Source organism: Simochromis diagramma, unplaced genomic scaffold (assembly GCF_900408965.1).
Source record: "Simochromis diagramma unplaced genomic scaffold, fSimDia1.1 OVJJ01000205.1, whole genome shotgun sequence".
Classification (NCBI taxonomy): Eukaryota; Metazoa; Chordata; class Actinopteri; order Cichliformes; family Cichlidae; genus Simochromis; species Simochromis diagramma.
In genome coordinates, this window is record NW_024386782.1 from 9,372,547 (window position 1) to 9,794,726 (window position 422,180).

The following is a 422,180-nucleotide window of genomic DNA, read 5'->3' on the forward strand; positions in this document are numbered from 1 at the left end:
ACATGCCCAGTGGCTCTATGAATATGCCCCCCAGCAGCCACGGCTCCATGGGTGGCTACAATCACGCTGTCCCTTCCTCCCAGGGCATGCCATCTCAGAGCCAAATGAATATGACCCAAGGCCAACCCATGGGAAACTATGGGCCTCGTCCAAACATGAACATGCAGCCCAATCAAGGTAAAGCAGAAAACTTGTTATCTTCTACTCAATTGCATTAATTTCCAATTGCATTATTGTATAAAATCGCCCTTCTTTTCTTTTTAGTCATCGTGGACATGAAATAGGTCTAAAAATACATTCACAAAAGAAAAGTCTTTAGTTTAACATGTTGAAAACGGTTTTGCAGTGCCTTGTCATTTCTCTGACAGCTCATTTTTATTTTTTATTTTTTTGTTTACTTCAGGTCCAATGATGCACCAGCAGCCTCCCTCACAGCAATATAACATGCCTCCTGGTGGTGGTGGACAGCACTACCAAGGACAACAGAACCCAATGGGCATGATTGGCCAAGTCAACCAGGGGAATCATGTCATGGGGCAAAGGCCAATGCCGCCCTACAGACCCCCACAGCAAGGTATATTCTTTCGGAGTGTGTTTCTTATGTGTGCGAGTTGTGAGTGTTGGTCTTTCCTCTCCCTAACCCACCCTCCTGTATTTCTTACTCTCATTCCTCCCAATTCCCTCTTATTTCCTCCACTGTTGCTCACAGAGATGTTGGCGACTAAAGATGTAACCTAAAGCCTCCCGCCTCTATAAAAATTAGTCAAGTGACCAAAAGAAAGCTTTCTACTAGGAACTAGTGGCAAGGAATCCATCCTCTTTACTCTTCCCCTCACACAACCAATCCAACAACACCTTGAATCTACTTGTGTGTATGTTGTGTGTATGTGTATGTAGGACCCCCTCAGCAGTATCCAGGGCAGGAAGACTACTATGGGGACCAGTACAGTCACGCAGGACAGGGAGCATCAGAAGGTAGGAGAACCTTCCAGCCGCTTGGAAACAAGGAAAAACAAAAACCTCAACAAATGAACCCAGGAGTTGTGTTAAAACACAAATGATGCAAAGAGACTGTGACAAAGCAAACACTTCAGTTTCTTCATTATTTTCTGGGGAAATCAAAGTAAAAAACAAAGGTGCTGCTGTCCATTGATAAATCAGGATCTAAGCAGTCATACAGTTCTTGTAATGCTGACTCCGCTTATTCGTGAACGGGTCTCTTCGAGTTGGGGTGAAAGAAAAGTCAGGGACAGTCTTATTTGAGGCGTTACGGTAAAGTTGTGCAGAAGTAACCTGATATCATGCTACTGCACTTTTTTGGTGCAGTAGCTGATAAGTACATATGTGTTTATATATATTTTCTATTTGAGCACTCAAGAGTTTTCCTCATTTACCCATTCACATACTCGCATTACAATAGATGCTATGGGGGAAACTTATGAATCACTATGTTGCCCAAGGATACTTCAACATGTAGATTAGAGGATCGAACTGCCAACTTTGCGATTTACCTCCTGAACCACAGCCACCTTATTCATATTTATAAGCACTTGTAGGTGTGCCTCTGTCCACTTCACGTAAAGCAGACTGACATTTGAAATCAAAAACTGTGGGGTTTGTTTAAGAGCCGCAGTAGCGACACTGAAGTCTTCAAATGTTTTTTTAAAAGTATGGCACCTTTGCATTCTTGTCAAAATATAACGGCTCATGCAGTAGATTTTCTTGTTGTTGGTGTATTTAGGGATAGTATTAATTGCATAAGCAAACACACTTTTAAGATTACCTACTAAAATGTAGCTTTTTTTCTTTTCCTTTTTTTTTCTTCAATTAACATTTACCTTTTTTTTTTTCTCCTTTTGTTTTGATTTTCCCTCTTTCTACACTGTTTCTCTTTTGACCTTTCAAACACAAGTGATTTGCTTTGGGATTTTTCTTTTTGTTTGTTTGTTTTTCTTTTTAGTCATTTTAATGGCAAAAATGAGGAAAAATATGTATGTTAAAAATGTGCTGCTATTAAATATGATTGTGCATGTTTGAAATTCACAATAATGACCTGTTACCTCTTTCTCCTATCTTAGAAGAAATTATTAATATGTAAACTTGTACTTTATTTTTATATTCGTACTTATTCATACAAAACTGATGTTAGACTTCATACTTCACACAAATCTGATATGGTGGCTGGACACTGACTTCTGACCCTGACACTCCCTACTACAGCCGTAGTGTAGCAGTAGTGTCTGAGTATTATTTCCTCTATAAGAGCACTGGCACATATCATACTCTTACAAATCAAATTCATCTCTTCATTGGATAGTAAGATATTTTATTCACAGTCATCCTTGCTTTTGTGCTGTAGTCAATAACATGTTGCTCACATTCGCTGCTGCCCCCTTCCCCCTCAAAGGTAATGCTCAATATGGCCAGCAGCAGGAGGCATACCAGCAAGGCCCACCTCAGCAACAGGGATATCCTCCTCAGCAGCAGTACCCAGGTCAACAGGGCTATCCACCCCAACAACAGGGATATGGTGAGTTACGGCAAAATTTTTATTTCCCCTGTAGGAGGCGCTATAAGCCCTCTTTGGGTGCCTTATAGCCGTTGAAAAAACATTGTTCCTTTATACACTGTTGCTTGATGTAACTAAGCTTTGTGCATATCAAGATATCATTTTGAGCAGAGAGTTGAACGACACAACCGTTCTTAATGATTACAGTTACTTAATTTTAGTAGTGCTGTGTAATATCATGTTAGCAAATTATACATGATAATAGAAACTGTCTGAAAAATAATTGAAGGTAGAAACATTCATGTTTTACAACAATACCTGGAAATAAATTAGTCAAAAAATGTTTTCCTTGCACTTTCATTGTAGCTCTTGCAGCTTTTAGGCTTTTCTTTCCTCATCCCATTTTTCTCTGCAACTTTCCATCACTCACCCTCTGTCTGAGCCAGAGCTCATGCAAGTAATGAGCTACTGGAGACGCAGAGGTTGTGAGGTGAGATCCATCTGGCACATACACATGCCTGCTCTCTCAGGCCCCCACAAGGTTATGCTCAACAGCATAAGGCATTATGAGCGCCTAATGATGTTGCGTGGGCCTCATTTGACTTCAACTCCAGTCAGACTTTGCCCAGTCCTTCACAACATCTGTACAGGAGCATATATAACATAAAAATATAATATATACACAACCTTTTTTTCCCCCTGCTTTTTTTCTGTCTTTCTGTTTTTTTTTTTTAAAAATGATGCTTGCTCCTCTAATGAAGACCAACAGAATCTCTTTGATGTCTCCTTGCATTAGGGAACCACTGCCTGTCTCCAGCCTGACTCACTCGCTCTCATTCATTACCGAGTCAGGCGTGGTGGAGGCAGCCGTAACAAATGGGTCTGACAGATCCGCTATTCTTTTTGTCATCCATCACTTTTTTTTTTTTATTGCAGCCCACTAGTTAATGTAAACTAACAGGTATTTCCCAAAGTTTTCAGAATAACAAGTCCAAAGCATAAGAAAAATGGAAATGAGTTTGGCAGAATCAGAGCCGGATTAGGACTTCAAGTATAAACCTGTTTTTGATGCTGCACCTTAACACTTCAGTAACACTGGTTGACAGTCAGTTTTTATAGAATTTTCCTGCACTGCATGCTTCAGTGCTTCAACCTAAATTAGTTTTGTTTTTTTTTGTTCCATATCCTCTCTTCTTCTTTTTAATAAACTGTGTTCATAATAAACTACACTGTGTGGAAGCATTTCATTTCTCTGTTAACAGTGCCCAGCAATCAAAGAGTTTTGGGTTCACTCAAGGCTGACAAGCATAAAAAGTTCTCCATTTATTAATGTGTTTGTTTGTAGGTCCCTCCCAAAGTGCCCCAGGACAGTATCCTAACTATCCTCAAGGGCAGGGACAGCAGTACGGGGGCTATCGCCCTCCACAACCCGGACCCCCACAGGGCCAACAGCAGCGCCCTTATGGTTATGACCAGGTGAGTATAACCCCAACAATGGACAGTGACAGAGGCTTGTCTGTACATTGCACTTAGGCTTTCTCTTACTGTGTTTATTGCCATGCTAAGTTGTATGTTATATATAGCTCTCAGTTAGACCAGTAATTAATGTAAGTGAAGTACGATGGTAAAAATTAAGCAGTAGTACGTTATGCATGCTGTCATCATATTCGGTGGTTAAATGTGTTCTTCCTAAAAGGGTTTTCTATGTTAATATTGTTGTGTTCTGGCTAATGTGGTATGCCATTCCAGTGAAATATGAGGGCTTTAAAGAAGATTCTTCCTTAAACTTGATGCAGACTGCTCTAGTGTTTAAAGGAAGATCTGTTTGTTGCCCTGTATTTCCTGTGGTCTTATGTGGGGACCACAGCTACACTTTGATATCTTTATCTTTGAATATTCAGGGGCACATGAGGAAATAAAGACCCGGGGATTTGAACCCCTGACTAGCTCTGTAAGAAGCAAAGGTAATGGTTGCTGTGAAGACCTCAACGTCCAATCTAGACGCTTGACCACCTAGCCTTAATTTGCATTTGTTTTGTTTCTTCTGTCTCTCGTCTGTCTTTCTTTACCCATCTTTTCTTTTTCTTAAATTTTTCCTTTTCTATTTTTTTTTTCTTTTTTTATTAACCAGGGGTCGAATTGTAAAGATATGAGGTCCAGAAACACAGCATTCTTAGATTGTAATGAGACAGACAGGAGCTTACATTCTCTGACTGTCCTTAATCTCTACAATGTATGACACTGGTCTTCATAACCAGTGTGTTTGTTGGATTTAAATTTTATCTTTCAAATCATTGTTTCCAAATTTGCTTCCATTGCATTTTCCATTAAAGTCAAACACATACTTCGACCCCTGTGTAGGAATAAAGAGAATACTGCTGTTCTTCCACTGAATTTGTCTCACTTGAAAATTAGTGTCCACTGTTTAATAAGGATTATCGTCCTCAGCCATGCTGCTGCTGAAACCTGAGGTAAAAAGTTCGAATTTAGAGCTCACAGGTTGTGAGGTTATGCTGCCATCTGCTGGTCAAAACCAGTCAGTGCAGGCATAAATCACGGTTTGCAGTATGATATGGTTGAAACCACAGATTTTTGTCTGCACCTTATTGAGATTTGTGAACATAAACTTCTGATTTTTTTTTATTTATTTATTTATTTTTGTTTGTTTGTTTGTTTTGAAAAGGTCAGTATCACGAGGATGTTGCATTTCTCTCCACAGGGCCAGTATGGAAATTACCAGCAATGAGAAGTGATCACAGCAACCAACACAGCTCTGCTCTGATCTCTAAGCTCTGACCTCTGGTCAGTTACGAAGCAGACTTTAATGATGGTTTTAATCTCTCGGACACAAACACACAATGCTCAAAAATACAAGATACAGTTTCCCCTCTCTTTGGGATTTTATCTTTGCTGATAAGATGTAGTCATGTTTATCATATTTGCTGACATTACGTCAAAGTCAGCGAGTCACCTCTGGTCCAGTATGTCTCAAAGCAGCAATGCCTTAAAAATGGAACTGCCTTATCCTTTAGCATTGCAGATTGTGAAATGGGCTAACAAAATTTTGGATAACACATGATGTAAATGTACAGTTTGAATCTACGTGGTGCATTGTTTCTCGGTCCTTCAGCTCCCCGATCATCAGAAGCAATAATGCCAGCAGTAGGTAATTGTGTGGGGGACAGGGAAAGATGAAATGGTGCACCAAGTGAACTTCCAGCTAGGCCATGGTACATGTCTTGATGTATGTGATGATGTAAAAATATATTTTATGCTTTTTAGATCAAGCTAACTTTGTATAAGACATTGGAAACTAGTACTAAAGCTGTGTTGTTAATTTCATCAAGTGTATGTGTCAATGTTTTTGTTTGTTTTTTTTGTTTTTTTTAAATGCTCTTTAAGATCCCATCCAGCACATTTCCTTTTAATTGTTTAATTGTGGAACAATTAAATTAAATCTGCAACATCAGCAGCGCGAACACCGGAGTACAAGAACAGGGATTTTTTTTTTTGACATACACAGTAATTCATCAGTAAACAAATATGAACATCATACTTATCAGAAATCTGGTGTATTCTGTGAGTTCTTTAGATTCTTTTTTTTTTTCTCTTAAAAAAAGTGGGTGAGTAATTTTTATTTTTATTTTTTTCAAACCCACAGTACTTGACAGAATAATGGTTGTTGGCCTCTATTTCATAAATGTGCCCGAAGAGGTAATATGTAGCAGATGCCACTGCAAATTGTGAGTAAATGCTCTCTGGAGCCCTGTTTTTATTTTTTACTTTTTCTATACATGCACCTCAGTCTTGTCCATTGACTGCAAATTAGTGGATGGGGAAAGAATCCAACTCGGTATTACAAATATATCTGGCAAGTACTTCATTTGTTAGTTGATAACGTTAGTTTGTTCACAGTGCTGGAATCCCTCCTCCCCTTTGAATAAACGTCTAAGTTGATGCCATTCAAATAGTGTTGTGTGTGAATAAATGATTGTTACTGTCAAATATGTAACATAAGATGTGAAAATAATGTTCTGAAATCGATTCCTTAATTTCACAGTAAAGACTGGTTGTGCAGTTTTATATTACTGGCTTGATATCTGTATTATGGTGCATATTTTATTGATTCCCACGTGTACAGCGACATAAAAAGAGGAATTCAGTGTCCTCCTGGTATTGTTTATATGGTTGTTTTAATATTTTTCATTCTGCACCCCATTTAAGTGGTGGTCACATTTGTGTCATGGCAATGTATAACTGTACATTATAATAAATCGGAAGAATCTTTAATATATTTTGCCGTGTGTAATTTATAGATATTGACAGTTTATCAAGAGACTGTTTATGACACCAGAAACATTCATCCTGAACAGCATAAACAAGATGTGCACTATTGGTGCTGTCATAATGTGACAGTATGATATAATTGTTTTGTCTTCATCTGCTATCTGGTAGTCAGTTTCCAACTGATAATGACCCTGCCCTGCTCAGCAGCGTGTCTGCTTTGTCCAGATGCATCCAGAGAGGTCCAGACCACATTTACACCCAAAATTACCTTCCGTGTCCCTCTTTCCCCTTCTGCTCCCTCCAGAGAGGGAGAGGGACTACCTGTCACATTGGGGGGAGTGATACAGATGGTACACCAGATGTGTGGCCAAAGCACGTGATGGGAGAGCGGTGCGGTATTAAGAGCGCTGCGGACTGCTTGGGATGCCTTAGTGCTGATGAAATGTGTGTTTGGATTAATGAGTGCAGCAGAAGTGCTTTAAGAAAAGAAGCGAGAAAGAACTTTTTTTTTTTTTGCAGTGCGCCTGTTTTTATTTTTGCTTTATGTGCTTGTGTGAACATTTGTGTATCCCTGCTCAGGTTTAGTGGCGTCGCCTAGTCACCCCACCACCCTGCTGCTCCACAGCTGGCTGCCCCACCCTTCCCAGCTGCCACTGGGGCTCCCCCTGGCCCCTCTGCTTGGCAGAGCTGGCGTTTTGGGCGCTCCCCCACCAGTCCTCCCTGGCAGCTGCTGCCCTCAGCTGCGCTCTTGCAGACGGTATTGGGGTCGGACAAAGTCACTCCTCCTGTGACTGTGTCTCGGGCCGTCGTGGGAGGATGAAGAGGTGGCAAGGAGACTCTTGCTTCCTATAAAGGCTTTGCTTTTTAGGCTCTCGTGGATGCTTGAGGGTTGGAAATACATTCGACAAGCTTAACATTCCAAAAATCCACCTGTTTTTCCATTGAAGAAAAGAAGATGTCTTTGGCTGTGCAGATCTAAATAAGTTATCAAGAAAGCTTGCAGGAGAGCATTACACCATGCATGTTCTGTGATGGCAAATAGTGAAGTGGCAGCATCATTTAAGAGGATGATTATCTTGTTCAATATTTTGATAATTATAATTCAGGGCACCTTTCAGAGGAGGCTCCTAACCACTGAGGAGAAAATGACATCGTGATCATAGCTGGCAGGCAAGATGTGATCTCTCTCTCTTTCTCTCTCCCCCCGTCTCCACACTAGCTCTCCTTTTCACTCTCTCATACCCACACTCTCAGTGTGACAGAAAGTCTATGGGGAGGTATAAGAGGTAGTTATGGGGGGAATGCAGCAGCCTCCACAGTTTAATTGGAGATGTGTCACACTAAATAAATGGTGCAAAAACAAGCCCTGACTGGAGGCTTGAGGGAGGGGCCCTGGGGATGCAGCCTGTTTTATTGGGCAGGAGCTTTGCACCGCTCCAGGGTGAAACGGGGCTATGCACTGCTGAGATACCCTCCAACCACCAAACCACCAGGCCTCCCAAAGACTACTGTGGAGGAAAAGACAAAGGCATCCATTTCTCTCTTGCAGGGGAGAAAAGAAAAAAAATTGGTGCTGAGGAGAAGGTGTGGGTGAGTATGGTGACCCGATTGTTTCTCGTCCAAACGGGAGCACATCATAGTCCTCATTCAGTTTCTGAACGCCGGCAAACAAATCCATAACTGAAAAGTCTCGAGTAAGCGCTGTCTGCCTCACTTACTCCTAGATCTTATATATGTCAATTTATGTTTTGAGGAGAAGGCAGCCAACAGCCTCCAGCTAATCCCATTTCCCTGCGTAATCCATAAATGACCTCCAAGTTAGCAGAAGAATGCGTTTTCCGATATTCCATCAATGTCGATATAACTGTTGGACCGCTTTGCTTGTACAGTGCGTGTCTGTTTGTGTGTGCGTGCATTTGCACCTCGGATTGCAGAGTTCACGGCACGAGTTTTGATTTACTTCTACAGTGTGCTGCAGTAATTGGATGTGACACCATTCTCTCTGCTCTCCCTGGGGGATATAACAGAAATCTGACTATTATGGCCCCAGTCATGAATATGTCAGGAAAGCTGCAAACAAAAGGGCCGCGATTTGGATAAGACTCCTTTGTATGTTGTCTCTGCACTGATGTATGAGATAAATGCTGCAAGAGTAAATGAGTTTTCCGTAGAGCAATTTGCTGTGTTTACAAAGAAAGATTAATTGTCATTGTTTAGAAGAAATCATAAATATGGTCGAGACAACGTTTAGTATCGCATTACGCCTGCCAGATACACGCTCGCTTCACGCATATTTGTGTAAGCTATTATATCTAGTTTCAAAACAACTGAAAAGATTTTTTGGACCTGACGATACACAAACAGGGTGATCCCCTAGAAAGATATTGTTTTGCATGCATTTGATGTGCAGAGCTTCGCTTAAATCCCATCGTTTGTTGAGGGTTTAGCTATCAAATCAAATTGAGTGTGCTGTTTTGTATGTGTTCTAGCCTCAAAAAAGTAGTCTCTGGGTAAAATAGCAGGTATGCTGATATTAGTATTCCCACAGCCTGCATAATTGCTGTAATTTGCTTTCCCTTTGGGTAATCTGTAAACATGGCTGTTTTGATGTTTTTGGCATCCTCCATTGGCTGAGCTCTCAACTCCTCCAGTGGAGCCCCCATCCCGGCCCAGGGTGACACAAATAGATCCTTCCCCAGAAGGTGCACGTAGTTCCACATGGGCACAATCAATACAACCCAGTCATCGCTGGAACTGTGGCGGTATTAAAAGCACCCCGTGAGCTGGTTCTCACCATGCCGGCATTTTAGGGAAATAAAGCTATTGATCCTCCAGGGCTTCTGGCAGAGCATTAACCTGGGCCTACAAATTAGAACGTGCTCATCTGGACACATCTGCCTGCAATGTTCCAAAAAAGCCAGTCCCAGGGAGAGAAAAGGAGAGCTGTGAAGCCTGCTGCTTCCAGTGATGAGAAGAGCGCTACTTGACGCCCATGTCAGAGCGGGGGAGGCATCTGGATGCCCAGGACTTCCATTAGAGGCCCAGGATGGTGGCATGGGTCGATGTGGTAAGGTTTTGTTGGGGGTACTCCATCTCAAATCAGTGTGGTTTCTTCTCCCTGTTGTAGGAAGAGGGGGGTTGACCCACAGTAATCCCGAGCTCCTGACTGGAAGGACAATAAGGTAAAGGGCTGCTGCTAATACTGTTTCTTCCAGCAGTGTTGAAGACCTTGCCTTTTTCCCCCTGCTTTTGAATACACTTTATGAAAACCAGACTGTATCTATCACTGTCACTATTCACAAAAATATTCAGTAGAACTTCATATCTCCGTTTTCAGATTATATATTTATTTGTCTGCAAAAACACTTCCCAACATGGAGATCACGAGGCTGTATCAGCCGCTGATTCAAATGTATCACTTGCTCGAATGTCATACAGGTCAGTAATTATTTTTGAGTGGGAGATTAGACTCTGTGTATTAACACACACATTTTCAATACTTCTACTCAGACTTTATTCTAACCATTTTCCTCTGGAATGTATCCCACCTATATGAGATGTGACACCAGTCTAACCCCTTCTTTAACACATAATAAGGTTTAATTGTGAATTCTATATAATATGTTTCACATTTAAATGTCTCACAGACTGGAGGTATTCTGTGCACAACAGGCTTTTGCTTGATTATTGTTTACTGAACGAGAGAACTGATGATATCCCTTTTAACAACGCATTTCACTGGTAATGCTCAAACAGATCGAGACACTTTGGAAACTCTCCCTTTTTTCTCAGCCTGCCCTAACAGTGGGAAGCTTGGAAGTTCTCTGCCCCAGTTCTCCATGTCCTTGAGAGTTGTGCCTTCGGGCCGGGGCTGGTGGGGTCCCGCAGTGCACAATGTGTGCTTCTCACTCAGGCTCCCGCTGTACTCCGCAGCCCCTGCATGGCTCTGGAGAGTTGCCAAGCTCTGAGGGGATGTCCGTGTGAGGTGGGGGCGTGCGCACGTTAGCACAGAACCACTCTAAACATCTCACTTCCTTTTTCCCCATGACAGTCGACCGGATATAAATCACTTTGTTGGATTGGCGGACTACAATGGGATGCTTGGGAAGATTGTTGTTATGAATAATCAGACTAATTGCAATAACCAGTGTGAAGTGATGTGCAAATGAATGAGGAGCTTGTTTTTCCACATTCTGCTTTTGCAAAGGTTAAACCTTAGGGCACGGTCTGATTCCTACTTAGTGAAGTCAATGAAAGCCTGTGTGGAATTTGCATTAAATGGGATGAAAATTAAATTAGTCGTGGTATATTTTTATTATTTTTTTAAATAATTTTTTAGACATTATTTTATGTCGGCCTTTTGATTGAATTAACATAAGAGCAGAGTATAGGAGGTGGTCTTAATTTGTAGCTGTATGTATTTGACAAATCTCTTTATATTTTATTCAGTGCATTTGTATTGTTGTTCTTTTTTCTCACAATTAATATGGATATTGGCCAAGAGCAAAGATAAAGATCCATTTTCTAATATTTTGTCCTTGGATTGTGCACTCAGGGAATTCACTCCCCTTCTTCTCTTTCGTTTCCCTGGTTAAGGCATGGGGAATTGGTGGGATGAGAGGCTATTCCCTAAATAGCCCATGGCAAGAGGTATCCTGATTAGCATGCTGCCTGCTCTCTGGCAGCAGTCCTCCAGGCCACCAGTGCTATCACTTATGTGCTGTTTGTATTTGTAGTTGATAGTGTGTGCTGTTATAATTGGAATGAGCTCAGGAACCTCGTTTGCTTTTGATCCGCTGCCAGCCACTCAGAGTGCTACTGGGCCACAGCTCTCACCTCAACACTCCCAGTGGATTATGGGAAACTGCAACGCTTATGTTCTAAAAAGCGCCTGACAGCATCTCACTCAAGGTCGAACAATACAATGGTGAGTGTGGGGAGTAGAACAAAAAAAAAAATATGGGGGAAAAAGTTGAACAGATATTTGATGTAAGACTGGGTATTGAGCTTGGAACTGTCAAAATGGCATTTCAGACTTGTGAAACTGAGGCAAAGGGCTGAATGATTGTTTAGGATCATTTTAATAACAAACAACGATATGTGGATTTGCAACTCTGAGAGCATAGCCTAAATCTGCCTTTTTATGAAGAGCAAGATGAGCTACCGACGTGTCGGGCGAATCTGTGCGACATGAGCACCAGATGTTTACAACAGGTATCGCGTGTTGTTATCTTGGAATAGCACAGGCCTTACTAATAACTTTAAAGATATGATCTTTCAAAATTTCAGTGCTCCGTGATTTGGCGACACCTATGGTTGGTGTTGGTAACTGCAAGTGTAGTTGGATAGGGCTGAAATGCATTGAACAGGTAACAGAAGAGTGACAGCAGACTAAACGTTTGATTCATACCATGAGTCACCACAATCAGATTTCATGCGTCACATAATGCAAAGAGCTTTCTAAGCAACAGCAGGTCACCTCACTGAGAATGTGGATTTGTACATTCGCTCTGGCTGCAACTATTTCTGTCTGGCAGAGCACATTTCAGTTGTTCTTACTGTCTTCATTTTAAAAAGAAAAAAAAAAGGTAATTTGCTAGTTAAAAAAAAGTTAAAAATGAGGGATTTCTTCTTCGCCAAAACTAGTGAATTCAATTCCACTTTTATTTTTATAGCTCAAAGTCACAACAACAATCATCTCAAGGCACTTTATATTGTAAGGTAAAGACCCTAGAATAATCCAAATTAAACCCCAACAACCAGAAAACTCTTGGCGAGAGCGAGAAGGAAAATCTCACTTTTAACAGGAAGAAGTCTCCGACAGAACCAGGAGGAAGATGTGGAGGTGACAGGAAGAAAAAATAAAAGATAGTGACTCCGTATTTTGGCAGATTAATGTTTTTAATGTGCAGACACAGCAGGAGATGATGGATTCCCAACAGCAATAAGGTAGTTTTTGCGATAATGCTGCAGAAGAACAGCAGAGAAATAGCTGCATTGCCACTATCAGTGAAAACCACGAGAATAAGAGTATAGAATTACTGAAAATGGCCTAATTACAAAAAATCAGGCTTGATTTAAAGACAGTCTTATTTAATTACTCGTAAATAGTGATAAGTGATACTATTTCCCGGTGATAAGCAATGACACTGACATACAGTAAACCCTAATTTTGTCTTATTATGAAAAATCAGGCACATTAAAAATTCTAGCTTCACTTTGGTTTTGTTCATATCAACATCATGGAAGTCTATAAGATGTGGAGAAGACTCTCAATCGATGCACGCTTGTAGTTCATTTTCTTTCACTCTGTGACATTTCTACAGTTTGATCTGCTGGCTCAGCACTTTTCCAGAGTGGACTAACTCTGGGGACTTATAGGAGTTTGATGCTCCCCTGCTGCCAAATGCCAGCAGGCCAATGAAAAAAGATATCTGAAACTCCGTAGCTCAATATTTAATCAAGCGCTGGGTTACATTTGCTGTTTGATTAGGTGAGAGAATTCCACCTCCCAGAGTCTTTGATTGCTTTGAAAATATTTGGCCAAAAAAATGAATACTTCTTTTTGAACTGCGTGCTCACAGCACTAATATTTCAGCATGCATAACAGTTTATAATTGTCAAGCTTACATTGGTATTCTATCACAGACTCAAGTACTTTCTTCTTCTTCTATTTTTTCCTACGTCATTTATTTTTCTTCTTCTTATAATGTGTAGTAGAAGTAGTAGTGGTGGTGGTGGTGGTGGTAGCAGTGTCACTGTGAGTTTTGGTTATTTTTTTGTGATGATGATTATTATTATGTTGCTGTTTTTGTTGTTGTTACTATCACCAGGTTCGGCAGCCTCTTTATTATCCATGTTTTTGTCCACAAGTCCATCTTGTCGCATAATAATCACACAGGACTGCAGAGATTCACCTGAGAATACTCCTGATGAGCTTGTTCCAGGAGGGCATTACCACTGGTTAAGTACAAACACCTGCTAAAATATTGGCAATTAGGACATAATTAGCTGCTAATGTATTTCTAATCCGAAGCGGGCCATAGATTTGTCTTTTTCTGCGTAGACTCCTTTTTTTAATGTTCTCAGTTGTTATTGTTTTCCTCAGGTATTTGTATCCCGAGAACATTGACTAAGTGCCCTAGTTCATCATATGCAAATGGCTTATTAATTACACATGCATTATGCCCGTATTCACAAGACATCAAAGGGCCTGCGAGTCTTCAGATGGTCCCCCTCTGTACCACACTCAGGTTACAAATGCCTGCGTGTGCACTTTCCTGCATGCCTTTTCGGGCAGAATATCTACATCCTCAATTAAAAATTTTCACAGGAACCTCTCTCATCTTTCCTCCTAATATTTGAGAAACACCTCCGGTGGTCTGTGGTTGTTTGGGAACTGCAAATTGCAAATAATCATTTGAGCCTAGATTACATACCATTATTAGAAAGCAGCGAGTCTGTGAGTGCATCTTTGTAAGAAACTTAAACCAATGTTTTCTTTACTAACTTAGACGCATCACTACTAGTTGTTTAGTTGTATGGCCCCCTTTTGTACCAGTTTTTCTCCCTCACTGATCAGCTCTTTGGGTCACCATAATGACGGTCTAATATCAATTCGTTATCCTGAGCCTCAGACATTTGTGTTCAGCCTGTCTGCATGTTTGTTCTGTCTATCCCTCCCTGGTGAGTTCTCTGTTAACGACCCATACAGCAGGTGTCAGAGTGTGATTTATACAACCTATAATGTCTCACATTGATTAGCAATAGAGCTCTAATGGGATGCCAGCTCTTGAACTCGGGTTAAAAAGGGAACAAAAAAACCACGCATTGCACATCACACCTTCTTAATGTTGCTTTGTATCATCACGCATCCTATTAATGCAGGAATATCAGCAACCTCAACCTGCCCAATGAGATGGCAAAGAGGAAGTGAGTGCAATCACTCTAACCCTGGGCAGTGCTCTGTTATCAGTCTCTTGTGGGCTCTGACTGGGTGCTACTAGCATAATTAGCACAGCACTCACTTTGATGATAAAAAGGGTAATAGAGCATTCCCCTCCCTCCCCTGCCTACCTGATTTTACCATAATTCATTGATCTAATTAAAATTATTCAGCTGTTAATGGTGTATTTTTTATAGCCGTCATTATTGAAAGGGGAGTTTTGATTAAAGATACTTAAAAATAACATGTGGTCTCCGTTTTAACACTCATAAGACTTTAATTCTTTTATTATTTTCTATTCAACCGTATGTGTTTCTGTTTTGTTACCATCTGCAGGCCCAAATGCTTAAAATATATATTTTCTAAAGCCAGTCTGAAGCAGATATAATGTTCTCCATCCACCCAAGATGTCTCAAAAAACAAAAATCTCACTGAAAATATTGCGTTGGTGTTGAAATACTGTGGAAAACTGAGGCTAATCTAAGCTATTTCTCCTCTTTATTTATAGCAGGGTATATTGTACATCAAAGCCACCAGGTGGGGCCCATTCTTTCACAAGTACATCTCACTTTTGCTATTTTTGTGGAGAATCACAGAAAATGCTTAAGCGAGGTGTTACTCTATGGCATTTTTGTATGGCACCTCTGAAAACATCATTTCTCGTTAGGAGACCAAACTGTTTGTGGTTGTCCTCATTACTAAAAAGGTAGAGCTCTACCCCCAAAGGTAACTTCATCAACACCAGAGACAAATCTATCTTAGGTGCTCTATTTATATTTCTAACTCACTGCCACAAAGATTTATTCTGCTTTCCTGTCAATCCATCTCTCTAATGGGCAATGGCATCCTTTTTAGTTTAGTGCGTGTGTGTATATGTGTGTGCGTGCGCGCATGGGCCCACGTTCTTTAGCACCAGGATTTTTTTTTTCATCAGATGCGCAGACAAAAACAAGTACCTCGAAGTCACAGGGCCTGTCTCATCTCTGAAGAGACTCATCTTTAGATAGAGAGCTCAGATGTCATGTAATTAAGATGATAAAAAAAAAAGTCCATTTGCACTTCCATGGGTTATTAATGTGGACTAATGATGCTCAGATCAACTATAAGATGTCTGCTAGTTATGGGGTTAATCTCCTCATTCTCGCAAAAGCCATAAAGATAAACATCTTTACACAGAAATGGGCTTGTGAGGATCCCCAGAGATCTGTATCCCAACTTCATAGGAAAGTTTGAAGGACCAGAAATAAAACTGCTGTAAAGACTTGCATGGGCATTTTTGCAAAATAAATTTAAAACAAAGCAAAGAACTCTAAGAAGAAAATGCACTAATTACATTTCTATGTGGGTGGTGGTTTCATGCATCGTATATTTTATTTGATGTGTGCGGAACGAAAATGAAAATGTATATTATTAAATATTTGTAGTACGTAATTTAAATCATTCTAAGCATGCTAAAAGTCTATTCGATAAAGTCCAAAAATATGGACCCTAGCACCCTGGGCAAGAACAGGATATTTACAATATATGCAGCAAAATGTCTCCGTGGAGTAACAAATAGCAGTCCCTATATTTATCAATGAGACTTTTTCTTGGCCTCAAAGATTTCAGCTGCTTCAGTGGAGTTTGTAATTCTAACTCACTAAAAGTGGAAACACAAAGTTTCTGGCTAAAAAGTAAAGACGAGATAAGTTGTTTCCTGCCTCTAAGGGTCACAAGTCTAAAGTTGAATGTGTAATCACTTCCCCACTTCTCAAATGGATAAAAGTGTGGCGGAACCTGGGTTCACCGGAGTGTATGGGTGGTAGAGCTCATGCTAATACATCAAAAGTGTAAGTGTCACGGCTTCTGATGACTTTATTATAAATGCTCTGATCATTACATTGTCATTAGTTAGCCGACTCGGTTGCATCTCGTTAATGCACGCAAACAATCCGAGGAGCAGCAGATAATGTTGTGTGGTGGTGGTGGTGTTTAATGAGGGTCCGCATTTGCATACTGGCCTCCACCCCCACTTGCATTCCCACCCCTCTCTCATTTATAAAAATAAATCACATTAGAACATCACCAGCTAATAAAGTCGACTCCGGCCCACATCCCACGTCCCAGTGATAGCCAAGTCTCAGTGCAGGAAATACACAAAGCAGTCTCCCAGGATTAGAGAAAACCTATTATAGAAAATTCTCATAAGGCACTGGAACATTCTTCATATTAACATTGTGCTGCTGAAGAAAATTATGCCAGTTGTTGTGCATGATACAATCAAATCATCTATCAAGAATCTCCTCTGGAAGTAGGAGCAAATGTTCAAAGTCAGCCTATCAAGTAATGCAACTACTTAGAGGAGTCAGATTTAATTACATATTCCATCACTGAAAATAGAAATAAAATAGGAGTGGGTTTGATTTTGAAGTAGTTTGTATTCTTGATTGCACTTAATTGTACAGGATACCACCTGAGGCGAGCCAGTTTCACTGCCATTTCTGCATTACTGAACAGCTTTGATTTGGTGAAGAAAAGATTGCACTTTGATTTTGAAGCAAATGCAGCTAATAGCAAAACCACTTTTTCTTTTTTCCAACTTAAATAGCTCAACCTGTTTAATATGCTTTCCCGATATCATGCAGCGGTGGCAACGAACATCGCGGCCAGAACTAGAGAGGTCAAGAGCTGCAACCTCGTAAGAGTACTTTGTCTTGTGTCGGTGTGTCTGTTCGAGTGTGCACACGTTTGTGCCCCCAAGTCAAAACCCACTAAATAAACAGTGTGTTTCCTGATGCTTAACGGTGTGCACGGCCCATGCACAGCTGATGTCAATCCACCCAGGACTACCAGTGGCCCCACTTTGCTCACTTACTTACTCTTTGGCTCACTCCATCCTTCCTTCATGCTCAAATTGACACTTGGTGCAGAGGCAGTCAGACAGGGGGCCTCTCCGCCCTGCGCCTCCAGAGATGTGGCCCAGCTGTCAGCCGTCTAATCCAGTCCAACCTCCCCCTGAGCCAGGCAGGAACTCCAGGCTGCTCCCCCTCATCCTCACGCCTAGAGGCACAGCAAACAACTCAGCCTTTTTCAACACTACACACAGCAGGCCGGGAGGGGAGCACTTTGCTAGTCAAATCAGTCTGGACGACTCTTCATAAATCAAGCACAACTGTGTGGTAGTGCACTCCAAAAGCCTCGTGATTGAGCTGAAAGACAACATGTTTTTGACCGTATGTCAATATTCTGTTGGTATCAGTTGCATCATATATCACCTGTTAATCTGATGAGAAACTATAGTAAAGATAAGGGATGTAAGGGGAAATAAGCGACACTGCTATAAGCGCAAAACACACACACAAAAACTGTCAAATACTGTAGCTGTAGACGACTGTTTTTGTTTCCACTCAGCCATCACAATCTGAACAAAGGCTCAACTGGCTGTATCATCTCCTTTTACATCCTAGGTGTAACTGTTGCCATTGTTACTATGGAAACAACTATAGAGACAAAAACGGCATATTGTCAAATTTAGATACAATGCTAAGAATGAATGAGACACAATACAATCGATTCTATCCACTTTTAAGCCACACTGTGGATAACCAGTCTGCATCACAATTACTGACTATTTGTTAATACATAAAACAGCATTTTTAAAAGTGGATTTGCTTTTTTGTGCGGTTTGTGAGCGCTCGTAACAGAGTTGTGGGCATGTGTGTTTTGAGGAGTACGTCTGTACCCTTTCGTGTGGATCCCCATGGCATTCCCAATATCTGTATTCCTGTAGATGTGTTTGATGTGTTTGAAGCCACGCAGCATACCTTGGAACATGACAGTAAACATGGCAGAGGCTCTCCCTCAGTGGAGCAGTGATGCACGTCACCCCTTCAGATGTGTGTGACGGGTGTACAAACCAAACCCACCGGGCCACGTTGCCTCCCGGGGATTTTCCTTTACCATGCAGCACTGACTGGCTGCATTTTGCTCAGCGCTCTGCTGTTCTACCCTCGGCCTGAAAACAAAAGAGCAAACTAAACTGGGTGACGAGGAAAGAAAAAGGAGTGTATAATGCGGACTTGTGACAAGTTGCGGAACCCAGTTAACTGGTTATCTGACCTAGCAGCGGTAGATGTCATGATATATTGTGGTCTAATGTTTTCCCTGTGTTTCATCCTTGGAAAATCACTAGTGTATGTTTCCCGCATGCATCCCCGGGGAAATTAAGAGGCACACTACGTATCTCGGGAGAATTCCCCCAAGAATGAGAATAAAGCAGGCAGCATGAAAGAGTAGTGTTGGTGTGAGGGAGTTATTGGTCTGGCAAAGGAATTGCCAACACATCAAAATAGCATGGGTGTTGAACAAGACAGAAACTTGCACCATTTACACCTGCCAGATAGAGAGAGCGTGAGAGAGACTGAATGAGAGGGAGCGTTATTCTAACATGGGAAATTTCCATAGCCACATACGCGCCACCTGATGTGAAGTGCAAGAGTTGAAGCTCCATGTCAGACTGAATTTTTCAAAGTGACATGTACAACATGTTCACATGACAGAGGTGCTTTGAATATTATTTTTGGGTTGATAAGATAAGTCCTTTGTATACAGTAGCAGTGTTATAATATCACAAAGCTTTGAAAGAGAATGTGTGGACCCGAATTAAAAAGTAAGTGCACGAGACTTGACAAAATGCTAAGTAGTTTACAGTATACAGTATGTAGTTTATGAAAATGTATAGTATAGCGTTCCTAAATTCAGTGCATAGACATAAACGTGCCGTACTGGACAGCAACATATGTGAGACAATACTGAAAATGAAACATAAAAAGTAAGAGTAAATGAGTTTGTGTTGTTTATTTTCTGGGTTTTCTACTTCTTAACATACGAGCAGAGACAACCAACAACCAAACGCAAACTCAACTCACCATCTCGCCATGAGATCACTTCAGTCATCCATCAACATCCATTAAGTATTCAAAAGTCATTAGTACTTAAGTACTCAGTGCTGTTATGTTCTTTGATATTGTATTTATTTAATTGAGTTAAGTTGTTTAAATATGTGCACTGGTTAATTTTTAATGTCTTTATCCCTGTAAAATAATGACTTACTTATTACTTTTTCAAAACTACTCTGAGTGCCTGGACTTTAGATGTTTTATGGCTTCGTCTGCTCATAATTTCACTTTTTCTCTCTTTTTTCTAAGCTGTCTTTTCATGTTTTGGCTGTTGTAATGCCGTAATTTCCCAGATTTGAGAAATAACTAAAGTATTTCTTCTTTTTGTAGTATTATTACTGCCCACGGCCAGTTTGAATTCTGCCTTAATTTTGATCAAATTTGCCGTCCTGTAAAGTTTGTGACAGTGTTATTTCACATAGACAAATACTCAAAACCTCCTTTCTGGTAACTTTTGCTACAGTTTTGTTATGATGACACACGCACGCAGACTCATAGGTGATCCATCTAAAGGAAAAACAAGGCGAACACAGTGAAAACGTGTTCTCAAAACCAAATTAGTATGAGCTCTGATTTTGGGATTCTCTACCAGTTTTTTGCTGAATACAGAAACAGCACTTGTTTTATGTCTATTTATAAAATGACTTAAGTCGTACCGAGATTTTAGAAGATTTCTGAGAACAAGTAAAAACAGGAAATGAAAGAAGGACAGGGCAAAGGGAGAAGATGAAAAGGAGGGGCTGGAGAAGGGCAGTTCATTGAGGGCAGGATGACAGTAAAGAACAGATGAGATGGGGAGGCTGAGGAGTGTTGTTGTAGGTGGTATATTGTAGGAGGGAATAGGAGAGGAGGGGAGTAGTAGAGGGGGGTGAAACTAGGCCATTGTCCAGACTCAGAGCTCCAAAGGCCCCGTGTCCCTGGATGCCCTGTGTCAGCCTTCTGACAGGAGAGATGGGACTTTAACACAGAGTTTCTCACCACCATACGCTCCCTGTCTCCTCTGAAGAATACCCCTCCTCCCTGACACACTCACCAGTCAGAGTTTGAGGAGAGAAATGCACTCGTTACAATAAGGAGGGCACATGGCATGGGACCTGAGGCTTTGAGTGCCGCCTCCTCCACACTCTCAGTAGAATTAGGATCTTTCCTGCAAGAAGTGTGCATTTCTAAAGTTGATGTGCAGTAAATAGAATGTTTTAGGCAAGTGCACGACCATACAATATGTTTTTTTTTCTGCTTGTTGGCCACAACCTTATTAACAGTGAATGCTTGACTCTCTGATAGCTAAATTTGAATATTCCTCCTCATCCCTGCAATCTATTCTGCTCACTCCTACCTCGCAGATAAAGCAGACTTATTGTCAGGCTTAATCAGGTGGTCTGTTACCTTGGCAATTAAAGCCTTGTTAGAGATATAAAACCTTGAGACTCAAATGGAGAGTCCCTAGTGAGTCAAACCACTGAGCAAATCCTTAAACCAAACAACCTTCCAGTGGGAACACTTCTTCTCTGAGGATAGATGTTTAATTATCTCTGCTTGTTTGGGGGGGAAAGGAAGGAAAAACTGTTTCACTCCCTCTTGTTTGTCTTAAAAGCTCATGAGTATTTATTGGAATTAATTAAAGTGGCAATCAGCGAGCTATGTTTGATTGTCACAATGTATTGACCAAAGATGGTGAATGATGGGAGCCGTTTGCGTTAAGACTTAAAATGACTTTGTGCGTTGTTGTGTTCACTGTGAAAATTAAGAACCAAAATCCAAACATAAAATGTCTGTAAAATAAAAAAAATCGTATTACTGGAATATTAAACAGATGCAGAGTTCTTAATGTAATTTAATGAATTAATCTTTAAAATATTGCTGCTAAATGGGAATCCATTTATCATTTATTCCCAGTTGATGCAAAACACCTAACTCTTCTAAACTAGGTCAACAGTTTTCCCCTGTGAACGTTGGAGTTTTTGGAAAATAACGCGGCAAAGTTGAGCGATATCAAGTGATAATTTATCATTATTTAATGATTTCCCACAGACAGTACATCACATATTGTGCAGTCAGTGACAACAGCTGTGCGGGATGGCAATGTTCTAATCTCAGCGATTCAACGTTTCTGCACGTTCAGGTTCACAGAAACCTCTGACCCACTCTTTGGTGTCCACCAAAGGCCATTTCTGTTCCTCTCTGTCTCCCTTCATTTTGCCTTTTTTTATCTGTTTCTCCTTACCTCTCTGACATTCTCCTCTAAATGGGCCTGGCACACATCCCGCTGTCTAACGAAGGTTTGTGTGTGTGTGTGTGTGTGGGAGGTGTTTAGGGAGGTGAGACCTTCTCTGGGACACACTAATCAGCTCAAAGCCAAAGCCCAGGCAGGGAGGCGCTGGACAGGTGAGCGGAACCACTCAGTACACCTACTGGCTGATCTTTAGTTTGAGGGTCAAATCCATCCTTTATGCCACAGTCACTTATTCATTCTGGTGTCCCCCACTCACCTGGCCTCTGTCCCAGGTTGCCAACTCCCTTCCTTGGGGTCTCTGTGGGAGGAAACAGCGAGCAGCTGCTCTGCCAAGGGAGCCTCCTGCTGAATGTACCTTCTGCTAACCCCAAGTGTGTTAACCTTTTCTTTTAATTAACACTGTACCAACTCCCAGCTCCTGCAACCATAGTCCAGAGAGAGGTGGCTGCAACTGTCAGAGAAGCCAAGGAATCATCAGGGGACATGAAAAGGTGGTGGGTGGGTGGGAGTGGTGAAGGTGAGAAGGGTGAGGAGGAAGAGGAGGAGGAGGAGATGGGATGAATAATGCGTTCATGGCCTGGAAGTGAGGCTTCTTCTAATCCTTCAGAGCCTTCTCCATCTGCATGCCTTCACAAAACTCCAACAACCAGTCACTCTACACAACAACTGCCTATTTTCCAGGGAAAATCCTGAAGTAAATGGGACATTCTGATGAGAAGATCACTACTTCTAATTTACACTATAACTCATAAGGCTGCAGAATAATCAAAAAACCTTTAATTCGTTGTTTAGTCACTCAATTTGCAAGTGTGTGACATTTCAGGAAAACAAAAAAACAACAACTTTCGAACTGTGCATGTTTGTGTTTCTTCACCAGGTTATAAAAACTATAAACAGTATAGAGGCAGCGGACACACTGAGTAATACATGATATACATTTATTTCTAATTTTATATGCTTCATTAACTTGTTAATTCAGTGTGAAATCCAGTGAACCGAATAACCAGACACCGGTACCCCTCCAGGTGTCTGTCTGACTGTGTAAAATGTTCTGTATGAGAAGGGGCTAGCACAGCTATGTGTGGCAGCCTAGTTAACTAGCACCATATAGAGAGGTGAGCATGCTTGATCTCACCTTAAAGTGAAGATCTCCTAATGAGAGAGTGGTAATGAGCAAGAAAAAGAATTACTCTCATTTCTCTTTAAAAAAAAGTGTTGAAAGTATGAAAGTATGCTGTCTCTTCCTTTCGTCTCATGTGGTGGTGCCAAGTGGAAAGTGTCCATCTTTCACCAGGAGATTTTTATGTTCACCTTGGCTCATGGTAACGTCCCTGGGGATCCTCTTTCTTGGCATGTTCACAGTGGTCACCATTTGCGAGAGATGGGCTGCTGAGGTCAAAACCATTTGAGAAGGACATAAAACCTCTAAAATAATTTTTGATCACACTATGAAACCATCCCATTGTGGTCAAATAATATTCTTTAGGCCAGTAACGCATCACTGTGGAGGTTATTGTTAGAAAAGTAATTTTAGCCGGTGTATATTCTGGACATCAATGCAGCCAGCTGGTGAATGCTAGAGCTTTAGTTTGTCTGCTAATTTTTCATGCTAGCAATTAGCTAGCTGATGGTATTAACCACCTTTCATTGCCTGATCCAGCGCCACGGGTGATAATTTAGTTATCAAACCATGCTAAGACCCTACAATTCAGGTCGCAGCGTTCCAAGTGAGAGATATATGCGAATCTAACATCTCGTGACCCTCGGTTTTATGATGGAGTAAGTAAGGGGGGAAACTGCCAGGACCTTCTCCTCATGAAGACCCAGAGCAAGGGCACTGTCTCCCCAGCCCCATAGATCAGCCAGCCCTGAATGTCAAACTGCACAGCAGCCACTACAGTGCCAGGAGTCCCTCTCTCACTCCCTCTCTGGCCCATGATCTGCTGTCTGGTGACACCACTGTGCTAATGACCTGGTTTGGGATTTGCACCATGGGGCTCCTTGGCTTACGAAGATGGAAGTTGTGGATATCCAGCTGGAAGGTCACCGTTGACGACGTCCACTCACTCCACATTTCCTCTATTCCGTTGACATCCTTCAGTTTTCAAGGAGGTTGACACAGTACGGCTGTCACCATTTCTTTTTATATATTTTTTTCAATATAATACACAGTCTCTCAAATTATGAAACAATAATGTCGTTTCCACAGAGTTATTGAAATGACATGCACTATTTATTTATTTATTTATTTTGGTAGTGGGGGACACAATGTTTATGTGAACTGCATGCATATGATGTTTTTTTTTTTTTTGCTCCAGAGTTTAATTGCTTGACAATTTGGATAACAGTAAAGTTGGAAAGCAGCACTCACGCCTTGCTTGCCAACTCTGAAGCCTTGTGATTGTTAGCTCTCCATGTAGTTTTTGTTCTTTTTTTTTAATCAGTTTACTGTGAGAAAAAAAATGCCTCATTGCTTGGAGAGGGCAATGTTTTCAGTCACTCGCTATCTTCACTTTTTTTTCAGCCTCAGGAGTTTGGCTTGTTGGAGCAGAGTGTAAAGTCCCTGGGGAGGAGCTCCTCTGGTGTTGGGGGCACTGCCTCGACCTCACTCATGCCTGGTGTGGGTGGCATCCAACAAGGGAGACACACAATGGAGAGCAAGACTTGAAGATGGTGATGCTTCTGGTGGGCTCTCTCAGGACTCAGCCTTATTCTCAGGGTCATGCATTCCAGCAATCTCTGTAATTATAAGCAAGTGAGAAAAAAGTCGAGTCTTCTGCCTTTCTCAAAATGAACGTGCCCCACTCCTCAAGGGAAACATTCACATCTCTGAGTTCTAGTAGCTGGACGGGTTTTAATGAGGCAAGTCAAGTGTGTGTGTGTGAGTGTGTGATTGTGCGTGGTTGGTGTACATGTACGTCTGTGTATCTGCCCTCTTCTAACGAGCGTAATTGACCGACTATGCTTTTAAGCCGCCGTTTTTCACCATTTGTGAGAATATTCTACTAAATAGCCTTCAGTGATTATTACTTCTACGGGAGACACTTCATTGGGATTAAAACTTTCTCTGAGTTTTAAACTCCAGTTACTACTTTTTTTTCTTCCCTTTTTTGACAGTGTACTGTTAGAGCCAAATGGACAGAGGTTGAAGAGGCCACAGGTCAAAAGGAACTGCTGAAGAATCCCACCACCCGAGGACCATGAATTCCACTGGGGAACATTTCACCCTGCTGAGAGGCAGAGTGAAATCTGCGATGCAGCAGCACACGCTCGCTCGCTGTGGTGCCTCGATGTCTAGCTAAAATCTACGGGAGATGGGGGGAAAAAAAATCTCTGCACAACTGCTCAGTTTTACTACAAATACCGTGGCAAAAAAAATAAAAATGGAAAAAAAGACTGTGCTTTTGTGCATTTGATAGCATTTCAAAGACTTCTAGTCCACATAATGACTTTTGGAAGCACAACACAATATTGGGGATTGATGTTTATGCAAATGGATTCATGTGAAGCTACAATGCAGGCCTATGCAAACAAAAGAAAATAGTTGAATATTGAAGGCACGTGTAGGTACATGCATGACCTTATGCGCTGAATAGAAATTTCCTGGCTTGCGTTGTTTTCATTGCAAACATGTCATCTTTTCTGTATAACTTTGTTTGATTCCCCTTTCCATTCTCCTCAGAGATGAGACTTGAAACAAAAAACAAAAACAAAAAAAACATTTGTGATGATCTTCATTGTGCCTATTTGCTCCCAAAATTTCCACATGGTTCTCCTTTCCTTATTTATAAGGGTATCCCTAAGAGGGAAGCCATGTCAGACACGTTTTTTTTTTTTTTTTTTGGAGCTTCTTGAGCAACATTCCTCACATGAGGTTTCTTCTACTTGAAGAAAAAAAACAACTTCTGAGGAAAAGTGTACTGTAACTTAGAGACTTAACAGTGCAAGCTCTGAGTCAAGCCTTGCTTTGTCACTAATGAAAGTAGCAAAGAGCCCTCGAGGACTGAAGAGCACTGTTTGTTTGTGTTTGTGAGAGGAGGTGTGTGTGTGGGGGGGGGGAGGCGGGGAAGGCAAGGTGGTAAAACTTTGGGAGAGCCGCCTGACAGAGCGCTGAGACACCGAGGGGGGAACTTTGGAGCATTGTTAAGATTGAAGTTTTAAGGCAGCTGAGACCTCCTGACAGATTCCAAGCACCTACAAATAGATGTTTTATATGAGTGTGTTTACCAACTTTACTGTAGTTTGTGAGGGCTTTGAATTTACCAAAGCACCTCGTGTCAATCTCTGTCATACTACCTTTTATTGATCTTCTTCGAGCATTTTATGGCACCATGTGGGTGGGGAGATTATTCCAAAAGCAAAAGGTGTGGACTGCGATTACAAACCGAGGAAAGCTTTGACATCACATATACATCGAAAGCCATATCTTAGAATATTTTAGCCTTGCATTTACTACTGATTGGGGAGAAACGAAGGAAAACAACAAGGCCTCTTTAAAACACGAGCATAATAATGGCTGTCAGTTAATAGCTACGTCTTCTCCCTTCATGTAGGTCTAAATTTTCTATTACTTGTGCATTACTTCTCACTAGATGATTACCTTAAATGCCTGTAACAGTATTGCCTCATTATGAACTCCAACGAGAAACTGGGTATGCCCTATAGAATAAGAGCAGCATTATTATACAACCACATCATTAACTTTTATAGTTATAGCTGACTTTATAGTGAATTTTCTTTAACAACATTACATTTGGCCACACTAAAGGCTATCAAAGGTTGCTGTTAATTTTCTTCTTCTACACCAGCCCGTATTCGGGAGTATATCCAGACTGACTGTTTCTCTCCTTCCCTTTAGGATTGCAATTGAAAAAAAAAAAAACCTTTGGTTTCCTCTTATATTTGGCTCTGTGGATCAGTCCAAATAAGAATGCACTGAAAGTGGTGGAAAGCAGTTGCGTGACTGTGATTTTTAGATGGGGCCCCTGGCAGAGGCAGCCTCCAGCCTGCAGAGGGGAAGAGTGCAGAGTGAGAAGCCCACTGCAGGGCTCCTCTCTGGATCTCATTTTCACGTAGCAGGGGTAGGTTTGGGGCATGGACCTCCACATGCAGGTGAGGGTGTATTCCAGTGCACCGCTGTGAACATCTTGATAAGAGGGGAAAGGAAAAAAGAAAGAAAGAAAGGAAAAGAGCCATTTCAAACATCATTAAATTAAGACACACTAAAGTGATGATTAAAGAAATGATAAAAGAAGAGAAATCACGGAATATTAATATTATAGTGGGTTGTTTTCATTCTATGTAGCCTCTTATTTGAAATGGAAGAAAACAATGTATTTCTCATGAATAACACTGAAATGATTAGGGGATAGGCTGTAATAGTTCTAGTCCGTAGTACGTTAAAAATCCCTCAATCTTAAAGTATACTCGATATCCCAATTCCACGCGTGCCGTTACATGTCATATATGTCAACAGCAAAAGAGAAAATGTCTTTCTGCTTAACCATTTCTACCAGAAGGGGGACCAGTCCGTCTGCCGTAGACGGAGAGTGGCCGACGGCGAGCTGAGGCAGAGGAGACGCCAGGGTGAGCAAGCCGACTTTGGGTTTAGAGTTCGACTCCGGATCCGGGGACAAGCAGATCCAGCAATCCGCATCTTGCCATGATCCCTAGGATTTTAATCATGCCTCTCTGTCTGTGTGTGAGTGCAGGCAGGCTGACAATGATTTCCTCAGTGATTACGTACAGAGCGAGTCCCTGCGGGGTAGGGGCCCCCTCTGGAGCCATCCTGATGGCTTTGGGGGCCTTGCTTCCATTTTCCATTATTATGTGGACTACCGGAGCGACAGCGCAGTCCAAGACCTTGCAGGTTTGTGATGAGGAGGGAGCTTCCATCTTCTCTCTGCTTCTTCATCCTCTTTTTAAGAGCAATTTAGACGTAGACTTAGATCAGATTCCGAACCTAATTCATGATTAGCTGACTGGAGTGAGAAAAGGAAGAGTCTGCAATAGTTTTGATGCTGTTAGGTGGATATGAAGTGAAAAGTGTTATTGTCATTTTTTTTCCTCTTTTTTTTTTTGGGTTTTGTTGCATTTTTGCACACTCACGGGAGGCGTTTTGCTGATGTCTTTCTCACGCGGATGCATTTGAGATGAGAAGCGAAAAGCAAATATTGCGCTTTTGTTTCTAAACGAACATCATGCCTACACGCGTGTGTGTTTTCCCGGAGAATGGACGCGCATGACGGGATTACTATATTCTCACACTTTTCCCGATACCTAGCTCAACTAAATAAAGTCGCCTATAGCGATCGGGCTAATTGGATTTTATAACATCCACCTACTCATCACAAAATAACAGCAAACTCGTGTACAGACGGCGCGGCCGGGGCTAAGTTGCATCTTTATGTAATGGTAAAAAGGCAGCCGCGGTTTTGGTCAGTCAATTTTAGAGAGACTATACCTTTAGACTATCCCGTCCTACACAAATTGTAAGGCAGAAACTGAGCAACTTCAGCGTTTTCTATAGGATGTCGCGCCGCAAGCAAGCTAAACCAAGATCACTGAAAGGTAAGTGATAAGCCTGTTTGGTGGCTCTCAAAACATTTTGCTTTTTAAGGACATGACACAAAATGTGGACGAGCATGAACTGAATGCTCGTGAAATGTAACTGTCTCTCCCCCCACCCCTTTCTTTCTTTCTTCCTTTCTTTTTTACGCATTTCGAAGTGTTCCTTCCTATTTGTGTTGCGCATGAAATCGACTGTTTACGTACTTGGCATCGGAGGGGGATAAATAATAATACTAATAATATTAATAATAATAAAAAATTAAAAACATGCTCGGCTTTCGGTTCTCACTGTATACTGATGAGAGTTAAAGAAGGGGCAGGGATACGTTTAAAGAGCAACAGTGCAGCGCGACGCTGGCGAACATCTGGATGCGTTAAAGACGCTCCTGGTCGGAACTTGAGCCGTCTGATGGAATGGGGTGCACAGTCACGTGACTCACCCCGTCTGAAAACTCAAAGAGGAAACATTTTATACGTTGGGGAGGGGGGCTGTGATGTGCGTGCTCGCAAGTGTGTGGTGAGGTGCAAATACTACCCAACGTTTAATACTAATGAGACATTTTCATTAAGAAAAAGAAAAAGTTCTGGATTTATCAGTCAGGTTGCTTAAAGCTTGAAAACAGCTGAATTTCATCGGTAACGTCTATGATGTTATTTGGGTTTTTTTTTTTTCTTACTCCCCTTTTTGGTCACTTTTTCCCTTCTTCTTCTTTAAACAGTTGGTTTGGTGGTAATCTGATCCACCATTTGTCACAGAGTGTACATGTCTGTGAGAGTTTCAGAAAGGGGGAGGGAGAGGGAAATAGAGACAGAAAGGGAGAGCAACATACACACACACACACACACACATATTCACACATTACTTTTCTCTGTAGCATTTTAGTGGGGGGAGCTGTAGGTTTTTGGAGGTTGAGCTCCAGTTCATCTGGCAGGCATTGTATTTTGCTCAGCAAATAATTGTCCACAATTTCACATTCCCAGCTTGTGGTCTGTGGACCCCTTTCTCTCTCCCCCCCTTTTCGTTCTCGGAAGTCTTCATCTCAAAGGAAGATTACATGGTCTGTGGTACATTCATGCAGCCACCATTTTAAATCAATACCCAGGAGAGAGTGGAAATGTGAGTGCATGCACATCTTAAAATTGTCACATTCTGTTTCCAGACCTGCACTGCTCTATTCGCGGTAAACAGCTCCATACATAGATTTCATATTTTCTCAGAGCAGATTGGCATTGGCATTTTTTTTTTCTTGTTTAGTTGGTGTGACATTTGCTATTCTCAAAAGACATATCACATATAATCGTCTCCTGCCAGCATGCCTACATGCTACAAGTGTGTGTGTGTGTGTGTGAGAGAGAGAGTGTGTGTGTGCATTCAGAAGAACATCTGTTAAGATTTGTGTACATCTAAGTGTGCGGCAGAGAGGGATGCAGAGTGAGCAAATCAGTATGCAAATGAAGTCAGAGTGATGACATTGTTTGTTTTGTTATTGTCACTAAAATTTAAATTGGGGAAAATGTGGAGCACGGAACATCGTGACTTTTATGTCTTCATTCCGGCTGCTCAACCGGAGCAGAAATGCAGATACGTCATAGATATTCCCTTGTTTTGGATCGGACCCAAAGAAGGCCAGGCAGATGTTATTTATTGTTCTTTGTCCATCTATTTCCTCAGGGACAGAGATAAACTTATACAGATGTCCACAATAACTTTGTTTGTCTTTTTTTTTTAATTGACATTTGACACTTTATTCTTCCCTATTGTTCAAGGAAGACATCATTGGTCATTTTATTTGTAGTTTCTTGTTTTGTGGCGTCTCCTAATTTGTGTCGCTCACATTCATACACGTGTGAGCCCGTGACTCCTATTCCTGTGTCTTTTCGCGAGCAGACCGGGATCTCCGAGTTCAGATTTCACTTTTATAGGTTGTCTTGAGGCAGTGGTCAATGTGAACGTTCCAATTTTTTCCCCTTTGCTCAGAAAGAACGCATTGTTCTGCAGAGGAGAGAATGAACAGAGGTGCCGATGGAACGTGGTGGGAAGGTAGAACGAGCATCATGTGCAGCGTTTTGAGGGACTGGTATGGATAGTATGGACGTGGGGTGCATGTAGAGAAGATGAGAAAATAATGCTGTGACAGTTGGCACTCCTTTTTCCCTTGTGTACCTCCAACACACACCCACTTGCTCAGTATTGGCTGCTTGTGGGAGTCAGAGGTTATGTTTTTGGTCCCATGGAGGAAAAGGGCAACATTACAAGTCCCGTTTCAATTAAGTCTGAGAGACAGATCCGGCTACGTTATTGCTTGGGGGAATAAATGGCACAGGACGAGACCATACATCATTCGCTTATATGCAAACACTTCACCCCAGCCACTGACATTTACTCAATCCTGAGCCTTCTATATTTCTCAACTGTAGGCACATTGTAATTTTGTTTTGATGTGCAGAGGCTTTGGGTCAGCACATTGCCTCAGTCAGTGGTGAGCAGCGAGGAAGGAGGATCTCACTCCAAATCCTGCATGATGACTGCCACGTTGCCTGTCCTCCACTACTTCCTGAATAACATGAGACGCGGTTGATATTTTCATTTGGAGCGCAAATTACACTCTCAGGTCTTGGCACTGATGTGTTCATTGGCCGAGGAGGAAGTTTCCAGGTCTGTCAATTGCATATATAAATATATTTTCTGCACCATTTCCATTAGGTATGGTGATTGCCATGAAATCAGGGCTGTGCCATGTACACCGTAAATATTTAATGATTTTAAGAAACTCAAATTCATCACCAGACGAGTGATCTCAGGAGGTTATCGTGCTTTAAATATACTTGACAGGAAATATCACTTTACACTTTAAATATACCCCTCATGCACTGGGTGGATTTGTAAAATCTGTAATAGGCCTGTAAAAATAAAATTAATGATTAAATTGTCTGTTTTGGGGGAGGGGTTGAATTCCTAAGCTTGTGCATAATAATTTGATTTTAAAGTTTTTATTGACATTTTTCTGGTATTGAAACCAGACCTTTCGGGAAAAACTGAAACAAATATTTACTTGCTTAATCAAAAAAATTGGCCATAAAATTTGAAGCTTTTCCTTTTTAGTGAAAACAAAATTGAACATTTGACACGCATAACCACTCCCACTCCTATTCTCTTCAGTACTTTGAAGCATAGGTCTGTGTATGTACAAAAAATAAATAAATAAAAGTGTGAAGGGGTGGTTAAAGCTTCTGTAGTTTAGTCGGAAACAAGTCAAAAACTCACTTGCCTGTTTTTTTTGTTTTTTTTAAGGCAGCCTGTTTGCAGTATGTTCACCGTTAAATGGTCTGAATGTCTAATCTTAATTTTATCAGCTGGAACGCAGACGCATGCTACAGTCCACTCTTTTTTTCTCTTTTCATGTCTAAAAGGTGCGTTATTCTTAGTTTACAGCAAGCTGCAGTATTCCAGTCTGTTCACAATTAATGATCTGTGGCATAACACCCATTAACACTTTTCTAATGTGACACAAAAATATGGATAGTATTATCATTAAGGAAATTATGATGGAGGCATGGAAAAATCCCATTAGCACGGCTGTCAGTGCTCTTGACATGCGGCTCAGTGTGTCGGACTGGGTGTCGCGGGAGCTGGCCGATATGTCTTCTTATTCCATGGCATGTGTCTCTCTTGTTGTCATGGATTGTCTGCCACATGGAGAAAGAGTTCTGATTCAGAGACAATGACGGATTTCCTCCACTGCCGCAAATGAAATGCTACATTTCTGGGGTTTCTTTCTTTCTTTTTCTTGTCTTTTTTTCCCCTCTCCTCTTGTCTCGTTTGCATTTATGAATAGCATTAATATTTTTGGAAGCTGAAGTTGCAATAATTGCATAATGAGATTATTGATTTGTGACGTTTTTATAGTGCTGCTAGTGGAGTTCTCTCGCGCTCTCTTTCTTTTCTTTTTCTTTTTCTTTTTTCTTTTGCTTACAATGCAAGGCAAAATATAGAATATAAATATTATGCAACATGATTAACATGCTCCTCTATTGCAAATTATTTATGACACCAATCACCAGTTCAAATAATGCTCATTAAGAAAGTTATTCATGTGCAGTGTGTGTTCTCCTCCCTCCCTCCCCAACCCTAATTGAGGAGCGTTGACCTCGTGACCCGAGCTAAATTGAGTTGTAGTCCCTGTGGCGAGCGTCTCCTTCCCGGTCAGTCAGGGCGGATTACACAGCCATTGTGTTCGGCACTTTATCGTCCAAGCTGGCTGTAACCAAGCAGATGAGTCACGCATATCCAGGAACACACTCAGGGCTTTTTTTTTAAAATGTCTGAGAAGTGCTGCGAGATACCCTCACACACAAACAGAGACACACCAAATTTGTGGCAATGCTCGCATAAAAGCGCAAGACATGTAGGACATTAAATACACGTATCTGTGCATATACACACTTCCCAAAGCAGCAGGAATTCATTTGATGGATTTGAAAAAGTCCAAGCTTCTGCGACTCTGCCTTATTCATCTCTGTTAAGCCATTAGTTGTTGCTGTTATGGCGTGTCATGGTTTGTGCGCATGTAAATTAGCGTGGGGTATTTTTTCAGTTGTTCAGTTGTGAGGGTTTTGGGGTTTTTTTTGTTTCGTTTTGTGTTATTTTTTTATTTTTTGCTCCTCGTTCTGTTCCGATAGAAAATGAATTCATTTCCTAAAAAGTAAGCGTCCCGTCTTGGGAATTGTCACTCACGATATAATGACAGTTACTCCACATTCATTTTTTTTGTGTGTGTGTTTGGCCATTGTGTTAATTAGCGGCCTTTAATGCTGTGCCACTTGTTGTGGGATTATGTTTTTCCTGCTCTGCATTTTGAAAATCAAAGGAGCTGTGCTGAAATGGTCCCATGTGTGTTTGGTATTGTATCAACAAAACCTTGCAGCATGATTACAGTTTGTCACTGACTGAGTGATACACTGTACCTTGTCAAACATTAATTAACTGATAGCAGTGATGCAGTTACAGCAGTGTGGACTGAGTTGCAGTCAGCTGAAGTCATTATGAGGTAATCATGAGCTTCAGAGTATATTAATTAAAAGTGCCCACCCTATTTATATATGTACTGTTATGACTGTTCATCAAATGTCCAGCTAGAAGGAAACGTCACAGGAGTTTGGCCTGACTTGACAGCTTACCCTCTATGATTGCTCCTAGCTAGCTATTAATTATCTAGCAGACAGGTGCAAATGAGAAAAGAATTTGCACGGTGATGGAAGTTGTTTACTTTAAATGGCAAAACTTTTAATAAGTTCACCGTGGTGACAAATCATCGCAAACCGCTGTAATGTTTAAGTTCTTATGGCAATGTAAAATAGAATTTTCTGCCTGAACTCCCTCATCTCACCAACAGGGACGGTAATCAAAACAAAAACTCCAGCTCCCACCACCAATCTCTGATAGAACCATGGGGGATTTATTAGGACCCCCTATCTCTAGCCCATTTAAATGATTCTAGATGCAAGGCGCTCAACGGTGTTAGAGAAACTCATTAAACTCTCAGGGCGCCAGCCACTAAGGCCTCCTTTAAGAGGACAAGGTTTCTCTGTTGGCTGAAACAGTCCTCTTTGGAGGCTCTGAGGGATATATACCTCCACGGTGTCCAACTATGTCTGCTCCATCACTTTTAATTGATTTAGCTAATTAATTGCTAGACCCATGACCATTTGTTTTGCATATTTTCTTCCTACATCAATTATAATTGTTGCTCGGGGAAATATTCAAGATATTCGGAAAACATCCCTATATGTAACTGAATTTACATTGTCGTTTCTTTACAAGTTTATTTTGAATAAAAGATTCTTTTTTTCTATATTGGAGTTCCTTGAAAATTCACTTTTGGCTGGACACCGGATGACAGCGAACCATAGTCGCTCCATCGTTTGCCGTCTTCATAAGAAACAGCTCGACACTTTCCTCTTCATTTTTCACTGAAGTTTGACACCCCACTTGACACTAACTTGTGCTCCCCTGTGGAAAAGGCTTCTGCCACCATAGGATCCTGGCTTAATTATGCAAAGTACAGGATATTTTGTGCGATTTTAAAAGTGCGCCAGTTTCTGCTTTGGCAGTCACTGCCACACTCCCCTACTGGGAGGTCCTGTCAGACTCCCCCTTCCTCTTTGCCCAGGAAAATGAAAGGCTAGAAAGAAAAGACATAATGGAGAATGCATTTCAACTGCAGGGGTGGAACGCAGAGGCGTAAGAAGTCCTCAGTGAGACCCTCATTTTACATGGAACAGGTGGGAGACTCTTTTGTTCTCTTCCCGCTGTTAAAATCCATTTCATTTCTTGTACTTGACATGCCACGAGGAACTCTCACCGGTTCCAAAAAGGCTCCAATGTAAAAGGTTCCTACCTTTTACTAAACATAAGTCGTGTTTTTCAAGGCCGGTGCTGTTGTCAGAAAGTCAAAAGTGGTTTAGCTGCCATGCACCTAATGAGCAGATGCGAGTGCCGATCAAGCCGTCACTATTTTGTCGCCCACCCTGTTAAAGAGCAAAAACACTTTGCAGCCACTTTGGCTGCATCTATTTTCTATGTGTCTGTTGGCGTCTTATTACATTTGTATACTTTACTGTAGGTTTCATTTTGGATCACAGGATCACAGCTTTAGGAAGATCCATATTTATGCTGCAGTGCTCTTTTCATGATGCCAGTCTAACGTAGCTAACCAGTGCACCGTGCAACCTTCTTACTAATATAGTCATCAAGGTATTTTTCACTTGGTCACTGTTGATGTTGGGAGTGTGTTTCATGGGAGACGTTCATAATTCATCACGTCATTACTCAGTCCAATATGTTATTTACGTGGGTGGCTGTTTGCCTCGTTGCCAAACCTCATACATATGAAAGGCTTGTGAGGATTGCCAAACCACAGGTTGAGCTTTGGAAAGCTGCTGAAATCTCCTGGAGTTTCCATATAGAAAATCTCAATAGTAAATAATAGAAAAGAAGGAAATCTCAATGTGTCTAACTTGTTTTTCGCTGTTAACTGTTTCTTTCCCTCTGTTTCTCCCCCTTCTCTTTTTCTGGCAGTAGAAGACAATGTGACAGAGGACCAGCACAGTCCTGGGCAGACTGCCATTCCAAGCGGTAATGCTCCATTTCATATTTCATCATTTTCGGCTGGAAAGTGGATCATGTGTCTCTGTGTGCGTTTGTGTGTGTGCGCCTATGTGTGTGCGTCTGTCTGTAAAATTTTTTGTTGGGATCAGAATGAAATAAAGTATGTGCTTCCTGTTTCTGAGGTTTTCTTGCTGTAAACCGAATGGTTGCATGTGTTTTTTATAACTCAAGCGCTTTAGTGCATTTTCCGTGTTTGTGTGCACGCATGCAGGTGTGCCTATAGCTGTCCTTGTGTTTCTGTGTGTTCTTGCCTCTTTTTTTTTTTTTTTTTACGCTCTTTGTTTCCAAACCCTCTGTATGATGTAGAATAGAGCTACGCAGATGAATGTGTCCTGTCTCCACGCGTGCCATTCACAGTGGCCCTCCAGGAACAGAGCGGTAATTCAGGTCAGGCTAGCAGAAAGCCCCCTATGAATGAAGCCTGCTCCTGATGCACCACACTGTATATTTTCATTTCATTTGTCTCTGGTAAAGGTTAAGTCTCAGGCGTGGTTATTTTAAACCCGATATGGATGGTTTTGCCCAGCAGGCTGGGGACCCTGGGTACTCCTAGGCTGCCACATTAGTCCAGCATTTACCCATAGCTTTCTGAGTGCCTCTGTGTAAAATACAGGAGCTGTATGCATTACTGCAGTAAATCCTGGCTTAACTCACTTGCTCACTAGTACTCAGTAACTGTTTTTGTCTGATGTCTTGTTTGTTAGCTGGTATCTTAAGGTAGATGTGAGGTTCCTGCACTGATTTAGTAAGAAGCAGTTTTTGCACATACACTTTTCTGCTATCTGACCTGTATGTTTCCGACTGAGCTTTTCCTCTTCATCAGACTTACTATTAGACCCTTTTGCCACATATTTGTGTATGGCTAAACTAAATAGCCGGGCCAATACATCTTCTGCTGTGTTAATTTGTATTGATGGCTATTGGTGGGTGGTTCTTTGAAAAGAATCTGCCTCCTTTGCCCATCTAACCCCGGCTCAAGGGATGAAGGACTGGGCATAAGAGGCAGACTTGCCTCGGAGACCTCCTGTCATCCAGAGCCAAAGCAGAGCTAATGAGTGTGCCTGATTACAACGACCCCCTCAGACACACGAATCTCCCCTCTCCCCGTCTCTGCACCGCCTCTATCTCCAGAGCGAGGGGAGACAGCCGCCACATGATCGATGTCTGCCTGTGGAGAAATCAGGAGGGCGCACAAATTAATTTCTCACTTTCCTCATTTGACTTCGTTTGACTGATTTATTTTTTAACCTCCTCTCAGGATGCAGCTTTACGAATGGTCAATGAGGAAATAGTTGTTTGCAGCGATGAACTTTTAAGATACAGCGAGCTTTCGCTTTGCCTATCTGTCACCTGTCTGAGTTTTAAAATGCAGTAATTCTACATAATGCCCCAACAAGTCCTCATAAAATCAAACTGAAAAGCAGCAGAAAGAGCTTACCTGATTTTCATGCGTTTGCTGCTTTGACGGACAGGGCCACAATAGCCATTAGACTTCTGACAAGCTAAGGGCTTCACCAGACATGGTGTCAGGATCTGCCTCATAAGTAGACCCCCAGTTGTGCTCTTCTGTGACTCTGCAAGCATTCTGCAGACCCTGCATCCTGTTTCTTATTCATGTTTGATATGTAGCAAAGGCAAAGGAGAAATGCTAACAAAAGAGGCCCTCTAAAAGATAGACAGTATTATGCATAGTATAGAGGGGCAGGAACAGTGTGATATCTGAGATTTAATGAGGCAGTGTGCTTTTTTACCCAGAGAGTCTGGAGCAGGCTTAAGATCTGCAGCTTGGCTTTACCACTGCGCTGCCTGTGTGTAATTATAACCACATGCTCAGTGCTTTTTCTTCTCTTTTATATATACATCCCTTTCTTTTTTCTTTCTTTCTTTTTTTTTTGCTCTTGGCTATTACAGATTGAGGCTTTTTTCTTTCTTTGTTTCTTTTTTTTTTTTTAGAAGACTGTGTCAGCTCTGTCAAAGTGGAGTGGAGTGAGGCAAATAGAAGAGTTTCAGAGATCTGAAGGGGTGTCTGGGTGGCTAGGTGCTCTAGTGTGGAGTAGTGTAGCGTGTTGGTGCGGTGTCTGAGACTCTGGCTCTGGCTGAGGTTGAGGCTGCCCACAGATCAATGTACTGCAGGGCTCGCAACAGCAGGAAGAGGAAAAGGCTCTTTCACTACACCACTTCAGAAAATCATATTCTCTATTATTCATTTCCTTTGATGTTTTACTGCACTAATGGCATAGCAAGGCGCTCCGTGCAATATTATCACTGCCTGTGAGAGCGCGAGTGAGATGGCTGAACAAGAGAAAGAGCATTTGGTGTGTTCAAATGTTGTTTCTCATTCAGCTTCTTTGATTTCCATTCTTCTTTGTGTGCTCATATCTTTTTTGGTGCAGAGATTTTAATGGCGGATGATGCCATCTGTATACCTGTGATTATATGTGCTGCTTGCTTCATGAGCTGCTCTCTGTTGTCTCCGTTGTTTGTTCTTGCCTCTCCTGTAATTGTTTGACACCTTTTCTCCCTTCCTTTGCTACTCTTATCTTCATCTCAGCGTGCATCATAAAATTTTCATAAAAATACTACATGTTTATTTGTAATTTATAACAAGGTGCCAAACACTTTCTGCCAGTGCACCACTTTAAGCTCGTCTTTAGTGCTCTAAGAGAAATGGCTTTTGACAAACACCTCTGCTAATCGGTGTTCAAATTTAAAATGCATCAAATGACTGACTAATAATTAGACTTAATAATTAATAATTAGACTTAGACACACACACACACATGTAAATTCTTGACAATTATTAACAATCTGGCAAGTGTCAAGCTCACAGCCCTGTCGCCGCATCATATTCTTTAATGATGGCGAATCAGTGGATGTGACGGTTTAAGCGGAGAGCCCCGAGTCCCATCCTCACAGAGGAGGATATACTTGGAGGCACATGTGGCATTAGAATGTAGTGTGACCTATATATGGTAGGTTCTCGGCAAAAAAAAAAAAAAAAAGAAAAGTTTCAGATTTTTAAATAATGAGGTGCTGGCAAGCGTGTGAAGGTTATTCAATCTTAATGTCCTCCTATTTCTGACAGCCTCCCTCACTCTGATAAAGAAGCGTGCCCACCTTTGATCAGGCCTGCCGACACGTGTCGAGAGAAGCTGCTTGCTGGTTGGAATAAATTCTTAATTCGAACTTGGGGGTGGGTTGTTGTAGGACGGGGTGCCATGGAGAGAGGGGAGGGGCGTGGGGTGGTGGAGTGGGGGCATCGTAAGATCAGGATCTTTGTAACATCATGGGGAAATGAGGAGATGGGTGCACTGGTAATGATGTTTTTGACACCCAAGTTCTTTCGCTGCACAAAGGAGGCTCCGTCAGGCTAAACCCTGATGGAGCCTGTATCTACAGGCAAGTAAGAACATGGCCCTCAGTGGTTTCACACTTTTTTGTGCTCAGTATGTCTCAGATGCATTTGAGTCAAATTCAGATTAAAACCCTGACATCCGTTAAATTTTGTGCCTAGCATCCACAACTACTTTTTTGTCTTCTCTTTATTGTAGGCCCAAGTTTTTATGAATTTTTCTAGCTTAGGGTTAGATATTAAATCTCCAGTGTTAAGGTTCACGCAGAGACTTAAACTTTTTAGATTAAAATTCTATTAACAGGCTTGGCCAGACAGTTCACTTTATATTATTATTGTTTTTTATTATTATATTTTCTTCTATCCCTCTGTGCTCATGCCTCCCTCTCTCCCTGTGGTCAGTGTCTGCACCTGTCACAGTGTGTGGGCCAGACAGTGGGGGATGAGGCTACGCTTCCTTGCTAGGGACCACGGGTCCCTGGTGGGGCTAATGGAGCAGCGAAGAGAATATCAATTAAAAGGTTATAAATATTTAAAAGCAAAAAAATATTCAATAATATAAGGGTAGGGGGTCCAGGAGAGTCTTCAACTCACAAGATGAAAGTTGTGGCATGATAAATGTCACTAGGCACCATAAGAGATCATAAGTGTGCGCGTGATGGATGGATTTGGACCCGGACAGATATTACACGGCTCTAAAGACGTCAATCACCATTCAGATCCCCACATTTTATTAGTACAGTATTAATGTGCTTTTAGTACAATAAAGGTTTGAAATTTATCCTTAGAAATCATTTTGTTAGATCTTCATTATATCCCCCCTATGAATAATTTCTCAGTCGCAGCTATGATCATCTCCCTTTGAGCCGCCCTTATCAGAGTATGGATCAGCGGTCAGTGTAGCCTCTCTCTTGTCCTTAACTTCCACGCCGACGCTGTTAAGATGCTCATCGGAAATTAACAAGGGTGTTAATTCGAACCTTTGTTTTAAATTAACAAGGGCGTTGGGCCTGATGAAAAATTCTCAATATCTTACACATCTTCGCCCAATATTCCACAGCCATCCCGAGCATACTGGTATCGATCTGCTGTCCAGCCAGTAGAGGCTGGTAGAAGAGAATGTCCTGATCTGATGGATTACTGTATGAGGCCCAGAGGCACAGGAACCTCAGTATTGATGTGGCTCTTTAATCCCACGGTTGGACGTGACCTTGCCGTGTCTAAACCCCCACGCCCCCAGAGCGACTTTCCAAACCACCGCCCCCATCCCCTTCCCCCAAACATGTAACAGTTTACACTTCCAGTGCCGCATCGCTACAGCTCAGGTCGCTCACCTCAGCTGAGTGCAGTGACCCAGCTCGGATTCGCTGAAAGTTGGAGCAGAAAGTTGTTACCTAAAGCAAGAGAAAGCAAGGGATTGGAAATCAAACTTACGAATGCATAACGCTGATCCTTTTCCCCGGTAATCATAAAAAAAATGTATTTTATTTGGTCGTTATTGTGGATCTATGAAATAATATGAGAATACCAGTGAAATTCATCCACGCTCTGCTCAGAGGAATGTATTTCTATTTCAGATTAGACATAAAATGCTTAAATGTAGCCATCAGTTGTTTTCCCTGACAGGACCATGCTGTAATATTAGAGAAATTAATGATTCATGAAGGCCTTTGGGAAAAAAAGAAAGTTTTAACCTCCTCCACAGGCACCCTGTAAAAAACACACACACATGAAGTGTTCATATTTCTGTGCATATTGTGAATTCTGTGCCTCTGTGTGCGGATGAATCATAACTCTATATTGTGTGGCTTTTGGCCTCAGTCAGAAGTGTTTCCCCCCAGAGCAAGAAAGGCCTGCATCTGTGAGGATTGGGTTGGGATTTTCATTTTCTTGAAACACCTTCTGTTCTGTTCTGCATGGTCCCACCGGGGACCACAGTGCTGATATTTTTAGAGGGCATGTTCCGAGAGCCTCAGTCGCCAAGAGGGAAGGACAATGGAGGGTGTGATGTTACATCAATACTTGGCGCAAGTGGGGGAAAGAAAAAAACCCTGGGTGGCCTTGATGAGTTCTCGACCGCCTTTCCTCAAGGAATTTCACAGTTTAAGAGCACCCTAACAGAAAGAGGACCTAAAATGGCCGCCCCAGTGTACACGCACCCAGCGCCAGTACAGCCACACCTGCACACTTTTGGTGCCACACACTCCTTGTCCTCAGGCTCTGTTAACTGTGTGCGGGGTGAAAAAAACAGGCTTACTCCTAACGTTCCCCTCCGGAGTTTCCAGACAAGCCGAGGAACACTTATTGGAGTGGGGCTTAAAATGGCTGCCAGTGAAGTGCAGAGGCTTTTCTTCCAGCCCGCAAAAGCCTAACCAGGGTGGCATGATTGTTTGATTGTAAGTATGGTGTTTTAATTAGACGTATTGTGAAGTGTAAAGGTCGCAATGTGAGGAGAGACAGGGCTGCGGGCCATTCTGCCTATTAATAAGATACTATTCCAAGCTGCTTTGGCTTAACTACGTGTCAGAATGAAGATATGCGTGGTACGCTGCGAGTGAGCGATGCGAGGTTTGATTTGCTGTCGGAACGCTTTAGTATCACGTGAAGAACTTCAGATTAGAGTGGTAATTTGAAAGATGGTTCCTCCTGATTCAGGGTAGTAAGTTGCCCACCCCTGGCACTGCTGCAGCACAAAGCCAACGAGAGACAAAACTGCAGATGGATTGAAGAATATTGATGTGCGCGACCCGCAGCTGCCTGCGAGCAAAGCTGAATAATTTAGGGAAGTGTGTCGTGACGACAGCCCAACACACACCAATCTCAGTTTTTGTGTGTCTTCCTGCGCTATGCTACATACATCCACAGTTCTGGTCTAAATGTCTGAGTAATATGGCAAGGTCTTTCTCCTCTGATAGATGCTGACTGATGCAATTCAGCACTCACTGGCAGAATTTCATATTTCTTTGGTCCAGCCAAAACTGCAATCCAGGATTTATTAACTACACATATTCCCATCAGTCTAGTTTCATATACTGAAGTTTTGCTTGGGTGAAGCAGGGCAAACACAACGTAAAACCATTTCTAATAACAGAGGGTGCGTGCTTGTGTGTTTGTGTGCGAGCGTCGTACCGCCTTCTCCACCTGTATATCTCTCGCCCGCACCTGCCCAACAGTTCTGTTATGGCATGAGTGGTTGAGTTACAGAGGCCCAAATTGAACCTGCATTTTTATTACAGCTTTTATTATTGTTTTTATTAAATCCAGAGTCTAGAAATCCATTTTATTGTCACCCAGAGGAAGCCGTAGTACCTCGCTGTGTGGGTCACCCCTCTGACTATGTGGTGCTGTCATTTCCTGTGGCTCGGCAGATCCAGAGTGCGCCCTCGAGAGGGCGGCGGAGGATGGTGAGACCGGGCATCTAAGGAAGAGGCTGCTCTCTCCAGAGGAAGGAGAGGAGGGAGAGGAGGAGGACGAGGAGCCCGCGCTGCACAGCTGCGACAGCTGCCGGCAGGTGTTCGAGTCGCTGAGCGATCTCACCGAACACAAGATTAATCAATGCCAGCTGACAGGTAAACAACGTTCAGCCCACCGAGCCTCCCCTCCACTCTGCCACTCAGCTCTTCTCCCACTCTCACTCTATGCTTTCATCTGAGAATATGCCACACTATGTGTGTTAGTACACTGCACCAAGGGGAGCACAACACCAGACTACCAGTTTCTTTGGTAGATATCCAACAGCACAGGCCTCCACACACATAGCGCATTAGTTATATTGTGGTGTACGTTAATATCATCAGAGACGACATCTAAACAGGCCCACACGTGCCCATTAAAATAGATAGCAGTATATGTATTTATAGTATGAGCCTCGTGTCCTTACATGTGTCAGTGTAAGGTTTTATACGGCACCATACTAATTCGAAACGTTTCAATAACACCGAGTATTAGTAACATGGAGCTAGTAGGTCCCACAGTAACCAGACCACCAACTGGAGATGGATCTTTGCTCCAGGAAAGTCCCTCAGCTGCTCCCAGTGCGAGCTAGCCGCAGTAGTAATACCTTGTGGGATTGAAAGAGAAGGATGCCATTGGCAGACTGTGTCATTGACCTGTTGATGGATGAATAGGACTATAAATACCCTGACAAGGTGGCAGACAGAACTAATGATGTGAACTGAAGGTTTCCATGTGCTTCTCCTGGACTTGCTGTCCTCCTTTACATGCCCTGACAGGCCCGTATTGAGAAACACCATCTGATACTCATTTCCTAGTGTTTGGGCACATGTCTCGTCTCTTTCTACTGTCAAAAATAAAGTGAACTAAAATGTCCTATTTCTGTTTCAGATGTAGTACAGACGCTATTGTTTGTCATTCAACAGAAAAGCCCAGAGATGTTTAGTGAGAACGTCTTTTTCAGCTACTCGTATGATTGAGTTGCATTCAGTCTTTAAGTATGATGACTAGCCTGTTTCATTTGGGCTCAAAGTCCAATAAAGTCATGTAGTGCATGGTGTGTAAAAATGCCAGTCATAATTCTTTAATGACAGTCATTGCATGTGTTATCATGAGGATTTTTCTCTTTAATATGTTTAATATTTCTCACTGAACCCAGTAATCGACTCTTTTATTGATGCCCCAGGGATGGTAAATGGACACAAGAGGAGAAATTGCAAGCAAGAAAGTTTATGGCTTAAAGATACACTCGATAATTGAAGTGGAATAGATAGCACATTGAATTTTAAAAAGAAAATGAATGTATGTATAATGAATATATATAAATGAATGTATATATAACATAAGACAGAAAAAAAAACTCCACTGCACTAGCAACATAAAAAGTAAGCTGGTAAGTAAGCATTTGCAGGAAATAACAACCTCAACCAATTAGAGGTGTCACTGTTTTCAGTTTTGTAGGGTAGTTCTTTTCCGTGACATTGCAAATAAGATGGGTTTCATGCAGACCTGTGGTTCCTACAAGAACACATACTGTTGTTTCACAGTGTTGTAGCTCATGGTAAGTCTACATTACAACACCATGGCTCATAATCAAAACCCCTGCTTCTAGAACATCACTGTTGTGCTCTATTAGAGGTAGTCCTTTAAGCCTTGTGGTTATGTGTTCTAAGTTCAATGTCACAGCTTACTTTATCCATTTCAAATTTAAAGTCTTGGAGCACCTCAGTGCACAGAAACCCTTCCTAACAAGGCTTTTATTGTGAAACTTTGAAAGAAAGAAAGTGTCGTATAAACCTCATATTGTAACCTGAGGTTGTTGTTTTTTTTTAACACAACTTTTTTTGTTGGATCACTCAGCAGCAGGATGTTATTACTGACCAGCTGACAGACACAGTTGTCGGGGTCATGCGCCTCTCTGACTGTAAGGAATCTTCCCCAGCTGGTAGAAACAGTATTTACGTGTGTTATGCCCCCTCTTAGAATGTTTCAGCTAGCACTTTTGTGTATGCCCAGCAATAGTCTCTTTTCTGTTTACATTCAAGCACAGTTTGATTTCATATTTTGCAACCGTCAGCAAACCACAAATTATAGGTTAGATATCCCATGAGTTTTACAAAGATTTTCCATTAACTGTGAGACAGCCTCAAGTCTTGTGTTTTTGTGTACTCAATATGTAAAAATGCCTTCTGTTACCCTCCTGTCTGTGTTAATTTGAGCAGAAATGCATACATGTGCATTGCACAATTGATTTTATGCCCTGCTATGTGTTTAAATTCAGAAGAAGCGACACTCAATCAGCTAAAGGTTTGAAAACTGACTGCACTCTTCACTTCTGCATTACTGTCATCCAACAAAAAAATGACTGGTCTAAGGGAAAGAAAGTGCAGAGTCTCCTGTCACCCTTTTTTTCCTTCAATCTGACACCCAATTCAATCAAGTCGTTGCAGATGTGTGGACAGTCTTTGTTTGGGGACAATTTGAGGAATGCAGAAAGAAAAACCCCCCACAAAGGATTTTATTTAATTAAAGTTCTTCCTATACGTATGCTGTTGCACAACACTGAGAACACAATAATGTTATAAAGTTGTGTTTCTGATTCAGGGACAGGTCTTTAATGTTCAGCAGCATTTTCAGTATGTGGTCATGACTGACTCAGCCATATTTTTTTTCTATAATTAAGCCTGTCTTTTAAAAATGTCAATCTTATGGACAAATAACTCTTAATTGCTCAATGATGAAAAAAAAAAAAAATACAGTTTGGATAAGAGCCCCTGTGGAAGCCAAACAAAAGATTCTAATTGCCATTAGGGTATTGTGATTGTGCAGAAACACTCTATTAGTATTCAAACACAGTGGGAGAAAAGAAACTTCTAGATGGCATACTAAGTACTTTGAATGTGTGTGTGTGTGTGTCTGTGAGTATGTGTTTGTGCATTCTCTGGAATATGGGATATGAGATTTCCTATGTGGCATTATGTAGACATCCATGACCAATTAATCTGCCTTACATCAAGTCTCTACTCACAGATGGATCCTTTATTAGAGCCGTTTTCTAATCAACCACCAGCACCTGCTAAACTCTCCATTTTTACGATTTCAAATATTTTATTTTTGGTAAACAAATTGCAGAGCTTGACTGGAACCAATCCATGTATGAAGATTTGCATGCTGACACAACTCTGCATTTTTTCCCCTCCCATCAAAACATATACAGTGAGTTTCCTAAGACAGACAGCCCATATACAGTCAGTAAGCTTAAAAAAATACATATTATAAAAGCAGTCGGATAAGGCAAGTGAAATAAAGTCTAAACAGATTCTAACTGTGTGTCGACCACACCCGATGGACAGAGAGAAAGAAAAAGATGTTACATGTCACTGCGATCAATGGCGGCCATTGTCTCTCCCCATCTGGCAGAGGTATAACACCTTCCCATGCACTTAAGCTGTGGCCACTGCAGTGCGCTAAGGGAGCACATGGGTATGGATTGCCTCGTGTCCCCGATGCGATCGGTGCTATTGATCGCACTAATGCTGGACTGCAGAGGAAGGCGAGCGCCTGAGAAAGAGAGCAAGGGAGAAGAAGGGAGATGTGGAGAGTGAAAGAGAGGGAGAGAGAGTGCTGCAGGAATGTGTCCCCAGGGAGCCCGTCTTGGGCTGGGGCAGGGCTTCAGGAATGCTCCCCAGGAGATCCCAGTGAAGGCTAGGGCAGGGCTGGAAGAATGCTCCTCTAGAGAGTTGAGAGTGGAGGCTGGCTGGGGCAGGGCTAGAAGAATGTTCCCCCAGAGCACCCCTCTAACTCTGGGGCAGAAGTAGAGAGGCTCTGAGGGGGGAGACCCCCCTTACCCCACCCCTCGGCTCCAGAATGGCTGCGGATCAGGTTTCCGTGTGGGGATCAGCATCCTGCCGACATGGCTTTAGGCTACCCTGGGGAAGAGACAGGAGGCTGGAGGCATAGCTATTCCATAGGACTTTCCAAAAACACTTCACAAATGCTTTGTCTCACTATCACGCTGCATTGTCTGCGCACACTTATATTGTTACCTATCCTTAATGGAGAAAGAGAAACAGTGTGTGTGTAGTTTGACTTTTGTTCTCAGTTGGCACAAGAGATGTTCATATGCCAGGTATGAGATTGCAGTGGTAGGCAAGGAAACATGCCTTCAGGCCTACTCGCCAAAGAAATACCTTGCTTCTCATCTCATTTCAGCTTGTGTTTACTAGCCCACACTGTAAATAAAAATAACACCTCTAGCTCAGAGTTTAATTCAAAAGATTGCATTTTCACACAGCCTTACTCGGTCAATTCTTCAATTCCGCGTCTCTGAAGGTATTTGAATAGCCTAGTGCACACATGGGCTGTCAGCCTAGTGGCCGTTCTTTCATTATGGGTCCAGCTCCCTTGAGCAACACCTTTTCTTGTGTCCTTCACTAGAGGAGGGGCATGTCTGCTCCCCCCAGAGAGATCTGTGCCCTGCTATTTTAACCCTCTGTGAGATGACCTTTTTAATAAGTGTCTTTCTCTGCTTTCCTGCCGGCCACTGTGCGAGCAAACAGAGCATGTCTTCTGCTTCCCTCAGATAAAGGAATCAATCAGAGTGGGTGCAACAGAGAAAGAGAGAGAGATAACTGGGCCATATATGGATTTATATTATGTAGATTTCCCCTTTTCCTCATCCCTGTAGACACTGCAAAATGCACTCAGCTTCAATAAAACACATTTCAGATTTATGAGAAAAATACAAATGAAACACTAATACTCACTGAAAAACAATAACATCTCCTCACAATGCAGAACATGCTAATATGATAGAAACTCTTTCTCTGTTTGCAATGGGCACCATTTCTTTTTTAAACCTGCTGATCAATGTCCCCCCCTTCTATTCCCAACCACAACATGTTTGCTTGAAGTGTTTGAATTCATTTACATCAAGCCTTTGGGTCAGCAGCATGGAAACATTCAGTAATACCCTCAACTATGAACAGACTCCTGGCAGTCCGTGCTTTATACTAACTGTTTCCAACAGGCTCCTATTGGTTGTACTGTTTTTTTCTACTAACTTTGTGTATTGATCCAACAGCTGCTTTGTGGCTGCCAAGAAGAATGTGCCAAACTGCAAAGACTTTATTCGCTTCAAAAGGGCTCACATAAGAAGAAAAGCGACATGACAAGACCTGATTAGCCGAACTCTGAGCCACCGCCGTTCATCAGAAATTCTGCTGTGTTTTTGCCGGGGTGTCTTGCGACATCCTGGTACAAAGAGCAGCACACTGATTACAAGGCTTTGAAAGGAGGAGAGGCGGTCAGGGGAGAATAGCTACTTCTGGCACAACGCAGCCACTGAAAAGAGACCTCATGCTAGAGTGAGCTCTTACAATTGGGCTTGAGTCTTTCCTGTGTATGTGTTTGTGTGGGGGGCATGTTCTACGTGAGCGTCTGAGAGAAAAGAAAAATAGGTATGGAGGGAAAGAGGTAGAAAAGATATTAAAGTAGATGTTGACTCCGTGGTATAGAGTCCCCGTGCATTTCCTCTTTGTGCAACAGTGCCAGCAACGTTAACAGGAATGTCATTAGGAATTCAAAGCATATGCCCTCGTGAGGACGCCCTCTTTCTCTTTCCCCTGTGCTCCACACGGCACATATTATGCACTGTATAAAGTATTTATTGGTCTTTGTCAGACGAGGGCTGCATTTTCTGCAGAAAAACCATCAAAATAAGAATAGAGGAACTTGCAGGGTTTTTTTGTGTGTTTTTTTGCTCGGCTTTGTGGGTTTAAGGCATAAACAACAATGGCTAGCACTGCAACTCTTTGCTTTTCTCGTATCCGCATCCCCCATCTATCTAACACTCTGTGTCTCTCACGTTTTCGCTTGTTCAATCAGTCATCCGTGCACACACAAACACTTATTAACGAGCACGAGCACACACGCTCCCTCTCAGCACCTGCGTGCCTGCACTTTGCATTTTAGACGACACATAATTCATCGCCCAGGAGGCTAAACACATGCCGGGACTTCATCCAGTTGACCTCTTTCTTAAGTAGGTAGCCACAAAAGCCGTGATGACATGTGGACAAAACAGAGATAATCTCCTGCACTCACCCAGAACTACAAGCTACAAGCACCTGAGCGAAAACCTATACCAACGACAGTGTTCTTATTTCCCCTTTTTGCTGTGTAGCGGTCCTTTGAAACTACTGTCTTCAGTTCTGAGACAATGACCAGCCCAAGAAGCGGTTGTTTCGGTTTCTCTCACACTCAGTATCTCTCCCTGGCCCTGGCTGTGCCTGCTCTTTGTTCACTCTCTTCCTCAGCCTGCAAGTCTTTTTCAGCGGCACAAGCAGAAGAATGGCACATTAAATCTTAATAGGACTGCGTCTGGCCGTGTTGAATTGCAGAGCGTGTTAAGCCGGCGCTTTCCTCCCCCTTGGCACACGCTTGTGGAAGTGGAAAACAATTGAATAAAAGAAACCGCTCTCTCTCTCTGTAACACAAGTGACTTCGGCTGTTCTGCTGAAACTATGAGATTGAACTGACTCCAGCTCACAAATGGCTTAAGCCCTTACTAAGAGACTGTAAAATAAACATTTGTACTTTTCAAGATGCATATGTGGAAGGTGCACAGAGGATTTACCTGACCACCCACAATGAAGCCGTCGCATTATTCCCTGTTCCAAGTGACAGCTGAAAAATGCTGCCGTAGACTCTGTGCTTAACTGGTGGCTGAGGAGGCAGGAGTAACCTCGCTAGGAGGGATATGTGAAATGTATGAAGAGAAGGAGATAAAAAACTGAATATTTAGATTGAATACAGTCAGAAAAAATAACAAAGAAGTAGAGAAAAGACAGTAAAGGTAGTGAAGAGCCAATCTTAGCAGCAATGTGAGTCCAGGCCTTCTTTGTAAGGCAGTCAGAGGTGGTAATTAGCCAGTGATGAGTTGACGGGTTGTGTGTCCAGTGCTCGGCACTGCTGGGTGGGGCTGTGGGAGGTAGATAAGGCCGGCAGTGGGCTTATCTCTGAGAAGGACAGGCACCAGGCCTGCCAGGCAAATCCACCCACAGACCTGCCGTATTTTATTAACAACATCATTAATGCCAGACAGGTTATGTGCGATGGCTCGGAAGAGAGACGGGAAAAAGTAAAAAACAAATAAAGTCTCAATTCCTGCTTGGCCGGCCAGTCTAAAGTACATAGGCACCGGTTGACGTGTTTTGAAAGCAAGGAGCTTGTGGAGATGTTTACCAGGTAGGCAGCCAACGGAAGGGCACGGAGAGCGAGCTTGGATCTTACCTCTGGGTTTTGCTCATTCTCCTCTGGGTCCCCAGAATTCAAATGATTTTCTTTTTTTCCCTTTCAAACGTGGGACTACTCACCAGAATAATGATGAAGCAGATACAGAGAAACATAACTAGACACAAAGAAAAGGCAAAAATGTTTTTTTTTTAACTTTACGGACATCCAGGGTTTCATTTTTAAACACATGCTTTGTAAAATGCTTAGTTTTCCCCATTTCTCTTTCTCTCGCTCACCTGCATCTTTCAATCAGGTGTTCAAAGTTTTGTCTTCTTCATGCTCCTTTAAATTATAGAGCATTAGTAATGCATTTATTACATTTTCTTTAGTTTGCAGTAATCTATTGACCTTGAATCAGATGGCACTATAACAGTTATCAGTTATCATTTTGTATTAGTATGTGAAATATGCCAAATAGCGTTTGTTCAGTGGCATGTCTCCCTATAATAATAATCACCCCCAGGTTATAAGGATGTGACCTGGGTGCACCAATCAGTGTATACCTCACTCACCCCAATGCACACCTAAATGAAACAGGCTTTTGAATCGTCTTCTGCAATTTCCCCCCAATGAAAAAAAAAAGTCTTAGGATTTTGCTCATGTCTGTGTGGAAATGTACTGCACATTGATCCCCATAGGGCTTTTTCCTTACATGGCTTTTGCCAAACTCACCAGTAATGGGAGGAAAGGAAGGAGGGAGTCGGAGGGCGGTGGAAAGAGTGACCAGTCCGACAGGTTTATGTCTCCCTGCAGGCTGAGCTCTGTGGAGTGGGCCCACAGGAAGGAACGGAGCCAGCTGTGACGGCATCCTGCTAGCCACTGTGGTTTAGGAGCTTTGGGGCTACACTATCACCAACTCAACATTTCCCCCTCTCCTCTACCCTTCCCAGGGGTTGTTTTTGTTGGCCAGGGGGCAGTGTTTGGGTGGGGGCTGCTATGTGGCTCTGTGGAACAGCCACTCCTACACTTCAGGATATGGGAAGTTGAACCACCCGCAAGGACAGGGATTCTCAAATATCGTGTAAAGTAGCACATTTGTTCCTTAGCACTAATTGCCATTTTCAGACTGGAAGGTAGGTTCATAAATGTTATTTTATGGGCACGATGGGTGTCATTTAAGGTCTCCAAGGCCACCAGCTGGACTATGCTTTGGCAGTGAAAGCACCATGTGCTATAACAGAATGTAATGGTTCAACAGTAAAGACATGCTGTCAGGTAGCACAGAGACGTCCTTCTAATGTTAAGAGCAGTGGACAGATTGGGTGGGGGGGGGGGACTGAGAATGTAAAGGTTATCTGATCTATTCCACCTCCAACCTGCCTGGCTGATCAATCTGCTGGAAGAGTCAATCGATTTGATCAGAGAGCCTCTCCTTAGAGAGGACCTCCCAAGGAGTGGGTAGGATTCTGCGAAAGGCTGCCAGCTTGGAACATGTCTCCGCGATAAACCGAGACATTAAAATCCCTGATTAAATAGTAACTCACCACCTGTGGCAGCCATTCTCTAAATAAGCCACTGATTTAAGACGGCAAAGAACATCTACTGGTGCTGTCACTCCATCGTGTTATCAGGCTCATTATAAATGCAATATGTGTACAGTGAAATCACATCAACAAAATCCTGCAAGACTGACTGACAGCCAAGAGAGATCAGGCCGTAGTAAACAGAGTGGTAATCTTTATATTAGGACATTATGTGCCCCCAGTCAAAGCATGATGCATCTTTCTCATCATGAACTTGGTTTGTAGAACATACCCCACAAACAAAGTCAACAGACAAAACCATCTTATGATTGGATTTTAATCCAATTGCATTATTATTCAGGCCTCCCATTGGCCATTCATTACTCTCACATGGAGCCTGTGTGGGTTGTTATCACCCAATCAGGCTCAAGACTGTATTCTGGAGAGCATGCTTTCGTTTGCATCCTTTAAACCCTATGAGCCTTCCCTCTCTCTGGGCCCGCCAACGGAATACCTAATTCCAAAGTAAACTGATTGCTCTCTCCAACAAGATTACGCTGTGATGATGTTAGCCAAATGAGACTGCTATTCAGATGCAACCAGGGCAGGCAAGGATGCTTACCGCAAGATGACTGATCAGCATGTTAAGAGAAACAAGGTTGGGAAAAAAAAGAGGAGAAAACGAGGGATAGAAATCGAAAGAGTGCGAGAGAGTTGTGTGCGTGGGGGTAAGCAGAAATGTAATTTGCTTCTCACCTCAGGCGACTGGGCTCTGAGGCCAGTAAATATGCAAACAAGCTGAGCCTGGCCATCAATATGAAGACCCTAGATGATTACTAATCTCCACCGCAGAAGTAGATTGAGGTCTGTTCAGCAGTGCCATGTAGCATGAGGGTAGGGGTGGGGGGGGGGGATTGGGAGGTTAGAGTCCAAACTTCGTCTCCATGTTGGCTGCCAAGATTATGCACAATTTAGAGTTATAGGTGTAGCTGACCTTCAGTTTGGGAAGTGCTATACTATTTATGATGCATACCAATTAGCAATAGAGCGGCAATAAAAATGCAGGCGTCTTAAACCTATATTGTACATGTTTTTGAAAGGATACATTAATCATGTTGCGAATGTAATTCAGAAACTTCTGCTGCAAGTTTCCAGTAACTTTGAACCTTGTTTCAAACTCAGCCTAGTCTTTTCATCATGGAGAGCTCCTTGTCTGATATGAGCTCTTAGACGTGCGGCACAGTAGTTTACCAGCCCATTGTCATTCCCCATCCGTAATCCGGGATAAAACCTATGGGACGCAGACCGGTCTGGAGTCATTAGGTGTGTGCGTGGCTTACCCAGACAGCCAGATAAACCAGATGCCTCGGGATGGCCAGGGGTCATCTCTCTGTGTGAACACGTTGTTGATGTCCTTGTTTGTCTCTACCTCTTCTTTGCCCGTATCCCCCCTCACACCCTTCATCATTCCTTTTTTTGCGTGCTTTCTTTCACTCCCTTGATTGCCCTGCACAGTCATCACAAACACAGAAGTCCGCGTTGGAGCTTAGCAGTCGAAGAACCTGTCAGCTAAAGGGAAGGAGGAAAGAGAGACAGGGGAGTTGACTGTGGCCCTAGGTTGAATGCCTGAGGGTGTACTACGTGTGGAGGATAGTTAGTGCAGAAGGACACGCCACAGTCTGCAGGTGAATTCTCTCATTTTGGGAGACTTAATGCATTTGAATCATCACCTCTAGGGGGACGTCTTATGACTTTCTGTTACAGAATGAGCCTTGATATAAAATGCAGCAAAGGTTGTGTGTGTATGTGTGGTTTGTGTTTTTAATACAGCAGGAGGGCCTGTAAGAGGAATATATATATTCTAAGAAAGTCTTTCCAGTCCTAAACATAATTGACTATTTCTTGTATTTTGGAGTATGTTTCCAGCATTGAGCTTTACCCTCTGCAGTGAGTGCACAAGGCTTGAGGATGTTTACCTGGCATGGTGCCTGTTGTAGCTGCCCTCCTGTTGAGGAAAAGCAGGTCAGGGTATAGCTTTGTGTTTGTTTGTTTGTGCAGGTGTGTGTTTTTCTCGCACGTGTGTATTGTGTCAGTTGTGAATGTGTATGGCTTTGTGTGCGCACGTATGTGAAGAGGAGGGGAAGATCATTAAGATAGAAATAGTTGGAGAGTGCATTACATTCAGCTAGTTAAAAAAAAAACAGAATGTAATCTAATGTAAGCAGTTATTTTTCAGGAGAGGGCGGGGTGGTCAGTGATGGGGATGGTGGATGGCGGGTAACTGGATTCTCAGTTCACCTGAACCATCCATCTGCTCAGCCATCAATCTTCCTGCTTTCTAGCCCTCCATTCATTTACTCATCCACCCATTTATCCAGCCTTACCCATGGCCAAAGGGCCATGTCTCTTTGTGGCCCTGATAATCTAGACCAATTTCCTCTGCAATTTATTTCCCAGCCAACCACCCACCTGGTCAAGCAGCATCAGGCTTCTCAAGGTAGAGCCACTCATCCCAGCAAGCCCCTTCCCACCAATCACAGCCCCCCCCCCACCCCCCACCCCGTCCTCAAGCCTTAGATCTTTTTGTCTTTTGTGTTCTGAAGTTTCAGTTTTATACAATAGTAATGGAGCATCCTTTCCTTTACAGTAATCTCTGACACCACTCAGCATGTGTTGTTTACCTCTAATGCCTCAGCCCTTCTTCTTCTTTGATTTCTATTATCATTTCCTATTTCTACCACTTTCTGTGCTCCTTCATCTCCGTCTTTCTCTTCCTTTGTCACTTTCTCTTCCTCTCTTTCTTGCATTCTTTCCTCCTTTTCTCCATCCTGTCATGGCTCTTCAGTATTCTGCTGCTGTCTTGTGTAGAGTGATTTTGCCCAGACACGTCTGGCTCTGGGTAAAGTGCAGTCCCCAGAGAGCGTGCTCCGCAGCCCCCAGGTCGCCAGCACCATGAATACATTATGATCCCCATTTCCATCCTGTTGCCACGGCAGCACTTTTGGAGCCGCAGGGCGATTAAGACGTGTGCTGTCGATACCCTGATAGGAGCAGAAGTTGGATCTGGAAGCTGGCCTTTGATCAGATTTCATCCTCCTGCCTGCTATTGGTAGCTTCAGTGCAGGAAGACAAAGACGGAGTCTTGTGGGTTTTTTATTGGTTTGACAAGCTCACCTGCTGCACATAAGCATACCATGCATCCATCCTTGAGCTTTTTTTCCCACCTCTATGCTTTATCTCTGTCTTTCCTGCCTGAAACCATTTCCCTCCCTTTTTCTCATTTCCTTTGCTCCTCCCCATCACCGCAGTTCAGCTAAGGCAGCATTATACGCAGTCTCTCTCTGCTCTATGATATTCTGCTATGCTCACAAAGGAAGCAACTCCCTTACCTTTTATTGTTTCCTTTTTTCTTTGGGGGATGATGTATAAAACATGGTGCCTCAGGTAGAGGATGTTGGGTAGGAAGCCATGTCCCCCTAAATGGCCAGCCGTGTGCATGCGCCTAACACTTCACTGAGCAATCTGTCAACATGTCAGCAACACATGTTTTGTAAAAAGCCTCTGGTGGGAGCCAGGGGAAAAAAGGCACTCCTGCCAGACCAGAGAGGAAATGCTTTTTTCTCCTCTATGCAGTGGATTTTCTATTGCTGGTGCTCTGTCCCACGGGCCCCCCACCACCACGCTCTCCTCCCCCACACATACACCCGTTGTCTGCACTTCAGAAATTTGAACTGGGGACCCTCGAGGGGGTTTACTGGGAGGGTGGGGGTAGGCTGCGAGGGAGGGGCTCCCTCTTTTTCAGAGCGTATGAAATTGTGAAGGTATATTGTGGCAGGTCCCCAAGCGGTCTTTTCTAATACCTGAGTTTCTGGCGAAGCTGGAAATTACCAGCGGCTCCCCCGAGGGACGGCTTTATCCACACCAGGAAGGGGAGCAGAACTCAGTGGGGAGGTTACTTAATGCATGGCTGAAATAAAAGAATTTCTGAGAGACAGAGGCTGAAAAGCTAGCTTTTTTTTTCTTCATTTTTCACCCCCCTCCTCTCTTACTCTCGTTCCCTCTCCCTTTCTCTTTTCCTCCCCAGTAGTATAGTTTACTACTCTCTGCCTTCTCTTGAAGGGTTCTAGTTTAATAAACTTTCAGAGGATCCTGCTGGTGCAGACAGCTAGACAAATACCCTTGTGTGTTCTCTTTTGTCAGAGATACAGCTTTTTGTTATGTTCTTGCAAATTTGATTTCTCCCTCTGTCTTTCGTTTTCTCTGCCGCCCTCTGTCTCTCTCGCTTTCTGCATTTGTCTTCATCTCCCTTGTCCTTCTCTTGCTTTCTGTCTCCCTCTTTGATTCACAAACACATAAATACACACACACACACACACACACACACGAAGTTAAACTCTCTTGTGGTTGAGTTTATTGTTTGGTCTGTCTCTTCGTTCTCCCCCTCTGTGTTCCCTTTTGTTTTCTGTATGTTTTGTTGTATTGTGCACAGAGGCTGAGATGCAGATAGAATGCAGACAGTTTGCCCTGGGTGAAGAGTGTGCACAAGCATCGCTGTTATCTATTTAACAAAACACATTATTCTATTTATACATGACCAAATTCTTTAAGTTCCACCTACCGTTAAGGTGCAAAGTGCAGTATATTTTTCATCAAGGAGATTTAGAGCAAAGTGTTGGGGGCAATTTACTCATCTCTGTATAGTTTCTACTCACTGAATCCGGCTGCCTTTGTAATCAGAGCCTGTATCTAATGTCTGTGCATCATTAAGCTTGCCATGTTCATAACCTATAAAAAAACAACAACATAAAAATCTCATCCATGTATGAAATGCCTCTCTCCTTGCTTCTTAGTTCCTCTGTCTTCCTCCCCCTCTGCTGTTGGTAAATAATTCAACCTTTCCCTGTAACAAGTGCTGGCCTTAATAGGGAGCAGTACCTGTAGTTGGGATAAACAAGGCAGCCGGCCTCACCAGTGAAACAGAGGGATTTGGGCTTCATGAGGGCAGAGGAATAAGTCGTTTCCTTCTGAAAGGCAGAGTAGACTGGCTGACATTAATTAAACCCTATAGGATAAAGGTTATCTGAGGCCTAGCAAAGCAGAGGCCATGCATGCAGGATGTTATGTCTGACGAATCCTAATCAAGACTTCTTGGTGAAGCAACATGTACGGGTTGAGGCATTATATGTACGCTATGTCTGTGATATTATTATTCTAAAATCTGTGTTCCTGCGGGAACTAATTTTACAAAAGAGTGGTATTTCATCGATAGAGGAAAGGCACTATGATGTTTGACTGTCTGTTTTCAGTTGCAGACACATGCTGATAAAACAAAAAAATCGTTTTCAAAAAAAAAATAAAAATACGAAGAACAGGCTTTGCTAGAGTTTCAATTCCAAGAAATTTCCTAGAGAATTTCATGTTGAGAAAACACTGTTGCCCACTGTGCTCTATGGCGGAAATTGTGCCAAGGAGTCTCCCATGTGATGTGTGATCAGTGTCGGATGTAATGTGTTACTGTAATCTCATCAGCTTGTTCATGACACAGTAATGTAACACAAAACTGCGACTTAATTCAGTAATCATATGATAATCACTAATCAAACAAATCTGAACTTGCTTTTGTTACAGTTCCTCAATTATCTGCATGACGAGTAGAGGGCAAAAGAAAAAAAAACCTAATTAGCTTTTTTGTGTGCGCTTACACCAGAATCTCCTCACCTTAATTGGTAAGAGGGTGAAAACATGGCGATGGCAAAACTGCAGGACGGTTTCTGACTTTTGAGTTGTTAAGTTATGCACATTGCTTTGAATTTCGTTTGCACACTGTGTCCAGGACAAAAGCAGCTATCTACTGCAGCAAACACAAGATCAAGGCTCTCCAAGTCGCTGCAAACGTGACATGCTAACACAAGGTTAATAGCAAACCACCCAACCCAGAAGTGAGTGTATAACGGCCTCAACCAAGCAGTCAAGGCTAACAAAAGCAGAGATGAACAGGCTTTTAGCTCTGTGTATTCTGCAGCCAAAACACTGTCACTACATTTTCTATGAAGTGTGATTAATCGTCTTTGCGATAAAAGCTGAAATACTACCAGAAAGATCTTGGGTTTGCTTTCCTTATTAGGTTTAGTGATTTGCACATTATATGCAGATTTGACTTAATGCAGTTAACTGTCACAAAAGTAATTAAACAAATACTTTCATATAGGCAGCAAATAAGGAAAGAAATGCATTTAAAAATAAGTAGTGCCCAGTGCCTTACTTTTTTGAATAACGAACAAAATCCTGCTGTGACTGACTTAGCTGACCCTAAGTTTGGCATGCCACTCGGGTGCCAAGGCTCATGTTTTACAAATTACCCAGAGGGCCGTGCATCACCTCTGTGCCCATATTTTCTCCCTGCTGTATGCATAGTGTGTGGGATTATATTCCCCCAACTCTAGCTCTTCCCTAAGACAATGAACAGCTGCAGAGATGACAGTCACCTCACTAACCCAGGAATGCAGAGAAAATTTCAAATTAGGGGAGAAGCGTCACTCTGACCTATTGGCATACCCCATTTGTCCTGGTTTTAGGTAGGTAAGGCTCCATGTATATGTCATCAGGACACCCGTGGAAGTTAAAAGTCACCTTCTTTGAAATGGTCTTGTTATTTAAAATAGCCAAGGAAGTGGGCGAGTGACACGGGTTTTATTACCATCTCATTGTGTTCAGTTTCTATATTAAGGACTTGTATTGTAACACTAGCTCATCCGCGCGAGTAGTAAAATAGCAATGTGCGCTCCTTCCATATACTGATAACAGCTGATGTCCGCTCATGAAAAGTAATTAGCTGATATGGATGTTGCTGTCAGTGAGAGCTGATATTGGCGGATTATTACATTCACTCTCCTTGAAATGAGTTCATCACAGTAAGCTGTACATCCAGATAGACATTAAGATTGCCACATGTAAGAAGGACAGCTTGTTATTACAGCAGGATAGGAAGATTCCAAGAGGATGTCACAAAACGGCCCCACTATCTACAAAAATTAAAGGACCGAATATATTCTTCTTCTTCTTCTCCTTTTTAAGATATCACAGAATTTGCCTGTGACCGTCGAGCTACTCGCCATATGTTGCTTCAGATGCAAAAATCATATGTAAAATTATACAGGGCATCTGAGATGTTTCCTCTGATTTTCTTGTATTGAATTGATGGTAATTCATGTGGGGGATATTTTTTGGCAGGCATGCCAAGCTCCTCTCCTGAGACTAAGATAAATAACCTCCCCAGGTGGTGTTTTTACTTAGTAAACAGGTACTAACCCAAGAATCGCTGGTTTTATGTAAATAGGGAGATAAGTATTTGTTGAGGTGTTGGAGTGAGGGGATGGTATTCAAGGGTGAGATGAACCTCAATAATCTCTTTTAAGGATTTTTCTACAGTGACCCTGAAAGTTTTCCACTAAGTACGTCAGCATGCAAACTTTTAGCAAAACAATCTAGGGGAAAGTGTTTTTTTTTTCAGCTGATAAATAGATAAACATGAATAAATCAATGTGAAGTGATGGATGAATAAGTAAAATGCCCTGTAGTCATTTGTCTAGTTGTATTCAGGCCTCATATTCCATCCTTGTTCTGCAAATGAAGATGAGGGTGAGGGGCAGCGAAGAACGTGCTTCGCTCGGTGAGGTGTTGGCATGTTTGTTTGCCTGTATCGGCGTCTTGTGTGTGCATTTTTATCATCTTTTAGTATTAAGATAGGATGACGAGCTGCCTGGATACCAGCAGAAAACAATAGAAGGGGAAACAAAGCAAACCCCTAAATCTGTCTGCCATTTGCGCTCACATACTGTACACACATGTCATGAGTATCTTGGCACAGTTACTGGGCCAGGGAAGTGCTGGTCTGGGGCCTGGCCCATTCTCCAGAGACACCCCACCACCTCCCACCCCACCACCTCCCCTCGCCTCCTCATTCTCCACCCCCCCACCCCACCCCCTTTCCCCCTTCCTGTGCAGTCTGTGGACGCAGTCTGAGGCGACAAGGTTGCACAACGGCTCTCAAAACCTTCACTTTGCAAAGATGATCATAAAAAAAAAAAAAAAAAAACACAGTCTGCCATTAGAAATCTGTTAAAGAAGGAAAATAATTAGAAGGACTGTGATAATTGTGTCAAGGGGGAAATAGATCAGACGAATTATGGGAAGAACCACAAAATCTTGCCATGGCTTTGTTACTTTGCTGTTTGGTTCATTCCGACATTGATCCACCCTTCCATCTGTCATCCTTTTCCTGTGCTCCTTCTTCAACTCTCCATTTGTATCTCTCTTTCTTTCGTTCTTTCTTCCTTTGTTGGATTCGAGAGTGGAGGAGCCTTCTGGCTTTAACAGAGAAGGGATGAAGATGTTTATTCATCTGGAGGGTATTAGAGCCATGATTAAGGAGGGGAGGGAGTAGTAAGGCTGATGCGACGTCTGCAATGCTCGTTCTTGGGCCGCCTTTGGGATTCTGGCCAACACACACCAGGAAAACAAGAAGTGAAGAAGAATGAAAAAATACTTGTAGTGAAATTCGATTCTCTCGGGAAAGGACAGAAGTTTGAATTTTAGCTGGCTCGCTCTCCCTCTCTCCCTCTCTCTCGCACTCGTTCTCACTCCCTGTCCTCACAGCTAAGCTAATTATTAATGAATGCGGTTTCTGTTGAACCTTGGAGAGGTGTCAGCACTGCAGTCACTGAGGGTTAAGAAATCTTGACATTTAAGACAGGGATGCATGAAAATACATCGTCTTGCTTGAGTTGATGCTTGTTTTTCTTCCCCTCCCGCTTTCCTCTCCACGATGCATGTTTTCTTCTCCCTCTTGGGCTGTCTCCAGTTGTTTTACCACTGACAAGCTGGGCTGGTATTGAGGAGATATCAAATAAAGCCACAGTGTATTAATCGGGGGAACCAAAGGTCATGGGTCAAAAGACAGAGTCAGAGTTCGCTGATAAATGCTAATGCTAAACCTAACACAAGTTCATTTCCAGGTTGTTTGTCCACACGCATGTGATTCTCTTCGTTGTTTGCCGTGAGGGGAAGAAAAAAGAGGGAGAGATGAGGATACAAGTATTTTTATGGGCATTTGGCAAACTAACTGGCCCTTTTAAAAATATTTCCAGTGCAACTTAAACTAATAAGTGAGACGATCCTTTCTTGAAGTCTAGCCCAAGTTTTATGGGTCACTCTGAGGTAGTTTGATTAAAAAGAATTAGACCCTATTTTCTGAATTCAGTCAGTGCTGTGTTGGGTTTTAAGTAATGGATAGCGTCTCTGGAAACTTGCAGACCAAACCCTATTTTAATGAAGCAACCATACAGTAACTCAGCATATTTCTCTATGCACAACAATTTTTTTCTGTTCCACGGTGATCACATAAATCACATTTCTGTGAGTAACTAAGAGTGTTTGTGGGGGGAGGGGGAAATAAAAGAGCATCCAAGTAAACTCCCGCACAGTGAGAAAATATAGTAGCGGCACAGTGCTGCAGCATCTCTCAAATTGGCTGACTGGCTGGCTGGCTGGCTAGCTGACTGTCCACTGGGTCCTGCGCCTGGTCTGCCGCAGTGTTGAGGGAACAGCACGCACACACGCAGGCACCCTTGCCTATTGAAGCCCAGCCCAGTCCAGTCCCGCCTGGCCCAGCACTCCCTTAGAGCCAGTGCAGTGAGGCAGGCGGTGAAGGGCCATGCTGGGGGACAGATTGTCATCCTCCTTTCTCCCCCTGGGAGGCTCACTGTGGCTGCTGGTCCAGCCAAGACCTGAGGAACAGCCTCCTTCCTGTTTGTGCTGAAGTCTACCTGAAGTGGTCAACGGTCCTCCTACCTTACCAACACCACCAGCTGCTCAGTTGAAGAGGAAATGATACCGCTGCCACCGTCGCACTCCCACACACAAACTGCTCCAACTACATCGCAAATACAGCGTTGATCATAGATAGATAGATAGAACACCAACATGAGCCATCAAGCCCACCCACTACTACTCTGAATAATAACCTGCGATGAACCCCAAATTCACCTTTTTGAATAATAGTTTAATTAAATGCCTTGATTTTCCGTTCTCTCGTTAATTTTCCTTTTTCTCATTTGAAAAACGGACTTAATTTTGAAAGGAGGAAAATGAAGCACTCCTGACAATTTAATTCCTCCGCTCCAGGTTAGCTTGCCTCATCCTACTATAACACCTTCTTTTCTGGCAGAAAAACACAACAGGGCGCACGCAGGGCCAAATAGCGATACAAGACGACATCCCTGCAAATGCTGTGAATTCACATTTTTACAAGCATCAAACGGCAAATTATTAAATTAAAAACATTTTCATAAATAAGTTCACATCTTCTATTAATATTAAGTGTTAAAGTCTGTTGCTGGCTTCAGATATCTAATAGTATGCAGAATGATAAATGTGTTATCCAGCAGACAGACAGCCCTGACATGCTTTTAGAGTTCAGTCGCTGTGGTTATGGATTATGGTACGATGTTAGCTTTCACAGGAAATGCAATGAGTCAGATCATGCACTAAACATCCTCCCTCTTTTTAAGAAACCTTATCATTGATTATTATTATTCAGCTTGTCCATTTTGGCAGAGACGCATTAGTGCTGCAGTGACACATCTTTGCAATAAGTAATAAAATTCCTCTTTGGCTGCGTCTCATCGTCACAGAGAGAAAAAAGCATAGTAAAGGATGACTGGCCGCCCTACTTTTCTTGCTCTGGCCTTCCATTTGTCTAACTTTCCTGTGTTGCCACTGGGGCGCTGTGATTTCTGGGACAGTGACCAAGTGCTCCTGTCTGAGCTGGGGGACGTGGGTAATGTGGACAAAGTAGTTGACAGTTTGCCGCTTCCCCATGGTTGAGAGACAGAGCCATGAGGGCCAGAATAATGGACACCCAGACCACAGAGTCAGGACAGCGCTTGATGTTCCAGCTCTTTGTGTCAGGCCCTGCGTGAAAAAATCCCCATTGACTGCAATTTTCCCTTCAAGTTTGTGTGTGTCTGTGTGTGTGTGGATATGTGTTGTGTTGCGCATGTACATGATGTTAGGCCAGAGTAACTTGCTGCTACGGCACTGATGAAACCGCGGGAAGTGAATCCTTATTCCATCTAATGTTTTTCTACCTTGTCCAGTAAAAGACAGCATCCTTGTTCGCTGATCCTCCAGCCGTCTCCCACCACCCCTCCTTCTCATCCTGTAGCATAGTGGATTTGATTGATCTGTAGCAAGGGGGGAGAGGGACCTGACATTTCTCAGTGATGTGTAAAAACATATTGTGTTTGCTAAGAAAAAAAAAGAGGAAAAGAGAGAGACAAACCCAGTATACACACAACACTAGTACCCACACACACACATACACAACACAATGTCTGAGGTTGGGGAAAAAGTGGTGAAAAAGCAGCCTCTTTAACTAGCTGTGCTTGTGCTTATTTGTGTGTGTTAATCAGCTGCATGGTGCAAAAAGCCACATCAAGCCACCTGGTACTTTTGTTGACAGCTACTGGGAATTATCAGTGTTTCATTTTGACTGGATTTGATGTCTTAAAACAGGGATGTAGCAGGACTACTGTGAGTAAAGCCCAGCACTGGGCCTCTTCCAATAGCTCTGTGTCCTCTGAGCTCTCTGTCCTGAATCAACTGAGTCATTTGTTCATCTGACTGGAATTAGTCCCCCCGAAAAAAAAAAAGAAAAAAAAAAAGAAAAAGCTATCCTTGCCCCCCTCATCCTGCTTCTCTGTCAGGAAAAAGAGCGCTAATATAGAACAATATATATATATATATATATATATATATATGTATATTACACCACTTCTTCTATTAGATCTTAAGTGATTGTGTCACAAAGCGGCGTACATGAATACGTGTTGTTCAGACACGCACTGCTATTTGGACATCAGAACAGGGAAAAGTGTTGAGATGACACATGCATCATCTCATGGGAAAGGCTCACTACTTTTCCCAGTAACTGTAAAAAGATCCCCTCTCTGAATATGAAGTGGGGTCACGGTGTTACATCAGACAAGTTGTCAGCTTTTTGTTTATTCAATGAATCCCCAATCCCCAATGTGCCACAAATACACTCACACAAACACATCTCTTATGACAACCACTATGTACAGATCTCTGGTACAACACACAGGAAGATAAGGTTTGGCGACTGAAAGCCTGGCCATGCTTTGCTTCACTAGAATGGCTTTTGAACAAAGTCTAGCTTGTTATAGAAGTGGCAGATGAGTGATGGGGGGGAAAAAAACATTTTTTCTGATAAGATAAGGTCCTGGACCTGGATAAGAGTTTGGCTTCCTAAATAGAGGAGATGTACTCTGTTGCTGTCAGACAGTGATAAGGCATCATGAACAGCTTCCAGCGCCTCAGACACGAAGGTCTGGGCACCAGAAGTGAGTTGTTCCCAAATGATGCGGTCCCTGAAAGGTTTAAAGAGGGTGTAACTGCAAAAATTACATTTTCTGAAACACAAAAAAAGGTAGATAATTGCTTTTTTTATTGGTTTTTTGTTTTTTTTTTGGTACTTTTCATAATGTGGACTAAAAAGGTGTAGATACAAAAAAAATAAAAAAATAAATTCCCCCCCAAAAAAACACCTCTAAAAAAAATGTTTGGTCAACTGAGGAATGGTTTGTATTTTGAGCCAGCTGGAATAAAATAACCAAGAATATTTTCAGTATTTTAAAAGCTCTGCACAAAATCAGCTTGAATACAGATGTAGCTGTTTTTGCTCAGTTGTTTCATATTGTATGAGACATTTCATAATTATCTTTAAAAAGCGAGACATCTATGTGCATGTGTATGAAAGCAATAAAATGCTTTTGCAAAGCAATATGCAGTTTTTTAGGATATACATGCAAAAGCATTAAATATTATACCAAATGTCAAACCAAGCACCCATGCTTTATCTCAATTACATTTAACAAGAGACTCAGTTACATTTGTGTGCACTCATTCCTGTTACAAATACTTAATGGTCAATTAAATATTTTTATAATCCCATTTTACATTTTTTTTTCTGCCAGTTGAACTTTAATGTATACCTTTGTTTCCCTTTTTGCAGTCTCTAACGGAAAGGAGCTTTATTAGATTTTAATATCAATAACTTGGATATTTTATTTATTGGGCCACTGCTAAGCACAGCATACAGCCATACATTTGAAGAACAGTTTATGTGAAAATCTGTCTTTGTTGCCTTCTTTTGAGGTCTTACGCTCAAATTATACTGAGACCCAATAGTATTTGTCTACAAAGAAATCAACAGACATTATTCTTTAAACATTTTTGTATCATTTAGCTTTTAAAACATAGACACAGTTTGCCACCATATGTGTTAAAGTCCAAAGGGAAACAATGTCATCATGAAAATTAATGACTTGCTCTCAAAAAATATTTATGCATGCTAATTTTCAAATGCATTAATTGCATAAATAAAAGATTCTTCAGGGGCTTGGAAAACTATTCTGCTGTGCAGAAAAATGGTAAGCGTACCTGTTCCCAGCATTAGGGATCTTATTTGAACAGGGGTATTTACTTTGGGAAAGGGTGCTATAAATGAACACAGAGGAAGTGCTGCACAAAAGGCAGTTCAGACTGGCTTAGAGGAAACTGAGACCTGCGTGTGAATCGGGAATTCTCAGTGGTTACTTCTGCAGTACCAGGAAAAAAAAAAAAGAAAACATAATTTGTATAGAACAGAAAACGTCTTTATTAATTTAGCATATTTTGATCAGTGAACTTCACAGGCCAAGTTATATTTTTGTGACTTTTAAGAAGTTCTTTGTTACTTTAGCTTCGACTTTAATGTTTATCTTTCTGGTAAATGTGGCAGTGGCACATTTTGTGCCATTCCCTATAGGGGAACTCCAAATGAGGTTGTTTTGTTCCATATAGGAGACATTAAAAAAAAGGAGGGAGGGGGGTAGGGACAGAACTCCCAGAGAGGGACAGGCCTTAAGATGGAGGTCTTCCTCCCAGGACGTGACAGGCTGTTGGCTGGAGGATGCTCAGGAAGGCCTTGGCAGACCAACAAAGACAGCCCTTCAGCTGCAGGGTGTAGTTTTTCAGGCCCCAGCATCCCCTTTGGCAGCGGCACAGAGAGTGCTGGCGTGCACAGGCCCCCGGCCCGAGAGACAGGGAAGTAAGGCCCGTTCTTTTATTTACTCAGGCTGCTGCTGAGGCCTGGGCATTTCTTGTCTGGGTGAAGAAGGAAAAAAAAAACAAGTCTCTCTCTCTTTTTCCTCTTGAGGTCTCCTGAGGAAGATTGCTCTTTCATCTGCAGTTGTTCACACACTTGCTTCGGCCATTGGACTTGTATCTGTGTATTCTATGTGTACATGCTATGTGTGCACATGTATATTCTTGTCAGTGTATGCACACAAGTGTGCTCTTGCTCTGTGTGCGCGTGTGTTTGGTGTGAGGTTGGGTGGGGGTGAGCGGTACACAGTAAAACTACTGCAGTTCTATAGTTTTATCTATCGACTCACCAGAAAAAATAGGTGAAGAAGCACAAAAGGAGAACCTTTGTCTACTGGTTACAGCATGGCTATAACGTATTTGTTGGCCAGTGTGATTATACCCTATGCAGTCCAACGTGAAATCAAATGATGCATTATTACTAACTGTGTTATATTTGCTATCCAGACACAAATTTTAACATAGCTACTTATTCAAAGCCCTTCATTGCAACTTCCATATATATGAATCAGATATTACTCTATATATGTCATCACCGTAAGGCCCTAAATAAATAATATACACTGAGCAAACAAACAACGAGAATGGAATGAGATTGTCCTGACAGCTTAGTAATGTCTCAAGGCATCAAGACATCCTCATTTAAGACAGCAGAATTTCATTTAGCCTTGTATACAGAACCATTTATTTGTTTGTTTTATACTATTGTCTCGAAGCCAATACGTTTGACTGTAAGGCATTGGCTGGGGTCATTCTTCTTGCACTGTCTTCTTCTCCTATACCCGGAGAGGCAGTATGAGATAGGGCAGATCCGCCCCCTCTGTGGAGGAGGGCATAGCACTGAGTCACCCATCCTCCCTCAAACCAGAGAGAGAGAGAGAGAAAACATTGAGACATGTATGAAAGATAAAGCAAGTAAATCAGGCAAGGTTTGCTCCTTCAGTGAGATGTGTGTACAGAGTGGGCGCCTTGCCAGGGGTGGGAGGTTTCCGGGAGGGCCACGGTGTGGAGGTGGGCTCTCAATGTGCCGCTTTCAGCAGTTTGGAGGGGCAAGGGAATGGCCTCCGACCCCATCTGTTTCCTGAAGATAGGCCCTGATGGGGGTAAGTGCTCAGAGAGGGCATGATATCCTGACAAAGGGCAGATCTCCCAGCAAAAACAACAGAAAGGGGGAGAGAGAGAGAAAGACTTAGATTTGTCAGCTGAAGGAGAGTACAGAGGTTGGATCCTGGAAAGAGCTCGTGCTTTTCCTCCATCCCTCTCATAAATCTTTGCAGCTTCCTCTTGTTTTTCCCATTCCAAGTTATGGCCTTTTGACATATTTTTTTTTCTGAAGAGGTTGGGATTATGTTGTTTTATTTAGGTAAGGAAGTTCACAGCACTTAGATTTCAGCAGCGGGAAGAAGTGGCCTGTAACCTTTTGAACCTGTGGAAAGTGGTGCTCTGTTTTCCATGCATATAACCGCACAGTGAACCAGTGGATTGGAATGTTGGAGCCATTTGAATAGGAACACATTAAAGTGATTGTAAAAAAAAGTTGGTCATTCTCTGCACCTGCTTGTCCTTGACTGAGACAGTAAGCCACCACTAGCCACCTACCCCCTACCCCTCCTTGCATCAGAACATGGATGGCACGTTCATCCATCCACGATCACTTGCCTCACAGCTTAACGCAGACTGCACAGACAAATATGGTAATAATGCATATTCTATAATCTGATATCTATTGACGGATGTTCTGATGGGTCTATGTTTCATGAAAATCATCCGTTTTGCAGCAGAGCGTTCCCAAAGGCTATGCATAGCCGTGGTTTAAATTGCATATTTAATCTTCTCCTTCATCCTTAAAACTGCTTTTGCCTGTTTTTCTCTTGTCTTAAGGTCATTTCAAGGGCTCTTGTTATTCAAAAATATTCAAGTAATTCTTCAGGAATAATAGAAATGTTCTAATTTACCTCATGCAGGGCTTACATCCTAGAGTAGACCCATTGTCTTGTGTTGGCTTTAAATGTCAGAGAGATTGTGTTTTGAGTCACAGTGGGCTAAGCCATTACATGGCCACATACAAGGTTAATTGTAGTAAAAGTATTTCCACTTATTCTCTTCTCTAATTATACTTTAAATTGCATATTTAATGTAACTTTTTAGATAACACCTAAGGAGAGGTATTGTTTCAGCTGAAGAAAAAATGGTCTACATTGCAAAGAATTTGAAAATCATACACCACAACCTTATAATTACTATGACAAATAACGCCACGGTGGCCTACCTTTTCAAGACTAATGACTTGCTAATATAGTGACTAGCTTACAAAACACCTTTCTAACTCACTCACTTTCTCCATTTTTCTTCCTCCATCTTTTTCCCTCTGACCTGCCCTCAATGCCTTCATTTCTACATTTCTTTCTGTCTTCTTCTCCAGACGGTGCTGATCTTGAGGATGACCCATCGTGTTCTTGGCCAGCATCATCTCCCTCTAGTAAGGATCAGACTTCTCCAGGACACTGTGAGGACTATGATTTTGGCGAGGAAGAAGGAGGCCCTGGCCTACCGTACCCATGCCAGTTCTGCGACAAGTCTTTCAGTCGTTTGAGTTTCCTCAAGCGTCACGAGCAGAGCCACGGTGATAAGCTGCCTTTCAGCTGTACCTTTTGCAGCCGCCTGTTTAAACACAAGCGGAGCCGAGATCGACACGTGAAGCTACACACGGGTGATAAGAAGTACCACTGTGGAGAGTGTGACTCTGCCTTCTCCCGCAGCGATCACCTCAAAATCCACATGAAAACCCACGCCTCCAACAAACCCCACAAGTGCCCTGTGTGCCGTCGAGGCTTCCTTTCCTCCAGCTCTCTCCACGGCCACATGCAAGTACACGAAAGGGGAAAAGATGGCACGGGCTCCGGTTTCTCTAGGGCTGATGAATGGAAGCTGAAAGAAACCCGCAAATGCAGCCGGTGTGAGGAAGGCTTCGATGTTCCAGAAGAGCTCCAAAGGCATATCGCAGAATGCCACCCTGAGTGCTCCCCATCAGAGGATGGAGGCCTGGGTGCCACCCTGCAGTGCATCTACTGCCACGAGCCCTTCAGCGATGAGGGCACCCTGCTGACCCACATTGACCAAGCCCACAGCAGAGATAGGAAGGGCCACACCTGTGCTATCTGCTCAGAGCATTTTCTGTCTGTTGAGGACCTCTATGCTCATATGGACATCCACCAGCTCCCTGAATCTAGTAACCATAGTAACAGCCCTTCCTTGCTGACTGTAGGCTACACCTCTGTGTCTAGCACAACTCCGGACTCCAACCTCTCCGTTGACAGCTCCACAATGGTGGAGACAGCACCACCTGTGCCCAAGACCAGGGGAAGGAGAAAGAGGGCTGCACAGAACACTTCAGACATGGGAGGACGTTCCTCTAAGCAGCCTAAAGTCTCTTACAGTTGCATCTACTGCAACAAGCAAGTGTTCTCCAGTTTGGCTGTGCTTCAAATTCACCTGCGAACCATGCATCTGGACAAGCCAGAGCAGGCTCACACTTGCCAGTTTTGTTTGGAAGTTCTGCCCTCTTTACTAAATCTGAATGAACATCTTAAGCAGGTCCACAATGCAGAAGACCACGCTGCCCTGTTAGCGAGCTTGCCTGATGCCCTCCTTCAGTGTAATTTCTGCCCCGAGGTGTTAAATGACCTAAATGCCCTCCAGGAACACATCCGCTGCTCTCATGGCTTTCCCAGTCCAGTGGCCAAGGAGAGCAATGCCTTTTTCTGCCCCCAGTGCTTCATGGGGTTCTTGACAGAGGCTACCTTGGAGGAGCATGTTCGCCAGACTCACTGTGATGGGGGGAGCCTGCGCTTTGACTCCCCCTTGGCTGTAACTCCCAAGGAGCCAATAGTCGAAGTGTACTCCTGTTCATACTGCACCAACTCCCCCATATTCAACAGTGTTCTAAAGCTTAACAAGCACATCAAGGAGAATCACAAGAACATTCCACTAGCCCTGAACTACATCAACAATGGGAAGAAATCCCTCCGCACTCTCAGCCCCTCTTCGCCAATATCTGTGGAACAAACTGCCGTGCTGAAACAAGGTAGCTCAGCCTCCCGTGCCACCAGTGAGTTCATATGTAACCAGTGTGGTGCCAAGTATACAAGCTTAGACCTTTTCCAGACTCACCTCAAAACGCATCTGGATGGTCTGCAGCCTCAGCTTACCTGTCCGCAGTGCAACAAGGAGTTTCCCAACCAGGAATCTCTGCTAAAGCATGTGACAATTCACTTCACTATTACGTCGACTTATTACATCTGCGAGAGCTGTGACAAGCAGTTCACTTCAGTGGATGACCTGCAGAAGCACCTACTCGACATGCATACTTTTGTGTTCTTTCGTTGCACTCTGTGCCAAGAGGTGTTTGACTCAAAAGTGTCTACTCAGCTCCACCTGGCTGTGAAGCACAGCAACGAGAAGAAAGTGTACCGCTGCACCTCCTGTAACTGGGACTTCAGGCATGAGACTGACTTGCAGCTTCACGTCAAACACAGCCACCTGGAAAACCAAGGCCGTGCCCACCGCTGCATTTTTTGCGGGGAGTCCTTTGGAACGGAAGTGGAGCTGCAGTGCCACATCACCACCCATAGCAAGAAGTATAACTGCCGCTTCTGCAGCAAGGCTTTCCATGCCATTGTTCTTTTGGAGAAACATTTGAGGGAGAAACACTGTGTGTTTGAGGGAAAGTCACAGAACTGTGGCGCCAATGGTTCTACTGTAGTTGGTGGGGAAAGCCAGCCTAAAGAAGATGCTGAGCTACAAGGTCTCCTAACTAACAGCCATGGTTCAGGGGCAGTAGGTGGATCTGTGATGGAGTCCCAGAACAGCCATGATGGAAGTGAGGAAGAGGTGGACACTGCAGAGCCCATGTATGGATGCGACATATGTGGGGCATCCTATACTATGGAGTCACTGCTCACTAACCACCAGTTGAGAGATCACAATATACGCCCTGGTGAGAGTGCCATGATAAAAAGAAAGGCTGAGATGATCAAGGGTAACCACAAGTGCAATGTTTGCTCCCGTACCTTCTTCTCTGAGGCTGGGCTGAGGGAACATATGCAGACCCACCTTGGGCCTGTCAAACACTACATGTGTCCCATCTGCGGGGAGCGCTTCCCCTCATTGCTCACCCTGACAGAGCACAAGGTCACCCATAGCAAGAGTTTGGACACGGGGAGCTGCCGCATTTGTAAGATGCCACTGCATAGTGAGGAGGACTTCCTGGAGCACTGCCAGATGCACCCTGACCTGAGGAACTCCCTTACAGGTTTCCGCTGTGTTGTTTGCATGCAGACGGTCACCTCCACATTGGAGCTCAAGATCCATGGTACTTTCCACATGCAAAAGACAGGCACTATGTCCGCAAACCAACCCATGGGCCGCACCAATGCCATGTCTCAAAACCAGCAGCAACACCACGCCCCAAAATTTTTCAAGTGTGCCTCCTGCCTAAAAGATTTCCGGTCCAAACTAGACCTGGTAAAGCTGGACATCAACGGACTGCCTTATGGACTCTGCGCATCCTGTGTGGCGGCTGCCGGCTCCAAGAGCTCCAGCCCAACAGTGAATGGAGGGAGGCAACAGCAGCAGCAGGGGGGAGCCACCACTCCAGCAACAACTACAGCCACATGGGTCCAAGGGGAGAGTCTCAGCCCTGGAGATGGAAAAGGCAAAGGTGTTTCTTCATCGTCCTCATCCTCTTCCACGTCGTCCTCATCTGCAGCCAAGACACGATGTTCCAGCTGCAATGTGAAGTTTGAATCTGAGGCAGAGTTGCAAAACCATGTCCAGACAGTGCATCGGGAACAGTCTGGGGACAGCAACAGCGGACAGCTGAAGACCCCCCAGGTGTCTCCCATGCCAAGAGCCAGTCCATCGCAAACTGAAGAGGTATTGCTAAGTAGCCTCGCACTAAATAAGCAAATGAAAACATGCAGAGAATTTACAATTTACAAATGACACAAATATTTCTACCATATATCTTTTATTCACACTTGACTGTAATCCCTGTTGTCTGATTTACAGAAGAAGACATACCAGTGCATCAAATGTCAGATGGTGTTCTACAGTGAATGGGACATCCAAGTTCATGTGGCCAACCACATGCTGGGTAGGAGATAGCACTTTCTGATTCATTTATTATGGTTTCTGTTATACTCCAGAAACAAGAGTCATTAAATACAGTGCTTGTGTAATATATACAAATATGTTTGTCCAAATTTCCCAAGTGTTTCTAAAATCTAGCGTAAATTTAATCAACATATCTTTTAGGCATGCAATTTAAGTGTTAAAATCTCACCCGCGCAGTGTGCAAATTATTAAGAAAAATTCACCCAATTTCAGTGTTTTCCTACCTTTTTAAAGATGAATCACATACTAAAAATAAATGTGATATGTAATAAAATATTTGACCCTGTCTCATTCAGGCTCACAAGTATCTGGATCACATCACCAAATAGGTGGAATTATTTTATTATTTGACCATCAATTGCATCCCCAGTGTTGTGCTTTCATAAACCCACAAGCTTCATTTCTCCATGCATGTGAATGGTATAATATGGTCCGTGTGCATGCTTCAAGCTGAATTTCTCCACTTCAAACCACTCTGTAATTAAGGTAGTTTGAAGTAGTGGAAAATAAAATACACAGATTATTCAAATATTGAAATATCAAACAGATTTGATCATTCTGATCATCCCAAAGATTATCAATCAATTTTCTGAAAAAAAAAAAGACAAAAATTTCTCTAGTTCTTCTATATGTATTTTTGGTTTGTTTGTCTGTTGTACTTTGTCACACAAGTACTGTTTTCAGATGACTGAGATCTGCATACTAGATTTTATACTTTCATGCTCTCTCCTTGAATGACGTCAAATCAACTGAAAAAATGGATATTTGCCATTTCGGTGTTTAATATCAAAAGAAATATTCCAAATTTTGCATTTCATTTCGCAAGATTTCTCAGCTAAGAGTGCTGGTGTACGACTAAGCTCCACATTTTCAAAATGTCTCTACTTTTGGTTGTCATTTGTATGCAGGCAGAATAATTTATAGGGAACAGACAATTGGAAAACAGGTTTTCTTGCCTGCAGTAAGTAGGCGTCTGAATTCCGGTCTCACGTTCCTTTATTCATTCATTTATTCAGCTCGTTTGGCGGCTCTTTCATTACACTGCATTATCTGTTGTCTTCAGTGGGAGAGAGACTCATTGATCTGGAACCAAACCGCCTCTCTGTTTGGGACACGCTTCTAGGCGCAGGTGAATTTAAACACGGTGGGCAATTCTATCAGGACCGGTAGGCAATTCTATCAGGGACCCACTGTTTGTGCATAAACAATCAGAAGCATGTGATTTGTGATTTTGATGCTGCGGTGTATTTGCAAAAGAGAGAGATGAGCTGAGAGTGTGTAGGTGTGTATTTTGTATTCATCTTTGCGATCTGCTCACCCACTAGTCTACTGGGGGTGCCTAATACAGTACCATGCCAGCATTAGTCCTTTCTCTCGCAAAGGCAGGCACGGAGCACACTGGGAGGGTAGAAAACAAACCCCCCTACTGGTTATTTTATGTTTTTCAGCCGCACAAGCACACAGTTTCCCCGTAATAGTGGAATTCAGACAGCTTAAGATAACAGGAGGATAGGTGATTGGGTTATTGTCTGATGTCTTACTTCTCTGATATGCCATCGCTTTGTATTCAACATGATCATGGGTTTCATCTGACTTCTCAAAAGGGTTTCTGTTAGATACGTTTGCTTTGTGATCTCTAAAATAAGGAGAAAACAAAACTCATTGTAATGTGAAGTTGTCAAACAAACAAGAGGAAAACAGAGCAGAATGAAGTAAAGTTAAGGAAATGTGTTTAATGGACAAGGCGTGAGGTACGACATGTGAGCCGTGTTTCAAGCGCTGATCTTGTTCTTTTACGTACCTTCTGAAAAATTGCTCTGTTTAATTTGGAGCATGGTTAAATTCAACCCACACTTTAATCACTGAAGAGCCAATTTGGGCCAAAAACAACCCCCCAAAAATGCACATTTGGAAAAGCTCTAAATATCTTTTCGACAGAAAAAAAAGGGACACTTTCTCCTTTTAATGACCATCTGCACAGGAGAGGGGAAACAGGGGGCTGGGGTCATCTCCGCTCAGCTGTCAGCGTTATTAGCGTAGGTAATGGAGCAGACGCTGGATTCATAGGGGTGTTGTTTTCATCCATGCCCCGCTCCATGGTGTCAGTTCACACTGATAACTCTATATATAGTGATGTGCCGTGACATAACCATAGTGCTAAGTGTATGGAACAACAAAACCTGAGCCCGTCTCACCCAGACGAGTCCACATTAGCTGCCTTTGTAATACAATAGTCTCCCTCAAACCCGGCGCAATGAGCCTCCACCCCTTACCTCCTCCCATCAGGCCGAAGTGGTCGCGGCTGCCTCTTCTGTCTGACTGCCAGCACATTTTGATGCATGGATATTACACTCAGATGATGACGCTCCTGGTTCAGACATAAAGGGCAGCTCTGGTGCTCAGCTACTCAACATTTACTATGATAATGGAGGTAAATGAAAGGGACGGAGGTAGCCGTGGGTGCAGAAGGGTGTGTTGCGGACCAGCCCCAGCCAAGCCTGTGAACAGCCCCACGTGTCTTAAGATGGAGGCTGCAGCCTGCTAGGGCCCAGATGGATCAGTACACATTTGCTGTACAGCTGGTCGCTCTGTTTGGGGACCTGGTGTGATACTCCTATGGAGAAAAAAATGATATCGCCACCATCCAAGGAGCAATTTAATAGCAGGCCAGAAGACAGCTGGCCACTCTTTAGTTTAGAGTTTTTTTGGCATGGCACACTTACAGAATTGAGGGTGTCCGATTTTTCTCCAGAGACACACAGATTTATACAGCTTTCAGCTGTCGCAGTCACTATCAATTCTTTAATTTTCTGTTTTTCTTTGAGATTAGAAGAAAGGCCTCTTCGTGAATAAAAATTTCTCATTTTGAGATGTAATAACTGCATTGCAAAAAAAAAAAAAGGTAAATAGTAGTCCCCGTTCATTTTTTTCTTTTCTTTTTTTTTTTAAGAGGACCTTTGAAGGTCCTTCACTGACACAAAAGCCTGTTTGGTTTTATCAGCATGCCATCATGCCACCCCATTGCTTCACTTTGACCCCAGTGTAAACTATGACATTTGGAGCCTCATGGGGGGCACGTTTGGCCCATTTATCGCACTGTTTCAAATGTCCCTGTGTGGATTTTCAGAGCCCTGACATGTTTTGAAGCATGGGCTCTGTCTTAAAGGGTTCTGAAGGTGAAAGAGGGTTTAGCTTTTTTTGTGATATCTGCTTTCAATCTCATTCTCATCTCACTTCTGTCCTTTCCAAGTAGCTACTGCCAAGGTGGCAGTACTGAGAAGGACAACTGTAAACAAACAAACCAAACCACATCCCCCCCCAAAAAAGTGTTTTTTGGGGTCACCTCTACAGATTTTTTGGGTTGGTGACAGCACAGAGCTTGAAGCCAAGTCAGGGAGGAGGCTTCTCTCTCAGAGTGGAGCCAGTGGCCTGGTCGGCCCAGGCAAAGGGGGGCACTGGAGGGGTGGAAAGGTTCGGGGGCGGAGAGGGAAAGGCACATTTGCTGTACAGCTGGCCGCTCTGTGTGAAGCAGGCACTGTGGGCCGTTACAGAGCTGGAGAGGAGAGCGAGTGAGAGGCCTTTAGCTCTCCTCTAGTTTCTCCTCCTCCGCTCTGTTCTCTCGTTCTCATTCCCCCTGTCCACTATCTCTCAATTTTCCTCTGTCTCAGTATCTAGCATTCGCATTTTCATATTAACTGAGCTCCATCCTGGCAAAACACACTGTGTTGGCTGTTATTGGAAGAACCGACAGGAGGCACACTGTAACAGTATTTGAAGCTGAAAGCCTTGTTTTGTTTCTTGCTAAGGGCCGCAAATTATCCTTGACACATATCCTCTTGTCTTGGGCCCCTAGAGCAGCTTGGCCAGTGTATGTTGATTATATGGTCTCCATCACTGTCTCTGCCCTGGTGGAAACACATTTACTACTCCATTAAGTGCTTTTTTTCCCTCTTGATACATAAGCAGAATGTGGTATTTTCATTCTTTGTTTCTTTTCCTATAATCCTCTTTGATTAGGTGCGTCTGATGGTGTTCCCTCCGTTTCTAGAGCTCATTCATAGAGCACATACACATGTAATCTGTTAACAAACATGACCAAACACTCCTCATTTGACTCCTAGGGGGCTAAATCAGAGTCAGAACTCAATAAACAACACAGCAGAGGAACAGGATCAATCTTATGAAATAAATAAGAGAACAGGTTTGGACCAGCCATTGGAAACAAAGGAAACCATGCATGCCTTATGCTGAGCGTGATATCTGCCTGCTTTTATTAATTGGTGATTAATAACGCCTCTCTGTTCGTTAGCATAGTCACCTCCCGTGCAGCCAAGTGTGTTGCTGCTAATATGCAATTATGCGCACCTTACTGCTCGTTACATTATACCTCTCCCTGACTAATGTGGGGTCCATGAGGAGAATAGAAATCAGAGCGAGCTGCATAAAAAAGAGCTATCAATAAGATTTTTCGCACCCACTGTGTTACTTACCTGTCTGGATGGAAAACAAAAAAAAGTTGGGCTTTTTTTTTTCTTTCTTTTTTTTTTCTTTACAAATTCCTCAATGTAACCAGGAGACTGTATTAAAAGTTTAACAGCATTGCAGAGACTGTTTTGCTCTTCCTGGTGTTTTTGTTGTAAAGCAGAGGTAATTGACATCACCATGGGGATGCTCTGTTGCTAGGCCAGACAAGCTCAGTCTGATGTGGTCCTTATCTATTGATTTTCCTGACATTTCCCCACACCTCACAGACTAGGCCAACATGTGAGAAAATATCTGATGCTCTCAGTTCATACAGCCTGTTTGTACAAACTCCGGGCGAACTCTTGCTGCCCCTGACTGCATCGCAATTGGTAGGTTGATGTCACCATGGTGACTTGGGGCAAATTCCTGCCAGTGATTGGCTGAAATCTGCTCAGTTGTTGAGTTAATCGTTGTATGGGACTAATAGTAGTTCAAAAGGAGCATTTAGATTTAAATACCTTGAATTTAAAGACATTCACTGGCATATTTTTCCAATTTTCCCATCCTAGGCTTAGTTAAGGACTTTGGCGACCTGAATAAAGGTAGGCTCTCCCTGTCCTTCTGTTATGTTTTATTGATATACAGGAGAGACGTCTCCTTTAGAGTGTTAATGCCAACCCTTGTTCTGAAGTGAAGCCCATAAATACTGGATGATCAGAATTAACCTCTGCATTACTCCACCTCCCCATGGTCTCTAAGATGTCACCAAGGCCGGAGGTGCATGCACACCCCTGGTCTGCTGGGGTTGCTTAGCAGTCTGACTGGAGGGGGGCTTATGGGAGAAGTGCAAACAGACAGTCCTGCCTTAGTAAAGGTCAGATCTGCAACCTACACCTCTCAAATCCCACTCTGGCCCTGATGGGACCTGGGTTCCAGGCGTGCCTAGAGATGCTTGTGGTAAGGGAGACTTGCAGTGAGAATGAAGTGGAGTGCAACCACTGAACTGCACTGCTTTTAGAGGTTGTCAGCACCAATAGTAGTGTGATAGATATGACCTAACTTTGTGTAGGGGCTCTTACCTGGCGTATTTTTGGAATGTCATTCTGTAGCTATCATATGCTGCTGAATAGAAATGGCTTCCAGTGTTGTTCTCAAAGCTGTTATTAAGCACGGTTCATAGGTGTAGAGAGGTTTGTTTTAGAAAACAAACAGAGAACAAAAGAGTGCCGCAAAAAAGTTTTAGCTTTATGGACCACAATGGTGGTTTTCCAAAGTACCATGTAACAAATGACTATCCTCATCAAACTTTGGCTGTGTGAATGGTAGACAGGGGAGGAGCGGGGAGGGGAATAGGGTTCTGAAAGGCCCCCCAGCGTCAAAGCCTTAATAATCATGTGAGCAGCGCTGGACTTCATTACCCTCCTGTTCGACAGGCCGAGTGCCAGCCTGGATTGCTGGCTGGCTGTGGCAAGGTCAACGGCGGAGGAAAAACCAGTTACTGTGTTACTCTGGAGCGGAATGGAGAGGGGCGGCCATCTGTCAGCTCAGGCCTGCCATACCCGCAGAGCAAATGGACACGGGCGGCCAGAGGAGAGGCCACAGACACCCATAGAGCTAAACCCAGTGAGCATAACACTGAGGCATGGACACAAATCCAGCCAAAGTGATGGGCATTGGTACCACTAAAACACACACACGCACATATATCTATATATATATCTATATATATATCTTTCTTTCCTCACAGCATATATATATATATATATATATATATATATATATATATATATATATATATATGAAAGGCAAGGCTGCAGTCAAGAAATTTGGCAGTAGGCTATGTCTGTGTTTATGCATGTTTATTTTTACTATCAGCACACTATTGGGCCCCTACTGCTTTAAATCCAGATGGCAAACCATTTGATAAAAAGTTGACAAAAGTTTCGCTTTGCTTGCCAACAGTAAATGTGTTTAATCAGCTCTTTTATGGAGGCAAACTCCTTCTGAATATAAGTGCAGAAAATGTAGACCATTTTGGACTTTAAAAGACTCATGTTTTCTTCCTAAACACAGCAACATAACACAGTTTTTTTTTTTCTTCATCAAACTCTCCCATATCCAGTTTTTAGTGTTTCACCTTGCTGGCTGTTTGTCAGCATCTGAGTCGCATGAACCTTCTTTGCGAGGACCTTTATGGTGCCCTCTGGCCAAAGTGGAAGAACCCTGTGGAATGTTCCAAAACTCTCTAATAGGTTTCAGGTGCTGCAGGCCACCCGCCAGCCTCCCCACTATCACCCCACTCTGCGTGTCTTGTGTGATAAGACTTCAACAGTCAGAGCACCAGCAATTCTCCTCCATGGGATTGAGGGCAGAGCTAAATGCGAAATGTTTCCCCGTCTCCATTATATATGAGTGTTTTCCATCTCTTTTGACCGAAGCGGCGAGGTAAATAAAAGTATAGCTTCTCTCGCGAGTGTGGCTCAAGTTCAGACAAGAAATTTAGCAACTCCGCCATCCCACAACTAAGCACAGCTAACGCTCCTTTTTGTTTTCCTCTCGAACCCCCCGGCTTGAGCATCAACACACTCCGGAAAACAGGGAGATGGTCCTGGGCGATTCCCCTCACATTAATGGAAATCACACAGGAACTCCCTGGATGAAAGCCTTATGCGTTATTAAGGTTTAATGTTGATATCAGTGCTTATATGTTTACTTGAGTGCGCGGTGTTGCTGATGTAGAATTGTCAGAGAGGTGCAGATTTAGTAAGGAATTAGTGTACACCCAGGATTTAATTAAGCGGATCTATTTCCATCTTGTTAGAAAGAGATAATGTGAGTACCGCATGCATCATAGGTTACCATATTAAATGCTGCTTCCTGTAACAGCATTATATCTTCTAGAGTGGTGCTTGCAGATTATAGAAAGGAAATGCTATGTTTATCTGAAACAGTTGTCGCTTAAAGACGAGGGCTAAAAACACACGAGCTAGCACGTTGTTTGCCATACTTCTTTGCATACGCAAACATGCTCATTAAAAATGAATTTTAAAAAAAGAAAAATGGTCACACTTCCAATTTCCTTTTACAGATACCTTGTTCCATTTCTCGCATGACAGTGGAGTGTGAACACTGAAGCGACATGGCCTCTTTGTCTCTCCATTTGTCCCACTGCTGCCTAGAGACGTAAACCTTAAGCCACTCACTCGCTGATTAATCTTTTAACATTTATAATTACTAATTAAGTTAGTAAGAGACTTTTAATGTAGTCCTCCTTCAATGGGGAGCAGAGAGGACAACAGATCATTAGCTTCAATAATGAACGCGGATGAGACAGATAATGGCCTATGATAGGTGAATACTGACAGTTATATTAAATGAGGCGAGTATATGGGAAATGCAGCATGGATTCCAAAAGCCATGCAGAGACAAGGTGGTAAAGTGCACCACTAACTCCAGAAAAAAAAGCATGTGAGGCATAAAGAAGTAGCTTGTACTAATTAAAGCATGCATGTAGCTCTCTGATTACGTCACTTTTATATATGCGCTGTGTATTTAACATGCAACGATATCTATATCTGATTTGATAATTGTGTCAAAGCCAGTTTCAAGTGCAGATTTTATGCAGCAATTCACACTGGTTTCATTGAGTTTTTGGTCTCCCTAATGTCATCGGTGTATCTCATTATCACATTATTACATTAGTGTCTGCGTTATCCTGGTGGCTGTAAGTTGCTGCCCATTAAAAGAGTCATTTCATCTCAGGTTTTCTTGTCTTTTTTTTTTTTTTTTTACCTTAACGACGATGCTACTCTGGCACATTTCGTGTGCTTTCCCACTTTGGGGAAGGTGCTTATGCCATAATGATTATTATCATTAAGAAGATATTAATGTGCTTAGTGTTTGCGACCCAGCTGCTCATCATGGCCCGAGCTACCTGCCGGGGGAGGGAAGTGAGCTGCTGCCAAAATGGACAGTGCACATAGGCCACCGCCCACCTGTCCAGAGGTTTCAGGGTCAGTGGAGGTCACACCTACCTCCCTTTCTGCACTCTGCTGAACTAGCGGAGGGATGGCTCAGAACATAAAATTGGAGGAGATGAATTGTGTTATGTGGGATGATGTTAAAAAGTGTAATGGAACGGGCTATGTTTCGGACTTGACCGTGACTGTGTGCATCCCCTGTCTTATATATACATATTAAATAAATAGTAATATGGGGAATTATATCCTTTAATTCTTAAGTGGCATTAAATCGTGTTTCAGCCCATTTTAGAAGCACTACACTAATACTAAATTTGTTTGCATTAAACTAGAGTTTTACAAATACGTTTGTGTTAACTGGATTTAAAAAAAAAAACTTTACATTTTGCACTGGGTCTTGTTTTGAAGCCTTATATCATCATCACCATAGATAGATGGTGCAAGCCAGACTGGCTCCACCTCCAGTCTCTCAGTTTCAAATTGCTGCTTCATTAGGACTTGGAAAAGAAACCCATGGTTACATTTAATCAAACGAATCTTTATGGCAGACCAACATAATCAATCACAATCCTTATCCAATATGCTACATTCTGTAACTACCAAGCTGGCTTGGAGAGAAGTCAATTATGGCCCTACTCTCTCTCATCCACTGCCGACGTAGCTGTGTGTGATATTATACCGTTTCTGCAGTTATTTTCATTATGCAAATCTGGACTGTGCATCTCACACGCGCAACCTTTTTCCTATTCGTGTGGTTAATTCCTGCTTCTCTCTTTTATACTTGCAGTTCTTGTATGATACATGAACTGGGGGGTTGTTGGAGAGTGTGATGTGCCATATCTAGAATAATCAAATTAAGTATTAATGATTTTTGCTCTCAAACTAACACTTGTGTTTCACAGTGGGCTGCAGTCGGTGGTGTTGTTCATATTTCATATGTTTTGTGTCCATACAGAGCTGTTTGCACTGAATCTTTGTGTGTGTGTGTGTGTGTGTGCGTGCGTGTGTGTGTGTCTATGAAATCATTTACAGTTTGTTTTTTCCATACAAGTTCTGCTCTCTCGCCCCATATCCTCAAGTACATTTATGTCTGGATGCAAAACACATGCAACTTCACACACTGCAAGCGCGTTTACACATTGTACAGGCATTCATCGTTTAATCTATCAATCTGTTTTTTTTTCCCTCCTTTCCTCCTCATCTTGTGTGTTCTTCCTCCACGCCTTTTCACTTCGGTGCTCGGAATCACGCACAATCCACGCACACCGCATAATACACATAAGCACGGAAACACACAGAGGCGCACGCACACACAAGGTAGCTTGGTTGGTGGGGGCCATGGCTGCAGCTCTTCTGCGCAGTCCCAGAGTGGCTCCCGGGGCTCGGCTGCCAGTTGTTTGCCAGCGTCTCCGGGTGGAATTCATTCAAATTAAAGCGGTGGAATGAGGCCCGAGTCCCAGAATGCCTCGTCCCTCTCCTTCATCAGCATTCCGCCGATGAGAGTAATTAAAGCAGAAATTAATTCTGCTGTAAGCAGAGGAGCCACAGAATAACTGATATTAGAGGCTGGATGATGAATGCTTGGCATCAAGGGAGGTCTCAGGGGAGGAAGAGGAAATTCACAGATCTCTCTTTCTTTCTTTCTCTCTTTCTTTCTTTCTTTCTTTCTTTCTTTCCTCACAGCCTTTTTCTCTCTTTTCCCCTTTTCTGCCCATTCCTATGTTTGTATTTCTTTATTTTTTGTCGTCTGCATTTCTCTCTCCTGCGTGCTCTATTACTCGTTTCTCATCTTTGCATTTCTTTCATCCTCCATGGCAACATTTGTCCTTCTGTGCCACCTAAAGACTGCTACAAAGCACTGGATCTATTGACTTTAAGCATGACTGAAGACATTGGGAGTAAGCCCCCTCTGCTCAGAAACAGTATTTCACATTCTGTCAGCACCGGTGTTCGTATTTTCAGTCAAAAAAAAGCATATTAGAGTGAGGTGATGCTGCAAATGCTCGTGCTTTGCTGTTTGTTAACAGAAGCCAAAATGGAAAGTGCTTTCAGGTGAATTCTTTAAGGGCACAGTATCAGGCATCACAGAAAAATATAAAGCTGTTGTGATTAGAAATATAGATGATGTTGGCACGAATAAAAATACACAATTATTAAATTAGGGTGTGTATTTAAAAAGGCTTGGAAATAAATAATTTGTAATGTTTTTAAGGCAAGCTGCCTCTTTTTTTTTCTCAGGCTTAATTTGAGACTGAACCTTGAATCTCTCCAGATGATGTGATATTCTACCCAGGATGATTCAGTGATCCCCCAGTGTCCCCTGACGCGTTATTTTTGGAATAGCACATCTTTAGCAAGAACAGTCACAAGACTGAAAGACAAACAACTGAACTCTTGAAACACCGGGCCTGGATGAGGCTGTCAGTGTTTTCCTCTCTTAGAATCAAATGGAATTGAACAAAGGTTAGCTCTTTGGGGCTTTATGGTAATGTGATATACGATGCTGCCATGGAATTTGCCAATGCATGTCTTAGCACTGTCTGACTCTAAGGAAGAAGTGAATGGTAATTACGCTGACCTCTGCCCCTCCCTTTCTTATTCTGCCCTCTGGGTAAAAAGCCCGAGGTGGTAATAAACAATAGATAGATCTGTCTTGTTTATATTGCAGCTGCCGCACTCTAATGACACACGAGATTGGTCTCTATTTTGAAAATAATGCATGCCAAGAGGTGCAGGTAGTAAAACTGCATTTTTAATTGGTTTTGTGCAAGAATATCTCAATCAGATGTAAATGAATGGAAGCCCAACCTGAGAGTTACCGACTGTTATTAAGAATTTAGGAGGCTGGCATGGAGTTGAAACACAGAATGAATGATTAGACACTGTAAAGAGCCCCAGATGCAAAAGAGATGCAGACTGGCTAAAGCAGCTACCGACCTGTTGATGAGGCCTCGCCGAATAGAGGCTAAAGATTTCGCTACTACTGCCCAGCAAAGGTACCCTAAGGGGTCAGAGAAGGTGAATTGTACCCCTGCTCACAGTTTAAAGATGCATAAGATGTTAAAAACCAACATTTTTTTCACCATGATGATTATTTAGATGTAAAAATAATGAGTTTCTCTGTTTTGACCTTTTTAAAGTTTCTCCTGAAACTATGAAGTCCTCCCTAATTCTTCCTTGTCATTTTTTTTTATTATTCCTCCTTGGAAAGATGATATGAAGCATGAAGCAGAAATAGTGATCATACAGTAAAGACATTTCCTCTAAATTATTTAGCAAGAGTGGCTTTTTATAGACGCAAATTTACCTATGGACCTAAAAGCTTAGTACTTAGCTGCAGTTTTCTGAGAATATCTCTACAGTGGATCATGTTGCTGTGGAGCATGATATTTCTCTCTATCATTCAAATGGTGTTGCCATTATGAACAGCGCTGGCCTATCTTGATGTCTGCCATCCTGGAAATGGCGGCAGCATTGTTTGTTTGTCTACTTGGTTCCATACACCAATAAAAATACACTCAAAATGAAACCTTGGTGTAACGATGACCTTAAACACAATGACACTCTTTCCCATAACATTGTCCTGTCCAATAGTCCAGAACTCCCCTAAGAGGCCTTACAGCAAGTCTAGGAGGAACCAAATGAGAGAGAAATCGATTACTTTCCTCTCTCCACTGTCTCTGCCCTGGCTGAATTACTGAAACAAGATGCTGCACTTAGAGGAGTCTTTGGAGAGGCAGAGGGAGAGAAAGAGAGGTGGGGAAGAGAGAAACACTTTTAGGGACATGGGTGCCATTTAGACTAGGACCATCTTCTCACAGAAAGCCACTAAAAGCAGTGAATGATCCTCTTCCTGTCCCAGGCTGGGAGTTGGTTAGCCTCCCGTGGTTAAGTGAATACAGAAAATACACTCAGGTTTGAGGTCAAAGCAAGATCATTAAAAACAATATTAATTTCTGAAATCCAAGCACAACAGTCATTCGCATTCACCCCGAACTTGGCCGGAGCACACTCGACTGCTACAGTGTGTGCGTGTCCAAAAGCACAAGACCTACATGGCTACACGGATCCAGTCTGATGTTGTTTTCTGACTTCATAATGTCAAATGGGTGTTGTTTAACATCCACAGATTTTATTGTCTGAACTATGAAGATGAAAATGAAGCCCGCTCGTTTGGTAGATAGAACGTGGTGCTTAAGGGACCCAATCCCTGTAAGTGCCATTAAGTGGAAATTGCCGTTCACATATTCCAGTGGTTTGATTAATTACACTCTCTCATGTGCTTTCATAAAGGCCCAATGAAATATGGGGAGCAAATTGCATTGTGTTCCTGTATCCTGTTATGTAAAAGCAGTTTAATTATTGACACATGTTTTGCCACCTGGCAGGGGAGAGGATGGTTGGACATGAATAGAAATCAAACAATAGATATTATGGAAGGGTAGAGCTAGCACTTGAGATGCCATGTGTTTCCGTATCTGTGACTCACTTTATGTCCCCTTCTTCACCTCGCCTCAGGTCCTCCTCCTGAATCAGAGCAAAGAGCAGTCATGATCGGCTGCGTGTGTCAAAGTTGTAAGGGAAGCTTTATGTGGAAGTGAGCGCACTTTGAAACCTGTTTAACTTTGGAGGCAGGACTGCTTTTTTAAAGGTCTCTTCTAATAAATGTGTAGTTAATGTGATATTTTGTGAAGGCTGCATAGTCTCTCTAGAGAATTAAAAGATCCCTGCTGGCTTTGTGTGATATCTTAAGAAAGCTCTTTTTTGATCAGAGTAAAGACGCTACTTAGCTGCTGATACACTTTGAACTCAAGGAAGCGGTGTGAGAAGACAACAAGCAAAGTTGCAGTTTTAACATAAATGTCTTTATTTCCCTTTTCTTTCTTTTTTCTTTGTTCCTAGATAAGAGCAGTGCCCTCTACTGCCATGGAGACTGAATAACATGAGTGTTTCAGGGCAGTGCTTGCCTTCTGTTGTAGCCAGTAGTACTTAGGCTCCACTCTATTCTGTATTCTACAGTGTATGTGGAGGTATTAGCTCATAAAACCCTCCTACTGTCATATGAACCCACTGCAGTCCCTGAGCTCTATATGAACAGCAGGGCTCTGATACTTAGTCCCAAGCTGTTCCTGTTTGCCCAGAACGATCAGGCCTGGCCTCGTGCTCTCTACCTGATCTAGTTGACTGGGCTGTGTAAGTTAGGTAGGCAGTCCCTGTCTCCATCCCCCCTCCTCCCTCCCAATATGCACTTGGACCCGGGCTCAGGCTGCACCTTTTGTGTTCCACAGGGATAAGGGGGCCAGATGGAGGAATTTGATTAACCAGCAGTGGAGGACCAAATGTTCAATTGGATACAGAACCAGTTGGAAGACGGGAGGGAGCGAGGGATGAGGCGGGGTAGAGGGAGAAATCTAAAATGGCTGGTCATGTGCACCGGCCAACACTTTGCAAAGGGGAGCCCAAACAGACACTGAGGTGTAGTAATGCAGAAGCCCTTTTCCAAGTACCAGCTGGGCCTTTTAGGAGCCTCTATCCCCACAGCAGACACACGGCAGCCTCCAAGCAGCTTGACTTTACCATATGTGGAACTTTTTTATGCTCCACCTGGTTTCCCCAGGGGACCTGTGCCGCTGGGACGCCGGAGGCAGGTGAATTGCTCTTAATGCAAGGCACTGAATCACTAGGCCAACAACATGAGGGAAGTGCCTAGGGAGAGGAAATGGATCTGCAGAAAGACTGGCGCGGACTGGCGCGACCTTGGAGCTAGTGCCCGCTGTGCAGCAGAAAACTGTGTGACGTGTCACTGTGCTTCATCTTTAATAATATCCACGCTTAGATTTTTTGCACAACATTATGTATTATTTCACAAAGTGTTTTTTTTTTTCCAAAATGGAACTGTTCCATTTGTAAACTGGCTTTAGTTTAGAGCCTCTGTACTCTTGCCTGAATTTCCCCCCCTCCCATTTTTCCTATTAGCATTTTATTCTTAGAATAATTTACTGATTCACAAAGATTTTGGTTTATGTAATACATATTGTGTGCACTTTGCTAATATTTCTATGCACTCCTGCTTAAATCTAAGTTACATCGTAGCTTCAGTTGTTTCTACTCCTTTACATAGTTTTCAGAGTGCCGACTTCCAGGACAGGTACTGTAGGTCGAATGAGGGAAAATTTGGCCAAGACAGTGAGGCTGTGGTCACTCTCCTGCCTGCACCTGTCTTACTGAGTCTGTGGCAAAAAGCCAGAGGTCAGGGGTCACCACAGGGGGCTGTCAAGGTCAAAGGTTTATCACTCTCCAAGGGGTCCTGGAGCCATCACTCAGACCCTACAGTACACACGATCTGCCCAGTTGAGGTTTTTTTTTTTTTTTCCTTCCCTACTTTTTCTAATCCCTCCAAATGGCTCGGGCAAAACTCCTGACAGCAGCAAGAGAAACAAACTGTGGGGTGTGGAGCTCTAAGCCATCAGCTGGAGATTTCACTTTGAAAAGATTCCCTTTTACTCACTGCCCTTTCCACCAATCAGAGGGCTCGCCAGAGTCCAGGCACCCAGAGCTGCTGCCCTCTGACCCTGCCAGCGGTTGTTGGTTTATTTTGTTTGGGCATTTTGGAGAGGATGGGGCTGCTTTTGACAGTTCAGGCAGCAGGACTTGGATAAGGTCTTTAACAAAGACAGCCAGAGAGGGTGAGTTTCACAGCTCGAAAAAAGGCACAAGCTACCCTGAGCTGGTTTTTGCAGTTTCGCTACTGCACTCGTATTGCTGGAGAGGTTGTCATATTCATTGAGACATGTGGAAAATGGCCCATTTTGGAGGGGAAATAGGGGCCATTCATGCAAAGTCAATCCCATCAAGTAGACAGAAATTCCTCGATACCCATGTTTATGCAGCTGTGCCCGGCGATCAAATTACACCAACCCTCTTGTAACAACCTCGCCTCCTTCTGCCCTTTCTGCTTGTTCCCCCTGACCTCCTCTGAATATGAAAGGAGCCTCAGATGGGTCTCGCCATCACCGGGGAGCAAGGGAGAGGCAACGAGACAAAAGGGGGCACCTAACCTAGAGTTTTACCTACCCGCAACAGTAATTGGGTCAAAGCCACGGAGCTTCCATGGGTCAGCGGAGGGGCCCGTCATATGAGGGGCACATAGGGGCAGTCAAAGAAGGCCCGTCCCCAGAGAAGAAGTACTAACCGTCATGCTGTAGCACCAACTCTGACAGACCGCAGGGAACGGACCCACCGCATCGAGCTTGTCAGCTGTTCCGGCAGCGCGGAGCGATCGTGGAGCCCTCCACTGGGAGTGTATTACTGAAGGCTTTTCTTCTCTGCCTCTGTGTTTTATTTTTTTGGGTGGGGAGGGCAGGGTTGCAAGTCTGTGTGCAAGAGGGGGTGTTGAGGGGTATAATTTAGAGCACAGAGGGAGCTTCGTCTCTCCATCTTATGATTTGGAGGTGAAGACAAGCGCCCTCGGGGGCCCCCTGTCAGAGCTTTTGGGCGCGCTCAATGCAGACTTCAATAAAAACACACAAAAAGAATTCCCCCACAAGGGCGCCCGGCTGAATTGCTGACGCCAATGTAAAAGATTCAGTTTTCTGTGAATCATTTAGTACAGCGACCCTGAGCTCTCTACACAACGTGACAATAACAGGAAACCCCCCTCTGTCCTCCTCATCATGAAAAAACGAGACTTGCAACAAACCCGGAGAATGCAGAATTATTTTTTTCACACATACAATTTCACACATCGATCACCCTCTGCCACTCCTCCATTTTCCTCTTCCCCTCCCATCTCTCACTCCTCTTCTCTTTCCTTCTCTCACTGTATTCCTGTCATGACAAATGTCAAACACAGTCAGTTAGGAGAGCGGGTTTTTTTTTTTCTAACCCTTTTTTTTTTCTTCTTCTTCTTCTTCTTGGTAACCAAGAGCTTGCCAAGTCGAATGTGCGCTGGGACAAGACTGCTGCAGAAGCATCACATTGGAGCATCAGCATCAGATATTTCTGTGAAAGTAACAGAAATGTTTGAAGGTGTTGTCACAAGCTCACAGGTTCCTGCTGTTTGTGTGCACCAGAGGGAAATGGCGCCTTCTCAGCCCTTTTGTCTCCTCCCTCCCCATTGTTGTTTTTAAACTTATTTCTCTGTTTAGTTGTTATCACTTTTATTGTGGTTAAGAATCTCAGCATGGCTGTTTTTGTGGATTTTGACAGAGGGGGTTGGTGTTATAGTCAGAGTTAAAATTAGAGGAGTTGCTTTTCTGTGTGACTTGGAGACATGTCATCTTCTGGAAGCAGTGGGGAGTCTGTCAGTCACAGCCATGGTGTGTTTTAATCATCTCTGTCCCACTTGGTGAAGCGCTGACGGTTAGAGTGAGGGTTACCTCCCCTGGACAATACCAGTATGCTAGAATCTCATACACTCTGATGTCAGACATAGCAACCAGTTAAGAAATATGAGACGTTTCTTCCTCAAGTTAATCCTGCAAATTCAATGGGGGAATCAAGCAACGTCTGGTGAATCTGAAGATATATCACGAGTGCGTTTGAAGGGTTTTCTGATCTTTCAAAAGATATGACAGCTGGAAGGAGATTGGCAACAAAATAGCAGGAGTTTGTCACTATAATAAGAGCATGACGCTGATAGAATAATCAAAACCCACGACATCTTAGAAGCTTAATGAGTGGGGGCTCCCCCCAAGCGAGCAATAATAATAGTGTTTTGTAATTCTATCGCCATTATAATGATACTCTAAGGAATTTTAAATAGACATTTCTTTGTAAAACAAAGTAGGTTAGACTGCAAATTATATTTTCCATAATGAAGCAGCTGTGACTACAAGCATGTATTTACAGTGCTTGCATGTGACGACGCCATAAGAGTTAGGCCACACTGGCCTTTTTTACAGGACGCCCATCCTGCTCGTTTTCCTTTAACCCCTATCTGAGCATGCTCCCTGCTGTCCTCTCCAGAGATATGGATTCTCATTTCTGAGAGCATCCTCTGACAGTCTTAATGGACAAGTATTCTCTACGAGGATCGGAGAGCTCTCGCTGAAAAGACTGCTCTCGTCATCGCTAGAATAAGTACGTTTTTCTCCTCTCCTCTTCTGCCCCGAACCCATCTAAGGTTGCTTTTAAGGGGCAGAAATTAAACCGAGCCTTCAGAGAGCAATGAAAACAGAAAACAAGGGTGGAGAGCGGATGCTTTTGATGCCACCTTAATGTCAAACAAGCACTGTACAACAGAAAGTATTTAAATATTAAAGGATAAATTGCAAACGCATTAACAAATATGAATCCTAAATACCGTTTTCGTTCGCAGATGCATGACATAAGCCACTAAATTGAGCTTTAAACAGAAGTACTTAGAAAAATATTCCTGCAAGGCCCCAAGCAATTAGTCCAGCTGCCTGCCTTTGTCCACCTACCCATTGTGTTCTTTGTAAAAACCATTCTCTTACACCTCCACTTACTCCATCCTTTGAGACGCCATTGGAAATCCAGGGCTCTGAGTTGAACCCACAGTTGGTTTAAGTGTAATGAAATGTATGTCATGTCTCTGGCTCGCTCCCTCTGGCTTCCCCTCACCCCTGGCCCCCTGAAAGCACTGCCTTTGACAGGAAGGCCTCTGTGGCTTCTGCTGCAGTGATCTTTAGCCCCTTCAGGTCCCACTGACTATTTAGGACGTCCCTGTGATTTGAGGGTGGACTCAACCGTCCACACATGTTTCAGAGCACCAAGTGATAGACAGATAATAGACAGATAGATGAGAGTGGGAGCCTTGGACAGCTAAACAAGCCCCGTGGGAAATTTTACCCTGATTCCCGACTGCATTTTATAACAAATAACCTCTATCCTGTTACTATTTATTAATGTTTTACAGTACGCTTACTGAAAACACCAAGTTGGCTATGCTCATCGTACACACTGGGAGCCTAGCAATGTGCACATTTACTCTGCGGTTTATGCTGTTTATCTGTTATGTGTGTTCTGTCCTACATTGTGCACATTATAGAGACCCCATGGTAACAGAAGTCAGATGCAGTGTCTGTAAGAGGACCCAAGCTGAGCCATTTCAGATGATGTGCATTTAAATTTGTACATATATTGACTATGGAGTTCTCCGTTTATTTATCATACATTCAATCTTTATGCAGATGAGGGTGAACGCATCATGCATGGCACACCTAGGTTGCATCTCGATGTGTGTATCTTTATGAGGCTTTTTTTTTTTGTTTTCTTTTTTTATTTACCTGAAGCTTTGTGAGCGTGAGACTCTTATGTGTCTGTGCATGGATATTGCAGCTTGGAGAGCGTGTGCATGTCCACTATATTAGACGGAGCGTGCGAGGGGTGCCTCAGCGTGAGTGTACTGCTGTCTGTTCAGAGCTCTCTGCACCAGCAGGGTGCGCCATTCCAATTTACCCATCAGCCTTGGAGGTAGGGGGTAAAAGTGCGGGGCAGCACTGTCGGAGATTTCACATTCGAGGGACGAGATTACCAGTCAGGGGACCCCTGTGTGGAGGTGATGAGGGAGGGCGACTGCAGGGGCACAGTGTGAGGGAGTTGGGGCTGATGGAGGATGGGGGAAGGGGGAGGGCAACAAGACTCCAGCACCACCCTGGAATCCATGGGCTCTCTGTTTTCTGGGGAGCATAGCTGCCAAGCTGCACATCTGTTTGACACCAGGCGCTGTGGTATGGCAGTCAGGGGCTGTCTGTCCCGATTCACGTCTCTTCGCCCTCTAGTTTGTTGTAAGGATCTGGACAACTTTTGAAGCCTATCTCTTTTGAAATCCTTCTTAAAACTGTGCAGGTTTTTGGAAAAGAAAACCAAAAATAAAGGACAGATGGAGTCTCACTTTCATAACAGCAAATATTTATACTTCTACCGCTCTCTTTTTTTATTTCCTCTAATCACATGCTTGTGAAAGATTTGTATATCCTAAAACTCTGGAGCATAATCATGGCATTAAAAATCATCTTTAGCAGTTACCTCAGGCCCACAGACCAAGCCTGCTTTTGGCTGTACTCACTCAGTCTGTATTTGAGTGTCAGCCAAGTCAGCCGTGGCTGCTCCAGAGACCCAGAAGTCTGTTGGGGAGACAGGACATTCCAAACAGCATAACTCATTCTTTACACCATCTCCACCACTATTAGTTAATTATATGCAGGTGTTTTCCTTTCTGCTTTTTTTTCATTGTTGTTTTTTTTGTTTGTAGATCTAATAAAAATGTGACCAAAGTACATAAAGCCAGAAACACGGCGAAAAAAGAAGGGAGAGATAGTGTGGAGGAAGTGGCTGAATGTGCTGCATGAAGCAAATTATTGCCCCCATGTAGATTCATCAGTTCTCCCTGCTGGATTAAGGAAGGGCCTTTCTAATGAAGTTCGCCCCGTCAAAATGAAGGGACTAATTCTGATTTAGCTGAGGTAATGAACTTCCCCTCTCCTAGTGAGAGCAGCACCATGGGGTGGTTGTGCAGGGGGGGTGGGGGCAAAGGAGAATGGCAGCAAGAGAGAGGGAAGACGAGACGGGAGAGAGACATGGAAGGAGGACAGATAGAGCTAGAAGGGAGAGAGAAAGCTAGGTGGAGAATGAGGGGAAAAAAAATTATGCAAAACGGCTGTCTCGTATTTGCTGAGATGTATTAAATTTCCAGTGCGGGTGCCTGTGTTATATAAAATTATGTTAATGTCTTGTGGCCCGCTGCGAATGGCGGCTTGCTGGTCCTGAGCATGCGTGGCTGGCCGCTACATGGAGCGCACTCAGTGGGACTCAGCTTTTCTATTAAGGAAAACCTCTAGACACCTGATGATGAATTCTCTCTCACCAAATGTTCCCCCTTTTTTGTGTCGAAAATATGAGCGCTTTTCTAAATGACTTTGGAGAGCCTGGCGTGGCGCTTGGCGGCCTCCATCGAGCAGGGGGGAAAGGGGTATGGGGGGGGGTCCCTCTGCAGCAGGCTAAGGGAGTCAATTAAGGCAAGCGCTGATAATTATAAGCCGGCAGAACGCAGAGGCTGGCTAATTGTACAGTGTTCCATGCCGCGAGCCCAGCCATGGGGCCTCTGCTCAACGCTCTCCTTCCCTGCTCCATTGTGCGGACCTCAAACCCCTATAAAGCCACAAACCTCGGCGCGACAATGCCACAGTGAGGCTACCAAAAAAAAGCCGGTCATGTGTCCATAATTAACTTTTTACATTCAGGCCAATCACTCTGTCGAGACCTGAAAGAGAGTCTGGTCTGTATTCACACCTCATGTATTATTTTTTGCTCTTTTACGTTACTTTTACTTTCCTCGCTGTTGTGTTTCTGTTCTTCTTTGTAAAATTTTTTCCCTCACTTTGCAAAGCAACTTTCATAGAGTACAAGATCCTTGGAAAGTCAGGGCATAGTCACTTGACCTTTGTTTCCTTCTAACAAGAAAAAAAGCCCAGCAGTTTAGAATAGGCACGTATAGAGTAAATTAGAGCATTTCAGTGTAGAATGGTGTTTGTGTGGCTGCAGGGGGTCCGGCACTCCATGCAATCCATCTCAGCAGCCTGCGCTGTTTGTCCCCGATGGACCTCCGTACCTGCCTGCAGCTGCAGCGCCTACATATCATTCGTTAACAAGTATTCGCCTCTTGCCTTTGTTGTTGTGGATTTCTCCCTTTTCTTTCTTCTTCTGTTCTGTCTCCGTGACCTGCACACTGTTCATTTGACCGAGTTTTAGCCATTGTGGGCTTTAGCTGCGAGAATTGCAGGTAGCGTGGAAACACAAAATGGCAGCGCATTCTTCAAACGGTACTGCAGATCCAAATCCTGCTGAAACGCCAGCTTCGTCTGGTTTTACCAGCTACTCTCCCTTTGGCAGACTGCAGAGTGAAACATTCAATTCAACTGTTTCAAATCTAAAATAATCTGTAAGCACAAAAACTGAAAAATAGACAGTGTTCTGGCCACTACACCAGGTATTCCAAAATATCTGGACTTATTTGAAATATATATATATATATATATATATATATATATATATATATATATATATATATATATATATATATATACATATATATTCCTGGATGAGAGGCAACAGGTCTGCATAATTTCCGTCCGATTTTTCTTTTATGTAGTTATGTAGTCAAGTTGTCATAAAGGTGAGTCATTAAACATAAAACAAAGCACAGAAGGCTCTGCACAAATACTGGCGTTCATGTAGTCAGTGGCACACAGACTCTTTTGCATAACTGGCCTCAGGTATTCTAGTAGAAAATGGTTTAATGTATTGTAGTAATTCATAGCGAAGCCGTGTCCTTAATAATTCAGTAATGACTGTTAATTATAGCCTTTTTATATATATATTACATTTTTATTTACATATATAAAAATCTGAGCATTGCTATATACATGTGTAGGGAATCGGAGCAAATAGCTCAACTAAAAATGTCTGCTCGTTGTGCTTATGGAGAAGGAGAAAAATCCTTACGCTTGCGTCCCTCTTGTTTTGTGAAACCCAAAAGGTGTTCTAGTCGGCTAAACCTTTTGTAACACCCATTCAAGCGTTACGCATGTTTATCTCGACACAAAAACCTGCCAGTTTGGTGTTTCTACCTCTGGCGTGGTAGCCAAGGGAGCTGTGAAGCGGTTAATGTAGGCGCAGAGTGGCTGATCCTAGCAGGAGCCTAGCCCTGCTCTGATTAGCACCTCCAACGAGCTGCCATGCATCAGAGCTGACATTCTCCGAGAGTCATGTTCCCCCAGAATCCTTTGCTCTCGCTGTGCGAGGGCGTCACCACTACTGACATGTCACAGCCAACAATCTCACTTCACCTCTCATTCTCCCTCTGGAGGTTGGAAAGCAGCATCAGCCGGGCTCCAGCGTTGGGACCCTGACATGGGGGCTCAGCTTATCTTTTTTTTTTACTTCTTTCTTGCAGACACAGGCTATATCTTTTCCACGCAGGTCTTACTACAGTACCAACACCTTTCATTTTGTATTGTAGTAAGTTCTCCAATATCTCGATTCCATTAGCTAGCTCAAACACATTACCATCACTGTTTGTGTAATACATTAGGTCTTTGAGGGAGTGTGTGGAGGGGTTGGGGGGATTTTACAATGCCTGAGTAAAATCTTATACTTGAATCTCAAACATTTTGCACTTGATTGACTCTGTCCTTCTAAAACTGTGGAGGCAGGAGATAGATATTAGTGCTGTTCCCCCCGGGCAGTTCTCCAATCAGCTTCAGTCCAGGGGGAGTCCATCCCTTTGCGTTCCCACCTACAACCTCCCTACCCCCACATGCTGCATTCACCAGGCCCTAATGGGTGTTGCAGTACTTCTGAAATGAGTTTATTCCTTATGAGCAGTGCCTCCACCTCAAGAGAGCGCACCACACAGAGGTGGAGTCAATTTGTATTCACCCATAATTCCCTGGGCCTTAATCACTCTGATTTTCCTCCCATTATCTGTTAATGGATAGTTCCCGCGGAGAGAAGAGAGAAGTAAACCCACCTACTGTTTACAGGCCTGAAGCTGTCTACTCTGCTACCATCCACAATCCCATGGTGGGTTGTATATACAGCAGTGAGTCTGCTGAAAACCGAATCTTCTTGGATTATTAACATATAACTCCAATATGTGGCTGAATAGCAGGAGACAGATGGTGGAATAGAAACCAAACTCTTGCTAAAGGTGAAATTCCTCATAAACAAGATTGTTCTGAAAATAAATGTAAAAAAAGGCATTTCTGTTTTTATGGCTAGGTTTGGCAGCTTAGAAACTCAGCACTGACCTGTTAGTTATAAATTGACCCCCCCCCCCCCCCCCACACACACACACACACACATACACATACACCCACACACACCCATCACCCTGTGATTACTATGGTTGTTGTGCCTGTATCTTGTTTAAAACAACCACTAAATATTCCCAATTTGTTCCCCCAGTTGTTTGCTCATTACTTTCAGCGCAGAAGTGCCTTGATTGATGCCATTAATATCATCTGCTTTGGCGACACGAGAAACACGGGCCCCTGTGAGCCTGAGCTTCAGAGAACTGTTCATTATGCCCCAGAGAAGAGCGCAGATCTAAGTATCAGATTTTTCTTGTCCAAAGTCAAATGCTGAAAGTGGTCCTGAATTCCTTTCGCATTCTCACTGCTTCTCGGCAGAATTGTTTAAAGGGAGAAAGGGGCAGTGGTGGTGAGGGAAGCGGTGGCGTTGGAACGGAATAAGCTGAGGGAGAGTTTTTAATTAAGCAATGCCCTGCGATATACTTAATTACACATTATTGTCAGAAAGTTAGAGCGCCTTTAGTTACATCGGTTTCAGTCACTGTCAGCTGACGGCTGTGCGTTTGTACTCTTAAGCACAATAAAACATCTATCAGAATCGCAGGCGCTTTTACCGCTGCCTTACAAAATTCAATATGCTGCAGCTGTGTCGCTGTTACATAAAGAGTTCACTAAACTATGCAAGCGAGACCTGCAAGCCCCAGCGTCCCAAACAACCTTCAACGGCACATGAACTTCAGCCTGGATACAAAAAAAAGGGAAAAAAGTAAACAGCGCAGAGAAATAAAGACCATTCTTTTTGAGAGTAGTTTTTTCCTCTCCCCCTCTCCTGTCCTCCACATGGGAGAGATATTAGGCGTTTGTGTTTTAAGGAGCTGTGAAATACATAAACCATGAGCCACAGGAACGCAAGGCCCTGTGGATATGCAGATGGGCTTACTTTGCTGGTGTCAGGGATGCTTAGAGGGAGCAGACACAGGAGCAGTTCTCATCTAAAGGATTTTCTTAGGAGTGCGGAGGGACAGGGTGGTGGCAGTGGAGAACACCCGGGAGACTCTGAAACAGAGAGTGGGAGGAGGGAAAGGGAGAGAGATGAGGATAGAGAGAGAGGGCTGACAGTCCCCTGTGGCCCTGTAACTATATCCAGAGTCTGCTCGGTGGATAGAGAGGGGTGGGGGCTCACGCAGGGCCATGCTGATTGGGCAGCCCAAGAGAAGGGCTGGGGGAGCAACAGGAAGTGACCTCAGCCCAATGAGGCAGCTATAGGGGCGAGCAAGCCGACTTCCTCCCTTGGCTCTCACTAAGAAACAAGCTGCCAGCCTGATTCAACCCCTGTTACACTGCTGAATACAAACCCAGCCCTAAACAGGCTACATTAGAGGCGCTAACGGAGCAGAATTTGCTCGTGATAGGCCCTCACTTAAACCTCGTTTTCCCTCTCAGTCGCATATCCTCAACAGTAAAATATATTATATATCAACAGTGGCGTCATCTTAATGTTGACAAATCATGTGAAAATTAATACTTTGACTCCACAAGTATAAGTAGCTTTGTGGCCAAAAGCCTTGTGAGCATTGTGGCCACATAAAGTGCCTGTAGAGAAATCATTCTAAGGCATGGATTTGCTAACAGTAAGAAGAAGAAAAAAATTGCTGCTGTATTCTTTAAATTGAGAACATTCTGTTTCATTTATATCTGTCATTTTCACCTGATGCACCTGCTCACAGACACAGTCACACACATGCACACATGCAAGGTCAGTCAGGCAGGTGCAGAGTTATATGCATAATGAAGCAGGCCAGGTCTCCAAAGGGACCGCATTGTGCACTAGGGTCAAATGAGGGCTGCACATATGGCAGAAGAACAGATCTGTGCACGCTGCAGCAAGGTTGACCTTAGTGTACACCGTCACACAGATAAGCAAACTGAATGGTGATCAAAGAGGACAGTGATCCTCTTGCACGGCTGCGTGGATGCGCTCGTGGCAAACACCCCCTCCCCTTCCCCTCTTTCGCTGATGCCTGCTGCTACACTCAGATGCACATGTAGGCTACAGAGTATCTCATCTGTCAAATGCATGATTGCAGAACACAGCATCAACTCTTTCCCTTTCAAACTACCATGAGCTGCTTTGATCAGCTTTTACCTTTTGTGAGACAGACATACAGGAATGTTGTCTGTGAGCTTGTGCTGATGCACAACTAATTTGGTTTTTTTTAGGTTTCAGACATCATATTAAAGGATATGCACGATGAAAGAAGATTAAGAAGGGAAAAAATGGCAAAAATGTGTTATAGTAAAAACTGCAGTGTACTGCAAAGAGCCTGACACTGTAGGAGATGTTTTCATTCCTTTTTTTTTCCAGAATATTGGGGTTATTGGGTCACGGTTGTCTCTATTTGTCAGTATCAGTCGATGAGTGCAAACACTGCGATACTACCTATTTTTATGTCTAGTTTCAGCTTTAAGAAATTCAAAAAAGCATTTTAGGGCTAAGGCTTTTTTTTCATTCTCTAATATTTTAGAAATAATTGCCCAGTATAGCTTTAAATGCGGTGGCCAAGGTGACCATATTCTTGGAAAGCTTTGCTTTTCAGATTACTTGTTTGCCAAAATTGCCTAAAGCATGTTCAACTAACCCTCTACCTGGACCCACCAGGAATCGAGCTCTGCACAGCTGTTTAGGTGGATTATGTATACATGCTTCTGGCACCCAGGGTCTATGCGGTGGGCACTGGGCTGCAGAGACCTGGGGATAAACCATGGCTGAGTCCCAGAGGTATGCACCCCCGCCCCTTTGCCATACAGTAGCAAGAGTTTGATCGAGCACTAGTCTGGCAGAGTGCATAGGCCTTTTATTGACACACTGGAGATGGGCAGTTCTCTAAAAGTCTGAGTCAGCAGATTGTTGTGCTGCAAAGAAATGTGCAGGTCTACCACGATGACATTTATTTAAGCTATCATTGGCTGTGGTTGAGGTAGTCAAATGTTGATATAGACATTTGGGTATTTTTAAAGCAAAGAAGATAATCTGTCGTGCAAGTGAGCGTGCTGTAAAGGAGAGTTGGGTTTATACGAGCTGATGAGAGCCGAGATCAGGGACATATAAGTAAGGTTTGAGAAGCATTTTTTCAGTTATTTAGGGGGGATTTTGTCCTTGAAAAACTGATAATGACCCTCTGCACCGTTTGACATGCACTGTTTGACTATTGTTGATTTATTTCGATTCGCAGTCTGCGAAGCACATATGACTCTTTCCTCCTCCATTTAGACTTTGCAGATTTATTTTTATGTAAGTTGATGAAAAGAAAAGGAAAAAAAAGATGACACTCGCCATGTTCAAAGTGCAAGCCCTCGTCTGAGCTATTAGGACCCCAGCTGGTCATCCAATTTATGCCTGATGGGAGCAGATCACACAATATTTTTTTTCCTGTTTGAGTCATGAAAATCACAGACACAAGAGTGTTCCAATAAATTTGTTAAATTTAAATTTCATGTTAAAAGGGAAGAGGGAAAAAAGGACCAGGACAAAGTGAGATCTCTGCAACTCCTCAGCCATTCATGCTCTGCTTGTTCCGCCTCTTATGGTTTTCTGCGTATTTTCTTTTTTTTGTTGTTTCTTCTCTACAGAGGAAGGATTGAACCATGAATGCAAGCTCTGCAGTCAGTCATTCGACTCACCAGCGAAGCTTCAATGCCACCTGATTGAGCACAGCTTTGAGGGCATGGGTGGAACCTTCAAGTGCCCGGTCTGCTTTACAGGTGCGTATTGTGCATGTGTTTGTGTGCATGCAAGCGTGCAGTATCAGCCCAGTGAACACGTGGAAAGATTATAAATTAAAAGTTTTTTTTATGTTAACTTTTCTAACACATTTACATTTTCAACAAAGCTTCTTTGCATGTTTTTTCTTTTTCGCTTTGAAGGCAAATGGGTTCTAAATGAGTTGGGAAAGGTCGATCGAGCAGGCCAGCTAAAGCTAAGAGCAGTTTGCTGCATGTGGATTTTTATTTAGTCAAATTGCCTCCAAATCAAGGCCAAAGAAGTGTCATGAGGTGAGAGGGGGAGAAAGAAAGAGAGCAGGGGGGAAGGCAGTGTGAGCTGAGGGGAGATGGGGGATTGAGGAGTGGGGAAAGAAAAGGAGATGTGCTAATTGTGGATGGCAGTGGTGCTGATAGCTGTAATGATCTCATCTGTCTCTGTGCGTGGAGGTGGAAGGACCGGACTCCTCCTGAGAGGATAGCGCCCTCCTTCAGTGTCAACAGGGTTAACTATCTCTATAATGAAATCTGCAAAGTCGTTAACTTCAGCTCTTCACTCTTTCTCCCATCTCAGCTCTTTACTCTTCCTAACACTTTTTTGGTCCTCAGCTCATTTCCCCCTCTTGTGCTTCCTGTAACCCCCCATCCACCCATTGCACAAAAACTAATTTGTCTCTCCTTCACTTGTTACATCAATTAACATCATTAGTTCACGTTTTGCGCGTTGCTCAAAGTTGTTTTCACATCTTTTTTTTTTAACTCCAGATCCCCCTCACATCGCCGCTCCTTCTTCCTTTTCCTTCTTTCTCTCCACTCCCCTCCCTCTAGTCTGCTCCACTTCTCTCATTGCTGTTTTGGCCTTATCTCTCTTTTAGGAGAGGCCTATTGATATTTCCCCCCCCCGAACTCCCCCCCCCCCCCCCTCCTCCTCCTACCCCCCTACCCCTCACAGGGGTCTGGGCATTTAATATACAGAGCATGCCTCCTTCATCTGAGCCTTCATTTTCCACCGCCGGCTTTGACAGACAGGTCCCCCCTCTCCCTCTGCGTCCATATCGATCACGGCGCATGAGAGAGAGGGATGCTGGGAGGGAGAGGGGAGGAGGGAGAGACAGAGTACACCCTCAGGACAGCGGTCGCAGTGCAGACAGACAGATGGGCGAAGGCCTATGGTAGCGGGGAAGGAAGGCTGTGGAGAGTATGGGATGAACTGAAAGGCCTCCCTCTGTTGGGGATGCAGGGGACAGGCAGACTGAAGTCAGAGCACTTGGAGAAAAAGGAGCAGTTGAGAGATTGGCTAAACAGCTGAATGTATCTCTTCAAGCTGAGCTTGACATAAAGTAAAGAAAAAACACTTGTTTAACACCCTAACATAACTCTACTTACAGTATATTGTCAGATAATATGCACTAAGTTCGTTTTTGTATGTGCTTCATTTCATGGACTTTTTTGGATTTTTTATCACTACACAGAGTAGTAGAAAAAGTTAATTACAACTTTTCATCGATAGAACATACATATTAAGTTAAGATACCAGTAAATTTAAGCAGCAAAAAACAAAATAATGTTTTCTATATATTTCTTTGTGTTTTACTGACACTTAATGGAAACCATAGAAGCCATTTAACTTTTGCACTTTAGTATTTTTGTTGCATTGTTGAGGCAGTAATGATGTAAAAAAAAAAAAGTTTTCTACTAAAAAGTACCACGCAAAAGTACTTTAAAGTAAATAAAAAGTACTTCAGTGTTATCAGAAAAATGTAGTACAAAAAATTGCAAAAAGGTAAAAAAACAAACAAAAAAACAGCTATTATGTACATTTATGAATGAGTTCTTATACATATGTTGCAACATACTTGTCCAAAGTAGAGCTAATTTTAACTGTTTAGTGCATTAACATATAACAAGATTATCCGGTGATTCATACATAAAGTTGTAATATACAGATATCAAGTGATAATGGTAAATGAAACGGTTATATTCACATCAAACACTTTAAAACAATACTTAAGTGTATTACCAAATAGACTGAAGTACTTTTTACTTCTGGTCATTAAAACTGTTTTGTTTTCAGAGAACGCTTTCTAAAATCAACCATTTTTGTTTGCACCATTTCAAATCCATATTTGCATATTAAAAGGATTCCCATTTTAGGTATAATGATTGGAACATGAACATGAAAGCAAAACTTTGATCAAACTAGGTGGTGGAGGTAGTAGTTGCTGGGTTATTGAGTCCGCTTGATTAACAAGGTTACTCTTTGTTTAAAAGATCATCCCCCCGTGAATCCCATGTTTTAGTTTGATCTACCCCCATGCGACCTGAAAAACGCAACGGGAGGTAGAGAATGAATGTCATTCTTTGACACACCTGATTACTCTCAATCCACACCAATGGGAATGGCGAGAGGACAAAAAAAAAAAAACCTAGCACAAAACAGACCGGAGCAGAAGTATGGAGCGGGGGGAAAGTAAGTTGTCGATGGTGGATGAGGAGAGACAAAATAGAGGAGAAAAGGAGACAAACTTAGAGGAAACTGAGAAGGTTGCAACTGGCAAGTTTGGATGTGAGATGAAAGGAGGGAAGTGGAGGAGGAAAAGAGAACTGTGTAGGGGAGGGAGGGTAAATGGAGAGAGGTCCATAAGCCCCTGGATGATGAGAGAGAGGCTGACTCTCCCAGGACAGATTTGACAGGTTTCAGAAGTGGGGGAGCCTGCAGCTAGAAGTGTCTGCCTGCACCCTTAGGAGCAGTAGTGAGGGCTGGTGTGGAAATTGTGATTGGGAATATGTGCTTAAGACAAACAAAACAGAAGAAAGTGTGCCTGATGAAAGTCCTGTGTATGTGTGTGCGCGCGTGTGTGTCTGTACGTGTGTGTATACGTATACACTTTTCTTTTACTTATGTCACAGCGTGAAGTAGAAACTTAAAAAACTAGAGAAGACGCTGCTTTAGAATCCACACGAGTCTGACAACTACAGTAGTTTAATTAGTTTTTTTTTGTTTAGTTGCTGCGCATGTTTGCGCTGGTGCTTGATGTTAGAATTATGACATCTTACCACCAAAAACAAATAAAACACACGGGCTTAGCCTTTTCCCGAAATTTCGCAGTTATCGGCTCCATATCAACTCGCGCGGCCGACTTATTTGTGTTGCCTCGAAACTCTCGTATCGGCCTCTGCATTGTGAACCCTTGGATTAAGCAGGAACCAGTACGTGTAAGCTAGATGAATAAATAAATGAAAAAGGAAAAAGAGGGGGGGAAGGATAAACTTATTTTTCCTCTCTGCACAAACAGCTCAGTATTGGTGCAGTGCAGCCTGCAGAGAGCACCACCCTGCCAAAATAAAGATGAGCTGGGGCCTGTAGTAAAGGAGACGTCTGCCATGGGCGGCCCCTGAGATCTAATCAGAGGGCTTAATATCCCCCACAGCGAGGAGACCTTGGCCCCTCAGCCCCCTCAGCCCTGACACCCCTGACGCCCAACCCGGCTCAGCGCTCTGTTCAGCTCTGCTTTGCTCTGCTCTGCTCCGACTCCACAGCCAACAAACTCCACAAAGTTCTCTCCCTCCCTCTCTCGCTCCCTCGCTCATACTCAGCAGGGAGAGACACAATGGGCAGCCACTGATCCTGTTTGGATGTGGTTTTGGATTATTTCTTCCTTGTTTTTCTATGTCCTCATTTTAACCCTCTAGAAAGACATGCCTGTGTTCCTCCTCTAAATGGGCAATGCAATGGCATATTTTATATCTGACTCATGCTGCCAAATGCCAATGCAATGTCCCCCCATTGCCCATTTCAGCTTATCCCTTTATTACACGTTGCATGCTAATTTGAAAAACAACGAGGAAGACAAAGGACTCCAAATTTGAACCCTGCTGTTAATTAAATGTTTACCACAGTAAATATTAGTGATTGCTGATTCTTGCAATCATCTTTAGTAAACATAAATACAGCCCGAGCCTTTAAAAATGTCAAAACAGACATATATAAATTAGCAGAAAAGTATTTATTGGACTTACACTGGCATTAAAACATTTCAGGCCCCCGGTGCTTTAAATCAACTGTCACTTCCCACTTGTGTGTAAGTGACTGCCAAGCTATAAATTGATAAATGCGCTGCTGATTAAATGTAACTCTTACTGGAAGTGGACCAGAGATGCATGTAAATAGCAAGAAACAGCTAACTTGACATCTCAGTTGTGTTTGGCCCTATTGTACAGTATTTGAAGGCCCCCCAAGTCTCAAATCCATTTTTATTTTTGCTGTATTGACTTTTTCCTCCTCTAGCCAAAGACATAATGAAGGCTTCCTGCAGCTGCTGTGACCTGTTTCTGTACAGTATATGCAGACAAAACACAGCTAAAGAAATAGGCTATTGTTTATCAGCACATTATTTTTCCTTTCCAAGCTGTGTATTCCCCACAAAGAAAATTGTCATCGTTTTTGGAGCATAAAAGAGGCACAAATGTGCATGATAGCCGAGGCCTTAACCTTGAGCGGTAATATTTTGTAACCCGACTGTAAAAGCAGCCGTGTAGCCGCAGTTATGTTTATCCTCATATCGCCGCAGCCATTAGTTTCAGAAATGGACCATGGAGTTGTTTGTCAATTAGAGGAGGTTTGTTCATTTCTGGTTTAACATGCTGCCGTGTTCCAGAGACAGCTGTCACCCAGGCATTAGCAGTCGTAAGGCATCGCAGCACTGCGTCTGCTTTGGATCTAAACTTTTATTTCCCAGGTCAGGCGTGTGGCATTCGATGCGTCTCAAGTCTATATGACTCAGTAATTAATAACCCGACTCTCACGTGAGCTCAAACTGGGACACGCTGAAGTTGCGGAGCCTCGCCAAGGGGGTTGCAGCAACCTCCCCAAAGCAATCGCCAGCAGACACCTCACCTTTTGTGGCTTTGCTCCCCCACCCCTCTTTCTCCTTGTGGCTCTCAGTGCATGCATTAGAAGAAAAGTTATTTCGAGCTGTAAGAAATTCAAATGAAGCCCCCACATGCTAACTTTTCCAGAGCATCCAGACCTTTGAGATTAGGCAGCCATCCTTAAAGCACAAGGGTCTGGGATAACAAACGGCATGTTTGAAGTGCTCCTTAGAGAATCCAGACACACACACACGTGCCAGACACATACACTCAAGACGCACACAGTTGCGTCCCCCTTGGCGTCTCAGCGTGGACTGTGGCTTAATTAAAGCACAAATGTACGGTATATGTTTTAAGTACCAGCAAGTTGTGTGTTTCCATGATGGTGAATGTAGTCTGCATGAATAAATAGCGCAACACCATGAATATTTATATTGTCAATATAATTAGCGATGTAGACTAATGGAGGCCATGTTTTGCACTTGAAGCCATGCCAATTTTTGCGGTTGTTTATTTTCCGGCTTGTTGTCCCCACAGTAGCGCTAAATAAAGACCGTTGTTATTCTCAAAACATTATGCATCCGCTAGCTGTGGCGCCATGCGTATGACCACTGCAGTTTTACTTTTAACACCTAAATTGTTCTCTGTTGTTTTTGGGGTGCTCATAGCGCATGCATTTGTTTGTGATTAACTTGTTTTTCTTGCCATTTGACATAGTCTGCTTTTGATTTTTATTCGGGCTAAAGCACTCAGGATGTTGCCTTGATGGAAGCGACATCTTTCTTTAATTTAGCCCCATCAATAAGAAGAAGAAGCAGAAAAAAAACCAGTCTTAATCTTGCAGCGTGTAAAATGTATGCTAATATTTATCAATTTCTTCTCTACCCTTTGATCCCCCCCACCCTCTACCTTCTCATGTATGTGAGCAGTGTTTGTCCAGGCCAATAAGCTCCAGCAGCACATCTTCTCTGCCCACGGACAGGAGGATAAGATCTATGACTGCTCACAGTGCCCGCAGAAGTTCTTCTTCCAGACAGAGTTACAGGTGAGCCTTGGGCCGGGGGGAACTGAAGGGGCCTCTAGCAGAAACTGTGACTGCTAATCACACATGACAGCTTAACAAACACTAAACACCGCTCACAGCACTCTGGTTATCCCCCTCCATCCCGGCTGGGATGAGAGACTCAGAAGGAATTATTTCAGTCCGTTTCCAAAACTCATTTGTGATGTGCAGATATGATTTGATTTGCTTATTAGACCAGCAGAGCACTAAAATATCTGGAATTAGAGGATTAGTGGAATGTTCGTTTTTGAAGAGGTAATTACATACGGTGCAGAGGCAAAAACACAGTTGAGTCAATATGCCTGCATCTCCCCTTCTAATCACAGAGGAGGCCTCGTGGCTAAATATGAGCTTTGTCCTCTGGGAGACCGTATCTGCCCTTCAACAAAGTTAGTAGTTGGACTTATGAACTCGCAATGTTAGAGAGATAATCCATTTTCTAGCAATCTTTTTCCATGGTCCTTGGAGAACCTGAAAAAATGAAACAAACCTTATTATATTATTTCACTGTGGAGGTGCTTTCAAGCAGCTCTGTTTTGTTTGGGGGATTCTTTATCATACACATGGCACACTTCTCATATCCACATTTTTTCTCTTACCTTTTTGAAACTAAATCATTAAAATATGAGCGGTCTTAAAAGAACACCGTGTTCAGCGTAATCACTTAAAGTATTTTAATTCACCTTAAAGTGCTAAGAGAAACCAGTAGCCCCTGACCATATCCTCTATGTGCATCTATTTGAAACTTGGATTAGCTGCGCCATGTATTAGCCGGGTAGCTGGTGGAAATATCCAGGGCTCGGCTGGCAATTGATCGGCAATGATTTTCATATTGAGATTCAGGTTGTAAACGCAGAGGTGTGTGTCTGCCAGGAGGAAGGTGAATGCGATCATTATCTGCTGGTCATTTGAGCATACAAACATGAATAAAACAAGGCCTGATCTACTGACATGCAACTCCACTGCAGAGAAGATTATTTAACAAGGCTCGCACTCCACCAAACTGCCAATGTGGAAGCCTTTCATTCACTTCAAGCTCTGCTATTTATCACATTTTCATCTCTCATTGGTACAAATGTTCTCTATATAGCGAGGGTTGTAGCAGGTACCTGTAAACAATCTCAAATAACCTGGGGATGTTTTCCTACTTTTTTTTTTTTTTTTTTTTTTGTCTGACATTTTTTGGAATGAAGTGATCTCCACCTCCCGGAGGTGATGTTTCATGCATGATTATATTGTTTTACTCTGTGTGAAGAGACAAGAGCAGAACATGAAAGACCTATGGCACTCTCTTGTGAAACAGAGGGTTATGAAAGGAGAGCAGGAACGAGCTTGGGGGATAAGACGATCATTATGCTCAACATGTGCCATGCTCTCAAGGCAGTCCCATGTCTCTGCATGCTCACAGTCTCAAACATATACGGAGCACATATAGATACAAATATGTGCACTGCTTTCTTATGCAAAAACAGCGACTTTTTTTGTATACATGCCACGGCCAGCTCGTATCTTCAAGCTATTGTTTCACATTTTTATATTAGCATGCTAAAAATTGATTCAGTAAATGTTGGAATTGCTGCATCGCCCAGTTAAAACCTTACAAAGAGTGCAGGTTGGAGGCTTGTTTTTTAGTTGCTGTTTGTTTGCGGTTGCCATTTCCCATGCATCACACTTCAAAATGTCTCACTGACACAGGGCAGTCGTTTGTCAGTCTGTCAGAAGTGGAGCTGTCTTCCAGCAGTGAGAGCTCTCTCTCTTCGCCGGGTCTTGAGTTTGGAGTTTCTCCCTATTTCTCCCTGACACTCTGGCCCACTCACCGGCTGCCTGGGCTCCTCATCTCTCACAGTAGTCGGAGGGGTCAAAGGGCCGGTGCAAGCTGGGAGAAGGAGCGGCGAGAGGGAGAGCTGCCACGGCAGGTAAAGGGAAGCAGGAAAGATATTTTATTAATTTGCTGCTGAGATCCTGAAACAGACCAAAGGCTGTGACAGGTATCCAGCGCACCACTCCACATCATCCCCCCACCACCTCCCCCTGTGAACTCTACCCTGCAAGGGGCTAGCCAATTTTCGCCAGCCTGTCGAGATGGATGATGGGAGAGCATCCGTCTAATCAGCCCTCCTAGGACCCCCCGCCCAGCCACCCCCCTCAGACCGGCCAGATTGACTGACTCCTGGGCCTGTGTGCCCCAGAATCCATATTCCAATGGAGAATAATCTCTCTTTCTCTTCTTCACCTTCCCTCCATTTCTCAATTTCTCTCACAAAAATAAGCTGTGAGACGCATAGACCATCCTTCCCTTCGAAGATCTCCGGAGGACTCCCCTCTACCATCACAAACTCACACAGCCTGCACCCTGCGCATCCCTTTCCCTCAAATATGGAGCAGTCTAGATATTTCATGAAGTGCTGATAGGGAGGGCAAGGAGGCTGGCTGTGCTCTGCTCTCTCTGACCCTCAACTTCTGCCCACCCCTTGAGCAACAAACAGACATAGCTTCACTTCAGAATACACTCCCACCAAAATAAAATCCACTGTCTTCCCGTTGCTAGCGTCCCCGTTTGAGACAAAAAAAAATGTCCCTGGGTTCTAATAAAGGCCATATTGCAATGTGAAACTTGATAATGAACTTCCTTTCCCCTTCATGTTGCCGTCGGATACAGTAGCTTTTCACATTGCAGAAAGAACAGAGCCACTGACAATGCTGCTAGGCTGGATTAATTAGCCAGATTCATTAACTGATGGATGCGCAGTATTAGCCACAGCTTAAATCTGACATTTCTCCGAGTGCAGTTCGTTTGTGAAGAAACGGACAAGTTCAGCTCTCGTACCACAGTATACTGGAGGGCTGCAATTATAGGATTCTCTCCCAATGATCTCAATTTCTCCATAGACAAGACAATGAGGCTGAAGTTACACAACAGTCAAGATGACATTTTCTGTGTGAGACTCCCTTGTTCCTTTTAAGCTGGGGTTGTCTCTGCTCCTTCCATCCTCCAGTTTCATTATCATTCCTTGGAAGTGACATGAGATTTTAAGTCATGTGTTAAGTCGCGCCGTGATCGACGGAGGAGTGGAAGGACTGAGATGCTGCATGACTTCTCCCTCTCTCTTCAGACGCCCGCAGGACACATACCTTAATTGGAGTGTCTTTTAAAAGGATTCCTTCAAAGACAATTCAAAGCTCCCTGGCCTTAATGAGTGCTGAAAGTGACAAGAGCACATCTGCATCATGTTCTACTTCCCCACACAAATGAGATTCTCCTCTCCCCGTGTGATACCCATTATTGCCAAGCTGTGTCCAATTCTGCTGTTTTAATTAAGCATATTTATAGGCTTTGCGGTCACCAGGTCATTGTAAACAGCTATGTATGTCATAACATGTGTCCAGGATAGAAAATAGGGAGAAAAAGGGGACTGATGGACACCGAGTGAGAAGAAGGGGGTAGCTGTATTAGATGGAAATAATTGTTGCCAAAGAAATCAGCGCAGTGTATGCTTTGCGCATTACAATGCAGCAAATGTCTGGAGTTGATTCTCTGAGTGATGGATCTTTAAAAAAAAAAAAGCAAAAACAATATTTTTGGGTTTTATTTCCCTCCTTCCTTTTCATGAAGCATTCTTCAGTCTGAAGCACAGAGACCCAATTCCCCAGAAGTTATTCTTTCTTTCTTTTTTTTTGCCTCATGAATTTTAAAATATGCCCCGAAAAAATGCCCTAACTGCCCCGAGTCCCAAACGTGCGGCAAAAAAAAGAAGCAAAGCTTCATGTGTTTGTCCCTAAGTGGTGCTCAAACACCAAATTTTCTCTGAATATCTTGATCTGCCAAGTGTGACAGCTCTTCACGCTTTTGGAAGTTGCATATATATTTATATATATTTCCTTTCATATGACAACTTGTTTTCTTCTTCATCACCCCAGGTGCTCCGCATCCTGTCACCATTTCAAAAAAAGTTGCACTACAAAATAAAAGAACAAGGAATTAGGAAGAAAGTACCGGTGGCTTTTGTGAGGTGCCATCATTAATATTTTAGCGTATTTGTAATTACACTGTACACACACGGCTCTGCACTGTAAACGGGGACATAAACTCTCTTAGACGACTCGTGATGAATCACTGGTGTTCTAGTTTTGTAGGTGGATCAGAATTAGACAGCATGACAGACCTAATGATCCTAGGAGGATATTCTTTTTCTTGGTGCAAGAGTATGTTTGTGTGTATACATCTGCGTGCGTGCTGTATGTATTTGTCTTTGTCTCCATCTCTCCCAGGGTCTGATATGTGCATGCAAACACAATGTCTGGAGGGAGACATGACAAAAACTCCCAGAAGCCTTTGAGCCACTTTTTTTTTTTCCTTTTTTCTCTGTTGCACCACTGGGGAAAGTTAAATCCAAACAAAAGAGGAGACGCTTGGTGTACTGTGCTAGAATCCATCACCGGATCTCTCCCTCAAACATGTCTCCTTTACTTTTCTTAGTTGACTTTTTCCAGCAACTTTGATAAAATACCATTTCAAGCGCTTCCCAGGAAACTCACTACAGGTTTAATTTACTCTCCGTGGTGATCTGATTTTTCAAGTGTCTGTTATGCTGTTGATGTTAACAAAATGCAACAGAGGCCAAAATAAACAGCATTAGAACAATTATTCCCCCCTCGAATTTCATATTCGCACATCATAACAGCCAAGTAATTTGACTCTTCAGCTCTGGAAAAGCAGGCTGAATGGCACCAATTGTGGGTCAATTAAAAGTTTATTTTGTGATCCGCTCCTCTATTTTGGCGAGGAAAACAGGAGAGCGCAGCTCGACTGTCGCCTTCGTGTGAAAGCGTGGAAGTGCAAGAGAAAATATAGTCCTCAAATAAATCGCTGCATTTGTGAAGTGGCATATCTACTGCAGCGGCGCTGGAGAGGTGGGGGGGGGGGGGGGCGCTCTGTAGTATCCCTAGTCAAAGTCTGTCCCTGACTGAAGTGGTTAAATGTGAAAGTAATTGTGTTTTGTTTCTGGGACTGACATGTGGAACCCCATGGACCCCATCTCCCTCCTAGTGACAGGCAGAGATCCTCCCCCCTCGCTCTGTCTAATTAGAGGATGTAGCCCAGGGCTCATGTCCCAGGAAGACCCATCCCCCTCCCAAGATGGCTCCCCTAAGAAAGCCCTTAATTGGGTTCTTTAGTCATAGTCTTCATTTTGGCTGGAAAGGCATCTGTGTGTTGCTATCACCTCAGAATACAGTTTGTATCGCTCTCTTGTGTTTTTTTTTTTTTTTTCGTTCTCTCTTTTTCTGCCTCTTGCTGGCCCTCTTTCTATTGCTTTTCCTCTCTCCCCTCTCCCCGTCTCCCACTCTCTCCTCACTTAATGAGGCCCCATAATAACACAGCAGTTGTGCAGTTGTTTTGCTACCTCAGTCAAACAGCGGGATCACTGCATAGTGTGTTTCTAGTACCATTCACTTGTCTACTTAGACAGGGTAATGAGTATCATTTGGAGCTACAAAGCACCAGCTCACAAAAAAGGGTGGTCAGTCATCTCCAGTTACACCTCAGAAGTATTTGGTTGGGGTGGTTAGACATCTAATCAAAGCTTTTTTTGAACATTATGGATTTATTATATATTTTTACAACTGTTCGGTGTGGAAATGACTCACGTGGAAGACGCTGAAATCCATTGCTGTTGTCAACTCCACCCTAGCGTTTTGCTGTTACTGTATGACTATGACTCCCCGAGCACCTCACTTCAAACAAGGCAGTCTGTTACCAAGGAGACCAGGCCGGTTGTGGCATAACAGTGTTTGGGGTCAACCCTCCCTACGGCCTGATAAGTGATGACTGTGGAGAATGCCAACCGCTGTATTATTTATTTATTTGATTGTGTTCTTCATTGGCTAAACTAGCCAGCAGTAAGCCTGGCCTCAGGTCAAAGCAGGAAGGGATTACTCCCTCAGTGGACTGGTCAACAGCAGAGAATGCACAAAGGGAGGACTGAGTCAATACTGGGCCGAGTTCAGCACACCATTAAAGATCAAGAAGGAATGCAACTCTCCTGTCTATCCCCACGGTAGTTTTGAACAGCGAGAAAACATTTTACGTGGCAGCAAAGCATGAATCGCAACCGCAAAAATCGCCCGAGAAACAGAGCGGCCATTACTGATCGAAGGCCGCTGTACATCTTTCGGTCGTTACGCAAACATAAATGAGCCTAAATAACCAAGTGATTAAATTCCTTCAAGTCAGTCTACAATGTGGAGGCTGCAGAAACGAATGCAGGTTCTTTGTTTTAGTATCGTTCGGTGACATTCTCTCTTATGCCTTAATTAAATTCCTGAGTGATGACTACGGGTATGCGTAGGTCTCAGTGGTTTTGTGCGCCGTCCCCGTGCTCCAGATGCGGCTATGCAGACTTACTGCATGCCAGGCATGTGATGTAAAGGCAGAGGCTTTCATTCGGAGCTTCGGGAGGGCGGCGTTTATAGTTTTGATTAGCTTTTTAAATATTTCATCATAGATAAATAAAACAAGGCACTTGGGCTGCAGGTGTTAAATGGATGTGCTGAACTCTTGAAATAAACAGTTTCTTTAATCTGATCTTTAATCTCCACTGTAAGTAAATTTGATTTATGGATTGCTGTCACACCAGCATCTCCAATCATGTAAAGAAATGTTCTAACTCCAAGACTCTAACTCTACTTTATTTCTTTTTGTTAGAGCTTCCTTTACTAAAAATCATAAGTGAGTAACATTATCATACTGTTTTCTAGCTGCATTTCTTCCTACCTTTGTATGGATTACTAATATAGTAATTATGCTGCTAGTGTAAATGTGACTTTATCATAAACTTCTTAAGATTGTAGCTTATAGCAGCAGTTAAGCCATTTAATTACAGGTCAGTTACATTTTCAACACTTGTTTTTTGAGGGTGGCATAATGCGACAGATTCTGGTCTATTCACTAGTCAACGCTGCACAATGCTTTATTTGTTTAAGGAGCCTTAAATAGGCCATAGCTTATAAAGTCATTATTGTTCGCTCAGCTCTCTAACCACTCAATAAAGCCCGGGTTTAATGTTACATGCCGGATAACACCAGGTAGAAGAGCAGATACAATGTACTTAACATGTGCTCAGCAGGTATTAACATTATGCTAATCAAACATTGTTAGCTTTGTGATTAAGCTTTACATCCTCTCTCTGTGATGTTGGGCAATCTGAAGATTGTCTTTAATACGGCAAGATCAGATGAAAGGGAGAACGTGTCTGCTAGTTCACTGGCCTTCCTCTGCAGAGCTGATGTAAGAGATGCACCTCTGTTGCCTCACTGGAGACCGGGTGCTATCGATGGAGACCAGAGCAATGGGGAACGACATAAAGAATGATTAGTTAATAAATCAGCTCCCTAGCCTGCTTGCTCTTTCCCGGTCTCCGCTCTTCCCCAATCGTTCCCCATATTTTCCCCTCGCTCTCTCCTTCTTTGCAGCCGCGTTAAATTCCTAAGACATGTTGCACCTGTTTGCATGGGTACACAAGACCCCTGCCGGGTGTTCTCCCTTCTCTTCCACTACCCCTGAGGGCGTTGCAGTAGGGTGATGTAATAAGATGAAAGTGGTGGTTTAACGGTGGCGGGGAGTCGGTGAGAGAACGGGAGAGGAGGAAGAGGCTCGCTCCGAGCCAGTGCAGCCAGTGCTCATAAGGGAGAAGCGGGTGCGCATTATTGATCAGTGCAAAATTTAATTTAGTGGAGAATTGACTGCTATGGTTTACCTGAACACTGCTGGTAACTGGGCCCTGCAGCAGGCCTGTGTGGCCAGCAGGTGGTTGAAAGGATCGAGGAGGAGATTAAGGGTTGGATATAAGGGAAGGAAATGGATGATAAGGGGAATGGCAGAGTTTCAGGGGGAATAGGATGGCATTGAAGGAGGGAGTTAAGATGAGAGCTAAAAGGCTTAATGGAGGGCATCTAATCCTAAATTGCAGTGATTCTAGTGTGACACCATTAGTGACATCCTCCTTCCTAGGGCAGTGGACATTTTGGTCATTTTGATGTGAATAATGCGATTTTCTATGTAACGTGACATTTGTTGAAGCGCACCGTGGGTATTTTACTTATCCAACACTTGCGCCGAGGCACTCGAAGAACTTGACAAGGATGAAGACGGGAAAGTGAATTTTCACTCTCCCTCCCTTTTACCACCTTCCGCACTTGTACACAGAACAGTTTATAGCTACTCTGCAGAGTTCAGTATCCACAGAGATAAAGGTATCAGTTTCATTTTCTTTTAATGTTTTTTTTATTCCTCCCTCCCTCTTTTCCTCTATTTCCCTTTAGTCTGCATGGCTGCCACAGCCACTGAAGTCGTTTAACACCGTCCTTGAGAAAGCCCTCAGTGAGAAAACTCCTGGCATGTTTAAGGAAAAGGTAGAATGCAGTGTGTGTCAGACAGAGCTGGGACATGCAGAGGGGGGAGCCATTCCCCAGAGGGGTTATTTTCCCCTCTAATAGCTGTTACGAGCCCTACATTATATCCAAGGAGCTACATTCCTTTGGGGTCCACAGACACACACACACACACACCTAGACGCACTGGCACACTCACACAAAGGCATGCACACTCAGTTGAGCACAAATTTTCTCTCTGTGTTTCTCTCTCTTTCACATACACACACACACACACACTCAGTTCTAGCCGCTTTGCTCTCCCCGTGTCAATATCCTGCCATTTGAAGTCACGTACTGCAGGGGCTTCTGGGAGTCGCTGAGGAGCCAGGCTGACGGGTAATGGGCCGCATTCATTAATAAGGTTGCCGTGCTCCTGTCCCTCCTCAGCAACGCCAAGGATGTCTTCACCGGGGGGTAGGGGGTTGGTGGAGTGTGAGGAGGGGGAGGAGGTGAGGTGAGGAGAAAGAGAGAGAGAGAGAGAGAGAGAGAGAGAGAGCATCCCATGGGGAGTCTCCTCCCAGACTCACTTAAAGGAGCTTTATTTCAGCAAGAGAGGAAAGATGGAAGCAGAGGAGCTGTCCGGAGCCGCCTCTCTTTAAAAAAGGGAGCGCAGGGCCCAGGTGAGCTACACTAACCCGTACAGGGGTCACAATCCTGTTCCCCGTCAAACAGCTTATTACCCCACCTGTCGGGAAGTAATCGTCCTAGCTGAAAGGAAAGCTGTCGAGGCGTTTAAATGCTTTATATGGAGGCAGCCGAAAGGGTAAAGAGGGAAGGAATGAATGCAAGGGGGCTAATAGTTGCTCCCTACTGCTGCCCGAGGGATTCTGCACCACTGAAGGTGACTGCTTTGGTAAACCTTCAGACTGAGGTTGCGCTACTCATTTTCGGTTGTATTTGAAAGGCTAGTTAAGCAGTAAAAGTAGTGTAATTTCACATACTTTGATTACACATTTCCGTGCCTATGTGTAGGGTAAAATGTATGTGTGTACCGAGTGTGCGGCGGATGTGTGTATTTGTGCATGCATGCGTAGTGATGTCTCTGTGACAGGTGTGTCTAGTCCATGCCAGTTTAGAGAGTCCAAGGCTGTGTTTTAAACAGAGCACAGCAAGTGGGGCATGTAGTTTGCATTAAAGGGATTAGCAGTCACTTCAAAAGATGACCTGGATTCAGCCCACCAGGGACACCAGTTACACACCCCCTGGTCCACACTCCCTTTAAAGAACCTGGCACAGCTGCCCCACTACAACCACTCTCGACGGTCTGTGTGTGTGCTTGCATAATTTTGGAAGATACAGCACAACAGTGCGATATTGTCAGCTTGTTATCCTGTCATAGTGAATTGTGCACAGTTAGATACTTACAGAAGTGTGGAGGATCAAATCTTCTGAGGCCTTATCTGCGTGTGAAGTATTCCTTTTTTGGGGGTACATTTACAGCATGCTTAATGCACGTAGTCAGCGGACAGACAGAACTCCAAGGATGATATTCCATCGGGTCTGTCAGTGTGTTGTTATGGATTCGCTTTTGATTGGACAGGCAGGGTGGGATGTTATCGGTCAGTGGTCTTGTGTGTCTGAGATTTAACTGTGGTATGGGCCCAAAGCTGACTACTATTGATCCACAAACCGATTTGACTAACTTGCAAGTTAATTAGAAGGGAATGACGATGATATTCAAACATTGAGACGACCACACGGCAGTGCTCATGTCTGGATCATCGAATTTAAACAGAAATGTAAGCTTTGAGAACATCTACAGCCATATAAGGAGGTTTTGTTATGTCTTTTTAATGAAGGGGAAGGGTTTTTTTGGTTTTTTTTGAATTTCTGTTTTTGCGGTGTATGCGATCATAATGTTTTCCCTCTTTCTTTTTGTGTCCTTGCAGAACCACACGTTGACTCAGCACAGCAGCTAACATGGCAAAGCTCAGCGCCGTGGCCGAGAACAAGGATCACATGACGCACAGAATTATGCCCGACCGCCAATTACCGTCAGTGCAGTTTCCCACTGACTGTCTTGCACTGAAATTTTCAGTTACACCACAAGAAACGATGCCAGAGCAAGAAAAAAGAAAAGCAAAGCAAAGAAAATAAAAGAAGGAGGGGGGGGGAGAACAAAAAAGAAACCTCTCAGTAGGCCTACTTTACTAACCATTATTTCAGAAATAAAGAAAAAGCCAACTTGTTTGTACATAGACTTCTTCATGTGTTGCTTAACTACAGCTATATTGCAATCTTATACAGTATTTGCCGATGTACAGTTCAAAATGTTTGTCCAAAAAAAAAAATGAGAGACAGAGAAGAGGGAGGGAGGGAGGGAAAGAAAAAAAAAGATTCATTACATTGTCAGTCAGACCAGATGGGACTGAAGGAGAAACAGGGTGCCACTGAGAGCATAGGAAACTGTAGGAACTGGTGAGTGTTGTCAGGAAGACTCTTTTCATCAGTGCCACTCCTACTGCGCAGTACGTCACTCTGTATCCTGACATGGTCAATCATTATTGGGTGAAAAAAAAAGCTCGATTCACCAGCGTAGGCTGAAACCTTGTCTGTGTGTTCGTCCTAATATGGCTGCCAGAGGACCAGCTGTGAACTGTGGTGCGACTAATCTCCACTGCCTGCGCTGGAGTTCAGACGAGAGGTGAAAAGGAAAAAAAATAAATTAAAAAATCATCCCAGAGAACAGAAAAAACAGGACAGAGGACAAGATGCTGATATATGCAAACGCAGTGACACAGATTTGGAAAAGGCTAGTTCCTTCTGTTGGCTCATGAACAGAGGCGTGAAACTCCCATGTGGCTCTCAGAGCGTGGGGAAATCTCCAGCCCACTGATTCAACCTGTACATTTCTGTTATTAATGTTTACTGCTCGTTCAAGCCTGGAGATTACTGGAATATTTTTTTTTTGTTTATGTTTTGTTATCTCTACTTGTTCTCTTTTTTTTTTCACAATGGGGGAAATAAATCCAGTTGAATTTGGGATCATGAACGCTGAACACAATTTCGGTCTGTCACGGGATATACCGTGGTTGCAAAACTCCATCCCTGGCTCTCCTGGAGAGTGCCCAAGTACTTTTTCTTGTTGTTGTGTTTTTATTTTGTTTTTTTTTCTTTAACTTTTTTAAATTTTTTTGCAGTGTCCCATTGCTCTCTGCTCAAGCTGGAAGCCACTGTGGCATCATACACAACTTTAATCCATTCTGTTATGTAAATGTTTTGCATTCATTGAACCTGAGATGCACTTTTGTATGAAACTTTAATGTTTTGACATTTTGATCGAGAATCGTTCGTACGCAGTTTACAGGAAATCACCATCTCCTGCGGCAAAAAGACAGTTATCTCCGATGTTATTAAAATGTATTGTACAAATATGGAGTTCTGTATTTGGCAGACCTCATTTTTTTGTGTTGCACATGTGATGGAAATATTAAAAACTGTATGAGGAAATGGACTCCATGTCCCTCCATCTTAACAGTCTGTATGTTAATGTGTTGGTGTGTGCGTGTGTGTGTGTGTGAGTGAGCGAGAACACAATTAACCCATCAGACGAGACCTATGACAGCATAAACAGGATCATCATCAGATGCTTACACCGCTTTTTTTTTTCATTGTATCAAATTGCATCCTATTTTTTCTCCCTCCCTCGTGGCTCACACTAACGAACATCTGAGCATCTTAAGGGAGGTCTGTGTTATTAATGACTCCATTACCCATCACCCTGTGCGGTCCCATTCTACACACCCTTGCGCTGGGTCTATTTAGGGAGCCTCCAGCACTCCGGGGGACAGAGGAAAAGATTCTTCTGCCTTTGCCGAATGGGACAAAACCCGCGCAACAACATCTGTCTGTCTCAGTAGATGATTCATCAGCGGTGACACACGAGCAGCATAACATTTGTTGAAGCTTTCAGTTTTGTTTTGAAAAGGCTCAGCGCTGCAGCTCAAAGCACTTTAACTGTGGTGAGTAACAAGACTGAAAAGTGATGGTTCATTTGAAATAAACAGTGGATACGGCTTTCGAGTTGTACTGTATCTAAAAACACTGCATACTTAACTGTGTTATAAGAACAATAGGAGGAAAAAAACACACTTATATGTTATTTTGATCCATTAAGACCAGAATATATAAAAAAGCAAGGATGTGATCCCTTGGATTGGGATTTAAGCTAATTTGTGCCATGATTACAATCACAAGATCTGAGAATTTTATCAAACATCTGTATAATTCAGCTTTTCCTAAACATGCACAACATGAAATGCACATTAGGATTTACAACATTAACATATTGGGGATTGTGGACAGGGCCTCACACAATGACTGACTTTCACAATGAAGATGCAACCCCTCATGCTAATCGAAAGTGGTACATCCCGGCATTAACTGTCATACCAAATGCAAGCTGGGCATCCATTAAACAACTTTGCTAGCATCTCCCTGTGCCAGGCACTTTTAATAAGCTTCAAGGGCATTTGAACAGGTCCAAAACTTTGCTTTGCCAGAGATGGACTGGCCCACATCATCCATTACATTAAATTGGGTGGCGGCCTCCAGCTCATATTTATGATTTAATTAAATTCACTTGTGAGGCGTATCAGAACCACTGCGGCCTCCCTTTTAACGCCAGCCTAAGCAGCAAAACGTACACACACGCGCGCAGCTACACACGTTGTGTTTTTGACACTCGCCCAAGTGTGTGAGACTTTGTGGGCGCTTTGGCAGGGGGGTTCTCATGGGTTCATTTAAAGCAATATAATTACACAGCCCCCAAGTATTCTTCCATCAGAAAGCAGCAGAATGGATGACTTGTTCAGAGATAACTTAGCCTGGCTGATCCTCTGCGGTGTCGTCGTACCGAACATAACCTCAATGCAAGTGGCACTCAATGCTGCTCAGAGCCTGGCCGGTCCTTAGTGGAACTGGGCAATCGGGCCAGATGTTTGGGAGTCGCTGAAATGGCATTGTTCTTGTCCGGGATGTGTAAAATGGGATTTCTTTTTTTGGCGCTGTTGTTTTTGATTTTGATTTTTGTTTTGTTTTCCTGTTCTATTCGACAGCCACACACCCTTAGTCCTCTGGAGTAAAAGTGTCAGCCTGTGTAAGGACTATATTAAAGAATTAAGAGAGCTTACTGAGGCTGTGCAATGTGCTGCACTCCAGGAAGCTCAAAATGTGTCATTTCTCCCCCTGTATGGACAAACCCACACAAATCTAAGTATGCATTCAGTGCTCATCCCTTGTGTTCCAGTGTCCTTGCTATTGCTCTTCTTTGGTGCAAAATTTAGTTTGGTGAAAACTCCACATTGTTAGGCTGCACATTCCTCCCACTGAAGGAGACCTCAGAGACCTCTTATGGCATTCAATATGTGCGCCCAAGCGTGAGATCCAGATCCATTTGGCCGGGAGATCCGCTGGGAGTGTCTGAGGTAACCCAATCTCTCACACCGGCACTTCACATCCAGAGAGCCATCTTTTCACTTCAGAACTGTGTCAGCAAAATGGACGCCTCAACCTCAGCGCGTAGCTCTGCCAGGGTGTTTTTGGACAGAGCGCCACGGCCTCTGTTATTGTTTGAGCATATCCTGTGTAATCTTGTGAACACCCTTTTTCTATTTATTTGAAATGCCACGAAAGTAATGAGAAAAGGAAAATAAACAACAGAAATGATATGTTGTCTTCCTCAGAGTGAAGTTACTTTAAAGACTTTTCTTCAGCAAATGTTTGAATGGAAAAAGAGCTTCATTGGGCATAATTAAGGGCCACAATTGAAATTTCCAAGCTATTTTTCCTGTCCTGGGTCACAGGACAGGAAAAAGTGGGACGCAAAGTTTGTCACGCAGGAAATGCATGTATAGATAAACAAATACACTCACACTCTTTCCTCCTCTGTAGCCCCTTCTAATGATCCCCCTGCTTCCTGTACAGGGAGAAGTGAAGGTGAGTATCCCCCTCCAGTCATCTCCTTTTGCCTCACCAAGACAGACACCTGAAATAGACAAGGTACTAGATGGGCTAGGATTTTCAAAAATGTATTAAACGCCAAGCAATAAAAAATAGACCAGGCGGGGTCAGATTTACTGCAACTCTCCAGGCTCTAAAGCCAGTGTGGCTGGTGTGATGATATGAGGACAAGAGAAGAGTCGAACAAAAGGAGGGGAAAGGGAAAGAAACTATCAATAATGCAGGGTACACTGTATACAGCTGACAGTAAAAATGGAAAAGAGAGAGGAGGCATGAGTGCATTGTATGTAAGTGCCAGAACACATCATTGGTCAAATTATTCAGTTTGGGGTTTTCTTTTTTTTCTTTGTTTGTTTTTTGCAACCAGTTCGAATGGTCCACTTTTATGGAATAGTGTACAGCAATGTCAGCACAAATATCTGCACTTCTTAACATGTTTTTAACATTTTTAATGAGCAGGACTATTTGCAGTTTGGGTTTATTTAATGAACACATGGCGCAAATAGTGGTGTGTGTGTGTGTGTGTGCACAAAGTAAATGTGCAGAAGGAGAATGTAGAGCAATATGTATTTATTGTTTTTAAAAGGATCATCTTTATTTTTTGCTTTATTTTTGTTGAATTTTAGCTAAACACATTGCTTCATATTTTCTACCCATTTTGCTCTCGTTTGCTTGTTTGTAAGAATAATGGCTTCAATCCTCCAGTGTTCCACACTTTTTCTACCTCTTCTTCTTCTCTTTCTTCTTATTTTGTCTGTATCCCCCCCCCCCTCCCCCCCCCCTTACATTGGAGCATCCCGTTCATTCCCTTCCCGTCTTTTTATCATTTATTCTCACCCTCTCTCACCCATGTCAGTCTTCCTGGCTGTTCGTCTTCCACCACTCCTCCTCTTGCTTTGCATCTCTTGTATTGTAAACAGCTCACAAAAGCATGACAAGGTCTCCGCTCGTGTTCCCTGTGCCTCCCTTCTCTGTTCTCCGAGCTATTTGTTATTGTCTCCTCGCTATCGTGCGTGTTTGTCTCTATCACGCGTTCTTTATTCTGTTTTTTTCCTCTGCGTCAGAAAAGCAAAAGTTAATTAAATATGGAACGAGATGGAGCAGCATCTCTTTAAACCATCATGTCATTAAAATGGCATCCCTGAGAGATCAGCTTAAAAGAAGTTGGAGAACAATGTCTTCTCAGTCAGATATTTATGGGCCTGGTTATGTAAACATGCTCCCTTTATTCACTATGTATATTTCATGTAATTATCGCTTTTTGTAGCTCTTTCCCCCTGAGATTCATACAGGCAAGAAGTTACTGGGGGAATGTCATTAGAAGAGACTATTGTTACAGCGCTGCTATGATACTGCACAGAAAGAAAAAAAAGCTGCATTCGGCATCCTGGTGAAACTTTTATCTATATTTGACTTCATCATATTAAAAAAATCATCAATGTCTTGTTAAAATATATGTGCAGCTCATGGCCTATTCACACACTTACCCATATTTAACAACAACAAAAAAAAAGCACAGCAAGTAATGCATTCAACAGTATTTTTGCTCCTTCCAGCAGCATTTGATCTAGATACCAGGAACATTCACTGATGATTTACAGGTTTACGAAAAAACCTTGATGCCTCGTATTTAGACCGCCCATGCATTCATCTGTTAGACAAGCTAAAGATCTGGAGTGAACTAGATTCCTTCAGCAGCAGAGGCCAGCGACTGGTGCTTGAAGGCCTGGGTGCCAGCTGATGGAAGCCGCTAATTAAGAGGGCTGGAGAGCCAGTGGGGCGCCTTATGAAACAGGGGCACCTGGGTTTCACATGAGGGGGGCGGGTATCCATCACTACTCATCTGTGTTGCACAGCAAAGACGATAGTCGGCTCCAGCACCGTGCCACGTAGCACGCTTTCACTCAAGCCTAATGTCAAAATACAGCTCTCGCAACGACCTCCTCTGCCCTCTCGCAGCTTGTTTGCCATCACAGAGGGAGGTGTTATTGCATAGCATGATGAAATTGCACGTGTCGAGATGCATTTCATTCGAGCCAAATGGACTTAAATGCAGATGCAAAAAGAAACAGCCACGTATAGACATAATAGAAAATGAAGCGTGCACACACTCAAACATCTATACTCCCACGTGCATAACTTAATGCCCCTCTCCTTTCCATTGTTCAGTGAGTCTTCTTAGCTGCAGGGTCAAAATGTCTCCAAGTAATCTAACTAGCTCCGACTTATGGGACAATATAAGGTCTGCCATGAGTTCTGTCGTTACAGTTTCACGCACCAGAGGCAGATACAGCTCTAGACCACCAGTGAACCTGCCATATTGCTATCCAACCTGACCCCGCAGTTGCAGTAAACCTAAGTGAACCGCAGTTTCGAAAGTCGACAGCAATAACCACTGCAGAATTGCTTTTAATCAACGTCTGAAATGAGGGTGACTTGAAGCGTCGCCCCATGCTGATTAAATGTAATTGTTTAATTGCCAAGTGCTGGGAACCCATCCTAAGAGGATTCCAATGGAATTATTTAATCTCTAGTCAGGAAGTACACTGCAGGAAAAAGCTGAGGGAAAACGAAAGCAAAAAAAAAAGAAAAAAAATCAAGCAGAATTAGTCTTTTTATATGTGTATTTTTGATTACATCATGAAATATTAACTGGGGTTTACATTTAGTTAGCTCAGAACAGAATGAGGTGGAGGACCATGATGCATTCACTAGTGTGGTTGCAGTTTTTGACCTGTCATGATAAAGTGTGTGATGCTGTCTGCAGGTTTACTTTTACATTCCAGCTTTACCCTGGAAATAACAAAACTGTAGAATATTGGCTCTACGTTGTAAAGAGTGCCTGTAGCTTTTGCCACATATTACCGTTGCTTCATACCACATCTGCCGCCTTTTACAGTCTCTTTGGTATTATCCAGTTTGAAAACAAGAGATTCCAGCATTAAATCACTCCAACAAAGTGCTACAGGAGGAGCTCTAAGAGTTTACTATTCAAAGACCCTCATGGGGAAGTTAAAAAGGCCCTCTCCCCCCTCTGATCACCTACTGATCTCTGCTAATGGGGCTCTATAAACTTAAGGGGTACAGGTGTGCTCCATTTGAGGTCACAACACGTTGCTTGGGGTCACAAACAGCCACCATTAACACACAACACAGACATGGTGGGATTAAGAGCCACGTGAACACACATTTCTATGTGTTCGTAATTATTATCTCTCATCTGTATTTCCCATGGCGCTACCTCTCCTAGACCAATTTAAGCTGGCATGATCCCCAATTGGTTTGGCACACAAGCCATGACATTTCAATCTATCAACAAAATCAATAGCAGTACTCCTCTTAATATAACTGTACACAGTGCAAGTGCTCCACAGTAAAAAACGTTCTTGCTGTCGCATTCAAATAAACAGAGAGTAAAGCCAGCCTCGCCATTCTGCTGATAAATGCAGTTCTGCCCTCCCGAGGGAAACGTGCCTGCATCCCTCTGGTCAGAAGTGTGCTTCTCCCCCCCCATCCCCCCAACACGCCACGGGCAGAGAGAGAGTGGGTTGGTTTGGGGTGGGGGTTGTGGGGGAGTAGGCAGAGGCCACTTCCCTGCAGCTGTGCCCTTATTCCCAGCACCTGACCAGGGGCCCAGATGTGCACACAGGCAAAAGCAACAATTTGAGAAATGTAAGTCCCCTGTGGGACCCAGGCACCTGCAAATGTAACCTCACTATCTAACATGATGGCGTAATTACAGGTCTAACAAGTCTACATCTGGAAAGGACTCATTTAATCTATCAAATCAAATGTTATCAGACTGGGGAACAATACAAAAATGGAATCGCACTCTCAGCGTTTCATCTGCACATCAAACAAAGTCCACTCTGCATTTGGCGCTGACCCAATTAGCCATCAAGTAGACAGCAACTACAGGGCACACGGCGGTCATTTACAACACAACGCAAAGAGAAACTTTTATTTATTTCACTCCGCGCCTGCATAAAGATCATGAGCCAGTTAAAGACAAGTGTTTTTATATTTGCTTTCATTCTTTAAAAAAGGAAAAAAGCTGATGTTTAATACAGTGCAGTTCCTATGAGCCAAGAAGATCACATACGAGCCGTCACTAATAGTAACTATTACAGCTGCACAAATATATAGCATTTATAGCACCAATAGCATTACATCACACGGTGACTCTATTTAACATTAGCCAGAGCACAGAACATACTGCTACTGATTAGGTTTTTAAAATTTTAAAGTTGCTATATGCAGTTTACAGTAAACTGACTGGCCGACTTCACTTCATAAAGCTTTGCACTCAAAGGAAACTGTAAAGGTTAATGGTGACATCTAGTGGCACATACGGATATATACACATGGTAATCACAGTAAAATGGGGGTTTGGGCATTGTTTGTAAACACGTATGCTTCCCTTTCCTATAGGAAGCCAAAATCTTTCTGAAAAATAAACATTTGATTATTAGTAGTGATAAATATGCTACATGCTGACCAGAATCTGGTACTAATAAATTTGTAAATGAATTCCAAATGCACTCAAGAGTGGGGAGGAATATAATCCATCACTAATATATAACATTTTACCTTAAATATAGGCTTTAAAAGCAGATCTCATTTTTAAAATTGCACACTTGAACCTAATGGCACCTTGTATTTTCCTCACTGTGCTTCTGGCATTACAGGAGCAGTAAACCTTCTGACAGTAGAGGGTGATAGTGATCTGTTTATTTAAGCTCTGGCCACAGTGGCGGAAACCCTTTAAATATATTTATTCTCACACAAAATAATCTATCTATCTTACCTGTCGCTTAATTAAAAAAGACAATTAATGTGCCAATAAAATGAATTTCTTGACAATATTTCACTGACACGTAAACTTGCAGATTATATTGCAATGTTTGGGGTTTTTTGCATTATATTTGTGTATATGTGTTTCACCTCCTCGTGATTTTTTTCTTCCTCATATTCAACAACTGACATAACACTGCTAATATTTTTTCAGTTCCTTCTCCAGCATGTTATCAAAATACATTTGGGGATATTTCTATGCCTCTTAACACATCCTTTGGCTGAACACAGGAAAACTGATTGCTAAATTCTGATATGTTTTGCAGCAAAAATCTTGAACTTCCAAATGCTGAAAAACACAACTGAAAACTGTGAGTTACTTTCTATATAACAAACTATGGTGCACAGATTGGTTTCAACGGTTTATAAACACATCCATCAACAGTTCAGGCGCATTGTTCATCACCATCCATCCACAGGCATCAGTTTGTCACTGGCCAGTGCGTAGGACAGATGATGGGGGAGTAGTGTGCCGCTTTGGGCAGAGAATCTTGCTAAAGGCCCTGCGGAAGCTACTGTGGCACAGCGGGTAGAGGAATGGGTTAATAGCAGAGTTGAGCCACAGGAGCCAGAAGGTGACCTCGTACCAGTGATGCTGGATGCATCGCCCTCTGCAGGCAGCACGGATGATCATCAGTAGGGTGTACGGTGCCCAGCAGATGGCAAACACACATACTATGATGGCCAGAGACTTAGCAATTTTCTTATCCCTGGATAGACGGCTTGGATGGGCTGCCCTGCTGTTTGAGGCATCTAGCTTACCCAAACCAGGAGAGGATGTCTGGGAGTTGATAGAGCCTCTTACAGCCAGTTTTATCCCAAACCCCCAATTGTGGGACAGGGGGATACCTTCCCCCTGGGCAGAGGTGGGTTCACTTGCTTGAAGGTGAAGCTGAGCCTCCCTGCTGTGCAGCCTCCTCCTGCGTATACTGAGGTAAATGCTGAGGTTGAAGAAAGCCACAGAGATGAAAGGAGAAAAAAACTCCAGCATAGAGGCACTCAGCAGGAAGTACCAAGAGTAATAGAACTCTGCGAAGCACTCATCCTTTGGCACACGGCTTCTGCCCACCACCAGCTCCCAGAATATGATAGCAGGGCCATAGAGGACAAAGGCTAGCACCCAGACTGCAGTCATGTTGATTATGGCTTGATGAGTCATGCTTTGTCTGGCACGGTAGCTTACCTGCAGTAAATACATACATAAATCAGGAAATATACTTTAGAAATCCTGCCAGGGTAAAGACACTCAATTAGTCAGTTATTGTAGACATATTTGCAAATGGTTGTTTAGCTACTGCAGCAATACTGGAGGATGAGGCTTTCTGGCTGTATAATGCAGTTTTAGAAGAAGGACACAATATGAAAAAGGTCATATTACAGCCTAACTCTCACATTCACAATATTCTTGATAATAAATTACAAGTGAAACTAGACTGAAAAATTATTATGTTTAAAAAGAAGAAGAAATGTCCGTCACTATAGGTATTGTTCTCCAAATTTTTAGCCTATTTTCTTCATAATTTATTGCTAAATCGCCAAAACAAGTGCAAATTTTATCTGTCATTCTGTCTGAAGGTTTGTCAAGATTAGTTTAAAAACTATCAAAACTACAATGTGGTGGAGAGGTGTAGAATGGCCGTAGGAAGAAAACATTGAAATTTGGTACAGATCCAGATCATTTTCACTGGCTTGGCAGAGGATGAGCCCTTTGAGTGCCCTTCTAAACTGAGCTGCTTTAGTCATGCATGAATAAGTGTGTAGCGTCTATGAATATCTAGTCAGAGTGGGGTTTAATGTAACTGTTTTATATACTGCAGTGTTAATAATATTTAGTAAAATAGTTTTTTAAGTACCAAGTAGTATTTGTTTTTCTCAATAATGTGAGAGAGTACAACAAAAGAATACATTTTTCCCCTAAGTTGTATCCAAAAAATTATTTAGTTTTTTTAAAAACACTATTTTACTATTCACTGTCTTGCTTCAGCTAAAGATAGGCAGTAATTATGGTCACTGTGTCTGTAAGATTGGAGTCAGATGGTGAAACCCTTCAACACCAACACCTTTATTTTTAACTTGCAAAGAGCCAGAGTTTGTTGTCATTTTTAAGTTGATCTTGGAAATAGTTTTCCAGACTTTGTGAAGATCTTTCAAAGTTTTTCTTTGGACACTGCCTGCTTTTTGATTCGTTTTCAGCCCAGTCTTTTACCTGATCATTTTTATTTTCATTTAAGAGTTATAGTAAAAAAGGAAACTGGACAAGAGGAGGACACAGAAAGAGAAGTGCAGGATTACAAAGCTGGTGAAGATTGTCTTAAGGTCATGTCGGTCGAACGGTCGCTGTTAAGAAGCTCTTCTTAAGGAATGGAAACAGGGAAAAAATAATGTATCCCAAATTACACAAACCTAATACCTAGGCTTCAGTTCAGTGGCAATAGTTCTTACTGAGTGACGAATCCAAATTTAAAAATTTGCTTTGAATTGCCATCAGTAGATACAGAGGATGTCAGGCGAGAGGTAAAAAAGTGAGTGTCTAGAACCATCTGTAAAACAAGGGGAGAGGCTCTACCATGGTTTGATGCTGCATTTTAGCCAGTGGTGTTGAGAATCTTGTCAAAACTGCTGAATTATGAACTCAGAAAAGTACAGCAAGATTTTGAGCCACCATGCAATACCATCTGAAAAGCATCTGATTGGAAATGACTTCATTTTTAAGCATGACAGTGATCCCAAACACACTGCCAATGCAGTAAAAGCACACATGGATAGAAAAACACATAATGGACCGATATCAGTCATGATCTGAGGCCCAGACCTTAATATTACTGAAGCAGTGTGGGATCATCTTGACAAAGAAGAGAACAAAAGGCTGCCAACATCCAAAGAAGAGCTTTGGGTGTTCTTGAAGAAGCCTGGAAAAGTATTCCTGAAGACTGCTTAAAGAAAAGACAAGAAAGCTGCCTAACAGACTGTGAACCTACCAAATATTGACTTTCATGCATGTTAGAATTGTACAAACTCTATTTTTGCCTGATATGCTTTTTTCGTCCACGTTTGCACATGTTTAAATAATTTACCACATCTATTTCCCCAAAAGATGAGGGATGACTCACCACTTTTGTACAGTACTATATTTACCAACCGTCATAATATACTGATGGAAAGACCAAATAAACACATAATGAGAACATCAATGTAACAATGTGCATTACAAAAGTCAGTGAAGTACCCTTTATCACCACTTGTCTCAATTAGTGTCACATCCTATGTCTCTGCCCACATTCTTGCCCAGCTCGCAGCATCTCTGAGCACACATGTTTGTCACCCTCTGTCTTTCTGATTAACTCAAGACCTTCTGCAAAGAATATGAAAGATGATTTCACTTTTGTTTGCATAAATTTGTATGACATGAACATGGCCCCTCAGCTATACATGTTAATCAGTTAAGACATATAGTGTTAACATGAGGCATGTTGACTCTACACTTGTAAATCAGTTTTTTTTATTTAAAGAAAACTTTGTTAAATTCTTTCTAAGATCTTAGTAGGCAAACTCCTTCTTACATTCCAAACTAGCTCATACATTACGTTGTTTTCTCTCTGACACTGTGCTATTAGCATTTTAGAAATGTGTTGACATTTGATCTATTTAACAGTCAGTATTTGTCTACATCTTTTCATTTCAAAGACAAACTTTGTCTGTGACTGCTGCTGACCCTTTGTCTTTCCATGTTCAGAGAAAAATGCTTTTAGGAAAATGTTGCTTGGCTGCCGGTGGCCTGTTTCTGCTACGATTGATCTCTTCAGGTTGGAAAGACCATGGTACGGAGGAGGATCCCTATGATCAAAGCTTGCTAATTAAAGAAGAGGCTCTTTCTCTCCGGTGTTATTTGTATTCATTGCTCTGATGTTAAGTGTTTCCTTTCTGAAAGGAAACAGAGCCCTCTCTTTGTCCACTATGCCAAGCCTTGTCCCACCTTTGAGTTATCGCACATATCTGTAGGACACAGTCAGCTGTGTAAGGCACAGACAAGCCCCGACAACAGGCTAAATGGGGCTAACGTCTTCAGAAGTTACAAAAAAATTATCCTCAGAAAGTGTGTTCCAAAGCAGGAAGAGATAGAGTATATACAGGAGCAGTGATGTACCATTGTCTTTCTATGTTTTAGAGGGGGGAAAAGTCAATTAATTAATGAGTGGCAATAAAGCAGATTTTAAGATTAAACAATTTTTTTGACAGTGATTTATTGTATACTGAATATTTTCTGAAGCCCAGTTTGTCCCAAAGTCATAACGCAACTTTTTTCTATCTTCATCATGTGGAAAAACTATAATTAGGGGTGGCGCTGGGCCTGAACGGGTCAGGAATGATTAACCTCTGCAGATGGGCACATTTGGGAGACTGAGCTTCGATTGCCCCTACCGATGACCTGGGAGATTCATCGGAAACTAAGCCACACAGTGGAAGAATAAACACTGGTGTATTTGCAAATAAGTGAGATTTTAAACATTTAATATTACCCTTTAAAAGACTCATTCAAATAGATAAATGGGTGAATGGCAGAAAGAGGGCGACAATATTATTTTTTTACAAATATGGGAGTTAATTTTGTTCTGTCAGAGTCCCTTAAATTATTTTTGACATCTGTGAGCATGGCACATTCCACGACATATTCCACTCACTGCTCTGGTGACTGACAGGAAGCGGTCGTAGCTGATGAGAACAATGCTGAAGACAGACGCCGAACAAAGCAGGTAGTCCATGACCAGCCACAGCTTACACAGTCCTCGACCCAGCGTCCACCTGCCTGTGAGGATGTAGGGGATGTACACCGGGATGCAAAATGCTCCTAGAGAAATAGTGATGATGTAATGGGAGCAGAAACCAAAGCAAAAATAACAATACTTAGTATATTTTCATTTCTTTAGGGAGGAAAACATGTAACCAGATTATCAATATACCACAATACACTTGCTAACATAAAATATGTCTTTACAGGAGACATTATGGTGGTGGATAATTAAAGAACACTTTAAATATATATTTAAATGTTATTACAACATTTCTGCATGACTGTTTCTATACTGCTTGCATTCTCTAATAAAGCAGATTAAACTGTAAATGTGAAAGAGAAGCGCTTATAAATGAGGCAAAATTCGCCCTTGCCAAATGAAAAATGTATCAAGCTCTCTGATTATTTATTGTCAGTCACATTCATTTAACTGATTAGCAGCTATTTAATCTTGTAATCTAGCTCCAGTCAATCAGTGCACAGGTATCTATTAGCAGCCATCTCCACTGCAGGGAGAATGAAAGCCATAAGAAACAGGTCCTTATCACTAAAATACTGTGGGAATTTCAAAACTTTACATATCATCGAATATTCACGCATGGATCATATGCTATCAGATTGCATCACATCAAAACATGTTAAGTTAATATGTGCATTTTATCATATCAACTTCACTAGCTTGTCTGATATTCCATGCTCTGCAAGGCAGACTGCGCTTGGACTTACCTACAAGAAAATCGGATATTGCTAGATTCAGGAAGTAGTAATTGCACTGTCTCCTCAAACTCTTGTCCACTTTAAATGCCAAGATGACGAGCGCGTTGCCCAAAACTATCACAACAACCAAAGTCACCATCATCACCATTAAAATGACAATCATGGGTCCCGAGAAGACGAAGCTGCTCTGGACTCTAGTGGAGGCATTGCCAAAATAGTACCCAGTGGAGTTGGAATCAGTTTGCTCCTCTGACATGGTCCTGATGTGAGGTGAATGCTGCGGTCGTTAAATCCCCAACGGGCCAGCTCTAAATGTAATAAGCAACAGGTGCCAGGCGAACGGACGCTGCGTTCAACACCCCATGTTCCGAAAGCTCCGGTTTACTGATGGAACTGAGCATTATGTCCACGGATATCCACGAGAGAGCGCAACGCACAACACGACCCGGGCACCTGATGAATTACGCACGTCTGTCAGCGTTTGTCTGGCATGAAGCACTTCGTTGAAATGAGAATTTTTCTCCACACAACCATTAAACTGCAATTTTAGAAGTGACCAAAGTCTGTGACGTTACTGGCACAAATCTTTAGTTTGGTTTTAAACTTAGGTGCGATATGCCTTTAATAAATAATTGAGGGAAAGCAAGCGAGCTTATATTTCAACAGCATCCTATCCGGTGGTGTTTATGGAAAGGTAGTTTCTGTCTTTTTACAGTAAATTGAGATGTCTCACCTCTGAATGCATTAGTCTGTGCCTTACTGACTTTTCCTCCCTTTAAAACATATTCAGGATGTGAATCAACACAGGAAGCACTTAATAGCCGTCCCTCGTATTTTCTTCGCTGAAATAAATTCATAAAAGTCTCATATCTGATTCACAGACGCACATTCCCCTCGCCACGGCTCACACAAGGTGAAAAGCATGTGGGTGTGCGCGCAGCTCGCAGGAAGCCCATTTAGACTATGCTGTTATAGTAATTTAATTCGCTATGGGATGATGCATACACACAGTAGCATGCTGAGGGTTTGACACCAGCTAACTGTCCAGACAATTACCTCATCCCAAACGCATCGTGAGTGAGCAAAAGAACATTTCCTTTAAGCTATAAAAAACTTTTTTTCTTGTTTCGCTTCCGTCCTTTGCTGTCAAAATGCTTCTTATATTGTTTTTTCCTAATCATGGAGTCTCTCTCTCTCTCTCTCTCTCTCTCTGTCTGGTTTCCTTGAAACCTCAACGTCTGAGGTTTGATTCTAAAAGAAGTCTTACAATTTTTGTTGAGGATTCAATAAAAAAAAATGATAAGGCTCATTCGCATACTATCTTGCCAGCTCCTCAACTGTGATCCAGGAAAAATGAGCAACATTAAAGAACAATAGAAGTGACTGAAAGAATTTAGTCTGAATAACTGTTATTTTGGAGCCACCGTCATCTCTCAGAGTTAGCTGCGTTGGAGATGCAACACTGAGTAGCAGAGTAATGTAAGTACACATTTTCACACAGTCCATTTAGCATTGTTAAAAGAAGATGAGTGCACTATCATGTGAGAAATGTTTCAAAATTGGTCAAACATGACAATGCATTTGTGAGTTTGAAGAAACAGGGACTGAGTGGAAATGTGGAAAGATAATAACAAAAAGCACACTGGCAGCAAGGGTAGGTTAGGGATTACATAAGAGGCTATCCTCTCATATTGTACTGTGAGTTGAGCATACAGTCTATGTAATGACAGGTCTAAAGTATGAACAGCTGAATTGCTTTTAGTTGGACATTTACATATGAATTGAACAAAGTCTTGGACTGTAACTACTCAAATTGTTGTTCCTTATAACCTAATTAACACAATGCCACAGTCTGCTAAGGATTGGTTGTCTCAGCAACTTTTCCCTAAGGTCAGACTGTGCAATACTCAATGTAACAGCAAAAACATCAAAGTGGTACATCCCAGACTCTACAGGGCCCCAATTAGCAAACATTTAACCAATTGTTAAATGTCCACAATAGTACAGATTGACAGAAAAAAGCCTCTTCTGTCCAAAAGGAAAATGACAGCACAGCTTTCATCTTCAAAGTTGCATTTAAACAAACCACAAGATTTCTGGAATAATGTCCTTTATGTACAAAAGACCAAAGTGGAGACGTTTGGAGACGCAGCAGAGGGCTGATCTGGGCAGCTTTGCAGGCACTGGACCGGGAAACCTTGCAGTCATTGAGTCGACCATGAACTCCTCTGTTTACCAATGTATTCTAGACTCAAATGTGTCAAACAGCTAAAGCTTTCCTGAAATGATGTCAAACAACAGGTCAATGATCCCAAGCACACCATTAAATCTACAATCTGGCTGAAAAAGAAAAGAATGAAGTTGTTCTAATGGCCCAGTCAATATCCAGACCTTAACCAGACTGAAATGTTGTGACGGGACCTTAAGAGAGCTGTGTATAAATGCATCCCCCAAACCTCAATGAACTGGAGCAGCATTCTAAAGAAGCCTGGGTCAAAAGGTATAAACATACAGGATATTAGTTGAAGTTATTGCAGTTAGAGACTAGAGACCAGACTGCATAGAGTCCTAGACTCCTGTGAAAATTCATTTTTTCAGACAGACAGATAGATAGATAGATAGATAGATAGATAGATAGATAGATAGATAGATAGATAGATAGACTAAAGTATAGTTGGTGAAGCGCTGAAACAATTAAATATTGAGAACTGGTTAACATGAATATTCTTCTTCTTCTTAACAAAAGTGTGTCAGGAAAGCAATCTGTTTAGCAGGTGCACTGGATGGATTTGGAAATACAAATGAAATGACTCATCTAAATATGGAGGGCACTCAAAAAGAAAGCAGTGTCATGGAGGGTACACAGAGGCTCTAGTGTTGCCTATTATACTGTGTCCTGCTGTGGCTCTCCATTACTCTAGTGCTCAAGTGTTTGCGTTTGGATGCTGGGCTGGAATACAGATGCTACAATACTGTAACAGTGTGCCTATCCACAGTAATCACCGTCAAGATTTAACCAAAAACATGCACAGGTAAATGGCCTGTATTTGTATAGCGCTTTACTAGTCCCTAAGGACCCCAAGGCACTTTACACATCCAGTCATCCACACACACATTCATACATACACTGGTGATGGCAAGCTACATTGTAGCCACAGCCACCCTGGGGTGCACTGACAGAGGCAAGGCTGCCAGACACTGGCACCACTGAGCGCTCTGGCCACCACCAGTAGGCAACGGGTGAAGTGTCTTGCCCAAGGACACAACGACTGAGATTGTGCAAGCCGGGACTCGAACCGGCAACCTTCCGATTACAAGGCGAACTCCCAACTCTTGAGCCACAATCGCCCCGGCAAAGTTACACCCTGAGTCATCATTTTGCAAAATTGTTTCTGCCATTTTGTAAAAGTCTATTCCAGATTAGTTTTTAATGTGTAGAAATATATTTATATTTAAACTAAACATACTAAAGCAAAATGCATGGCTTCACACACGAACGCAAGCAATATTTGGGAAATATGATTGGCAAGAAAAAGGTTAAAAGGCCTTTTCACTATTGGTCGTTGTTGTAAGTGGATTACAAAGGAATAATCAGAAAAATGCATTGACATACATGTATTCATTTTTTGTCTGTGGAGCTCAAAAATCTAAAATATGTGAAGTTTTTATAATTGCTGCCTTCATTTACTGTTTTGCAGCTTGAGACTTGATCTAAGTCTTCCTAAATGTCACACTGATAGCAAAATTGCAATCTTAAATCTCCTAGATAAATTGATTCCTGTCCTTGCTGATTTTTCTACCTGAAAGAACTCATGTTCAGTGAACACTAAACAGACCTATTATAGTGGATGGTTATGGGTGTAGATTTGTTTTCACTTGGCTTAGTTCTGAGGAGCTCCTGACAAGCAGCCAACTGCAACTTGGGTTTGAAAAAGCATTTAAAGAAATTGCAATCTGCCTCACACAATCCCAATTAAAAAAAAATTGAGAAAAATCTAAATAAAAACAGAACAAAAACACAAAAGGTCTGGAGTGTAGGCAGGCCAAGTTACCACCTGGATTCTTCTACTACAAACCAGCGCTGTTATAATAGATCCAGTATGCAGTATGCAGTTTAGCATTGTCTTGATCAAATGTGTAAGGCTATCCCTGAAAAAGACGTGATCTAGATAAGTTGCTCTAATACCTATATGTGAAAGTCAGATGATCCCTCTCCTCTTTTGTCCAGAGGATGCAGGGGCAATGCCCCCCCCCCCCAAAAAAAAAGTGAACTTCAACTTGTTCCCATTGGGCGAGAGGCCGTGTGCAGCATGGACAGGTCGCCAGCCTGTCGCAGGTTGGTAGCTGGGAGAGGCTCCAGTCCCTCCGCGACCATGGATGGATGGATGTCATGGTCCTGGGTCGAGCGACCCAGTGTTTGAGTTTATGTATCTTTTGTATTTATTAGTGCCTTAGCTTAGTTCACATAGTTAATTTCTAGATTACTGTGTAGTCCTGTTTCTTAGTTGTTTATGTCATCTCCCCCTGTACTAGTCTCCCTGGTTCATGCGTCATGTCTGTGTGGTTATGTTTGGTTCATGTCATGTCTAGTCTCCATGTTTCCTGTTTTACTTTGAAAGTCGGTATTCAATGTCAGTATATGTAGTTTCACTCTCCCTGTCCTGTCATTAGGTTCATGTGTATCAGCTGTTCCCCCTCATGTGTCTCCACTTCCCCTGATCACCTCATGTGTGTATTTAGTCCTCAGTCTTGCTGTGTTCAGTGTCGCGTCGTCTGTGTTATCTCCCCTACCCCTTGTCATAGTTTCCCAGTCTATGTTCAGGTTTTCCCTCAGTTACTTTGTTGGGTTTTTTTTCCGTGAGTTTTCGGCCCTAAATAAAGGCTCGCCTTTTTTTAAGTCCAGTTTTGTGTCCTCACCTCTGTCTGCGCTTGGGTCCTCTACTCACTCCACACGGTCTGCCCCGGCAGTGCGTGACAGATGGATACAGAAAAGCTTTCTATTTTCCAGTTCAGTCCATTATAAATTAGATTTGGCCCAGAGAAGACTGTGGTGTCTTAGGACCATGGACCTATCACACATGATAGACCGTTAACCTGTATTTGTGGATGACACAGTGAACTGTGTTCACAGACAGTGATTTCTGGAAGGCTTCCTGAGCCCATGCAGTGATTTCCATGACAGAATCATGCCTGTACTTAATGCAGTGCTGCCTGAGGGGCTACTCATTTCAGCTTTGTCCCTTACACACAAAGATTTCTCCATATTTCCAGAATCTTTTGATGATAGTATGTGCTGTGGAAGATGAGATGTATTTGAGGTCATCACAATTTTACTTTGAGGAACATATTTTGAAATTGTTCCGTACTTTGTAGACGGAGTTTTTTACAGAATGCTGAACGTCTGCCCAGCTTTACTTCTGAGAAACTTTGCCTCTCTAAGATGCTCTTTTTGTGTTAATAACACAAAAAGAGTGTGTTAATAACCTTTTGCCAATTAACCTAATTAGTTACAAAGTGTTCCTCCATGTGTTTTTCTCTTTAGCAGCACTCACTTTTCCAGCCTTTTGCTGCCCTTCTGCCAACTTCAGACTTTGTTGCTGCCATCAAATTCAAATTGAGCTTCTTAAAATTGTAAACATTTGATATGTTTTCTATGTTCTACCATGACTAAAATATGGCTTTATGAGATTTTTAAACCCCTAAATTCTGCTTTTATTTAGATTTCACACAATGGCTTTTCAGCTATTTTTATTTTTCAGCTTTATTTTTCCTTAACTGTTAACTACTGTTGGACAGGGCTGCATCAATATGCTAGTATGGGCTAATTGCCATTTGGGCACAACAGATATATCCCCTGGTAGTCTAAGGCTTCACATCACATCAGCACTGTCAGAGTTTACATAATAAATGCTGATCATTAATGAGAGAGCTGAACTCATAGTTGGATGGCTTCTCAGTCTCACAGTCTGTTTGGCAAAGCTGCCTGTGAGATGAAGGGTGCTGGCATTTACCTTATGCTCTAGATCCACAGAAGCTCATTGAAATGCCGTGGGTGTGCCTCATCGTGACAGTATTTGGACTTGTTTAATTTTTCATCTGATTTTCAAAAGCTCCAAGCTGTTTAGTCCATGTATCTCTTTACCCCATCCACATGTCAAAATTTGTGAAGTAAGTCATCACTGCAAATATAACTGAATTGTATGTAAGCAAACATTAAGGGGAAATCCAATGCTTTAAGAGCACGTTTATACTGCCATCACATTTTGAGCTGTTTGTGTGATTTAGAAATTCTTTCCTTTTTTAAAATGTTCCCTTCCACCATGATGCAAACAGCTCTTGTGGTTTTAATATCCTCTTAGATGCTGTGGAAAGACTTTCTGCTTTCACTAGTATTTAAATCAGTTTTGCTTATTGTGATGTAAATATTTATTATCATTATTTTGAAAGGGAGCTTGTTAGTTCAAGTTCTTTGCATTAACGAGTAATCATCTCTCCCAAAATAGCATCCTATCTAAATTGGAATATCAAAGTCTTATCAAAGCAATTATAAATGTCTTGACACCTATCAGTGCTACTGATAACAACCTTGTGAAAATAAACACAGCTGAACCTAAGGATCCACGGAGGTTCAGTCAATCAAGAGACAATTTGGAAGCTTCTCTTTCTTTGAGAATCGATGCATGCACTCGGTTGATGAGTCATCCTTTAATTGATTGCAATAATTTATGATAAATGCTCTGTCTGGGCTTGATTTCCATGCGGTCCACGCTTTGTGATCCTGACCCGATCTTGATCCTGATGATGGGATCCTGTGTGTATTTCCACAACTTGTTACTAAGAATTCCTCCTTATGTAGATACAGTACACGTTGATATACAGATCACCTCTTAATACGCTCTTAAATATTGCTGAATCTACTGTCACATACAGTACAGCAGGAATGCTGCAGATGCAAAGTGCTGTGTGTATTTTTGGCAGTCTTGTACATTGATGAGACATCTGCTTGCAAGAACTTTATTTTCTTTATTTCAGGTATTACATTATATGTGGTATGGTATGACAATGTCTAAGGCAGCACAAGCAGGGAGCATGGGGGAAAATATAATAAAAGGATAGAGTAAGAATAGAAATGCACAATGTATCGCCAACTGCTGCACCTCTAAGAAAAATCAAACATACAGCACCTGGAACACAAAATTTACAAAATACACAGATACATAAATCGACAATCTTCTTGTAGTGTGAGTGTGAATATGATACAGAGAGCTGAGAAAGTGAGAGTGCCTGTGTCTTTCTCACGAATGTACTTGATAATGAGGGTGGAGTGCCGCAATAATGCCCCCCCCCCAGGAGCCAGAGGCAGACAGAGAAGGAATCAGGAAACCCACGCCATTGGCAGTCCCCAAGAGTACCAAAGACCTAAAGCCACACATCTCAGCAACATCTGCATATCCGTCCAAGCAGGAGAACGAGGTAAGCCTAAGATGGGGTGCCCAAAGACAAAGGGTGAAAGTCTACCCCACTAGAGGCTGCCTGGTACAAGTCAAGAACAGGGCTCCAAGTTGTGCGAGTCAAGAACAGGGCTCCAAGTGCCCAAGAACCACTTGGAGCCCTGTTCTTGACTCGCACCACTGCCGGGTACCAGAACCACCTGGCACCTGGCAGAGCCCCCACGCCCCAAGAGGAGAAGCGGGCCACCAAGGGAGTGGGCAGGAGTGTTCAGCAGGGAGCAGTGACCATGTCCCACAGGGGCCAAAGCTCAGAAAGACCCAGACCCAGCCCAACACACTCACTCATACAGACCATTCACTCACTCACTCTCACCCACCCACTAATGACACACAGAGAGACATAAAAAAAAATTCACACACTCTGACACACCCCCCCCCCTTCGAGGTGCCGGCGAGCAGATGCTGCCCCGAACCAACAGCAAACCGGGATGATGCCAAAGCGCACCACAAACTGCCTGTAGACCCCCGTCCCTGGCAGGTTTGTGAAACAGGGGCGTAGGAAGCCAGCAAATAGGTAGGCACACCCATTCCCCACACCCTGCCACATGGCAGGAAGAAGTCAGCCTATGGCCCGCATTGACAATGCCCTGGAGCACCAACAAGCAGCACCCACCTCAGTCCTCCACCGCCACAATCTGAGGCAGGCACACATTGACCCGGCCTCCAAAATAGCAACCACAGCTCTCCAGCTGCCAGGAGGCCACCGGACACCCGTAGTCACAGAGAGCATCCTCATCCACTTGCAAGGCATACAGGGAAACAAGAGTGTAGCCGACCAGCCCCACTAAGTAATGGAACTGATCAGTGGGGGCCAGAGAGAGACAAATTTATCCAGCTGGTTTTTTGAAGAGGCAGACTGTAGAGAATTTTGTATTGTATAAGTTGCACGTTGGGGCTTTCAGTTATTTTGAAGGTGTTTAAGCATATTTGTGTCCAGAGGATCTGATCTGGACTGATGGAAAGATCTTGCTCCTACTTTGCAGTTGGGAGGGAAATTGATTCACCAATTTTAAACAACAGCTTATACATTTCTGATAACCATTTGGGGGTACAGATATTTTAAAAATTTTAAAAGTTTATTTTTTGGCACAATCATAATTTTAATGGCGGAAACACGAGTGATATATTCTGCAACATGTGAGATCATCCTCTACCATTTTTAATAAAGGAATATGATTCAACCGTACCAGGACTGAGAGCTTGGTATAAAAACTTATACCTAGATATCTAATGTTACCTCACCTGTTGATTTATTCCAGTTGATGGAGTATTCCAATATAGATGAGACTTATGTATAAGTGTGGTTGTCTTCATAAGTGAGGTTTGTGAGCTCCTGAGGAAAAATAATACACCATCAACATATGGGCTTATCATAGGATCTGTATTTTCAGGTTGAACTCCTTTGATATCTACATTTTATCTGATTTCTCCTGCTAATGGTTTGATAAAAAATAACACAAAGGGGGAAAGTGGACAGTACTGTCTGGTGCCCCGCAAGGTTGATGCTCGCAAAGCACAAAAAATGCACATTAGAAGAAGCTTGTACCAGTCTGCACCACAGTCGAGCAGTCCCCGTGTTGCATTCAGACAAAGGGGACTTTTGATCTCTCCTTATTAGCTGAAGCATTCTTGACTGCATAAAACACAATAGAATCCAGAGTCACTTATTGATTGCCATTATCTTAAAAAACGTTTCAGAGAACAGTTTAACATTCAAAATGACACATTGTGAGTTAAAAGAAGAACAGTCTTTGAGCTCTGTTTCCTTTGGAGCCAATCACTTTACCAGGCAGTCAAATAAGCTTCTGCTATTCATGCTGCTGTATGTGAAGGGAATACACGCTGTTCTTTTCCCCCTACCTTTTCCCTCACTCGCTGTCTCTCTCTGCCTGTCCCTAAAATGTCCCTGCTGGGGATTCTATCTCCTGGTTCCTTTTGAAGCAGTGGCCTCTCTTTGCCTCCATTATCTTGTAATTTGTGAGGGATTACACTCTGGAGCACACACAGTCCACCCCGTTGCTTAAGAGCTGTGACAGCTTACAATAATTGCCATGCTAATTAGCAGGAACTAGCCCAGCGCGCTTCGTTCCCTCACCAGACCTGATTTGATGAATATGCTTTGATTAATGTCTGCAGTGATGTTTCCATAAATTTCAAGACCTTATAATTAACCAATAATAATGAAGGATATATGTTCACAAGTAAAACGTAGAGTGTATTTTCTCAGGATGAAAAGAAACGGCAGCGCTTGCTTCTGCTAGGCAGGAGCACAGAGTTAATGTGCGGAGAACATTTGCCTTTTTTTGTTCCAACTCTTTGTCAGAGAAGTTTTGATTGTCTTCGTTTGACATAATTGTGTTGATTTCCATGTCTTGTTACCCTTGAATAATTTCTGCTGTTGCTCTGACAGATTCAACAGCAATTAAGGCACAGCTGAGTTGCCCATATTTCTTTTAAAAAAACTTGCATAGCAAAGCCCTCACTTTTTTTTAAAGATCAGAACACGTTGTTGAGCTTATTCAAACTCAACTAGCTAAACTTTGCGATGCTTTTATAAATGCAATTCAACCTCACAATTTATTTCATTGGGTTTTTGTGTCGTCCACCCCCCCCCAGTCCCTACACCTCCATTTCTTCCAGGTGACTGAGGTTAAATATACCTCCATTATGCCGAAGACTAAGCAACTTATCTTTGAAGTTCTCGCAGACATGTACCTTCATTACAGCACGACCCTATCACCTTTACTCACAAATGTGCACATACCTCAGGGGACCTAATTGCTCGAGATAAGCAGGGCCTTTAAAGCCACACACAGAGAATTGACCTTCAATACCTCAAAATGTTTGTAGCTATATAGAATAATAAAGTAACAAATATCTAAGATGTATGACCTTTAAAACAGTGGTATGGTACCATTGCATTTTTTTCTCTCAAACAATGTAACTGTTTTGTGTTTCTGGCTTTCAGCAATGACACACTTGTGCAGACTCACCTGCTCCAGCAAATACCTACATCTAGGGAATAATTTGGTCAGACCAGTTCATTAACACTTTGCAGGAACAGACATATTCCACTGGGACACCGTTTGGAAATACTGCACGCTGCATGTAACGGCGTGATTTAGGATTATACTGTATATGTAATGAAGCACATACTTTCAAGGGAAAGGATGAAAGTATGACATTGTTTCAGGAATAGTTTCATGTCTAATTGTTGGTACAATCCACACTGATAATGCTTGTTTACTGTTACTGTTAATACTGTTAATCATTTTAATATGAACTTTCATGTTAACATCTGTCTCGCAGTGTTTCATAAATGTCAGTGTGGAAAACTAAGATATCTTTAACTGCAACCTCGTGTCTGTTATCTTTAATTAAAATATTGTTTTCTGGGCTGTTTACTTGTATTTATTTTCAGCATTGTGCTATTTCACAAATGTCATAGATGTTTGCTGGCAATTCCACCTGACACACTGTAGAGAAAGATAAAAAACATTGCCATATGAGGTTTGTGGATATGAATAAAATCCGATTAATATGTTTTACTTTGAAGTTGTAGTTTTTTTTAATCATTGTTGTGGATGTCATTATAACACAGAATAATGACAGTATAGAAAACAACAACAGAAATACTGAATGAAAAATTGAGTTGCAGAAACTAGGACATAAGACATGACAGTAAACTGTCAAGAGTATGATGCCGCTAAGAAAAGAGTCACAACTGAAGAGAGATGTTAAAAGCATGTAGCATGAACTAGTTTGAGTATTTTAGGGATTTTCCTACACATCCATCTCTAAGCTTTACAGAGAATAGCACCAAAATCAGGTGCAGTTTTCTGTGAAAGAAATGCCTTGTTAATGTCAGAGGCCAAGTCAAAAGTGGCTCATATAAGAAGAGAATATCTGATCACACAACAGATGGAACCTTGAAGCAGATGGGCTGCAGCAGCAGAAGACCGCACCAGGTGCCATTCCTGTTGGCTAAGGACAGGATACTGAGGCTACAGTTCACACGGAATCTCCAAATTTGGACAATTGAAGACTGAAAAAAATGTTGCATGGTCTAATGAATCTTGGTTTCTACAGCAACATTCGTAAGGGTCAGGATTTGTTTTGGTGTAAAACAACATGAAAGCGTGTAGCCAGCCTTCCTTCTATCAACAGTTCATGCTGATGGTGGTGTAATGGTGTGGGTGGTTATTTTCTTGGCACACTTTGGGCTCCTTTGCAACAACTGAGTACAATTTAAGCACTACAGCGAAACTCAGTACTGTTGCTAACCATGTCCATTTCTTTATGGGCACAGTGTACCAATCTTCTTATGGCAGCTTCAAGCAAGACAGTGCACATGTCAGCATGGACCACCGTCTGAGGAGGGTTTCCAACACCTTGTTGAAACTATACCAGGAAGAATTAATGAGGTTATGAACGCAAAAAGGGGGTCCAACCCAGTACTTGCTAGGTATGACTAATGCTAGTAGCTACTCAAAAATACTCTGTCCGGTCACGTGGCGGCTGCCTGTCACCTGATTGAACCGATCAGATTTCAGCCGTGGCGTGTTGTCCCTGTGAAGCAGACCAAAGATTGTGAAAGAGTTTCAAATCCATAGCTACACGTAAGTCTGAGTTTAACATTTTATCCTCGCCAACGTTAGTAAGATAACTATTTAGAGTTAATTCCGCTCTTAGTTTGAAAGGTAACGCTGCTTTAGCTCAATAAAAACACAGTTGAGCTGGACAAACGTAAATAAAAACAGATATTATGTCGACCTCTAACTAAAACCTTAAATTCTTCACTTGCAGATGAGAAGCTGTATTAACTGCACCTTGCTTAACGTGGTTAATTGACCAATTTGAGCTAACTGCCTTGTGTTTAACATCATTTTTCACACTTGGCAAGTCCAGTGATGGAGGATTGCACACTGGAAGAACAACTTCTCCTTCATGCTAAAGAGGGCAACTGTCCTCAAGTTCAGAGGCTCCTTCAGTCGAGGATTCACCAAAACAGCTCTCTCAACATCAACTGCAGATGTAAGCTGGTGTGTGGGGGAGGATGCCATCATCCAGCTGCCCTAATGTCACATGTAACTAGAAAATTGCTGATTTTATTTTATTTTTTTCTTCTTTTTCTTTCTCTCGCTGTAGCTCGTTCGAAAACCTGCTCGGGATGGACACCTCTTCATTTGGCCTGCAGCTTTGGACACAGAGATGTTGTCGAGCAGTTACTGAAGGTGAGAGCAGTGTATGAGTCACATCATTACCATGCTTTTTGTGTTCAGGACCTGCAGCCAGAGACATTTTTATATTCACCTAATAAAGAATGCATTTGCAGGCAGGGGCTGATGTGAATTTGCAGAATAACCTGGGTGACACACCTCTGCATAAAGCAGCATATGCTGGACGAAAGGTAAGGATAGAAAGGGGAAAAAGTAGTGCTTCCTTACAAGTCTGTAAAAGCACGGTAAACTGTGGTGTACCTTCTTCTTCTAACCTAATGTCAGCTGGATCAGCTGTCACAGAAACACATAATATATTTTCTCATCTCCCACTGAAGCTTTTGAGTGAAATGTGATGGTCAGGTTTTTTCTTTAATCCCCCCCACCCCCACCCTTTGGACCCTTAAGGAGATTGTTCTGTTGCTTCTGCGCTATGATGCCTGTGCCAACATAATCAATGGAACTGCTCAAATCCCCAAAGATGTCACAGAGGACGATGAAATCATTACCATGCTTGAGGGTATGAAATCATGGGAGCGTTTTTCTTTTTTCTTTAAATTTTTTTTTAAACGTCTGATGGCTTCTCATTACTGAAGATCAGCTGCCTTTGTTCTCAAGTACTGATTTGGTTTGTGCAGCTGCAGAGAGGAGAGCGGCAAGGCGGCATGAGGAGAAGCTTCTGGAAGCAGCCAGAGAGGGGGATATATCCACTCTGTCTAAATTGGTTAGTGTCTGACCTTTCAAAGAACTTTTGGCAGAAAATAGTATGCTTTAAGAGCATCTCTCCAAATTTCACACATTTAACAAGTGCCTTGGGGCCTTGCACACACTTCAGTTGTCTCCCAGAGATTGTTGAAATGCACCACCGTTATTACAAATACTCTTTATACGATTCGATATTTGTACAGAGTTCGGGGGGTCTGATGTTCAATTGCAAAGTGACAAATCTGAGTCCACAAATAAGATGGCATGTGGCAACTTGCAGTAAAAGCCAGTTCAGGTTTTGTTTTGTTTTTTAAATCTCATTCTGTCTTGCTGTTTTTAAGATTGATCATTTAAATAGTTTTATGCATGTTTCAGATAGATGTATGTAAAAGGTTAACCTCATTTTCCTGCCTGTTGTTTCTGTCATTTCTCTGATTTATATCCCTCAGCTCAATGGGAAAGATGCTCCAGATATCCACTGCAGGGATTCAGTGGGTAATACGCCTTTACACTGTGCAGCCTACAGGGGGCAGAAGCAGTGCGTTATAAAGCTGCTCAAGTGTGGAGCCAACCCTAGTATCAAGAACAACAATGGTATATCACTTATCTTGTTCTCATCATCAGCTCCTATTATTCCAGCTGTTTAATTTGTTCAGTGGTGTTTAAAATGGTTGTTTAAGAATCACACGTTATTTTCTAAGGATGATAAATACTATAGTCCACCGGTTTTGTTCCAAGGAAGTGTCAAAAGGTGCATAATAACTTGTTTGTATGGCTGATGATTTTGCAGCTCAGACTGCATTGGACCTGGTTTGCACTGATGAACTGAAACAGATTCTAGCAGCCTATAAAAATAAGGTGAGCTCAAATGGCTGGTCTGTAATGTCTCATCCTCTTTGAATGATCAGGATGGGTTCTGCTAAGAACATTCGGCACAGCTGCACTACAAGTATGGTGTCTTAGTCATGATCCACAAAGGATGATACCTTTTTGGTTACTTGATTAATTAGAGTACTTGAGCTGCCCCTCATTTCTTTATATTTTATTTCCAAGGAGCCAGGCTTTCTTGTAATTTTTCTTATAAAGTGGTTTTCAGCAATAGTTCTCCAGGCTTTCTTAATGTTTTTGGGGGTTTTTGGGTTATTGTTTTTTAGATATTTGCTGTTTTTTATAAAGACATCTAATCCAAGGGATGAATTGGTGTTGTGTTTACAGATAAACAATAATTTAAGTTATATCTTTAGGCACTTTGTTACTAGCAGCCTGTAACAAGGGGCATCAGTTGATCCCATTTCATTAGTTGGATCTGCAAAACATGTCATAGATAACAGTTTGACAGGCATAAAATAGTTTTTTTTTTTTTCTTTTCTTTTTTTTGTGCCAACAAAGTAATTCCCAAAGAGGTGTAAGCTGAAAACGTGGCATATCAGGGGGGGAAAAAAATGAGGCGACTGGGCAAGTGCAAGACAAAAGAGAAAATGTCAGGCTAAAAAAGTTGTCTGAGAGTATATGAACAGTTTCTAAAGGTTATGTTCTTAAAACAAATTGGGACCTAGACCGGCCCTTCACTTTTCACTGAAGTCTCATCAGAAGTGGAAAGAAGAAGTTGGAAGGGTGGCTGTCAAGACGTGTGTCTTAATAAAGAGAAACCAGGAGAAAAGGTTGAAGTACGACTAGTTACACAGGAAGTGAACTGAAACTTAAAGCGGGTCTTATGGGCTGATGGATCCAAATTCAAGTTCAAATTGTCATCAGTGTGTACGGACGAGGTAAAACAACCGGGAGCCTCTGTCATGTTTTGGGGCTGCAATTCAGCCAGTGGTGTTAGAGGTCTTGCAAATATCGATAGAATTAGGTACAGAGCAAAATATCGTCAGACTTTGGTCCACCATGCACGAAGTGGAAATGTCTGATTGGCAACATACGTAGATGATGCTCCATTTTGGTTTGTTTTTGATTTTGTTATTTTAATCTGTTATGGACTGACCTTCCCAGAGTCCAGACCTCAACACCATTTAAGTAGTGTGGGATCATCTTGGCAGAGAATGGAACAAAAGGTCCAAAGAAGAGCTTTGAATGTCCTTCAAGAAGCCTGGAGAACTATTCCTGAAGACTGCTTAAAGAAATAACAGGAAAGCTTTCCCAAGAGAGTTCAGAATAAAGTTTGTCATACCAAATATTTATTTTATTTGTATAAACAGTTTTTTCCTTATATCCTGGATTTCTTTTACATTTGCACGTTTCAATGCATTCAATAAATTTCCCCTTTTATTAGCCATGAAATTTGACTCGAGGCTTTTGCGCAGTACTTGTGTCTCGTCTTTTTTTTTTTTTTTTTTTTTTTTTTTCACCAAATTTTATCTGGGAAAACTGCAAATCCAACTTGATGAAATTTACTGTGCTCATTCTTGTTTCTCACAGGGTTAAAAAGCCCATCACTGGAAACGTGTTCATAAAACCAAAAGGCACTTTTTAAAAAAAAAAAAAAAAAAATCTAAAGTCCATCACATTAATCACAGATACTGCAGTTCTCTGAACTACATCATATCGGCACTTTCTCTTTTCGTATGTCTTCATGTGTTCACACAGTTATGGTGACTGTGGAGGAAAAAGTCAGCTTTTATTAAGAATGAATACGTCCGTATCTGTATGTCTGATAATGCAGCGTTAATGTGGAGCACCACGTAGTCATGGTGCAATTCTTTTAAAAAGACTGCGTGCTAATGCTGTTAGTATATTAAAAACGAATGATTCACACACAGACTATTCAACGCTGTACACAAGACTGATATTTTGTTTTTCTTAAAGGACATGAGCGGTGTGGTGCAGAAGATTGAAGGACCTCTTTGGAAGGTATCTGGATTTATGTTGTACTATTATTAGGTCAGACCATGTTCAGACTTTGACCTTTACAATTTGATGAAATTGACTTTTTTCACATTACATGACACAGAATATTTGAACTTCTTTAAAAAAAAAAAAAAAAAGACTTATAGGAACTATTTATTCTTTTATTTTTCTTAACATGCTACACTTTAATTTACAAGAAAAGTCATACCACTCTGGGATAATAATAATAATAATAATAAAACTTTAAAACTGATAATATTTGTTCTTCCTAAAGTCATTTAAACTAGATATGTAATGATGATGTGTAGTTTTGCTGCGTGGGGTATTTGTTAAATTATTGTTTCTCTGACAGAGCTCACGCTTCCTCGGATGGCATTCCCACTGGGTTGTAGTTGAGAATGGAACTGTCTCCTGGTACCCTAGACAGTGAGATACTTTTATCAGCCGATTTTATAAAGCTAAACGCTATAGTATGTATATTTATAGTATTATATATTTCACTTTGTGTGAAATGTTGCTTATAATCCACCAATGAAATGTTTTGTTTTTTGTAAAAGAGAGGGGATATAAAAATAACTGTTACTGGAGATGACGTCGCCTGTGGTTTGCCAATTATACCGTTAATACTTACTTAACAGTGGTAACTGTTATGCTGCTTTATCTTTCACTGTGAGTGTTTTTGTGTGGGATTTTTCTGCATGCTCTTTCATCATTTTTGTTGTTGTTTTTGTTTTTTAGAGCTGATGCACTGGCTGGTGTTAGGAAACAGGGCTGTAAGTCTCTTTCACAAGCCTACTGCATGGTAAGTACTGGAGGTTTAGAGGCGTGTTTTCTATCAATCTATATTACCCCACAGATGCTCAGTAAATACATGTTTCATTTATTTTCAATTTGAAGCATGATGTTGAGTTATATCTATTGCAGCAGTGATTGCAGTGCATTAGTGATTTCTTGTTATTCCAGGTCAAACCATGGGATCACTGCTTCTTCATGCTCAGGTGCTTCGATGACTCTGTGCATTATTTTAAAGTCCCCTCGCAGACAAACGCCGTGGCAACAAGAAAAGTGAGATAAAATCGGTCACCTTCTTTATGGAAGAAACAGTATTATCTGTATGAAAGGACTAATATGGAAATGTTGCCGGCATTTATTCTGTTAGAGATGGCTGGATGCTTTTGAAGAGCATGCATCCTACTGCACTCGCCACGACACTGAAGAGGTGATTATAGATGATGCTGCGGGTGATGTAAGAGTGAGGAACCTTGAACAAGCGCTTCAGGTAAGACCGGGATCAAAAAGTAAGGTGATGATGATCAGATGGTTTATAGCACTATTATATCGAACCCAAAAAGTTGATTCATTTCATATCGACGTAGCATTTTCAAAAATTACATTAACCTGTGAATTGTGATGGATCACGCGCCGGATGAACTTCAGTGTCATTGACCTTTGGGTTTGAGCCATATAGGATTTCAAAACCCTCAGTTTTGTTGAGTTGTACAGAGTTCTAGTGTTAAGTTTCTCTCTTGTCTAAAATTGTTGCAGGCAGCCAGGGCCTTCCAGCAAAAATTGGAGAGTGAAGTGTCAACATTTCTGTCCATGGCAAAGAATGAGGAGAATTATGGTAAGTGCTTCAGACATATCCAGTTATTACTGTGTCGAGATATTTTGGGAGAGTATTTTTAGACTTGTTCAAAAATGATTATTCAGTCTGGTAAATGACAGAAAATTATCAAGATGACTAACCATTTATATCATTTGCTGTGGAAAAAGCATGTGCGGCTGGGACACCAGACCTCAATGCAAAATGTAGAATTAAATTTTGTTCTAGAAAATTGCAGCCACTTCATTAGCTACACCTGTTTAACTGCTCATTAGTGAAACTATCTAATCAGCCAATCACATGGCAGGTACTTAGTACATTTGGGCATGTAGACATGGTCAAGATAGCCTTTCTTATTCATCAGAATGGGGAAGAGAGGCGACTTTAAGTCACTTTGTGTGTGACAGGCTGGTTTGTGTATGTTGGAATCTATTGGGATTTTCCCACACAACCGTCTCCAGGGAGAGAGAAAATATCCAGTGAAGAGCACGTCTGTGGGCAGAAATGTTGATACAGTACTGAAGTGAATGGCCAGACTGCTTTGAGCTGACAGGCACACAAATGAACTAAAATAAAAACACATTCCAACTAACTTATGGACAAGCGCATCTCTGAACACAGAGCACAGTGCAGTTCGCACAGGCTCAACAAAAATGGACAATAGAAGGTAAGAAGATTTTTGCCTGGACTAATGAGTCTTGATTTCTGCTGTAACATTCATATGGTAGGATGAGGCATGAAAGCATGGCTACATCCTGCTTTCTGTAACCTTACCTTAACCTTAGCTAAATTACGGTAGACCCCATTTACCATGCTGCCGTAACGTATATAACAGGCTCACACTTCATGACTGATCGTTGCACTTTGTAAACCCTTGCTGGATTTACTTCACTCAATAATCAAAGGTTGAAGCATTGGGATATTTTTACATGCAAAGCCATTCTAAGAAAATTGCCGTCATATACCTACGCCAAGTTCATTGCCCTCCACAAGACCTACAATCTCAGAGCCAGTAGCTGGCTGCAGTTTAAAGTGTCCTTAGCGAGCACGGAGTGAGGAAAGTTTAGTCTATCTTTTTTTCCGGCCCGTGATCTTGGAATGATCTGCAGCTCAGGAATCTCTTATCCCTTTAACTACTTTTAAATAAAAACCGACAGATGTTTTAGTCGCCAACTGTACCTGTAAAATTTAAATGGGTGGAATTTGATTTGGAACTTGTTTTGCACTTTGCAAACTGTGCTGCTTCTCATCTTGGCCAGGACATCCTTGTAAAAGAGATTTTCTCATCTCAATGGATATTTTTTTCCTGTTTAAATAAAGATTAAATTCAAATTAAATAACTTGTTCAGGCTGGTGCTGCTGGGCTAATTGTGTGGGGGATATTTTCTTGGCATTCTTTAGGCCTTTTAGTAGTAGTTCAACAGGGTACACATCTTCTGCAATAAATACACATGTACTCAGTTAATTGTGGAAAAAAAAACATGCCAGTAATGAAAAATGATGTTTAATTCCTTTTTTTAATATATAATATTGTGTACAGTATAAGCTAATACAGATACATTCATTTTATTTTTTATAAAGGGTTGACTGGTACACTTCTGCTGAAAGCAAAAGAGACGAGTGAACTTTCCAGTGAAACATGCTCTGCTCTCCATCTGTGCCTTGAACTGCTGTCAAAGCAAGAAGAGGTAAGAGGAGCAAATTACTCTTCTTGGGGAGGGCAAGTTGAGACAGTCCATCTTTGGATGGATTCTACTGCTTGAAAATCTATTATAGATTATTTAAAATAGTGTAAGAGTTTAATCTAATGCAGTGTAATCTGTGATTCTGATGTATTTTGATTCTGTCAGCTGCATGCAGTCTTCTGTAACCCCTCCACTTGATGTAAATAGAGGGTACTGTTGTAGATTAGCTGCAGCTCACTGAGCATGTATGAATCGTCCTCTCATTCATATACTTTCACCCGCATACTCTTCTCCTATTGGCTGAATAAATTATACTGACTGATTACAAAATCCTTAAATCCCTCCCCCTTACGTTAGCTCCTTCACACCAATCAGGTTTAAAATGTGTGTGTGAGTGTGTGCGTATGCAGGCGCGTGCGTGTACCAGTCCCTGTCCACTTGTCTTGGTGGCTCTGCTGTGCCCTTGGGGAAGCACCAGGACAGCGTGGTAATCACTGGCACGTCTGTAGGAAGGACGTAGGAAAGATCCGCTTTTATGCTTAGGTCTGCATTCAGCCTGCAGATCAGTGCAGACGCACACACGCAGACACTCTTGGACTCGAATCCACACACTCCCGCTCTAGGGGAAAGGCTGTGCGTTTAGTGAGGGAACCCAAGCGCTTTCATATTCACTGGCTCAGCCGCAGATACATGTATTCACGCTCGCACAGTGTGAATACACTCTCGCACACACATTTCCATATGCCAGAGCATCCGAGAACGGGAAAAGAAGACACAGCGACAGCACTTTTCTCTCGCATCTACACAGGTAAAACAAAACAAACAGTTGTTGTTGTTGTTGTTGTTGTATAAAATTTACAGCTTTGCCTGTTATTGTGAGCTGAACAACCGGCTGTGTTTGCCGGTTGTTCAAAGCGGCAAAAAGCGTTTTGAAGTTTGGCGCGATTTAATTTGATGTTACTTAGTGTATTGTTGATTTGAGGGTTGGTCTGAAGCAGTGGCGCCAGCGAGGGCTGTTCATCAGTATGCGGAGGTCATTTCTGTGGATTTAATGATCTGTATTTGGAGTGTGAAACTGAGCGTCTTTGAAGTGGCACCGAAATCTACACTGCTCATTACATCTTTATAATGAGATCATCTTATAAAGGAATTAATTCTGTCAAGTAGGAGCATAGATAGGCATTGATTAAATTGCACTGAGGATGCATTTGATCCAGTAATAGATAAATGGAAGGATTCAAAGCAAAGGTTTGTGGGTTTAACTATTTAATCATTCTTTATGTTGCACCCAAATTATTTCCTTTCTTCCTTTAGCAGCTGATTTTAAATTATCACTCTAAAACTACTACTCTGTGCTTACTGTATGATATACACTTAGACTGCCTGAAAACCTTTAATAAGGCAACTGTCTTGTTGACTCGTTCTTGTTAATTAAGCATGCATGAGAACCAATAAAACACAAGGGTGTTTAATATTTTGCTATAAATCCTAAATATAGCAGTATTGCACTGACTAAGAGTAATGTATTCATCCAAATCTGGTATAACTGTCATGTCACTAGGACTTAATCAGGCTTTTTAAATAAGAAAGCCGAGGACGTTCACTGGAATCTCATCAATCAAACATTAAAACGTTCCAATAAAACAAACTGGATTAATTTCTGACAAACGAATGTAATAAGAAGAAAATGTCTTAACAAGCATGGTAAATCTACTGGTGCCACGTTAAGCTAATGCTACTACATGTACAAAATGGATTATATTTTCTACAGTGCTGAGATTGCCCGTGTTAAGCTGTATTAGCTCTAATCCCACATTTCTATTCTCCCGCCCCAGATGCTTCTGTTGGTCATACTTGTTTTCTACTGTCCACAGTCCATGGCAGTGTTCACATTCTGTTGTAACTGCACACATGTTTGATACTGAATCATGTCACTTGGCTCAAAGGGTCTTGCACCAATTAGAGTATTGTCCTTCAGAAGTGTAGATGTGGTCTGACCCATTTCAGCAGGCGCTGCAGAAGTAAAGTATGCTAGTGGAAGTGCCACATTTTTACAGTACATGTAGGGCACACTGTGACTAGGATGTGAGTATATGGCATATAAAGTAAGGAGAATTGTGCTTTTAACAAATGGGTAGAAAGCTTCATGAGGAGGTTTGACGACACTCGCGTACAACAGAGATTTATAGGCCCCACTTTGCTTGGTGTTTGTCAGGCGGCACGATTGCCCCCCTGTCTAGAAAGCGAACAGAGGATTACAGTTTGGAACCACTTAGTCGTGATGTGCTGAAAAGCAGATCTGTCACTTTGTGTTGGTCTGACGTCAGGAATAAGGCATAAAGTACATTTATTTGATTGAAGTTATACATTTTTTCTTTTTTCTTTCTTTAGTCTGTCAGAAAGCCAGTTGACCTTTAAAACTTTGGGGGTTGGTGTGAAGACAGTGTAGCAATTGACCTTTAGTTCAGCCATTGCCACATAAGTAACAAACCTCCTGTCGTATCCCAGACAGGAGATTTTTTACTGGCTTTGTTTCAGTAGTGGCTGGTGAGTGGGTATATATATGGATGTATTCAGTGCAGTTAGGTATGTAAACATGGTCAAGATGGTCTGCTGGCTTTAGAGTCACCTTTAAAGGTGACTTTAAGTCACTTTGTATGTGTCAGACAGGCTCGTCTGAAGGTTTCAGAAACTGCTGATCTACTGGGATGTTCCCACACAACCGTCTCTATAACAGTAAAATCCAAAAAAGAGAAAATATCCAATGAGCAGCAGTTCTGTGGTCAGACTATCTGAGATATCCAATTCTGGCTCACCTAAATTGGACAATAGTAGATTGGAAAAATGTTTGGTCTGATCAATCTCGAGTTCTCCTATGATGTTTGGGTGCTAGGGTCAGAACTGGGTGTTAACAACATGAAAGCATGAATTCAGTCTACATTGTATCCATGATTCAGGTTGATGGTGGTGATGTAATGGTGTGGGGGGTACACTTTGGGCTGGTTAGTACCAAGTGAGCATCATTTAAAGACTACCTGAGTATTATTACTAACCATGGCCAAGCCTTTCATGAACACAGTGTATTTTTGTTTATTCTGATTTTTTGGGACTGAGGTTCCTCATAGCGTTTACTACATCTCTTACTATAAAGGTACTTTATAGGTACTTTACTCTAGTTGAATGGCTCCTTTGAAGCAGGCTTTCCAAATACAGTTGGATATAGAGTTAATGTTACAGTCCAATGTATAGAGCTATAATAATATTGCCTCTGAGGTTTGCTTTTCTTTAAACAAGAGAGTATATTTCAGCACAGAATAAAATTTTTACCCTTTGGGGTGCTGGCCAAGGAGAAGCATCCCTCCCAGGCTCCAGTAACAGCTACAGCACAGAGCCTCAGCAGGGCTTAAAATAGCACTGTTTGTGCTCAGGCGAGAGGATGCAGTGAGAATGAAAGAGCTGGCTGCGATGGTTACACAAGTGTTCCATTCCTGGATGGGCTCTCACGCCAAGTGCCTGGGACAGGGAGTGTTAACACAGGCTCCTAGACAGGAAGATGAGTCACCTTTAAACTACAGTATATATTTATCAAATATGTTTGATGAAAATAAAATCACAATTCAGCAGACATTCCCATTGCACAAACTTTAAAGAAAAAATATAATGCTAAAGAATTTGCTGTTTTTATGCATTTTTAAATGATGCTGCATTTAAAGTCCTAAATTAGATGAACAAAAATTCAGAAACACGGCTGTAATGGAAACGTTAACCTTAAATGTAGGTGCCAGACTTAAAGACTCGCTGCCAGACTTGTTCCCTAGTGCAGAAGAAGGGAGAATATAGAGAGTGCTGAGAACTCAGAGAGGCTCTCTTTGCTAAACCTGGTTATGGATCTGATCAATGAAAAGTATATGGGAATTTTCTATTAGCCAACACAGTAATTAATGGATCTACACCTGCAGCCTGCGGGATTCGTTACTGATCCGACCAGTAATTGGCCAGGACTAGATTAGATTAGATCAGTCCCAATCTCCAAGCTTACAAATGTACAGACTTTGAGGTCTCAGGGCTTTCACACAGTCAAATTGTCAAGTACACGAGACTCTTAAAAACCCTTTTGGTCCTTTACACACACTTTGACAGGCTGAAGCCAAATGTTCGACGTTACTTCTAATGTCTAATTGTTGAAAAATATGTGTGATTCTTTCTAATAATACTGTGTCTGCCTTGCATTAAACCAGAGGGAACCAGCACAGGAATATAATTGTGCTTCTAATACAAATTACAATAAATTTGACCCAAGCTATCACCTTTTGTTAAATAGTCATTTTCTGATTTGCCAGTGCTGGCATTTCATTAACTGGTGACAGCTTCATCAGATCTTCATCTGACTACGGCAAAATAATAAATGATCTAAAGCTTATAGCTTCTGCAGACTTCTCAGTTGTCTTATTTTTATCCATTTTCCATCACCAACCTCCTGCAAAAGGAGCTTATAAGTGTCTGTCATGTTACCAAGACAAAAAAGGATGTTGAACATGTTGTAGTTCTTATGTTTCTAGAGAAAGTGCATCGGTACAGATCTATAGATGGTCATTATAGATAAGCTGGACTATAACTTGACAGAGGATGATAAATTTGAATAAACAAGGTGTCTTGAAATATACTCATCAGATATCGAATGAATACATAGATCTCCAAATTTAACATGTAACATGTCACTTTTTTGGATTTACATACAGTTTATTGGGATTTGACTGGATTTCAGTTTTTAAACCCTGCAATTTCCATAATAACCCAGCTGGAAGTTGCAGTTCCGGTTGTGCTGACCCAACATTTGGCAATTGGAAACAATCAATGTTCATTACAAATGGCTGGATCATGGTCTTTGGAGTAGGCATGCTATTCAGCAAGTAAGTAAATGTGTCTGGGTTTTCCCTGCCTCTTTTCTGTTAAGTGTATGTGGCTGATTTGATCAGATTCTACCACAAAGGCATCTGAAGCAGTTTATATTTAAGTCTTTGTGTTCAATCATATAATCATTTTATATATGCAGTATAGTAGCTGATGTTTTTGAGAGGATTTTTTGAAAATAATCAAAAAGTTATTAGTTTTCTTCCAATCATCCCTTTAAAGGAAATATTAGACGTCATGAGAATCTGATGTATGACGTAAAATCACTCATCTAAATCTTCTAAATGTTACATTTTTTTTATTCATGTTGTTAATCAGACAACATCCTCGCAGGGACTAATACACTCGATCAAAGGGAAATGGGTTAACCACACATACACGATTACAGTCATAAATTGCTACCTAGACATTAAACTAGAGGCATCAGTAGCTGTGTCTTTGTGCGTGTCTGTGTGCTCACCTTGTAACACATCGGGCACTATAAGAGATGACACAGAACTTTTCATCTTTAGTCGAAGATACCGACCTTGCTGTCCAGTCTCAGATTTGCAGTGTGATTTGCAAGCTCCTGTTTCTCAGCTGCCTTCTTCAAGGTGACACTGGACGTTTATCAGACTGGGAAGGCTGTTCTCAGTTTCTTTATTTTGCAATAATTTACTAAACTGAATTTACAAGAAGTAAAAGGTGTTACCTGTTTTTAAATAATATGTTGCTGTTAAAGCTTTAGTGTTATTTTTGTCATTTTGTTAGAGGCTGTGGATATTTGCTGGGTTTTCGACTCCTGTTGGTAGAGCTTGAACATCAGCAGCAGTGGACAATAGGACAGACTAATCTGGGCTGTCACGCAGTGGCCTGGCTCAGGTTCCTTTGAAGGGACACTCAATCCTGGGCTTCGGAGCTCTCTGAGACTATGGTGTTTGGTTCAGCCTGGAAGAAACTAGATCTGTGGGCAGGGTTAAAACAATGACCTGCGATCAAAACCCCAGACAGAGAGTCATGTTTGATTGACATCAAAATATTAATCTGCTTGTTCCACTATGATCATCACATATTTAAGAGCAATGTTTTTCTGCAATAAAATGTTAAGTTAGTAGCTCTGGGCACGCTGTCTTCGGTCGCTTAACCTTCTGTCTGGTTGTCCTGTGTTTGCAGGTGTGGAGCCTGAAAGTAGAGCAGGAAGTGGAGAAGAACAAAGCTCTAACAGAAGCCTTGCAGACTTTGGCAACTGAGAACCACGAGCTCAAGCAATCCTTGAGTAAAAGGCGGAAGTCCTCCAACCTTAGTACTCTCAATGAAGATGACTTCTATGATGCCGTGTCAGGTCAGCGGCCTCTTGGTGGAAGTAATCAATCAATGTGTGTAGTATGTCTTGTTGGTTGGGAGAGATCGAAAATGCAATTGTTATTTTCTACTGCTCTAAAACATGCTTACAATCAAATGGATTTAGAAATGAGGCAGGTCACGTCGCTTTTTGCAGATTTCTTGTTGTAAATTGCATTTTAAAAGAGTTAAATATTTTGGGGGGTTTTTCTATTATTCTGCTGAAAAACTCAGTATACAGAGTACAATATACAGTGTACATTTCAGTACAGTCCTATTTAGCAGACTTTCCTTTTTTGTTAGATTTTGTGTGAGTCATATAACTGAAGGCGTCTGGATTTGGACAGATATTTCAAAATTGAAGCACCTGAGAACTGACATCTTCTGCTAATTGGATTCATACTTAAATAGCACTTTTCTACTAAGACTTCTTACTACCAGCCTCATTCACTAATTCACACACACGGGTGAGTGTGTGTCTATGCCTAAGAATTCTTTCTAAGAGGCGTAGAAAAAATGCCTAAGAATTACAACCATCCATCCTGAGGTCCTTCCCTAAAATTTCCAAGAGGTTTTAGTCTGGGTTGTGAATTCTCCTGAAGCTACTCCAGCATACCCTGTGCTCTGTGCTTTGGGTCATTGCAATGATGATATGTGCATTATCATTCTAGTGTCTGTTCAAGGATCTCTCTGCATCCACCTGCATTTATCGATTAGTCAGTTCTTCCTAAGAAGCACTTCCAGAAATGAATGTTGCCACCATTCTGGTTTATTTGAGGCATTCAGTGTTTAGTGTTCACCATCACTTAGTGCGTGGAGATCAGTTTTTCTTTCATCAGACTATAAAATCTTTTTCCTCTAAATGCTGTCTCATGGACAGATGGTCATCCTCTAGAATGTGCAGTGGACTATACTGCCCTTCTTGCACTTCTTACTTAATTTAGCTGCACAGATGCCTCTAAAAAATAAAAGAGAGAGAAACCTGGTGGTTACAAATGTTCTCCTGTGGAAACACAGATCATTAGAAATAATTTTACACACTGGCCCTGATCAGTACTGTTCCACAGCGTTATTGCAGAGGTCTGCAGAGAGGTCTTCATGGCTTGGTTTTTGTCCTGATAGGTAGTGTGATTTGAGGCACCTTTTTATATACACGTGTATACTTTTCACAGCTATGTCTGGTCTATTACATTTTTCCATTACAGAAAATAAAATTGCAGACATGTTTAAAGGATAATCAAAACTAACAAGATGCAACTGTGTCACCATGAAGGGCTGAATTTTTAAAGCAACGTTTTCATTCTTTTTGCTTTACTTTTAGCATTCTGAACTGCCACAGAGCAAAGACTGATGAACAAAATTGCAATTTTAGTGCATGTGCACCTCTGTTCATATAGAGCATGCTTATTATGCAGTGTTATATTTGCTTCTCCATCCATGTAGGTGGGTGGATGAGAAATTCTTTCAACACATAAGTCAGAATGCGGTACGTGAACGCACAATAAGCACCAATTTCACTCAAGCGTATTCAGCTTCTCTTATTCGTCTTTGCTTTGTGATTTTTGACAGTAATGTCAGTGACAGTGCTTTCTAGGGGGAGGAGTACCATCATCCCAGTGAACACAGTGCAAACAAATGTTACAGGAAGCGAATCCTTTGTGCGGCCTCTCATTGGAACACAATCCTCAGGTGGGGTTTTGCATGGCAGCAGGGAGGGGGGAGTTTGGAGAGGAACTCGAGCACAAGTGCTTATTTGCAGATAGTAAACTGTTGAGGCTGGAGGCTTTTTTCTTTTCTTTTTTTTTTTTTTCTTTACATTTCCCGAGCCAGCTACTGGAACCTGTACTTGCAAGCGGTTTGGTATGACCTGGCATCTAACCCTACAGAGTCTGAGTCGGAGCACTCGCTGAGCGGCTTCCTGTCTGTGGCCAGTTACTCCTGCGAAGAGGACGAGGGGAGAGACACCCCCTTTCTCAACACCCTCCGCCGTCCCAGCGCATACAGGGGGCCTTCCGGAATGTCAGGGGAGGGTAACCATGGCAACCAGCCATCCCAGCACAATGGAGTTAAGCACAGGTGAGCTGGGACTTGTTTCAGTTGATGATGTTGTGCTTGTTTACTGGATTAAATGATTGCAAAGAGCGGAAAATACAAAGGCTTCCAAGGCTCAGTGCTCGGCATTCAACTTGTTCACCGTTTGCTGTATGCGAGGCTTTGTTGAAGTTGGTGATAACAGGATTCGGTACGGTGTATGTTTACTTTGCCAAATGATGAAAATTTTGTGGATATGATTTGTTTGGTATCTAATGACAGGCTGCAGACCTCAGTCAGCAAGAGGATAGGTCAGTGGACAGAGCTGGTGTAATGGGATACCAGCTTTCCACCCTAGTCTGTTTTTTCTCATCAGGTGTTTATATTTTATTTTTTTTCTCGCTTGCTCGAGCATCCAGTCCACAGAGAATAGCCTGTTTTTGTTTTTCCTGACAGTTCCAACTCTCCAAGCCAACAGTCGTTTCAGTACTCAGTGCATCTTGCTGTGTTGTCGTGAAGATTTGACACTCTCTCTCATTTCCGTGGATGCTGATTCTGGCTTGGCCTGTCTTCCTCAGTCCAACAAGTGATCCATGAATAATTAAGCATGTGCTGGCTCAGAGTAGAGTTGGAGAAAAGGGCTGCCTGGCTAGCTCTGTGTGCATATGTGTGGGCTCGTATGTGTTGTACATGAAAGATTTATGAGGTGTCTGTTTATTTGAAATTAATTCTGTCATTCAAAGGATGCCCGTCAATGATTGCCTACAGTCTGGTGTGTTTTTCTCTATGTTGAGTCATTTTGCCATTAATTCTTTACAAGATTATTATTACGCTTATTTAACCAGGAGATGGCTTTGAAATCAAAAACTTTTACAAGGGACCTGGGAAGGAAATAGCTGTAAAAACTAAAAACATCTCAAAAATACAACAAATATAGAATAAAATATAAGCGCTATGACATAATATACAATAAGCAAATTGCAATAATATAAAACCTTCGTAGCCTCTCAAGAAAACCATCCACAGGTCTCCACAGTAATTGATACAGGCGTGTTTAAATTGAAGTCTTTCTCTGAATGATTTTATGAAAACATTGTTTCAATTATCTGCCAGAACTCCGCCTTAATATATCATTACTACCATGGTGTTGTAGCTGTGTTATCTGTTTGTATATGAAATAATGATTTGAAAACTGAGCACAGTGCCAGCTGTAAGATGTTTCTGCTTCAAAGTAGTTAAAGATTCGCTTGTATAGCACGTCACACCTCACTTCCAGGTGGGCTCATGTTTCAGTAACCTCAGCTGACCAGCACAGTGTCCCTTAAATGCATTTTTAACTGTATTTTGGAAACAATCAAAGATAGATTTGAGCATTTTCCTCCACATTTAAATGTAAACATGTTAAATGTTTAGCACCTCTATAAAAAATAATATTCAAGAGCCTTATGTAGATAAAGTATATGAAGAAATCCATCCATGCTTTAATAAAGCTTGAAGCTGAGGCCAGTGGAACAAAAAATAGGCCAGGAGTATGGTCTGCCATGCATCACTGCTCTGCTCATCCTACAGATGGAGCAAACCCCCACCCCCCACTCCCCGCTCACTGTTTATTTAGCTGAAGTAATGGCTTTTATTTGTGTGTTGGACCAGCACTCTTTTCATTTTTTTTTCTTTAAACAAGGACACCATCTGCCTCCAGCTACCATACCTGTAAAAGAGTCCATACTGCAGATGCTGGCAAGACTGCAAGATGAACTCAGTGACCAAGAAAACAAAAACAAGCACATACTTTCATCTAATTTGCATCTTAGCTTTCTTATGTGAAGAATGTTTCCAAAAAACTGCATATGCAACAAGAAAAATTAAAGGAAAGCGTATTATAGTCAGCGTGCACACACACACACACACACACACACACACACACAGCTGTACATGCATTCATGGGTATTGCATGAGGTTGAACAGACTAGCTGAAAGCTTACAGGTGTCGGATAGCCCTTTTTCCCAAATGGTGGGTCGAGCTAAGTTGTCTGCCCTGAAGCTTTTAAATAGTGCAGCTTCGTACCCACAGGAGACAGATTTATGTGTTTTTAATGTGCGCTTTACCCAAAACGTGAAGGTTTTAGAATTTAGCTCAGTGCCACATTTTAAAAGAAAAGCTGTTTGGAGTGTGGACAAGGCCAGATCATCTAGCATGAAGCCACAGTGTTTGCCTGCTTTGAATTGCACAGCTGAGACAACAAGCGATGTTGTAATTTTCCATATGTTAATAGAGCTGGATCACATGATACAGGAAATCCTCTCTCTGTTTACCCCTCTTTTTGTTATTCATATTGCTTTCGCATAGAACATCTCTACCGGCTCCCATGTTCTCCAGGAACGACGTGAGCATCTGGAGTATCCTGAAAAAATGCATTGGCATGGTGAGAACACATCACTCTCAGTCCGGTAGATGTTTTGTTTTATTTTCCTTGTTGTGTTTTAATGTAGATATGAGCTTTTATAATGTAGATTGTTGAATTAGAACCAGGATATGATATGAAAAAATTAGGATTTATGAAAAGCGAGGGCTTTTTTTTGTAGTTGCTTTTATGAAAAAAGGCTAAATGTGAGACAGTATAGTGTAAAACAAGTGTAGAGGTGGGGTTTGATCATCCTCAGTCTAAAATATAATCAGCCTCTCTGTGCAGCACAGAGAGTTCAGTTCATTTTTTCCCCCCCAAAAGAGCTGAAAGCCCTTGACACTTACCCCTTTTTCAAGGGAGACCTGGCCAGACAAAGCACACCATTACGTGGTTACCAAAATGATAAAATTGGGTATAACAGAAACAGATATAGGATAACAAAAAACAGAGCAAATTGGGACAAACAAAAACAAAAAAAATAGAAAGCTCAGGTTATGAATAGTAGTGCTACACTCTTACGTTAACGAATCATTTTGAGTTTAAACTCTCCCAGGGAGAGCAAAAAACAAAAAGCCTTTTTGTGTTCTGAAGGTTTTCCCATAAACTTGAAGAATGCTTTTCTACAAAGTACTGAAACAAAATCTCAGTACACAAAAAACATAAAATTCACAGAGTGAATAAAATATACAAGTGCTTTGGTCTCCTTAGGCTTAAGTCTGCTAATAAAGCAGAAACCATATCATGTTTGTCCAAATAGTCTTTTTTTTTTTTATCTTCTCTAACTCTTCTTTGCAGGAGTTATCAAAGATTGCCATGCCTGTGGTATTTAATGAGCCTCTGAGCTTCCTCCAGCGGCTAACAGAATACATGGAGCACACCTACCTCATCCACCAGGCGAATGCCACAACAGACTCTATCGAGAGGATGAAGGTACCATTCTGGCCATATATCCTTTCTTCAGTTAAATAAAAACTCCAAAACAGATGCATTTTTAATAGTAGTGATGCATTTAATTATCTGACTGGGATCAAATCACTATCCTCTCATTAAACTGCTGAACTATTATTAAATGAGTGCAGAGAGGCTGTGGCGTCTCGGCACTATCAAAAATTGAGTTAGTTGCCTGTAATTTGATTAACATAAAACAATGTTCGGTGTAGTGTGTTGCAGCATTTGCTGTGTCAGCTGTAGCGTCACAGTGGGAGAGGACTGGGAAGCCCTTCAACCCCCTCTTGGGGGAGACCTATGAGCTAATCAGGTAAGGCAGCAGACTCATCAGTATTAGCGCACCTATACACAAATCAGCTTTTGTTTACTGTACACGTGTATTTTTGTTAATGAGCTTTGTCTTGTATCAAACATACGCCTGCTTGCCATCAGAGACGATTTGGGCTTTAGGTGGATGTCTGAGCAAGTAAGCCATCACCCTCCGGTTAGTGCCTTTCATGCTGAGGGCCTCAAGGAGGATTTTGTCTTTCATGGTTCCATCTACCCCAAACTCAAGTTTTGGGGGAAGAGCATAGAAGCTGAGCCCAAGGGAGTTATCACGCTGGAGTTACCCAAGTGAGCTCACACTGAAGACTGTTTTATAAATCTGTTCTGATGTATTTTAGTAAGGAATTGTTTTTTTTCTCCTTTGCTGAGTGCTTCTTTGTCTCTGTAGATATAACGAAGCGTACACCTGGACAAACCCCACCTGTTGCGTCCACAACATTATCGTCGGTCAGCTTTGGATTGAGCAGTATGGCAGCGTGGAAGTGCTCAATCACAAGTAAAATATGTATTGCAGTGTTCTCCGTATCTGTGAAACACATTTGCATGCACAGAGACTTGGATGTAGGAATATATTTTTCCCTTGCTCTGCAGAGGAATGTTGATCTACTTTATAAACCTTAAGCTTATTGATCATGGAAGCAGAACTGGGACAGTCGCATGAGCAGGTTAATTAATGTTTGAAAGCTTCAGCTCGCAGAGGGGAAAAAAGTGAAAGAGAATTGGTAAAGAGGCTATCATTTTCTTGCAGAACCGGAGAGAGATGCAGCATGACTTTCAAGCCCTGTGGCCTCTTTGGAAAAGAGCTGCATAAAGTTGAAGGATACATCCTAGATAAAAGGTATCTTCGTGAGTTATTGCTGTTTAGTAATGCCTGTAAGCAGTAAGTCAATTTGTCATAAAGCGTTTCTTTGTGATTTACTTTATAATGTATATTAAAGTGGCGCAGTTTATATTGCACGATGGGAATGTTAGCGCTTGGTATTATCTGCACCTAAAGCTGTGATATATTAATATCTCATCTTCTTATGTTTGCAGCAAAAAGAAGCTCTGTGCAATATATGGCAAATGGACTGAATGCCTTTACACAGTAGACCCTGCGACTTTTGATGCCCACAAAAAGACTGAAAAAAAGAATCCAGACGAAAAAAAGGGCAACAAACAGGTACCACGTTTGACTGCTTTCAAAGGCGCCTTTGTTCTGTCTCCGTTGGTTTCCAGAGTTTACGGCACTGGGCTTGTAGGTTTATTTGTTTTTGATGATCCCCCCACCCCTTCATACCTTTTCAATATTTCACCCGGTAAACTGCTGAGGCTTCAGCCCATAGTGTTTGTGCTGCACTTTAGAACCAACAAACTCTCCTAGTTCAAATGTGTTAATATTATAAGGTGGATGTAAACACTTATCTCATAAAGCAAAATGTAATTATTGTTGTATTTAGTCTGTGTCACTTTTTCTATACCTTTATCATTAATGACATGGTGCTGGAACTGCTAGCCACCCTGTGACTGTAGCTGTGCATTGTTACTGTTTAAAGTTCATTTCACGGTGTTTAACTTGTGTTTTATGTACACAGCATTGTCCATTTTGGTTAGCTCACCGATACCTTTTTCTAAACTACTGGTAGTTTCCATTTTGCACAGGTGACTGAACGGCTGCATCTTCCACCTGTAGAGACTGCCCTCTGGTGGTTTGTGCTTTGCAGTGCACACCACCTCAGTACAGTGTTGTCTGTATGAAAACAAAGAGGAGCATGTGTTTTATAGAAAGCATTGAAAAATCATGCTGGGACTTTACAGTAATCTACATGTAGATTAGATATGTAGTCCCCCATAACTGAGTAAGCTTGAACAAGTAAGGTCATGAGTATTTTTATGAATTCCTACAAGTGCAGTAAAGCAGAACCTACATTTGGTTGATATTTGGCCTTAAAGCGGCTCCATTTGCAGATCCCAGGAAGCGTTCATAACTTAGTTCTATTTATTTGGTCCATTTCAGCTACTTCATGTTGCTGCATGTAATATATTTAGATCACGGCTCTGTGGGAACCAAGTGGTTGCTGGACTTCTTGATCTTGTCACTGAAGACAGTTCCTAATGACACTGGGTGAACCTTAAGGGAATTTGTCGTGGTGCAGAATGATCTCAGGCACGGGCACTCAGGCAATCAGATACTGTGATTTTTATGCATAAGCCAGCATTAAATCCCTGCAAATAACATGGTCTGTGACCATGCTTCACTGTTGCCTGCAGACATTCATCATTAAGGGAGCCCTTTAGTGGCCTGCCTTCTGTTGGGGTCATGTCTAGAGCACCTCTTTTTTTGTCTGCAAGTATTGCTTGAAGAGCACATCTTAACAAACTGGACCAGATTGTTCCAGGGTCCCAACATTTTATTCTGCCAGCAGCTGATGGCGCTGCTGAATCTCTCCCAGTTTCACCGGGACACCTTGCTTTCGCTGTTGCACTCAGTTTCTACAATTGTCTGCTTGGGAGAGAAACATCTTATATTTATGATCAAGCTGTCACTTCTACAGCATCTTTTGCCTTTTTAATGATGCTTTCACTGTGCAGTTTTTTATCCCAGCCCAGCTGTTTCTGTTTCAGTTAATGATTTCAGGTCAACCAACATATGTTTTTACATCTAATTCTTCCTGTTACATAGTACTTGTTTTGTGTGGCAGAGCAGAATCTGTCGACTGTGTTGTATTTTAGTCAGTTTAGCAACGTGGAAGTTTCCTCGTGGATTGAACCTATTATAACTGTCATAGTGTGAGATGCAGGGATCACACCGGACAAGTCAAAGTCTGCCGCAGGGTGCTAGCAGGTTTGAAACCAGAACCTGTGATAACCACAGCACACCCATGCCTCCAACTGACTTGCAAAACGGCGTACCGTGGAGGGTATATCAAATAGCTGGCCAAGACAAAAGTTATTATACCATACCATATCATCCTTATTTATAAAACACTTTAAGACAACTACAGCTGACAGAAAGTGCTGTACATTAGAACTAAAATACATAGATTGTAAATAAAACAAGTTAAAAAAGGTCAAATAACTAAAAGAAAAACTAAAAGAAAGTGTAAAACATCAGAAGTACTTGTGTGTCTCTGCTCTGTACTGTATATATCTCTCTCTGCGGCCTTAGACCAGTGTCGATGAGGAGCCTGAAGAGACGCCTCCACCTGATACTGAGACTGTGCAGGTCATCCCAGGCAGTGAACTCATCTGGAAAATAACGCCACGTCCGGAAAACTCATCCAAGGTACAAAAGGAAATAAACGTGACATCGGTCAGATCAGTTTTGAATATTTTGCTTTAAGTTTCTTTCTTGTGTGTATGCGCGTGTTGCAGTTCTACGCATTTTCGACATTCGCCATGCAGCTAAACGAGCTAGACAAGCGCATGGAGGGCGTCATACCTCCCACAGACAGTCGCCTCAGACCAGATATTTGCGCCATGGAGAAGGGAGACATAGGTACAGTGTGTGATCTTGATTTCCTATGCTGAGCCCGCTGAATGTAATCTGTGGTGGTATTCAGTTTTCTATATCCACGGCTGTTAGATCTGGCAAGTGCTGAGAAGAAGAGACTTGAGGAAAAACAGAGGATGGCCCGGAAGAATCGCACCAAATCAACAGAGGAATGGAAAGTGAGGTTAGTCAATGAGAAATGAAATTTAAATCGATTGTGGGTGGGCATTGACTGATTGCCTCCATGTTGTCTTCTGCTATTAACTATGCATTTAACTTATTATAATTGAAAAGGAACGCTGCACTTGGCCCAAGGTTTGCTGCGCTTTTTCTGAGTGTTATTTTTCTCTCATGTGAAGTGCTGCACTACACTACACCACACTCCTCAGGACAAAATGCACAAATGCATGTTTTTGTTGCTCTTGGTCTGTCTGTGTGTGTTTTCAGACTATGTCACATAAAAAGTCAGGTGTTTAATACTGTTCAGCTTTTTAACCTCCTAGGACCTGCCGTCCACATATGTGGACATCACATTTTGGGTTATTTAGACCAAAATACTCAATTTTGCTCTACATGGGCCTGATATCCAATTACGAGGACATACTTCTACTGTTCTATCGAAATTTTAAATGAATATCCTCATATGTGGATCTCATTTTTTTTTTTAGAAACGAAAATCAGGTATAAAATAAAAAAAATCTGGTAATTCTTTGTTTTTAAATTCATCGGGCTCCAATATGGCCAAATATCAAAGAGAAATTAAAAATGCATGCTGTGGAAGAGTTTGGATCTTAGGAGGTTAAAGTTGTACACCGTGGATGGAGCCTTGCCATCAATTTGTCTTTGCTTAGTGTGTGTGTGTCTGTCATTCTCTTATGTATTTATTTAATCCTTTTGTTATTTCCAAGTGCTGTGCTCATACTAAATCTTCTCACTGTTCAGGTGGTTTCAACAAGGACCCAACCCACACAACAAAGCTCAGGACTGGCTTTACTTGAAAGGCTACTGGGACAGGAATTACTCTCAGCTGCCTGACATTTACTAATAAGTTAAAAAAACAAGGCAAAACTACATGCATTCATACTGTACAGATTTCTCACCTTTGGACTTCATCTGCTATACTGGGGGTCATAAGCAACTATGTAATAAAGTATAGAACAACAGCTAATGTGTTGGTGTTCGGTTTGAACCCAGAGACATATAATCCTCAGTAGGTCTGTGTGAGTAATAAAGCACAATACTTTCTTTCACTTATTTATTATTTATTGTGGTTCTTCTTGACCACTTGAGATACCGGCATGTTCTAAAAAAAAAAAAAATCTAGAATGTATTTTTAGAAATGTTTCATGTTGGATAGACCGAGTGTTTAAATAGCAGGCTGAGCTCTGTCTGTAGTTTTTCCGTAATTCACATTTGGTCATGAAAACATTTTCCTCATTAGCTTCAGCATCGAGAGGAGTGACGATTCTTAAAATCACCTTTGGCTACGATTGACACTTGTGCATACGTACTGTTATGCAGTGCGAAGTATTAAAATAGGTCATTTTGGTATATCGGCCTCTGTTTTCACTTCCTGTTATGAGTGCTGCAGATATTTAGCGATTAACTGAATGTGTTACAAATTTGCCTAATTTGTAGACCTCTACAGTGAAGTGAAACTGTGTGTGTAGCTATATCTAACAGTGTATAAGAAAGATGGCCAGAAATATGACAGTAAGACTTGTTTGAATATCTGATGAAATAAACCCTATACTACGTACTGTATAGATGTGTATAGCAATTAACAGCATTGTGTAAGTCTACCTGGTCTGTAAACATAACTTTTTTTCTTAACTATACTAAAGCAGGGACATTGGTTCTTCAATTATAGATTAGTGTGTGAGTGTGTTTGTGTAAAAGTCTTGATATAGATTAGAATAACTGGTGATCGTCTTAGTACTATGTGCATTGATATAACTGAAATCCAACTATCTCAAACGCATGTGCATCACTACAACTATGCAAGCCTTACCTCCTTTACAGTTAAGCACTGAATATTCATTACTCATGTAACAATAGCTGCTACATGTATACACTTTAGATGTGTTATCACTGTTTGGTTATTTAAACAGAATTTCTATGTTGCTAAATAAAAGCTTAATGTAAACTCGACGTTGTGGTTTTGTGGGTTTTTGCAGTAAAAAAATGATAATTCTTGTGTACGTGGTTATGGTCATGAATGTTACATTTGCTATGACTGAATCAAGCAATCTGATTACCCAGAAGTTATCTTCTGTGGTGGCTGTAGCACAGCAGGTCATCTGAGAACTGGAAGGCTGGTACTTTGATTCCTGGCTGCTCCAGTCTATGTACCAAAGTGTCCTTAAGCAAGATACTGAACTCTGAGTTGCTCTTTCATTACTCTAAATTTTGTTTGGCATGTTTCCATTTGACAGCTGAAACAAATGATCTTTTTAGCAAAAAGATGCCCATCTAAATATGTTTAGAGGGGCAAAAGACACACCATCACCAAAATCAGGACCATGAAACCTAGTATAAAGGGGGAATCATGGTTTAGCATTGCTTTGCTACCTTGGGTACAAAACACCCTGTCATCAAGGAACAATGAATTAAATTAAAAAAGGTAATAAGTATTAGCCCTGTTACAGGCTGGTGACCTGTCCAGGATGTACACTGCCTGTGCGCCTGTGACAGCTGGGATAGGCCCAAGCTCCCCTGTTACCTTGAATTTAATAACCAGAAGAAGATGGATGTAATAACAATATAATAGCAGTAGTTCATAGATGAAGCTCGGAAGTTCTGTAATACAGGATAAAAAAAAAAAGTTAACACAAAACAAGAAAACGGTAAGGAAAAAAAAAAAAATGTCCAATTTCCATGATCTGAAGGCATCTGAAGCAGTTTGAGGAGAAATGATAAAAGATTCCTCATCATTGTCTGTGCCTCATAAGCCACTACAGGAAAGGCTTAATGCCCCTCGTGATTACTTTGATCACTAAAGAAGTACAAATTCTGTTGGTGAAGAAATGTATTTGTCACCTTTAAGCTATGACACTTAAACAGTCAACGAAAACAGATATTCAGTTTTACAATGTTGTTTTTATTATAACAAATATACAGGAAAAACTTTGCAGCAGAAAGGAGCGTTGTGCATTTAAGCCGCTCAAAGTGGCACATTTATTAAAACCTTTATGCGAGACATATTTACACTGATAAAAACGACTGCTTAAAAAGGGGCTGTGCTTTTAAAAAAACAAAAACAAAAGATTAATACACTGCCTATAGATTAGCTTTACAAATGTCAAAGTCAACAACCAACACTGAAGTGGAAATATTGGCTTCTTAAAGACATTTTCAGAGTCATTTCTTGTAATTGCTTTGATGCTTAATACTTGATATGTGCCTTTACACAATCTGAAGAAACATTTCCTCCATGTAAGCAATAATGTCTAAGATCTTACAAAACAAATCTACGGGTTTTCATTCAATTCAACAGGCATCTAGTTTTAAAACAAACCCTGAAGACAAAAACAAACAGTGTATTGTGTCGTACAGTAACAGATCGATAACACCTCTTGTACCTGTTTTCTTGTGAAATATTCATGTTTGTGTTCTAAATGATGCACTGGCTCAGAATCTTATAAGTATAAAGAAATTATTTTAAAGTGAAAATATCCATACTCATTATTGTGGCTTTTTCAAAGACATTTATTTCAGATTAAAGTTCAAGGCTGGGCGGAGGCCGTCATAGAGGCGAAAGCTGAATGAATACGAACGTGGAGTCGGTTCTCAAAGTCATAGCCAGCGTAGTCCTCCTGCACAGAAAACAAAATTAATTTTATTTTGTTCGTGCTCTGCCCTCTAACAACCTCTGCAGTCAACACAGACAGATCAATGAACATGCTGACCAATCAGGTAAGAAAAACAGAGAGCCCAGTGCCCAGTGCTCCTCTTAGACACCGTGTGTCTGCCCAGACATGCAGAGATGGCTGTTACAGCTAATAGAGTGAGATCTGTGCTCATTCAGCGTCAGCTACCAATCAACTAACAAAGTTAATGCTAATGCAAGCAAGATACTTACAACACTGCTCTGCAGGGCGAGACTGCATCAGGCATTCAGACCATTTAATTCCGTTGTTTTCAATTCTGTTGTTTGTTTTAAACTTCCATTGTTTTCATTCAAATTCCGTTGTTTTCATTCTATTTCCATTGTTTTCATTCAAATCCTTTTCTGTTCATTCTAATTCTGTTGTTTGTTTTAAACTTCCATTGTTTTCATTCAAATTCTGTTTTTTTCATTCAAATTCCGTTCTTGTCATTCTAATTCTATTGTTTTGATTCAAATTCTGTTCTGTTCATTCTAATTCTGTTGTTTTGATTCAAATTCTATTCATTTCATTCTAATTCCATTCTTTTTAGTGAAATTCCGTTGTTTTCATTCAAATGCAGTTGTTTTCATTCTAATTCTACTCTTTTATTCAAATTCTATTGTTTGTTTTAGAATTCTGTTGCTTTCATTCAAACTCTGTTCTATACATTCTAATTCCGTTGTTTTCATTCAAATTCCATTGTTTTTGTTCAAATTCTGTTGTTTTCATGCAAATTCTTTTGTTTTTGATCAAATTCCATTGTTTTGATTCAAATTCTGTTCTGTTCATTCTAATTCCATTGTTTTCATTCAGATTCCATTGTTTGTTCCCAAATTCCGTCGTTTTCATTCAAATTCCGTCGTTTTCATTTTAATTCCGTCGTTTTCATTCTAATTCCATTGTTTTCATTCAAATTCCATTGTTTTGATTCAAATTCTGTTCTGTTCATTCTAATTCCGTCGTTTTCATTCTAATTCCGTCGTTTTCATTCTAATTCCGTCGTTTTCATTCTAATTCCGTTCTTTTCATTCTAATTCCATTGTTTTGATTCAAATTCTGGTCTGTTCATTCAAATTCCGTTGTTTTTGTTCAAATTCCGTTGTTTTTGTTCAAATTCCGTTGTTTTTGTTCAAATTCTGTTGTTTTCATGCAAATTCCATTGTTTTCATTCAAATTCCATTGTTTGTTCCCAATTTCTGTTGTTTTCATTCAAATTCCGTCATTTTCATTTTAAATCCATTCCTTATACAGAGGCTTGGCTACAGTGTTGGCAAACTTTAGGTCAATGCAAAGCCAGTATACTCAGCTCACTAAGTTCAAGCAGCACTGGCACTCCAATAGACATCCTGTCACCTGATCAGACAGTGGGTGTCTTAATCTGATTTAGAGCGATGAGTCAGAATGAAAAGATCCTGATCAGTTTTATAAAGAAAGCTTTGACCCGCAGCAAAAATAAGACAAAATCTAAACACTAATTGCTTTTAATTAATCAAATAAGACAGGACTTGTTACCAACTACTTCCAGTAGTAACAAGATCACTCATAGTGCGACTCTCCCCAAAGACCACGGGCTACACTAAAATTAATAAAACATGCTGACATCAGCCTGTTTTCATTACAATATGAGGATGTCAGCCTGTTACGGCATCACTGTGACATCACAAGCTCTCTTCATGACCTTTCATATAACATATTATACTCGATATGGTTTCTTAAAATGTTTTGCAAGACCAGCTTTTCACCTTGGGCGCTAATAATGACGGTCAAGGTGAAATGCTTAGCCTACATGGGTGCTCATGTCCTCCAATGCCCAGTATGTTGTTGTGAAGTTTGAAGACGATCAATAAAAAGTTATGGCTAATATAAACTTTGTACTGATTTTCACATATGGTGCGACCTTGATCTTAACCAGATTTTCACCTAAATTAAATCCGCTCGAGCTGTTGGTAACTGCCATCACACAAAACTTAAAAATGATCGTAAACGACCACAGCAGACCCGATGGCATTTTACTGCTTTTCAACATCTTTTATTGAGGCACACCATTTACACACAACGGCCGCAGCTCTCCCGCTGCTAGCTGTACTCACATCAACACCACCTCTCCAACCACAGGACCCAGTACAACATTTAAGTCTGCGGTGCATGATTGCGGATGTGTGGCCTGCACGGCTCCGCAGGCCACACCTCGCCACAATGATATCTTAAAAACAGTGGAAGCTAGACTGCTAACAAATAGACAGGAAAAACAGGACATATTACCTCCTTTCAGGGCAGAGAATAAATAAGGAGTATTACTGTACCTTGGCCTGAAGCATTAGCATTCGGCCCTTCCCCGCAGACTAGAAAAAAAAAAATTAAAAAAATATTTAGATAGTGTAACTTAACTCCTCCAGGACCTTGGCCAAGAGAGACAGTTTAACTATCACACACACACACACACACACACACACACACACACACACACAAAACTTGCCTCTGGGGAATTCAGCAGCACACAGGCCAGTTCATAGCAAGAGTAGGGCTGCACATAAGAGTTGCTCAGACGCCCCCCCTCATCCCTTGCAGCCAGCTGGAAATACTGTTTCAAAAAAAAAAAAAAAAGTCATGATACCAAAACAAACATTGATTATTGTGTTGTGTAAGTGCATGGACAAACTTTGACAATCCTTTAAGGCAGCCGGCGAGGGCCGTGCTTCATGCTGTGCATCAATTTTCCAAAAATGCAAATTGCATAATTAATTTAACACAAGAGTACCTGAATGGCATCTTTGGTATTATGTAGACATTTGCTTATGGCACCAAGAAGGAGGTTTTTCAGGCCTGCACACGAGGCGTCGTCAATCCCCTGTAACACTAAAGGACGAATCAAAATTACAAACACTTTGCATTAGTGCACATAATGCAAGCGAGATATTAGTTTGAAATGCAGTACCTTGGGCCATCGTCTGCAGCTTGGCATTGGAGCAATTGGGCAGAGCTTTCCACAGATACAGAATCTCAATCACTGATAGGATGCAGAGTTCTTTGGATATACTGGAGCTCTTTAGCTTCTCAGACTGATTGAAAAACAAAAGTGCATCTTCACATTAGTGGCATTCTTAGCACTATAATATTCCTACAGGAAACAAACTAGTTACACACTCACCCTTTTCATGGAAAACATTTCTATCTGATTATTCTTGCGTTTGAAAAGTTTTTGAACGTCCTTGAAAACAGCAACGGCTCCTTCCAGATCACCAGTGGCTCCTTGGCACACTGCACCACACAACATACAATATGGATTAGCATCCACTACCGAGCTTACAAAATACCCTGAAAGCATTACGGTGCTGTAATTACCTCCAGTTAAATAGGCATAATAGCACTGGGACCAGCGAGATTCAGTCGCCAATCTGTCAAACGCTCTGTAGGCTTCTCTGTAGTTCAGTTCGATCATGCTGCACCAGCCTAAAAAAATCGATCAGAAATGATGTTGCATACTAATACCGAGTGAGGCATATTTGAAATATGAGAGAAATATGAGAGCCAGGCAGTACCTATTTCATATAAACAAACGTGCTGAATTTCCCTTTGGTCAGAGGCCAGATCCAAGGCACTACTGAAGGACGTCAAGGCACTACTGATCTCGCACTACAGAAGGAAACTTTGTAGTATGAGTTACAGTGAGACAATACTGAGCTTCTCCAAGTTAGAAGACTACTTCACATGGTAAAAGATAACAAGGTTTAGTATTCACATGTCTTTACCTCAAGGCGTTGAACTCTGCCTTTGAAAAACATAAAGAGGGAGGAGTTGGGATAAATAGCCTCTCTTTGTTTAAGAATGTATTTGGCTTCCATTAGGCCTGACTGTGTGTCTGTGCCATCCAGAGCAAAGAAGGGCTGCACTACTGTGTGGTACCACAACAGAGCCAAGCTGCAAGAAAAGCACAGAGACTGTAATGAGAGGGAATATAGCAAATTTCTAATTTATGATAATGACACACACACAAAAAAACAGCACAATGTGTTGCGCTTTTTACAAAACTGAGGAAATACGATTCACAGCATTTTACAGTAATATTGCATAGTGTGGTTATATTACAGATTTGTTAACTTGGCAGACATGACCAAATTCCCACACACTTGATTTTAATTAAAGGCTTGATTACAAACATGGTTCCCAAGGCACCCAAGGACTAAAAACCAATTTCAAACGATTCAGTATGAAGCAGGATTTGGAAAATTGTGCTACAGGGACCTGAGTCAGTCAATTATTACAGCTGTTCACACTGGGATCTCTTTTTTGTTTCCTTCTTTCCTCTACAAATTATGCTTTCATTATTTTATTACACTGCACACAACTGTTTAAGTTACAAAACAGGATACAGATACGCAAACATACTCACTCACGTAGCTAAGGGGGCCTTCATGTCCTTACTTTCACTGGCGTAAGTGAGTGCTGACAGGCCCTGATGGCGGTCTCCGGGAAAGCCCAGCAGATTGACGATCTTCAGTAGGTGCGGTGGCACCATCGATATACAGAGGTGGAAAAGACCATAACCAAAACTGACTGAACCTTTCAGCCGATCCAGAGCCTCGGGACTGATGCCATCTAGCCTCTGTGATGGACTTGACCCGGGTGAAGGAGAGCGACTCTGGTGGGACAGAGCAGAGCCGGACGATGAAGTCGGCGTCGCTTGCTGTTCAGAGCCCCTCCTCCTGCTGCCTTCTTGTAGACGTGTGATGTCGTTGTAACATTTGTTGTACATCTTCCAAGCTTTACGGAGGATCCAGCCTCCTTTGATATATGCTGTCAGAGGATTGAAGCTCAGATTAGAGAAAAGTCCTTTATTATAACCTCTTTGTATTTAACACATCAAATAAAAGGTGGATGACAAATTAAAGGAAAAGCTATCATAGCCATCAGAGGCCAATGTCAGGAAGGCTAGAGCACTCTAAAACCACTCTTCTAAAAGATTCTTCTGTCATGTGGTGTTTCAATGATGGCGCTAAAGAGTGCTGGCCCAAAATCTCTCATAGCTATTGAGATCTAGCGACTCCTTGTATCCCTCCAACAGGGGCTACCTGGGAGAGACCACCTCCATCACAATAAAAACATTCCATAACAGCTTTGTACTGATTTCAAGTGACACTTCCCTCTAAAGAGACAAGTGGACCCATACCAGCAAAAAAGCTTCCCAAGGCATAAAAGACAGGTTTTGTTTTTTTCCTTTAATTTGTCACCTACCTACGTGATACGTGTGGAGTGCATCACTGTCAACCAACAAATACCAAAGGTTCCCTTACATGACAGCTCTTGTTTGATAAAAGATAAAACCGCCAGGTAAACCTGGCAGTCTGCAATGATGATCTGCCTCTGGAGTCGGTCCACTGCAGCCACCCCTGACCTCTGAGAGTCCATCTGCCCACACAAACACCCCACATTTACAGGCTGATGACAGACAGGTATGCAGGAGAGCTAACAAGCACACGTGGGCGTTACAGGCCCAACATGAAATGCTTGTCTATATAATGATGTACAATACAGGCAGTTTAATCAAGTATTTACTCACATTGCGCTTGATCTTGCTTTTAATGGTCTCAATGACACCCATGTTTTCACTCTCACACAGTCTCTCTGTAGCCTTGAGGTCTTCAAAAGCCATTTGCATTTTTTCCTCTTCAAAAGTCATCATGGCGTTCTGCAAAAGGGAAACCGGATAAAAGCAATCAATTACTTACATGTGGTTCAAGAAAAATCGCTTACACTGAACACTCGACAGTGGAGTCAGAAAAAGAAACAAGAAAACGAAATCTAATTGTTCCAAATTGACAGATTTTGTACAAATTACACATACAATGAATGAATGAACAAAACAGGTAGAAGATAAAGGATATGCACTATTGCTAACCTAAATCCCTTTTTAAAAAAAAAAACAAAACAAAAAAAAACAAAACATGAAGAGATAATTGAATAATTGAATGCCAAATTTTGGGATTTTGCCACATACTAAAAAACATTTAATTTATAAAGTTACTTCTGAATGATTATTTTTAATTGGTCAGGCTACTAATGAAGTACAATTATACACCAGAAACTCTGTAATTATTCTAGCACTACAACCCAGCTGCCAACTTTTTGCTTCGACTGAAACAAAGATCTCTGTGTTACTTGGACTGCAGTAACACTGCTGTCCTTTTCCACTGTCAAAGCTTTTGTTGGGAATTTCATTTTTCACATGCTGAGGTGCCTGGCAACTCGTAAGGGCTTTTGCTCTCTGAATTCTCCCAGTAAAAGATGAGTAGACATCGTGGTGATGTGCTCTGCAAGTGTAACCTTATTCTATCTTTGCCCTTTAAGGGTCATTCTCGCAGAAGTACTCTGGAGTCATTAATGACTTGTTAAAAAATACCACTGTACTTCAGATGTTACCAGCTGACCAGGAAGTGGAAAATATTAAAGTATATAGTAGCTCTTCTATCTCTCCTTTTTGCAAAGATAAATAAGCCTCATGTCATGTTAAAAAAATATTATAATAATATTAATAGGTGCTTAATAGGTGCTTCAACACATGCAATCATCATGCAGAGAAAAAGCACATTAAATTAAATAACGCCATTTGTAGCTGTTCCCTACATTCTCGATGGGTAACATTAAACAAAAAAAAAAAAAAAGTATAATGCTATAAATGATGCATACATTATATGCTGTTTGCATCTTTCATCTCTATGACATTTATGTCATACACACTGAGCAGTGATGTGAAAGAATAACTCCCAAACGCATTAAAAATAAAACTAAAATAACGAGCCTGTTTTGAAAATGTGACTAAAAACAATCAAACAAAGATACTTGTGTTTAAATACAGGCAGTAAAACAGTACAGTAACAGTACAGCAATTAAGTATTTGTACTTTGTGACATCCCTCCCACTGCTGACCCAGCATGTGTATGATGCCATCCAATCATGACAGCAGAAACTTGCAAAGTTTAGAACAAACTGTCAAACTCAGCTACGTTTGTAGCTGGGGGGGAAAAATGCTGATCAAACATAATTTAGAAATTTCTTCGCAAAACATAACAGCTGGCTTAAAAGGACTTAAAGGGAACACAAGGGAACTTCCATAAGCCTCACAAAGAAACCAAAAGCTCCCAAAGCAACATTTACAAAAATCTTCGAGAAGTTTGGCCACAAACCAAAATAGCAGCGAGTTGCTTTTCCACTCACCAGAAAACTCACAAAACTTGCACCGAAACTCATCAAAGGACTGTGGTTCCTGAAAGAAAGTAAAAAAAAAAGAAGAAAACAACCCCAAACATATAAGAGAAGTTAGTCTTTTCACATAATGTGATTTTCTCTGACAGTGTAAAGTTCACTGGAGAAACAATGAAAAGTATGTGGCCTGTTTCATGCATCAATAATGCCAATGTATTAGGACTACTGTAGGTTAGAAAAATACTAATGGGAAGGAGAATATTCAGAAGTAAAACAATGAAAAATTAATTCATGAAATAAAAAACCAAGATATGTTCCAACATTAAAGTGCTAAATAAAAAAAAAGTCACATTTGATAAAAAAAAAAAAAACAGCTGAGAAATTCTGAGATTAAAGATATTTAATGGAGGTTTTTTTTGTTTTGTTTTAAATCAAGGAACCAAATTGAGTTTACTAGATAGGACCAGTGTCACTATATTAATCTTTATTTCTGTAAACATATACACTGTATGGACAATAATACTGGGTCAGCTACATATTATACCTACAGGAGCTGTCAGCCATGGAAGCCCAAACCATGAAGCTCCCAGCACACAGTTTTTGTGCTTAAGGTAATGCCAGAGCAGGTTTGGAGCTGTGCAGTTATTGAGTCAGCAGTGTTGGCCACTTTAATGCATTATGAGCACTCAGCGACCCCACTCTGTAACTTCACATCATCTGCAATGCTTTGGTTTCTAAATGCTTCTGCTTATATATACCACTTATAGCTGATTGTGGAGTAGCTAGGAGGGAAGAGATTTCACAAACTAACTTGTTGCAATGGTGTATCCTGTTGCACTACCACTCACTACCATTCACTTAAGCTCTTCAGAAAAACAATCCATGAATGACCCATTTTTTCCACAAAAGGCAGACTGCATGCTGTTGCCTTTAAATATGCAGAAACTCAGATTAGACTTTCTTTTCTTTGACTATTACCCTCTACCCCCAATTGGCAATTTTTAGCCTCACCCTCATAACTAACACACTTTAAGATGCCCTTCATCTGAACTTATCTTAGGGCATCAAAGGTGCTCATAATACACTGTTACACACTATTAACACAGCTTTACAACTGTCACAAGCCAGCTAATGCAAAACTTATCAACTAACTTTCTCTTTGATGAATTAAGACATTCAGAAATTTCTACCCTATAATCAAAACATATACCCTGTCACAATTGACACATTTTATAGCTACTAATAATAATCTTTTAGAGCTACACAGACTTGCATCTGTGTAGCTGAAAACTTGCATCATTTACAGAAATCAAAGGTCCTTTTGATTTCCATCTGTAGCTGTGTAGCTGTGTGGTCATTTTGGTGCGATAACTGAATTTCAGCAGCCTTATATTTCACTTTGAAGACAAGAGGCACCACGTGTCAGTCAAATTACGGCAAAATGTTTCAAATAATTGTGGAAAATTGACTTGGTACAGGTATCCCTGTGTAACTGTGATGGGGATTTAATTTATAATGGAACCACCTCCACACATAAGTGCAACATACTATACAAACGTAATAGTACCAGGGGAGCTTTAACAGAAACTCGTACATACTGCCAGTAAAAGCTCATTTTCAGACAGCTGTGTTTGTGTTTTTCACTTCCCTCCATCGTTTTGCTGATCCAGTCAAAACAGGATGACACCTAGAGCTTAATGCAATTAGCGGACGAGGTGACATTTACGCTTTCCCCAGGGGTCAGGAACCAAAGGAGCTGCCCTTTCATGACATAAGCATTCAAGTTGAAAGCAAAGGCTGAAGCATGTGTAAGGACGTGTGCGGTTCAGGAGCAGGGATTCCCAACATTTATAACTTGTGACCTCTTTTAATGAATGCAAAATGCAAAAAGAAAGGTTATGCAGCAGTTTTCTCGCATGCCTACTGATTATTTGGCTGAGATGGGTGCTACTGGACTAAGAGAATAATTTACCAGTTTAATGCTTGCATTTCGATCCTAAATGACATCAAAGACATTGCTTTCCAGAGCAAGGCAAGACATCTGCAGCCATCCAATAATTGGTATGTGTAAAAATATATAAACCTAGACTTCTACAGGTGATGCTATGGATCTTTTAATATTGCACTCTCACCTAATGACAGTCTTCATGTATGCTTTCTGGATCAGCAAACGAGAGACCATCTCAGAAACCTGGTTACCTTATCTGGACACATTGTTGTTATTGTTTTCCTCTAATATGTCACTCAACTGTAGATGTGAGGAACTAGCTGGGCCATGTTGACATATTTCACAAGAAGGCATACAAAGTACCTCAAAGCCAGACAGCGGTATAACAGGAATGGCAACCTGTTAAGCAAGCACTTCGTTGTTTTTTTAGACATTTATGAAGACAGTCACCAAATCTAATGATGTGCACACATGTCACATATTGTGGTTGTGGATATTTGCTCAGGGTATTTAAACAACACTAATTCTGCTTGTGATCAGATCAAATGGTTCTCCACCAGACAAGCGTGACACGGGTGGTGGGCTTTTTTTTTTTTCCTGTTTTTGTTTTTTCAAAGCTTAGACCACACGCTTTGATGCCTTCAGTTGTAATTGTATTGGTTAATCACAAGTTTGGGAACATTAGCTACACCTGCCATAACATTTAACACAAGCATACGCCTCTGTTTTGTTTTTACATACAGGAAGAGAAGTCACACACAGACCTGTATGTTCTGAAGAGCTCGTCGCTCTCTTTGAATCCATTGTTGAGCAGCATGTTGATTCCCTTCAGCGCCAGCTCTGCGTCGTTTATACTGTCTGTCTCCTCCTCCACGCTCGCCGGGGCTGGTTCCTTTCCGTCCGCCATTAAGACACCCGATATCGGAGGTGAGGAACTGAACGCGACCGGAGACAGGCAGGTAGGGCGGTATAGCTGGTTAGTTTACTTACACTCAGAGAAGTCTCAACCGGTGGCGCAGTTTGGAGCAAATGCTGGCATATTTACGTTCGTATAACAATCCGCTATTTCACATAACTAGCCGGTTACAACACAGAGTGAAGCTAACCAGTGTCCCGCCAGCTGGGCGGCCGTACTCTGTATTCTGTCTCCTGACCGCTGGTTTGCATGTGAGCACAGGAAACGTGCTGCCTTCATGTGCTATCGTAAAAAAGATTTCTAGCAGAAGAACAGAAACTAGATGAAGAAAAAGAACAGATTATTCCTCTTATTGAATACATTAATGCAAACAGAGGTGAAAACGGTGAAACAAGCCACAAACATAAAAGGTTTTGTTTGTGTTAAATTATTTGTCAACACATCTGTTCCTGCGTTTCTTATGCTACGACCTTTCCATTTTTGCCCATCAGGAAGATCGCATGTATTGTTTATGTATTTATTTTTAATTTGCAGCCACACTATAATTTTAGAGTTTCCTTTCCGTTATGTTCTCAGGCAATGGTGCGCTAACCGTAACTTTGCGCAATTTATTTGTCATTTCTGAGGGAAAAGAACGACCCTGAAGGCAGCATAGGAGTGGGCGTGGTCTTTGGCTAAAACGCAGAGGTGAGGAGTCGATACAGTTTTTGACTAATTACCAGTGGTTACCAATGGCAATAATGGATATTTTCTCAACTTTGTATTTTATTTAACACGTTTAACAGATATATCCCTAACAGGTTTTTTTTTACATTTTCAAATCTTATGCTATCCTAATGCTTTTCTAAAAGTATACTTGCAGGAAAACTTCCTTACTTTTACCACATCTTCCCCCCAAAAAGTCTCATTTCCTCTAAAGCAATACTGAGGACAAGACCTCAGTGTGAGCTCTTACTCTAACACTATCTGAATTTTATAAAGGCCACATTTTATTGAGTTTCATATTTTAACACATCACATATGAATCAAAGTTTTCTAAATGCTATATAATTTACTAATATTAAAATGAGCTATAGTTACAAAAGAAATAGACTCACCGCACTGTGCAAAGGTCTTGACGGGACCTTCTGGTGTTTACATTTTGCTACAAAAAAGGGAAATAGGACTTTGAAACATGTACAAACATACATGGAACTACAGTAAGGCAAAACCAGAGTTTGTATAATTCTAATGAGTTTTGCAACAGGCTGCTGATACAAAAGTGCTTAAACTTACAGTTTAAGATTGATTCTTTTCTAAGTTGTCTATTATGTGTAGACTCAACACCAGTTCATCCCTTAATTTAAAAAAACTACGTACTAGAAAGTCTGGCTGCTTGGAAACAAAATATAAAGAAATGAGGGGTGGCTCAAGACGTTTGCACAGCAGTGTACATTAATTGTTTAGTATGAACCATAATGAGTGGAAGTTAACAGTTCCCAAGCTGTTTCCTTGATCAAAAGTCCATTATTTATTTATGGCACTGACAGGTATTCATAAAGAATATTAATCAGACAGGTTACATAATGGCTTACAAATCAGTTGCCACAAGACAGGAATGCATGTACAGTGTGTCCAATTTAATATGAATTTTACATCATATTGAGATATAATGTTATTTAAAGTCTGGCATAAATGCACAATTTAGAAAAGTAAACACCTTTTTTGTGAATATAAGTACCTAAACATACTTTTTCTGTTATTACTTTTGCAATGGTCCCAAACACTACTGACCAAACTTATTCTAATGGCATCTAGGTATATTGGTTATTTAACTGATAGAAACAAAATTTAGTACATGCTGTTATCTGGTGTAACTACTGTAAGATATACATCCATATTCTCATGCAAAGGGAATGCAAAATGGAAAATCACATCAGAACAGTAATACAACACTGGGGGCGAAAAACATGTGGTTTGAAAACATGTGCAAAGAGTCCATGTCTCTTAAGCCAGTTAAAATGCAGAATTCTGCATGCTGGCATGTGGATATGAATACAGAATAGCTTAGCAACCCCTGAAATGTCACTGAATTGAGAATCATGGGTGTAAACATCATTTTTCTTAGTATAAGCTATTGAGTCCAACAAGCAAACCAAAAGTACATCAGTTAATAATCTTGATCTCTTTCGCAGCACCAAAGGCAATACTTGTTTTCTGAAAGTGCTGGGCTGACTGTAACGCAGCACTGACCACTTACAAGCATATTCAGTAGCATTTGATAGTCAGTAGAGACTGACTAGACCAACAAAGTAGAGTTTATTGCAGCCGTCAAAAAATGCATTTGTAATTGGTGAGGCAATACGCGACTTTACACTAAATAAATATAGACATGTTTAACTTAACAGCAAACATTATGAACCTGTAAGCCGCTGCTCATATATTTCTTTTTCACGTACATTCATCCCAACACACTCACGCTGAAACACAATCGTCTTACACACACACTCTTACATGCTAACACATTCTCTGTCATAGTAACAGATTGCACATAGCTGGTGGTGGACATGGTCCCAGGGTTTGTTTACTGATGGTTTGAGGAGATCTTTATGTTCAGCCTGGACACTCCTTGAGGTTGACTGGACCAAACACGCTTGACGGCCTTTCGAAGGACACCAGTTCACCGTTGATCCCCATGTCCTGGATGCATCCAACAAAGGAGGATGTGACAGGAAGCCTCTGCTGCATTAATATCGCTGTGGCAGAAAGGGACAGGTGAGTGATTTTATTGTTTCAGTCTATTTTATTTTAACCTTTAACCTTAAGACTATAACTAAAGTGTTTTTTATAGAAAGATGTAAGTTTTATTAAGGGGATAGACAATAAATCTCTTGATTTGTCTTGACAAATCTCTTGGTGTGTATTGTATCTCCAATATGACTTTTTTTGTATATCTACCATATCAAAAATACATCTTCCATCTATCTGCCAATCAGCTGGCAGCAACTCAATTGCATTTAGACATGTAGACATGGTCAAGAGCACCTGCAATGTTACAGATATCTCAGAAATTGGATGTCGGAAGTTCCAGAAAAAGCCAGGAAAAACAGGACTTGTTTTGGTTCTTAGCAAGGTAGAGCCATTCAGATATCACTAGCAGCAAAATAGCAAAATACTACAGCAAAATACTTGTTTTTATGTGCTTTAAAAACACATTTATGGATAGAGCTTGATCTATGCCATGCATCTGGTTTATTTAGTGAGTTAAAAATACACAACAGTGGCAGAACAAATTAAAAGTTTACAGTTTTACTACTGTTTACATTCAGTGCCGCTATGTTGGATAACTCATGGTATGTTGGTCAGCTCCAAATTTTTTGAGTGGAAAATCCAAATTGAGGGGCATTCCAACTGAGAACTGAGGAAATAGCATTTATCCTGGGATCAAAATGGCAAAGAAAGGTGATTTAACTGATTTTGAACATGGCATTGTTGTTGGTGCCAGATGGGCTAATCTGAGTTTTTCAGAAACTGCTGATCTACTGGGATTTTCTCACACAGTCCTCTCTAGAGTTTACAGAGAAACAAAATAGAGAAAATATCCAGAGGTCAATAAGAACTGCACTGGCTGTCCACTGAAAGGCAGAAGCTACAACTGCATGTCGAACCTTGAAACAGAAGGTTTACAGTCTGCTTAGAACAGGAAACCGAGGCTACACTTCACATGGACTCACTAAAACTGAACAATAGAAGATTCGAAAAATGCTGCTTTGTCTGATGAGTCTCAATTACTGCTACTGCATTTGGATGTTAGGGTCAGAATTTGGCATAAACAATATAAAAACATGGCCAGCCTTGTATCAGTGGTTCTGGCAATAGCAATGGTGTTGTAATGGTGTGGGGGGTATTTTTCTAGAACACTTTGGCCCCCCTAGTAACAACTGAGTATTATTTAAACACCACAACCTACTTGAGTATTGTCCCCTGACCATGTTCATCTCTTTATGACCACAGTGTACCCATCTTCTGATGCTGCTTCCAGCAGGATAGCATAACATGTCACAAAGCCCAAATAATCTCAAACTGGTTTCTTGAACATGACAGTGTTCTGTACTGAAAAGACTTCTCCAGTAACCAGATAATAAATGATCTAATCTAATAGAGCATCTTTGGGATGTTGCAGAACTGGAGATTCACATCACAGATGTGCAACTGAAAGATTTACAGCTACTGTGGTGATGCTGTCATGGCAGTATGGGTCAAAGTTTTTTAGGAATATTTTCAGTAAATTTTTGAATTTGTGCCACAAAGAATTTAGGCAGTTCTGAAGGCAAAAGAGGGTCTAACCCAGAACTAACAAATTGTACCTAATGAAGCTGCTTGTGAGTGCAAAAATATAGTTTAATTAAATATGTGCTCAAGTTTGACTCAAACAAAACCAAAAAAAAAACAAAAAACTACTCAGTCACTCAAATTAGATGATTTACACTTACCAGGAATGCCACCCACATACAGTGGGTCTTTGGTCAAAGGTATATTGGAAAATGGTGGTCCAATCTTGTAGTTGTCCAGTGTGTCCACATACAATTGCACAACATTCTTCCTCTTGATTACTAAACATAAAAATAATAAATTGATATATTTTGTACAATGCATGTCAAGTCTATCAGGTCTTAAAGACAGTTTGAGTCATTTTAATGGTGTTTTACCTGAAATTTTATGGAATACTCCATCACATAAAGAAGCTTTTGGCTTCACTGACACCATGAATTCTCCATTTCCATTGTTTACTCGTGCAACCACCTACAAACAGGAACATGTCCAAACCCAGTGCTTTGAATCACACTTGCAAATTTAGGTCTAATATGAATTTAGTGTCTGTTTCTGCGTGCTGAACAGAAATGGCAAACTTGGTTCATATTTATTACACAGGAAGAAAAACATCAGTTTGATAAAGAAGATCAGAAGATATCAGAACCAAGAGACCTTGTTCTACTAATAAGTTCCTTTGAGCTTGAAAAAAAAATGAATATGGAAATGACAAACAGATATGTGGTCTCACCTCTCCTCCGAGCATATAGATAATGAGATAGTGACCCATCGGCAGTCCATTTGGAGTCTTGCTGTACACACCTACATGAAGCAGGAGTCCCGTCAGACTCCGTGGACGAATGTTAAACAGCAGCTCAAAGCTGGAGCCCACAACAAAGGAATCATCTGAAATGTAGAAAATACAAAACGATTTATTAGTGTGAATGCTGTTTAAGCATTTACATTGTCCTTCTGCACGTTTTTTGATTTTTCTGTGATTTCAAATGAATGGAGAAATCTTCAAATCCCCTTCAAACCCACCCTATTTTGAAACTAAATTAGTTTAGCATACTTTGAACTATAGAAAAAATTCAAAAATTAAACATATCCCATGACCTTAGACTCTTCAGGTTTTACTCATTTTATATATATATATATATATATATATATATATATATATATATATATACATATATATATATTAGTGGTGCAACAATACACAAAATTCACGGTTCGGTTCGATACTTCAGTGTCATGGTTCGATATTTTTTCGATACAAAAAAATGTTTATGCCTTTTTAATTTGTCATTTATTAAATTTTCACGGCACATTCCGCACCACATCTCTGTGCGTTCATCATTTGTTTGAAGCCAGCTCACCTCCTGCAACTACTTTTCCGAGAATATGTGCTTCTTTTGTGGTTCGGACTCCTTCTGACATTTCTTTGGAGGTGGAGGAACATCACAGTAATTGCTTAAAGGAGCTTGCTTCTTCGACATCTTTAAGAGTTCTAAACAAATGTCTGTCCTCCTCCTGAAAATCTTATGTACGCAAACACGCGTCGCAACTTCTTATCTTGACCCTGTTTTTTATGTTGACAGCGAATGCGCACCTGCGGACCACTTATGTGCAGCCCTGGTTATTTCGCTTGTCATATTGCAGCCACAGAAATTCTTTTGTTCATGAAACCATAAAGCTGCACTTTCTTTTTGCCTTATAGTCTGATTTGTCATAACTTTTCCGTTTTGTGGTAAGCTTTTCTTTGGCTGTCACTTCTTCACCCTGACCTGTCTTATTTGGCTCAGCAGAACTAAAATATTGTGGCGAGCTCAGACAAGGAGGAGACGGAGGTGTCGTTTGGTCTTGCTTCCCGTGAGCTAGCCAGGGAGCACAGCCGTTTATTGACATCTGCAGAAGAACACTGCCGCTAGCTAACTGCTCAGCGGGGCAACAGCACAACAACAACAACAACACACAGGGCGCCCTCTGACCCCGGAAAGGACACACCGTCGCAGCGAGAGGGCGTCACCCGTCACTATGGCAACATAAACAAAACATAACTGTCCGAACAGCCCTGACCCGCTACATAGCCCCCACCTAAGGGGTCAGTCGTCCCCGACGACCCCATTACCCCACACAAAGTCCTGCAAATGTCCAGGTGCCTTCTTTTGGCGCACCAGCCGGTCACGACCGGCGGGGGAAAAGTCACTCGGGTCAGAACATGGGGTGCCACCATCATCCCACTTCTGACACCAATGTGGCGAGCTCAGACAAGGAGGAGACGGAGGTATCGTTTGGTCTTGCTTCCCGTGAGCTAGCCAGGGAGCACAGCCGTTTATTGACATCTGCAGAAGAACACTGCCGCTAGCTAACTGCTCAGCGGGGCAACAGCACAGCAACAACAACAACACACAGGGCGCCCTCTGACCCCGGAAGGACACACCGTCGCAGCGAGAGGGCGTCACCCGTCACTATGGCAACATAAACAAAACATAACTGTACAAACAGAACCCCGAACAGCCCTGACCCGCTACAATATATATCCTGCTGCTTTTACACACGCACTCACATAACGCTCAGCGATTCTCTGCATGATCAACCTCTCACATGTTTAAGCTTGCTGCGGGAGATTTCACTTGTCATGTTTGCATAGTAAGCTAACGATTGATAAGACGATGTCAGAGGAATTGGGGCGCAAATTATCATCACTCACCAATCAGTGCTGTCGCTCTCTATACACAGTTTGCACATGATTGCAAAGTGAAAGCAAAAAACAAGCGCAAATTCAAACGCGATTTCAATATGTCACATATTGACAGTGGCTCACCGATGCCAATGACATAATTACCCAGCTACATTTCCGAAAGAATGCAAAAGCATTGACATATATTTTTCCTTCCTACGATAGCCCGACGGGCAGGGGAGAGATAGATTTTGGTAGCCCGACTGGAAAAATCGCTAGCCCCCGGACGTTGGGCAGGCGATTTTGCGAGCCCTGTATCTGATTGAGGAATCACTCATCTTTGGAAAAGAGAGTTTATTACAGAGAAATGGCTCTTTCCAAATTAAAGCTATACTATACGCTTCTTCTGGGCTATATTCTCAGCAGCATATTAAACATATCAGGTTCCCATAAGGAGAATCATGTGCTAACGGCTGTCTAAATGACTCGGGTAAAGTTTGTAGCATGCGTGTTTGTTGTTTTTGTCTGCTTCCACTTGTCTTTGCACTAGGATGATGTCGGTGTAAATGTGCAGTCATATTTGTTGTGTTCCCACTAGTGCTCTCAGCGTAAATCTCGTTGAAATGACGTTAACGCCACAACACGGCGAATCTCCGTTAATGAGCTACTGCAGATCTCCTGTGCATGGGGCTGGACGGCCAACACGTTAACGAGCTAACTGCGCTAACACACTAGCTCCCACCCATGTAATTGAGCATTGCGTGGCACATCCAACATACTGTTTTACTTTAGTCCATGACGCGCTTACCTTCGGGGTCATACGTCACATGAAAACCAAAATAGTTCCAAACGCCAGATCTGAATGAGGGTGGGGGAGGTTAAATTTGCCATGTTGCAAGGAGAGCTTAACTTCTGTCTCGCTAGCTTGCCCTGCGCTCAGTGAATCTGCGTTCGACTACTCCGCCTAGGCTGCACTGTCAAGCGCAGATCCACTGAGCGCTCAACACAGACAGCATCGTCAGAAGGAAAGTTGATAAAATAAATTAAAAATGTATTTTGTATTGTTCATACATATGCGTACTGAACCGGAAGCACTGTATCGAACGGTTCAATATCGATACGAGTATCGTTGCACCCCTAATATATATATATATATCTATATATATATATATATATATATAGATATATATATGTATATATACTATATATATTTACCATTTTCAAACAGTAACAATTTAAGTTTTACAACATTTTCAGAGAGTTTCAAAAAGCTAATGGACGCACTTTTTGAACTGCCATTTCTCTGTCAATTTTACTGGTACAGACACAAAAAATGCACGCCCTGCTTCTTATACTCAAAGAGTCAAATGTTTGTCAGATCTACAACTTTCATATTGCTCCTGTTTGTTTCTGGGTATCTCAGCAGCAATTTCCTCTGTGTGTTGGTGGTAAGACAGACACAGACTCAAGCTGCTCCTGATTGGTGGATTCAAGTTCAGCAGATTCAGACTGTTTGATTGGCATAGAAACAGAAAGGCACACACTCTCACACCCACTGTTTCACTCCCGTCTGTCTGTGTGTGTGTGTGTGTGTACTTGTAAAGAGTTTTAGGAGGGGACATTTTGATGAGCTTGTGCTTCAAGTTGTGGTTCTTTTTTTTTCTAAATTTAAGTTTATACTTTATACTTTTTTTAGTTGTTTTTTTTTTTAGCACATTTTTCAGTTTACACATAAGCCAGATGATGTTTTGGTAATCTTACGCAATTAAGCTCATTCAGCAAGTTGAGCTTCTGATACTTCAAATATATTTAAGCAATTCAGATGCAATCTTCACATTTTCAGCATTCATACTGCATTTTTGCTAGGAAATTGCTTTTTCTGGTTTATTTTGTTATTGTTATTATTTAGTCATCTGATATTACAAAATTAAAAAGAAAATTGTGATGATGTTCCTCAATCAAATGAACTTTAAAAGATTAGCTGTCAGATTGTTGTGAAGAAAGATTTACTCACTGACAACGACGTGTGCTCCATTCCCTGAGAAGTAAGCGCCTCTTTGTGTCTGTCCCTCAAAGCAGGGGCCAGAACCATGATTCGCGGTTGGATTTGACATTTGCGCTCCATTCATCTTAAAATTGCGTACGCAGCCAGACACACTGTGCTTCGGAAGGCCCTTCGACTGAAAGTGAAAGCATAACAAATTTATAAAATAAGTAGACACTAAATTGAATTAGTTGTGTGAAATTTGCATTGTTATTGTTTTAAACCTTTAACTCTTTGTGAAGGGAATGTGGGGTACTGCCCAAGTAGACAGGGGACAGGAATTGCTGCTTCATGGATGACAGCTCTGCATTAGTCAGCTGCCCATCCTGAGCTCTTATTCCGTCTACAACCAGCCGGAATTTCTTCTTTTCCAAACTGAACATTACCTGTAAACATAAAGTGTTTCACTTTTTTTTTTTTTAGCAATTAGAGGGGTTTTTGTTGATATAAATGCAATGAACTGACCGTGTGCCACTTTCCATCATTGTACTTTTCTCGGTTGAAGATCTTCTGTTTGCCCACAGAAAGTCTGATCCTGCCCTTCGACATGTATAAAGCAAGATGAGATTGCCCTCCTCTGGTTGCAGCAAAGAACAGCATGCCTTCATGCGATCGAGTCCTGACTTCAAGAGAGAAATGTGGTCTGTGGAGAACCAAAAAAAGAAATAAATACTGCTTTTGAATTGGTAAACTCAAACAAGTACACTTCACATTTATTAATCTTACACGTAAGGATTTATACATATGCATGATTGTGTATCAGACTGTTTACTTACCTGGGTTGCAGGACCTGTAGAGGAAGGCTGTAGCTCAGTCTGCTAACAGTCCCTCCAAGGCGATAAGCATGTTGATCCATGGCTGGTAACGCACATGCTGACACACTCTCATTGCTCACAGGTTTCACATCATCCTAAAACAACACAAACACAACAGAAACCCTCAGCAACAGTTTTCCTTTTAACAGTTCAAAACTCCTTTGTTAAGTCTCAGGATTTTTGCTTCCACTGTGTCAGCGATGGTACAAGATGTGGTTAAAAAAGAATAACTGTCATATTGTACATGAAAATACTGCATATATTCTTTATTGCATCTTCAGAAAGTGAAAAAAAAAGTCCTCCCCCACCCACAGGTGTGAAATTTAGTGAATGAAGATGACCATTACTTTATTTATTAATTGATTTCCTGATTTTCTTTAATTACAGCCAATTATTGATCAATAAAATGCCAGAAAATATTCAAAAATCTCCAAGATTACACGTGTGTCCTTCTAAAACGTTTAATCTGCCAACATTATCTGCTTTTAATCACAGATTAAAAATGGTTTGGTCAAGAATCTTTTATCCATTATTCCTTATACATGTTTGGCTTCTGTTGTGATGCAGAACGTAAACTCAACACATTGAGAAACAGTTCAGAAAACTCGATTCATACATGTAGCTGTTAATGCCAGACGGTGGGTCATAACTGTAAGCACAGCAGCGAGTATGGTGGATATATTTGGAGTTTTAATAACCACATTCTCTTGGGAGTAGCATAACTCCCACCATCTTTCTGTTTACACACACGTGTGTGATTTGTGCTTATTAAACTTATTAAAGTGCTTATTAAAGAAAAAAGAAAAAAAGTAGGAGCTTGCCAGTGTTTTGAGTGATTTCAGTCTGGCATATATTCAAGAAAACAACACTGTTGTGGCTGAGGAGGTTGTGATATGATAAAAATGTAAAAATGGATGAGGGCCAGCTTACATATTGAAAACAGTAGGATAATTATTGAATATGAAAACCGAGTGTACCATGACCTTTTTTCAGAACACAGCATCTTCACCATTTTGACCTTTTGTTATTTCTCTCTTTTTTTTTTTGGCTTATTTTAAATGAAGTGTAGGGTGTAGTGTCAATTGATTATTATCCTGAATTTAAACCCATTCAGCAGATGAGAATTCATTATTCAATAAAATAATTGTGGGTTGAAGGTTTTCAGAAAATGACTAAAGGCTAATTTTTATAGTGAGGGTGAGCATACGAGGGCAGCTGTGATCACAAGAAGTAGTGTGAGTTTCGTGATTTTGAAGAAAGATTTGAATGTTAATGGTACCTAACGAGTGAGCTCTACATATGGCGTGGCGAGGCACTCTCATCTAAACCCAGGATATGCTTCTGTACTCATTTAGTTTATACAGTGTAGACCAGCATGTCTGTACATCGACACACAAAATGTTACAGGGCTAAGGTGGTCCACATCAGCCAGGGTTCATGTTTGGTGTGTGTTTTAAACAGCATTTGAAATATATCATTTGGCCTTGTGTCAAATACCATAAATAAATACGTGAACTTTAACAGCTAAACAGGAGAATTTGCAAGAAAATGCTGATGAATCCCTGTTGTTTTTATTGGATATTATCAGTGTTAAAGGTGAAAGCAGCTGCTAAAGCATTATGAGCAGCACTTCATCATATAAGCGAGGGTGCAATATTCATCATTTTCAATAACGAGTCATAACTGTGCATCAGTGAGTTAGTGGGAACATGCTTGTGAATGATTATTAGAGTGTTACATGGAAGAAAGAGAAGAGACATGAAACAATTTCAAGGTTGTTATTAACAGATTTGTAGATACTTAAATTAAATAGAGTAGCAACTTTGAAATACAATACATTTTGTAATTATTATGGTTACTTGAAACATTCATGCCATTCATTTCATGCAAGTTTTTTTTTTTTTATTGAAGTACACTGGAGATGAACGGGCTGGTGCATAAGCTACATAACACTGTGGTTTGCAAAGGCAGTTTTTCAATCAGTATTAGATTCTTGACAGCATCAGCAGGTCTTAGGACTCCTTCTTCTTTATCTCTGGAAATGAGGCAGCAAAATATAACGTGAACATTGTCAACAAGGTGAAGACAATTAAAGCAATTTTCAAAAGAATATTAAACTTGGTGTAACTTACATCCAAGGAGAGAAATCAAGCTTCACATGTTAATAAAGTCACATTTTTGCTATCACATTATATGGCTTTGTTATATGGATTTAAAAACATGTTGATCTGGTTTGTAAAAAGGGAAATCATTTCATCCAAATCTATGGATTTTCCACTTGTGCACTTAGTGCCGTTAACATACCAAACTTATTCAAATGAATTCGAGTGTGTGTGGACATGTAAAACAATCTCTCACCTTCTTAGAGTTACGGTCCAGCATCAGTTGAACGGGAGACAAGGGAGAACACACATCCACGAAAACCTTTCCGTTAGGCTTGAATCTGCTGAGGTCCTCAGCCTTGTACAGACTGGCTGGCCTGAAATCACAGGGAATCACCGTGAATTATAAAATAAAAGAAACCCCATTTAAGAAAATGAATATATATGACATGGCACATAACCACAGTTTGACTCCATAAATGTGTAAAGTATTTCAAACTTGTGGGGAATTTTACCGTCTTGTGTAGAGGTTGGAAATGCAGCCTTTGAAATTCTCATTTCCCAGGACGAGAGAGCCACTTGTGTCAGGTATGAAGTGGTCCCTGCTCTCCTCCTGCCCTTTATCCTCATCATCAATAACCATCCGGATCCTGGAAAAAGTTTTTGTACATGTATGCTTTAGAAGCATTTATTAAGAATATTTTTTCAAACTACATTTATGTGTCTGGTGTTCGCCAACAAGGTATATGCAGCTGTGCCCACAGTGTCCTTATCGAATTCCAAAAACGGCACTCACTATAAAAGTATAACTAGTTGTATTAATTGATCATGAATGAAAAATCATTGCTTCCTCCATACCCTCCGCTTCTTTTCGTCACAGTCACGTAATGCCAACGCCCGTCATTGTACTGTTTGGTAGATTTCCAAATCTTGTTGTTGAAATAGACAATCACGTAGCCGTTTTCCATTTTAATGTCAATCCCATTAGCCTGAAAAAATAGACAAGGAAAGCATTTCTGTATATGATCTAATTCTACCTGTTGTGAAAAAAATCTGGTCTTTAATGTCACAGTTGCAAGAGATGTCAAAAATAAGTTGGAAGCCTGACCTCCTGTTTGTCTCGCAAAATAAGACCCTCATTCTCTGTGCTCTTAAATCCAAGGGAAATGGTCACGTCGTTATCCAGAGTAAAGCCTTCAAGGTTACCTGAGAGAGTGCTTCCTAAAGTGAACTCTGCTTTACGTACACTCTGTAAGAACACAAGTACAAAAACACAGAACATGTCAATTTACACAGAACACGCTGTGATTTGTGCAGATATATAAATGCCAGTAACTGTCTTCATACCAGCGATTCCACAGGACAGCCTTTAATGATGCCCACTTTTTCATCAAGGGGCTTAAAGCCTTTATTCAGCTTCAGATTCTTCAAGCATCCTCTAAATGGCTGTATGGTGATTTTATGCCTTTATGGGAAACCAAAAAAAGTTATTCTCAATAAAGTGGGAAAACGTGACAGAACACAACACAAACTTTTTTTTTTTTTTTTTTTTTTTTTTTTTTTTGGGATGGTCAATTTGGTAAAGTAAATCCGTTGGGCATCTTTCTTTGCCTTTAGACAACAATTCTGATGGCAAAAGAGCCAAACGGGACAGGCAAAAAAAAAAAAAACAAAACAACACAAACTAAATGGAGGAATCATGCGTACACATACCGTTCCCTCAAGTGTTGAGGTGCACCACCAATATAGACATCTTTAATGTTTTGTGTGTCGAAATCAGCTTGGGCTTTAGCAGCTTCATTACCTCCCACACGCACTATGAACTGTTTCTTTGTTATCACAAAGACTTGTATATCAACCCAGTCTTCTGTCTGAAGAAAGCGAATAGAAGCAAAATTCAGTCAGACGACCAGTGCTTTGAATTGTAATAGACAAGTAATAGTAATTATCCTTAAGAACGTGAATGACTGCAAAACGTGAATGACTGCAAAAAAAAAAAAAGATAAAAAAAAGCATCTTACCAGGAAAACCTTCTGCTTATTAGAAGCTGGTGTCTCAAACAAAGAACTATGTATAAAAACGACTCCCTCCTCCATGGTGACATAGAAGTACTGGTCCTGTGAAACAAAGAAGGTAATCAAGTTCTTGCAAAGAGTACATAGAATTTTATTTGCAGTGTATCAAGATGTGTGTCCATTTTTAAAGTTTCACTTGAACAGAATTTACCTCACTTCCTATATATAAGAGTAGGCCATTTTGTGAGCGCGTATTAACAGACATAGTGATGCTAAAGGTGGTCGCTGTATTATCCACCAGCACTCGGCCAAATCCGGTGCCTTCGTAGTATTCTGAATCAAGAGGTTTAACATACCTGTAATGGAAAATCAGGGAGACAGTTATTACTTATTGCTAAACTTAATGCCATTTACATTGATTAAGAGTAATAGCATATAGTAACACATGCAGCACTGTGCAAAAGTCTTGAGCCACCCGTGATTTCTTTATATTTTGCCATAAAGAACCAAGACGAAAGATATTAAACACTTGATTAAACTGCAAGTTAAATGGCAGTTTCACAAAATGAAATGCTGTGAAAGAGACACTGTAGTGTTTAGCTGCACACAATACTAATCATCATATGACGTACCTCTTGCATGGAGACCCCTCATTAATATTGTCTTTTCTTTTGAAATTATAGAGACTGACAGCTCTGTCATTAAGAGAGAAAAATTCAATGCAGCCTTTGTAATTGGGGTATCTGAAGGAAGCTGGAGGCTGATGAGGAGCAAAACAGGAAAAGGTATTAGTAAAATCCATGCTGCTGCAAAACCGATACATAGTAGTATGTTTTATATATCTGTGCTCCTTACAGTGAAGTTGGCTGGGTAGCCTCCAACATAGAAAACAATGTCATCGGGACTGAGATCCAGGAGATCCTTGGATTCTTGTCCTTGAGTGTCGTCCTTAATTGGAGGTGGGGATTCTTTGTTTGAGGTTATAGCTTTGGTAAGGATCATTTCTGCATCCCGGTAAATTCTAAATCATAAAAGGGAAAACAAATAATTATTTTAATCACATCTACCATATTGGCATCGTTAATACATTCTTTATTCATGTTGCCATTTGACACAGCATTTATAGAGGGAAGTTTTCAATTTACCTGCGCAGGTCCACCCTATCAAATGTTGCAGGCTCAAGTCCAGACCTAGTGATGGCTCCCGTTTTTATCTCGTACGTATCTCCATTGAGGTTGTACACACCATACAAGTCATTGTTCCTCAAAAACATACCTATGTAGTTCTTTGTGGACTGAAAGACACAGGTTGTAAAATCAGAATAAAAAAACATCACAGCTTTGAAATGTTCATCTGCAGTTGGGAATACTTACATCTCTATTGCCAAGGTATAACACAAACATGTTATCTTCTGTGGCCTGCCTGCGTCTGCGTTTTCCATCTCCCCGCCCTGAAGGTCTCTGTAGCATCAGAGATATGGCTGTGTAGGCTTTCAGATCATCCAGATTCTTTGGTGGATGAAGCTCCACATGACCATTACCTTGGAAGTTTATAGGGACTGTAACCTGTACAAAACACAAGGGAAAAAAAGGAAAAATGAAGCCCTGCTAGTAAAGATATTATACAGGGAACAGGTATATTTCACTTTTGCTAGGGAGGAAAACCCATAGCTGTATTTACAGAACAACCTTACCTTGTTAGCTGCGTCCCTGGCTTGTTCAATTAGATCTTTGAGCATTTTGATGTTTTCAGATATGTTGTTAATGGGTGAAACCTGTGAGGTCAGGTTCTCTACTGTTGAGATCTTATTGGTCAGAGATGGGATGGTGTTTAGCAAATTATTCACTGGAAAAACAAGAAAGGTGAGAGAAAAAAAAAAGTAAACATTTTCTAAAAGTGCATTAAAAACTGGAGAAAAAAGGAAATGCAAAAGTATTGCTGACTGGGTCTAAAAGCAAATTTTCCAAATCTCACCTGTCTGGTTGACATCGTCCAATATACCGTTTAGGTTAGAGCTCCCGGGAGACACATTGATCTTATTAAGTTCGTTTCTCATTTTGTTGAGTTTGTCCATTGTGTCACTGGCTGTTTGATTGGCTGAAGCAGCCTTCTGCTTGGCCTCATTTATCTTAGCTGCAATGTCATCTGGTGGGGAAAAATCAAAAGCAAAAAATAGTTAAGTATCTTACATCTACCAGAAACACTTTAATGTGATTAAAATCACCACATGATTTGCATTACTCTACCTCTCGTGATGTCTTTTAACTGTCCCTGTGCATCAAGAAGGTCTTTCTCAAGAGCTTTCTTCTTCTTCTTGGCATCATTAATGCGCTTATTCAGGTCAGTGATGTTGTCAGCAGTGTCTGTTTGTAGAAACCGAGAATTAGCATCTGCGCTTTTGGGTTATTGTAAATATGATAACTTAAGAAGATGACTGAATACCATTAAGGTCTTTCTCTGCTTGCTCTGCCTCAGTCAGTAGTTCTTTACTCTGACTCTTCAGCTCTTTTGCCTTTTCTGTGAGCTTCTGGTTTGTTACATTCTAAATCAAGAAGAAAAAAACATGTTTTTAAACGACTCTGTATTAATTTGAAAATCCTTTCTAATACTGAATTTACTTCATGTCGTCAAAAAAGCATGCCTGTATATTTACTTAAATGTTTGACTTACATTTAAGGTGCTCTCTGCAGCATCTTTGGCTTCCTTAGCAGCTGCCTCGGCTGCATTTATGGCATCTGTGATATTCTTGTAGGCCTCAATAGCATCTTTCGCGTTGCGCACCTCAGTTCGTCCGCTTGCATTCTTCACGGCACTATTATACAAGATGTCATGGAAAGAAAACAACCCAGACACAGAGAGAATTATTTAATTAAACTTTAAAAAAAAAAAACCCAGGAAATCTTATATATCACACACAGCTGACTCCATGTCAATAAACCGCTCATTAAAAATTTGGTTTACGTACTCCTCAATATCCTTTGCAATCTTTTCTAGGTTTTTAGCATGGTTTTCGGCAGCCTCCACGATGTCCTTCTTGGCCGCAGCCTTAGAAATTTCATTTACTTTCTTGGTCAAATCCGTCTTGGCGCCATCCAGCTGTGCTGCCAGCTGCTCATACTCCTACAGAGGAAAAGGGGCAGGTGAACGGGTGCAGGTAAAGTCACAATCCCACAAAACAACACTGACCTCACCCGCGAGCACAACAAGCAAAAACAGTGTTCAAGAGCTGAATGAAAGGTATGCAACATAGAAATGTTTTGGTTCATATTATAAATCAGGTAAATAAAAGGCGTGAGAGTGCATAAATCTCAGTGGATGGAATATTTGAGGTAAAAAAAAAAAAATAGCTTTGCCAAATGTACCGTTTTATTGTCTAAGAGCATTTTCACCAAATCTTCTGTTTTCTGTAGCTCATTCTTGGCCAAGGTCATCTGGTCCTCGACTATCTTCCGCTCATTTTTTAAGTCTTTGGTGCGTTTCTGTGGGTAACAAAGGAATCACTTCAATTAGAGGGACTAGCTCTGCTGCAATAAAACATACTACAAGAGTAACACATGAGGCATTTTTACTGTGTTGATAATATCTTATATTTACAATGCGAGTCAAAGTATTACACAAGATATATTTAACTACTAAAACAAAACAAAAAAACAGTTTGGGTCTTTCACGCAAAGTTACAAACTATTAATTAACATGCATGTGTGGTTGTTAGCTAATTAGCTTCTTAGCACCTCTTTTATTCATTACCTGCAGATCTCCTAGTGTCTTAGCATTAAGGCCATTCTGGGCATTGGCATTTTTCACTAAGTCCGCTGCATCTTTCAAGGCCTTGTCCAGCTCTTTCAGCTTGGCTTCGTAACCCTCCAGAAGACCTCGAATCTGATCCGCTGCAGCCTCATTTTCATCACACTGCTTACTTACATTATTTTTGATGTAGTCCAGCACTGAAGTATAAAGAATAAATAATGGGAATGTTATTTGACGTTAATGTTTAACCGTTTCAGTATTCAGAATACACGTGTTATAATCAGGTGCTTCTGGGATTTTACTGTCATACATTTCTTGGCTTCATCGCTTTCTTTCTTTGCAGCGGTCATCTCAGGAGTGAAATTCTTGTCTTCCATCTCTTTCACCATTGTCTCAGCTTTTTCATAAAACTTAAAGTTTTCAGCAGGCACATCACCCTCCTTGTCCGGATTCTCAAGTTCTTTCAGGAGATCTTCAAGCAAACATAACCACACACATATGCAGTTAATATTAAAGGAATGACAGTAGCATTAAATCAGAAAATCATAGAAACTAGTGAACCAATTATAAACGGAACAAAGGACAGAGTAGGGGGACAAAAAAAAGTTTAAAACACAACAGGCCAGCGCCAAGAAAAGGGACAGAGTTTAGCTTCGAAATGAATGTAATGCTCCTATTACCTTTTATTTTCTGCTCGATCTTTGATTTCAAATCCTCGGCTCTCTTGTGGGTTTTGTCAGCATCTCCGACTGCATTGTCAGCCTCAGAAGCCCTCTGGTCAGCCTTAATACATAACACAATCCCACACATTCACACACAATTCCTGACATATCAGCACATGAAAGAATATTAACAACGTATTAGGCATCCTATACCTTGTCTTTGAGGGAACGAATGTCGTCTTCAAGAGTGTCCATGTCATTTTCCAGCTGCTCAACTTTGAGTTTTTCTGTATTGACGTCAGAGTGGAATTTGCTAACAAGAACCTGCAAAAGTTACAGTAGTAAAATGTGATTTCAGTGGCGTCAAGTCAGATACTGAAACATGAGGCAGATGAGATTTGTTTTAAGACTTGTTCACTTGTGCCTGTATATATGTGAAACAAAGGGAGCAGACAAATGTACCACAGAAATTATAAGTGGAAGAATAATGACAAAAACACCCGTCAATGGTCTTTAACTGTGGAACAAAACATACTTTCACTGGTTATCATTATCATCTTGGAACATATTCCCATTGTGTACCATATTGTTTGTGTGTGTGTATAGTGTGCAAAGGACAAATTCCAAACAATCCAATGGCTCTCTCAGAGTTATATGCGGGGGCTACGGTACACTAATGTGTTACCTTGGTGTCTGCCATAGCCTTCTCCAGCTTTTTCAGCCTGTCCTGAGAGGAGGCGCTGGCAGTGGCATTGCCCAGCTCAGCCTTGATCTTTACCAGGTCATTATCTAGCTCCTCTAAGTCATGTAATAAAGTCTGGGCGCAATTATCACACTCTGAAATACAAAAGCAAATGCAATTAGCAAAGAATCAAACCAAATTTAATCAAATAGCATGCCACGCCGTACAGCCTCGAATCTTTCTTTTAATTCACCTTGGCATTGTTCATCTGTGGTTGTATCTCCTGGCTCCAGCGCATTCTTGCAAACTGTGAAAAAATAAACCCATTAAAAACCACATATTTAAAAATTAAGCCTGACATGATTAAAATGTAGCTTTTTTTTTTTTTTTTTAAATTAGGTTCCACAAACTTACCTCCAGTTCTGGGATCACAGCTGTTGCCATTGCCAGCACAGTTACAGGGGCGGCAACTTCCTCTTGGGATCAGTGGATCGCCATAGTAACCAGGAGCACACCTATGGGAAAGAGATTTCAAAAAAAGAATAAGAAGACAAATTAGAAATAATCAGCAGTGTTTTAAACTGCACACAATTATATAACAGCCTGATCACTCTATGCAGGGACACTCACCTCTCACACCTGCTACCAGCGTAGCCTGTTCTGCATATACACTCGATGTTTCCATACACCTCTCTGCAACCTACCGCAAAACTGCAGACCCACAAGGAGATTAATTTTTGTCACTAAATTATAAGTGCGATTGTAATATAGCAGTTTAGGCTTTGATTTTTTTTTTAAACTCACTTCTTTGTGCTAGTGGTGAATGGGCATGGGCACGCTCTGCACGTCCTGAGAGCTGCGTCTCCATAGTAACCTTCTTTGCAGCGCTCACATCGATCCCCAGCTGTGTTGTACCGACAGTTCTGAAAAACACATAATGTACCCATTAAAACAGGGCAGAATGAAGATCTAAAAAGATAATAGTGGATATATAATGTGTGGAAAAAAAACCTGTGTGTACACAGCAGCAAGCATTTGACAGACATGTTTATCTCCCGGAAACCAAGCCTTTTTTATTACACTGGCACAGAAGCAAACATCTGAGGGGCAAGAGGGAAAAAAAACATGCCTCTGCTAAAACTATCAGTAGTGTGTTTGATTTACTTGTTGTGTCCATTTGGCTGTGGATGTGTGCATCCACGCATGCATTGTATCCACAAGCCCAGTCTTGAGTGTGTTGTATCATAATAATACAACAAAGCTTAGTTTAGGAAGTGCATTAAGGCAAATCTATGTAAAGTAAGCGAGGAAGTACAAAAAATGGGAAATCAAATAACGCATAACAAAAAATTCTTTAGATGGTGATTTTTTTTTTTTAAAACAAACGCAGCAACAACTGAAAGGAGGCAGGGTTGTGCAATAAATGTGTGCCAAAAGATGTGCCCTGAAGGTGAGAGGGTCTGGACTCTGACTAAACGATGCATCACAATGGAGTCAGCTGGGCTGAAGTAGTCATTCTTGGTCGTTCATGTTTGTTGCTTTCTGCGTACCAGTGGTCATGGAGTCATACCAGGAGGTAAGAGTTAAGTGTATTTCTTACCAGGCACCGCCCTGTCCTGTCTTCACACTCATCGGAGAGACCGTTGCACTCACAGGCAACACAGAGGCCCAGGAAAGGACTGCTGCCATCTTTGTAGTAACCAGGCTGACATTTCTGAAGAAGAAAAACACAAATGCGAAGACATATAAGTACATCTATATTTAAGGCGATTTTATGTTCAAGGAACTTTGGCAGTATACTTAAAGTTAATTCTCTAATATCATTAAAACACAACATCATCGAGTATACCTTTGATAATATACTGAGAAATATGAGGGGAGGGCAGGGATATTTGGTAATTTTTGAAGAATTATTTTCAAAAATCTTACTCATTAATTTGCAAACTACCATTAGTTATTAACAATTTTAAAAAATCTGTTTGCCCATATTTCATATCATATTGCACACCTTTTGGACAATATGGAAAAAACCCTAAAACTCAATAAAACACCGCAAACATGTTGTCACACAGGATGAATGTAGCTCTGTTTGGTGTCAGGGAGTGTGAAAATTCAGGCAGAAATTAACTTTCAATCTTTAACTTTTAACCGTTATTCTGATATCATTTGGATTAACGGTTAACTCTTAGCACGCCCTTTGGGGTCAGAGATAACAGTCTTCCAGCGACTAGGAATCTACACTTGACACAGTGTAACCCAGAGTAAAAGTATAAATAACATATCACACCCTCTGACTTTTACCTGAATCTGAGAACTGGCATCACTGTCATCAATAGAAGGATATTGAAGCATCTGTCCTCTGTCATTTATCGATGGATACTCAATCCTCTGAGTTCCCCGGTCGGTAAGCTTAGGGTATTGTATCCTCTGAGCCCATCTGTCATGAAGTCTGCTGTCAAAGGGCCTGTGCCCAGCGCAGCAAAGTCCAATAAAAGTCCAATATATCAGGGTCTGGAGCAGAACCCTTCTACGCCAATATCTATCCATATAGCTATCTGACATTCCCAGTGTTTAGTCCGCGTGAAATAATCTGACACCCTTTCCCTCTGCCTTTTAAATGGAAACGCTCGCACTCAACCGCACCGGTACAAAGAAGACACACCCATTTACCTGACTCAGCCTCTCAGCTCAGCATGAGTGTTTGCAGACACAAGAACACACAAGTGCAAGTGCTTACATGCAGTGTCTGCCCCATTCCTGCTCTTATACGCACACGCACACACAGAATGGTTCAAGACACATTTTGTAGACATAGAGATATTCATGAAGACTCAATGTTTTTAAGTTTTCCTTTTCGCTTGTTATTTTAGGTATATTTGGAATAAACTATTCTATTCTATTCCATTCCATTTTGTTCTATTCTATTCTATTCTATTCTATTCACAGTGAAAAAATGGGTGTAGGATGTGAATGCCCACAAAAGAAATCGGATGTCATCACAGAAAAAAAGAAAATCACAATATTGCTGTATTTACTTCAAAGTTAAAAGGCTGTGGTAATTGAGCCTTTTACTTGAAAAGCAAGTAAAACATTCAGCACGGTATTACCATTCAGTAATATTCTCTGTATACGTGTGTGATTTATAAGAGGGCTTTTGCAAGAATACATGACCAGGAGGCTAGTTAGACATCGATAGACCGCACCTGAATCACGCTGCACAAACACACAGCAGACACAACTAGGCGTGCCGGCTGTACTTACAGACACACGCATATTAGGTGCACTAAGGCAAAATCACTCAGGTTTACGAGTAATGCTATGTTGCTATGCAACACACCTCACACATCAAGGCGAGGCTCGTTGTCATATAGCCTCTGGGCACATGTAGTCAACTTCCTATCAACACACCCAAGATGGTGGATCAAGCACACACACACACACGCACACACAGAGGGGGGCAGTTAGTAATCTATCGCAACAGCGCTTCAACAAACAAGCAACATATCTAAAGCTTTTCATTTTTTCCCCTAGTTCACATAATATGTGTTCTCCTTTACACGTTGTTCTCCCCTTTAATAAGCTCTGTTATCATGTTTAATCCACTCCTGGGTGGAAAACTGCACACAAATCAAGTTTGGGAAGCACAAACTACATCAGCCTCTGGATCAACTCAGCCTCCTTTCCATTCAAGGAAAGCTTTCCCTTCTACATTTCTCTGCGCTGTATCCACACCAGCGATTATAATTTTATAATCACAAATATTATGTCTGCATGATTGCGCCACGTATCCCAGCCCAGGGCTACATAATTTTTCTGCACAGCTCTCTGGATGTTATTTTCCATCAAATTCCACCCTTGTACATTTTTCTGAGGTAAAGGGTGCGGTTCTTGGCCCAGACATGTCAAGGCAGCCTAGAAATATGAAAGGAGGCCCAGCTCTTCAGTCAATGCACTTCTCCACACTTTCTTGCTTCTTAAATAAATGTTATTGTGAACTAAAGCCAAAATAAAAGTTAAAACTACGTGTGGAGAAACATCTTAGTTAATTGATGAGCTACTGATGTAGTTGCTCATCCCAGCTCATGAGCGATCACAAGTGTGAATCAGAATCAGAATACTTTATTGATCCCTAAAGAAATGATATAGTACAGAAGTACAGAAAGAAAGTGACACGTGTTCTTGTCATTGATTCGCTGTATTGAATTCAAATCTACTGAGAAGTTAAGGAGGCTTACAAAAAGCCAAACTAATCTCATTCACCATCAAAATAAAATATTTCAGTGCAAAGAAATTCTGGAAAAGCTGGGACACTGTTTGAAATGTAAATAAAAACAGATTTAAATGATTTGCAAACCTCATCAAGCCATAATTTAGTCAAAATAGAAGATAGAAAACTTATCAAATGTTTAAGTGAGACATTTTATTATTCGAAGAAAAAAAATGAGCTACTTTATGGCAGCAACACACCTAAAAGAAGTTGGGAAAATGAGCTGATATTTTTCGTGAAATAGTAAAATGTCTCAGATTAAACAGATTGTGTTATATATGTTCTATTGTGAATAAAATACGGAATTGTGAGATATGTAAATTATTGGGTTCTGTTTTATATTTGCAATTTACACGGTTTCTCAGTTTTTCAGAACTGGGCTTGTATCACTAGATGATTTGTAGCAACAATGGCCAGTAAAGCATAAAAATATGTTAACTCATCAATGTGTCATTGATCATATTACTCATGTTGCCTTAATGATGATAGGAAAGTCCCAATCGTGCCTTCCTTAATATTAGATTTAACAGGATACGACCGGTATGGACTACAGATACAAAAGCTATATTTCAATCACATCATTTGGTATTTCATGACGTTTCTTCTTTATCATTATGTGCATACAAATTTTATCAACACTGAGAATCTGATAAATCAACTTTAACTTTAACTGACTTGAATTGAACATTGTTCAGTACATCAGGAGTGAAGATTTATTAAGGTTAGGGAGTGAAAATGGAAAAGTGTCCATAAAACAGCAAATTTGACCTTGTTCAGCGGATCGGGTCTTTCAGGGGGTCTTTCAGGGGGTCTTTCAGGGGTTCAGGGGCCAATGTGTGTGTATATGTGTGAAAATTCAATTAAAGAGGTGATCATCTCTTTTATATGTTCAAGTGCATAGTGTGGAGGATGTCATAAGGCCTTGAGGCAATCACATGTAAAACACAATATTTATGAGTGTTTTAAGTTGTAAATCAGTCAGATTTGACCCGAACGCGACAGGAAGCCAAGGAGAATGCAAGACTACCAAATACACTATGTGGATAAAAGTACAGGGCCACCTACACATTACACCTAGAGTAGCTGCCATGGAAATCCATGCCATGAAGCTCCCAGCACATAGTTTTTGTGCTGATGTTAATGCGAGAGGAGGTCTGGAACTCTGTAGTTACTGTGTCAGCAGAGCACTGGCAACTTTTAAGCAAAGATTAAGGGAGGTGGCCCAATACTTCTGTCCATACAACATATTTGATGGCCTTCAAACTCACCTCACAGGAGTCACCAGTATACTGAGAGGGGCAGGAACATTTCTCCACTAAGTTACTAGGACCTCCAGTCCCTGAGGTTGTGGCCCCTTCTAGGCCCACCTCACCCAAGCTGAGTCTCTGGCTCTGGGTGAAGTACAAGGCTCGGATCCTAAGGCCCACCAGACCAGCCAAGACCATCATCAGTTCCTCTCTGGAGACAGGCCTGTTGTTGATAGCGTGTCGCCAGTTCCCCTGCAAACAACACAAAGTTTACAGATTTATCCTGAGAAATCAGTATGGAGAGAAAGAGAAAATAAAATGGTTATAAGAAAGTGTAGTCCTTTACCTCCAACATCTGTACTCTGCCTTGATAGAGCCTGTCTGGAAGTGGAGCTTTTGGAGATGTGTGGATCAGAGTCATGTTATGACCCTGAGGAAAAAATAATGACATGGATAAATACACTGCCACTGTAACCAAAAAAAAAAGAAAGAAAAGAAAAGAAAACTCCTAGCATTACGTACAGTTAGGACAACATCAGGTCTTTTCCCAATCGGATTCATCCCCTCACTGGGAATCCCGAATGATTTGGACTGGTAAGTCAGGAAACCACCGTAAGATGAAACCTAGAAAAGGATAGAGACTTCTGTTAGTTAATTTGGAGAAAAAGTTGCATATAGACGGTTAGTGTAAAGGACATTTTAATATATATTCGACATAGATCCTTTTCAGTTGGGAGGTAATGGTTAAACTTGTGATTTTTCAGATATCATATGGCCTTTTAATTCTTCCTTTTAAATTGTTTAAGATTTTTGTTTAGAGTTTTGTTGATGTATGCTGACAGCCTTTCTGCACTTCTTCCTGTCTTAGCTGACAATGATGATTGGTGGAGAAAATGTTCCTTTAGCAAAAGCAGCAATACAACAGTATAGAAATACCTAAAAAGAATATAATAATACTATAATTAAAATTAAATCATGTGTGGAAATTTAAAAAAAAAACTGGAAGATGCAAAAATGTGAACACACCTGAAATATCGACAATGATCCTTTACTCCAAAACTGTATATATGCACAACAGTTATCAGTGAATTGTCATATTCAGTCATGTTAAAAAAGTTTAAAACATGAACGCAACTGGGTTGCCGGATTCTTAGTATGGATCTTGATAATTATAGGTTTACTTTTCAATAGTCAAAGTCAAGGTCAAAGTCAAATTTATTCATATAGCACATTTAAAACAACAACCGTTGACCAAGGTGCTGTACAATAAAGATAATTAAAAGAAATAAAGACACAGGGTGACATGATAAGAGTTAAGAAAAAGAATCATAAAATTAGAAGATTTGAATAAAACTGAGTTTCATTCAAGAATAAAAAAGCTAAAAAACATTTTTGTGGAAATAACCTCCAGTATCTGTTTCTCTGTTTAGACAGCAGCACATATTCCCAATAAACAGCATTCCTCGCCATGACGTCTCCACTGACTCACCCTGTTTCCCAGATAGGACGGTGGTGCCACCCAGTGTAATGTTTGAACTGCGGGAGAAAGTTCCTGGATATCTGCCACCACCGTGTTACTGGCTTTGTTCAACACAGATGTAACCTCCTCTCTGTCGGGACTTTCCAAACGCCAGCCCTGCATATCAACAAACTAATAACAGAGAAACGTAAGAAAAAAAATAACTGTGTTTTCCAGATCATTTTTGACGTTAGTAAAATGAGTATTATCTGTATTAGTAAAATAGGAGCACACTGACGACTTCTTAAACAGAACACCAGATTAGCAAAGTCAATAACTCCATTTCCAAGACAAGCTTGCAAAAAGGACTTTGCGCAAGACACGGGTGGATGGGTCAATGAGTTCATCCAGTAACTTTAGAGACACTAACAAGAAAAGCTCTATTATAAAGGCACCCAGGTTACAGTAAAACCTGCATTGCGTGGTGTGCATTTGAGATGCACACCACGCGATGCTTTTGTGATCAACACCAGCTTTTATTAAAAAACCCATTGTTTGCCACATAACGTCTCTCAGCCAAAAGGCGCTGCAGGCAGAAAATTTTTAAAGGCATTCGTAGACATGCAGGAGCAAGAAAAGCCAACACACCTTCCCCCTGCGTTTGCTGGAGCTCTGACACTGGTCAGTGACTCCAAAGCAGAAGCAGCTGGTACAGCCGAGAGGGTTTGAGGGGTCAAAATAGAAGGACCTTTCCCGACAAGTATCACACCTGACCCCAGCAACATTTCTCTGCAAACGTGGCGGCAATGACAAAGAGAAAGTCAGACAAAGAACACTAAGAAACAGGGAGTTCTTAAATAAGACATTTCATTTATTGAACCGACCTTGCAGAGACACCTTCCTGTGTCTGGGTCACACACATTAGATGTAACTCCACCTTGATTACAGTCACAGGGCAGACAGTCAGGGAAGCGATAATAACCTGGAGCACAGCGATCACACTTCCGGCCTCCAATCCTCGGCTTACAACTGTAAAAATGCAGAGACATAATCACAATTAAAGATCTTCAGTGTACATTTGAAACAGAAATGGTCTCTGAACAGCTTGTATGGCAAAGAAAACTGTAAAACTCCCCATTTCTATAAGAGTGAAAACAGTACTGTGTAATTGTAATACTCTATCAGTAAGGTCTGGATACCTTTAAAATAACCTTTGCATAGTTTTCAGTTCTCACAGCAACATTTATGGAGTTATTCAAGGTAGTTGGCAAGCAAGTTGCTTCAAACATCATTAAAAACTTACAGTTCACATTCTGATTTGATTTAGAGTTTAAGGCAAGAATGAGATGTGTTATCTGTTAGCTTGCGTTGTTGTTTTCATCGCTGTACATAGGTGTTGTTTTGCTGGCTATATGTTTGGACTAGATATGCTGTTGCACAATGAGTTTGTACGGACATGAACATGCTCTCTGATGTTATCGCACTGCATAAGAATCTAAACACCTGAAATGCCTAGAGCTTTTTCATGTTACTGTTTTTGACAGAAAAGGGAGATGTGTAAAACAACATGACTGGACTGTGAACTGTGAAAGTCAGGGCTGACACCAATGTTTAAAATAACAATTTAAACAGCCTATAGCTGATGCTCGTGCTGTTTTTGATCATTTTGCGTAAAGAAATTAAAAAGAAAATTAAAAAATAAATTAGGCTCTTTGTCACATACTCATGATATCAGCCCATACCAACATTCCCCTAATGTACTGCTGCATCTGTAGACGTAACATCTCATTAATCATGTTGCTGTCATGCTTCATATCTGCTGTTGGAAGCTGCAGGTCAGATTCCAGTCTTTTTTTGTCACCACTCAAGAATCAGTGCATGACAGATTGTTACTCACAAGGGACAGGCATTACAAGCACAGCTGTTTAATAGAGAAACTACACAATCACATAATTAAGAAGAAATAGTTAATTATATCTATCCACTTTTATTCCATTTATCCAATTCAGGGTTTGCAGGGAAGCTGGAGGCTATCCCATCCTGGACACATCACCCAAGCACTCATTTACACCTGCAACTAATTTTGAATCAGCAATTAAACTAACTGAAACTAATGTCTCTGGACTGTGGAAGCAAAGTGGAACACCCAAAGAGCACAGCTGGCAAGTGGATTCAAACCTGTGCTGTGTAACCACAGCAGCATTGTGCTGTGCTCCTGAAATATATTGGATGGATGGATGGATGGATGGATGGATGGATGGATGGATGGATGGATGCATGGATGGATGGATGGATGGATGGATGGATGGATGGATGAACTGTCATGATCCTGGCTTTTCCAGCATTTTCTGCTATGGACTCACTTTCCTGTTTGATATTTTCCATTCGACTTTGTTGGAGTTTTCAGTTTGGATATTACCTCTGCCTAAGTTATGTTTTCATCCTGATCTTGTTAGTTGTTAAGTTTTGAGTTTTGGAGGCACCGTCCAAAGACACAGGGGAAAATATGGCATGAAGTGACACAGTGTGTGCCTCTGTCTTAAGTGGATTAAAAACTTGCTAAAGTTGTTTCACATCGCTCAGAGGAACACATGTTTATAGATGCATCCCTACCGAACCCTAACAATGATTCTAGGACAGAACAGCAGCTAAAATAACTCAAATGTTAACCCTTTAACGCATATTGTATCATATCTGATTTGAGTTTTTGAGACTTCTACATCATCAGTATTTTGGGTTTTTTGGGGGGTTTCTTCCTGAAAAACTTCCATAAATTGCACAATACATTTTAAGCAATTTTAAAAAATGGTACATGTAGCAAATACTATGCAAATAAAAATCGTATGTGGAAATTAACATTATTTTTTAAACACATTTGGCTCAAACTCTCCATTTTGTTTTTTAATTAGAATTTTTTGGTAATTATTTCATATTTCAGGCTTTAAGGGGTCAATGATATGATATGAAGTATTTAAAGACTATCGCATGAGATCATAAGAACAAACCTCAGCTTCCATTTATCCTTAGTTAGCAACAGAGCTGGAAAAGTTGCTTTCAAATATGATTTATTTGGCCATTTACAAGGTAAATGCAAATATGGTAACCTGCACAGTTTGCTCTTCGTGTAGGTTTCAGCTCACCTGCACTGACCAGTATTGCGGTCACACTGAGCCCCTGCATTTGCAGCGATGCCGCTTGGGGAGCATTCACAATTCTCACAGCCCAGCAAAGGGTGGTAGCTGAAAGTCTGATTCTGACACACATCGCAGGCCGGTCTGACTGTCTGAGGAGGGCAGATGCAGCGTCCTGTCACTTCGTCGCATAGTCGGCGGCCACAATCACACGCTGCGCAGAGAGGACCGTAATGAGGACAAAATTAGATGCAAATTGTATTTTGAGAGTAAGTAACAAGGAGTGAATGATGACTTAAAAAGAAAAGAACTACAAATCAAAGGTAAATGTTGACTCACGTCTGCAGTAGGGAAATCCGAAGTATCCAGTGGCACACTTTGTGCACTGCCGCCCAATCACATGCGGCCTGCAGGGACACTGTCCTCCAACTGCATCACAGACGCTTCCTGTAGAGCCAGATGTGTCACAGTCGCACGGCAGAGCACCATCGTTATATGCTGCTACAAGAGAGCGGGACGAGTCTCTGCAGAACTGGGAAGATGTTCTTGGGCTAAAGTGACACACACAAAGATTACTTTTAAATACAAATGTGGTTTTATACTCAAACATGACAGCTAGAGGGCACCATTTCCAAAAACATTGGTGTTTTGAAGGCTGTTACCTCAGCATGGGTAATGAAATATCACATATATTAATATCAATATATTAAAACCATCAGCTATATATCATCACAAAAAAAAAAAAAAAACCATGTCAAATTGTTGAATGCTTATGTCATTATTTGTTGGATACCTACTCAATATAGAACCCTTCTTCTCGGCACTGCTGTATGAAATCTTCAGATTTATCCAGAGGTTTCTCTCTGAGGAGCTCTGGGGTGTAAACGCTATCAGGTACCAACATGATATAATCCTAAATAAAAGATAGAAACCATATCAAAAACAATCTCATATACCCTACATCTTTGTTTAAGTAATACAGAGTGATAAAGGATTTAAAGTTATTTCGGCTTTTTTATTATTTGCTTCAGCTTAATGGAGAAGGAAAATGAAAGCACACTGAACAGTACACAATCATAGCCCAACCTGCCCCCTGCCTTATACAGCCTGGAAGCTTAGCCTTTATAAACCCACAAGCCACTGCCAGGTAGAATACAGTCGTTTCATTGTTGTTGTTGGGGATATGGCATAACACTGAGGAGAGAGGACCTCAGGATGCCAAGTCCTCAACCTGAACAACACTAGTGCAAAACACAGGCTTCGCATGCCTTCAGACTGTAAACAAGTATTTTTATATTTCTCGCTCATTCAGTTCCGATGGTGTTTAATATGTAACACAAAACACTGACCAGAATCAGAGTTTTTCTAGGTGGCACCCTCACAGAGATGACGGGTAGCTGCCAAGGATTTCTCTCAAAGTCAAGGGCAATGCGCCCATCAGCAATGACTACCTCCCTGCATCCTGAGACTGCTGGGCAGAACGAAGCATTTATCATACCTGCAAGAAAAGGACATTTTAAATGGGTAAAGAGAGAAGACAGGAGGGCGCCGCACAGTGACTCATCGCCCTGTTAAAGCCATGTGGGGGAGCTGATCCAAGGCCTCTGCTCATTTTCTCATGAGCATTGGAACTTTATCTGCTCTTAAATAGGAATCAACACCTCTGTGGGAATGATTTCCCAGTCACTGTCAAAGTAAAAAAAAAAAAACATCTAAGGGGAGGCAGTAAGGACTTCATTCCTCTCCAACACTCACCCTTCCATTCACGGCCCGCGTCAACTCGCACTTCCACAGGGAAGGAGATATGTTCAGGCTGGTGATAATGCACTATTATCACATACCTGCCCGGAAGAGGCACATTGGGGGTGAAAGTAATCTCCGTCTGTGAAAAGAAAAAAAAAAAAAACATGAGAAAACCTGAATGAGTGTCTTTTGGACTGGGTAAATAAAAAAATAAAAAAAACAAGCAAAAAAACCCAGCAGGACAGCACAAACTGAATGTTTTGGGGGCAAAGCTGCTAAATAATTCAACCAGCTGAGGAAGGGCACAGTGATACCTGTGGGAATTTAAGTAGTATCCCATCACACTCAGGTTCACGGACAGGGATCACCCCAGACTGTCGTCTCCGCCTCCAATCCTCAATCTCTCTTTGTTGGGGAGCCACAGCTGGTGTGGACAATAGCTGGCCATCGCGGGCTGCATACAGGATCCAAGCTGAAGTGGGTTTGTCAAACTGCCTCGGGACACAGTGCCAGCTAAACACAGTAAACAAGAATTCAGCTTCAACATGTTTTCACTCTCATATTATTTGTTAAGAATATACAAAAAAATAATTTCATCGTGATACAGAGGCCAACGTTTATAAAGTATCTGAATGATTTTAGAGGCTCAGCAGTGCGGAAGACATTATTGCGTTCATTGTTTTAAATTTGTGGGCATTTTTACGCTGAAGTACAACAACTGCAACAAGTCAATTCTAAGTATTTGTTTGTTGGCTTATTTTTCCCTTCTGAGTAGATTTCCTGTTCTCTGCTCAAGGTGACGTGCACAGCAAATAACAGAGCTCGACATTGACAGCTGGAAAAGCGGTAACATCCAACCCGCTCATTACATTCAGAGACGATTTAGTATGAGAGAAGACTGAGTTAGACTGTAAGTTCAGCCTGAGGTAAGTGAGCTTGCCAACCTCAGGGAATGCATACAATCACACCTGGAAAACAGCTGTGTCCGTTCAAGACTTACGTGTCTTCGGTGAAGCGACCGTGAGTGGAGACGCACAGGACTTTAGGGTCTACATACTCAATGGAGAACTCGTCTGCAGGAACCGCGTACACTTTATACTACACAGAGAAAAAGATGTCTTTAAAGCTCCATGTTGCTGCCTCGATATGAAGCTGTGACGCATCTTTTGGCCAAACTTTTCACTTACCAGAAGGAATGATGCTGTGGAGGTCTGCAAGAGGACTTCAGTCCTGTGACTTAGCTGAAACACTGCTACTTGGTTTCTGTTGTCCACCGCCACACTTCGACACAGATTGCTGCACGGGTTAGGAAACACAACAACACGTACATGAAACGTGCACATATTATTTAAGCTTCTATCTCTAGGATATTGATAAGTATTCAGTTAATAAAGACCTAAATCAAATCAATATTACTACAAGTAATGTTATGAAAGCATCAAGTGTGGCATTCACCTGAAGGCACAGCTGTAAATATTAGCCCTGCCCATAACCGGGTCAACTGATTGTCCACTGATGAGTATGTTGACATTTTGGACAGTGTCCACCTCGCTGGCATACTCCAGAATAAGCATGTATGGCCCAGAATCAGGTACAGGCAGGCTGAGCTGCAGCTGAGACTAGAGGAGACAGAACATTTATTTAAGGGAGCGATTCAGGCTTTTTAGGATAATAAAACTGAAAAACATAAACCGCAAAAAGAAGTAAATCAAACATCAAAATATAAATGCAATGTTCACAGATTGATTATCATTGGGAAGTAAGATCCAGTCTATAAACTGAACTGCAGTCTCGCGGTTTTATTCCGGACTTTAGTGCAGATAAAGGGAACCTGTTTTTTTCTTTTAATAGCTTAACCGTTTTTACACCGCACACGCAATTTTTACACTAACATTCATCTTTAAAATACTGAACCTGTCTCCCATTGAGAGCAGCCATTTCAGGGTGATCAGGGGTGAGGCGCCGCACACGAGCCTGCCTCCTCTTGCGCCCACGCCGGGTTGTGAATTTTCCCTGTGAGCCCAGTGCGGAGCTGAAGCCATCCAGGGCTATGTGCTTATACAACAGACAGCTGAGACACACGCACACACGCAAAAAGAAAAAAGTTAACAATCTACCAACAACAAGAAAGATGAGAAAAATAGTGGAGAATGAAATTTACTTTTCATGCTTGTTTGCGGTGGGTAAATATGTGCATGGCTGAGTGATCTTTTCCTGCAGGAGAGGCGCTTCATAGTAATCCTGGGGTAGTAACACTAAGTAGTCCTGATAAAGGCAATGACACAGAGTGACAATACATATATATATTGTTTTTTTAAACTTGCAAAACACCACATGACCAGTAATTTTCCACTTTTAAAATGACATCTATACATCAGTGATTTCTTTATAAACTTACCAGGAGAACTCCTTCTGCTCTTATGTGCATGATCCATGTCCCAGGAGTCAATTCAAAGGGCTCAGCAAAGCCGTCTCCAGGCACGGTGAGGAAGGATGGGGACGGACTAACGGGAAATATTACTTCTTTACTCTGTTCTGACCCTGCAGAGCACCGAGCACAGATGGCTTTAATGTCAGACACTGGCAAACAGACATTTTCCAAATCAAGACAGCACGCCCGGATTTAGAATGCATGACGGGTTAGAGTTGACATTTTAATGGTGAAATATGGGAGATGATTCAGTTTCAGAGGCAGCCTTACCTGGAGTGCCTCTGCTATTGGTCGCCTTGATGCTAGCAATCACACGGGTGCTGCTGGGGTTACTGAACCGCAGAACAACACGGAACAAATGCTGCCTCCCATCTTTCGGCTCAACATGCACTGTTACTCTGACTTCAGTCTGCGGGGAGGACAACAACACACACAGCTGACTGCGAGGGTAGGGGTTTGAGTAGATGACGAGGGAACAACATTAAAGAAAAGCAAAAGTTAAAAATGAAGTTAGGTGGATGAGAAGTCAGGCAAAGAGAGAGTGTTAATCAACAGGCAGCAAGCAAGGTGAAGAAAGCATAACAGGAGGAGCAAAGCAGACCCTTCACTTACAGTCACAGCAAGACTGATAGCCAGTTTCATCCACCACCAAGATCCAAGCTCGCACTTGTGCTCTCCCCTTATGTCGGGGGGTGGCGTAGTGCATTAGAATATGGAAAGGTCCAGAAAAGCCAACAGTGAGCATTAAGATCACCTCTGGCTGAAGAGAGAGAGTGTTAGTGCTAAGAGAGCTGATGTCCTCAATTGTGTATCAGCACTGAAATTACAAAAGGCTGTGCCCTCAGGTGAAGATTATTTGTGCAGTGGCAAAAGCAAAAGAATCACAGTGGTAACAGAGAAGACTGGAAAAGGAAAACTGTGATAATACAAAAGTGGCAGACACTACTAGTCTCATGTAATTTATACAACAATGACATTAAAGCATCTGATACATTAATGCACAAGTTTGAATGGACGAACCTGTGCGGGGGACATCACAGCGTAACCTCTCCAGCTGAAGTCTGGGAACTCCTGGGAGCTATAACCAAAGCGTACTGGTCTGGAATTTGGTGAGGTACCATCCTCCACCTCAAACTTCAGCTGGTGCAGAGTGGGAAAGTAGTAGCCAGGTGCTGGCCTGGTAAAAAAAAAAAAAAAAAAAAAGTTAAATCGTTTGATTAAATTCTGCAAATATGTTAAAAAAGAACCATTTTCATCCCAATTTAATGACATTAAAATCTGCCATGTCTTACTCGGTGCATTTATGGCCAATGATATTCCTCCGACACTGGCACTGTCCCGATATGTCATTGCATGACATGCCAATGGCACCACCTATATCGCATTGGCAACCTTTTGAGGGAATAGAAAAAAAACAATCATTTTCTACATCAAACATGTTCCTTTATGTGATATTACACTGAAAATCAGTGCTTCTTCTCTGACCATACGTTGGAGTTGTTTTGGGGCACATATTATGCAACTGTCCTTCTGAATATGAAAATATTTACACTCAACCAGATGCCAAGATTTATCACCGGCGTTACAGAAAGTACCCTATTTAAATATGTCAGCATTTGGTTGTCTTTTGAAAAACATTTTTTTTATTTTGCGCATGTTCTTGAAATCCTCGTGAGACTATCTTTTCACAGAAATACTTCTTTAGGAGACGTAGGTGTCAAAGCAATAATGTTTACTACATCCTGGCATCAAGAAGGACAAAGACGACCACAAGCCCTCACTGGATGCACTATCACACATTTCTGAAGGCTGTTCTTCAACAGGGAGAATTTATACTTTTGTAATATTCTTTGGTTTACATAAGAAAAAGAAGGTCCTCTGTTATCTTCCTTAGATAGAAGATCCCTGACAGACCTTGGGGCCTCCCAAGATGAAAATAAGGGACGCCTGAGCAGAAACCACAAGGACGGCACCAGGGTTAGGTCACTGCACTCCTAATAAGCTGCACTAAGCATGACCTTTCAGACCTCACCTATAAAAAATATTCTGTGCACTTTGCCGTTTATTTTTATTATAATATATATTTAACACGTTAAGCCATAAGAAAGGATGATTTGTGCATTTTAACCTTTAGAAACTTTCATCAAAGATCATTATTCTGCATTCAGTATTGTTTTCAACAATGTAAGAAAAAAAAAAAAGCTTTGATGATTGAAATGTCTTGGTGTCCCTAAACTTCAGAGGAGATCTGTACTGTACTATGTATTAGTACTTATGTACTAATAAAGTGGTTGTTCTTATTACTAAGGGACAATAACATTTAATGTTTAAATGTATCCAATGCAAAGTTTCAGGCTTTACAGAGAAACTTAACAACCTTGTTTATCTTCAACAGAGGTTTTATTAAAAGTTTTGTCAAGCAAGTAAGCAAGTAGAATTAGTGCATTATGCAAATATTTCTACTGCCACAAACACACAAGAAAAAAAAAAGAAGAGGGATATGGCTGTAATACCAAACCAAATAGCCCAAAACCTGTTTGGCTACATACACAAAATTTATTTTATATACAAAATATAAATATAGAACATACAGCTTGAGCTTTAGACATAGTTCCTTCCTGCCTTGGTCTATCTGCTTCTTAACAGATTTCCCTGAATGTTGTCATTCATTTCTATGCTAAAAAAACATGATCCATCACATTTCACAGGTTATTGTAATATATGACGCACATAAAGAAAGTTTTAAGCTCTGCTGTCTTTGCTTGGCTGTACAGCAGAAATGATTGGAGATTATGTATCGGAATTTCAGGAGTAGGACAACGCCAAACACGCTCCTTCTGTCATCTATATAGGTTCCCCCAGTTCTGCAAGCTGATCATTCTCGTTTACGTGCCCCACCCTCCCTCCCTCCTTGTTCTCCATTCTTCAGCTTCTTCACTTCTATTTACTACATGGGGATCTGCCAGGCCCGGGAGCCGTCGCCAGTCCCCTTTGAGGCCTTCCTCAAACCGCAGCTCAATTCATGTCAAAGCATTCACTTTTACCTACTAAAACGCTGTCAAACCTAAAATGAGGACATGGGCCCAGCTAGTGAAATGAGAATTAAAGTCCACTAAGAGGTCAAGGAGATTAAAAGACAGTCAAATCAACGTAACTTAGTCTAATTTCACGAAAATCTAACCAATACTGCAGGACAACAAGGGATTCCTGTAAAAGTGGAAAAGCCCCCAAGAAATAACAAATATGAATTTAAAAATTTGAGTGAAGAGCCACTAGGTCATCACTGTTTGTAAGTTTAGCTGAATGCTGCCCACTACTGTGGCAGGAGTAGCAATTCTTATCGATTATGCTGTTGACGACCAGTCTTTTGGCTGGTTAAGATAAAAGCTTAAAACATCACTAAGGCACCTGTTTTTCAGTCAACACAATAATTTCTAACAATAGTCAGTGTTGCACTGAGGTTGGCTCGCTAAATATTTAAAGTCATTGGTAAAAACAGCGAAAAAGGAAGTATGCTTGGTTGCCATTTTCTTTCTTAAAGTGTATCCTTTAATAATACAGCACATGTAAGCAAGAAACAAGGTTGGAAGTTCAGCAAAGAAACACATTCTCACCTTGACACCCGTAATAATTCTTTTTCTGCAGCAGGAAGTATCCATCTTTGCAGGAGTCACACGCATGCCCGCATGTATTAGGCTTACAGTGACACTGTCCACTTTTCTGTGCAAGCAGACCATCAAGAGGTGATTAATGCTGCAAATGTGCGGTTATTCAAACTGCTGACATTAACACGACCACATGAAAACACTCACCTGTTCACACTCTCCAACACCACTCAGAGTCCCTTTCAGGTCACAATGACAATCTAGTATGAGAGACAAAAATGGGTGAGGTTATGAAAATGTAAATGGGAGAGGGGGGTGGGGGGCTCTACAGTGAATAGACACTGATTGCAGGTTTTTGCAAAATTCACGGGTGAAACACAACATTGTAAAACCCTCCAGCCTTCAGAGATTTGCACATCAAAGGTCCAAAGGAGCTTTTCAGGCCGCAGCTTGCGTTCAGCCGAGTGGCGGGGAAAAAAAAGAAAACTTTTCCCTCAATGTCCAGCCACAGTCAACCAGATGCATTCTTGGGATATTAAAAACACCCCACCCCACTCCTTCTTGAGCATTGAGGGAACGTGGTAGCGATAACAGTTTTGCAAGAGAGCAGAGCAGTAACAACAGACATATGTGAACAAAGCCAGGAGCTGTTCTCCTTAGTTTCCACTATATTAAAAAATTTCAATTGAATAAAGCAGGAGCAGCTTTTGTAGAGGTTATAAAAGTAGATGTTCAAACGTTCTATTTTTAATGTGTCACTGGATACTTTTTTATGCAATCTCAGGAGGAAATCTCACAGTGGAAGCAGGCAGCAGGGATTTGCCTGTATAATGTGTCATTCTTCAAAGGCAGAACCAGCCTTGTTGATAGAGGTACGTTGACGTTTAAGATGGGACAAAGCTCATATCAGTACCTTGTCAGATTGTTCCTGGCAATTTAAAAGCCTTGAGAAATATATGGTCAGAATTAAGACATTTTTGCCTCTATGGATGCCAAATAAGCATTTTTCTGTCATGTTTCCCCCTTTTTCCTTTATTATTCAAATTCCTTTTTACTTACCGATACAGCCACGGGGATTGTCTACAGCTAGATTCCAGTATAGAGGTTTACACCTGTCACACAGGGTTCCCTCTACATTTGCTAGGCAGCGGCAAGAGCCCTGAAACAACAGATAAGGAGTCTGAGAATTGTTGAGACTGGTAGCTACTGTTGAAAGCCTTATATTTGTTTAAAATCAGAGCGATAAAATCAACTGCAAGTGCCTGCATTTTCTATAAAGATGTTTCTTTACACTGAAACTTGGCAGCATTTCTTTCTTTCTTCTAAGTATGCATTATGCTCCAAACTGAAAGGTGACTCTCAGAAATGCTTCAATAGATGCCTAAATAAATACTACGTGTTGTTTTTCACTTTATAATGGAAGGAAGCCTCTTTTCCTTTTTTAATTTCCTTTGGTTTTCACCAGAAAAACACTTCCTTGTGAAACCGCGCAGGATGACGTGGAGTTGTGTTATCAGTTGTAGGGCTGTTAGTCAATGCAAACCCACACCCATCACTGGATTTATACTGTGACCACTTCTATCAGCAAGGAAAATAAAAGCTTGTTCCAGATAGGGCCACGATGCACAGAAAAATGCAACTTTACAGAGAGCGGCTCACCGTTCGAGGATCAGACGCTTCAGTTCCTGCTGTGTTACACACACTGATGGAGGCTGGAAGGACAAAATGAAAAAGGAAAAGGTAATATTACTGAGCTTCAACAATAACCACAGCAACAGCAAACAATAATGACCTAAATAACACATCTACCCGCTGTCCATAAAAATTACTACTTTTATGAGTTTGATGATTTCAAGTGTTTACCCGAGCACTGAGGGAATCTCACACCAGAGGCGCAACGATCACACAGTTGACCCACCACACCTGGAAGGCAGAGGCACTGACCCGATAACGGGTCGCAAGTTGCGTCATATGAGCCTTCCTGTGAACACCGGCAGGCTGGGGACAGTTACACAAGCAGACATAAGAACTCTAAGCATTATTATGGTAAGTTGTCTGGTTCTTATACAGCCCTTTTTCTGCAACATGTCTCATTCACCCCTCCACACAAGCACTGTTTTCCACATGTATGTGCTTTCTGTCTACTATTCACATTCACATGCAGACAAATGCATCAAAGAGTAACATGTGGTTCAGACTGGGTGAGACAGGGATCAAACCATCAACAATTCAGATGAGTAGATGATGCTCTACCTCCAGAGCCCCAGCCATTGTCCTTAGGGATAAGTGAATCTCATAAGAAAAGAACAGGAATTGAAACTCTTGGGATGAGCTTGTTTACTTTAAGAATCAGATTGTCTTAAGTGATTCCCAGTTGTCTATTCTTGGGAATATGAGTCCATACAAGGAAGAGGTCTATAAATATCACATATTTCATCTCTCTGCGAAACATCGTGTCATGCAAATTGCATTAAAAAAATCAATTGAGGGGGCAGAGTAGGATTTTTGTGGATGCCGTGGGAGGATTTCTCCTTCAAAGTCATGAGAAGAGGCCACCATAAATCCAACCAAACCAGAAGCTACATTTTTTTTCCCAGCAGCTTTCTCATCAGCAGAGGTCGAAAGTACACAAGTGGTTTATCTACTAGTTATACTGATAGACATAGAGGGACAAATCCTACTTACCAGCACAGTCAGGATATCCATAGTAGCCTGGCGCACATTCATCACACTCCCGTCCCCCATAATTGGAGAGACAAATACACTGACCATTTGGACCGCACACGCTGTCGGCCACGCCGGCCCCATCACAGAGACATGCTGAAGAAATAAAGCAAAAATTTATTCTATTTTTATAGCTCTGTATAAACATTTACCCAGAAAAGACCTCATTATAAAAAAATCTGTCCGAATAAGTAATCTTTACATGCAAAAAATCTGTAAACATCAACTAAAACACCATAATACACATGCATTTTTCCAAATGTACTTTGATAATTGTTACTGAAATCAGATTGTCTGGAGGGTCCATTTAAAGCTTTAAGGGTCAAGTGTCAAAAACCTTGAGCTAAGACTTAAAAAAGGCCAAATATGTAAGTGTACTTCCATCTGATAATACTGTAAGCTGTTTCATGGAGAGAGTGAAGTTTCTCTCTGTATTAACAAAGCAAAAGATTGCTGGACAAACTAATCCCTGCTGTGTAATTAAGTCACTCCAGTCACATCTATTAACATTTACAGCGCTGATTTGCTGCCTTTGTTCCTGTTCCACATAATAACCACTTGTGGCCACTTCTTTTAAAATAAAACTCCTGTTTCCTAATCATTAACCAGTAACACTGATGACTTTGTGTTTCTTTACAAGGCTCAAATTCTATGTTGGCATGCACGTCTCTCTCACCCCGGCAGTTTGGGAAGGAGTGGTAACCAGGTCGACAGCGGTCGCAGCGCTCGCCCTCCACGCTCTGCTGGCACAGGCAGCGGCCTAAAGCATCGCATATCCCACCCAGAGTCCCTCTGTAGTCACAAATACACGCTGCACACAAAACACAGTGGAAGCATTTATTTTAACAATAACAGCAAACAAATTAAATCTTAACAGAAATTCAAATGTGTATTCCTAGTGGAACATTAACGTTTGCTTATAATTGAGGCTGAGCTCTTTCTTTAGTGGAACTCCAAAAAAAAAAAGACTGACAAATACTTCCTTCAGTCGAACTATTCTCATAGTGTGGCACACAGTGGCACAGCTATGCTGGTGCCCACCCCACCCCCTGCCAGGCCTTGCCCGGTAGTGGTTCCCGAATAGGCTTGGCACAGCCACCCAAGAGACTACTATAGTTTTCTTTGCCTCTAAGCAGCTCCCAAGCATGAAGCCAGCTTTTCAAAGGCTGTTGATTGAAAGACAGGCTCTTGAGCCTACACGTTAGAGGTAAGTCACTGTTAGCATACGTTCTCTGACAGCTGAATTGAGTGGGAGGAAAAGAATCAAGAACTGATGGTTTTCACTTTAATAGCAATGCCATATTACTGATAATGGATTTCCCAGCTTGAAGGAAACTTATAAATAATATTAGTTTCCACTAAATAGCCCCAAATGGCCACTGCTATCATGAGACTATTTGAACATAAAGTCCCATTGATAGATGAGAAAATGTAAGACCACTGAACTGTTATTCTGAACAACTGCATGCTATCTGGATGTATTATACCAGTATTTTGACCAGCTAAACACAATAAATGCCAGGTTATATATGGGCTACAATTTTAGCCTTCAACTTGACTGACCTCTAACACGTGTTCTTAAAGTTTAAATCAAGACAAAACAGAGTCTGACTCAGTGGCACCACATACAGACCGCTAAAGCTCTTTTGAAAGCCTCTAAGTAAAGTAAGTCTGGAATTTTTTAAAAAGGGTACCCTATAAAAGACCTTTGTAAAAGGCCAAGTTTCAGTAACGTTTTCAATCAAGTTGCAATGAGTATAAAAGCACTGCCATGAAGACACTTCACATCAGGTCTAACCACACTCACGCTGACAGCTGGGCGCGCCAAAATAGCCTGGAGGGCAAACAGTGGGACCTATAGAAGGAGAAAATAAGGAGGATGTAATAACAGCATTTTAAGTGGATGTTTAAAAATGCCTAAGTCTGATATGACATATTGCAAAAGTCTGTTTACTGATCTTACCCAAAATGGGACCTGCAGGAGATTTGGTGGTCGCTGGGTACACTGGATATCCTGATTGCAAAAGAGAGGCACAAAATTAAGACCTCCAGTGACTGGAAAATGTAATGAAGTAAAACCTCATTGTCAACTTTATTTATTGCTGTGGGGGGGATTTCTCTTGGTGCAGTAATTGAAATCCACATAACAAAAACTGCTCACATAAAAACAAACATCCCCCCACGCCAGCGTTTTGAAGTTATTCACTTTCTTGCCAAGAGATAGACAAGAGGATTTAAGCAATGTTTGCATTTGAATAGTAAAGTCAGTGGTTAGGCAGCTCAGCTTAATGTAAACTGTACGCAGGGAGGAAACAACAAGCCTGGATTTGCACAAAGTCTAAAAACAACTTTTCATCATTTTATAAAGGGTTAAGCACCGACTTGGCTTGGGAGGAGTAATAAGGCCTGAACAGTTCAGCACATCACCACTGTCACATCCATTCTTACAAGTACACGATGTGTATGCATTTAAAAAAGCACACTGTAACCTATTTAATACTGAGCTTTAAAGGAACTGGTAGGCAGACTTTGTTACCTTTGGACAGACAAAAGAATGACATAGGCTCCTTTGTCCTGTAAAACCGCTCAACTATTTTAGGTATTGTTTACTCAGACTTACTTACTTACTCAGACACGAACCTCAAGTGTTTGCAGACGATGTGCAGTTAATGTTTCAGCTGGTGCTGCAGTTACACAGTTGTCAGATTTTATGTGTACAAGTTACACATCTTCAGTTCAAAATCCAACAAGCTGCAAACATTTCGTGCCGTGACAGAAAACACCAAGCAAGTACCTCTTCAAACCCAAATAATTCTCTCATGACCGAGTCAACATGTTTAGTCTAGTTTGGCAGTGCTAACATGCTGATGATAAGGACCAAATGTTTAAAAATTCTGTGTTAGCAAAACACATCTTGAGACTACAAACCTGTGTTGCTGTGTTTGTGTAAGGACTGTCGATGATATCGACGATCAACATTAGATGATAAGACAAAAATGATGTGAGTCTTTGGATTTCTCTGTTGTCACACTGGTTAATTTTCAATTAAATATGAATAACTTTAAATTGATTGAAAATAGATGTGTGAATAGAGAAATCGAGTGCTGTAGGAAATTCAACAGAAGCCAGTTTTAAGCAGGTTTATTAATCAAAGACAGAGAAAAAGATCAATATTACTGTAAGAATGGCTTTAGCGCCTTAAAGAAAGAAATGTAAAATGAAACATCGAGCAGCTTATCTCCAGTCATAGCAGACTCCTGAATCTGCTGGCAGATCAGATCAATGAGATTAGATGGGGAAGTTTTTTTATGTGTCCACTACCTGTAAGGCTTACGCGAAGCATGAAATAACTTTACAAGTGTACTCCTGCAAGATGTACTTCTGTCAAAAGGCTTTGGACAAATGTGTTTGTTCAGGGAGAAATCTGAGAGTAAAACAATGTTGAATCATGATTCCAGCTGTTAAAGATCGGGTTCAGGTTAACTGACCATGAATAGTTGCACCCTTCTATGACAAAGCAAAGTCTTCCCTTCAAGTCAAGATTCAAATGAGGTACAGGAAAGACTAACTGTACCTTTTTGTTGTTTGCAGCAACTGCAGACAGATTTGTGTCTTATGATTTTTGAACATGCAACACCAAAATCATGCATTTAGCACATTTGTGCAAAATGTTAACTTAGCATGTGAGAGCAAAACTAAACTTACGAAAGCAGTCTGGGTAGTAATAGTGTCCATCAGCACAGCGATCGCAGTTTTCTCCAGCAAACTGTGGCTTGCAGATACACCATCCAGACCCCATTTCACATCCAGCTGTAGTTCTTTCGTCACAGCCGCAAGCTGGTAGATGCCATGTGATTTTATGAAAAGAAAAAAGAAAGTGCCCATGTTAACATGTGCAAAATGTAGATGTAAAATACACATATAGACAAATACATGCATCATCAGAGTAAAATCCATCTATTTTCTTCCTGTTATCTACTTCAGGGTCACGGGGTGGGGTGGGGGGACTGGAGCATATCCCCGCTGCTATTGGGTGGGAGGCGGGGTACACGTTGGATGGGTCACCAGTTTGTCGCAGGGCTGACACAGAGACAGTTATCCTTTCACACTCGTATTCACACGTATGGGCAAATGAGAATCATCAACCTGTGTGAGGAGGTCAGAGTACCCACACAGATCCTGCAAACTCCACACAGAAAGACCCCGACCACATGGTCGATTCGAAATCAGCAAATTCTTAATGTGAGGCAACAGTGCTGATGATGATGCCCACTCAGAGCACAAATTGAGGTTAAATACCCAAAATTTTCACAAAGTAAAGTAACACGTACAGAAAGCTTTCAACCATCCCAAATCCCAAAACGAGAGCTCTTAAAAGTTAATAATGATGAACGTTTACTGACTCTGAACACTTTCGGCTACTAAGCTACTTAATTGAGTTTGTGTATTTTATGATTAAATTAAAAGCTCTTGGGTCAACTGCTTTAATTCCACTACTTTGTCATGTGCAAACACAACTGTCAGCTATTTATACCAAGAGGAATAGTGATGGACCATTAAAGTAGTGTAAACAATGGCAGAGCCCAGTTTAGCAATAAAACAAGCGGCGGTGCCAGTGGTGCTTGACAGTGGTGCCATCTGTGTCAGTCAAAAGCGAGGTGCTAAAGCCTTGCTTTGAATAAAAATACACTTTGGCTTCACTCATTGATCACACATGTTGTAGGTCACATAACAACATGGTGGGACAATAGTTGATTCCCAAACTATCTGTTGTCGTATCTTGAAAAATGTCAGAGAAGCTGCAAAAACGGATTCCACAAAAATACACACACGCATGCATAAACAGTATAGGCTTATATTTCCACAGTCTTTTTCATCAGTGCATAGTAAGGTTTTACAACATCAGTATGAAAACAGCATTTTGATGTGACACAGACAAAAATGTGGCTTACGTATGCATCCGGTGGGAGACTCAGTAGGGACACCGTAAGGCCTGTAGAAGCCTTCAATGCATCTCTCACAGTTCACTCCAGCAGTGTTGTGCTAAAGAATGATACAGAACAAAATTAACTTTAGTCTTGAACAAAAAAATACGAGTTTAAGTTTCTAGCTTTGCATCAATCTATGTGGACATTACGCAATACCTGATATCCATAACACTCCATCTTAACATAACACTCAATTCAAATTTATCTTGGCAAAAAGAAGGTCACAAAGTTCCTAGAAAGTTTCAAAAAGAACGTTTGCTTTGGCCTCACACAGCAAGTTGCACAAGTTTCAAACTGAAGTATGCAATATCCAATCCTCTGCAAAAGACTTGAATGATATAGAGACGCACAGTATGGAATATTGCTTCACTTTCTATCCTGTTTTCAACCACACACATGCAAACATAAGAATCAGTTTAGACTTGATACCCAGTACATACCTGGCAGTTGATGCACACTCCTCCTCCATCAAACCTGCCGAAGGTGTCTAAACTTGTTCCCCTTTTTTCCACCTCTGGGTCGTAATAACAGTCGAAGGCATGGGAGAAACACTGGCAGGCTGAGGAGGAAACCCCCCAAGACAAATACACACACACACACACACACACACACACAAACACACACACACAGACAAGTATTATTCTATACTGTCAGTAAATTACCTCTGACTCCCCCTTTCCCCCTGTAAGTACCTTAAGCTACTCATTCTCTTAAAAGGAATATTAAGTCAAGGTTGTTAAGCATCAAGAGAAACTATAAAATCCAAACTAAACAAGATGGCATATCCTCTTCCTGTAATCCACCCTGTCTTATTAATGATTATGAATGGGTTGGGTGCATTTGTACTGCATGAGTGCACTGAGTGGATTACAAGTTTCCTTCCTTGCTTTACTTCTGTGGCTGATGCAAGGTTATGTTTCATGAAGGCCAAACTTGTCAACAGTGCAAAGCAATTAGATTCCAGTTGGCAAAGGCTCTGCTGATGGACTGAATGGCTCGCTGATAAGCTCTCACTATCTAGGTCGGCGCAGGGTTGACTAAGCTCATCGACCAGCTACCTAAACAGACAAAACCCAGTTATCCTGAAGCAAGTTGTGCACCGTGCTGTTCATCACACATACCATATCAGGAATGTCCTCCCAGCTCTTCACTGAGGCTCACCACAATACCATATCAGGGCATCCACAATAGGGCTTAAATATCAGAGGCAAGAGGACACTTCAGTCCTCTCTGGGGGTAGTAATTCAAGGAGCCAACAGCATGGGGAGTAGCAGAGTGTGGTTTTGGTTACACACTAAATGAAGTACTGTACATGTATACTTACGCTGACACTCATTCGGGTTGTCAACAGTTGCAGCGCGCCATGGCTTCTGGTTAAATCCTGGGCAGCAGCGGTCACATGACTCGCCACAGGTGTTGTGCTGGCACTCGCACTGGCGACTAAAGAAAGGAGACGAGATGCCTGTATTCAGTAGTAGTGCCAAGATGGGTTTTCAGAGAAAAAGTCCCAACTGTACATTGATATTTACTGGCACACACAGTCGGGTATCTACAAACTCAAGGACGCACAGCGGAGCACTAACATTCATTCTGAAATCTTATTTCAGACAGTCAGAGAAATAGACATTCAAATTTGCTTCGCTTTAAGCCTTGTTTTGGTATCTGCGCAGCTGCTATTCAGCGGTAATTCTTCCTGTCTTCCGTTTGATGTTCAAGCTTTGTGTAGGTGAAAACAGTCGCTTACAGCACCTGGAAATTACAGCGATGAGAGCGATGAGACAACCAACTTAGTGAAGCATCCACGAATCCTATCCTCTCGTTTTTTCTTGGACTTTTTTGTTTCAGAGTACTAATGCTTACAATGGTTCAAGCAGCGCTTTATCCCAAATCTTATCACAGCCAGTAATCAGGGGAACTAAAACAATCTACTGCTTTTTATAATGGTGAAGTCACTGCACAAACAACATAATTGTGCTTTTCAGAAACAAGTGATCACTCTTGATCTTATCTATGCTATACCTCATACACTAGAGGCAGCATTTGTAATCTTTGCCTCTTTTCTTTCAGAATTAAATCCACTTTACTGTAATAGTTGTACACAAGAGCCCCAATTCTACAAAAAGCTCACTGAATAAATGCAAGTATCTTTTAGAGCTGAAGGTGAAGTATGTATTACTAACCTATTTGGGTTGTCAGGGTTACGGCCTCCACCACACATCTGTGCGTGCCCGTGACAAACACAGCGTCCGCCAATGCTGATGTCTTTGATGCTGTAGTAATACTGTCAGCAAATAAAGAATATGTTATCAGCAGCATAATTTCCAACCATGTTATCAGCAACTTAGCGACACCAGTCACACCAGAACAAATGCCTGGCTCTGCTTGGCAGCAGAAGTGAGTCACACATGCTGACAAGTACAAACTTAAACCATGACCCATGAGATAATGCTAGTTTTATGGGGTGAATCAGTGCGTGAGATAACACGAGATAAGGCAGCCAACATCACTGATTCCCAAAGGTTTGAATAAGGAAAACTAAACAGATGTTTTAGACACAATAGTAAATCACAAAGATACAGTGCTGTGCAAAACCACCATATCTTTATATTTTGCCAAAACATAAACCAAAAAAAAATGGTTTGTTTAGTTCTAACAGGCTTGACAGTAAGTATTTGGTAGCACTATATTTATTCTTCAGCACAGCCTGAAGCTTTCTTATCATTTCTTTGGATTTTGGCTGCCTTTTGTTTCATTCTCTGTCTAAATGATCTCACATTGCTTCAGTAATGTTGAGGTCCAGGCTCCTGGAAAGGCCAAACCATGACTGATGGCGTTCCATTGCATGTTTTCCTTTCCAGGTATGCTTTTACTGCATTGGCAGTGTGTCTAGGATCATTGATCATCATTGGCACCTGCTGCCAATCAGATGCTTTCCAGATGGTACTGCATGATGGATCAAAATGTGATATTATTTTTTAAAGTTCATAATTCTATAAGTTTTGACATGACATCCCTTACCCACTGGCTGAAATGCAGGACCAAACCATGACAGAGTCGTCTCAATGTTTTACAGATGGCTGTAGACACTGTTGTACTTCTGGCTTCTTGACAGCCACCTTTGCACTAAGACCATTTCTGATGAGGCTTCAGTGAACAATAGCTGGATCAACTCAAAGGTCAGATCTATCTCTCCGGTCCTAGGTCAGGATATTTTTCCTTCTTAAGGACACAACTTTCAGATAACTTTCATCGTTAGGTCTGCCGCTTTTGTCCTCCACAAGTTTCCTCAAAGTTTTTTTTCAGGACACACTGCACACCATGCTGAGATATACAAAGTTTTCGGCTAATAACGCTTTGGGCTTTAGCTTGTTGCTGATAAAATGTTTTTTTTTCTTCCTGTCAGAGTGTGTTATTTTTGGATTTGGATGACATGGATTCAACTGATGAAATGGAAACAAATAATTATTTGCAACTAGGTGCCTTTTTATGCTTGAATTGTTTATAGTTGTTCCCCTAAAAATGGTCAAATATAAGGACTTGACTAAAAATAAGTGAAAAACCAGCCAGTTTCAAAGAAACACTATGACAGATCTTCAGAAAGCCTGGAGAAATATTGGCTACTGGAAGCAAAATATTAAAAAAATGAGGAGTAGCTCAGATGTTTTGCACAGTCCTGTACACTACTCTGCATCAAGGAAATTACCAAGATGACTCATATGATAGATAACAGACAGACCTGGCAGTGGGTCTCAACACAGGTGAACATGTGGGCAGGCCTGTGTGCTTGTTTCAGCAAAAAGCAAGCTGGCAGGTGGGTGCTGCAAAGGCCAAATGGGAAACAAGAGCCTGCCAGCATGACACCACAGTGTGAGGTTGTTCAGTGTGTCTCACCCTGCGTGTAACGGTGGGGTCTCTCTGGGCCTTGGAGATGAGGTGGCCGAGCAGGGTGTTGGTGCGGAGGAAGTGCAAGCGGATATTGGTAGCCTTTGTAAAGTCTTGCAGCGCAGGTGAGTAGGTAAAGTTTTTGGCCCCCGGACGGCCGTTGACAAGGGATACCACAACCTAAACAATACAAATTTACAATCCATTTACAATGCTTATTACAATATCAAGCTATTTGGTTTACTTCAAAAAGAAAAAAGGAGAAAGAAATACATTTTTATTTTACCTCTCCATTCTCCAAAGGGATGATCCGCGAGTATTCTGTGATGCAGAGCTGGTCGTCATCATTTAATAAACGGGCATTGGGCTGCTTTCCAAACCTCTCAATACACTCACGTGCTGAATCTGCCAAAAAAAAGAAGAAGAAGGAGAAGAAGACACCCATTATTCTTTATATTTTTATAATAAATCATTTATTTAATTAATTAGTTCTCTTGTCAATGTAAAGAAATTACATTGGCATCTTCACATGAACAAAAGGATCATGTTCCTTTTGCATGACGCAAAAGGAAAAGACCAAAGAAGTATAATTTTAAATGGAAAAACTGGGATTTTAAATAATCTCAAATCTCTCTCTATATATACACTGGAAGGAATAATATAATATGCAATTGCAGTGTTTATGCAGCTGAAAATAACTTTTTAAAGGTAAAACTCAAGGTTAAGCTAATAGTCTCTAACTCATGATAGCTCCTGAAAGAACACAAACTTGAAGAGAAACCTTGAGACTGTAAAACAGATGAGTCACAGCTGTGTCTCCTGGCAAGCTCTGTGCACGCATCCCACCCTCCCTCAGATATCCAATCAGCACATACAAAATATGCATTAAGTATGTAAAATGGTAGCAGTTCAGTGTCAGATTTGCAGCGTGTCACCAACTGCCACTTTTAATACACCAAAATCAGATTTAAGCTGACATTCTCGCATGTTTTCAACAAGTCAAATTTAATCAAAGGTTTTCGTTCACACCCACTCCCTGTCTAAATCTGTCTCTGATTAAACATACTGCAGTACAAAGTTTTAACTCTGTCCGCAGGCCTTTTTCTTTACAGAAACACTTTGACTTGTCATGGCAGGAAAGACACGTGTATAACTAATAGTGTTAATGATGACCACACTCTTTTTGCCTCTGCCAGTTCTAGAAATGTATAATACCCTGGATTGCTGTGATAGCTTTTGGTAGGCTGGATTTTAAATCCTTTCCATAAAAAGGCCCAAAGCTGTGTAGTGCAGAGACATGAAACTCTGCCCTATCTGTGTATTTATGACTGAAATTGATTTTTTTATTTTATTTATTCCACAGAGAAAACCTTTATGAGAACAGAGTCTAAAAGAATCTGTCATCACTAATTACATCATTATAGACAACAATAGAAAACGACACTTATTTATTTTAAAAGGCATTCTGCAGACCTGCACGTTTCCTTGATGTGAAACTCAGTTGAGTAATCGATTCAAGTTGGCACCACAGTCAAGAGGATTCAATATTTGATTCACAGCACAAAAAGTGCACCAGCTCACAGGAGAAGGTTTTTAATGCATTAACATATGAACTTACGTGCAAAATACTGCCAGGGGGTGAAGGTTTTCCCATTGTCGACAGACCTCTCCAGCACCCACAGGTCAGGACGTGGTGAATTCGCAAACTTAATGAGGACATATGCGACATGGAAGAGCTAAAAATAAAAAAATGTAAAAAAAAAAAAAAAAGAGAGAGAGAGCAAAGAGGAGGGTAAATAAAAAAGCACCCAGTGTTCAGAATGAATTTTGGCAAAATACAGTTTCCTGTACTTGCTCTGTCAAAGTTCCCTGCTTGACCTGGAGCTCTGAAGATATCATTTCCTCTCTTGTGAATGTATGGACACAACAACAGCTTGGCTGTATTATCTCTGTAAATGATCACCACGGAATTAATGGCTTTGAACGAGGAAGAACTTCCTGTTTTGAGCCCTTTTATTCTTGAGTCTCAGCTTTAGCGGTATCTGTGTGGCCAACATTTGTTAGAGTGTATAAACTGGTGCAGGTGCAGCCCACATGATCCCTGTATGCTTCCCCAAACTTTCTATCTTCACCTCCCATCAGAATACTCAGTCCACACGAGGCCAGAGAATGATGTCAGTGACGGTTTCTGCCAACACTGAGCTTTCTGTCAGGCCCGTGATATTCACCGCAGTACATTTCCTTTACAGTTCGTCAACATCGTTATCAAGCCCTAAAAGCGGGTGACTTCAGCTTGATTGAACATTGTACAAAAGAAATGTAATTTGTGCAGTCAAAGGTCTCTTTGTTATGACTTGGCATGGACTTGACATAGCTTGGATCACAAACATTTGACACCATCCTGCACGTGACACCTGCAGTGTCAACAAAAAGGCCTCGTCTACACCCGACTACCACACCCGTCCATGTCTTGTTTAGCATGGTTTAGAAAGAGTTTATCTAAAAGCTGGCACGCGGAAACATTGCATGGTTCAAAAACATATAACCTGCAGTACCTGCACTCATTGCTAAGCTCATGAATGTAACTGCATCTACATAATGCGGTGCACTACTTCAATAACAGACATTTCTACAGACTGTCTGTCTTCGAGGCGGATGAAGGCAGGCCCACACTCGTCCAGCATCCCACAGCACATTGATGAAAGCCCAAGGAAGCATTTGAAATATTCCAGTTACTCACTTGCATGAGACGAGGAGCTCTAATACAAACATATCAAAGCAGAGCAAAGTCTGGCAATGCATCTGCTGTGGACTTACTGTGTCGAAAAGGACCCACAATTATACTGACAAGAAAAAACCTCAAGTTCAAGAAGCCCTTAGGTTGATGGATTTTGAGAGAGTTCAGAGGTCAGTTACGGAAACGTCCGCCCTTTTTTTTCTGCCTGAAGATTGCAGACAATCACCAATAAACAACAAAACAGTTTGCAAATCAGGAAACGTCTTTAATCAGGGTCCGAGCGGAAAGTACATAAAACAACTTGCAACCACAGCTTTGAATAGGGTGTGTCCTAAAATTAATCAGAGAACACTTCCACCCGCATGCAACAGGATGCGCAACTAACAAAAAAAAAGATGCACGGCTGCACGGGCTGCAATCTAAAAATAGAAGCAGGAGTTGCCTGTAATCAGCATGCTGGTTCTGATGAGGACCTGCAGGAAGTTTGGTTCACATGGGCTGCAGTGACGTTAAGAGATGTCAGGAGGGTGAGATGGCACGAGTGTAAAAAAAAAAAGGAAAGAAAAAAGAAAAAGGGTCGGTGCAGTGGCGAGAGACTTGCTGGCTGGCACGCAGACCCATCTCAGATTCCAAACATAGCGCCACATTCCCCTTCCCCCCTAATGCCCCCAAAGCAGAGCGTGTCCCTGCTTACAGGAACCTGCTGCTGACATCAACGTTCAGCAGTGAAAATCTCCTCCACCACTTGTGATGATAAAGATGGCAACAAGATCCTCCAGTGTCACAAAAAATAAAAAAAAGAAGCCAAAGTCCAAATTAGAGTGCTGAAACAATCAGACACCAGCTGTGTTTCAACAGAGATTTGGGTTCAAGATGGGTAATGCAACATTTAAACTAGCTTTTTGGGATACAAACTGAGCTGTAGTCTGCAAGTCGCTATGCAATCTCAAAGTTTAGTTACAAGTAATGCGATGATGACACAAAGATTCGGGGACTTATTATTGACTTGATGCCAAACACTGAGTGTTGGCAAGATGAATCCTCCGGAAACAAACACAGCTAGAAACAGACAGTGTGATCTTGGAAACTGCTTAAGCAAAGCCATGCCTGTCTTGGCATGGCTTTGCTTAATTTCAGGCCTGTCTTTCCAACTGTGTCCTGCCAGTCTAAACACATGCTCTTGAAATATGTCCAGCACCTACGTATTGTTTGAAGGAACCATGAAATACTGTAACGGCATGTTAAGTGCATGAGTAGTGGCACGAAAGACATGAAACACACTGACAAGCTTGAGGTAAAAAAAAACACTTGGAATGGCAGTTGAGAAGTACCATCCTCTCCCCCTCCCAGCATCTGCGGCTTCGTACTGCCGTGAGGTCTGACTTCTCAACACCCACAACACAGGGCTGTGTGGGTGGGTGTCAAAAAGGTCAGAGTTTTAGCTTTGACAGGTTTGACAACTACCCTCTTTGCTTTTTACCACCCTTCTTAAATTCTTGACCTAGACCTGATGTCATATATATAAGGTGGAAAGCATCCAGATCTCCTCCAACCTCCTAATTAACGCAACAGAACAACAAAGCCATTCACATCCTCTCGTGACCAAACACCTTTTTAACAGCATAACAACATATTTTCCTTTCCTTGTTGGGCCTGTAGAAATGTGTAAATTAATTCTGACACACACACACACACATGCACACACACTAATCATTCCTAAACCCATCAACCCTTAACATGTCAGGCCCAAAACTGTCCACATGAATAACCCATTTTGTATGTGCGACAGCTCAGAAGTGATATACTTGCATCATTCAGTGTGATCTGCAGCCCCACTGTTGCCTCTACACAGAGGTTCTACCCTCTAACTTCACACATGCTTGCCCCTTCAGGTATTAGAGCTGTGGAGCTACAAGATCTCAAAAGAAAAGAGCTGACTGCATGACCCTTAGGTTGTTATACTCCTTTTAGGCATGCCTGCCACGTGGATCTCTTCAATTATAATCTTTTTGTGTAGATCAAATGAAGTGTACTGTAAAATGAACTGGTTAGGGTTTTCTCACAGCTTCCTCAATCATCAAAATGTTGTGTCAAACATTTCCATGTCTTTTATTTTATTTTATTTTAATGTTAAACAGGTAGGAAATGAGACATAAGCTAGCAATACTGCTAGCAATATTGAACATCATAATCCCAAAGTCCAACCAAAGGGTACAACCAAAAAAAACTAAATCTAGATTGAGAGCACAATCCTGACAGTGAGCGCCTGAAAATCTGATATAAAATCAGAAGAATGCAATTTAAAGGAGGGGAGGCATCACCTTCTGTTACAGTGGATCACCCGTGCCAGACAGGACACGTAGCACAGTGGGGATGGAGCAGTTGCACTCCAGTCTGTAATAATGCAGTGTACAACTGTTTGTCTGTGTGCAACAGGTGGGCTGTGGAAGGAGAAGGGGGTAGTCTGGTATGTTTTTCTCTGTCTCCATGACAGAAGTTATATGGTGACGACGAGCAGTTGGCTAAAAATTGCACGAGAAGTATTTCTGGTAATAATGCCGTACATTTCTACTTCTGCTTTGAACATTATGCACTCAGTCGCCACTTTATTAGGTAAATCTGTTCAAATGCTTCTTCACTTAAATACATAAGTAGCCAATCACATGGGAGCAACTCAGTGCATTTAGCCATGTACGCTTAGTTGAAAATTCCTTGTCGATGTTAGATATTCGAGGAGAATTGCCAGACTGCTTTGAGCTTATAGGAAGGGAACGGTAACTTGTATAACCACTTGTTACAACCAAGATGTGCAGAAGAGCATCTCTGAAACTAGTTGAACATTGAAGTGTTGGGTGACAACACTACCACAACAAGTGCCACAGGAAACCGTGTCTACAATTCACACAAGAGCAACAAAGTTGGACAAAAGAAGATTGGAAAAAAGTTGTCTGGTCTAATGAACTCACATTTCTACTGGCAGGGTCAGAAACAACATGAAAGTATGGATCCATCCTGAATGGTATTAAAGATGCAGGCTGGTGACGGTGGTGTAATGGTGGGCGTGTTATTTTCTAGGCACACTTTGCCAAGAAAATAACCACTTGAGCTTCATTTAAAGACAGCCTACCTAATTACTGACCATGTACATCCTTTTATACCCACAGTGTACCCATCTTTTGATTGTTGCTTCCAGCAGGATAACACACAGTGTCACAAAGCTCAAATAATCTAAATTGGGTTCCTTGAGCATGAGTCTACTGTACTCAAATGGCTTCCATAACCACCAGATCTAAATTCAAAAGAACACTTCTGGGATGTGGTGGAACAGGAGAGTCACATCATGGATGTAACTGTGGGATTTTAATATGGAAAATCTCTGAGGAATGTTTCCAGCACCTTGTTGACTCAGTGCCACAAAGAATTAAGGCAGCTCGGAAGGCAAAAGGGGGTCCAGTGTGACAGTAGTTATTCATTGGAGGATGTTTTAAAAGCAATGCAAATTCAAAACTGGCTGTAATGTGTAGAAATCAGCGATCTAATAACCAAGTGATAGAATCTGATTAAAAAATTGGAATCTAAGCAAAAAAACAAAAAAAATATTTATAGAACACAGTGCTTTAGTAGTGATGTGTAAGATTCTGCAGCTATGTTGCTGCATTGTGCTGCAGTATACATGGGTGTATATATGGGTGAGCTATTCATGAAACAGCCCTGTCAAATGGGTCTAGGAAACTTCCCATTGCATCAATGCCTGCGTCAGTAAACCTGTGACCACTGAATAACATTACTATGTACAAACTGGTGGCGTGGCCCTTGAAAAGGTGAACAGATCCCACGTTAACCCCCACAAGCTTTTCCACATCACAGCTCCAGATTTAAGAGCTGCTGTCCAACAGTCACCCGTGATGCACTCTGCTAATGCTAACTAGCGCAGTGTGACTGTTAGTGTAGTTGTAAATATCTGCTGGGTTGGCCTGGCGCCTTGGGCAGCCCAGCTAAAGACAGGCACTTACATCACCTCCATCGTCACCGAAGCAAAAGGGATATGTAACAGCCAATGTTGTCTCAGGGGTGAGCCAACTATACAGTATGAAGAAATATTTATTACAAAGCATAGATAGGCAGTTCTTCTACAGCAATTTACTCACTTCTTTGACTGTTCAGGATTACATAGGCAAATCAAAGCTTCAATTAGGATTACAGCCTATACAAAGTACAAATCCGCTTCTAACATGGTTTCAAGAGATGCAGTGCAGCCATGCAAACTGAATCTGGACCCAGAAGGTCACCCATGCATACAAGCAAGCATCATGCATGGTTGTACATTAATGTCTATTAGATTAAACGGCATCAAGAGTGCTCAACAAGCCAGGAAAATTCAATGTTTTCAGATATAACTTCTACGCTATGTGTGTTTTCTCTTTTCTCACCACCAAATTACACCACCTCTCTATTTCTAGCCATTTATCTTGTGAAAAGAGAAGGCCAGGTCACTTTCAGCAAGGCTTAAAAGGGCCAAACTTTTGTGAGAGTCTGAGAGCACAGAAAGGATGTCACACAATACCGCCTAGAAGGATTCTAACACAAAAGGGGGCGACGGCTGCAAATAAAACATTCAAACCAACTTTTGTGGGAGGTGAACCCCCGAGAAAGAGGATTAGGTTCCAGGGGAATGTCTCCAAAATTGAGTTCTTGGAAGCTTTTTCTCTTGACGATTGCTGAATTATAGACAGAGCCAAAAACATTGCATTAACCTGAGTCACTCTCTTACCACTTTGTTACAAAGCTAAATCATAGATCTTGAACTTGTTCACATCTTCTAAAAAGTGAAAGGTCTCAGTGTGCACACTACCAAAGCCTTCTAAATGAATAACCTTCAAAACACAAATAACAAGACATTCTGCAATCAGAGGCTATTTAAAGCAGCAAAAGCACGAACATGATAAACACCAAACGACTTAAGAAATGCCTCAAAGCTAAAAAAGAATGAAACAAAACAAAACACGCAATTAATCAGAGCGTCATTTAAACTACTAGGATCCAATATTCACTCAGTCACTGCCTGACTTCTACCAATGAGAAGCAGCTCACTCTCATCAGACAGACTGCTGTAAGGCCTATAATGTTTGCCTCACATGGTCTACTCTGGGTTCACTCAGGCAGATAAGCACATGTGGTCAGGGCTCCTAAAATACATTCCCCAGAAAAAAGGAGTGACTGGTAGCCTGATACATGGCATAAATATTTAGAGGAACAATGGCTTACTTACTGTGCCCTGTAAATAGGTTCACAAGGAAAAAGGTTCTAGGAAGAGAAGCTACTTTTTGCAGTCATCAATTCATAATAAGTATGTTTCTGACAAAATGTGCTAAAATAAAAATGCACAACACAAAATGTGTATTTGTGCAACCTGCACATGCCTCTGTATAGTTATTCATTCTAAGCAAATTCCTAAACAAGTAAGTAAAGAAGCCAGTGACACCAAACATCATATTAAGGTGTTTAGGGGGAGTAACTGAAGATCACTGTGGTCGTTTCCTGATTGAAGGTAGGATTTGTCATGGGTCATAGGTCAAAAAGCCAAGAAGTCACAAAAACAGGGAGCAGCTTGCCTGCTTGCCTTGGCCTGTCTGAGACAGGGGGCCTGTGCAGTGTAGATTGCTTAGCTGCAGGCAATTTAGAAAGCGATCCTGCTACAAGAAGCATTTGACCTCTATGGCCGTTAACGAAAGCGGTGCGAGGTTTTAGCAAATGTTTGCCTGAAAACTGGTAAAAGGTAAAACACATTGTGTTTCCAAATATTCCGTCTTGGTTTTGTCTGTTAGACTCAGATTAGTTTGTAAGACAGTTTTAATCATCAACCCAGGCAAACTATATGGTGACCTGATTACAGCACTACATAAATCAGAACAGCAGTTAAACAGCACAGACATCACCCAAGGCCAATACAGCAATAAAACATCACAGTCACTTAAAATAAATAATGTCATAAATACGCATGCCAGAGTTTTTGAAAAACAAAGGTGAAAAATCAAAAGAGTTTTTTAAAGTGTACAATGGCAGTAAGAGGTCAGGACCAAAAAACACGGGTGTATCAGTAATCTTTTATCACGATGTGTAAATGCTGCACCTCCACATTCTCATTAGAAACTTTGTTCCTTAGTTCTTGTTTCTCTTCCCAACATCTCTAAAATCATTACTGTGAGGGGATACAACATACAAAAGAGATCTTAGTAAAGAAAGTGAGAAAAAAAAGTTGGCTTCATACAAAGAAATGCCCATGCAGCGACAAAAGTCTTGAGACAAAAGTCAAATATCAGGACAATCCATAACTGTCAAGAATTTTATTGTAAACCAAAAATGTCAGCCTCCTGTTGATGGCATAGGCAATATTCATTTTTCCAGGGATAATCTCATCCAGTAATAAGACAATAAATCCCCGGAATTTCAATGTCCCAATCCTGGCAATGGTTAAACTCTAAAAGTCATATTACTTTCTAAATATGCAAATTCATCTCGACTTGCCTGCGAGCCATTCCCATTTTCGCTCTTCCTCTCCAGACCAACTTGCTACATGAATGGAGACGCAGCCTTGCTCCACTCTGTGGAAGTGTTTGCTTTGTTAAGTTGAGGAACTTGGAGAGGATGCTGTTTTTGTGGGTCAGGGGAGCAAAAGGCCACAGAACATATTATCAACAATGGAGCTGTTAAAACATAAAAACTGGTTGGTTTTTCTTGCCTAAGTTGACCGTCCGTCAGTCCTAAACACCAGGACTTTTTTTTGTAATTGTTTTTAACAAAAACTATAACCAAAATCTTATTAGCCTACTGCTCAAGTTAACCAGTTTTATACATATAAAACAACTAACAAACCACTTTGCTTTTAATGTATGTTTGGGATCAGTTTTCATGCTAAAAAATTAAATTGTTATCAATCAGATGTTTTCCAGATGGCATTGCATGGTGGTTCAAAATATTTCCATCAGTTCTGATAAGATCCCAACACCCAAATGCAGATCCAAAACATGACAGAGCTTGGGTTTTACGCTCACTCGTGTACCTCTCACACTCACAATGATTTGAATCAAATTCAAATCACATTTGGATTCATCAGGCCTGTTGCCATTGTTTTACAGTCCAGTTCTTCTGTAATTTGACATACCTTTTCTCCCTGTTTCCCTGTGGCTTCTTGACAGCCACAATCCATCTACTGTAGATAGTAGATTATAAATTGTGTGTTTTTGTGACACACAATTAAAATGTAAGTTTTGAAATTTAAGCTTAAAAGTGTGGATTTGGTGCTTTATTCAAATGCAGCTGAGAATAGGTGAGTCTTCAACCTGGATTTAAATAAACTGAGTGTTTCAGATGATCTGAGGCTTTCTGGGAGTTTGTTCCAGATATAAGGAGCATAAAAGCTGAATGCAGCTTCTCCGTGTCTGGTTCTGACTCTGGGAACTGATAAAAGATGTGAGTCCTCTGTATGCAGGATATTGAAGATAGCCTCCCCCCTCTTGCCATGAATCAACACCACAGGAATATTTGACTTGACTCTGTTATCAAACAGCTAATAACGAGTTCTTTTGGATTGTTACATGTAAAAAAAAAAAAACCTTGCTGTCCGAATCTTTGTTTCTGAGACTGTTATTAGTACAATAAATGAAAATGCCCAGTTATGCCCTGACTGCTTCTTGTAGTGATGACACATGTTCCAGCCAAATAAAAAATCTAGACAAGTTAGCAAAAATAAAAACTTTAAATTTTAGTCCAACTGACAGAGTATCCAACAGAACCACACTGCCATTAAAGCCAAGGCAGCAGGATACTGGTGTAATTTATCATAGCAACCGTTCAGGTCACTTTATATCAGTTTAGTCTAGCTTCAAACTTGGCAAGCCATGCTTCAAACGGTCGTCTTTGAAAGAGACAGACCGGAAGCAGCTCTGTCAAAAGAGCCCCCCTCTTTGAACCTCATTATTCTAACATAAACATCAAGTGTGCCTTTATCTAATATCTCTCCTAAGAGCTGCACAGCCACCTGCGTTGCTCTTGAAAGAAACCACAGTACCCTTTCAGCTCAGTCTAGCCCACATATTTCACTGTATACACAATTGATCCTATGGATTTAAAAAGAATCTACAAAGCTATTAAAGTTTTACACAGAACACTCAAAGAACACGGCAGCTTAGAGCACTTTTCTGGATGATGCACAGGCTTATGTTTGTTTGGCGGAAGAAAGCCATGAAACACAGCAATAGGGTAAATAAAGCACACCCCAAACATCACATATACGAATGTAAGTAACCTGGTCAGGTAATTGATTTGGTATTCTAGAGCAAGGGTGTTAAACATAAGGCCCAGGGACCAGAATCGGCCCAGCCAACTGGACATCTTTGGAAAATATAAAGGACATTTTGACTTTTAACTGCATTTTCATACATTTTACAGCTCGTCCTACTAATGAAGCCCTCCCCCACAGTCTTTCATACTACAAAAAAGTAATGAAGTAAAAGAAAAGTTCTTGTTTATTTCACTATCTACAATAGTAATGTAAGTTTTTTTTTTTTTTTGGGGGGGGGGGGGGTTGTTATTGTTTTTTACAATGTATCCACAGTCAAATAAAGAAACAAATAAATAAATACTATATTTTTGTGAATTAACCAAAATTTTTCTGCTTTATATTTACAGTCTGCACAATGACCTACCAAAACTTTTTTCTGTAATTTTACACATTTATTTTTGAACAATTTAAGCCCAAAGAGTTGTGCTGGCAGATTTCTTTCATTAAATAGAGCAGCATTTCTTTATCATGTCGTAAAACTTAAGCGTGCTGTTGAAGTTGCACTTCTTATACTGAGATATCAGGGATTAATGTGCAGCTGAACGTCTTTACACTGTCAGAAAGAGGGTTTTTTACGGTGGCCCTGAGAGGCCAAATGGACTGCAACTTAAGAAAAAAACAGCAATAAGAAAAACGCTGCAAAAGCACACAAGATACACCGGAAATAGGAAAAACAAAAACAGAAATAGGAAAAAACTGATTTCCAAAAGCACAAGGGAAGTGTTTCTGGGGAGACAATAACCCGACGGACCAGTTGCAGGAACCAAAATATGCTAAGAATTGCGCTGGGAGACACTCAAAAGAAGTGGAGGATCTATCGGTTTTGTGAGTTAAGAAAAGATGAGAGGTAAGTGTGTTAGCCTAACTATTAGCCTAAAAATCCGTCATCAGTATTATATGAATCATGATAAAACACACCCACCATGTTTTGGGTTCCTGCAACTGGTCCGTTGGGTTATTGTCTCTCCAGAAACACTTCCCTTGTGCTTTTGGAAATCTGTTTTTTCCTATTTCTGTTTTTCATTTTTGTCATTTTTCCTATTTCCATTGTGTTTTGTGTGCTTTTGCAGCATTTTTCTTATTGCTGTTTTTTTCTTAAGTTGCAGTCCGTTTGGCCTCTCAGGGCCACCGTAGTTTTTACTGACTTGGCCCGCTTAAGATCAAACTGAGCTGTAAAATGAGTTTGACAACCCTGTTCTATGCATCAAGGAGCTGCAAACATATGATCATATAATTAAATTACAAAAACAAAAATATCTTAACATGATTTGAGCACTAAACATTAGGATGCAAGGGCAGCAAGTGAGCATTTAGAGTCGTGGTGGGGAAAAAAAGAAAAACTGTGAGATAGGTGAAACGGGTGTGTTGTGTGTGCATATGTAGTTAAGATTGTGTTGTATTGAAGGGAGGCAGGGTTTTGTTTGGTTGAGTTACAGTCCAAGATCTAGCAACACTCTTCTAGAACCCTATAATGCAATAATACTGCTTTCCCTGCTCCTAAATAAACTGAGCATTACCACGTATTAAAGGCAGACATCTCTAAAAGCCCTGCATGTGTCCATCCTCTTGGAAGCTTGGACTATATTTAACCATGCAGGAGCTTTGCTCAGCTCAGTCTGTCTAAAAACAGAGACATAAAAGCCCACACCCATTGTCTGACACAGTGCCCACTGGGAGCCAAAGATGCAACACGTGTGGAGGGGAGCACTTTTGCTCCTCTCTCTCATTTATTTTTTTGAAGTCTTCTCCAAAGCTAGTCAAAACCCTGATCACGTAAGAGGTCCACGCCTCCACCTAAACTTCTCCTATTCAATTTTACATTCTCCTGATCCCTAATCCAGAGACAGCATTCCTCTCTTTCCTCACGGTGGATAATTGAGCGTGAGGTGCTGTTTTATGGGCCGTTAGCCAAACTCCTGCCAGAGACACACAGCTCAGGATGGAAGCATACTCTCCAGCTAAAGGGGCGTGAATCTGATTCCTGGCAAGAGTCCAACTGCAGCACATTATTCACATGATTACTGCTAGCTGAGGTGATGAAGCTCACACTGAAAACATAATCATGTTACACCTTTGGAATACTTATGAAGGGAAAAAAGAGAAGTTTAAAAAAAAGGATTTCTTTCCGGCATATCGAAAATAAATCAGCAGCAGCAAAAACAAAGCAAAGACCAATAACAAAAAGACAGAAAGTGGTACAAGAATATAACAGACTTCCCATTTCACACCAGCAAAGGTGCTCTGTCACCTCACACAAATGGAATAACTTATTTCACAGCCACAAAGCAATGGCAAAGGAAGACATAAATGTTCCTCTTCTCCCCTTGTAACATTCAGGTGCTATGTTTTACTGACACCACTGAGCTATCATTATTCACACAGCTGGTATCAACCAGGAGACATCTGTTCATGTGTAGTGTAAATTATGATAATCTCACCTGTCCAAGGTCCAGGGTAACATTCACCTCATTGTAGACAGTCCCCCTGGAGAGAGGAGGGCTCTGCCACCACCGTTCAGTCCCATCAATGGCATTGGTCACAGGGTGAGCTTTGTTTGGGTCAACGGAGTTGCAGTAGTCACAAAACTGACCCTAAAAGGTATCAGGTTGTTAGTATTCAGAAACAATTAGCAGACATGTTTAATAATGGTGGAGGTGCTTGCAAAAAAATTACCTGTACTGCCAAAAGCTTAAAACAACAACAACAACAACAACAACGACAAAAAAACAAATAAATATGATATCTTTAATGTAGATTAATGAAATTCTTGACTTGAAAAAGCTTGGGAACGCTCTTATGTGCATTTTATAGTATTATAGGGCTGTAAAAGCCTTATTACCCTGGGAGATCTCCTGAGGAAATAAGACCCCTGTTGAAAGGGCATTTCCTTTAGAAAATGTGGAACTCAACTACAATGGTGTAAAACTATTTCTGGCAGTTGTGCAACTTGGTCAGGGCGGGCAGTTAATTGTCACGGTTCCCGGAGGGGTTCCTGGTTGTACTCACAAATAGGAGCATTGGACTGGGCCATTAAAAAGGACGAGTGGATCGCTAGTTACAGGAGTTCCCACATTACAATGTAATCACCACGTCCCCATCCTTTTACGCATGCACGAACGCTTATTTCCTTACCTGTATATTTTGAGTAAGAAGTCCATTTGTAGGCCCTCCGACTAGTTTACAATATAAATCATATCTCGGTGTGCCAGCCTCATCCTGTCCGCAGGTTGCTGTAGCGGAGATCCCGGAGCCCTGTGCGAGGTTAAAGTATGGTGGATTCAAACTGAAACCTGTTAAGTCATTAAAAGTTTGTTGTCCGTCCGCGTCCCTGAAAAGCGTCAACCCAAGAATAAAAAATCCAAAGAGGAGATGAGCTCCTCTCATCCCTCTCGCCATGTTCCAAAATTACAGATCCGTGTTGCTGAGCGCAACCCGCAGCGTGCAGCGGGTCTTGTCATCTAAGGATCTCCATGAAATGCGCTAATGGGCTGCGAGTTACGCGTGGGGGCTCTCTTTTAGCGGGTTAACGCGTCTGTTAATCCCAAAACGACGCTTTTAAGTGGATCTTCTGCTGCTTGGAGGTGTAATCTATTTCCATCGCATGTCACCAAACTCAACGCAGACAGCACTGCGTGCTCTGAACCAGACGGTGCGGCACACTGGAGCTATCAGGTGTCAGGTCGATGGTCTGAGCTCGACGCTGGTCCGCTGAGTGGGGCCAAAGGTCTGCCGTCACAGCATTCACCAGAAGCTCATCTTTTGTCCTTTTTTTTCTTTCCTTTTTCGGTGTAAAACTTTTTTTAAAGGATTTAACAGTGTAAAGTCACTGCGTGTGACCCTGTTTTGAGACTTCTAGGAGCTTTTAAACCAAAACATCTCCAAACACATGAAAGATTCAGACTTAAGCGTGGGGCGGTCCCAGCTGGTGGAGAATAGAGCTGCTGCAGGTGGAGCGCCGACAACCAGGGAATTAGTATACTATATTTTTTGTAGCAACCCTTAGCTAGCGTGAAGTGTGCTGACCACCAAATTTAATTTTCCACCAGTTAATGTTATTATCTCGTTAAATAATGCGGTGTCCAATCCAATATTTTGGATTCTGAAGTGTGGCATAAAAAGGGAAAAATTGAATAACGACTGATTGTTGAATAATACGTCTGTTTATAGAAAAAAAAACTGTCTGCGAAAGCATTAAGCCTACACTCGGAACCTCATATCATGTTTTATTTGTATAGTTTTCGCGTGAATGTAGAACAGCAGAATCTGGCGCGCTCTACACCTACGAAGTGCCCCCTCCCCTCCCCAGGAGTTCACAATGACCGTATACAAACTTTTATACAGTATGACTCGAACGTTGTTGACTCTTGCACGGTGATCTTGGGGCGACCTCTAGTGGTGCATATATCACATGTCGCATCAGAGAAGGGGATTTTAGTGCGTATTCGCACATGCGAACGTCCAGATTTATGTGCCCTTTTTAACTACTGCAACCGAGTTGCATCTAAAACTCTCTCTATCTGACTTTTATTTACTTTCTTATATGTGTGACGCCACCCCTAAATTTTTTTCAGTGAAAGCAGACAATAAAATTCCGAACCAGCTTTTTCATGCTGCTGGACAATGATTCAGTGATTCAGCAACACGTATTGACTTTAACCAGCACAACAACAATTAAGTACAGTGACTCAGTGACAGGACGGGTGTCCCGCATCGTTCTCATTCTTTCTGACTGGCTGACTGGCAAGGCTACTTTGTTGGACGCGTGTGTCACAATGCTAAGGCGGTGATAAGCAAACAGGAACTTCTGACATTGCCGAGTAAACGAAACAGAGTTTCGGGTGTTGAATCTGTTGTGCTTCTTTAATTCGTACGGGACTCCTCATGGAGCCAACAAATCTGCAGGTAGGTTAAAAAACAACAACTTTAAGGCTGGAAAACGTCGTGTTTCTTACGTGTTTGCAACTTCTTCTCATACTGGAGGGAAATCACAGAGGGTGTTTCATGTTTGCAGTTTTGCAGGTTTCGTTTTGACACGGTTGACTTTGTTGGTACTTTTTTTTTATCCGTGCTTTGTTTTCTAAGTTCTCTATTTGTGTGCCTCATTAGGTCACTTCCAGAGCTAACTGCATCACTGCCCGCAAAATAGGGTTGACATGAGCGCCGCAGATTCAGAGGCAGTTCGTGAAAGAAGTAACGAGGTGTTTTAGTCAGGGTTAATTATAATCAGTGAACTAACTAGTTTTAATAATGTATTTTTCTACTGTTTGTTAAATCTGGTGACGGCAGTAAATACCCTCACCGACCACTTCATTAGATAAATCTGCTCAATTGCTCGTATCAGCCAGTCACACGACAGCAACCCAGTGCATTTAGGGGCAGTGTTGTGCAAAAAAAAAAAAATGATAGCCTGTATTAAAACGGTCGTAAATGACGTGTTGGTTTATAATCTGTGGAACAAATGTCAAATCTGTCTCTCGTGAAGTCATTCTGAGCCACAACCAACATTTCTGTCAAGAGGTAGAAGCTGCAATCAGTTTATTGGCAAAGAGACTTTTATATATCTTTTATAAATAGTCTCACTGACACTAAAAAGTCATGTTTAAGAGTGAGCTGCTGAAGAGGGCAGCAGAGATGACAACAAATATAATGGTTCTGTAAAGACTCTTTTAGTCAGTGCTATTTTAAAATATATGATAACATATGTACAATAAAGCAGACCCATAAATATACTTACAAAACAGGTCATTTCTTTATTTTATATATAACCACCTGATAAATCTTGTTAACTGCAGTCTAGTTAACAATACAAGAAAATGCATAGCACATAAAAGCATCTGATATCACTTTTTGACACAGCAGTGTTCACACTGGGCATCAGAATGAGGAAGAAATGTGATTTACGCAACTCTGAACATGGCGTAGATGTTGGAGGCAGAGTCAGAGTATTTAGTGGGATTTACCACACAGGGGGAAAAAACACCTTGTTGATGACCAGACTGCTTTTCATAGATAGGACAGCAACAGTAATCCAAATAAGCACTTGTTACAGCCAAGGTACGCAGAAGAGCCTCTCTGAACACACAAGACATGTCCAACCTTGAAGCAAATGGGCTACACCAGCAGAAGACAACATCAGGTTCTACCCCTGTCAGCTAAGAACAGGGAAACTGAGACTAATTCTCATGTGTTCACCATAACTGGACAAAAGAAGATTGGAATAATGTTTCCCGGTCTGAGTATCCGTATCCTCTGCCATTCAGGTGGTAGGGTCAGAATTTGGTATAAATAAAATGAAAGTATGGATCTGTCCTTCCTTGTATCAACAGTTCTAGCTGGTAATGGTGATATATTGGTGTGTGATATGTTTCTACAACACTTTGTATCAACTGAGCATCATTTAAGCTCCAGCATTGCTGCTGACCATGTCGATCCCTTTATGTCCACAGAATAATGCACTTTGTCACAAAGCTCAGATCGTTTCAAACTGGTTTCTTGAACATGACAATGACTTCTCTGTACTTAAATGGCCTGCACAGTCACCAGACCTTAATCCAGTAGTGCACCTTTAGTGTAGGGTGGAATGGCCAATTTGAATCATAAATGTACAGCTGACAAATCTGTAGTAACTGTGTAACACAATCCCGTTATTATGAACCAAAGTCTCAGAGGAATGTTTCCAGCACCTTGATGAATCCGTGCCATGAAGAATAAGAACAGCTATAGAGGCAAAAGGAGGTCCAACCCTTTACTAGCAAGTAGGGGTGCAACGATATTCGTATCGATATTGAACCGTTCGATACAGTGCTTTCGGTTCGGTACGCATATGTATCGAACAATACAACATTTGTAATTTATTTTATCAATTTTCCTTCTGACGATGCTGTCTGTGTTGAGCACTCAGTGAATCTGTGTTCGACTACTCCGCCTAGGCTGCACTGTCGAGCGCAGATCCACTGAGCGCTCAACACAGACAGCATAGTCAGAAGGAAGAGCGCAGGGCAAGCTAGCGAGACAGAAGTTAAGCTCTACTTGCAACATTCAGATCTGGCGTTTGGAATTATTTTGGTTTTCATGTGACGTATGACCCTGAAGGTAAGCGAGTCATGGACTAAAGTAAAACAGTATGTTGGATGTGCCATGCAATGCTCAATTACATTGGTGTGAACTAGTGTGTTAGCGCAGTTAGCTCGTTAACGTGTTTGCCGTCTAGCCCCATGCACGGAGCGATCGGCGGTAGCTCGTTAACGGAGATTTGCCGTGTTGTGGCGTTAAGGTCATTTCAACGAGATTAACCTGAAAGCACTAGTGGGAACACAACGAATATGACTGCACATTTACGCCGACATCATCCTAGTGCAAAGACAAGTGGAAGCAGACAAAAAAAAGCAAGTATGCTACTAACTTTAGCCGAGTCATTTAGACAGCTGTTAGCACATGATTCTCCTTATGCTGCTGAGAATATAGCCCAGAAGAAGCGTATAGTATAGCTTTTATTTTGGAAAGAGCCATTTCTCTGTAATAAACTCTCTTTTCCAAAGATGAGTGATTCCTCAATCAGATACAGGGCTCGCAATATCGCTAGCCCGACGTCCCGGAGCTAGCGATTTTTTCAGTCGGGCTACCAAAATCTATCTCTTCCCTGCCCGTTGGGCTATTGTAGGAAAAATATATGTCAATGCTTTTGCATTCTTTCAGAAATGTAGCTGGGTAATTATGTCATTGGCATCGGTGAGCCACTGTCAATATGTGACATATTGAAGTCGCGTTTGAATTTGCACTTGTTTTTTTGCTTTCACTTTGCAATCGTGCTAACTGTGTATAGAGAGCGACAGCACTGATCTGTGAGTGATGATAATTTGTGCACCAATTCCTCTGACATCGTCTTATTAATCGTTAGCTTACTATGCAAACATGACAAGTGAAATCTCCCGCAGCTTAAACATGTGAGAGGTTGATCGCGCAGAGAATCGCTGAGCTTATGTGAGTGAGCGTGTAAAAGCATTTCAGTTCTGCTGAGCCAAATAAGACAGGTCAGGGTGAAGAAGTGACAGCCAAAGAAAAGCTTACCACAAAACGGAGAAGTTATGACAAATCAGACTATAAGGCAAAAAGAAAGTGCAGCTTTATGGTTTCATGGACAAAAGAATTTCTGTGGCTGCAATATGATGAGCTAAATAACCAGGGCTGCACATAAGTGGTCCGCAGGTGCGCATTCGCTGTCAAAATAAAAAACACGCACAAGGGTTAGGGTTAAATTTAAAAACTGTACTTTTGAGTTAAAATATATATTTATAATTTTAATAAATGACAAATTAAAAAGGCATGAACATTTTTTTTGTATCGAAAAAATATCGAACCGTGACACCAAAGTATCGAACCGAACCGAACCGTGAATTTTGTGTATCGTTGCACCCCTACTAGCAAGGTGTACTTAATAAAGTGTCCATTGAGTGTATATTGCTTTTCATAATACATGAATGGGTAGCTAGAGGTGGATGGCACACAATAGCCTCTGCTAATTTTCCACATAGTTTTACATTGTAAGGTTCAGTCTGTTCACACAGATGAAAGACAGTACAGTCACATTTTATTTATGAGGTTTATTTTAGAGATTGGCAGACAACAGCAACAGTCTTGACTGATTTTCACTGGCAGTTTTGAATAGGAAACACAAAATTGAAAACACTTCTATAAATTCAAGAAACATTTCCAGCTACAGAATGATAATAATGCATGGAAGTTCATTCCAATAGAAAATTCAGACTAAGGTTATGAAGGGAGCTCTCAGGGTGTCTATCTGCAGTGTGAACCTGATGGTTCATTACTTCATAAATGGTGCATGCATATTGATTACCAAATTTATTATATTGGGTAAATGGGTAAATACAGGTAGGTCATCTTTAAAAGCCATGAACTTTTTTGGATTTTCACATTTAAAAGTATCAGAATTTAATTATATTTTCCTTTCCCTTTACTCAGCTTTGGAACGGCCCAATTTATGCACTAGCTCAAAGCCTCAATGTTTTTATTATTGTTAGTGTTCCTTCATAATCCATGTTTCTGACTTCAGATAGTGAAACATCAGGATACTTCATAGAACACTTTGGTGTTATGACCTGTTAAGGTTCATGAATGAACTATGCTGGTGGATTTAATAGAAACACAAGGTCTGAACTATTGATCCATGTCCTGTCGTTTCAGAAAGCTATTGCCGTAGCACAGAAGGCCTCAGAGGAGGACGAGGCTGGAAACTATGAGGAGGCCATCCGCTCTTACCAACATGCTGTCAAGTACTTTCTCCACATTCTGAAACGTGCGTCACCATTGTGACTAATATCACGCAGCTAATATCACCCTACTGTTATCTGAAATATTACAGTATACGCCGTCCCTTCACTCTGAAGGCGGCTGCACTATTGGACATCAGTGAAGGAATACACTCAACTCTTGGCTGAATTTGGCTGAAACATAAACAGCTACATAGTTTTAGGCCAACACATTTTTTAGTTGTGATGTGTGATGAGAAAATCTTTGTGTGTTTGCTGAAACCATTGTTTCATTGTTGTTTTCTTCTTTCAGGTGAACCTCAAGGTAAAGATGGCAACCAGAAGATAAGAGATAAATGTAAACAGTACTTGGACAGAGCGGAAGAACTACAGGAGTACCTAGTGAATAAAGAGGTCATTACAGATATGACAGTACAAAATATTCCCTTTACAAATGGATCATGAAAAAATTAGTGGGGTGGGGCAGTGTGAGAGTCCTGCCTATCACTTCAAAACTTCAAGGGACATTTATTTGTTGTAAACTAAAAAATAATAATAATAATAATATAAAGAGGACAAACCACACACACACACACACCACATGACAGCAACACAAAATTTATAGAAACGTGAAAAAGTTCATCCATACCCAGTCTTCACTTTATAGTCTTAAAATACAAGGAGTGGAGTAAGTTAAGTCAGGAAGAGTCAAATACCTTGGGTCAGCCATTCAAAGCAACAAACAGTGCTCAAGAGAGGTGAAAAAGAGAGTGCAGGCAGGGTGAAGAGGGTGGAGATTAGAGTGATTTGTAAGACAAGGATAGCAATAACAGCAACAGAGAAGGTTTACAGAAAAATATAAAAACTGCTATGATGTATGTTTGGAAGTGTTGTCATCGACACAAAGGCAGGAGGCTGAGCTGAAAATGCTAAGATTTTCATTGGGAGTGACCATAATGAAGAGAATTACGGGGCTGAAATAGTTAGGACAAGCGCAGTTTTTTGTTTTAGAAAAAAAGGGCAGCATTGAATGGTGGCAGTTACTGAACTGCATCTATGACCTGTGTTTACGATGACTGTGTCGAGGCTACGTCTTGACGTCATTACATTTCGTGCACGCGAGTATCGACTTTTCAATGCGGAAGTATCTTCCTCGGCTTTGAGAAGGGAGCGTTCAGAGATACGAAAACACCAAAAGAAGTCAGCTTGAAACCTCGTTTGCGTGTTTACAGTCTACGCGTGTAGCTGATTTCTTAAGTAGAGTGTTTAAAAAATAGTTTACTCGCGTGGTGTTACGTTCGCTTTGATTACTGGGCAAGTGATCCGCCGTTATGGCTGCCAACAACAATTTACAGGTAAGTTGGGGGACCAACCCTAGAGGAGGCTAAAAAATAGCTTTAAAAAAACGCCATAAAAGTTGTTTAAACGTTGAAATAAATTGGCTACAGTGTACTAGGTGCTAGTAAGAAACACTTCGAGGCTAGTTTTTAAGGTTTGCGCTTGGTTTCAACCTTTCCATCGGTGTTAAAAAACACAACATTAGTAACATTAGCTGCTAATTAGCATACTTGGCTAGCTTATCCCACAAGACGCCAGTGTTGTAGTAAGTAAGATACTGACCACTCAAACCTGATACTATGGTCCATGTGTATTATAAAGATTCAGTTTGGGGGTTTTTTTTCGTTTCTGTTTTGTTTTTTTCAGCTGAATTGTGCCGGAAGCCTCATAATATTACTGAGTTGCTAACAACTGGACTACAAGATACCTAATCAGCTTAACGCTGCTAGCTACTTTTAAATGGCTTCAGAAAAGATATCAAATTTAAAGAGCAAAATGGGGTATTCTGGGTTGTTCTCTGAACATGTAAATTCTGCTGAAGTTGCTCTTTATAGATAAACTCACAAAAAGGAAGTGAAAGAAAGCGTTGACTGTGTGTTTGTGTGTGCGCGCGGTGTCACCTCACTGCACAGGTGAAGCTTTACAGTAGATTACGACCACTTTATATTTTACTAACGTGAGCTTTAGGGGACATTTAGTCGATTGTTTTAATATAATTATCATTATTTCCTTACTCAGTTAAAGTTCCAACTTTATGTGCTGGTACTTGTCCTTTTCTTGTCTTGATGTTTATTTTGATTATCTATATGTGTCTCATAATCCAAAGACATGACTTGTAGGTTGTCTGCTCTTTATTCTTTTGAACAGCCGCGAGTTTCAACTGAACTGACATTGTCCTTTGTTATTTTAGAAAGCCATCGATCTTGCCAGCAAGGCGGCTCAGGAGGATAAAGCCCAGAACTACGAGGAGGCTTTACGCCTATACCAGGCTGCTGTTCAGTACTTCCTTCATGTGGTGAAATGTGAGGCATGAGACAGCACAATGGCACATGTGTGATAATGACAGAAATCATAGTTTGATAATAGTCATTGATACCTGTACGTTTTTGTGGGTCAGATGACTTCATGTGACTTAAAAAAACCGTGGGCTGTTTTGTACATTTTGATAGTAAGAATAATGATAATAGTTGTATAATTTTAAAAGTACTAAAAGAAGGGTTTCGTTTTAAAGCAAAAAGGTTGTACAATATTTTTTGTTGATTTGTTTTTGTTTTGTTTTGTAATGTATATTGTGTGTGTGCTGATTTCTGACAGATGAAGCCCAGGGTGACAAAGCAAAACAGAGCATCCGGGCAAAATGTGCAGAATACTTGGACAGAGCAGAAAAGCTGAAAGAGTATCTCAAGAAGAAAGATAAGGCCCCTGCTAAGCCTGTCAAAGAGTCGCAATCTGATGACAAAGGGTGTGTTACTGGGCGGGGCAGTAGAGCAAATTAGCTCATGTGATGCTGTTAATGTCATATGATTGGAAAATCAAGATAAAATATGTTTTTGTCTCCAGAAATGAAAGTGACGAGGGTGATGATCCAGAGAAAAAGAAGTTCCAAAATCAACTCTCAGGTTTGTAACATTTCTTAAATCTTTATATTAATATAAATCAATATAAAGACCACTGAAACCTGATGGCTTCAACCTTCTGGTGTTGCATGCTTCTATGTTAAACCACTCTGTATAGTATGTATATTTTTGCATGTTTATTAGTTTAAATATAAGGCTTGTCAGTAATGTACTGTTTATCTTTTCCCAGGTGCAATTGTTATGGAGAAACCAAATGTTAAATGGAATGATGTTGCTGGTTTAGAAGGAGCCAAGGAGGCGCTGAAAGAAGCCGTTATACTTCCAATCAAATTCCCCCACCTTTTCACAGGTAAATCTCTGTGAATAAGAACCCACTTCACTGTGTGGTTCTTAAATGATAGAAGAAATATTTGTGTGTCAGAGTGTAGTAAGTGATGTTGTGGTCATACTAATTTAGATTCAATTACCTCTTTGCTTGACTGACAGGAAAGCGAACTCCATGGAGGGGCATCTTGCTCTTTGGCCCTCCAGGTACTGGAAAGTCTTACCTGGCTAAAGCAGTCGCCACAGAGGCAAACAACTCAACCTTCTTCTCAATCTCCTCATCGGACCTCGTCTCAAAGTGGCTGGGAGAAAGTGAAAAGTGAGCAGCAATTCACAGAAGCACAAATTAACCATATGATTTTACTTTCTATCATATAATGTGCAATATTGGAATATAATATACAAAACTATCCTGCAGCCAGCTCTGGCTGCCATTTCATTTCCTTAAAAGCTTTCCTTTTGCTTCCCAGGTTGGTGAAAAACCTTTTCAGCCTCGCAAGAGAGCATAAACCTTCTATCATCTTTATTGATGAGATTGACTCGCTGTGCGGGTCCAGAAGTGAGAATGAGAGTGAAGCTGCTCGCCGTATTAAGACAGAGTTTCTGGTTCAGATGCAAGGTAAGGGTGATTACTAATTATGTATAAATAATAAGAGAAATGAATGTGGGGTTTGTTTTCAGTAATGAAATATTTGTGCCAGTAAAGTGACTTTTCTATTTCAGTATCTTTCTGTATTTTAAAATTTTACTGACACCATGATGGGATAACCAAATGTATGTAAATTGTTGTTATATGACTATAAGGTACTTATAAGCATTCAAAATATTTAGGTTACTGAACACTGAACTTAAAAATGAAATAAAATCATACCCCATACATCCCTCTTTTATAGCTTAAAATAAATAATAAAGCTAAGTTACCTTTTAGGTAAGAGTAATTACTAAGAAATATTAGAGTTCCCATTTAATCCTGGATGGCTGCATAAAGCGTGTTCACAGAAATATGAACAGTGTAATTCAATCTGGTCTAATTTAGAAGTCATTTAGTACAAATTTTCCATAATCTGCTCTGAATCTGGACTTAAACTCCAGCTAATTTGATCCAGCTGCACAGATGTTATGTCTCTAACCTATGAAGTATCTAAACATCCACTTCTTTGCTCTTTGGCTGGCCTGTAATAGAAATCTTATGTGATTGCAGATTTTTAGTAGGAGGTGTTTGACAGTAAGAGAAGCTCATATTTAATTTGCACTGATTGTGTTTTTGTACAGGAGTTGGAAATGACAATGAAGGCATCCTGGTTCTCGGCGCAACAAACATTCCGTGGACTCTAGACTCAGCCATCAGAAGGAGGTAATCATTATTAGTCATTTATAGTTGCTGTTCTGCTGTCATTCGCCTGTGTGCTCACTGAGGTCAAATAAAACCATCACAGATTTGAGAAGAGAATCTATATCCCACTGCCTGAAGAGCACGCCCGCGCCTTCATGTTCAAGCTCCATCTGGGCTCCACCCCCAACAGTCTCAACGAATCTGACTTTAACACTCTGGGCAAGAAGACAGACGGATACTCAGGAGCAGATATCAGCATTATTGTCAGAGACGCTCTAATGCAGCCTGTTCGAAAGGTCCAGTCAGCAACCCACTTCAAACGGGTATGCCTTTCAAAATGTCTGTTTAATTCTAAACTGTAGAATGCTGTGAATGTTGTAATTAAATATTTAATTTGAATAAGGTACGAGGTCCATCAAGAGATGACCCCAAAGTCACTATAGATGACCTCCTGACTCCTTGCTCACCGGGTGATCCAAACGCAATTGAAATGACATGGATGGAAGTCCCTGGGGAGAAGCTGTTGGAACCTGTGGTATCCATGGTAGGAATATTAAAACCCAAAATTTTTCCACACATTTCCGCATTGGAACATGTTCAAATCTTTATTTTTTCTTTTCCTTTTTCCCACCCTGTTTTCAGGCTGATATGTTGAGGTCTCAGTCCAACACGAAGCCAACAGTTAACGAACAAGACCTGGAGAAACTGAAAAAGTTCACAGAGGACTTTGGACAGGAAGGCTAGGTTGGGTGATTGAGCCAAACCAAGCGAAACCAAAGCAAAGGAATTGTAATTGTGTGTCTTTACTGTTCTTGTCCCTTTCCCCCTCCTCACTCTTTCCTTCTCATCCTAACCATTCACATGACCGCGAGGGTTAGTCAACTGGGTGAGATTACTATATTGTTTTGCCAGTCTGATAACCACACTAAGGGTGCAAGACTCGGTTTTATTTGTTAGTCACTATTTTCCAAAGAAGATTAAAGATTTCCCACCTACATCTGACTTAACTAAAGAATCAACACAACTCTGGAAGATAATTTAACTTGTTCATTAAAGTTTTCGATGAGCAAAATACTCATGCAAATTAGAGAAACTAACTGCAGTTATTCTAAGTAAGATTGAAAACAAAATCATGTATTTTACGGAAAGACTTTCTCTTGTACACCTCAGAAGAAAAGGACTTAGTCTCTATTTTTTAAATAAGAAACAAGCATTTTATAGGCTATGTGGTACTTTGAGGAACATATGTATGAGTTCAAAGAATATTTTGTGGCATTGTTGGTGTCGTTGGCTCCCAGTGGTGGATACAATTTAGAGAAAAAGATACTCAGGACGAGCAGTTCATTAGCCTCTGTGACAGTTTTGGATTGTTTATCCACTTTCAATACAAATTATGATTGTGTTTATTCATTTGAAATAAACATGGCTTTTAGGGTGGATCACTATTGGTGCCAGACCAGCATTACTTTCATTTATCAAGAACTTGTTAGCTTTGAATTGCTTTGTCTCACAGCTTGTTTCTTTTGTTTGGTTTTTTTGTTTGTTTAGTTTTTTGTTTTTTTTGTTTTTTTTTAATACCTGTTGTACATATTTTGTATTTCTGTCCACAGGATTCACTAATTATCTGTAATAGCAACCGAAAAATTTAGCCTTATATTATGACAGCTTTAGCACCTCGCAGCTAATAAGCCACGTGAAATGTTGAAGCCTCACACTGATGGCTCAGATGGAGAAATCTTGTGTACTTGACAACATAGAATGCATTTCCAACCATGAACTTTAAATAGCCATAAGTGGCAGTGTGCACCGTGTGCCTTCTACAAAAGTTGCAAGGGCCTTTTTTGTTCCAACTGAATGGTTATTTCTATTGGTTTATTTCTAAATTTCTTAGTCCTACTGCTAATGTATCAAGTGAATTGTCACTACAACTAAGAAATGTATATTACCTGTACATTTTGTGTAAGTTCTTTTAGAGACAATATACAACCTTAGTCTGTTTCCCTGCAAACTGTCTTTTGATGGGGAATATCTTCATTTTACTGTAAATGTATAAATATATATATAGCCAACTCTCAAGCCTTTTCTTTGTGAAGAGGTTATCAGTGCATATGATTTTCTGTTTTTCATTTCCACAGTGTAAATAAAAGGTAAAGCAACAAAGAGAAGCTGTTTACTTTTTTCCTGTAATGAATCAACTGTGCTGTTGCCAGTAATTTAAGGTAGAAATGTAGTTTTAAAAAAGTCAGAGTCAGCCTACCTGATGAATGTAAAGCTGCGTGTGTCAAAAAAACTGCAAGTTCATTTGGGTGTGTAGCTATTGCTCAAACGGATACTACGAATAAAAGTGGTGGTGCGTTGCATTATGGGAATTGCTGTTCAAGCCCGATGAGCCAACGTTGCAGGTTCCAGAGAGCAAGTGCATGCTTTAGAACTACAAGTACCAGGTAGCACAGTTCGGCGTCCGCTAACACTTCGATTTGTTTTGGTTCATGTAGACTGCGCTTTGTCACGGGGGAGCCGAGATTCACCGCTGCACTCTAACCTGGTTGTTACACGTCTGTGACCTGCTACCGAGCTCTGGGGGAAAAAAAAAAAAAAAAAAAAACTCCTCCGGGGTTTGCATTTCGCCGCCCCCCTCTTTCAGCACCGCCGCCTACCTCGTAGCTCTCTTATCGGACCCCCAGAAGCTGGCCTGCTAGTTAGCAAACAAGCTAACGATTGCCAGATTTCACCCATGTCCTCTGAAGAAGGGTTCAGCTCAGCGATAACAGATTGGCTTTTTATCAATTCCTGGTGGCTCCTTCTTCCGTTCATCATGCTGCTTGTTGTCGCTGCCTTCATCGTTGCTTTTGTGTTGCTGTTATATATGATATCGCCCCTCATTAGTCCCAAGCCTCTGAAATTGAACGGGGCCCACGTCGTGGTAAGTGTTACGGTTTAGCTGGCTGGTAACGGTCGCTAACGGCTACTCATAACTGCAGTTTTAAGTTAGCCTAGCTGAGTTTAAGGTTAGCCATAGCTTTATATTTACGTTAGGTGGCGTATTCGCACTTAGCCTAAGGACAACAAGAAGTCGTAACTTTCTTTTTCTTTTTCATCGTTTATTTTAATAGTAGCTGAGTTTATTGCGAAAGTCAGGTGTCTGTCGTGACACGCCCACATATGAGCTAAGGAATATTGCTTTAATTAATGCTTCAATCTTACTTCACAACCTGTTTTATACTTGGATAAAGTATAATCCACTGAAATAAAACCAGTGCAGTAACCACTAACTTCAGGTAATTCAGCTTGGTTAATGATAAACTCGCAGGCAGGCCACTAAAGGTAAATATTGTTTGCTTTACCTTGATGTACCTAGTAAACTCTCAGAGACAACATTGTGGGGTTAGGATAATTTTATTATGCAATAATGCTAAAACAGTAGGAAAAATGACTTTTTAAACTATTAACTTTATTAAAGCTGCATTACCTTTTGAGAAACATAATTAACATTTCCAGGTTAACCTGTGCCCCAGTCTGAGTTGCATTATCATTTACCCTATGTTTGAACTTTGAATTAGGTGACAGGAGGCTCCAGTGGGATTGGGAAATGCATTGCTATTGAGTGCTACAAGCAAGGAGCGTTCATCACTTTGGTGGCGCGAGACGAGGTAAGCACAAACATTTAGCAGATCCTACCTTGGAGTGTAGCCTCGTCAACAGGCTGTTTGTTGTCTGAGCGCATCTGATGTCACACAGTCAAACTCTAAAGGTGAACTTGTTCCATGTCACTCAGGTGCAAAAGTGCACGTGAGTTGACCCGCATAGAAGCATTATTACATGTTTTCATTTAGTTGTGGAGTTCATGACATTCATAATGATATTTGCAAGCTTTTGTGTGTATAACAGTAAACATGCATTTTATTTTTCCTGTAGGAGAAGTTGCTTCAGGCAAAGAAGGAAGTGGAGAAATTTGCCATCAATGACAAGCAGGTATGGGTTCAGTATGTATTTCAATAAAAGATGCCTTTTATTAAAGAACTCATTAAAAGCATATTCTACATGCATAATCTTTCCTGCACACATTTTCCAGATGTGTAGGCTTAGAGAAATGATTAAAGTAAAGATAAATCATTAAAAACGCCGCATATGTAGGTTGTGAAAAGTGATTGCATTTTGCATTATTAAAATCTTGGTTTCCTTATTTAGGTGGTGCTCTGCATCTCAGTTGATGTTTCCAGTGATTACAGTCAAGTGGAAAACGTGATAAAACAGGTAGTGTTACCCTCTAATGGAACATAGCTTTAATAATTAAGAAGTACAGCAGTGACTTTTTCCTGTCGTGCAGGCTCAAGAAAAGCTAGGTCCCGTTGATATGCTTGTGAACTGCGCTGGAACTTCAGTTTCTGGAAAGTTTGAGGAAGTGGAGGTAGATCGTTTTAAAGTAAGTACCTGCAGTCATTGGATTCTTTAAGTTCCAAGGACTTTAAGCTTCTCATAGTAGTGCTAAAAACTGTTTAGAAGTATACAGTTATTCATTGCTGATAATTACAACAGGGTGAAAAATCAGAATAATAAAGCTGTGTTGCAGGGGTGTGTTTTTTGTTTTGTTTTGTTTTTTCCAAATTGAATCACACATGAGAATCGGTTTTTCCTTGATTATAATAGGCTTTTGGTTAGGTGAAACACATGTGGACTGTTCAGTGTATTTTTCCATTACTTCTGGGCATTTGCTAATCATAAATGTATTTTATGAATGAGCAAATTAAATCCTCCATAAATAAATGATTAAATAGATTTTTATAACCTGAAGGGGAAGGCCGTTATATTCTTTGGGAAGCTTCACAATTCTTTCTTATATGAATGGAAAAACCTGCCGAGAATTTAATAGGTTTGATCGAGAGCATTAATTTCTTTAAAATTACTTAAAATTATTGGCTGTCGACATAATACATGTGCACCAAAGCAGGAATTGGGTCTTTTGAAATGAGTGTCATACATTATGTTCTTATTAGAAAAGGTTTGATTTGTGACTTGGTAAGAAATCGCATTACTGTCAGAATTTCTGAAGAAGTGGCTAAATTTATGGCCTTTGGCCTGCTGTGAATCAAGAGACTTTGAACTGCTCAGGTTTTAAAGTGACTGAAGCTGCCTACAATTATGTAATGTACCATGGACACTGGTTATAGTTTAATGTAGTATTAATGTAGCCTTCGTTTCCAGAAATTGATGGAAGTGAACTACCTGGGCAGCGTTTACCCAACACGAGCCGTCATAACCACCATGAAGGAGCGAAGAATGGGCCGCATCATGTTCGTTTCCTCCCAGGCGGGCCAGATTGGTCTGTTTGGTTACACTGCCTACTCCCCATCTAAGTTTGCCCTGCGAGGCCTTGCAGAGTCGCTGCAGATGGAGGTATGTGTTTTGCAAAAATTGCCTACAAACACGCTTGAAGCAATTCTTAGCATTCCTTAGCATAGAATATGAATGACATTGCACGACCAGAAGTAGGCAGGACTGAAGATAAACTTTTCTCAATTTCCTTCAACTGAAGTAACTACCAAAGAGAATGACATTTGATCTGAGAGTAAATGCATTAGAGGTTCACCTAAGCAGCCAGAGCCTGGAGTGTCCACAAGCACCCAGCCTTCATATGCAACAAGCATATGGTAAATGGCCTGTATTTGTATAGCGCTTTTACTAGTCCCTAAGGACCCCAAAGTGCTTTACACAACCAGTCATCCACCCATTCACACACACATTCACACACTTGCAGTGTGTCTGCAGCTTGAGTGAAGATGATGATAAGGGACATTTCACTAGAGTCAGTGCTGTAATGATTATACTTTTTCTACATATAGGTAGCATTCGGGCTAACTTTTATTGCTTGTCAAAGAGCTGTTGAAATGTTAACATATGCAGTTAGTTGTCATGGTCTCAGTAGTGGAATTGCTAAGGCAGTTATTGCTCTGTTTTCCTTCTGCAGATAAAGCCCTACAATATCTACGTGACTGTGGCATACCCTCCTGACACTGACACTCCAGGACTGGCTGAGGAGAACAAGACAAAGGTATGCAACAGTACAGAGAAATACTTACTTTTCTTACTTCCTGTTTCTTTATGTAAATTTTCTTGGAGGTGTTTTCCCTTTATTTTCACATTTTAGACTGCTGCTTAAATGCTTGCGGTCTTACCCCCACCCCTCTCTCCCCCCCTCTCTCTCTTTCTCCGCTTTCCTCTTCCAGCCTCTGGAGACCAAGTTAATCTCTGAAACCTCTGGAGTTTGTCAACCAGACCAAGTGGCCAAAATCATTGTCCGGGACGCAGTGGTAAGAAGCTCGGATCACATTCAGCGCCCAGTTTAAAAATGAGATGTGTGCTCTGTATTTTGTTTGTTTTTTCCTTTGGCAAATGTATCTGCTTGTTTTTCGTTCATCTCACAGCAGGGGAACTTCAACAGCTCTGTTGGTCCAGATGGTTACATGCTATCAGCGCTCACCTGTGGAATGTCACCCGTCACCTCCATCACAGAGGGTCTCCAGCAGGTACAGCTCTGTACATGATAGGAAATTGCAGGAGGGAGCGCTCCTCAGCAGATCTGCAAATTTAAGCCTAACCTTTTATTTTGAAATTCCCACACAGATCGTCACCATGGGATTGTTTCGGACCATCGCACTTTTTTACCTGGGGAGCTTTGACAGCATCGTGCGCCGCTGCATGATTCAAAGGGAGCAGTCAAAAGCGGCCAATAAGAGGGAGTAACAGCAGCCTTACCTTCACCTCACCCCGATGCCCCCAACCCTCTACCCACTGCCCTCCCAGCCAGTCCCTTCCTCCAGCTGTACAAGTGCACAACCGTAGGTGGGGGTGGGGTTAAAAAACAAACGGCCATGTCAGCATTTCTGATGTCAACTTTAGCAGATGGAATGGAAGAAAGTGGCAGATGTTTACGTGTCTACTCCACAGACTTGATAGCCATTTAGATGTATTTTTTCCCCTGGTGACTTCAGTTTAATGTGTCCACCTGCTTCTTTTTGTGGAAGCAGCCTTACTTTAGAGGAAAGAGGGGTGACTAAAAATCCCACATCCTGGTTTCCAGTATCTAGGCCTCCCTTCTTCAGTTTTTTTTTTTTTTTTTTTTTTTGGTTCCCACAGAGAAGAAAAGCAACAGCCCGTCTAACCGGTTGTGCCAAATATGGCCTGAATTTTTTATTTTTTTTCCCCACCAGAGGCTATAGCGAAAACAGAATAGTTGTTACTCTCTTTTTCGTCATGTTGTGCCGCATGTATCAGAGATTTCCATCTTTTAGAGAGTTTTTACAGTTTTCACTATATAAGCCCTTTCTTTCCCACCTTTTCCATACTTCAGGTCTTTGCAGGCAAAGATCCTTCCCTTTTTTTTCTCTCTCTCTCTCTCGCTCTTTTTTTGACTGAATAACCTCTGTGTTTAAAAGCGGTCGTGACCCACAGTGTTTTGTTTATGCTGCGGGATATTTTTGTTTGTGTTTGTGTGTGAACTGAGGTCATACATTATATGACAGTACTCTTCCATGATATCAAAGGGCAGGAGAGAGCTTATGTTTATCTTTAATTTTTTTAAATCTATAATTCATAAAATAATCTCCACATATTATCATTATTTTTAATAATAGTGATAATATTCCAAAACGTTACGTGCAGCGTTGTCGCTGAAAACCGTGGGATGTGCAAGTGTGTTTGCTGTGACTGAGCCGACCACCTCCGGAAAGAGTAAAGCCATTCGAAGTTTTTGTCTCGGGAATAAAGACAGCAAAAACGTTTTCCTCGTCATTCCAGCTAAGTGAAGAAAGTAAAGCAGGTACTATGGGTTGAAGCCATGAAGTCGTAAGATTAGAGTGGGAGGGGATACACAAACAAATAAACCAGCACATAAATTTAAGTTTCACTCATGCACTTGTCAGTTTAATTTTAAAAAAAAAACAAAAAAAAACAAACACTAATAAGTTGCTAAAGGAAGCATGAAGCGTATCATTTTTTACTTGCAGTTTTTTGTGTCAGTGCACATTCTCAGCCACCCCCAGTGAAGATGCATAATCTGTCAGGTTGGTGTAACTCAGAGATGGGCGAGACTCGCTGGTTCGAGTTGTGTCTCTGTACATCTAGTGAGGGCGCTGGTGAGTCATCTTATATAATGGCCAAACTTTTGGAGGAACAAGAGTGGAAGTGTTAGCCCTCATCTCTACGATGCTCTTTTTGTTGTTGTTGTTGTTGTTGTTGTTTTTTACATGCACTGACGCTGTCGTGCACTGCTGGGACTTCAAAACTCTCTAGATTACAAAATATAGATTCCCTTCTGATTTCTGTCAAGTCTTAGTTACCATCTGACTTTCTTATTGTTTTGAATGCAAAAGGAAGAAGAAAATACAATGTTGACTCTTGCAAGTCTTCCTTTGGTCCAGTCGGAGGGAATGTACTTTATAACAAAGCGATACAAATCAGAACATAAGAACATTATTTTTTAAATACACCAATATTTGAATGCCAAAATGTGTTAAGACAATTTCTTGAGATCGCAGCACATTTATTTGTGGTTTATTTTGATGTCGCTGCTCTTTTGATCTTAGTGTTAGTTTATAAAAGCTGGAGAGCAGCATGTGGCCCATTCTACAGCCTTAAGACGTGACTACTGATGAAGCGAACGCTATGAGAGAGTGGACCCGTCCGCAGAACAATGTGACTTCATACGTTAGTGGATGATTGGTTTACTGGTTTACCGGGTGATTTTTTTTTTTTTTTTTTTTTTTTTTTTTTTTTTGTGACTTATTTGGTGTGAAATGCCAACTATTTGGGGGGGGTTTGGGTTTGTGTGTACGTGTGTTTGGTCAATTTCTAGTGTTTCTATGACAAAAGAAGCCTTACTGAAATCCAAGACATGAAATTGAGAATGGATGACTCATGTTTGATGATGTTCTCATTTGATATTGGTTAAAGGCGTACTGTCCCGCACTTGAGAGCTTTCCATAAATGTACATTTATTGCTTTAAGAAGGTTTTTCTTTTTTCTTTTTTTTACCTTGAGGTAGCAACATATTGATGGATAGAACATGTAGCTCATGTAAAAGCAGTTTTGTTTTCACTAACACAACTTTAAGCTATGCAAATGAAGCCTCTGCTAACAATATGTTTAAACATACAGTAAAGATTTAAGTTCTGTAAGAGTCACGCTAGTTTCCCTCGTTTAATGGTGTCATTATCGGATGCTCAATGGATTTAAAAGTCTTGAACATGAAAGTCATACTGCACTCTTTGGTTTCACGCTTTTTTCTGTTTTTTTTTTTTTTTTGCTTTATACTCTTTCTGCCAAAAAAGCTTAACACCTTCACCTTGTGTGCCATTGAAAGAAAATGTGAGGAGTGGAACATTTCTTTGTCTTATTTTCTTACATGATAAACTAAATAAATACCTGTGAAGAAAACCTAAATCCTTTTACTCCTGGGTGTCGTTGTCTCTTCTTAAATTGCTTTAGACCTCTTTGACTGAACTTGACTTAAGGGGGGGGGGGATTAAATTAATCTCAGCATGATCGTGGTTCAGAAGTTTTGACAGTGCAGGGTTTGTGTAGGACTGAGGATGTTAAGTATTCTGTTTGATAGAGGATGACATTTAATTTTTTCATAAGGGAACTTCCCAAAGCAGCAGCAGCAGCTCTCAGGTTTGCAGAGTGCAGGACTTTAGATGCTTCGTTAGACCTGTTGGAGAAGAAGTACATGACAAATAGGGGAGATGCTTTAAAAAAAGATGAGAAAAGTTTAAAGAAGACAGGGGAAATGTAGACTGGTGCATCAGTTTTGCACTTATAAGGTTAAATCTGTGTCCACAAGGGGGTGGCTGGACTACATCAAAGCAATCCCTCGCTGGGGTTGTCCTCTCCCCCTAACCCTGTGATCTTTTAAGATTTCTGTCTTATATCATAAAAAATATCTAAATCTTAAAAATATTATTCTTTATTTAATTTTCTGGGTAACGTGGTCAGCCTTAAAACGAGGACGCAGTATGCAGTAATAATAATATGGCCTATAAATGGTTTGAGCGCAGGTCTTGGTGTGCACTTGGAGCAGCCAAAGGAAAGACTTTCCTCAGCTGACGTCAGGCATACCTCACTAAACAGTGCGGCCCACTAGTGGCGAACAGGGAGCTGCTTCGGAGGATATGTGGAGTAATCGTGGAAGAGGACTCCAGTCCGACCTTGTCTGGCGCACAGTCCCGCGTCTGGTTCGTGCGTAAGGCTGCTAAAACAGTTGGCCGCCTTTAAAACCCCTTCAGGCGTGAACAACTTTGGCTTTCATTCATTTTTTTTTTTTTAATCGCAACACATCCACGTCTGGGTGATGTGCACAGAAATAGAACAACACTACTCCCAACCTCTTCCGCATATTGGATTTCTATGCAAAGAGAAGGTCGCCAGTGTCCCTCCAAGGATTCGGGAAATGAAGACTGCTGCTGACACGGACCCAGCCTGTTTTGACTTCTAGTGCGTGTTTCTGTGCAGTTTTTTTTTTCAAGGGATTTTCCCCGAGTTCACGAGTAAAGTATCTCCTCTCTGTGTGGGATCATTCGCTGCATTGCCTATTTGAATACAGCCCCAGCTTTTTGGACGAGCCTGTGCAGAGCATTGTACAGTGCACACATTTGGTCAAAATGCATTTTATTTAGGATAACCACTGGATATACAAAGTGCCAAATTTGAGCCGGAATGGCGAACGAGTATAATCGCAATATTGTGGAAAAGTATATCTGCCATAAACTCTCCAAGCGGGGATACGTGTGGGGATTTCGCGTTGTCCAAGAAGAAGATGCTGCTAATAACGGATCGATAACTGACCCTCCACCGACTTTGGTCCACCGGTGCCGAGAAGCCAGCACCGGGCCTGACGGCGAGAGCAACACCCACCTCTGCAGACGGCTCCCGCAGTCCGACCCACACGCAGGCATCCACAGAGTCCTGCGCGAGGCTGGAGATGAACTTGAAAGACTGTACCAGCCGGACTTCACGGAGATGTCGCGGCAGCTGCATCTCACCTCCGCCACGGCGCAGAGGAGGTTCGCCGAGGTGATAGACGAACTGTTCCGGGACGGGGTGAACTGGGGCCGGATTATTGCTTTCTTCGAGTTTGGGGGCACTGTGTGCGTGGAGTGCGCTTCCAACGAGGGGATGTCATCCCAGGTGGACAACATCGCAGACTGGATGACGGAGTATTTAAATGGACCTCTTAACAGCTGGATACAAGATAACGGGGGATGGGTATGTCTGATTCCGTGTAGTTGAGCGCTTTGCAGCAGTGTGCCAAGGGGTCGCAAAAGTCCTCTTTTAACTGTGATTAAAAGGAATTTCAGTGAGTGAGTTCGGTCAGTGCAGGCCTACATGTTTGATTGAGCTGAAAAGTGCATTTTGATCTGGCTTAACGGGGCTCAATATCGAAACCACATGTGTAGCTGATCATTAAAAAAAGAAAAGTCCCTTTTAGGGTGATCTCGTGACGCACGTCAGGCAGCGAGCGAGATGAACGGCTTTACTTTACTTGCTCTAACTGGCTGATCTCGTTGACTGTTAAACTTACTCGACCAATCAAACAGCGGTTTCTCTATCACACCTCCCGACGCGTCTCTATAAAAAACCCGCCCTGTCAACTGTAGAAGCAGAGGCAGACGCGCAGCTGTCATTGGAGCACAGAGGTTATTATCTAAGGGGAAGTAAAAGCTTAGTTATAAAAAGAAACAGGATTATGTGTGTGGTGTTGGAGAGAGCGGGCATTTCACCATCCACCTGTATCTGAATCTTCATGCAGGAAAGTGCTTCAGTCCCGCTGTCACGTGAGGCATTGCAGGCCCTCATTCTTGCAGAAGGGAGGAGGTCAGACACATGTCAGCAAAGAGCAAACTATTGAATTAATGTGTTTAGGCCTCTGGGCATAACTGGACAGGGTTCAGCTTATCAGAGGCCCTTTTTTTGGCACAACACACACCTGGCTGAATGCATGGCCACACTGAACCTGAAACAAGCATGCATTGTCATATTAATTTTTCAGGTTTTTATTACAGCTGCAAACCCTCCTGCAAAAAAAAAAAAGGGGGGGGGGGGGGGGTGCGCTGTGCACCTCAGTAGCCACCAAAACTGACTTGCAATGAATTAACCTTTAATTAGACGAGGTGCTCTTAATGAGAGCATAACGTTTGCACTGCCTGGTTATCTTAGCTGGAAGGTATTATAAAAACGGGGCGTGTGTTGAGTGGGCTTATCAATGATTCATATCGAATGTTTCATCTCAAAGGATTAGACCGTTTAACATTCCCCTTGAGTCTGCCTTGCCCCTGGAGGTGGCAGGTTGTGCCACATATCAAAGGGAGGCAACAGAGGGAGGGCCCTCCAAGAACACAGAGTGCTAATCTGCGGCCACTGTGTTTAACATGCCGTCCTCTGTTTGCATCTTGGTTGGGACTCTTTTGTCTGCCTTTTTCAGACCTGTGCCTTGAAGCTGGCGCAGACTGGGGCCGCAGAGATGCCTGCTCGGGGTCTCTGGAGCCCACTGTAGAATAATGTAGGTCATCATAGTTTGGGTTTTACAGCTGGGTGGAGATGACTGTATCTCTACATCCACTGGAGAGAGACAGACAGAGAGAGAGAGAGCAAGAGCACAGTTCTTTAATCCAAAGGATTATTTAGGATTATTTGAAAGCATATGTCTGCAGTATAGGGAATGAATAACCTCATCCAATTAGTTTTAAGCTCAAAGTAAGCTCTAAAACAGTTTAATCCTGAATATGTTAGTGTTGGCTCAGTTTCTGTTGTAGCTTCCGCATATGCAGCCATGCACCGGTGTTGATTTATATTCATCTGAACGGGTGTCAGGTAGGGAATTTCCTGAGGTGTGTGCTTCAGTTATTGCATGACCTTTAATAACTGACGTTGCAAACACAGCGTTGTCTGTACTCTGGATTGGGTTTGTGAAAACTGGCTTTGCAGATGTTGAAATGTAATAAAAGTCAACTGTGTTTTCAGTCTGTGAAACAAAGCTGGGGGGTTTTTTGCAATGTTTTGTCTCCTCCGGAGCCAAAACGGCGGCCTGTTATACACTGACGTGTTTGTGTTTTTGTATGTTTTTGAGAATGTCTGCTAAACATCGGGTTGATTTTGTACTGGCCTCTTCCTGAATTATGAATTCACAGAGGATATGCAGAGACTGTTAATCAGATATCTCTCAACAGGGATCTCAAGGGCATAGAGGGGATTTTTAGAGATGTTTTAGATCATGAAAACCTGTCCAGAGGGTCAGGGTTAGCAACATTGATTTAAACATTTCTTTTCATTATTTTCAGTTTTTTAGTCATGCAAGTTCTTAATTTTCTTTTAATAAATTTAAAAAAAAAAGAAGCTTTTCTACAAGAGGTGAAATTTCAGGTAGGGGGAGTGTATAAATGAGCCTATGAAGTACAAAAAAAGGGGGAAAAAAAGGATGTGACCTCAGTTTCCTCATTTGTAGCTGCAGAGCTCAGTGGGGACTAAACAATGGCTGCCACTGTTTGCAAATGATCTGGTATCCATTATGTTTTATTGTGAAAGCTTTGCATTGCTGCAATGAGACACATGTGCTACATTTCTGCATTAACCTCACCTGGGTCACCTATTTTCTAAGGAACATTCACGTGCCGGGTGGCTGTAGCAGAGGAATGAGGATAAAACAGGTTTCACAAATCAGTCGTTTCTCATGAGCTCACTGTCGTTTGTTATAGTGTTCGACCTGATAATTCTAAATAAAACTTTTTTAAATGGCATTTACACATCTTCCAAACAATGAAGACACTCGGTAAACACGGCTAAATGTGTGTTTAGACAGGTTGCATTTATGGTCACTTACCCTGTCCATTGTGTTATTGTGTGGAAGAGGTGAGTGCTGTGTTTTCCACCATTCTAAAAACAAAGGTGGGTGGCTAATCAGCCTATCACTGACATTTTGACATGTAAGAGTGGTGTGGAAACAGCTTTCTATCAGCCACCCTCTGTTTCCTGTTGTTTTTGAGACAATTTAAGCCCAAAATAGTGTGAACGGTACCCACTAATCATTGTTGAGTCTAAGTGTTGCGAGTGAGTCAAATACACTTTTAGTTCAGGGAAAATCTTCCCTTTAAAAACTGACAAAGCAGCGACTGTGTTTGCAAAATCTCAGCTGAGGGGCCAAATGGCTCCCATTCAGCACAGATTGCTTCCCACACCCCGGGATGTGACACACCGTCCTTTCATTGTCCCTAACATTCAGTTAGAAACTTGGCCTTTTTGTTGACAGAAATTGCACTCAATCAGGGAACGATTGCATTTAGGCTGCAGACTCACCCACACGTGGCGCACCTGTGTTTATTTGCAGGCGCTTGCAGTAAATACCAAGTGATTGAACAAAGTGGCAGACGGCGTCCGAGTTCCGAAATTACATACTTGACCTCAGACGCTTGACTGGCTGAGAGGGCGGCACGGAGCGAAATGCCAAATTGTGCTTCAAGAGAAAAACAGCAGTTTCATAACTGGAGGTTAACCAAGAGCAGTGTCAGATATGATGTTGAGAAATGATTTTTCTTTATCTTTGTTGTTTTTAGTCACGCTCTAAAGATGGCATTGCTTCTTGGTCTTTCTCAACAACCCTAATTTGAATTCTCCCTAAAAAAAATGTGTATGTGCTGTTATGGATGAATCTCATTGTTCTTGCAGTCTTCCCTGTGGCCACCAGCAGGTCAAAGTGATCTCTTACCCTTTGAAAACAGCACTATTTTTGATGGATTTGCACCAAGTCATTGTGCAGACATTCAGCTGTTGAAGCCACAGAAGAATAATGATCATGGCCTCTCCTGTAGTTGCACAATGTCATAAAATTGGGTCCACACATTCATCAGAGGGAACTGCCATGATTTTGTGCTCCCTGTATTTACTCCTAAGTTGTGGAAATATTCCTCAGATATGCTAACGTGCCTCTAAATCCTTGCTTTTCTATAACAAGTGAGAGGAAGGAGTTAAATCACTGAAAAACCTTCTTTCTTTTTTTAAGCCCCAAACAGTGAGATCAGGTGTCTGTGGAATGCTGCTAACCAGGTGGTCTATTTTCTGTGTCTCCCAGGTGTGTATGTGTGTGTGTGTGTGTGTGTTATGAAAGACAATGTGCGTTTGGGTTGGGTCCATCCTGTGGGGGTTTCCCAGAGCACAGTCTGCTCTTCGATGGGTGGGACCAGCATGTTGCTATGGTATAGCAGGCATCTGGCTACGGCGCCTTGCTGAGGCTGAGTGGATGTGGGACAGCAAGGAAGTCATTAATCTCCATCTAGGTGACGTTTCGGCAGAGTAGAGACAAAAACCCAGGAAAAGAAACCAAACAAACAAACTAAATCACAAAGGAGGCACATGCAGCCATTCACAGGAGAGCAAAAGAAATTCTCGACCAGGTCTCACTTACATCCAATTTGCGTCTCCTAGATGCAAACTCAGCCTGCTAAACGCAAGTCAATACTAATCAGGGCGCCATTCAGGAACTGTTTCAGCTATGCTTCTTTTAGCTTTGAGCTATTTTTCTAACACAAAGATGTCTATGTTGATGGTGAACGCAGCGCTGCCTCTGAGGACACATGCTTTACAGCGTAATGAGCTCTGTAAGTCATGACTGACTTACATCCACTCTGAGCTAGTATTCCCTTCTTGTCATGCGGCGTGCTGTCACACTCAGTTACACCCTTTTTTTCATCCGTTAATTTGTAGCTGTTTATCAGTTTTTGGTCTCTCATTACTGTGTGAACGCTGCCTTCTAGTTCTGAGCAATCAGACCGAGGAATAAATGATTACTCGCGCAAATAGCATTTTAGGCTTTCTCCCTCCCACCCCGTCAATTAACACTGCCATTCTACAGCTGGAGACGCAACAAAAATGTAAATAGCAAACAAAGAAACAAACTAAATAAGAATCAGCTTGGAGATTTTGACAACAACTTTACCGTTGGATGTGTTTGAGCTCTGTAATGGAGACTGTGCACCACAAAGGAGCTTAATGTGGCGAGAGGCAGCCAAGATTTTCCCCTGTACTGTACCCCTTTTGCTTGGGAGGCCTCGGTTGCTCACCATCTGCCACTGTGTTTACACCCATCAGCACAGCATCTGTAATCTCAGGAACATTTCCTACAGACGTGGGCTGCTGCGGGCCGCAGCTCTCTCAATCAGTCCAACAAGAACATTTTTCTTCCAGCAATCTCTTCGCTATCTGCATCTCAAAGACGTTTGAGCCAAGCATTTAGTCCCGTGTGTGGATTTAAGAAGCACTGAATCTCTTTTCATTTTGATTTCTATTCAGCTTCAGATTATACTCTTTTGCCCGCAGTAAGTCACATGCACTCCATCTTCACCTTTCCAACCATGCTGGATGTCTCATTGCCGTTTACGGCATGATTGCAGGCCACAAATCCTGTTCTGTTGCACTTGCAGGGGATATGCTTTGCGTCTTTCCGCAACATACCTTTACCCCAGAGACCCTCCACCCCATCCTGTGCTGTGGTTATTTCTGGGCCTTCTTGGGAGAGCTGGCAGAACGTCTGCTGGGAAACAGGGGCTGTAAATAAAAAACGGACACAACCTGGATTTTTGTTTTGTTTTGTTTTTCCTGAGTGTCCAGCTCTTTTAGTTGGATAGTCATGTCAGTGGACCATGCGTTATTCATGAACATAAGCTAACATCAGTGTTTTTTCTTTATTTTGTGCTCTTTGTGTTGGACTTCTAGGATTACGCGAGTTTACAGATTGAAAGTTGAGAATTCATCCATATTACTGTTTCCTTTTGATCCCTTTTGCTCAAATAAGCAGTCACCTCAACCTTCTAAGCTCCTGTTTTATGAGGGACAAGTGCTTGAGCTAAGCGCTACCATCCCACTGAGAGGATACGCTGATAAATAATATATGGAGCAGATAAACTTGGACACTAAATGGATGTCCCGAAAGCTTTATGAGCTCCAGCTGAGAGATTATATCCTCTTTCCCCTCCTCTTTTTTCCCTCATCCTCTTCCTCCCTCTTACCCCCACCACATGAGACGTATTAACTTGCACACATACACGTGCCCAAACACACTAATACCCAGAGACCTGGCTTTCAGTGTCAGGTAACGTTCCAGATCCCTGAAAAATGCAGGGACATGCAAGAGGCCTCTAAATATAGAAGCATTACCATCACTGCTCTTGTGTGGTCTTCTAATTGTCATGTTACGCGTAAATCCCTGCCCTGTGTGCCTCTGTGATAGCGTCACATCACGAACCCACCGCCGTCCTCCATGGAAAAAATGTCCTAATGAACCATTTGAGATGGCAGATAAAAGAGTTTTCCACCTTTCCTGTCACGGTGGGAGCCGGATAATGAGAAGCCTATTGAGACGCAAGTTGACTTTGCCACTAGGCACACCCTTGCAAGCAGCGCAGCATATCAATATAGGGCAAGGTTAAATGGTTCCTCCCATTGTCTAGCTACTGTAGATATTTTTGGGTCAAACCCCCAAAAGGCTTAAAAAGAGATTTGATGTTTTCAGTTAATTTCTAGGGCAGCGATATCCACTGTCATTTGAAGTCTAGTATGTCTCCTCACAAAGACAAAGCCTGTTGAACAGGTAGTGGATTGTCTTAGGTTTCCCCCAATGAATGGCAGCTTTCACTGTGAATTAATTCCAGCCTGAGAATCTAAGATCTGAACTACAGATGTAGTTTCTGGATCTGAGAAGCGAAGCAATCCCAGGAGTTCGTCTCGTTCTTTTAGCTGCTCACTTTTAGAGGTCACCACAGCAGATCATCTGCCTCCGTTGTTCACCCTATTCCTAGCATCCTCTTCTGTCACACCAACCCTCTGCATCTCCTCTTTCACTACATCCATCCCTTCTGTCTGCTTCGTTACACTTAAGCCAACAGCGAAATAGTTTCCATCAGTCCAACAGGGGCTGTCTCTTCTGGTTCTATTGAGGTTTTGAAGGTTTTGATTCAATTCAGTCCAAATCAAATCAGTTTTATTTATAAGCACCAAATCACAACAACAGTTGCCTTAAGGTGCTTTATATTGTAAAGTAAAAACCCTACAATAATATAGAGACAACCCCGACAACCAGACGAACAGCCTATGAGTAAGCACTTGACGATAGTGGAAAGGAAAAACTCCCTTTTAATAGGAAGTAACCTCTAGCAGAACCAGGCTGAACTGGGCAGCTATCTGCCACGACCAGTTGGGGGTGAGGGGAGGAAGACAAGACAAAGACATGCTGCAGAAGATGTTTCACTTTGATGTTAACATTTTTATTTTTGGTGACAATCACAGTGACAAAGCTCTAGTCACGCAGACCTACAGACCAGCCGTCTGGCAGCCTGAAAGGATGTGAGTGATTGCTAGAGGTTGATGGGAGTTTATGGGAAAATGATTGTGAAAGTCCCTGTCACATGGACCTAGAGACTGGTCAGTGTCGTCCCCACCACCACCACAACCACACAGACACAGACAACCACAAAACCTCCTTGGTCTCACGATAGTCTAAACCCAGCTCACGTTTCCTATTAGTGGGTGAACAATCCAACGCTTGGTCCCAAGCATATTGGTTCATGTTGGTTCAGTTGCCTATAGTTTGCATGAAGTGACAGATTTGTCTACAAATACTGAATAGCTGCACTCCAAGCGGTAGTAAATCTGTGAAAAGTACAACACAATCCGGGAATGAAGAAGGTTTGCATCCAAAGTAAAAGTTGTGCCTAACAATCACCAGGAGTTTTTTTGTGCAACAACTGATCTGAGCCATCGACTACAGTAACCATAGCCAACCAACGAGAGAATACAAATTTTTCACTAGCAATCGATGATTGTCACATCCAATATGGCGGCCAACTCTTGAATGTGACCATGTTGTCACGTGAGAAATCTTGGTACAAGTCTATGACAAGCCCTCAGCTCTCTCAGCCTCTGACATCAACAAACCTTTTCCTGATGAGTTTTTGAGCTAAATCGCTAGTTTCATTTTCTATTGAATAAATCACTGAGTCAATTCAGTAAACTATGATCATTATTTGAGTCAGAAAGGAGGAATATTCATGGTATGCTCATTGTCTCATAATATTCACAACCCAGCCCAATCCACCCCTCAATCATCACATCAGGTTTCAACACACTGCCAAAAAAGACACTCAGTACAAGGCTTCGTATCAGGACTCACCAGTGAGTGACGTCACGCTCTTTTATATTGTTTATGATCTAAACACAGGTATACAAAAAAAGAAAAACATGTGACTTTTTTCTCTAGCAACAATTACTGCTGGATTTTTCCACAGACTAATGCTAATGCTAGCAAGCTGAGTTAGGAAGTACGTTATGTCCATTGTATGGGTTATATTACAATTTCCCTCACCAAAGCTGAAGCACAGAGGACAGGTTGTTAGTACAAATTACCAAGCAGAAGGTCACATTACGTAAGAAAGCTGCTTTTAAAATGTCCCAAAAAAAACCAACGCCATAAACACAGCAGAGAGGAAATTAGACAGAAAGCCCCAAAGTATTTCTGTACCAGGCTGTAAACATGTTTACCTGCTCGAAAGTTGGGTTTTTTAACATGAGAGTCAGAAGCAACTGACTTCCCCTGTAAGGCGTCCTCAAATAGCGATTCGACCTGCAGTTTATGAAATTTCACTTTAAGATTATGAGACCAATTTTTTTTTTATCAGTTTTATTGATTTTGGGGCAGAGAAAGCAGCAGCAAAGACTAAAGCAATAATTACCAGCATTTCGGTGAAACAGCAAAACAAGCTGCAAATGCAATACAAATGTGTTATTAATTGCCATTTACAAATTTAGCAGACAGAAAGCAGGATTGGCATCGGTCTTTACTCATATTTCCGGCGTCTAAGGAATGTAAACTGAACACTCGTGATGCAAGGTTGATGGGAGCAAATGAAGAGTAAAGGAGCAGGTTGCAAAACCAAAACAGTGAGCTTAAATGTTCCATAGTGGCAATGGTAACTGCAAAGTTAGACAGTAAAATCTCAACCTTTCAAATCCCACGCAGCCATTTAATCTGCTATTGATGCAAAAACATGGAAAAGTGTACGTTTAAAACAAAAGCGAAACTATCTCCATGGCTAGCTGCTAATTTGTGGTTCAGGGTAAATTGACCTTTTAAGGCTTAAAGCATTGATATCCACACACGTACAGGCAAAGATAGAAGCGGATGTGCTAGTGGAAATCAATTATTTGCTGTCAACAAAATGGCTGTGTACACACTCACGGGCATATACATACACACATACACTGTGGCACATCAGTGTGTACACAAAGAAGCGGATGTGGTAGTGTGAATCAATAATGCTGTGTTGTCACAGGGTGACATGTGAGCCATGGCAGGGAGCAGATGGCCTCGGGGTGCCTAGCTTCCTGTTAGCCATGCCATACAGCCTCAACGCACACAAGCTCGTGCACGCTCACACAGACACCACAACCATCTCCACTGGGATTTCCCCCGGCGCAGCTAGCTACACCACTGGCCATTACCAAACAGCATGCCATTATTGACTCTTCTCTGAACTGTTGAGTACTCGCTCTTCCAAAAATGACAACAGCCAGATAATGGTAAATAGATTTCTCTGCCTCGTCTGTGGAGGTCTGGAGTAAATAATTCTGTGCACCCCATCTCTAAACATGATTTTTGGCATGAGAGCAAGTATCCCACAGGAAATCTGATCTGTTTCAGTCGACATCGAGTGAGGTCAGCCGATGCTTGGAAATCTATTTGACTACGGGGTATAGATTCAGCATTTCCAATGGTTTGCAATGGTTCTCTGAGCAGAGCCTCAATTAACTCAGCAGACCAGCAGCTGTGAATGTCAGATTGTATGTGCATGTGATTAATCAAAATGCATCCTGAAGGAGAGTGTCTCTGTGGAAAGACCTGGGTGAGATCTTTTAGCACATTTTTAAAAAATTTTTAAATTTCCTGACTCCTTTCAGCTGGTGTGCGAGCTCTCCCTATTGGCACAGCTCATACAGCACCACCCTGCTGCAATCGCCTTTGATGGCAACTGATTAGGTTTGAAGTGCAGAGAAAACTATAAACCCATGACGCTTGGAAGATAAAAAGCTTTTCCAAGAGAGCATTGTTCTGGCTTCTACGTATTGTTTCAGAGTCTCCATCCTAAATTCTCTTGACATCTTCTCAAATCTACAATCACCTTCTGTCAGGATGCTGCAGCTGGCGTGGAATATTACAGCTGCGTGCTACTTTTGACACGGATATCTCGCCAGTAGGGGCAAACCCACTATTGCCAAGGTGGTATGTTGCAGCAATTTCACAGAATCTACTCTGCCTCCACGTTTAATTGGTTGTTGGGCTGTCATTACATCTTCAAATACTGACAGATACTTCAAAGAAAACATGAAGAAATGAATACCGTAGTAGTGACAGTGATTCCTTTTCTTCCTAGGGATTTTATTTCATGTTTTTTGCTATTTCTTTTGACAATACAGTGACGATTTATGTCTGTGTATGTTCTAAGGATGCACTCATTTGATGACTTATGCCAGAGCAAACTTTTATGGTGCCAAGATTTAGCGGTGACAGGCTTCATTTTGCTTTTATAGTAAGGTTTTAACTCCCGTCTAGACGAGGTTCATGTCGGCAAATCTAACCACTAGAAGTTTAATCAACTCTGCAAATTGACTTGTAAACTGCCTAATTTATTGCTCACATTTGAAGTCAGTTGGCGGTTGGACTGATGCACGAAGACATAAGTACAGATGTGTTTCTTTTTTTGTTCTTTTTTTTAATCAGCTGAATTTCAGCAGGCACTATTTGATCAGCCAACTCATTTTCTGATACCACCAAACCCATCACGCTCAGACCCCCTGATCGCCAATGTTTTCCAGATTTGAATTATAATGAGTCCACATTCCTGTACTTCATGGAGGACAGGAGATTAAAAAATATTCCTGGGTAAAAAAAATTTTTTAAAGCCTGGACTTCAGAAGGTGTCTTTGATCAGAAGGTGAGGCTAACAGGGTTCTGGAGGAGGAGGAGGAGGATGAGGACAGATGGAAGGGCATGAAATAAGAGGAGGCTTATAAAGCTATAAAAAAAGGCATTCCTATCTCTTACGGCCTCATCTGCTGCAGCCAGGTTGAGACGGAGAGGGTAATATCTGGAGCAGCCACCGTGGTTTAAAGCCCAAAGAATAATGACGCTAATAGAATTCAAGCTGTTAAATACAAAGAAGGAGATTTAGGAGACTAAGGTCAATCCAAAGTTACAGAGCACACTTGGATGAAATTGCTTGTTAAAGTCATCTGACTCAACAATCATCTGATCCTCAGCTGATCCATCTGCTGACTTTAAAGCAGAGGAATTTACTCGTGAAACATCCACATGGGCATTACATATCCCGAAACCTAAAAATACATACTGTACATGTGGAAAATCGCTGGACCTATATTGCATGTTTGCTTTTGTTTTTCTCCCGCATTATTTAACATCCAGCTTTGGTGCAGTATCTTATTCTTGCAGTGCAGTTTCAAGACAAGCCAGCTCACAGTAGGCAGGCACCGAACCCCATTAATGACATTTTCCATGGATTAGTCCAGAGAGAAACAGAAACTCTCCTCCATTATGAAATTGACATATGCCTCATTAGTTTTCTGTGCATTTTCACTCCAGACTTTCACTGTCACAATAGGCAACTTATTATCATTCATCGGGTAGGCTGTGCTTGTTTCCCTTTGGTCTTTACGTACAGACAGGGAAGGTCACACAGCTCTGAATGAGCCAAGCTGCTCAAGATAGTTCAAACAATGCGTCTTTTAAAAGCACGCCCTAGCTCTCTGCAAGGTCTTTGTGAGTCATGCTGAGTTTAGAGCAATGAAAAGTAAAAGGAGAAAGAAAAAAGAACAGAAGTAATGTCCACCTCTGCTCTTTGCCTGCTTGATTGGGCTTTCGTTGCGTAATTATTTTCTGAGAAGGATTTAGCCGAAGCTTTTTCATTACATAATTCAAATGGTTTGCTGTAGCCGTGTTTCTCGCAGCTGACTTGGTTCAACTCGAGGCTCATTCCTTCTCATATCGAGCCTCTCGGGCAAACGCGCGCACACACACAAGCGAGGTTGTTTGTTTCCACACATCAATGCATTCCACTCATTCCTCTCCCCCAGCCTGGATGAAAATCAGCTGGTTGCCTGAGAGAGGTCAATGAACTTTCCCCCAGTGTTCCCGTCCTGAGAGGAAAGAGAGTGGAATTCTTTCTTTCACTTATTGTTTTTAGAGCTGACGCTCAAACATGATACGGCCTCTGCTCTCAGATTGTCTGAGTGGAAGTGAAATTGCATAAGAATAATCATTGCTTTCCTTTCACCCCCCCCCCTTTAAATAAAATGACCTCATCGTCCATGTTTAGAGAAGTTGTCATGCATCTCTGAGCTTTAACTCTCAGCCTGTGGGAAATATGCTTTCCTTCCCTTATCGGCTTTTGCTTTGTCTCCCCACATGATTTTTCTTCTTTCTTTCTTTTAATCCCCTCTTCTTGAAGTAACACTGTAAAGTGAACATCCTGCTTTTAGAACCACACGGAAAGGAAAATGAAATAAAAGGAAAATGTGTTTACCTCAACAAGGCACATTTCACATTTTCTGTGTTTTTTTTCTGTTCTAATTAGATTGAGCAGAGCCGGAGACGGGTTCTGAGAGGCAGTGTCACATTTCTGCGCACCAATCAGGGCCTTGCAGTACTTTAATCAAAATGCAGCAAGAGCTGAATTGTTTGTTTATGAACTGTTTATTTTTATTGTTAAAGAGAAAGGAATCGGCAGTATTTCCCACAGGCTTTAAGTCTAAGAAGTGACAGCATACTGTATGTAGCTGTGCTTTCCACCACCGGCAGTGAATACCTTCTCTGTGACTTTGTGGAAAGTTTTCAGTGCTTTTTCAGCTCCATTCTCCTCCACTTCAAAGCCGTTTCCTGAGGGAGCCGTACCTCAAACGGATGATTGTTTTCTCTGACATTATCGGACATCTGAGATGCTCAATCTGCTGCTCTCTGTTCTCCTCACAGCATGCCCCGTCCCAGACTCTGGCCTCTCTCATTTACATGGCCAACACGGGGAACCCAGCTACACCTGAAACCTGGCCCAGTGTTCTCTAATCACGTAAACCGCTCTGGTATCTTGTTGCCAAAACTGACAAGCTTTCATTTAGGGGCCGACTGAAAGAGGAGACCACGGGAGGCCCTGGGTGTCTAGCTTTGATCTTCTAATACTTTCTCCTTCACTGACACGTTTAATTCTCTATTAGATGATGTTACACTTGACTTGTTTACCCGTGCTTCCTAAATTACAACTTGGTGTTTCATCAAAGGAAAAATAACATCACATTCCCTCTAAAACTTGCCTTTTTATGGTCTGCCTCCTCTTATACTAGGGGCTAAGATTTAGGAGTTGCTTAATGGTTCAAAACAAATACAAATCTCTTAGTTACAGTCTCTAACCAACTGTGGCTCTCCCCTGCTGCTCCCCCTCCCTTTCTCCACGGTATTAGTATGACTACATGTTTGGCTTGCCTCGAGTCTTTCCTAGTTACCCGAACAGACTCTGTGATTTAGCCATGCTTGGCTCTACCACAGAGAAGTCATAGTCTCATACTAGACAGTGATGTCATTCCTGCACCGTCTAAGCACAAAAAGTGACTTAATGCTAACTACGCCATAGAGGTCCTTTACACCGCCTATCACTGCTGTCTGAAAAGCCCCTTTCTGAACATTGGGATTATGTAATTCTGTTACATCAGGGGCTCGACACAAAGAAGCTGCACACACAAGACCACAGTGACTGAAAGCAGAGCGCATTATTTCAGATGGCTCCATTTTTTGGGGAGGGGGGTCAAGTTCAGAACAATTAGTCACCACACGCGTGTCACGTGAAGTTTGAAGCCCTGCTGCAGATGGTGTTCCCGCACGTCCCGCTCATTACTCCATATACAGTAGTCATTTTTAGCCGGGATTAGGCAGCCACTATTTTTGGAGTGGCTTTCTAAGAGGTTGGTTGTGTGCTCTCAAGGTCTAAAGGGGACTTTTAAGGCTTGAAGAGGCGCGCTGCCTTCGTCACAGGAAATGGGCCTCTCCCATGGACTTGTGGGGAAGCAATAGGCCACCTTGGAATCTGTTGCTTCCCACGGTCTCTATCAGGACTTCCTATCTGAACTAATCAGTGATAGTTCAACAGTTGAAATTGGAACTGCAGGGGCTCTCATGCTCTCCTAGAGTAAGAGGTGCTTTGGTTCCCGAGAGCGGCAAATACAAAGCTTACTCAAAGCCGATAGAGTCATTTGAATGGTGGAAAGCTTTGCCTCTCTGTCTAATCATTAACCTACACTTACCTTGCCTTTTGTTCCATTGAGGCCTTCTGCATGTTTTAAATGCCACTTTCACTTACAAAGTGGGTCTTTATGCAAGTCCACTTTAACAGTCCTGTGAGTGCAACATTTGGACAACACAACCTGGGATGGAAAGGCTCACATAGTGTAAAAAAGAAAAGCACCACAGTTTATTGGCCTGCGTGCTGCTTACATGGATTTGGGTGTGCTATCCACAGCTTCCTTGACAAGAACACAGACCACTTAGACTCCCAAGTGGCAGACATCCTGTCTTTACTAAAAAAGCCACTGCAGCCAGGTTTAATGCACTTCAAGCACACCCACACACGTGGACGATGACTCAGCTGCCCCTTTTCATCCTCTGCGCTCTCACTCGTCATCTGTGGCCTTTTAAATGGAGCGAGCAGCAGAGATGAGACTTGTTTTATTAGATCGGGAAGCCCTGAACTAGGGGCTAGGATGAAGCCTCTCGTTATTTATAGCTGCACAGCAGTTGCGTTCTCTCTATCTGGCAGGACTCTGTCACTTCCTCCTCCGTGGTAGGCCGGATGCGCTCAGTGCAGACATCCTCAGACGAGGCAGACATCCTCATTTAGCTGCATTGTATCTATTTGAGGGCTCCTTTGTGCTTTGGTTTGGGATGCCATGAAGGATTTTGAATCAAATGTTCAAGGTCAAACCACAAGATTGGCTCATTTTAAAGAATGAAAAAAAAAAAACCTCTATTGACTGAGCTGCAGAGGTTTATTGTGAGGGGGGGGAAAGGATTGTCTCTCTGTGGCTTTCCCTTAGCTTTGATGTCTCTTTGCTTTACATGTAAAAGTGATTGATTGTGTATAATACACTTTGAGCTTAGGTGTAGTCTGCTGATAAACCCTGGGTGCAGGGGGAAAGCTAGTGCAGTCTGCTTCTATGCACTTGCCTTCAGTCTTCTGAGACTGCAAGGTTACCCTGTCCTTCATTTCATGTTGGATCAAAGCTGTTCAGTAAAAAAAAATCAATATTCTCAACAAGAATCAAGGAGTACATAACTGATCAGTCAAGGCCATGTAATGCTTGTCAATTCAAAATCTGTTTATATTTCCCCAAAATCCTCTGAATATTTTCCCCCCTGTACAAATTGGAATTGCTTTACCGTGGTTTTGCACCTCCTCCTTCTCTTCATTGATGGGATTAAAAAAACCCTCAAGTTTATTGAAGCATTACATATCTTCAGAGAAACCAAAGTCTCCTGTGTAAAGTTCCGTTTCTCATTTATCTGGTAAGTTTAGACAATGAATAATGGAGACAATAAAAAAAAAAAAAAAACAGTGTCACGAGGAGTGTGGGTGATTTACTGCCGATCACATTTCATGTTCCAGTGGAGAAGGCTGACTCCCACGGGAGCGGGAGCTGTTTTGTAAACACACAAATGCTGCAGCCGCTGTTGCTGATGCAAATTTGAATATTTATGAGCCTTTGGGGTAGCATCCGACGTCAAAATTGTTTCTCTCTTTACGCTTGACTCGAACGTAATGACTGCGGAAGGTATGAAACCTGAGTTTGCAGTGAAGCTCAAGCGGGGGGCATATTAAAAAAGGTTTCCAATTTCCCTTGTACCGTGTCATGATCCCGCTCTGTCGGGCCAATTCTGTATTCTATGGCTTCCATATTGGCTGGCCATTTCAAAGGATGGCAATTCATTTGTAAAAGCGTGTGGACAGTCAATAACGCTCTTCACTTTCAAAGTTTACTCAAGCTTCTTACACAAGCTTCGGGGAGTCTTTCTCACCAAAATAATATTCAGTTTAAGGTGAGGTTAGTGGAGCTGCTTGCACAAACTGAATAAAGTTTCTATTTTCTTTTTTACTGCCTTCATTGCTTAATTAACTGTCTTTGGGTCTATAATTGTACCTTACAACAGGGCCGTGCAGAGAGGTTTAAAGGGGAGGGTGCTCAAAGTTAAAAAGGGGCACATTGAACCAGGCTGAATAACAACAACACACATTCATCAAGAATCTAATATGGGAAGGGCAGGGCTGTGTTGATCTGAGACTGTAGACATTAAAAAGTCCATAGGAGAGATGGTAGCTGATTAAACAAGTGTCATGAGATAATAACAAAATGCAAAGATTGGTGACAGCGCTTGGAACCATAAGGCAACAAAAAACTGTGAGAAATAATTTAGGCTCTGCCTGTGAATCACTCTTTGCTTCTCTTCTTCCTTCCATCCCATCATTTCATATATCACTCTCCACTTAATATGTGAGAACAAGGCACAACTTGCTATTGCAATAAACTATAATCTAATTATCCACACCTAACAACTCTTGCACTTAATCTATAATAAAATGATGACAGAAAAATGTTATAGCACTGCCTTTAGTAGCCTCACACAGCTCCTGCTGTTTCCTCCTCATGTCCTTACCAGGCATGTCTGGACAATGTTATATCACGAGTAATATTTTTTTTAAAAATCCATCTAAATAAAACACACACATGCACGCACACACAGTGACATTTTAGACCTTCTTCAGAATACTGTATATACTATGGGCATCACGGTGCTGATCCAGAATCCTTACATTATTATTTATTACTAGAGCTACAATAATAAAGCAATGAGGAGGGGGAAGTAATAAATATGAAATAATGTATTTATGATGATTCCATTTGTTTCACTATCCACTCTGTGCAGGGGCAAAGCTTATTACATTTTTAAACTGTAGAGATACAATCATTTTACTGCTGTAAAATCCAAATTTTGTCTTATTTAAAATATAAATCTAATATAATCTGCTTCTTAATGTATGTTCTTTAAAATACAGTTTGTGTTTTTTAATATATTATAATTATAATAATTATTATGTGGACATGCATATTAGATCGTTTTTTAGTGAAATATAATCCCTCCAGAAAGGCAGGAAAAGCCCGGAAACTTACTTTAAAACTAAATATGTTCCCTAAAACGGTGACAGAGCTACAGACCCATGACAGCCTTACACAGGTAGCCAGCAGCTATGACCAGCACTACTTGTGCAGTTAATAAAAGGACAGGTAATGTTTGTCACGCTGTTGCAAACACAGCACGCTCGTTTGTTTCAGTTCGTCAGTTGCCACAAGACAACTTACCAACGTGTAAGTAATAAGCTAATACTCCTGGGTGCTACACACTACAGTGTACGCTGTACACCTACTTACTGGTTTTGTCGCATCAGTCTGTGTCTCTGAGTTAACTTGTGTTTCTCCTACAGCTCCGGACCGCTAAAAATGCGCGTGCTCTTTGTGAGCTCGTTCCCGGCTCGTAACTAGCGCGTTCTGCCGTCAAGGGCGATCATTGGTTAAATGTGATCATGTGACTGATGCAAGCCAGATCCTTTTATTTAGCAAAACTGTGATTAATAGTTAAATATTATTGTTGAGGGGCACAGACAGGACTCCGCACGCACACACACATAAAAAAAATAAATAATTTTTTTAAAAAAGTTGCCTCAACAAAAGGGCACTTTGGGCACCCATCAGGAAAGGGGCGGGTGATTCAATTGTCCCATCCTACCCTCCCCTGAAAAACCGGGTGCTTACAATATCGAAATCAGTCTTTTATTGGATCCAAAATAAATAAAATAAAATCAAAGGAATTATGTGCCTTCTAAGCCTGCTCCAGCTAAGAAATGGGAGGGTTTTGCCATTGCATCCCTAATGTCGGAAGTTACAAATACATGGATCATTAAAAAGAATAAAATAAATAAAATTATTTACTGTTCAGGCCAATTCCAGTAACATATAATGTTTTAAGATTTAAGCCATAAACTCATCATGTAACTGTTCACCGACATCATAAATCAAGTCAGAAGTAGGTCATTTGTCTCATAAACTTTAACATAATCTGGATGTTTTAGAGTCGCCCCCTGGTGCCCACGCTTTAATTTTTCAGACTCAAAGGATGTCGAACATCACAGTCTGTTATGTACAGATGTGGCAGTCTGCAATGGAAGATGCTCAGGCTGACTTCAAAATGATGATTATTATTAATGACATTCAAAGCTAGCCAATGATAAATGACCATTAGTGACAGTTTGTTAATTTTATAGACTGCTGCAAAACCAAAGCAATTTTTTTTATAAGCGACTCATCAGTTAGGTATCTTTTGTCACTGCATACGTATGTCCTTTGTTTCAAAGAAGCAAGTGTTATTGTTACTCGGACTGATCCACTAAATACTTGCGCATTGATTGGGCCGGATTTGTACAGCTCGACATCCCACTTTGTCACGCTGGACTGCGAGGCTGTGGTTTCCATGTATTGCAGTATTGTCACAGGGCAGTGAAGGGCTCAGTGTCCTCAGCTCCAAGCTGTTTGCTGCTGCTGACACAGGGGATTCAACGGGTAATGAGTACTGCAACAAACTCCTCCGTCATCTGATTTTTGGTCAATGGATGCCACTCTGGAGAATTGATCGAAGCTGACCTTGCTTTAGGACAAGCGCTTGCAGTACTGTCACTGTCATGATGTCTGACCTGTTTATTTTTATTATTATTTTTCAGATGTTTTGAATCTGTATATGTGCTCGCACTCATGAAATAATAATGCACCCACATGAAAGAGAGCGATATAAGTGAATATTTTGATCAAAACAGATCTATTATGAGAAAATAATGCCTTCCTTGCATTTTTTTTCTCCCATACCCCCCACCCCTGAAATGGGAGTTTTGTTTGACTTTAATTAGCAGTGGAGAAGTCTGCAAAAGGCTAATTAAAAAAATGAAAGAAGGGCAGCAGGAGCAGCATATGTAATTTTATAAGTACGCTACTATGTGAACGCTTAGGAAATAAACAGAGCGTGGGGAGAAGCTCAGTTCAGAGGTGAATATAGCAGTGAAGCCACAACGGGCACTTTAATTACAAGTTGAACTTTAACCTACATCCCTTTCTCTCAGTCACAGTCTGCCCGCAATTACCCAGAGAAGCTTCCCAAAACAGAGACAGTTGTCTAATCATTTTTCTGTTTTGGCAAAGTGCTGCTTGCGGTTTTATCGGAGCTAGTCAAGCGCACAAGATCACTCATTATCTTCCACAGAAGCTGCAGGATCGTTCCCAAAAGTTTGTGTCAGTGTGTGGGGTGTGATACCCAAAGGATCTGGCAAATGTTTGGTATTTCCCGTTGCCCATAAGATAACGTAAAGCCATCCGAAGAAGACAGCTGTGTAAAATCTCTTTGTGTCCATGAGAAAGACACTGAGCAAAACCCAGAGGTGTAAATCATGTGAAAAACAAATCAGAGGTCGAGGATAGACTCTCTCCCGCTGGTGGGAAAAGCAAATTGTGTGTGAAGCTTCCAGCCTGGGTAACCGTGACACTCATGCAGTCAGTTGCCACCCCTCTGCTGCATATGGGAGACTCAAGTCCTCACCGCTCAGTCGAACTCTTTTGCTCTGTATGTAATTCTCAACAGGATTCATTGTTTGCAGTAAAAATGAAGACAGGGTGTGTGTAAACCTGGCTAGGCATTTTCCCATTGACTCCAGGGTCTCTGTAGGCTGGGGGTGACCTTTTAAAAGCCACTGATCGAAAAAATTAATACTGTAGAGAACTGCAGCCTGGACTTTTATTTCCCAGATGCACACCTGCTGCTGATGGCAGATGGCTTTGCTGCGGGGCAAATATGAGCTTTTGGGGATTATGAAGTCTTTTGTTGGCCGTGTTTTTTTGTGCTCTCTTGTCCCTGTCAACTTCCTGTGTCCTCTTTCCCACCTGCTTATCATTATTTTTCTGTAAAGACTCCGCTTTTCAGAATGACAGTCAACACAACAACAGAAATGGAGCCAAAATACAAAGTGCCAAGGTTTGTTTTTCCACACTGCTCACATGTTTGTGGCAGCGCTGTTCGCTAATGCGGGGATGAAAAAGTTCCAGGAGCTGAAGTGGAGCATGCCTCAGTCTCATGATATCCACCTGACACCCCCACCCCCCTCCTGCTTTCCAGCTCTCCCCTGAGTCAACCTGGAGTTATTACCACCCATGCCCTTGTGGGATTCTTTTAAACATCCATCACAGCTCGTATGAACCTCTTACTATAATTGCCAGCTTTTGTTTCAGACTTAAATAGATGATAATCTATGGCGACTGTCTGGGACATATCAAGGACACACATCATGAGTTTGCCATTTTGTTGAGCTTTGCTAGTGGCTGGTCACATGCGCGCCTTGCTGCTGGCTGGAGTTACAGTTTCAGCAAACTGTTATTTTCCAGGCGTAGGTGAGGAAAAACACACAATGGTGTTTTTGCCAATCAGCACATTTCCTTCGGCTTAGAGGTGTGACTGAAGAGCTTGCTCGCTTATTAATACCTGTATCCTGGAGAGGGAGACGGGTGTCATCGTTCAAAAGCAGAGACTGTTCAGAGCGCTCCGAAATAAAAAATGCTCCCTGACATTTTGCTTTCCACACTACCAGCAAGGCTCCAGGGATGATGGCGGCAGTTGGTACACTGCTTTAGCCCAGACTGAAATATCTCAAAAACATTTGCATGGACTGCCATGAAATTTAGGACGGACACTCACGATGCCCAGAGGATAAATGTGTCAACACTTACTGGATAGATGGACACAGAGTTTTGGATTACATAGATTACATGGACTGTATGTGAAAGATGGACATAGCTCGATTTTAACACTATGACTGCTACCATCTTGTTTTGTGTGTCGTTGTTTGTGTGTTTGGAGCTGATTGTTTGATTGTATTTGGATGACAGGGTGAATAGGTGAGAAGTAAGAAGTTTATTCTAGCAAGCTAGCTTAGCAAAGTGCAAGCATAGACTATTTGGGTGTGTTAGGTACCTGCTGCTAAGTGACTATACAGTCAAATTAATGAATTAATTGCACAGCAAGCCAAAATAATTTTCAGACTGCTTGCATTGGTGTGTTATCTGCAGCAGCCATACCTTAAATTTAAGCCTTAATATTTCTGTTTGGTGAAAACCTGGAAAACCAGCTTCAGCTCTACTTTATGTTAACAGCCTGGCATTAGATGGTTATGCTACGGTCGCACTTAGGAAAACAGCAGTCGGAGAACGTGGCATGACTAAAATTATTGTGACTATTTGCACTGAACTTGCAATCTTGTTGCCTTTGAAATATTTGCTTTGAAGATGGTGAGCAGGTCTGTGACTACTCCGAGTCAGTTGGCGTTTGGCAACTTTGAATACAACCAGTTGAAAACCAGCTGAGTCGAGTTCCCTATTGCAAAGAGACGCATCACAGATAAGTTGCGCTCAGCACCACAGACTAATCTCAGACTGATTCCTACCTGTTGGCAAATTCTCTGTTTTATATTTGTAGCATTTTGGTCAACATTGTTGGATGTAAAGTGCGTTATAAATCAAGATGCTATGCTATGCTAATTTGTCTGGGATTATAAATAATTAGCAAACCTTCACCAGTCTGTTGAGTGAGACTACAAATGTCTGGGGACAACTTGTTTCCAACCAAGCAATCTAAGCAATCCCCTAGCAATCTAAAGAGGTCAGTTTAGGGTGCTGCACTCTGAGCCTCTAGGCCACAGGTGTCAAACTCCAGTCCTTAAGGGCCGGTGTCTTCAAGCTTTTACATTTGTCCCTGCTGCAACACACCTGAATAAAATTAGTAGGTCATTAGCAAGACTATAGAACTTGACTGCATGCTGAGGTGGCAATTCAGCCATTTGAATCCTGTTACAGCAGCTCATGAATAAATGAACATGGTGCAATAAAAGTACTTTTAAAAGTACATTTTTCCAACACATGCATTCTGAGTGCCATTCTGATTTCACTCTAGTGTGATGCAGCCAGTAGGCATCACACCATAGCTTTACCAATTTGAGTGAGTATACTTTTTGAAATTAGCATTTAGCTAATTTATAAGAGCCTTACAGTTTCACCGAGCTGTTAGCATTCCCCTAGACTACTGTCTCTAGCCTGGGGGTGTAGTTTAAAACGCCCAGCTGCAACAAAGAGAATGCTGTGTGGTAAAAGATATTGCCGGGTGATTTACGGAACACAGTGTGTTTTGACATCAGAGGGCCCAGAAAAAAAAACTGCTGATCCTTCCTCCCCTCTGTCACCAGCCCCCAGCCTCAGGAATGCCACAGGACAGGAAGGGAAGCAGGAAATGCTCTTGTCTCCGTACAGCAGTTCAGAATAGATGCCTCCTTTTTTTAGTCCTGTGTGGGCTTTTTGTTTGATAAAAAGGAAGCTGTGTATTAAAACGTGACACTAGCGAAAGAGAGTATAATGAATCTTCTACTAGATCAAGGTCAAAAAAACATGTATTCCGATAAAAGTAACACAAAGCATAATTACTGTAGGTAAATTGACTTAAAACCAGACAGATTAAAATAGACTGGTAATAGATCCCCATGGGAACTGACACAATAATGTTGTAGTGAATCAAACTTAACAATTCACCATTGTTCACAGATCTGATCAAATTACAGATAGAGACTTCAAGAGATGGAGACTTCAAAGGAGATCAGATGTACGGCTTCACAACACACCTTCTAATGTGGTCAGCCTCATAACAAAAGAAAAATTTTCAATAGGAGGTGTCCCCTAGAGCTCCCTAAAATTTCCTCTATTGTCGTTTGGTTCAAGATAATCTGCTGTGTGTGCGTGTGTGTGTGTCTGTCTGTGTGTGGGAGAGCATTTAGCTTAGCACCATTACTTCCTGTCCAGCTGTTCCTGCTGTCACCGCTTTTAAGCAGATGTCTGTATTTCCTCATCTAAGACACGCAGCCACGGTCTTTTCTGCACAGATGCTCCTCGTGTACGCTCACGTTTTTAACTGGCCTCCTTTAAAACTCCTCTTAGCGGCAGAAAGCTGAACCCACTGAGACACCGTGAGCAGCTTTAATATATTCATGCTTGAGCACTGGAGTGTTCATCCGCATGCTAGAGAAAGAAAAAAATGTTGCGAATGGGCCTTTTTGGGTGATTCCTGTGTTTGGGTAGTATGTGTTTCCGAGTGGGTTGTGTCATTGTGCATGAAAAGCGTAGGAGGGTGTGAGAGCCGATGAACAGTAGTGGATCTGCCTGCAGCGTAAGTGTAATGACATTCTTTTCCCACCCATGTTTGGTATCAGCCAAGGGATTTACATTTTAAAGGGTCATTTCACCCAAATTAGAAAAAAAAATAATCATATTTACCAGGTTTTTTTTCCTATAAAATCTATGTTCAATACATGGAAGTGAATGAAACTTATCTTATTATTAAAACAAATGAAACCAAAACTACAGGCAGGAAAATGAGATATTAAATATGGCCTGCAGTGTTTTGTGTTTTTCTTGTAATCACACAAATTCCAGGAAGAAGATCAAAGACAACAATGAATTATTCCTTTAAGTGATGCGTGTGTAGCCAACCTTCAAGTATGCCTTATTTGTTTGTGCCTCTTACCCACAACTTTTTCTTGTAAAGAAACGATTAGATAATCCCGAATAAGCTGCAGAGCATGCTGAAGCATCCTCGGGGAAGATACTGAACCCTGAGTTAGCCCTGATGCACTCATTGGAGTGTGAATGTTAGAAAAGGCACTTAGGCAGTGCTATACGATAGAGTGAATGATGGCTGTCATAAAAACTGCTTTGAGTGCTCAATTAGAGTAGAAAAGCGCTATATAAATACCAATCCATATTGCTGCTAGCATGAAAGCTGTAGATTATTTTAAGACAGCTTCGCGTGCACTTCCACATATCAGTCAATCGATGTCTTTCAGGCGACTGCTAAAAATAGTCCTCATCAAATGCAGGGTTAACCCCTGTTTGAGTAGCGTTCGGTTAAAACCTGCACTGACCAGCTGTTTGAGGCAGTTGCTGACCCTTCTTTTAAGGTAGAATGATTTACAGTTGTGGTCAAAAGTTTACATACACTTGTAAAGAATATAATATAATGGCTCTACCGAGTGTCCCGTTATTTCTAAAACTCTGATTTTTCTCTGATAGAGTGATTGGAACAGATACTTCTTTGTCACAAAAAACATTCATGAAGTTTGGTTCTTTAATGACTTTATTATGGGTTAACAGAAAAAAAGTGATCACATCTGCTGGGTCAAAAATATACATACAGCAGTGCTAATATTTGGTTACATGTCCCTTAGCCATTTTCACTTCAATTAGGCGCTTTTGGTAGCCATTCACAAGCTTCTGGTTGAATCTTTGACCACTCCTCTTGACAGAATTGGTGCAGTTCAGTTAAATTTGATGGCTTTCTGACATGGACTTGTTTCTTCAGCATTGTCCACGTTTTCAATGGGATTTAAGTCAGGACTTTGAGAAGGCCATTCTAAAACCCTTATTCTAGCCTGATTTAGCCATTCCTTTACCACTTTTGATGTGTGTTTGGGGTCATTGTCCTGTTGGAACACCCAACTGCGCCCAAGACCCAACCTTCGGGCTGATGATTTTAGGTTATGTTGAAGAATGTGAAGGTAATCCTCCTTCTTCATTGTCCCATTTACTCTCTGTAAATCACCAGTTCCATTGGCAGCAAAACAGCCCCACAGCATAATACTCCCACCACCATGCTTGATTGTAGGCATGGTGTTCTTAGGGTCAAAGGCCTCACCTTTTCTCCTCCAAACATATCGCTGGGCATTGTGGCCAAAAAGCTCGATTTTTGTTTAGTCTGACCACAGAACTTTCCTCCAGAAGGTCTTATCTTTGTCCATGTGATCAGCAGCAAACTTCAGTCGAGCCTTAAGGTGCCGCTTTTGGAGCAAGGGCTTCCTTCTTGCACGGCAGCCTCTCAGTCCATGGAGATGCAAAACACGTTTAACTGTGGACAATGACACCTGTGTTCCAGCAGCTTCTAATTCTTGGCAGATCTGCTTTTTGGTGATTCTTGGTTGACTCTTCATCCTCCTGACCAATTTTCTCTCAGCAGCAGGTGATAGCTTGCGTTCTCTTCCTGATCTTGGCAGCGATGAAACAGTGCCATGCACTTTATACTTACAAACAATTGTTTGCAATTGTTTGCTCTTGGGACATCCAGCTGCTTTGAAATGGCCCCAAGTGACTTTCCTGACTTGTTCAAGTCAATAATTCGCTTTTTCAGATCCATGCTGAGCTCCTTTGACTTTCCCATTGTAGCATTTGTGGGTGTTTGTATCCAATGAGCCCTATTTAACCTGTCTAAGAGAAGTCACCAGCTGTAGTCACTCATAATCACTCACAAGAAGTTAAGAGGCCATGCTATGAAGCTCAGTTCACTGACAACTTTCTAAGTCACCAAAATTGCTAATTCATGTTGCTGTATGTATATTTTTGACCCAGCAGATGTGATCACTTTTTTCTGTTAACCCATAATAAAGTCATTAAAGAACCAAACTTCATGAATGTTTTTTGTGACAAAGAAGTATCTGTTCCAATCACTCTATCAGAGAAAAATCAGAGTTTTAGAAATAACGGGACACTCAGTAGATCCATTATGTTATATTCTTTACAAGTGTATGTAAACTTTTGACCACAACTGTATTTGTGACTCATGTCTCCTTTAAGAACTATGAGATGCAAACCTTATTTAAGAACTTGAAAAGTATTCATGCGAAGGTAACCATGTTATTCAGAAGCCTAATCAGTTGTCTCTGTCTCTCATCTCAGGATGCATTTGTGGAGCTGTACGACAGACAGAGGGACTCCGTCTTCAGTTGCTCCTGGCCCTCCATCAAGACAGTTTTCGGCTTGGCTGCGCTCGGAGCGGCCAGCCTCACCATCGGAGCATACCTTACACAAAAGTGAACAAGGCCTCTTTTCAATCAGCTCGACTTTTTTCATCTCAGCATCTTCCTCCTCTTTTTCCTGGTGCCTCTCCTTCTTTTTTCCCCCCTCCTGCACCTTTTTTAAAGATGCCCCTGACCCCTCAGAGACAACCTTCAGACTCTTCTGAATCTCTTCAAAGCCTCTCCCAGAAAAAACTCCCTCTTCCCTGCCTCTTCGTGTCAAAACATTCACAAATCAAAACAACTGAAGAAACCAGAGGCGAAACCCACAGAGCAAAGGATGCATTTTAGATGGAATCGCACTAAGCTGACTACAACAGCGGAGAAACGAGGAGTGCATGTTTTTGCCTTTGCTTTTTTTCGGTTTCTTTTTGCTCGTCCTGCTTCTCTAGGAGTTATAGCATGAACGTTGAGTGTTAGTTTAGACATCGCATGTGTAGGTCCTCGGTTTGGAGGCCTTCGTGGTGGTAGTGGTGGCGGTAGGATGTAGGGTGGGGGGGTGCAAGGATGATGGTGACGATGATGCCAGGGAGGGCGAGGCCTCAGCCTCGACCCCTGCTCGTTAGGGTGAAGGACCCCATTTGAACTGTGGACTCCAGTTACCCCCATAAGCCGTCTTTCAAAGGACTTCCTCCAAACAGCAGCTGCTTAGAATGTGTAATGGAAACAGCTCGCTACAACCAGCGCAGTGTGTGTCTACTGCTTTCACCCCTCAGACCGCTCCAGTGAACTCTGAGCACACACTGCTCCATTATGCTCTCCCTGGCCTGTGATGGAGGACAGGCTGCTAGAAGACTGAGCTCTTTTGCAGTGCTTTGAAAGCTCCTGTGTTGGGTTTAAATTTTTGCAGCAAACCGAATCGAATAGTTTGCATGTGGAGTGTTTTAGAAAAAAATATGCAAAAGAAGCCTGAAAGATGAACGAGAGATGTGCAGCACAGCATAAAAGAAAGAGGCAGAAGTAGAATAAACCCTGTAGTAGGGTTCCTGCTGCATAAACAGTTTTAAGAGTGCATTCCTGACACACTCCTTTTCTAAAATCACTGCCCTACAAATTATAAATAATCACAGCTCGTACTATTAGCACACGACATCGTTTATTTTTTAAATTTGCTTTTACTGTCGAATGGGCTCGCTCAGGTTTCAGACCTCGCCCCGGCTGAGGTCTCACAGTGGCTCGGTATTGCCACAGAATGAACTCTGAACCGAAGACAGTTTCTCGCAAATGACTGAGGAGATGCCAGCAGCAAAGCCAGGGGGTCCCATGTGTGAAACCTGAGATGTCCCCTCTCTCCAGCCTGCAAATGCATCCCAAATCATTGATTGGTTCCTTTCAGCCTGTTTTTGTAATCGATGTTTGTCTTGTGTTACAGTCCGACTGAAAATTTGGAAGCACTCAAGGCCTCCAAAATACTGCGTTGTACAGCAAGTCACTTGTGGAAAACCTTTTCTTTCTTTTTTTTCTTTAAATTTCTCTATCACTAAAACTCTTCAGCTTCTTTGTCGTTGCATGGATGAAAGACACGATGTCTTAACACAATGCATATCTGCTAGGCGTAACCATATTTATAACAGAACAGGCAAGAAATAGCAACAAAGAGGTAGCATTTTTCTATTTATTCAGAGGTACCAGATCACAGATTTTTAACAGTTTCTTCTAAGGAATCACACTGTAACAATGTTATTTCCTGGCTGCTATTATAACAAGAAAAAAAAAAGACATGTTTTAAAAAGTGATTTTTTTCCCCCCTGTTTTGTATTATCATCGGCTTAAGGCTGCTATACTGTTGATTTTACTCACAGCTTAAACTGCCACAATTTTTCAGTATAGTATCCTAGAGAGCTGGAAACCAAAGTTAACTTGTATTAATCTTTCATTTCAAAAGGAAAAAAAAATGAAGAAAAAAATACATAATAGCAAAAAGGAGAAAACACTTTGCTTCAGTTCACTGAGAGTCTGTCCAGTGAGGTTTTGTGATCTCTCTGTGGAGGGTTTGTCTTGTGTTACTGTACTATATTAGCCTAACTTTTGTCAGCCTTGTGCTCCAATGATAACTCAGTGCTTATCTGTAAAAAATGTTGACCTACCAGACCTAAACCGTGTCTCAGCTCTCACGTTAAAACCACCCAGTTTTCATTACAACAGCTCACAGTGTGATTTGTGATGTGTGTATGAGCGTGTGTGTATGAGTGTGTGTGTGTGTGTGTGTAAGAAACTGAGGGTGCTATGAGCAGGAATAGGAAGACTTTAACAGCAATATACTGTAATTTTTATACTCTGTGCATATATGAATGTAGCACTATGGTTTCCGTGCTGTTTTATGTCTATAATCGCAAAACTGTAGCACTTAAAAGAAAAAGAAAAAAAAAGAAAAGTGAATTGTGTTTCTGTTGTTTACTGCTATATCCACGATAAGCTAGTGGGATCATATTGTTCCTAATAAACCAGATTTTTCTCCAGCAGATGCAGAAGTCCGAGTTGATGCTGCTTTGGTGTCTTATTGATTCCTGTCTTGGTGTCGGAGCCAGTCAGCAAACAGAATAAGAGAGATGTTTTAGGTGAAGAGCAGCCGCCCCGGCCGTGCTCTTTTGATTATCTGTTATCCATCACGGCTCTGCTCAGCTCTGCTCTGCATAAAGCCTGGCTGTGTCAACGTGACAGTCTCCTTGTGAAGGACTGTGCAGAAGAAGCAGCAGCCGCACCCCATCAGACATCAAAGCTGTCCCCAAACACTGCAGTTGTCAGCCTCCCTCCTCTGCTCCATACGCCGCTAAACACGAGTGCAAAAACCCCAAATGCCCTGCGGCCAGGTTTTTGTACACCCCCTGCCTCTGTTCTGATCACACTTGTCTTCAAAGGCTACGGCGCCCGGGCTGTTCGGTGGAATTTGTGAAAAGCATTATGCAGTAAAACTAATGTTGAAAGAGTTGAGTGGGCGCGAGAAAATGAGGGGCGAGGAGCAAAAGAGAGCAGTGATGGTGGTGTGTACAGATATATCCCTGAGGAAAGCAACAGCGGAGGGAAGTTCATTTGGGTTGGATGCCCCCACCCGCCCCATCATCCCCCGAACCCCCCTCCTCACAAACCCCCACAATCCCTCCTCTCTCTTTCCCACTCGCCATGCATATAAAATGCATGACATGCTCTGAAGAGGAATTTTAAATCAAGTCCTAGACTTTCAAAAGAGAGTCCAGTGTGGGTGTGGATGGTGAATATGTGTGTGTGTGTGTGAGTGTAAAGAAGGGGAGAAAGATGGGCAGTGAGAAGAGGAGGGGGAGGATGGTGAAGCCCTTGTGCCTCTTCTGCTTTAGGGCTACAAGGTGTAAAGGAGGCTTTCCCAGAGCTGGATATCACAGGGGAGATTGGGAGATCAAAGCAGATTGTCTGGATTAAGTCTGGTCCAGCTTTACCCTTCATTTGGAAGTCCATCAGATCCACACATGATACCTTTGCCTCATTTAGAGGCAACCATTAAAACTTCCTGCTGAAATCAAGCCACTTCCTCAAAAGAGGTAAAAAAAATTAATAAATAAATATATAAAAACAGACAGTGTGGAAATCATTAATCTGTTATTGGAATGTAAATATTGAATGAGGCAGAGGAGGTCCTGTTCATACCAGGATGAGATCAACTGTGGAAATACGGCGTGAAGCCTTGTGCTGCCAGAGGTTTGTACTACAGTGTCACCTTGTGGCTGCAGCACACATGTTCAACTAGCTTCCAACGCAGGCAACGGTGGGTTTGTGACATGTGTGTCTGCAGACAGTTTCTTCATCTACAAGAAAAATGGCAGCTGATTTTACCAAGTGGGTCACATATACAGGGAGGACCACCACCTGCTGGGGTGTTAAAATTGTGTTTTAAAACGAGTCATCCTTTTCCGGCCACACTCTGGCACATATGGCTGCCTATCCCTGCTCTAAAATATCCTCAGGGCAGCGTGCCACAAAGAGAAAAGGCCCCAGTGCTGGAACCTCAACAGCTTCCAGCACTGGGGAAGTTCAGCTGTTTGTGGTCAGTGAAACATTTGCTGAAGAAGAGGAAAAATAATCTGAGAGACAGGAATCTAAATCTCATTTAAGGAGGAAACAAGACACTCAAAGTTTCTGGTATTATTAACTACTTATTTCTTTAAAGTGTACAAGTAAGTAAACGCTACACACAGTAGAGTACCTCAATGCATTTATTCATGTAGATGTGATCAAAAAGCCCTGCTGAAGTTCAAACCGAGCATCAGAATGAGGAAGAAAGATGATTTAAGTGACTTTGAGCTTGGCATCTTTGTTGGGAGCCAGTTGGGCTGGCTTTCAGAAACCGCTGATCTTCTAGGATTTTCCCCAACACAATCATCTTTAGGTTTCACGGAGAATGCAGTCATAATATCAATATTGACCAAAGTCTCACAGGAATGTTTTTCAGCACTGTGTTGAATCTTTGCCATAAAGAACTAAAGCAGTTCTAAAGGCAAAAAAGGGGGTCCAAGCAATCCAAGGTGGCCGGCGAGTGAATCGTCCTCATATGTAGCACAACAACTTTGAATGCTGCACTTCAGGGTTTAGGTTCACTGGAGGGGTGTGGGTGTTAAAATTGGGACACTATTGCAACAGTGTTTTTGAGAGCTAACATCGGTCTATTGTGAAATGTGTGAGAGGTCAGGTGATCATGTGTTTGCATAGTGCCAAAGGCCTGTGTCCAAATCGGAGCGCACACATTTTCTCAGGGGCAAGTTTTACTGCTAATCTAAATATATTTAAATACACAAATAATTAAAATCTTTTTCTTTTCTTTTTTTTTTTTAAATCAGAATGCAAGGACTCAAACTATTTAATGAAAAGCATTTTTACACCATTTTATTACTTTTGTCCAACTTATTTTTCACACTGAACTGTATTTCTTCAGTTCCTGCAATTACATTTAAAGCCTACTAAATACATTTTTTAAAATCCTATTTTATTGGTGCATTTTTAACATTTTACCATTTGTTGCTGCTGAAAGTTTGTATTTATTTACTTACCGCTGTCTCATTTTGATGTTAGCATTTTTAAGCTTACATTTTTTGCATTATTAAATTTTCTAGAGGAAGCACTAGAAATGTGCGCATGAAAAATGCTATAAAAATACAGCTGAGTTGAGCTTCAATATCGACCGCTCCAGGATCAATAAGTCTTGTGAGAGTTCACGTCGTGGAGCATCTAGCCTAGTAAGTTTGATCTTACTTTTTACCCCTAACACGCATGAAAACCCCCACCCCCCTCAAAAAAAAGAAAAACATGGCTTACAGTACATTCAGTGTCTCTTTATTTTTCTGCAGCCAGAAAAATAGAAAAAGTAAAAGAAAACAAACAAACAAACAAAAAAAACAAAACAACATTCATACTGCTGAAGTGTAGTTTCTCATGCTTGCACATTTACAGTACATGTTGATCCGTTACAAAGTTTCTCTGACCTACACATATTGCCACAATGTATTTACAAAAATAACATTAAACCTGCAGTCTCTCTTCAAACACGTCAGTGTTCATAAAAATAAAGCTTTCTGTGACACATTTCCCCAAAACGATCCTATTTACACTCGAAGATGGAGATGAGTCCTGTCGAGCTACAGCTGAGATAACCAGACTGATTTGAAGATTCAAAACTACTGAAAATAAATGGGAAGGGGGGGAGAAAAAGGGCCTTTTCAAATATTTAAAAAGGCTTTTTCCCAAACCAGGTGTTACCATTATAAAAACCCATACTTAACTCTTATTGATCACTCGTGACTTAAAGCACTCCTGGCTGACAGAAGCGTGCATCTTCCCTCTGAGCACTGCGTAACAGCGCCAGCATGATTTAGGATTTTCTTTCAAGAATAAGATTTAACAGAACTTCTTGACGCTTCTGGCACAGTTTTAAATTTATGCCGCCCCCAAACCAACCAAGTTAATGCACACCTTTGAAGAAGCAGGTACAATTTGCACTCTACTTCAATATTACACATTCATACTCATCATTGCACCCATTTTACAACATACATTTCTGTGGAGAGAAGAAAATAAAGGCACAAATAAATATTGGGCATTGAGTAGGTCTGTATTGGCACTGGCAATTAATGGCGTCAAGTGGCCACATTGCAGGTGACGTGTGGTTTTGCTACCAGTTAACGCTTGCCTTCCTACATGACTTAAACTTGTGATGACAGCAGCATGATTGTAACTACACAACCCGAAATGCTGAATCCCAAACCCACCAGAACCTGTGTTGACGTTTCCAAACTTTCCCCAGAAAGAGACCGTAATGGAGTTTATCTGTGTTAACAGGAATCAGCCACAACATGAGAACCACCGACCCAATGCTGTCAGCAGGTCTCTGTCACACAACCAAACCTGCTGTAGTGTATTGAGAATGGAGACAGCACCCCTGGGTGTCCTGTTCTATCTGGCATCATACAATGAGGGCAAACCCCTCGTGGATCAGGTCATACCTGTGCTCCCCAGGGATGACTGATTAGATTGGGATCTGGGAAGTTTGGGAGCAGTTTACTGAAGTGTTCCTGAGAATTTTTGCCTTGGGTGTCAGAGATGGGCTGGTTCAGGTGGTTGGTGGATGGCTATAGCCCCTTTCCACTAATCTAAGGCATCTGTACGCAACTCATGAGTATCTTTGGCACTTTTTTTTTCCTTCTTCTAAATTTCCAGCCTGCACTGCATGGTCTCGTTAAAGGAAAGGCATGCACGACATAATGACCGCACATTTCTCATGCATCTCTGAATTGTTCGGTTTATGAGAACGCCCCAAGCAGCAATAACATGCAGAAAACTCAGGTTTTTAAAAACGTTCAAACACTTTTTCTATGACCTATTCTCGTTTCTTCTAATTTAGAGTCTAATCAGTCTTGTTTTAGCAGAATCATCAAGCAAGGAATGTTATGTACCTCATAAATGTCGGGACCCAAAACACAATTAGAACACACTGGACTTAATATTTACTCCGCCCATCAGTGGTTTTAATGTTGCAGCTGATCAGTGTCTACACCCTTAACATATGCATATCTGATCAGTGTTAAAAAACAAAACAAAGAAGAAATTCAGGAGAGAAAGAAAAAAAATCCAATCTTCAGTGCAGAAGTCCACTTCACTCAGCAGTCTAGCTCTTTGGGTTCCAAGCCTTTATTAGTGCATTGGTTTCAGGGGTTTCTGGGGCCTTCAGCCTGGCTCCACTCAGCCCTACACTCCCTACCTTAATGTTTCAATTTAATTACTCCCACCACATCTCCACTTAAGCTGATACATCCACATCTTATTCAGTCGCGTTCTCCTCCTTACAGGTATCTGGGGAGCAGAAGAAAGAAGGGGGAGAAAGGGGGGGGGGGGAAGCACAAGTTATGAATTAACAGGGAAAGGAAATATAAATATTGCAGTAGCGACAGGAGCAGAGTTTAAATTTTAATTTAATCCTTATATTCTTTTTGATTTTTGGAATTAGGCTCGACACCAATGACTGGAATTTTAACAACCATTTCTGTGTAACTGCAGTTACACACCAAGGTCAATAAAACCAGGTGTGTGAGCACAAGTCTGCCTGCTGTTACAACATCCCATCAACTGAACTTCCTGTTTTATCAAAACAATATTTTTTATTCTCCTTAAAACTCTCCACAACTGCCCCGCTAGACTTTGTTTAGACTCAGGAAGAACCCGAAACGACTTGAGAGACGTCAATAAGAGCTGGGTTAAAAAAAAACAAAAAAACAAAAAACTTCATGAGGTGACAAAGGCCTGTGTGCTGCGTTCTTTCAAGTACTTTGCACCATCTCTTATCTGATGGGGTTATGATCTGAACAAACCACACACAAAAAATTAAATAATAACTGTGCAAGCATGTTAGTTTCTTTCAAGCACATCAATACTAAATGTAGAGCTTGCTGCAGGCCAAACAAGCCAAACATCAGCAAAGCAGAGCATACATAGTTCATTAAAGTGTCTGGAGGGAGCAAACATTTGGACCGCAGTGGAAAGCCCTTTGCAAAACTGAAGTACCGCAAGTGTACGATGAATTCCAGTGCAATACTAACGTGGACTCATCCTTGTTAACAGAGGTTCCTTTTATCCTACTTACACATTATTCCTTGTTTCTAAACAAAAGCCAATGTATACTAAAAACCACCAAACTCGCATTTACTTTTAATTTTGCTCAAGAACCAGCTGCAAGTTTCTTCATCTATGCATTCTGTCCAAACACAAAAATCCACACAACACTGCTGCACAATGCTGCAGCCAGCAGGACAAACAGGACACTGGACAGATGGCCACCATGCCTCTTCATAGCCAGCTACAGGTGATAGCCAGCTGCGAGCCAAACAGGCATGTTTCCTACCTGGGGCAGGGTTAGAGGGCAGGTGGGGAGAGAGAGCTCAAGGTCCAGGGCAGAGGGGGAGTTGACGCTAGCAATGCTGAGCATCTATACCTGCAGGACTGAGCACCAGTGCCTGAAGGATGTCCGACAGGGAAACAATTCCCTCAGTACTGGAGCGCTCGTCCACCATCACCAACCGATGCACCTGGAACAATAACGCACAGTTACAGGTGAGCTGGAAATCAGCAGTGGGGCTACACCTGAGGAACTGAATCCACCGTCTGTGTCTTACTTCAGCTTTGACTATTCTGTCCACGATGGTCTCCATCGTTTCCATTTTATGGCACTTCATAACTCCTTCGAAGTACTGAGAGCGATGTTTCAGAGCCTGGGTCACTGAAATGTCCAGATTGTTGTACGTCTTCTCAGCAGCCAAGTTCTACACACAACAACACAATCAAAAAAACAACAGTATGCCCCAAGTATTTGATAAAGCAAAAAAATGTGGTATGTTTAAACTTACAATCACATCAAACTTGGAGTAAATATCCACAACTTTGCCTGTAAGAGAAGGAACAAAAAAATCTAATCAGTATAAAGTTGATTAGGTTGCGTTGATAAAAAGGTACACGATGCCAGTATTGAAGTTTGTGGTCTCACCGGAGTCATCCACCACAGGCAAAGCAGACACTCGCCGCTCCACAAAGATGTTGAGTGCTTTGATGATGGGTGTGTCTGGGTGGATGAAAGCAATATCGTGGTATGTTCCGATGCCCAGCTCGCCAAGAGTCTGTTTCATAAAAGCTGGCTTTGGCATCTCACACATCTGAGGCACACAAACACTCGTAGTGAAGAGGCAGGAAGACGTCAAAACAATTCATCCAATTTCTTCCTTTTAAAAAGTTGACCACTAGGGGGAGCCAATTAAGTGAAAGTGAGAGAAGACTAGAGAAAGCACCTTGAAGGTCCCCAGCCTGCATAATCTTAATCAGTTTGTGCCCTGTATTGCTCTATGTTATGTTCTGATTTTTTCATGCTTAAAATTAAAATAAAAAAAAATAAAAAAAGGGGGGGTTTGTTTCTTATTGAATCATGTATGTAGTTTAAAAGCCCATCTAAAGTTCATAATACACATTTGTACCTATATAAATTAAAAGAAATCAATAAACCACGTTGATCTTATGCATGCTAATGCAAGCTGATGGGTTGGACTCACAAAGAGCTGGAGGAACTTGAGGATCCTCTTGTGAGTGAGAATATAAAGTGCATTCCCTGTAACGGGGTCGATGACAGGCAGCCGGTGAATTTTGTTTTTGATGAGAGTGTAGACGGCGTCAAATAGGCTGCAAGCACAGCAGACGTTAGTTGCAAAAAAAAAATTAAAAAAAAAAAGAAAATCCTCTCACTCACAAATACGTAACGAGACATTACACATTTTATTCCTTCTGAAAACATACCTTGCATCTGGTGATATGTTCACCAGAGGTTTGAATGTTGCTTGAAGGTAAACCTCTGCAAGGCAGGAAACAAAACAATGGTGGCTTACAATCACTTCTACACAGACAATATATGCATCCATATATTTAAAAGAAAAAACAAACAAACAAGAATTTAATTATTTGCTCAGTGTTTTTCATACAGTCAAATGAAAAAACACCTTTCACAGGATTTTATGCAATACACCCCATAATTCACCAGCTTGTGGAACCGCCTTTAGCCTTAACAACTTGAAGTAATTATTTTCTCTATGGCTTTATCAGTCTCTCACATTGTTGGGGAGGAATTTTGGAGCACTTTCTTTTTATAATGTCGGTTTGAGTTAATTGACGTTTGTGGGTACTCGTAGCTCTTTTAACTGCCACAGCACTTCAATAAGGATGAGGGCTGGACTTTGAATCATTGCAAGACCTTTATTCTTGCACTTTTTCAGACACTCTGTTGCAGATTTGCGGCTGTGTTTGGGAACACTTCCTGTTGCATGACCCAGCTTTAGCTGTTGGACCGCGGGCCTTCATGCGTGACTTCTGGCAACCCTTCCAAACAAGTAATAAATGTTCAGTCATTTTCTAATTGTACTGTGATGAACTTTAACATGCTACTCGAGGCTCGTAGAGTTCTCAAAAACCCGAGTCTGAGTGCCTGGTTTTTGGCAGTTTCTCTGAGCACTGTGCAGTCTGACCTTGGGGACATTTTGCCGATGGGCCAATGTAGCACTGTTTTAACACACACCTGAATGCTCCAGACCAGTAAAAGCAAATCTGCTTTTACAGAAGTGATCAAAATTACTGATCATCAATTAATAAAGAGCATTTCATTATCAGCACTCAGCTGCTACTCTTAATTCCTATGAACACAGTAAGGGTGTACTTAGTTTTTCCACATGACTGCACAGAGTCCTGTGAAAACCTTTGCATTCACATGACTGTATGTTATTCCTTCTAGTGGAAAGTTTGACATCATTTGTCTTATCCATTAAGGAATCATTTGGTCTAACGGGGTTTCATTTTTATTATCAGCGTGTCATTGGATACAAACAAGTACAAATAGTTTTGGGTCGGGTGGAATTTTCTCATGTATCACACTGACTTTTCTTTTTTAATCTTTTCTACACTCCCAAACAGACAAACAGCATTCCTTCAGCCTCAGTCCAAGTCAGGTATTTATTCATTTTTTCTTTTAATGATCTTTTTTGGTAAAAATGAAAGAAACCCTTACAATATCCATGCACCACAGGAGAACAAGCACTTACCTCTCCACGTCTCGAGCTTATGTTCCTCTAGTTCATAAATTTGCACCTGAAAGAGAACCAAAAGAAAACTGTACGTCTTGGAGGAACGAGGGGTAAATCTCACACGCCTTAGCTGTGACCTGCACCTACCATCGGTGACTTATAGTATCTGTGTAGTATGATGATGAAATCTGTGATTGTCAGCATTCCTGCAATGAAAACAGGCATTAAAAAAAAAAAAAAATCACATTGAAATAATGAATAACACACAGAGCCAAGCCTGCGTGCAGCTGGGTAGAGACAGCGCTTATAAGGGCGTGGTCTAAACAGCACACCACAGCTTTATTCTCACACTGACTCTGCATTCATTATTCATCACAAGTCGTTTCAGTAAAGCACAGCAAATCCAATTCACCTCTGCTCTGCCTTTTGACACCACTGTAGTGACAGAAGTTTACAGAGATGTTTTTCTCATTTTCTTTTTATCATCTAAATTCTTAATACAGGATTTCTTCTGCATTTTATAGCTTATTATACAACTCTATTACAAGAACTTAAACTCTTGAACGTATACTCACACAGTAAAATGTGTAAAAGTCAAATACAGACCACAATTGACTGCATCTTTGATGGGGAAGCTTTTTAAATGTCCAAAAAAAAAAAAAACCCAAAAAAAAATAGCAGTTCCTTCAATAAACTGTATTTTATTTAGCGAACAATAAGAAAGGCCTATTTTTCAAGTTTCTTACCCACAAAGCTTTGCTTCTCTGTGTCCCATAGTGGAGCAGCCCGCACACCGTTGGCTACCAAGGCAAAAAAGGCTTTCTTAACCTGCCAAAGAAACATTGAATTGATTGCAGGTGGTGACTGTTCTGTTTATTATTCTGTGAACTCTTAGGAGTTAACGCCTATCATAAACCGATACACCTTTACTGGCTATTTTATTAGTTACACCTTCATAGTACTGGGTTGGATCTGCTGGAAACATTGCTCAGTAATTTTGTCAGCTGCACATCTGTGATGTAAATCTCCTGCTCCACCACATCTCAAAGGTGCTCGGCTGGACTGAAATATGGTGACTGTAGAGGCTACTTGAGTGCAGTGAACATGTTTCTTGAACAGTCAAGTTCAAGATACAAGTTTTGAGATAATTTGAGTTTTGTGACATGATGCTGGAAGCAGGTAATAGAAGATGGGACACTGTGGTCATAAAGATGACCATAAAGATGGACATGGTCAGCAATAATAATCAGGTACTCTGTGTTGTTTAAGCACTCAATTGTTACTGAGGGGCTTAAAGTGTGCCAAGAAAATGTCTCCAGACCATTACACCACAGCAGCCTGAACTTCATCTTGTTTACGCCACACTTTGATACTAGAATTGTAATTTTGCAGCAGAAAATAAGGCTCATCAGACCAGACAACATTTTTCCCATCATCTACTGTCCAGTTTTGGTGATCCCACACAAATTTTAGCCTCTGTTCTTATCCAACAGGCACCTGTTGTGGCATTCTGCTTCAAGGTTCAACCCGTGGTGCTCAGAGATGCTTTTCTTACAGTTTACGTAGCGAGTGGTTATTTGTGTTACTTTTGCTTCTCTATCAGCTTAAAGCAGCCTGCCCATTTTCCTCTGACCTGACATGAATAAGGCATTTTGACCCAGAAAACTGCTTCTCATTGGATATTTTCTTTTTTTCCAGACCAGTCTCTGTAAACTCCAGAGACGGTTGTGTGGGAAAATTCCAGGAGATCAGCTTCTGAAATACTCAGACCAGTTCATCTGTCACCAACCACCATGTCACCTTCAGAGTCATTAAAGTCATCTGTCTTCCCCTTTCTGATGCATAACTTCAACAGGTCACCTTGATCATGTCTATATACCTAAACGCACTGAGATGCTGGCATATGATTGAGTGATTAGATATTTGCATTAATAGTTGAACAGGTGTACCTAATGAAGTGTATAGGTTTTCTTTTAGGTCTTGTAGTGTTTTTTGTCAAAACCACAACATTTTAATATGTCATGAAGAGCTATCCAAGTATTTCACAGACTAGATTAGATACATGAAAATTAATCCTGAATTGCAGTCTTATTGTCATGTTAAGTAGAACAGTACTCAAAATCTCTTGTGTAGTGTACCTCTCAATGACATTAGTTTTCCTTGGTTTTAGATAAGGATTATTAACCCATTGCCTTAGTGCATTTAGTAGTTAAAGATCTACACATCAAAGACTTTCGAGGATTAGTGTTTAACAGCTTTATGACAGTTTGATCAGCCACTTCACAGAAACTGCTGAGAGGTAAAATACTTCAGCTTAGTTTATTGAACATTAACTTAGCCTGAGTGCCTGCTTCAGTTTTTAAACCAAAAACAAACAAACAACAACAACAACAACAACAACAACAACAAAAAGTCATAACAGCTTTGTCTGCAGTCAAAAGGACAGAGTATATTATTGTGCTTACTTGGAGTGCTGTGTCAAACACAACCAACTTTGAGCTTGTGGGGACGATGTCATAGCACTTGTGGGATTTCATAAAGCGCATGTAAATATCACTCTCGGGTTCAGCAGCTGCAAAACAAAACAAAAAATAAATAAAACCAGTGTGAAAACACTTCCAGACTAGTGTCGTTCTATCAAAAAAGCAAAGCAAGCTGTGCTCGTTTAGTAAAATCTAAAAATTGGCATCATTTAAAACATAGTAAAGTGAAAGAAAAAAAAAAAAGAAAGAAAAAAAAAGTGTGTGCGTATGTATGTATGTATGTATGTATGTATGTATGTGACTATGTAATTATTATTGCCTGTTACCTGTGGTAACGCAATTTATAATTAATATATATTCTGTATTCAGTTATGAAGGTTCTATTTGTTGTTTGCGAGCTGCCGTTGAGATGCTTGCATGTGCCCGGGGCTGTTGATGGTTCGTTTGGTTGGTTGCAACGATGGGCGTAGCTGCGGGAAGCTTATTGTTTTTTGTTGATGAGTGAGTATAGGGGTGGGATTTAATAAGTTTTCTTCGTCCCACTCCTTTTCAGGTAATTTTTGTCTTGTGCACTTTATGTTCAATATATGTATTTTTGTTGTGCCTGAAATGAACAAATAAATGAAATGAAAAATGAAATGAATCTCTCCTTTCATCTCAAAACAGCATTCTGTCATAAAGCTGCTCACATGCCAGTTTACATCCATCCTTTACATTAGCGCCATCTTGTGGCCACAATTGTCTCTGGAAACAGGCGCAACTCCGCTTACATCTGGTTTCACTGAAAACCGTTGTGTCTAGATTTCATAGTTAATTCGTGTCCTGTTAAAAATGGACTGAGCTTGTCAAGCTCGGAGACCAACAGCTTCTTCTAGTTGTCTGCACTTGCACATTGTGGATAAATCTCAGGCAAGCTGGCTCTGCATGCTCTGCATAGGGTGCTGTATTTTGTGTAGAAACAGAGCTAGCAACCCCAAGTAAACGGTTTCTCTGATTCATCAGCGTAATACAAGTTTTCTCTTACTAACCAACAGGGTCAACATGTGTAATCTAGAGGAGGTCAAAGTGTTATGTAAAATAGTCTTTAATAACTCATTTAGCACCTTATGAAAGAAAGTTCTGATAATGAGACCAAACGTCAGCGCTTACAATGTCTGGTTTTACAAAGCAAAGAGAAGTGGTGCAGATACCATCACCGCCACCTTCAGTATAATATCAGTTTGGGGGGGGAACCAAATAAAGTTTAACCAGATATTTTGTTAAGACACCACCTTCATTTTTTATAAACAGTTTTAGCCACCTTGTAGACAAGACAGTGCTCAAGCCTTATAATTCAGCTAAAGCTTTTTATTTATTTATTTTAATATATTTAATGTACTCTGCAACAGACTGCTGGTCTGTTCAGAGTGCATCCTTTATTTTGTCCTACGTCACTTGGGAGAGCCTTCAGACTCTGAACTCAATATCAGGAGGCATGTCTGTGTTTCTGAACCATTTATTTCAAGATTTGTGGTCCTACAGTACAGCTACATTACAAACGTGATTCTACAGACTATGATAAGTTACTTTGTGTTCAAATTAATCTACATATAACACTCACGGGGAACTTTTTCTGCAGAACAATTTTTTTTATTTTTAATCACAATTTGCCAGTAATATGATTTTATTTGTAATGAGGTGCTTTCATTGGGTTTTAGAGCTAACGGTTTTAAAACCTCCTCCAGCACTGTAAGCTAATAGTAAATATTTAGGAGATAACTACAGAAGTAATATTTTAATTTCCGTAGAGGAAGGGGGAAATCTCACAGGGAGTATAAAACGAGAGCTTGGAAACAACACCACACACACACTAACCATTACGGGACTGAACCACTTACAGCCACTTTAGTGCTCCATCTTAGAGATAATTACGCTTTAAACATAGAAGTACACAAACAGTGGGAAAACATGGACAGGAAAGTACTGCAGGAGATAACATCCTTGCAACATGTTGCCGTGACAGAAAATTCACAGATAGGTTCAAGTAAAAGCTCATGAGTGATTTAATGCATCGTGTAAAATCGTGGAAATTATTTCAGTTGCTTAAGGTCAATTTAAATGTCTTTATTTTAAGTTGGTTTAGGAGCTTTCATTAACATTTCGATAAATATTTGTTTTATATTTCAAGGAGATGACATAGTTAGCACACCAATTAAAACCCTCCCCTACATGCTGTGAAGAGTGTGTGTGTGTGTGTGTGTGTGTGTGTGTGTGTGTGTGTGTGTGTGTGTAACCTTTGATTACCCCAATACATTGGCACCCAGCAGTCTGTATTGGTTATAATATGGTCTCTTGGGCAAATGTATGCGCATTGATTCGTCAACCCAGCCGCAACACTCAGTATTTAAAACAGTGACGACAAGGAGACGGGAGGCAAATAACGCAAACACACACACGTTTTGAGAGCACACCGGTAGAAAGCAGTCTGTGGGGGCAATCAGCAGGGTGATACTGACACAATTCGGATGAATAGCTGGCCCTCTGTGAACAGGTCTACACACGCGCTGCACACAGCGCACTGCGAACAGGGGGGGCAGTTTTTGTTTTTAACGTGGTACATTCACCTGAATCTGGCAACACGTCTTGATCATCTTCACCCTCATTATACCGAGCCAAGACTAATTGAGGTGAAGATAGCGCGCACGCGCACACACACACACACACACACACACACACACACACACACACACACACACACACAGGAAAAGGTGAGCACTGGATCAGCAAATATTGCAATTGGTAACTTACCATCATCGTCTAGATCAAGTTTCTCCAGCATGCCTTCGAATAAACTGTAGACCTAGGAGAGAGCAAAGGCACAAGTTCGCAGTGAAGAGCGCAGCAAGTCCCCACAGCACACACACAAAAACTTTGCTGTAAATTGTGAGAGCGCAGCAGCGACGCCGACTTTTTCCCCAGCGGCCCCAGGAGACTGTGATCGCACCGAACGCGGTGCGCAAAACAACCAAAACTACTAAACCGCAACGTGCGACCCTGTCGCTGTACCGATTACGTAAACCTACAACAGGTCCGCTAAATATACGCAGGTAACGCGATAAGAACCCTCGCGCGGAGGAGGTACAACTTTAGCGGCACAATATTAGACTTCTCACACACGCACACACCCCCTTAAAAACTCGCAGTGGAACAGTCCTGATCCATTTGCTGCAGCGGAGGAAACCAACGCTGCTCATACAGCCACTGCACAGACGCGTGAGCAGTAATCCAGCTGCAACGAATCGGCCCAATTCATTGTTAAAGCCTCAATCTGCTAAACTCACCACAATAACAGTCGCTGGCACGAAGAGTGTGGGGGGGGGAGTCGGCGGGGGTACAGATAGAAAGCAGGAAGCACCGTGCGCTCAGGACACACCCCTCCGTGCAGCGCAACCTGGGTGCTTCGCCATATAAGGAAATCCCTTGTGTTGCTTAGCAGCAAGAAGCTGGGGATTCCTTTGTCACATCCACAGAGATAATTTCTTCAGACATAACGAGACACATGGCTGAACTAAAGCAACTCTTTGGGGTCCTTGTAGTAGGAGCCCGAGAATATGGCATGCAGATTGTGCTGACTCCCTCTCCCTCACAGCACAGTGCAGTAGCCAGCCGAAAATATGCCGTGTCATGCTGAGATATTTGCATACTCAAAGTGCGCTTGTTGACACCCGATTTCCCCTGGCTCCTAATTTGCAAGCACATATTCACAAGAAGCCACTGCAGCACAACGGGAGAGCATCCGCATGCCTACTCGTGGATGTTCAACAGCCCCCACCCTCTTCCCCCCTGGTGTTGCCCTGCAACGGTGACACAGCGCTTCTCTTGTCCAAAAAAAAAAAAAAAAAAAAAAAAAAAAAGAACTACCCCTGCACTTTCATAAATCTCTGGTTGCGGCATCACAGTAGGCACCGCTTTTGGGTTAAAGGAGAACTACGGGGAAGCAGACAAGCACAGATCTATGAATTTAATCACTTCTGGCCAAAAGGTAAACTGCAACAACTTCAGTTTATTTTCCAAGTCTCCCTTAAGGTATGACAGAGGAAGCGCAGAGGAGCTGACCCGCACCGGCTCATCGCCCTCCAACCACAATCGTGTGTCCCTGGGTGTTAATATCAACCGTATACAACACTGGTGATGAAATATTGATTTACCATCGTTGGCTAGAATCCACAATCACTCAAAGTAGACGGGTCTTCGGATAATTATTCATTAAAGCAGCACAGTGAGCGATGGAGTAATTCCTCTCTAGCTCAAAGAAATCTGGTATAAAATCCAGACACAGGCTGTCAGAATCCAAATAAACCTTCAGTGAAAAGTCTTGTGACAAAGACTGAACTTGTTCTCAGCTGTTTTTCCGGTTACAGTCAATTATGCAGTGGCTTAGCTGACACTGAAAGCTGTTTGAGTTATGGCTTAAATGTCAAGACAATGTTTACACCCTCTCCTCTGCAGCTAGAGCAGCTCAGAGCTTATGGTACAAACAAAGTCCTGCTGACGCAAGAGCAAGGCTTGAGGAAAAGCGAACCTGAATTAAAAGGATTTGCATCTCTGCCTTCTGTACACCACTTTGCAGATAAACTCATGACTCTGAGTAAACAAAGCACATGACTCATAGATGGGAGACATGCAAGCCACTGTTATTCAGGCACAAAGGGAAAAAAATAGTTATCAGCTTCCCATGGAGTCTTTTTTTGTTGCCAACACTGAACTGGTGCAAAAATTAGTTTACCTGCAAGGAAGGAGGATACGGCTCAGTAGCCTTGTTATTGACCTAAACACACATATTTCATGCAGTTAAATCCTGATCCCTGAGACAGTTCAGTCAATGCCTGTGAACTTGTGTGAACTTCCACCTTGCATAGTTATAGCATCATTGATCTGTATCTGGAGTTTTGAGATGCTGTACATGAAGCCTGGCTTATGTTTTGTTTATTTTGGTGCAGGAACGTGCAGCAAACCATCTGAAAGACTCACTCTAACTTCCACTCTTTTAAGAGTTAAAGCTCACGGGCATTGGCTGAATTGCCCTGGGTCAAAGATAAATTCTTAAAATAGATTTTTTATCTTTTTTGACTCACTTGTTGTGAGGTAGAATAAGGTGGCACGGGGCTCGATGAAGGGATTGGGGGTTTAGCAGAAGGGAGGCTGAGGCGCTGTCCTGTGTCCGGAGGTGTGGAAAGGGAACGAGAGCGAGAGCTTTGCTCCGGGCGTTCAGGGCTGGGGCCGCTCTGCTGGGCCTCCTGGGTGAACACTGGTTGGCTGGATGCCTGGGTTGGGGTGTGGGGTGGTGTAGAGAGTCCAGAGGCTGAAGAGAGATACAGAGTCCAAAATAGATATCTCAGCTTATCTCTTGTTTCTCTGGATGTCAATCCATACCGCACTTTCAGCAACACCGAGACGCAGCGCTGATTGACGTCTATGATAAGCATTGCTGCTGGAGATGCCGTCAACGCTGTCATAGGCAATAAACGGAGGAGCAAAAGCGATCTGAACTAGGAGATTTCCATGAGCTGAGAAATAACACAGATACTGAGATAAAGCTTTAGTGGCCCTGTTTTTTTACACAGGGATACACAGCACTAGAAAATCAACATTTCAAAGACAGCTGTAAAATCGACTTCAGTCATGAAATTAGCAACATATTCAAGCTTTAATAGACAAGTGGGAGCATGTTGAAGATTAAAGAAAAATATGACACTGATTCAACTGCCAATCTTCAAGTTTATGCCTGAAAAGCAACAATGACATCAAATAAAGAGTTACTGAACTAGAAAAGTTTAAAAGAGTTTCTGCACCCGCTGGGTGGCATGGTGGAGCAGTAGTCTCCATGTTCTCCCTGTGCATACACGTCCTCCAAATAATCAAGCTTCTTCCCACAGGCCAAAGACTCTATATAGGCCATGGATGCGAGGAAGCTGAAGTGCTGAAAGTATGAATATATGGTTTAATATGACTGGTAGCCTAAAGCACTTTGAGTGGTCACTAAGACTAGAAAAGCACAATTTAAATACCAGTTGATCTAATGTGGGTCACAATGGGGAAAAAAAAAAGAAAACACTATTCATCATTGTAAATATTATAACCATAAAACATTTAAATTGTATGGTTAGCACTGTTTCCTCATAATAGGAAGGTCCTGGGTTCAAATCCATCATCTGTGTGGAGTTTGTACATTCTTTGTCTTCACCCACAGTCCAAAGATATACACTTAGTGGGGTTTGGTTAATTGGTGATTCTAAGTTGTCCGTGTGTGTACAACCTGTCCAGGGTGTACCCCACCTCTGATTGCTGAGATAGGCTGCAGATCCCATCCCAAGTCCCTGAATTAGAAGAAAATGGATGGTACTAAGATAGAAATGCCTGAATTATCCATTTACAAACAAACAAAAGACCACGGTGGTGTTTGTGGGTTTCACTTCTTCCGTCGTGTTAGACGTCCTCTCGGGACTGTGTGGGATGTAATTACAGTCTAGCTGAAGTCTAATTAGCAAGAAGTGGAAACACCTGTGCGGGTGCATAAAGTCTTTTGTTTTTGTTAGTCCATCTGAAACTCAGCCTGGTTAGTGTCTTGGTATTTGGTGTTAACATTTTTCCCGTCCTCACTTTAAGTCAGACACACTCCAGGTCTGCTGTGCTGAGAGGGAATCAGGCTGAATCCCGAGTCCAAAAGCTGAGCTCCTGTTACTCATCTTTGGATTGGAAACTCATTAACGCTGAATTTGATGCATGTCGTTATAATTAAATGTGAATGTCTGAAACTAATCAGATTAAAACACAAGCAGAAGTAGAATAAAAATGGATTTGAAAGCTATTTAATGCTATTTTAATACGATTTTTGTTCACGTACACTGAAAATGTAATTTTCTTTACTCCTATGTTTACGCCACACTTTAAATATAAATGATACTGACTCATAAGTCATAGACTTTCATGAGGTATATTCAAGTTCATTAATTAAGTGGCTGTGTCTCTATAACCACCGAATCTAAACTGTAATTAAACCTGTGACATGTTCTTCAACATGACTGCAGAGACCTGACAGCTGCTGACTTCTGCATCTACTAATGGGAAAAAAAATCCTTTGAAGGCAACACCCAGCTCGACTTAGCTGAGCAGATCTACACTCACCAGCCACTTCATTAGGCACACTTGTTCAGCTGCTCGTTAATGCAAATATCTAATCAGTCAATCACACAGCAGCAACTCTGTCCATTTAGACACGTAGACATGGCCAAGCGGACCTGCTAAAGTTCAAACCAAGCATCAGAATGGGGAAGAAAAGTGATTTAAGTTACTTTTAACGTGGCGTGGTTGCTGCTGGTATGAGTATTTAAGGAAGTGCTGATCTACTGGGATTTTCCCACACATCCATCTCCAGAATTTATAACGAATGGCCAGAAAAATGGAAAACAGCAGTTCTATGGTCATCCCTTTACAGCTATAGTGTACCCATCTTCTGAAGACTGCTTCTATCAGGATAACGCACCATGTCACAAAGCTCAGATCATCTTAAACTGTTTTCTTGAACATGACAATGAGTTCACTGTACTCAAACGGCCTCCACAGTCACCAGATCTCAATCTGATAAAGCACTTTCGGGATGCGGTGGAATGACAGGACCAACTCGGTGGCGCTATCATGTTAATATGAACCAAAATATTTTCTTGGATTAGTTTTGAAGACAAAAAAAAAAAGAGGGCCAGCTTAGTATTTGCGTGATGTACCTAATAAAGTGTCAGGAGTGTAACTGGAGAAAAGAAGGTCTTTCTTTTGTTCTTTGTGTCCCTCGAGCATAACCACGCCGATTACAACATAAGCAGCCACATTAAACATAACTCCACTGTGAGAGTCAGCTGTCCGTGACGCAGCTCCTCCCGTTGAAGTGTCAGATTGTAGGTGTGTGTCACATGACAGCCACCACACACGCTTTTCACATCAGGCGCCCACGATCTTACGCAGGATGACATGCGACACTCACGCTGCACTGGCCTCATCCCAGTGACATATTTCTGAGGCCAGACAATGAGTGACATGGATGATGTGGAGCAAATGGTTCAGATTACAAGGCCTACAGCACGGGACGTCCAGAACGGTTATTACTGACAGTCGGTTTCAAGCAAGCATCAGCATTAGTCAGTATTTATATTTAAATATTCCTAGGAAATAAAGCATGACCACTGTAAACTTAGTAAGCTGTATTCCCAAATGAGTCAGCTTTAAAGTCTGTGTATTGGCGTCGGTGTGGATTTGTTACTTTACCTGTTAAAAAAACAAAACAAAAAAAACCAGTAATTACATGCCTCATAATCAAAAACTACTACTGGTAATGATTAACTCAAGTTATAAGATATCTTTTCTTAAAGGAGGCTCAGTGTTTCAAGCAAACATTTTTGCTCGGCCTGTCCAAGCGCACTCCACACTATCTCTTGACATTTAGTTGGCGTGGCCTCTCTGGTGTGCCCTGCTTCCGCTGTGTAGCCTTCTTATTTTAGCCACGCTGTTGTGGCACATTCCACAGGAGCAGATAACAGCGGGGTTGGGAGCCTTCTCTTTAGCCCAGTTAATAAGGGGCAGCTAGCCCAAACCCAGGAAACAGGAAATGGATGCCTTGCTGCAAGCAGTCCATCTAACAGGTTTTTTTTTTTTTATTACATCTAAAAGTGAAAATCTATGTGTGCAGGGAGATAAAAGCAGCAGTAATTTATCATCTCTCTTTAACCTGATAATGAAAGTGCCAATTCCTTATCACAGTAACACGCTAATTTGTTGATTAGTGTATTTTCAAGCACAAATACCAAACAGGATTTCGTTCCAGCATCTGAATTATGCGAATATGCTCTTTGTTTGTTTTAAATCATAATAAATTTAACAGTTTTGGGTTTGCAAGTCAGACGAAAAAGAGAAATGCAAAGCCATATTCTTGTGATTTATAAAATCCCGATGACATTTTTCACTATTTTCTGATTTTTAACCTCTTGTCAGCCTGTCAACTCAGTTATCAGACTAACTGATAGAGAGTTCAGTTCTTGAAGAACAGTTTTATTCCAAAAAACAACATGGCACTGCAGCCTTTAGACAAGTAAAAGTATAAGGTGTAGCTTGTAGAGATGGTAGGGATTTGCAGTCATGACACCAATCACCCATGAGGGTTTAAATAATTTTCTAGGAACAAGAAGAATTTGACAATTGGGGTCTTCGATAGGTTAGCAAAATCTCAACTGTGCTACTGACAGTAGAAACTCATGTACACAACATTACCGAGTAGCAAACTGGTATCTAATTGGCTCTGACAAGAATTTTTACACGCAGGTGTCTACCTCCTTAAGGGTGCGGCGACTAATATAAGCGACATGGTTTACGCAGTGTAGATGCTCGGAGTCAAAGGACCTATGGGTCAGGCTGAGGCCCACAGTGCCCACAGTGAACTTCATACAGCCACATATGGACATGCGTCATTACGACAGAGGACTCTGCTCCTCTCGTCTACTCAGCCGAGGTCAGACTGGCTCTAAATCAGGAGCTGTGAAGTTTGCGATAAAGCGCCACTTGAACACCACAAAAATGACCCTCAGTGCTTTACTAACACGAACTAAACACATCACAAAAACTGCATTACATCTCCAATGGTGATCTGGTATTTTCGTTTGGCATCTCTATTACTTCTCGTTTTCCACGGCTTGCGTTCAATCGTGAAAACCTGAATGATGTACATAAATGTAAATGATTCACCCACACGTAAGGAGATGTGTTCTGATTATCTCTGCTTAAGCTTTAAGCTGAAATGCTTCCTGACTATTTTAATGAAACACTCCAAATGGAGCAGCTACTCTGAGCTCCCTTTGGAAATGGGACAGAAATAAGGACAATGAAGCGATGCTACATCAGGCTGAGTGCCTATAAATTGCTTCGTTATGACATAATGACAGGATCACAATAAAATAAATACATATAACTTTTGCATTTTCATCTTAAAGTGGACTTCCTTATTATTTAAAGTTTTTTCTCCTCTTTAATCTGTACACAGATTTTGGCAGTGAGCACAAAAGACCCACCGACCTGCTGATGTAATCTTCTGTTTTGCAGTGTAGCCAATGAGAACCAAGCTGGTTTAAAGGGAAGATGAATAGAGGTAGTGAATGAAACCGAGAGACTTCACATTGCTAGCTAATGGGAAATAAGACACGTTTTAAACACTAAGTTTTGCAGACATACTTTAGTAGAGTTCATGGAACTGGACATGAGTATAATGGGTCTCCTTTAAGACATGAAACAACTAAAACACACACCTTAATCGCTAAATTAGCAAAGACAGACAGTGTGAATCAAGCACAATGCAGTACGTGCATGTATATGAATTTAGCCAAGCGATCAATAAGTGCTGACTCCACGTCAGACCCTCCTGCATAACTTTAGCACCACTGACCTGTGTCCAGTTATTTAGCACGAATGCATGGTATGCTTTTGTGAAATCAGAGATCAGCCATGAAACCAGCCACTAAGAGAAGCTCTAATGGCCACATGAAATGACACTTAATAACCACACATACATATATAGACTAAGAAAAAAAGAAAGCTGCTCTTATTTAATATAATTTGCTATGACGAGAATAACCTGAACGGTCAATGTTAAGTATATTTATTGAGACATTTATTCATGCATTTAAAGTTGTAAGTTGATAGCATGGACAAAATACATGAAAAAGGAATTTATACAACATTTTAGGGCAAAGCTACCCAGGAGCCAATATTCTGAGGTAATGAGCACAGCTCTGTTTGTCCAGCACTGATTTACCATTTTAGCCTGACAATGAGGTTAAACTACTACTTTCATATCACATCACCCTGCTGATAGCCATATTTATACACAGGAGCGCTCTTTACTGCAGTATCTCATATATGAGGTTATGGGTTTGGGTTTTGAGCTGTTGGCCTACAAAAATCCTGATGGTTCTTTTTCACTATTTTCTGACTTTAAATTACTAAATAATAAGCAAATTAAATGTTAGAGAAAATTGTTTTGAATGTCTTTCTACACATTACCAGACAGGTAGGATGCCTCGGACTGATGCCTCCCGCCTAGCCCATCTTGCTCCTTCCGTTTCTTGCTTCTCCTCAAGCTGCCAAACCTCTTCATGGAACACAGTGGGTGGTGGGCTCCTAAGCTAAATTTGACCATGACCATCCGCATCACAAAAAGAGCCCCATAAACTGCCCCAGGTAAGAGTCACTCCATTTGCTAGATAAACAAAATCGTACAGGTTAAAAAAAAAAAAAAATCCAGCCGCCTGTGTTTGAAGGTGTCTTTTAGGGAGGAGTTGGTCCTCTGGAAGCTGGATGCCTTCAGTGAGAGGGTAAAAAATATAACTATGCGAGAAAAACAAACCTCAGCTGTTCTGTCAAGTTCCACATTGCATTTGTTTTTTTGGAGGTACCTCTCTAGTTCTGAACAGAAACAGACAATCACAGCGGGTGCTGAGTACAAGCTACTCTACAAACCACAGAGCCAGCAGCAAGCAGGTCTAACACTCGATAGAAGAGAGTAGAAAAGCTGTGAATTCCACCGAGCCTCAGCAAAGAAATGTTCCCATTTGCGAGTGATGCAAATTGCAAGTGTGGCCAGACTTCAGCGCATTTCCCCCTGCTCTCAGGAGTGTCAGTGCTGTGACTTGTCAGGTGCAGCTGTGAGTGATGTTACTTTAATATAGCACTGGTGTCAGCAGCGTGTAAAAGGAGGCCAGTCTGGAAAGGAAACCCCACCGATTGGCTCGAGCTGCGCATCTCCCCGCCTCCTGTCTGCCACTGCCCTCCCTCTGCTCGCAGAGTAAATTCAGCACAGGAACATCTGTTTCACTCCGTCTTAACACAATGTAACAGAGAGTGGGGATAACGCAACCTCAAGGTTCCCTTGCATAAACGTCTCCTTCATTTAAAATTCTTCTAAATCTGCAGTTCGACATCACCAAAGAGCTGGAGGATACGCACCACTGGCATTTGTGGAGGCAGTTGTAATTTTCGGGTGCCTGACATTTAGGATTGCTGAGGCCTGCCCCCATCAGATGACAGCAGGGGGACATCCCATGTTCTGTCAGCTGATCAGAAAGCTTCCATTCAATACCCTCTCCTACCCTTAACAGATGGCCGCCTCTTTGCTGCCCACATTAGCTGAAGCATGCCCAGCACAGATCTCAATTAACATGTTATGCAAGTGTTCCAATCTGCTCAGTTGGTCAATGGCTGATATGAATTTCAGATATCAGTGATTATCACCTAACAGCCACTGAATAAAGCCACTAACGCTGTCATTCCACTGAGAAACCGAGAGAAAATCACTCATTTCAAGCCAGTTTGAAGCTAGTTAAGTGTGAAAGCCATAAAGCACTTAAAGTCCTTTGATCTCATCTGTGACTTTATAAAGTCATTGTGCCCTTGTAAGGCCTGCATTTTATGAATTTAGAAACTCCCTACTTCCTTTATTTACCGACAACAAGCAGCCCACAGTAGCAACAGAGAGAGTGAGAGGGGTGGAAAAAAAAAAAACCTCTGCATGGCTGTGTGAGGAGCTCCTGAGAGTCTGGTCACTTCCAGATAAGGCTATGAAAGCGCTACACTTGCCTTGAGCAGCGAGAGACTGACAATGTCCAGGCGACGTGAAAACACATATTTAGACCAGCGGGGAAAGAGGAAGCATTCTAGTCATATTTGCAGCAAGTGCACCTAAACATGAAAACCTGCATCCTGATGAATGATATATGTAAATGATCGAGACCACACAAACGTCTGCAAAAATACTCGTTTACTTGCAAATATGTTAATAAAAGAGGTGACCACAAAGGTTCATTAGAACTAGTTTGAAAGTCAAATGAAGACAAACTAGGCCTTCAGTGCACCCTTGTGGCAAAACTGGGGTTACTACAAAAACATCTGACTCCAAAAAAAAAAAGTGAACAGATCAAGTGCCCACTCAGTGACTTTATATTTAGTTATAAATACTCTGTCGCTATTAGTCACCAATAATCTAAAGCCACATCATTAGTGAGCAGGAAGCGTGCTTTGCCTCAGACCACATCTTACACTACTAATCACCAGCAACTGGGATGGGAGGGATGGAGCAGCTGGGGTGTGTTTTGGTCCCCGTTACTATCCATAACAATCTCCAGAGGAAACGGAGCACACTGGCTTTTACAGTCTGGGCTCTAACAGAGCTATTCCAGCAGCTCTGCCAAACTGACCCTTTGCGAGGAAACAGAGAAGAATGGGTACTTGCACAAGCCAAAAAATCAATGACTCATCCTTTTAGCTGTTTGATGCTTGCTTCCAGCAGGGCTGTTTCCATGTAGGCAGGGTGGGTTTTTTTTTTTTTTTTTTAATTTATGTAATGACCAACTACCAAAAAAAATGGAGACACGAGAGCTGAAGATGTGCCAGTTAAATCTGGTCTTCATAAAATGAGACCTTGTTCTGCCCAGTCTCATTTCTACTAATTTGTGCATACCAGTATTACCATTATGCAGCTCGTGAGTTTTTTAATGCGCGTACTGTGGCTGGACTCCAAACTCCAAGGATGCCGAGCTTGAAACCTAATAACAAACTGCCTGCACGGCTTAATGCTGGTGGGGGGGAGAGAGAGATGATAACTTAATTCTGATAATAAACAAAGCCAACCATTTCCTTTTCCTAGAGAAAGTTGTTAACATCTGAGAGGAGATTATGAAGAATGTCTGTCTGCGCTCAAGCGACGGCCATCTGTCTGACAGGACTCGTGACCTTGTTGGCTGCAGAGCAGCACAAAACAAAGAAGTTACTTTTTCTCTTTCTACTCAGAGAAAACCAAAAACTCCACTTTCTTATTGCTACAAAATATGGAAGCTGATAAAAGGAGATACAGGGAGAGGTAGTGGGAGTGGTTCGGTGAATGAGTGTCTAATTTATACAGGTGGTTTTTGTTTTTAATTTCTTGTTATTTTGGTTTATTTCTTATTTATCTATAGGAGAGACACTAGATCTGCAATTGTGAGAATTAAAGGTTCTCTGAAACCAGTCGGGTATCAAAAGGAGTGCACCGTTTTGTGTGCCGTTCTCTGGTGTGACAAAATAAATATTGTTCTCTGCACCTCACCTGATTGAACTTTGTCGTGAGGTGAACCGACATTGTCAGATATCTGATATCTGAACTGATGAATTGAAAATGCAGACGCCTTGGTTCCTGTGTGGGGGTTTTACCTCATGTACGTACAGCAGGAAAACCAAATAATCTTTGAAATGACAGTTTCATCTATTGTGTCTTACTTCCTTTACAAGCGTCTTCCTCTTAGAACTCTGCTTTAAAAGAGGACTTCAAATATTTGCACAAGTTTCTTGCATGCATTCTTAAAACTATTAAAACAAAGATTCCAACAATGGATTCATGAACACTGCAGTGCAACAAGCAGGTTGCAGGCAGTGCAGTGTTTGCATTTCTACTTACCTCTCCTGGTTCTGGAAAAGAGTTTGATGCTTGAAGAGGGAGAACCGGACGACCGGAAGATACCGCTGAAGCTCAGTCGACGAGGAGACTTAGGGGAGTTCTGATGGGAGGGATAAGGGAAGATACTTTTGGGAGAACCTGAATTTGGCTTTGATTGAACTGGAGCAGACTGGGGACACGGAGGCAGTGTGGTGACGTCCGGGCTCTTGGCAGAACCTCCTTTTATGGGGCTGGCTGAACGAATGAGTCGCTCTCCCTGAGAGATAATAAGAAAGCAGATTTATTTATTTATGCACATTTGCAATTGCACGGTTTACGTTTAAGCGTGTAGCCACTGTTATGAGAGACAGCAAGTGCAGTGCAAAGCAAGGGGCTGTACTGAAAAAAGCAAAAGTAGTGAAGAGATTTATTGTGAAATGACAGCTGCTGATTGCACTTCTTTGGTCACTTCTCCTTTTTTTAAAAAAACAAAAAAAAAACCAAGTTTTGCATAGTTGGCCGCTTTGTGACAGTTAATGGTGTCTCTTAAAGAGCAGTATGAGAAGTTTCATATGCAAGGTGCAATAAGGCACATGTGCAATCACATTACAGTTGTGGTAAAAGACACTATAAAGACTAAAAATACTGATCAGTACACATTCTAACAACCAGGGAAAAAAAACAAGTGATGCATGAGCGCATAGATATTTGTTTTTCTACAAAGAACTGTGCCTTATCGTGCAAAACCTGTCTTTCTGTTATGTTGCCATGGTATGCAGTTCGGAGGAGCGCCACGTGATATGACAAATCAGTAAGGACACCATAACATCCACTATCAGACGATCAGCACTCCTCTTACTTAAAACTGCGGTAACAATATTTTTCAGTTGGGCCTTCTGTGTTTATGAGTGTGCCTTTGCAAGGTCGATATCGTGTAAACAGATGGAGAAATCCTTCTCACTTTGCTGTGCCCATACCAAAACAAAACACGAGAGATGGCAGCCAATCTAGCTGGAGACAGAGAGGGCCTCCTCCCACCGCTGACGGCTGCCTGCTCTGGATGTGCCAACAACAAATCTTTTAACCGTTTGTGGGCTCGCCATACAGTGAAGCTTTTGATTATGCAGGGATCTCCGGCTCAGGGGCTGTTATTACTGAAAACAGTTACTGCAACAGGGGTGTTGCAGTAACAGTCTGTGGAGAATAATTACTCCCACCGAAACAGATAAACTGCATGTTGTGGAGAGAAAAAGAAAATAAACACTGGGGTCTAATGGGACATAAAAAAGATGTCTGATCTTAATACTAGAACTCAAAAAGAAGAAGAAATCAAGAAGAAGCTCCGTTTTGCCGTACACTAAGGGCTGGTCCTGCTCCACAAACACATCTTTATTCAAACCAATCCCCTAACTATCTGAGAGCACACACCCATCTTTGTTGTTTGCCAACAAATCTCACCCTTTCATTGTGCAAGAGCCTGTTAAGGCAAGTGAACCAGCTATCAGGGTTTAGCGTGGATCTAGATCTGCTTCTACAAAACACAAGGCGATGCAGGTTTTTACCTGCACCATGCAAATATTACTGAGATAATATGCATCTTGGCTGATATGAGGTAACAGTGGATGGTTAGTTGGTTCCTATTCAAATCAACTGGAGGAGACAGTAGGAAGAGACTGCTTTCTTTTAGAAAAATCAATTTCCTGTATGTGCTGGTGCTATGCCTGGACACTGTGGGAGTAATGTTACTGTAAGCCAGTGCGGGTTGGCAGAATTGGAGAGGATGACCTTGTCTAATATTTTGCTCTTGCAAATTCACATTTAATGAGCAGATAGATGCGTGGCAAGAAAAGCAAGCTCAGGAAAACAAAAAGAACAGTTGGCAGGTGAATGAATCATTTCACAAAAATCTTTCAAAATGTACCGTGTGGGCTCCGCTTTTGGTTGAGCCACTCGTCTCCACTTGAGGGGCATTAAACGCCCCGAAATCCTGCACATGAAGAGAGATCTGAGCATCAGGGATAAAGCAAACTTCACCCGGAAACACAACAGAAACATAAAACTGACACTTTATGTCCTTTTGTCCGCTTTTACGTGAAAATAGGTTAACCCCACCTGCTTTTGACTCTTAGCCTGACATTCAAAAAGAAGGTAAACATGTTTCGCCACTGCGGAAACTTCTGCAGGACAATGAAAGGCAAAACTCTTCTTCCCCATACTGTGGGCTGGTTTTGACATTACACTTCAGGCCGATGATGCCATGCATGTTGCTGCAGAAAGGCAGTTTTAACTGCACAGACGTAACTAGGCGAGTTTGCAGAGCTGTACTGTTATTTTATTTTTTATGCAGCTGTAATAGACTTTCCACCATGATTTTTTTTTAGAATGGGGAAGTTCACATAGCGATGGAAAGCTCCAACATCTAACACTTGAGCATTAACCACAGAAACAGAGCTGCATTCATAAGGTTTACGCCACACTGGGAAGGTTTTTCCAGCCTATAAAGCTGAAATTTTGCACTTGTCCATTTGTTATTCTCGAGCAAATTATGCAGCACACTGGATCTGATAGTGGATCCATGCAAAAACAAATACTACCAGGAGAGAAGCAGTTGTCAGGACAGAGTGACCAAAATTTTTTTTGAAACATGAGGTACAATAAAGCTACAAAGCCTCCCGCAATAACAACTAGGCTTTGTGGAGCTTGTGCAGAAAATGATTACACAATTGCAAATAGTTATTACCCAGTTTAATAAACAGAGAAAACTGTAAATCAGGGCCGTATTAGATCAGCAGTGTCATCGCCTGTTTTTGTGCCAGAGTAGACCGAATAATGTTGGGTTTGCATTAGAAAAACAGGATCTCACCAGGGACTCTGTGTTGGGATTTTTCTTTCCCCACAATTATTATTGGCATAATAACACATTTTTGTAAACATGATATGTAAACAATAGTTGCAGCCCTAACATGGGAGGTGGCTACAATCACAATAAAGGTAGAACTGCTGCACATGCTCAATGCAAAGAGGCAAAACACGTTTCTGAGTGTTTATAGGGAGCGTTTACATGCCATTAGGACAGATTAACCGAGTCCTGACTCAGAGACAACTGTCAGTCACGCACGCTCTTATGCGTCGCGTGCGCTCGCAGACTGCGATGCACCGAAATCGGCTAAAGCCCACTCAAAGTTACAGCCTTTTACCCCACCCACCCCACCATAGAGTCTCAGTAAGAAGCCAAATTATTTGATACTTCACCGACTTACTGGCATGTTAATCCGCAGACTTCTCCTCTTCTTTGGTATTTTCTTTGAGCTCCCCTTGCTGGACTCCATCACCGTGCTTCCCATGTTTTGTTTTTGGGGGGGAGGTTTTCCCTGCAAACGCGCAACACCTTAAAAAATAAAAATACAAAATACTACTAATAAAGTGTACTGGAATAAAAACTGCTGTATCGCGTCTGCACACCGTCTACAGCCGCCTCCACCTTCCCTTTAGCCTCGACAACACTGAGGAGCTGCCTCATCCACCAGGAAGTAGGTTTGGCCGTAAAAAAAAAAAGAGAGGCAGGGCACACACATGTTCACAAAAAAAATTAGAAGGCGTGCAACAGCGAGGACTGCTTACAGGTGTTGTGTCACACTGTATTTAACCCCACCCCCTCCCCAGAAGAGGAAACTGAGACCTCCCGCGGTCCTTTTCGCCTCGGTATTAAATCTACAGAGAAAAGAAACGCCTCCGCCGTTTCATCTCTGAGGATAAGTGCGGTAAAAACTATACTTCCTGTAGCTTCTTTGGTCGCACAGCCCCGGAAGCTGCTTTCCGTGAATTTGTAAATCTCAAGGCACTGTTCGGTTTTCTGAAGCGTTGTTCTTTCACACTTCTTCGAGAAAAAGGCAACAGCAACAAAAACAAACCCCTAACAAACACATTTTAAAGGGAACAACATGTTTGACACAGCAGCGCGCGGAGCTGACTTGTGCAGATGTTTCACCGACAGATGTCAGTGCCACTCTGATTCTGGCTGGATATGAATGAAAAGCTTAAAAACAACAACAACAATAATTAGTGCGAATAAAATGGAGGAATCGTGACCGGTACTTTATACCGCCTGCATCTTACAGCGTGTTTATCTTACTCTTTCCGTGTTTCTTTCAAAGTTAAATGCAGGCCTGACAGCTGTGTGGTAACCTCCACAGCTGCAGGGATTTTAAAAAATATATATATATCAACATGCTTCTCAGTCCTTAAACGGAGTTAAAAACATTTGTTTGATTTTGTAGTAGCTCTGTGCTTGAAGTTCATACTTTAATAAATCGTTGCTACTATTTTCACGTGCATCTCAAGGGTGTCAAACATAAGGCCCTGGGGACAGAATCGCCCCGGTAAAGACTTCCATCGGGTCCACTGGTGAGTTCTGTAAAATGTGGAGAGACAATTTTGTGAATTTTAGCTGTATTTTCTGAAGTTTTTTCAGCTTCTGCTATTGATAAACACCTCCCCCGCGGGTATTTACACTAAACCAAACTAATTAAGTAATAAATAAACAATTAAATGACCAACAAGTTCCTGGTTTGTCTTTTTACCCCTCTATCTACTATAGAAATGTCATTTCCTTTCCCAAGGGGTCCACAGTAAAAATAAATAAACTTTCTGGGCAGCAAGCTACCGGAACTGTTTTTTTTTTTCTTATATAAAGATATCTCAGGGATTAAATGTGTTGTTACAGGGTTTTGGGGTTTTTTACACTGACAGAAAAGTTCTAAGTGTAAATACACTGCATTGAGGTTATTTATAAGTTAGGATCATTTTAGTGATTTGCAGCAGTTGCTCAGTCACTGATCCCTGAGTCCCCTACTGTACACTCTGTACACACATGACTGTGTTAGTACCCACCCAGACAACACAGTCATCAAGTTTGCAGATGATACCACCGTGGTGGGGCTCATCTCAGGGGGATATGAGACGGCATACAGAGCTGAAGTTCAGAGGCTGTCAGATTGGTGTGTAGACAACAACCTGGACCTCAATACCACCAAGACAAAAGAACTGGTAGTTGACTTCAGAAGGAGGAAGTCCGAGCTGCAGCCTGTCAGCATCAATGGGGAGTGCGTGGAAAGGGTCTCCAGTTTCAAGTTTCTGGGTGTGCACATAGACACAGACCTCCAATGGAGCTCTAACACCTCTGCGGTTTTAAAGAAGGCCCAACAGCGTCTCCACTTTCTGAGAATCCTCAGAAAAATGGTCCTGAAGAAGGAGCTGCTGACCGTCTTCTACTGCTGCTCCATTGAAAGTGTGCTGACATATTGCATCGGTGTGTGGTTCTCCAGCTGCACCACAGCACACAGAAAGGCACTCCAGAGGGTCATTATGGCCCAAAAAATCATTGGACATTCTCTTCCCTCCCTTAAGGACCTGTACAGCACTCGCTGTCTCAAGAGGGCACGCAGCATCCTACATGACGGAACACTCCCAGGACACCGGGTGTTTAAGCTGCTGCCGTCTGGCAGGAGGTTCAGGCTGCTAAGGTCCCAGACAAACAGACTCAAGGACAGCTTTTACAACAGGGCAATAGCCCTGATCAATGCAAATGGCTGACCTGACTGGACCTACCTGGACTTTTTTTTTTTTTTTTGGGGGGGGGGGGGGGGGGGGGGGGTAACAATGTTTAAAACAATAATAATAATAATATTTATATTTATAACAAGGTGCAATAATAATGTGCATAATAACAGTGTGCAATACACATACACTTATTCTTCTTTTTTTATTACTAAGTTAATATACTGTGTTGTGTTGTTTGTGTTGCGTTGTGATGTGTCATATCGTGTCGTGTTGTGTTATATGTAGTGCCGACGTAGGACAGTTTTCCAATCTCATTGTACTACTGTACTATGTATGACAATAAAGAGTTATCTTATCCTATCATCTTCAATGCCACACCTGACTCCACCTCACCCTGTCCCTACCATGCTCCTCTGTATGCCCAGCTTCACTATACATCCAGGAGTTTTCTCTGCAGGCTTCCTTTTTTCCTCCTGCCTGGCAGATCCATATTCAGCATCCTTTGTCAGTACATCCACTGCCCCTCCTCTGCACACATCCAAAGCATCCCAGCCTTGCTTCTCTAACTTTATCTCCAAACCATCCAACCTGAGTGGTCGTTTTCTTGAAGTAATTCCTTACTTTGACCATCCTGCTCACTCCCAATGAAAATCTCAGCATCTTCAGCTCAACCTCCCGTCGTTTTGTTATTTTCATTGTCTCCAAAACGTATACAATAGCAGGTCTCACTACCATTTTTTTTGTAAACCTCTTTCACGCTGCTATTCTTCTGTCACAAATCACCCCTGACACTCGTCTCCACCCACTCCACCCTGCCTCCACCTCTCTTGTGCACTGTCCGTTGCTTATGCTGACTTGAATTTATTTAGTTTTCTGTTTGATAAACTTTTAAAGCTTATATACTTCTTGGTTTCTTTGTAAAAAACACATACTGTGTAAACAGCAGTCTTTAATTTCCACGCGCTTACAGTGAAGCATCTTTCTATACCAAATGTTGCATGAGGTGTATTGGTACTATTTAGTGTCCATCCACATGGGTAGTTTAAGAACATGAGCACCGAGCCCTCCAAGTACCAATCAAATGCAGAGTGCACAGCACAACAGAGTGTGTGTTTTGCCCGCTTACTCGTACCATCATGCCAAGATGCCACCTAGCACTATGCCTTCTATGTGTCAAGATGTTATTTAAACACAAAATGAAACACATAATTATGCTTTTAGCTATAATTAAACTCTGCTTTTATTTGTTCAAGCTCAAAGTTTATATAACATGTTTCTCATGGAGTATGAGTGGTTTAAAGATGTAGCAGGTTTCTTTTGTTTTGTTTTTTTACCAACAGTCAGGTCCACAGGAGTGATACCCAGTAAATGTCCTGGCTGCATACCAAATATCCTTGGGCAAGATACTAACCCCATGTTTGCCTACTGGTGGTGGTCAGAGGGCCCGGTGGCGCCAGTGTCCGGCAGCCTCGCCTCTGTCAGTGCACCCCAGGGCAGCTGTGGCTACAACGTAGCTTGCCATTGCCAGTGTGTGAATGTGTGTGTGAATGGGTGAATGACTGAATGTAGTGTAAAGCGCTTTGGGGTCCTTAGGGACTGAGTAAAGCGCTATACAAATGCAGGCCATGTGCAAGCACAGCACACACAATTAACTAAATTTGGTTGAAAGTTAACACGTGTTTTAGTGCCATCGAGATTGCATGCTAGCATAATGAGGGGGTTCCGGGCTCTGAGAGAAAGTGGGATCGCTACAAGATGACTGAAGACCCAAGAAGGAAAAATACGTCTTTTATAAATGTTTGTTTATTCAGTCGTTGTGACATAGTGGATCATTTAATGTGGACTCTGAACAATCTGAGAAGAACAACTCTTTGGCTTCCTTGATCACATGTCCATAAACGGTCATAAAGTCATAAACAGTCTGTGATCATAACAAAAGATTTTTATGAAAGTCTCTACAGCTGATGAATGGAAACATATCTAGAAGTCAGCATAGCTTATGACTCATTATTTGCCTATTTTCTAGTATGTTTGAAGCTTTGGTTGAACTAAACACAGAACACACATCCACTCTGACCACTTTCTTCAAACTGAGCATCAGAATGGGGAGGGAGGGCGATTTAATTGTGAGCATGGCATGGTTACTGCTGATCCACTGGGATTTTCCTGCAGAACTGCAGTTCTCTGAGCAAAAATGTATTGTTGACATCACAGGAAAATAATTAGACTGCTTGTAGTTGGTAAGAAATCTACAGTAACTCAAGAAACAATTTGTTACGACTAAGCAGAAAAGCATCTCTTAATGCACAACACCCCCAAACTTGTAGCAGATGGGCTACAGCAGCAGAAGACCACACTGGGTCCTGTTAGAGTTGAGCAGGAAACTGGGGCTAAAGTTCACACAGGCTCACCTAAATTTGACAATATAAGACATAAAAAAAATTTGTCTGACGAGTCTTAATTTTTGCTACGTTTGGATGATAGGGTCCAAATTTGGCCTAAGCATGAAGCATAGTAAATGAACTGGTTCTTATACAGCGCATTTCTACTCTACCTCAGCACTGAAAGCAACATGCCTCATTCACCAGTTCACAGTCTTTCTTACCAGCACTTTTTCTAGGCTTAACTGCTTTCTGGCTAACATTTACACTCCAATGGATGCATCATAGAGCAACTTGGGGGAAAGAGTATCTTGCCCAGGTATATTTGGCATGTAGAATGGCTCAAAACAGGTATCAAACAAACAACCTCCTGAGCTACAGTCACAGCACTCCATCCCTGCATCTATTCTAATGGGCACACTTGAGGTCCCTTAGTACCTCATATCATTTAAACATCACAGCCTCCACGAGTATTGTTTGCAGATCATTTCCCTTTGTGACAACAGTGTAGCCATCTTCTGAAATCTACTTCCAGCAGGATAATGCTCCACATCAAAAATTTAAATAATCTCAAATTGGTTTTTCGACCATGAAAATCACCTTGAGTCACCAGATCTCAAGAAAAAAAAAAAAGCACCTTTTGGATGTGGTGCTGGCATCATGCCAATACGGAGAAAAGTCTGAGGAATGTTTCCAGGACCTTTATGGGATCCAACTCAGTGCTAGCAACATGCAACAAATTCCTTTTTCCAGCTTTAATTAAAAGAAAAGAAAGTGCAATTATTGAAAACACAAACAAATTGCTAACATGTAAAATAGTTTATTTTTGTAAATGTTTCTAAATTCAATTCCACAAACTCCAAACCTCATACTCTGTACACTTCAAAAGGCAATTCAAAAAAAGAGAAAGAAACAAAAAAAAAGAAACGAAAAAGAAAAGGAACAAAATAAAAACAAAAAGAAAAGAAATGACTACTTTACACGACCAAGAAAATGTAGCACAAACACACTGGCAGGATGATGTATCGTACAAGAGAAGAAAAAATATCCAAGAAACAATTTTGTTACAACCATTCATTGAGAAAAATATATACAATTGAGTCTTCGGAAAGTTAAAAAAATACATGCCATATACATTACAAGTTCTAAGACTGTCTCCAAAATTTTACAGTCAACTTGAAATTGTGCACGCAAAAACTCCTCTGCTTCTAGCATGTGACTTGTGAAGTGTCAGTATAAGAAATATTTCTGATTATAAGCAGGATGCCATCTCTTTCCAAAAAAACGAAACAAAAACAAAAGGCAGAACAACCTACAGTTCTCCATAGAATTCTTTCTGTCGCGCAATGGTTCGTCTAAGTCACAACATTATTAGACGTTCGCACCTTATTTGTGTTAAAAGTAAAGTTTAAAAAACAACAACAACAAAAAAACAGGTTAACACATGTTGCTGTTTCCATTTGTGATAAAAAGTTAAAAAGCAGTTTTTTTGGGTTTTAAAACCTAATTCACAGTTCTTTAAAATCAAACCTGATTAACAGCAAACAGATCACAATGATCTTTTACTATCTGAAGAGTCTTTTTTTGATTCTGTAACCGATTACTTGTTACATTAGTCAACAAAAATATTTCTTTTTTTTTTTGAGAGTGGTCAAAGTAAGTGTAAGTCACAAAACACTACGCTACAATACCGTACTTTTAATACAACAAAAATACTTTGTGAATTATTGTGGTTATATTACAAATTCTGTACAGAATAATCATAATATATACTCTCAAACTGAAATAACGTCCATCTTAAATAAATTTCAATGACAAACAGAACAAAAACAATTTTTAAAAACACCCAAACATCGAGAAGGTTAAGGTAGTATTTGGTCGGTTATTCCTATAGTTTTTTTTGTTGGTTTTTTTTATGTACATTTATACAAAAGTAACAGCATGTCTTCTTCAATCTTCAAAAACAATAGCAATCTAGCCTTCTTTTAACTCGATCTCATTTTGAGAATAAAATTCATTCACTCAGTAATAAATACAAAACCTCTCGAATTCCACACAAATCACATGACAGAGACCTATGATAAAACTGACTCATGGAATCAAGTATTTAAAAGCTTGTGTGTGTGTGTGTGGGTGTGTGTATGGGTTTTTTTTGTTTATTTTTTTTATTTTTAGTGCAAGTTAATATTCCCTTCGCGGTATTCATTGCTGTACATTCCTCATTCAGTGATGTCTACATTTAGTCAAACGGTATACATTAACAGTATGAACAAAAGGGCCTGCCCTTAGTAAGCAATAAGGCCGCACCCCACACAGTGCTTTCTCATTCGCTGGTGGATTCCGCACCCCATGTACACCAAACAAACACACGGATACATACAGACGGAGGCTTCGACAGAGCCCCTCACATATGGCACGAGTCATTTCCTGCTACTGTGTTATATTTCCCTTCCTCCGCCTATTTTTAATTCCACGTTGTTGGCGAACCAACACCGATTCATTTATTTCTCCAAGGGCTCAGGCCTTCTGCTCATTCGTAAAATGACTTTAGTGTGAAGTCTCTTATTTATTCTGTGCAGAGATCACAGCATCCTCCACACGCTATGGCAAGGAATGCGTTTGGGTTCGTCGTTTCCGTTTTGCTCAGTTAATCCACTTCCTGCATTCAGGAGCTCCACAGTGGCAAGCAATCTTGTGCTGGCCCTCAAAGCTGTCAAACTGGTAGTTGAAACACAGCTGCAGAAAACAAACATGGGAGAAACGTCCATGGCTATATCACAACTGCACCGTTTACACCCACATATGCATGCAAATGAACAGGGATAAATTCTAATTACAGAAAAAATTATATATGTATATATATATATATATATATATATATATATATATATATATATATATATATGTGTGTGTGTGTGTGTGTGTGTGTGTGTGTGTGTACCAACCTCCTCTCCTTTTTCAATTCTGCGAATGCAGCTGATGATGATTTTGTAACCCCTCTCAAATGTTACCACCTCAGCAACACAGTTAGGGGCACAAGAATGATTGATATATCTGAAAAAGAAGCACGAGTCACGCGTGAAACAGCGTTCAGAGCATTACTGTAACATAGCCGACCACATTTAAATGATTGCAAATTCTATTTGCAACTAAAGGCTCATTTGCTGCCTCTGTGAGCTGATTCAGACACGCAGCGGCAGACGGTGATAAGATGAAAATGCCAACATTTAAAAAAACAAAACAATTATGACATTCAAAAGAAACTAGCTTTGTTTCCAACATGTGAGTCTGTGTTTGGTCATCATGGCAAAATGAGACGCAAAGGCAGTTTAGAGTATCTTTACAGGGGTTTTCATATCTGTGGATAGATTTTGTCAGTGAGAACTCATAACAAAGTAGTACTGACTACTGAGTGTTCATCTTTCACAAACTATGAAGAAGGGCATGAACCTGTTCCAACATGGTCTCTAGTTCTGGTTCCATGTGTGTTTGGGCCCTTTTGACAATACAATTGAACTGCCATCACTTTGATAACAAAATCCAAAAAAGGCCAACGTCTACAGCAGCAACGAAAAAACACCCTGATGCTCATTTGCAATATGTACCAGTTTGCAGACAAGCCTCCCACACACAGAAGCAGAGTCTCGTCTGTGCCACTTTACTGGAAGATTATATCGGTAAGACAGATATGGAGAGGCTACTTTTAAGACGTTGAGGCGTGCACTCCACAAGACCTTTGTTCCATCTTAGCAGCTCATCAGTTAAGTCCTGTAAGAAGTAAGGCTGGCCATCCATAAATCTAACTACTTCTTTTTCCTTCCTCAAAAATCCCACAGATGCTCAAACAGACTGAAGATTTCAGGGACTTGGAAGCCGAGTTAACACCCTTGCCTCCTTTGGATGTGGATAGTGGTCAGTATGAAAACCCTGTGCAGCGCTGTGCATTCTGATAACTTTCTACCATAACCAGCTTTCAGTAAATTGTGCTGGAGGTGCTCTTCTGTGGGATCACAGAACCACCCTTTACTCCCACACATCAATGTGCTTTAAGCCCTCATCACTTGTGCTAACCACTGGAAACAGGTAACACCCCACCGGACATGCTGTTCTGGAGGTGCCCTGACCCAGTCATCTAGTCATAACAATGTGGCTCTTGTCAAAGTCGCTCAGATCAACAGGCTTGCTCATTTTTCCCTGTTTTAACTTCAAGAGCTCACTCTTCACTTGCAGCCTCTTGTAACCACCCCCTTGACAGATACCAGTGCACTGAGATCATCAGGGTTACTCACTTCACCCGCAAGGGGTTTTAATGTTGTGGCTCATCGGTGTGCTACACTGAATGACATTTGTTGCAGTAAGTGAGTATGAAAGAAATGCTACACTGTCATAAATACATTTATGAAAATGCTCAAACAGTTCGTGGAAGCTCAGAGTACCTTGCGATCCCTCCATTTAGTGTGGCATCAACAACATGTTCGCTGTCGATGCGGAACATGAACACTGCCCGGTTCTACAAGGAAGAGAAGAAATGCTCTTAGCTTTTGGAAAAGATCATTTTAAGGAAACACAATTTCTGCTAACAATGTTGCAGCACAGATATTTACCTTAGACCTATAGATTTTCTCCTTCCTGATGGCGACCTCATTTCGGAGGATGGTTCCATTGTACTCAATCACCATTGTCTGTTTTTCAATGTCTCTAGCAGCAAACAGCCCCAGGCCCTGTGAATATGTCAAATAAGCAGGTTTTCATTTAGTCAACAGGAAATGGAAACCAAAAGCATCAGTCTCACTCTGACAGTTTAAAAAGAATTTAAATCTGGTCGACTCACCTGGATGCGGGAGCGGCCCAGATAGACGTTGGCTCGCCACTCACTCTTCATCCAGCGGTACTGGGAGGACCTGGGGTGCACCACCGGAGGCTTATTATGGGGGGCGCCACCTTCTCCTTGGGCAACATTCTGGTTAGACCTGGCACTGCTGCTGGATACAGCCTGTGGCTGAGGCCTTTATTTTTAGGAGGGAGGTGGAGAAGGAGAACATTTTATTAACTCTGACTTATTTACTTGGAGACAGAACGTTCCCAGGAAGCTAATTTAATGTCAACTTCAAACAAAGTTACCTTATCACCAGTGAGGTGTAGGGAGAGCTTGTTCTTGGCTGAGCGCGGGCACAACCAGCTGGATTGAACATGAGAGGCAACTCTACGAGAGGGTTGCGTCCGTAACGGAACGAGTACCTGTCACAAGCTTCCACTCCTGGGAGCTGAAACCAGATGAAAAGCATCATTTAGAGATTTGTTGATGTTTTTAAATTCTTGCAGCTGATGAAATCCTCCAATGTAGGTACAAACCGATTCTGTGATCTTGGCAACTGCAGGAACTGTGAGCCCAAACAGATCCTCTCCTTTCAGGTAAACAGGAAAGAGCTTCAGAGTGCCTGACTCAGCTCTCTTCTCAGCAACTGGGCCTAGCACCTTATCCCACACTCCTAATGACAAGAGCAGAGACAAGAACAGAAGCTGGTTAAAACTGTTTCATTAGCCACAAAAACACACACTAGTATTTTTTTTTCCTGAGGGCAAACCTTTAGCAGAGGTGTCAGTTAGGACGATGTCTTGGTAGCCTTGTTCGATGACTCTGATGGTAAACTCTGGTATCCCGTCTCTCTCTTCAACTGAACAGATGTAGCGACAGCGGCGATTGCCATGGCGCATGCTCCAGTAAATGCGGCAAGCTTCATAGCCAACTGGAAAGATGGCTGTTGAGGAATGGAAGGACGCCATCTGTAGTGGTGTGAGCTGGCCGATCGCATGCAACACCAGACTGCCTACCCGAAAGGTGTAACCTAACTCGGGCTGCTGCACAGCCGTGGCAATTTGACGCACTTCGTCTCTCTGGACATAAACACGCCGGAACACGGCAAAGCATCGCAGCTCGTGCTCCAGAGCTTGTCCCGCTGTTCCCCGGGGCCTGTGGGCATGGCAGAGCATGGTCTTATCCTTGAAGAAGGTGCACTGAGCATGCAGGGCACAGGTGAAATGGTAGACATTGGTGCAGCGCAGGCGGTGGCAGCCGCTGGTGGCTCCGGTCTGCTGACAGTAGGCGCATCGTATAGTTTGACCACGCCGCAGCGCAAGCTCCACGTTGATGAGGGCGCCAGCTTGAGTCTCGTACACCTCAGTCGACCAAAGGGCACAGTTGAGATGAACCCACACATCGAGATCTAGATTGAGCAGCCTGGCAGGACCATCAGTCATTCCATCTCCAAACTGATGGCAGAAACAGCAGCGTCTCTGGTCCTTGAGTGACACTGGAGGGCGCAGGGAGGCTCCAAGCTTCTTCAGGAGCTCATCAATCTTATCCTCATCCGGGAGCTGCGAATTCCCTCTTGGCACCACCACCTGGACAGTCCATTTCCTCCATCGGAGTCCTTTCTGTCTCTTTCCCTGGTGCCAGCCGTCGTGGGACCTTGGCCTGGACTTCAGCTTCACTGTCACTTTGAGGGCATCGGATTTTGCGTCAATCTTGGGTGTCTCACCTGCTGAAGGGAAGGGGATGGGAGGTGTAGAGGGGGGTGACTGCTTTGGCTGAAGCTGGGCCAGACAATGGACATCCAGGGAGGACATGTTGTTACTGTACTGGTGCTGAGTTTTAGAAAGGCTCTCCGTTTGCTCAGAGGCTGGGAGGAGGGACACAGATTCCTGGGAAGATGACAAGGGAAAAAAAAAAAGTCAAACTTAAAAGTCAAACGCTTTTTTAAGACTCAGATTTCTCAGAGATGTGCATGGGTTACAGTGGTACAAACCTTAGTTTCTGTGGTTGATCTGGACTGCAGTGGTGGTGATGAACAGTAGAGAAGGAAGCAGTTGTGGCTGCAGAAGACCAAGTCGTCTTCAGATTTAAAACGGCCTTCAGATTCCTAACGAGAAGAAAATCAGTCCAAGTTTGAAGAAGCTGAATTAGGAATGAGGTGTAAGTCAACATCTGACTAATGGAAGCCACTCAAGGCAAAGAGATCTTGAAAAATAAATTATGCAATATTTAAATAACCTAAATACTGCTGTTTAACCTACTAACTGATCTGAAATCTATTTAACTCCATTAGGAAAGATTTACATAATCAGAGCATATGTTCAGTGTTATTGCAGTGCTGTGCATATGAATATATTGATAGTGTGGCCCTTCAGGGTGAAAAGAGTTTTAATACTTCATTTCCCCAACGTAAAAATCTGGTAAGCCAACCAATCACAGCTCATATAGTAATCTCAATATTATATGTATACATGACATTGAAATGATCCAAATTTCTGACAGTGGGACTCATTACACAAATCAAAGCTATAGTCATCTCCAAAATGCATAAAGTTAAAACAAAAACATAATTTCAACATATCAAGCAACATTAGTGCAAATTTGCAGTTTGTACAATTTCACAGCTGTAAAAAGGAAAGGAGCTAAAGCTCGAGTTCTCGGATAACTTTACCAAAAATTCACATTTTAACTAGCTCATCGGGGCTTTGGCTTGGACACAGTCATCATTATAAAAGGTTATGTGATGCATAAATGAAAGCTTTAACTAACTGCTAAGTTCACAGACTGATGAGTCATGCTTTTGGCTTTTATTGACAGCGGCATGCAGAATAATTTGCAGGAAGGAGCAGATTTACTTAAAGAACAGCAAAGTCTGCACGTATACATCGAATGTTATTTAAAAAAAAAAAAATTAAGATCAACCGAAGGAAGCATCTACTGCAGGACTTCACAATGAATTACTACCTTAAGAGGTTCAAGCTGTAAAGACAGAACAAGACCAAGTTTGAATCTGAAGACTCTTAGACTCTGTTTCACAAGGTGATAATTGAGAAACTGCGGTACCACAGATGCTGACCTGCAGAGTGTCTAATTTAAAAAAAATAAATAAATTACTAAATATAGAAAAGTAATCTTTGTTAAAATATTAAAGCCATGTGTCATCTTTGACTTAATGCTTTTTGGAAATCAGCTCATCTTTTACTTGTGATAGAAATTTTGCTCAGGGGCAAAACTGTCACATGGCACTATATTAAAATATGGTGTACTTTAGTCAACGGCGTTAGATATCAGAGCCTTTTTGTTCATGAGAGCTGCTGACGATCAGAAGCAATTTATTATCTGTGGCCTTGATCTCTGAGTAAGGAATGGAGAAGCACTACATCCTCAGTCCATTCAGGCTTCCTGTAAAGGTTATAATTTCAACTTTTAGCCTTTATTTGACAGGTGGTGTGCACAGTTAATATATACATGACTGTGCAGCCAATGCATCTGGTACCTTCATGTGAACAGGGAGGTCTTTGATGGCTTTCTGCACTCCATTTCCCAGAACCACCACCTTACAGTGGCAGCACCACTGGGGTTTACATCCAGAGCTGCCAGGGATCTTGTGATCAGGTCCTCGAGCTCCAGCATTGCCTGATGTAACAGAAAAGTGATGCAAAATTAGATCAATTTTTAACATCTCTGACAGTAACCTACAGATGATTGAATCTTTAATTGGACTAAACAAACTTTAGCAAACAAAATAAAACAGCCTTTATAGAATTGGACTGTAGGCTACCTTCAGCCTCAGATAAATAATGGTACACTCAAAAAACTGTTAAAAAACACAAGCGCTCCTCTGGATGTTTAAAGGGAAGTGATTAGGTATCAAAAGAGTATTGCTGAATTGTGCTTTTTCACGGGGAGTGATTATATTTAGCTTAAATCAAACATGACATTTCAATTACAGGCTGTATTACTGCACCGGGTGGAATCAGAGATGCTCTTGTTTAATTTAGTTTTATTCCCTACCTGGGCTGTTGGGATGGAAACGGAAATGATGTGCCTGCTGCTGCATCATTCCCTGTGGTCCACTGGCTCTGATCATTTGTCCCGGCCGTCCATGCAGTCCTCCACTGTCTCCTTGTCCATTGAAAAGCATGGGAGGCCGTGGCTCCATGCCATGTGGGCCCACCCTTTGACCGCTGACCATAGATAGGGGCCCCCTGTCTGGGGTGCTGCTGACCTCATAACTGCTGGGGATCTTCACACACAAGAGGTCTGAAATGGCTGCCACCACACCGGTAATGTTCTGAAAAATAAATAAAACAAATAAATAGAAGTTTAGAGCAATGCAAGTTGTCCTCTAAATTCGTCCATCATAGTCACCCAAGTGCTCCAAGTAAAAAGGCACTTAAAGCTGTTAAATGTTGACTTCTGTATCACTCCTCTGATTTAATATTAAGAAGTGAATCTCTTAGGAACTAAAATGCCCTTATCAGCTGATTTAAAAGTAGTTTACTTTCTCATGTAAAATGAAATCTGCCAATAAACTAGGATAGCTAAGTTAATATGCAGCTTTAAATATCTTGCACATGCAAGAATTAACAGAACTTGAATAATCCTAAAATAATGTGTGTAGAAAAATTAAGCTATTATTTTAAGAACTCTGTAATTTCTCAGAATTAGACTGATTAATAAAAACAAGCATCCTCCTTAAAACAAACCCTTGCAATAATTATCTTTCTCTTAGTGTGTGGCCAGATTATGCACATGTCTGATATGATATAGAATGAGAGAACTGGGAAAAGAATTACTGTATTTTTCTGACCATAAGGCGCACTGTCGATGAACGGGTCTGTTTTCATACTTAAGGCACACCGGATTATAAGGCGCATTAAACAAAACAAGCATTAGCATTCATCCTCCAGCTTCACTGTTTATGTTATGCTAACATAGCTGTGTCGCTAGCGATCACGTAGCACATGATTACATACCAGCTAGCCCAATTTCAGTAACCCTACAAACGTCACTGCTGTTTAGTTTTCTGTCTTCATTTATGTTGGAAGTGACAGCAGTTTATTTCTAAATAAACTGCTGTCACAAATTGCTGTTGATGAAATTGATGAAAGAATTTAGACAGTTTTCAGAATTCATACATAAGGCGCACCAGATTATAAGGCGCACTGTCGATTTTTGAGATAATTAAAGGATTTTAAATGCGCCTTATAGTGCCGAAAATACGGTATGTCAGATTTTTGTCTAACCTCAGTAAATGTAAAGTATTTTTACCTCAGCTGCAGCTGGTCTCAGAGTGATAGCAACAGAAACCATCCCTTGTTTGGAATCATTAGACATGGAGCCAAAGGGGGAGCCAAAGAACATCGAAGAAGGCTCAGTCTTGACATCCTGCAGTTTGATCTGGGTCCCTAATGAATTGAAAAAGCAAACCACTCTCAAAAACTGCTGCACTGTTCAAATGTGATCATACAAAGGCATAGACAGCCATCTTCCACATACTTTTATGCAAACTGTAAAGGATTCTTATGCATATAGATTCTGCACATGCACACTAAAAACATAATGGAAAGCCAGAAAAGGAGCACCATAGTTAAGTGTGCGCAACATCTCATTTGTGGAAGTTGCAAAGCTGGTGTGTTTGTATAAAGTCATCACATTGCTAAATTTTGGCCTTTATGCTGAGAATGCTGACCCCTGCAGATCTGGAAAGATGATCACATTTACATCAAATGGACCCTCGAGGATACACTAATGTGAAAACCATGAATTTACTTTTTAGTGGAGCTTTGTGTATATACTGCATAAAATAAATAACAAAATAAAACAGATATATGCGTTTACCTTTCCCATCAGGTGCAGGAAGCATGGGGAGGACAGGAGACAGGCAAGGGGATGGCGGCTCTTCCTTTACCAGAGACAAGTCTGGGTAACGGCTGATCTCCATGCCAACCACGCTCTCGGGAGATGAAGATGGAACAAAGCTGTCAGGTGTGTCCCTCTCCTTGCAAGGCTCCTGTCCTCGATTACTACAACAAGGAAAATAAATAAATAAATGAGCAACTCTGTTAAAACACCGCAGCCCAAATAAATCATGAAGTACTATTTTTTATCCGTTACCTGAGCTCTTCCTGGTTGTTGTGAGGTGGTGTGGGAAGAGAAGCTGGAACATCCACAGTTTTGGGTCCCTGAGCGATGGCCCGAGCTAACAGATCTTCCTCACTCCTAAATGGAACATGCAGCGGCTTTGGGACCAGGCCCTTGGAGACTGCAACAGGAAAACAACGTTAATATGTATGAATGCCTCCTTCCATTTTCTGCTCCCATTTTAACACAATTGGTCAGCCCATCTTGGAACTTTATGAGTGCTTACCCATAGCAGCGGCTTTGCTGGCCAGCTCTTCGGTTGTGGCAAAACCGTTGATCATTTTCTGTCGGTTCACAGGTGGTGGAGTGGGAGGAAGAGATGCCGGCGGGGTCGGTGGATTGCTCAAGTTACTCTGCTGTAGAAGCCAAGTGCAATGCAATGTCAGGCACACAGTGCCACAGACACACTTAACACACACCCACCCTTTGTTTATCTGGTATCCCCTTAGTGAAGCAGTAAGATCTCACCTTGTAGGCCAGCTGGGAATAATAATCAGAAACTCCATCTAGTGAGGCGCTGCCAAAAGTACCAGACAAAAGGTTCTCTCCATTGAGCTGGCCACTGCCGTAGGGAGCAAAATGGGCAAAGTTGACCCCAATCAGAGGCTCCATGAGAGGCAGCAGAGAGAGCTGCTGTGTTAGCAGAGACAAGCAGACCGGTGGAAGGTTAGCAGAGAAGTCAGACCAGATATATTCTTGCACAAACCATCCCGACCACAATCACTGAAATGTCCTCAAGTATTTTAAGTTCAAATGAATCTCACATTCTGCCTTCAGACTACAGCCTTTCAAGCTAACAACACACAGCACCCATCAATTGGAAGAGGAGCAGGTACAACAACAGAACAATATATATGTGTGTGTGTGTGTGTGTGTGTGTGTGTGTGTGTGTGTGTGTGTGTGTGTGTGTGTGTGTGTGTGTGTTGTGTGTATATATATATATGTATATATAAATAAACCAACTTACCTGTTTGATTTGGGTCATTACAGAGTCTGGTCCAGTGTGCATCAGTTGCCTTTCATCTCCTTCCTTTTTCCTCTTCTTGTAGCGCGAAACAGGTTTTTCTCCTGCTTTTGGTGCTCTCTTGTTTCTCCCTTTCTTCTTCTGCTCGGGGAGCAGAGGTCCAGGAAAGTCAGGGGTGCCATCTGAGTATGCCTGGAGGTAAGACAGAAAAAAACAAAAACAAACAAAACATGAGTAAAAAAAAAATTACTTGAGCAGCATAATGACTTCAAGTTAGATGTTTTCAAACACATAACTATGACTCATTCATATTCTGACAGCTATGATTCATTCTAATTTAGCTATGATGACCCTCCCATCTGAATCACTCTGAATCACTCAGCCTGCAAATGACTCACTATGCTGATCACCCCCTCGGCATTCTGTAACTATATGATTAACACAAAAACTGACCCCATTGCTGTCCATGGAGCATTGCCTCAGTAAGGTTTTGCAGTCAGTGGTTTCCTCCTCCTCTGACCGCAGGCTTTCCTCTGATCTCTGCTGAGACAATCCAGGTGGAGGTGTACTCTTGTTCTTCAGAAGGTGCTTCAATAGTTCATTACCAGCTTCTCCTTTGTTTGGACTCTGCCCAGCAGGGAACGGAGACACGCTCCCTTTGTTACCCTCTTCTTTCACAGAGCTCATTTCTGGGCCAATGGAACCTTCTTTTGGTCCGTGACACTCACTAGCATCAGTCTGCTCCAGCTTTATGTTGCTGAGGATTCTGTCATGTTCCTGAGCCTGCGCCTGGGCCCTCGCTGCTTCTGATGACAGAGCAGATTGTCCAGATTGCCCACCAGAAAGTTGCCGCTCAAGCTCTGAGTGACTGGGGGTGGAAGATCCCAGTAAAGGGGACCTGGACAAGTCCTGATCTCCAAAGAGATGGGGATTTCTGGTTGGAGTAGAGGAAGTGTCTGAGACACATGGTGTGAGCGGGGCTGTAAGGTCTGAGTGGGGAGTGGAAGGTGTCTTGACTGAATCTGCATCATCATCTTTCTTCTTTTTGCGGTTCCTCTTCTTTTTCCCTTTCTCATCTGGGATGATGTTGGAATAAAGCTGAATCAGAGACTGACCTGAGCCTGGAAAGTTGGACGGTAAAGGTGTTGACGAGTCACCCCCAAATGGTGGACCCTCACCTGGCATTGGAAGCATTCCTGGTCCACTGAACTGACGAGGCCTGGGCTGACCGTGAGGAAAGTTTGGTCCTTGCAGAGCAACATTATCAGGCCCCATCTCTGGTGGCATCAAGCCATTGCCCACCATGGCTCTCCTCTCACCCTGTATAAATGTTCCAGCCACTGAGCCCATACCAGGCTGCATGCCCTGCTGCTGAGGAAAAATTGGTCCAAGTTGTTGTTGATGTTGCAGAGGAGGCCTTTGTGGCTGCATGAAGTCTTGTGGCAGCTCTGCATTAAAAAATGGCATTTGAGAGAGTGGTGCCATGTTCCCATCTGATCCCATCATCCCTTGCTGCTCCATTTCCATGCGGTGTTTAAGTGCTCTTTGACGTTCGACTTCCTGCATGAGCTGCACCCGCTGTCTCTCCTGCTGCTCCCGGAGCCGTTCCCTCCGCTCGCGCTCCTGGAAGCCTTCACTGAATGGGTTGTTGTCATCAAACTTCACACCACCTGCCTGCATGGGTTTTATGGCACCTGGAGGAGCAGGTGGTGCTTGGGGCTCCAAAGGCATTTGAGAGTGCTGCGGTACATTACCCATTGGCATCTGAAGCGGTTGGGCTGAATTTCCCATAGGTACCTGGGGAGGCATTATATGTGGCATTCCTGGTCCTCCCATGGGCATAGAAGTACCGGGATGCCAGCCAGGTGGTGCGTTGGGCATACGTGGAGGTACATTTGGCTGGCTGGGATGAAGTGGCATCTGCATCATGGGATTTATAGGAGGCTGAACCATTGGTGGGCCACTGGGCACCATGCCAGTGGGGCCTGGCAACGGGTGCATCGCAGGCATCATAGGTGTCATATTGTTTTGCTGCTGTTTTACTCTGTACTCCTCAATCAGTTCAGCATGCTCCTTCTGCTGCTTGCGGATCTGAGACAAAGTAAAAAAAAAAAAGTTATTTTCTATAAATTCACAAAATAACTTTTAACAATGTTCAAATTTTAACTCAGCAAAGTGCACTTTTAGAGTCAAAGAGGGCTGCAGTGAAGACATAAGACTGTATGTTTTGGTGAAGAAAAAGCAAATGCCTGTGGTTTGTGTCCTATACCCATAGAGAGTTTGAGTAAACGCAACTAATATTTCACTCTAATTATGCCTGCTAAAATATAATATACAGTTAAAGATTATACCTTGCAATAGAAAACATCATATTTTTCAAAAATTAAGTGAAGGTAGTGAACATCAAAAAAAAAAGGCAACAACTGTGTTTCTCTTAGATCACACATGTGTGAGTGTTTCTCTTTCAGAACATTGAACACTTCAAGTTTTTCCAACCTTATTCAGTTAGATCTTATTAAAGCATTACCCTGTGTTTTGCTCTAATATTTGGACAAACAGTTTGGATGCAGGAAATACTTTTAGTATTCAAACTCCGGTCACAGGATAAAAGAAAGGACAGTGCTCATGCCAGTCTCTGTGAGAAGTGGGTGTTTGAGGGAATTCAGTACTAGAGCTTGACAGGCCAAGCATTTACCTGCTCCAGTTGTTTCTGCACTACACCCTGCTGCTCTGTGACATGTTTGAGCTGCTCAGCATCCTCCTCAGGGAACTCTCTCCCTGCCTTCTTAGCTGTTCTCTGCTTGGCAGACAGGGCTTTCTTCGACTTCCTGTGAGCGCCGATCTTCTCTTCCAGAAACTTCTGCTGCATTTGAAGTAGTTGCTGAGTCTCCTGGAGCCACTCTTCATACTGAGCCCTCTGAGCATTGTCTGAAAGAAGGTGGTAAAAAAAGCTCTTTTCTTAGCAATCTTGAAAACATAAAAAACAAACATCTTAATATTTCTAGCCTGAAAAGACTATAAAACCCAAAACAGTGAGGCAGCAGGGATTCTGGAAAACTTACTGACAAATCCAGGTCCGAAATTTGGAGGACTTGGTCTTGTTACTTGTGTCAATTTTCCATCCTGAGATTAAAAAATAAAAATATTAAAAAGAAGGTTATAACAGATAAGAGCATTATAAAGTTTAGCCCCACCCCAACCCCCCAAAACCAAGAAAAAAACCCCATTCATGTTACCTGTCCAACAACTTGTGGAGGAAGTGGTGCACTTTCAGGACAAGGTGGTGCTGGACCAGGTGGAAATCTGTGACACACAGAAGTCATTCCAATCAACTATGTATACTCCCCATATAACAATCTTATTTTCTACTCACTATAGAAAATGCATTCTTGTGGAATTCTTACCTGTTCATGACCATGGGAGGCATTCCCATGTTGTTCTGAACCATGACTTTGTTGATGCCTTTAAGAGCAACCATTTTGGCTTTCATGATGGGGTCAGTGATGGCATCAAAATCTGCAAATTAAAATAATGACTGTCAGAAATAAACACTGCAAAAAACGTGAAGAAAAAAACAACAACAAAACACAACAAAACAAATAAAATAATGATTAAAAAAAACCCAAAAAAACCAAAATAGCACTTAACTTAAAGTGACACCTATAAGCGGTGCTATAAATTCATTTACCAATGTTGGGGAAGAAGTCGCTGCTTGAGCGCTGTCGTATCATTGCTTGCATCTGCCTCTGCTGCTGTTGCTCCTGCCTCTCCTGGTCCAGGAGGTCCTGCAGTAGGAGTGGTTGCTCCTCAAGCAGAAGTGGCCGATGTTGTTGGGAATTCTGGCCCATTGCCTGGTTTAACACTGCCTGCTGGGCCTGGGTGAGACCGCTCTGGTCCACTCCAGATGTTAGTCCAACCTGATGATCTGGCCCAAAGCCACTCAGGGGAACCTCTCCTGCAGTGACTGTGTCAGGTATTGTTTGACTCATTGTAAGTCCAGAGGTATGTTGAGCATCAGCGACTTGGTTCTGCTGGGCTATGAGGTCACCTCCTTGATTGACAGACTCAACAATTGGGTTTAATGATTGCTCTTCAGGCTGCTGCTTAATGAGTAAACTAGACAGGACTGGGGTGGAGTCAGAAAGCACTCCTTTCTTATCGGAGATTAAGGTATTTCCAGCAGTTTGCTGGTCTACTACATCAGGTGGTTGTTGACAATCTTTGACCTCTGCTTTAATTTCCTGCCCAGGAGCCAGAGCAGCTGAGTCCTTATTTAAAGGGACCTCCAGCTTGACTTCAACTGCAGACTGCTCACCCATAGTCTCTGACTTTGCCAGTACAGATGCTGAACTGGAAGAAGCCTCGGTTACGGTGCTTGAGCTTTTGTTGATATCTGTGGCATCAGTATTGTCATCCATAGGATCACTGAGATCCAGCTCCTCACTAAACATGTCTTTCTTGATATCATCTAGATCAGGGTCTGTGTAAGCAATGATGTCAAATTTCCCAGATGTCAGGAAGTCATCAAGGTGTAGGTCATTGGTCTCTAAATCAAGGTCTTTGCCATCTTCAGGATCCAGATTTAAGTTTTCCAAGTCAGCATCTACTAGATCTTTTACCTCCACGTCCTCTAGATCTTTGACTGCAGATTCTTCTGTATCCAGTTTCTCCTCCACAGTTTCTCTGCTCGTCACCGAGACAGTCTCACTCTGTCCAGCAGGGGGTGCAGACAGGATCATGGAAGCTGACATATTTGGAGTCTCATTTGAGGCAGGCTGGCTCATGGACCTCATCAGAGGAGACTGTTTGAGTGTGCTTCCTGGAATCTGGGTTTGCTGATGAAGATTGTCCATACTGGCAGAGAGGTGTAAATGGCCAATTTGGTTAGCCATAGGGTCCATCATTCTGGGCCCCTGATTTAAGGGGAACCTAGAATCGGGTGCTCCTGGAAAACCTGCAGGCCTTTGGTTCTGGAAGTTGGGATCCAAATTGCTTCCTTGCATGTTGGCAGGAGGGAATGGCATGCGTGGCCTGTTTTCTGCTGCTCTGTGCCGCAGTTCAATAAAAGGCTGGCCCATTATGTTGTGCTGCTGCATTGCCATACCACGAGGAGGGAAGTGCTGGGGCATCCCCATAGGGTTTGCTCCCATGTTTTTCGCCATTTCAGCAGACATAGACCGTCTCATTTGAGGAGGGACATCTTGCATTGGGTGTTGCCCCCTTGGAAAGAAGTCTTGAGACCGATGAGGTCCTAGAGCTCCAGGTGGAAAAGCAAACCTGTGGGGGAGGGATAAGAAAAAAAACCTTATAAAGAGATAAAGGGAAAACTTAAATTTGGAAACACAAAAAGTAATTAAAAGAATAACAAAACAAACCTTGGTCCCTGATGTCTCAAATCTCCAGGATGTGGGCCGCGGGGCATTTGACCTTCATTAGGAAAGGCTACACGCTGATCCCCTGGAAAATGTCCAGGAAACCTCATCGGCCCTCTAATAGGTCCTTGTCCAGGATAAGGCGGAGGAGGCCGGGTGAATATTTCCCCTGGTTGAGCAGGACCCTCTTGGGGCCATGGCCGTGGCGTTCCTGGGGTTATGTTGCCAGCAGGCTCCTGAGGGCCCCTCTCCTGTCGGGTGGCACTCCTCTGTTGCTGCTGTTTGATGATCAGTTCTCTAATTCGTTGCCGCTGTAAGTTTGAAAGATTTAAGTTTTTAAAATCATTTTTAGCTTTTCAAAGAATTGATTTGGGGTTTTTTCTTTTACATAGCTACTGCACAACATTATTTTATTTGAGATTTCTTTTAGTTTTCTGTATGTCCATATTTTGTCTGGAACAGTTGTGTTGAAGATAAAGTTTATAAATAGGCCTCTATTTTCAAGAGGACACTGTAAAGTATAAACAAACACATGCTATGATATGTAAATGATTTCATTTGTATTTTTTTTAAAACTGAAAATGTTCAAAGAAATCATTGATCCTGCCCCAATATACTCATGAATTTAAGAGAAGCAACAATGTAGTTATAAAAATAATCTCGTAATTCTTTAAAAATACAGGGAAACATCTCACAGGAAACTTAATCTGTAACATGATTGGTATACAAGAAGAATCCCATAATACTTAGAAGTATAGATGGGGAGGGGTTTAAGAAGAGACTGAAATGTGCATTACACACTTTTTAAAAAAAAGATCACATTTTAGTTTCAAAATGTGATACTTTGTCTTTATAGTATTTTTACTTGATTTGGTTTTTAATTTTGTTTTTCCTTTTACATTTTACACAGCATCATAAAATGTTTTAAACTACAGGATTGTAGAATAAAATTTGAAGTATCTGGCTATTAATAATATTATTAGACAGTTAACATTAATATTTAAAACTATAAGATTCAGAATACAACACAAACAGTGTTCACGTACCTGTCTGAGTCTTTCATCGCACTCAGCAAGAGCAACAGTTTGAGCCTCTGATGCTGAAACAGGAATTTGTGGATTGTTGGACAGTTGGACCGGGTCCTGAAGGCCAGCTCCATTGTTACCCACAACTGACTGATCTTTCATTTCCATTTTTTCTGACTGTGGACGAGGGGTCATGGGTGCTTGTTCAAATGGATCATGGACAGGTGTCTGACTCGGTCTTCTTGAGGGTGACTGAATAAATCCATCGTCTGAAACACTGGGGTGTTTTGGTGTTTGTAAGTCTGGGTGAGGGAAGGGCTCTTGAAGTCTACCTTGGGTTGGGGAGAAAGGATCCTGGCTTCCCATTGGTCCTTGTCTTGGCCCTTGTCTGGTAAGCCCATCAGGACCAGGCCTCGGGGTGCCTGGAGGATGGCTGTAAGGATCATTCAGCATTGGTCTTGGGACTCCAGGCTGGGGAAACATGTCACTACTCCCTGGTCTTGGTGTCCCGGGTGTACTGGTAAATGGCTCCATTGACCCCCTCATGCTGCCTGGTGACTTAGAAAACCTTTCCCCCACTGATGGCCGAGGAGTACCTGGTGGCTGAGCATAAGGGTCCATTGAGTGCGAAGGGGACATCCTCTGTCCAGGGTGAGACTGATGAGAAAACTGGTTCATTCCACTAGGACGAGGTGTAGCTGGAGCCTGCGAGTAGGGATCTGAGGATGGGCTGGGGGTGTTTGGTGGTTGACCATAGTTGTCATGGGGACGTGGGGTGCCAGGTGGTCGAGCATAGGGCTCAAAAAACGGTCGAGGTTGAGCACCTGCTTCATTGATGGATCGGTGGTTAGCTCCAGGCTGAGAGAAAGGGTCAGCAGCTTGCTTGCTAGGACCAGAAGGCTGGGCAAAAGGGTCATATGTGAAGTGGTCAGGTCTTGGAGTGGAAGGTGCATGTGCATAAGGATTTCTTGATATTTGAGTAATTGGTCCTGGCTGAGCAAAGGAGTGCCCCTGTGGGTGATGCTGGCCCATCCTGGGAGGACTGGTAAAGTTGTCATTCGCTGACGGTCTTGGGGTGTGTGGAGGCTGGGCATAGGGGTCAGTTTGCTGATTCTGGGAGAATCTGTCAGTAGGATGTGGGCCTGGTCGGTTGAAGTGATCCTGAGCCTGAGGAGGGGGCATAGGTGTTTTAAATAGAGGGACAGAGCCAGACTCATTGCTTCCAGGTATCGGCGTGAGTAAAGGTCTTGAATAAGGGTCAGACAATATCATCCTGTTCTGGGTCATGCGCTGATAGGCATCATTTCTTATCATTGGCCTTGAGTATGGGTCTCTGCCAGGAGAACCCATTGGAGGCCTTCCTTGAGCAGCTTGACTGCCTCTGGGGGGACCCATGGGCTTCAGAAAAGGGTCAACTTCACCAGTGGGTCTTGGGGTGTCAGGAGGTTTGGCGTAAGGATCACTGGTCATTGATGTGGGAGAGCCAAAAGATTCATGAGCAGGAGAGGGCCTCCCTCTGTCCTGCTGCTCCATCAAGGAGGTGGGTGATTTACCAGATTCCATGGGCATTCTTCGACACGCATTTGGTCCGAGAGTTGGAGGTCTTGGGGTCCCAACCATCTTGGCATATGGATCCCATGGAGATGATGGTCTGGACCCAGAGGAACCTGGTGAGAAAACTTGTGGAGACTGAGGTTGGGAGGAAGGCCCAGAGGGAGGGGGAGGAGGGGGTCGCAAGAACACATCCTCTGAAGGACCTGAAGTGGGTGTCCCTGATAGCGTCCTGGAAAAGCTCTCTTTTGAGTTGACCTGCTGCATAGGGGACATGCTGCCATTACTGGGCTGGGAGGCTGGGCTTTGGTTACCACTGTTGTTGGCATCTCCCTCTGACTGACTAGTTTGCTGTTGTTGTTGTTGCTGTTGTTGCTTGTTGTTGAAGTTGTTCATTCTTTACTTGCTCCAGTTTCTGAGTGGCTTCAATTTTGGCTTGCTGTTTGCTTTTCTGCCTCATTTGCTGTTGGAAGGACAGAGTGAAAAGCTGCATTAGATGACAAAAGGGGTGCATAAATTATCAGTCTCATGCCAAAAAAGAGCTGGACCTACTAGCCACCAATGTCATCAGGGTTAATGTGGAGGATAGTGTAGTTCTTTAGGGGGTGTTTTACTAAACCACCACTTCTTAGCTGTCTTAATATAAAGTGGACCTGCCGCTGCATTCGACTGACTGACTTCATTGCATACACTCTTACCTGTCTAAACTTCCACTCTTGTTCATGCTCTGACTCTTTTGGTTTCAAAGGGTCTTTAAACAGGAGATCTGTGTCTAGTGGTATGTTGGGATCAAACACCTCAGGGGGCTGTTGCTGTGGATGGTGCCTCTTCACGGTCTCATTCGACATCTGGACTTTGTTGATGCGCAGGGCTGCTCGGTTATCTCTTGCCTTTTGCTAAACAGCAAATCAATCACAATTGAAAAACAAAACAAAAAAAGATTAGAGAGATTTGATAAACACAAGATTATAGAAAAAAATAAAGGTTATCCATGTAGCCCCCAATTCTCTATAATATCTACTTACACTATTACAAACATTAGTACGCAATACTGAATTATAATTATTTCATAGCAGTAAAAATAATATTTTTATGATATGCAGGCATTTGTTTTGGATGGGATTGCCATGCTTAATCCTTTGGTTGCATAGCCTTTACATATTGTACATGGAGCAGGATGAAGGTCAACTTCTTATTGTTAAATTAGGTATCTCAATAGTTCATAACCAAGATGATGTATCACAATAGCGGTTTTAAAACAAGATTGCAAATAAAAAATACTGGCAGCCGCCTATGCTACCCTCTCAGCCTCCTAACAGATGCACCTATGGCATAAATGTGAAAAGCCTACATGATTTTCAGAAAAGTTGACCTTTGACTGTGAGGTTGAGGTCACTGAGATTCAAACTCAATTTTTAGTAGATGCATCTATGTATCAACTTGAAAATCCTGCGTTGCTCCATTCTCGAGTTAGCATATTCAACACTCTCAACAACATCCCATCAGCCTTTTACAGATAAGGCGTAAGTGTTACCCCCCCCCCCCAAAAAAAACCCCAACAGCAACCAAAAATCAAAACTAAACTCGCCAAGCAGAGACTGGGTCTTTAAAAGGGGCCTCTACCAGGTAAAATGGCTTCTAGTAAACTTAATTACAGAGGCAATAGGGAGCTTTAATTCTGAGCAAGACTTCCGCTGTTAATTAGTTCATCAGAGAATGACTGCGTTTCAAACTGGTTTGGCAAAAGACAACCGGCCAGATACACGAGTGTGCCTTTTGCATACTAGTAAGTCTGTGCAGCTACTTTGGTGTCCTGCATTGTACCGTCTTTGATTTAATTGAAACTAAATGGGATAATTGAATCATTGATCTTACCACATATGGGGCCCTGTCTTGTGAGCTAGCTTTCCTCCAAAGTTTTGCAATTTGCTTCACTCTTGTAGACCAGTCTAGGAAGAATAATGGAGAAAGTTGTCAAGTCAGCAGCTCTCAAAGTGCATACAAGGTATGGTTTGTACTGTATGACGTAATGCAGTCAGTATAAAAACAATAACCAGAAATGAGCAGAAACAACAGGAATGACAATGTAAACTGGACCATAAAAAACACAAACAGGAGAGAAAATGCCTTCAAGCTTTAGAGCTATATACCAACCTGGGTATTCTTCTTTAAGGTTGGGGAAATTGATATTAGTATATAGCACAGGAGCAACGGTGGCTAGTTCTCCAAGTGTCTCCTCCTTTTCCCACTTGAGTGTACTCCTTTGGGCATTTGACATGGCTTCAGTGTCCCCCTCGGGCAAAGAACCAGGGGGTGTAGGGCCAGGGCCATGGGTAGGGGTGGGCCATGGACCAACTGCCTCTCTAGGCATCTGATTAAACTTTCTTTCCCTGTAACACAAAGAACAGAAGCTCCAAAGTTATACTTTGCTGATTTTGCTGAGTGAAGAAAAAAAATGCATTAACAGTTGAAAGGGAAGCATGACTTTACCTCGGATTGTCAGTGAAAGGCATACGGTTGAGGGGAGAGAAATTTTCTGGGATGCAGGGCCCTGCTCCATGATTTGTAGGGAAGCGTTGGTTTGGTCCCATCATACCATTAATCATTGGCATTCTTGGAAACATGGGATTCCCTGAACACAAGATTTGCGAGGTGAAGTAGATGCAGATTTTAAAAACATTTTGTAATATTTTTATTTGATCAGGGCAAAATGACTAATGATGTACCTGCATTGGGGTGAGGCATGCTAGTGCCAGGTGTGGCAGGGAGGGGCCCTGGACCCTGGGGGTGAGGCACCTGTGGTGGTGGTTGGCTCGTGCTGGGGCTCAGGACTGCTGTGAAGAGATCCTCCACATCCTTTCCTTCCAGCTCTGAAAAAGTTTGACAGCTCAGTGTAAGCGTACATGTGTATGAAATGTAGTAACGTACAATGTCAGAGAACAACCCATTACAGCTTTTAAAGGAACCAGAACATTCATTACACTAATCTTTATAACATTATATTGGTGAAATTGGTTACAACACTTCATCATGAGTTTAGAGGTCAGTTATGCTGGGTGGGAAATAACTGGACCAAACTTAAGTTTTCACAAGAAGAATAAAAATTACAAACCTGGAATTTTGTAAAGTTTGCTGAGAATTGACTCTGAAAAACAGAGAATCAACAAAAACAGATTATTATTCATTTTGAAGTTCCAAAGCAAAGGGAATTAAGTTGCAAAACAAATTTCTACTAAAAGACAGAAGAAGAAGATGGGCTTAATGCACAGAAACTTTCCACAGAACTAACTTTGATCCTCTGTTCTCTGCACTCCCAATGTACTAAAATGCCAGATAAATATTGGATAGTTAGCTAGCTGACGGTTACAACGTTTCAGCTGTTTTACTTCACTTTTGTTGGAAACTGTGCGACCCAAAATCAAGAACAAAATGCTCCCATTGGAGCTCTTCATTTCAAGTTCACACAGGATGTCTTGTTTTCCTAAATCCCTAACAATGCCTGGACTTCGTCATCGCTGCCTGTATCACAGAATTTCTTGCGTGTTGTTAAATTAAATCACAATGAACTAAAACCAAAAGCAACAACCAACAATGGTTCTTAATCCCTGTGGGAAGTTCCTGTGTTAGAACTGTGGCTAAACATGGCGCCTGGTCTCCCACACTGACCATCAGTAACCATTTTGTCCAGCTCTGGGCTGAGAATGCCGTCCAGGGGTTCCTCTGAGAGGGTTCGAGGTGTTCTCCGGCCTCCCTGAGACTGGGGCGCCACTGGGGAACTGTCTGCCAGGGGCCCAATGTCCAGACCAGCTGTGGAAACACACAGTCAATGCAAAAACAAATCATAACACAGACACATGTGCACACATACACAGCAACCAACAAAATACTGAGCAAGAACGAGATCAGAAATATAGAACTGAAGTGAGAACATGTTTATTGTCATAACAGCCTGTGGAACACAACCAAGACCAAAGACTATATGATTACAGCTCCTTGGGGTTCCTGTATTGTTTTAAAGGAATGTTTTAGGATATGTGAAAGTTCAGACAGGTCAGACACAAAGTCTGAAGGAAAATGCTGTTCTAACCCCTACATTAGCCTTCCATTTAAGACATTTCTTTTTAAAAGAAAGCCATGGAGCTTCTTTTGAAACATTTCTTTCAATTTGAATTACATAAGAATTTATCAAAGCACGACTACCAACATAACACACTCCTCTCCAACTAATGTCTGACACTTTAAATTATTTAAATAATTTCTTCTACACAAAACTAAATACCAATACAAGGATGGTTGCAAACATTGGTTGGCAACAGCAGTACAAAAATGAAATTATATAAGCCCTTAGAATATTTCAGATAAATAAAGTATTTCTTTTTCTTCTTCCAAAGAATGAAGGACGTGAACTGCAGATGCTTTCTGCCATAAAGCCACAGGAATGAGAACTGAGGATTTCATCGTCTTCAGGAATTAGAAGGACATTTGCCAAGGCCTCTTGTTCTAAACTGCTCATTTCTTGAATACTAGGATGTCCTTGCCAATTTGTTTCTCTGCTATCTTGGAGACATTTTCGATTAGGCAGATAAGAACTTGCGTTAGGGTATAGGAGGTTCACAAACAAAGACCCACACACCATAGGCGCTTGAGTGAATACCGTGCACGGTGTTAGGTAAGCACTAAGAAGTTAATGAGTGTTAAAACAATCTGAAATGGTTGAGAAAAGGTTGGTGTGAAGCAGCTTGTATACATGCACACTTAAATAGAGACACGGAGACACTGTAAAAGGGGGAGAATGCACTAAAGCAAGGGATTAGTAGGCCAGAGCACCCTTACCAAAAGGAGGAGGTGAGCTGTCAACCTGGAAGGGGCAAAAATCAAGACCTACAAGAACCCAAAACCAGATCAAATGAGTGGGTGGAAAAAAAAAATAGTGAAGACAGCATAAGCACAACACACTTTAGATGATGCAAACAAAAAAGAAAACAAAAAAGGTGAACAAACAAAAAAATATTGTGATATTTAAAAATTATTAACGTAGTGAAAGCAAAAGATTGTTTCTATTTGGGGAAATTTCTAATTGAGGAGTGAAACTATTTTATATACCCACGGCTAGGTGACTATTAATAAAATCTTGCCACTGTGACTGCCTGTGAGATACATAACGCACCAGAGTCATTGCTTGGCTTTCCGAGCATTCCCAAGATGTCTGCATCAGTGTTCAGAACATCAGATAGATCAACTAATGGTTCCTCAGACGTCTCTGTAGATGCGGGGGAAAAAGGAACAAAAGAACAAAAAAAGGAAGAAAACCAAACTGTCACAAATCATAATTGATGATGATGAACGGACATGAATGAGAGTTGGAACCATCTGTTTGGATGCCTCATGTAGAATTTGCTGTTAAAAATAAACATTAAAAAATGTCACAAATAAAAAAATAAATAAAACTCCAAATGTACCATATCAGATGTATCTTTCTGAAGAATGTATACTAAAGAATAAGTTTAATTATATGAACTGTAAGGTTTTCTGTTTCATGGATTTCGTCAGTGAAGGCCTTGACTGATGTGAGTCATTTGACTTCTAGCTTTTTGTCTCGTAATATAGTCTCTTCTAATAATTTTCTATTTTCTTCCTTAAAAAGTTGAAGTAAAAGTGTAATAAATAAATAAATCACCATTTTCTAAAGTCACAGTTGTCAAGGTTCCAGTGTTTTATTTTGCTGAACTGTTAAAACTGCTGAGTTTCTTTCTTTTAAATTAGGCACACCAGATTCTGAATGGCAAAAAAAAAATCTGCAACCCTCTTGGGAATCCAGTATTCATTACTGTCACTTCCCAAGTCATCACGATGCCTTTAAACACAATGACAGCAAACTAACCCTAGTTTATGACAAATTTGTCAAATCAAACAGTAATTTTGTAATAAAAATCAAATATTTCTCTCTAAGAGCCAGGTAATTACTAATTGTGAAGAACTTCATAGAAGCGTGTTTTGTTTGATTCGTGCCAACATAAGAAGCTACCAAATGTCCAGATATGTGGACAGAGTGTATCAAGTTTGGGTATTTAAACAGGCTGGAACAAGACTGAAAATTGAATCAGCAATCATACCACATCCCTGTTCACCTGTCAGTGAAATGGTGGGATTGTTTGATTTCAAACACAATCTAAGTCTACTTCTGCTACAGTCATCAGTCTTGGACACATCTATTTGACTGGAGTGCAGGGAGCGGCTAACAATGTAAAGCTGTGGCGCAAGTTACAAACTATCTGCACTGCGCTTTAAATAATAAATTAAACTACTGTTAGAATACTGGAAAGCTTCTAATCTTTAATTTTATGGCAGTTTATTTGCTAAAAACCTTTTCTATTTGGACTCAGTCCTGACAACACATTGCTATTATTCAGGATATTACACTTCTGTTTCTGGCTGTGCCATCCTTGAGGTCAGTATAAAGGGCATTTACGATTTTTTTGAAAAATTTACAGAAAGATCAAGAGAGCAAGACACACACAGTGAGTGTAGCAAGACAGAGCGAGCTTGCAAAGAGAACAGAAACTGAAAGTTCGCTGTATTTACTTCACTTTTGGAATTTAAGTATTCTTTAATTAGTTTAGCTTTAGTTGGAGCAGCAGTCGAGGGTCTGAATGCTAATTATCAGAGATTAACCTCCAGCATTTTGGTCATGTATGAATGGGGAATATGCAATTTGAACATGTGTTCAGTAAACATGTTTCAAACCCATTCAGTTCTGCATGAAGCGGTTAATACTCTCATTGGGGACAAGTAAGGACAAGGGAGACAAAATTCATTAAAACTTCATGCAACATGGACTATATGCTGTTTTACCCTTTGCCAAACACCTGCATTGTTTCTTTAAAAGCACTGGCCAAGTTCAGAGCATGCTCTGTCTTTGGTCATATCAAATATTCAGTGCAGTACAATGCTTTGAATCAGTGAATATTACATCTCTTGCTGCGGAGAACCAAAGTAATGTATATACATACGTGCTGCTGCTGGTCTGGGGGGAATGGAAGTTGTTGATGCGCTAAGCAGAGGGTCTGATGAGGGATCCAGAAAACTGCTAGTGGGATGCTTCCTCTCCACTTGGCTTTGTCCGTCTTCCAGTAATCCTGATTCGACCCCCTGTTGCCTGCTCTGCTTGCTTTTGTCTAGCAGGTCCTTTCCAAAGAAAGCCTCCTGAACATGAAAACACAGGACACCAGCCAGTGTCACCTAATTTTTCTTGACATCATTCTTAGAAAACCATCCGCATCCATTTAAACCCCATGTGAACTTAAGTGAAACAGAAAAGCTTTGAAACTAACACTGAGGTTACTCTTGGCCTCACCTTATCGGGCCAACCTCCCCCAACCACTTACACCCATAAGTCATCTGCTGTCCTGCTGCACTGAGAAACTAAAAGCCCAACCTGGTGCTGTCTTAATAACTAATGAAATAAGCTTCACTGTGTTAGACCTTTAGGTTAGACTCAATATCCCCCGTCACCCCTGTACCATGGTGGGATAAAGAGCAGCACTGACAGCTGCCGGTGGCTTAATGCATCACATATCCATGTTTTAGCCAACACAAGGTGACAGACAGATACTAACTGGGGACACAGAGCCTTGGAGTTACATCCATGTTAAGCTTTTGTGTGTCAATTCACAACTAAAATAGGAGCCGTTTAACGGGTATGATCAAAAACATCTATCCTCTAATATGAGTATCTTTAGGCTTTTCCCCTTTAAATAAAAATAATAAAAAAGGCTCACAGAAGGAGCACTAAGCACAATAGTTCTGCAACTGGTTTCAAGGCATTGTACTTGGATGCACTTGAAATCCCAACCTTCCCAAGGGTGAGATAAAACACATTTAACAGCCATTTCATGATGTGATCAGACAATCTGCACAGGAGAGGAACGTTTGCACAATAATAAAATATTATATATATATATATATATATATATATATATATAAACTTAATATCCATTTCCAAAATTAAAAAAAGAACAAAAAATAGAATCAAGAAGTAAATCTATAAAATAAATTCCTCCATGATAGATATACTCCACAAGGTGTGTGGATATAGAAATGTAACAATATATTCAAATTCTGTATATACAAGCAAACAGTGATGGACGCTATCATGGACGGCAGACCTGCAGGTAGGTTGGAAATGCCTCCTCCAGTTTTGTCTTCTTCTTTCGATATCGTTTCTTTATTTTTTCTGGAACTTCCGGTCCGGGGGGCGTCTCATCAACAGGAGTTTCCGGCAGTGCCTCTGGCCAGCCTGTAATAAACAGAAAAAGTATAGCCACTCTCTTCTAGTTCTACAGTTATCTCTTATTTTGAAAGACAGATTCACAATTCTGGTGCACAAACCTTCATCTTTTCCAATGAGATTCTCCGACACAGAGCCAGAAGAATCCTTTCTGCAGAGGGATCGTTTAGCCTTGCCCGGACCTTGGCCTGGACGGCTTCTTTGACGGACCATGAACCCACCGATACCTTTTAAGAAGTTATAAGAAATATATTTATAATACATATAAACATTTTATTTGCAGTTATAAAGGTTACTCAATTTTCAATATTTTAAATATAGACTGTCCATTGTATTCAGCTTTCGGCAGAGAGGCCGTGAGATGGCAGTGCTTCGCTACAGCGTCGGCCATGTACTGCACCATTTTACGCTTCAGAGGAGCTGTCTCCTTCAATCAGGTGCCCTACCCGGCCGGTACGGTTTCCTCTTCCTCTTCTTGCCGCCGTCAGCCCCCTTGGAGTCATCTTCTGCTGGCTCTCGCTCCAGGCTTGAGTCAGACTTTGCCTCACAATCTAGGAGCTCCGCCTCTGTGAGAGAGAGACAGAGCACCCAGTGATGGTGAGTGACAGCCTTGCAGCAGAAAACATCCCAGCCAGGCCCCTCAGAACAATGCCAGGGTCAATTCTTTGTGAACTCCACTTAGTGGCAGAATATTAGCCAGATTGAAATTAAGTTCACCAGTCCCATTAATCAGGACGGCAATTTCCAGTGAGGCTCCACCTTCTCTTTTTGTAATCTCATTCCTAAAACATTTTATTAACTCTGAGTAAGAGGGAGAATTTCAATACATGTAAGTAAATATCACGCTAATTCTTTTACTATTAACTCAGGGGAAATCTATGCTTTTTTGGATAAATTTTAGTTTGGCGTCCAGTCACACCCTGCTTTGAATATCCCATCTGCAATTATTCATCTTTTATCCATCTACAGTTCCCTATACCTTTACTCATTAATCACATCTAGCTAGTTCTCGGCTCATGTTATAGCAGCCTTCACATCAAAATACAATATGTCATGTTGCTAGGCAACATGGCATGCAGCGATTGCAATTTTACACTGGGGTTAAAATGATATCTTTGGCTTTTCTAGGAATTACTGCTAATATTTTTTTTCTTTTATCCTACACAACCAAAAATATACAAAACACCAGCCGGCTGCTACATATTTACATATGTAAGTAGATAAATGCAGAAAATGTGATAACAGGGTTAAAACCTTGGATAATCATCTGAAAATAAAGACGCTTCTGTGAAGACATGTACCTCTGTTGTCCTCCATGTCTTCATCACGAGAGAGCTCTGAGAGGGGGTCGACTGGAGCCTGAAGCACTGCCACGCTGTTCTGGTTAATGATCTTCAACTTAAGTTTTGGTTTGGGCTTCCTCCGCCGTGACGCAGTAGCAGATAAGCTCTGGAGTTGGCAAAGTCCTGACTCTGTCAAACAAACACCATCCTGGGTGTAGGTCCTTGACAGATCTGAAACGACCAAAAAATGTTTGTGTGTAGTCAATAAACTGAGGTTGTGCAAGAAAACAAACAAACAAACAAAAGAACCCAAATTGATCATTTGTTTTCTGTTGTTCTTTTGTGACCTTACCAATTTCTTTAGCCTTTGTGACAATCTGAGTTACTGGTAGTGGCTCAGTGGTGTCTCTGATCTTGGTCACAACTGTAGGAACACAACATAGCCGCCATTAAAACAAACAAATGTCACAATTAGGGTGCGTTGATTTCCTCTTTTTGTTGAAACAACAAAATATGTTTAGCAAAGTTATGGTGCTCCCACCTTTAGTGGTCTTGAAAGTTCGGCACATTGTACAGTCAAAGCTGCTGTCTGCAGCTTTTTCTATGTCTTCCTCTGAGTGGAGACTTTGACATGACGCATGAAACCATCTGCGTACACAAAAAAAAAAAACATAAGATAAGAACCAGTTATTTTTGGAAAATTGGTTGAGAATGATCCTCTAGAGCTGATAGGTTCGTAGAAAAACTACACACCTGTCACACTGGCGGCACTGCACGATGATTGTGCCTTCGCTGTAGTCCACCAAGCAAATTGGGCATGTTGAAAGGCTGGCACAGGGAGCACACAGGGTATAATTATTCTGCCACTCACACCTTAGGCCTGGGGTGGTGGCACCGCACTGCGTACAGGACACACACCTGCAGGAGACAGGAAGGACGGAGGTCATTTAACCCAGGTTACTTGAAAAAGGATAACACAGTTGTATCTGTGCTGCAAAATCCCTTCTCCTCCCTACATTGTCCTCATGATGCTAATATGAAAATATTTTTTCCATCACAGTCCATAAACACTTGTTGTTTCTTTGTGTATCTGATAACGTACACCATTTTTAAACAGACGTAAGCAAGTAAGCATTACAAGGCAAACAGGAAAGGGTAAAACATGGTAAATTGCCTGCGCTGCCTGTAACAATAAACATGTTCAGTCATTTTCAGTAATTACCACATTAAAGTTTAGTTTTAATTTAAATTACTGCCTGTCTGAAGCAAATTTTGGTGTAATGATCATAAAGCTACTCACCACTTGCACTTCCAGCTGTCCTTGGGAACATTTTGCAGTGGAGGGTCCAGGCAGTATGTGTGGTAGCTAATGTCACAGTCGTCACATAGCAGCAAGCGGCCAGGATCTGTGGCCTGACCACAGGCCTCACATACGGTACACTCCAGACAGCGCCAGCCTTTGCTTAGCACCACCTTGGTGATCTACGGGGAAATGACAAGGGGACAGTTTCATGTAGTTCAGTTTGCCAAATGCCATTTCTAATGTACAAACTCAATAGCGACATACTATACCTTAATGCCGACACAGAATGGATGGTAGCACTGGCCACACTGAGCACAGGCCAGAAGACGGCCCTCTGCACCAAGACCAAAACTCCCACACACCACGCACATGTCCTGAAAAGGAAGAAAGACACTGAGTTTCCCAAATTCCCAAAGCAAGGTTTAGAAAAACCCCTAACACACTACCGCTTAAAACAAAACAAATGAAATCAAATAAAATCCGCAGCTGCTTAATTTCATTTTTTGCAGAATAGGAATTCCTGCCTATTGTCAAACTTTTTGTCAAGTCTGCTTGTCACATACAAAGGTATTTATATTTTAAAAAAAACAAAACGCTTTTGTAAGAGACTGGCATGTTGATGTGCTGGTCCTTAGCAGAGCTACATGTTGTAGCTGTCTACTGTCACCAGGGGGCAGCGTCAAAATATGTGGAACAACCCATAATTTGGGCTGTTCTTGTTATTGTTTGTGCAGTTGTCATTCCTTTAGCTTAGCTACTGCAGTGCAGAACAAAGATGTGACAATATACATATACAATAACATACTTTTCTAAAGTGAAATGAAACTCAATTTAAAAAAAGAAAGAAAAACTGCCTACTGCAGCCATTTTGGGGTGGGGTGGTTCAGAAGGTAGAAAAAGTCATCTGCTAATTGGAAGGTGGGCGGGTTGAACCCTGGCTGCTCCAGTCTGCATGTCAAATATCCTTGAGCAAGATACTGGACCCCAAGTTGCTCTGCAATGTGTTCACTGGGCTATGAATGAGTGTGAATGTTAGCTAGAATGCACTTAAATGTAGAAAAAAAGTGCTTGTGTGAATGAGAAATGTTGTATAAAGTGCTTTGAGTGTAAAGTAGAAAAGCGCTATATAAATACCAGGCCATTTGCCATTTTCTAAGCTTGTCCTTCACACTTTATCATATTTATTTTTCCATTTTTTTCCACACCTCTCTCTTTTGTCAGAGGACTGCAAGCACGAATGACAGTACTGCATTAAGCGTAAATAACTGCGCTGATAAGCAGCGGTCTTCTTAAAATTCTCTAAAAATTAATGTACTACAATACAAACCCTAGTTTCTGCTTACTTCAAAGTCTTGATTAATATTTTGCAGCGACTGTCAGCAATCACTCATATTTTACAGAGAAAAACATCAGCACACAGATATGATTTGGGGTAGAGAAAGTAAGAAATAATCAAATTTCAGTGTGATCCTGTGTTATATAATTGACTGTGTTTCCTGCAGGCAGTATCTCCACAGGAATTAATGATCTCCAGTGGGAGAAATCTTTTTAAGCACAGACTGAATTGCAACCCATGAATTTTTGCACGTTGAAGGTCTGAAATTCAAAATGAACCATGTCTGAACACTTATGTGTAAACATAAAGGAAAAACACACCTGTTTTAGCGTAAAACTATCATTGCTGGAAAATATGACCACTGTGTTATGCATTGCATTCTCCTCTTCCTCCTTGATTGGGTATGGGTTTTCTATTGTGGTGACCTGCATATAAGGAGAAAAAAACCCCACAAAATAAACAAAGTGTGACAAACAAAGATAACGCTGCTTGGAATATTTCATTAGGGTCTATAGCTGAAGGGAAAACTAACACCAATTTTAATGTAGTGCAATATCTCAAACGGAAACAGCACATACCCCAGGGTTGATGCTGGGACTCACTCCATTTTTCCCTCTGGCCCTGCCACGTCCTGCTCTACCTGACAGACCAGCCCCTCTTGGCCGCCTCCTCCCGGGAAAGCCTGAGCCTCGCCCCTGTAGATAAAGAGACCAAAAATATAAGCTCTGATAATGACTACATCACATTTTACAAACTAAAGCAGGCAGACAAAAGTGCCAAAGTTGGTTTTATGCTTGCATACACAATTGATCAGTAGCCAGAGATTTAAAGGTTTCTTTTATCCTCTGATATATTATTTGAATCTTTTTTTTTTTACTGCCCAGAGAGGTAATGATTTTCTTTGTTTATATGGATGCAAGCTGCTACTGAAAGTACAGCCCGCACGATGAGTAATTTACCTATTGCAGTCTGTTAGTAATACTTGGCTTTAATGTGTTTTTTAAAAGAACTGTCAGCTTGTTTTAAGGGTCAAAACTACATTTCAGAAATATGTAACATTTGATCATCATGTCAGTGTTTGATATGATGGGGAAAAAAATCAACCTGGTTCTTGACATTCTGATAATCCATGGAAATGACTGTTATTTCAGAGGTACACTTCAATTTTTGCCAGACAACCAGCATGGGAGAAAGTGAAAGAGGCCTCTGAACTGCTGTTACAGCAATACAGCGTTCCACTCTGCCTTTTGCACCTTTCTGACAGCAGGTCTCTAGCTAATCACGAATGACTGACTTATGTTTAACTGAACTTCTCAGTCCCTGCCCTTAAAATCCCACAGTTGGCCCTGATCCCAAACTCAGGTCTCGCCTATTCAATATTCCTCCTAATAGGCGCACTGTATGATGGTATTTAACCTGAGTTACACCCCCTACCATAGAGTACAAATTAACCCTTACCCAGTATTGCTAAGAGTAATGGCTGTCACCATGGCAACAAACTGGCTTAGACTTCTCACAGAGTCTAAATCTGAGAGGAAAAATGTACTTTAATAAATACAGCTACTTGAATGGGTTTAAGTACAACACAGAGAACACATTAGTGCATTGCGGACAAAGAGGAAATGGAACACTCAATGCAAGGATCAGCCAATTATCTGAGCTAATATTCAGCTTTTCGTTCCTCCTCTCTCCCAGATTGTCTATATAGTTATTATTTTTTACCATTTTATTTTATTATCTTGATCTAAAAATGTGTTACTTTGGCTCTCATGTAACTTTGATGTATCTGTAGTGACCGCTTTGTGGTCTCAATGGCCTGCCCACAGCTCCCCGTTTGGTTAAATGTAACACTTACAGCTACTGTGCAACAAGGCAGGTGCAATGCACCTAGATTCTCATGAGACCATGATCACAATCACAAAAGAATCCATCTTCACTAGCTTTAGCTTTGTGACTGTAGCTGAAGTTTTTTTCCACCAAGTCTTTACCGTTCAAACTGTTGCCCTTTCTCTCTTTGTATAATCTGTGAACCTCCGTACTGATATGATTAAAATGGCGATTAAAACTGACACAATTGTACACTTGTGCCTGTAACCCAGCCATGGTGGCAGCAACAGAATGCTTTAGGTTACAAAAATCGAGAGGTGCACAACCAGCCAAAGAGACACCAAAATGGCCGCAAGCGCCAGCGGATGTGACGTCAAGGGAGCAAGTGGTGAGCATAAAAGTGCCATTAGGCATAACATAAGAGACTTGTTTTTATTGATAGCCTGCGAGGTTTTCTTTGGTATTCTTTACAAAGATGGCAAAAATTGTCTAATGAAAGTCTAACCACCGAGCCAATAAATGCACATGTACCCTCAGTGCAATTGGTAGCTCTTATTCTGCTCTCTAGCATTGGTGAGCTCAGCATAGCAGCACCCTTTAGCTTACACCGGACTGCCAAGACAGGACCGTCACTCTATTAGCTGTAGCAGCTTCCTTGGGAAGAAGCTACAATACAAGGTCCTCCACAATAGTAGCTTGGTCATTGAGCCAGTGGAAATTGGTTAACAGAAACTAAACATCAACATGGGAGCGAGAGGTTTGTCTACAAGTAAGTAAGACAGCCGACGGCTCTGGAGGATGGAAAAAAACACCTAAATGAACTGACGAATAAATGTAAAACACTTTACTGACCCAACTGGGTAAAATCTCTACGTGGGAGCTTTTGAAACTCCTCCCTGCAGCTGGTTTTTCCTCTTCGCCAAGCACTGTGCCCTACAGTATGTTGCCCTGATGATTTGAAGTTAGCTTTTGGATTGATGTTGATAAACAGATGGGTTCATCAAGTATTTTTTAGAGGAAAAAAACAAAAACAAACACTTGCTAGATTGCTCTGTGTAAGGTCTGAAATTAACACCAAGAACCAAATGTAGGTAGATTTTCCAAAAACGGTAAAATAATACCTCCAGTCACATAATTAAATGTCACATAATTAAAAAAACTAAAACAAAAAGAACATGCTAAATGTGTCAAACCTTGCTATGTTATAGGGCCCAATGCCCTATAACATTTTTTTAAACTGTTTTGAGGTTTCCCCCTCTCTCTCTCTCTCACACACACACACTTTCCACACCTGTATCCTGCAAAGGTCCGCTCCTACTGCATTTCTGATTCTGACATTTATGTCTAACCCTAACCATCAAACTATAATTATCTCTGGGGCATAAGTGGAGCCCTGTTAAATACCGCATATTGCTACAAAGACTGTACTCCCATGATCTATTAATTACAACAAGAATGTCCAGTTTTCCAGTTACATTAAACATGTGTCATTAATAGCTTTAGTGGTACAATACATTGAAAATAACAAAAAAATACAACCTATTTGTATTACAATAGCATAAATAAGAGGATTTAACAGTTATGCATTGTTGTTATTACTCTAAACTGTTTTAGCCACTGTCTTTATTCTGCAAATGCATATCCATTTCAAATGTTGTTTGTCTTCAGCTTTGAATCCATCTGCATTTGTTTTTTTGTTTTTTCCTCCTTCACTCAGGATTATGCCGCTGCTGGCAAACAAAAAGCCTTGAGTAATGCATTACCTTCACTTTCACCTGCTTAACGGCTTTTTGCTGTGTTGCGAGTATCTACCTGAACAAGGTTCAGAACACCGAAAGCAAACTATAGAAGAAATACAGAAGCAATGTAACCAGAGAAAACAAACCAGTAGACACAGCTCCTTTTGTGACCTTAAATTCTTGCGGTGCACCTCTAGTTGGCCTTTTCTGTATTCTCATCGTAAAATGTATTTTCTGTTCTTAAATTCACTGCAGCAATTGAGCCCTTCCAAAATTAACCAGCAAAATAGCATTATAGTCTGCTAACAGTACCCAGTTATTTGTGTTACATTTTAAGTTTTACAAAATGTTGTGTGCCACATTGTTTATCCTGTGTGTTATTAATTGACGTGTTCAGCTAAGATAATATGGGTCCCTGTACTACACAGCGCTTCTCGCAGTATCAAAAAACATCATTGGGGATACAGTGCTGAGAGCTACAGTACTGTGCAAAAGTCTTCAGCCACCCCCGTTTCTTTACATTTAATAAGGAAAATGGCAGAGTCTGCAAGTTTTTTAGATGGCTATGGACACTTACTGGTAAAACAGTGAGTGTCCATAGCCATCTAAAAATGACTCTCCTGACCTCCTCCAATCATACTGACAATGATCTGAACCAAAAATTTAGAAAATTTGGTTTTAATCACCCCATCAGACCTATTGCAGCTTTACAGACTACACTTACAGACTGTTACAGGACTTTCAGTTCAGTCAGTTCTTATGTAACATGGACTATCTCCACCTCTTCTCCCAGTTTCCCTTCCTTATGAATGGTTTGACAGCCATCCTTCCACTGAGATCATTTCTGATGAGACTTGAGTGAACAATATATCGATCAACTGAAGGGCGAGATGAATCTCTTCACGTACTGTGCCAGGTCTTTGCTGATTCCCCCCCCCCAATGTCTTAAGGACATGGCTTTCACATACTGTTCATGTACTGTAGAAACTTCCTTAGCCTTGTCACTTTTCTTTTGTTCGCCACAAACCAGTTTCCTCAAATGTGTTTTTAAGGGCACACTGCATACAATGCAAGATATGCCAGGATTTTAGCTAAAAGCTCTTTATGAATAATTTTGTTGGTGCATAAATATGCCTGAAAAACTGTCATCTTTGACAAATACAATTTAACACTCAAGATACAATTTAAATTTATTCTTAGCTAAATTATCTGCTGTGGGCAAACAACACTGGTTCATCCCGTGAACCAGTCCCTTTTTTAAAAACCTGAATGATTCATAGGTCAGCGTTAAGTGGCTTAATAAACAAAAACATATGGAAATGGTCAGGTACAAGCACTAGACTGAAAATAAGTGAAAAAACAGCCAATGTCCAAAGAAAACTTTAAAAGAAGATCACAAAGGCTGATGAAAAATTGTTCATGATCACTTAAAAAAAACAAAAAAAACAATAAAGTCTGGCAAAATATAAAGAAATGAAGAGGCTGCTCGAGATTTTTGAACTGCACATCATGAATTTCGGCTTGGCACCAGAATAGCGGCATGTTAAAAAACAATTACATAAATAAATAAAAATAAAATCCTTTTTAGCACTATACCATACCCTTGATTACGCAACTCCAATCTGTAAAAGCACAAAATTATCTTGTTTGTACAGAGTAATATTTCACTTTCAGCCTAAAAATGTCATTAGCTTAGTCATTGGTATGCGACTACCCCTCTCACTTTAAGATTACAGTAATTGTTGTTGTTGGCTTCAGTACACATTAGTGACATTCAGGAACACTCAGGGAGTGCGCGTCACTTTGGCAAACAGAGGGCTAACAGAGGGCAGCTGCTGCCCTGCCGTCTCTGGTGAGCCATGGTATTTACCACTCTGATGCTCCAGCCGGGACTGCCAGAGGACTGCCTGGTCTTTAGGACGTCCCAACCCTCTGGCTGGTCTGGTGACCAGGACAAGGGTGAGCTCACACTGCTATGGGGACTCCATGCACCCTAAGGTAAGGAGGGGTGGGTGAGAAAGTGAGAGAGGGAGAGAGGGAGGGAGGAGGGCGACAAAAATAAAAGAAAAAAAATGCAGCAACTTAAAAACCAAGCCAGCAAAGAAACAAAACATACAAAGAAAGATGTTAGAGAAATGTAGTGAGCTCCTACTGTAGCCATTTGGGAATCACTCAATACACACCCAAACTGTGCAGAGGTACAAGAGAGCATCTGATATGCCAGACTAGAAAGAGGATGAGTTATTAGGTTGCATTCTCTGTTAAAGCGAACCCTTTCATGCACATGAACTTAAGAAGTATCTTTGGAGAGCATCACTGTGTTAGTTGCTTTTCAAGCAGCAAAATTTGCCAGGAGTATCAAGGCACCATAAAGCAGGAAAGGAGGCCCTGTTACCTCTTGCCATGACAACCGAGTATGTTTGGCATGTTGACAAAACAGGGGCACTGTGTCAGTACCTCAGTAGACGAGTGTATCAGATAAAAACATGCTAAATAGAAAAGCGGCATTCAAGTTTTTTGGGAAGAGATTTCTCCTGGCCTTGTGTAACAAATTAGTTGGATTCATATGTTGATTTTAGAAATGGGATATATGTAGAAAGAAACTGTGCCAACTGAGTTAGTCTGCCCTCACTGGCATCATTCACAGTGTATTACAGTCATGAGTGTAATTTATTTTGCTGACAGTCAGCTTTCAGTTTACATTATAAACTCTAAACACTAATATTATAAGATTAAATGTTTTTTTTTTAAATATAGCCACAAGTCACTCACTGTCACTGATGGTGTAATAATGAGATAAACAGGATGTGATAATGGCAATGGTCACTGCAATATGTGATTTGATGAATGCTCATCCTCAACAGGACAGTGACTGATGTTTGCAACATGGACATTGGATGAACAGGGAGACTGATTGCTATGCTATAGGTGGAAGATAGCGAGGGCCATCAGGAAAATGTAATTTAGCTCTAAAATTGCATCTCCTATAGAAAATAAAACACACTCAACTCAGATTTACATAAACACTGTGACTAATCCTGTTGTGCACATTCATGTAAAGAGAGTGCAAGGAGCGGATAGAGCACCATTCACGGTTTCTCATTGAAAAACATATACTCAACCCCACAAGTTTCTTCAACTCTTTCAACCCAACATAATCTAATTTCATAAACCCACAGGACACCAACCCACATAGATTTAGGAGTGCACAAGATACAAGCACCAGTTGTTCACCTACCCTGATCTGGTTTATTAGTGGGACAGGGAACATCACAGAATCAGACAGACGGGGACAGAAAAATCAACAGTCGCTGTGACATGATGTTCAGGTTCCTACCTGTTTCACTCGTGGTCTCCCAGGAGAAAACTTCCTCTTGGTGATGGCTGGCTTTCCCATCCCAATTTTGGGGGTGAATGCTATGAGAGTGGTGGTGGGCATTACACTGCTGTGGTCACTCATTGACGTTAGAATCTGGGTCTGAGTTAGTTCTCTGGGAGATGTCCCTCGAGCCAGAGGGGAGGAGTGGGAAGGTGAAGAAACCATTTCAGCTAGCCTTTCCACAGTTGTTTTAAGGGGTTTCTCCTCTAAAGACAAACTGGGAAATGGCATACTTGGCTTCTCCGGTGTAGTGTCCATCTCTTCTGATGTAGAAGTGGAGGGCTTAACAGTCTCTGCCAGGTTTCTGTGAAAAATACCCTCTCTCCTATCACTGTTGAGTTCTTTTGGATTAGTTTCCAGGAAAGAACCCCTGACTACATCCATATTTGAAGGCTGGGGTAGTGCGACTACCATCGGTTGGTCCGTGAAGGGTACTGATGCAGTACCTGGTTCTTTGGTGGTTGAGATGATGGCCTTAAAATCCTTTGTGCTGGGGTTGACCATGCCCTTTTCAGGGCAGGCCTCAGTATTTGCTGGTTTGATTTGTATTGTGGTGTCCTGTGTCTGTAGTCCCTCCGTAGAGTGTTGGGCTGGAATAGACTCCTGGCTCAGAGTCACTGAAGACGCAGGACTCTCTGTAGATGCAAGCTGGGCTCTTACTGCTGGTTTTGTTTCTGAAGAAGGAATTAGGTTATTAATGACAAAGATTTAGATTTGGTAGAAAATTTACATCTTAATTTTTTTTTTTTAAATGGACACATTATTTTATCTTTGATAATAAACCACAAGCATTGTAGTTAACCAAAACTTTATAAAAACTATTTAGATACAAATCGATATGAGTAAAGTGGTAAATAAATAAGTGGCCTGTACAAACCTGATTTAATTTCTGCTGGAATTTTGACAGAAGGTTCAGTAACCTGCCTCTCTACTATGTCTGCTCCCACAGAGATGTCTAAAAGACAGATTCAATATTAACAAGATTAGGTATAAAATATACATCACTTCATTAAAAGCAAGAATAAGACTCTGAAGATATTGTGAACAAAGTTAAAGTGGCTAAAGAATAAAGAAAGCAGCCCATATGCACTGATGGATTTGGAAACCCAGCAAGAAGACAGTTCTCTAAAAATTGTTTCCATTAATTCTAAAAACACTCATCTCAAATCAGCTGGTAAAAACAAGCAGAACTAAACAATGATGTAGTTTCCTGAGACAATGACACAAATATCACTTTCTTTCACTCGTGAAAGCACCATGAGAAGTGTGTGAGAAGAGTTGATTTTGGGTAACAAGTGGTCACAGTGCAAAAAACCACATGAGGTAAGCTTGTATCACAGACTTCATTTTGGTATTAATATAGTCTCTCCTGTTTTCTCTCATCACTTTGGTTTTGTAATGTGTACCCCCATTTCTATTTGGTTTTATAGCAGAGACAGCAATGCGTTTGACTAGTCTGGTATGAATAGAACTAGTCATTGCTGGCTATCAGGAATCCAAACATCGAGCCAGTATTCTGCCAGACACCCTCTGACAGTACAGATAGCCTAGTCTTAAGGAGGCGCCCACCATTTCAATCCACAAGTTCCCATGTCATACTGATCCTGACACACACATGCACCTGCTACGCATCTCTGCCAGGGAAGGGAGTAACCATGACAACCAACATCCCAGGGTCTGTGTGCTCTGGGCTCATGACTGTGCAGCTTGCAGGTGCTCATCCGGTGCTGATGCCAGAGAGTCAATTAGAGAGATGGGCCTCCAACCATCTCCAGCCATCAGCTATTGACCAAGCTGAACACGCATTCACATTCATATTAACACCCTACTTCCTATATCTCCTACAGTGAATAAGGTGACGGTTTAGATAAACATGCAGCTCTGATTAATGCAGTAAAGGCCTAAAGTCAGGCCTCGCCTGCATTCACAGAATGGATCTAACAGCATCTGTCAGTTAAGTCACTGTAAGCCTGTTGTTAAACCCTGAGGGGTGGTGAATCCTGGCAGGTGATGAACAGCTCCAGTTAATGACTTTAATTGCATTACACGAGTGGGCAGCTGGCAGCATAGTCATCATCACATATTTTTAAAAAAAAGGAAAAAGTAGAAAAAAAAGAGCATAAATTAAGTACAGTTTAGTTCTTTTTTTGAAGTGTCCTATTAATACCTAGTGAAAAATTATAACTGTTCAGTTCAGAGCCTTTAACCCCAAACACTATCTTTTAAGTAAAAGGGGTATGACATGTTAAGAGAAGGGTAGGAATAATACTGTTTTGTGTTTACTGTTAACTTTAAAAAGTTAACAATTAAAAATGTATGCACAATATAACAAGTTCACTCCACATGTCTTTAAAAACCATGAGTAACTCACTGCCTCACCAGGTAAATCCAGTAATGAAACAGTGAATAGCTACAGGAAAAGTAAAATGAGAGAACATTTATATGGTGAGCAGTGCGGCCAAGCTGGGTGAGTAATAATGAATGAATGAGCCAATATAGCTCAAAGGCAGGTTAGCAGTCAGGGGATCAGCGATATCACCATCATGCTACTGCAATCCATTCTCTCATCAGTGGAGTCTGCTGCTTAGACAAGAGTGGGCAGCAGAGCTGCCACTGGCAACCCCAGCTAACCATATATTTCACTGATATTGCACTCCAGTGCTGGCAAATCTCACAGGCACCGGAATTGAGATGCAGCTCTGAGTTTCATGCAAGCATTCCAACACTGTGCAACTTAAAGTGACAATAAAGCTTGCACCATAATGCAATACAAACAATGGAACTACCAGGAAGAACAGTCAGATGCAGTTCAATTTTATTATTACATGAATGATGCTTCAGCTTCGGGATATCCGTAGAAAACTGGTGTGCACATCAAGTCTTGAGTAGAAGTTTGAATTCAAGTTCAGTACTAAAACTCTTTGATGGTTATGCCTTGAAAACATCCATTCCACTTATCTAATCCTCGGTCGTGTAGGGGCTGGAACCAGTCCCAGTTGCCACAGGACAAGAGACAGAGTACACCAGTCACAGGGAGACAACCATTCGCACACACATTCACACATATGGGGAATTTAGGATCACCATATAACCTAACCCCAATAACTGCATCTTCTGGACTGTGGGAGGAAGCCAGAGTACCCATAGAGAACCCACGCAGACACGGAGAGAAAATCCAGACTTCAAAGACGGTGGACTTGAAACCAGGACCTGCTTGTTGTGAGGTAACAGTGCTAACTATGGCGCCAATGTGTTGACTTGAAAACAATATGTAATCAATTGAAAATTTTCTTCTTACAGAGTTACAGTTACAACACAGAAAGTTCTTACGGAGGTACAGCTACAACACAAATGGTAAATGGAATGGTTCATATATAATGCTTCTCTACTCTGAGCACTCAAAGCGCTTTGCACAACTTGCCTCATTCACCCATTCACACCCATACACACAAGCGCTTCTTTCTATGTTCTAAGTGGTTTCTATGTAACATTCATATTTGGAACTTAAATCAAAGGCCATATTTTGAATCCAGCATGGCTGAGACAGCTTGCTGTGCATCATTACATCATAACCTGCTTCTGAAAACCACAAGGTAAATGGGCTACGTTTTTTCCCCCCAGTGAAGAATCACTAGCAAATTTTGCCAAGTTGATAAGTTAGGCTGTTACCTGCAAAGTTTATTTAAAGCTCAAGCAAAATCTGTCAACTTGGTGCCCGTCTCAAGTAGAAATGTTTTATGCTAAATTTTGATGCATGCTAGCAATATTTGGAAAAAAAAATAGGTGCTCCTTGAAGTAAAGCAGGTGATCAGTTCTTCATTAATAGTGACAGGCCTTACATATAATCTTCCCCAGAAACAGTATGGGGAAACAAAGTACTTTACATTTCCAAAACACAGAATTACAAAGGCTATAGAGTTGCTTTAATCTGTTGCTGGTAGGACACCATCTGTTTATTTGGGAGTCCTCATAAAGGCCTCCAAATAAAAGAGGGAGTGCTTCTCTTTAGTGTTTGCCCAAACAACTCTTCAGTACTTTAATCTGCAACAACTGCGACTTTATCAGTACTGATGTTACAGCACAAATTGATGTTTCATAGCCGAGACTTTCAACTGCTTCTGCGTGGATAGAGGCTGAGTCAATGAATCCTCAACTACAAAGACAAAGACGGTCTTTCATACTCAATCATATAACCTCGGTGTTTGCTATTTCATATAATCAAAAGAATAACTTTCCTTGTCCTTGCAATAACAAGATATGATTAACAAGGTGAGAAACAGATTAGATTCTTATGAGGGATAAATTTGAGCACAGATGAAAATAAAAGATTTCAAGATATCAAAAGACAAGGTGAAAGGATCTTAGTGTAATCTGTGTATAATCTAATCTGGAACAAAGACCTACCAGGCTTCGTGTCTGATGTGGCCAGCTTCTCCTCCTGGACAGTAGCCTGTAGATGCTCTGGATCCGAGTGCAATGGAACAGCAAGTAATTCCGGTTTTGGGTCTTTGTGCATTTCAGGAGGCAGCTGATTGCCAAGTTCTAGGTCTGTGTGCTTTTGAGCCAGCTGTACGCCAGTCTCAGAGTTTGTGTGCATGGAGGCTGGCTGAGGGCTGAGCTCTGGGCCGGTGTCCATATCCTCTGGATGTAGCGCCTGCTCTGCAGCAGGAGACCTGCAGTTGGAACAAACATAGTCCTCTCTGGGGTGGATTTCTGCTTGGCCTGAGTTCTGACGCTCACACTCCAGGTGTAGCCATCTGAAAGGAGTGCAAAGGAATTTAAGAGAGTGTCTAATGGGGCAATCCTAAAATTTGAACTATCAGTATGCTATCCAAGTGTTTCACCATGTTACCATTAAACAGCAGTGTACACCATAGTAAATAAGGATTAAAAAGGAGCACTGCATGTGTGGTATTACAGTTAAACACAAGTCCCTTACCTTTTACAAGTGTGGCAGAATACTACGTCTTTATGGTGCTCAGGGTCCAAAATGCAGGCACACATAGGACAGCATAGAGCAGGGTCCTGATTTTGGACACAGTTCTCACACAGCAGGCTGGTGTGGTGCCATTGGCCGCTGGTTCGCGTTCCACATTGGAGGCAAACTCTGCAGTTCTGAGGAGAAAATGAACATGAATAAATAAGTGTAGTATGAATTCAGTGCTTCTGCTACACTGATTAGACATTTCAACCATGGAGTGGGAACCAAGCATGAAATCTGTACATACCCAGAGTTCAGTGTAAACATATAAAAATCTCAGTGTGAGTATATAAAGATTTGTACAATGTAAAATCTAAAGATAGACCAGGAGACTGTGAAAAAACATAAATAAAAATAGTGTTTGATGAAAATGATAAACTGGGCAATTTTCTGACGAGGAAAATACTTTGGACAACTTTTCAAAAAGCACTTTTATTAATAATCCACATTTGAATTATTTCATCAGTAAGCATTTATATTTTTTTATTATTATTTTTGATTAAGAGCACAAAACTTTTAAATCTTGGCACCAAAATATTCAGGTTACAGCCGCAAAACTGCAGGATACTGCCAAGTAGTGCTACAAATGGCCAAGAGCTGGAATCCAAGTTGGATTACAATAATCAAAACATGGAGGACATCTGAGCAGCGTTTCTGGCTGATTCTTTTTAAACAGACAATTATCAGATGTAATCAACCTTTTATATTTTCCAGCTTTCTTTTCCCCCTGCACACACATACACACACCCTTTCCTGCAGAGAAGACATTTTTGGCAACACAGTTTTGGTAAATGGTTTAATTTACTCAAGCATAGACATTTCTGTTTATCATATGGCCCAAAATAACAGGAAAATGTGTATATTTCTTTAAACAGGATAACACAAGCATTGCCTTTACTGTTCGCCAATCAACCAAGCTTCCACGCTGAGTAACCCCTGTAGTGCTTAGTTTGAATGAGGGGGAGAAATTACTTGAAACTTATGATTAAAGCTGTAGTCCTCGTCAAGAGTCAGTGGAATGGCTTGTTGAGCACAGCTTTGTGAGTGACAGAAACACAGTTTAACTTGAGCAAATAAATAGCAGCCAGTGTTTTTAAGGGAGTATCCACACCAACAATATGAACCAGTAAGCAGAGTTGTGTTGGGATTACAAAAAAAGCTCACTTGGTTTCCATTCTCCTAGTACGTCACTTGAGTGTCACTGTTGTTTTAAAACAGGAAATGAAGAAGGACTATTATTATTATTATTATTGTATTCCAAGATAATCATTACACCACTACTGACTTTATCCACTGACATGCAACACACCAGCACATAGAATTTTTGCTGACATATTAACATTCAAATTTTTACTCTCTGAAAGAACCCCTCTGCTGGGGCTACATTTGCTTATTGAATAATTAAAAAGAAGAAGAAGAAGAAAAAAAAGTTAAATTTAATAATTATATATATATATATATATATATATATATATATATGTATATATATATATATATGTGTGTGTGTGTATGTGTGTGTGTGTTAGCTTTACTTTGATAGCAAGATTGTTAACACAGAGTTTGTAATTGCAGAGAAATACTCTATTAATTTTGAGGATGTCATTTTCGAGCAGGAACCTCAGAAATGTCCCTTTGGGTTTAAGAGGTTGGGGTATTAATGTAGTTTGAGTTGCTGTGGGATGGGGGTATAGTAGAATTTTTTGTATTCTGTCTATCTTCTGAAACAACAAAAAAAAAAAAAAGATTGAAAATGAGATTTTATATTGTGAGCACTTCTTTTCCACAAGACATAGTCATTAAAACTTGCCTTTAACAAGACTGTATGCACTTACTTTAAATTAGCGGCTTACTCGGCTAACTAGCCTCTGAGCTCGGGTAAACCTTTTTCCTATGGTACGCAGTCAACGATTCTAGTGTTCATACTTAAAGCCACATCACAGGAACTTCACAGAACACCGAAACTGGAACAATGACTCATTTTTCATTGATTTCTACTTGAGTGAGACGACAATGCTCAGAACAAAACTACCACATGAGCGGGGACATAGGATGTAGGCAAGAGTTCCGGAGAAGCAAGTGCCAAGGCTGTGTGTGTGTGTGTGTGTGTGTGGGTGAAATGTCCCTGTGCTGAGTCAAATAGAGAACCAAGAGTAAAGACCTTGCATCACCCGCTGTCTCTACTGACGTGCCCTACTCAAACTGGTGCTGCAAAAAAACATATTAGGCGTTGTGCTAACCAGCCAGCTGAGTGGCAAGCACACCATTTGTGCATGAGCTTGCACACAAACATAGTGTTATCTTCCAGCGCTGAGGCTGAACTGAAGTCTTTAAATGATCAGCTGGTCTGAGTCATTCGTAACCACAGAAAGCACAAATTGAAACCATCAAAAAGTTACATTCTCGTGAGTGTCATATGCAAGGTCCAACTAACTTAATTTCGTTTCCATTTAATTGTATTGTTCAATTTTGTGATTGCACCAGATGAATCAATGCAGTTATTTGAAACACTTTAATCTAGTGCAAATACTTTTACTTACAAGCCTGTTTTTTCTTCTTCTTTGTTTTCGGTTTAATTTTTTTTTTTTTTTTTAAATTTCAACATTACCCATTAGTTGTTTCCTACCTGACATCTCCATCCGTTGGTGGGAAGAGAGTCTATAACAGGTTGCAGACAGAAGGTATGGTACCCTTTGTCACACATGTCACACACCAGCATTTTAGTGTCCTCTCCTGGATTCCTACAAAGACACAGTAAAAAGGTTTTAGGGTTGAGATTTATTTATTTATTTATTTATGTCTAATACAATGAGACAATGTCATTTGTAATGAGCTCTATGCTTCCTTCTGTAATCTATTTCTTCTGCTAAGACCTGCAAGACCCGACCTCAGCTGTCCTACTGCATCTACAGTTGAATTCTCTGACTAGCTTACAAGTTCTTTGCTCCTATCCAAGTATAAATCAAATGCAGTAACTTTTCAAGTCCGGGTCACTTTCCAATTATACCTCCAAATCACTATTTGGTGTGGGGATTTCTGTGATTAACCTATTCCCTTCATTTAAACACCACCAACTGAACTGGGAACATTATGTGGGAGTTGGAGCTAATAAAGACTTCCAGACTGTACACTTGCAAAATACAGGCTATTGTGAAGATATATATTTATTTCCATAAACCATAAATTTCCATAAATTGTAAGGATATTACATTGACGTTGAAATTATGTTTAAAAAACAAAAAAACAAAGCCATTCATAGAGAATTGCACTGACCCATCAGACTGTAGCAAGCTAATAAGATCAAAACAGAAAGTGATTCAAAATCATGGTTGATCAGAATCAGATTATTTCCGGTCACTGGCCAAATGATCAGTGGATCTCTGAACATTACAAGTGCTAAATTGTGTACATGGTAATATTCAGTTATTGTGAAATCTGAGTTAGAATGACAAGAAAAAGAAGGAATCATATCTTCCTAACAAAAAACCTTAACACTGTCAGTATTTAGACAGCTAATGTTAACGTAATCCAGCAGGTGGCACCGTCTAAGGATATTAACTTAATCAAAAGTTTAACAACATTGGAAATATTTTTAGGAGTAAGAGCCCTCTGCATGATATCAGTGGTAGACAGATTTCCCTAATATTTTTTATGTGTAGTTATTTATTTATTCATTTACATTGTACCCACCTTTGCTTTAATCAGCCTAGTGCTGTGTTTGCGGGTTTCTGAGTGAGTATCGGCAACACTGAATTTGCAGAGAGCCATCAGGTCAAAAAATATGCAATGTAACTCTTCATGGGCCATTACAAATGTTGATACAAATACCAAATGGCTAATATTAGCCGATTATAGCCAAAATTAGAACTGATGTGTGAATGAAAGGAAGATTTCCATGTTAGATTGCTATACAAATAATTATGAAACTTCACGCAAGCCCCTTGTTCAGGAGGATGAAGGTAAGAAAAAAAAATAGAAAGAAAAAAATAGCTAACAGGAAAGACCGCTTCATACCCAATTTATTAATAGCTTTAAATAAAACAAAGTCATCTCTATCACCACTTTTGCTCACACTAGCAAATGAAGTGACATTTGATTACCAGTTTTGCTAGTTGTACTGTTATACCCAGTGCTGAGTTTAAGCTATAGCTATATGCTGATGATGTCATTTTTTTCATTACTTAATGTTAGTAAAGAAATGCTAGTATGCTGAAACATTTGTCAAGCTGATTTACAGAAGCCTGAAGCATGTAGCTGTGCAAAGATGGTGTGAGAAGTTGCTGCGCTGTCCATAATGCCAATGAATTGGCTGAAGTAAAAAGATCTTTAAACTAATCAATTACACTATCTAAAACTGCATCGCAAAGCTCAAGATATTTTGAAAAATATAAATATGCAGCTACAGGATGGTAATGCAATATTTAATACTCAATAGACAGTGGTTACCCCAGGCAAACAGGCCTGGTTGCAAACAGAGCTCTTGTGCTGTTTAAATAAGGTCAGAGGTTATAAGACTGAGCTTCAGGGTACAACGTCCAGTCAGCTCCTCACAAACCACAGAGGTAAACAAACAAGCAGTAAGCATGAAGCCTGGTAGCTTTACAGAAATTAAGAAAGGAAAAAAGTAAACAAAAAGGACAAAAAACAAATTGCAAAGTAGGGAAAACCGTTATTTAGAGGAGAGGGGAAGTGACTCACTTGCACGTCTGGCAGACTTTGCACTCAGGGCACTGCCAACCTGCCCTCCTTAGAGGGGTCACAGCCATGTCCAGGCATATCCCATGGTAATGCAGACCACAACTGGTGCAAAAGAGCTGGTCCAGTAGATCCCCTGGGCTATCGCATAGTACGCAATTTATATCATCTACAACTGTGGACAGTTGAATGAAAAGAGAAGGCAAGAAAAGTTTATACAATGCAATTTAGTCTTAGTTTTGTTAAATATACATTATGTTATTTTCCTATGGAGTTGACACATCAAATTTTTCTGAACTTACATTTGTGAGTGGCCAATTCAATGTGTTCTGGGCATAAGAGTGAGAGACTTCTGATATCCTGAAAAGTCCCAGCTGCCCCCGCACAGGGGTAATGATAGAGTTGAGCACATCCTTCAGCACAGCACTTAATGGATGCTCCAAGGCGCTTACAGTATGCACAGTGCTGCGGAGAAAAAGAGCGATCTTAAAATATGCCTAAAATCTCCCTTTTCTCCAACTAAAACACATTTCTTAAAAACTAACAAACATAATGTTTAAATGGTCTATAAATGATATAAATGCCTGATTTCACGTTAAAAAAATAAAATCACATCACAGAAAGGTGTTCGCTCCTATGTTTTTTTTTGTTTTGTACTTTAACCTGCCACATCAAAGAATACCTGTCAGATCAGCCAAGATCTGATGTGTAGCACTTCTTCTTTCTGGACTATTTTATCTTTAGTATATTTTTGGGAAACGGTTTATTTGGATTAAGACACCTGTTCAAAGTGCCATTTCAGCTACCTGATGATCAGGCTAGAAAACCTCACCCCAATTCCATTTCTCTGAGTTCCATGAGTGTGTACTAGTAACCACTTGGAGATCAAGTGGCAGCACTACTAATGGGTTGCACACACGATGGGCAGCGAAAAAAGAATCAGAGCTCTTTAAGTAGTACCACTTCTGCCGCTAGGAGCCAAGCTGCCATGAGAGCTCAGCCCTGTTGAGTGGTGTGACCTTTTCCATTTCACAGCTGAGAGATCCACGCTGCCAGGCCGACCTTTACCAGCCAGTCTGATCCATCAGCTTTGTTGTGTTTCACTGAATCAGTCCCTCCCCTGCTGCCCCAACACATTAAGATGGTGTTAACACCCATTAGTCCACGGATGTTCTCCCTTGACTCACCTTTGTGCTCCCTGAGTCAATGGCTCTGTCCACATTAAGCAGAGATTGTCCCTCGCCCTCGCAAACACCGTCAGACCACAAGGCACAACTCTGATGTGCCCAGCATTGCCCTACAATTTGAAGACGGATGTGACAAACAAATAACTGAATCAGAGACAAATTCAGTATTAGCATATAAAGCATGTACACCTGTTAACTCTCCAAGTACAAATAATTACTGTTAAAAATGGGATGTAGAAATAGGCTGAGTCCATTAGCCACACCTGACTCGAAGAGAGACTGGACGTTGAGATCTTCTGGAAGGCCGACATGAGAAAGCTCGTTCCAAAATCGACTGGCTGGGTCTGGCTCATCCTCGCAGCCTTCAGACCCACTGGAACAAAGAAAAAGGTTTAAAAAAAAAAAAAAGTCATCTCAGCACAGATTTTTTTAAATGTAGAGAACAGCTTAAAAATGCACTATGCAAGAGAAGGACAGCCTGAATCAACTTGAGAATAAATTGAGGACAGAGACATAAAGGTAGAGAATGATGTGCCGTTTTTACAAAAGCAAAGAAATGAAGACAGAGAATGAGCTGGGGGAAAAATGTCTGTCCAAGTAAAAAGCTGTGGGGGAGGGAGGTGGATGAAGAGGAGGAGGACGGGAAGGAGGGCCATCTTTTTTAGCGTGTGCACAAGAGGCTGGCTGTTCTGTCTCATAAAATCTGTTGAAAGGGATGCGTTTCTCCAACTCCCTGGCTTCAACTATTGAGCAGCATAGGATGTAGAATACGTGGAGAGGGAGCATTAACATTTAAAAGGATTTCCAGGAAACAACTAACAGCCAAAATCAAGATGGGGGTTTCTGGGAACATGATGGGAACCTATTCCTTACACTTTTGTTAGCAATTATGAAATGGTCTTCTCTCCTAATCTCTTTTTTTTCTTAATTTTTAGTCTAAATGACTAATTATATCATAATATCATATATTATGATATATCTATAATTTCCTTCTCCCTTGGATTCCATCATCTGCCTCCATGAGGCACAGCTAAGGGCTCAATGAGCAATCACACAAACAGCACACCAGCTACTGGTTGGCTTGGCCTGTTGCCAAACCCATAATGCTGTCACTGGCCATTACAGTACTGTGAACCCAGAGAGACAACCAACTGGTTTCAAAGGACCAAAACAAATCAGGCAGTTGTCCAATTGAGCGCAGGAAGGGTCTTTTATTTGTATGATTTGCATTTGTGTGCATACAAACACAAGGCTCTTGTGTAACCTTTGCCTGATCTGGCATCTCATGGCCTGGGGAATACTGACAGTTGGGTGTGTATGTTAGGTGTGACCATATTAACCACCACTACTGCTTCATATTACCAGGATAACAAATTCAAGTCAACTAAAAAAAATCTTTTTGATCAGACTAACAGCTTTCACAAGATTTCACAGCAACATGAGTGTATAGAAGCCAAGGACAAAAAAGAACAATGAAGTAAGCTGTTAGCAAATTTTCATTTCTTGCAGCTCATTAACTCATGACAGGGAAGCATTACAGATTGTGTCTTATTCCTAAACACGAGGGCAGCCAAACTATTTGTGACAACAGTGTCAGCCAGGCCTACTTACTTCTTCTCCTTCTGTCCTGAGGTGGTCTCTTCGGCCATTTTTGGCTGAGCAGTTTTATCACCATCGCTGCCATCGCCTGTTGAGCTCCCATCAGCTTTGTGGCTGAAGAGTGCTTCAAGCTGAGACGTGACGGTGAATACTTGTAGATCCCCCTGACCCAGAAGGCTACGACCACCGCAGTAGCAGAAGGCACAGAGACGCTCACTAAAAGAAAGAAAATGAGTGGTAGAGGGTGTTTAATTATATATACCTACTGTGACTTAATACAGTGCCATACATGTCACCATGAATTAAGGCCTCCTTCTTGTGGCACTGGGACTGTCTGTGCTACAATATACATAAAACCTCACAAAGCAAAGCAGACAGACTATCACCACACATAGACACACACACAGTCTCCCAAACACATACTGCTATAAGCAGACAACTTGTAAAAATTATAATGTATTTAAGTAACACAGACCTTGTAATTTAAAAAAGAAAGAAAGAAAGAAAGAAAAAAAAGGCAGATAGACAAGTCCGGTTATACTACAGATATTTGGATGTGCTAACAATCAACATTTTAAGTGAGAAAGCCATCTTGGAGACAAAGTGGTAAACAGAAAAGCAGCAGAACAGTGGCCAAGAGCTGGAAAGTTGAGTAATAAAGCAAGCAGCAAATATTTATCACATTAAGTGCTGAGATGGTACTGTTAATAAGATCCCAGGAGAGGCTCCTGATCTGCTTTCCATCACCAACATCGATAGAACAGACAGGCCAGAAGACTGATTACAACCTCTAACAAAGTGGCACCTGGGAGGAAAAGGGCTGCCTCTACCTGCTGATGACTCCCACCTAATCCATCCATGCATGTGTCTAGTATGTGCTAGACCTGTGCTTATTCATTCATAAAAACAATTTAAAAAGTAAAAAGATACACACAGAGTCTCTCACACACATGCATGCATGGTTCTTTATTTCTCAAAAACAGCGATTCTGGGGAAGTGAAAAGTTTTTTTAACCTGCTTTTGACTTCTCTACTTGTTGGGACAGATGGTCCTGCTGAATTCTCGGCTAGAGGGCTCTGGGCCAGAGGGGAAGAGGGCCTGTCCTCCTCTGGCACCTCACTGGTCACTTCCACAGTCTCCACCGGCTGGATTTGTGTTTCTGATGGTAAAAATGAAAAAGACACGGAAGGAAAAAAGAGAAAGGATCTGTTAGGGAGTAGAGAAACAGCTAAGCACTGAATTGTTCCAATGCACCTGCCTCTGTGCTGGTAAATGCTCCTCAATTCACTGCCAATTATGACTGCATGTTTAGCATACAGCCCCTGACAGACACAGGCTGTTACAGGACAGGTTGGTTATATTCTAGTCTTTTTCCTCCAGGTCAGAAACACAGCCTTTTTTAGCAAGATAAAATGGTAAAATATGGGGACCATATGCTCAAGCACTGATTACAGTAAACTCAGTGGGAACATCAAGGTCTTGTACAGAACAGTGATAACAATAGAGGCAGGGAATAAAAGAGATGGCATGGCTGTCAAAATATCTCAAGTAGCTAGAATTAATATTTTGGGGGAATAAAAAAAGTTCAATCCTGGACTCATATCTGACATATCACGACTGCTTTTAATTTTAATTTAATTGACGAAACCCTCAATTCACTCTGCTAATCATACAAAACAACTCCCAGCAGTACCTCTCACTGAGACTTTGGGCCATGTAAAATGTTATTAATATTTCATTGGCATGTAATTAGGCTAATGCCACAATGATTGTGTCATCCAAAGGAATTAAAAAAGGGCAAAATTCATACTAGGCTTACTACTACTTACCTAATAATAACTGAGTGCATATGCAATGGATGTTTTACAATTATTTTTTACAAGACATCAACTGATTAAACTGATTGTTGTTTTTCCACCTCATTTTTTTAGATAATAGCTCATTATATTTGTTAAATAAAAAAAAAAAAAAAGTTGTGTTATCCTGTTTAGCAGGGCTGCACAATTATGGGCACGATAATTATCACAATTACTGACATAATGCTGTTGCCACACGTAAACATAACAATGCTTTAACATCCATGTCGTCCTACATTTCTGCTAATGTACCAATGTACAAATCTTTGCATCAAACTAAAATTGGTCCTCTTTATTCAACTAAATTAACTAAAGAAAAAATTAAAAAAAAAAATATTTTAATAAACTGCAGCAGCACTTAAGACAGGGTATGAGTTTCACGTTTACATTGTGTTACATTCCTGTCAATTAAATAATAATCTTTGCAGACATGTAAGATGTTTACTCACTTGTCCAGAGTGGAGGCATATAGTTAGGCGCTGATTTAGTGGCACGTTCGCTGCTTCTGCTTTATGTTTGTTTTGCGAAGCAAGCATTTTCAGATTCAATCAATCATGTTCATTTAATTGTTGGAAAAATAAAACTGTGACCAAGATTAAAATTTCATCAACTGTGCAGACCTACTGTTAAGTAAGATCAGATTACAAAAACTGATAGGTGACAGTACTACTCTTACCAATGCTAATGGATCAATTACTTTAACACAACTATGTAGGCATAGGATGCTAGTATACATAATAGACCAAAGGGTGAGTAAAATTAGGAGCAAACTTTGCATTCAAAAACTACACTGACAGACTACACATTTCCACCTGGGCATTCAAAACACAAACTTGTGGAAACGAGCCCTGGCAGCATTGAATTGGTGGAAATTTAAAGCAAATTTAAAGTAAATCGCTGCCATTGTCACCAAGAGTAAGGATGTTCTGCTAAGTATGTTCTGCTCAGTACTGCAGCTTTCCATGCCTCTCCCACACTATCTGAGAGAGAGAGAGGGGTCGCTTTTGGGGGATTGGAATGGAAAAAAAGAAAAAGAAGAAGCATTATAATCTCTAAAGTACCATAATCAAAACTGATAACGCCATGGCTTATCACTTTAACAGTCGTTAATTTCTCTACCCATTCCCTAGATGCAGTCACACTGTTTTAATGGTAATGTATATTGAAAATGTGAGCTATGTGACCTCTAAGTATAACAATACAGAGACAGACAAAATAAACAATGCATTTAAAAGGCTATGACATACTGTGCTTGACCTCAGCACATATCACTTTAAGGACAAGACTGCACAGAGTCACAAATTTCATTTTGACAAAAGCCCAGAGGCAGAGAGCCACTGAAGAGACCACTGAGTTTTAAGTGCATATGGCGGTAGACTGAAAAGGCAAAGTGAATGCTTGGTTATTTCATAACATCATTTACAAAAAAAAAATGTTGAAGGGTTTTAAACTCTGAAATATTGCCTTTGTTTGTTCTAAGGTAAATGATACCAGAAGAAAGGCAAGTCATTGACAGCGTCACATTTCCAACTATCTTCAACTCAGCAACAGGGCGGCACTGAAATGTATCAGAATGGGAGGCATGGTCACATGATGTGATGTACACACATAAAAAAGGCACATAAATGGGTCTGGAGAGACTGATGGGATTTTAAAAAGCTTTTAGAGGGCATTAGCCTTGGGCTCTTTCCCTCTGCACCTCAATGCCAATCTCAGAGCAAGAGGAGAGATGGAAGCAGTAAGGGGAGAAGAAAAAATACACACCCACTACAGCTTCACAGCTCAAGCTAAACCCATTCAATTATAGCCCTGAAAAAAAGGCACTGGGTGCTAAGAAAAAGCTCTCATCCATCCTTCTCCAGGAGAAGGAGACTCATCTACCTTTACTAACATACCCTTCAAAGCACTGCATGAGGCTACTTGGGGTGCAGGTTCAAGTCATATATCACTCTCAGTAAAACCAATGTGTATATAAAAGATCAAAAACAAAGTCTCACCTGTGTCCTGAGGGTCTATGGACTCTGTTATCTCAGTCCCATCCATGCTGTCCTCCTCATCCACAACAACTCTCCCTCTGGTGCGACCCCTGGAGTAAGAAAAACAAACAAACAAAGAAACCGAGGAAATGAAAAGAAATAAGACATTAAAACTACACAACTTCACCTCGAGACAGGGGAGTGGTGGTTTAGTCATGAATTAATTAAATATCGTCATGGCTTTCACTGATTTTTAATGGAGGCATTGAAGTCATGGGTAAGGCAAAAGGGTGGTACTGGTGGGGTGTTTCATACATATTCGTGTTACAGCTGCAAGGAGAAACTCTGGTAAAACATAGAGGCAATGAAAATAAATGGGCGATTCAGTGATGATGGCGCTATTGGCCTATTTATGGTAACCACAATGGTAGCATCACAGTGACGTCATCACAGCCACCGTTTTACTGTTTCTGATGTCATGCCAGACTTGCTGAATGATAGGTGCTGCCACTCAGACAAAACCTCCTCATATAGTAGGAGACAAAACATGTAAAGGAAGCAAAGAAATCAATTTGTCCTCCTGAAAGTTTCATCTTTTCACACTATTGCAACATTCAACTCTGCATAAGCTGTGTCTTCAAACCAGCTGCATGACCAACACAAGGTTAGAAAAGACACATGAGGTGCACAGCAAACTGAAACAACACCAAAAAGTGTCTCACACCAGCCATTGTGACATCACTTTCAGCAAGAGGAGAGCAACAACAGCAAGTATAAATGGCCCTCAGTCACACCAGTATAGAGACTAGCTGGTAACCCCCTGGAAACCACCAGTTAGTAGGGAAGAAATCCGCATTACCCCAAACTGGTTAGTGAATGGTTGCTGGCTGTCATAAGATGAATTTGGTTAAAGAAAAACTAATCTACACTTACTGGTTTGGGGGAACTCAAAGAAAGAGTTTGTAAAGCTTTTGGAATTACCTGGATTTCTGCATGAATTAGTCATACACTATGGTATGACAGTCATACTAAGCAACCATTCACGGTCAGTGCTGCAAAATGCAACAACCAGCTGTTGTCGTTTAGCTCGTTTGTTGTTCAGTTTGCTACTCACAATAACTAACTGCAACAATATCTGGAATAAATGTTCATATTTATGCACCTTTTCTTGTGTTAGAGCCCTGACTTCAGTTCAGGAGATGAGGCTTGAGGTGAGGAGGAAGAGGATGAGGTAGAGATGAGGGAGAAGACAGAGCAGTGGTTAAGGAAGAGAAAGACACAATGAGAAAGAGATGACGAAAGCATTCATGTACAAATGTTAAATACTCATATAGAGTTTGAAAGAGCTATTTGTGATCTTTAAATCAAAACTAACTTGTAAGTGGCTGGTCTCTATCCACATACATAAAACCCAATTAGACAGAAGGACAATGACCATCTTGGCCACTGTATTCAAGGTAGTCAAGTAACATGGTGGCTTCCACAAGTTGATGCTCACAATTTTTTCTATTAAATTTAAACAAAGAAAAGAAAAAAGGTCAAATTAAAAAAAAAAAAAAAAAAAAACCCAACTTACTGTACCTTTAAGGCCAGCATGTTCTTAAATTGTGTACAACTAGTTTAGCATTAGCGATAATTTTTGAGGAGAGGGTGTTCTGCAAAGATACAATAATGCTGAAGCAGTTGATCATGAGGTCAAGAGAATAAGTAAAACACCAGCAGAAAACTCTACAGGAAATAAATTAATGAAACGGAAGAAATTAAAAAAATAAATAAAATACACATCTCAAATTTTAAAAAGGTGACTGTGAAACATGGAAAGTTTGAGACTGCTCTGCAACCTCGGGGACTGACATCCTGGAAGTGTTGAGGCAATTAAAAAAGAAAGAAATTACATTATATTATTGTAGCAGACAATAACCTGAAGCTTGGGGAGCAGCTGGGTAGTGAAACTGACATTGACCTAGAGCATACAGATAAATACACAACAGAATAGTTGAAAAATAAAATGTATGCTTTTTTTTAACAACAGCAAAAAAAAAAAGAGTCTTAACCCAACCAAGATGCTTTGGCATGATCTGAAGAGGGCTGTTTAATAAAACAGACATCCAAGAAATGCATTTATTTATCAATATAGCCTCTCAGATCTGTACACCTAACCATTTCCCCCACATACAACCACGCTGGACCAGGTTTTGGATTACTCAGTTTAACTGTGACTAAAATTCTCACCTCTAGCCCTTTAAGGTGATTGTCTGTGAACCATCATAATATGTGTAATGTTAGCTTTTAAAGAAGTCCTTAGTATCAACACACTTTTCTAACAAAGAAAGTTCCAGCTTTCTTATATTTCACTGTATGTGCCATGTCAGCAAACAGACAACCATGTGTACATTTACAAACAGGCGTTGTGTGCCAACTCATACGCACAGACACACCAACTCATACCTTGCTTGTACACACAGTATGTAAATATCTGCCAGTGTCAGCATCCCTTCAACGCAAGCTCAGTTAACCTAATCTTGGAAGCAGCATGTGGAGGGGATAATTGTCATGGATACAAATTAAATAGCAACACTGAGTGCTAGCAGGCTAAGTGGGGAGAACAAACACAGCCCAAAGGAGAGCAGTATGTCTCCGGGGTACTCAGGAGGATCCAGCGGGTGGGAAGTGAGGGAGGAGATTGGGGGTGGGGGTGGGTAATTTTGTGTCACTGGAGAGAAAAATCACAAATGGCTAGATGCCAAATCAACCCCTCCTTCTAAATGACTTCCATGGGGAATGACAGAAGAAGCCTCTAGCAAACCTTGGCTAAAAACAATTACCTGTGAGCTTGAGTCAAACATAAATAACTTGATGTAGAAACAAACCACTGCATTTTAACAGACAACTCTGTTATAGCCTATTACATGGCCTAGTACAGCGGTCCCCAACCTTTTTTGCGCCACGGACCGGTTTATGCCCGACAATATTTTCACGGACCGGCCTTTAAGGTGTCACGGATAAATGCAACAAAATAAAACTAGTACCGGTACCGAAAAAAAGAAGATTTATTCATAACACACGTGAAAAGACCCAGGAAAACCAAGTTAACGATCAAAATGATAACAAAATAATGCTGAAAACCGATAAAAACCCTGAAAACCATACATTTCACACCTGAGCCTCAACTCTCGCGGCCTGGTACCAAACGACTCATGGACCGGTACCGGTCCGAGGCCCGGGGGTTGGGGACCGCTGGCCTAGTATGAACCAACTACTGTAGTTCAGGATCATATGGAAGTCGGTGTAGATATAATCAGGAACGGTGGATGGCCTCTCTCAGTAACTATTCTATATCAATTTAATTTTTTATTCTATTCTGAACAAATTTACTTTTCAGTTTTTAATTTTGTTATCTTTAAAATTCAAACAGTAGCTAAGTACATAGCAATAGCAAAAGCCGCAGTCAGCTAGTCTTTATGGAAAAAGTTACAAATGAGGGTATCAGCGACTGGATGCCACCAGGGAGTGGAAGGAGATGTCTGCTTTACTGGCCTTACTGCTTCAACTGTCTGGAAAGGGTCTGCATGATGGCATTACAGTAGATTGTCACAGCCTGGATCCCAGTATAGCAGATGGATTGATGAGTGGCTTGCACAGCTTGGATGATTTTTGATTTATGTTGATATTTTAATGACGAGACTCTTCTGGTCTTGCAAGATCAAAAGACAGCAGTCTGTAGTTACTCATTTATTGCTTTTGGAAGACTAGAAGCAACAAATTATCTTATTTTCTCCTGTAAGCCAATGTCCCAACATGAAACATGAGTGGAACTCTGCCACAAGCAGAACAGCTCATTTTCTGATTTGTTTTCATAATTCACTATTTTTTCAACACTTTTTATCCCTTTAAAAAATAAATAAATAAATAAATCAGAGGGTACTGTGTTAATTTTTTCACTGGATGCACAGTGGATTTACAGCAAAATGGTATCTGGTTCTCTTATAAGGAACAACATTTATTTTAAGAATAAGATGAGCATAAAAATTAAATTAATCTCAGTGGATACTGAGAAAAAAAAACTACTGAAGAGCGTTATAGTGGTAACTGTAGCTTGCAGGTAGCAGCACTTACTAGTACAAATAACCTAAAGGGCATTTTCAGTTCTTCTTTACCAATGACCTGCTGTCAACGATAACAGACTATCGAATTTAAAGTGTGGATCTATTAAAACAAGCTGCCAGCAGCAGCACTATAGTACAATAGTAGTGACACAGCGCAAATCAAATGTAAGCACAAAATTAGCCTAGGTAGCATTTTCACTGGAAATATTAAGTATAATATGACTGCTTTACACTTTAGTTTAATAATATCTAAGTTGAGGTAACTTGTCGTTCATCAGCAGCCTGCACAGTATTGCCACATAATAAAAAATGAAAAATGTCTTCTTCCTTCCTCCCTTTCCACCATTTGAATTGCTGTCATTTACTTGGCTAAACAATATGTAACTGCATCAGTGATTCCCAGCCACCGTTTGCTCTTCCTGTTGTAAGAAGTATATCTAGCGAGTGCTCCAACAATGCTTGGGTGAGTCATTTGTTTACATTTGGGTTGTACATCACCAGCTGATAGCCTGGTCGTACTCTGTGTTTTTTGGCTCAAATAGTGAAACAAGTTTGTCGTTTCCGGCTTTCGCAAAAATAATTTTAAGGTACTGTGCTTTGTTGGGGTTTTTTTCAATGACCTCAGTTGTTACCAAATCGTCATCAGAGCCGGACACCTGGCTGTCTGCCTGTCGGACACGTCTGGGTGTGCATCATTATTGTGTGCAATACGGAATATAAGTGTAGGATGCTGCTATAGTAATGATATCATGATATGACACTTTTAAAAAAAAAAACACATAAAAAATTATGCTGGTATTATTAGAACAGCCCTAGATTGTGTATACCAGAAACTGTTGATCTACTGGAATTGTCCTGGTCAAAATGCATTGTCTTGTTGATGACATTGGTCAGATGAGAATGGCCAGACTGTTTCCAGCTGATAGAAAGACAACACAAACTCAAATAACCACTGGTTACAGCCAATGTATGCAGAAGAGCATTTCTGAAGACATAATATGTCAAACCTTGAGGCAGATGGTCTACAGCAGCAGTTTGCACAGGCTCACGAAGATTGGGGAAAAAAGGTTGCCTGGTCTAATGAGTCTCGATTTCTGCTCCAACATTTGGATGATAGAACCACAATTTGGTATAAACAACATGAAAGCATGGATCCATCCTGCCTTGTAACAGTTCAGATTGGTTTTAGATATTTTCTTGTCCCTCTTTGGTCCTCTTAGTATCAAACTGAGCATCATTTAAACACCACAGCCTGTCCGAGTTCTATTGTTGACCATGTCCATCCCTTATAACCACATTGTATCCATTTTTGCATGGCTACTTTCAACAGAACAACAAGGAACGTTTCAAAATCATCTCAATTGGGTTTCTTGAACGTTACAATGAGTTCACAGTACTCAAGTGGCCTCTACAGTTACCAGATCGCAATCCAAAAGTGCACCTTTGGTCTAGGGCTGCACGATTAATCGTTAGAAAATCGCGATCTCGATTCATACTTGAGTGCGATCTCATTTCCAAATGACAACGATTTAAAAAAAAAAAAAAAAAAAAAAAAGACTATTGTACCGCATTTTGATCCGGGACGTACTCTGCATGAAAACAAGCGCTCACTCTTCCTGCTCAACAAATGACAAGGGCGGAGCCTTATACCACGTGATACAGAAGCTGTGCCGTGTGATGCTAAAATTAGCAGGGAAAAAACAACGAAGAGCACGTCAGGGATGACGAGAAAGTGACAGGAGAAAATCCGTTCCGGTCAACCACCCAAACATCAATAACGGGAACCTTATACAGCGCTTCCCTATACACGTCGAACTCCCGCAGGCACAAAGAAATTACGGAGGCTATCAGTTATCACCTGACCAAAGATATGGCTCCCATCAACACTGTGCAAAACGAGGGATTTAGGAAAATGATCAACACCCTAGACAAACGCTACACAGTGCCGTCCCGCAACTATTTTTCTATTGTTGCACTACCTGCTCTATACACGCAGCGTCGAGCAACGGTGGAGACGGAATTACAAGCAGTACAACATTTTGCGGCAACAACAAAACGTGAGACATTTGTTGTTTTTATGTTTATTTATTGTTTTTATGTTCAGTCTCAACTGTTACGAAGTTGATGTGCAGTTAATAAGTGCAATTAATATTTATACTGGAAAAGAAAATCGTGAGAGAATCGTGATCTCAATTTTAAGCCAAAAAAATCGTGATTCTCATTTTATGCAAAATCGTGCCGCCCTACTTTGGTCTTATGTAGAACAGGATATCTCTATAAGAAATATGCAGACGAAGAATCTACAGCAACTTGTGTGCTGCTATTATGTCAATATGGACCAAATATTCTAAAGCTAAAATGGGCTCTTACCCAGCACTGGGTAGGCGTACCTAACAAATTGTCCAGTGAATGTATATTATTCAAACCTGGTCAATATGGTAAGAACATGTAAAAAAAAAACTCATGTTCATACCAATAACCAGCTAAAGATGTATAAAGGTATAAAAGAGCATCAAACCATTTATGAGATGACCGTGTAGTTAGGGCTGCCACAAACGACTATTTTGATAGTCGACTAGTCACCGATTATTTTTTTGCGATTAGTCGACTAATCAGATCATGCATCCATTGGACGTAAAACGTACAGCTTATTACACCAGCATGCATGTGCTCTTATATAACTATCATTAGCTTACAGCTTTAAGTGTTTAAGGTATGTGCTAGCTAAAAATAAAGACAAGATGATAGTTCATTAAATTTTAATGAAATTTGCAGATTGTTTCGGTGGAGTTTAATAAACTCAGCCGTCTGCTCCCTGCTATCTAAAATATAACAGGACACCGGAGTATATTCTTGAGCATCTCACACTTCTGATAATCAGTTGTCTGCTTGACGTTTATTCAGCTGTGTAAAAACTATAACTTTAATCTCAGCCAAACCGATTTACTCAGGAACAAATAAAATACTGAAAAAAGCCAAACGATAACATTTTTAAGTTATCTAAGTGACTTATATATCATGTTTAACCTGAGTAGCGAAAGACGGCAGTGGGTTTGAAAACAATTTGCCGGGAGTCCGGTGTTCTCACCGGCTCTAGTAAGCCTTGAACCCCGGCTAGCTATCAAGCTGGTGAGTAACAGACGTTTCCGAAAACGTTGGAGCGCTTTTGAAAATATGTGGTGTCTTGATAAACTGAGCAGATATTTGAAGTTTACACAGCTACATGCTCGCCTGAAATTATGTGTAATGTTTATTTTGTGACCCAGAAAGTATAATAAGAGTAATATTAAAACTAACTAGCTGCCGCTATTGTTGGAAACTGAGCTGGGCCGCGCTATGAATTCTGTGATAGGTTGGGCCACGAAGTATACACCCGACCCATCCTTTAAATCTGGGGAAATGAAGGGCACATTTGTCGGAGTCTTCGAATTTGGACAGTCTTCGTCGTGTCGCTGTAACGTAATCGGCCTACAAATGTGGGCACAGGAGGATGCGGTTCCTGAATTTGGACACGGCTGCGATACCGGACACTGCTTCTTCTTCTTCGGGGTTTAACGGCAGCTGGCATCCTTGTACATGCAGTGCTGCCATCTTCTGTTTCAGTCCGCTATTACACTCTTAAATCCTACTACTTATTCCTGCGTCTTTTGGGATCTTACAAAGCTTCAAACGACGCATCGACTATTAAATTAGTCGTCGGCGATTTTGATAGTCGACGTAATCGTGACTAGGCGACTAATCGTTGCAGCCCTACTTGTAGTATGCTTAGTACATGGCCAACTGCTGCTGCTACTACTACTACTACTACTACTACTATCTAGTAAAATTTTCATTAAATACAATTTTTATCTTTCAAGTATTTCTAGTATCTAATAGCAGAAACCAAGCCCAAATTGATATATGAGCAGTTATAAGCCTATGATCACAACCTGAAAACATAGCTGTTGGCAGTGACGTCTTTGCACAGGCCACCACACAGCATCAAGCTGTATATTATATTATTCAGAACTAATGAGATCAAATTCCAGCATTCAGACAGCCAGTTATGTCACTGACAAATGCAAAAGACTAGTGTTCGGGTCCCATACCCTGCACAACTTCCCCCCACAGTCCTACCACAGGGAGAGCGAGCAAGAGAGACGGGGAAAAGAAAAAAAAAAGAAAAGGTGAAAATAATGCTCTGGTAAGTAGTCCCAGCTAGCACAGTGCTGCCTGGAAAACCTGACAAGGATCATGTTGCTCTGGAAGAGATGGACTAGCAGATGGAGCATAAGCAAATCTAGTAAATTCTAACCAATCAGGTCTACAACAGCGATTTATAGAGCGTCCACCTTTGTCACAAATCAATGCCCTTAATCACACTTATCTATGACAATTTTAAAATTAAAACATACACCACAGAATGAATACTGATTAGCCTATGAGAACAATTAATTGGTCTAGAATGACGTTATAAGTGTTCACCATGGTTCGATTACAAGTTACAGTACAGTTTAGAGGACCAGCCATTCCTCATTAGCCTGTAGGCTTTTATGACCAACAGTAATTAGAAATCGGGATGGAGTAAATTGTCTGAATTCACAAAGCTGTAATCACTGTGTTGGGGGTGTTTTATGGAATATGAGCTTGCAATTTAGCTTTCAGGAGGTGTTTGTATCTAATTAAATGAAATCTGAGAGGGGATAAATAATTGTGGCAGAGCTAAATAAGTGTGTAATCAGCAGCCTATTCTGCAGAAATAGTGACATACTTTAAAATATATACAAATTGTAATTCTATTCTTGATTCTTAACAAAACCCTAGCCATTACAAAGATATAAATATAACTGCTGATGGTTAGTTCGTGACCAGTTAAACAACATTAAGTATTTCAAGTGTGTCCCTGGTCATCCTTCTACTGTGGCATTAATGTATCGTCTGGATACTTGGAGATTAAACGATCCATTGGGAGCAGGGTATTAAGATTGAATGAGAGGACAGACTGAGGAGAGAGTTAAGAACCTTGCGGGCATTATTTTACAGCTCTAAGCTGCATTGTATGTTGCTAAGGAAGCCACAGAGAAGCAGGACACCTTGCACGGAGCCTAAACATCTGTGGTGGAATTACGTGAAATCAAGCTGCTAAAACCCCAAGGACTTCTACAAAGGACTTAAAGTAGTAACTTGTGCAATGCTAGAATGACCATAAAATATTTTGTAGTTTCAGACTACTTTAAGTAAGAAGTGGTCAACCACTGTACTATTGAGTACACTGCAAAAGGCCCCCACTTTAATTCCAGGAGGAAACATAAATCCCTTTGGATTCAAATAAGAGCAGCCAAAAGTAGGTTCCGACCACTTTAAATATGCCACATATAGTATAAGGACCATTTTCAGATTTAAAGTGAGGGCTTTTTTCCCCCAATGCTTCCTATGCACCACCTTGATATTTTTGTTTAATAACATGGGATTAAGTTTTAATGCTGTCTCTTACCAGGTAAGCACTGGATTTAATAAGCAGTAACACAGAATGGGGTATTTAAGCTCATGACACCTGACAGAATTTGGAGGAGAAGCAATAATAAAAGGCAAGATCACCCATTTTTCCAAAGCTGGTTTTGTGTACTTAACTTACCATGAATAATAAATACATAAAAATAAAAATAATAACTAGTGAAAGATTTTAAGTTACCACTGTTACTATGATTTCTTAGGTTTACTGTAAAATTTCACATAGAGTGATGTACATGGTGGCAGGAGTGCAACGGTAAGTCTCACCACAACCATCTTATAAAATCTTGCATAGTTTTCTGGGGTTTTGTTATCAAGTTTAGAGTGTTATGTAAAAGTAAAGGGGTTTAAATGCCATACATGACTTTCTAAAGTCTACGAGTCCAATTCAGCAAGTTAAATTTATTTTTCACTCTGTGTTGCAAATGTCGGTTACAGAACTGTAGCCTAATTTTCTAAACTTTGATCACAAGAATAGTTTAAGAAGAAAACCATGTATTTGTAATCATTTACGCATCTCAATTCTCGGTTGTGGTGAACACTGCAGATCTACTCCACTGTGCCCATTGCAACAGCAACATACTCCTAAGGCTTATTTTTGGCCAAATATTAAATGTTGCCCAGGTTCAACACCATTAATCATTGCTGTGATCGCATTCAGCAAGAATAACCAATTCAGCAAGAATTAAGTAATTCCCTATCAATTTTATTTATATAGTGCTGAATCACATAAAGCATCAAGGTGTTTTATATTGTCAGGTAAAGACCTTACAATAACACAGACAAAATTCCAAATCCAGATGACTGCATGAGGAAAAAGTGCTCGGTGACAGTGGAAAGGAAAAAAAAAGCCTTTTAGCAGGATGAAACTTTAAAAAAAAAAAAAAAGCAGGCTCAGGGACAGGCAGCTATCTATGCAACCAGTTAGGGTAAGAGGAGGAAGACAGCACAAAAAAACACATTAATGGAAAAGAGACAGAAATAAAAAAAAATAAAAAAATCCGCAAAACTAATGATTAAATACAGAGTGGTGTATAAACACAGTGAGAGGGGAAAAAAGTGAATTAAGAAGAAGCGCTCAGTGCATTAAAGGAAGCAGCCTAGACCGATTGCAACGTAACTAAGAGAGGGTTCAGGGTTACATGATCCAGCCTTATCTATAAGATCAAACAGGTTTAAACGTAATCTTAAAAAGTAGAGAGGGTATCTATCTCCAGAATCCAAACTGGGAGCTGGTTCCACAGAAGAGAGGCCTCCCAATATCCTGGGTACAACAAGTAAGCTCACAGTCTGAGAGCAAAGTGGTCTAATGGGGTGATACGGTACTATGAGGTCTTAGAGATAAGATGGGGCCTGATTATTTAAAAGCTTAAATGCGATGAGAAGGATCTTAAATTAGATTCTGGATTTAAGAGGACGATAATTAAGAAAATCCAATATGAGAGACATATGGGTATGTCTCTAAAACCTCACCTGTGCTGTCACTAAGGGGAAATGGTGAAGCAGGTAATATCAGATATTTAAAATATATAAAGTTTGAAAAGAATATGGGATTCACACTTATTCTTTTTGGCTCCGCACATCTTACGAATCCAATGTCAAGAAGAATTTCAAGACTAATTTAAAGTCTAAACCTAAGCATTTTATAGAGGAGGTCCGGCACCAGACCACTGCTTACAAAAAGTATTACATAAAGTTACTGCACTAGCAATGCTAACCAATTCAGCAAGAATAAGTAATTCCCCGAGCTTTAAAAATACAAACTGATTTGAATGTCGAAGGTAAAAACCTACTTTTTTCTGTTCTTAGACGTGGATAAGGGTGGTGCCTGGGGTAGGAGGGCAGCAGCATCCTTGCGCGGCCTGCCACGTGGTCGCTTGTCTGCGTGGGCAGGACTTCCTGTGGACGTGGCCCCTACACTGCTTGATGGCGGTGAGGGTCCCTGGTCAGAGGGCTCCACAGTCTTATCCTCTGATGACATTCTGAAAAACCGTTAAGAAAGACGAGGTAAGCAATGTTTGGAAAAAAGCAAAACGGATGCTGATTTGCACCTAATCTGAATTTATATTAACAGGTTTTAATTTAGTACATGTCTAAGACGCTATTTTTAACTGATAAACATGGAAGTCCATGTGTTTTGAATAATTTTTGATTTATCTGTAAACTCAAACAGCGTAGTCAGAAAACTTTCGTCGCCTTTGAAATTTTCTGCATTTTGTTCAGACAATTAAATTGATTTCATCTTTTCATATACAACTACTCTGATATGTTATTGAAAATCAGACCCTGGTAGCAATATTAAACTCAAAGTCTACTTAGGAATGATACATGCTCAGCACACCTAGGTTTTGATGCACTATTTATGGCTATTTTGATATTCAAGTCTCTTCAGAGATCCTGTATTTGGTGTGGGTCTGGGCTCTGCCTGGAGCAGGGTATAAATAAGGTGTGTCCAAAAAGGGAAAAAATGAGTACGTCTCCCAACACATAAACTGGTACTGATAAAGGAATAAAGTGTGCTGATGATGTGTAGGTAACACATTCGTACTTTTAGAGAAATTTAAATTTGAAATAGTGAGTGCAAAATCTGTCTTGCCTTATTATAAACAGCACTAATTTCAGTGTTTCCTGCTCACACGCACCTATTGAAATTAATCTATTTGACAACATACTTTGTGGATAACTGCTTACTTCATTTTACTTCTTTGTGATTTTATCAAATTAATTTGCTAGCATTTGATTATTTTGGGGCAGTTTGAATAAGTGTGCTGTAAGTGGCTTCTTGTGGAAAAATGGCTGCTCTGTTATACTTGGAGGTCTCTACCAATAAGACTGTGCAACTAACCCCCCAAGTGTTATCACAATTTTGTCTTAAAAAATCCCCCCAGAAAACCCTCAATATCTTGACATCCCCCCCCCTTCAGTTAAATTACTAAATGGTAGAAATTGTGTTTAATAATTGCAATCTCAACATAGACCAAATACTTAGAATTGAGTTCTTTTGGGGGGTTTTCCTACATAAACACCATTCCTGTCCTCTTCACAAATTCTGTGAAAATGCATCATCTTTGCTTTTGTTTTCATTATTGTGTTTTTTAACTGTTTTGATATGTAAATTACTAATTAAAGAAGTATGTATACTCATTTATGGCTGAAAATGAGAGAGGAAATCAGTCTTGTGCACATGCATACAATTTCAAAATGAAGGTATTATTAAGTTATAATGAGTGCCTAGTTTCCACCAAACATGCCACTGGATTTGCAACCAAACTTCCAGCAGGTGGTCATGCAAAACTGTTACATTAACAAAACTATGATGCGATACCTGGTTAATTATCTTGAAAGAAAATGTACTCAGGAGTGCACTGACCTCTGCCAAGGGGGTACCCCGAGTCATTTATCGAGTCTGTAGAGTAACAATCCTGGGTTTGAGCTTCATCATCGTGAAGCACCAGACTTATAGTTAATATCACGTAGTTTGTTATTTTTACAGGCAACTCTAGATTATTTGCTATTTTTAGATTCTGTTCTCTTTTTCATAAACAAGAGCATGTCTGACAATTCACTTTTATATACAGCGCCAACTCCCATCTAAAGCTGCCTCAAAGTGCTCTACATGGCAAGGTGAAGACCCAAGACCCTAATACAGAGAGTGCAGAATTATTAGGCAACTTCCTTTCCTTTGGCAAAATGGGTCAAAAGGAGGACTTGACAGGCTCAGAAAAGTCAAAAATAGTGAGATATCTTGCAGAGGGATGCAGCAGTCTCAAAACTGCAAAGCTTCTGAAGCGTGATCATCGAACAATCAAGGGTTTCATTCAAAATAGTCAACAGGGTCACAAGAAGCGTGTGGAAAAACCAAGGCGCAAAATAACTGCCCATAAACTGAGAAAAGTCAAGCGTGCAGCTGCCAAGATGCCACTTGCCACCAGTTTGGCCATATTTCAGAGCTGCAACATCACTGGAGTGCCCAAAAGCACAAGGTGTGCAATACTCAGAGACATGGCCAAGGTAAGAAAGGATGAAAGACGACCACCACTGAACAAGACACACAAGCTGAAACATCAAGACTGGGCCAAGAAATATCTCAAGACTGGTTTTTCTAAGGTTTTATGGACTGATGAAATGAGAGTGAGTCTTGATGGGCCAGATGGATGGGCCCGTGGCTGGATTGGTAAAGGGCAGAGAGCTCCAGTCCGACTCAGATGCCAGCAAGGTGGAGGTGGAGTACTGGTTTGGGCTGGTATCATCAAAGATGAGCTTGTGGGGCCTTTTCGGGTTGAGGATGGAGTCAAGCTCAACTCCCAGTCCTACTGCCAGTTTCTGGAAGACACCTTCTTCAAGCAGTGGTACAGGAAGAAGTCTGCATCCTTCAAGAAAAACATGATTTTCATGCAGGACAATGCTCCATCACACGCGTCCAAGTACTCCACAGCGTGGCTGGCAAGAAAGGGTATAAAAGAAGAAAAACTAATGACATGGCCTCCTTGTTCACCTGATCTGAACCCCATTGAGAACCTGTGGTCCATCATCAAATGTGAGATTTACAAGGAGGGAAAACAGTACACCTCTCTGAACAGTGTCTGGGAGGCTGTGGTTGCTGCTGCACGCAATGTTGATGGTGAACAGATCAAAACACTGACAGAATCCATGGATGGCAGGCTTTTGAGTGTCCTTGCAAAGAAAGGTGGCTATATTGGTCGCTGATTTGTTTTTGTTTTGTTTTTGAATGTCAGAAATGTATATTTGTGAATGTGGAGATGTTATATTGGTTTCACTGGTAAAAATAAATAATTGAAATGGGTATATATTTGTTTTTTTTTAAGTTGCCTAATAATTATGCACAGTAATAGTCACCTGCACACACAGATATCCCCCTAAAATAGCTAAAACTAAAAACAAACTAAAAACTACTTCCAAAAACATTCAGCTTTGATATTAATGAGTTTTTTGGGTTCATTGAGAACATGGTTGTTGTTCAATAATAAAATTATTCCTCAAAAATACAACTTGCCTAATAATTCTGCACTCCCTATATATTAGAGGAACCCCCCCCCCCACCCAATGAATCAGTGCACATGCTTGGTAACAAGTGGGAAGGAAGAGCTTCCTTTTAACAAGAAGAGACCTCCAAAAAACAGGCTCAGGGATCTGCTGTGATTGGTGGGGGATAGAGGGGATAGAAGAGTACAGAAAGGCAAGAGCAAAAAGGGGAAGAAGAAAAAAAGCACACACGGGAAAGTTAACAACATACAATAGTGTAAAAGAAACTGACATGCTAACCATTAACAGAACTTATTGAACACAAATTGATAATTTACAACTTTTGTTTTGACCTGAATACCTGCGAACACCCGATTTGTATACATGGTTGCTTCATTCACCATTTAGCCAAAAGAGAAACCAAACAGTTGCCTCTGACCTTAGCCAATACGCTCACCAAACTTTAATGGTGAAGATTTAGCTTACCGGTATAATAATTTCATTTGACTCATGTACAACATGCAATAGTTATCATATTCCCTCTTCTTTTTGAATCCTTTAGGGGGGAAAAAAGGTGACGAATGTAAAGCTGGCTTCTTTGGTCTATCTCAATTTTTAAAGAAAACCCCCCCCCAAAAAAAAACTTTCACAGAGATGTTTGTGAGCTTACCCCAACTGCCATCTACTACTCAGTGTATCCTATGCATTCACTTTGTTGGCTAGCTGTAAACAGTATGCAAGAAACTTGCTTTGGGAACTGTGTCTTGTTTTGTGATAGCTGCAGCATTAGCCCGCCCACTATGCCTGCAGGGAAATGAAGTAGTGCGCTCAGGAAAACACTGCGCTGCTGTTGCACATAAAATGCAGAAATTACAACTTTCTTTGGAACACTGTCATTTCTCAAACACTGGTATTAGTCATAAATTTGTGTTTTTAAAAACGGCAGAGTATTGCAGTATCCTTCCAGTACGTATACCATGCAAAACTACATTTACAAAACTACAAGGCACAGCTTCAGTCTACCCATCCTGATATAAAGACCTGATAGGTGCTTCAGTTCTGGTTGGTGTTCCCAAACTTCCATTTAAAAACAATGAATGATGATGAATGATGAATGCTCTTGGGCATTTTCATTTTCCAGAAACTTCTTGTATATTTGCAGATCTGTTTTAACACAGTTAAAACCTTAAAAAAAAAAACTTAAAAAGACACAACCAGTGAGGATATGTCTCCAATCTATAACACCCATCTAGCCGTAGAAGCCTGATGTTGTATTTCAGTCTTCAGTAGCATTTAATAACACTGCTTTAGTGTTGTCACTGTGCCTTACTGTGTCCATATCAATTTTTAAAAAAAATGAACTGAATTCATGTTAGGACTTTTGATTACATAATTTCAAATAATTGGTTTTAAGCATTTTTGAGGTGGCTTATCTGACCAGAGACATCTCAAACACACCAAGATTACAGTTTTTTGGTAGAAGCAAACCAGGGGTTTAGAGAAAATCAAAAAATTCAATGCTGAGCAAAAAATTGTTTGTTAGCTTTTGACTACTGTAAGTACAGTGCAGTAGGATTTCTACTTCTTACTCAAAGCCATCTGTAATCACTCCACATACAGCCAGTCCACATTTTCTATTCTCTGCAACCCACACACTGAAGGAAAAGCCACTACAAAGCACTCAATGGTAAACAATGGGAATACTGCCCTTTACTTGTATTTAACAATACAAAGTAATTTTGAGATGGCAGGATTGTAGTGGTAAATGGACTACAATTCTAGTAAGACTAGAAATAAATGAATTTAAGCTTTGCTAGACCATTTATAACCATGCTCAGATTCCTGCAAACCTGATGTTTCTGGTAAATTTTAAAACCAGTTCATAAGAAAAACTGTACAGCTGGAACAAAAATACTGGGTTGACTGTCAGCATCTAAAAGAATAAAAGTCCCAGAGTAGCTGTTTTATTTAAATGTTTTTATTTTTAATAATAATAATAATAATAATAATAATAATAGATGCATGGAGGATTAATATAGCTGATCACAGGAAGATGCATTTAGAAGTGGCAGATCAAAAATGTCAACACCTCTCATGCGTTATGGTTAAAATAGTGGAGACGTTTAGCAAAAGGTATGTCTTTCTGCAGTTTTCTACACACTTGTTTATACTTAAAAAGAAAACAAATAGTCAATAACGCATTAAAGCAATGTACTTTAAAAACTTGTGAGCAACTTTTAATTAAAATATAAATAATTAAAAAACAAACACTTCAGTCTAAAGATATGATGTACACCCTGCTATATATGCTATAGACATTGGAGAGTTTGTAAACAATGGTGTCACAGCCATTCAGCCTAACAACTCTGTGACAATACCATTCTTATATATACTCTAAAATATTTTTCAGCTTACTACTTGTTAGGGTACCAACCAAGTTTTATCAGCTCTACTGAGTATTGATTCACACTAAATCAGTGTAAATTTTGGCACCGGAGCATAACTGGGTTAAAAGAAGAAAGAGAGCGAGGGTGCATGACATCAGTCCTGTGACGTGAAGAATCGACACCGGACAGGACAATGGCGGTGGGGAGTTAGAAGCAGTCTCAGCCGTGGTTACACTTTTTAAAACTCAACTGCACAACATCTGTAGCACACACTGCAAAGCTGGTTATGGCAACACTTCTAGTCTGAGAAAATACCTGGTCAAACACAAAATACATCTAAAAGCTGAAGAGTGTGTTATATTTGACAGCCTGAAAGAAAATTCAACAAAGGACCTGCAGCTAACTACGAACCCTGGAATGATGGGCAAAGTTTAAGCTGTCAATATCTCTTTTAATCAGGTAATCAGGCTTTTTCCCCTCTTGCACTGATTGTCATTTTAACTTAGCATTTTTTCACTGGCTGCACTGAAATTTTTCATCAGCATGCCATTTACAGTAAACACATTACAGTATGTCCAAAATCTTGATTTCTGACCATAACTAACAGTAGGCCAATATTACCATTTAATATTATATGCAAACACTGTAACAGGAACACTGTCGTAAAACTAACCGAGGCAGCTGGCAACAGTGTAGAGTGTACAATCTTATCAATAAAAAAAAAAGTTTCAGCCAATAATTATGGAATTATTTTATAAGAGAAGAATTTGAATTTGTTTTAAAACAAGCACTAAAAAAAGCACCATTTGTTAGGGGTACCAAATTCCAAGTACTTGTATCAATTCAAACATGAAAGGTAGCCAGCCCTGATTATATATAAAAAAAAAAAATTGTAAAAATTGTTTCCACACTGGCACATACAGGACAATGTGGCAGATATATATCTGACATCAAATCATGGAAAGCTCAGTGCTGCTAAATTAAAGAAAAGATCTATTGGCATGCAATTAAAAAAAAAAAAAAAAAAAAACAGGCTGACTCTGAAATATATAGATATCAAGTTTCGCATTTCCATCTGTAATCAAAGTAGTCCAAGTTATAGATGCCTTTTCTACTCTCAGCACTCTTAAATACAAACCACATTCACCCCTGTACACACACTCATATAGCTTTGTTCAATAGCTTTAACCTCTTTATACTAGAGCTGAAGCATTTGATTGTTTTAGTAATTGAGTAATCTATTGATTAATTCATTAATTGGAAAGAATTAGGAAAATACTTTTTTTCTTATTAATGAGAAATAATAATTATTGAAAAAAACCCACAGGTTTTGAACTGCTCATTTGTTTCCATTTTAGTAACTGCAATGTTTTGAAGTTTAACTTCAATCAACATCTGTTAAAAAAAAACAAACAAACAAACAAATGTTATGATGGTGTAGTCATTAAGTCATATTAATAACAACCTAACAACCCCCAGGTCAGTGGCTCCGAGTTTCACTGGTCCATGTACATTTTTATTGGCTTGTGAGAAAAAGATTTTATTTTCACATTTTAAAATATTAAATCAATTTCATTAATACAATATTTTATTTCATGTTAAATCTGAAAATGTTACAAAAGCCTTATGGCCTGGTACACCCCATTAGACTCAGCACTGTTTGTTGCACGTATGTCTTCCATGTAAAATAGGACAGCTGACATCAAGCTGTATAGTTTTAACATGCTGTCAGACTAGGTTAAAACAAACAGCCATGGATGGAGCAGCTTCAAAGTTTGCTTTTCTTCAAGTCAGAGGTTGTTGATCAGGTGTTTTGAGGAAGAACTCCTACTAGCTTTTTCCCAGTGAAGGCTTTAATGGCGATTACAGGAATAGCACTGCTGATTTGGACACTAGAAACTTGTTATCTTTCACTCAGCCTGAGCTCAAAATCTCAGTAACAGCTCTGCCTCTTTGTTCTTCTCTGTGCACAAACTCTGTTGGCTACATCAGAGGCAATTCAATACCATCGTCATCAACATGTGGACTTAAGGAGTCTGGGACTGAAGTACTAACCTTCTGATTTGTACCATATTTTTCGGACCATAATGCGCACCAGATTATAAGGTGCACTGTCGATGAACGGGTCTGTTTTCATACATAGAGTGGGGCAAAAAAGTATTTAGTCAGCCACCGATTGTGCAAGTTCCCCCACTTAAAATGATGACAGAAGTCAGTAATTTGCACCAGAGGTACACTTCAACTGTGAGAGACAGAATGTGAAAAAAAAAAAAAATCCATGAATTCACATGGTAGGATTTGTAAAGAATTTATTCGTAAATTAGGGTGGAAAATAAGTATTTGGTCACCTCAAACAAGGAAAATTTCTGGCTCTCACAGACCTGTAACGTCTTCTGTAAGAAGCTTTTCTGTCCCCCACTCGTTACCTGTATGAATGGCACCTGTTTGAACTCATCATCTGCATAAAAGACACCTGTCCACAGCCTCAAACAGTCAGACTCCAAACTCCGCCATGGCCAAGACCAAAGAGCTTTCGAAGGACACCAGGAAAAGTATTGTAGACCTGCACCAGACTGGGAAGAGTGAATCTACAATAGGCAAGCAGCTTGGTGTGAAAAAATCAACTGTGGGAGCAATCATCAGAAAATGGAAGACATACAAGACCACTGATAATCTCCCTCGATCTGGGGCTCCACGCAAGATCTCATCCCGTGGGGTCAAAATGATCATGAGAACGGTGAGAAAAGATCCCAGAACCACACGGGGGGACCTGGTGAATGACCTGCAGAGAGCTGGGACCAAAGTAACAAAGGTCACCATCAGTAACACACTACAACGGCAGGGAATCAAATCCCGCAGTGCCAGACGTGTTCCGCTGCTGAAGCCAGTGCATGTCCAGGCCCGTCTGAAGTTTGCCAGAGAGCACATGGATGATACAGCAGAGGATTGGGAGAATGTCATGTGGTCAGATGAAACCAAAGTAGAACTTTTTGGTATAAACTCAACTCGTCGTGTTTGGAGGAAGAAGAATACTGAGTTGCATCCCAAGAACACCATACCTACTGTGAAGCATGGGGGTGGAAACATCATGCTATGGGGCTGTTTTTCTGCCAAGGGGACAGGACGACTGATCCGTGTTAAGGACAGAATGAATGGGGCCATGTATCGTGAGATTTTGAGCCAAAACCTCCTTCCATCAGTGAGAACTTTGAAGATGAAACGAGGCTGGGTCTTCCAACATGACAATGATCCAAAACACACCGCCCGGGCAACAAAGGAGTGGCTCCGTAAGAAGCATTTGAAAGTCCTGGAGTGGCCTAGCCAGTCTCCAGACCTCAACCCCATAGAAAATCTGTGGCGGGAGTTGAAAGTCCATGTTGCTCGGCGACAGACCCAAAACATCACTGCTTTCGAGAAGATCTGCATGGAGGAATGGGCCAAAATACCAGCTACTGTGTGTGCAAACCTGGTAAAGACCTATAATAAACGTTTGACCTCTGTTATTGCCAACAAAGGTTATGTTACAAAGTATTGAGTTGTATTTTTGTTATTGACCAAATACCTATTTTCCACCCTGATTTACGAATAAATTCTTTACAAATCCTACCATGTGAATTCATGGATTTTTTTTTTTTTTTCCCACATTCTGTCTCTCACAGTTGAAGTGTACCTCTGGTGCAAATTACTGACCTCTGTCATCATTTTAGGTGGGGGAACTTGCACAATCGGTGGCTGACTAAATACTTTTTTGCCCCACTATAATGCGCCTTATAATCCGGTGCACCTTAAGCGAAACAAAACAGTCAGATAACTCAAACTTTACTCAACTCATTTTTCTTGCTTCCTCCACTTCCGTACCATTGATTCATTAATGTTCAATTCTCTCACAGCTGCTCTATTCCCATGTTCTTGCAGTATATTAATGACAAACCTTGTATTGTGGATGGATCATCTCAGTTGTTCTCCTGACTGAAGGTTGGTCTGTTAACAACATCCTGTCATGCGATTGCATTTGTCCCTAACCATCGCGAACCCTTGCGTTTACTTTTATCGAGTGGAAAAAAGTTAGCATTCATTCTCCAGCTTCGTGTTTATGTTATGCTAACATAGCTGTGTCCCTAGCGATCACGTTGCACATCATTATATACCAGCTCGTCCAACTTCAGTAACCCTAAGAAAAGTCGCTGCTGTTTAGTTTTCTGTCGTGATAGCAGAGCTGTATGTTTAAATTTTTTCAGAAATCTCTCAGTCAGAACATTTATCATTTTATTAAAGATGAACGAATTTAGACTGTTTTTAACACTGATGCCGCAGTGTTCATTTGACTTTGGAACCTGAAGCGGACGGAGTTTTGGACTCCGATTACCCCATTAAGCAGTGCGGCTTTGTAGCTTACCAAAGTCGCACTAAAACCTTTTGACAGATTTTGAGTGCCATGTACCACATAAAATCGGTTCGAGGTCAGTAAACACAACCAGAATTCATACATAGGGCGCACTGTCGATTTTTGAGAAAATTAAAGGATTTTAAGTGCGCAATATAGTGTGAAAAACACGGTACAAAAAAAAAAAAAAAAAAGCTCTATGTCCTGAGCCACAGCCACTCCAATACTGACTAATCACATTTTGCTTTCATGTGGTGATATCAATGTGGAAAGCAAATTAAAAAAAATGCATTGGCCAAAGAGCAGAAGCCTTCGGCCAATATGTTATGACAAGTGTTTTAAATGCCACTTTATAGTTCGGAGAAGCTGTGTCAGGTCGTCTACCAATCAGAAGGTTTGTGGCTCGATTCCCCGGTTACTCCAGTCTGCATATCGAAGAATCCTTGGACAAGATACTGAACCTCAGGTTGTCCCCTGATGCATCCATCAGAATGATATTAGTTCAGATCTGTTTACTACTACTACTACTACTACTACAACAATAAATTGTACTGACAGTGCTCAATTAAATACTCACTGGTGGAAATCAATTATGACACCCCCCCGCTACACTGGAACCCCTAAGACACTGGCTGATGTTTCCAGAGGTTAAGCCATCAGAAAATAGCCCAGCATATCTTAGTTTTTTAGTGACTGACATTTTAAGGAGCCAGAATATAAGGGCACATGAAAAATGTATTAATTTATTTAAATGTATAGATCAAACTTTTTTCATTGTTTGTTTGGGATATACTGAGATATAGGGCTGGGCCATATCATACCTTTCACGGTAATACCGGTATAATGTTGGGCAACGATAAGAAAATGAAATATCACAATAGAATATGGGTAAAACGCGCATGTGCAGTGCCTTTGTTTTCATACGCACATGGCGGAAAAAGCATGGCGGCGATGGAGAATGAGAAGGGCGAAAGCGGAACGTTGAATGAAACGTGAATCAGAATTGGTTTGTAAAAATGCTGCAACTTCAGTGGTGTGGCACTGGTTTGGCTTTCGTCCGTCAGATACACAACAAAGCACTATTTTTGGTATGCTAGCGGGCCGTCGTTATTACTGCGTTTTTTTTGGGAAAATACGGCACACTTAAAAAAATAAAAATAAAAAAATAAAAAAAAATAAAAAAATCAATCCTTTGATTTTTCTGAAAATCGACAGTGCCCCTTATAATCCCCTGTGCCTTATGTATGATTTCTGGTTGTGTTTACTGACCTCGAAACGATTTTACGTGGTACACGGCGCTCGGAAATCTGTTAAATGTTTTAGTACGACTTTGCTAAGCTACAAACCCGCACGACTTGATGGATTGTCAGAGCATTACGGCTACCGTAGGCAAGAGCCTCGCAGAGTGATACGTACTGTGCTTCAACATAATATTACCGTATATTAGTATTATTATTTTTTTTTTTTGGTGTGTGTAACCTCTTGAAGTTTTGTGGATATTATACATGGTTATGCTCAGGATATGTTGGCCAATTTCCACTGGAAATGCTTTTGGTTAAACTGTCAGCATGGAATTTGCATTTGCACTGTTACATTTTTATATAACTTTAATGCACATAAAAAAAAAAAAAAAAAAAAACCAACTGCTTGTTTAAGTGAAAATACATTGATGTTTTTTTGGGGTTTCTTTGCACTAATAAAGTTGTGGAGTTGTAAAGTATTGTGTCTAGTGTCAATTATATCGTCATCGCAAATTTTCAAACGTGTATCGTGATAAATATTTTTGGTCATATCGCCCTGCTCTACTGAGATAACTTTTTCAATTTCTGACAGGTTGACTTCAGATTTCTGCCCATATAGAGTACAAGTGCTAAATTTATAAGTTGAAGTCCTTTAATGTGTAAGCCAACATCAAGCAAAAGTAAATGCTGCAACAAAATATGAAAAAATACATTCAAGAATAGAGTTTTATTGCATTTGTATTTATTGGTAAAATAATAAAGGACAGGTCCAACATCCAATTTATTTTCTCTTTATTCATTTAAAATATTCACCAAATTTATTTGCATTAGTTTCACTTCAGTTCAGTGTGAAAATCATTACAGTGCACTATGGCCATTAACAGTCACGCTAGTTTCTTTTTTCGCACTTTAAGTTCTTCTTTCCAATACGTTGCCTGTGAAGTGGTGCTGAAATAATATTAATGGAGTTAATGATAAAACATTGTGTTACCATACATGCAAGAAGCATTACACTGAATATACAGCAAAAGAGAGGAGCCAACACTGGCGTGTTCTGAACTCATGAGATGCGTCAACTCGCTTGAGTACAATAGACAATTAGGCCAAAAAGTATTCCAAATATACAAAGAAAAACTGCTGGTGGTGCAGCGGTCCAACTGATCGCCTTCGGCTCTTAAGTGTCTCCTATGATACATTAGCTACACTGCTAGCAACTCATGTACTGCAGCAGCAGCATGAGAGTAAACGCAGAACATAAGCAAGATAAAAATTTAAATATCAGCTGCAAAGATCATCACTTATCTAAGGATCACACTGATATGTGGCTGGGCAATTCAACAAAACCAACATTTAGAACCTCTAATCCATATAATCTTGACCATGTCTGTCATTTAATTTTTTATTAAATTCTGTTAATACTTCGTTATTATGCACTGTTCTCTTTAAAACATACTACCGAGTGTGTTCTCACTTAACTCCAGTCCAGTGTGCAGTATGAAAAATTGAAATCCAGAGCAGATGGACAACTTGAGCAGTGTGTACCAAATAACAGCACCATGTCCATTGTCTGGACACATTTTATCCTTTAGTAAATACAACATAAACCAAAAAGGAAAAACTGTTGTGGATCAAAAGTAATGTCACCAATCCCTTGCACCTTGAGCATAATCATATTACCAAAAAAAGATATCCCAGTTTTAGTAGCTGAGCATATTTACAGTACAAGCCTAGTGAACTATATGCCTGTGCACATGTAATAATCATTTACTAGTCAAGAAGTCAATTAATCTGGACACTTTACAACCTTAGATCCATCTGATCCAAATATTGTTGCATCCCTGGTGTTTGTAAATTTCTCTCTTGTTCATAGCTTCTTAACCATGAGTGAGGTGGCTGTTCCATTCTGATATTAGCTGTAGTCTACTATGTCAACTAGAGCAAAAGAGATGAAATTGAAGGGGTGTGCTCCCTTGGTCTTGTTTTTTGCTGCTCTACTATAATGTGAAAATTGGATGAATTAAATTTTTAGTAGTGCATCCTTTCCTTGTGGTTGTGAGCCGCTTAAAATGCTATCAAGGATGCCCAGTGGCCAGAGGGCCATGTTTTGCACATCCTGTCAATAGCCGATGGACTGCCAGACTGAATTAAAAGACACTCAAATGAAGATACTTGAGACTGCCACTTCAAACCATTCAATGATACTAGTGCAACATAAGAACACATTTGCATTTATTATCTTCCTCCAGTCTTTAGTTCTTCTTTTTTTTTAAAAAAAAAAAAAATTCATCACCAGTTACTAGCATTTGCCTGGACACACATCTTCTATACAAATCTTCTCAGCTGAGCAGCATACTAAGACTTAATGGAAATTCATAAATTTCCATGTCAGCATAAGCACTGCTGTGGTAGATGCTTGTGTAGATCTGGATCTGGTCTGCATGTGTACATGAATATTATGAACACATTAATCCAGCTACAGTAAGTGTTGCAGAACAAGTCATTTTCTCATTACTGAAAGTAACATGGTTGTATGAGAGGCACAGATCTTTGTTTATCTGAAATAATATTACACTGCTATGACCTTCTCAGTGGCCATTTCCAGATGCTCATCCTGCCCAGCCCATTTATGGCACAAAGACCAGACTTGCCGTCCATATAAGTAATACTGTAGTCTATACAGGATGTATAATAGCTTGTATGCAATTTCTACTTGAAGCATTTTTATTAAGGCTTCAAATCTCTTTTGCAGACATTTCGCTTGACTGTGAATTGTGAGCACAACGCTGTCAAAAACTGACTTCATTGCAATACCTTGTTGTGTTAACCAAGTTCACACAATGATGGCTGATGGCTTTCATTGCCAATGTGGACAAGGACAAAGTTAAGTGACTATGTCTCTCTCCCCCCCCCCTTGGGTGGACTGCTCAGGTATATTAAGAACTGTTCAACAATACATAGTGACTCATTTTTTTAATGTATGCAAGGACAACATCACTGCAGTGTCAACGGTAACATTTCTCATTTACAACACTACCCCCCAGGCTAGAAGATGAGTATTTTACTGAACCCATGTATATTTTAATAGACTGTGAAAACCAAAAATAAGCCAATTTTAAATCCCTTGTATACTGCTGGAAACCTTAATGTACAACAATAGCGATGTATCAGTTATGGGGATCTCACAATACTACTTTACAAGTAAGGACCACCACTGGATTACGAAGAAGCCATATGACAATCATGGGGGAGGGAGGGGAGGGGGAGAGAGAGAGAGAAAGAGAGAGAGAGCGCTTTCGTCAAACTTCACAAAATGTATGCCAAATTTAAGGAAAAAAAAAAAAAAAAAAAAAAGCTGCTCGATCCTTAAGTTCAGCAACGAGTGATATTGTAGTCAATTCTGGGGGAAAAAAAAAAAATTCTCATTCCACCTTTGCTTTGGTCACAGCATTGAGTCTTTATTGCCCATTGTGAATGTCACAGAGACTATGCCGCTCGTCATCTCCACTGCTTTATCAACCATTTGATAAAGTTTTGAAGGTTCTTGGGCTGAATGTTAAATTAATTATTTTTATTTATTTTTTTATATATATTTTTATATATATATTTTTTTTTATACACATGATTTTAAGGCCTTACAGTCCACATCCATCTTTCTTTAGTCACAAATGTGAGTGAAAAGCTGTCTTTTTTTTTTTATAAATCCAGCACCACCAGCATTGTCTTTTTGCATATGTTTTCATTAACGATCCTCTAAATGTGGAAATAATGACTGCAAGAAAGAAAACAAAGTGAAATACTTGTTAGTGAGCATTCACTTCAGCCAATTTGTCTTGGAGGTTAATGGATTAACTGTGACTGGTGGAAACACCGTAACTGAACCTGTACCAGGGAAATAAATTTGCCCAATATTCCTTTGACTACATGTCCACAGGTTATGTCGAATCTTGCACTGATTTACCAGCAGACAATCCCAAACCAGCAACATAGTTTTCCTTGTCATGCTGGCTCATGACAAAGCTGGTTATTTATATTATTTAAGTTCTTACTAAGACATCGCCACTGTCTTGGACTGCAGGTGGCAACCACAGTTGTCCTTCTACTGCAGAAAACGACTGCAAACTGCAGCACTATTTTTAAAAGAACTGGCTCATTCATGTACCACTACACTGAGCTTACACCCAGGCAGCAGAGCACAACAAAGACCATCATCTCCAGCTATAGTCCAAGACGCCGCAATTTTGAGTGCATCCGCAGGATGCGACTGATTTGAAGCAGTTGATTATATAATTCATTAAAATGAGCCTAGCTCTTCTCACTCAAAACTTGACTGAGATCAAGCACTCAACTGTATACTGAAACCCCAGCTTATATCTAGGGTAAACCACGTACCTGATAGCATCAACATCAAACACTTTTTGGTCATTTTTTTTTTTTAAATAAGCATCGCACAGACCGAAAATGTGCACATTTTTGTGACACATACTAAGTTATAAAAGCAAACTCATTCCAAACTGCAGAAGCAGTGTTTTGCTCAGTGAAACATAAAATTGTGTCTTATCAATCCCCATTATGTGCAGTAACAGGTACTGCTCATCTGTATAATAATGTCAATGAGGATACATGCAGTTCCAGATTTAATATGCGTGTTTATAATAAATTGTGCCATGTTAAACCTTTTTTAAATTAGTGCCATCCATGCCTATTCATGTGCTAAACACTGCAGACAGTGTGGTCAGAAATGGCTTAAATTATTAGTTAGGCTTTTTCAGTGACTCAGAAGAGGTCTCACTTTGACACACACCACCTTTCGCTGCTTGTCTGTGGCAATTCAACATCTTTCTATCAATTATATTGACTTCAACAGCCTTTAAGAAGTCGTCCAACACCAAAACTGAACACGAAATACAAACCCTTTATAAAAATGTTGAGACTGCACAAACGCCAAGTTAGTAATGTTACCCCTGAGATAAAACAAACAAACAAACAAACAAAAAAAAAAAACAAAAAAAAAAAAACACTGAAGACATTGTCTCTTTAAACACTGTAGGATCTGATATGATAACAAGTCGTCGGATAAGGAGCATTTTTGTACAACAAGCAAACGCTCAAAGGTGATGAGGAGAACTTTACTTGGGGCATCTGAGGTTAAGATCCGGTGACTACAAGGCAGTCACGACCACCACGGGAGCAACCAAAAACATGCTAGCGTTAGCTTTTGTTGACCGAAGCTTGGGCACAAAGCAGCTGCATCCAGCTAACGACTGCTAGCTTGTTGTGCTCAACTCTGTCGCCTTTTCTTCGTCGACCACAGACAAAAGTAACGTTGATGTCGACTAAATTTAACAGAAATTGGAAAAAGAAACGAAGCCATTTATCGTAGTTAACAACCGAAGGAAGACTGGCTTTAGAGACAACTTTAAAAGAGAGGGCCACCTATAGCAAACAGGTTACCTATGGTTGCAGTTAGTTGTCCAACTCATACATGCGACTAACGCCTACGCCAAAACACTAAAAAAAACGCTTCACCCCTTTGTTTCCCAGTGCTAGTGTTAAACATGTTCATGGCTCATAGAAAACTTGTCGAGAAACCTTAAAAACACTACCCCTCCTTATAGTCAGCTTCAAACCGGGTGCAAAGCAAAGGGGAGCCCAACACACACACACAAAGGCTCGGTCTATTCAATGAAACGGAACTATTCTAGGGAACTACAATGATGCACAAAAAGTGAAAATGATAGGTTACACAACCACCCAGGTTCTGATTTTTTTCCCTTTTAGCTTCCAACTAACGTTAGCTGTGTGTATTTGCACTGAATAATGCAGTAAATGTGTTAATATTTGCTTATATAGCACCCATGAAATGTTCAATTGAATGTGCCGTTCCGTTGAATAGTCTGAGTCATGAAAGCCAAGGCGGCGACAAACCCCCAACATCAGACTGGAGAAGGATAAGGTTGGCTCAGCCTTACGTGAAAAGGTAAATTCCCAACAAACTCAGCTTACATTGAAGTAAAAAGACGAAGAGGCAAATATAGCTTACCTTCCAGCCCTATGAATAGAGAGTTATCCTCTTCATGTCCAAAATAAGGGGGATGAAACGTCGCACTTATCACCCAGCTAGCTAGCAAGCTAATGGAGCTAGCTAGCCTCTCTCCAATGAAGCAACACCGCAGTTCTCAAAAATGCACAACGCATATCATTATATTCCAGCGCTGCAATGTTATTCCCAACTTTGCCCATTTGATGGAGAAGCGGATGATGTAAATCCAACAGAAAACCGCTTCATTGGCGCACGCATCTGCGGGGATCACTTTCCTTTCTCCAATGACAGCTGTCGTCGCACGAGTTCGGCTTATATAGCTAGTTGGTGTTAGCCACCCAAGTCTACAGCCAATAATTTTACCATTAACGTGTAAACATAACCACCTCGAAATCCAAGCGGCTGCTAAAGTCAACGCTCCGTGGGCCAAACATTAAGTAGGAATCCTCGGGGGAAAGTGTAGCGACCCGCAGAGCAATAGGAAAAAAAAAAGCTGGATGCCGACCGCTGGGGGTTGGCAACTGGTTCTATTTTCTTCAGCTGCGACAAGCTGCGGGACCAAGCGGCCAGTTTAGGAGAGACTCACAATCATCCTGCCACGCAGTAACAACCGCCTCCAAAAGACATGTAAAAACAAACATTAGCTCGCCAAAAACAACATCTCGCCTGCCGCGCTGACCGAGCTGCAAAATGACTATGAAATAGCACAAAATTAAGTTGAAGATGACGCTTCGGGGTGCTCTGTAACGGTGGCCATATCTAATGATAAGTGGCACCGAAGCACAGCCCCCCTCTCCAAGCTCCTCAAAAACTAGATCCGCCTCCTCCTCCCCCTGAACAGCACAACTACGGCGCACAAATCTTTCAGAATCGACGGGGCTCGCCAAGAAAGGGATGTTTCGCGAGTGTGAGGCGTGTTTAAAAAGACCGTTGAGAAGACGCGATGATAAATGACAGATAAACCATTTTACAATTTCTTCAAAATACTCTCTGACCCTGCGGAGGGATATAAGCATTTAGTAAATAAAATAATGGCTAGCGCGGGCCCGAAAAGATGGAGTCTGGATTTTTACCCGGTTGGAGTTGGAGCTGGTAAAAACCATTGGTGCTTGAGCTCATGCAAATCTTTGCCAGCTGTAGCTATACAGAATCCAACAGTCGGAAGGCTTCCTCATAGCCGGGGGAAAATACACAAAAATGGATTAACTTTAATACGCCATGGAGCTGGTGGTTTAGGCTGGGTGCGAATGTACCTCAGCTGCTCCCATACGACGGCGTCTCTACGCCTGCTTTACACCCCCCTAAACACACACACGCCCAGTATACAGATTTAAGCGTTGCATTATGTGTTAGATAAAGGTACTCAACAAACCGACCGACCGACCAACCGTACATTCAGGGGTTAACTTTCGGAAAAGCCCCCAGGGGTCGGCTTTCAGCGGCTGTACATAATATATAATAGAGGCAGAGAATGTCGTGTCTCTGGTTAGATTTTGCTTTCGATTTTAAGGCTCACTTAACTACAACTTAGGAGACTTTCTTCGAGTGAAGCCCCTCAGAAAATTAACTGGAAATAAACGCAGCCCTTTTCCTTTAAATGGTAAACCTTGGCACCTCCTTCCTAAACTGAGAGCTCCCCCTGCTGGCTAATCTAACGTGTTCATTATTATTAGTATTATTAGTATTATTAGTATTGATAGCAATCATTTCGAAATAGTTCACATAAATCGCGCAGTGAAAAAATGGTTAAGTGGCAAATTAAAGCAAGCACTCGGAAAATCAGAGAAATATAATGACTGTAGAGGCTTTTATGGTGTGTATAACGCAGATATGTGCAATTGTGTTTGCAGTAATTAACTCTTAACTCCACTGATCATCAGTGAGAGTATTTGCATGTTAGACAAGCCACCATCACTGGTATCAACACACCAAATGAGGGAGTGTGCTTTGTAAGAATGGTTTTCGTCCTTACAGTAGAATTACAGAGACAATGCAAAGCAGCACAGAAGCTGTTTTCCAGGGCTTCTCCTTTACATAATCACTCATTAGTTTGTTTACTCTCAATAGTGAGCTCTGGGCTACAGAGTCAGAAATCTAGAATAATTTGTCTAACAGCACAATAGAAGTTGTGTATTATAATACGTGTGTGTTATCACATATGCAAGAGACAGCTAAACAGGCAACCTAAAAGCATGGAACCTGATAATGCTAACAATACATCAAGCAAATATAAACAAGAACGAGGGGGGGGGACTAACCTGAACATCTACAATATAGGGAAAATACAAATGGGAGAGTAGATTTCACATGAATTTAAGACAGATGATAGGTTTGTTGTGGTGAATATATGGATATATGGACATTGTGAAGCACTGCCTTCAAGTACAGTCTTTATTTCCAAGCACTAAAATGATCACTCTGAAGGAGAAGCTAGTTTTAATGGTGTGATGCTTCATTTTTAAATGTGCCATTAACTCATTTATAATAATGTTTTTGTCTGTTGAGACCATTGAGTAGGATGGACTTTTGGCTGCGGGACAGGGGGGGGGAGAAGCAGTTGCCAGTAAGATGCTTTCCAGATGGTACTGCACAGTCTATCAAAATCTGATGGCACTTTTATTCATTATTCTAACAACTTTTACAGGATCCCCTGCACACTTGCTGTTTTTACCTCTCTCCTGATCTCCTCCATATATATTTGTTGACAATTTGAGTCAGAAATGTCAAGTTTGCTTTAATCACTCCTGTTGCCAGTGATTTTAAGTCCAGTTCTTGTGTAATTTTGCATACCTCGTTTTTCTCTCCCTGTTCATTAACAACTACCCTTCAATTTCTGAGGCTTCAGTGACTAGTAGATGGATCAACTGCAGGATTTGATGCATCTCTCAGGTCCTTTGTCAGGTCTATGCTGGATTTGTTCTTGTTTCTTAACAATATGGATTTCAGATAGTGTTTATCTGCTGCAGAGTTTGTTTGTTTGTTTGTTTTTAGGTCTGCCACTTCTTCTTCTGTCCTCCACTTGTTCTGTTTCCTCAAATTTTTTGAAGAACAAACTGCACACCATACAGACACATTCCAACCTTTTGGCAACTGGTCTTTGAGGATTTTGCTTAGATTCAACAAAAATAATAAACAAAATATGTGTTTTTATGTCAGGCTGTTAGGAACAAAGTTTGGAAATATACAATTTATACCTGGCTCTTTGGAAAGTTTACATTAGTTCATCCCTTGAGTTAGATGCCTTTTTTATACATGAACAATTCATAGGTGGGTATTAAGTGCTGTAACAAACAATAACATTCTTCTGGGCCGAAAGTGATTGAAAACATTGACTGACCTCAAGAAAATGTACAAAAAAGTTTTGTTCCTTGGAAGTAAAACAAAGAAATGATGGGTTTCTGATGAGTTTTTGCTTATACACATATATTTATTCAGGACTGCATGGTGGGATGGTGTTAGTTCAGGGTTTATCTCCATCTTTCTGAGTGGAGTTTGAATATTCTCCCTGCGTTTTTGTGGGTTCTCACCAGGTAATCTGGCTTCCTCCCACAGTCCAAAGCATGCAGTTAGGGGGATTAGGTTAATTGGTAATTCTAAATTGCTCATAGATGTGAGTGTAAATGGTTGTCTGTCTCTTTGTGTTAGCGCTGTGATAAATTCGCAACCTATCAACAGGTTCTCACTCCCTAAGCGTAATATTTTATGCTAGGTGACAAATCGTCATCATTTTACGCTTTCGGGTACCCAACACGTTCCTAAATAACGAGATCGGGAAAATGAGAAAACATGAGAACCGTTTGGACTCAATCTACACATGTTCGTTCATTTTCTTAAAATCGCTTTGGAAAACACTGTTTTACGTCATTTCAGTGCTGGTTAAGGTTAGGAATAGGGTTATGAATAGGTTATGGTTAGGGTTAAGGATAAGGTTAGGTTTAGGGCTGGAATACATGGCTGGAACGTGTATTGCCGCGGGACCGTCATTCCACTGGAAATCATCCATAACCCGGGGCGCACCATAAGAACACGGAAGGTCACCTTTCGCTTTCCTCAGGAATCCCGCGGGACGTGACAACGCCCCGGGAGTGAGAACCTATACCAGGTGTACTCTGCCTCTGTGGAAGCTGGGACAGGCTCCAGTCCCCCTCCGACCCTGAATTGGATAAATGGAAGAAAATGGACTGATGGAAGTGTAGGATTTCAGCTTTAATTCATAGGGTTTAGCAAACATTTTGCATTAACTGGTTAGGAATTAGAGCCGTCATTTATATGTAGTCCTTCATTTTCAAAAGGCTCAAATGTAATTAGACAAACTAATATAGTTTTAAATGTATGAAAAAAAAAATTTCAATAAGTGCCTGAGGTCCAGAACCCATGAAAATCCCCAAATGTTGTGTTTCCTCTCTTGAGATGCAAGGTCTTTCCTGTAGCTGCCTTCAGTTGCTTTCTGCCTTTAGTTTTGTCTTAAGTGACTGAGAAGCTGTTCTATTGGGTTGAGATCAGGTGACTCACGTGGCCATTGAAGAATATCATATTTCTTTGCCTCAAGAAACTTTTGGGTTTCTTTTGCAGCATTCTTTGAGTGATTATCCATTTTGTCTGCTCTTTTCCAGCATTTGACTGAGTCTGAGCAGTGAGTATAGCCCTGTACATTTCACATTTCATCCTTCACAATTTAACCTGCAATCCCATCATCAATAAACACTAGCAACCTGGCTCCACTAGCAGCCATACATGCCCATGCTTTAACATTTTCCCCAACATGTTTGACAGATGAGACACAAACAGGCTACACTTTAAATCCTTTGAACTTTTCCTTTACTTCTCCGTAATTACTGGGTACTACATAATCTTAGTTTCATCTGTTCAAAGAATTGGTAATTTTTTTCCACCCAAAATTGGACATGTGCTGCTGAGATAGCTTAACTTGATGTATATTGGACCAGGTTTTGCGAAGTCAAATTTCTGGTCAGCAGTATTTCCTGACAGCACGTAAGGATGAGACACGACACTCATTGGTATCGCTTTCTAAAATGTGACCTTTGTGTGGGTGCACGTTCACACCGTTAACCACCCATTGACCTAATTACCTTGAAAACACAAAGCTCCTGTTTAGCATTGCATCACTGATACTCCTGTTGGCCTAATTCCTACATTTACAAACCCAGCACTGACTGATCCACAGAGACTCAAGACTGTAATTACTAGAGCGACTCTGTACTTAATACTGATTTGAAACAACTGTTTTAGTATGCAATGAAAGCAATAATAACAGTAACATCATGTTTTATACTGGAGGTGAATTTCAATTTAAAGAGATCACGCAGCTTTTGTCAAAAATCATCCCTCTGGCCACCATATAGCTTGACTCATCATGCCACTAAAAGTACCTGCATTTGTAGTGTGACAAACACTGGCTATGTTTCAATGTAATAGTGTGCCAGCGCAAACAAAAGCAGCCCCCCCACCCCAAACCACTGATTTTTTTATTTACACCTGTGGTTATTTCTGCCACGTGTCAAAACGTCTTCCATAAAAATCCCTGATGTAATAAACAAGCAACCCTTTCAACTCTTTCATGTCAAATAAAACACAAAAACCTCTTTAATATTTGTTGCTCTACACACACTAGCCACTTACACAGTGAAGAATCCTGCTTTACCACCATATGAGATATATAAACGATTCTTTAAGATTTAACAAGCATGTAATTTAATTTGCAAAGCTTAGACATGGTGGAAATGTTCCAAAAAGCTCATTAGTGTGGGATAAAGAAGTATTTTGGTATGTTACAGACAGAGGGCAGCATGGCTCTACTGTTTCATACAACACTGGAAATAGTAACAGGATCAAATTGCCTACTATAATTCAACATGAAAAATGCACCCTGTCTGTTTTATTTCTCTACCAATACAACATATTTTACATTTTCTTCAATTTTTTGCTATTGTTTATCTATTTATTTTATGGTGTTTAATGAAAAGCATCCTGTCCATTAATGTAAAGCAATATTAATGACAAGAGATAATTAGATGTGCTCTAAGACAAACATTTGTGTGCCATCTTCACAAAGTTTTGCTTCTCTTCAGGTAACCGATGGCCAGGTTAACCGTTCAAACTCAGTTTGTCTTCATGCACATTTCCTCATGTCGAGTGTACATTTATGGTGTAGGTATATATAATTATTAGCAGATAAATGTGCTTTAATACAATAAGTCTCATCAGCAAAACAAAGCATAATGTCATGGCGAATGGATAAATGCTCAAGGAGCTCTTTTCTGGTTGTTGAGCTTAATTGGTGCCCTTTGGCTATCAGCATTAAAAACTAATTTTCAAGAGAATACTGTGACTGCAAGATAGAATAGGCTTTTTTTTAGGCTATTCAGCTATCACATTGCTAGCCTTGCAAGTCATCATTTGGGTATAAAGTGTTGCAGTGGATTTTTTTATGTTGTTCCTGCAAAATAATTGCCTGTTTATGCCGGCTGCTGTTTTCAATATACATGCTATACGTGCAATTTACAGACCATTGCATGCAAACTGTTATGTGTCATGAGCTACTATGTAGGGCAACCCGTATGTATCTAAAAGACACCATTGCTGAGAAATATAATCGACATAGACTCAGCAATATATTTAAAAAACAAACAGGCCAACATTATCTGCGAAAATGTTTAAAAAGAAGCAGATCGTTATTTTTTGCTGCTGCAACTAGAAAAAAAACCTGCTGATAATATCAGTATTTCAGATAACAACCATCCTGCTTTTCAGTTTTACCGTGTATTTCTTTTAGGAGTCTTCTAGAAACAAAGCACCAGTGCTGCCTGAGGTAGAGGAGGAGGCAGCTGCAGAGTAAAAGGACAGACAGCTACCAGGTGAGCAGATGGATCATATTAATATAATAGAAGAGAGAAGAAACATGAAACCAAATGCTGCCTGAGCTCTTTCTCTGCAGAAGAACGGCGATTGTTGAATCGAACCCACAATAGTTCACTGCACAGCTAGATAATAATTTCCTATAGCTGCACGCAGAACACATTTCAAAACCATAGTATGTAGTGAAAAAAATTAGACTCAGCGTGAGTGGCGAAAACCACAAAGAGTACACATGCTTCAGTTAGATCTGAATAGGGAATCTGTTTTAATCTTTTATTTCAAAGAAATAAAATGTTTAAATATTTCACAGACAAATTTGCATCATAATTTCCTCTGATAACTTGGTGCTGAAGCCCAGTGTGGAAGAACTTCTACCTTACAAGAAAGAAGGCTTTCATTACAGTCTAATTAAAGAACAAAGAAGTCCACTTTTAAGAAGTTATAGAAAGAATTTGTTTGACTTGATACATTAAACAGACAGAATTGGCAATGCAGATATGAGAGAGAGCGGGAAAGAATTAATCTATCTCTTCTTGTAGACATATCTCAGACATCAAGTCTTTGGTCTTGACAAGCTTTGAATAAAGTGGAAAGAAGTGCGAAAGAAAAGTTTTAGGTCTCAGTGATATTAGAAAGTGCACTCAGTGTGCTTAGATGCTTGGTTCAGACACTGAAAAGCTGCAAAAGAAGTCAGAATGAATCTATTAATTCATCACTGATTGATGAGGGGACATTTCGTGAACTGAAATATTAAACCTTCATGTCATTGGTGGCAAGACAGCTCTACAAACCAGCCTCGCACCACATCTGCATTCTCTGATTTTGCACGACTTTCAATCATAAGGTCAGGTTGACCTTTTTTAGTCCTTTTGAACCATGAGGGAAATTGATTGCACCGGCGAATTATATGTGAACTGATAAAATATGGGAAAATTAATCCCTGCTTTGCAGAAAAAATTAAATTGAGGCAGAGGGGATTTGCTATTCTTCTGACTTTTGCAAAAGCTTTAATGTATAAAGTCTTCTGAGTGCAGTCCCTACTTGATGAACAATTTTATTGCCCATGGCTGGAGGAGCTAATTAGAATCTATTTATAATCATAGGGGAATATATCCAAAGAGCTAAGAGAGAGAGAAAGGATAGAGAAAGAAAGAAGGGGCTAAAGGGGGGATGGTGTGCCATGAAATCAGTCTGCGTGCTCTGATATCTGAAACTCAGATGTTCGCATCCAAGGAGCCAGACAAAACCAAATTAGCAGGTCTTCGCAGACAAGACAGAGTTTGCCTTTTTCTTCTTGTAGGAGTGGAAAGCCAGTTTACGGGACATACTTCAGTAACACAAGTGCATAAGTAGAAGATGAAGAGAAGTCATTTGATCATTTTAAAGTTTCAAGTTTTGGAACTTTTCGCAAAAGCTTTCAGTGGTCTTATGCAAAAGTCTCATGGGGGAATATAAAGCAGAAGATCAGGACATGAGGACAAGGGGAAGAGAGCAAAGAAGCGAGCTGCATTGGAAATATGATTAAACTATCACAGCTTTTTATTTAATAAAATAGTGTTGAACTGTTTGCATATTAAATAAAAATTCATTTGTTCTCCGCTTTCCTTCACTTTACAGCGGCGTCATCAAAGATCTCACCGCTCTCTGCTTCACTGCTTTCTGCAGAAATGTGCCTCTGCTGTCAGTGCTCTGCAGCCAGACACTGATTTTATGCAACGAAAAAACACAAGAGCAGCGGGAACTCGGTGAATTCAATGTGGACTACCCAGCATCCACTTACACAAAGCCATTAACAGTCTGACCAGACTGGTGAAATGCTAAAGCATCACATGCACATGGACAAAGTAGGAAACGCACGTGGACAGACAAGTCAATATAATGGGTTTTCCTTCCTATTATATGAGTTGTATAAGTCACCTTAGTTTAGATGACAGTGACCTCTTTCAGAGTCAGTAAACCTCTGGTGTCCAGCTCCCCACTGAGCATGTTTAACAGCAACATAATTGTATTCATTTATCGCATGTTAGGGTCACTAGAAAGCCAAAGGAAAGTACAAATGTTGAGCTGCAGACCTTAAAACATTTTAAGAGTATTTTGGAATTATTGGTGTTTGTACAGATTTGCACAAACTCTTAAAAACTGCGCAAACATTTTTTTAATAATAAAATTACTTCACATTTTTGTGTCTATGTAAATGGTGAAACAGTACTTACAAATATGCACCCTTCAGTAGGTACTAGTACCAGGTTGGACCTGCTTTTGTCTTCAGATTTGCCTTAGTTCTTTATGGGACAGATTCACCAAGGTGCTGGTAATATTCCTCAGCGATATTGGTCCATATTGATATGATAAGGGTTAAGAACAATCAAACAGGTATAACTAATGAAATGGTGGGTGAGTGGTTTTTTGATGTAATCCTCTTTGCTGTGGGCTCCTGGCGGCTTTATAATTTGTTCTACTAAACAAATTGACGGGTCACACTTTTAGACTGTTTATGTCAAGTAAAGACTGCAGTGCATAAAGGCACTTCAGAAGCGGTGAGCCAAAATGCACCTACTTGAGGAGGTCTATTTAAAGGCAAAGAAACAAAAAATAGTATGAACTGAAATAGCACTGATCCACAAACAATGTCCTGATTTGCTCCAGAAATCATTCATTGATGTGACAGCATGAAAACAGTTGACCTGCAATAAAAACAACAATTTATCTGGTAGAAAATTGTGTTTCACTCTGTTTTACAGCATCTCCAGGTTGTCATCTTCTCTCTTCCCTGCTCAAACTGTCCCTAAGTCCCGCTGCGGAGAGACTTTGCCCCTCTCCACTTTTTTTTTTTAATAATAGTAAAAGAAAAAAAAAAAAAATCAGCAAAGCGCAGTGAGCTCCCTCACAGGCACACCCAAGAGGCCCTATTAAAGCCAAGGTCAAATCCCACTCTGCTCTACACTTCATACTAGTATCCACTCTAAGAGTTTTCTAATATCCTGGATTCTCTGGTCCAGTCTAACTCTCCAGAGACACAGAGAGCACTGTACAATAATCCTGGTGGTGCAGGAAGGTGAGATGCTTCTCTGTTTTTGCTCTGAGCACTCTGAAGAAAGGAGAACAAAAGTCAGACATTAATCCACTTCACCGTAAATCATTAGAAGTGTTATATTTTCCTCTTCTTAAATAGTTGTTTGTGGTAGAATGTTGTTGCATAGTCATTCTTTTTATCATGAAAATGTGTCAACTGTAAAAACCTTTTGTTTTGCATTATCTCTTTTATATGTATCACAGTTTTTGGTCATGTGGCTCATAGGGTGGCCTCTTGTATCCATAAATCCGTTATCTGACTCGAATAATGCTTTATGGAATTTCTCAAGCATGCTGCAGCAATATAGAGGAGATGAATTTATGCTGCAAGTTGCCTTATAATCCTGGGAGAAAAGGTAGTGAGCCGTGAGACACCAGAACTGATGCTATGTCCTCCAGCCATATTGGGTAGTGAGGTGAATGTGACAGAAAAGATTGAGGTGGTCTTAGCCCTGAGATGCCAAGCCCATTGACAGTACAAAGCTATCAGTCACTCAGGGTAGAGCAGGGTGAGGGTGGAGAGTGTTCAGCCACTGCAGGCACTGTTATTCAATAAAAGATGTCTTTGAAGTCTACTCATTATGCTCAGTATTGTAGTATTAGTCATCAAAAACATTACAATAAACAGTATCACAAATTATTCCCAGGAGCAATGGTGTCATACCAATTCAACTCAGTTTTATATTTATTTATTTATTTTTGGAAGGGGTTGCTTTATTGCAACCACTAACACTTAAAGGAGCATTTTCACATTTTGATTAATATGCCTATACACTTTCATGTTAAAATTTCAATAAGAAGGACAAATGTTTCCTGTAAGTGTTTAAAGAAAACTCCAGTGGAAATGATCAAGAAGTTATCTTTGTAGGCTGATATGACATTACTTTGATATGTCAGAGTTATAATGGTGGCATCTTTCACAGATTGGACAGCCATAGTTATGGACTCACATTCATCTATCCATATTCTGCCACTTACCCAGGTTGAGGTCATGGGGGAATTAGTTTAAGTAGAAATGCCCACACATCCTTCTTGACATCCACCTCCTCCAGCTCTTCTGATGTGACTCGGAGGTGTTCCCTAGCCAACCGAGCACCATGACTTCTCCAGTGTGTTCTTGGCCTACAACCAGGGTCTCCTTCCAGTTGAACCTTCCCCCAAGCACCTCATCTCTAAAGATCCATAGTGATGGATTTCAACACTTGGATTTGGAAGAGCTTGGAGCTTCAATTTTCTTTTTTTTTTTTTTACATTTACACAGATTATAGTACTTTTATGTATTTGACTATGATTTCCACCGCTGAAGCACTGGCAGATCACAATTGCTCATATATTTCACACACTTATTATTGTTTTTTTAAATTTTATTTTATTTATTTATTTTGTTTAAATATTAAACTTTAGGATAAATTTGTCACACACTCTATATAAGGTCAAGACCAAACTTCATCATTTTCAGACCCTTTTTTTGTAGTTTATTTAAAGTTTTGAGGAACATCAAGGTCAGTCAAACCTTTCTGTAATGTATTTCCCCATTGTGACAACCACCTGGGACATTTTAATAAATACTCAAACACATCAAAGGAAACTGGATATGTCTGTGTCTAATGTCTATTTCCCAGAATAATACGAGTCCAGATTCATTGAACATTCATTGCAGCAATGCTCGTCAATGCTTTTGGAACAAGTCTGTAGCATTAGAGCACACTTGTTCCATTGTCAATCCATCCTTCACTGTGCTATGTGTATATATATATATATATGTATATATATATATATATATATATATATATGTATATATATATATATATATATATATCATATTTCTCCTCAGAAATATGATTCCTGGTAATAAGTCTGTGCTGAAGTGAGAAATCTGTCACGGTTTGCTGCAGATGTGTTGCTGAATACAGGACAGGAAATGTAGCTGCTCATATTTTGTGTAATCAAGCTGTCATGTAGTTTGTTTACACCAGAATGACCGATGATGAAGTGTGGGTGGTGTTTGGGAAATTTACAGGTTTCTTCTCATTACTGTCACAGACTGAGCACAGTTTCAGAAATAATATAAGAACGTTTAATAACTGTGATATTAAGGTGATGCAGAGAAAAAACTGTCCTGAGTTTCTGTGCTTAATTGAGTAATTATGATCGTGTATGCTTCTTGAATTTTAATGAAAAGTTAACATAATTAAATTCAACTGTGTTGTGTAGCAAAAACTGAAGAAATGCATCTGTTTGGCATTTTTGCGGGGAGAATGTGAAATCCAACAGGAGGATCTCAGCAGTCATCCATCTGCCTGCTCAGGATCCAAATAAGCACTCACTGGGTAAAAGCCCTGACCTGGGCAAGTTGCCAGTCTACCACAGGGCAAAAATGCCCTTAAAAGAGCCAGTCAAAAGCTGTCCCTTTTAGTAGTCAACCAAATCTCCATTGAGAGCTTGTACCACAGTTTCTTAGCCTTTAAAAGATCACCTTTGGTTTCCCCTCAGGATTTGGTAAGCACAGTTTATTTTGTTTCCATTAAAAGTAAGAAACAAAATAATTCTGTAAATTCTCGCACTGGATTATAAGAGCCCAGTAAAATATCACAACTCAGCAGAGCGTGCATTACTGTTTGTTGGCAGTAACACTGTCCATATTGGATAAATAAAACCAGCAATAATATGATTCAACTGCAGTGCAAAATCCTGTGTTTATTAGAAGAGATTTGCAAAAACCACCATGTCTTCCATGTCAGGAATGGACAAAAGCCATGTATGGCAATCAGAGACAGTCCATTTATATTAAAGACAAACAGAAAGTGAAGAATTAAGTGGAGCCTTACTGCTTCCATTGGAGTTAAGAGGGTATGTAGAAGTTAGATGCTGCTAATGAAATGCACTTAGCTGATCATCAGCAAGTGTGAGCGACTTTTGTCAGTCTGCTGCTCTGAAGCATTCAGGTGTCTGTTAACACAACAGCAAAGATTTTAGCAGTGATCTTAGAAAAAACAATTGCTTCTGCCAATCAATCTGCAAAGGGTTATAAGGCCATTTCCAATTTGAAGTCCATCATTCTACAGAGAGAAAGTTTATTTACAACTGGAAAACATTCAAGACAGTTGCCAGTCTTCCCAAGAGTGGGTGTCCCAGAAAATTCACCCCAAGGTCAGATTGTGCAGTGCTCAGAGAAACTGCAATAAAACCCAAGTGCTACATCTCAGACTCTGCAGGCCTCAGTTAGCATGTTAAAGGGCTGGCAGCAGTAAGGCTCTTCTCTCTAAAAAGAAAATTGCAGCACAATTTGTGTTTGCAACGTCGCATGTGAAGAAATCACAAGACTTCTTGAACAATGTCCATTGGAAAGATTAAACCAAAGTGGAGATCAGCACAGCATATGAGGACCAACACCTTATACCCACTATCCAGGACGGTAGTAGAAGCGTGATGATTTAGGCTTGTTTTGCAGCCACAGGACCTGGGAACCTGGGAACCATTGAGTGGACCAAAAACTGTTCTGCATACCAATAAAATATAAATCAAACATGAGGCCATGTGTCCGACACCTAAAGCTCGATCGGAAT

At 41.2% G+C, this 422,180-nt stretch overlaps 11 protein-coding genes and 2 long non-coding RNA genes across 36 annotated transcripts in view; 7 read left to right on the top strand and 6 right to left on the bottom strand.

Moving 5' to 3' along the window:
* Positions 1 to 6,661, top strand: part of ss18 (SS18 subunit of BAF chromatin remodeling complex) — a 10,762-nt gene extending 4,101 nt beyond the window's left edge. For 2 of the 4 annotated variants that reach the window (XM_040021558.1, XM_040021584.1), the window contains exons 5-10: positions 1 to 177; positions 404 to 574; positions 898 to 975; positions 2,408 to 2,530; positions 3,855 to 3,985; positions 5,229 to 6,661. The exon at positions 1 to 177 is cut by the window's left edge and continues 54 nt beyond it. In XM_040021558.1, coding sequence (XP_039877492.1) covers positions 1 to 177; positions 404 to 574; positions 898 to 975; positions 2,408 to 2,530; positions 3,855 to 3,985; positions 5,229 to 5,255 — 707 coding nt within the window. In that variant the 3' untranslated portion in view covers positions 5,256 to 6,661. Of the gene's footprint in view, positions 178 to 403; positions 575 to 897; positions 976 to 2,407; positions 2,531 to 3,854; positions 3,986 to 4,410; positions 4,474 to 5,228 lie in introns of all 4 variants that reach the window. The other 2 variants (XM_040021565.1, XM_040021576.1) reach the window with 2 other exon arrangements.
* A 20,962-nt stretch (positions 6,662 to 27,623) lies between these two features.
* LOC120727362 (zinc finger protein 521-like) lies at positions 27,624 to 116,412 on the top strand. Of its 5 annotated transcripts, none has more exons than XM_040021615.1 (9): positions 27,624 to 27,780; positions 35,560 to 35,616; positions 42,370 to 42,570; positions 67,862 to 71,373; positions 71,509 to 71,593; positions 71,910 to 71,942; positions 98,465 to 98,596; positions 104,395 to 104,510; positions 114,848 to 116,412. In XM_040021615.1, the coding sequence occupies exons 4-9, from the start codon at positions 68,218 to 68,220 to the stop codon at positions 114,875 to 114,877; spliced, it is 3,552 nt and encodes a 1,183-aa protein (XP_039877549.1). In that variant the 5' UTR covers positions 27,624 to 27,780; positions 35,560 to 35,616; positions 42,370 to 42,570; positions 67,862 to 68,217; the 3' UTR covers positions 114,878 to 116,412. The 5 variants fall into 5 exon arrangements, with proteins under 5 accessions (XP_039877549.1, XP_039877556.1, XP_039877532.1 ...); XM_040021622.1 differs by having other exon boundaries at positions 35,563 to 35,616; XM_040021598.1 differs by lacking the exon at positions 27,624 to 27,780 and adding an exon at positions 27,787 to 28,481.
* Positions 54,232 to 62,997, top strand: LOC120727395. Its single transcript, XR_005694517.1, has 3 exons — positions 54,232 to 54,245; positions 54,327 to 54,331; positions 61,926 to 62,997. It is a non-coding gene; the product is annotated as an uncharacterized LOC120727395 (long non-coding RNA).
* Positions 116,413 to 120,740: 4,328 nt separating the features above from the next.
* LOC120727400 (histamine H3 receptor-like) lies at positions 120,741 to 129,652 on the bottom strand. Its single transcript, XM_040021639.1, has 3 exons — positions 129,289 to 129,652; positions 128,453 to 128,619; positions 120,741 to 124,956 (listed from the first exon to the last, which is right to left on the bottom strand). Exons 1-3 carry the CDS (start codon positions 129,533 to 129,535, stop codon positions 124,204 to 124,206), a joined length of 1,167 nt encoding a protein of 388 aa, XP_039877573.1. The 5' UTR covers positions 129,536 to 129,652; the 3' UTR covers positions 120,741 to 124,203.
* Positions 129,653 to 140,901: 11,249 nt separating this feature from the next.
* Positions 140,902 to 166,417, top strand: LOC120727434 (oxysterol-binding protein-related protein 1-like). 5 transcript variants are annotated; one of them, XM_040021662.1, is made up of 29 exons: positions 140,902 to 141,409; positions 141,694 to 141,824; positions 141,939 to 142,024; positions 142,126 to 142,200; positions 142,418 to 142,529; positions 142,648 to 142,733; positions 143,164 to 143,308; positions 143,505 to 143,572; positions 145,523 to 145,567; positions 145,917 to 145,990; positions 146,303 to 146,366; positions 146,528 to 146,629; positions 146,724 to 146,843; positions 147,110 to 147,188; positions 148,749 to 148,855; positions 154,916 to 155,084; positions 156,970 to 157,159; positions 159,462 to 159,537; positions 160,315 to 160,449; positions 160,680 to 160,777; positions 160,900 to 161,082; positions 161,183 to 161,290; positions 161,543 to 161,632; positions 161,830 to 161,956; positions 163,943 to 164,059; positions 164,149 to 164,272; positions 164,360 to 164,450; positions 164,561 to 164,581; positions 165,209 to 166,417. In XM_040021662.1, the coding sequence occupies exons 2-29, from the start codon at positions 141,701 to 141,703 to the stop codon at positions 165,309 to 165,311; spliced, it is 2,919 nt and encodes a 972-aa protein (XP_039877596.1). In that variant the 5' UTR covers positions 140,902 to 141,409; positions 141,694 to 141,700; the 3' UTR covers positions 165,312 to 166,417. The 5 variants fall into 5 exon arrangements, with proteins under 5 accessions (XP_039877596.1, XP_039877595.1, XP_039877598.1 ...); XM_040021661.1 differs by having other exon boundaries at positions 141,699 to 141,824; XM_040021664.1 differs by lacking the exon at positions 164,561 to 164,581 and having other exon boundaries at positions 141,253 to 141,409; positions 141,699 to 141,824.
* A 928-nt stretch (positions 166,418 to 167,345) lies between these two features.
* On the bottom strand, positions 167,346 to 178,518 carry LOC120727436 (tetratricopeptide repeat protein 39C-like). Of its 3 annotated transcripts, XM_040021666.1 has the most exons (14): positions 178,048 to 178,518; positions 175,348 to 175,396; positions 173,693 to 173,821; positions 173,427 to 173,541; positions 172,530 to 172,929; positions 171,885 to 172,053; positions 171,675 to 171,768; positions 171,478 to 171,585; positions 171,284 to 171,393; positions 171,071 to 171,194; positions 170,894 to 170,991; positions 170,612 to 170,716; positions 170,439 to 170,477; positions 167,346 to 168,081 (listed from the first exon to the last, which is right to left on the bottom strand). In XM_040021666.1, exons 1-14 carry the CDS (start codon positions 178,188 to 178,190, stop codon positions 167,992 to 167,994), a joined length of 1,773 nt encoding a protein of 590 aa, XP_039877600.1. In that variant the 5' UTR covers positions 178,191 to 178,518; the 3' UTR covers positions 167,346 to 167,991. The 3 variants fall into 3 exon arrangements, with proteins under 3 accessions (XP_039877600.1, XP_039877602.1, XP_039877601.1); XM_040021668.1 differs by lacking the exons at positions 173,427 to 173,541; positions 173,693 to 173,821; positions 175,348 to 175,396; positions 178,048 to 178,518 and having other exon boundaries at positions 172,558 to 172,671; XM_040021667.1 differs by lacking the exons at positions 173,427 to 173,541; positions 173,693 to 173,821; positions 175,348 to 175,396; positions 178,048 to 178,518 and having other exon boundaries at positions 172,526 to 172,640.
* A 1,171-nt stretch (positions 178,519 to 179,689) lies between these two features.
* On the bottom strand, positions 179,690 to 241,640 carry LOC120727420 (laminin subunit alpha-3-like). 4 transcript variants are annotated; one of them, XM_040021655.1, is made up of 77 exons: positions 240,927 to 241,632; positions 240,233 to 240,385; positions 228,335 to 228,452; positions 227,003 to 227,121; positions 226,726 to 226,896; positions 225,015 to 225,115; positions 224,159 to 224,274; positions 223,275 to 223,393; positions 222,799 to 222,889; positions 221,552 to 221,683; positions 219,810 to 219,860; positions 219,654 to 219,701; positions 218,523 to 218,657; positions 217,808 to 217,942; positions 216,986 to 217,120; positions 216,782 to 216,834; positions 216,182 to 216,281; positions 215,330 to 215,382; positions 215,132 to 215,237; positions 212,810 to 212,909; positions 212,538 to 212,694; positions 211,788 to 211,926; positions 211,485 to 211,627; positions 211,248 to 211,351; positions 211,001 to 211,157; positions 210,542 to 210,705; positions 210,274 to 210,382; positions 210,087 to 210,184; positions 209,401 to 209,599; positions 209,099 to 209,225; positions 208,693 to 208,841; positions 208,141 to 208,256; positions 207,683 to 207,894; positions 207,353 to 207,557; positions 205,097 to 205,241; positions 204,861 to 205,001; positions 204,243 to 204,404; positions 203,276 to 203,377; positions 203,100 to 203,183; positions 202,775 to 203,005; positions 198,840 to 198,953; positions 198,044 to 198,162; positions 197,870 to 197,950; positions 197,654 to 197,754; positions 197,493 to 197,546; positions 197,243 to 197,394; positions 196,771 to 196,881; positions 196,576 to 196,678; positions 196,206 to 196,367; positions 195,896 to 196,092; positions 195,511 to 195,627; positions 195,114 to 195,268; positions 194,819 to 194,960; positions 194,591 to 194,690; positions 194,395 to 194,511; positions 194,123 to 194,293; positions 193,842 to 193,993; positions 193,522 to 193,713; positions 193,294 to 193,442; positions 193,004 to 193,169; positions 192,781 to 192,908; positions 192,360 to 192,504; positions 192,155 to 192,250; positions 191,847 to 192,004; positions 191,481 to 191,598; positions 191,242 to 191,382; positions 190,992 to 191,122; positions 190,649 to 190,783; positions 190,390 to 190,510; positions 187,993 to 188,126; positions 187,682 to 187,859; positions 187,441 to 187,602; positions 187,187 to 187,352; positions 183,241 to 183,395; positions 182,888 to 182,981; positions 182,672 to 182,791; positions 179,690 to 180,934 (listed from the first exon to the last, which is right to left on the bottom strand). In XM_040021655.1, exons 1-77 carry the CDS (start codon positions 241,188 to 241,190, stop codon positions 180,792 to 180,794), a joined length of 10,224 nt encoding a protein of 3,407 aa, XP_039877589.1. In that variant the 5' UTR covers positions 241,191 to 241,632; the 3' UTR covers positions 179,690 to 180,791. The 4 variants fall into 4 exon arrangements, with proteins under 4 accessions (XP_039877589.1, XP_039877591.1, XP_039877593.1 ...); XM_040021657.1 differs by lacking the exon at positions 204,861 to 205,001 and having other exon boundaries at positions 240,927 to 241,631; XM_040021659.1 differs by lacking the exons at positions 179,690 to 180,934; positions 182,672 to 182,791; positions 182,888 to 182,981; ... (3 more) ...; positions 187,682 to 187,859; positions 187,993 to 188,126 and adding an exon at positions 189,581 to 190,066 and having other exon boundaries at positions 240,927 to 241,625.
* A 910-nt stretch (positions 241,641 to 242,550) lies between these two features.
* On the top strand, positions 242,551 to 253,794 carry vps4b (vacuolar protein sorting 4 homolog B). Of its 2 annotated transcripts, XM_040021676.1 has the most exons (13): positions 242,551 to 242,696; positions 246,996 to 247,107; positions 247,374 to 247,474; positions 249,309 to 249,420; positions 249,713 to 249,860; positions 249,959 to 250,017; positions 250,205 to 250,324; positions 250,462 to 250,618; positions 250,770 to 250,918; positions 251,572 to 251,653; positions 251,736 to 251,955; positions 252,036 to 252,176; positions 252,275 to 253,794. In XM_040021676.1, the coding sequence occupies exons 1-13, from the start codon at positions 242,676 to 242,678 to the stop codon at positions 252,374 to 252,376; spliced, it is 1,524 nt and encodes a 507-aa protein (XP_039877610.1). In that variant the 5' UTR covers positions 242,551 to 242,675; the 3' UTR covers positions 252,377 to 253,794. The 2 variants fall into 2 exon arrangements, with proteins under 2 accessions (XP_039877610.1, XP_039877611.1); XM_040021677.1 differs by lacking the exons at positions 242,551 to 242,696; positions 246,996 to 247,107; positions 247,374 to 247,474 and adding an exon at positions 247,614 to 248,415.
* Positions 253,795 to 253,910: 116 nt separating this feature from the next.
* Positions 253,911 to 261,070, top strand: kdsr (3-ketodihydrosphingosine reductase). The gene is made up of 10 exons (XM_040021678.1): positions 253,911 to 254,555; positions 255,193 to 255,282; positions 255,548 to 255,604; positions 255,821 to 255,886; positions 255,960 to 256,055; positions 256,835 to 257,026; positions 257,598 to 257,681; positions 257,857 to 257,940; positions 258,055 to 258,156; positions 258,254 to 261,070. Exons 1-10 carry the CDS (start codon positions 254,367 to 254,369, stop codon positions 258,371 to 258,373), a joined length of 1,080 nt encoding a protein of 359 aa, XP_039877612.1. The 5' UTR covers positions 253,911 to 254,366; the 3' UTR covers positions 258,374 to 261,070.
* On the top strand, positions 257,982 to 291,212 carry bcl2b (BCL2 apoptosis regulator b). Its single transcript, XM_040021679.1, has 3 exons — positions 257,982 to 257,994; positions 261,829 to 262,891; positions 288,632 to 291,212. Exons 2-3 carry the CDS (start codon positions 262,343 to 262,345, stop codon positions 288,767 to 288,769), a joined length of 687 nt encoding a protein of 228 aa, XP_039877613.1. The 5' UTR covers positions 257,982 to 257,994; positions 261,829 to 262,342; the 3' UTR covers positions 288,770 to 291,212.
* On the bottom strand, positions 264,103 to 272,481 carry LOC120727441. Its single transcript, XR_005694540.1, has 3 exons — positions 272,302 to 272,481; positions 272,190 to 272,193; positions 264,103 to 264,115 (listed from the first exon to the last, which is right to left on the bottom strand). It is a non-coding gene; the product is annotated as an uncharacterized LOC120727441 (long non-coding RNA).
* Positions 291,213 to 295,400: 4,188 nt separating the features above from the next.
* LOC120727437 (5'-AMP-activated protein kinase subunit gamma-2-like) lies at positions 295,401 to 320,381 on the bottom strand. Of its 7 annotated transcripts, none has more exons than XR_005694539.1 (16): positions 320,039 to 320,381; positions 318,700 to 318,783; positions 316,800 to 317,055; positions 307,414 to 307,640; positions 305,087 to 305,138; positions 302,282 to 302,388; positions 300,563 to 300,644; positions 299,964 to 300,022; positions 299,835 to 299,880; positions 298,543 to 298,597; positions 298,302 to 298,428; positions 297,746 to 297,911; positions 297,609 to 297,646; positions 297,378 to 297,524; positions 297,107 to 297,290; positions 295,401 to 296,061 (listed from the first exon to the last, which is right to left on the bottom strand). XR_005694539.1 is itself a non-coding variant. In XM_040021670.1 (16 exons), exons 1-16 carry the CDS (start codon positions 320,120 to 320,122, stop codon positions 296,030 to 296,032), a joined length of 1,656 nt encoding a protein of 551 aa, XP_039877604.1. In that variant the 5' UTR covers positions 320,123 to 320,373; the 3' UTR covers positions 295,401 to 296,029. The 7 variants fall into 7 exon arrangements, 6 of the variants coding, with proteins under 6 accessions (XP_039877604.1, XP_039877605.1, XP_039877606.1 ...); XM_040021670.1 differs by having other exon boundaries at positions 297,197 to 297,290; positions 320,039 to 320,373; XM_040021671.1 differs by having other exon boundaries at positions 297,197 to 297,290; positions 318,700 to 318,765; positions 320,039 to 320,366.
* A 5,141-nt stretch (positions 320,382 to 325,522) lies between these two features.
* On the bottom strand, positions 325,523 to 409,444 carry kmt2cb (lysine (K)-specific methyltransferase 2Cb). The gene is given in 62 exon segments (XM_040021646.1): positions 325,523 to 327,454; positions 327,664 to 327,772; positions 329,155 to 329,228; positions 329,323 to 329,439; positions 329,550 to 329,724; positions 329,840 to 329,982; positions 330,071 to 330,207; positions 330,304 to 331,420; positions 331,525 to 331,638; positions 333,028 to 333,167; positions 333,546 to 333,825; positions 334,806 to 334,942; positions 335,376 to 335,560; positions 335,652 to 335,799; positions 335,905 to 336,034; positions 336,147 to 336,311; positions 336,646 to 336,834; positions 337,096 to 338,733; positions 339,338 to 339,570; positions 339,705 to 339,765; positions 339,879 to 339,945; positions 340,047 to 340,158; positions 340,331 to 341,919; positions 342,018 to 342,325; positions 343,061 to 344,965; positions 344,967 to 345,053; positions 345,289 to 345,486; positions 346,466 to 346,539; positions 346,745 to 346,980; positions 347,081 to 347,222; positions 347,317 to 347,460; positions 347,703 to 347,735; positions 348,257 to 348,397; positions 349,424 to 349,471; positions 349,758 to 349,850; positions 351,601 to 351,793; positions 352,756 to 352,886; positions 352,979 to 353,104; positions 353,324 to 353,443; positions 354,179 to 354,391; positions 354,513 to 354,584; positions 354,702 to 354,808; positions 354,914 to 355,078; positions 355,461 to 355,642; positions 355,733 to 355,837; positions 357,120 to 357,224; positions 357,378 to 357,494; positions 362,236 to 362,358; positions 363,703 to 364,418; positions 364,622 to 364,699; positions 368,149 to 368,501; positions 368,684 to 368,859; positions 371,349 to 371,463; positions 373,421 to 373,592; positions 373,720 to 373,882; positions 374,605 to 374,714; positions 374,868 to 374,977; positions 376,216 to 376,419; positions 377,218 to 377,362; positions 380,057 to 380,145; positions 391,425 to 391,613; positions 408,667 to 409,444. Coding segments are annotated over 61 exon segments (14,940 nt in total). The 5' UTR covers position 391,613; positions 408,667 to 409,444; the 3' UTR covers positions 325,523 to 327,361.
* Between the last annotated feature and the right edge of the window lie 12,736 nt (positions 409,445 to 422,180).

What these genes read in the sequence shown, in the direction of transcription:
- LOC120727420 (XM_040021655.1), bottom strand. Translation starts at nt 241,190, where the DNA reads ATGGCGAGAGGGATGAGAGGAGCTCATCTCCTCTTTGGATTTTTTATT. An exon ending in ATTGGCCATAAATGCACCGA is followed by an intron (nt 212,695 to 212,809) that starts GTAAGACATGGC and finishes TTTTTTTACCAG; the next exon opens with GCCAGCACCTGGCTACTACT. An exon ending in TCCAACCTCTACACAAGACG is followed by an intron (nt 190,511 to 190,648) that starts GTAAAATTCCCC and finishes CTGTGATTTCAG; the next exon opens with GCCAGCCAGTCTGTACAAGG.
- vps4b (XM_040021676.1), top strand. Translation starts at nt 242,676, where the DNA reads ATGGAGCCAACAAATCTGCAG. An exon ending in CTTCCTTCATGTGGTGAAAT is followed by an intron (nt 249,421 to 249,712) that starts GTGAGGCATGAG and finishes GATTTCTGACAG; the next exon opens with ATGAAGCCCAGGGTGACAAA. An exon ending in ATTCCCCCACCTTTTCACAG is followed by an intron (nt 250,325 to 250,461) that starts GTAAATCTCTGT and finishes CTTGACTGACAG; the next exon opens with GAAAGCGAACTCCATGGAGG.
- LOC120727400 (XM_040021639.1), bottom strand. Translation starts at nt 129,535, where the DNA reads ATGTCAGAGGAGCAAACTGATTCCAACTCCACTGGGTACTATTTTGGC. An exon ending in AATATCCGATTTTCTTGTAG is followed by an intron (nt 128,620 to 129,288) that starts GTAAGTCCAAGC and finishes CTATTTCTCTAG; the next exon opens with GAGCATTTTGCATCCCGGTG. An exon ending in TCCTGTCAGTCACCAGAGCA is followed by an intron (nt 124,957 to 128,452) that starts GTGAGTGGAATA and finishes TATTTACTGCAG; the next exon opens with GTAAGCTACCGTGCCAGACA.
- LOC120727437 (XM_040021670.1), bottom strand. Translation starts at nt 320,122, where the DNA reads ATGGGAAGCACGGTGATGGAGTCCAGCAAGGGGAGCTCAAAGAAAATA. An exon ending in CCAAAAGCGGAGCCCACACG is followed by an intron (nt 317,056 to 318,699) that starts GTACATTTTGAA and finishes ATTATCTCTCAG; the next exon opens with GGAGAGCGACTCATTCGTTC. An exon ending in GCCTGTGGTGGATGACTCCG is followed by an intron (nt 297,647 to 297,745) that starts GTGAGACCACAA and finishes CTTCTCTTACAG; the next exon opens with GCAAAGTTGTGGATATTTAC.
- LOC120727436 (XM_040021666.1), bottom strand. Translation starts at nt 178,190, where the DNA reads ATGGCGGACGGAAAGGAACCAGCCCCGGCGAGCGTGGAGGAGGAGACA. An exon ending in AAAGCAAGATCAAGCGCAAT is followed by an intron (nt 173,542 to 173,692) that starts GTGAGTAAATAC and finishes TTGTGTGGGCAG; the next exon opens with ATGGACTCTCAGAGGTCAGG. An exon ending in TATCAAACAAGAGCTGTCAT is followed by an intron (nt 172,930 to 173,426) that starts GTAAGGGAACCT and finishes ATCCTCTGACAG; the next exon opens with CATATATCAAAGGAGGCTGG.
- kdsr (XM_040021678.1), top strand. Translation starts at nt 254,367, where the DNA reads ATGTCCTCTGAAGAAGGGTTCAGCTCAGCGATAACAGATTGGCTTTTT. An exon ending in TGGAAAACGTGATAAAACAG is followed by an intron (nt 255,887 to 255,959) that starts GTAGTGTTACCC and finishes CCTGTCGTGCAG; the next exon opens with GCTCAAGAAAAGCTAGGTCC. An exon ending in CAGAGTCGCTGCAGATGGAG is followed by an intron (nt 257,027 to 257,597) that starts GTATGTGTTTTG and finishes TTCCTTCTGCAG; the next exon opens with ATAAAGCCCTACAATATCTA.
- LOC120727434 (XM_040021662.1), top strand. Translation starts at nt 141,701, where the DNA reads ATGGAGGATTGCACACTGGAAGAACAACTTCTCCTTCATGCTAAAGAG. An exon ending in CAGCATATGCTGGACGAAAG is followed by an intron (nt 142,201 to 142,417) that starts GTAAGGATAGAA and finishes TGGACCCTTAAG; the next exon opens with GAGATTGTTCTGTTGCTTCT. An exon ending in GTCCGGAAAACTCATCCAAG is followed by an intron (nt 164,060 to 164,148) that starts GTACAAAAGGAA and finishes CGCGTGTTGCAG; the next exon opens with TTCTACGCATTTTCGACATT.
- bcl2b (XM_040021679.1), top strand. Translation starts at nt 262,343, where the DNA reads ATGGCGAACGAGTATAATCGCAATATTGTGGAAAAGTATATCTGCCAT. An exon ending in TACAAGATAACGGGGGATGG is followed by an intron (nt 262,892 to 288,631) that starts GTATGTCTGATT and finishes CTCTCATCTCAG; the next exon opens with GATGCATTTGTGGAGCTGTA.
- LOC120727362 (XM_040021598.1), top strand. Translation starts at nt 28,442, where the DNA reads ATGTCGCGCCGCAAGCAAGCTAAACCAAGATCACTGAAAG. An exon ending in GTCCATCGCAAACTGAAGAG is followed by an intron (nt 71,374 to 71,508) that starts GTATTGCTAAGT and finishes TCTGATTTACAG; the next exon opens with AAGAAGACATACCAGTGCAT. An exon ending in TGTGGCCAACCACATGCTGG is followed by an intron (nt 71,594 to 71,909) that starts GTAGGAGATAGC and finishes TGTCTCATTCAG; the next exon opens with GCTCACAAGTATCTGGATCA.